A 440,479-nucleotide genomic window follows, 5' to 3' on the forward strand; every position below is an offset into this window, starting at 1 on the left:
CTTAATTTTATATACCCTGGGAAGAAAGCATCTCCCTCCAAAAGGAAGCATATTTTCCACATCAGCATCTTAAGACAAAATCCTGTTGGCTCCATGATAATGAAAACTGCCTCTAATCCAGAGCATTACATCACAGATACCATAAACACTCTTTCTGGGGGGTTGGGAGCAGAGAGAGGGATTCATTAATATTTGTTACAAGAAAAAAGATATGATTCTAAGGATGAGTACATAAAAAACCCTAAGATAAAGTAGACCTCATACTATGACCAAAAAGGAAAACAAAACAAAACAAAATAAACAAACAAAAATAACATGGTATCAGTACAGAGTTTATCCATTCTTATGACACAGTTGAGGATAACAAAAGAGGGAGGAAAAAAACGCATCTGTTTTGGTGACAGTCTAAAGATATTATTTATGATACTCTTCAAATGCCATAATACCAGTAACAGCAACTCCTGATGTTGAAAATAAATTCTCCTCCTAATGCTTTCTGACTTGTCTTCTCTGCAATTTTGCTATTAGCAGATCCCATGCGGTTTGGGGAAAGCAAAGGGAGGTCACACCAAGAGCTTCTGTGGGATCCATCATATTCTTTGAGGATTCTTGTTTATTTCAGTTGATATGCCAAATGAATGCTTTTGCAAAGCCACACAATTAAAATGTACTTCCTGAAGGTTTTGTGCTATTGAAATGGATCATTCGTATCTTGGAGAACTAATATGACAATTAGGGAAGTGGAGGGTATTGAAACCACTGAAAATGTGAAGCGAGCAACTAATTTTTTTTTTTTTTTTTGCAGTAATGAGTGTTACATCTACTGGGCACCCTTTATTATTTACAGTAATAATGGTACTCCTGAAGTAATGTCCAGTAGTGGTCTGAAATGATTCATTTTGTAGTTGGCATAAGTAATTTGAAATGATTACTACAGAATAGTGTTGTAAGATATTCCCTTTCTTTCTTTTTTAATAAGGTAAACCAATAATTATTGTACAATTCTCTGTAAATTTTTGAGCCTGGGGCTAAAAGTAACATCCTCTTTTCAGTGGAAGTTTCATATTAATCTCTCTAGATGGAAAGGTGATAACATCCAGCCTAGGTTTCAATCTTGTGGATATAATTATAATATTTCTTCTTCCAAAGTCTTCTTGTAATGATGAGAGTCAGGAAACCAATGGAATATATTTGTGAAAAGAGTATAAGTTCCAGAGTTCAAATCCCATTTCTGAGAACATACTACTTGAATGACTTAAGTCCTTGGTCCTCAATTTCCTCATCCAAACAAAAGGGTTTGTTCTAGATGACTTCTGAAGTCCTCTCTAGCTGAAGATTAATATTCTTTATGAAAAGTTTAGGGAGTCTTTGATGGGGAATGTGAACTAGGCCATGTTTGGAGGTATTGTAAGGATTTCGAAAAGCATCTGCATTTTTCATTTTCCAGCATCTTAGACTGCTACAACATACAACTTAAGGCATTAAAACAGAAAACATAATTGAGCAAATATTTTGTGTAGATGCCTATTTTGATAAACCATTGTCTTTATGTATATATTCTTGCTGACCTTTCAACATTATTTCTTGACTTAATTGTATAATAGAAAAAGTATTGACTCTAAAATCAGAAGACATGGGTTCATATCCCATCTATGGTGCTTACCACCTATCTAACTTTGGGCAAATCATTTAATCTACCTGGGTCTCAGCTTCCCCTCCATAAAACAAGACGATGGAATTAGGTGAGTTCACCTCTAGCTCTAGATAAAGATATTTCTTTACAGATGGCCCATTATTTACCAAAACACTATCATTTTCACTTTCTGTTACATTTGTCTGAGTATAAGAACCTTACACTTCACATAATTTTTTTTGCCAATAATGAATATTGAACTTTCTGATGCTCGCTGTTTGAGTTCTTGGGACAATGTATATAACTGAATCCTTTTTTCAAAAGATATTTCTCTGATCACTAAGAATAATTGATATTTATATAAAGATTGAAAGTTTGCAAAACATTTGACATACATTTTCTCATTTGAGCTTTACAGTAATTCTGTGAGAGGGTATTAAAGATATTTTTGTCCCCATTTTACAGATAAGGAAACTAAGGCTCAGACAGGGTAAATGACATGCCCATTCTCATACAGCTAGTAAGCGTCAGAGGCAAATTCTGAATTCTAGTCCTTCTGATTCCAAGGCTAGTGATTATATTATACAGCCCTTCTTAATATTCCTAAGAACTTTGTGACAAAAGTGTCACTTTATTTGATTGATTAAACAAGTTCATCCATGTTTCAGTTACATAATTATTCTATATGCTTTGAGCTGAACAATTTATTGTGACTCAGGAGTGCATTACCCATTTTAACCAATAATTTGTTTTTAATGTAAGTTTGAATAGCACAGTCTGTTTTCATATTTGTAATTTTTTTAAAGGCTTAGATCACATTAATGACTTTCGGGTTGTGTTACTATCAAAGAAATCTGTACACATGTGAAAATATCACATACAAATGGGATGGAAGAACACATCCAAAAAGACTGATCAGGTGCCATTCAAACATTTGGAGACTTCAGCACTTTGGCCAAGTGATACTTTGCCTTCAGCCGAACTATGGAGAAAATCCATTTCCTCCTGTTTTCACAGTTGTCTGTTAGGTTGAAATGCTCCAGAGTGAAGACTTTATGCATACAGACCCTTTATTATGCCCTTCACCACTTGGAATCTAAAGAGGGCAAATGATACTGGAACTTCTACCTATTGAAGAATACAGTTATATACATAATGCATATATATGTGTATATGTTTGTACATATATGTGTGTATATATATTTTAGGGTAATATTTCACTTTGATTTAAGTTCTACTACTTTATACCTGATGCAGAAAGGTAGAAATCCTTTCAAATGTCATTGATTTTAGGTTACAGTTAACCTTAATGTGGTGAAATATGAAAAGAGAAAAACAGAAACAAAGCCAGACACATATGTTGCTATCAGGAGACAAAGATAGAAAAGACAAAAGAGAGGAAAGAGGAAGAGGGAGGGGAGATTGGGGGAGGAGAGAGGGGAGAAAGAGACAGACAGAGAGAGAGAAGAAAGAGTGGAATGTAGAAAGAAAGAAGAGTGAAACTGTGTGTATCTATTTGTATCTGTGTCTGTGTATGTGTAGTTTGACTCACTCTCTTGGCACAAGTATTTGAAGATACACATTCACATCTATCGCATGCACCTCCACAGATGAAAAGAATTCAGGACACCACCCCACTAGTCATAATTTATCCATTTAACTGAATATTGCAGCAATCGATTTATTAAAATGATATCCTTTTAGTGTTCTTGCTGGCTGATTATCAGGCCATCAATCAGCAGCCAAGGACCTCCTTTCTCCCACCCCACAGCGATAATGCCATGGACTCCCTCCTTGAGCTCTGGGCTGCTTTCCATATTTGGGCAGGTGAGGGAGGTTTTGCAGTGGGGGGTGTGAGCGGACCATTGATTTAGAATTTCACAGCTGCCCTATTGCACAACTTCTACGACAAAAATCAGGATTGAGCACTGCAGACGTGACTTGGCAGAAGCCTGGGATAAAATCTCTGGGATGCCAAGGGATAGTGATGGATATCTCCAGCTCCAGTCTATGAAGAAACCATTGCAAATGTGTTTTTACCTCAAATACATCTAAGTCCTCACTTGGATGTCATTACATGCTGAGATTTCTTTGTGAACTAAGACTAAAATGTACAGACTCCAGTGTGTATGAAAGCATGGAAGAATATTCTACCTCTCTTCATGTATTGTGTCCATAGCAACAGTGGGCTCTTATGTTAAGGAATTTTCAATTAGTATTAAGTACTTGGGTATACATGAATAAGAGGCATTATTTTTCCATATGCAGAGTATGCACAATTCAATTATTTCAGTGTTTCTCCCCCCTTTCACCTCACCTGCACTGACTGTACATAGGATTCCTAGATTCTTATTTTCTTTTTTTAATAGATAGCATTAAATTACAAAATATTAATATAATTTAGTCCTCATGGGCAAAATTGAATACTAATGAATATTCAAATGATAGCCTTTAATAAAATTATACCTGCGCACATATTATTTTGAGACAGTGTGGTAGAGTGGAAAGTATATTGAACTGGGAGTTCAGTATTGGGTTCTTGTCCTGGGTCTGCCATTAAGTAGAATTATAAAGTATAATGTGAGATGGTCACTTTCCCTTTCTGGGATGGTTTCCTCATGCATAACATAATTGAGTTGCACTATGTGATCTCTAGGATTCTTTTTTTACTCTAGAATTTTGTGCCCTCTACCCAGAATACCCTTCTTCCTATATGAACCTCTCCAAATTCACAGTAAGGCTTAAATGAATGATGCCTGTTCTTTGAAGTCTACCTTGAATTCCCCAAGTGAGAAAGGAGCTCTCGAAACTCATGTAGAACTTGGTTGGTAGTGCTTTTAGCCACTTAGAAAAATAACAACCAACATTTATATATCTCTTTAAAGGTTATAGAGCATCTAATATACATTATTTTATCTGAACTTCACAATGACTAACTATAAGAGTTAAGTACCAAAGGTACATTCTGAATTTTAAAGATGAATGAATGATTGCAAATTATTTGGGTGATTACTATGTGCTAAGCATTGGTGATACAAATAGAAAAGTAAGATGCCCCCTGATCCTAAGGAGCTCACATTCTAATGAGAAAGTAACACATAGAGGAGATTTCAATTGAAAGTCTAATGGAAATGTTTCATGGTCTTCTTGATGCAGTGATGAAAGATAGCAATGCTTCTTTAATATCCCATCCATCAATAACAGTATATCTATTTCTGATGTTGAGCCACTTGACAGTAACAAGGACTGTGGTGGAGTGAACTTTCTTTTCTGGGTCTTTAGTAACTGTGGCTGTAGCATCCTCAGAAGCAGTTAATAAATGAAGAAATTTCCCACAGTTTACATCCCAGGATGATGACTGTGAGAGCTGGGCTGAAAGCAGGACAAGTGATCACAGGAATGCTACCAGTCCCCAAGTACTTTGGTTTACTAGGCCAGTTAGTAGCAATTGGTAAGCTGTTAGTGGTGCTGATGGTAAGCAAGATGGAGTCCTTCTCCACATGAATTACTCCATTTAATAATAGCTATGCAGCTCAAGCTAAAATCAGGGCCAGCATTCTGAGGAGCTTTGCTATTCTCAAAGTTACTTGTCTTATATCCATTAGGATCTGAGTAGAGGAGATAGTTGAAGTGGTAATAGTGGTTTGACTTGTCTGACATATGCCATCGCTCAAGGTGCATTGTAGCATTAACTAGTCTGGCTTCTTGCTGGGACAGGACATCAGACATCTTGCCTGATGAAGACACTGGGCTCAGAGAAAATGAAATGATTTGCCTGTCATCATACAGATAACATCAGAGGCAGGATCTAATCTGAATCCAGATCATCCTGACTTCAAAACTAGTACTTTATCTACCTTGTCACCCTGCGTCAGGGCAGTTGGGGAAACTGAATAATTTGGAAGGCATAACTTGGATGAGAATTTGGTAGAAGAGACTGAATGACCATAGGTCTTAGAGATCAAAGCATTCTAAGAGAAGAACTAGTCCAACTCTACCATTTTACAAATAAGGAAACAGAAGTACAGAGAAATGAAAGGATTTGCTGAAGGTCACATAGGCAGTAAAGAGCAGAGCTTAAATTTGAACCTAGTTTTTCTTATTTCAAGTCTGTGCTATTTCTACTGGACCTCAAATATGCCTCCTAGATAGATAGAATGATTCCACTTCATTCTTCCATGTTGCTACTGAATTCTCTAATACCACCACCTCTTAAGTATATAATGCTGTAAAATCTTCAACACATTTAAAGTTTTCAAAGCAGTTTTTCTCACAGCCTTATGAGATGGCTAGTGCAAGCTAATATTTTACAGATACTGAATATTCTTTTACAGATAGCTCCATTTACAGATACAAAAATTGAGATTCAGAGAGAGAAGTAAAGTAACTTTGGTAACATCACAGACCTTTTAAATGACTGAGCTGGAACTTCAACCCAAGGCTTTTACCTCGAAACCTAGTACTATTTTTACTATATAAAACTACTGCCAGACTATCTGGGAGGGAATGTACCTTCAGGGAATGACATGTGTTTTGTGTCAAGACAGAAAGATATATATATATATATATATATATATACGTATAGTCATGTAGGTCTGTATATGTGTATTTGTTCTTTCCAATGAAAGTATATACGTTATTGACCAGTAGGCAATTGGTTTAATGAAATGGTTTAATGAAAGAAAGCTTTGGAAATTATTTTTTGATCATGCTTTTGAAGAGATTAGTGAATATTTATTGGGGAAGGAGGTTTTTAAAAAGGCATTATGAGTTCTGGAGTGGTATGATCAAAGGCATTGATAAAGAAATAACAGAAACTTGGGACTGGAACAATTTGTCATTTTTAATTTGAGTGTTTCTATCAGTTTGCTCTGTGGTCTTGGATAATCACTTTAAGGTCTTAAGGTCTTAAGGTCTCAGGGTTTTCATCTTTGGTATACATAGATGTAGGCACGTTATTCTTCTCAGAGTCACTAGAAGAGAATAAAGCATCATCTAAAAAGAAAAATGCAAATTTCCTGGACTCCACTGAAATTAACTTTGTGTAAATGATGAAATATAGAAGTCCGCAATCTGTTGTATAGGTCTGATTGATGACTAAGGTCTGTGTCTCCATTGTGCCAAAATAGCTGGAAGTTTTGGCATTGTATGAACCAATGGTCTGGATGATGGATTAAATTTTTCACTTTTCATCTGGTTGTTTTGGAATCACAGCTGGATATTGGGCAGGTTTTTAATGAACAAATAACTATATCACTGTAATTAGATACTTTAAGACCAAATATGAATTTGCCCTCTAAAAATATTCCCTTCAAGAAAGGGTAGAAAAATTTAGTATTGGTAGGGTGACATATACAAATGTGTCTTTTGCCTATGTTGTACCCAGCCCACAAAATGAAAGATTTTAATTATCAACTTTAAAATTTTGAATCTTTAAAAATTAATCTCTTCCTCATCTTAATGAGAATATATATATATACACATAATGTGTATATATACATACACACACATAATAGATACATACACACATACATACATACCCCAAACTGAATGGAACTCTCTGAAGAACTAAGAGCTAAAAGTTCATTTTTATTTTGGTGTAAGCAGAAATGATTCACCAACATCCAACTCTGAAACAAGAAATTCATGAGAACAGAACCCTTGAAACAGAATGAGAATAGTGGATTTTCTGTGTCAGCTATGTAACAATAATAATTTGTACCTTGGTAAGTAATAATTTCAACTGAAAGAACCATGGTGCGGGGAAGAGGGGAAAATGAACAAAGAAACAAGGTTTCAGATCTTTGGAATGAAAGCAAGGTGCTGCTGTCCTGAGATGATTTTTTTCTTTGTTCCCAGATCCCCCTAACATTTTTATCTGCTGCCCAGTGAAGCTATTGCTCAATGCTGCATGGATCCTGCTGGGTTTCACTTGTTCCCTACATATCCAAAATCTATTTCTGCCTCTGTTCTCTCACTACTCAGGAGGGTGCTATGGAGGATGTTATCAACTGACTATGGTTCATATTTAGTTCCTTAATACAATATCCAGTTGTAAATCCAGCTACCTATCTTCAATTAAGCTATAGAGAGTACTTAACTTCTAAGCTGTAAAAATAAGACAATCCACACTTATCCTTTAAAAAAAAAAGATTATCTTTGTTAGCAACAGATTTCTGACATGACATCCCAAAACAAGAGCAGCGAACTGAAAGGTCAGATCAGACCATTATGTTACAGATGTCATCGTCTCTGAATTCAGAAAGTTGATAGAATGGATGTGAATGCGAGATTTTGCTTAAATAACTAGGTATACACATATAGCTGATTGCTCAGAAAATAGCAAATCTCACTATTCTGAATAATTGAATTTTATACTCTTATTCTTTTAAACTGAGTTTTGATCATATTAGCTGAAGATAAGATGTTAAGCCCTAACATCCTATATCTTTGGGTTGGTGGACCATGAATATAATCTCCAAATCATCTTCTTTGATGTCTAAGATATCTCAAGGATATAGGAAATCTTAGCATTGCTTAAAGGACAATTTTCACCTCTACCAAAGAAGGGGTATTTGAAAAGACATATGACAAAATGTATTTCCCTCTGGTTGGCTAAAAGGGAGGTTTAGTCATCAATGCAAGGCTCCGTGATTTCTTCTGTGTAAATATCTCCTGTAATAACATTGACCATAGCCCCTCTCTTCCTTAGTAGATAATCTTCATGAATTGCCCTAGCTTTAAAATAATAATAAATCTTCACCCTGTGGCTAACCCTTGGTGATGAACATCCAAATTTTAGTTTGGCTAGTACCAAATCTACAACTTACTTACTGTCTGTGTGATCTTGGTGAAGTCAATCTATTTGTTTATCTATAAATAGGAAGTGCTTAGATTCAATGACCTCTAAAATATCAGGCAATTCTAATTTCTATGAATCATTTAATTATTCAACCACTCACTCAATCAACAAGCACATATTAGTTACCTATTATTTGAGAGTCCTTATGCTAGACTGGGGATTGAAAGACCAAAGTAAAAGACTACTCATGCTTTCAAGGAGCTTGTAGTCTATCAGGGATAGACTTCTGTGTGTTTTTTTTTTGTACGTGCAGAATAGATGTAAAGTAGAAACAATCTAAATTTTGTCTTCAGTCATTTTTCAGTCATATCTGACTCTTCTTGATGCTATTTGAGGTTTTCTTGGCAAAGATACTAGAGTAGTCTGCCACTTCCTTCTCCAGCTCATTTTACAGAGGAAGAAAGTGAGCTAAACAGGATTAAGTGACTTGCCAAGGGTCACACAGTTAGGAAGTGCCTGGGGCCAGATTTAAACTCAGGAAGATGAATCTTCCTGACTCCAGATCAGCACTCTATCCAATGTATCACCTAGCTGCCCACATTCTACCTCTAGGAGTTCAAAGGCTGGATTGATCAGGCTAAGGAAGTCAAGAAAGCCCTCATAGAAGAGGTAGGACTTGAAGAGAAAGAATAGGGGAAAAAAAGGATTTCTTGAGCTTGTTTATAAAAAGGATAGCAAGTTACAAAGAAGCTGTAGAGATTACTGAACCTAAATTCCTCATTTTACATTTAAGGAACCTGATCCTAGGGACTTGCCCAAAGCCACACAGATTGAAAGGAGTAGAACCAGGTCATCTTGACTTTAAATATAGAGATTTTGTTCCTGCATTGGAACAATACCAGATATTGTGCCAACAGGGATAAATTCATACAGCCCAGTCTCTTTCGGCATCATAAGAGAAAAAAATTGCAATTCTGGGCATTATTTAAACTGCCACTGTAAGTGTGAAGATTTATGTGACTTGTTTGTTGTCTTCCTCCATTACCAACCAGTGTCATAATCACATGGTTGGATTTCCCCAAAGAACAATTAGGCATTTGCCTCAGAGGTAACCTCTACTCTTTGCAGTATAGGGAGGGGAGCCTGCTGTCTCTGGAGACTGTCTACTGACCTGGCATGGGAATTTCCTAGCACAGCTGTGAACCTAGTTTCTATTTAGCCAGAGACTAATTAGTGCCCTTCTAATACCATGTTTGTTTGCAGAGCAAGGAAAAGGCATTGTCTTCTTACACTATGACTTTCTTAGACAGTTTTGGATAAAATTAATCACCATAGCAATGCCATAATAGAATCGGAAATGTTACATATTATACCTGAGGTTGCAATGGTACCCTAATAAAGTAGTACCGAACTTACATCTGGTGACCTGGCTTCTGATACTTCAGACTTGAATCCAAGTAGTAAAACTGGAATGATGAGGGAAGAAAAGAAAAATTTCACTGGTAGTGAAGGAAAAAAACCTTTGAGCAACAAATATTACCATGGAGAGTCAAAGACCTCAAGGATTCTGAGGGTTTAATTGGAATTATTTGATTCATTGATAAGAAAAAAAAGCATACTATGATTGATTAGCAATATCTATAAAAGACCAGTTGTTCCACACAAAAGATGAGAAGTATAGATGAAGTAGGAGGGAACAAGAGTAGGGACAGAAGGAAAAATAAATGAGAAGCAAAGAGAAAATGAAGGATGAAGAGTAGGAACACTGCATCTCCAAAGTAGTAAATGATATTAGAAAGAATAGCAAAGGAGGTTATTCTGAGATTATGAACCTAAGGATTTGTATATAGATGTCAGGGTAGGGAGAGAGGGAGCCTTTAACTTGGATGGGGGAAATTTATCTTTATTTCAGTACAATCAATTTCATTTGTAATACTATATATTTTGTTTTGTGCATTAAAAATGTTATTCAGAAAAGGGATCCATGGACTTTACCAGACTACCAAAGATCCATGACACCTAAAAACATGGCAAACTCCTGCAATAGGTAGTGAGGATATATAGGCAGAAACACATATCTGGACAGTGGGAAAGAACCAGCAAGGTACATCAACTTACCTATACCTGAAGCCACTATTTTATGGTAATAATAGCTAATTTTTATGTGACACTTTAAGGCTTGCCAAAGCTCTTTATCTACTTGATCTCATTCGAGTCTCACAACAACCCTATGAAGAAGGTACTATAGCTTTTATTATTTTAGAAAGGAAGAAACTGAGGCTCCTACCTGTCTTTAACCTTTTTGTCTCCGTCTGTCTTCTATTCCATACTTAGCCACATGTTTGGAGTTTTTTTTGTTTGTTTGTTTGTTTTGCTTTGCTTTGTTTGACACTAGGTCTCTCTATCTCACTTAGGCTGGCCATGCAGTAGCCACTCACAGGCCAGATCCAATGCTGATCAGCAAGGACGCTTTAACCTGCTCCATTTTTCCAACTTTGGTTGATTCATTCCTCCTTAGGTAGCCTAGGATCCTGGGACTCACCACACTGGTACCAGACTTAATGTGAGCTGTTGCAGCTCAGAATTTGCACAGTTAAGTGATCCACCAGCCTTAGCCTCTCCAGCAACAAGAACTATTAGCATGTGCCAGAATGCCTGGATAATACCTTGAATATGGAAAAATAGAGCAATCGTAGTATAAATATATAGTGTATATACATATGTATATATATGCATGTGTACATGTGTTTGTGCATTGAGAAGGAAAAACAGTTTGTGCAGATGGGAACTGGTACATTTATGAAAAGGAATGAAAGACAGAGAGCTGATGCTGGGGACATTTTCAAGAAAGTCACTTCAAGGGCCATCCCTGGGATCAATACCCATTTAGCCTCATGTCCTACACTATTTTCATCTTCCTGTGCATCTACAGTATAATGCAATAACTAATGTTCATTGTACTGACCTGAATCAACAAGAAAATATTAGATTATGTTGAGACCTTGAGCCCTGGCTAAGATGACACAGAAATACATGATATAATTTTGAAACATTTCCATCAAAAACAGTTACAAAATTGTAAAAGTCCTTGCCACACCAGACTCTGGCCTCCATTCCTTGGCACATTGAGCCCTGAACCTATAATGTATTCCTTTTTCTTCTCGAGCTTTCAAAATCCCTGATTTCTTTTGAAATTTAGCACTAGTGCTCCCTTCTATATAAAAGCTTCCCTACTTGCTCCATCACTGTTTTCTCTACCTCAGTTTACCTTGTATTATACTTATTTCTATAAACATTGTATCTTGACAGCAGAATATAAGTGTCTTTAGAGTAAGGATTGATTCCCTTTCACTGTGCCCCAAACTGTGATTTCATCCATATAGCAGGAGCAGAACACTCTCGGAGAGTCTTGCTCTCTATACATTATTTCAGGCTGCCTCTTGCTGTACCTATTATTCAGTTAACATGTTTGTCACATTTAGTTGAATCCAGATTCTTCAACGGTTAGTAATGAAGTTGTCTGGAGATCGTATTATCCTATAGCATTGAAATAATAATTGACAATTACGTAGTACTTCAATTTTCACAAAGCACTTTAAATACATCACCTCAGCTCTTCCTTGTAACAACTGTACCAGTAGTATTATCCCCATTTTACAGAGGAAGAAAATAAAGTCCAGGGAAGTTACATTTTAGTAGTCACACAAATGCAAAATGAAAGAAGTAAATAATAAAGCCATGTCTTTTCTGACTCTAAGTTCAGCACTCTTTTCAACATTCCACACTGCTTCTAAAGTAGATTGCAATGAAACAGACTGAATGACTGTCTAGAATTCTTCTCATCTTCCTGCTCAGGAGTACGAAGGCAGAGATTTGTTGACCTAAAAAAGAATAGAAAGCTGTGGTCTTCCTAGGTCATGTGTTTAAGAAATAGCATATAATCTCTCAATACTCATCGAAAACAGATGATTGTTGCCCACTTCCGGTAATTCATGAGGGCAGAAATTGTGGCTCCAAAAGAACCTAAAATGCATCGATTATGAAGGCTTCAACAAGAATGTGAAGACCACTGAGGCACAGGCTGTACTTGCCTCATTGAAGTCCACTTAAGACAGCATACGGGAGAGAAAAAGAAAACTGAGTTGTCATGAACAATTTAGATTTGACCACAGCTTAAAATATAGAGAGGACAGAATCCTGGAGAGAAATGGAATATACCTAGTAAAGGCTGGTAAGAATGTATTTGTCTAGTGTTTTGCAAATATAATAAAAAATAGTTTAAAAGTGAAATGTATGGAGGAGGGAGAAAAAATACTTGTATACAACCCGCTGGCTACATACAATATAAACTAGCTACAGTAAAAGAAGAGTAGCAGTTGAGTCACTTAAATTCATAGGAAACAAACCCCAAGAAAAGGAACATGATAAAATCTCAGTCTCCAAATGCCTGGTAGTGGAGTAAAGGATTTAAAGTTTTTGTGGGAAGGGAAGACCAAAAAATTGTCTGAAGTATTTTAAAGGGCTATCATGGGGAAGTTATTTTATTCAGTTTGGTATGAGAGGGAAGTACCAGAAACAATAGATAGAAGTTACAATAAATCAAATTGTGGCTTGAAAATTTTCTAACAATTAGAGGTGTTCACAAGTTGAATAGACTTTCTCAGGATATGCTAGGTATCCCTTCATTGGAGTCTTCCTGGGCAGATGCTGAATGACTACTTGTCAGTTATCTTAGAACAGAGATTCCTTTCTGATGCCTAAATGGTCTCTGAGGTCCTGTGTGTTAGAAAATTCTATGGTTTTGTAATTCTGTGAATGAATAGATATGTACTAAAGAAATGTAGCGTTAGAAAAGGAGCCAAAACCTGGCTTTTTCAGGAATGCAATCAGCATAAGCGTTCTTAGGATGGGCAATTATATTAATTGTCTCTCTAAAGCAGCTGTGGGGTTCCATGATGGGTCCGATGCACAGTGCCATATGCCTCCTACTACTTGATGAGGAAATTCACATTCTGTAGTGATAGCTATTGTAACCCAATGCACTTGAAATATCAAAAACAAACACCTCAAGACAGTAATTTTGAATGTAGGGAAGGTAACTAGGAAAATCTGCTTGGGATGGTTCATTAAATATAGGATAGTGAGTAAATGTTCAAGTCCTTATCATGGCTACTATCATAAAAGCCATTTCTGGGAATTTACTGTCTTCATTCTTCACATGGTTTAGAGGTGTTTTATGAGAAAGCAAAATCAAAAGCTTGGGTTTAATGTCTAATCATGAGTTAAATAATTTTCCCTTAAATTCAGATTAAATCAAAGGATAGGAAACAAAAAAGTTCATATCTGAATTTCCCATGATTGCCACAAGCCATCATAAGACCTTACTTCAGGACCTTTGATGTTATTTAGTACAACCCACTATTTTATTTGTGAGAAAACCAAAGCCTAGGCAATCAATAAGCATTTTTTTAAGTGAAGGCTCTATGTCAAGCACTATGCCAAGCACTCAGAATACCAAAACAAAAACCAAACAAAAATCTTTGCCCTGTAGGAGGGTAATCTAATGGAGAATGACAGCACACAAAAAGAAAGATGAAAGGAAGAAGAATAAGAAGCTGTCTGTGGAAGCCTGATGGCAAAGTCCAAAGGAATATACCCCGTGAGAAATGAAGAGATGGCTAACCTGGGAGCTCTCCTCAAAGGAAGAATCTGAGAGTAGTTCTCTAATCAGAAGGAAGGGCTCTAGAGACAAAGGTTCCTGATGAGGTATCCAGAAGCATGTAACCAGGTGGGAAATGAAAGAGAACTTTACCCAAGGAAGTAACAGGCAGAGCCAGGATTTAAAACTAGATTTTGTTTTGTTCCAAATCCATATTCTGTCCATTGTACCAAACTGCCTCAGCGCAGTTATGTTTCATAATGCATTGATGAGAAAGAACGCTAGTTCCAAAGTCAAAGGACTTAGGTTTAAATCTCACCTCTTGTTCTTACTACCTGGGTGATCTCGAGAATAGCGATTTTTACCTCCCAGGGCCTTTAGTTCCTCTTCTGTAAAATGAGGAAGTTGGACTAGCTGGCTTCAGAGATTACTTCCAGCTTGGGAGAGATGACCCTCTGATCCTAACACCTGTGTTCTGTGACTCTAGACAGGCTTCATCACTCCTCAGTGCCCCAAGCAACAATCTAGGACTGTTAGTCACAGAAGAGTTGGGAAATGTTGTTGACAGAGTATTTCTTCACACCACTATAAAGAAGTTCTATGACCTTTAAGAAAAATATTATCATTACTATTATTTATTATTGTTATTATTGTGTTCACAGCTAACTTGATAATGCATAGTTTGTACCCCAGAGACTTTGTCTCTCAGTGACAGACAAACAAGCTATAACAGAGAGTGGGTGAAAAGGTGACTGATTCTCAAAGGTAGAGTTTTGTTGGCAGTAGTAATTAACATACATACATGTTAATTATCCATGCATATATATATGTATAATTGCAGATAAAGAATCTCACAAAGGAAGTGTTTTAATAGAATAAGTTACTTTTAAGATGGGAGTGCTAAGATCATATATAATTATGCATTTTTCATCTTTCTGACCTCTAAAAGGAGGGAATTGGACCTAATTATTTCCAAGGATTCTTGTAGCTCTGACATCCTATAAGGCATCTTCTTTCTCTTCCTCCTATTATAATTACTTTCTATGTAATTATTTTATTATTAGTAAAAGTAGCTCGCATTTTGTAGCATTTTTAAGGTAACAAAGCATTGTCTTCACAGTTATCTGATGGAAAAGTTAGTGCTAATGTTAGGTGACACAGTATATAGAATGTTGGACTTGGAGTCAGAAAGACATGAATTTATATCCTGCCTTAAGCAACTGGGCAAGTCACTTAACTTCTCTGTGCCTCAGTTTCCTTATTTGTAAAATGAGGATGATAATAGTACCTACCTCACAATATTATGGCAAGGATCAAATGAAATAAAACATGAACCATTTTGGTAACTTTAAAGCCTAAAGTAGCTAGTGTTATCCTCATTTGACAGATAAAGATAAATAAGAAAAATCGAACTGCTTAAGTTCTCCCAATTAAGTGTCTGAGCTGTAACTAAAACTCAGGCCTTCTGACTCCAAGCCCAATCCTTTTTTCCACTTCTTTCTACTATGTCCTCTTTATCATGCATTGTTGCCCTCTCTAGTTATACTACCCAGCTTAGTACTTTTTGATCCAGTGGGGTGGACACTTGCTGTTTCTTGTGTGCATGTCATATTCTCCACTGGATCATAAGTTTTTTTCATTCATTCATTCCAAGAGCATTTATTTGATGGACCCTTCTGGCTTCAGAGTGATTATCAGTAGTAACTGTTGCTCTTTTCCTCCCACCTTGATTTACTTATTTTTTTCTTTTGCTCATTAAAGGATCCATTCCCTGATTACTTCTTAAAGAGGCCTATTCACTGAATGTGTGTCACCTCACTCTAAGTGAACACCTGAATAGGCCTTAGCGGAAAAAAAACCAAGGTCTCCCATTGCTTCCTGGGCCATCTCCAGTCATCCAGATGAATATCTGATCACTGGATTCAGATGACTCAGGAGGAGAAAGTGAGGCTGGTGACCTTGCACAGCCCTCCCCCACTCAAAACAAAGTCAAATGCAAGTCATGTCATCATTTCCTTGATGTCATGGTCTTCTTTGAAAATGAAGGAGGAATACAATTTGATGTCTCCTATGTGCCATCAAATAGATGCTGGGGATATAAAGAGAAATCAAAATAGTTCTACCTTCATGGAGTTTACATTCTATCTAGGGGGATTGAGGATAAAGTGTCGCCATGAACAGAAATAAATACAAAGCAAATACAGACTAAATTCTGGGATCAGAGTGGCACTAGCATTCAGGAAAATCTGAATATATGCCTCGGGCAGGAGGTGGAACTGGAGGGAGCTGTAAACATAGCTAGGGATGCTGAGAAATGGAGATGAGAAGGAAGTGCATTGCAGGCATGTGGGATACCTCATTCAAAGGGATAAAGGAAGGGTATCATATGTTACATAAGACCAATTGCAAGTAGGTCAGTTTGGCTAGAACTTGTAGCAAACAAAGATGACGGATGCTGAGGAAGCCTTGGAAGGTTGACTGGAACCAGACTGTGAAGAGCATTTTTATGGCAAACAAAGTTCTTGTTTTATTCTAGAGGCAATCAGGAGCCACTGGAACATCTTAAGTAAGGAAATCTCTCATTCAGACGTGTACTTTAGAAATAACAATTTGGCACCTATGTAAAGGATAGATGGATTAGAGAGGAAGAGACTCAAGGCAAGGAGGCAAATTAAGAGGTAAATCCAGTAGTCCAAGTAAGTAGTGATGAGAGACTGAACTAGTGTGGTGGCTGTGTGACTGGACATCAGAAGACATATGAGGCATACTTGAGGATTTGATGAAGAGCAAAGCAATAAGACTTAGCAACTGACTGGATGTGGAGGATGAGGAAGAGGGAAGAGTTGAAGAGGATTCCGAGGCAATTGGAAGGATGGAGGTACCCTCAACAGAATCTTTTTTCACTTATAAGGCAATAAGTTGTTTGGTGTGTGTTTTTAATAGAGCCTTCAGTGACATAACACTCATTGTATGATTAAGCCATAACTCTTAGCTTACTATCATCCCTAGCATAATATTTTCATTTTTAATCACATGAAACTGCTACACTATATCATCTATAGATGTTAAACTGATCTATTTTTATGTGTCCTTCGTTTACAAAAACTACATCAGAAGTACATAAGGTTCAGCAAGTTAAGATGTATCCTCTCTGGAGCCAATCATTTGGAAGTGGACTGGACAAAGACAGTCAGATATGAAGGTGGGAGAGACCTGGCTTAAAAGGTCAACTCAGGTACTAGCTGAGTGATCACAGGCAATTTGCCTCATCTTCCTGAGGCTTGTTTTCCATTTTGTATGATGGAAACAAAAATGCAATGAAGAAAATGAATTCCAGCTAAGATGTGAAAGAGTAAGAAAGTACCACCACTCCTCTTTATTCATGAAAACTTGGGTTCTCAACATAACCCAAGATCACAGTAGTTGTGTTCTTGTTGATTTTGAGCTATCCCTTCACATCGTTGGTTTGTACTGAGCTTGTAGTTAACTAAAACCCTCAGGTCATTTTCAGACAAAATGAACTCTTCACCCCTCCCCAAATGGAATGTCACATCTAGGATATTCCTTCCAGTTCTGGGCAGCACGCTTTAGGTAGAACATTGATAAGTTTTAGATTTTCTAGGGGAGAGCAACACAAGAGAGAAGTACATGTTCTAAGTGAATCAGTTGGAGGAACTAGGAGAAATTTAACCTGGAAACTGATGGGAGAAGAGGGTGGACAACATAATATCTATTTTGAACTATTCAAAAGACTGACATGGGGAAAAAGCATTCGACTTAATAAGAAGGGGTGGAAAAAGCAAGGAGGCATTGATGTCAGTAAAATTGTCCTAACAGTTGCAACTGTCCAAAAGCAAAATGATCTGCTTCTGGAAAGAACAGATTTACTCACAGTGGGAATCTTCAAGTGGAGGCTGGACAATACATTTGTCAAGTAGATACCTAATAAATAGTAGCTGATTGACTAGTCAATTTACAGCATTTTCCTGATATACTACTTAGTGACTCCATCAGAAAAACAAATACAGTTAGTCTGGCATGACCTGCTATTAACGAAGGCAAGGCAGTCCTTTGTAATCATCACCTCTTTTTGTAGCTATTCACTAACCATCTTGAATGAGCTAGTCTGTAATTTTCTCAGGAACCAAAGTCAAATTTACTAGCCTATAGTTTGCAGACTCATTTCTTTCCGTTTAAAAAAAAATCTGGACATTTGCCTTTCTCCCACTCTGTACTACATCTCCCATTCTCCACAGTGCTTCATTCACTGACAGTGATTCAAGAAGCACATCTCCTAGTAGATTTTTTTTCATTATCCAAGGGATATAATTCATCTGGACCAGGTGACTTGAATTCAGCAAAGGAAGCTGGGTGCTCTCTAACTATCTACTTAATTATTTTAGGTATCAACTCCCTCTTAAGCACTATTATTTTATCATCTCCAGTGCAAAAGTTATTTTCCTTTGCAAACAAAATAGGTGTAGACAAATTGAATAGCTCTTGATGTTGTCCTTGCCCTATCTATCCTTCATTCACTAACCTTAATTCAAGGCTGATCCTAACCCTATTCACTCACTGTACCTGCCCACACCTTGTTCCTATGTTAGGACCCTACAGAGTTAACAGTCATTTTTGGTATCCTTAGCTTTCCTCATCAACCCTAGCTCATTCTGTGCTTTAGTACTCTGACACTATTTTTAAAGAACTATTGGTTTTCTTTTATTTGTTATTGTTCAGTTGTTTCAATTACATCTGACTATTTGTGACTCTATTTGGAGATTTCTTGGCAAAGATACTGAAATGGTTTTTCTTCTTCAGCTCATTTTAAAGATGAGAAAACTGGGCAAACAGGGTTAAGTCACTTACCCAGGCTCACACTAGTAGATTCACTCAGCGTTACACCTAGCAAATGTCTGAGGCTCAGACTTGAATTAGGTCTTCCTGACTCCAGACCAAGCACTCTATCTGCTGTGCCATCTAGATGGCCTTTCTCTTATATTCATCCTCTTTACCTACCTTGGCATCCATCTTCTGTATTTATTATTCTTAACATAATTTGGTTGCTGGGTGGATTGGTTGAGTTAATTAAAATTAATGTATTGAATAAATAATGAAATTAATTAATCAAAACAGCTTTTTATTAAATGGCTACTGTGTGACAAGCACTATGCTAAATACTAGGGCTACAAATAAATTTTTTTTGAAAATATAGTGCCTGACCACAAGTTTTTTATATTCTAAGAGAGGAAGATAATACATAAGGTAGAATGGTGGCCCAGGAAGGGTATTTTGTTTTGGAAATTTGTAATGATGAAAATTAAATATATAAGGAAGTAGACTGAAATATCCATTTCAGTATCAATGCCATATTAATTTGATTATATTTTCAGAGCTGGAAAATGAGGAGGGCATGACATATAGAGATGCTTGAGGAGTTATGTGAATCATGACTGGATTCAGCCTAGATATAGTGGGCCACAGAGACAGTCACCAATCAGGACAGAGTGGGCCCTGAGTGGTAGTTCTAAAATTTAAAATGTTGATTGGTGAATTCCCCTATTCATCACCATGGTTTTCTTTAAACAGCTATTATTTTATCCTCATCACAATCATTTCCTTGTGTCCTCAGAATTTCATTCTTGAAAGTTTTCCATCACTCCTTGACAGACTCCTGGGTAAAGTTTTTGCCATAGGACCATTACTATCCTTCCTCTGAATCTTTTAAAATATGTGTTCCTAAACTGTAGGGTTACATGTTAGACTTTACTCAGCTTTCCTCTCCTCTCTCAAAAATTCTAGATTGGAGTGGTCACATCCCCTCAAGGAAGGCATAATTTCTACTCCACTTTCTCCCTGTCAATAAGAATCAGATCCAGAATTGAATTCCCACTTGTTTCCTCTACCTTATACAGGAAAAAATTAATAGCAAGGCAAATTAAGAAATTATTAGTTTTTTTCTCTTTGGGGCATATGTTTGGATAAGTAAAATATCCTAATACTCTTGTATCATGCCTTGGTGACCAGAGCTTGTTGCCTATTTCTCATGCTCCTCATATATTTCCCCTTTTTGTCCCAGTGGCCCATTGTATCCTCTGATGACAAAAACAACTCCTGTTTCTTCCTGAATTTCATCTAAGAACTTCTAATTCCTAGATTTCCTCACACAACTATCCCTACTTAATATAGCACTATAAAGCACCCATCCTAATCTGTTTCTTTTGAACAAGGTATGCCCCTCCAGAGCCATATTCTAGCCATGACTTTCATCTTATTATGTATCAGTGTTACCTCTGAGTTTTAATTTATCTCCTTGGATTTTGTCTCCTATAAAATTCTGGGGCTCTCAATTGCTGTTCTTTCTTCTTTGTAGGGTCTATTTAATCTACCCTGGTTGTTATGCACAATTCATTTTTTCCTTTCCCCATCCTTTTTATGTTAAAGATATTTTGATTAGATTTGTGCAACACCAAGCAAATAAATTCCTACCAGACATTGGTGCACTATTTCTCACTAGAAGTTGGTCATTCCTGTATTTTAAACAGTAGCCATCTTTCTGTTGAGCTATTAACTTCTCCAATTAGCTTGTGTCATCTCTACTCTTCATCTTCAATGACCAGCAATGAGAGAAATTCAGCTTCTTAAAGAGGCTCAACTTCAATATCTTTGGAAGTTCTGATTGTTGTCTTTTTAGTCCTCTTGGCTTTAAAAAGTGTTCTGTCTTTACTGAAAGACCTGGTACTATTAATGTATCTGTAACTGTGAATTTTTTTTCTTACCCATGAAGTGAAAGGTTTTTCATTGTTGTTTACTTGTTTGTTTTTTAAAGAAAGAAAATATTTTTCCTTAAAGTTTGTTCTGGGAAATTTTGAGAAAGCTTTTAAAATCGGTATTTGAGAAAAAAATAGAATGCTATTGATATATCATTTTATGTGATATTGAGAGGACTTCCTTCTCTCAGTTAAGACTATTTCTTTTTATTGGGTACCTATTACCAAACTCATTTCTCTACCCCTACCTACCCCAAGAGTATGGGTTACATCAAAAGCACACAGTTTGTGCCAAAGGGGAATCCCTTGAAATAATAAGGGATGTTGAGCCAGGAGGAGAGGACATAATACTATTTTCAAGAATCAAAAGGGTTCTTTGGGAAAGAGAGATAAAACCTGTTCTTCTTTGCCACAGAAGGCAAAATTTCTAACAGTAAGTAAAAAATTACAGAGAGGTCAAATTCAGTTCAAAGTAAGGAAGAACTTCTTAGTGTTTCTAGTTTTTCAAATGGGGAAAGGTAGCTGAGTTCTCCTTCATTGAAGGAATTCAGGAAGAGGTTATGTCATAAAGGATATTTCTTTTCAGATGCTGTTGGAGATTCCTTCCAACTCTGAAATTTAAAAACAAAGGTTTGACATTCAGATTTTATTCTTAATATCCACAATTGATTCTTTCAAATTATCTTATCAGGTATAATGCATTTATACCCTAGGCCATGCTTTTCACAATCCTATTCTCACTGAAGAGTTAAATTCCCAGAATTTGGCTAGCTACATCTTACCCTCAGTTTTCTAGGGGCAAGCCTAAGGGATCAAGATTAATTCTGTAATGCCATTGACCAAAGCCCTTGCTTCTGTGTTTCCTTCAAGGTTATCAGTTGGGAATTGTTTGGTCTACCAGCCTTTCACTACCTTTGCTACCCTTTTAGAAAGGAGGTACTTAGTAAAGTGGTACAACAGTTGTTTCAGATCATCCCCCCAAAAACTATGGCACATTCTCCCACAAATACAGAGTCTAAACTGGAAAGTGAGCCCAAGATTAGAGAGAGAGTACATGTGACAAGGGCTAACATAGCTCCTAGTTGCTAGAAATCCTTTTCTCTTATTAGTGGGGTACTCAATAAGTTCTCGTTAAGGATCATGAATCTGCTTCTATCTATGTCCTTGGCTTCTGATGCAGACACTGCCATCATGCTATCCAGAGATGTCATTTAGGATATCAAAAAGTAGGACAGGAGAGGAAGTGGGGAACTACTGTTATCCCCAGAGGTATGATGTTAGAACTGCAATGGGAAGGTCCAGCATCACATGGACCCTGAAAATATAGCAGTCATTCTCAGGTCTAAGGATATGGAAGGAATGGTAAAAGGGTAAAGGAGATAAAATTGGTCAAAGCACTCCCTCTCCCTTCCCATAAACAATTCCTTCTCAAAGGTTCAGCTAAAACTCCACACACTCCAATTTCCATACTCTTCCTATTCAGGCTAATTTGTTGTTTTATATCAGAACGAGGAAATTCCCTGACTAACTCAAAAAGTCCTCTTGTCTGGTACCATTTTCCTTCATTGAATGACTTTCAGAGACTTTTCAACCTAATCTCAAGGCCTATGATTGATTCACCTACTTAAGTTATCAAGGCAAAATTAGGTGGACTGGTTTCAGACCCTCATGCCTATGTAAACATTTATTCAGCATCAATGTGAAACGTAGTAGTGTGACACCCCAGGTATTAAAAAAGATGAAACTTTACGTAGCCCTTGTGCTGCAGGAGCTTAAGATCATAACTTTCAGAGAAGGGAGGAGGTAATACTTATAAACAGAGAGGTAAACCCAAGATAATTTGAGGAGAATAAGAGCACTAGCAACTTGAAGAAACAAGAAAGGCTTCCTATAGGAGAAACCTGGGCTGAATCTCGAAGGAAGATAAGAGTATCAAAGAGGCTGAAATGAGGAGGGAAGGCAATTCAGGTATGGGGAAAGCCTATGTAAAGGCATAGAGAACAAAGATTGCTTTTAGTCTGATGAGGACTTTAGGCACATATGTCTTTGTGTTGATTTTCATGTGTCTTGATGACTTGTCCCACAGAATCCAGTGGAAATATAACTTTTAGAACCTCAAGAGGAACCATTTTCTGTTGGCTAATCCATATATACAGTGAGATGGGATCACCACTCATTTTAAGCAGGACTTTCTTTATCCATAATGAATCCCTCTAAATCATTCTCCATCAACTGAGTTTTCCTTATTTAAACCCTCAATGAAAATCTCTGGTGTTCCCCCCCCCCCTTTTTTAAACCAGTATGCAGTGTAGTTCATAAGCACAGGTTTGTAGTCATCTGGTTTCCCCTATGAACCTTCTCCAAGCTTGGCATCCTGTTAACGGGTCTCCCATCTGTAGCTATATCCCCTGTGTAATAGAAGGGAAAAAAATAGAAGTGTTTAATATGGCTTTATTGTTTGCTTAGTTTTATGTGTCACAGCTTTCTGGAGAGAAGGCAGACTGAATTTTAATTTTTTTTCTGCCTTTCTCCCTGGCATGCTGCCTTCCCTCCCTCCTCCTGATGTTCACCCTGAAACAAAGAAATTTCTTAACATCCTTGCCTGAGATGCTTGTTTATTGCCTAGACAAACACAGCCTATCAGGGTTTGACCTCACATGTCATCTCATTCACTGACCTAACACATAAGGCCTTTTAGGCCCAGCATAAAGATCACAGCATCACAGATTTTAAGTAAGACATAAGCTTAGAAGTCACTGAGTATAACACCTTCATTTTGCAAATAAGAAAACTGAAGCCAAGAGAGATTAGGTGACTTGACAGGGTCACACAACTGAGAAGTGTCGAAGACAGGATTTAGGCCTAGGTCTTCCTGATTCCAAGTCCAGCCTCTCAAGATTGTCACGCCTCAAATGACAGAAAACTCACTCCCTGTCTGAGATAGTCCGATGCATTTCTGGCCAACTGATCTTTTAGGAAGCTTTTTTTTAAACACTAAATTAAATTCTCTCTACAATTTCTGCCCATTGCTCCTATCCCTGACCTCGGTGATGACAAAAATAAAGTTATATCTGATCTATCTTATAAATGACAACCCTTCAAAATTTGAAGTCAGAAATCACATGTTCTTAAGTCTTTTTTCCCCAGAGTGAGAGTCTGATCATAGGATTTGGAACTGGAAGGGACCTTACAGGTCATCTAATCCAACAACTTCATTTTTACAAATGAGAAAACTGAGTCTGAGAGGGGTTAAGTGATTTTCTCAAAGTTACATACCAAGTAAGGAATGAAGCCAAGTTGTGAACTCAAATCCCCTGCTTCCAAATCCAATACTCTTTTATCAAAACCTTTATTATTTTCAGGACATATGCTTTTTCTTTCTGATATCTTGAGAACTTTATATGTGCTACATCTCTTATTGTTCCATATTCCAGTGTTGTTAGTCATACATCTTAAATTCATTTGTATTTCATATTTCCCATTTTTTACTAACTTATTTTGTTTATAACTCTTACTAAAGAAATGCAGCATTGAGAAAATACCATGTTAATCATTCAATTATCTTTAAATTATTCCCAAGATCTCATACATTTAAGATATTCAAAATTGAGATCAATATCAAAATATTATATTTTCAATATATTAACATCAAATGGTTTATAAACTTCTTACATATTTAAAAATCTGGATTTGATTAAGTAAAATAAGTGGAAAAAATAATCATTTTTCCTATGAACCTAGGACTGTGATTCCCAAAAGGAAGCTGAAATGTCCTTTAGTATTTTAGATGTATTTAGGGAATCTTGCAGTCCTGAGCCCTCAAAGGGATATTTCCCTTGACCTGCTGACCTGCATTGGGCAGTAATAACTTCAAGAGGCTAATACCTGGAGATGTCAAGCTCTTGAGCCCCTGAAGAGTTGCCCTCCTATGGCCTCTACTCTCCCTCTGAAGTTAGCAGTCATTTTTCTAACAAAGTAATAAAACAAAAAAGAAGAAAACAGATACTTCAATATCACAACTCTATTTTTTTAAAATCCTCTTGTTTTTGTTTGCTTTTTACTTTCTTTGGTTACTTTATATTGTAGGTCAACAAAGCTCTCAATCCGTGCCCACTCCTCTGCTTGGTACTATGGAAGATAGTAAAGAAAATGCAGGTGTGAGCCTTTCCCTCAAAGTACTTCCAGCCTAATTGGGACAGCACAAATTAAATTCAATGAAACACCTCAAGAACAATCCAATATGTAATCAAGCCTTCTGTTGTTTGGTACAGATTTCATTTTCATATAGAGAGAGTAGATAAAACTTAAGGGCTAAAGAAGTTATGAAAATCTTTTTAAATTTGATTTTAAATTAATTTGATTTGAATATTTTATGACATCAAAATGAATAAAGACAACCCAGGGAAAAATAGAGCTGTAAATGGTACAGATCAATAAAGCTCAACATATATATGGGTGTATGTGTACATATATTATATATATTACATATATATTACAAATATATAATAGACACCTATTTAATACTAAGAAGTAAGGAATCACATAAATAAGCCCTTAATGCAATAATAAAGGAATCATAGAGGCAGAAATTACACTTCCTTTGTCTCTAATTACAGACCAGTGTAGTGGATGAGGAGGAGGAGGAGGGAAAAAAAGAAAAGGATTATGACTACCATTGTATTATACACTAAGGTGTATTAAAAAGGAGTATGATATGCACGAACTGCCTTCTTTTTTTCAGAAGTGGTGTAAGTGCTGTTCAATTCCTGGCTTCTCTTACTGCTCCTAGTTTCATGTTACAGACTTTTAGCTTGATAAAATGTGCCCATCACTTTAAATGAACTACAGGGTGCTAGTACACAGATTTGATGCTAATTAAAATAATACATAAAAGCATAATTAAATGTTCTAACTTAATTTTCATTCTGTATTGTTATGCCATTAAACAGATGGATGTTAAAAAAATCTTTTCACTGGCTTTTTTTCTCTATCATACGATATATTTATATGTGTGTATATGTACATATACACATATATATGTATTAATCATCTGTGTCAAATCTGTCAGTACTATAATCTTGTTCCAATTAAACACAATCGGAAAAACAGAGAACTTCCCTATATCATGCCACCTTTTTTCTACACCAGTTTCTTTTCTTAATTCAAATCTGAACTTTATTCCCAAAGCAAAAGGATCAAATAATCAGGCAACATTCTCAGAATTGATATTATTTGATTATCAAAAAAATAATAAGTGATTGAGAAATATTATTAAGTCAATGTGGCATTTATTTCAAATATCCAGGAGAAAATTTGCGTGAAGGAGTAACAAAAGCAAAGCAAGAGGTTCATCTCATTTTCAGATTACAGGAAAAATGTTCAAATTGATCTATGATCTATGATCTCATCAATTTGGAAGTTTCCTGATGATTCAGATTGCAACCTACAAATGCCAGCACATCCTATGTCTGTGTCTTCCCGTGAGATCCTTTTAGGAGTCTACTAAAAGTGCTGATAGTCTCTGATTTCTCCTGCTTCACGAAGATATCACTGAAGGACCCTGACTATCTGTCTCTCATCCCTTATGTGAACCAACCCATGTTCTCTTCATGTCATATATTTCTCTGATGACATCATTTATTCCTGTTCTTCAGAGTTTGTTGTTATTGTTCAGTGGTTCAGTCATGTCTGACTCTTTATGACCCCCATGGCCTATAGAGCACGAGACCTTTTTATCTACTATTTCCCAGAGTTATGATTTTTGCTTCCATCACATTATCTATCCATCTCATCCTCTGCTGTTCCTTTTTTCCTTTTGCTTTCAATCTTTCCCAACATCAGGGTCTTTTCCAGTAAGCCCTGTCTTCCCATTTTTGTGGCCAAAGTATTTAAGCTTCAGCTTCAATAATCGACCTTCCAATGAGTAACCTGAATTAATTTTTTAAGTATTGACTGATTTAATTTCCTTACTGTCCAAGGGACCCTCAAATGTGTTCTCCAGCACCAAAATTTGAAAGCATCGCTTCGGCAGTGCTCAGCTTTCCTTATAATCCAACTCTTACAGCCATACATCGCTACTAGAAAAACCATAGCTTTGACTATACTGACCTTTGTCAGAAGATAATTTCTGTTTTTTAGTATGTTGTCCAGATTTTCCATAGCTTTCCTTCCAAGGAGCAAGCAATTTTTGCTTTTTTCTTGATTTCATGACTGCAGTTGCCATCTGCAGTGATCTTTGAGCCCAAGAATACAAAATCTGACTCTGCTTCCATGTCTTCTCTCTTTATTTGTCAGGAAGGGAAGGGAACTGTTGCCAAAATCTTTTTTTTTATATTAAACTTCAAACCGGCCTTGACATTCTCCTCTTCTACGCTCATCAAGAGGTATATTAATTCTTTTTCACTTTCTACTATGAGATAGCAGTATATAGATATTACCATCTTCATTTATTTGAAGAGCTAGAGTGTGGTGGGGGAGTTAGATATTATTCAATCTAGCTCCAGAAAGCATTCCAACTTAACTTTGACATAAGAATGTCAGAGATGGGAGATGATGAAAGCAGAAGGGGTAAAGAGATTTTCTTTATTTGTATCTTAAATGCTCAGGCTGGTTATTTTTCAGAAAAAAAAATTAATTCATTCTCCAAAAAAATCCCTAAATATTTTGCTAGATGAAAAGGGGAAAATATGAGAGTTCAACATGAATTTATGTGCACATAACATTATTGAGAGTGATCTAGTTTTATTACTCTAAACCTTTACTTTAAATAACTATTAGGTTTTGAATCCCCACGAAGTATTTTAAATAATAATATTATTAAAAATTTGAGGATCATTGTCCTTTTTCTATAAGACTAAAAAATGACTATAGATTTATGACTATTTTAAGATGCTTGACAGTTTTGATTGGTGGCTGTAACAGTAAGCACCCCAGCATATACAGGGAGACCTGCTATCACAGGTTCTTAGATCTGAATTCATAAAACAGCTTTTGAGGGGTTAACAATTACTTTAATCAAACACATATCATTCCTTTAATCAGGGACATATATCATTCACCTAGTTCAGGGGAGTCAGCACTCTGAACTTCAGAGAAAATACAGATACAGAGAAATCAAAGATCAACAGACATGTCTTCCTCCGTCTGACCATAATCAATATGTATATCACAAATCAACAGACAGGTCCAACTGTCTGACCATAGGTACCAGAGAGGGAAACACCGACATCTGGGTTTTCAGAGCCCAGGGGGGCTGTTTAGTGGTTTCCCAGAGTCTCTCTTCTGGCACACAAACCTTCTTCTAAAAACTAAGCCCCAAAATAAAAACCTCACCCTCTGAGTATTTACACACTTTTCAGAGCCAGAGGGCATGACCCTCTGACCCACTGCCTCAATAGAAAAAACAAAAGGTACTTGGGACCCTCTTACAAAACAACTTCCCTAAATCAAGCTTCGCTCAATGGGCAGGCCCATCAATGTGTGGGGAAGATCTTCTTTAAACCCATTATTCAATCAGAGGCACTTTTAGTAAAGCAAAAACAACAAAAGATTCCACTTTGCTTGGCCTTACAGTGGCCTTGCTTGGACAAGAAATCAGGTGGCCAGCATAGGCAGCTATAGTGTTATTGCTTTCATGGTGCCACATTTTATGGAAATGAAGCAACCCTGTGGGTTGTCTTCTAGAAGATTACTTTTTAAAAGATGGGTCGGTAAATTAAGGTAGCCTTTATGGTCATAAGAATTCTCAGTAATGTCAAACATTGACCTGACCATGATCCTAGACTTCACTGCCATCACCGCCACTAACTGGCTGGGAGACTCAGGGTAAGACTTAGCAATGACTTGAGTAGTCCTAAGGTGGTGAAGCATTTGGGGGCAGGGAGGCAGTGTCATATGAGGTTTCATTGAAGAATATGGAAGATAGAAGATAAAAGAGACATGATCATTGTCTTCAACTCATTAAAAGATTGTCACTTTGCACATGATAGGCATGTAATAGATTTTGCTAATTTATTGCCAGATAGAAAAGAGATATGACAAAATTAAGTAGAAGTTATAGGAAGACAGAATGAGGCTCAGTGTAAAGAATGTGCACTCACAGGACGTGAGATCGAATCCTGGTTGCCAACTTTCTATCTTTGTGACCTTGCACAAGTCATTTTGCTTCCCTGGGTCTCGGTTTCCACATCTGTAAAATGAGTGATTGAACTATATGGCTTCTTAGGTTCCTTCCAGCTCTAGGTCTATGATCCCTGTAACTTTGTGAAAATTAGAGCTATCCAATAAAGGAGGCTGCTTTGGGAGTTATTGAAGTCCCTGTCATTGGAGGGATGACTATCAGGGATGTTATAGCAGGCATTCGTTATCCCAGTAGGCGTTGGACTAGATGACTTCTAAGGTCTTCTTCTAATACCCTGACTCTGATTAAATGATTTAACTTTCCTTGTTCTCAGATATTTCATCTGTGAAATGGGATCAGTCAATAAACAAGCATCTATATGATGCTTTCTTTATATTAGGTACTTGAGACATAGTAACCAAAAAAAACCAATCACATCCTGGGAGCACTAACAATTAGATGTGGCAGATGATCAGATGTGGCAATTAAGAGACCACTGGCAACTATGCAGAGAGCAATTTCGATTGAGTGACGAGGTTAGAAGCCATAATGTATAAGGTTACATGAGGAGAGAAAGTAGAAGCAAAACGATTAGACAGATTTTTTTTCTTGGAAATTTGAGAAAAGGAGAAGAGATAGAAGATAATAATAGCTAAAGGAGGATGATAGAGTCTAGGAAAGGTTTTTTTCTTTTTTAAAATTTTAATGGATGGAGCAGACTTGTACATTTTATAGAAGCAATAAAGGAATTAGTATGTAAAGAGAGGTTGAAGATTAGCCAAGAGAGGGCTAGTTATAGGGCAGTTTGCTGGAGGAGATGGCTAGTAATGGAATTAAAGAATAGCCTAGACACTTTGGCCTTTTGGGGGCTTTCTTAGCAAAGATCCTGGAATGGTTTACCATTTCCTTTTCCAGGTTATTTTACAGATGAGGAATTGCAAACCACTCCAGTATCTCTGCTAAGAAAATCCCCAAAAGGGGTCATAAACAGTTGGACTTCACTGAAAATGACTAAACAACAATGACAAAATCTAGGAAACCCTTACTGGAGTGTTCATGGCTTTTTTTTCTTAGAAATGGGATTTAAAAATGGGACAGATAGCAAGAACTCAGGAACCAATGCTCTATTTATTGCTTCGGCCCTTAATGAAATCAATCACCGATCATTTATTAAGTGCCTACTATGTGCCAGGCCCTCTGCTAAACTCTTAAGGATACAAAGTAAGAACTAAAGACAGTCCCTGCTCTCAAAAACCTCATAATCTGGTGGAGAAGAGAAAGCTAATTTGTGAAGCAAATTCCATATAGGCAGGAGAAAAATTTCCATTCTTTCCCCTTCCTCCCACTCAAGCAACAACCTGCAGGTTTGCAGCCATTCATTTTCCTGACCTGGGGGCTGGGAAAGAAAGTCAGACAAAAGGTGTTGAGTATTTTTAACACTGCCAGTCACAGTGAAGTTTGCACTGCCATGTGGCTCATTTGGGTCTGATCAATGTAAATCAAATGTCCCCATGTAAGGAGTGTTCTATAGCACAATCTCTTTCATCCATACTCCTGCAGAACTGAGGGCTGCAGGGTTCAGTATTTGATTACGTACTGCTTGTACTGTATTGTTCTCTAATTGCTTGCTTTGTCAGTGTTTTTGTTGGGGACAAAAATACAAGCTGCTTGAAGGCAAGAACTGTGCTGCATACTGGTTGGGTATCACCTAGCTCATGGGAGAGGCAGCCTGGCATAGCAGATAAGCAGTCCTCCTTAAAGCCTAGGCTGGAGGTCAAGTCCCATTTCTAACATCAGCTGGCTGTGTGTCACTTAACATCTCAACCACAAGTGTCTAAGATGGTGAGTCTTTAAAAGAGTAGTTTCATGTGTCAGGAGTTGCCTATACTCCTGAAGTCATAGCTCTGGTCCCCCTGGCAGCCTCTTGTATTTCTTCCCTCAAGAAGTTCCTCCATCTCTTCTTTGCATTCTTCTTGCCACTTACCTAGTCCAAGATTTTAGGATATCATGTGATACTGCTCTTCCAGGATTAGTCCAAGGCAAAGAAGGGACCTAGGTGAAATCATCTTGTTAAAAAGAAAGAGGAATCTCCACACAGTTGGGAGCCAGAAACCCTATGGCACAAATCAGATTTCCTTGACTGGGATATGGACTACTCCTCTGGAGTCCAAGGGGGAAAGCAGTATGAGTAAGCTAGGATAGAGGTCCAGAAGAATGAGAGCATGGATGCGGGCCAGGTTCAGACTGAGAAGGGTTGTTACTGGGATATACAATGAGCCAAGAATTCTTCAATTTGCTACTTTCAGCCTTCAGGCATATCCATGATTTTATACACAGACCTCGTTTATTCCTCCCTTCCACTCTCATCACTCTGCGTAGCAATAGTCCTACCTAAAGTTTTTCCTCCTCTAATCTATCTTTCATAGTGATAAGATTAATCTTCCTAAAATACAGCTTTCATCATGCCCTCCCCACACCCCCACACAAAAACCTTCTATAGCTCCCTAATGCCCTTGTAATCAAGTATAGATTTGTTTGACAATTTAATAAATGTGGTCCCACCCTATGTATTCAAACTTTTCTCCCACTGTGGCCCTTTGTTAACTGTCATTTTTAGCTAGGCTAATCTCCCAATTCCCCTGCTATGCATGTTCATGATGTTGCTTCCCGCTTAGCATATCCTCGCTTCTCTACCTGGCTGAATACTTCATTCTTAGCCACACATCAAGTCCTAGCTCTAGCCCTATTCTTGTACAGATCTGTGCCTGAATACTACAGCTCGCATTGGCATCTCCCTTCTATGGATTCTCTAACACTCATCTTGGCAAACTCAGTGTGATAATGCAGCAGTGAGAATGACTTTCTCCCCAGGCTTTGGGGAGCAGAGGAAGGACATATCAAGGACATGCTTCAGCATGTTTGTACTACAGTGGCAGTACTTTCAAGGTCAGTCTTCTTGTAGCGTGGTAGTGAATTTGTATCATTTGGGCTTGGCATAAAGGTAAGTGACTATTATGCTGAATTAATGTTAATCTGTAGAAAGATAATATACAAATGAGGAACTCAGCATGTTTTTTAAAAAGTAATAGCAACCATGAGAGGTTTTGATTGGCATAAGTGTTTTAACAAAGGCTATGTGATGTGGCAGAAAGAATATTGAACTTGAAATCAGATAGGTATAAGCTCTTAAACTGAGAACTAGAAAGGTACATTAGAGGTCATCTAATTGAACGCTGACTGGAATAATTTAAATCTGACTCATGATTTCAGCAGTAGTTATGTGACTGAAGCCAGATCTCTTAACCTTTCTGGGCCTCAATTCCCTCGTCTATAAAATGAGTGGGTTCAACCAAATGATCTATCTCTAAGCGCCTTTCCAACTTTTAAAAACTTTGATCCTGTAAGTTAATAAATATCTTTGAAACTTAAGTTCCTTAGCTATGAAAAAGGGTTAATACTGCCCTGAGAGATACATAATGGAGAATGGAGAATATGACTCAACCTTGGTTTCAGGGAGGCCTGAGATCAAGTCCTGTGTCTTATACTGGCTGTGTGATCACAACTAAGTCAGACATTGCCAACCTCTATCAGTGAAAGGAGCTTCCACAACAGGAGTTCTCTGCACAGATGAAAATCATGAGACAACAAAATAAGAGAATAAATTCACAGTTGGGAGGAAAGCATTTTTTAATTTATAATGACATAAGCTTTTTGTTATCATCATCATCTGGGTCTTTATTAGTGCATACAGTGAATCCTATGAAGTAATTGCAAGCATTTAAGTCCCAACTAAAAATCTCACCTACAGGAAGCCTTTCACAACCCCTTTTAATTTGTATGCCTTCCTTCTTTCCTTTACTTACCCTTGTTTGTACATATTTGCTTGCTATTTTGTCTCCTCCGTTAGATTGTGAGAGATTGTCTTTTGCCTCTCTTTGCATCCTCTGCACTTAGCACAATGCATGGCATGGAATGGAAGCCTAATAAATGATTTTTAACTGATTATTCAAAATGTGCACTATTGGAAGTTATGCAAAATATGGTAATTGGATCCAAACCAGTGGAAATATGCAAGATGAGTTTAAATAATGTGATCACTTCACAGTATTCATTATTCATACTAATCAAGATCAAACTAATAAAATGGTACAGATGTCATTATTAGCTCATGAAGTCTCAATTAGTTAACATTAGTCAATAAGAACTTATTAAGCAGATAGTAGGAATTGTTCTTGGAGCAGGGGTGGCAAAGACAGAGGCAAAACTAACTCAGGGAGCTCAGATTCTAGAATTTCTAGAAAAAAAAGAATTCCTATAATAGAAATGGGAATTCTAGAATAGAAATTTCTGGGGTTGACAACATTTTTTGTCCAGCTACAAAATGTAAGCATGTCAAAAAAAAAAAAAAAGCAGAAATATGATTTGCTTAAATAGAGAACTCAATGGGGAAATGTTACCTGAAAAGTTAAATTCAGATAAAGAAACACTGAGAAAAAAACTTAAGAAGTGTAAGGAAATTGTCAATGAGGATTATGCCATTGATTTTCAGAAATGAACGTAAATTTTTGGTTTTATCTTTTGAGGAAAACTAGATGAAATTTCACAGGTAGGTGTATGTATGTGTTTGTGTGTGCATATGTGTGTGTGTGTGCATTTGTATGTGGATAAAAGAGTAACCAGTGAAGATGATTTTCCAGTATGATCCCAAAATAATGATTAGAGTCTGCTATGTAAATTTCCGTCAGGTCCAAGACCCAAGCAATTACACATATGCAAATCACAAAGACAAAAAGATGTGTATTTGTTTGATAGTAGGGGAATTGTTTATGAAAAATTCGTCCTATGAAATTGAGTAGCCAATCAGGTGGGTAATGGAGAAACTCTGTAATCTTTGAAAGAGTCTGTAGGACACAGACTGAATAAACTGAAGCCCTGGGGTTGACTTCTTTGGGATAATGCTGTATCTGGTTCACATTATGATTTCCTGAAGAGTGCTAGGCTCAAAAATGTATTTCCTGGTATGATAATCTATTGAATTCACCAAATATAGCTCAGATAGCCTTTGGCTCTTACAAACCAAAGCAAACCCACCTTCAAAATAAAGATTGGCTCTCACTGAAGGTGCTCAGAAGACTGTGCTTCATCTTCTTAAGGCATTTAATTCCAAGAGAGAAAATTCAGAAATATATAAATAAACGACAGCACTGTTGAAATAATTCAGTACAACCAAGAAGGATTTCAGCACCAGACACTGTACAAGGCCCTGGAGCACTAAAGCAAAATAAGGCCCTGATCTCAAGGAGCTTACGGTATTGAGGAGAAACAAAAATGGACATTTAATTATGAAATCTCTATGAAATAATTTTGGAAAGACTCCATGTGTCTTTTGATATGATATGAAGGAGAGTGACATAAAAGTAGTATTAGAGGACCTTGCACCGGCACAGTGAGTAGGACGAGTTGAATTACCTTGAAAGAAACACTATTCGTTTGCTAATGCCTTTTTTAAAATCAATCTCATTACTCTTTTTTTTAATATATTTTCTGCCAAATAATAGCTTGTATTTATTTGCATGGGGTTTTAACAGTTTACAACCTGCCTTTATACATATGCATTTCATTCACCATTTGCCCCAGGGGGTAGGTCAAGTCTCACCCCAACTCCCTCTAGAAGAGAAGCACAGTTCTGCCTTAATAGTCTGCATTTGCCAAGGAGTCGAGAAAGGTGGCCGATCCATCAGGTTTCCAGTCCAGCCTTGTGCCTTGCAGAGGGAGAGTATCATCACCCTTTCTCTCTCTCTGCCTGCTAATACCTAACCTTGTTTTTCCTCCACATAGTGACCTTCAATCCTTCAACCCCTCAGTTCTCTCCCAGGCCTGCTGATTTCACTGTTGTAACAGCTCTTGAATATAGGCCCTTCTCTCCCCTGATATTCCCATCACCTTGAAAACAGGCCCTCATCTCCTCACACCTAGACTATTGCAATAGCTTGCTGGTTGATCTCTCTGTCACAAGTCTCTACCAACTCCAAACCATCCTCTATTCTGCGGCCAAAGTGATTTTCCTAAAAAGCGGGTCTGCCCGTATTATCCTGCCTGCTCAACAGACTTCTGTAGCTCTTACCACCTCCGGGACCAAACACAAAATCCTTTGTTTGTCATTCAAAACTCTCTCTTTTAGTCTGTGTCTGCCTTACACCACATTCCCTCCTTACACCACGTTCCTCCATTGTTACTCTTTCAGGAGCAATGACTTTCAGACTCAAGGCATTTTTCCTGGCCTGGGATGGTCTCTCTCCTCATCTCTACTTCCTGGCTCCCTTGGCTTCCTTCAAGTTCCAACTAAAATTTCACCTTCTATAGGAAGCTTTTCTTATCCTTATCGCTCTTAATTCTATTTATTCCTCATTTGTACATAGTTATTTGTATGTTATCTGCCCCATTACATTGTGAGCTCCTAAAGGGCAACTACATTCTTTTTCCTTTCTTTGTATCCCCAGTACTTGGCACAGTTCTTGGCACATAGTAGGCACCTAATAAAATGCTTATTGACTGATTAACAGTAGGGAAAACTGAGACTCAGAAACATTGAATGCCTTTTCCAGGGCTACACACCTAGTGATAGGCAGAGATGAGATTGAAACCTGTGTGATAAAATTATAAAATACAGAACTGGGAAGGACCATTTTATGAAGAAGGAAAATGAGAGTCAAAGTAGGAAAATGACTTGCTCAGGGTCACTTAGCTTGAATCTGAACTCAGACTTCATCCTGCATCCCTACTAATTATGAATTGCCCCATTTTGTGCCTGGTCTCCAGTTATAGGCCAGTTCTCTTGTTGGCAGCTGCCATGTCGTATACTTGAGCATGGAGTTGAGATACTCAATTAGGATTTGTTGAATCGAATCATAAACATTAATGTGCTTCTTAGTTGATTGATTTCAACTCAGATAATTAGGAATTTGTGATAGAAGAGATTAAAGTACTGGCTGGGAGTTAAACTTTTTTACTGTCTATGAAACTTGAACATATAATCAAGATAAGAGGGAATGATGAGAGGATAAATGTACAAGACAAATATCTCCATTTTCCATTTACACACAAGTAGTCAATATAGAGAAACAATGTTAAACAGTGGATAGTATACTGGATTTGGATACAGAAAGATCTGGGTTCAAATCCCACTTCTAAAACTTAGTGACTATGAATAGGACATAATTTCTAAGTCTTAGTTTCCTCATCTATAAAATTTAGTTAATGATATCTGTAAATCCTGCTGCAAAGAGAGACAGTTGGTGGCACAACGAAGAGACTGTTGAGCCTAGGATCTGGAAGATCTGGGTTCAAATGCCACTATAGACATTAAACCACTTTTTGCCTCAATTTCCTCTACTGTACAATAATAATGTCCATCTCATAGGGTTATTTGTGAAGATCATAATATTTGTAAAAAAATAAAATAAAATAAAAGCCATCATGTAGCAGAGTGCCTGGCACATATTCCCTTCCCCTTCCAAAAGGTAAATACAAGACCCAATTGTGATAATGTATGTAAAATACTTTGTAAAATCTTTATTTCTATGTAATGTCAGCTATACTATAATAGATATTAGGGTTGATTTATTCAAGAAACTCTACATGAAAATAGTTACTAACCAGTAGCCCAATGTTATTACAATAATAGAAAGTAGTAAGGCTTATCACAGTGTGGAGGATAGTTTGCAGTGTGGAGAGACTTGAGGAAGGGAGATGATTTAAGAAGTACTTCAAAAATAAAGTTGAGAGGGGAGGACAACTTGAACTAAGCTGGAGGGAAGACAAAGAAGGGGACTGATGCAAGAGGTGTTGTGGAGACAGAAATAGCAAGATCTGTAACCTGATTGGAGGGTGAGAAGTCAACGCTACCACCAACATTACAAACCTGGGAGGTCAGAAGAGCAGTGGTGCCCTTAACAGCAATAAGGAAGTTTGGAAGGGGAGTGAAATTGAGAAAGGTAGGGGAGAGAAAGATAGAGAGCTATGTTTTGGACATTGTGAATATGAGTTATATCCCAGACACCTAATTTGAAATGCGTGGTGTTGTAGTTGCTGTTGGAAAGATTTTTTTCTAACTGTACCTTTCTAGAAAACAACTCTACATATAAAAACAAGCTATTGGAGCATTTATAAATTAGGCGACATATGCAAAATACATTATCTGAAGACTTGGCGTATAGATGGATAAGTTCTCTGATTTGGACCTCATCTGACACTATTTCAATAGGCATATAACTTATTTTCATAATAGTGTGCATTATATTTATCTGCCTTGGTGGCTAGGACCATAGCTACATTTGTTGGTTTGCTATGAACTGCTTCCCAAAAATGTTGTTAAGGTTGCTGTCTTTGAATGAGGAAAGACACAGCTTGTCTGATGGGAAGATACATCAAAGAAATTTAAAAAGTAAGGCAGTACACTCATTTATTCATCAGTTCGTATAGCTAAAAAAAAAAAAAAAGAGCATTGTGGAAAATGAGAGAGCTGGCTTCACATCCAGGAAGACCTAGTTCAAGTCCCATTTCTGAAATATACTGAGCAATGCTCAATGCTCAAGGAAATTCTAAGACTGACTTATAATGAGTTAGTTTCTTCAGAAATCATAGGTCCAGTGCTTATCATTCAACAAACATTTAAGTGTCTAAGGTTTACAAGCACACAAAGTTTATATACGACACAGATTCCAATCCCTATTGAATTTGTAGTGAAGGATGGTGACTGTAGGATGGTAGACTTAAAGGTGAAAGGGCCCTTAGAAGCCACCCAGTCCAACTCCTTCATTTTATCAATTAGGAAACTGAAACCTAGAGAAATTAATAGAGACTTGCCCAGGGTCACACAGCTAGTAAGTGTCTAAGTCTGGATTAGAATTCAGGTCTTCCTGACTCGTTCCATTACTCTATGCACCAACCAGCTGCCTGAAAAGAAAACTGTTTTCTTAGCAAATAGAGAAGAGCAGCTATCTTCCATTTTGTTGAAGATGATAAATATAAGAAGTCGACGGACATATTTTTTGTCCCAAAGTATTTGATTCAGTGGCACAGTGGATAGGATGCCAGGCCAGACCTTCCTGAGAGGTCAGGAAGACTCCACTTCCTGAATTCAAATGAAGTCTCAACACTTTTTAGCTGTGTGACCCTGGGCAAGTCACTTAACACTGTTTGCTTCAGGGTCTCTTCCTTAAATGAGCTAGAGAAGGAAATGGCAAATCAGTACAGTTTCCTTACCAAGGAAACCCTAGATAGGGTCACAAAGAGTCAGACAAGAATAAAAAATGACCACTCAAATTTGACTCAATATCGCTTTTATAGTTTTTCCTTGATATCTGTATATTTCACCATAGATAATTTCTATTAATGTTTTGAAGTTTGTTAAAGTAATAGCATGAATTTTTATCAGAAAATCACTTTTTATTTTATAGAGATCAATTTTGAGAAAATTTTGGAGGAGATATCATTACATGGTTGTTGTTTTCCCCAGTTAGAGCCCATTGGTCATTGTGTTATGGAAGTTCCTGACAACAGGCAGTTCAATTTAGGAGAATTAACTTGAAAGGAATGTTTTTCAGAAACACATCAATACCACGAAGTGTGTGATGTTCCGGGGGGATGCTCCTTTTAGAATTTTAATCACTGAGAAAACATTCAGGTCAGGTCATTCATCCATCTATAAATCAATTACTTAAGTCTCCTTAATTTATTAGACAAGCACAATGTGAATTGGTCAAAGGAAATTGGGACATAAAAAAGAAGGCTTACTGAGGGGTTTTAGGCTAGAAAGATGTCTCATTTTGCAGTAGCAAGAGTGCAGATTTAGATTCAGAGAACCTGGGCTTAAATCTTGAAACTCTGACCCTTACCTATCCCTTTTGACTTTTGGTGAAGACATTTAATCTCTCAAGGCCTCATTTTCCTCATTAATAAGATGAGGGGGCTGAATCAGATTACCTCCAGGTTTCCCTTCCAGCTCTAAATCCATATTGCTATCATCCTAAAAGAATTTAGATTTGTTCTGTCTGATACCAGAAGGTACCACATCATGGCAATGTGTGGAAGCATGATGACAGAAGAAAAAAGATGATCTGGTATAATAGAAAAAGGCACTAGAAGTCAGAGGATCTGGGTTCTAATCCCAGTTCTGCCACTTTTTTACTAGTACTATTCTCTACCAGGATGGGAACCTGCAGCCTCAAGGGCATATATGGCCCTCTAGGTCCTCAAGTGTGGCCCTTTGACTGAATCCATACTCTTGAGATTTGTTCTGCGAAGTTTGGATTCAGTCAGAGTGCCACACATGAGGACCCAGAGAGCCACATGTGACTTTGAGGCTGCAGGTTCTTCCCCCACCCCCTTCCCTACGCAAATCATTTCATTTTGTGGGCCTCAGCTTCCTCTTATGCAAAATCAGAGAATAGTACTACATGATTTTTTTGATTCCTTGCTAGTTCTAAAGCATTTTAACTATTTTTTGAACTAGACCTGTGATTTCATTGGAATAATATGCTTCTTCTTGTCCCTAAGATTAACCCTCTATCCACAAATTCATATTGCTTTTCATTATAATAAACATTAAATAAATATTTGCACAGGGACAAGTTAGGTTCAATACAAAGAAGAAATTCTTAAACACTAGAATTTTACAAAAGTAAAATGGGTTGCCTTAGGAAAGAAGTTATTTGTTCCCCAACACTGGAGGTCTTTAAGCAGATAATGGATGGGCAATTGTCATAAATGTGGCAGAAGAAAATTCTGCTCAGATACAATTTGAAGCTGGACACCCTCGGAGGTTTCTTCTAACTCTGTCATTCAGTGTTGTTAGGTCCAGACAGCAAAGAGGCAAATGGAGAACAATAAGATGTTTTCTATATTGTCATCTTTTCTTCCTAGAATTTGTACATTTGCTGTAAATTATTGTTTGAAAAAAATCTCAGCAGCTGTGACCAAATAATTATGTATGTTTACAAAAGTAAACATGCTGTGTCCATACTCCCTTCAGACACATTCCACTTTAGGACAAGGTGATGAAGGCAGCATTGTTGAGCATGTCTGGGTCAGCTCACCATTCCTTGTATGGCCACCCATGCTGAGTCTGATGGAGAATGGCTTGGGTTCCTCAGGATGACAATGGTTCAAAAGTTAAGCATGCTTCACTCATTGAAAATGTTTAAAGCATCTAAAAACTATTATTCCAAGTCCTGGAAAATGTGCCAATCCAGTATTTATTTACTAAGTAGTTTTATATATATATATATATATATATATATATACATATATATATAAAGTCTTGATTTAATATTTAATTGTAATTAATATATAAAAAATGTGTTATATATAAATATAATACATATAACTATAATAAATACTTAATATTTATATAAGTATATAAATATTAAGTATTTATTCTCGCTTTTTTTCCTATAGAATTATAGGATTTATATACAGAAGAGGACCATAAGTAGTCATACAAACTGTAACTAGGGTAGATCTGCCTGAGTTTGTCCATCTCTGGAGAAACATTTCTTCCTCTTTTTTAAACAACTCCTGTTCCTCAACACAGTGTTTCAGAGACCCACTGTCTCCATACCTTGACCCTTGAGGCTCTGTATGACCCTGTGCCCACAAGGCTGAGTACATGGAAGTTGACCCAGTAGAGAGCAAATACATGAGCATGCTGGTAATTGAGGTCCTGGGAGGGGAAAGAGAGATCACTCCATCTTCCATCACTACTATACCAACAGTTGAAATTTTCATGCCTGGCCCACCAACTCTGACCTTTAGAACCCCTTTTATATCCCTACTACTTAGTGCCACATTCTTCTCTCTATCCAGATTAGCCCCTGCCCTCCCTAGTCCCCATCTTCCTGTCCCCTCTGTAATTTGCTTTTATTGCTAACAAACTGCACTAACTCCTGAATCTTTTCCTCTCAAATTCATTTCATCTTTTGGAGCTCCCAGCAAACTAGTTCCTTCTAAAGACACTACATGTCCTGGCACCCTCTCTGAGGCTAGATTTAATTTCTCTCATATCTCCAATAAATAGGGCCTAGCAGGAGTTAATACCATCCTTACTTCCCACTGCCATCTTCCATCTACCAATATCACTCAACAACAACCTCCCATCCAGCTTCCTTGTTGTTGTCATCTAAGAATATCCAGGTCACTCTCTCCTCCCTAATTAGCTTATTACTTGACTCACAATTTTTTTCCTCCCCCCAGACCTATCACTTCAAAAACACTTACACAACCCAGGTTCTCAACTTCTTCAATGCACATTATCCTAAATCTAATCTAACTCACATTCCCAGGAATAAGTCACATCTTAAACTTCTGCTCCCAACCAAACGAATTTGCCCCAGATGCCAGAATGCCTTGTTACCACTCTGAAGGTCATCTAGCACTTCTTTAATTTACAGAGGAAGATAATGGAAATGAGAGCAAGGCAGTGACTTCCTCAAGGTCACACACATTGGAGCCAGAATCCTAACTAGTTAAAATTGTATTAGAGTCAGTCTTGTCCTGACCCTAAATTTCTATCTCCAGATCCAGTGGTCTCTCTAGCAAAACTATCCTCATTGTATCTTTGAGCCAGTTATATATAATTTAGTTATAGGGGTTCCATTGGTCAATAGATGGAGTGTGCCTAGGACAGAGTACAAAATTAATTGGACAAAACAAGCTAGGCCCAGTTTAGAAATAAAACTAAGTCAATTCCTCAAATATTCAGCCTCAAAGACTACAGATTCTTAATAGACCATCTTGCCTCAGAACTGTAAATTAATCTTCCAAAAGTTCAAGTTATGGAGTCAGGAAGATCTGAGTTCAAATCCAACCTCAGACACTTAACCAGCTGTGTGACCCTGAGCAAGTCTCTTGACTTCTTTTTTTGCCTCAGTTTCCACAACTGTAAAATGGGAATAATAGTAGCACTTACCTCCCAAGGTTGTTGTGAGGATCAAATGACTTAATTGTAAAGTACTTAGTGTTAGTGTCTAGCATATAGTAAACACTATGTAAATGTTACCTATCATGAGGATGATAATGATGTCATTCCCCTGTGCAAGAAACTCCATTGGTTCACTAATATCTCATCTCTAAGATAAAATACAAACTTCTCTACTTTGTTTTTAAAGCCCTAACATTCAACAAAAACATAGCACATACAGTATACCTCTTCCATTGAAAGTCATTGAAAAGATGACTTTGAATTATCAGCCACACATTTTACAGTCTTCATTACAAAGAATGAATTAAAGATGTGGTATTTTCTATTCAGTTTCTAATTTATTTCTGTAAACAATTTAAAACAAATTATTAGAGAATAGTAATAATAGTAGCTACTTACCTAATGATTTATGGTTTATAAAGTACTTTATGTACATTTTCTCATTAGATTCTCACAAATAATGGTAATGCGAGTATGATTACTCTTCTTTTATACATGAAGACCTGACTGTCAGAGAATCTAAGTGGATTTCCCAGGAGCTAAGAGTCAATGCAAGGTCATCCGGCTCAAAGTCTGATGCTATCTTCCTACTCTGCCTTAGATGCTTAACAAAAAATAAATAAATAAAAAAGAGAGAAAGAAATTGCCAATGACAGTTTTTGCAATTATTTTCAATATATATTTAAGTATATAATGCCAGAATTAACTCATTCTGATGGCATATCGCTATTTGAATTTGTCACAAAATTTTGTCAAATTAATTTGTAATGTGATCTCCTCAAGACTGACTTTTCCTTTTCAATTTCTGTACTATATTTTACAGTACTATAGGCAGTAGGAGGACAACATTATTACCTACCTTATTTCTTCCAGGGACATTTTGCTAAACTACAAATTGGATGTAAAACAAAGCTAGAATGTAAGGAACATAAGTCTTGATTACAAACCTGAAATTTAGCATTAGTATGATTAGCTGGTTTTGTGTGACTAGATTTTTTTTCTACCTCTATCTGATGTTAATATCAGTCAGTGCTTCATGGTTATAGTTATCTGACACAGCTACACATATGTGTGAAAAAAAAAGAGCTAGACATAGTGTTTTTTTATTGGATATTTAGAACTGGATGTTCTTAACTAGAAGTTCTTAACATTTTTTTGTGTGTGTTGTGGACCCAATTGGCAGTCAGGTGACACCTATAGACACTTTCACATAATAACTCAACTGGTCAATCAACTAGCATTATTAAGCACCTTTTATATGCCAAGCACCGTGCTAAACACTGGGAATATCCATAGCCATATACACATTATCTCCACGAGATTGACTGTATGCTTCTCAGAAATAGAAACTATTTTACTTTAGTTACAGGTACTCTGTTTATCAACAGGAAGAGAGTGCATAGAACAGAATGCAAAATATATTGCAGAAAGCAAGCTAGATCTACTTTTGCAATAAAATTAGGTCATTCCTCAAATATTGAATCTCACTAACAGCAAACTGTGACCCAGAGTGCACAGTGTCTGGTGCATGAGTGCTTAACACATACTTGTTGGTTACTTAATTGCTTGAGTGCATATGTCATGAGTCACCATGGTCAAAAAATTTTTTAAGTAGTGAACAACATAAAGATGAACCTTCTCCATTATGAATTAGGCTGGTTCTGAACAGCAGACATGGTCTATCATGCATACCATACCTGGAGCCTTTACATCTTAGTAGATCCTTCTCCTGCTAGTAGATCCTTCTCATGCTGTGATGGGAGAGCTTTCAAGAACAAAGGCCCACCTCTAGACCGTGATGACACCTTTGCAAATGGATTTTAACTTACGTCTGTAGCAGGAACACGTAGTCTGATGAGATCACAGATCCATCAAAGCATCAAAATAACTGCTTCTTAACACAAACTTATTTGATGCATTAAAAATTTAAGTTAGCCTAAATACATGATTTATATATCCTCCCTAAGGAACAACAAGGCAGCTAGATGACTCTGTGGATAGAGCACTGGGCCAGGGGTCAGGAATACCGAAGTTCAAATCCAGTCTCAGACATTTACTCACTGTGTGACTCTGGATAAATCACTTAATCTCTGTCTACCTTAATCCATTGGACAGTAGGGACCATGGGGTAACAAAGAGTCAGACACAACTCAGCAACAAAAAGGAACAGTACCCCCTACAGAATTTACTTCTACATCCCATCTTCTTATACCTTTGATAAAACACCTTTCATATGTGGGGTATATCTATAATATGTTTAAATTGAGTATAGCATGTGATGTTTCTTGCTAAAGCCAAGGCCTTTACATGCACCCTTGATCCCATCCCCTCCTGTCTTCTCTAGTAGATTGCCTCTACTTCTATCCCTACTTTTTCTTATCTTCAATCTCTCTTTATCTATTAGCTCTTTTCCTGCTTCCTAAAAATATACCTATGTATCCCCTATTCTTAAAAACTTTCACCATCAACCCTACTTTTCATCATATACCCCTCCTTCTGTTTGTCTGAAGGGAATCATGGTCTTTTGGAAAGAATCATGGATCTGAAATCAGATATTTCCTCACTCAGCTGCTCTGGCTCCATATCCACTGCTCATTGTGACTCCACCATACTTCATTCTACTTTTTCTTAAAAGGAAAACCACTTCAAAATGGTAACCACCTTGTTTATATAGATACAAAAAGAAAGAAACTTTTCTGATTCTCTTTTAACACACACACACACACACACACACACACACACACACACACACACACACACACAACTCAACTCCTTGAGAGAAATTTTTTTGGCTGACAACCATTCCATAAAATGAGTTATGTTCCACCTCCTTATAAAGTCACTAGAATTAAAAAAAAAAAAGTTGTGCCACATTTCTTTTAATGTCATCTTGGAATTAGACACTTATGAATAGACTGATCAAGTCCATTCAGAAGGAAGAAGGAAAAAGCAAGATGTTTGCCCTGCAGGCCTAACTAAGCAGTGAAGTCAGCAATCATTCCAAAAAGCTATTTGATCTTTCTTGCTTCTTCACCCTCACTGAGTTTTTCAGAACTTGGTAGTCCTGAGCAAAGTTGCACAGGAATTTATTTTTCTTTGATGCCTTCTAGGAAAATAAGCATAAAAGCCAGGATCTGACTTTTCAGGGCTATGGCTCAGCTTGTTAATATTCTAACTAGAAGAAAAAATGCTCTGTTATTTATATTTTGACTTCCACTCCTTGTAACACACAGCCCTTTTTTCTCATTGAAGGGATTCAGGAACATGAAGGGCCATTGATTCATCAAAGATTCCTTTAAGAGTGCATTCCTTCTTTTAGACAAGAGTAGGCTTTATTAAGTGCTTCTCCAAAAAAAAAAAAAGATTTCTCAATACAAGTGTGGTCAATTCATTGAGTATTACTTGACAAGTTGTAGATCCAGGTTTATTTTCTCTCTTGGTTTGCTATATTTATTCAGAAAGCATGTGACATCTGAACATCAGGAATTTGTCAATTATTTTTGGGGAGTGACTAGTTGTCTCCAGGGTCAGGAAACAGAGAAGTCATAAATCTATTTCATACTATTGCAAAATAAAATAATTTTGTGTAGCCTACTGTTGAGAGACCCTAGCCTCTCTTGTGGGGAAGATTAAGAGAAGAATGTGTATATGTATATACATGCACATATGTAAAAAGCAGTTTGGAACAATTCAGAGAATTACCTAGTTATAGATGAGAAAGTAGAAAAAAGGAAGCATATAGTATACCACAGTTGTATATAAATCATCGCTGTAGTGACATTATTACAAAAAGGCTAGTAGATTGACCAAAGGCAATGGAGAGAGATATTGGGGACAACGCAGGGGACAAGTGAACTTCAGTATATCACCTTTGATGATTTATGTATAGTAATATATGGAAAAATACATCATCAAGAACACATATAACTGTAAAAGTTGATGACTGGCTCTCTAACAAGAGCAAGAGAACAGATACTGAACCTTGTGCTGTTATCCACAAAATATGAAAAGAACCAGAGGGCAGTCTCCAGAACCCTGGATATCTTCTTTGTAGGAGAATTATAGAATAGCTTATATAAAATCAATGCAACAAACATCAAAAAACATTTATGAGCAAGTTAAGAGGCAGTGTTATATAGTGGCTTGAGTATGAGCCTTGACATTGGGAAGACATGGTCCTACTTCTCACACACATCTGAGTCCTTGAACAAATCACTTTAGTGCTTAGTTCTACACACAATATCCAAGATCTTAAGCTGAAGATACAACTAGATCTCAGTGGAGGGAATGTCTACACCAAAAAAATCCTAATTTCTCTTCTCCTTACCCACCCAAAAACAAAGTCCATTTCTTCAAGGAGTTCACATTCTATTAGAGTTGAGAGAGAGAGAGAGAGAGAGAGAGAGAGAGAGAGAGAGAGAGAGAGAGACAGACAGACAGACAGACAGACAGACAGACAGATAGATAGATAGATAGATAGATAGATAGATAGATGATAGATAGATAGATATTCAGACAGACAGAGAGATATTCAATATATTTAGGAAAAACTAAAAGTATGTCAAGGGCACCTAATTGGTAGGGTATATAGAGCTCCAGGCCTGGAGTCAGAAAGACTTACTTTCCTGAATTCAAATCTAGCCTCAGATACTTGCTAGCTATGTGACCCTGGCCAAGTCATTTTACCCTGATGACCTCATTTGCCTCATCTATAAAATGAGATGCAGAAGGATATTGCAAACTGCTCCAGTATCTTTGCAAGAAAACCCCAAATGAGATCACAAAGATCAAGACACACCTGAAAAAAAGACTGAACAATAGTATGTAACATACTGCAACCAATATGAGATATGAAGAGTTTGGAGAAAAGAGTATTAGTACTATCAATTCTGCTACCCGCATTTCAACTAAAAATCTCTATTTACAAGCATTTCTGTTTCACCAATAAATTCAAGAATATTTATAACACTGAAACCAAAGCCTTACTTAATCCTAAAATACGTTGAAAATCATCAGACCAGGCTTCTGTGCTATTCAAAATAATTGTTTGTATTAAGTGTATTTTGTTTTAGTCTAATTATTAGACAGTTAGTGATAACATGAACAGTATATTGACAGTATATTATAATTTTCTACAAACCAAAATATTTGGTGAACCCAAATTCCAATTCTTTGATTACAAACAAAAATTACTGTTATTTTTTGTCATCTTTTTATTTTCTTTCAAATATGCTCTCCACTGTTTTCTCAATGGTATCCTTGCAACATTCCTGAGGGCAAACTAATTGAGACATCATCCTCATTTGTAAAACGAGGGGATAGACATGGAGAAAGGTCAAGTAACAATAGCATATAATAATAGTAGTAATAACAATAGTTAGTATTTGTATTGCATTTATTACGTGTCAGGCATTGTGCTAAGCAACCTATGCTGGAAAACCCCACTGTCCCAGGAGTTAGATCTGTGTTCTAGTCCTTGTACTACTACTTCCTAGTTGTTTGACCTTGGTCAAGTCCCTTAACTTCTCTGTGCCTGTGTCCTTCTCTGTAAAATGACCCTCCATTCTAGCCTAACATCCCTCAGACTATTTGAAGTCTTCCAACTCTATAGTTCTATGAATCTTTAACTTGCTCTTAATATGTCAAATAGTACCAGGAGGTAGCATTTCCTAGAGAAAGGGTGGGTAAATCTAGAAAGCAGAATGTTATGGTCTACTTAATTGTTTTTGAGTATAATTACTCATAAGACAGTACAGTGGGAAGTGAAATATATCAGCAATCAGAAAAAGGTGTTTATCTCTAAAACTAGAACAAACTAGTAAGACATTTTATCTCTCTGTTCCCAAAGAATGAGGTAGACAACCATCTGTCTTAACTAGTGTGGACTTAATGCTGCCTGGAGGCAAAAAACTAGGAAAAAACCTCTTGAGGATCCTATGGGACATCTCTTGTCATCTCTTATCATGTACACTTGTGAAAACTTTTTTCTGCTCCCATTCTGAAATGTTGAAGACAGAAGAACAGAATTGGGTTTAGATGAACAAGGTTATGCAAAACCTTGGGATGTATGACTTTTTTTTTTTAAAGAAAATTCTGTTTAAATTTTTCAGAGAACTTTACAAGAACCTTGAAGAACTTCACAGGGTCCATTTAAGGTAGAATTCTAGTGCCATAAATGTGGATGCTGACTATTATGCTAAGCATGCCTACGGGTCATTTTCTGTTCTCTCAGTAAAGTGAAGGAATCATCACAAGATACATAGGCTTAATGTGAAGAATTGCTATAAGCCTGGTCCATGAGAATCACTGATGAATGTATCAATAGTCAAATTGTGAAGTTGCAGTTATCAGTTTGTTTACGCGAGTTTGTACCAAGACTTCAATTCCTAATAGTCCATAGGATCATAGATTTGGAGCTCATAGGGGATCCTAGAGATAATCCAGTGACAAGAGATTCTTAACCTGAGATCTGTGAACTTGGTTTTTAGATATATTTTGATAACTATTTCAATAGTTTCCTTTGTAATTTTATGCATTTTACTTCATGTATTTAAAATAATATTCTGAAATATTCATAGCTTTCATCAGATTCCCTACAAGACTCCTCCTTTTTCTTCTTTTTCTCTGTCTCCCTCTTATACACACACACACACACACACACACACACACACACACACGCGCGCGCGCACACACACACACACATACGCGCGCACACGTTAAAGATCCCCCATCTGGTCCAAACTACTCTTTACTGATAAAGAAAATGAGGAACAGAGAGAGAGAACAGTAATTGGCCAAGGTCAGACATATAACAGGTTGCAGAGGCAGAATCTGATCCCAGGTTCTCTGACCCCAAATCTAGTATATTTCACTGCACTATATATATAAGGAGCAACATCTATTTATAAGCACTTAGAAGTGGGTAGCTACTGCTGAGTTGATGATATTGATGATTTTTAAGGTTTTAACTGTAGAAATTCTGGGGAAGGAGAGGTCCTTTTTGGCTTCAAGGCAGCTAAGTGGCACAGTAGATGGAGTGCTGGACCTAGAGTCAGGAAGACGAGCTCAAATCCTGCCTTAGACACTTATATCGTTAGAAAAGTTACTTAGCCTCTGTCTGCCTCAATTTCCTCCTCTCCAAAGTGGAGAAAATAATAGCACTTCCCTCCCAGGGCTATTGTTGAGGACCAAATGAGGTAATATTTGTGAAGCACTTAGCACAGTGCCTAGCATTTAGGAGGCACTTACTAAATGCTTATTACATTCCTTCCTTGAAGGCCCATGGAAAGCTTCATAGAGAAAGGCTTTCAGCAGTTCTCAAATGGTTTTTTAAATTCTTTAGGTTGATATAATGCTGCATAATAAATCCAACGCAATTCAACAAGTGTTTATTAAAGTAATTCCTATAGACAAGGCACTGTGGTAACTGTTGTAGATACAAAGTCAAAAATGAGAAAGAGCCCCTGCCCTTAAGAAACTTACCTTCTACTAGGAAAGACAAAATATTTTCAGATAAGTAAATGCTAAGTTATTTGAGAAAGAGAACTGACAACTAGGGAAATCTAGAAAGGCTTTGAAAAACTGGAGCTGAATATATTCCAGGCAAGATAATACAGAGGGCAAGGATGTAGAATGTGAATGTAGAATGTAGAATGTGCTATCTAAGGGATAGCACATAGACATTTTAGCTGAAATATAGAGAGCAGGACGAAGAACAAAATGAAATGTTTGAAAAGGGAGGTTCTAGCCAGATTGTGAAGGACTTTAAAAGCAAAACTGAAGAACCTATTTCTCCTAGAATCAAAAGGGAGCTATTGAAGATTCTTGAGCTAGGAAGTAGCATGGTCAGACTTATGCTTTATGAAGACTTTTAGTATCAGTGTGGGGAACAATAAATTAAGTAAGGAGAGATTAGAAGCAAGGAGACCAATTAAGAAACCATAGCAGTAGTCCAGATAAGAGGTTATGGGGATCTGACCTAGGATGGTTGTTATGGGAGAAGAGAGAAGAGGATAGGTAGGAGAGATGCTGTAAAAGTAGAATTGATAAGATTTGTCAATTAATTGAATATAGGAGGAGAGAGGATCCTGTCCAGAATAGATGCAGTAAGAGAGTTTAACTCTCATTGAAACAGAAACAAAAAGCAATAGAAATAATATATTCAACAGCCATCCTTCAAATGAATATCCTCCTACTTGATTCCCATGATCTCCAGAATAGTGTGGGAAGACAGCTTCCTCTCTCCCGATTCACTTCCCCACTCCCACCTATCCCTCTCCCCTCTAAAGCAAAACAAAGTCACTGCAACCTATGATAATGTAATGGAAGCTACTGATAGCAGACACTGTTACACCTTTTTTTTTGTATCCCCAGTGCCTTGCACAGTGTATGGCTGGTACATAGTAGGCATTAATAACTGCTTGATTGAATCCTGGTTATGACAGCCACAACCTATGTCACCTCAGAAAAGTTCCTTCCCATCTAAGCTTCAGTTTCCTCATCTGTCAAATGAGGGAGCTGGACAAGATAACCATAAAAATGATACTTCTATAGTTCTTTAAAGTTGTAAAAGCATTTATCATAGGTTATATCACTGGATGCTCACAATAACCCTGTGGAGTGGGTACTATTACTATTTTACAGATGAGTAAACTGAGACTGGGTAGCTAGGTGGCACAGTGGATAGAGTACTGGGTCTGAAGTCAGAAAGAACCATGTTCAAATTTAGCCTCAGACACTTACTAGTTGTATGACCCTGGTCAAGTCACTTGACCCTGTTTACCTCCATTTCCTCATCTGTAAAATGAGCTAGAGAAGAAAATGGCAAGCCACTCTAGTTTCTTTGCCAAGAAAACTCCAAATGGGGTCATGTAGAGTCAGAAATGACTAAAACGTCTCAATGACAACTGTGTCTAGGAGAGGTTAAGTGGGTCACCCAGAGACACACAGTTAGGAAATATTTGACATAGGATTTTAGCCTGAGAAGCTTAAAAAATGGTATCTCTGATGAAAGATATGAAATAGGTAGGAATTTGTTCTCAGGACCTTGTACAAAGCCTTTCCTAAGCTCAGAAGTATGACTGGATCTGCATGTGAAGCTAGTTTGGTCATGAGTTCTTCTGTTTTGCAAGCGAGCTGCCTGTTCCATTTATCTGCCCACCTAGGGAATTCCTTTCTAATTGAGCGTGTGCAGAATATGGGATTCATTCTAAGCATTCTGAGCAGTAGGAATCTCTTTTCATGTGGGTCAGATTCACATCTGAAAAGTTATATATTTATTTGAATATTTTGAACTATTTGAAACACAGTGGAGAAGTTTACTGTATTAGTACTGTATCCTTTTATAAATTGAAAAGAATAAGGTAATTAAGTACTCCTCCTATATGAATTTTCTTAAAGTGAGGTACCTAGAACACCCCCACATAAAAGCTTTACAGGTTCCTGACCATTTCCTCTTCTGTGTAATTATCAATAATTTCTGTGTACGAGTAACTGTGTGGAAGATTCCTTAAAAAGCCTGTCAGATTGAAAATACATCCTTGTGACAAAAATGCAGGATTGAAGTTATAGAGGTCTGCACTCTGACTAGAGTATTTATTTATCTTGCAATTTCCCTATCTGCTTGTAGGAGGGATTATTACTGTTATGAAAGTATATCCTCACACACTGTTAGGGGAAAAAAAAGAAAACCCATGAAATGATGCTGAGTAATTCTGTCACCCTAAAGATGTCAGGAGAGATGGTGATATTTTAAAAGCCTTTTCAAGAGAGCAGTATGGAACATTTAGTATGAGAAATACAAAGGGTTCTCTGGTTTGTGGGTGTGAAAATGTATGTTATACATTAGAAGAAGCAAAGGAGAGAGTGCCCACTAAAATGTACCTTATATTTTCTTAACAAATTTCTGGTTTTAGATGCATATTGGTTTAATGGGAAAATTAATATCATATGTGCTTCTGCTGCCTAGGGAATACAACCTACATTAGTGAGGGGTGAACTTGATAATTTCTCCATCTCTAAATCCCATGATCTATGAGTAACAAAAAAAAAAAAAAAAGCTTTTCCCTTACTGCTTTTTCCTTCTTGATGATGAACCATATAATGAATCTTCATAGAGCAACAAAAATCCTTAAAGTGATAAAGGTGGATTTCTTAAAAAGTGAGACAATGAATATAAATTATTCAGTAATACTGTACATATTTTTTTCTTCAGAAGTCTTGGCAAGATACCAAATTGAGAATCTTTATACCTTAACTTTCAGTGCTATTAACATATCATAAAATAACTTAGATCAGCTTTGCCTCGTGCTGTCTTATTTTTGAGATTTATTTAAGCAGGGTGGGTTGATGGCATGATGGATAGAGTAAACTTGGAGTCACAATCTGAATGAGATTCATGACTCAAATGCTTGCTACCTATGTGATCCTGAACTCTCTCAACCAATCTTGATTACAAACTTTACACATGGTAGTAGACAATTTAACTAATTATTATGTACAAATATATTATTACCCAGTGGTCAACATTCTGGTGAAGTTGCAAAGTTAGGGAAAGCTGGCCTTCCAATAATATATGTAAACTTTACCAGTCCCCATACATGAATGAATGGACATTCATGAAACTCTCACTATGTGTGAAGTATTATTCTAAGCATTTAAAATACACATAAAAAAACAAAGGAAATAAAAGACCTTGTCCATTAGGAATTCATATTCTAATAGAGGGAGGCAACACAAGGGTGTTTCAGCTATAAGTCAAATGGAAAGACCCTAATTGTCCTTAGGATGGAACAGCAAAGTTGTTGTTAATATATTTTTTAGTGTTATTTTGATAAAAATCCAACTATTGAAAGCAGGATTCAGATTTAGTTCATTGTGATTGCCAAGTCCATTGCTCTATCTACTCTGACAATTAACTACCCCAGATCTTAATGATTAAAAAAAAATCAGGCAAAACTCTTTTGAGTGATTGTATAGCATGTTAATAGTGTTTGGAAGTTAAGAGAAGAAACCAAGCTTCTCAAATAAAACTGAGTCACCTGAGAATGCAAAGATTTGGATAGGCGAAATCTTTGTCTTCTGAATCTTCAGTAGCTGTGGCTGCTTGAGGTGGTGGGTTCTGTAACAGATGACACCTCCTCAGCTGGTGCTCCACTAGCATAGCGACTGAGAACCCCTCATCATATCCACATCCAAATAAGACATCAGAGGAGACTTTAGTAGATGTTCTATGTCATATAGAATAATATGTCATGCAAAAACTATAAAATCAAAAGCATCACATAAATATAAGAACAATTGGTTAAGTTTCATATCAAAAGTTTGAAAAATCAAAAATGAATTACATACTATTTATATCAATTATTTTGATTATTTCTTACCTAGATTTGAACTGTCAAAATATATATGTACATACATTTCCCCCATTATACATGATTCATTATTAAATACTTTGCCATTTCTGTACACTTTTCATGCTCAACCTAAAAATAAAGGTATCTTTCCTTATAAGGGATCAGATAGATTAATTCATGAGTTTTATGTATTTCTCTTCATAATAAATGTTAGATGTTATTGATTTTAAAGGAATTTTCAAGAAATCTCCCTTTACCCAAACGAAATGGTGATATTCATCAGGAAAGAGTAGCCACACTGATGAAAACACAGATACATCAAAATAAAGAGTTAATAAAAACATTAAACATGATTCCTGTTATTTTTTCCAATTCACTTCCATTGTTTTTTGTTTCTTTATTTGTTTTTGTTTTGTTTTTTTCTGATTAACCTGCTCATTACTCCCTTCCAGTTCTTAGGTTAATTAAAAGTTAAAAAAAAAGCCCTGATGCCATGTATTCTTATGTACATTCAAAATTCCTTAATTGTTTCATGGGTAACATCCAGCACACATATAATCTTATTATCTTCCTTCTTTCCTTTTCTAGAGTGACCACCTCTGGTGAAAAGAGAAAGATGTAGTTTTCTCGTTCAGTCAAGTTTTAATCCCCAAAAAATCATCATCAGAATTCTGTCAGAGAAGGTTCCAGTTGTTGATGAAGACATATGGAAGTCCAAAAAGCCACATAAAGGTAATTATCTTATACTATATTTGAATTAATGACATAGATTTATAAAGTTGTATGTGTTTCTTCAATAGAATCTTATTCCCTACGGCAACATTTAATATAAATGAAAGTATTGTTATTCTTGGGGCAACTAGGTGACTCAGTAGATTGACTGCCAAGCTAATGTCCGGAAGACTCATCTTCATGAGTTCAAATATGGCCTAAGACACTTACTAGCTCTGTTACCCTGGGCAATTCACTTAACCCTGTTTGCCTCAGTTTCCTCATCTGTAAAATGAGCTGGAGAAGGAAATGACAAATCACTCCAGTGTCTTTGTCAAGAAAAACCCCAAATAGGTCATCAAGAGTTGGACATGACTGAAATGACTGAACAACAATGAAAATTATTATTTTTGCCTACTTAATGGCAAAGAATAACTATCCTCAATTATTTTGAGCAGTACTTGTTAAGAGTATAAAATGGCTATGTGTCCCTGGACAGATCACTTAACCCCTTAGGGCCCTAGGCAACTTTCTAAGACAGGCTGCAGAACAGTTGCCAGTGTGTATTGGCAAAAGGAGTTTTCTCATCTGCAGCTCCCCAACACCAATGAAATCATAGATTCAGACAAAATGATAGGCTATAGATTGGCATCTCAGTTTTTATATACTATTTCTTTGCATATAAGTTCAAATATGATGATTATATTAAATATAACATTAATCCCTATCCTCTGTAACACAATATATTCAACTGGTATGTTCATAATAATAATGAATTGAAAAATTAATTTGCATTAATCAAATTATTTATTTCATAAATAAATGGAGTTGGAAATAATTGCAGACATCATCTTACCCCTTCTAAAAATTCCTTCCACGATGATCCTACTAGGACTAGTTTGTGTTTGAACACTTCCAATGATGGAAAACATATTACTTCCTCAGATAGTCCATTCTGTTGTTGAGCATCTCTATTAGTTGGAACTTCCTTATGTAAAATTGAATTCTTACCAACTGTAGCCATGCAAAATAAACAATCTATCAACAGCCATCCAAATATTTAAGACTGTTCTAATTTACCTCCCCACCAAGTTTTTTTCTCTTTGAGAATTATACAGAAAAAGAATATCATCCAAAAAGCCATTTTCTTCTATTGTCACTGTCTTTCCCCTTTATATGTATATCTTTTATATAGAAAAATTAACAGGACCATGACTTCAGGGCTTCCACAGATAGCTTAAATTGCCTTGAGACATGTGAGACACCTTGTGATGTTAAAGAGCAAGCACTGGTTGACCATAATTTAAGTGAACAACAAACCACAATCAAAGTTAAGGGTGTTCAGAGCCATGTTCACCTCAACACTATAGGTTATAATATGATTGCTTAATCAAATATAGACACGTTGTTCTTAATTTACTGATGTTTCAATAGCAGATTTTCTTTATCCAGTTTGAGCTTGGTGTCATCTCCTTAAGTAATAATTTTCAATTTGAATAAATTTTTTTCATAACTCACTATTTCTAAATCCTTTGCTACTGAGAAACAAGGAATTTACATAGGAAAATGAGCAGTAAAATCTTGTAAAGATGTACCCAAAGGATGAGTTTTTGAGTCCTATTTGCTTGACCTAGGAAATAATAATAACTCATTATTTCATAGCACCAAACTTGAAAATCTAGAGGACCTAGGACTTAAGTCTCAGATCTGAATTTAGCAGCTGTGTGACAGTGGGGCAAATCATTTAATCTCCCAAGCCTTGATAAATCTGATCTTGAACCTTTGTTATCAGGCTGATAATTTGAATGATTTGGTGTCCAGGTCATAGTCTGAAGAGACTTTCTCTAGGCAGTGATCGCAAATAAGACCAGTTGTAAACATGAGAAACCTTTTGCCTGAAGGTATCTCTGGTATCTTGCTCACTTTCTTCTAAAGGTTATTTTAAAAATATTTTAATGAGTCATTTTACTGCCATGTAGTTCCTTAACTAAGACTAAGAGAGAGAGAGAGAGAGATCGCCTTGTGATTGTCACAGGACATTCTATTCCCTTTATTCTTATAGAGATGGACAGTGGAGGCATCCTTGAACTACTGGGGAATAAGCTCCTTTTGCCATATAACCAGGAAAATTTCAGTCAGCTTTTGTATGAGCAGTGGTCTCCCTATCTTGTAAATCTCAGCTGGAATAGAATCAGCACCAAGTGCTTTGCCACATGAAAGGACCCTAATGGCCCTCAAAACCTCTCCTTCAGTTGGAAGTTCAGCTAAGGAAGGATTGACTTCAACCTGAGGTAAATGGTCAGTGGCCTCAGCATTGATTGATGATAGTCTGCTGAGAATACTATGGAAGTGTTCAGCCCATCTTTCTAGGATCATGTCCTTATCACTAATCAATGTGGCTCCATCAGCACTGAGTAGTTGTGATGCACCATAGGTTTTTGGTCCATAAATAGCCTTCAGGGAATAATAAAAGCACTTTGGATTGTTACTATCAGTATAAAACTGAATTTCATCTGCCTTCTTACTGAGCCAGGAATCCTGCCTCTCTCTAAGCTTTGCTTGTACTTGGCTTTTGATGGAATTAAATGCTGCCTTCTTAGAGGTGGATGAACTATCCTGCTGGTAAATCCTGAGGAGTTCTCATTTTTCATTTAGCAGCTTCTGAATTTCTCCATCGTTTTCATCAAACCAGTCTTGGTGTTTGCGAGTGTTCTGACCCAGATGAGCAAATGCAGTGCTGTACACCAAATCTCTGAGAGCTGTCCACTCCTTTTCTGCTCCACTGTTGCCAATTGTATATTGGTTCAACTTTCCTTCCAAGTCAGCAGGGAACTGTTCATGCTCAGAGAAGAGCTCTAATTTGTTGACATTAATTCTTCTGGTAGTCATTTTGCCTTGGGAGGTGGCACTTTTGATGAATGCGAATATTTAGCTTGGAAAGGATAAGGCTACGATCAGTTCAGCACTCTGCACTACACATTGCCTTTGTCACTCTCACATCTTGTCTGTCTCTTCTCCTTACAATCATGTAATCTATTAGATGCCAGTGTTTGCTGGGAGGGTGCATCCATGAAGTTTTATTGTGCTTAGGTAAATGGAAGACAGTGTTGGTGATCAGAAGGTCATGCGATGCACAAGTCTTCAGCAGTAAATGACTGTTGCTGTTGCTGTTTCCAACTCCATTCCTCCCTAGTACACCCTACAAAGTCTGGTAGTCTGAGCCTACTCTAGCATTAAAGTCACCCAGAATTATAAGCTTGTCCTCTTTTGGCACATTGACGATAACGGTCTCTAGGTCTTCAAAAAGTTTTTCTTTGGCTTCTTCAGGGTTTGTCATGGTAGGAGCATAGGCACTGATGATGGTGGCATGGCCTTTTCCTGTGAGTGGCACTCACATTGTCATGAGCCTGTCATTCACTCCTTTTATCAGGCATACCAGCTTGCTAATTAGATTAGTTTTGATTGCAAAACCCCTCCAACTGAGTACTTCCATTCACTGTGCCCACTCCAGAAAAAGGTGTATCCAGCTCCAACTTCAGTAAGCTGGCCTTCATTTGCCAACCTCGTTTCTGGATGCAATACCTGTTGAGTTCTCAGGAGATGCTTGCTTTTCAGAATTCTGACACTAACTAGAGACGTGAACTCAACCTCCTCCCCTCTGTGTTCTTCAGTTTTCTCATCTGTAAAATGAGAAGATTAGACAATATCTTGCCACCCTTGATCTACAGATCTATCTGTGCTAATTACTTCTGTCATTTGGCCAATTCAGTTTAAAAAACATCGAATGATTGTCCACCTTTGTCCATTATGAAAAAAGCAACTCTTTAATGACAAAAGCTTCATCTTTGCAGGGCATACTCCTGAAACTCCTCCATTGCAGGGACATATTAGATAGAGTGTGTGTGTGTGTGCGTGTGTGCACGCGCGTGCTCACGTATATAATATATACACACCTATATATATTTTTAATATCAAAATAATCCATTTTCTTAGTGATGTTGTTGGTTGGTTGGTTGCTGTCCTTTGTTCTTAAAGAGTACCCAAATGACATCACTCTGTTAGTGTCAAATTACACTGATTACACTGGGGCTGATCAGACCTAATAGAGTTCAGAATGCTCTACCACTGGCTGGGCACAAATAGTCCGTGTGAGCATTTGGAGTGGATTCTCTGAATTCACACATCTCACGTTTCTTTTGAGCTGCTTCAGTTTTGCTTTGCTCATAGAATACAGCACCCTCTTTGATGAAGAGACACCATGCTGAGTAGTCCTGTGCTAGTGTTTCCCATGTAATGTAATCAATTGGAATTGATTGGAAATAATGGTGTTGTACATGCCTGCTGCATATCCTACATGCCATTACTTCTCAAGGCTGGGTATTTCAGCTTTCCTTCAACCACAAGTTTGATCCAGGGTCAGACCTGGGAAAAATGATCAAAAAATCAAGGCTAGGCTTCAGCACCTTCATCTTTATCAACCCGTTTTGGTGTCACACTCCCTACCCAAACCTCTTTAGTTCCTAGGACTTAGGGCTTAAAAGATTCATGCTCTAATCATTCTTCTCTTTCTTGACCCCATCAGAATTTCTCTATCCAGCATTCCATTTTCTCAGGGCTTTGCACTCTTCTAGGCAAAAAAAGTGTGGTGGTTGTTAATTAGCAATCTTAACCCATGCTAGCTAGGACTACAAAAATTCTCCTTTGAATCCTTCTGTTGACATGGACTGTGTTCTCAAATGCCATACCAGTACAGTACAAATCCTGGAAGGTTTTTTCCATAGCAATAAAGGCTTCAACATTGGAACCGTTGATAGGGTGTCTTTTTGCTGAGAACTAACTTAGTAAAGAATGAAGAGGCGCCCTACCAGAAAAATAATAATTATTATTACTATTTTAAAATGATGATGACAATAGTGATGATGACAGTAAGCATTTATGTGGTGCCTACTATATAACATGTGTGTGTATGTGTGTATAGGTGTGTGTGTGTGTGTGTGTATATACCTATATATAAATATATTTTACAGACACATACATGCTCCATACATACACACTTGAAGTCTCCGTTAAAATATAAGCTGCTATACAAGCAGGGATTGCTTTATTATTAACACATTCCTAGCATATAACAAAGTGCCTAGCACATAGTAGGCACTTACTATATCCTGGCTAAGTCAATTTACTTTTCTAGACCCTATTTTCCTCATCTGTAAAAGGATATTGGACTGGATACTGCAGACCAGGCTAAGCCGTCATTAGAAAGAACCCATTTACAATGATCATTTGTTTGGTTCCCCCTTTGGCAGAAGGCCAATAGGAAGCTCTTAAAGTCAGTCTTTTCTTAGCACTGGCCATTCCTTAATCCTCTTTACCTCCATCTCATGGAGTCCCTCACTTCTTTTAAAACTTAGCTGAAGTACAACCTTCTACCCTTTAGACAGCCTTTGCTGATCCCCTCAATTCAGCATTAGACTACCATTTTCATACATTGTTTTATAAGACCTTTCTCAGTATCTTTCATTTTTTTTCCATATTTATTTATTTATTTATTTTATTTGTTTTCAGTTTTCAGCAGTCACTTCCATAAGTTTTAAATTTTCTCCCCCTCCATCCATCCTCTTCCCCAAGATAGCATGCAGTCTAGTATGGGTTCTACACTTACATTCTTATTAAATGCATTTTCACATTACTCATGTTGCATAGAAGAATTAAAACAAATGGGAGAAAAACCGAAACACAACACAAGACAAAGTAGTCTGCTTCATTCTGAATTTGGGGTCTTTCATTTTTAAAATATTGGGGTTATAAATATATGAAAGGTTCATTCATATGGCAACAAAACTAGAGATAAGGAAATATAGACCCCTGCTATTCTTTTAGGTTGAATAACTATTTAAGCTACTTATAATGGCAAAAACATGTAGCCTTGAACTGCTGGTACCCTCTTTCTCTATGATCTAGTATTTATTCTGTCCATACATGCATGTGTATATATACATATTTAAGTCAATACACACATACACATATATGTGTATTGTGAAAGATAGAATAAATACAAATCATAAAGAAGGAAGGTGATAGTAACAGAGGAATAGACTCGTGTGTGTGTGTGTGTGTGTGTGTGTGTGTACATAAATCTCCCCTGATAGGATATAAGCTCCTTAAGAGAAAATAATTTTTCATTTTTTTCTGTTTTATTCTCTGCACCTAATATAGTGTCTGCCACTTAATAACTATTGATTAATTGATTTCTGCTGGTTAGATGGAATAGATCCTTCCCTGATTTTACTGTTGGCCAGCAGAGAGGCTCCTTCCTTCAGCAGGGCTAACAGATCCATTCTTCCTTGATTCCACTGGTCTTATTTGTTCATTTAAAATTTTTGCTGGCCATCTCCCACATGCCCCTCATTCATTTTAGTGTCTATCATAAAACTACCAGATACAACTGTCAGATCCTATAAGGTTGTAGGCAATCTCTTCCCCCTCCCTCCATGCCCCAAAGATAAGACCTAGGAAGAGTTTGCAAGATGTAAACAAAGCTGCATGTGAAACTTTTCTTTCAGCTTTTGCCACAGCTCACATCTACCTTACTGGCAGATCACTATATAGAAGAGCCATTTGGTCTCTGGTTATTCTGAAAACAGCTTCTCTCAGATCACAGTTCAAAGCACAGCCAGGGCTCTGCTGTTCTGAACTTGGCCTGACATTGACTAAGGAGGAAACTCACTTTTCCCCTTAATTCATCCCCACCGGGACACTCTTGTTGAACTCTCCCATCACCCTCAGCCCAGAAACACTAGTTCTCTGCCAGCATCGCTCTCAGGCTGGTCTCTAACCACTGACTAGACCAAACCCCAGGAGTGAACCTCTAGCCAGATGCTTTTAAATAAGCCTGGAGAATTGCAAGCAGTTGCTTCCTCTATTCTCTCTCCTGCCCCCCACCCCCAGCACACACACACACACACACACACACACACACACACATATGCACACAGCCTCCTGGCACACAACAATTTCTCCTTCCTCTCTCAATCCCATAGTAATCCTGGTTCCTAACAAAGCCCCTACCTGTCACATACCCCCTGCACCTAGGACAGTATTTTGCTAATAATGTTTTTTTTTTATTCTTTTGGTTAAATTAAAAGGATATATCAGAATTATAAGTTGCACACCATATCCTTAGGGCTATAGTTGAGGAGGCTAGAGCTACACACAGGGAACAGTTAAATAACAACTGGAGGCAGTGAGTGATAAAGCAGAAAAACAAATGGTCCATTTAAAATATATTGCAGTTCAGAGAAGAGGTAGTGGGGAGGAATGTGGCAGAGATCAACAGAAAAAGACATTATAAAAAGGGCAGGTGAACATGATTTGGATAGGCAAAGGAAGGAGGACATCTCAGACATGACAAACAGAATATTTGAAGACATGAAGCAAGACAGCAGTACTAAGGGCTAACTTTTTATTTTTTATTTTTTACATTATTTTTTTTTATTTTGAGTTCCAAATTCTCTCCTCCCTCCAGTCCCTCCTCCCACTCACTGAAAACACAAGTAATATGATACCCATTATACATGTCAGTCTATGTCTTGTCTGTGTTCATCCTTCATTGCTGAAGAAGATCATGACATCAGAGAAATGATGACATGACTTGCACTTGACTTTGTTCTGAGTGAGGGAGGGCTGTGCAAGATCACAAACCTCACTTTCTCTTCCTGAGCCATCTGGATCCAGTGACCAGATATTCATCAGGATGACTGGAGAAAGCCCAGGATACAATGGGAGACCTTGGCCTATTCAGGTATTCACTCACCCATTCAGGGAATATACCTCTTTAAGAAGTAATCAGGGAATGGCCTTTTAATCAGCAAAAGAAAAAAAAAACAACAAGTAAATCAAGCTGGGAGGGAAAAAGCAGCAGTTACTACTGATAATCACTCTGAAGTCAGCAGGGTCCAGAAAACAGCCATGAAGTGGAATTTGGGCAGGGACCTATTGTTGTGCAGTGTACGGGCTTCATAGTGCACTGGATTTAAGGTTTAAGGAAGGAAAGAAGGAAGGAAGGAAGGAAGGAAGGAAGGAAGGAAGGAAGGAAGGAAGGAAGGAAGGAAGGAAGGAAGGAAGGAAGGAAGGAAAAATATGACCCGTAAACCCCAAGTTCACTGGGGTCCTGTGGCCATTTGAATTTACCTTCCTTTGGAGAGGAAAAGGAAGGGGGGAAACAGAAGGAATCTGGGTCCCCATTCAAGCAGCTTGGTCTGCTCACAGGTCTGTATTCATTCTTCATTTTTTGAAGAAGATCATGACATCAGAGAAATGATGACACGACTTGCACTTGACTTTGTTTTGAGTGAGGGAGGGCTGTGCAAGGTCACCAACCTCACTTTCCTCTCCTTAGCCACCAGTTAAAAATATATATTTCACATTAGAATGGCTAACATTTATTTAGTGTTTTAAGATTTGCAAAGCAAATGAGTTAGCAAAACTCTGTAAGGAAGGTACCATTTTTTAGGCAAAGAAATTAAGTCTGTATTACCATTTTACAGACAAGGAAACTGAGTCTGAGAAAGGAAGAAAATATTGCCCAGGGTCACACAACTAGTGAGTATGTGTGTCAAGAATTTAGCTCAGTTCTTTCTGAGCTTCCTAGGCAACTAGGTGGCTCAGTGGATAGAGCCTGGAGTCAGGAAGACTTAAGTTCAGATCTGGCCTCAAACACTTATCAGCTGTGTGACTCTGGCAGGTTTCTTAGTCCTGTTTGCCTCAGTTTCCTCATCTATAAAATGAGCTGGAAAAGGAAATGGTAAACCACTCCAGTAACTTGGCCAAAACAAACAAAAAAAAAAAAACAACAAATGAGGTCATGGAGAGTTGGACACAAGTGAAATCACTGAACATCCATGACAACTTCTTAGCTCCAAGTACAATGCTCTATCCATTAGTCAGGGCTATTGTACTCAAATAGAAAGGAAGTCCATTAAATTGCACTTCATGATACTCTCCTGTGAATATTAAGTTAGAAAACCACATGTTAACATTATCTATGTTTTATTATATTTTCTTTTTTTTTTTAACATTTCCCAATTATATTTTATCTGCTTCTGACCCCTCTCAGGACTGTTGTGGAACATATGCTTGCTATCCACAAGCTAAGTGTTTTGGCATCTCTTCACTGCACCTTACTGAACAATGCTACCTCAATGAACAGGCCTTATCTCAATACAGTAAACTCAGTCTAGATACTGAAGAGACTGCTAAGAGTTGAGAAGTTATAGGAAATAAGCAAAAATTGAGTTCAAAGGATACATACAACTTTGAGTAGCAGGCAGAGAAGTTCCCACTCTATGTAGGGAACACTTTAGAGATTTTTTAACAGGGAAGTAACATAAGGTTATCAGACTTCTGTCCCCTTCAGTATGCTTTCTGGTCAGTACAGCTTCATTTGTGGACCAGAATAGGAGTGAACAGAATGAATGCTCACTGAGTGACTGATTGATTCCCCAGACTCTTTCAGGAGTTAGCTGCTGTTTTCATCAATGTGGGTTTTCTCTTCTCTATCTCACAAAGAAGTTTCTTTACCCGTTTAGTTAATAATTTCATTCCCTTATAACCTTACTGACAGAGGATAGCATTAATAGTTCACTGTCTGTCAGAGCCTTGAGGATAGAAGGCTGGCCTTACTATCTGTGAAGTCTCTTGTGACACTGGGCCTCTTTTCTCAACTGTAAAACGATGGCCTCTGAGGTTTCTTCCAACTCCACACTAATGCTCCTTACACCTGTATTCTGTGACTCTAGATGAATCATTTAACTCCTCAGTGTCTAAGTTGTAGAACAGTTGGTGAACATTATTACTAAACAATTTCCTCACAGAAAGTTCCCTCTAACAATGAAATCACAGGTCCTGAATGAAACAAAACAAAAACTTACTTCTACATCTAGCCTGTAGCTATAACACCTGTAGTAACATGATTTAATCCATAGCTATATTCACTTAAGGAACAGACATGTAAACAGAACTAGAATAAGAAATATATTTTTTTAAAAATACTTTAGTAAGAATGTTTACATGCAGAGCTCAGTAATCAATCAATGAACATTTAAGTGTCTCCTATGTGAAAGGCACTGTGCTAAGAAATACAAAAACAAATAAAAACAAAGACAGCCCCTACCCTCAAGGAGCTCACAATCTTATGCGAGAAGACAACATATAAAAGGAAAATGAGAAGTGTTGCGGGGGAAGGTACATGGCAGGAGGGTTGATGGTGAGATCCAAAGAAGTCTGTAAGCAGTATGACTGGTGGGAAATGGGGAACCAGTACATCCTTCCAATACTAAAGCTCACATAACTCTTCCCAAACCCTGAAAAATCTGAATACATTGTAACAGTAAGCACCCCAACATACACCTGCTATCACAGGTTCTTTGATCTGCATATATAGAAGGAAAGGCAACTTTTGAGGGGTCAACAATCACTCTACTCAAGCACATGTATCATTCACTCAGTTCAGGGGAAAAAGTCAGCACCTTGAACTTCAGAGAAAATTTTTGTTGTTGTTGTGTGTTTTGTCCTTCATTCTGGAAGAGGACCGTGACATCAAGATGATGACATGACTTGCAGTTGACTTTGATTTGAATGAGGGAGGGCTGTGCAAGGTCACTAACCTTACTTTCCCCTCCTGAGCCATCTGGGTCCAGTGGCCTGATATTCATCAGGATAGCTGGAGATGACTCAGGAGGATCATAGAGTATGTGAGGGAGGAAGACTGGAAAGGGAGGAAAGGGCCAGGTTTTAAAGAGTTTTGAATGAGAAATCAAGATCAACAGACATTCTTCCAAAGGTCTGACATAAGCAATACATACATCATAGATTAACAGATCCAACTGTCTGACCATAGTTACCAGAAAGGGAAGCACCAACATCTGGGTTTTCAAAGCTGAGGGTTCCTTAATGGCTTCCCAGAGGGTCCTGTGGCCAAAAAACAAACCACTTCCAGTCAGAAAGCCCCAAAGTTAAATCTCACCCTCAGAGCACTAATATATATTTTTAGAGCCAGGGGGCATCATAGCTCTTGAGAACCAGTACCTCATTGACAAAAGGTGTGGGACTTCCTACAAATCTTCCCATGCCTGTTGATAGGTGGAAATCTTTAATCATATTAAAATAATTAACGATACAAATACATATACTGTTGCTAGTTTCACAAACTCGTATTTCTGTTCTTTACTCCTAATAAAAGGGAAGATTCCATCAAAGGCACTATACTAAAACAAAAAAGCAAAAGATCCTACTTTACTTGCAATCACATACATGATGAACTTTTTATTTAGACCGTCTTAAATTCACCTAACCCCATTTCATCACCCCATTCTGTTTGGCTTAGCAATAATAAAAACAAAGTTTTTTCCTCACAACTCATTGAGTTAGGTGACATAATGAATTAATTAGTTAAAAAACATTCACTTATTAAAATGTAGTTACATATACTTTCCATACATACAAAGTATTATTTATCCTCACTTTACAGATAAGGAAACTGAGGCCAACTAAATGATTAACCCAAGATCACATGACTAAAAAGTATCAGAACTGGAGTTCAAATTCAGATCTTTCTAATTCTAAATGAGTGCTTCAGCTTTACCACTATGAGCACTGTCAACTTTCTTAACTTTCAACTTCCTGGATTGACTCTTCTCCTGCTACTCTTATACTACCAGTTCCATAGTAGCATGAGCTATTCTGTGTTCATAAAGTCTTAACTCCCCTCCCACAATGCTTCATCCCAACTTTCTCTCCCCCTCCCCCCTCCCATCCTTGAGCTTGTATCAACCACCGTCTTCCCTCTAGACTTAGAACAATATTTAGGTTTAGGGGAAATCTTTGCCTGGTGCATCAAAATTAGACTCTGGGATTGCTGAGCTGTGAATACCCAGGGAGGCTGTGGTAGCTGGAACTGTAGGAAATCCAATTTCCTGCAAAGAGAGCCCAAGGAGAAAAATCACACTCTTCACTCAATCTTAGTGAAGACTTTTGTAGGAAAATTATATTGACTTGGGAAGGAGAAGGGAATTTTCCTCTAGATGGTGAATATTTGAGAGAAAAAGTATAGGGTACCATGGGTCTGAAAGGTAGCATATGTTGAAATAAATTTATCATGAGCTAATGGAGTAGTAGTTAAGGCTTTTTTATACTATATTTCTCTGAAAACAGTTCACTTAAAGACAAGTGAGAAGCATTTGACCTTTGATCAACCTGAATGTCAGTTAAGGGTTGGTTAAAGGTTAAAATTCTTCTCCATCTCAGATTATGAAGGCTATAGATTAACAACCTTTCCAAAGCAAGAGACTCAAATTATTTACCCTTACTCTTCAAAGCTGGGGTATGGGGCTAACTGCAAGTAACTGTGCTGCTTTTCTCCCACTTGAAATGGAGGAGCAGTGAGGAAATGAGCATTTGATTGAGGAAATGGAAAGGAAAGGCTTTAGTAGAGGTAAGGAGGTATAATTTAAAAGCATGAAACCTCTAGGAGGCAAATGCCCTGAACTGGAAAAAGACTTAGGCAGCCTGAGTATATCAGAAGAATGCTGGGAAATGGGAGACAAGGGTTCAGAGAGACCCAGCAAGGGAAGTAGGATGGTAATGATTCTGCCATGGTCATTGGGTTGAGGTCAGGGAACCATAATGCTAAGATTTGGAGTGCTCAGGATCCCAAAATACAAGCACGCCAGGTCCTGCCAAATGAATTTGATTCAAGCCTTCTTTCAGCCAAAGTAAAGCAAAGTTGATTAAAGATTTTTCATATTGGGTTGACTCTTAATAAGCCTAACCATTTGTGATACTTGTATTGACAATCAGGCCAGATAGAATTTCAGCTAGACAGAATCAGAGCTGAATTCAATCTGATAGAAGTGAAATGGAATTTATATACAGTTTATGTGGAATGCTTAAGGAAGTCAAGGTTCAAAGGGGTCAAATAGCTCACAAGCAGCAAAGCCAACACATGAATGAAGGTCTTCTGACTAGCAATAGCTGCAGTAATAATTGGAGTAGACTGCTAGGCTAGAGCTCTCTTCTCTAATGCCATATAACTACAAGGTAGGCAACATGCTCATTGTAGAATTACTTTCATATTACTTTCTTTTTGGAAATATAGTTTGTACTTAAAAACTTCTGGGAGACATCATTGTCAGGTGATTCCTGAAGAGGGCAGCTTGAATTTAATCTAGAATGAGCACCTGAATGAATTCATGCCTTCTCTGAAGGATGCAGATATAAGAAAGGTTCCTTATATTCTGTAGGAACATTGAAAATCACTGTAACAGCAAGGACCCTGGCATACACAGGAGGGCCTGCTGTACAGGTTCTTAGATCTGCTTTTCTAAAAGGAAAGCAACTTTTGAGGTATCAACAATCTATTTTACTCAAGCACATATATATCATTCACTTAGTTCAGGGGAAAAAGTCAGCACCTTGAACTTCACAGAAAATGCAAACAGGGAAACAAAGATCAACAGACAGGGCTTCCAACTGTCTCACCAGAAGCAATACATACATCACAGATCAACAGACAGATCCAATTGTCTGACCATTACAAACATACATACATAGTTACCAGAGAGAGAAGCAACAACATCTGGGTTTTCAAAGTGGGAGGGAGTGCTCGTTAGTGGCTGCCCAGATTCTCCTCTGGCCAAAAACTTCCAATGAGTAAACCCTAAAATAAAAGCTTACCTCAGAGTATTTATACACTTTTCAGAGCCAGAGGGTATCACAACCCTAGAGAACCAGTGACTCATTAGAAATTAACAAAAGGTGTGAGCTGCCCCTAATCAAGCTTCCTTTAATGGGCAGATCCATTAATGGATGGGCAAGATCTTTAACTCTCATAATTACCATTACAATCATGGAAAGCAGTAATGTCAAACTCAATTAGAATTAGATCTTATGGGCTATATATTCACTTAGAAAACCACAAAGTAACATCATCTCTGTTGTATCGTATTTTTATTTATTTCATTAAAGTGTCCAATTACATTTTTATCTGATTTAGCCCACTCAAAAGTTTTGATGCTGCATGTGGCCCCAGACTTTAATACTTCTGCCCTAGAGTACTGGAATTCCTTCTCTCAGGATGGTTTGAAATAGATGAAAACTTAACAGAGAGGTCACAGAATCAACCTTGTTCTTCTAAGGGTCTAGCAGTCAGCTAAAACACATACATTCCAGATTTCACTTGTCTTAACAGATGTAGCAGGGGATGGAAGAATCTAGTCTATTATTGTCTTGAGATATGCATGAAGAGCCTGTCATTTGATGGTTTTTAGATAGATTTAGCCCCTGAGTATGACTTAACAACCATTAAGTACATATTCATTGAGCACCTAGTATGTGAAGTCACTATTATTTCCTATGGAGATTCAAAAAGTCCTCTTACAAGACTTATACTATAATGCCACACATTTGGTAGTTTACAATAGACAGCACCACATAGTGTAGGTTGGGAGGAAATAATGTAAATTCCTTGGAGAATACATTGGTAAAATGTGACCAGATAAAGAATTGTACTATTTTCTTTGTCTTTCTTCTAAAATAAGATAAATATTTTCTTTGGTTACTTGCTCACTAATATTTCTTCCCTAATAATAGTTCACTCTGGTCCTGTGTCTTGTTCCTGCTCTTTTACAAGAATGCTGAGCTAGATCTTATTTAAAGAGATTTGTTGTTGACAAAAACAGGTGTTGGGTGTTTTTTTCTCAAACTACTGGGAATATGTCAGTAAAATCTTCTCTAAAGGTCTAGGTTGGGATGAGCATGGGGTTTGATCTCTTTATCCTCTAATAAGATCATCCCTCTTTTTTGATATCATATGTAATAGCAAACTGAATTGGATTTTTTTCTAACTCTCACTTCAAAAGAAAATTCATTAACAAAGTGAGGAACACTCAGTTGATAGTTAGCAAACACGTCTTAAACATTTACTAGGCACTGTGTTAAGGAAAATTAAAAAAAAAAAACTGTCTTGCCCTCAAACAACTCACCTTCAAATGAAGCAACATGTAATTAACTAAGTAAATGACATATTCAGAAAAGATAGAAGGTAATCTCACAGGGAAGGCTTGAAGAGGAGATCTTGAATTGGAACAGCCTGTTCATGATACTAGCTTTTTATGATAGAAAGCTCTGTTTTTGCCCCTCCTATAGGGCAGAACTGTCACATGTTGGGGGATAAGCTCTGGGAACCTGCTCTGGATCTTCTCTGTGAATACCAAAAGTCAGCTCTTCTGTCCAAAAATCATGTGGAAGTATTCTGCATTCACATTAAAAATAAGTGAGGGTAGAGTTAGCCCACAAAGAGCATTAAGAAAGCAATGCAGTGGAGAGATAGGGAAGTGGGAAATGGACAGAAACCTTGGGGACAAATAAAATGAGATTATAGGGTCACTATCATCAGTATATGAGTTTAATTGGCCTTGACCTTTAGCTTCCTTCCTCCCTCATTTCCATGAATCCTTTCACCTTCCTTGAACCATAAATCCATAAGAGCTGTTTAAAAATTTTTAAATGATTTTACCCTCAGTTCTTTCTTCCAATCCTGTTTATAATTCCCCCAACATCCCTAATTATGGAATAGTTTAAATGCTGATAATAGGGTTTTTTTTTTAGAGTTTGTACATTGTAACCTGAGTTAAACTCATCACATAATCCAAAATAAACACTTTCATCCTGGTGAGGCATTAAATACTCGTTTTAACCAGGAAAGATTTGAACAAGGACCTTAAAGCACTGCGTGCAGTGTGGGAAAGGGATAAATTCAAAAGACTACTATGACCCGTTTATAAAAGATAAGTGCTTAAAAGAATAAAATAATCAAGTTTTTGTCTCTTTGGTGTTTTAATTTCTAGAGCTCTGTTTTAAAAGCTGTTTTCAGGCATTCTCTGTACAGAACTTATATATACAGTGTGGCTGTCCTAAAATATCCTCAAGTGTAGCCAGTTAATTTCTGTTTCCAGGGGAACTGACCTAATTTGCATTGACTTTTAGTGAAGGGTCTAAAGCCTATACACACACACTCAGACAGGCAAATATCTGAAGTTACAGAGCATTATTTGAGCATCACATTTAAGTCTACAAGCAAAATACTCCGGTCTCTATTGAGCTGGAGAAATAGTATCTAGGTCTCTCATACATCCTACAAATGTCAACCAAATAGGTATTAAAATATATCTCTTTGATATGGCTTCTCAGTCCAGTGATGCAGATCACAGCCCGTTCCTGTTTGCCTGCCCCATGTGACTTTTGTCCTCCCAACAATTAGCTACCAAGATCTACTCATTATGCTTTGGGCAGGAGTGGGGGAGGGGGGGGAGAAGGAGAATCCTTCCTTATTTCCCTTGAGTTCACAGTGACACCAATGGCTTCCCATCATTCATTCTTGCACAGAGATTAGCATATCGTTTTCACTCATTTCTTTGGTGACCTGCTTTATACTGCTTCTCCTTCCTAATACTTGCTTTATAATGTATGTCAGTCTACTCACACCCAATACATATTTCTCCATAGCCCTTTGGGTGATTTTCAACTTCAATTCTTCAGACACCCTAGTGTTTCGTGACTCAGAGAAATATAAGCAAATAGACTTCTGCAGGGGAGGAGAGAGAGAGAAAAGGAGAGAGAAAAGGAGAGGGAGAGGGAGAGGGAGAGGGAGAGGGAGAGGGAGAGGGAGAGGGAGAGGGAGAGAGAGAGAGAGAGATTGATTTGTGGATTCATACCTTAGAAAATAATTCAATATTCTTACATTAATACAAGTTGTAAACAGCCTCAAGAAAATCGTCAGGCCCAAGACAAAATGGCATGTGCAACATTTTCAAAATTCTCCTTTTATTGGACCTACCCTTGATCATCTAAAGAAAAATACTCCACTCATCAACACAGGTGAATTTCCACAAGAATATACTCAGAAGTTATTCTTACAATATTTGTTACATTCAGAACAGGTAAAGTGATGTTCTTTTTTAGATTTAAAAATAATTATTGCCTTCAGCCTCAGATTCTGTAAACTTGTAGGCATGTTCTGATTTAATGTAGTTAATGATTTCTCTACCCCAGCTTAATAGGCAGCTCCTTAAATACTTGAATCCAGTGCAAACTGCCCCTAGTCAATGCAACAATATAGTACACAAGTATTTAGTGTCTATTGTATGCTAATATTGTGCCAGGCACTGGGAATATATAAAGACCCTGGGAAGCTTACAGCATAGAGGGATGGATGTACCACATATATAAACTGCAATTTTAAAACATTGTTGCTTAGTCCTTTTCAGTCATCTATGATTCTTCATGACCCCATTTGGGGTTTTCGTGGCAAGGATACTGGGGTGGTTTGCAATTTCCTTCTCCAGCTCATTTTACAAATAAGGAAACTGAGGTAAACAGGGTTAAGTGACTTGCCCAGGGCAACACAGCTAGTAAATGTCTGAAGCCAGATTTGAACTCAGGAAGACGAGTCTTTCTGACTCCAGGTCTAGTACTCTATCCACTGTACTACCTAGCTGCCCAGAATTTTAAAATAAATAAACTTTGAAAAATACAAATAGAAAGAAAAGGACATTTGAATTGAAAAATTAAGAATTAAAATTATTAAATGTAAACTGCAGTGATCTGGATTTGACATCCAGACAACAGACTTCTTTATAAAGTATGAAAAATGATAGAGTTACTGGTATGTTCATGTTACAGTGAATTTTTTAAGTTCTGCACGGCCAAGAAAACAACCCTCATAGATCTAAAAGGAATCTTAGAAGTCATCTGGTCCAACCCACTCATTTTATAAATGAAGAAACTTAGGCCCAGTGAAATTATTTGACTTGTTTACAGAAGTGTAAGTGACAGAATCAGGATTCAAACTCAAGTCCTTTAACTCCAAATCCAGAGTTCTTTTCACTGTATCCCTCTACCTCTCATGCATGTATCTATGAGCTTAGCGACATAGCAGGAGATTCATTACTCCATTTTCTAACAATTCTATTTTAAAAATTGCTAAATGAAGATAGAAAGGAAATGAATTTATATTTCTACAAAGGAGCTGATTTTTAGAAATCATTGAAAACATTATCATCATACCTATAGCTAACATTAATTGAGGTTTTTTATGTTTTTATTAATATCATAGTTCTAATTTATAGGGCACATTATAACTAAAAAACAACTTTTCTAGCAACAACCAAAAAAAGTAGATAGTCTTAAAAATAGTTCTTTTCCCTTTAAAGATGAGGAAGCTGAAAGCTCAAGTTATTGTTATAAGTATTAAGTGATTTATGGCTATTAAACAAAGCTGTAATTCTCAGTTTTATAGACAGGATAAACAACATGCAATTTGTCTTGAAATTAGTCAGAGAATGTTGGTGAATGGAAAGCCTAACACACTAAGTCCCTCTCAGATTGCTGCAAGGGAGGTACCAAGATAAGATGAGTCAAGAAAGAATTTCATCTGGGCTACAACCATTAAGGGTAGAAAATCAGTAGTTTCTAATTTTAGTTAATTACTCTTGCTACCTAGCTGCTATTTAGTTGCGTCTATGCTACTGAAGGACTGAAAATACTGTCACTGCTCCCCCTAAATTCCAGTACCTTGGACAAAGCCCCATTGCCCTGCCTTAGTTATGGCTCTGCTAGGAATGATTGAAGTTGGAACTTCACTGCAGATCTGATTCGAGACCTGAAAAATCTTTCCACTCCAGCCCTCCCTCACTCAGAACAAAGTCAAGTACAAGTCATGTCATTATTTCTCTGACGGCAAGGTCTTCTTTGGCAATGGACGAACACATACCTCCCCATCAGAATGTTAAGCCAGAGACACAAAGTATCCCAGATTTTGAGAGTTAAAAAAGAATCTCAGTAGCCTTCTAGTCCAGCCTATACCTGAAAGGAATCCTCACTATACAAGACACTGACAAGGGTTTGTTCAGCCTCTACTGGACACCTCCAAAGAAAGAAGACCTACCATGTCTCAAGACAACCGATTCTACTTTTAAACATTTCTAATTGTTAATAAGTTTGTTTTGTTATTGTTGTTGTTTCTTGAAATGCAGCCTGAATTATCCTTTTTGCAATTTCTACCCATTATTCTTCATTCTGCCCTCTGGGATAATATCTTTTAAGCACTGACAGTGGCTATGTCTGCCAGGTCTGTCATGACCCATGGATATCATTGTTTTGAGTCAGGTAACTTGAATTCATCCAGGGCAGCTAGGTGACCTCTTACCGTCTACTTACATATCATGGGCGCTGACTCCCTGACAGTCACTTTTGTTCTGTCACTCCCAGTGTGAAAGCTATTCTGTTTTGCAGACAAAATGGAAGCAAAAATAAGGCTTGAGCAGCTTTACCTTTTTTATGTTGCTGGTTGTCATTGCCCCCATTCACCTGAAGCAAAAGAATTTCCCTTCTTTGATCATCCATTTTCTCTCAAAATAGCAAAACCCCTTTGTGTTGTCCTCAGCTTCCCCCAACAGTCTCAGCTCATTCTGAGCTTTAGCAGTTCTGACACTATTTTTAGAGTTCTGTGCAACACTCATATATTCATTCTTTGTTACCTGGATTTGCTTCCATATGCTGCACAATTCTTTTTAAAATCTAAGTTGGTTAGTAAGTTCTTTCTGCATCCTCTTCAGACACATTCCATTTTTTCCTTCTCATTGGAATTGTTTCTCTTTGTGTCTTCAGAGTTTCATTCTTGAACATCCATCATACCTCCTAGACTGACTTGCATTTAAAACATTTTATTCCATGGGACCCTACAGCTATCTTTCATCTCACCATTTTAAAGTCTGTTTTCCAAAATCCAGGGTATGTGTCAGACTATGTCCAGATTTTCTTTTGTGTAACACAAACTCTAGAAAAGAGTGGTCACTTCTGCCTATGGTGCCACCTCAGCAGCCTCTCTGTCAGTAAAAATCAAGTTCAGGATAGAATTTGCCCTTGATGGCCTTTCTGTCTTTTGAAGGAAAAAAATCACTAACACAAATCAAGAAGTTATTGACTGCTCACCATTTTTTTTGACAGTGAAAGAGCTTCAGCAGATGTCTGGCTAATTGAAGTCCCCTCTCAATTCTATACCATGCCTCAGTGCCATACTTGTGATTTGTTCCCTAAGTTCCTCATCTATTTCCACTTGCTGTCAAGGAGGTCTGTAGCATACTATAATGACAAAATCACTTCTGTTTCTCCCTTCTGTGACCTTTACCTAAATAATCTGTCATGCTCCTCCCTCCTCTCACCATACCACCACCACGCAGGTAGTCAGATTTTCAGCCATGAATATGGGAGAAATCATAAGCAATGTTATCCTGCCTACCTAGAATCATGAATCCTTGATTTCACCCCACCAAGCCTCAGTGATACCCATGATGTGAAACTTACTTACTTATATTAAGACTTCTATTTCTTCTTGTTTCATAAATTTGGGGAATCTGTGTATAGACATACGAAGCAGTTTTGCTACTTACTGATTTCTTGGATTTTATCCCCTGTCATTTTCTGGATCTTCTTCCTTCTTAGTCACTACATTCTATACTATTTAACTTGGGGGATATACATGGGCAGTCTTCTCCCTCCTAGCTCCTTTGATGAGATTTTCCAAAATAACCTGGGACATGCATGCTTACTAGCCTTAGTTAAATGTTTGCCATCTCTGGACAGGAATCTTTCATGCCTATATTTTAAGCTGTGTTTCAGAAATCCAAATCTTATTTTCAGACTTAATCTTTTTAACCAGCTATTTACTTCCTAAATTATTTTTTCCCTTCTTTCTACTTCGTCTTCTTCTGTCTTTGCCTTCATCAGGCAACAATGAAGAAAACACAACCTGTGCCCTTGTAGTCTTCAATTTTTTTTTACCCAGACTTCATAACTATTGGCAATATTTTCAGGTTCCTTCTGGAAGCATAATTTATGCCTGTGGGAATTGTAAGAACTTGGTAGTTGTGTTGAGCAAGTCTCTGTTATACCCAGGATATATAACCCAAGAAGATAACAGATCTCTTTCCTGCTACTGTCAGACTGGCAAATAGTTTTCATTCATCGTACCCCTTGCCTAGAATTCTCTATCTCAGCATCTGTCTTCCTCTGACCTCCCTAACTTCCTTCAAGCTTCAGTTAAAATTATATACAAAAAGCTTTTCCCAATCCTGCTAAATGCCTTCCCTCTGTAAATTATTTCCAACTTATCCTATGTATATCTTTTTTTTGTACATAGTTATTTGTACACTAGACAGTGAACTTGACAGCATAGACCATTTTGCGTTTTTCTTTATATCCTCATCACATAGCAGAGTCTGGCATACAATAAGTGCTTCTTGTTGACTAACTAGTTCTATTGTATGTAATTCTCTGGAAGAAAAGGAGTTGCTGTTTCTTCAGAGCATATAGCTCCTTCCTCATCAGGAAGAGTCGTACATCTGTTTTTAAACTCTAATTGCATAGCTGCCCTTTTCCTTTCCTTTCTCCAGTGCTTTGTGCCTTTCCATTTGCCATTAGCCTGACAAGAGTCATCTGTCACTTCCTGCACTCCAAAGTTCTCCCCTACCCTTGTGAACCCTTGCTGCTGTTTCGCTAAGGAACATGTCATTGCTCCTTAGAACCTAGAGTGTGGGGAAAATCCCTTCACCTTCTCCTTCAACAGGAAGGTCAGACTATGTTTGGATCACAAGTCACTCAGCTGTGGTGGAAACATAAATGTCAGACACTTTATGGAAGCTACTGCCTATTTTCCCCTACTCTCCATGATTGGGGAGAATTTTTCAGTCTTGTTTCTTTTTACTTCTTATGGGTGCTGCAATCTTGACAATAAGCATCTGGTTAAAGCTTTTGCAGTCAATTATCACCCCTATTTAAATTCCTTTCCTTTGTCTCAGCAAGTCTGCAGCTACAGTCATACCCACCTCCCCTTTAGCCTTGTACCAAATCCTCCTTTCATTTATTTGCCCTACCTACTGATCCCTTCTATCAATTTGTGTAACACTAATTTTTCCACTTACCTTTTTTTTAAACTTATGTTACCTTGTCTTGCCCTATACCTTCTCTTTCTCCTTCTAAAGTCTAACATATCACAGTCTACTCCTATATCTTTGTTTTTCCTCCTTAATCCAGACACATCTGTGTACATAGATATGCATGAACTTATTAAGATGTATGTATGGATTAAGGTGAGATATATATGTGTGTATGTGTATATATGTGTGTGCATGTGTGTGTATATATGTGTATACATACATGTATATTGTATACCTATATGCATGTACAAACAGGTATATCATATGTCCCTTCACTGTCCTTGATCTTGTTTTTCTTTCAATCTAGAAGATTCTGGACAGGTATTTTTCCCATGGAGATTGTGCTTCAAATTCTCCCGATTTCCGCCTAATTTTTCCTCCCCTCTTTCAACTTCTGACCCACTTCACTAGTCCAAACCCCTCCAAATCATTCACATAATTTCCTTCTCAATCGCTTTCATTTCAAACCCTTCTCTTTTCTGGTGTTTCTCCTCCCACAGAAGATAGAAGTAGAACTGACTGGCTATGATTCCAACACCTTTTTCTTTGAATTGGAAAGCAATCCAAGTGAACTGCTGAAGAGAGAGAAAACCGATGAAAACCTTACTGAGATGAAAAGTTCCTGTCCTTAGATGAAACATTTTCATTGAGATTTCTAAGGGGAAATTTCAATAGTTTGAAGGTTAACTTTGCTAAGAGGCTAATTTTTAAAGCAGTATCATAGCACAGAGGATTGCTGATAAACCATGCCTACTTTCTAAGCTCTGGTTGCTTTCCTCAAACAATAAAAGTATGAGCTATTCCAGAGGCCTCCTTAGCCACGCTAGACTGAAGGGCCATTCATTTATTCTGATGATATGCTCGTCGCCCACACAGGTGGCTGCCTAGGAGCTATTGTGGATAATATTTCTTTGAATCAGTGCATATGCTCTCCTCTCAAAGCATATACACAGATGTGCTACCCGCTGCAACAGTTTAAGATAGACCTTCTTCTACAAGGTCCTCCCTCCCTAACTGGCCTTCTGCACTACTAACTGCTGCATCAGCACTCTCAGGTGGGGTGAGAAGAATAAATCCCAGTGAAGCGATGCCAGGACTGTAGCACTCCCACCAGAAATTTTAATATCTGCATCTGTGATTGATGAGGCCAATCTCCCCATCATTTCATGGGGGATTTACATGCATGAGTCTCATTAGCATTAATGGGAGTTTCTTGCATAAATCTTAACACAAGGAAGTTAAGAAAGACAGAACCTGATGTCTGTGTCTTTTTTCTGGCTAAAGGCTTTATTCTTTTAGTCTTAGGAACTGCTTACCCTGATCGGTACATTTAAGCTACCAGTTCTCTTTTGTTTATATAGAAATTGCCCTTAAACTGGGTTCTGAAATTATATGTCCATACCCTCCTCCTCCACTGGCTCTATCATCCTTATAAATGTACAGAACCTGTTACCGAAATTCATCCTGCAACTTCCCATTTATTGGTTATTTCTGCTATGAGTTTCATTTTATTCAATGATAACATGGTTATATCTAGCATTCTAAAATAGGTTGGGGGAGAAAGCTGGGAAGTCAAGTCAAGAAGTAAACCAGCATTTATAAATCAGCTACTATGTATCCAACATTATGCAGAGCTCTGGGGATCCAAAGAAAGTCAAGAACAGTCTCTGCAAGTATAATGGGGAATACAGTATGAGAACAAGATATAAACAGGATCAATTGGAAATAATCTCAGAGGGAAGGAAATAATGTTGAGGAAGCCTGGGAAAGACATCTTACAGAACGTGGAATTTTAGCTGAGACTTGAAAAAGTCAGGAGGTGAAGAGGAGAAAGGATGAGGGAGATGTTCCAGGAATGGGGTACAGTCAGTGAAAATACACAGAACTGAAAAATGCAGTGACTTATGTAATGAACAACAAAAATCAGTGGGTAGTCTAGTGCATGGAGGACAGTAAGTGTAAGAGACTGTAAAGACAGGAAGGAGAATAACATCAGGTGCTTTTTAGGAAATGAATGGTTTATTGTGGGGTTTCTGTGGGGGAGAGGGGAATAGCAATATGTGTCATTATTTTTTTAAAAATATTGGTTATGTGACCCAGGACAAGTCACCTTACTTCACTAAAGTCCAGGTAGCTCTTGAAGACTACAAATTGAAAGAAAGATGCCAAATTGCATTAATATAGTCTCCTCACCGGTAGTTCCCTATACCAATGAAAATCACATATCCAGACTCTATCTCTATGTACAGGCATGTGTCTGGACCTGGTTTCTGGGAGTGGGGGGAGAGGCAGATACAATGTCTTGTTCCCCCAAATGTTGCTAAGTAAAAAAAAAAAAAAACTAAGATCCATTCATAATTTTTAGTGATATGTGTTTATAGAAGGAACAGAGACTATTTCCCAGCCATATTAGCTATAGCACCACAGAGTCAATCTCACACATATACATCAGGTGTTAGTTTCTCACCAGTCCTGGCCAGAAGCCTCCTGGAATGAATTTCTTACAGAGTGTCAGATAACACTCCATCCTGTTCCCCTTTCTATTATGCCACCCCTGAAGGTTTCTTCTCTCCGTTGTTGGGGGTTAAGAGGTGAAGGGAGTGAGATAAAATACCCGGACTGCCTTTACAGCTTGATGTGTCGTATACAGTCTGACAGAGGTTTGCAGGGATAACGTCAAATGCATCTATCCGCCTCTTGAGAGTGATTAATATAGTGGAACTGTGGTATAAAGACCTTTTAATTGCAACTCTGAAATGCTGGGATAATTTATAGGCAGATGTTGGCAGAAGGCACAGCTTCACATTATATAGGTCCAGATGTATACAGATGGTATAGTTAATATATTAACATGCAAAAAAAATGCCATCTAGTTAAAGGGTGCCTTTGTGGATTGCTTGTATAAGGCAAGCAAATTGATCCATTGACTTAAGCCACTTGCAGATTACTTTTGAAACTCCATCTAAGAGCCATGGGACCTTGTAGCTTATTGTATTAACACAGGGAAGAAACCCACCGTCTTGGAAGTGTTGCTTCACTGGTCAGTCTGGAAAACAGACTTTAAGGTGCAAGTTCTAAGTCACAATCAACCAACCTAACAAAGGGTAGATCACTCATCAATAAAAATTGCCCCATAGTCAAATGTTTTGCCTCTTTCGTTAATCTTTAAGCACCATAATGTTAATTTAATAAATTCTTCCTTTGAGGGACATAAAAATAAGTGAATCACTGGGAATAACAAACTAATTTGTTATTAATTAAATTTCCTGTTGAGCAGCTAAGTGGCACAGTGGATAAGTGACTGGGCCTGCACTCTGTAAGACTCATTTTCCTGAGTTCAAATCTGGCCTCAGACACTTACTACTTGTGTCACCCTGGGCAAATCACTTAACCTCATTTGCTTCAGTTTCCTCATCTATAAAAAATGAGAAGGAAATGGCAAAACACTCCAGTATCTTTGCCAAGAAAATCTCGAATAAGGTCACGAAGAGTCAGACACAACTTAAACAACTGAATGACAACAAATTTAATGTCATTGACTGGGATTCATAATTGCCACAATATAATGAAAAGAGCAGGGGACTTGTCAGGAGACCTGGGTTCAAATTCCAGTTCTGATCCTGTGGGGGCAAGTTCTGTAGCTTCAGTTAGCTAATGTTTAGGATCAGGAGAATCATGTATTTGCTACCCATCTTATGGAGTATTGTAAGAAAGTTTTTTGTGAACCTCAGAGTGCTATATAAATGTGAATGGATGTATAAAACACACACAAAAGTGCAGCATCTGTAAAATTAATTTATATTACAATGCAATTTTCTCAAATGCAGAAGTAATTTATTTCTTCAGTACCATCCAAATATAATTTGTATCATTAAGGGAGATTTTTAAAAATTCTTCAAAGGTATAAATGTTTAAAGGAGATGTATAAGTATGCATAGGATGTTGGAAGAAGAAAGAATATTTGTGGGGCACTCTAAGGTAAAATACTAGATGAAAACAATTCATTATGAAACCAAGCAGTATAAATTGATTTCATCTTGAAAATATGTATTCATTTGGAAAAAACCTTTCCATTGTATATAACTGTACTATATGAAAATAAAACAAGTCAGAGGGTTTCACTTCAAAAGAACAGTAACTGTCCATTGTAGTGGCGTGACAAATGTCTAGTGTCCCTCCAGAACTTTCTAGACTCTTCCTCAACAGTGAAATCAGCATATGCTGTAGTTGGTTGAAAACCACCATCTCTTAGGGACCAGACCAAAACCAAGGTGTTAGTCATGATGTAGTCATGTAGCCAGGATGAATACCTTTGGAAGTCTGTCAGCAATTTTGGCTGGCTGGCTGTGCACTGGCTTGTGGGAATCAGCTGTGGTGCATAGGTGGGGGGAGGACGGAAAAGGAGGTTTGCTGGTTAGAATCTGACATTAGAATAGAACAAAGTAGAAACCAAAGGGTAAGAGTTGTTTTTATTTTGAATTTGAGGCCTTCACCTTCAAGGTCAGTTGGCCTGTGTTATTCCTGTTGATACATCACAGGTTAAGTGTTGGTAATAAAATAATAAAAATAATAAATATAATATTTATATAGTACTTACTATGTGTCAGGTACTATGCTAAGATCAGATCCTTATAACTACCCTGGGAAGTAGGCATTATTATTATCCCCCTTTGACAAATGAGGAAACTGAGTCAAACCAAGTGACTTGTCCAGGTCACTCAGTTAGTGTGTGAGGCTGGATTTGCACTTAGGTGTTCCTGACTCCAAGCCCATCACTCTGGCCACTGTGCCACTTAGCTATCTGTAGGGTTCCATGAAATGACCCTGATGGACTGTTATCCAATTCTTCTCCAGTTTGCAGTAAAACTATGTCAACACTCCCATTATTTGCACAGAATTTCAAGTTAATTGGAAAGCTAAGATGCAGGAAAATTAAAATACATGAATGCTCCAGCAAATCTATGATATCATCAGTTTAGGCATTTCCTCCAATAGTGTGGTTTATATCTCATCAGTATAAGCTATAATTATAAGTATGACAATTTACGGTAAAACCTTTGTAGCTAAAGTTACAGATAATCATATGCCACACACATAGCAACTACAGGCTGTAAAAGAAGGGGTATTGGATTGGGAATCAGAAGACCTGGGTTTAAATCTTTGTTCTACCATCTGCTACCTGGGTACCCTTAAACAAGTCCCTTAATCCCTCTAGACCTCTGTTTCCTCATCTATAAAATGGGAGAATTGAAATAAATGACCTCTAAGACCCTTTCAGCCCCTGAATCTATACAATCCTATTATGCACTGGCTTTCCAGAGAAGGTAGAACAGCAAACATTCTATTAGTCTTCACTATCACTTATACTATTTACCATTTTCTTTTTTTAATTCACTTCTATCCTGTTTCCTTCCTTCTAACACCATCAGTTACTATGGAGACACCATCAGCATTAGCGATGCTCACAAAATCAGTTTATGACTGACAAATTTATCACTTAAAATTGATCTAATAATGGTTGATATGAAAGGGAATAACCACATCTAGTATAGAATAATTTTAGTTTAGCCTTTAAAATAATTATGAAAAAATCACCAGCCCACAGGTGTCTATTTTCATGTACTCCCTACAGGAATTGCCCAGCTTTTAGACTGAACTTACCATTCTTTACTAATTAACAAACATGAATTTTAACTCTCCTTAGAAGAGAAGTGGCTTCTTACTCAACCATTTACATTTTTTTCTTGTTCTCTTTAATATCCATTCTATTCAGGGCTTTAGGTATGTGGTCAACAGGTCATTGATAAATGAATTTTCCTGTCTAGTCAGTGAAATAATGGGAGTATATGCCTGCTCTGTTTCCAAAAGAGAAAGCAGCTTTCTGGTCATAAAGCTGAGGTCATAAGTTAGAATTAACAAAATTCTGGAAGATCATCTTGGATATCATCTGCTCTCATGTTGTAAAGGAGAGTATTGAGATCCTAGGACGGTAAACATCTTTACTGTGCTTACAGCTTGTTTCAGAGCTGTGACTAAAAAGTCAATTAACTATTTTAGTTACAAATCCAGTGTTCTTTCAGCTTCCCCACAGAGTTCTAAAGGGGAAAAGTATTGTGTACAGTCACCTGGTTCAGCTCATACATACTTTTGGAACCAAGAGGTAGAGGTGCTGTCTTCAGGGCACACAAGGGTTTAGTCCTGGAGTCAGCCATGCCATGTAATTCCTGGTTCTTTCTCTCATCTCCTTTGCATTTTTCTTTTAATATTAGTTCAATATTTCAACTTCACGTCCCTTAAGTGACATACATCAAAACCCCTTGATAACATGGTACACAATTTTTAAGGATTTTTATGACTAAAAAATTCTCTCCAAATTCAACTAAGCTTGTCCTCAAACAAAAAATGTAGCATGCATCCTCTGGACCATCCTTGAAGACTTGAGAGTTTGGTAGAGTTGCATAGACTTTGAGAATCCTTGGTTACCACTACACCACTAAGAAAAGTCTTAGTATTTTGTGTAACCAAGGAAAAATATTGTAGTGGCAGATTTTTTTTAAAATTAACAACCACTGTTTATATAGAATAATTTTTTAGATACATATGGAAATGCCTATATTCATTACGCCTTTATTTCAAACACAGATGTCTACTTAGGAGCTAAGGAGATTGCAAAATAAGTTGATAACATGTATCCTGGACTTAAATAACTAACTGCTAATAGTAAAGCAAACCACTGATGTAACAGGGAAAGAATTGAAAAACACCACCTAAGATTCAATATGATGATACGCTCAGAAGGAATCAGACCAGTAGGACAGCTTTGAAAGTTAAATATTAAATATATTATACATTTAAAAAAGAAAAAAAGCAAGCTCTATATAACAGAGCTTCATGAACAATCTTCTGCTCTACAATGTGTATTGGAAGCTTAATTGGTGATTGAATTCATAATTATAAAAAAAAGGATGATGCTTTCATATCAAGGGAAAACTTCCCAGCAATTGGAGCTGTTCAAAAGTGGAATGGATTGCCTCAAAAGCTGGTTGGTTTCCCCTCCTTGGAGGACTTCAAACAGAAGTTGAATGGGTGTTTGTCATATGTAGAGGCTACTCCTTTCGGAGGATGGGTCTGACTAAATGGTTAATGGTGTCCCTTCCAAGTCTCAAATTATCTGCTTCTGTGATAATGATACAAATTCTTTCATAATTGCTGAGAGGAAAGCTAAAGAAGGAAATCTATATCCCTGTTACAATGTCTATTTAAATCTCTGGAATTCTCTTTCATTGTTGTTCCACTTGTCCATGTCTCTTCTCTTGCCCTTGCACTTCCCTTCTTTCTGCTGCAGTCAAGCACATATTATGACGGCTTTGTTCATCCCACACCTGTAATTAATTCTTTCCAGCCATGTGTCTGGTGCAGCCTTCTATGTCTATTCCCTACATTCCTTTAGAAGTCTTATTTAATCCAACATGCCAGATTTCTACTAAACAATCTTCAACTAGCAAAAATGAATGAAAGTGACCCATAAACTTTCTATAATCTTATCTTGGTGTCATACTGACCCTATTTCTCACTTAAATATATCTTTACCCTATTTGGGATCTTATGTCTTTTGAATTTGAAGGGATTAAGTGAATATAAAATTCTGCAATTGTAGCTTGTGTATCTGGGGAACTACTCAGAATTCTGAATAGATATGTCCCCTGATTCAAGTTATGCTACACGTCAAAATCAAAAACCAAGAAGAGCTGAAGACAATCTAACCTTTGTTCCAATCATCCATACCAATGATTACCATCTTTCTAGTTATAAACACAATTATATGGATAGATGGATAAGTACATGGTGTATATATATATATATATATATATATATATGTGTATATATATATATATAATGTTATATTATATATTACATATGTGTGTATGTATATTATATATGTATGTAAGCATGTATGTGATTATATGTATATACATATATGTATATTTATAATGTACATACTTCAGTATTTCAAAGATCTGTGATTTCATTATTGCAATTCTAAAACCCAGGAGACTGTCTTCAATAGTTGTGAGCAAAAAAATTATTACCGCATACCAAACCTAATGATAAGTGTCTCCATATAGCTAAGCTAGTTCCTAGACGACAGACATACAGTCCATTACAGAGCCTGGAGAATTAGTCAGTCAGCTAGAATTTATTGAATAAACATGTGTGTACACATACGTATATATATATATATATATATATATATATATATATACATATAGTACACATTTTTTCAGATGTGCCTATGTATACAAATCTATTGCATATACAATTCCCATGCATATTTCAATACTTCGAAGATCTGTGATTTCATCAGTGCAGTTCTAAAACCCAGGAGATTGTCTTAGACATATATATATACACATGTGCATATACATATGTGTATAATAGAATATGTGTGTATGTGTGTATATACAGTTGCATATATGTATGCATGTGTAAGTGTGTCTGTGCACATGCATGTGTATCTATGTGTGTATATGCATACAGTCACATATATATCCATATGTGTATATATACACATACACATATACCATGTACATATTCATAATAGAGATATAGGCATTTTTCAGTCTTTTTCCCACTAGACCGCTAACCTGTTATACTGTGGAGATAACCCTGGTTTCTCAAAGAGTACGCACAATGATTCTCAGCTTAAACTTCTATCAAACTGGAAAGACTTCAAGTTCAGTCCCTATAACATACTATGTATGTTTATATGCACAATAATATATTATTACATATTATCATATATTAGTATATGTTAATATAGTATTGATATAATATTCTATATCATATAATAACACAATATGTAGAATATTATTGTATTGTGTATATTATATTAATAACTATAATATATAATATACATACAATAGATTAATATATTATATATATAATAATAGACTCTATAGATAGATTCCTTGCATGGGGTAAGTAGCTTCAAAGAAATAAAAAAGAATAAAATGTGCTTAACCTTAAATTACTGAATATAAGTGCTATTCCCTTGGGAGCCTGGAGTATCAGTCAGTTATTAAGTGCTTACTATGTATCAACCATGAAGGAAAGTGCCGGGGGTACAAATATAAGCAAAAAGAAAGATAGTCCCTGCCTTCAAGAAGTTTGCATTCTAATAAAGAAAGACAGAATACTAGGCTTGAGGGCATAGTAAAGAAAGCTTGGAAAAGAACGAGACATGGCAGCTTGGGGTGCTTTGCTTAAATGGAGATTCTAGGAAGAGCCTTCTCATCAGAAAGTACATGGGGGCTGAAGGTTATTTCCAATGTGTAGATTCCACTGATGAAGTGTTGCTTCAGAATGAAGAGCTGGGTCATGGTAGAAGTCTGGAGAGCAGCCTGGGGAAGAATGAGAGAAGATATCCAAAAATAAGCCAAAACTAACTGGATCCTGCAATTCATGGGGATCCAAACCTCTGAGTTCACTTTCAGAACACATAAGGAACTGTTCAAGCCATCAGGTTTTTTTAATGTGTTACTTTTCTCAGTAGACCACATCTGAATATAATATCCAGTGCATAGTAGGACTGTGCATATGTAATATAGTGAATATAAATAATATGATGTGTAGTATTATAGATGCAGTACTGAAAGGAAACCATCTGGTCCAACCCTCTCATTTTACAGAGGAAGAAACTGAAGTATGTAAAGATTAAGTGACTTGCTCTAGGTCACCCAAGTAGAGTCAGAATTCAAACCCAGATCCTACGAATCAAAATCAAATGCACTTTTCACTGCACCACACTGCCTCCTTTGTATGGAATGGGCTGCTTTGGGAGGTGGGCGATCTTTACTGGAGATCTTTAAACAGAGACTGGAAACATTTATTGTTTGGTTTGTGCTATTGGGAATTCTTCACTGAATTTAGGTTGGGTGAGATAGCCTCTGTACTTCCCTCAGTTTTAGAAATTGTACTATTCGGAGACTGTTATCATTATTTTAACATATTTCTAACAATCCATTGATTTCATTAGTGTTGGTTAGCTCCTTCCAGTGTAGGTGGCAAATCCTCCATGCCTCACTAGATCATCTTTTGAGTTCTTAAGCTAAAAAATTAAGCAGGCAATCAACCTGGTAGTTAGTCTCTTCAGACTTAAGATTGATCTTCTGATGGTGAACACATTATCAGCCCTGTAACTGAAACCTCTCCACCTAGGTTAATACCTACCAGAATTTATATTCTGTTAGAGTACAGTCTTTTAGAACTGGTCACTGCATCTCCGTGGGTCTCCTCTAATTTCAGGCTACCATATAACTTCTGCAGGCTCCACAGCAACAATTGGGAAATATGAACTTCTTATTCCTTAAAAGTTATCTGGGTATTAATGGATTGTTTTTCTTTATTTTTCTGTAAGAGATGATCTCTACGAGTATCTAACTAGATTAATAAGTAGGATTTCCACAGAGAGAGTGGAGTTGGCCAGGGATAGAAATGGGATGGAGAAGACACAGAGCAATGAAAAATGCTTTTTTTTACCCAAATGTAACCTTCAGGAATTGCTGGATAAGTGAAATCTCTATACCAAGAAATAGAGCAACATGACAGTTTTTGAATTTCTGAGGGTTTTTCAGACATATAATTATAAATAACCAATATTTTAGTCAACATTATGAGATCCCAGTAACGTGATAGGAAGAATATAATAGAACTGGGGTTAAGGATTCCTGACTTCTAGTCCTTCCCCTCAAATAGGGGTTCTTTACCTGAGGGGTCATGAAGTATATACTCACATACACATACACATACACATATATGTACACATATATAATTAACTATCAACATAATTGGTTTCTTTTGTAATCCTATGTATTTTATTTTGTGAATTTAAAAATGTGTGTCTGAGAAGGGGCTTCACTAGACTACCAAAGGGGGTCCATGACACATACAAGTTAAGAACCCCTGTCTTAGAGACTATGATATGTATCACCTGTGTGACCATGAGACAGGAACTTAAACTTTCTGACCTGAGCAGAGATTAGATCAGATGATTAATCCCTAAATTTAAAATCAACAAATACTTTTTAACCACCTGCTACAAGAAATTCATTTTGCTAGCCCCTGAAAACCTAAATAATAACAACAATAGAAAACAGCTAACAAAATACTAAAACTTCTCACAAAATCCTCAGAATTCTATGGGAGAATAAACTTGAACTACATGAATAAACTTTGATTTGAATTATAAATATATGCCTATTGTTTCTCTGAGCTGGCAATGAAATAGTATAGAATATTGTATTATATGGAAAGAGTACTGGTGCTGGAGTCAGAGACGCTGGGTTCAAATTCAGCTACTAACATTTATTACCTATGTCATGTTGGGCAAGTTGCATAGCTTCCATAGACCTCAGTTATCTCACCTGTAAAATCGAAAGTTTTGATTATCTGGTCTCTGACAATGCCTCCATTCTAGATCTATGATCTTAACCTAGCTGATTAGGTCTTTGTATCAAATGTGATTTCACTTCCTTCTGACCATATTCACACTATCAACTGAGCTATGAGGTTTTTGACACATATCTTCCTTTTTTCTAAGGAAAGGAAAAGCAAACCATTTCCAGGTAGCTAGTTAGATAGAACTATACAGAAATTCCAACTTGCATTTAGCATCAAGTAACAGGAATCAGGATTTTAGATTTAGAGCTAAAAAAGATCTTAGAAGTCATGTAATTCAACCCCCTCATTTTATAGTTGAGAAAATAAATGAAAAGTGGTTAAATGACTTAGCTAAGCTTACAATAATATCAGAGAGGGGATTTGAACTGAGATCCTTCTAATATAAATCCAGTGCTCTCCACTGAGAGCAACCACACTGCTGTCAATCAACTCTACATAGAAATCATTTCCTAAAGAAGCAATATGCAAACCAATTTTTGCGTATCAAATCATGTTTTCCAGATAATTTTATAAGTTCAGATATCTTTTCTAAAAGTAAAATTGTTAGTTCTTTTTATCTTAAACTACACACACACACACACACACACACACACACTCACATACTCACATACATACTATAGCATAATTTTTGAATAATTCATTTACCATAATACCAGGCATTTTAAAAAAATTCTGAGCTGTCTCAAATAACTGTTTTATAAAAATATTTTATTTTCTCCAATTACATATTAAAACAATTTTCAACACTATTTAACTTTTTGAGTTCCAAATTCTATCCTTCTCTCCTCTCCCCTCCCTGAGACAGTAAACGATCCGACATAGGTTATGCATATGCAATCATGTAAAACATTTCCATGTAAGTCATTAAATAATTTTTATAGTACTTTATACCTTATATGTAGTCATCTTATTTGACCCTCACAATAACCCTATGAGATAGGTACTACAGATGTTACTAGTGCAAATAAAGTCAGACGAATCTGGGGAGATTAAGGAGCTTGAACCTGATCATATAACTAGTAAGTAGCAAAGGTGGGACTTGAACCTTGGTCTTTGTAGCTCCTCATTTAGCACTATGTCATGCTGCTTCACTATCACTACTACTCTAAATTCTACATATAATATTAATGTTTTGTGTCTTCTGTGAGATGTACTTTCTCTTTTCTTTACTGGGTTTTTTCTAGTCTTCTTCAGGCAAGGTGTTATAGATATAATTGGAATATTTGGATGGGCACGTACACTGACATTAAAGGCATCCTAGGGAGTACAGCTTATCCTACCCTAGCTTTAATTGACCTTCCTTGAGGTCTTTTTATATCAACAGTTCTCAAACTTTTTGGCCTTAGGAACTCTTTAAACTTTGAAGAATCATTGAGGACATGAGCAGAGGGAGTGGAGAGAAATATTGAAAGCAGCCTTGTGATTCTACAAGTGCTCCAAAGATTAAAGCCTAGCAAAGAGCCATATACACCAAAAGGGAACTTCATAAGGTCTTCACAAGGAGAGAAAAGTATTTTCATCCATCCAAGAGTTGCAGATTACCCTTTTGCCACAAGTACTTTCTAAATTTGAGCCCACTTTCCCCTGAAATACTGTATGAACTTGTGAGAAAGTGTGTCCCAGAACCTCAATTTATGTGATTTCATTGTATTAAAATTTTTAACATCTTGGTGTTTTGAAAATAGTTTTGACTTCAGAGTCCTCTTGAAAGGTTCCCAGGGGTCCTCAGGGGTCCCAGGACCACACTTTGAAAACCACTGATTTACAGATTCAATAGGAGAATAAACAAGAGGATGAGAGTAAGGCAAGACAAAAGGAAGATATTATAAAAATAAAATTTTAAGAGCAACTTTTGAGATGAAAACACACGAAAGAATGTTTACCTTATTGGCATAAAACATAAAAGAGGATAACTAAGATACTGTGATGGCTGGCAGGGATTGCTTCAGAAGGCCCCACTGAGTCAACTAGTGTATAAGATAAGATAGATAGATATATATATATATATATATGTGTGTGTGTGTGTGTGTGTGTGTGTGTGTGTGTGTGTGCATGTGTGCGTGTGTATGTATATGTATATATATACATATACATATATATAAAATAAATATCCCACACCCCAACATTAATTAATGTACCAGCAAGATGCTCTGCATCTTAATACCTTTATCAGGTGAGACCAGCACTTTAAGTTATAGAATCAGTTAATCAAAGATATAAACTAGGTTCAAAGAATGAGGTATCTCTATTTACGAGATGAAATCAGATGTTGAAATATATTGGGATTGGTTGAAAAAATTAGATACACGTCTAGATCAATGTATATCAGAGAAGTAGAATCAAGCAAGAGCATTCCAGGCACTGCTTCTAGAGTTAATCTTTGGGAGAGCTTTGAAGTGACACACCCTTGAAACTGTAACCACAGGGTAACTCTGGAGTTGAGTGGAGGGAAGGATGAGCCCAGAGGGAATGTTGCATTTCCCCCTTCTTCTGTGTTCAGTTCTATTTCCCTTCCCCAAACCCCAACTCTGTCTCCTACCACTGATCATGTCATCAAACAGGACTAGTAACAAACAATTCAGCTAGCTGGAAACTGAGAATAAACCAGCAGCCTTGCAATTTAACAAATGCTTCAAAGACCAGAACTCAGGAATAAGCTATGTACACCAAAGGGGAAACTTCATGAAGTCTTCATAAAGAGAGAAAAGCATTTCCATCCAAGCAAGAGTTGTGAATTGCCATTTTGTCATACATGCTTTCCAAGTTTGAGCACACTTTCCCGACATGGTGTGTACTCATGGGAAAGTGTATCCCACACTTTGAGAGGAATATTTTATATCAACTCTTCTTAGTATAGCACCTTAGTAAATGCCCCTAATTAAAAGCCAATGAGTTGTGACTTGCTCATTTATATCAAGTAGATATCCAATTGGGAGCCAGTGTTCATCTGTTAAATGAAAGAATTTCACAAGACACCTCTGAGGTTCCTATTTATGAACTCTAAATCTTTGTTCCTAAGTGACCATTTTTATTTTGGAATTTGTGATAGAAAAAGCATGAAAACCCTGACATGATATTTCCAGCTTTGAGTCCAATGATCATAGTATTTGAAAGTCCAATAGCTTCTCTGAGTTACCTCTAGAATCTTGAGAGCTACTATTGTAGCTACCCTTTAGAGATCAAAACTGATAGTTTAAGTGGGAATTGGGAGAATGAACCTAGAGGGATTGATGCATTTAGAAAATTTAATAATAATTAAATTACCAGTATTGAGTTAAAACATTTGAAGAATATACCTTCTTTTGTCAAGAACTGTTGGGAAAGCTGAAAGAGGTTTGTCAGAAAAGAGGTTTAACCCAACACATTATACCATACATCACAATATGGTTAAAATGGATGTGAAATCTGAATATTAAAGATCTAACCATGAAAAATAGAAAAAAATCAAATCACATCCTTTTCACAGCTATAGCAAAGAGAATAATTCTTAAGCAAAACTTAGCAAAAGGGCAAAATAGATAATTTCAATTAAATAAAATTAACAAAATTTTGCATTATAAAATCAATGCAACTAAGATAAATAGGGAATCAGTTGATTGAGAAAAATCTTTCCATGAAATGTCCACAATAAAGGTTTGATATCCAAAGTATATATGAAACTAACAAAAATACTTGAGAACAAAAGCCAAAGGACAAATGGAAAGGGTATGAACTAGCAGTTTTTCAAAACCATATTAAAACCTTGTTAAAAAAAATTGAAATTGTTCTAAGTAATTAATAAGAGAAATCAAAATCAAAATAACTGGTATTTTACCCCAGAACCAATAAATAGGACAAAACATGGGAATAGTCAATATTGGAGAAATTATGGAAAGACAAGCACAATATTTATGAAGCTGTGAAGTGGCCCAGCCATTCTGGAAAGTAATTTGGAATTATGCTTAGAAAGTAACTAAAATGTAAATACACTCTGACCCAGAAAGAAAGGTTCCATATTCACAAAAATATTTAAAATAACAATTTGTTTTGTAGTAGCCAAGTAATTGAAAGTAGATATTCATCAAAGGAGGAATATTTAAGCCAATGAGGTATATGGAATATTACTGTGCCAAAAGAATCAACAAATGTGAGGAATACATAGAGGCACAAGAAGATATATGTACTGATGCAAAGTGAAAGTAAGAACAACCAGGAAAAATTGGCACATTGTTTATAACAACAGTAAAAGAAACAAAAACACTAATATTATAATGAACCAGGTTGGCCCAAAAAAGAGACATGAGAATTTTCTTCCTACTCATCTTTGAAGAGGTTGAACACATTCGTATACTGAAGGATTTGGTTGATAAGCAATTTTTTTCTCTTTTATTCTTTGTCATAAGGGATAACTGTATTTAAAGGTCATGACGGAGAGAAAGGTGATGTCAAAACAAAATATAATAAAATCTTGAAAAAAGTTATAGATAGGTGATGTGTGGTAGTAGAGCTATATTATTGGCATGTCAACTTGTTAAGGGACTTCAGTTTCCTCAACTGTAAAATTTAATCTCTAATGTACCTTTCATTTCTAAATCTATGATCTTATGACCAATGATATTGATTGGGAAGCACATCATAGTGAAAAGAGTCAAAGAACGAGGATGTGAATCTTGATTCTATTGCTTTCTATAAGTTACTTTAAGCAGCTCACCTCTCTGAAGGTGCTGAATTTTTGCATCTATAAAATGGAGAAATTAGACTGGATAATCTCTAAGATTGTTTTCAGCCTTTGCTTTCTGGATCCTATGAATATTGAGAACATAGCCCAAAGTTTTCCTTGGTGATTTTCTTCTGATTGACTTGGTGTTCCCTTCTTAGCCTGTTGGTGATATCTTTTAGTTTCTCCAGTTCTTCCACCTAAGATGTCCTCCAAGATGCCACAGCTTGGAATTTGCTTCAAACCTAGCTGCCAGAGTAGTTATTGAGGCATGAAGCCTACTTTCTTTTTAAGCCAACATACTTCTGATGCACCCTTCTTCAGAGGGAGTGTTTCTGCAGGCACCTAAATGGGAGTGTACACACATGTACGCACACATATGCGCATACATACACACACATCTGTATTTTTTTTTTAAGTTCTACCACCTGATTAATACAAGATATCAAAATCCAGGTATTCACATTGCTCTTCTGCTTCATTTTAATAATTCATATGAATATAGAATTGATGTTACATTTGCACAAACTATTGGCTACATAGATAAAAGTAATTCCATAGGAATGAAAAACTCCTAGAATGACAGGTCACTACTTCTGAATTATGCTCCATGTCTTACAGAAATTCATTGTATATGAATTGCCAAATTATTAAATATATTAGATGTTCTTCTTGATTTCTATAATCCACCCTTAGTTTTCCACCAAAGCTGTCCTATTTAAGAGAAATCTCCCCTCTTTCCCCTCTATCCACTCTCCTCTCTTCTCTTCCTCCTCCCTGCTTCCCATATCCCTGTCTCCCCTCTCTGTTCCTTTCTCCTTTCTCTTTTTCTATTTCTATCTCCCTCAGGAACACACATGCCAGGAGATATCATTGAATGGTTTAAAGAGCACTAAATTTGAAGACAAATAATATGGGTCTGAACCTCAGCTCTGATTCTTTAGTATCTGGTGGTGCAGTGGATAGAGCACCAGTGCAGGAGTCAAGAGGACCTGAGTTCAAATCTCACCTCAGATACTTGACACTCACTAGCTGTGTGACCTTGGGCAAGTCACTTAACCCCAATTGCCTTATCCTGGGTCATCTCCAGTCATCCTGATGAATATCCCAGGTCACTGGATTCAGATGGGTCTGGAGGAGGAGTGAGGCTGATGACCTGCACAGCCCTCCTTCACTCAAAACAATGTCAAGTGCAAGTCATGTCATCATTTCTGTGATGGCATGGTCTTCTTCGGAAATGAAGGATGAACACACTCACACATCTGTGTGACCTCAGGCAAGTCACTTTCCTACTTTGAGCCTGTCTGTTCATACATTAAATGAAAAGATTACACAAAAGGACCTCAGTATTCCCTAAAAACCGTAAATTTCTATTCCTAAGTTATTATTGCCATTTCAGAATTTGTGATAGCAAGGAACAAAAACTGTGACATGCTGCTTCCAGATTCAAACCTTGTGATCAAGCCTATAATATATAAGGATCTACTATATGTGTTCCTTTCAACTCTAACTCCTAAAGAATCTGGCATACATTTTACAGTTCTGGTTGTTTTTTCCTAAAGCAGGATAGATTAATCAAGATATCAAATTTAATTGCTATTTTGTCTGTATTTTTTTTCAAAACTGACACGTTTTTAATTTGTTTTTCACAAACACAATCTAATTTCATTCAAGATAGTGTCTATGAAACAAGAAATCTCCATACAAGAATTACTGCTGCAAACATTAAAAGTTATTGTAAGAGGAGGCCATCTCTCTTCTTGAAGCATTCTAAGAGTTGCTACTTGTGGTTCTGGGTCTGGGGGAGACCATGCAGACCCTTAAGAGGGGCCTGCTTTGGGCCATGTGTTTTCTCATCTCAGCATGCAGGCTTCTTTGGAATGAGTCACAAATGTTTGGATGCAGGACCCCCACCCCAACTTCCTCATGTGGAACAAGAAGGCAACCTTGAACATGTTTCTTGGTGGAGGGTTGTGCAGGGTGGCTGGGAAGGGAGGCTATGCTTCATCATGAGTCTCTGAGAAATGTGGATGTTTTAGTATAGATTTTACTACTAACCCATACATCAGCCTATGTTTAAAGACCATTATTATATAATCTTAATAACATAATTATGCTGGGTGTAATAATTCACAAAAGCTAAGATCACACATTCTGCAAAGGTATACATATTTTTACACCATAAATATGCTGCATCTTTGATGGACTTAATCTCTATCCCCACCCTCTTTTTTGTTTCATGGAAGTTTAAATTTTTCACAATAAATTCATCAGTTTAAATAAATAATGTACATTGTCCCATCCAAATTTTAGAAAGTTGTTACTATTCTTGTTTCAAATCCCTGGAAGTAAACAGATCCCCAGTAAGAATAGGTTTATTCAGAAGTCTATTATTTCAGGGCTCAGTGTGTTCCCAAATACGGCTGTCTCCCTCTACAGAGCTTCATTTGTAGAAAAGGGTTTTCAGTCTTACATCTGCATTATATTCTTCCAGTCACACTTACTTTAAAAAAACCAAGCTTCCATTTTCCCTTGAACCACTGTCCATATATAACAAAATTAGGGCAGCCCAGAGTAATGGAACGAGCATTATACTTGGGTCAAGAAACAATTTGCATTCTAGCTCTTACCCTAGCTAGCCAGGAGACTAATAGGAAGTCATTCAAGCTTTTAGTGTCTTAGTCTACCCATATGTGTGCATTGACCAGGTCCCTGAGCAAGTTATTCCCGGTTTGAGGCACTTTGTGGATCATCGTCAATTCCAAGCAAAAACTTTCAGGCTCCTATTATTGACTTTACTTGGCCAACCAGAGGACAACATCAAAGGAAAAATGTAGTCAAATAGCCCATCAAAATAAGTGAAAAGAAAGATTGCTTTGATTCATGTAGGGGTAGATTATCCCGCAGGTTCCATGCCACAAGTAGTGTAGGGGACACATAGAGAAATATGTGCCATAGAAAATGGAGGAGCACACATGTAGAGATCATGTATTGCTAGGGAATGAACATGGAGGGAAACAAAACTAGGAAATGGGTGTGTGTTCATACAAGACCAGGGAAGTTCTTACCTCTGATACTGCAGAACTGCCAATGTTCCCTGGATGAGATATCATTTTAGAATCTCCATGTTTTCTCCCCTGCTGCTCTGTCCTATATACTACTCTGATTTCTGATGTATTTCCTTTTTCTAACAGGCATCTCTGAGCTCTTCTTTGTTTGGTGTTTCCACTGCTATTGCTTACAACTAACGTGTAATAGATCACAACTATTTTGTATTTTGTTCTTTGTAGGAATAAGAGTCTACAAACTCTTTGCTTTATACTGTAGTGCTGTCTTAACTCTTTTGTGATGTAGACCCTAGTCAGAAGCACCAAGTCAACTAGGCAGAAAACCTAATAGGCATTTTCAAATCTTTCCTTTTATTTTACTGCCACTCAAGTTCCCTCAGCCTAATATATTATCTCAGTTATAGTTTGAAAATCTCTTTTAATACCTGTCATATTCCTAAGTCAGGAAAATGGATCCTCTTCAAATTATCCTAGGAACTTCATTTAGCAAAACTGAAATTTGAACTGACATAGAGAGATGCTTTCTAATATCCGTTTGATTACCTTGAATATCAGCTTAGAAGCAAGACTAGAAAAGATCAAGGGGGAGCTGGTAGAATTGGCTACCTACTATGCAACAGCCACAGAAGTCAATGTGCTCACACTCTTCCCACATTAAAGAATTATCAATCCCAGCAAATCACATCCACTTTAAAATAATAGTTTATAAGTATACGTCATGGCTAGCCAGATATTGTCATATACTATGGACATGGATAGCCACTTTGAATACCTAGTACATATTCAGATGGTATCATCTACATTAGAATTATATGCAAAAAGTATGAGCATATTCAGAAACAGAATACATATCATGTATAAATAAATACCCAGTTTTTAACTCAGGGCCTGATACATAGTTTGTTGTTCTTGATAGGTCATTTCTGGCCATGTATGATTCTTCATGACCCCATTTGGTGGTTTCTTGGCAAAAATACTAGAATAGTTTGCCATTTCCTTCTCCAGCTCATTTTACAGATGAAGAAACTGAAGCAAACAGGATTAAATGACTTGCCTAAGGTCACATGGCTAGTAAGTGTCTGAGGTCAGATTTGAACCCATGAAGATGAATCTTCCTGCCTCTAGATGTAGTACTCTATCCACTGAGACATCTAGCTGCCCCCTGGTACATAAGAGGTATGTAATAATGGTTGTTGACTAACTAGCTCATAAAACAAAAGTGTAAAATGTAAGCCAAAAAATACATCAGTTTCATGTAACAGATAAAGCAAAGCGTCAGATATTAGGGTCGTATTCAATAACCAATACAAAGGTCATATACACTACATGAGAGGTAGCATGTTATAGGGAGGAGAAGGCTGGCCTTAGAGTTAGAAAAACCTGAGTTCAGGTTCTTCCTCTGATAGCCTTGTGAATTTAAGCAAGTCACACTATCTTTAAAAGGTAATTTTGCAGAATCAGCAATTTGTGTTGCTGATTTGCATCAGTTAAATAGACTTCCATGAAGCGAATTTTTAACACTGATAAAACTATAGTTTTATAGAAAAATGCATAAATTAGATTACCCTTATTCTCTTCCAGCTCTGAGTCCTAGGTTGCAAAGGACCCTATGTTTTCTGAAATGTTTGGGAGAAAGGCAGGCCCCATAACATTTACTCCTAAACCTTCAGGACCTAGAACAACATAAAATGCTTCATTATCTTGAAGGAATTCGATGATGATGATGATGTGATGATGAGTAACAATTATGATAATAAATGATATTGAAGGACTCAAAGTTCACAGAGCATTCTCTCTACAATAATCCTGACCAGTACAATTAATATTATCCCCATTTAACATGTAAGGAATACTTGGAGTAAAGAAGCAAAGATTCCATAGCAATAGAACATGTCAGAAAGTATACTGAAACCAACCCCATATTTCATTTGCAGCACATTGTGTTGCCTGCTGAAATTACATGGTTGGGCTACATGTATGACTTTCTCCCCCTTTGTTGCTAAAGTATATATGTCAGCCTGGTAATTCCACAGGTGATCTGGTGACAGCTCTGTACTGTTAAGGTCTCTGGACCCAGTTGTCAGTCTACAATTCTAATCCTGAGCTTTTGGGTGGTCCAGGCTGATTCTCAGTGTCCTCAGACCAGACATAATATTGTAAGGGACCAGGTAGGACTGGAAGAGCTGGAAAACTTTAATCGGCATGACTGTACTCCTTATATGTTAAATGGGAATAATATTTACTCCACTAGTCATAACTGGTATGAGAAAAAGCTTTGTGAACTTTAAGTAGCATTTATTATCATAATTATTCCCATTATCATCATTATAATAAAAACATTCCGTCAAGACAATGAAGCATCTTCTATGGTGAACAGGACCTAAGGCTTTAAGAGGAAGGAAATGAATATGATGGGGCTTGCCCCTTTCCCAAACTTTCCAGAAAACATAAGTAGAGACTTACAATGGTTTTCCTTCAAAACCTCCAGGCCTTTGCAATCTAAGCTTGAGAACTAGAACAGACCAAAGAGGGGCCATCTAGTCCCACCCTCACATTTTATAGATTAGGAAACTGAAGAAAGGAAGGAAACTGAGAGAGGGAGTGATTTGCTCAAAGTTATAGCACTGAGGATAGAACAGACATTAGAATTTAAATTTTGACTGAATTTCCAGGGCTTTTCCCCTAGACTACGCAGTTTATCACTTAAAGTCAAAGTAAATGTTCTTCTAATAGACACATCTCAGAAAATAGTGGCGCACCTGGCAAAGATTCCACTTCTTCCCTTTTCTTTACCACTAAGTACTGAGGTACCTGACCCTATTGTCATTAATGTCTTTAGGATCTTCAGGACAACACTGGCCAGATACTATAAAGTCCTCCCTGTGGGTACTCCATCTCCCCCTCTATAACTTAGCATAAATCAATCAATCAAGAAGTCATTTATTAAGTATCTGCTGTGAGCTAGGCACACTAGGCATTAGAATACAAAAATAAAACAGCTCTTCCCTTTAAGGAGCTTCCACCCCAGCAAGGTGTGACAGCCTTTACATATAGATTACATTTATAGGGTACTTTAAAGTTTGCAAATTACTTTACTGTCACAACAACCGAGTGAGATAGATGGTATGACTGTCCCCACTTTTTATATTTGAGGAAACTGAGGCTTAGAGAGTTTAAGTGACTTAACCAGGGTCACACAGTAAGTGGCCAGGCAGGATCTCAACTCAGCTCTTCCTGACTTCAAGTCCAGTGTTAATAACATCTAAGCCACCTGACTACCCCAGACACATATAGGTAGATACAATGCAAAATGATATAGAAAATATATATGGTGAACTTTCAGAGTTGCTGTGGACAAGAAAAAAAGAGAAAATAAGTCATTACCCCATGCTCAACTTGGTGGTGACCTTTCCAACTTAGCTAGACTCGTCTTCAGGCAGTCAACATATGGGCTGTCCCTGGGCTTGTTATTGACCTGAAGCCTTTTTGGTTTGATAGAGACTGCCAATGTTTCACTTTGCTGGCATAGCTGTGGTGAACCCTGGATCACTCCACACTGGGTATGTCATATATACTTAATAAGTCCTCATTGAATTCACTTAAGAAGGTTAACTGCACTGCCTTTCAGCAAACATTTTCAGTTCAGCAAACACACATTAATCATTGTCTGAGTGTGAGGCACTGACTTCACCACTTTCTCTTTGAGGTGCAATGATAACCATCTTCTCCAGAAGCCTTTCTCCACCCCCTCCTCTTGGCCTAGGGGATGTGAGAAGAATGGGCATGTGGGGGCCTGGCCCTGATCTGGTAGTATTAAGAGAGAGTCATTATTGGTCCTGCCAGTCTCAGGTTATAAGACCATAGTGGCAATAGGTGGCACAAAAGAGGAATGAGTAATAGTATGTGGGCTTAGAAGTAACAGTGGGCACAAATGGCAACTCAATGTTAAAGTCCAATGGGAAAAACAAAGAACTTGGAGAAGAGAAAAATCTCTCTGAATATGTTTGAATCCCATCTTTCACTGAACCTTTCTTCTAAACCAGCATGTAATGGATGGGTTTGCTTTGTCTCACATACCATGCTCTGAACATTGAGTTTGACTATGATTGCAATAGGTTACACTAATTCATTTTTATTTTATCAGGTGTAATTGGTTAGGGTTTTACAGTCTTTTGAATATAATATGTAAATGTGAAGAAATGACTATGCTAATCGACCTGATCAGAGCACAGATTCTGGGGCAATTATAGGTGCCACCCGCAGCAGTGTCCCTGGCATTCAGTGTTACTCCTTCATATTCAGAATGCTTAGGGCAGTCCTCTGTATAAGTCATATTCTAGCAGCATTACTCAGAAAATTAATTCCCAGGTAGCAAAAAAGAATGAGAAAATTCTTAGTTCTGGTTCAATCAGTACAGTACAATAGAATTCACCACTGGATTAGAAATAGAAGCCTGGGTTTGAAACCTGCCTCTGACATTTACTACCTGTGTAGCACTGAATAAATCACCTGTCTTCCCTGTGCCTCAGTTTTCTCATCTATAAAATGAGAGGGTTGGACTGGATGGCCTTTGAAGTCCCTTCCAATTCCAGTTCTATGATTGTATGCCCTGAATTCAAATCTGTGACACTTTGGGCAAATCACTTTAGCTTCTTTGTTTTCTCAGCTGTAAAATGTTACGATCTGACCTTTGAAGTACCTTACAGCTCCAGATCTAAGGTAGCATGATCTTATTGATTTCCCCCTTCCAGGTTATTGATCTTTCTCTCATAGTAACCTTCTCAGAAGTCCCTTCCATCTAGTCTTCCATATTAATCTTACTTAAGTTGTCTCCTTTCATTAATTTCTAGAAGCACACCTTACAACTAAGGTACATAGGAGAAAGTACATTACATTACAGTGCAATGGAAAAGGTGCTGAATTTGGTGTCAGGAGACCTGGTCCCAAGTCCCATGTCTGTCACTGATCGTTACTGTCTTTGTGATCCTGGGTGGGTCACTTGACTCGTCTGTGCCTTCCTTTCTTCATCTGTAAAATGAGGATAATAATACACCATCTATCTCACAGAAACTTTGTGAGGAAAGCACTTTGTAAGCTTTAAGACGTTACAGAATTGTAAGCTATTGTTTAAAATAATTGATCAAGAGTGACAGATGAGGGACACAGTAACTCCATTTAAATAAACTCCCTAATTTTAGATTTGACACATACTCAGCGCTCTTTCTCTCTCTCACTCTGTCTCTTGTCTCTCTCTATCTCTCTGTCGCTCTGTCTGTATCTCTCTCTGTGTCTCTGTCTCTGTCTCTCTCTCTCCCTCTTTTCCTGCTCCAATTTCACCAAAAGGAAAATGTCAGCATGTTAGATTACATTCTTTATAATGTATGTCTCTCAGCTTTTGAAGACCTTACCTAAGATCTAGCTCTGACTATTACATATAAAAACATCCTTAGGATTTGTAGCTTAGTAAATATTGGGGAATGACATTTTATATTGGGGTTATGTCTAAGTCAGTTTTTATATCCTTTCTGTAAAGGAATGCTACTAATTAGCATTATGTTAATAAGTAAATCAAAGTTCATGGAAATGCAAATCATCTTTAAACCACAAATGTCCCCGCTGAAGTAGCTTAGATATACAGGTGAATAGAGGGAGAAATTAAAGGAAAAAATCTGGCCTTGCATTTTTAGGACAAATAGGAAAAAATAAGGCTTCTACTTATCTTAAAAGAAGGATCCCATTTCAGGAAAGAGTCTGTTATTTTAAGGGTTCTCTTAGGCAAAAGTAAGTTGCCAAGTAAAGATAGAAAAATCCTTCCTTGAAGCTTGTAAAGAACACTTCTGTTACACTAATCTATCTGAGATAATTTGGACTTGTCCTACCAATTGGACAGAGGTTTAGATGTCGTCTTGAGGTTTCTCTCTTTCTATTCTCTAATTTTGTGTCTTCAGAAGAAGGCAACATCTTGTTAAGCAAAGCTGCTATCTCTACTTTGGTCTGCTCTGAGTCAACATGGTGCGATGGAAGAAACAATAAATGCAGAAGCAGAGCATCTGAATTCTAGTCCTTCTTCTGCCACACGTTATCTGAATGACCTTGGACACATAACTTCTTTCATCTGTAAAATTAGGGCATTAGATTAAATTCCTTCAAAGGTCTTTTCCTCCACTAATTCTTTCAACCTATGTATGATCCTACGAGAAACATGCTTGAATGGATCTCTTAATATCCCCCTAGGTACAGATCCCTGCTTTGACAGTGAAGATCTAGAACAGGGAGTGAGTTGAATCACTTCTCATGACTACCTTCTTCTCATGAACCCCCCCATGCCCACCACCCTCTTTATGGTGGAGCTTCTCAGTTAGTGGAAAAACAAAAGTTGAGCTTGATTAAAAATTACCTCTGCAAACAAGTGATAATGATCATTTTGTAGAACAAACTTATTTAGAATTTAATATATAAAGTTGAAAGAGCCACATTGGTGATACCCACATATTAGTGGAGTTTGACATGTTTCATGCTGAAGGCTTGTTTTTTTCAGTTTGGGGCCTGCAGGAATTACTATGAAATATACTCATCAGTGTTTTGGTCACACCTAATTGGAGGATTCATCTTCAACAATATTGGGTCAATTTGCCCACATCAGCTTGCAGGATTAAAAATACCTCTGTTTGGGTGATTAAATGAGGATGAATGATTAACCTTTTTGAGGCTCAAAGTAGTATATCTCTCCAATACCTGGGGAATTCTGTTAAGTTGACAGGAATGCCAGGAACAAAAGGAAAAATTGAAAGTATCTTTCAATATGTGTACCACCATCTTTTAACTGGTTGGATTTAACTTCATTTTTTTTTTATTGAAATACCTGTTTAGAATTAAACTACCAACCCTCTCCACAACCTCTGGGAAACTATGCAATAAAAAGACCTATTGTTCTATAAAATAAAACATAAATTTATTTTAGGATGGTTATAATAATGAAAATGGAAACCATAGTAAGACATAAGTAGGAAGATGGAACACAGTGGCCATTTTTGTTTTCAAAGACCAATGATAAACACACTTTTTTCTTTCCAGCAGAGAAGTGGTAAACTGCAGGAACAGAATGCTATACACACAGCCAGACTGGATGATTATGTCTATTGGTTTTGATGAATTATTTTCCTTTGTTATAAGGGAGAGTTATTTAGGAGGAAAATGATATTGGTATTTTTTTAAAAGTATCAGTGCAACATGTTTTGTCCAGACCTGTGAATTACATTGGTGTGGATAGTTCCTGATTGTGGAAACTCCTTCCCCTAATGCAGATTAGCAACTTGTCTACAACATACAGTCTTATAGTCCTCCTTGGTGTGCTGAAAGTTTAAGTAATTTGCCTATGTTTGTACAACTTGTGTATGGCATAGGTAGGTCATGAATTCAGGTCTTCCTGTGCCTTTTTTAGGAATTCCAAAATCTAAAATCCAGTACTAATTAAGATATTGACTCTGTTTTTTAAAAAACTATATTTTTACTTATGAACACTTCCTTGTAATGTTTCACTGGTTATCTATACTAGGGCAGCTAGGTGGCGCAATGGATAGAGCACCAGTGCAGGAGTCAGGAGGATCTGAGTTCAAATCTCACCTCAGATACTTGACACTCACTAGCTGTGTGACCTTGGGCAAGTCACTTAACCCCAATTGCTTCATCCTGGGTCATCTTCAGTCATCCTGATGAATATCTGGTCACTGGATTCAGATGGCTCTGGAGGAGAAGTGAGGCTGATGACCTGCACAGCTTTCCCTCACTCAAAACAAAGTCAAATGCAAGTCATGTCATTATTTCTCTGACGGCATGGTTTTCTTTGGCAAGGAAGGATGAACACACACATACTATTAGACTCATATTCATGTTAGAAATATACTGTGACTTCGAGAGCAAATAAAAGACTCTTACAATTATTCTATACTATTCAGTAATGTTTTTCTTTAATTATGATAGCAATCACCACAGTCTAAAGAATGGGAGCAGGATAGCTCTTTGAGTGGCTATGAAGAGTGAGTAATGTCCTCCTAGATTACTAAAGAGAAGGAAAATCCCACCCTATCCCCAAATGAAAATCTCTTCCGTTTTGGAAAGGAATCCTATATATAAAATGTAAATGCATGCATATGGAATAGCCATAGCAACAGTGAGACCAATTTATCATTAGCAGTCTAAGGTCTATTTGCTCATCAACCTGTTTAACTAACCTTCTAGGGCATCCCCTTTATAGCTAATGGAGGAAACCAAGGTAGTTAAATAAGGTTAAGTGACGTGCCTGAGGTCACACAGATGGGAGCCTTAGAACTAGTAATCATGAGTTCTTAGTCCATTTTCTGCCCCTAAGACACAATGCTTCTCAAAAATATGTGACTATTAATGTAATTGTGATAACCATCAAAACCTTACAAGGAAACATTAACAAGTATAAATACAAACGCTTTTAATATACCCTGTATCTTTAATGATCTGGGGTTTCAGGTTTTTTTTAATGGCAAAATAAACTCATGCCAGATTGAAATAGCATCTGCCCTCATGACACAAGGGTGAAAGAGAAATGCATCATTTGTGGCAAACTGCAAAACAACATCTTGACTTAAGTGACGGTGGTAATTATAAACACAGAACAAACTTTAAATCAATATTTTTCATGTTATTGGCATATTTTAATTACAATGTCTTTCTTTAATATTTTAAAGACCGATTATATCATAGGATCATAGATTTAGAACTGTGAGGCATCTTATTGTACACTCATTTTAGTCATGTCTGACTTTTCTTGATCCCATTTGTGATTTTCTTGGCATATCCTGGAGTGGTTTACCATTTCTTCTCCCACTCATTTTACAGACAAGGAACTGAGGCAAATAAGGTTAAGTGACTTACCTAGGACTACATAGCTAGTAAGTATCTGAGGCCAGTTTTGAATTGATGAAAATGGAGTTTTCCTGACTCCAGGCCAAGACCTCTATCCATTTTGCTACCTAACTGCCCCATAAGGTACCTTAGAATTCATTAATTTCAACCTCCTCATTTTTCAGATGAAGAGACTGAGGCACCAAGAAGTTGAATGATTTGCCTAGGGTCACACAGATAGTAAGTGTCATATGCTCACATATATGCTTGTGTACCTATGTTGGCACATAAAATGACCATTATTTTTATGCTCTCAAAATTCCAGGGTTTATTCTATTTGAAGAGAAAAAAAAACCTGAAAGAGGGATTTAGGTTAGGTAAAAGGGAATTGCCTTACAGTGAAAGTTATTGAATACTAAATTGAGTTGTCAGGGCAAGAGGGTAGCATCACCGACTCTGGTTTTGTTTGCAAACTCAATAGCTCTTCAACTGTCAGGAGATAATTTTCCTTAGAGGCAAAAGGATTGACTAGGTGACTATATTAAGTCCACTGTAACCTTATAATTCTCTGACAGTTCACTCTGTTCTCAGGCTTCCTATTGGCTGGGGTGCTGAAGCACAGACATAATGCTTTGAATAACTCTACAATTCTCTATCTGCAAAGACATGCCTTTCCCTCACCAGATATGTCTTTCTTCTGTACCAATCACCAATCCCAGGTCGAATAGAAATTTGAATACGGCAGCAGGAAGAGAACGGGAGTGGGGCGAAGAGTCTTTAAATTTTAAAATTGGGGCGGACTTGTAAACTTAGCCCAGTCTTATACTGAAAAGATCAAAGTCCAAGTAGGGAACAAGTGACTGCTGGAAGGCCTCAAGCCAGGGGCTACAATAAATCACTTGCCTTCAATGACTGACTGAATCAATCAGCAAACCTTTGTATAGCACTTGATAAAGTTTATGCCAACCATGGTGACTACAAAGAAAAGTGAAAACAACCCCATCTGTCCTAATGGAAGACAATATAGACATGTACACATGCACACACATACATGTATATATGTATGCACACACATATACATAAAACAGAAACCAAGAGAAATATTTAAATATGCCACAAACTAACAGGTGGGAAAAAGGGAAAGGGAATACATATGTATTTAGCACCTACTATGTTCCAGGCATTGTGGTAAGTGCTTTTTATAAATATTAGTGTATTTAAGTACAGGTTTATAGGTGAAGTCTGTTGACAGCTAGGTGGTGCAGTGGATAAAGTGACATGCCTGGAGTCAGGAAGACTCCTCTTTCTGACTTCAAATTTGGTCTCAGGCACTTACTAGCTGTGTGACCCCGAGCAAGTCACTTAATCCTGTTTGCCTCAGTTCCTCATCTATAAAATGATCTGTAAAAGGAAATGGCAAACCACTCCAATGTTTTTGACAAGAAAACCCCCAAAGAGGTCACAAAGAGACAGACACAATTGAAATGACTGAACAACAACAAACGTAAGTGAGGCACAGTGTCTAGGGAAAAAATATAATAGGGTTTTGTAGGGTAGAAGGGAGAAAAGTTTTCAGCTGTTGTTATTTGCAAATGTGTAGTATAGTATTCATTAGTATATATGTGTGTATACGTATATAAAGCATATAAACATACAAGCATATATGTGCATGTATATACATATGTGTATGTATGTGTACGTATACATGTGTGTATGCGTATGTCTATACGCATACACATACACAAAGTATACAAGATTCATTAATAGTATGGCCCTCTTCTGGAATGTCAGAATATCAATAGCGTCCTATAGACCAGCACTTCTTAAACAACTGTAGGTCAAGACTCCATATGTGGTTGTGAAAAATTTGGTGACAGTAAAAATTTTCTGAATGCCGAGCAACCAAAAATTAATTAAAAATCAAACGCTTGATGAATTGAAAGTGTTTCTGGCAGTACTTGCCCATGTTCCATCAGGTAACTTCACTCCATCCTTGGTTCTGAACACAAAGCATGTGCACTGTGCAGTGAGCGTGCCCTCAGGTCACACAGCACCAATGACTGCTGCTGAAAAGTGAAAAAGAGTCAGAGCGGAAAAAGTTTAAGAAGCCCTGCTTTAGACAGTAGGAAGCTAATAAGCCAAAAGGAAAGCATGAACTAAGGAAAAGGGACTCATGCTGGACCCCACATGCCAAAGCCTTAGAGCATGATTTCTCCCCTCACTCTAGTTCTGACCCTAAAGCTGTCCAGTCCCATGCCTCATCACTGAAAAACTGCTGGCCTTGGGAATGCCTGCATTCAAATCCTCTTCTCTGTGACAATGGACAAATGAAGTCATGTCTCCTTTCTCCACCTCAGCTTCTTCATCTGTAAAAAAGATTTTAAGATTGTGAGGAAAGTACTGTATAAGCCTTAAAGCACCATAGAAAGATATGGCATTGTTGTTACATTTCCTTTTAAAAATGCAGATGATAGCAAGGTTAGAATGGAAACATCTGTGAATTAGATTGTGTTTTTCAAGGTCTAGAATTTAATCTGAAGTGTTTGTTTTCCTATGAAATAAATGTCTTGCTTCATATTTCATCCAGAACCTAGCTCCGGAGATTCCAGGAATCAGCTTTACCCCATCCGGGGATGTAGCCTTTCCTAACACAGCCAGTGGCAAGACAATAGAGAATAATATTTCTCCCTCTCTGATGGTGATCAGCTAAGAGGGCAGCCAAAGGGTTATAGGGCACATAAATATGTCCCAGACAATCAAACTGTATTTGTATCCTAGCAGATGATAAATCGCATTCTCTACAAGCAGCTTAATTACTCTCTGAGAGTGAAAGTGAGGACAATGGTTTTTCCTGTGTCCCTTATTTACTGGCAGTCCCTTCCTAGGAAGGCTGCAGATACATTCCTTTCTTGAGTCATTGTATTCATTCTGAAGTAACCAGAGGCCAAATTGACTTTGGAAGGGGAATGTTGAGTGTGTGAGTGTGTGTGTGTGTGTACGTTAGAGGAAGAGTGTTTAAAGAAACAACATATTTCATTTCATTCTAAGAGATCTGCACTTGAAGGGGTTGGGGGAGGTGACTAGTGCCTTTGGAATGGGAGAAAGATGAGGGGATGTAGGGCATGAGGGAAAAAGGAGAGCAGACTAAAGAATATTGGTTATTGGTAAAATAAGAATGGAGGGAACAGGACTCAAATGGAACCCATTCAATACTTTCCAGCAGTGAAAATTTTCTGGTTACCCCTTGTCTATGCAGAAAGCATACTGTGTACTTATACTTCTAAATTCCTCAGAGAGAAAGAAACTGTTGGTAGTTAAAGTGTAAGGAATTAAAATCCAGGCCCATCTAAGTATGGACATACATATACATACCATGCTGTGCCACAAAATAATACTGTTTTTCACTAACTATGATAGTTTTCAATCAGACATTTTAGCTGTATTGACTTTACAACACACAAATCAATCAGCAGACATTAATTAAGCACTTGATATGTCCGGGGCACTATGGTAAGTGTGGGAGATAAAGGTATTTATTGCAAAAACAGTAATTTACATTTCCGTAGCATCTTCAGATTTACAAAAGGTTTGCTTTACAGTTGCCTTATAAGGTAGGGAATATGTTGTTGCTCAGTCCTTTTTCATTTGTGTTGGTCACCCTATTTGAGGTTTTCTTGGCAGACTGAAGGGGTTTGCTATTTCCTGCTCCAGCTCATTTTATAGATGAGGAAACTGAGGCAAACAGGGTTAAATGACATACCCAGAAGAACATAGCTAGTGTCTGAGGCCAAATTTGAAGGTGAATCTGCCTGACTCCAGGTCCAGCACTCTATCCACTATGCCACCTAGCTAACCTCAGGAGGGTAGGTATTACCATAATTCTCTTTTCACAAATGAGGAAATTAGATTGTAAAGATTTAATTCACGGAATTAAATATAAACGTGTAGAATTTAGAGACAGAAGCGGTCTTTGTGATCACCTAGTCTAATGACCTGCAATTTACAAATAAGGAAACTGAAGTTCAGAAAGATGATGCAACTTACCTACCCACAGTCTCCCAGGATATTAGTAGCAATTCTGGGGTGCTTGGTGCCTGTGCTTGGACTCCAATGCTAAAGTCATGTTTTTCTCAAAAATCACATTTCTGCTTAGCCTTAAAACACTATCCCAGGCAGTTTCTCCCTATCCCAAGGATATAGCCTACCCAGCAACAACTGTTTTCTCCCTTCCTGATACAGCAGCCAGCTGCACCTATAGAATTTATTAGTCAGAACCAGCTGTGTACTGGCTGAACTGGCTCTGCCCTGGGTCATAATGACATTTACTACTCACTGACCAATCATATGTATCCTAGACTTAGACATATGTATACTCCCTTACATTTATCTTGTCTAACAAGACATTGATGAGAGCAGGCTCGTATTCCTTAGTTAGCCCTGACCGCTAGTTGACTTATTGACCTTTCAGGCCTAAAACCACACCTCCATGTTGCCCTGACCTTGGGCTATTTCCCAATTAACTCTGGGCAAAATACTTGTGCAGCAGATACCAAAAGTACATATTCCTTTAAGAACTAACCACTCCTTAACCACTCCCTAAACCTGCCCTGAATCACCTAATTAGCATATTTGGCACGTTTTACTATAGTATATCCTATATAAACTTTACCTGTACCCTTCTAAGGTTGCATGTTTCCTTAGAACTCTCGCCTGCTGAAAAGTGTAATAATGCTTGAGTCCATGAATTCATTCCAGGCAACCCACCCCTGGTACTCCAGTCTTTGCAGGGGGTCTCACCCTTCCTCCAGCCCTCATCAGCAAGAACAGAAATCTAACCCAGGTCCTCTGATTTTCAATCCAGAATCTTTCCACTCCATGACTCATCCAGAAGAACAAGATTGTCTCAGTATTTTAAATCAGGTTTTTTGACTTCATGTTCAATGTTATCTTCATTATACCACATTGCCCACAAGGATGAGAGATATAAGAGAAATATCAATTTTTTCCCCTTTAAATAACATCCAGTCTGGAGAGCCCAAGCATTAGAAATATTGATACACAAAAAACTATTTGTAATAGTCAGTGATGTGTTTTTGTTTCTCTTCCATTCTCATCTGTCTATTCCTCTTCTTCCACAAAGAGAAAGGTAGCTAGCCTTCAATACTTCCATATAGCTTGGGAAAACAGAGAAAAGGGAGAAAGAGTAAAAAATTAGATTTATATTGATCACCCACTCCATGAAAGAGACCATGTATCCTACTAAAGGAGATACAGAGCAGTAAGAGAATCAGTTCTCTTTGAAGCATTTATACTCTGAGGAAATATATGTATATGTCTAAATATATTATAGCAGCAAGGAGGTGCAGTGGCGAGTGCAGGACTTTGAGGAAAACCTGGCCTCATATACTTACCAGCTGGACCCTGGAAAAGTAACTTAACCTTTATCTCCCTCAGTTTCCTCATACATAAAATGGGGATAATAATAACAACGAACTCCTAGGACTGTTGTGAGGGACAAATAGGGTAATATACATCAAACATTTTGGAGAGCTGTATAGATGCTAATTATTAGTATTATTGTTCCTGTTATTCTACATGTTGGTATATATCAGTACACAGACCCACACTTGTACTGATGTTGTAAATTTTTAGTGTCAAATCAGTGTCATGGACAACGAACGCTATAGGAATTCAGAGAAAGGCAAGATAATGTTTGCTGCTGAGGTGATTAGAAAAGGCTTCATAAAAGAGGTGACATTTGATCTAGATCTTAGTGAATAGGAGGGGACAGATTAGCAAGATGGAGTGGAGAGAGCATTCCAGTTGAGTGAAAGTTAGAAGCAAAGGCTTAGGGGATGAGTTAGCACAGCAGAAGTTTGGAGAGTAACACAAAGATATTTGTTGTTGTTCAGCTGAGTCCAACTCCTCATGACCCCATTTGGGATTTTCTTGGCAAAGATACTGGAGTGGTTTGCCATTTCCTTCTTCATTTCATTTTACAGATGAGAAAACTGAGGCAGACAAGGTTAAATGACTTACCCAAGGTCATTAAGGTCAATAAGTGTCTGAGGCTAGATTTGAACTGAGGAAGATGAGTCTTCCTGATTCTAGGCCTGGCACTTTATCCACTGCACCATTCTTCACAATATGGGTCTTGGAGGAAAAGCTTTATTTCTATTTCTAGAATTGGGTAGGTGATGTAGTGGGTGGGGCAGAGGACCTGAAGGTAGGAAGACCTGAGTTTGAATACTGCTTCAGACAATGCCTTATTGACTGACTGACTGATTAAGCCTAATCATATGCCTTAAACCCTCTGTGCCTCAGTTTCCCCATCTGTAATATAAAAATATCACCTCCCTCACTGCGTTGCTGTGAGGATCAAATAAAAAAAGTAACATACGCAGAATGCTATAGAAACTAAAGTACCATATAAGTGCTAGTTTTTATTATACACAGTATTCCATCTCCTGTTTCTGTGCTTTTTAGAAGTTTCTCCTCTGTGCCAGGAATCCCCTCCCCCTCCCCCTCTTAAGACCTCTTCAAAGTTCTAACTTCCCTCAAAGCTCATCTCAAGCACTACCTCCTTCAGGAGGCATTTCCTGATCCCTGAGCTCCTAGTATTTAATCCTCCCCAAAAATGGTATGTAATTTTTATACATTTTACATATGCTTCTCTGTGTATGTGTATAGTTCCTTGAGGTCAGGGACTATTTCATCTCAATTTTTATTCCCCCAGCACCTAGCAGACTCTCTGGCACATAGTGACAATAAATGCTGATTGAGTGATACTGGGGAATAGTGGCAGAGTAATAAATTCCTAAGCAGAAGCTCAATGAACACTTCTTGACTATGTTGTGGAAAAGATTCATATTTTGGTATGGGTGCTAGAATGGGCGACCCTTAAGATCTTTCAGGGTCTTTCTGGCTCTGACTCTACAAAGCTGTAAAGGGATTTGGGGGCCAAATTGTGGAAAACTTTTTATTCCACATAAAAGAGTATGGATTTTATCCCATAAGCATTGTGGATCCATTGAAAGTGTTTAAGTGTTTTGAAGAGGAGAGACGTGATCAATTATAATACAGTTTTGAAATATTTTACTACTAATAGCTATCTCATACTTTAAGTTAGACTAGAACCAAATTCTAGTCCCAAATAAGATGTTATATAATTTTTTGACTTGTCCAAATTTATGTGATTTGCCCAAAGTCATCCAACATCCAGGGCCTCAACTAAGCAAGGTTGCCTAATTGACTCTGTCTCTAAAATGCCTCCTGTCAAGCAGACATTAGTAGCAAATATTAATTGAAATGAATCAATGCCCTTGAATTCAACTCTGGTTTGTCTGTGGGAGGTTAATGATAATTAAAAAGGAGAATCCAAAAGATATTTGAATTTATTTTTGGAATTCGGTAAAAAATAGACTCAGGCAGTCTCAGACTTGAACTGATGCTCACACCCTTTTTCTGACTTCAGTCAGTAATGATATTGAATATTGTCCAAGATTTTTACAGAATTTACATTAGTCAGTGATTAAGTGAAAGTAGCCATGGGATAAGAGTCAAGAGATCTAAGTTCCAGGACTGACTTGACCAACTAGCTCACTGTATAACCTTGGGCTAATCAACTCACCCTGCTACTCCTCATCTGGGTCAAAGGAGCCATTCTCTAAGGTTTTATCCAATCCTGACATATTTGGATTGGCCATTCCCATACAGGTACATAGAGCTTTTTATTTTATAGAAGGCAAACCTTACTCCAATCTAGAGGAAGGAAATCATCAACCAAACAAGTTATCTAAAGATAAAAGACAGAAGAGCTATGACTAAACAGTAGTTCATATGGAAATACCTGGAGGTTTTATGAAGTTCAAGATCGATATGAGTTGGTAGTGTGATATTATAACCAAATAATTGACCTTAGACTGAGTTGAGAGGTATGGAGTCCAGAGAGAGGCAGATAATATCATTCTGCAGCACACAGCCCTGCTCATACCACATCTATAGTTCTGGTGTACAGTTCCGCAAACCACATTTTGGGAAGAACAAGCAACAAGTGTGTTAAGGGAACTGGAGGATGTACCATATGACCTCAGTTGAAGAAACTAGTCATCTTCAGGTAGATACGCCACATGGGAAAGGAGTAAGACTAATTGTTCTTGATCCTGAAAAAACAGAAATAGAACAGTAGGTAGAAGATGAAGTTGAAGTAGATCTTAGTGCAGTATGAGGGAAAACTTTTCAAAAGCTACAGGTACCCAAAAGTGGAACTTGTGGCTCTGGAGAAAGAGAGTTCTCCATCCTAAGAGGTAATCACACAGTGAAGAGGGGAACACTTGTCAAGAGTTATAGCAGAGGATATTTTATGCAGGTACATGAACAGCACAAGAGGACTGCTGAGGTTTGTTCTACCTAGGCAGTTAAGGAGTACAGTGGGTGGGGTCCAGGAAGACCTGAGTTCATGACACTTACTAGCTGTGTGACCCTTAGCAAGTCACTTCTGTTTTCCTCAGTTGCCTCATTTATAAAATGTGGATAATAATAGCACCTACGTTCCAGGGTTGTCATGAGGATCAATATAGATAATTATAAAGCATTTAACATAGTGCCTGGCATATAGTAAGTGCTTTAAAATGGTAGATATTATTGTTGTCACTATTATATCAGAAATGTTGTAATTTTGTGAGGGAATAAAGCTGGTGAGAATTCCAGAATCATATTTTCTAGGCTACATTGGTCATTTTTGCTATGCTTTATAGACTGCCACGGAAGACTTCCTCTAACTTTAGGGGAATATTAAGAAGTCAGGATCAGTAGATAGCTACACAGCAGTGAAACATTAAATAAAGTATAGAGAACTTATGCGAGAAAGAGTACATGTGAAAACAGAATCCATGGAGATGGTAATACATATTCTCAAGAAAGAAAATGCAAAGTCTACTTATCAAAAGGTAAAGGAAGTCACCTCTTCTTACTGCACCATATTTCTATGACTAACTCTCTCAAGTAATTCCTTTGCTATTCTTTAGAAAGATGATCATTATTAACCATATACACCATATATACACAATAATTCTGTGGCTGAAATCTAAACTCTGAACTCAGATTAATGTTGATATCAATAGCACTGGGCAAAACTGATGCCTATAAGAATGAAACCAAAATTTCTAATAGTGTTATAAACAAAGAAGCACCAACAGTCTAGGTAGTGACCAAAAATCATTTTAATCCCCACAATTAATTATTAGCCATATCTATTTAGACAAAACAACATATGTTGCTGTGTTGGTGGAGGTCTCTGAATAGTATGCTAAATTTTCCTTCAAATTTCAGAACTCTTTATGAAGTTGGGAAGTAGAAGTTAAAAGAACACTGGATTTTTATTCAAGGATTTTGTGTTATAATCATGGTCTCTACCCATAGATGTTATTTTGGGCAAGTCTCCTCTCATTCCTGGGCTTTGGTTTCTTCTAGTGTAAATGGGGAGGTGAGAGGAGATGATCTCTAAAGTCCTTTCTGCCTCTGCCATTTAATGGTTCTATGAATAAAATAACAACCTAAATAACTCTGGAATACTGATGACAACAACTCCCCGTGAACCCTCTCTTATGGCAACGTATAGTGGTGTAAATGGAATATACTCTGTCTTGGAGGAAAAGGAAGCACAGCTGTTGCTGGGCCTTTGGACATAATTATTAGCAAGATTTTAATATCACACATCGTTTAAATTGTAATTTAAGCAGGTAGGTGCTTTTTAATTCACCATCTGTGTAGTGAAATCAATAGTAGGAAAATGAGGCTGTGCTTTAATTAGACATAACCTGGTTGATTTGCTGTCAGATTGCGATGTCCATGATTGACGAGAGGGTGAATCCAACCACTTTCAAATTACATAATGACTGGTCCTCAGTGGTTTCATAAGCATATTTTCGTAAACATAATATGAATAAGTATAAGTACCCAGCCATGTGCACACAACTCTATCTTTGTTCATTTATTTTTCTTATCAATGGGGCAATCACTATCCAATATATCATTCTAAATGATTTCATCTTTGTCTAGAATTCTCTTTGTGTAGTTTTGCTTTCTGTGATAGCTCCCTCCTGATTAGCCGCTCTAAAATACAGTTCCATGGTGTGAGATATCAGGATATTTTTCCTTCCACTGAGATGCCCACTCATTTCCATGGAAACCTAAATCCTCAGAGAAAAAGCTCGTAGAAGCCATAACTGTTTTGGGAAAGTCAAAAGACTCCTGTGACCACTGCAGTAACTAGGTTTCAGCCTCTTCCTCCATTACTACAGCCTTGTTGTAGGGGAGAAGGCACTAATATTAGACTTCATTTAAACCAAAATGAATACAAGCTCTCCATTTATCTTTTATTGTTTCATTAACAGTTAAATATAACTGGTACATATGCTAATGTAAAGAATGTAAAATTATACTCAACATTCTCTAACTTAGCAATTTATATTTGCTTGGTGTTCCTTTTAAAAGTTAGGAAACAGTACCTCCTTCCTGTAGTCATGACTTTCACACACTTCACCTGTTAAAAATTCTTACCTCTCAGCATCTTTCTTAGACTGACACAAAAATACACTTTCTTTGCAGTGATTCTTATTGAAACAATCCCATTATCTTTTAAAAAGGGATCAGAGATTTGTCACATTCTGTTTTGTCTTATGATTACTTATAATTTTTCCCCCACTTGACAAGCATTTTTTAAATGTTTGCCATATGTCAGGCACCATACTAGGCTCTGGGGATGCAAAGACAAAAAGAAATTAAACAGCTGCTGCCCTCAAAGGCCTTACATTCTATTGAAGCAGACATGCTGCATCAGAAAGCACCCCAATATACACAAGTGGGGGCTGCTATCACAGGTTCTTTGATCTGCTTTTCTAAAAGGAAAGGCAACTTTCGAGGGGTTAACCATCTCCTTTAATCAAGCACATGTATCATTCACTTAAAAAGTCAGCACACTGAACTTCAGAGAAAATACAGAGAAATCTAAATCAACAGACAGCACTTCCAGACTTCCTCACAGTAAGCAATACATACATCACAAATCAGAAGACAGAAGCAACTGCCTGACCATACATACATAGTTACCAGAGAGAGAAGCACCAACATATGGGTTTTCAAAGCTGGGGGGCTGCTTAGTGGCATCCCAGTCTCATCTGGCACACAAACCTTCTTCCAAAACTAAGCCCCAAAGTAAAACCCTCAGAATATTTATACATTTTTTAGAGTCAGAGGGCAACACAGCCCTTGAGAACCAATGCCTCTTTAACAAAAGGTTAACATAGACCTTCCTACAAATCTTCCATTTTAATGGGCGGGAAAGATCTTCTTTAATCACATTATTCAATCAGAGGCACTTGATTGTGCTAACACAAAAAAATGCATTATCAAAACATATGCTCACATATAGATATATGCAAGATATTCACAAAGTAAATACTAGATAGTTTCTTGGGTATTTTCCTTTACTCAAGTTATCCTTATATGCCTCATGATAGCAAAGAAGTTATTTTGGTTCTCAGAGACCATGCCAGCTGAACACAAGCTCCAGTACATTCTACCAAGTTAAAACAGCTTCCAGTGTAAGCCTACTGATGAACTCAGTTAAGAACTCAGCTAAGAACTAGCTTTGCTAAGTTCAGAGAGGCTCATCACCTGCTTGGTTTCAGTAGCATGAATCTCATGGGAATTCGTAAAACTAACTGGTAGGATATGGAGAGGCTGTAATCTACATAGATGGAGGGAGGACTCACACCCATGAAATCACAGATCTTCAAAGTACTGAAGGGGGGGATTTTGTATCTAATCTAATCTGTATGCATGTATCATCTCTCCTCTTTGATTGTACATGAGAAGATAGGCCTTTTTTTTTGTTTCATTTTGATAAACCCTACTGCACCTAGCACTGTGCCTTTTCCACAATAGAAACTCAGTAAAGGTTTATTGAAGGACTGGAGCAATGGATGGAATAAATGAATGCTTGTTCCTCTGTTCCACATCTATTTCTATAACTTTACATAACATCCTTTTTCCTTTGAAGATTACATTTCCCTTGGGAGTTTCTTCAAATGCAAAGGGTATATTCTAATGTTGATTCAGTGCCCATGGGGCTAGGAGGATTAATTAATAAATGCATTGCTATATAGAACTTGGAGATCCTCAGATAGAAGGTGGAAAAGAAGTGCAGCAGATGATTATTAAAGCATTAAATCCATGCTCTGCCACGAGATATAAGGCAGCTGAACTCTCACCAACCGTTCAAGAGAAAAACGTAATTTCTACACATCTAGCCCCTGGGAAAAATGAAAAGAGAGCTGTTATAATGCACTGAGTTGGCTTTCAAATGTTTATTTTTCTTTTAAAAGTTCAGTGAGGCTATGCACTGTTGAGTTGGGCCTTCTTCACAGTTTGGTATTATTTATAAGATGAGTTTGGTGCAGAGATATAGCAGGGGACAGAAAAAAGCTTTTTTCACTCTCTTAGTGATATAGGTTGAATCCCCACCAGATGAAATAAAGGGATATGCTTAACCCATATTTCTTGAACTAAAATGCATATTATGCAGTATATATGGGAATAGCTTTAGCTGTCCCTTGAAAAGCACTAACCTCTAGGGTGGCATGGAGCAGCTTTTTAACTGAGCTCATGGCAACTAGGCCTTGCCTGCTTCAGCCAGCACAGAGCACTTTGCAAAGAAAAAAAAAAAATGGAAAGAGCATGTCAGGTGGGCAGAATTTAATTACCCTCTTTGGCAACCAGCCAGGCCAGCAGGGTTAGCATCTCCTTTCCTGGAAGAGTTACCCAGTGATTCTGAGTACTTGCAATCAAGCTAAAACCGGGTAGAATGAGTGGGAGGAAAACCTCCTCCTCTATGTCATCATCGCTTAAGGAAGCCAACTGCTGAATGTTGATGTGCCTATGATTTTGACTTGTCCTGAGGACCTTGAGCAGGTCACCTCCAGGAGTCGATCAGAGTAAACCATAGGCAAAATTCTGGAGCAGATATAAAATGTTCCTTGAAAATAATGATCCTTTTTGGTGTCCCCCTGAAATATCAAGTGCTTCCTAATAATAGCTAGCTTTTATATAATAGCTTGCATTTATGTAGCATTTAAAGTTGCAAATGCTTCACTTTTTTTTTTTTACATGATTCTAACATCGGCTCAGGAAGGTATGTGCTATTATATTCCCCATTTTACAGATGAGAAACCTAAGGCCAAGAGTGGTTAAGGGACTCCCCCAGGGTTCTACAACTAGTAAGCATCTGAGCCAAAACTGATCTCATTCTAGACACAGTCTTATCCACTGCACCTCCTAAATGCCTAACTATTGCCCCCTGCTTATTTTGTCTCATGACTGTTTAGCCCTCTCCAGCCCCCATCTCCTTCAGTCAGTCAGCACCTGCCTTAGATAAAACACTTTGTTGGGTGCTTAGAAAGGTACCAACAAAATCATTCAATTTCCTGCGCCCTTAAGTGCCTACTTTGTGCACAGCATGCTACTAGGCATGGGGCATACAGAAGCCAAAGCAGAATAGTTTATTGTTGAGAGACTGAGTTTGACCAGCAGAGAACTCAGCGGGTTGTGAGCCCTAGAGTAAAGACTGAGTCAGGGCAGTTACTAATAAAGGCAGATACACCAGTGAAAAAGTAAAAACAGTTTGAATCATTGATGGTGGGTCTGTGTGGGTATGTCAAAAAAGAAAAATTCTCTGTGGATTTCCAGAGGCACTTAGGTGTGCAACACTTAGCCAGGGTGGCCCTGATCATGGACTCTTGAAGTTAATTTGGTGGTGGCTGCTTGAAGAGTAGCCTATTGACTGAACAATGCAGGAACCTTGTCTGGAGCACTACCTATTGTAAGGTCCTGATGCAACTGACAATCCCCAAGGAGACATTACAGGAGACAGGTTGTGAGTAGTATACCCTGAATGATTATTTTTTATGCCCCATCTCCCATCTTTCTTTCCCTGTAGTCTCTGAGAAGAAGAAGAAAAAACTTAAGGGAAAGTCAGTGGCTTTAGGGTTTGGAGAGGGCTTGAGATTGGTGTGAACACCACAACTAAGGAAAGCAACAAAACACTCCTAATACCAGGAATAATGATTCAGGCATTGTGGCCTAATTGTAGATGGCTAGGAAACCACTGCAGTAGGCAGATCGCACTAAATAGAGCAATCGGGAAGGAGACAAGTTGCAGTGAGCAGATGTCTTCCACTGGTTACAAGTGGAACTTACAACTGTATGAATGTTTCCACACAAATCCACCTTGACTGATGGAGGAAGGATTTAAAACCCATGCCCTAAATGACAGTTAGGAATCTCTTTTTATAGACTATAGTGCATTATAGATCAAATATATGAATAGACATGTTAATAACTGTATTTCCTTTATAAAAATAAACTGTATTTCCTTTCATTTCAACTCAACAAACATTTAATAAGAACCTGTTGTATGCAAAGTACTGCTAGACAGTTTAAAAAAGATATTGAGATAAGACATAGTCCCTACTGCAAGAAGAGATCTTGATGAATATCTGGTCACTGGATCCAGATGGCTCAGGAGGAGAAAGTGAGGTTGGCGATCACAGCACAGCCTTCTCTCATGTCATGGTCTTTGAAAACGAAGGATGAACACAACCTATTAGTAGACCAAGCTGCCTGAGTGGGGACCTGGCTAGCTAGGTAACCCAGCTCAGACTCTTCCTTCTGTCTCTCCCCCCACTTCCTTTGGAATTTACTGGAAAGATATACTTCCTTCCTTTCTTGTTTCCTTCCTTCCTTCCTTCCTTCCTTCCTTCCTTCCTTCCTTCCTTCCTTCCTTCCTTCCTTCCTTCCTTCCTTCCTTCTTTCCCAAAACCTTAAACCCAGTGCACTCTGAAGCCCATAGACTGGGAAACAATAGGTCCCTGCCCAAACTCCACTTGATGGCTGGCTTAGAGTGATTACCAGTAGTAACAGTTTCTGCTTCCCTCCCAGCTTCATTTAGTTATATTTTTCTTTTGTTCATTAAGAGGGCCATTCCCTGACTACTTCTTAAAGAGGCCTATTCACTCAATGGGCATTACCTCCCTCTAAATGAGTACCTGAAAAGGCCAGTCTAAAAAAGGCCAAGGTCTCCCATTGCATCCTGGGCCTTCTGCAGTCATTCAGATGAATATCTGGTCACTGGATCCAGATGGGTCAGGAGGAAAAAGTGAGATTGGTGACTGTGCACAGCCCTCCCTCACTTAAAACAAAGTCAAGTGTAAGTCATGTCATCATTTCTCTGATGTCATGGTCTTCTTCGAAAATGAAGGACAAACACAACACAATAACTGCAAGAAGACTATTATGATTGTTTTATTTTATAAATGTATTCACTGCCTTGGAAAGAGAAATTTATTAGCCTTTAGTGAGTACCTAAAAGTCATTGCTACTCTTATTGTTAAATGTATAATCTTTTTTCCCTTCTTTCCTATTCTCGTTTATTAACAATGATAATTCTAGCCAATATTATACAATGCTTTAAAGTTTCTGAAGTACTTTGCATACATGTTTCTGTTCTTATCACATTCATGCATGTGACTGATCCACTCAGGCAGCTGTGGCAGTAAATACCCATGTAGGGAGAGAAATTGATCAACACACACACCTTTCCTGGGATTGATGGCAAAGACATTTCAGATAGCAGAGGATTTGAGGTTTGACTTTTTGCAAGGTCTATTTTTTTTTTCTTAATTTGTTTTTTGTTATGTTTTCTCCCCACTGTCTAAATGTATATCTCTTTCCCATCCACTCCCTTTACCTAGCCTCAGCCTTTCTCACTCCTTGCCTTCCCAAGGAGTCTGAGAAACATAAGGTTAGGAATAACAAAAAATAGCAAAATGTGCTAAATCTGTTTTTCAAAACATGTGCCATGTCTTCTCATCATCTACATATGTTCAATCAAGCAACATCAACAAGCATTTATTAAGTGCTTACTACCTGGCAGGCACTGTACCAAGCAGCTAGGCTACAAAGAGAATAAATTAAATATATAATGTTGACAAATACAAGTTATAAAAGTAATCACTGGCCATATTGACCCATGTTTTTCACTCAACATTGTTCCAATAGATAAAAAGAGGCAACTTGGTTCTATGACAACAGCATTGGACAAGAACACAGAACTTTCAGCTTTTAGCCTAGAATCTACAATTAATGATGTCTATGATATTAGGCTACTTACTCCCTCTGTGCCTCAGTTTCCTTATAAGTATCTATATTTCTATGGATCAATGAAGAAGACTTTGTGTTACAATCTTAAGTAACTTCATCATGTTTTTACATTATGCACATGTTCCTAATTGATGTGATAACTTTAATACCTAAAAATATCTGTAATTTCATCAGCTCAGGTCCTTCTTCCCTCTACCAACTGAGATCACGCACTACCCTTCCAGGACTGAGTAGATTTTTTCATGAATTGCTGTGAAAATGAATGTGTGAATGAAAACATTCACTAGCTCATCTCCAAACTCCTCATAAGCATCTCCTCACTTAGCTAGTCTGGTCCTCACACTGCAGGCTCATCTAGCCTAACGCCTAGCCTGTAATTAAAGTCAATACAGTCAGAAGGACTTCTTAGACCTTCACTCCACTAACAACCTTATGGAATTCCATACCATGATAAAGTAACCAAGGGCGGCTTCAGCAAAAAGCACTTTGAAAATCATGCTGTAAATATAAATTATTTTTATTGTCCTGCTTATCCAAATTGTCCAGGAAGTGTAATAGCTAAGGTTGTTAAGTATGACCAATTTTGATTCTGTCGTTAAAATAGAAAGAATAAACATTTGTAGCTTATGACAGCTGGTAAAGTTTTCAAAGAGCTTTAATACATTTTTATAATACCTTAAGGGTTTGCAAAGTATTTAATATATATGTATATATGTGTGTGTATGTATGTATGTGTATATGTGTGCGTATGTATGTGTATATATATGTATATATGTGTGTGTATATATGTGTGTGTCATCTCATTTGATGTGTGTGTGTGTGCAATGACTATGTGTGTGAAGCAATGACTATTATTCCTCATTTTACAAATGAGGAAACTGAGGCTGGGAGTGGCGATCAGTAAGCATTTATTAAGTGCTTTCTATGTGCCAGACACTATTAAGTGCTGGGGATACAAAGAAAGGCAAAAGAAGTCCCTGAACTATCGAAGACCTTATAGGCTAAGAGAAAAACTCTGAATCTAACAGTGACTTGCCAAAGATTACATAGCTAGCAAATGTCTGAAACACAATTTTGATTCAGGTTTTCATGATTTCAGCTCAGGGACTCTGTTCACTATGCCACCTACCTTTAGATCTACTATCTCATTTGAGTCTCATCACAAATTTGCCAAGTTCTTTGTGCAGCCATTATTATGCCCATTTTGCAGTGTAGTTAGTGACTTGCCCAAAGTCACACAGGTAGGAAGTAGCAAAGTCAGAATTCAAACCCTGGTCCTCTGAGTGCAAGATCATACCCTGCACTTTTCATTTATCCTTCCAATGGAGTGGGAATAGCTATAAGGAAATGTAAGCTGCCTGGTATAAGGTCATGTATGAGTGTTAGAGGATTCAGTTTTTTTACCTTTGAACAATTAACCATTATATTAGACTATTTTTTGTTTAATTGGATAGTTTGGAAAAGGCATGAAAATATTAGTGGATATTGCCCAAAATGGAACCTCACTGTACATATAGTAGATCCTGTCTTTTGAAGTAACTCCATATTTCATTTTTAAAAACATATTTCAATATGTGTATATAGTCAAGTCCAGAAGTTTTCAAGAATGATTAAAACTGAAATAAATTAGGGCTGAGACCACATATTTCCCAGGAAACTCAAAGAGAATTTTTATAGCTGAGTTTTAATTTCAGAACCTACAAAAAAGGGCTTGGGGGGAGAAATCCTGGCAGAATTTTAACTATGGTAGTAGCATTAGTTGGTGCTTTATACAGCACATTTGTAAATGCCTCGACTAGGCCACAGGGCCTTTGATGTAGCAGCAGCAGCAACAGAGTAAGTAGCAGCACTGAATGCAATCTTTCCCATGCCCTTGGAAGATATTTTGGCTTCATGAAGTAATATTCCCTTCTAAAATCATATGCAGCTATTCTCTGTGTATGTAGTGTTTATGTGCAAGTCTCAGGCAGAAAATCTGCAATGAATATTTTATGGAATACTTTTAGAATTCTTTCATTTGTTCTCTTGGAGGGCATTGTCTACTGTACTTTCATTGTTAACAAAATATACCCACCTCCCATTCCTCCACTGAATGATACCACAGCTGCAGTAAATAGGAATCCTGGGCCCTGTTTAATTTATGGTAATGAGGTTAGTTGTGCTGTGATTCATATTTTGCTTGTTCTCTTATTAATTTATCATTTAATTGCTCCAAATTTCAAAACACTATAAGCTATTTATAACATACGCCTTTCAAAAAGACCTCCATAACATTGAGTTGCATGTGAGAAGCAGATACATCCTATGAAGGCATGAGATTCATTGAAAGTATCTCTTCCAATGGGTGAAATCCCTCCACTCTGAGATAGTAATAAAGCTGAAATCATCATGTCCTATTGTCTTCTTGTTGATAGAGTAAGAAGCCTGTTTTAAATGGATTTCTTACTCTACAGTTTGCTTTTTTGCATTGCTTCCCAGATTTCCCTATTTTTCTATATCCCCAGAACAAATTATTTTTGGCCACAACTAAGATTATCCCATTGTTGGTCTTAACTTTGCTCGATTCTCTCTTTAGAATTCCTTTGCTTTTATTTAGCAACTTATTTCTAAAGGATATGGAATTATCTGTACTTGTCAGACTAGTATTTATTTGTTTATTTTTAAAACTTTTGCTAGAATCACAGAATATAAGAGATGGAAGAGTGCTTATAGGCTACCTAATTCAAACCAGACCTGAACAAGAATCCTCTCTATAGTATTCTGGGTAGCCATCGTCCCCTGAGGCAGCCCATTCCAATTTAAGGAAAATTTGCATACATTAAGCTCACATTTTTCTCTTTTCAATTTTCACCCATAGCTGTTCCATCTGGGGTTAAATAGAACAAGCTTTCCCTCTTCCATGTGTAAATACTTCAGTGCTCGAAGATAGCTATCACAAGCATAATTTTCAAAGTGTTGTCTTACATATCTCTTATGTCAGAGAATTCCCCAGACCAAAAGGAATGGGACCCCTTAGGAGAAGCTCACCCATCAGCAGAAGTCTAACGATTGTGGATCAAAGATAGGCCAAACCAAAAACAAAGAAATGTATTAGGATGGCAAAGAAGACTGATCTTGCTCATACTAGCTTCAGTTTTTTAGGATCCAGATTAATGTTTTTATTACTTTACAGGTCTGCTTAGAATACAAAGGTAACCAAGAACATTCTGTTGTAATTTAGGAAAAAGTAACACTTTTCCCAGGAGACGAAGGGGTTGAGAAAAGAAAATCATTTAAGGGACATAAAGGGGGACTTCTGGGAGGGGGGGGGAATATTTGCCATACAGCTAACAGTTATCAGAATAAGACATTTCCTATTCAAAGATAAGGAGAGGTGACTAAATAGTTTTACAATTTTGAAAGAAGTTCTTTTAGACAAAACTGCAGGGTTGAGTTTGCAAGATTTTAAGTGTCTCTTATGCAAAGTCAACAAATAGTTGTTAAAATAGTGGATGAGATCATGTACTTTGCTATGTCATTGCGTTGTCTATTATATTTCATTTCTGCGTTAGTAGTGGTCAAGGAATTTCCACTATTCTGCCACCAGGTGGCTAGGGGATTCCTATGTTATTGGTCCATCAAGAGGGTAGCTAGGTAGTTCAGTGGATAGAGTGCCACTTCTAGCGTCAGGAAAACTCATCTTCCTAAGTTCAAATCTGGCCTCAGACACTTACTAGCTGTGTGACCTTGGGCAGGCTACTTAACCCTGTTTGTCTCAATTTCCTCATCTGCAAAATGAGCTGAAAAAGGAAATGAAAAACCACTCTAATATCTCTACCATGAAAACCACAAATGGGGTCACAAAGAGTCAGATGTGACTGAAAAACGACTGGACAACAACAATAAAAAACAGCCCTTCAAGATGTCATGAAACAATTGGGGTTCCTATTTTTCACACACACACACATACACACACACACACTATATATATACACATACATACATATATATGTATGTGTGTATATATGTATGTGTATATATATGTATGTATAATATATATCTCAAGACCTGCCCTATGAAGTCCACAGCACAGGTAATATTAACCTCATTTTACAGGTAACAAAATTGAGACATAGAGAATCTTGCTCCAGTTCCTCCAGGTGGAGTCCACATAGTGCAACTGAAAGAATAATGGTTTTGAACCTAGAACCCTGGGTCTACTTCTTGTACCTTTGTGACTTTCCACTTACTTCCTCCACTGTCAAGTAGGGGTGCTGGCCTAGACAATATCTAAATTTTGTGATCTCAAATTATTTGAACCCAGGCCTTCTAACTCAGAGTTTATTCCCCCTTTCTTATTATTCCATCCTGAATTTCATGATGTCTCCATAAAATATGTGAAAGATATGAGTCACACACACACACACACACACACACACACACACACTTTTTATAAATGGGAAACTGGAATTCTCTCAGTGAATTGGGACTCTAAAATCCATGTCTTACAATTCCAGCACAGTTGAGTTTCTAGTGAGTTTGGTCAATACCAACAGGCAATGAAAGACCTAGAGAGAAGCATCTATCAGTCACCAGGCTCAGTTTGAAGTGACCTCAGAGGCCATCTACTCAACCTCTCCATTTTACAGATGAGGACAATGAGGCTTTGGGATGTAGCATCATAGGCAGGATCTAAAGCCAAGTCGTCTGACTTCAAAGCCAGGGCTCTTTCCACTGTACCAAACTGCCCCCTGTAAGTCAGAAATACAAAGTACAAAATCCCTCACAAAAAAATAAAAAAATAAAAAAGCTCCCTTAAAGAGGAAAAAAAATTTAAGAGATGATAAAAGTTTAAGGAATCAAATTCCTCCAGCTTTCAAACGTATAGACTCACAAGAGATGGTGAAAAGAATGAGTCTTGGCACTAGAAAGCCCATACTGAGTTCTCTCTCTGCCACTTACTGGAAAGATGAAGTTCAGTATTTCACTTAATCACCTTATGCCTTAGCTTTACTAACTGAAGCAATTAGAAAAATAGTTGTTGGCTATGAGGTCATAACCTTGGTGGGAGTCTCAAGTGATATAACATGTGAAAAAACACTTTGTAAATATGAATGTGCCAAATAAATATGAGCTATTAGTAAGCCAAGCTAAAGTCTACACAGCTGTATCCTAGAACCAGTAGTGAGAATGAACCCACTGGAGATTTAGGGGGTCAGATTCTTCAGTATGAGGTTTTGTAACATAATGGATTCCCCTAAAGTTTCAGGTAATTTTTTTTTGCTCAAAGTTGTGCTGCTTGCAGTTATCCCAGAAATATTTGTATGAAAACATAGTAGCAGCAAAAAAAGGAATTTACAGCAAAATCCTTAATAACTTGTCTGAAAGCCTTCAACATATCAGCAGAGGGATAAAGGGAGCATTGGCCTACTCAACCAAAGCTAGGAACTCATGAGTTCTTGAAATTTCCCTGAAACATTTTGTGCCCTATTTAATCCAACAGTATAGAACCTGGAACTAAAAATCTTGAGTTGAAATTACAACTCTGAGGTTTACCAGCCATGTATTGGGCTTTGGACAAGGTATTATGATACAATAAGCATCAAGAAAATGGACTTGGAGTCAGAGGACCTGTGTCCAAAGGCCTGCCTTAAGTTTGATCTTAGATAAGTCATGTGACTTTTCTAGGCCTTAGTTTTTTGATCCGTAGCAAGGAGATAATAATGCTTATACTACCTATTTAAGTCCTAAAGAATTTAGCTAAAGTGTCACACTAACAACTTATTATTTAAGCATTTAAACATTATTTAATATGTTACTTACACAATGCCACATTTAATCTGTAATCTGGTCATATAACTAATTAACCTTTACACCTAGTCCTTTAATGTTTCAGGACTGCTTCCCTCATCATAGCAGCCCTTTGTGATAAGGTGACGCAAGTATTGTTATTCTCATTTTATAGATGGAGAAACTGAGATTCACATAAATAGTAAATATAAAAAACCAAAATTCTGAGCTCTAGGTTCAGTGTTCTTTCCACAGGACCACACTGATTTCCAGACATCTCAGTGGTTTCCCTTCCCATGAATTGTGGAGCCAAAATCACAGCATCATTTTAGGTAATTTGTCATAAAATAAACGAAGGTCACTTTTTACAGACCACCAACACTGATGCACACCTTCCCCTACTCTACCATCTATTTCAGGTGTCCTATCACCTAGTCTGCTCTCACAAAAGTCTGTGTCCTCCCTCATAGTATCTCCCATCATAACTGAAATTTCCCAGGGCATTGTGGAAGCAATGATATGGCCAGCGGTATATTTTTAGTTTGGAGTTAGAGTTGTGGATAGAACTGTGATTTCATTAGTGGTAAGAATTGCCAGCGAGAAAACTCCCTCTACCAATGGAAGATCATTGTCTGTTCTGTAATTTCTGTAATGGCCTGGGCCCTTGAGAGGTTTAGTAACCTGCTCTGGATCACATATCTAATACGGGTTCAAAGGCAGGGCATGAGCCTCGTTCTTCCTAAATGTGAAGGCTGCTGTCTCCATCTGTTCTGACACAGTGCCTCTCCAGGTTGGTTTGTGAAGGAAGAATGATGTCAGGGAAAGAAAAAATATGCTCCTTGAGGGCAGGGACCACGTCCTAGATAACCTTTACAGCCCCTCCCTGTCCAAATCCATGTTTGTTGTTAATACTGGTAGTATGATCATAGGCAAGGTAATTCATCTCTCTGAGAGCGTCTTTCCATTTTCAAAATGAGGATAATAATAACTGCTCTTTATAGTGCCTCTAAAATGTGAGCTATTCTAATCATTATCTCTACCCCATATCCCATGACTTTGAGGGTAAAACAAAAAATCAATTAATAATATAGTCTATAACAAGGTATTAATGTGACCTTTGCAGTGACCTTCTTGAGTCCCACCTAACTTGGTTAAAGCATTTGTGACTGAAGGTGCTAATAAACAGGGAAGGATCTGGGCGGGGGGAAGCCTGGCATGCTTTTTCAGCAGCCTTCAAATTACTTTGAGTATGCAACTTCATGCATAACCATTTATGTATGGAAGATCTCCTCTACCGTCAGAGCCTTGTCTGATTCTAAAGCTACTACAGGAAGGAAGGAAGGAAATGAGCATTTATTGCAAGTCTACCATGAGCCAGCTGTGCTGTGGGAAGCTAGGTGATAAAATGGATAGAGTGTTGGGCCTGAAGTCAGAAAGACTCATCTTCCTAAATCTAAATCTGACCCCAGACACTTACTGCTGTGTGGTCCTGGGCAAGTCACTTAACCCTGTTTGCCTCAGTTTGCTTATCTATACAATGAGCTGGAGAAGGAAATGGCAAACCACTCCAGTGTCTTTGCCAAGAAAACCCTAAATGAGGCCATGGAGAATTGGTCACAACTGAAAATGACTCAACAACAATAAACAGCAGCTGTGTGTCAGGCACTATGCTAAGCACTTTACAAAAAACATTTTTTGATCTTCCTAACAATCTTTGGAAGTAGATGCTATTACTTCCATTTTCCCATTGAGGAAACTAAGGCAAATGGAGGTTGAATAACATGCCCAGGGTTCCAGAACTAGTAAGTGTTTGAGACCAGATTTAAATTCAGCTCTTCCTGACTACAGGCTCAGAACTCTGTACGCTTAACTATCTCTCTCTAGCATACAAGCACTGTAAGCACCAGTCTAGGCTGTTCCTAGGAAGGAAGACTAAAAGCTAACCTAGGAGGTTAACACTGGTTCCCCTGACCCAATTTTGTAGAGAGTTCATTTCCAGGACCCCTGGAATTTCTTATCAGCTTGTGGGTTAAACATCCCAGATAGAGGCAGGAATCTCAGAACTCTTTTGAGCAGATTAAAATCATTCATGGCCAGTAGAACTAACCATCATTTGATAGGTCCTCTTAATCACTTGATGCAAATAGACAGCACTAATCTCCCTAGGGAAAGGAGTTGCTGAATTTATCCCAGTGTAGACCATCCTGCAAAACCACAGTAGCAGGGTCTTTACTTGGGAAATCCAAAGATTTACTGTGTAGTTCCTAATCACAGGGCAATAGGACTTACATTTGGAAAGGACATTGGAGATTATCTATTCCAGTTGTCATCAACCAAAGGACAAAGAAAGGAACATGTTAGTGATTAAAAGCTGTTGCAAAGAATCAGTAAATCCATAAACACACTAAGCATTTTACTTCCTATTTTTATTTAGCTTCAATAAAATATATAGAAATTCAGTATAACAAATGAATAAAAATAGTTTTTTGTAAGCTTAATAAACATCATATATACATATACAATTTTTCATATCATTAATGTTAATTAAAATACAAATTAATTTTAAAGTACTATGGAATTCAGAAGAGTTTTTGTTATTATATATTTTTAAATCAGTGTAGTACTCTGTGAAATGTTTTGACATTAGCAGAGTATCATAATTGAAAAATTTTGGAATCACTGATGTAATTCAACCTCCTCATTGTACACTTAAGGAAAGTGAGTCCCAGAAATAGTATGTCGTATACAAAAGTTCTATAGCTAATAAGCAGAAAATTTGAACTGATATCCTCTGATTCCAAAACCACTGTCTTTTTACTTTACTGTGTTGCCTACAAAGCTTAGGAGATCTTAGAAACGTAAGTAAGAATATTTCTACGCCTAATGGCAGTTGGTGGGCTATAGAGCCTGCTAGTTAACAGATTTAGAGACAATGATATTAATATTCTATTCCTATTTATACTCAAGTAAACTAAAGAGATGCTATATGTTGTTTTCCATGTTTTACAGATGGATAAACTGAGGCACAGGGAGATTAAGTGACTCCCCCACGGTCATACAGCCGGAGAGGACTAGGATTAGACCTCAGAGCTCCTGATCCCCAGACCTGTGTCTTTCCCATTGAGCCACCACGCTGCCTCCCTACCTAAGAGAAAATACTTTCTGTAAGGTAAATGGTGGTCTCTTCTTTATGTTTGGACATATGGAGTGCCTGAAAACATACACACACACACACACACACACACACACACACACATATATATATATATACATAGTAAAGTAATATGACCTATAAGTGCATACTCAGTTCTAAGTAACAGAAGTAGGAGTTTTTACCTTTTTTTCCTATTTGTTTCCAAATAAGGTCTGGTTTGGGTGATTTTTAAAATATTTGTAACTTATCATTTGAGCCAGTGAACATTCAATTTTTCTGAAACAGACTTGAAGGCCAAATAAAACTTACCTCACTAAATCCATAATCCTCTGATTCCAAGAAAAGCTCTACCTTCTTATTTAACTTCTAACCTATGAGTTAGAAGGGGAGCTTTGTCACCTCAGGGAAAAAAAGGTACAGTCACTGGAGGCAGCATATGGTGTAATAACAAAAGGTCCAGAGGATGCAGGTTTAAATCCTTGTTATGCTACTTAACTTGGAACTTTGGACTATTCACTTAACATTTCTGAACATCAGAGATTTTGACTATCTAAACAATTATGGTCATGATACATGTGTTACAGAAACAAAGAAGACATAATAAACAGGGAAACATTTAAATATGAAAAATAAGCAGGTATATTTGTGTGCATGGGTGGCCAGAGTTATACACAGGTGTGCATATGAAGCAACACATAAAGAAAGTTAGGAATCACCTAATCCAATCTCCTCACTTTACAAGGATGAAACTGAGGCAGAGAGGGAAGTAATTTGTCCATGGTTTCATAGATAGTAAGTGACAGAGCCAGGGGAGGAACCCAGCTCCCTGATCCCCATCCTTTGCTGTATGAACTATGCTATGCTGAGAATCAATCTCCTCTACACAAATTCAACCATCTTCAAGAAAGAGATAGGTGGGGGGCTGGAGGGGCAGGGGGAACATTAATGGTATGGTATAGAGTGGTACTAAAGCAGCCAGACAAAATTCTAAATAGAACATCTGCTTGCTGCTCTGTCCTTTCCCTTCGCCAGCATATAGGGAAACAGTTCCTGATCTGGTCAATCATGAAACCTTTCAACATTGTGATCCTGTCGCCTGCCTCCTCCTTCTGTGACCTACTCTCAACCTCAATTCTCCCCCATTCCTCAGCTCAGAAAGCACCTCTGTCATCAGACCTTTCATGCTCCCATATTTATTAGCTTCTCCCCACCACCATCAATTCCTCTGTATTTATTTTGTATATGTGCACATACTATCTCTCTCTATAGAATATAAACTCCCTAAGGGAAGGAATTGTTTCATATATATCTTAGTATAAAAGCACAGTGCTAGGCACCTGGGATTTAATAAATTCTTGTTTCTTAATTGATCAAAATGAAAAAAGAATCTGATATCAATTATTTACCCTTTGCAGATAACTGACTTATTATACCTTGGTCTTGAACTCATTCACACTGTTATACTATCCCTACTATCATTCACATTTTAATTTTCCTATGTAAGAGAATAGTGGGGAAATATAGAGAGCTAGAGGAGTCCATGAAATCATCCTAGGTATATTCAGAAGCTGGAGGTATTGAAAACACAGTCTTCCTGCTCCCTTATAGGAGATATGTTGGAATGGGCCAGTTTTTTCTCCTGCAGGCCTAAAAGAGCTGCAGAAAATAGTAAATGGCTTTGAAGGAGTTGTATAGCTAAGGATCGATAAATAGTAGAGTTCAGCAAACACTGTCATTAGCAACCAGCAGTCAAATCCAGGGGAAAGCAGAAATACATATCCACAGGACTATTTCTTCCCATGGGAAGAAGAACCCATGACCTTCTGTCACTTTCTTCAAGTTCCTGCTGCCAACCTGGCCCTCACATCCAGCTGTCAGCAGTCCCCTTCCCTGTCACCATGGTCCTCTTCCCAGCCTAATGACATTTCCCAACTGATAAATCAAAGCATAGAATCACAGAACTTTCAGGGCAGGAAAGGATATTAAGGATCATCTAATTCCTCATTTCTAGTCCAAATTTCCTTATGAGGCCCAGGGAGGAAGAAAGATTCCTCCAAGGGAGTAGCAAGTTGTTGTCAAAAGACCACTGAATTTGCAAATAGATGATCTGGTTTTGAATAATATTCCTGCTACTTACAGTCAATAATCCATTGGGCAAGTCACTTCCTTCTCCCGGGCTTCATGTCCTTTTCTGTTAAGTGAGAGAGTTGAATGAAATGGTCTCTACAGTCCCTTTCAGTTCTAAAATCTAAGTTTACATGGCTAGCAAATAGAGAAGGCAGGACTGGAATTCAGGTCTTCTGACTCTTTTTAAGCCCTGCCCTCCCCTTCTTTTGTCCTTCAATGGGAGTTGTTTCCTGGTACATTTGACTTGGTTATTTTTAGTTAATGTCGAATTATCTTTTTGTACCACAACTTAGTTTTACCTGATATACAGGAATGCATTCCTCAGTTTCTTATATTATTTCTTCCTCTGAGAACAACCTTGTCCCTCTAGGCCTTAATTTCCTCCTCTGTAAAAATAGAGACGTAGGCTCCTGGAGTTAATAGGAAGCCACTGGAATTAATAAACTAGCAGGGATGTGACATGATGAGAATCATGTTTTAAGAAAATCACTTTAGTGGCTAAGTGGAAAATGAATTGGAGTGAGGAGAGACTTGAAGTAGGCAGGTCCAGCAGAAGGCTAATGCAGAAATCAAGGCATAAGGTAATGAGGATCTGCACTAGAGTGGTAGCAGTCAGAAGAGAGAAGGGGGCGTGTTTGAGAGATGTTGCCAAGGTGAAGCCAACAGACCTTGGCAGCAGCTCAGATATGGGGAGTGAGAGAAAGTGAGTCTAGGATGACTCACTCTTAGATTGCAAGGCTGAAGGACTGGGAGAATGGTGTCCACCTCTATGGTAATAGGGAAACAGGAGGAGGGAAGGATTAGGGAAAAAAATACTGAGTTTTTTTGGACATACTGAGTTTAAAATGTCTGCTGGACATCCAGTCTGAGTTGTCTGAAAGGCAGGTGAAGATGTGAGAATGCAAATGTGAGAAGGGTAGATTTGAGAATCATCCTCATAGAGATGGTAATTAAATCTATGGGAGCTGATAAGATCACCAAATGAAGTAGAGACCCCTACCGTTAGAGAGCATGATCTGGAAGAAGATGCAGTAAAGTAGACAGAGAAGGAGGGGTCACATAGGTAGAAGGAAAACCAGAAGAGAGTATTTATCCTTGAATGGAGAGTTCCAGTCCTGTGTCCTTAAAGGTCAGATGCAGCAGGAGATGTCAAAGCAAGGATTGATCTGCATTATACTAGAGGTTCTCTACCTCCCAGTTAGGAGTTTTGAATGGCAGAAGGAGGCAGCAGATGTCTTGTACTCGTACAGATGGAAATGGTTGCTTTGGGGAAGATGGAAGATGTGCCTGACCTGACCCCCAAAAGCCCTTCCTCAGGAAACACACTGTGCTGCTAAATAGGCTCCGGGTCCTAGGGTACCTAGGGTCTGAGGTCTTTTCACCTGAAGAGGCTGGCTATGAGGGAGCATCATCAAGTGGAAGACTCCCTACCATATGGTACAAGGGATCTCAGAAGCAGTTTATAGATAAGCAATCTGTGGCCCAGAGAGACTAAGAGACTTTTCTAGAATCACACAAGTTTTAAGTATCAGAGATGGGAGTGGAACCCAGATCTTCTTCCAAAGATTCCAGTCAGGCCATCTTCCATTGTACCCCACTGCTAGTTAAAAAATCGGTATTCATCTTCATTTGAGAGGTTTTGTGACATAGTTTTTAAAAAAAAAAAAAAAGACCCTATCCTAAGGGACAGGAGAGAATGGGTTTCAAATCCTAACTCAAATCCTAACACAACTAAGCTTCTAACTTCAGTTTTCTCATCTATAAAATGGGAATCATATTGTTTATAGTATAACCATAAGTATTTCATAGGATTGTTGTGTTTGAAATGAAATAATGAATACAACATACACTGAACACTTTAAAGTACTGTATGAATTCAATTTTTTTCATCTTCTACTGTATCTAATGTTTTTTAGCTTTAGATTTCATAGTAATCTAGATTCAGTAGGACCTTTCTGCTAATGAATTGTTATTTTTTGAATACGTTAGATCAGTTGCCTTCATAAATAACTCTGTGAGTAACAAGTAGTATGTTTTATTATGCTTATTTTACAGATATAAAAATCAGAAGATAGCAGTATATACAGCACCAATATAACAACCGTACCAAATGAATCAGTATGGTTTGGTGATTCCACATGCAGCCACTAATTAAGCTAACTTTGACACAAACAAAATCCCAGGAAAACCAGTCTCAGAGGCTCTTTTAGTTATTTTGAGACTTTTGATAAGGTTGGTACATAGATTTTAACCAAGAACTAAAGCTTTTCAAGTGTTAATTGAGCCACTTCAGTGCCAGAAAGTTAGAGAGAGGAGGACTGAAACACAATTGAAAGAAAAACTTCCTATCACTTTTGTTGTTGTTCAATATTTTCCATCATGACTGATTCTCAGTGACTCCATTTTGGGATTTTCTTGGCAAAGAGCAAAGATACAGAAGTGGTTTGCTATTTCCTTCTCCAGCTCATTTTACAGATGAGGAACTGGGGCAGAGTTAAGTGACTTGCCTAGGGTCACATTGCTAGTAAGTGTTTGAGACTGGATTTGAACTCAGGTCCTCCTGCATCCAGGGCAGCTCCTCTATCTGCTGAACCACCTGGCTCACCCTCCTAGCAATTAGACTTATGCAAAAGTGCAATGGGTTTTCTTATTGGAATGTAGTGGATTCTTATCATAAGGGGTCTGAATGATCACTCTTTGGGGATGTAGATCAAGAAAAGGTTTAATCAGATGATCCGTGAGGCCCCTTCCAACTCTAAGATTGTACCATTCTTTGAGTACATGTAAGCAACAAAGTGGGTTCTAATCAAGCCGCAAACAGTACCCAGCTATGTGCCCCTGTGCAAGTCCCTTAACTTCTGTCCACCCCAATTTCTTCAGCTGTAAAATGGGAATAATAATAGCACCTACTTCCAATTGTTCTAAAGATCAAATGAGATAGTATAGATCAAACCTCACAGTGTCATCTGATTCTTTCATGGTGCTGCTTTCTTCAGAGTGATGTGTTTCTACCCTCAGTTGAGGTATTACATTGCCTTTGCTAGGAATTGTGCTTCTGATTTCCCCTGCGTATCTTTGCTGGTCTCTATTTCTTGCTACTTTCTGAAACCATTTGCTGGTTCTCAGCTATACTGGTCCTTCCAGTCTATCTGCTTCTAACTGGTGACAAGGGCTAATATGCTTAGTCCCATTCATAGCTTAAGGCTATGTAGCCTAAAGTCAGAACAGCTATACTCAGTTAGACAGCCAACAGTAGGGAGGAGAGGCCCCAGGCTATGATAAATCTTTTCTTTTGACTCACTGCACTGATACTTTCACTCAAGGTCCCTGGCCCCAGCTAGAAGATTAGGGATTAGAAAATTCCTTTTTAACTCCTGTCAAATCACTGATTGTTGGTCTGCATCCCTAAAATCCATTTTGAACAGTACATACACACACACACACACACACACACACACACACACACACACACACACAAACTTAAGAACTTGGTAGATCTGGAATGATGAAGGTCCATTCAATTGCCTTAATGCTCCTGGTTGAACAAGCTCTTGATAAACAAAGCTGGGGAAAGAATAAAAGGGCTAGGAGAAGCAGAAATAGTTAAAAGCTTCCACTTTGCTCTACATTCTGGCCTTTTTTATAAATACCTGCCAACAACAAAATCACAATCTTTGTTTAGCTTTTTGGCCAACACAAAAGTACGTATCTATCTATAGAAATAAATAACTTTCAGCCATGAAAGAAGGGAGTAAGACTCAGGACTTTTACTAGTCATGCCTATACTTTTTCCACTGATGAAACCCTCCAAAGGACCACTGCTAATCCCTATTGCTGGAAGACATGGTATGCTCTCAGGAAAATGAAAGTTGAAATTATTACAATTGAAAGCTGTTACCCAGAGCAGGACAAGGTACTATACCAGACTGACTACATAAGAAGGACATTTCTATAGTGTCTTAACATTATTACTGTATATTCTTTCTCTTGGTGATCTCATCAGCATCCCCTATGGATTTAACTATTATCTCTCAGCAGATGACTGCCAAATCCACATATCCATCTTGACCTCTTTTTTGAATTCTAGTCTTATATTTCCAATTCCTTGCTAGGCATCTCTAAGTATACACACCACAGGCATCTCATATTCAAAATGACCAAAAGAGAGCTCATTTTCTTTACCACTTAAATTGTCAGACTTCCTAATTTCTCTATTTGTATCAGGGATACTATCATTCTTATTCCCACCTGCATGTAGAATCTAGGAGTCATCCTTGACCTTATATCACTCACACCTCATATCCAACCAGTCTCTGAGTCTAGTCAATTTCATTTTATCAACGTCTCATATAATTCCCCTTCTTCCTATTATAGTACAAATGCCCCAACTCAAGCCTCCATCACCTTTTGGCCAACTATTGCAAAAGCCCCCTAATCAGTTATCCTGCATCTATCTTCAGTCTCTCTTCAATCCATTTTCCACACAGCTGTCAAATTATTTTTTCCCCTAAAGCACAAATCTGATTGCCACTATCCTGACCAAGAAGTTTCAGCATTGCCTTTAGGATAAAACACAAGCATCTTTATTTGACATTGAAATTTATTCACAATCTCTCTGGCCCCAGCCTCTTTTTTTTTTAAGAAACTATGCATTCTTTCGTATAACCTATGCTCTAGTACAACTATCATGCTTACTGTTCTCTGTAACACAAAATTCTAACCCTTACTTCCATATCTTTGCAAAAGCTGTCTTCCATGCTAGGAAAGCACTCCTTTCTTGGAATACCTGGATCCCTTTAAGCTAAAGTACTATGTCCTTTAAGAAACCTTCTCTGACTCCCCTCATTGTTTGTAGTATATGATTAATTTTTATCTGTAAAATTATTCAGATGTCCCCACCACCACCCTGGTCTTCCCTGACACAAGAACATATTCCTCAGTAGGAATATATAAGGTCCTTGGGGGAAGAGAATATGTCACTTGTGGGTGTACTTAGATCCCCAGGATCTAACACAATGCCTGGTTCATAATAAGTAAGTGCTAACTAATGCTTATTTGTTGAATGAATGAATGAAACATTTTTTCTTATTTTATCAGAAGTAATCAGATCATAGTTCTATACCAAGAAGGGACCTCGAAGGCATCTAGTCCAGCCTCTTAAAACTGAGACAGGGGAGGTTGAATGATTTGCCCAAGATCTTCCAGGAAGTGTGAGATAGGGAGTTTTGTAGCTGTATAGTGATTGTTGCCTACCCTTGTCTATGAGAATGACATGAGCTGGTCTAATTTTTCTTCAGCTGTTTGAGTGTTTTCCTCCTAAGGTGATAATTTATAACACTTCAACTCCTCTCTCCCTCATATAGGAAAAAAAATACTTTAATTAATACTGCCTAGAAGAGCAAATTAGATTCCTTTTTGCCTTACCAGAATCCTTTGTTTCCTAGTTTTCTTCCTAAATCTCTTCCTTCTTCTTCAAGGACTCTTCTTCCTAGTCATGTTTAGAGTATCGTGTTGAGTTCTAGGCAATATGTTTTGGGTGGGATGCTGACAAACTGGAACACGACCAAATAGAGGGGTAGGGAGCCTCAAGTCTTTCTTTATGAGCTTTGATTGAAGAAACTAAGGATAATCCACCTAGGACAGGGAAGAGTTGGAACCATAGGAGCTAGAGTTGGTCAAGACCTCACTTCTTGGAGACATGCAACTTTTTATTTTATTTTATATTTAATTCATGAAATAAAACAAGCATTTCTGTAACACAGTAGAATTTCAAAAAGATGATTGCACTTGAAACTGCAAATCCATTATGTACAACTTGCTATTTCTTTTTAAATATATAATAAAGTTATCATGTAAATTTCCTTTTTTTCCTTTTTTTCTTCCCTCTTCTCCCTTTGCCCTAGAGATAGCTACCATCAGACAAAAATATGTGTGTATATACACACATTATATATATATTTACATGTTAAATCATTCTGTGCATACTTCTGTTTATGAGTTTTTCTTTCTGTGGCTGCAGATAGTATCCTCCTTCATATGTCCTTTGTAGCTAATTTGAGTACTTATAATAGTCAAAATGACTTGGTCACTCAAAGTTGTTCTTTAAATGATATCACTGTTACTTTATACAATGTTCTCTTGGTTATCTTATTTTGTTCTTCATTATTTCATGCAAGTCTGTCCATGTTTTTTTTTTTTTCTAAAATCAATGAGTTCGTCATTTCTTATAGCACAGTAGTATTCTTTCATGAAAAGTATTATCACATGGGCAGGAGTTCTTAACCTGAGGACCTCAAACACTTTTTTGAAAATATTTTGATAACTTCATTTCAACATAATTGGCTTCCTTTGTAATCCTATGTATTTTGCTTTATGTATTTAAAACATTCTGAAACAGGGCCCATCAGTTTCACTAGACTGCCAAAGGGATCAATGATAACAAACGAAGTTAAGAAGCCTGTAGTAGAGGAAAGAGCACTTGATTTGGAGTTAGGTTTAAATCCCAGCTCTTGTGTGTGACTTGAGATAAATCATTTCATCTCTCTGGGCTTTGATTCTATCGTATATAAAATAAAGGGGCTAGACTATATAACCTGTAAGGTTCCTCCTAGCTCTAAATCTATGTGGCTGTATTCTCTTCAACTGTACCTATAATTTGGCCCCAGGAAAGGCGATAGGGATAGTGAGAGAACTGTGATCCAAGGTATTAAAGAGAGAGAGATTTTAGCTCAGCGTAAAGAAGAGTTTCTTGATCATTATAGCTTCCCAACAGTGAATTGAGCTCCCTCATGAGATAGTATTTTTTTAATTCTCTGATCACTAGAATAAGAAAAATATTTAGTTGAAGATAAATTTTCTTAGTAATTTTCAAAATCAAGATACTTAAAAGATAAATTGAGCTTGCTACATTTTATTTCAGTAATACTAATTAATAATAGCTAACATTTGTATAGTACTTTAAGATTTGCAAAGTGTTCTAAATATGTTAACTCATTTGATTCTCACCACAACTTTATGAGGCAAGTGCTGTTATTATCCCCATTTTATAGATGAGGCAACTGAGGCAGAAAGAAGTTAGGGGACTTACCCAGGGTCACATGGCTAGTAACTGTTTGAGGCAGAATTTGAACTTTGTTCTTCCTAACTAAAAGTCTTATTCTTTATCCACTGTGCTACCTATCTGCCCCCAGGTAGAGTGTTTTATTTTGTTTTCATTTACTTCACTTAAAAATCAGAAATTCTATCAACTCATTCAAAAAATATTTACAGTACCCCTACTTGATGCAGGATGGTTAATGTATTAAGACTCTACAAGTAGCTTTAGGACTTTTTAGACTTCTTCATGAAAGATTAATTATGAGGAGCTAAGAGTAATTCCCTTTACAATTTATAATTTGCTTGAATGCTAAATTATTTTTCCTTTCTTCCTACTACTTTGTTATGTATAGGTTAACACATATAATATTTCAGAGAGGGCAGAATTGGCTGGTATCATTAAGGAAAACCTGATATGAGAAACAGGATATGACCCAAACCTTGAATGCACAAACAGTAAAAGGGAAAGAACTGTAAAAGGAAAGTAACATGATTAAAGGAATAGAAGCCACAGCATAATAAAGAAGTCAGGCTTAGAGCAAATGGTGCATGCTGGGAAGGAGTGAGAAATAGGATTGGCTAGATTGGAAATGGATTTGTCAGGGTATATGAAAGCTAGGCACAGGGCTTTAGAATTGATGATAAATGACGATGAGGAACATTTAAAGCTCAGAGGGATTATAGGATTTAGAGATAGACCAGAACTTCAAGATCATACAGTTCATTGCTTTCATTTTATAGATAAGAAATTCAGATCCAAAGAGGGCACTTACCCAAGGTCACAAAAATAATAAGGAATCAAACAAGTTCTCCAACTCCTGTTCCAACACTCTTTAAACTATATGACTCTAGTGCTTGGGAATAAGGTGTTGAAAGAGATTGATCGTTGGAATGAAGAATTCAATCTTCGAAAGAATAGAGCTAGGATGACCAAGTAGAAGGCTACAGGAATACTAAAGGCATGAGGGTATAATGCTTCAGGTTAGAGTTGTGGCATGGGAAAGGGAAGATCCAATTTTCCTCAACAGGAAGAATTATAGGATTTTTGAGTTATGGGGTACGGTAAGAGCTAACATTTATATAGGACTTTAAAGTGTGAAAAGCCCTTACATATATTATCTCATGTAATTCTCAAAATGACCTTGGAAGTAAGTACTTACAAATATTGTTGTTTCCATTTTACAGATAAGAAAATTGAGGCTTAGAAGGGAAGTGACTTGTTCATAGCCATATAGTAAGGGGAGGTCAATTTGAACCCAAGTGTCTCCTGAGTTCTAGTCCTTTGTTTTTGTCTCTGTTTTTTCACAATACACAGTGAACAGTCAAAGGAAACCATTGATTTTCTTGTGTAGGAGCCTAGCAAAATGACGCCACAAATAAGAAAATTAGGGAAGCTGAAAAGGGAAGCCACTTCAGTGGGAAAGATGTTTATCTATAACCACACTAAAATCTAAATGTAAATATCCTAAGGGGATCCTAATGAGAAATGTGAGATTGAAAGCTGGGTAGAGTAGGTCAAGAGATCTAGAGTGAAAATCAGAATCGTATCATTAGAGAGTTTTCCATTCTAAATCAAAGCCCATGCCTATGGACAAGGAGCTAAGTCCTGAACTAAATAGGAGGAAAAGTTGTAGCAGTATTTCATTTGGGAAAGCACACATCACTATTTTCAACATACTCAAGTTATTGACTGCCCCACCAAGATTCTCCCTATGATGCTATGTGGCTGCAAAACATGGAAAATCATATACAGAAGAATCAAAATCCCTCAAGTTCAAAGACATGCTAGAATATTGACCATAGGTGTAAATAGACCAGGATATAAACAATAATTACTTGTTCATGGGAGGTGTACAAAAAAGATATTATCAATGATAAGTATATCCAGAAAAGGAAGGGGGTCTCTCATGAAGGAGTGAGGAATAACAAATGGACAGCTTGAGTAGTGCAATGTTATCCATAGATTAGTTACATCTTTACTCATTACCTAGATCTTCTATAAAGGATTAGCAAAAGATACGAACAAGGATTATACAGGATGAGAGAGACTGAATGGTCTGCCATCTATAGTATGGAAAGATTACCTATCTTGATAAGACCCCATTCAAAAATAAGTATTACTGTACAGGAAAATGGCCCCATAGATAGACTGGCTTCCTGATATGGTTACAATGAATTTTATCATATTAAAAATCCCATAGACATGCTTTCTCAAGAACCTGATTAAAAGTCACTTTTTATAAAGAAAAAAAAGGTTATATGTAATTTGCATTAAAAGTAGGAGAAGAGAAGTATATTGGTTACGTAATCTTTTGTTGTACCATCCCATAAGAATTAACTTTCAATTTTCCTTTCCTTTTTCCTTTCCTTCCTGACCGTTAAACCTAACTCACTCTTTGAAAACAATTCACAGAAAAATAGAATTTTGTTTTGGGGTTCTGGGTCAGTGCCACTTTCTTATTTCCCTCAGCTAGGTTCAAAGCATTGACTTTCAAAAGGAGAACCACTGAAGAGTCACTAAGGAATATAGGTGGAGCAGGGGAGAGATTAGTGTTACAGTGGAGAAAGATATCAGTTACTTTCAAATTCCTATAGAATTTGACTATGTGGTTTCTATTAAATGTTTGAATTTGAGCTTATTTCCATTATAACAAAGCAATTGGTTGCGTAGATTGAAAGGTTAATGAAGACAGGGTCTATATCATGCTTCTTTGTATTCTCCATAGAAAACACACAGTGATTTTCACATAGTAGGTGCTCAAAAAATGATCTTTGAAGGAAGATGAACTTCTTTTAGTTTAAAGAGAAATGGTAAAAAAAAGACTAAAGTCCAACACACTAGTATTTAGTACCAGGATGGCATAATATCAAAGCGATTAGGGGAGATAAGATTTTTTGTAGTATCAGGCATGAACATGTAGGTATGAGCCACAACACTGTAAACAACTTTCCTTTCTCTCTCTTCTCACTTTATGCCAAATTGTTTTCCTAACCTTCACACATTCTAACAGATTAAGGGAATGGACGGTTTCTAGAAGGAGCAGCCACATGGCTATAACTCACTTTTAAGGTACTAAGAGTGACCTTGAAGTAGGAAATGTATTACTGTAGCTGCTAAGCCCCCATCAGTGTACTTCCCAAATAAATCATCAAAAATAATACCATTAGATCTTAATCATGAAATATTTACTAAATACAGTACAAAACATGAATTATCTTAATAGTCTTCCTGTAAACCTAGTTCACATTCTCCCACAAATGTACACAATGTAGATAAAGAGGAGTGCCCAACTTACAAAAAACATATCTTAGAAGCACATGAACAGAGAAATTCATGTGCTCAGGGCAACTCATAACTCTGAACTGCAGGCCTTGATGTCTCTGATTCCCTTAGGGAATCGTCTGCACCAAAATCTCTTGCTGGACAACGTTGTTTCTCCACTATTTACTCCACTCAAGTCTCTGCTTGCCTTGACTCTAAGAAAGTATGACTCTCTTTTAGCAAAAGCAGTTTTCATAAACCTAGGATCTTTAGAACTATACAGATCAGCTCTCTTGGTGAAACTCTGACGAGTTTCACTGTCTCAAACTTAGGGGTGAGTAAAGAGAAAGAAAGACAAACCTTGCCTTTCCCCAACAAGTTTTGTTAAGTTGAAAAGTATTCTTGTTCCTCCATTCAACTCCCAATGGCAAAACTTTTCCTCCAAACTATTCAACTCCCAACGTAAGATGAAAAACCTGTATTCCCCTCACCAGCTAATCAGTGGGCAAAGCAAGCTATAACCTTTTCTTTGAGCTCTTAGGTTTGGCTGCTTAGCCATCCACCCAACAGATCTTCTCTTGTTAGGACCAAAATCTCTGCAGTCCAAAAGGAAGCTTGTTGACAGGCAGAACGTTAATAGTGGAGACTATATTGTACTTGGTGTGAGGAGAACTGGGTTCAAAAACTAATTTATTAGCTGTGTGACCCTCTGTGATCACTTAACCACTCTGAATTTCAGTTTGCTCGCTAACCAATGGGAATGATAATAGTACTTACACAACCTAATTCACCAGGTTGTTATGAGGAAAGAACTCTGTTAAACTTAGCATGGTATACTAATATCTGCTGTTATTATCATATTTGACATCATGTTTTCAGATTTCCCAGATACACAAAATGTAAGCAAATAGATGCTATCACCAGTACTTTTCCAAAGTCATTGATCCAAAGTACTGTTACAGCCAAAAACACCAATACCATATTGGGTTTCTTCGGAAAGAGTATTAGGGAAAAAAAGCAGAAATAACGTTCTAGTTTTAAATACGTTTATGGTATGTCTACATCTGCAGTACTGTGTGCACTGTGTGCAGTTCTGGCCTCTGTATCTCAGAAAGAATATACTAAGACTAGAAATGGGCCAGACAAGGACATATGTAATGATTTATTGTTTTGTTGATGGTCTAGTTTTAAGAAAGTGGTGGAGAAAGTGCTAATAATGCAGATTAAACTTTAAAGTGTGTCATTGTAGTCCCAATGCAATATTCACAACACCTATGGTGGCTATGAATATGCCAGCGCAGTTATGAATCCCAAAATACAACAGACTCTCCACGTGGAAGACAGAACCAAAATATTTATTCAACCACCAGAAAGCTGAATCCCAACACCAGAAAGTCAAATCCATAGTAACAAAGAAATCTATACACAATAACAAAGGAGAGGACAACACCATCCCCAAGTCTTCTCTCTGTTGGCTTTCCACAAATCAGTTCCCTTAAACAAAATCACAGACTCTCCCACTCGTGCTAGTAGCTGCCTGCTCTCTCTTTCCCAGCCCTAACTGGTCTGACCAACTTCCTCTCAGCTCTGCTCGAGTTCCACCTCTTTCTATTCCACCCTTCCTGTTCAACACCTTCCTGTTCCACTCATTCAGCAAGCTCCTCCTACCACAAGCTTCATGTGACTCAGGCTTCCATGTGACTTAAGTGGGTCACATAGGTCTATTGGTGGATGGAAAAGACCTTCCCATTCCATTAAAAATACCTTAACAATACAGTTGTACACATATTTTTTTTTTTCTGGAGAGCCAATTATTAAACATTTGTCAGCACACCCCTGATTGAGAACCATGTTTACAGCTTCAAATGATTACAAAAACTTAAGACGTGAAAAGGACCTCAGAGACCTCTAGACCAATTCATACCCAAGACATAAATGCTGTCATCTACATCCACCCTCTATTTGAAGACCTCTGGTGATTCACTATACCTGAGGCTGGCTATTTCATTTGTGCCAACCCTATTGGGAGGTTTTTAGATCTTCACTTCAATGTTTCTTTGCTCTTTGAGCCTTCGTTGAATTTTGGGTTTGTCATGGGAAAGAGAAGGGAATGGACTGAGAGGGAACAGCTTCTGTAGAGGAGACTAACTTTACCATGACGTCCATTAGATCTTTAACATCATTCTATGAAAAACTATATCATAAAAATTGGGGAAGGTGTTGAGGGCAGTCAATCTTCTAGCATGAGCAATAAAATGAACTGCAATTTTCACACAAATAAATAAATAGCAAGATTTAATGAGCTAGTACTCATAACTAAAATACAGCCATGGAAACGGATGTGGCCACAGATGAAGCCCCTTGGAAAGCTAATATTTTTATAACGAAATGTACAAAAAATGGAGGAGATGAAAAACTACATAATGGTAGGCTGAACCAATAAGTAATGCCAAGGACCCAAAAGACTTTGACAAGCTAAGGGTTACAAAAATTCCTTAAGGCAATGAAAAGAATTTTTAAGGACATTGAAGAGCAAGGAAACAAAAAGAAAGAAATGCCTGATGGTGTGATATTCCTTGATAACAAAAGGAAAACATGACTTCAGCTTCTCTTTAAGATCCATTTTTCTCTGTCACAGAAAATGATTTTCAAAATGGAAAAGGTAAAATATCAGTTACAAAAGAAGTACATATCAGTGAGAATGGGCAAAGAAGTTTTAAGAAAGCATCAAACTACTTTACATAAGTTGTCCATGCCATGCCCAGGTAAATTACATCTTAGAGATACTGAAGTATCTTATAAATATGATATCTGAGAAAAGTACCAGAAGATTAGAGATGGGAAGATGTCCTGGTTTTCAAAAAAGAAAAGTACATTCTGGAATTTAAAAAAAACTAATGGACTTGACTTCAATTATTGACAAAATTTCAGAATGGATATTAAACAAATCCTATTTGAATAATTGGAAAGTCAAGCCATGTTTACTAAGAAATATCATAGGTTCATGAAAAACAAATCAGGACAAACTAATGTCATTTCCATCGTGATATGACTCTTGAACTATCAGACTTTGTAGCTGTTGTGTCAGATTTTAGCAGCAGATATGCAAAGTCTCTCTTGATATCTATGGAAATGAGAACATAATAGTTACTGAATTATAATACAACTAGTAGGATTCAAAATTGGCTATACAGTCACATTTTTAAAAATGGATGTTATACTGAAAGAAAATCTCTGAAAGTATGCTTTAGGACTGTTTCTGGCCCTATGTTGTTTTACATGTTTATTAATGATTTTGATAAAGACATAGGAGGCATGCTTATAAAACTTTTAGATGATATAAATCAAACAAATTGGGATGAAAAAGCAGAATGCAGAAGGATCTTACAAGCTAAATGTAACAAAATATAATAAAGATAAAAGAAAAATCCTTCATCTTTGTTCAAGCAATTATTTATACATGTTCAGGATGAAGAACTGATTTGACTTGTCAACAAGGACCTCCTTATGAGTTAACATTGTGATGCAGCTTAAGAAAAAAAAGTTAATGTAACTGTGTGTAGAATCAATGGAACTAAATTGTCCAGAATGAGAGAGGTGTTAATCTTAATGTTTATCCTCCCCACTCCCCCATCTCGTCAATCCCCTCATCAGATCACAACTGGAGTATTTATTTTCAATTCTGAGAATTATATTTTAAAAGTGACATTCATTGGCAGCTCTTTTCATACTAGCCTAAATCTGGGAACTAATGTGGTACCCACCTTTTGGAAAATTATCAGACCAATCATGATGATGAGGGCTGGAAAGGATAGGGGTAAGAGATTCCCTGCAAAGACCAGAGTATCAGGGACAGGTTGCTTGGAATGAATTTATGGACTCAAGCATTCTGAAGGTCCAGATAAAGATTTACTATGCTTTTCAGCAGACAAGAGTTTTTAGGGAACCTGCAACCTTAGAGGGGTACAGGTAAAGTTTATATAGGATATTCTATAGTAAAATATGTGCCAAATATGATTCAGGGCAGGATTAGGGAGTGGTTAAGGAATGGTTAATTCTTAAAGGAACATGTACTTTTAGTATCTACTGCACAGGTATTTTACCCAGAGTTCATCAAGAAATAGCTCAAGGTTGGGGCTACATGAAGGTGTGGTTTTAGACCTGAAACATCACTAAGTCCACTAAGGGTCAGGACTCATACCAGGCTGTTCTCATCAATGCCTTGTTAGACAAGATAAATAAAAGGGAGAATACATATGTCTGAGTCTAGGATACATATGATTGATCAGTGAGTAGTAAATGTCATTATGACCCAGTACACAGCCAGTTCAGCTAATATACAGCTAATATTCAGACTAATAAATTCTGTAGGTGCAACTGGCTACTATAGCAAGAAAGCAGATAATGGTTGTTGCTGTGGCAGGCTGTGTCCTTGGGCTGGGGAGAAACTGCCTGGGATAGTGTTTTGAGGTTAGGGAGAAATGTGATTTTTGAGAGAAACATGATTTTAGAATTGAGGCCCAAGCACAGGCACCCAAGCACCCTATCAATGATAGATTGGTTATGGAGTTAGGAGAAAGGGGGCTGCTGTATTTCTTCGTGATACTCTTGTATCTTGGATCCCTTTCATCTTTCAAGATGAAATCACAAATCTCTTGAACAAATTATGAAAAAAGAACTTTGCTTTTTTATCATGACTTTGAGTTCCCCATTCTTTTTCATAAAATTTATAGTTTTCAGATCTATAACTGAGTATTTAAAGTAGTAATGAAATTAGGCAACAGAAAATATGACCCTCCCTGCCAAATGAGAAAGAGACAAGATACATCAATAAGTAACTATGTAATGCACATTTTTCTTCTGATGAAAAATTCAACTCCACTATTGCCCTGTTGGTTGTGAATTGGTTCATCTAGTCTGGAAAGCAATTTGGAACTATGCCTCTCAAGTTAAGAAACTGTGTATACTCTTTGACCCATTACTATATCCCAAAAGTGATCAAAGAAAATGTAAAAGGACCTAAAGGTACAAAAGTATTTATACCAACTTTTTTTGTATTCACTAAAAACTGGAAACTAAGGGGTTGTGCTATCAGGGAGTGGCTAAACAAATTATAGTATGTTGATGTAATGGAATAGTTTTATGCCATTAAAAAATGGTGAAATGTACAGTTTCAGAGGAAATCGGGAAGACTTTTTTGAATTTATGCAGAGCAAAGTGAGAACTAAATAAATTTCTACAATGATTACACTATTATAAAGAAAAACCACTTTGAAAGATTTTAGAATTCTAATCAATGTAGTGATAAACCATGAGTCCAGAGAACTACTGAAGATGAAAAATGCCACCACCTCTTGCTAGGGACCTGTTGAATGTAAAATGTGTAGGAGACATGCATTCTCTTTAAAATATAATTTTCCCAGATCTACGTTCTTTTAGTATAGAATTTTTGGACATGGTCAATCTGAGAATTTTTTTTTTTGGACTATGAATATTTATTTGGAGGGTGTTTTTTTACATGTTTAATTTAAAGGGGCAGTGGGAGAAAGAGAGGGAAAGGAAAAGAAAGGGAAGGAAAGATAGATTTTTAAGTGACATTGACAGACTGAAATATAAAGAGAGGAAAGCAATAAGAATGATTTGAGAACTCAGAATGATAATACATGGAAAAGGAACTCCTCCCCTTTCACTAGAGGCCTCTAAAAAAAAAAAGGCTGTATTAACCAATTAGTGTGTTGTAGAAGACTTTCTTATCTGCTTCTGTGTTGCACTAGATGGCATCTGGGGTCCCTTTCGACTCTAGGACTGTGTGATTTTCTGATTTCTTAATACTAAATGAATTTCCAATGTAATTTTTGCCATTCTCCTCATGCTAACCTTTCCACAGAGGTCACTAATTATATGATGTTACCTTGATTTTTATTCTTTCCTGTAAGTACTTCAGAATGATATTCTGAGTACCTAAAAATAACATAATGAGCACCATGCTATTTGGAAAGAGAAATTTTCATTATTCTATTATCTCACATTTTCATAATTATTTAAGGTTTACAAAGCAATTATTGAGCTGCCTGTGATGTGATTTTTTTATTTTTTTTTTTGCTAAAGGACCATCCTTTGGACTCCCTATAGCCATCTTTGAGGTTTTTTGAAACTTTGAGTTAGTTTTTAAATCCCTTCAAATGCTTCATTAGCTTTTAAAGCTTTAAATGTGGCTATAAGGAATCCCTCCTTGGGTGAAGGGAACCCAAGATGTTAGTTACAAGCAAATACCCTGAGGCCATTTTTGAAGTTCCCAAACCTTCCATCTCTGTATTTAAAATCCCTTTCCCTGTTTAAAATCAAATGGTTGCATACTGAGTGGCACTGTTCACATTTAACCTTCCACTGATTTTGAGATTTCCTGTGGCCTACCCATGGTGTATGAGCTTTTTGGTTGCAGAAATAAATATGACTCTCGTGGATGGTGAATTAATATTTTCTCAAAGTTTTTTTATTTGATTATATAAACAGTAAAAATAAACTTCAGTTGAGTTATTTAAAAGTCACAAATAATGGGAGAGAGCAGATGGATTGGTTCATTAAAATTTGTGAGTACCTGAAGGGAGGGACCATTTTTTATTTTAATATTTTCATGGCTTTGCATCCTTGTAATTTGAGAATAAATGTTCTAATTCTTAAAAATTAAATTTAAAAGTCAGATACTTATATCATCATGATCAGTGTTCTTACTACTTTCAGAGAACCTGAGCAAGGGGAAGAATTAAGAGTAGTTTTGCGTGTATCAAGAGGAAAGACAAAAATTTGAAATGTAGTGATACAATTTCTGACTTGGAATAGTCAACTGACCTTGTGGACAAAACAAAAGACATTTAGCAGCATGTTTTAGCAAAAAAACCAAATAGCAGTAAAATGGACTCAGAAGATCTGGATTTTAGTCCTATCCTTTCCATTAATTAGGTGTTTAAACAAATGATTTTATTAGCTTGGACCTCAGCTTCCTCAACTGAAGAATTAGGAGGCTTGTCTATTTGATCCCTAAGCCTTCTTCCAGCTGGAAGATTCAATGACATTATCAGCTACATTCCTATCATTTTTAAGCAACATTCTTTGCTTTTGTCTCTGATTCACCTTTTCTGATCCTATCCTATTCCCATTAAGTTATTCAGATACAAACATTAAGATTCCTATACCATTTTTGGAACTATCTTAAGTAATGTATTAATATATACCATCCTCCTTAAACAGAGGCTCCAGGAAGAGCCTTCTACCTCTAATCAGAGACATGCCCCTAGAAACAAAAAGACTACCCAGGTACAATTCAGGGCTAAAGTGATTTTCCAGGATGAAGTTATCTGGGGCATGATGGAGAAATGGAGAGGAAAGCAGCATGGTAGGAAATGAGGAGATAACTGGCCTGGGTTGTTAAATGAAGATTCTAGGAGAAACCCACCACCCTCCAATCAGGGAGAAGAGACCAAGGCAAAAGGTACTTTCAAGATGTGAGTTTCAGGAGTGAAATTATCTTCCAAGATGAAGAGGTTTCTGGGGCATATTTGGAGAAGTCTAGGGAAGTATAGCTGTGTGAGAAAATTCCTAAAAATTAGAACTTTACAAAGTAGAATTAGGATGCTCAAAGTAGATTCCCTCCTCTTGGAATTCTTTAAGCAGAGACTGGTTGAGTAGTTACTATAGTATTTATTCCTTTGGAATATGGAATGAACTAGGTATCTGGTGATGTTCTTTCCAGATCTAAATTCTGTGATTTTATAATTTTTCTATAGGGAAAAATCACAAATATGCAAATAACTATAAATAAGGGGAGAGAGGTTGTTTGTTGTACTGTATAGAGAGGACCACTCTTGGAATCAGGATTACCTGGGTTCAGCTATTTATTCTGAGATATAATAGCTTTGAATCCATAGGCAAAATATGTAAACATCTCAGGATCCCCAAACAAATGCTCCAAGACTATAGGTTAGAGAACAGTTACCAATCTGCATTGGTGGAGTGAATTTCTATATCAATAAAAGCACAGGTACAGACCAATACAAGGTAAAGTTGTTGTATTTGTCCTTTGTTTTCAAACAGGACCATGACATCAGGGAAATGATAACATGACTTGCAGTTGACTTTGATTTGAGTGAGGGAGAGATGTGCAAGGTCATCAGCCTCACTTTCTTCTCCTGAGTCATCTGTATCCAGTGACCAGATATTCATTAGGTTGACTGGAGATGGCCCAGGATGCAATGGGAGACCCATGCCCTTTTAGGCTAAGGCCTTTTCAGGTACTCACTTAAAGTGAGGTAATGCCCATTCAGGGAATAGGCCTCACCTGTTTCAGAAGTGAGTTAAAGATTGGCCCCTTTAATTAAAAAGAAAATAAAACAAGACAAAATAAAAAAATAAGATTGGGAGGGTAAGACCCGCTGGGTTGCTGTTCCAAAGAGAAGTAGTTACCCTTGACATTCATTCTAAATTCACTCAAAGCCAGGAGGGCCCAAAATATGGTTATTGAGTGGAGTTTGGTGAGAGACCCATTGTGGTTGAATGTATGAGCTTCAGAGTGAACTGAGGGAACGGAAGGAAGGAAGGAAGGAAGGAAGGAAGGAAGGAAGGAAGGAAGGAAGGAAGGAAGGAAGGAAGGAAGGAAGGAAGGAAGGAGGGAAGGAAGGAAGGAAGGAAAGAAGGAAGGAAGGAAGGAAGGAGGGAGGGAGGGAGGGAAGGGAGGAATCCAAAGGGAGGTAAATTTCCAGTTAACTTGGGGTTTACAAGGTAAAGTAAGATAAACGCAAAGGAGAAATCCAGATAATCTATGAAATATTTGAAGATGAGAAGATCACTTTCACTTGAGAGTGGAGGAGGGAACATGGAAGTGTTTGAGTGTCTTCAAGGACACTCAAAGGAAAGGAAAGACTTCAGCACCAGGAAGTTGGGGGAGGGAAGAAGAGGCCCTCTTCCTGTGCCTAAGAAGTGACATGTGCAAAAGCATGGAATTAGGAGACAGTAGGAAAAGAACAGGATAGACAGGCAGTTTGGAATCAGATTAAGGAAAGCCTTAAGTGGTAATAAGCTCCACCATGACCATGCTCCATGGCTATGCTCAATAGTCAAGGGCATGATTTTAGTCTTTAGATGCAGATAAAATATCTCTGATAGCACATAAATGTCTTTGTAACTAGATAATACATTGATAAAAGATTTGACTACAGAATGTTTCTCCCCTTTAAAAAATGTACCCATCTTAGAATGAAATCATAATCCTCTGACATGGAAATAAATAAATGGAAATAGTAGAAATAAATCTACCTACTCCAATGTGTGGTTTGTCCCATGCTCCATCTCCCACCACTGCTTCTCCAAAGCCTGAGGGAGAAGAGGAACCCCAGCTACTATTCTTCCAGAACAGGGTTGTTTTGCCACTTCTGGTTGCTATGAGACTAGGTGCTCTGATGGGAACTTTGAAACTGCAGCCTCAGCCATCCATAAAATGAGAGGGTTGGACTAGCTCATCTCTAAGGTCCCTTCTACCTCTAAATTCTATGATCCCTAGACCCAAGAGAATACATGATTGATATCAGCAAAATCCTAAGCCACTGATAAATATTGTGTGTATGTAGATACAGCCTTAGCTGTAGCACTTCAGTATTATTTAATCAGCAAATCTATATTGAACACCTATTGTGTGCAGTGTACTGTGGAAGATGGGGAGTAAGAAACTAGACTAATTATAGCTAACCTTTCTGTGCTACTTTATGCATATATTCTATTATTTGGGTCTAACAACAGCCCTATGAGGTTGGGGCTATTATCATCCCCATTTTACAGAGAAGGAAACTGAAGATCAGAGACATTATAAGTGACTTGCTCAGGGTCACAATGCTAGTAAATGTCTGAGGCCAAGGTTTTCCAGATTCCAAGTCCAGCATTCTATCAATTATGCCATTCTGCCTCCTAGAAGAGGTAAAAGACACAATCAGTAGCTTATATTATGTCTAGAAAAATAATATTTGTATGTATGAGGTAAAAGCAAAAAAAAACCTGAAATGTCATGTAGATAAATGTTATATTCAATTTTCATATTTCTTTTTAAATTTATTTATATATTTTAACATTCAAATTCTCCAAATTCTCTCCCTTCTTCTAGTCCCTGTCCCACCTATTTTGAAGGCAAACAATATTTCAATTAAGCATGTGAAATTATGTAAAACATATTTCTATACTGGCCATTTTTTTTAAACTAGAAAAATAAAGTGAAAAAATTATATTTCAATTTGCACTCCGAGTTCAACAGTTCTTTCTCTGAAGATGGATAGCATTTTTCATCATGAGTCCTTTGGAATCTTTGGGTAACTAAGTTTTTCACAGTTGATCATTGTTACAATATTGATGCTACTGTGTACAAGGATTTTCTAGTTCTGCTCACTTCACTGTGCATCAATTCATATAGATCTTTTCAAGTTTTTCTGAAATCATCCTACTTGTCATTTCTTATAGCACACTAGTACTCCATCACAATCATATACCACAACTTGTTCCGCCATTCCCCAGTGGATGGACATACCCACAATTTCTAATTCTTTGCTATCACAAAAAGAGCTGCAATAAATATTAGTCTTCATATTTCTTGAATCAGTGTGGCGCAAGTGACAAGAGTACTGTTCATGGAGTCAGAGGAACTGAATTCAAATCTTTTCTGCTTCTGTCACTTCCTGTTTTACCTAGAGCAAGTTACTTTGTACACCCATAGGGGTTTCAGTTTCCTCATCTATAAAATGTAGAAGTTGGATTTAAATGATCTCTATTGTCTCTCACAATTCTAAATCCTATGAATGAGTAATGTGTGTAGATTTGCCATACAGACAGTGAGTCAGTCAGTCAACAATTATTTATTGAGTGCCTACTATAGTATATGTCAGACGTTATGTTAAATGCTGTGATATAAAGAAAAGCAAAATAGTCTGTTTTGCAAGGAGTTCTAATGGGTGAGATGCAATGCAAACATCTATGTACAAACAAAATATATAAAGGATAATTTGGAGATGATCAGTGGAGAAAAGGAATTAGCATTAAAAGGGACTGGGAATAGTTTCTTGCAGAAGGTGGGATTTTAATTCAGACTTAAAGGAAGTCAATTAAGTCAAGAAACAGAGATAAAGAAGGAAAGAATTCCAGATATGGAGGAGATCCAAAGAAAATTCAGATTCAGGAAATGGAGTCTTATGTTAGGAAGAGCAAAAAACCAGTGTCCGTGGTTTCTTAAGCATTGCAGAATATGTGAAGACTAGCAGTGGATTCTTGACTATTGCAGAATATATGAGGATTATTATTATTATTAAGCTTAAGAAGGCTGGAATGGTAGAAGGAGCATAGATCATTAAGGGCTATGAAAACCAAACAACAAATTTTACATTCAATCCTGGAGGTGTTAAGAAGACACTGATCGTTACTGAATAGGAACATAACAGAGTCAGGCATGTACTTTACAAGGATCAATTTGACAAATGAATGGAGGTTGAATTAAGAGTCAGGAAATTTGAGATACAGGGATCAACCAAAATTCTGTTGAAATAGTTCAAGCATGAGGTGATGAAGATCTGCATCAGGATAGTGGCAGCATCAGAGGAGAGATAAGGACGTATATGAGAGATGTTATACGGGTAAAATCAACAGGACTTGACAAAAGATTAGATATGGGTTAGGGAGTGAGGAAATCTAGAATGACACCCAGATTGTAAACCTGAATAAATGGAAGGGTAAATGAAAATCCAGCAAAGGAGACTGAGAAGGAGTGATCAGGTAGTTAGGGGGAAAATGAGAATAATGTTGTGTCATGGAAATCAGGAAAGAAAAGAGTATCGAGGGGAAGAGGGTGATCACTAGGTTTAAAGGCTACAGAGAGGTCAAGAAGGATAAGGATAGAGAAAAGGCGACTGGATTTGGCAAAACTTTAGAGAGCCATTTCAGTTGATTACAGAAGTCAAAAGGCACACGATAAAGAGCTGAGAAGTGGAAAAAAAAGTAAATGGAAGCATCAATTATTGATTGCCTTTCCAAGGAGTTTAACCACAAAAAGGTAGAAGTCAAAGAGAGGCAGAATTAGGCTAATATTAAAAAAAAAAAAAAAACCTCTCTAAAAATGAGACCTTTCCAAAGTGGAACAGATTGTCTCAGGAGGTAGTGAGTTCTCCTCTACTAGAAGCATTCCAAAAAAGATTAATATCATAGTCACCACCCTAGTTCAGGCCTACATCACCTATTTCCTAGTCTACTGTAAGTTAGCATTTTGCATCTTTGACTTTATCTCTTCTCCTCTCCAATCTGTCTTTTAAACAAATAGATATTACTTAATCCCAAGTCTTAACATGGTGCTCCCTAGCTTAAGAAGCTGTAGTGGTTTCCTCTTTCATCTAGGATAAAATACAAATGGCTCTCTTTGGTTTTTAAAATCCTTCACAATCCAGCTTCATTTTACCCTTCCTTGGTTTATTTCACATTTCTCTTTGTCCACTTTACATTCTAGTCAAACTAATCTACTTCCTGTTCCCCATTTATGACACTCCATTTTGCATCTTCGTATCTTTCTATGGGCCATAACCCATGCCTGGAATTCATTCATCACTGACCTCTGCTTCATAGAATCTCTAGTGTCCTTCATAGCTCAGCTCAACTTCCAGATTCTCTAGGAAGACTTTCTGGATCACCTCAGGGACCAGAGCCTTTCTCTCAGAAATAACTTTGTATCTGTTTTGCTTACATTTTCTCTTTAATTTTCTGTGTATGCATTGTCCCTTTCCTGTAGAATATAAACTCCTCTGGGGTAGGGATTATTTCATTTTTGTCTTTGAATCCTGAACTCCTGGTTCTTAATCAGTATGTGATGAAGAAATGAACTGATACATTTTTGTTCAGTTACAGATAAGACTCCATAACCTTTCCAACTCTGAGATTCTTACTTTCAGGGAAATGACAGGTAGGCTGAAATAATCAGGAAAAGCATAGAAGAAAATAAAGGTTCTGGGCCCTGATGGACTGATAGCTTTCAGCTAAGTAGAGAGGAAGACATGGGAACTTTCATGTAGGGAAAGGTTTTTGTTGGTTGTTTGTTTTTAAAATCATTGGTCCCGCCCACTGACCCCCATCTCTACTTGGACAAAATAAACCAGCAAAAATACAATAAAACCTTATCATAAATATGAATAATCCAACAACAAATTCCCTGATTTTCCATGCCTAAAAATAAATGCATTTGCATTTTAAGCTCATCATCTGTCTGGCAGAAGGTAAGTAGGTTTCATTTTCAGTCTTCTGGAAATAGGTCTTGTCATTCCATTGATCTAAGTCCTAAAGTCTTCTAAAGTTTTTTTTCAACTTTTTTTGTCATGAAAATTATACTCTTTCTCACTTAATTCGGCAACAGCTTATAGACATCTTCTTGGTTTCCTCTGAAACTATTTCACTATTTCTTATAGCATAATAATATTCCATTACATTAACATACCACATCTGTTTAACCATTAATTCCCCAAAAGGAGGACAGTCCTTTAATTTCCAGTTTTAGCAGCTACCAAAAAAAGTGTGTGTGTGTGTGTGTGTGTGTGTGTGTGTGTTGGTACATCTAGGTCCCTTTTCTCTTTCTTTGATCTCTTTTGCATATAGGCCTCTTTTGCACATAGTAGGAGGATAACTAGGTCAAAGAATACACACAATTTAGTAAGTTTGAGGGCATAGTTCCAAATTGCTTTCCAGAGTGGGTGAACCAATGCACAGCTCAAACAACAGTGTACTAATATAGGAGAACTTTTCATACGAGGAAAAGTATACATTCATAACCACTTGCCCATATATCTCCTAGTCCTTTCTCATTTTGCAGGAAGGGTCATCTTGTCTGATGCATAATTTTATTACTACTTTAAATGATAAGCTTAAATGATAAGCTATATATTTGAACAGTATATACACAAAAAGATATATGCATAAATAAAATATTATAAATATATATTCATAAAAATTACTTTTTATCATTACTATATTGCTTTGAGTTTCCTAGTCATCTGGATGAATATATACATATATGTATACATATATCTACATATAGATATGTATATTCCTATACATATATAGTGTTATATTTATCTAAATGACATGTATTTATACATTTGTTATATATAGTATTATAAATATATTACATAATATATAATATTACTATATTAAAATATATTAATCTAAATGACTAGGGAACTTAAAGTCATGATAAAAAAAATAACAGGCAAAGCTTTTGTTCATACTTTGTCTAAGTGATTTGTGATTTCATCTTGTTGAAGATGACAAGGATCCAAGGTGGCAAAGCAGCAGAAGTAAAATGAGGTCCTTTTCCCTATCCAACTGTTCCAAAAAGAGTTATAAAATGTACCAGAGTGAATCCTAATGAGAAATTCAAGAAAAAAATCACAATGACTCATTTTTTCCATCTCTAGTCAGCATAGACATTAGAGGCCTGTGGACAACAGAGATAGGTTCTGGTCAGGCTTACACCACAGGAAACATTCAAGCACAGAGAGAGACTATGCACGAGGGTAAACAGAGGTTCCAAATCCAGTGTGGATGGGCCTAAATTTCTTTAAAATGAATAAACTGGTGCCCACTGACAACTATGTCACTCACTATTCAGTTCTAATTCACACCAGGACAGACTGGGGAGACCTTTGCCTAGAGGTCCAAGACAAGGAGTGGACATGGGCATTAACTAATGTACTCAGAAAAGAGAAAGTGCAGATGTAAGCAGCAGCTCTGTGACTCAGAACTTCTCAAAGTGGAGCAAGATCTCAATTCCAACTCTCATACCAATCTGTAGGCTACAGAGGAGAAACCAGAGCAGGAATCCCAAACCAAGAAGCAGCAAAAACTGCTGCCACTCTGAACCAGCAGAGATTTTGTTTGTTAACTAGTGGCTGAATCTAATAGCAGTCTACTGAAACTCTAAAGGGGGGATATGAATAGGTACTTTGCTCAGACTCAAACACAAGAACTTAGAGATCAGACTAGGGATGGAGGCAGAGGAGCAACAGTCAAACTTACCCTAGACCAGAACACTTTGGAAGTCCTGAAAGCTTCCAGGTCCCTAACCTGAGCTATCTCTGAGAGAGTAGAATAACATAACTTATAAAATTCCAAGAAAGCAAGAATAAGATCAGTCCAGACTTCTCTCCAGAAGTATGTGGAACCAGACCCTATATTGTCTGAAGTCAAAGAATGTTAAAAAAAAAAAAAAAAGGAATCTTACCATAATAAGTTTTTGTGATAATAGAGAAGCATAATACACAAACCTAGAAGAGAATGATCCACAAAGACGTTGTGGATCCACAAGCTAATAATAATCCACAATAATCCTCAAGCTAAGCCTCAAAAAAAAGCATAGCTAGGGTACATGTTCAACTAGAATTCCTGAAAAATTAAATTAGGAATTTGAGGGAAAGCATTAAGAAAACTGTTATAAATGAAATGAGAATACTAATGGGAAAAATGGAAAAGAGCAATGGAAAAAAAAAGAATAATAAAGACAATTAATAACCTGTCACAAAAGTACAAAACCTTGCTCAACCAAAAAATAAATAAATCCCTCAAAATTAGGACAAATAGAAATCAACGAGTCCTTGAGACAACAAAACAAATGTAAAAACAAAATCAAAATGTACAAGAAAATAAAGAGTATCTCACAGCAAAAACAACTAACCTGGAGAACCAGATTGAGAGAAGATAAGTTCAAAATCATTAGACCTAAAAGCCAAAAAAAAAGAGCATAACCTATCATATTTTAAGAAATCATTAAATGAAACTTCTTAGAAACAAAAGGCAAAGTAGAAAGAATACACCTTTTACTTCCAAAAAGAACCCCCCCAAACTAAAACTCCAGGCGTATTATAATCCAAATCCAGAGTTTCCAGGTAGAAAAAATAAAACTACAAGAATCAAGAAAGAAATCTTTCAAGTACCAAGGAGCCAGTCAATATCATACAAGATTTGGAAGCAATTGCTTGAAAGAGCAGAGAACTTATAATGTGATATTTCAGAAGGTAAAAGATAGAGATTTAATGCCAAGTGTAATTTAGCTAGTAAAACTGAATGTAAACCTACAGGAGAAAAAAAATAGATCCTTAATGAAATAGAGGGCTTCCAACCATTTTTTATTGGAAGATGAGAATGGTATAAAAATTTTGAAGTGTAAACACAGTAGTCAAAAGAAATATAAAACAGTAAGCACATGCAAACAAAAATGATAAATAAAGAAAACTTGTTTGCATTCTAATATAAGGAAATGATACATATGTCCCTCTGAAACTCATCATCAGGGGCCATAGAAAAAGTCTAATTAGAGAAAGGTGGCCTGACAGTGGTTCCATCATGTCTTGATGATATTAAAGGAAGAATGGAGAGATAGACAAAGAGGAATACTTTGGGGAAGAAAAGTTAGGAAAAATTATCTCATATAATTAGGTACACAAGTAGAAGTCTGTATAAGGAAGGAAAAAGGGACGGGGGAGTGGGTGACATTTGAACTTCATTGTCATCTGAAGTGGCCAAAGGAGAAAAGAATGCACATAGTGTTGGCTACAGAAATGAATTTTTACTAAACTAGGAAACAGAAGGAAAAAGGGAAAAAGGAGAAGGGCAGATTAAGGGAGGTGTTAGTCTCAGGCAAAAAAAACCCAATAATTCTAAGGCTATAAAAATACTTATAGCAGCTCTTTTGTGATGACAAAGAAAAATAATCTGAAGAGATTATCATCAACTGGGGAATGACTGAACAAGTCATGGCAAATGGAATACTACTATATTTTATGAAATGATGAAGAGACTTGATGAAAAGATGAAAGACTTGAATGAAATAGTAAAGAGTAACGTGAAAAGAGTCAGGAGAATAATTTATACAATGATATCAATATCATAAAGACGGACAACTTTGAAAAAATAGAAGTTCTGATGAGTGTAATGATCAATAATAACGAGGGAGGATTTATACAGATAGATGTGATGGAGTCAGATAATTAGACTTTTTTTTGGATACGACCAATGTAGAAATGACTTTTCTTGACTTTGTATGTTTGTAACAGGGAATTTGTTTTTTTTCTTTCTCAAAGAGGATTTGGGGTAGTAGGAAAGAAAGAAGGAAGATTTTTGCTGATTGGAAAAAAATAATTTTAAAAACATGACCATATTGAGAGAAATGTAGCATGTACTTGACTGAAGTCGAAAAAGCATTTCTCTTCTGTTTATCAAAATCGTACCCCTCTAAGCAGAACAATCTAAACTTTTCCAGTAAGGTTGTTGCTATTCTTTTACTCAAAAATCTTTCAGTATGCTTCAAACTACCAACCACCTCATCAGAAAGTTTTATATTGCCTATAAACTTATTTAACTCACTGATAGAAATATGGAGTAATATTGAATTAAGGACATGTCACTATTGAGCAGTGCCGAAATATTAAACCACTGATAGCTCTTCTTTTATTGATCCTCCAAACCTGTACTTTTATTACCTAAATATATCTCAGTTGATCATTTATGTTCCTATAGAATCATAGAAAGTCAGATTCAGAAAAGTCCTATATCTGAACAGGAATTACTTCTATAATATCTCTAACAAGTGATCATCCTGAGACACTGCATGAAGACTCCAATAAGGAGAAAATTAGTGCTCTACATTAAGATGGTTCTAATTATTAGAAAATTTTCCTTATGCTAAACCCAGATTACCCTTTCTGCAATTTCTACTCATTGTTTGTTTCCCTATTCTCTGGGACCAAGCAAAATCAAATCCCTCTATCCCACAACAACAAATCAAATACCTAAAATCAGCTAACATTCCTTACCCCACCCACAATCCTGTCTTCTAAGCTCAAGACTAAGCATCCCCAATTGGGAGAAAAAAAGAGTGGAAATCATGATAACATAACAGCTGTTGCTTCCCTCCTATCTATAGACCTGTCACTGTCCTAAAAGTGACATAAATTAAATTAGCTTTGTATGACATGATTTTCAAAAAAGACCTGAGACAAACAAAACTAGATATTTTAAATTCAGCAACTTCTGATTTTGCCCAATGTTTATTTAATAGTTAATTTGATATCCCTAGTATTCATGCAAAGATTTTTTTTTATCAACTTTGAGCTTGTCCTTCCATATTTTAAATGTTGGACCCTTACCAATCTTTAAGCAACTCATTTATCTTCTGTGAGCTCTTAAAAGCAATAGCTAATGCCTCCATAATAACTTTAACCTTGTATGCCATTAAAGGCTGCATCTAGGTGATTTATTCAGATAATCCTTGATGAGTTCTTTTGTTTCTCTTCGCACTTGTCTTCCAGCCATCCTAGCACAAATCAATCAATGACCTGCTGAGCAAGTGTTCTGTGCCTAGCACCGTATCAAGTAGCATTTGGGATAGAAGAAGACAATGGTCTTTGCCCTCAAGGAACTTACCATATATTTGAGAAAACAATGTCTAACAAAAGTGAAATAATCAAAGAGCAGCCTCAATTTCTTCAGCTTCATTTCTCACCTAGCTGTAATCCTTTGAACTTCTCTATCATGTCCCTAGGAACCTTATCATCCTATAAGATTGAATGAGCCTTGGTCCTCACACCTCATCAGTCCCCTCTGCCCCTCTGATTGGAGGGCAGAGCAAAGAACTTGTCTCAAAACTTCCATTTAAGGAGAGTGAACTCACCAGCTATCTCTTCATTTCCCACCCGTGTGCATTCCTTTGGATTTCTCCACCATGCCCCTTCTATCTCCATTCCCTTCAGCTTCCTTTTGTGTGTTGTTTTCCCTCCATTAGATTATAAACTCCTTGAGGGCAAGGAGTGTCTTTTTCGTATTTCCTTTCTCAGAGTTTAGCACAGTGCTTAGAACATAGAAGGGACTTTATAAATAAATGTTCACTGACTGACTGTAAAATGAGAGGATAGGACCAGTAAAAACTCTCAAGTCTCTTCCAGTTGACTATGACACTGATTCTATGATTCTGAATATCAGTGTGTTTTTGAGCATATACATACATATACATGTATATATGTATGTATACATAATCTGCATAAAATTATATAAACGCAGCATCTTAGGTTTTTAAAATTTTATGTAGTCAATTGTCAAGCGAATACCTACCTGCCAACTATTTTATACTTAACCCTATTAAAAAGTCAGAATACACATAATATCTTTCTAAGCATTCTAAACTGCTCAGAAGGCTATCCAGAGAATTAAGTTCAATTCAGAAGCCCTAAAACCAATTTCAGTTCTTTCAAAGTTATTTAGATCCTCCAAAAACATTTCAAAATTGTTTTGCCTTCCAAGGGTTCCCATTATTTCAGAACACATTCTTCAACCTATCCTTTAAAACGGCATTCATAGTCCAGTTCTAGGTATATTTATAGAATTATTTCCAATTATTCACCTTCATGCATGCTATGTTGCCCCCAAACTGGCCTCCTTACTTTTCGTAAACTTGGCACTCCATCTTCTTCCCCTGTGCCTTTGCACAGACTGTCCTTGAGCACCTGGAAGGCTTAAGCTGTTTTTGTCTTTCTTTGTATCCCAGTGCTTAACTGTTAGTGCCTAACACACCATAAACCCTCCCACCTCCACCTCTTAAAATCCTTAGATTATAAATCCCTATATTGTGAATAGTGTGTCACTAAGTAAAATTTAAGCTTCTAAAGGGAACAAAAGGAGTTTGTTTTATTTTGCTTTGCTTTGTAGTCTTTAGCACCTAGCTTAGTTTCTTTCCTGGAGAAGGTTCTTGATAAGTACTTGTTGAATTAAAATGAACTGTGACCCAGTGTTTGCTTTTTGCTAGCGTGAGTCTCCTAAGCTTACTTCAGTCCAAACCATCACTTTATATAAGATCACAGGCTTTCAAGTAAAACTTAGAAGTTATCTAGTCCAAGACAAAGAAACTTAAGTGACTTGCAAGTAACTTGAATCCTATCCAGAAATGGGATCTAATCCCAGAACCTTTACACTTTTTAGGGAAGACATGGGAACATATATAGGTCTGGGAGGTATGGAATACCACTATATACTACTACTACAGTAGTTTCAAAAGAAATAAACGCTGCTCACCTGGACCCATATGCCATGCATTCAGGAAGACTGAGGTTTCTCATGAAAGATGCCAAGTTATTATTGAACCTTTATTCTAATTCAGCATTATTTTCATTTCCGGCTTCTGTGGTTTTTGCAGGTTTTAACATCACTTTTAAATCATTAAGCCCTAAAATGACCATAGAACCCTAATCAGAACCTGCATAATGCTGAGGTTAGTAGAATGGCCTTCCTTTTTTTATATTACTTTAACAACAATTACTTTATTTTACTTTAACAACAATTACTTAAACAATAATTCATTTTTATAGTATCTTCTAGCAACCATACTACTTTTCCACTGAGAAATTTAATCTGTGCATCTCAAAGTAGAAACTCTATAGATGAAGAAACAGAGTCATCCAGAGTACCCTACCCTCAGCCCCACAAAGCATAAGAATGTTAGCAAAGATATGCCTAATTGTAAGCTTATGTTGGGTCAACAAACATTTATTAAGCACCGACTATTCAAGGAACTGTCCTCAGTACTGAGTCTACAAATATTAACTTAGCCCTCAGGGAGCTTGGCATTTAGTAGAAGAGCAATGACATGTGCAAGATATATGAAGAGAGCAAAAGTTACATCTAGGTAGAGTTCTCAAGGAAGGTTTCAGGAGGGAGAGAAGGCTTTCAACTGAGATTTGAAGAGCTGGAGAAGGTAGTTCCTTTTCTGGGCCTAGAGAAAAAAGTATTTGGACACATAGAGATCAGGACAGAATGCTGGACATGGATTCATCAAGATCTGGAGAAAGGACATTGGGGTCCAGTGAGGACCAGTGAGAAATTCTGTCTTCAGATTTCCATAGCCTCTTACTTGTGCCTTTTTTTAAGCCCTTATTTCATTCTGTTTTGTATTATGGTTATTTGAATATTTTGTATTATCTTCTTTACTAGAATAGAGAAGGGGGCCTATTTTTATTCAACTTTGTATTCTGCATAGCACCAAGTACAAAGCTATTTAGTAGGTACCTATGGATATTTTTACTGAATAAATGAAAGAATGGCTTTAAAAGTACAAACCAGTTTATATCTTTCACTTTCTTGCTTGGATCACAGGTTTTAGAGTTGGAAGGGACTTTAGAGATTATTTAAATCTCACACCTTCACTTTATAAACAGGAAACTTGAAATTTGCAAAAGTCAAATCATTTGTTCTAGGACTTAGGTCATAGAGAATATGTAGCAAAGCCCAGTTAAATATTAGTGCTCCCTTCACTAAACCATTTTACCTTCCTCCAACTGTTCAAGACCCTTGGAATTTATTGTGAATGTTATCTTTTGGTTTTTAGTTAATTTAGAAGGATTTTGTGGAAAGTTAATATTAAATTAATTTATTTCCATATGTGTCTACCTAACCTACTCCACTGATTGACTTTCCTATGTTTTAGCCAGTTTTGAAAATTCCTGCTTTTGTAGTGTCTAAGTATACTTAGATCTGATATTCCTAGCCTAGGTCTTCTTTCTCATTTTTTTTTCACTATTTTCCCTAAAGGTAAAAACCCGCTCTTCCTCCAGATCACTGTTGTTATTTTTTTCTAGCCCTCTAAGGTAATCTTTTGGTAGTTTGACGTGGTACTGACTAATTTACATATTATTGACATTTTGATTATATTGACATTATACAACCATGAAGAATTAATATCACACCATCTATTTAAATATGTATTTATTTCTCTGAGTGTTTTGTAGTTGTATTCATATAGTTCCCATAAGTGTCAAAATAGGTAGACTTCTCAGTATTTTGTATATGCTATAACTGTTTTGAATGGAATATATTTTTCTAGCTTTTCCTTCTGGGTTTGTTAGTAAAATATAGAAAGACTATGGTGTGTGTACCTATGTTAACATTGAGAGAAATGATTGTTTATCTCTCATATTAACAGCAATTATTAAAATTGAGGAGACCTCAGTTTTTTTTCCCTGTCCTACTTCCTTGTCCAGTTGCTCAAGGACAGGGTTTATGGAAGGTAGGATTAACCTTCTCTTCATTCTATGGATATTGCTACTTCACACAACACTAGATCAGATTTCTAATCTAAGGGAAAACTCCCTTCCTGCTCTGGGTAGGGAATAAATTCTTTGAATAGATTGCCCAAGACTGAGGGTAACTTAAAAACAGATGACATAATCAAAGTTCGTTTGAATAGGTTCAGCCCCTCATTGTAATGTTTATTCTCTTATTAATTGTTAACCAGAGTTGATTGCCACCCTTGAGAACACCCCTCTTTCAATGGGCATATAAACCATAAGACAGTAGCCATGATTGTCTTTGGACTAAGAGAGAGACAACCAAACAACCAACTTTTTTATTAGTAAACATGCTGGCATTATTAATAAAGTGATTAAGGTATCCAGAAATTATGTCTCTTCAACCTTTTAAATGTCACAACATGAAAGTCTTTCCTTCAGGGATTGGTATGTGGAAACAAAAGGTTTAATAAGACTGGATGTTTTCCATGCCAAGATTATTATATACTGAAGTTGATGTCTAAAAACCCATGTTACAAAATGCAGCTCTTCAACTATCCGAGTGAGGTGGCATGGTGGCTGTTGGAGACAAGGTGAAAGCGCTGGTAAAATAAAGTCAAAAGATTATACCTGTGAATATTTTATGTGTATACCTATTTGTTTTATTCAGGTTATCCCATCCCCATGACTTTCCCCAAGTAACTGGAAGCTGACTACATAGCAGATACTGTACAGTGATACTGATTGGTTAAAAATAGTTCCCACAACTCAGTTCAGAATTGAGAAAGGCTTATTAGCACTTTAAAAATGATTTCTAAAAGAAGATGATGTCATCTGCTATAGAAAAAAAATCTAAGTCTGCCTATTTCCTACTTACATTTTCATAATGGATACCATTGATACATGCATAGAAAAAAATCACAAAAATATAGAAATGAGGGAGTGGGCAGCTGTTTGTATGACTGATTATTTTTTCCAAAATCATTTTCTATGGTCTTCTCTCCTGGAAGAAGGGGAAGATATGCCCCTCTTTGAGATATCTTTAGATTACGTAGGCCATAACACAAATTTCTTCTGTATATAGAATGTAAGTCACTTGAAAGCAGGAACTATTTCATTTTTCTATTGGTACCCCAAGAGCTAAGCATAGTGATGATCCCATAGCAGGCACTGAGTAAAGGTTTATTCATCAAAATGATTGATAAAATTCATCAGATCAAATTAGGAAGTCTGTTATTCTATATTATTGTCTGTTTTTCCATAGTATGGTACAGAACAACATGTGTCAGTTCCTGACATCTTTATTCTGTTTAGAAATCTGAACATGGACACATGGATAGGGCAGAGAAATCACAGCTCAGAAAACTGAAGTCACATTCATGTCATATATAGAGATGAGCCATCTTTTCAGTGGCTTTTCACTTATTGGTCTCTCCAGTATAAATAAGGTTCCCCAGTAAAGGTTGCTAGGTAGATCTGCTGTTAGCAAATTATTAATATATTATAAAATTATTTATTACACACATATGTTACTATATGCCAATGATGAAATGTCCAAATCTGTTCAAACAGATCTGATTTATGAATTTGAATGAAAACTAAGAAGCATAGTTCAGTTAGATAGGATATGAGATTTTTGTTTTCTCTCTTCTCTCTCCCTCCTCTCTGTTCCTTGCTTTCTCCTGCACTCTACCTCTCACTCTTTCCCTCTTCTCTCTTCCTCTTTCCCTCTCCCTCTCTTCCCCTTTCTCCCTCTCTCCCTGTCCTTCCATCATCTCTTCCTCTCCCTCTCCCTGTATCTCTCTCTCCCTCTCAACTCATTTTTTCTCTCACTCACTCCCCCCTGCTTGATTTTGTTTTTGTTTCTGTTTGGTCATTCCACAATCTTCTGTTTTAGGGAAATATGTCTCTAGGCTTTTTTTTTTCATCTCATTTTGATCTTCATAGATAGTGATCATGTTATTTAAGAATTCTCTCCTATGGTCTTAGCTACCAATGTGTAATAGGAGGCATATATGTAACTGCCCTCTGTGCAGGCCCTCATTTTTAAGCATTCCTATGAAAGGAAAGAGGCTAACAGGGGTGGAGACCCTGCAGCCTTGAGGCCATATATGGCTCTCTAGGTCCTCAAGTGCAGCCCTTTGACTGAATTGAAATTTCACAGAATAAATCCTTTTATTAAGGGGTTTGTTTTGTGAAGTTTGGATTCAAAGGGCCATACTTGAGGACCACACATTCCCCACTATTGGAGGATGAGGGAGAGGGAATTCCTGTTCAGGTACATAATGAACTAATGAGCATCTTACTTTTCTTCCAACTCTCAGATTAAGTTGTCTGAGTGATGGACACATCTGAAAGTACATCTCAAAGTAACCTCAGCTGTCTTGTAAGAAAAACTATTTAAAAAGGAGTAATACAATGTATTTGCATTTTTTTAAATATTCTGAAAAAAAGATGCAAGTCTGTTGATTAAATATTGCCAATGATGAAGCTTTGGGGGTGGGGGAAGGCAGGCAGTATTTGCCATTAAAAAATATATCTAAGTTTCCAGAAACTCACTCCTCCACTCCCATCCCCCTCCCAAGAACTTCATTTTGCAGAATAAAATGGAATTAAAATATTGTCAATAAATGGTGAGGGAGCCGGTACCACTCAGTGCATTGATAGTCTGTGCATGCAGGATAAGAACATTGACTGCCTGCTAATCTATTCCCAGATGGAGGTGGATGCCGACGAGAAACGCCATCGCACACGCTCCAAAGGGGTTCGAGGTACGTCCACTGCTTCACTAAATCACTGGAGGCTCCTGCTCAGGGTGACCTTCATCCTCCAGAATTTCTTTGCAAGATTCATTCTGACCCCTGCTTTTACACAACCTTTTTGGTAATTTTCTCTAGAAGAGGGATACTTGTAATAGATGATAAATTTTTATATATTTTCCATCTCTCTGCAGTTCCCGTGGAACCAGCCATACAGGAGCTGTTCAGGTTAGTGCTTTGAGTGTAAAATGTATCCCCATTAGCAATTTAGAAAATTCATGCCTTTTAATGGGTATAATGCACTTTCAAGTTCATTGGTGCTTTGCTCATGCCCTGCTGCACTGATGAAATTAATTCCCCTGAGACTCGCTAATAAAAAGCATCCCCCCTCTTTTTTTTTCCCCTTCAGTTATTTGATTTCTCTCTTTCTGTCTCTGTTGCCCTCCATCTCTGCAAAACCTACTGCCTGCTTTTAGTATAATCTCTCGGCAGCACACAACACCTCTCTAATTAATTCTCTTTCTTTTTTCAGCTGCCCCACTCCTGGCTGTGATGGTAGCGGTCACGTTAGTGGCAAATATGCAAGACACAGAAGGTAATACTGGTGTTCTTTCCACAATATAACTGGAAGGGTTTGGTGACCTTGTTAAGTGACCGGAACCAAATGATGAAAATGACTGGTTGAGTGTTCTTGGAAAATAATACATTTCGTACTCGGGGGTTTTTGTTTTGTTGGTTTTTTCCCCTTTTTCTTTCCCTTTGAAATTCCCTCTTTGTCTCACACAGTTACAGCATTTCTTAGAATATGAGCCAACCTGACCATCGCTGCATGGCATAAAGTCATAATAAGAGAAATCAGCACAAATTTTGATTAGCCAGAAGCTACATGCACACACATATGCAGACAGATACCCTCACCCATTTTGATATACATTTTTCTTGCCAGTGTGTAAATGATGATCATGTGGATGACATACTGAAATGACCCACCATCCCCCATCACTTCACTGTGAACTCTGCTTTCTTGCTTCTATTTTCTTTCATTTTCATCATGGTAGGTCTGTAAATCATGTATGGCAAATTAAAATGTGACCTTGGTGACATTTTAGTGCTACTATGACTTCTGTCATTTAACATAGTTAATATCAGGAAACAAAGCATAGGCTTTGGAGCGGAGGCAGTCATGTGAAAAGGTTAGCCTCAAAGGTCAAAGTCGGGGACAGATCAGTGATAATGAGACTTGGAGATCCAAATGATTATATTATGCTCATAAGAAGTGTTGCTCTAGCTCCTCAATGGGAATGAACTGCAGAGACCTCCAAGAAAAGAATGTGTTTAGATTATTATTGGGAATAAGACAGCAGAACCAAATTATATATTATCTAACTATAGCTGAAATTCATATAGCAATCTAATCTTTCTGTATTTCTTTATTTGGGATGGGGGGCAGCTAGGTGGTACAGTAGATAGAGCACCAGTGCAGGAGTCAGGAGGACCTGAGTTCAAATCTCACCTCAGACACTTGAAACTCACTAGCTGTATGACCTTGGGCAAGTCACTTAACCCCAATTGCCTCATCCTGGGTCATCTTCAGTCATCCTGATGAATATCTGGTCACTGGATTCAGATGGCTTTGGAGAAGTGAGGCTGGTGACCTGCACAGCCCTCCCTCACTCAAAACAAAGTCAAGTGCAAGTCATGTCATCATTTCTCTGATGACATGCTTTTCTTTGGCAACGAAGGACGAACACACTTGGGATGGGGTGGGGGGCAAGTATTTGAAATGGTTCAGTGTGGTAGCCTCCAGAGAAAACCATAACTGTTAGCCCTCAGTACTCAAACATTGGTTATAATGGCTGAGAACATTTCACACATAAGAATATGGTTGAACACTGGTGTTTCTATGAAAATTGGTATAGAAAATTAAATATCAGGCAACATGACCGCTGTTATTGTCACCAGGAAGTCATGACATTTATCGCGGATTTTTATGCATTTTTTTGAGAATGTCTATCTTTAGCCACTTAAGTAACAGAAAAAGAGAACTGGTACAGCAAAGTAGACAGGAGGCTGATATTTAAGTCAGGAAGATCTGAATTCAAATCTTCCCTTTTTCACATAGTAGCTATGTGACTGTAAGTTACCGAGCCTCTCAGTGCCTCTAAACAACTCTCAAAGACTGTAAGTAATAAAAAAAATTCTGATTGATCCCAGTAAAGGAACTTTACTCATTGAGACAAAATAATAGAACCAAACCAAAACCAAGAAGAAAAATGTAAGTACAAAGTCATTATGGAGTAGGTTAGTAATACAGCTTAGGTTCCTTTTAGAAAATTAGAGTTGACTGTCACCCTAGAACCTAAAAAAGCAACTTTATTTCAGTATCAAATAAGTATTTCTTTTTCAGAAATATACAATAGAAAGCAAATGATTATTTCAGTTGTCTTTCAGGAAAATTAAGGGAGAGAATTGTTAATTACTCAAAAAATTAGTTACTATATTGTGAGGAAGCAAGAAAATTTTAAGTTAGAAAGAGAATGCATCTGGTTTGTCTCACAATGGCTGATGTTTAACAAGAACAAAAGAAAAGATAGCTCACTTTTGTTTGCAGGAATAATGTAACTAAAATCTAGAGTTTTTAAATTATTTAAATAATTTTATGAGACCACATCACACTTTTTACCTAAATGGAAAATACATCATTGTTTATTTCCTTTTGAATACAAAGCAGGTGTCTAGTTAATGAGTGGTACATGTCTTTCTATTATACTTTCTTGACCTATCCCAGTTGAGTAAAATTGGTAGTTGAATAATAAGGCGTTATGTACAAAAGGAATTACATCATATGACTTGTGAAAACATTTTATTAATTAGATATAATTTGAATGATTTCACAACAAAAATTTGTTCAAAATAAAGTTTTCAATTTGCTATTTACACATTCTTTGCCAAACTGCATACTCTTTATGTGAGTGTACAAATGTGTGTATACACCTGTGCATATGAAATCTTATAGACATCTTATTGCAAATGAACAGAACATGTAATAGAAGCAAGGATTAGGAAGGTTAGGTGTACTTAAAAGATGGTAATTCTGCATCTTGCTTTTGAGACATGATTCTGGTTTATCACTATGTGAACAGCCTGAATCTTAGACCTGCTAATTAGATGAAATCTTGAGGAGAACTCAGAAATGCATGTAAATTTAGAAATGTATGCAAAGAAATCCCATTTTTTAGTTGCTAAAGTTTCTCTCTATTTTTGCTATCTTAATTATCTATGCACCAGTCAGATTACATCCCATCAACAGACTTCTGATTAATTTGAATAGGAATTGCTGACAGATAACATTATAGTATATTGGAAAGAGCACACTTTGAGCAGTTCAGTTACCAATCATGCCTTCAAAGGAATGACAGTAAAGCATGCCTTCCACCTCTCAAAAGTGAGGTGGTAGACTATGGGTATGGAATGAGACATCCATTTTACTGTATGGCTGATGTCTTGATTTGTTTTACTAATTTGCACCTATCTATTATAAAGAGAAATTACTCCTAGTGAAAGAGAGGGATTGAGGTGGATCATTGCAAAGCGATGTATTATTTTTTACTGGATAAAACATTGAAAACAAAAAAAAAATAAAGCTAACACATAGTTTCACTTCTGGATCTTGAAATTCTCATAAAAACAATGCAAAATAAATCTTGCCCTGCTTTTTTATTTTAAATTTAAAAAGAAATGTACCTAGCACCTAAGTTCCAATCCCTTTTCTGCCTTTGTATGACTTTGGACAAATTAGGCTACCAACATGAACTTCAGTTTCCTCATCTACAAGATGAAAGAGTTGTACTAGATAATATTTAAGATGTTTTACAAATAAAAAAAAATCTATTATTCTGCTTGTTTTTCTTTTTTGCAGAAGGAGAATTTATATTTATGCTTCTAGTGGATTTTTAAAAGATTTTTTATTTTTCATCTTATAAGGATGCATATTGTTTATTTGTGGGGAGAGAGAGGCAACTAGGTCGCACAGTAGTTTGAGTGCTGGACCTGAAATCAGGAACCCTCATCTTCATGAATTCAAAGCCTACCTCAGATATGTGCTAGCTGTGTGACCCTGAACAAGTCACTTAATCTTGTTTGCCTTAGTACCTCGTCTATAAAATGAGCTGAAGGAAATAGTATATCACTCTAGTATCTCTGCCAAGAAAACCCTAAATGGGGTCACAAAGAGTTGGACACAACTGAAAAGTAACTGAACAACATATATATGCATGCATACATATAGATACATACTCACACACATACACATATATGCGTGTATGTGTTTATATATCCAGAAGGTGAAAAAAATTGTATTTGCTTAATAGTATATGTTTGAGCAAAGAGAGAGGCAGTATGTTGTAGTGTAGAAGGCAGACTCTGCGTTTTCATATTGACTCAGCAATTATAATCCATGTGATCTTGAGCAAGGCATTTCTTCTCTATGGGCCATTGTTTTGTTTTGTTTTGTTCACCTTAAAATGAGGTGATCAGACTAAATGATCCTCTACAAGTTCCCTTCTAGTTTTAAAATTCTCAATATTCTAAATATGTATCCTCCCTCCCATTTTTGTTGCTCTTTTAAAAACATAATATTTTGTCTACCCTTCTTTTTAAAAAAGATTTGGCTTTGAGTACATTTTTTAAAATTAATGAATTTCAACGAAGATAATAATGTTGCTTAATTCATACAGTAATTCAATTTACTGCAATAATTGAAATACCTATGTTTCATTGTAGTGACTACTTCCTCTTCCCATGTACTCCACAATCCCTTTACACCTTAGCAGATAGTGTTCATGGACTGCTGTTGCCAAAAATAAATAAATGAAAATGAATACATAACCTGATAGCCAGTCTTCTAATTAGCCCCTTGTTAAAGGATATCCATTTCATCACCTGTCCCATACTTAAAGCTTTTTTAGATTGGCAGGATCTACCAAAACCTGGGTCCTTCTAGTATATCCCCCAAGGAGCCAAAGTCATTTCCACAATGTACTGTGGCACTGGAGGAAGATTTTAGCTGAGTAGCTCAATTCACTTTGAAACAAAAATTAAGTCCTTTAGTTGTTTTTTTGGGAAGAAACAGCAAGTTCAGAAGTTAGATGTCAATTTTACTTTTTGTGAGTTCTTAATCCCAAATCTATAATTATATTTTGAAAAATCCAAAGGATTTTTCTAAGGAAATTTCTAAGGAAATTAAAACACATCCAATCAGATGCATGGTACAAAATAATCATTGGATCTATTTTGAGTTATAGAATCATAGAAATAAAAAAGAACTTCAGAAGTCATCTAGTCCAACTTTAGTCTAATTACCAAATCCCTTTTACAGCATAATAATGATGACTTATGTGTCTTAACATCATAGATTTAAAGCCTGAGATTATATAAAATTCACCTAATCCAGTTTTCTTGGTTTATATATGAAGAAACTGAGGCACAGAGCAGGGAAGTAACTTGCCCAAATTTGAAAGAAACTTTGTGGCAAAGTCAGAATATCAACCTAGGTCCTTCAACTGTAAATCTAATGCTGAGAGTATTTTATAAGCATTACCTTATTTAATTTTTACAAGACAAATTTCTATATTAAATAGTACCACTACAACTATTACCATTTTACAGATGAGAAAACTGATTCCTAGGAAGATCAAATAACTTGCCCAAGATCACATATCTAATAAACAGCTGAACCAGATTTTAAACCCAGTTTTCTGATTCCAAATCCAGTCATTGCTTTTCCCACTATGCTATATTGCCTCAACAAGTATATCCCTAATAAGTAATCTTCCAGAATCTTCTTGAATACCTCAAATGGCAGTGGACACATGGGAGAGAACTCATTCCATTTTTTGATAGCTCTGACGATTTGATGATCTGAAAATTTTTTCCTTGCATGGAGCTAAAACCTGCTTCCCTGTGGCTCCAAGTCCTAGAATGGAATAAAACTAATCCTTTTTCAACATGACAGTCCTTCAAATACTTAAAGACTGCTCTCTTGTCTCACTTGAGTCTTCTGTTCTCTAAGTCAAATCTATTCCCCTGCTCAGAAAACCTTCAGTGGATCCCTGTTACCTCTAGGATAAAGTAAGAGCCAATTATCATGGCATTTAAGGCTTTCCACAATCTGACTACCACCTGCACAGCTAGGAAGTGCCTGAGGCCAGATTTGAACTCAAGTCCACTTGACTCCAAGGCCAGTGCTCTCTCCACTGCACCACAGAGCTGCCCCAGCTTCCATCGGTGCACAACTCAGGTGTCACTTCTTCTATGAACATATCCCTCTGCATCTACCCCTTATTTCTAGTACTTTGTCCATCCTCAGTTTTACTTCTACAATACTTATGTGGAAAATATTGTATCCCTGAGTAGAATGTCAACTCCTTTAGGACAGAAACTGTTTCATTTTTGTCTCTGCCCCCAATGTTAAACCACAATAGCTGACACATAGTATGTAGTTAGTCCATATTTGTTGAATTCTCTGTGGCATGGGTTTGAATCCATTGACTGTACCTAGTTACATCCTCATTTGTAGGGCATTTAGAGGGCTGGACACAATGTTTCAGATGTGATCTGATAGCGGAAGGGGGCGGAGCACAGCTAGTGGGATTATCATCTCATGTTCTGGACACTGCCGCTCAGCGTAGCCTCGTTCCTTGCTTTTGTGGATGTCATTCCACTCTATTGGCTTAGGGCAAGCTTCCAAAAAGCACTAATTTTGGAGTCAGAGTATGGTTACAGATCCCTCCATGCTTTAATTAACATTTGGACAAGTTAGCTCCCTTCTCCTTAACTCATCCCTAAAATGAGGCTATTGAATTAGGTATGAGAGACTATGAAAACAAAGAAAGGCAAAGGCATGGCCCCCATCTCCACGGTGTTTACATCCCAAATGGGGATATAACATGGCAATTAATAATAATGATAATAATAATATCCCTTTGAGGTATGTAAATTTTAGGTAGAATGTGGTCTTATTAGGAAAGCGGGAGGGACAGGACTAAAAAAGGCCTCCTACCGAAGATGGAATTGGAGCTGAGACTTGAAGGGGACCAGAAAGTGAGGTTGATGAGGGAGAAAATTCCAGGAAATATGAAAAGGCACAGTCTGGAGTACTAGTGCCATACGCAGAGAACCCCAGAAATGGCAGTGTCTGGACTGTAAAATGGAATAAAATATAAGAAGTTTGGAAAAATGAGAAAGGATCTAGTTGTGAAGGGCTTTAAATGTCAAAAATAGGAGTTTGTATTTGGTCTTGGAGATAATAGGGAGCTGCTGTAGATTATTGAGGAGAAAGAATGATATGGTCAGATTTGCACTTTAGGAAAATGGTTTTGGTGGCTGAATGAAGAATGGTTTGAGTAGGGAGAGATTTGAGCAGGCAGAGCAACCATGAAACTATTGCAACAGTTAGAGAGTGAGGTGATGAGCATGGCACCTGAGTTAACAGAGAAAAGGGAACATGTTATAAAGATAAAATGACAAGTTTTGGCAACAGATTGAATAAGTGGGATAAGTACAAGTGAGGAGTTGAGAATGACAAGGAGAATCTCCTAATCTTCCTGGGTAACCGCAAGGATAGTAGTGCGCTCAACAGTAGTTCAGGGGAAGGTTTGAGAGAAGAAAATTACTTCTATTCTGGGATATCTCTGATAATTCAGTTCTAGAGGTCCAAGAAGCAGTTTGTAGTTATGAGACAGGAACGTGGAAGAGAGATTACAGCTAAATAAATCTGAGAATCATTTCCCTAGAAGTTATCATTTAACCTCTGGGAGTTGATGATATCACCAAAGAGGGAGAGGATAAGAAGACCCAAGAAAGAGTCTTAGGGGACACCAAAGATGAATGGTCATAATTAGATGAAGTTCCAGCCACAGAAACCGAAGAAGTGGTCTGAGAAGTAGAAAAACCAAGAAACAGCAATGTTAGAGAAACCTAGAGAAAAGGGTAAACCAGTGTCAGGTTTTTATCACTTGAGTTATCATTAAATCATGTTTTCTCTCACTTTGTCCTTGTGCAAGTTGTTCTTTTTTCTTTTATCCCAATATAGGGCTTTCATTTATCCCCATAAACTATCATCATTAACACACCTTTCTAACCAAAGATATACTGCTATATTAAAAATACAAAGTTGAAAGGTTATTATTGTTTTTTTGGTGGGAAGGAGGACAGACATGTTTTGTCTGATAATAGTAGTTTTTGTCTCTGTAACATTAACTGGGGGTTAATTATTATCCAAAATATAGTATAAACCACATATGTTTGATAAAATAATATCTATATTATATATGTGCATCTAAATTATATACATGCATGTATATATATATGTATACACATATTTACATATATATGTGTATGTAGCCATTTTAAAGCTTGAAAGGCCTAAACCTAAAGTTAAATACCTAAAAGTATAATATGGAAGAAAAGTAAATAAATTCATGCATTAGAATAATGATCTAAAAAACACATATGTGGTGGGGTTTTTTACAACTCTAAAAAGTAGGTGATTTGGCAATTGTCCCCATCTTTTAGATAAAGAACCTCAGGTTCTGAAATGTGAAAAACATTGCCCAGCTCCCATGAGTAGTGTTTCACTTTTTCTGATTTCTTATCTAACGTCCGTTTCATTTTTCTATGACACCTCTCTCTCTAGGAATCTATTTGTCCCTTTTTTTTTGCTAAGGTTAATTTTTTCTGTATTTTAAGTAAGATCTACTGCCTTAGTTAACATTTTACCCTTGAGTCAATGGTGGTGTTCGAATTTCCTCACATTTCATAGCAAGGACCCGTATTCATTCAACATTTTTTTTAATTGAATCAATCGAGCCATAGTGTCTTACCAATAAATAGTAAACTCCCCAAAACATGTAATCAGAATTCCAGTTGATGAATTTGGTATTTGTCTTTTTCTCCTAGAGACGTTAGTAGATATTAACCTTTAGGAATGGAGCATCCAGCCATGTCCCCTACTCAATATTCTACAAGTATTTGATATGCTGATAGGAAATGCCCTTAAGGAAGAGGGAAAGGTTGTGATCAGAACATGGAAACCTACCTCCTCCATCCTTGTTTCCTAGGGGCATTTCTCACAGAGAGGGAGACTAGGCTAGAAAGTAATGAGCTTAACAAGATAAGGTGTCCTCAACAAACATCCATTCCTTGTCACTTGCCTGCTGAGTTTTACTGTCAACTCATCTCCTTGTTGAGGTGTCATAGAGGTGTCATAAAGTCAAAGCTCATTAGTCATAGAATCTGGAGTCAGAAGTGGTGTTAAAGGGCATACAACTTAAGAGATGAGAAAACTAAGGCTCATAGAGAGGAAGTGACTATCCCACAGTGACCAAAGTAGTTACTCAAAATCCAGTGCTTTCTCCACATTTCCATACCCTTAATTTTGCAGATGAGGAAACTGAAGCTAAAATATCTGTAGATTAGGACTCACCACAAAAAAACAAGGGGCTCATCAGGCCTAATGTGTATTGATACTGACACTAATTAATTCTAACGTGTATAAAAGAAACAACATGATGTAAGGAAAGAGCATTGTACTTGTCATCTGAAGACCTAGGTTTGATTCCTGCCTTTGACACTCACGAGCAGAATAACTTTTAGCAAGTCAGTCCTTTGACCCTTAGTTTGGTCATCAATAAAATGAGGATTTAACTTACATTACATACCTTGCAGCAAACTGTTCTGCAATTAAACTGCTAAAGGCCAGTGAATTTGCATAATTATAAGAACTGAAGCAAATGTGTAAAAAGATATGTTGCTACAGGTTTAATCTGCTTTTGACTAAATGAGTAGGAATGGAAAATAGCCAAATAGGCCACCTAATGGCACTTACTTTAAGTATTTGGACATTGTTCATTCAATACCATGAAAATATGGAATTTGTATGTACTACAGGGGGCATGAGCTTCCTCATACATTTCATATAAAATACTTTACATATGACTCACCTACTCAATAGTTGTTGCTCAGTCATGTCTGATTCTTCATGACCCTATTTGGGCTTTCTTGGCAAAGATAATACAGCGGTTTGCCATTTCCTTCTCTAGCTCATTTTACAGGTAAGGAAACTGAGACAAACAGGGTTAAGTAACTTGCCCAGAGTCACACAGCTAGTAGTATCTGAGGCTGGATTTGAACTCATGTCTTCCTGACTCCAGGGCCAGCACTCTATCTACTGTGCCACTTAGGGACCAGTCAGTCCCTAACAACAAATACACTAGTATTCAGGATTGTGATGGAAAAATCTTTACTATAGAAGAATATCTCCAAAATACCTAGCTAAGATAAAAGATCTTGACTTATTTCTACAGATTCCATCCACAATTTATTTTCCTTATTTATTGACAACTTGATTTAGAAAGGCCAAAATGAAAATTAGTGTTAGAAGACACTAAACTGTTTATGTGTGATTTTAGCCTCTCGTTATTCCAGCTTTTCTGCTCATAGCTGTGTGACGTTGAGCAGGTCAGTTCTCCTCCTCAGGTCTCAGTTTCTTCATCTGTGAAACGAAGCCTTTAAGAACGGATGATCTCTAAGGTGCTGTCTAGTTCAAAATCTGTCATCTGATGATCTTAGCTAAACTTTAGTGGAAATGATCTCATTATTATTTCTATATTTTGAAATATTTGTAATAAAAAATAAGAAGTGAAAGTAGCTATCATTCATTGATATCTTTGCATAAAGAATAAAATCAAATTAAAACATAGCAGAATCTAATATTTCCTATTCACATGCAATTATCATTCACATTCCACTCAGAAAGTTAGAAATTAATTGGATTTCCCCTTTTCTAAATAGTAGTTTTTGCATTTAGCCCTCAAACTCACACATACACACAAAAAGATAATAGAAATGTCTATCGGGAAAAAAATTTTTTTTCACATGCTAGTCTTTTTTTTTTCCTGTCAAATTAGGAGATATCTGGTAAAGATATTGGACATTAGGTAATTCATATTTCCATAGGGTTTTTAAATGAATCTTCTGTATTTATATTACTCTCGAAATGTTTATATTACTATAGATTTCAGTTGTGCTCATCTTGCACTGAGGGTTGATTTATTAGTGTATCGACCATGGAATTTTTAAAATCTATTTTTTTTTTTTTTGCTATCTTCAAAGTATCCTTTAGCTTAGGTATATTGACCAAAGGAAACAACCATGGAGTTGGATGATTTGTTTGGATATCCCAGTTATGAGATTTGAGTCCTTCCCCATTTAGAAAAGGATGAACCCTCAAAAATTCAAATGAAACTTTAAACTAAAAATCTTCAAACATGAGGAAGAATAGATTTTCTCTCTTATTGCAAAAATTACTGAATCTTCTCTGGCTTGTGCCATATTTCTTATTCAAAAAAAATTCTTTTTTTCATTTCCTATACCTTTTCACCCACCAGTATGATTGCCATGGCTGCAGCCTCGGGTGAATAATTGCCTGTCTTCACAAGAGCATGTTCTGGAGCTGAAGCCGAGTGCCTGCTTCCTGATGTATGCCTCATTTGGATTCTGCCAACAGCCTAGGGGCTGTATTATTCATGCCTTGACAGATAGCACTCACTAAAAGCATTGGAACAGAGCCAGGTACTGGCAGAGAGATATAGGGGAGCATTGCAACTTGCAACTGAGAGGAGCATCTATAATACAAAAAAGAAAGAGGAAGAATAGGAGAGAGAGAGAGAGAGAGATTCTCATACCTCCCTTTTACCAGTTTCACTTTGATGGAAAATTCATTTGCATCAAAATAAAATACCCTAAAAATAATTACATTTTTTCTTAACCACGCTTGAAAGTTTAACACAATTTTCCACATTTAATTGCAAAGCTGATTTTAATTAGTAAGCCCCTGCATGTGAAAAATGAAGATTCACTTGGGTGAGTGTAACACATTGCAATGTCTGCCGAATGCTCTAATTAATGTATGGCTGCTGTACAACAGGGTGCACTGTGGGATATTTATGAAAAATTCCATGCACGCAGCCACACAGCCACTCTATCTGTATTTTAGTTCATGAATCCACAAGAATAAATAACTTTCCCCCCCTCTTTATTCTTTATGAGACATCATTGTGCATGCCATCACTCCATCCATAAACTTTATGGCATGCCTGTCCTTTTTACTATTTGTCACTGATATTATAAATCAGAAGTTAGGGCATACATATTTTAACATTAATTTGATAGCAGAGCAAGGTTGCACACTGTGCAGAAATTTGAGAGCCACCAAGGCATTTGTGTGAAGTAGAGAACCCAATCAAGTGGATTCCTTAGTTATTAGCATTTCCCCTTTGGCATGTTCATGCTAATTGTATGAATACTTGGATCCAATCTATAGGCACCATTTTCTTTTGGGACTGAATTGAGCTAACCTTTACTATTATATTAAAATTATGATATAGTTAGCCACTGGACATTTTCCTAAGGAAAAACTTTGTTTACATCATATTTCATGTGTGTAAATCAGCATGGTATAGTGGATAGAAGACCAAAGATGAAATCAAGGGTTTAAGTCCTGTCTCTGATGCTTATGTGACCCTGAGGAAGCTATTTAATTTCTCAGCGCTCCCAGTAGACTATGTAAGCTGCAAATTGTTGGCAGTTTGCTTATCTGCATCAGTGTAAGGAATTCTTATACCAAAAATTCCCCGTATTGATCAAATCAAAGATCTAAACCCTATACACAATATAGGTAAGAATATGTTAAGCATATATATATATATATTTCATGTATACATACACACACATACTTCATCAGTCCCAGAATAATATATTTTAGATGCATATATTGAGGCAGGGGAAAGAGCATAAGATTTGGAATAACAACATGGGTTCAAAACTCCTTTGATACTTTTCTAACCTTTGAGAATGTGCCTCAATTCTTTCATCAATAACATAAGATTAGACTGGAAGATTTCTGAAGTCTGTTTCAGCTCTAATTTCTTTAGATATATACATAATGTGGGCACACACACATATATATGTATGTATATATTTGCATATAAATAACTTTCAACATAGATGTAGATATATATATAAATAGATATATCTTATAGTACCTGGTATACTTGGTATTTAATAAATGATTCTTGATTTCGCTTGATTCCTAGAGTGGCCTCTAGGTCCTATCACAATGAGTGATTGCTAATCCTTATAACTGGAGAAAGAAATGGCAAACCACTCCAGTTTCTTTGCCAAGAAAACTCCAAATGGAACATGAAGAATCAGACATGATTGAAAATGACTGAACAACAGCAATCCTTATAAATGTGTATATTATGTGTATGTGTGTGCATGTGTGTGTATATACACATATATATGCATACATATATGAGATTAGATGTGCACTGTAATAATACTACAGTCTAAAATTATATAATAACACATGAAATTTATTTGAGAGAATATTATGGATATTTTGATAAAATTTATTTTTGAGAACTTTTTTTATATTTTGATAAAGCACCACTGTTTAATCTAAATATTTCCCCAAATTAATTTTATACTGCAGAAAAAAGGGGAAGAGCATAGGGAATTTTCAAATGGAATATAGCAAACCATAAATAAATGTACCGACAGAGAATCCATACTATATTAGAGGTCTGTATTGGATGCTGTCTAGATTTAGCTATATGCTCTTTGTCTGATTTCTTGATTAATGATTAAAAAGGTACAAACACAGTTCTAAAACATACACTAGAAATTGATGTGTGACTCTCTTGAATAGCAACTATCATCCATGGCTTACTCCACAAAAGAAACCACAGGTCATTTCTTACTACCACCATCTGGGATGGGAATATCCATGATACAATCAATAGCAACAGCTTTGTAGATCTCATTTTGCCAGGAGTGAGGAGCATGATATGTACGTGAAAAATTCAAAGACAGAATGTCAGAGGTGGTTGACCCATCTATACAATGTGAGAAAGAGACACAGAGAGAGAGAGAGAGATTGAGAGAGAGAGAGACGAAGACAGAGACATAGACATCTAGCACAAATTGGCCTTATATTTTCTTTGAGAGGGAAGATGCTAAATGTATTTCATGTTTAAATGTTGAGAAGTTCTTTGGGGATGTGTCTATATTAGATGTGACCATATTCTGTTGATGAAATGAGAAAACAAAGGCCCTGAGACATACATATTGAAAGAATTAGCAGCTACTCACAGTGATAGACACTAGAGGCCACTCCTATCAAGACAACAGGAATTTATTAAGCACCTACTATATGCCAGTCATTGTGCTAAGCACTGGAGTACAAAGGAGGCAAATAACAATCCTTACTCTCAAAGCACTCATAGTCTAATGGAGGAGTCAGCAGGAAAACAGCTATGTAGAAATAAGATTTATACAAGATATATTGACTTTAAAATTGCAGAGGAAAGGCACTGAGATGACAGAGGTAAGAGAAAGGTCTCTTACAGAATGTAGGATTTGAACGAAGATTTGAAGGAAGCCAGGTAGGCCACCAGAGGAGATGAGTAGAGAGAGCATTCCAGAAATGAAGGATCACTAGGGAAAATGCTGAGAGTTGGGAAATGAAATGTCTCATGTGAGGAGCAGTACTCCTGCTTGGTGCTTAGACCATTCTCCTAGTAACAAATGTCTTTTTGAGGCATTGGATAATATATTTTATTAAATACAGGTCAGGGATTTTTTTTTTTAAGACAAAGGATAAATCAATAGGAGAGATGTTACTATTTTGCAGAAAGTTGGTGATAGGTAAATTAGACCCCACTTAGTCTCTACTATATACTTTTTGTCATAAAATTTAGATCTAGAAGACACTTTAGAGAATTTCTAACCCAAATTGCTCACTTTACATATGAGGAAATCCAGGTAAAGAGAGGGCAAATGTTTTGGCCAAGCTTACATGGGATAGGTTGTGTAGCTAGCAGTGCCAAGTTTTAAACCAAGGTGCTCTGACTCCAAATCCAAGTATGTCTGTTTGCACAATACTGCCTTGCCCTGAAACAAATTTTCTCCAGACCTATTAAAGTGCAGCCTCTAGGCCAATTTTTTCAGCCCCAAATATATAATGTTATTTAACATTAAACTGTAAAATATGACCTACAACTCCAAATCCCAATATGTACATATTACCAAAAAAAGTTGTAGGTGCAGAGGCATGATATGCTAACTTCTAAAATTACTGCAACTTATTTATCCACCATTTGAGGGATTGATTTTGTTATTTTATTGGTGTGGCAGACTTCTGGTGTGAAAATTCCCACCACCAGTGCAGATTGGCATCCTGTGAATTATAGTCTTAGAGTGTTGTTCAGGGTACCAAGAGGCAACATATATATAACATAGTGCTACAGGCAGGATTTATCCATTATGCCACACAACCTCTCATGTATAGTATGTATATATATATGTATAGTAAAGCATCTGTTTAGGCTGGAGGAGAAACAAACAAACAAACCAATCAGCACACTAGTATTGTCTCCCTTTTGCGAACCTTAATAAGCACAAGAGAAACTCCCTTTCATAATTCTATGAGTGTACATTACAGACGGGTGGGTCTCGAGCCAGGGAGCAAGTATTCCTGTTGACTCCTGCTTTTACTGGGGTCCTCTAATTTCTTCTCATATGTGATTAGCTGAGAGGATTGAATGGGTAGAAAAGGTTGGAGAAAAGACAATAGACCAAGAATATTTGTTTTTCTTGAGAAAACTGAATCCAAGCTGGTTGTTCTTCACACCATAGATTTATGAATCTACTAATCAAGAAAAGTAGTGCCATCACCTTCCTTGGAGATATACAAGAATAATGTAGACTCCTGTCTGATTAGGGGGGAGGTAGGAACCGCCCTGTCTGGTGCTGGCAGCCTGTTCTGTATGGCCTCCACAAGGCCTTTCCAATCTTCTGAATCTATAATTCATCTAGGGCTTATAAAAGAAAACACAACATGTGCCATTTTCTCCTTTGCCCTTGATAGCCCAGGCCATGTGCTTTTCCTTTTAATTGCACACAGTTGTCAGGCCACCTTACCTCCTGCTATCTTTTCCTTCAGCTCAGGCTTGGTCTGACAGGAGGCAAGAGTCACTAGCTGCCAGGAAACAGCCAAATCATCCATGTCTCTCTAACAGCCAGGATAGAAAAATATCCCTAGACTTGGAACAGAGCCTACCTCTTCTTCCCAGATTTTTTTTTATCCCAAACTCAAATTTAATCTGTGTAAAGAACTCCTGGTGTGGAAACTCCCTCCACCAATGGTAGTATAATTTAGAATCTTTAAAAGATGCCAGGAGCACAGAGAGTGTAAATGATTTAGCCTCACACAGTACCAGAGGAAAGACTTCATGACTCTAAGGATCAAAAATCATGAATCTTGAACTGTAAGGAAAATTGAAAGCCATCTAGTCCAACCCCCTCATTTTACAGTTCAGAAAATAGAAACTCGGAGAGGAAAAATGGTTTATCCAATGTCACACACAAAATAGATAGCAAAGCAAGGCTGCTCCTCTACTATGACACTGCTACCTCTCTTCCAAGAACATATGAGGTCACAGTTGGGTAGGGGAAGGTTGGAGGGGAGGGGACAAGAGGAAGACAGAAGCAGTTTCCTCAGTCTTCATCTATCAAATGAAGAGGCTAAACCTTTTAACTTTTAACATCTTTTCCAGTTCTAAATTTATGGACTTCAGATCCATTCTGCTGAGCCATGCCATGCAAATATTCAGCGATTATAAATGCCCTCCTTTTGAGGATACCTGACACCTTATCATATAAGAGCTGTGCTTGGCCAACCTGTCATCAGATAAGATAATTATAATGTGCTATATAATCATAAGTTGTTGTTACGATGATAAGGATGATAATGTGACTTTATACAATACATAATGTGCAAAATACAGGTATGAGCACATATCAGTATGTCTGGCTCCTTCTCCATCTTCCAAGACAAACTGCTCTACCTTCTCTCCATTGAGAAAGAGAATTAAGCTCAATTCATATAATCCCATAGTCTTAAAAAGATCCATTCATTGTCATTTAGTAGCCAGTGTGAAGAGCTTATATTATGTCATGCTATATTTGACGTCTCAAAGGATATGCTTCATATGTGAGTAAATGCATTTTCCTAAGACACTGCGGAGGAAAGGGGTGGGGCGGGGGAGTGAATACCTTAGGAGAGATTCTTTTCATAAATAATGTATATGTGATTCAGGGATGCTCTCGACTCCCTTCATTAGCTCCACCAACCAATGAGATTGCTTATTATGCTTCTGAATGAACTGTGTGTATGCTCCCCAGAGGGTTTAGGGGCAGAGAGAGTGGGCAGAGAGAAAAGGAAAGGCAAGGAATGAAATAGTAACAGTTGCTTTTCTTCAGCCTAAGAGCTGAAGGCTTCTGTGTAACATAGCCTCTTGACATTTTGAGTGCTCAGAGGAGCCTGTGAAAGTTGAGAGGTAGTAGGGCTTCCTGAGGAAAGTACACTGGATTGCAATTTCTAAAGGTGAGTTCATATTCTGTCTATTTCTCAGTTGCAGTATAATGCTGGTTTTAGCCTCATTTTTCTGTCACCTGAGAGTTGTACATAATAACATGGCAGATCCTTGGCATTATTAAGGAGGGGTTCTAAGAGTCCCCAAGAAAGTGAGACCCTCACTTTTTTTTTTTTTTTTACCAATAACATAAAAGAAAAAGTACATTAACATGAGGATTGAATGCCTTCTCCCAGTTATTGAGAAAGCTAAAATTTGATAGGGAAACAGCTCAAGGAATTAGAAAAGTTCCACTGCACTCCTCTAGATAAGGAATAGCGACTGAATTAGGGAAAGCCAAGGTTTCCAATCTTCTCAATTACTCCTATTATTTGAAATCAGTCACGTGCAGCATTCTTTGCACATATGATTCACGGTGACCACTACAGGTTCCAAGAGAGACCTAGGAAAATGACAAAGTGGAAAAATGTTGTCTTTGGCCCACTTTCCTACTTCCTTCTTTCTCTAGTTTCCTCAGTTCCCAAGGAACAAATTCTGCCTTCTAGTTATCGACCTTCCATAGCATCCAACTTTTTCCCTCCTACTCCAAAATTATGCTACTGCTCTCCCTGTCCTGATCAAAACTCATTTTCCCAGACAATTAGTGATCTGAGTGATTAATGAAGGCAATTTACACTAAAGGTGAATGACTAATCAAGTTAACCTTCTCAGGATGTGTCTCCATTTGAATTTGCATTGCTTCTGATCGCAAAGAAATATCCAATTGTCACAATCCATGAGAACAATATTTTTAAGCAGGTTCTGCTCACACAAAGAAAGGAAATGATATTGAGTCCACTCACCATGTATGCTAGTCCTTCCTTAATTCTATGACCTAAAGCCCACAATTTCAGTAAACTAAGGGTCATTGGTTTGAGGATAGTGCATTCTTTGGCACAGTGCATGTCATGAATATTTAAAACTATATTATGAATAATTTACCTTAAACTAGAAAGAAAAGAGAAGGGATGTAGAATAAAAGATCATTGGTTTCCACAGAAAACATTAGGTGAAACATTTCAGGGGATCACTGGTGCCATGAGAACAATGTTACAAATCACCAAGGACTCAAAATGTTAGGGCAGAACTCCTTATAAGGTTTCAGCAACCTTATTTTGAAATGCACTATTATGCAGAGTTTGTCTATGTAATTAATCAACACCAATTATTAGGCACCTACTAGGTGCCATGAACCACACTGAGCCCTAGAAATATAAAGACAAAATTGAAACAATCTCTACCTTGAAGGAGCTTAGTCTTTAATAGAAAAGATATCACGTATATACATGGTGATACATGTATAAATCAAATACAATGTCATTTTGAAGGGGAAAACACTTATAGCTGAGACACTAGAAAAGGCTTTATGCAAAAGGTGATACTATAGCTGAGTCTCAGAAGAAACCAGGAAGTCCTTCCATTTTGTTCTAAGATCATTGGGCTCATCATTTCTTATACATAACACAGTAATATTCCAACACAATCATATATCACAACTTTTTCAGCCATTCCCCAATTGATGGGCATTCTGCAATTTCCAGTTCTTTGCCACCACAAAGAGAGCTACTATAAACATTTTAGAACATATAGGTTCTTTTCCTTTTTCCCTAATCATCTTTGGGATTCCACAAGACAGAAGTATGGCACAAGAGACTTTCAAGTATGAAGGACAGTCACAACAGAGGAACAGAGATGGGAGATGGTTTTCATGCAAGGAACAGCAAATAGGTGATATGGCTAGACTCTTGGGTGTGTGGAAAGTAATGTGTAAGAAGAATCAACAGGTAGGGAATAGGCTAGGAAGGGCTTTAAATGACAAAGAGATAGGTTTGTATTTGATCCTGAAGGGAACAGAAATCACTAGAGTTCTAGAACATACATTTGTGTGTATGTGTATGTGTGTGTGTGTGTTGTATGTATGTGAATGTGCACACGGGCACTATGGAGCGAAAGGATAACATCATCAGACTTGTACTTTAAGAAAATAACTTTGGCAGCTGGGATTGCATTGAGACAAGGCATGAGAAAGGAGAGCTTAGGAGGTTACTTCAATAATCCAGATGAGAGATGATGAAAGCCTGAACTAGGGTGATAGCTGTGTGATTCAAGAAAAAGAATGTATATAAGTGGTATTGTGGGAATAAAAATGACAAGATTTTGCATCTGATTGCTAGGTGGCACAATGTATAGAACCTTTCAGACACTTGCTGTGTAACCCTGGGCAAGTCAAATAACCCCCATTTACTTGAGTTTCCTCATCTGTAAAATGGGCATGATAATAACACCTACCTCTCAGGGTTGTGGTGAGGGTCAAATGAGACAATTGTAAAGTGCTTAGCACAGTGCCTGGCACATATTAAGTGCTATATAAGTGTTAGCTATTGTTATTATTATTATTAATTTATGTATATAAAATCATTAATGAGATGAGTTAAAGGGTTAAATAATTGTAACTTAAAAGTGTTTCCATGACTGACTTTCCCAGGGTGAATTGTTGACAATCAAGTTTTTTTGACTGAAATCCTGATCTATGCATATATGTCCAGACCTATGATTTTACTTCATCAACCTATGAAATTCCAAGAGTATAAACATCTTCCATCAATATTGAACTTAAGTCTTACTGACTCCAACATCAGCACTCTGTGCACTATAGCATGCTGACTTATGATCTTAGGTATAACCTGAATGAAAATGTTCCATGTTGGAATAGAAATAATGCAAACTGGGAAACTGTTACTTGGGACTAATGGGTCAGAAATATAGTTTAGAATTTGTTTCAGGGTGATATTTTGTTTTCAGAAATGAAAAGAAAAAGAAATTCAGCTAAGAATTTGTTAGGAGATAGCATAGTGCAATAAATATCTACTGAATTTAGAGTCAGAAGACCTAAGTTCAAATCCTAGCTGTCATTTTTTTCTAGGTACCCTTAAGCAAATGACTTAAACTCTCTGATTCTCACTTTCCACTTCTAGGAGAATGATTTTGAAGCTCCTTCTAGACCTAAATCTATAATGACATAAATATAAAATAACTTTATTTTAAGTCTATAATGCCAATCCCAGAAAGTTCTTGTAAGAGGGAGAGGTAGTCTGCAACAAGTCAATTCCTGCTAATGATCAACTTTCTTAGCTCTTGACTTTTCTAAGTGTGGCCAGTAAAGTCATAGTATATAGAATGATAGAGAAGAAGAAGATTCCTTTCCTTTCCATCCTGGTAAAAGCACACCTGGTATATGATGTTCAGTTCTGAGCACCCTGTAGGATCACAGAATCTTCATGTCATAAAGGGGACCAGGGGTGATCCAGTTTATATTTGAAGAATCCTCTCTATAATGTGCCTAGTGAGAGGTCATCCAGCTTCTAACTGAAGACCTTCTATTTGACAGCTAGGTGGTATAGTGGAAAGACTGCTGAACTTAAACTCTGAATGACCTAAGTTCTGATCTTGCCTCAGATACATAGACAAATCACTAAAGCTTACCTGTAAAATGGGAATAATAATAGACCTATCTTACAAGGTTGTTGTGAAGACCTGAGATAACATTTATAAAGTACTTTGAAAAGGTATTAGATATTAAAGTATTACATAATTAGTTAGAATTATTATCATTATTATAAACTGCCTATAAGAGGAAATTTGCTGTATTCTCCCCCCCAAAAAAAACCTTTCCACTCTTAGATAGCTCTAATTTTTGAGAAGAATTTTTCTTATATGAAAATTAAATTTTCTTCTTTGTAATTTCCAGCCATTGTTCCTAGTTCTGGTCACTGAGACTAAAAAGAACAAGTCTAATCTATATTACCCATGATAGTCCTTCAAATCCTTGAAGACAGCTCTTCTGTTACTGTTTTCTCTGCTAGGTCTCTTCTTGAGGCTAAATATCTCCAGTTCCTTCAGGATATGGTCATATGGCATAATCCCCAGGCCTTTCACCATCCTGATCACCTCTACCTTCTAGATTACTGATATCCTTTCCAAATTATGACACCATTCAGACATAACACTTTATTCCAGACATGTTTTGATCAAGACACAGTATGACAGTGTGGGAAAAGCAATGGCTTTGGAGTCAGAGGATCTGGGTTCAAATCCCCCAATTCTAATTCTGCCACTTACCTTCCTATGCTACCTTTATATGCCTTTAAGTAACTGATAAAAATGTCAAACACAGAACCAAAACGATATCCCTGGGGGCATTTATTATATGAAAGATATTCTGCCATATATGGACCCCCTAATGACAACTACTCAAAATCCAGCTCACTCTACTATTATCTAGCCCATGTCTCTCCATATTGTCCGTGAGGTTCACATGGGAAGTCTTGTCCTTAGAAAGGACATGAATAAACCTAGAAGATAATGGTTAATGTTGGGAGGATTCCATTTCATATAAGGCATTTCATTTATAAGAACTGGAAATGTTTAGACTGGAGAAGACTTAAGTAAGAGATGGTGATTATCTATAAATATTTTAAGACCTATGATACATAGACTGGATTAGAATTTTTCTGTTTAGAGAGCTCGGCTCAGAGGCTGAAGTAGCAACATTTTAGACAATGTGGTGAAAAACTTTCTAACCCTTCCAGCTATCTAAAAGTGTAGCAGGAATGAGTTCTGTTTTCTAGAGGTCTTCAGTCAAAGATCAAATATCTTCTCAGCAATGTTATAGAGGGGATCCTACTTAGGTAAAGGTTGGACTAGATACCCTCTGAGGTCCCTTCCAACACTGAGATTCTGCCTCACTTCCCTCTAACTCCTACATCAAGCCAATAATTGTCAGGGATGTCAAAATGCCCAGCCATGTTCTCTGCCACCTGAGCCCTAGGAAGGAAAGCATTTTCCCCAAGAATGGATAATGGTTATTGGGAGAGGGAATAAAAACAATCTTGGAAGATATACAGAGTGCTTTTTCCCCAGGGTCTTGTTAGCTACTTTCTGACTAAGAAAAAAAGACCCATAGACATAACTACTATAAAAAAAAAAAAACAAAGATCCCAGCCTTTACATAGTCAATTAACAGTTGATTTCTCCACACCCACCCCATCCACCCCCAGTCAATCCTTTCAACCATTACCATGCCCAGAGTGGTAGGAAACCAACTGTCGAGTAAATATGGTATAAGATTTCAGCAGGCACTTCATGTGACATGTAAGTCAGTGACTAGACCAGATTTTTAGCAATGCTAAGTATTTCAGTGATCTGGGAAGTAGTGATCTTCTTCAGCTAGCTTTTTTTTAGGTGCCTTCATCAGTGTCTTTCTAACAATGGGGACAGAAAGTGTTCACATATTCTAACTCCTTCCTTTGCTTCCTCTTACACTTGGATCCTTTACTATAATAGCTCTCTTCCATGATTCTCAGTTATCTCTGTCCTTTTCTTTCTTGGGTTATATTATTTAATCTTCAAGTATAGAACTAGAAATAAATAACTGAACTGTGATGTGAATTCATCAATTTTGACTTCCAATCTAGTATTATTTCCATATTACTTTAATGTCATGTCTCAATTTGTATCTGTGTATCCCATGAGGCCGAGACCAAGAGGTTAATATTCTTCAACCCCAGGGCAGAAATGGACCTGATTCCTTTTTACCAGCCTCCTGTCTCTAAGGCATGCTCTAGACAAACTGTGACATGTTTTATGTATCTCCAAGTCAATTGTCAAGGATTCATTAAATACATACTGTGTGCCAGGCACTGTGCTAGGTGACTGTGATGTAAATAGAAAACTGAGACCATTCTTGTCTTCAAGGAAGGGAGAATTTGGAGGGGTGCAGGGATAGCTATAAAACATATGAGGGAATGATAGCCAAGAAAGGAAGCTGTGGTCTAAACAGTCATGGGGATTCTGAGTAGAGCCAAAGGGCTGGAGATCATCACTCCCTTAACATTAACAATGGCAATGTAGGTGTGATTATTGTTCCATAAGGAAGAGGAGAAAAACTGGGGGGAAGAAAAGGAGGAGAAAGAGGTGGAAGAGGAAGAGGAGGAGGAAGAAGAGGAAGGCATAGTGTATATATGGAGCAGCAGGGCATATGTCAAGAAGCCCTCACTGGCTGGACCTTAGTTCCCAGCTCAGTGGCTAGATGGGATAAAGCATGGCTTGGGGCCAGCCATATGATAATAGTGAGAATTAATCCTTTCACCCTCAAATCCCAGAAATTCTACCCCTGGAAAAGTCCCTAAACTAAATGTAGTTCCATGAAACAGTTTGCTATCATGAGATAAACGTGAGACAATCAATTGAAGGACATGGGTTATAGACTCTTCTCCCTTATTTACTAGGTTGTGATCTTGAATAAATTATTTCCCCTATGTGATCTATATTTTCCTCATCTCTCAAAAGGGGATAATAAAACCTACTCTACTTGCTCATATGTTGATTGTGAGGATCAGTGAGAAGGGAATTGGGGAAGTGGAAATAGAGAGAGAGGGGAGAGAGAGACAGAGACACACACGGAAAGGATTTACTATGTGACTACCATGTTGTCAGGAACTATATTAGACATTGTTACAAAGACAAAAATGAAATAGTCCTTGCCCTCAAGGGGTTTTGTTTTCTTAAATAAAATAACAGATAGGTAGATAGAGAGAGATATACATATATGTGTATTATATACACATATATATTTTATATATAACTTATTGTTAGAAGCCTATAAAATAGATCACCATCACATAAATTTAGGCAAACTATGTCAAATTACATACTGTGGAAACTTAACCACCTATTGTTTAAATTCCCATTACATATGATGGGTGTTAGTCTCTCCCTCATATTCCCCTACCCTCTTACTTCACCAGCACTACAAATTCATTTCTTCTTTCCCTCTCTCCTGTGTCACTACAATTAACTAATAGATCATCATCTCCATTTTGTAATTCATACCACAAATTAATATTAAAAGGCTTGGCTTTGACCATGTTAACCTCCCCCTCCCCAACACCAGCTCAAAAAAACATACAGGGACTGCTTACATGAGCAGTCCCACTATTGATCTGACCTGTTCTGCTTCTACAACTGACCAGCTTGCCCCTTCTTAGGTAATCTCCTGGTTTCCTGTTCCTGGGGTTTCACATCTCAGTGCTGAACTTAATTCAGACACCTTATGTGTGAAAACATCCAGCTGTTCCACTGCTTTATAGTTATATAACTTGGGTTCAAGTCCTAATTCTCTATGAACTTGGAAAAATGACATGATCTTTCTGAGGCTCAGGTTTCCATCTGTAAAATGGGGATGAATACATTCACTCCTTCAAGTAATCAAGTAATGAGCAATCATTCAGTCAATCAACCAGTATTTAATAAGGACTGTGTAACAGGTACTGTGCTAAGTGCTAGAATAAGAAAAAGCAAAAACTGCCCCTGCCCTCACAGAACTTACATACTAAAGGAAGAGATAAATTATACATAAACAGATACATACAAGATAATACAGAATAGCTGTAATGTACTTTATAAACCTAAAAACACTATAAAATCAGAATTGTCATGATGATGATGAGATGATGATGGTGATGTTGATGACATCATAATTAAGCACCTGCCACATTTAGGACATTGTGGGAGGCCTGCGGGGAGGTAAAAATGTGTAAGACATTCTTACCCTTGTCTCTACTTTGTTTATAATTACAGAGACCTTAGAAATGAATAGAAGAATAGCAAGGTAAGGTAGCATATGCCAAGGACCAAAAAAAAAATGATTTTGCCAGTGCTTCTTTCCAGCATTCAGAGGCAGGAACCATCCCTGAGGGTTGAGGAAATCTGAGAAAGTTTCATACAGAGTGTAGGGCTTCAGCTAGACCTCAAAAGAGGAATAGGTTTTTTTTCTGAGCAGAGAGAGTACCCCACCTGTCAAGGGTAGTGTAGCAGGGATTCCATCATATGGACTAAGGGGTATTTGGATTAGCAGACATTGGAGGTGCCCTCCATCACAACTGTAATCTCCAGTGATTTCATTGGCATTGTTTTCAGAAAAAATGTACTGGCAGAATTTCAGCCATGATAGAGAAATCCATTTGACATCACAAGTGCATTTTCATAATCTACTTGCAATGGATCTATTCATAATATTTCATATAGTATTGTCATACTATTTCTGAAGTGGAAAGTATTGTACTTGTGTACTTTTCCCCAAATATATTGTAGCATTTCATTCTGTCAATTTAGCAATCACCTCTTGGGTTAATTTCAGAAACTATTTTACAGAGTAGGACCTGTTGGCAAGTTGGAAATATTACATCTCTATCTGACCAGACACAAAAAACCATCATACTATAAACCAGAATTTCTTCTGGTACTTATTTTGTGATAGCTGCCTTCTCTGAATTCCTGCAGCTCAGGCTGTCTGTATCACTCATTTTTACTAATGATTGCCCACCAATCAATGATGTTTTACTGCATGCCCATTGGAGATAGAGCACTCTAATGGGCATTGTGAGGAACTACAAATCAGTTAGAAGAGATGGTCATAGAATCATAGAATTTCAGCACCATCTATCCAATCCCAGTTGGGATTAAGAATCTCCTCTCTAGTTTCCCATAGAGTAGTCCTCCAACTTTGCCTGAAGACCCACAGCCAAGGGAAATTGTTGCCTTCCAAGATAGCCCATTTTCCACTTTTGGATAGCTCTTACTGTTAGGAAAATTTCTTAGTCTCCATTGTAAAGGCACTTAGAGTCTAATGGACAAGATGGGAATAACAGGAACAGAGAGATATGGGGCCAATTAACTGCAGTTCTTCAGTAACGTATGCTTAAATGTCAATTATTCAAGGCTGGAAGACAGAATCAGAGTGATGAGAGCCAAATGGGCTTTGTCCAAAAGCCTTCTTGGAATAGAAGGCAGATTGTAGAAGTAGAAGAGATGTTTCTTTTCAGATTGAAGATGTCAAGCAGGAGAATACAGATGAAGTACTCCAATTCTTTGGTTATAAATCAGAATTTGGTGGAAGTAGGATGGGATAGTGAAAAACACTACTAGATATGGATCCAGGCAACCTTGGTTTGATGCTTTCTCTGATGTTAGGGACGCCACTTGCCTTCTCTGGAACTCAGTTTTAATGCGTTATATGCCCTACCATTGATAAATTCAATTTCTCCCTTCTAATGCATATTGCCTAAACGGTCAAGTCCTGGGCACACAGTAAGTCCTCAGATAAGACTTATTAGATGAAGGTTAACTCCTGCAAAAAAAACAAATTGAAGGAAACAAAGTATCAAATTTAAGAAATTTTCTCTATCTAAATAGACCGTCCACTTAGCTCAGACCGGTTTCAGTGTCTGCAATTAAATTCTAGACTACCTTTTTCTTTCTGAAATAATTCTGATTGAATCTCCAGTTAACTTAACAGAGGATAATTTCAGCTCAATGTGTCAATGTCATGTATGCGTATAAACATAGGACTCCAAGTAGACTTAAATGTTTGTATATTTAAATTGGATTATTTGTTTGTATACTTAAATTAGATTTGTCTAATGCTGAGGCGATCACTTTCTCTCAATGAGGAGGGTCCAGTTTTCATCTTACTGCATCTTTGAGATAACTGTAAGGGATGTCCCCTTGAGCGGAGCTAGACAAAGGCTATCACTTATGGTCCTGTCCTCCTCATTAGCTGGAATCCTAAGAGATTGCCTCCAAAAAAAGAACATAGGGTAGCCTTGAGCTAGTAGGTCAATTTAATAAATACTTAATCAAGTGTGGTAGTATGTACAAGGCCCCATGCTTTTAGAAAGTCTTAGAACTCCCTGTTGAGGACCCCCAAGCCTGTTTAAGTTACTTCTGTTTTCTAAGAACATGGTACCTTTTGAGGCACAGGGAAATTTTTAAGAATACTAAGTTAAAATTGTTGATATGTGTTTGTTTGTGTGTTAGTGACCTATTAATAAAAGCATCTGACACATAGTACTTAATAAGTGCTTGTCATTGATTAATTGATATTTGGTTAGAGATTATTATACATGTTTCATCAGTGGAAAACAATGTGACATTTTTTTCAAGTATCGTACTTGGAATGAAAAGACCTTTTTAGAGGCCCCACTCCACCATTTGCTAGTTACGTTGCCCTGGCCAAGTCCCTGAGTTTCATTTTTCTCACCTGTAAAATTGGGATAATAATCCCTGTCTCACCCTACCTCATAATATTTTTGGAACATTCAAATAATATAACGTGTAAAAGCACATGAGAAAACATGAAGTGCTACATCAGTGTGTACTGTTATTTTATTCTGTAAGTTTAAATGATACATGCCCTCAGGGATGTATAAGAGCTTCAGCAATCTCCCAATTAAAATTTAATAAATATTGATTAACCATCTATTATATGCAAAGTACTGTGCTTCCTTTCAGCAACAAGCAGTGAAAATAGACCCTGATACCACCCTCATGAGCTTATAGTCTAATAGAATGACATAATATCTCCAAAAATAAGTATAACACGAGGTTGGATGTGAAAAAGAAAGATGATATGGAGGGACCTAGAGAAAAAGTCATAACAAACTTTGAAACTGAATCAACATCAGAGATAATTTAATAGGAAAAAAAGGTGACAGTGAGCTGAGTTTTGAAAGGAAAGGTGAATTTCAATGAAAACTGATATGGAAAAGTGCATTCTAGGTGTGGGGGTATGATAATTGTGTCAGTGAAGACAGGGCATTGTAAATCAACAAAATGTTTTGGGGATTGAGGAACTGCAAATATTTTAACTCAAGAATTTAACATATACAAGTTTTAATTTCTATAAACTGAGGCAGATTGTATACTGTGAGTCCAAGGGCAGCTAGGGAAGACCTTCATGACTACACAAGGAGTGTCAGATAGTGTGAACAAATTGCAGATCTCCCTTTTCAGATCTTGATCTTGCCAGGACAGAACTGGCCAAGATATTAGTCTGAGGAGGCAAAGCAGAGAGCAGTGATTCAACTTCAACCTCTATCTATCTCTCCTTCATTTGATTTCTGGAATTATTCCTGGACTAAAGATAGCTCTACCCCTGGCACTTGAGCCTGGAAATCTCACTCTCTGCCCCCCTCAAAGGATCTCTGTCTGCCTATATAAATTTAAATGTCAAAAGCAAAGAAGATTAGAGGGGAAGGGAAGAAAGAGAAAGGGAGAAAAAAAGAGAAAGGAAGAGAGAAAGGAGAAGGGAGGAGGTGAGAGGGATAAAAAAGAGGGAAAGAGACAGAAGAGAGGTAGAGGAAGGATAAAAAAAGAGAAAAATGGAGAGGAAGGGAGAGAGAGAAAGAGAGAGAGAGAAAGAGAGAGAGAGAGAGAGAGAGAGAGAGAGAGAATATGAATATCTTGCAAGACTGTGGCATGCTGAATATTCTGAACCTTCCTGACAGCATCTTTACTGTGAAGATTTGTGAACCTATCTCCATTGGCAATAAGCTGGGAATTTTATTTTTCACTAGGTTGCACCATGAAGAGGAGAATTACATGTTCTTCAATGGTGTGGTTTATGCCACATTAGATCTCACATCTCTTGTCATCTGAGTTTTATAAAAATACCATGTACTTGCTATGTATCTGTAGACTCAGAAGTAGCATTAGATGACAAAACAGCACTGTGGAAGTAACATTACACGGTGTTAAGTGTGATAAAATCCAGGTCAGCCTCTCAAGTCTAGTAGATTATGCAGCAGGAAAGGATACAGTTCCCTCCAACCCTACCATGTGGTTTCTTGTTGAAGTAGAGGGGAGAGGGCAGTGCATGCAGTCATAATAACATTGGATCATTTGAGAAGTAAATAAATGGAATGAAATGACTGCACCCAGAACCCTGGGGAGGAGCCACAGATGGGGTTGGGTTACGAGGTTATATAAGATTATAAGGTAACTTCACCAGAAAAATGAAAGACACAACTTAACTAAGTGTTGCTACAAAAATTAAACTCAGGAAAGTGTAATAGAGAAACCATTTATGAAGATCTGCCTTATCTATAAAGAAAATTTTCTAAGGCTTATTATTTGTGGCCTGGTATTCACTGATATGTGGAGCATATTTGAAAAGCTAAAACCGAATATATGTTTATCATTTGCCATTAATGTCACTTATAGCAAAGGTATATTGGAGGTACCTCACAATTTCCATATAAAGACATGTTTTTTTCTAGTCTGTTCAGAATGTTCACATTTCCTGCAGCTAGAAATGTTCATTCACCTTTTCCCCTACCAAAGCAGAAATATATAAACATCTCAATCCTCTAACAATGAGAATTTGAATGTTTCCCACTTAAATGACTCCTAACCAACTATATAAGACAAAGCAAGTGTCCTGTGGCTTATGGGAGGTGAAAGTCTGGATCATAAGCTCAGGAATGGCTATACTTTTGCTCATTCTCCTGTTGATGGGCTCCCTTATCATCTCCCCATATATCTTGTATGCACTCTAGAATCAATAGAGTAGTCTGTAATCAATTAGGAAATTAACAAGCATTTATTAAATGCCTTCAACATACCTAGAACTGTCGGGGCACCCAGGATACAAATACAAAACTGAGATAACCCCTGCTTTCAAGATACTCATATTCTACTGGAGAGACAACATATTAACAGCGTATTATATTTCTTCCTACCACTCACTCATCTCTTTATCATTAAAGGAAACAATAAGAGTTGACTTGGAAGTACACTAAGAATAGTAAGAATAGTGGTTCTCATAATAATTGTACTATCCAACCTCAAACAAAAAGTATGAAAATGAGATAACTAATATATAGACTGCTTTGAAATTTGCAAAGTACTTTACAGACATTATTTTGTTTGACCCTCAGAACATCCTTGATGTTCTAGATATTATTTTCTCAGTTTTGCAGATGAGGGAACTGAAGTTCAGAATGTTAAGTGACTTCCACTTCTTCTGTTATGCCTATGAAACTTAATTGTAATTATTTTAGAAGGCAGAACTCTAGTCTGGTGAATTTTTAAAAGAGAATAAAGTAGCATTTAGGATAGGAAAGGCAGATAATGGCATAATAGTAGTCCTGTGTTAAGAATGCACCAAGAAGACTGTACACCTCTGTCTTGGTATCATCATTTCTGTGATGGCATGGTCTTCTTCAGCAATGAAGGACAAACACAATTTAAGCTCAACCAAAAAATGAGAAAATTCAGCCCTTTGTGTTGATGTTAAATGAGATCTTTTAAATTTCTGCTGGAGGGTGTAGATTGCACTAATATTCAGATAGATGTGTTGTTAAATGATTGACAACCTAAAGTCATGCTTAAGGTACTTAAATGCATTTTATGTCCAGGAAAATTCTCGTGGGTCCTTTTTAAGAAAGGGAAAAAATTATAGTGGATATATTCCAGGAATTAGAATTAGAAGGGGCCTTAGAGGGCTTCTCATCCAATGCCCTCATTTGAGAGGTGAGAGCAATGTGTTGCGCTAGAAACAACAATAGACAGTGAGATGGAATATTTCCTCCCCTCTGTCACCCTGGACAGGAAATGGGGGAGAAAAAGGATCCAATGAAGCTGGTAAAGAAGCGCCTGTCATCCCATAGCCTAGAGGAAATAGACCATTTTAAAGTAGTTTCACAAGGAAAAGGAATGGATGTCAGAATATTACAATTTGGCGACTGAACTGTCTTAGTGTAACTTATTTAATTTGCTTTTGAACCAAACTAGCTTTATCTTGTCTTTATAAAGACATTTGCTTGCTTTCTTGAACCCCACTTCTACACATACACACACACACACACACACACACACACATACACACACACTCACACTCACATGCACACGCACAGCTATAGGAGATAGGGACTGAACTCACGGTTTCATTAATATGAGAAACTTCCAGATGGGAAGATTCTACTAATACAGAGCAGCACTTTCTCTGTAACTTAGAGTCTTAGAGAGTTGCTAGGGCACTGAAATGATTAAGTGACTTGCCCAGGATCACACAGGCAATACACGGTGGAAGTGACACCTTAAGTCCAAGTCTTCCTAAAGAGGAGTCCAGCTTTCTAGCCACTATACCAAATGACAGTAAAGAACCAACTTCTTGTGAGTATAACTTCTCCAGTGAATTATTATACTTTTGATCTAGCTCTCTTTCTCCAGACACCATAATGGAAAGAACATTGAATTAGGAATCAAGAGACAAGTATTTTAGGATACTTGTTAGCTCCTTATATGATTGTAAACAAATCACTTCAACCCTCTGGTTCTTGGGTTTGTTTGTTTTAAATCTGTAAAATTAAAGTAACTGGACCAACATTCATCCCTTTCAAGTCAAACATCATGTTCTTTAAAATGCCTCTAATTAGTACAAAGACTCTACTAGTGTGTAATTTCCTATGTTATAAACTGACCACCTTTGGAAGCAGCTTAATTCAAGTCAACAAACATTTATTAAGTATTCACTATATGTAAAATAGTGTACAAGGCATTGGGGAAATAAGACAAAGACAAAAAAGTCTCTTCCTTCAAGTAGTTGGTATTTATCCATCTAAATGGGTATGTCACACTCATAGACAAGTCTAATACAAAGTAGATGCCATGATGAGCACAAAAGGGAAATCCAGACTAAATGTCATAGGAATATTTGAAGGGAGAGGAAGTTTTATTAGCTGAGGAGAAGGGCAAGGTTACAGGAAGGACATGGCACCTGAGAGCACTTGGAGAAAAATAAGGATTCTGAAAGGTAGGAGAGTTGAGGAAAGAGTGCCTTCCAAGCATGGAAGACCACTGGTATGAAACCAGGGAGGGAGAAGGAATTGCAGTGTGACGCAATATTCAGGGAACAAGCTGGTCCAGCTATTTGAGACATACTACAGAAACAAAAAAATCCCTTAAATAGTACACTAGTAGTCTAAGTGTATCAGTATAGATTCCATATATGAACAGATGATTCATTTAAACCTAAAAAAAAAAACCTGATTCTATTATTTTCAGTATTTAAGAGATATAAGTGGAAAATCATAAGCACCATTTTGCTTATGGGGAAGGGGACAGATTCATTCATTTATTCCACAAATATTTATTAAATGCCCCTCTGCTCTTACATTTTGTGTTCCTGAGGCAACTGACTGACTTCTAAAGGTTTCAGTTTCTTCATATAGCAGGTAAAGGAATTGAGTGAGCTGATTTCTGGGCTGCCTTCTAATTGTAGAATCTATGATCCTGAATTCCACCACCACTCCCTCAACAATTTACAGTCAGTCAGTCTGGACCAGTTTAAAAGTGTTAAGAACCAATCAACTAGAATTTAGTAAGTGCTTACTATGTGTCAGGCACTGTGCTAAGCACCGGCATTACAAATAGAAGCAGAAAGTCTTCAAGGAGCTGACATACTAATGGGGAAGAGTACAAATAAAAGGGAGCTAAAAAGGAGTTGAGGGGGAAGGTATCACTTCCAAGGGCATGATAGAAACAGTGCTTTGGAGATGAGTCAAGAGGGCAGCCTTAAGGGTAGGAAGTTATAAAGATATCTATCAGGTTCTCCATCAAAAGGTCTTGCAATTTAGTAGAAGCGATAAGTCATTAATGCAAATAACTACACAAAATAGAATGTGATCAATACTTAAGAAAAAAAATGACTGGCTTTGTCTCAAATATTAAAGTAAATCAGTGGAACCAAGCCTTCTGAATTCTATTCCAATTAAGGAAGTCAATTATTTTTACTTAAAAATTTTTACTCAAAAATGTCAAAAGTTTGTGATTTTGTTAATATGGGTTCCTGTGTCCAGTAGCAAATATTAAAAACTCTCTACAACAGGGCCTCCTAATGTGAAGGCTGGAAACTAAATATATGTATGTATGTGTATGTATATAATACATGCATATCCATATATACATACATACACATTTACATGTATGTTTATTGTATATAATACATGTGCATATCATTTATATATCATTGATAATGTCAGTTTGTGGTTTTCTAAGTCAACATGTGGCCTGCAGAGGTCTGTTTCTATTTGAGTTTGATACTGTTGCTCTATATCACACCCAAATTAGTCGAGTCATTCTCTGTAAACAACATTCTACCTCCTACCTTTGCACGGACATTCCCCATGCCTGGAATACCCTGTTTTCTCACCTCTATCTCTCAGGTTCTCTAACTCCTTTAAGACTCAACTCAACACAACTGAATATCACAGTTATAAATACTATCCCACCCCTAATTACTTTGTAATGATTTACCAATGTGAATGTTGTTCCCCTTACACTCCCCCAGTTTAGTACAATGTAAGTTCCTTGAGGTTAGAAAATGGCTTTTTGCCTTTCACGGAGCTCTGGACATTTAATAAATGTTTGCTGAATTGAAAAACACCAGTTCATGTCCACACCATGATGAAATAGTGATGGAGGTTTTTATTTAAACACGGAATATGAGCTCAAAAAGCCCTGTGCCCTTAAGAATCTCATAATCTAGTTTTGGAAATAAAACTCAGGTCCTCTCATGTCACTGCCCATTCCACTATACTGCAATGCCTGGATTGCCTATGTCTTCAAAATTAGATGTAATTTAGAAGACAGCTTTGTAGTCATGGGAAATTGGCACTCTCTCAGATATCTGGTGCTCTCTCAGTTATCTGGTACTCTCCATTTGCTCAGGCTAGAACAACTATTATAATTTCTTGGCTTTTCTTAATAATTTTGCCTTTCCAAAGGCAGGAAAAAATTCTACTCTGGAACTAATAAATCTCATCTGAAAGGAAGAACTGATTACTGAGTGTATGGAAACCTTGGAGAGGTCAGCCCATTTCAGAACTTGTGAGAGAGGAAAGGGAAAGCTGTCAAAGTCTGACATGGACTTGCAATTTCAGGAGAACAGATTTCCAAAAGTTCAGAGGGATGACAAGGCAGGTTTCACAGTGTAAAACTCTACAAGGAAAATGAACCCAAGAGGGATAGAAAACATTAACAAATGATATTCAGAAGATGTAAAGTTTCTTATTCTTACGAGAATTCTAATGAGAAAGTAGAACTGTTTAAAGAGACCAATGTAAAATACATGGTGGATTTTTTCATCAATTTAGTATTTTTTTTCATTTTTACTTATATATTTTGCCTTTTTACTTATATCTTTACTATACTTTCTATACTTTTGTCTTTTGTCATTTTGATTACAGTCTCCACGTAGCCAACGGTTGTAATGAATAATGAAAAAGAAAAGAAAAACAGTTCAGTAAAATTAACTAATACATCCACCAAATTTGACAGTATATACAATAGTTTACATTTATAATCTCTCAGTTCTGGGGGAAAAAAGGAAGGAAAGTTTATTTCCTCAGGAACAAGCTTGGTCATTATAATTATACAACATTCAATTTCATTGTCTTCTGGTTTGTTTTTGTTGTTTGTACTTTTTGTTTTGAGGGGTTGGATTTTGTTTTGTTTTTTGCTATTTACACAGTTATAATCATTACGTACAGTTGTCTCTTGACATTCACAAGGGTTAGGGGCATAAGGCCTCAAATAACTTTAGACTCTACTTCAAGTCTTTATTTTTAATAACTCTGATGATATTTATTTAACACAAAAAAAACAAAACAACACACTGCACCCGTATGACTGTATAGACATTCCTCAACATTCTGGGATTTCACATTCACAGTTTTGGTTATTTAGGACTTGGCCTTCAATAACTAAATGGGAATTTTGGGAGATTTTTGGTGTACAGCAGAAAATCACAGACAACACGTACACAACACACACACACACACACACACACGTGTGTTAAGAAAACTAAAAAAATAGTGTTATAAATGTACAAAATACTGTATATTATTCATCTATTTTATCACTTACTACCATAAGTATGTACAGTTATTATAAATAGTTAAATTTTGTTAAACATTTGTGTGCTAAGAATTATGGGGCCTTCTCTTTAGAAATACCTCCTCTCTACCAGCCAGACTCAGTCACCTGATTGTCACCTAGTGAGATCAGTTGTGTCACCTGATTATCACCTAGTGAGATCAGTTGTGTTTTGGCCCTTTCATAGGTAAGAGAAATCCATGAAACTCTTACTGAAGCTACACTAGCGATTATTAAGACTCTATACTTTTTAAGACACTACTCTCTCTTGCATAGAAATTTTAAATTTTTTGGTATACCTCTCAAAATCAGTGTATTTTTCTACTTGTTTTATATGTTTAATATGATCAAAACTATTTTGAAAAAACACGAAGGTTTGGGATGGAACCAATTTGGAATTCACAGTTTTTCATATACTTGTGGGGGTTCTGTGCCCCTAACCCACAAGAATGTCAAGGGATGACATTATATTCTTTTCATGACTGGTTATTTTGTTCTTTATAATTTATGTTTTCCCATGCTTCTCTAAATTCTTCATACTCACTATTTTTTAAGGAACAGTAATATACCACTACGTTCATTTGCCACAATTTGGTTAGCCATGAACCAAATGATGGGCATCTATCTTATTTCCATTTCTTTGCTAAAAAATGCTACTGTAACTATATTAGTGTATATGGGACCTTTCTTCCTCTAGCCTCCTTGGGGTATATTCTTAGTAGTAGGATCTCTGGGTGAAAGGGAATGAACTTTAGTCATTGTCAGTGACATTCCAAACTACTTTTCAAAATGGTTAGACCTCAATTTAGATTTTTTTTAAAGACATGTACAGAGGATAGAAGCAAGAGCAGGTAATGGAGGATCAATCAACAAGGATGAATACAAAAAAATATGGCAAGATCCTGCAAGGGTAGTGTCAGGAGAGCTAACATTCAGAATGGCAAGTAATGGTAAAGAAAGCCAGAGAGTTTTGCTTTGTTTTGTTTTCTTTCTTTTTCTTTTTTTTAGGTTTTTGAATGGAATGATATATGTGCTCATGGAGATAAGCAAAGCTAAATTAACTCTAATTTCATTTCTATTTTCTCTTCCAAGGTGAATAATCTTTCGATGGAAATGAACATAACAAAAATGGTTAGTAGGGAATTGAAATGCAAGATAAGTAGGGAGATAGTAAGAAAGCACCTAAATGCCTTTGATGTAAAAAGCAGCAATGGAACAATTAGCAAATCTGCAGATGATGTAAAACTAGGGTAGTTTTAAATCTGTAGCCAAAAAAGTTATTGACTAGAAAGGCTAGAAAGTTGAACCAAGTCTAGTCATTCAAACTTTTAAAGAAGTAAATGTAGAATCTTAATTTGGGTTCAAAAATCAGTTTAAGTGCAAGATTAGGGTAGTAGGGCATGTCTTTATAGAATCATAGATTTAGAACTGAAAGAGATTTTAGAGATGGTCCATATGGCAGTAAACTCTGCTATGCCATGGTGCCTCATAAATCTAAAATTCTATTTTTTTGTGGTTTTGGGTTATTTTTCAATCATGTCCAATTCTTCATGGCCCTATTTGGGGTTTTCTTGACAAAGATACATATCATAGTGGTTTGCCATTTCCTTCTCCAGCTCATATTTTACAGATGAGGAAACTGAGGCAAACAGGGTTAAGTAACATAGCTAGTAAGTGTGTGAGGTCACATTTGAACTCGGGAAGATGAATCTTCCTGATTCCAGGCCTGACATTCTATCCACTGCACCCCTTAGCTGCCCCTGAATAAGAATACCTGAATTCAAATTATTTACTTATTGGCTATGTGACTTTAAGTAAGTTACATCTCATCTCCAGGCCTCAGTTTCCTCCTCTTTGATATAAAGAAATTGGTCTGTATTAACTCACAATCTAGAGGTTGTAGAATTTTGTTGTGGGACTTATAAATCCATATGTAAATCTGTAAATAAAAATTTGCCTTCTATAGGAGGAATGATATCTCTTTATGTGTATGTATTTTCAAATGTATCCAGATGATGTGGTGATTAACAATATATATAAATCTGTACAAAATCTTTACTGAAAGAATGATATCTAGCACTTTAAGGAACAACCTTGTGTGTTAGATGCTCTTACTATCCCCATTTTATAGAAAACAAAACTAAGGCAAGAGGCTTTCCTAGCATCATGTTTGTGATAAGGGTTTGAATTCAGGTCTTCCTGACTTTAAATGTAATATTCTCTTCACTGTATAATCTCCTAATTTTTTGTTACATATTTTTTTCAATCAAAGAATTTTAATCAACAAACATTTATGAAGTACCTACTCTATCAACTATAGTAGGTGCTGAGATTAAGACAATGAAGCATTACATACCATCAAAGAGTTTATATTCTATTGGGGGAAAAAAATATGTGCATAAATAAGTAAATTAAAAAAAAAAAACAGGGAGAAGGAGTAGATCTGTGGTTTGTTGGTATAGGGAACTCCCAAGAGAGGAAAGTAATTCTCTCTACCAATGCAAGTTGGCACCTCTGTGACTAATAAAGCTGAGATGCTTAGGACCCTGAAAGGTTAAGTGGAATTTCTAGTGTTACACAGATAGTATGTATCCAAGGCAAGACTTGATCCAAGTCTTCTGAGTTGTGAGGCCAGCTCTCTATCCACTACACCACAAAGTAATTTTGCAGAGGAAAGCTGGAAATATCAGGAAAAGCTTCATTGAGAAGGGAGAACTTGAAATAATAAATACTAATACTAATAAAGCAGCCTCTTTCACATGAGCATTCCAGAAATTGCCTGATGTTATAAAAGGATCTTTAAATTAAAATATATATGTATATATTTTATTCCATATATACATATATGGAAACTACTGGATTAGATAATCTCTAAAATTCCTTGCATCTCTAAATACTATGATTCCAGTCCTGTAACAATATTTGTATTATTTTTTAAATTATATATATAACACCATGGAGCTTTTACGAAGAGGAATAATTAATTCAAAAGACAATCACAAATATACAAACACTCCTTCCAACAAGTAGAAGGTGTAGTCCTAATTCCTCTTCCCTCTTACAGTACGTCAGTCTCAGGGAATGGAAAGGGATTGGCTTCATATTTCAGTTCGGTTCTCTTAACAGTCTCATTCTGAGTCTACCCTCTCTCCACCCTAACCCATCCCAGGGGCTCAAGTCCCCAGCACCCTGCCTTCTCAGGGTTTTCCTACGGCTGGGCTGACTGCTGAAATCACAGCTTGGATGCCTAGTCCTCTGGGAATGACTTCTGGGACCTGAAACAGAGGACACGTAACACAAAACAGGAACAAATACCCTAAGGCCCATTTCTTGGAGCTGAGATAAAATAGAAAGACCAGGCGAAAGTCAAGTTCCTTCCTCTCTTTCCTCAGTTCATGGCATCCAGGCTGGGCACTGGGTGCTGGGAACAGTAGCGAGGAGCATAGCAGAAGGATGGGAGAAAAGAGGACAAACACTTTTAAAGACACAGACAGCCAGTCGTGGAGGCTACACCTCCATCCACATGGTAGGGACACAGTGGGCTACATGTCAGGCAAATTGTGCGTGTTCAAAGCCAAGTTACATGTGTACATATTACTTAATGTTATTTACTGTATGAATGTTACTTAACTAACATGATAATATGTTTTATTTCAGTTAGGATCATATTAATTGACTTTCTTTTCAAATGTCCTTTCCCTAAATATATCAATATATTCCATTTGTCTGCTATGATCCATCTCTTGGTGTCTGGCTGGTCTCCCCTCTATCTCTACATTGCTGATAGGACAGAAATAGGATTGATCTCACAGTTGTAAGGCTGAGTAATAGGATTTAAGAGGGCAATGGAAAGTAGAAATAGTAGAAATGTTGTGGTCTTTCTAAGTCATGACTACACAAAAACAAAGCTATGAGTCTTTACCAGACCTCTTATTTGAAACTCAACTGGATGCACCATTATCTATAATGTTTAACATTGAGGATTATCCTCAAGCTGTTGCTATGCGTTTCCTTAGCTTTCTGTGGAACTGGAATTGTCACAGGTTTGTGATTTGTGTCAAAGATTTTTTTTTTTTTTTACAATTTAGAAAGATTTCTAAGGATTGGAAACCAGCTGCCTGACAGAATCAGGATGCTATGGCAGCCGTGGTGCAGGCCTGGTGCTGGCAGTCAGCAGCTGCTGAAATCACTGCAAGGTTGGAGAAGGAATGAGATTAACACCCCACTGAAGTCAGTGCTCTTGCTGTGACATGCAGTAACCTCTCTGCAGGTTTGCTGCCCCCCTTTGGGGGTGGGGAGAACAGGAAACATGTTTCACAGTATTCAGATTTATATGAATCCATGCTCCCACGTCACATATGAGGACTTTGAAACATTTCAAGCTACCAAGTCTCATAGAACAGGAAACATGCTCAGATTTTAGTAGGCTCTCTAGACTACATGTCAGCTTAAATACTGCAGGTAGAATCTGGTGAAGTCCTTTTTTTGGCTTGAATTTTGTTGCTACATTAAAAATAGATACCAGAGGCTGGCACTAAATAATTATAGATTAAATACAGAAGTAGCATAAGGGAATTCTGCCACCATTGGGTGCCAGTTTTATTTACATTTTACATCAATAGATTTAGCAAGAAATATGGGCATCAGGGCACGGGAACTGTATGAGATTCTGGAATGGGAATGCCAGTTTACTCCCAACTGTTGATAAATTGGATTCAGGGCAGGAGTCTGGAAAGTGCATTGTGATTTGTCAAGTGATTTTGGGGGTAACGTGGGACAGCAAGGAAAATAAAAGGTAACGAAGTAGAATTGGAAAGAGTGCAAAAGTATTTTGAAAGCTTTACTCATCAGGAAAAACCAGCAGCAAGAAGTAAATGAGTTCATAGTCATCAATCAAATAATGTTGGCACAGAAAGGGACTTAACAGATTATTTGGCCCATCTCTTTCATTTTTCAGATGGGGAAGCAGGGGCCCAGAAGATAGAAATAACTTGCCCAAGGTCACACAGAAAAATCAGTGACAAAGCAAGGTTCTAAACTAATTCTACCAATTTTTAATGCAATGAGCTTTCCTATTCACCAGTGGTCCTCAATTTTTTGACAATGAGAATTGTTTTTTTAAATGTCAAAATTTTTGGGACCTTACCATGAAAGTGACTGTGTCATTAGTATCTATTAGCTGATAAAATACATAACAGCAAAAAGCTACTATGAATTCAGTAGTAATTCTAAATAAGCATAAATTTCATTAATAATTGCAACTAAATATATTTGAAAAATAAGAATACATGATATATTTAATCCACAAAATGCATTACTATGTAAGCTTGCTTACTTACATTAGACATGCTTCATTTTGTGGGTGCTAAAGTGTATTGACGATAATTTGGAATGTACATAATGAATTTATAGATAGTACTATATGAACTACAAGCTTAGTCCATGGTCACATACACCATGTTTACACTAAGTCGAGAGAGAGAGAGAGAGAGAGAGAGAGAGAGAGAGAGAGAGAGAGAGAGAGAGAGGGTGAGTGGGGAGGGGGTATTGTCTTGCAGTGAATTTGTAACCAGGAAGATTTGGGTTCAAGTTTTCCCTCTTACATACATGGCTATGTAATCTGGGTAAATCACTTTGCTTCTCAGTTCTCTAGGCTATTCATTTAAGTTGCAAAGGTACTGGCCTACATTCGGAGAGGAAGTTTCCTCACCTGGGAGTCCCCCACATTGATTAAGCACAGGTCCAGCCCCTAACCCTATCTCTCTCTTCAGTTCATCCCCAAAGAAACTATGATATCAAAACCAGAAATATTGCTTTAAGGAGGCACTATTGCTAGATCAAATGAGTACTGACTGGCCTAGGATTTGGTAGACTTCAGCTCCACCATTGCACTGTCTAGCGGTATGACTGTGAGTACATCATCTCTCTTGAACTCAGTTTTCTCTGTTGTAAAATAAGAGTAAGACAAAGGATTGAACCTCCAATGTCTTTTCTACTTCTACATGTTTATATCTCCATGAGATCGATTTTTCTCCTCAAATTGAAAATAGCCCTAAGGTATATACTTGTACAAATAAATATATTTTAATATCCTAATTAAAGAAACCAAAAGTAGTGTAAGTTATATAGCTATTGAACTCATAAAATCATGGAGATGAAAGGGCCCTTTACAATCATCTAATTCAACTCCTTCATTTTATAGATGACAAATTGAGGCCCAGAAAGGTATAGTCACTTGTGCAAAGTTAAATTGCTACTGAATGACTGAGTCTAGGTTTCTTTGTTAGGTTATGAAGTTCATGAAAGTAAATGATCCCACAATGAAGGAATTGCAAGGGAAGAGGGGGGGTTATTAAATCCAATAAAAGTATTCCTATAATACTTTGTAATTCTAAATTAGTTTTGAGTAAAAGAGGCAGAAACCCAAAGGGCTTTTGCTTCTCTCATTGTCCTGGAGGTGAAAGTAGAAGAGGAAGCATCATAGGATTGTAGCTACAGAGCCAAATGATAATCTGGAGTTCAGCCATTTGATTTTACAAATAAGGAAACTAAGACCCAGGTCTGAGCAGGAGCTATGGGAAGATGCTATTTTTTTATGTCTATTTTTTCATTTTTTTCAATTTACTTATTTATTTTTAGTTTTCAACACTCATTTCCACAAGATTTTGAGTTTCAGATGTTTTCCCCATCTCTCCCCTTCCCCCACCCCAAAACACCATACATTCTGATTACCCCTTCTCCCAATCTACCCTTCCTTCTATCACACCCCTCCCTTCCTTTATCCCCATCTTCTCTCTTTTCTTGTAGGGCAAGATAGATTTCTATACCCCATTACCTGTATTTCTTATTTTCCAGTTACATGCAAAATACTTCTCAACATTCATTCCTAAAACCTTGAGTTCCAACTTCCCTCCCTTCCTCCCTCCCCACCCATCCCCACTGAAAAGGCAAGCAATTCAAAACAGGCTATATGTATGTAGTTTTGCTAAAGACTTCCATAATAGTCATTGTGAAAGACTAACTATATTTCCCTCCATCCTATCCTGCCCCCCCATTTATTCTATTCTCTCTTTTTGACCGTATCCCACCCCAAAAAGTGTTTACTTCTAATTATCTCCTTCCTCTTATTTGCCCTCCTATCATCCCCCCTCACACTCCACTTATCCCCTTCTCCCTTACTTTCCTGTAGCGTAAAATAGATTTTCATACCAAATTGAGTGTGTCTGTTATTCCCTCCTTAAGCCAAATGTGATGAGAGTAAACTTTACTTTTTCCCTCTCACCTCCCCCTTTTCCCCTCCATTGAAAAAGCTTTTTTCTTGCTTTTTTTATGAGAGATAATTTGCCCCATTCCATTTCTCCCTTTCTCCCCCCAATATATTCCTCTCTCAACCCTTAATTTTATTTTTTTAGATATTATCCTTTCCTATTCAACTCATTCTGTGCCCTGTCTACATATGTGTGTGTGTATAATCCCTCCAACTACCAAAATACTGAGAAAAGTTTCAAGAGTTACAAATTTTATCTTTACATGTAGGAATGTAAACAGTTCACCTTTAGCAAGTCCCTTATGATTTCTCTTTCCTGTTTACCTTTTCATGCTTCTCTTGATTCTTGTGTTTGAAAGTCAAATTTTCTATTCAGGTCTGGTCTTTTCTTCAAGAATGCTTGAAAGTCCTCTATTTCATTGAATGATCATTTTTTCCTTCGAAGTATTTGCTGGGTAGCTGATTCTGGGTTTTAATCAGTATAATTCCCTCTTTGACTTCTGGAATATCATATTCCAAGTCCTTCAACCACTTAATGTAGAAGCTACCAGATCCTGTGTTATCCTGATTGTATTTCCACAATACTCACATTGTTTCTTTTTGACTGCTTGCAATATTTTCTCCTTGACCTGGGAACTCTGGAATTTGGCTACAATAGTCCTAGGAGTTTTTCTTTTTGGATCTTTTTCAGGAGGTGTTTGGTGAATTCTTTCAATATTTATTTTACCCTCTGGTTCCAGAATATCAGAGCACTTTTCCTTGATAATTTCAAGAAAGATAATGTCTAGGCTCTTTTTTTTTTTGATCATAGCTTTCAGGTAGTCCCATAATTTTTAAATTGTCTCTCCTGGATCTATTTTCTAGGTTAATTGTTTTTCCACTGAGATATTTCACAGTCTTCCATTTTTTCATTCTTTTGGTTTTGTTTTATAATTTCTTGGTTTTTCATAAAGTCATTAGCTTTCATCTGCTCCATTCTAATTTTTAAAGAACTATTTTCTTCAGTGAGCTTTTGAACCTCCTTTTCCATTTGGCTAATTCTGCTTTTTAAAGCATTCTTCTCATTGGCTTTTGGGGCCTCTTTTGCCATTTGGGTTAGTCTATTTTTAAAGGTGTTAATTTCTTCAGCATTTTTTTGGGTGTCCTTTAACAAGCTAGTGAGTTGTTTTTCATGATTTCTTACATCGTTCTCATTTCTGTTCCCAAGTTTTCCTCCACCTCTCTTACTTGATTTTCAAAATCCTTTTGGAGCTCTTCCATGGCCTGAGACCACAGCATATTTATTTTGGAGGTTTTAGATGCAGAAGCCTTGACTTTTAGGTCTTCCTCTGATGGTATGCATTGTTCTTCCTTATCTGAAAGGATAGAAGAAAATACCTGCTCACCAAGAAAGTAACCTTCTATTGTCTTAATTTTTTCCCCCTTTTTGGACATTTTCCCAGCCAGTTACTTGACTTCTGAGTTCTTTGTCAAGAGGAGGGTATACCTTGGAGACCTATAAGTTCTTAGTTCCTCCAAGGTGGCATGATCACGGGAGAGGAGTTTACTCCTCTCCTGACCTGCACTCTGATCTGGGAGCAACTACAAGCACTCTTTTCTGCCCAGGATCTGCCAGTAGAATTCCCTCTCTGCAACTGCCTCTAGCTCTACCATGCCAGCCAGCACTCCTCCTCACCCCAGGGCTGCCAATCAGCGCTGAGATCCAGGTCAGCAGCTCAATTCCCCCAGGGTCTTTAGACCAGGGCTCCAACAATGGAAGCTGCTGCTACCTGGAGCCAGGGCTATCCTGGTGAAAGCACTTTCTCACTGACCTTTGAAGCTGCCTTTGGTGTTTGTGGGCTGAGGAATCTGGAAACTGCAGCTACTGCCAGTGGCACCTTGAAGCTGGCTCCTGTCTTGTCCCTGCTGCATGGCCAATGCCAGGCTGCACTCCACTCCATATGCAATGTGATAGACCTTTCCTGTTGGCCTTCCCAGGGTGCCTTGGGCTGGAAATCTCTCACTCTGTCGCTTTGTGTGACAGAGTGCTGCTCTAGAATTTGTTTAGAGTCATTTTTTTACAGGGCTGTAGGTGGAGAGCTTCTAGAGGTGCATCCTTCTACTCTGCCATCTTGGCTCGCTCCCCTCCCCCCCACAATGGGAAGATACTAAAGGAAAATTGCCTGAGGCACTCACCCTTGGAGCAACAATGTTCTTTCTTGGCCCTCAGGTCTATAAGTGGGGCATACTTCAGTCATCTGTCCTTGAAAGAATCCATAAAAAGAGTCAGATTTCAAACCATTTTCTTTGGAATTTAGGAAGACAGGGTAGCCATAATTTGGTGGACAGTGTTAGACTTGGAACCAGGAAGACTTGAGTTCAAATCCTGCCTCTGACACTAATTGTGTGACCCTGTGCAGGTGGCTTAATCACTCTGCATCTCAGTTTCCACATCTATAAAATTAGGAATTTGAACTAGATGGTCTCTAACATCCCTTCCTCCATAATCCTATGATCTTATGGAAAAGGCAACTTGACCTTCAAAATTAGAGACACTGGAAGAACACATAAATGACTGGGTGGTTACATAGAGGACTAGGAGGAGAGTGGAGAAAAACATAAAATTGTCAGGGTTAGAGTAAGAAACAGAAACCAGGGATTTTCATTTCTAGAACTGTCTATGCTAGAAATGGTAAGTTATGGTATTTCCCCATTGCCATTTGAAAAAAGAAACTGAATTACATCCCCAAATGGGTTTAGATTATTGGACTGTTTACTTCCAAGTACCCCAGATTAATATTGTAAATATATACTAGTTCATAAGCTCAGTTTGAATCTCCTAGTGAAGAGAAATATTGATACTGCTTATAAACACCACATTGATGTGTTTGTGTTTGTATGTGTGTGTGTGTGTTAGGGAGATGTGCAAGTAAAAGGAAGAATGGGACAGAAAAGGTATAAGATATCCTTACTGTTATTATAAGTTAATATTGAACACACACAAAATCAGTGTCAAAATAAGTTCACTTTAGAATATAATCTCCTGGAATGTCTCTGTTGGAAACAAGAACTAAATGTTTGGATCAGAGAGCTTTCCATTTGGGAGATTTTCTACTATCAGGTGGCCAAAAGCTGCTGAGTTGACTTGGGTTTTACTAGCTCCTCTCCTCCCCTCTCCTCCCCTCCCCTCCCCTCCCCTCCCCTCCCCTCTCCTCTCCTTTCCTGTCTCAAAACCTTAAACCTACTGTACTCTGAAACTGGGATTCCAATGAGCCCCTGCCTAAGGGCTCCTCTGGAGCCCCCTAGCTTTAGAGTGACTATCAATAGTAACTGTTGCTGGTTCCTACCCAGTCTGATGTCTTTCTTGACCTCATTAAAGGGTCCATGCCCTGGCTACTTCCTAAACAGGCCTATTCAATGAATGGGCGTTGCTTTACCTTAAGTGAGTACCTGCAAAGACCTTGGCCTAAAGGGCACAAGGTCTCCCAGTGCATCCTTGGTAATCTCCAGTCATCCTGAGGATTATCAGGTCTCTGGATTCAGATGGCTCTGAAGGAGAAGTGAGGCTGGTGACCTGCACAGCCCTCCCTCACTCAAAATAAAGTCAAATGCAAGTCATGTCATCATTTCTGTGATGGCATGGTCTTCTTCACCAACAAAGGATGAACACACACACACACTCACACACACACACACGAAAACAAACTATCAGGTATCTGTTCTATATACGCTCATGAGACAATCTAGTGAAAAGAATACTGGACTAGCCAAAATCTCAAAGTTCAAATCAGGCCTCTGCCACCTACTAGACCAGCACTGTGATCAAGTCACTTATCCTATCTGGGGTTCACTTTTCCCCACCTAAAAAAACAGCAATAAATGCTATATAATGCATAGGATTTTTGTGAGCATCAGATGGCAACATATGCAAAAATACATTGTAAACTCCAAGTCTCTACAGAAATGTAAGGTGGCATTATCATCATTATAAATCAGATATTTAATTTGCTTTTTTTAATATTACTAATACATTTCCATTATAGGAGGTTGGGGCAGCGATTATTATCATTCATTAATTCATCCATCCATTCATTCATTCATTCATTCATTCATTCTTGAATGGCATACCTAGGTTAGAAAATGCAAAAACCCTATCTACAGAGCTCACAGGATTTCTCTGTGTTTTGTGTTATAAATCACATCTAGGTAGATTTTTGATTGTTGCTTTCATAATGACTAAGGGCTACAATGAGTAGAATTTCTGTTGTAATTCTTGATAGTGAGTAAATTGGGGAGCTAGTATAGGACCATTGAAAGAGTGTTGGATTTGAAGTTAGAAATTTGGGATCAAATGCCTGGGCCTACTAACATATTTTCTATGTCATCTTGCCCTAGCTACTTAACTTATCTGGGACTCAGTTTCCTTATCTATCACTTGAGAGGACTGAACTATGATCATAGTAAATCCCTAAGATAGTTCATGTTGCAGCAGCATCTTAGTTTCCACATTCACTTCTCTGGGCTTTTCTGGATGCCCAGAAAGGCAAGAAATACAATTGCTGATCAGATCAATATTTCTACCATCGGCTAAAGTACCTTGTAGTACTACTATCTCCCTAATGTCAATGCTTTACAGAAAATGAAAAGAAACTTCTCTCAAAAAGGTTTGATCATTCCAAGCCTATGGTGCTCTGTTAACCTGGATTATTTACAAGATTGATATAGTACTATTAATGACAGCAGTAAAGTGAACAGGCATGGGAAAGGATTAGTACATGTTAAGGTTAATAGTGTTACATATGGGTATGTAGTTATAATTGGAACCACAACCATTTGTTCAATGAGTTTATTATGTCTAGTACCTAACTAGTACATTTTTTCAGGTTGTATTTAGGAGGTGAGGAAATAGTCCAGAGCTATTATTTCTTTGTTGTGGGGGTCTCCTAGTATGGAGATTTCCTCCATGAACATAGATCAAGAACTAAGAGGTTAATTTTTTTCTTCTGATAACATAGTGTGCATCAGAGGTAGGACCTGAATTCAAGTCTTCCTGACCCTAAGGACTGCCTTCTTTCCACTATTCTGGGTTGCAAATCACTTTGAACTTAGTACACATTTAATAAATATTAGTTAAATTGAACTGAATTGAGTTTCAGAGGATGTAATAGTATCTATGGTTCATCTAAATCCTCATAATACCAAGTCCTTTCATAATATAATATATAATGTAGGATAAAGCAACATAAGATAGGGTAGGATAATTATAATAAAATATAAAAAAGAATAGAATAATTTCTCAAATTATTTTCTATAGAAATGCTTTAAACATATTAAATCATGACCAACATTCTCATTTCACTGACTTTCCACTAAAATGTGTGCATCATTAATCTTCATAGAATCCTCATGAGTTTATATTATTATGCCCATTTACTGCTTGGAAATCTAAGGCATTATAATTTGGGGACCTATAAGACAGCCAATCAAGGCATAATGCAGAACGAAATTTTAATAGTCATAGGTGAATAAAATCAATATTTCAAAGCATTAAAACTGAAATAGCCATTGCCAGGTTATAGGTTCCTGTGCTATCAGCTCCCTGATGGCACAGAAACCAGTCTGCTGGACACTGGAAAAGATATATATCCAAGTCAGCAATTAATAAGCTTGATTAAATGATATAAGATTTCTATTACTCTGACCATCAAGGGTGGTTTAATAACACACGTCTTTTACTTTCCTAAACAGTGTTTATGGCTGTCCTTTGGCTAAAAAAAGAAAAACACAAGATAAGCAACCCCAAGAACCTGCTCCCAAAAGAAAGCCATTTGTGGTTAAAACCGACAACTCCTCAGTAGATGAATGTTATGAAACAGATGGAACAGAAGAAATGGATGAGAAAGAGGAAGAGGAGGAGGAGGAATACTCTGATGACAATGAGGAGCAAGGGGAAGAGGATGAAGATGATGAAGAGATAGATCGAGAGGAAGAGGAGGAGATTGAAGAAGAGGAAGAAGATGATGAAGAAGGAGAAGATGTGGAGGATGAAGATGAGGAAGAAGAGGAGGAGGAGGAAGAAGAAGAGGAAGAAGAAGAGCATGGTAATCATTAACATATTAATAAAGAACTAGACAGTATTCTGGGTTAAGTTTTCATGATGAACTCTCTGGGTTGATCTTCATGGGACAAGTATTGAGTAATGGAAGTCATGCAGAAAATTCTCTTTCTTCCTTACTATAGGATTCACTCTTTGTGAAATCCCTTTAATCTTTATTTTAAAGACTGACTTAGATATCCTTTAAGACTTTAGACTTCTTTCAGGCAAATAACTGTCCAAGTAGAATGTCAAAAGCTACTGTAGTTTACAGATATGTGTGTTTGCATATATAACATATTGCACATATATGTATATGTGTATAGATACATACATACATATATAATGTGTGTATGTGTATATATATATATATATATATATACATAAAGTGTATTTTAGATTATCATTTCCATAAAGTACTGGAGTTTGGTTTAGCTAGAACATTTACAAGGCAATTTACTTTGTCTTGAATGACCTGACAAATTTGCAAGAGAAATTATTACTTAATATGACCTTGTTATAAAAACGATTTTAATTCATCTATTTGTTTAGGAGTATTTTGGATCTCCATGTAACTGGAAGTATGTTGATGGGTAAAATTTGGGTTTGGGATATTGGTTGCAGAAGCTTCACCATAATGATCTAATCATCAGTCTAGGATGGAAATAGATATTAATGAAATGACAAAGGAATTGATCTAGAAATATTTTGCATCTGTATTTTCAGAATATGATACTGATTTGGTAGGTCCACTTTTCTGTCTAGTGTAAACAAATAATGGCATTTAGGACATTGGAGTTGGAATGTTTTAGGAACAAGATGTGAGTGGTTTGATTTTTCATTCTTTCTCTTAGTGAAAACTAAAAAGGAGTTAGGAACTATATGTGTTGGTCCTTTATTCCTGAAGAGGACCATGACATCAGGGAAATGATGGCATGACTTGCAGTTGACTTTGATTTGAGTGAGGATGGGCTAGGGGTTAGGAACTATTGTACAGAAGGTTTCAGTTTCCTTGTCTGTAAAATGAGCAGGTTGGACTTGATGCTCTCCAAGGTCTCTTCTAATATAAAGAGGAAGGAAGGAAGGAAGGCAGGCTTGAGATTTTTCAGTGATTGTCCTTTCTCATTCCCTTGGAATTTGTCTAGCAGAAATGCCAAAACTCAATGAGAAAGTAGGTTTTTAAAAAATCCACCTCACCCCCATCCCTGGCCTGAAAGCTATTCAAGGGTTTGAATGTTGGAGAGCCAGTTCCCTAACACAAAGCTCTGCTGTTTCCCAGAGCCTGTGGGGAAAGCTTTTCTTAGTTCAGGTAGGTGTGTGGTGGTTGTTTCTAATTCCATAAGGCAAGCATTAAACATTCTAACCATTCCATTTTCAGAAATGATGATAGTTTTACTCCTATGGAGCCTGGTTGGATCACATAAGAAAACTGCTTGAAATGGTTACAGTGGTTTGGGGTCATAATGAAAAATACATATATACACTAAGCAAAATAAATTATTTTCAAAAAATCTTTGGAACTGAGATAAATTCTCCTAGCCAACTAATTCATAGATTTTTATGAAACTGATTTTATAGAATCTAGCAGAGAAGGAGCACAATATATAGTCATATTATAAAACAAGATATGGTCCTAAGCAATATGCGTTGGGTGGGGGTGGTATATTTTTTTTGTAATATGTTAATTATGTTTGGAAAAGGTCCCACAAGAAGGCAAGATTTTTTAACCGAGGTATTAATATTTTCTTTAAAATTATAAAATTACTTTGTTTGGATGGTTTTTGGTCAAGAGGGCCCCATGCCAATAAAAGTGCAAACATCATTTTCATGCTAAAAAATTCCATGATGAAGTCCCATATAATAAAATATTTGGGAAGTTGAAGAGTGTTGCTATTTAGCTTATTATTTCTATATACAAGGTTAGACTTGCTCTTTTGTAGATGGTTGTCATAGCTGATTCAATTCCATAAATTGGCCCTGTCTTCTGATAAAAACTAATATGAAGCATCTCATCTCAAGTTCTAGTCTCTGTGTCTGGAAAGCAGTAGAAATTTTTGTTTTAAAATATGGGAAGCTTATATGGGAGCCAGAGGTTAGTATTAATCACATAAAAGATTTTTTAAAATTGGGACACACCATTGATCAAACATCTAAGACACATCTCCATTTCTCATGTTTATTTTCCCAAATACAACATTTTCTATTTCAGACTGCTTTTTGTGAGCTTTGGCCCACCTAACTTGAATATTCTGAGGACATCTTCTGAATTGCCCAGAAGATTTCCAACCTTATTTTTAGAATTTGACTGCTAGAGGTCCACATAGACTTCTCTGGTTCTGGTTTAACTATTTTGGACATATTTGTTGTGTTAAAAATTCAGTCAAGTAGAACACAAGCTCTGGCAAGTTCGGCTAGCCATTCATGGACTGTGTGTCTTTCATAGAAGAACCAACTTCACATGGAAAAGAATCTGGGGATGAGTAGCTTGAAACTACTCATTCCCAGATTAGCTTCAGGGTACTGGATTTTATAGACATAGCAGTTCACAGAGGCTATCTACCAAAGCATAGAAGGGTTGTGATGTGCCCTGGTGGAGGGGGTATCCATCCACACTGATGGAATTACAGGTCCTTGAGCATGAGCTATTGAACCAGGAATCTCATAGACTTTAGCCTGTGCATAAGAGAACTAAAAGTAAATATATGTGGGGGAGGAAAATCCAATTAGATGAACATAATACATAGAACATAATAGATTACCATAAACAAACAAACAAGAACACTATCCTATTCTTTATTGTATTTCTAATGCTGGGGGTTGGAAAGAAGGCACATTAGAATTTTGCTTAAAAAAAATGTTTTTAGGTAAGATGCAAATACTTATTCAGACTCAATGATTTGGAAGAGATGCTACAAAAACAAATAAACAATTCTGCCAAATGTAAATTTTTTTTAAATCCCCTTCAATGTCCCTCTTCCATATAATAATCATGATATTATTCATTATTATATAACCACCTAGTGTTTATGTGGCACTTTAAGGTTTACAAATTACATATGCTTTCTCATTTGATCCTTAAAACAGTCCTGTGGAAAAGTGCTATTATTTCCCCCATTTTACAGATGAAGAAACTGAGTCTGAGGAAAGTTAAGTGACTTCTCCAGTATCACACAGCCAGTAATTATCTAGGGTCAAGATTTTATTTCAGATCTTACTGACTCCCTAGTCCAGACCTCCATCTACTGAGCCACCTAACAGTATGGTACAGTGAAAAGATTTGAAATCAAAAGACCTGGGTTTGAGTTCCAACTCTAAAACTGACTACTTAATGTAACCTTAGACAAATTAATCGACCTCTGTTTTCTCATCTATAAAGTGAGGGGGTTCGAATAGGTCCCTCCTAGCTCTAAATCTGAATTTTCACATGACTGAACTGCTTTGGAGGAATTATCTCTAACCCCCAAAGGATGGCTCAACAACATAGAAAAGGTTCTAAGACCATTCAGGATCATTACAGACAAATCTTTTCCAAGTCCTTAGCAAACCAGGTAGAAAAGTCAGGTCAGGTTGCCACTTTTAAGATAACCTATCAAATGATTCCCAAACCTCAAGAGACCCCAATCAGTTTAAGACAAAAACTAAAGGTCAATTTTTGGAATGCTCTTTTGTACTCTAGTTATTGCACATCCTCTGGAAGAAGGCAACAAAAACTTGTATGATTTGCAAAACAAACTATGTTTCTCTTTCTGAGAAGAAATCACTTCAGATAACTGATTTCCGAAGGCTATTTTGCAAAGTTTTTCTGTTACAGTGAAAAATCTCCAATGGAGAAACTTCAAAAACAAATGTTTCTGGGCACCATTTAGCCACTATCACAGGAAAACACTCAAGATACTTTATACTCCAGGTATTTAGTAATCACATAGGGTGAGGAGAAGTCAGCCTGAATCTTGTTCAAAGGCTGAATGCTTGATCATTTCACATGACCAGACTCTTAGACATTCATGCTAGTTTACTGAAACAGGACTTTCAAAAGACATCTCTGTCAGTCATTTATTTCTGTTCCCAAATATGCCAAATATTTTACATTTCACACCACTGCTATAACTGGTAATCCTCTCACTAACTTCCTGCTACTCATGGCAACATGGATAACATGAAAACCAAACTTTGCATGTTTTGCTGTTGAAATAGCAGGCCATTGCTCATAAATAGAGAGTGATATTTTAGTCACACACTTGAACAGATCCAACAGCAATCTGCATTTCTGAACTGTATTTTCTGAAAGCATTCCCTGCTCACATATAAAGAATACAAGAGAGAGCTGGACCATGATGTCAGGAAACCTTGAAAATCCCAACGACTCTCATTTTTCTCATTTTGCATTAACAGTGACCTTTATCTTGCCAAGCCTTTCATCAGATTCCTTCTAAAGTTGATCACATCAATATCCTCTAAACAGATGACTCAAATATCAGTCTTAAGATGAAGAACACAAGTGTACTCAGAGAACCAGGAGACACTGTCTATAGAGAAGGAAAGAAAACTGACTACCACCCATACAAATTAAAAGGGGCAAAGGTTGGGGTAGGTTTGAGTGAGGAAATCAGGACAGTGAATTAAATATTTTTCATATTTTTAAAACTATGAACTTAGAGACAATACAATACCTCATCTTTTGGGGCTGTATTAGAAAACACGAAGCACAGCAGTTAATTCCATCTACAACAATTCCACCCATCCGCTTGATCCAGAAATTACATGAGAGTCAAAGGATTTCAGAAAACCAAGAATCCCTAAGCCACCATAATGAGCCATAAGAGGGAAACAGAGGTAATAGTAAATACTTTCCATATATTATGAATTAGTTTTAAGCTGCTATAATCTGCATTTATTCCCATTTTCTGCTTGTCTTAGTATATGAGGAAAAGGTGGTAGTTGTGATTGTTGTTTAATCAATCTGCCCCTAGTCGGGGCCCACATTTATGAAAATTCTCTCATGCTAAAATTAAAATGGCCACTATTTAGTGGTCAAAGATTTTTTTCTAATCATTAACTCCAATTTATACACATCGTGTTTCTTTCTGCCATCTAAATGACACTGTGTCTCTCAATTCTCCTGTGATCTGAAAAACAGAATAAATTGTTACAAAGAATCTAGTGAGTTATAATTCATTTTTATACTTCAGCGCATTAAAAAAGACCAAGGCTTTAAAGTGATCATTAATCTCTGGTCCCTTAATGATAAATTATTAAATTATTACATAGTACAACTTCAAAGGAAAAATCCTTCTTTCTGCAGTTCCCAATAGATATAGTAGAAGTGCTAGAAGGGAGTGAGCACAGAAAGCTACCAGCTGGACTGCAGGAAACTGTCCTCACCCTGCCATGGTTAACACCTGGCTACTTCATGAGTCCTCCTTGGGAAAATGTCATTTTTTAAAAGCTATTTCTTTACTATGGGTTATTTTTTCTTGACTGAACCCTTGAACTATATTACTGAAAATTACTTTGGAGGACAGTTAACCATGTAATTGGATACAATGCAAGACTCTTTCCTTTCTTTTAGGTCTTTTGACAATGCAAATTGAAATGATCCTCGCATATTCACATCTGAGGAAGAAGTGGGTGATTTGAGAGAAAACTAGAATATTTATATGAAGATTTTTCAAATATCTAATATGACTTGTCAGTATTCTAATGCTTTCAGTACACAATAAAAAGCAAGAAGTGTTCTCTAAGTTTGTTTAGCAACATTGGAGTTAGACTTTTGAGGAAAAAAAAATCCTCATTTCTGTCACAAATAGATTAAAACAGGAGCCTCTCACTACCAGCAACCCCATCCCACATTAAGGAAGTTTACACAGAATTTCTTGTACTTTTTTTCATTAACCAAACTTCAGTAGAAAGTATCTGACCTATCACTTTGCACTAAAGTACACTAAAGTAACACTAAAGTACAACTAATAAATAATTTTAAGTTAATGGAATTTCAATCTGCTTTTTCAAAAAGGAATTCAGTAGTGGAAAAAATTCTGGCTTCAGTGAGACCTGGGTTTAAATCCTGATTCTGCTACCTGTTTCCTTTAGATAAGTCACATAAATTATCCGAGCCTTAGTTTCCTCATTTCTCAGAAAATGATGGAGTTTTATTAGGTGATTTCTAAGTTTCCTACTTCTGAATGTCCTATTATAATACTTTAATAAAGCTGTTTTCTAATCAAACAAAATGAAATTTCTGATAACAAAAGCATTCTAAAATTCATAATGAATGAGTTGCCATCTACACTCATTAGCCAAAAGAATTCTAACATCGCATGGAAGTGTCTAAGAAGTGATAAACTTTAGAGAATCAACTTAAGTAACAGATTTCACTCAATCAATAAGCATTTATTAAGTGCCTACAATATTTCAGCTTTGTATTAGGGATACAATGTTCAAAAATACAAAAGCATACCAGTCTCTCCTTTGAAGGACCCTCCCTTCTAGGGCATCTTTATATTTGAGGCCTAATCAAGACACAGGAAACGTTTAGGTTTAAAAAAAATCTAGCAAAATATTTTCCTGGTCTTAGACAGGCATGATAAGGGGAAGTTGGAGAAAGAACAGAAACTTTTGTTTTTCTTTTAAAGAACTTTATTTAGTCTTCAAAGAAGTGTGAATGATTATTAGCTTTAGCTCAAGCCATCTATTCAGAGATGCCCATAGGGGCCTGACTGTTCTTCCTATTTCCTTCTCTGCTGCTCAGCCTTCCTTCTATGTTCTTGTTTTGGTGTCGTCTTTTGGTTCCTGCTTTGTGCCACCAATTCTTTGCAGATCATCTTAACTCTTGTTTGGGGCTGAGGGTTCTGAACGCCCGCTGTTACTGCTGCTCAGCTCTTCTCATTCCTTCTCAGTCCATATCTCACAGATTCTATGTGTCCCGTTGAGAAATCCAAGCTATGACTCAAGTCCACCTAACAACAGCTTCAATGATCATGACAGTCCCAAATCTATCTCAAGGTTGGAATGGAATGATTGTCTCTTTAAACTACAAATCCCGGGGAACCAGTTGGTTTCCAGACTCCTAATATAACAAACCATATAAAATAAATAAAAGGTATTTAGAAGGTAGGGCACTACCCTCCTAGCATAGGAGGGTCTCCTCTAAATACTGCCCTAGGATAACTAGAGGAATCTTTAAAAAGGTGGCGCTTGAGTTGAGACCTAAGGAAAGGGTTCCAAGAGGCAGGCAAGAAGGAAAGCATTGGGTCATAGTCATCAAGCAAAGATGAGCAAATTCTGATACTTTCAGGAAAAAAAAACTCAATATGTTGAGTGTATAGCAATTCAGTACAAGTAAAACTGTGACTACAACTGGAGAAAAAGGTAGAACTATTTATTCTATCATCTGAAGAGTTAACATCTCACTTACCCTATGCGACATCTGGTTTTGACCAGTAAGTTAAGTGTGTGTTGATGTATGTGTCATTTCCACTTAAGAATGAATGACTGAGGAAAAAAAAACTAGCTAATTATTCATTTGTGACAAGGCAGAATTTTTCTAATGAGTTTATTTTGAGATATCATCCCTATATTCCGTGACTTTACATATCCTTCAACACAAAATTCAAAGCTACGTTGAAAATTAAGAACTGTATATTCTTTGAAGAATCACACTTAAAAAAAGCTTTTTAAAAATACAGACAGTATTGAATAGTAGGTAGCTAACCATACTTGGAGTAAAAAAAGGCCTGGTTTCTGGTTCTGACTCTAGGATTATAGTCCTGACTCTAGAGTTAGCCTATTTAAAGTTAAGTTACTTAACTTCACAGTTCCCGATGATGTTCTCTGAGACTAAAAGTTGCAAAAAAAATTTTTTTAATTTAGATTTGCATTGGTAGAAGGGGTCCTCTCATTGGGAGTTCCTTATATCAATTGGTAAACATTGATTTAAGTGTCTACTATGTGCCAGACACTGTACTAAGAATTGGAGATTCAAAAAGACACCCCATGTCCTTAAGAAGCTTACAATCTTATGGGCATTTACAATGTAATATCAATGAAGTCATAAATCATAATCATCCATTTTAAAAAGACAGAATGAATGTGTATTTGTTTAGTCTGTGTTTCTAAGGTCTACACTATAGGACTAATCATTGATTGTGTTCTCATCATTTGCTTGTTACCTGTTTTAGAATACAAATTCTAGGCTGATACTGTAGTTTATATTTGAGACCAGGAATTGTAAGACCAAAGTTCTTCAAGTGATACTGCCACTGACTCCAGTGGGCAAGATAGTTAAAGTCTCTGAGCCTCAATTTCATCATTTATAAATTGGTATTATACCTGCCTTGCAAGGGTCTAATGAAATCATATCAATGAAAGCATTTTGAAAGCTATAAATCTCCATGAACATTATAATTATTATTTAATAGCAATGTTATCAAATAATAATATTATATATAGCGTCACATCCAGGGTCCAGTGTTAAATGATATGTGTTACAGCAAGGTACTTCTGTTACTTCCAAAATCTCCTCAGAAGGAGGTCCAAGCTTGAACTGACTCATACTTGACTGAGCTCTGTGTGAACACTAGTGAGTCCGGTTGTGGTTAAGGTAGTAGTTTATCTTGATGCCACAGTCACTAATATATGAAGGCCTCTTAAAACATAGTGATAGTTTGATTCAGGTAAGATTTATTAAACCTCTAATATCTGTTCAACAGTAGACTAGGTGCCATCATGGGTGGAAAACATATAAGATATGAACCACCTTGTCTTCAAAAACTTTATCATCTTATTGGTGGGGATAAGACATGTATAAGTAAAAAATGCCATCTTCCAAAAACAGAATAAAAAGGCAATAGGAACTGACAGAAGCAATAAGAATTCTTATTAGAACTAAAGTTTTCTGACATCGAAAGTTATCAAAAGTTTGAGTGACCTTAGAAAAATTATTTTCCCTTTAGGCCCCAGTTAGATATTGTTTTTTTTTTTTTTTATCCATGAAACAAAAGGTTTGCCCAGAGTGGTGGATCTTCTTTTAGTGAAGAGGTTTGGTTTGGTTTGGTTCGTAAATAGAAATAGAAGAGATTTTCTTTTGTCTGGAATGATTTAAATATGCTTCTTATTGAAAGTAAAGCAAATAACCTGATACCTCAAATTCCCTACAAACAAGTAAAAAACTGTTTTAGTGGATTGGAGGTCACAGGAGGAAAGGGAAAACATTTTCGCTAAAACTTGAAATGTTCAGATGGTAGAGAAGCAATGAACCTAAATGTTCTTCAGTCTTACCTCAATGGTCAACTTGCCAATATCTATACTACACAGAGCAATTCTGTCACACTAAGGCCGTGATACTTTCAACAAATGCTCAAGGCATCCATCTGCCATGGACATGGCCTATTGACCTACTTGTGACATTCTACTGTCACTCCCCGCCCTGTGCCCTGCGTTATCCTTTACTCCTTTGAGCAATCTTTCTAAAAGAAATAGAACCTTAGATAGCCACAATTCAGATACTGTACACAATAAAAATCTGATCTTGAAGCCTTTCACTGAAGCTCACCTTACACAGCAGTATGCATGCATGCATATGTGTGTGTGTCATACATGTATGTGAGGGGGAGGAGAAGGGCTGTACCAAGACCCAGGTCATCATTCTGTGCAGCCTTTGAGCCATCATTTGCCTTATAAAACATTCATTCAATCATTTTCTCACAACTACTGAATCACTTTCATATCGAAGTCATTCCCATAAACACCATGGCTGAATTTTGATATGCACTCTTTCTCCACAAACGTAGCCCAGTTCCCCAAAAGTAGTTCTTTGTCAAGTTTATGATCACTATCTTAGGCTGGACCCTAAATTCCCACTGGACTAAATGCCAGCCCTGAGGCTACATTCCAACTCATATAGATCTGAGTTATTATAAACTCCTGGTTCTTGCCCAGATTCTGACAGTCTATGTGGTGATGATGGTAATTAAAACTCTATATCTGAGATGTGGTGGCCATGCTATGAGGATTTGTACCCTGGGCAGAAATATTCAGTGAAAGTCTAGAATCTATTGACAAGTATTTGTTGTATCCACTCTATCCATCACTGTATACATCTATATGTCCACTATGGGTAAGATACAAAGGTGGAAAATATTTTCTTTTCCCTGGAGCTCATAGTTTCATTAGAAAGATAATATCTACATTAAGAAAATAGCTATGGGAAAACTCAAATAATAATACATTATCAAATCTTGGATTGTGTGATAAGAGCATGAACACAAAATAGGACTTTAGAGAAGGGAAAGATGATTGTAGTCTTGGAATATTTCAGGAAAGCTTCATGAAGGAGCGGGATTTGCTTGGTCTTTGAAGATGTGAGGCTCCTGGCTTCCAATCTTGGTTCTGTCTCCAATGCTTCTATACCACTTGCAAAATAATCTTTCTTTAGCATAAGTCTGTCTGTGTCACTTGCCTGCTCAAGAGCCTTCAGTGCCTCCCTATTGCTCAGGCTATATTACAGACTCCTTGACTTAGCATTTAAAGACCTTCACAATCTGGCTGCAGCCCAATTTACCAGATAATTTCACATCATCTTTCTTCACATGCTCCACACTCCAGTCAAACTCATCTACCTTCTATTCCCTAAACTCAGCATTTTATGTCCTACATTTGCACAGTGACATGCTCCTTCCCAATCATACTTAGAAGGCACTCCCTCCTCACTTGGGATCTCTGACTTCCTTTGGGGTTCAGCTTATATGCTACCTCCTACAAAAAATCTTTCTTGATCCCCATAGTTTTACATACTCTCTCCCTCAAATAATAATAATAGTATGTTTGTGTATTGGATCTCCTTTTTAAATTTAAGGTCTTTGAGGATAAGCGCTACTTTTCATTTCATCTGTGTCTCCCCATCATCTAGCACAGTGCACAAAGTAGGTATTTAATAAATGCAGCCAGACTGAATTACTTGCTGAGAAAAAGGAAGACCTTGTGGCAATCAGGTGGAACATAAACATAGGGTTTGTAGTGGGATTTGAATAGGCAAACTTAGTGATTTCTGTTAATGGCAGATAGAATTAAACATCAGATGAAGGAGTTTGGACACTGACCCAATAGGCATCTTTCCTAAGTTATTTAGTAGAGGAGTGACATGATAAAAATAATATGTGGCATAGGGATGGATGTGCATAATATTTATCTCTTCTGTACTTCTTCTCAGGCTCAGTTTTTACAAAGGTAATAGCACATCCCTAAGACAATTTTCTTTTTAAAAAAATATAATATTAATGCAAGAAATTTCAAACCTAATATTATATAAAGAAATGTAGTAATTGTAGGTGTTAAATACAGAATGACATGAAGTTTCAGTTTGAGGTTCCATAGCTCTTACCGATTTCTGAAAAGAAAATTTAGTCTATCATTCAGGGAAACTGTGTCCATCTTTCTGACAACCTCATTATTTTCTGCTTTAAGACAAGCAATTGAAAACATCATTTAGAGGGAAGTCGGGTCAAGTCAATAACCAAGTGTTTACTATGTGTGGGGCACTGTGCAAAACAGTGGAAATGCAGAAAAACAGACTCTGCTCTCAAGGAGTTTATATTCAAATGATTGCTGTTGCTTGTCCTGAGTTCTTGAAGTAGGACCATGACATCAGCTAGGTGGAGGAAGTTATCAAAGGAGTGGAGATAGGTCCCAGAGTGAATCTGGAGTTCTGGAGTCTTCTCTACACCAGCCCAAACACCTGATTCTCAATTTGCCTCCAAGGGATCTCTTTCAGTAAGCTCCTCTTCACAAAGTCCACAAATATTTGGAATATAATTAGTGATTCTTATATATCTAAAACAAAATTAGTTTGAATTTGGGATAATTCTGATACCGCACATCTTGGGCTTACTAAATAAAAAGCATAATCCAGGACTTTTATATTTATAAAAACTTATCATGTAGATCTGTTGTAAATGGCAATTTTTCAGCCAATTTGCCTCACTTTGCTTACTAATACCAATTTACCTCAGAGCTAATAAAATGTATAGTAATCTTAAAAATAGAACGAAATACCTATGGAATGTGTTGAAATCTGATTTTTCACTGTTAGACAAGATTCCCCACCTCTCCATCACACAAAGTTTATTTTAAATAGTAATATTTTTACATATAACAATCAGATTAATCTAAATACAGAAGATCCAGCCAATTAACCAAGAAGCATTCTGGCACACTACTATGTGCCAGAAACTACACTAGGTTCCTGAGATTGTTTTGTTTAGTTATTTTCCAGTAATGTCTGACTCTTTGTAACCCTATTTGGGGTTTTCTTGGCAAAGATACTGGAGTGGTTTCCTACTGCCTTTTTCAATTCGTTTTATAGATAAGGAACTGAGGTCACAACTAGTAAGTGTCAGAGGCTGAATTTGAACTCAGAAAGATGAGTCTTCCTCAATCCAGGTCAGGTACTCTATCCACTTCGCCACCTAGCTGCTCCAGTTCTTGGAATATAGAAACAAAAGTGAAGCAGACCCTGATAATATGGGTTCTGTATAAGCAATTTTGATTTGCAATTTTTTCATATGAATTCTAGGTGTGTGTTGTAGCCTACACATATGACCTAGAGTCAGAAAATATGGAGTTCTACTCCTGACTGTGCCTGTGACTTTGGATAAGCTATTTAAACTTCTCTAAAAAGACTTAAAATAGGAAGCTGCAGTTATACAAGAGAAGCATACCTCCTCCCTACCTCCAAAGCTAGAAAGAAGACTCAAGAGACCCAAGATGGGGCCTGGAGCTTTCTAATCCTAGGTCTTTGTTCTAGAGAATACATTCCCTGCTATGTGATTTATACATAACCTTCTCAGTCAGTTGTCACAACAGTAAAACCACACCCCTAAGCCAGTAGCCTTTAGGGCAACAGAAATTACTGTGTAATTGTTATTAACCTTTTATCAAACTGTATTCTGGTTATAATTCAATTACAAGCACATAGAGCACAGTGAATATAGGATAACTGTACCCAGCTTTGTTCTTACTGGGCTCTTCTTGAGCTTATACAGTCTTCCTACCTTTGACTATCCCCCTAACCCTGTCAGTTATCTATGTAGATTCTTTTTTAGCCTGACCTCAAACAATTTTTTAATCATATTCCATTTTTTTTAAATTTTTATTCTGGATGTAAAAATGAGAGACAGAGACACACACAGAGAGAGCATTTCCATATACACACTCAAGAAAGGATTCTGTATGAAATCCTAAATCTCCATTTCATGCCACTTGCTTTTTTTATTAAGAATAAAATTAATTCTAAATATTACTTTCAAAACTATTCTGCTTGTCTGTGCTTGCTTTAGAACTTCTGTTCTCTTCTGCCCATTTATAAAACTGTTTCAATGGTCCACTTGTTTTGGGCGTCACTCTTGCTAGGTTCCCTCCCTCCATGATGTACCACCCCTTCACACACACACACACACACACACACACACACACACACACACACACACACACACACACACACACACATCCCATTATTTGGGAGAGAAAAAAAACAAACAAAAAAACTTAGAACAAAGGTCATGTCCAAAAGCTTATGTCTCTTCACCTTGTGTCTATAATGTCTCTATTAGAAAATGGGCATGATGCTCCTTCATTCGATCTCTGGAAACATGTTCGGTCATTGCTCTGACAAGCATTCTTTAAGTCTTTCAAGGTTATTGGTTTTTTCTTTATAATGTTATTTTTGTACAAGCTGATCTCTTTTTTTGTTTAGCTCATTCTGCATAGCTTCCTACCATCCAGGATATTCTCCAATTGTCTCTGTTGTCATTTTTTTTTTACGGCACCAAAATATTCCATTACATCCATATGCCACAATTAATTTATCTATTTCCCAATTGTAGAAGCAAGCTAAGGCATCTCCCCCTAGTTTTAATCTTCTATATCCTCTTTTTCTTCCTTTAATCCGCCCCCCCCCAACCATAATAGGAAATGTTTTGCTCTTTGTTATTCCCTCCCTGATATTATCCTCCCTCTGAAATCTCTTCATCCTCCCAGTCCCGCCCTGTTTATTTTCATGCAGAATTTTATGTATTTCTGCACCAAACTCTATTTGTGTTTATGTGTTTGTGCATGTGGGTTCAATCCTCCTTTATCCATTTTACATAAGAGTGAGGTACAACAGCTGCCCATTTCCCCCTATTCTTTCCAAGTTGGTGTATTTTTCTCAAACACCCCAATTATGGGAAACATTAAGTTCTCCCCTTTCTTCCTACTTTCTAAACTAATGTACTCATTCTTTTTCTCTTCCTAATTTTCCCCCTTTTAAAGTCTCACAATATAATCAATCCATTCCTAACACCTGTATTTTTTCTTAATTTCTTCCTTTTTCACAATATTCAGATTCTGAAGTGACATTTATTTCATCTCCCATTATTAAAATGAGATCATCATATAGATCTTTCAAATTATTCAAATAAATTTACCTTTCTAGATTTCTCTGAACTATAAGTTTGCATCTCAAAGTCGCTACTCAACTCTGGTCTTTTCATCAGAAATATTTTTAAGTTCTCTATTCCATTAAAGCTCCATTCCTCTCTTGACCCCCAGAGGAATATACTCAACTTTATAGAGTAAATTATATTTCTTTGGAAGTCTATATCTTCTGGAATACAGTATCATATTCCAAGATCTCCTTTGATTTTTAGTAGAATCTGCCAAGTCTTCTGTGATGTTGACTAGTTCCTAGGTACTTAAACTATCTTGTAGTTGCACTATTTTTTTCCTTGACATGGAAGGCCTAGATTTTTGCTATGACCTGAGCTCCCCTTGTATGCATGGGAACTAAGAAAATATTTCTTTTGGGGAGCCCCTGTCTACATAGATAATTGTATTTAAAATATATCACAAAATTCATGGACCCACATATGGCATACAGTCAAGAGTGTGCTGAAGCCAGTTCATACTAGCTCCCAATTATTAATTTATAAATGTGAGCATTTCTGTGTCTGAAACTGGAAAACACTACAAACCAGAGCTTCATTTATTGGGCATAATGATTGTGTAGACTTAAAGTGATGAAGAAAATGTTAATGTAGATTAAATTAAATGTGTCCTGTATACATGTTTTTGTTTTTATGGAGTGTCAATTTTTAAACATTTATCAACACACCCCTGGATACTGTTTTATCTATGAAGACTTAGAATAATGGGTAGAGAAGACATACTTATACATTGTTTAGTGCACATGAGAAATTCTTTGCAGTCTCTAGATGGGGTGGGTGGGTAAAGCTTCATGATGCTCTAAGGGTGCAGATCAGCATCAGCAGAGTGGTAGGTGGTGTGTTGTCCATTGCTTGGCTTCAGTTCTATTTCAATGGATGTACCAGTTTCTCAGCTAGCTGCTGTTATGACCCAAAAGTTGGTATTAGCAGATGGGTGGTTTTCCAAGGCAGAGTACAGAGATCTAGAGGTCTGTGAGAGTAGGTATGTGGGACTTATAGAGGCTGCACATCTCCCTCATCTAGTTCCCATACACACTCCAATCTGAGTCAAAAGTAGGCTGGTGCAGCTACCAAACCCCTCACCCAACTATGAAAGTAGCTTGCCCAGGGCCCAGCAAAAGTTGTGGAAGCCACTGAGAACTCTATGCAGCTGCCATGGCCATCTCCCAAGATAAAAGCTAAAGAGCCCAGGACAGCCAGTATATCTAAGGTCCTCTTCTGTTAGCCTTGAAATGTGCCTAAGTGTATCAATCTAAGGTCGAAGGCACAGTCAAGTCTAAAATCAGGGATTGTTGTAATGTCTTTATCTTAGGTTGGGCAAGTCTCTAAGTGACTTCAGGTCAAAGTCATTGAGACTCTAAGAAATTACGGTTCCTTAGGGGCAGTACCAACTTGACATTCCTGGGACATTTTCTTTGGGGGTTCTTTTCAGCAGGTGATAGATTTTTCTTCTCCTATCTCCATTTTGTCCACTTGTTCTAATAGATCTGGGCAGTTTTCATTTATGGTTTCTTGAAATAGAGTGTCTAGGTTTTTTCCATCCCCATAGGAGAGACTGACCTTCTTGATTTTATTTTTTATTTTTTAATTGCATTTTTTTCAGTCAGTAAAACTCTGCCATCTCTCCCTCCTTACCCTGCCCTCAACTGAAACCTTTATCTGAGAAATTGTCTATAAAGTTCCCCCCCCCCTCGATTTTCTGCTTTCTTTATGATTTTGGCTACATTTCTTTTATTTATACAAAATCTTTTTAATTTAATGTAATCAAAATTATCCATTTTACACCTAACTTTGTTCTGTTTCTTGTTTATTCATAAATTATTCACATGTCCATAAGTCTGATAAGTAATATGTTCCATGTTCTTCTAATTTTCTTGCAATATCTATCTTTATATTCGGGTCATGTATCCATTTTGACCTTATCTTAGTAAATGGTGTAAGATATTGGTCTATGTCCAATTTCTATCATACTGCTTTCTAGTTTTCCCAACAATTTTTATTAAAAAATGAATTCTTATCCCAAAATTTTTTCTTTACACTTGACATATACAAAGTTATTGTATTTATTTGCAGCTGTACATTGTATGTCTACTCTGTTCCATTGATCTACCATTCTATTTCTTAGCCAGTACCAGAGAGTACTGATAATTACTGCCTTATAATATAGTTTAAGATCTGGTACTGCTAAACCTCCTATCTTTACATTTTTTTCATGAGTTTCTTTGAAATTCTTGACCATTCTTCCAAATGAATTTTGTCATTATTTTTCCTAATTCAGCAAAATAATTTTTGGCAATTAATTGGGATGGCATTGAATACGTAAATTAGTTTAGCTAAAAATTATCTTTTTTTTATTACATTGGCCCTTCCTACCCATGAACAATTAACATCTCTCCAATTATTTAAATCTCATTTTATTTGTAGAAATATTTTTTTTATAATTTTGTTTATATAGTTCCTAGATTAGTTTTGTCAGATGTACTCCCAGGTATTTCATACTATCTGGAGTTATTTTAAATGAATTTTGTTTGAACTTTAAAGTTTTTACACAACTCACATCTCCAACTGTCTCCTACATATTTCCACCCAGATAGCACCTTAAATTCAATATATCTAAAACTGAACTCATTATCTTCCTCCTTCACGCTAATCCAGCTCCATCTTTCTGCTAATGGCACCACCAGTCACTCAGGTTAGAAACCTCTAAATCATCTTTAATTCTTCTCTCTTCTTCACCCTCCTATATCCGATTTGCCAAATCCTAGTGATTCTATATTGCCAATACCTTTCACATCTGTCCCTTCATTCCTGTTCCCCCCTCTACACACACATACACACAGCCCATCCTCGTTTAGTTCTTCATTCCCTCTCACTTGGACTATTGCTACATCTTTCTTACTGCTTTCACTTTTTCTCCCCCCTTCCCTTCAATACATCCTTTGCAGAGTTGTTATTACAATCATTCTAATGGAGTTATCATTCAGTCCACTGATAAAGAGCTCTAATACTTTTAGGAAAAAGTATAAATTCCTTATCCCACTGGGCCTAGAGTCAGGAAGCCTCATCCTCCTGAGTTCAAATCTGGCCTCAGATATTTACTAGTTGTATGACCCTGGGCAAGTCATGTAACCCTATTTACCTGTTTCCCCATCTGTAAAATGACCTGGAGAAAGAAATGGCAAACAATTCCAGTATCTCTGTCAAAATAGAAACAAATGCGGTCACAAAAAGTCAAGCATGACTGAAAAATGTCTGAACAACACTTAAAGGTCTTCCACCATCTATTTCTAATTTACCTTTTTATCCTTCTTTTACTGTACCCCTCTTCAGGTACTTGTGGCCTATATGGATTATTAGCTATTCCCTACTCTTGACTCTCTATTCTGGAAGGCCAAGAAGGTACTTGTTTTATCTCTCTACCGATTGAAATCATCTTTCTTCATGGCCAATCCAGAATCTACCTCCTCCATGAAGCCCTCCCTAACTATCCCCCAGCTAAAAATCATCTCTTCCTTCTCAAGTTCTTCCTCAACTTTCTTATAACTTTTTGTCTCTTTGCTTTTTGCTTTTCTCACATTCTACCCTATAGTATTTATTCTGTATATGTCAAAGTACTGTGGAAGGAACAATATTTGGAGTTGGGTAGCTTGAATCCAATTCTGGCACTGTTACTGACTACTTGTATAATTTGAGGCAAGTCATTTTACCTCCCTAGGCCTCAGTTTCCTCATCCATAAAATGAAACATTGTCCTTAAGATTCCTTATACCTCTAAATCTATGTTCTTATAAACCCACATGTGTATTCTACCCCATATTAAATTTTAAAGTATGATGGCAGGAACTACATCAGTTTTTTTCTTTCTCTACATCACTAATGGTTAGAGGAGTGTCTTCTTTACTAGACATTAGAGCTAAATTGTGTTGTATTGCATGAAACTGCAAAGGAATTCATTAATAATGACAGAATTTCTGGACTCCTTCAAGTTATACCTGAAGGAATACTTGAAAATACTCTGATTATATGTAAGGATAGCCTTAATGAAGTTAATTCTCATCATGCCTCAGTTTCCCAAGGCCATCTTTTAATAGACGCTATATAGTTTGATCAATGTTGGCAAATCTGTTTCAGAATATTAACCATCAGACAAAGTCTGAGTGCTATTATTATTTTAGACAATCAATATACTTGAAAGGAAACTTATACTAAGGGGGAATCCAGGAAATGTCAGACCTTTAACCCTCACTTCAGTTATAAAGAAGTTATTAAACTCAGTGACTAGAGCCAATATTACTAACCATTTCAGAAATGCATAATTTAGTAAAGAACCATCATGATGTATTTATAAAGGGAAAATTATGCCTTGTGAATATGGACCTTGCCTTTGTTCTGAGAACAGCAAAGACTCCGTCAGTAGGTAGTAGAGAGAGCCCACAGATAATTTATCTGGATTTTAGGGAAGCATTGTTACTGTTCCACGTAAATGATTGATTTACACAGTCAGAAGGCCTAAGAGAGAAACAAATGCAAAGGAACAGAGCAAAGGACTACAAACTGAAGGGACTGGTGCCATTGGTTGATAAGCAGGTCAAACAGTTCAGCCCTCCCTCACTCAAAACAAAGTCAAGTGCAAGTCATGTCATTATTTCTCTGATGGCATGGTCTTCTTTGGCAACGAAGGACGAACACACACAAGGTCAAACAGTTAGACATACAGACATTTAAGGCAATGAGAATGAAGCCTAAAACTAATCACAAGGACACATTTCACAACGAAGCCTGGGAAATTATTTGGGATGATTGCCTCTAACACAGACAAATCAACTTCATGATGTTTGTCAGCAGTAAGCAAAAGGAAAACAATAACTGAGGTGGCTGTGTGTGGTATCAATCAGCAGAGTGTATTCAGGAATTATGAAAGGGTGAAGACAGTATATTAGGCAATATCATGGGCATTCTGAAGGCCATATAATGGGACTCTGTTATACTGTAGTGTTATTCACTACACAACAGGGTATCATTGTGATAAATCTAGGGATAGTGAACATCGAGAAGGAGTAGGGGGAGGGGAGAAAGTAGTGAGAAGTAAGGAGGAATTGATTTAATTTGCATTTCTCTAATTATTAGTGATTTGGGTGGGAGTGAAAGGGAAAGAAAATAAATATCTGTTAAATTCTTTTTTAACTTAAAAGAAGAACAAAAGGGAGAAGGATAGAGAAAAAGAAGTGTGTATGAATTTTTGAAGGGTTGTCATGTGGAAAAAAGTGTTTTGATCTATCTCCTTAGCCTTAGAAGGACCAGTGAGTGAAAATTACCACAAAGTTGATTTCAGTTTAACATAAAGAGAATAATATTAACAAAGTTGTGGAAAACTGAATGGAATGAATTATGAAAAGGTGAGCTTTCCAATACCAGAAGTCTTTTAGCAGAGGCTTGGTGACTGCTTGTTGGAGATATTGTAGACAAAATTTGTTGCTTAGAATAGATAACTTCTAAACTCTCTTCCAATCCTGAGATCCTATAATTTTTCTTGTTTTCTCTATATCTATCTCCAGACTAGACTATGAGCTACTCAAGGACAAGAAGAGAAATTGCGTGGTAGATTGGGTCAGCAATGGGGTCAGGAAGCTCTTTGTTCAAACCTTGTAACAGTGAGGGGGGAAAATACATTGAATTTAGTCAAGGGTCTTGGATTCAATTCCTAGCTCTGCTAATTATTTTTTTTGCATGACTTTTGGCAAGTCACTGAATCTGTTGAGCCTGAGTTTTTTTATCTATTAAGTGCGGGGATTAGATTCAATGATCTCTAAGTTCTAAGTATGGGATCATATGACCCATAGTAGCTATGTGTTCTTGTTGAGTTGTTTCAGTTGTGTCTGATTCTTTGTGACCCCATTTGGGATTTTCTTGAAGAATGGTTTGCTATTTCCTTCTCCAGTTCATTTTACATATGACGAAACTGAGGTAAACGGGGTTAAGTGTGCCAGACAGTACACTAGGTTCTTGGGATTTTTGTTTAGTCATTTTCCAGTCTCGTCTGACTCTTCATGATCCTATTTGGGATTTTCTTGGCAAAGATACTAGAGTGGATTGCTATTTCCTTTTCCAATTCATTTTATGGATGAGGAACTGAGGCAAATAGGGTTAAGTGACTTGCTCATCTAGTAAGTTTCTGAGGCCAGATTTGAACTCAGGAAAATGAGTCTTTATGACTGCATGCCCAGCACTTTATCCACTGTGCCATGTAGCTGTCCACACTAGCTATGTATGTATCCATTCTCTTAGACTAAAGTTTCAGATGAGTTACTGAGCTCATTGGTAAGAGGATTTACCAAACTGGGAGTTCCTGATGAATCACAGGGCCAAACCAAAAGCAACAAGAAAAAGGAAAAGAGCCTTTTGTTCACCCCAGAACCTAGCACACTGCCTTGTTTTCTATAGGCAGTGAAGAAATGTTTGTTGGTAGTGGCGATATTAAAACTACACAATCGCTAACACTAAATAATTCAGGAATATAGAAGGATGAGTGAAGTTAAATACCATCTACTCATGTCCAGTATAATGTGGGGGTGGGATGTCTCCAGTTACACTACATCCACATAGACTTACCGAAAGAACTGTGTACAAATATCAGGGAAAAGAGAATCCACTTCCTCAGCCACTCTGGAGACTTTATGAATCACCACTGGACTGCCACCTCCTGGGCTGCCCAGAGAGAGCACCGCCAACTGATGGCAGCTAAAATTGCCATCACACACTCCACACTAATTCTTATTCTGTGGGACCTAGGGTTTTAGCACAGATTCTGGTGTAAAATGCCAAGGACATGATACCAAGGCACATTGTGAGGGGAATGTGAGCTTTGATGTGAGCTCACATTAAAGAATGCAGGTACTGAAACTACAGCATGAATTTATTATTAGGTTAATTTACTTATTTCAGGGATATTTACATTTTGTATCCTTACTTCTAATTATGAACTATCAAGGCCTGTGTCACATTTTTAAGGAATTTCTGGAATTAGTGAAAAAGTAATAGAAAGGTTTTTGGTTTGGTTGGGAGGGGGATTATTTGTGTGTTTGTGTTTGTGTATGTGCATGTTTTGTTTTGGCACAGGGACTCTTCTCAGTGCCTTTGAAATAGGAACAACTCACTTCAGTTCCATACTTGACCACAAGATCCAGAGCCCTGTAAATAGTAGTTAGGCCACTGCTGTTTCCAAAACTCCAGGCCTCTGCCTCCTTTTTTTTTTTTTTCCAATTTGGATGATATATAAAGTAAGGCAAATCAAAGCTTGCCTTTCTTGCTTTGAACCAGAAATTTCTTCACTCTTCAGGTCAGAATCTTTATATGAGCTCAGATTCTCTGTGTGAAATGCTTGGGAGAACCACTTTAACTTTTCCAGAATGTTTTCAAGCATCAGGGAGAATATAATTTGATGTTAATGGAAAGACCATTGATCTGGTAGTCAGGAAACCTGTGTTCTAACTAGCTGTGTGCCAGTAGGCAGGTCAGTTAAACTTTATGGGTCTGACTTCGGGTTTCTTTCTAAATTCTTTGAATCTATGATAATTATAATGGAAAGATTAAGGGCAATGGAGATGAGAGGGATATGTCCATATTCTTAACCGAACATCTACATTTTATGAAATAACATGGACCAATTTAACTACTTTCAGGATAAATATCGAAAGCATCCTAAATGTTTCATGCTTCCTCTGTTTTCTCAATAGATCCATGATTCACCCAACATGCTAAAGGCCTTCACTTGACTCTTTTCACATTTCATGGGTAATAGCACAGCCATCCATCACTCTTGATACATGACAAGCCTACTTTCTTTTCTGGTCATACATGTCCTTGAGGATGCCTTTCATGCAAGTCATTGTTGGTAATAGGCTACAGCTCATTTATACACATTGTGTACCTTTCCATTGCCCTTTGGGTCACTTGCAGTCTTGACTCTTGTAAGATCCTGCAAGGTGTTCCATAAGTTATACCCACAAATTCTCTCTAGGAGAATACTGGTGTTAAAAAAAAAAAAAGGCTTCTGTGGGAGTGAGCAGCTCACAAGCATTGATAATACAACACAGTTTCCCAGCCAGTTTTTCCTCATCCTGTTGTTTTAGGTCCAATGATCTATCTGAAGCACCTCTACGAGATACTTACAGTGAGAAGCTGACCCAGTGGGCCACCCATCTAGCTTTATGTCATAATCTGGGTCACAGACATTTTTCATTCGTTTGTTTTTTCTAACATGGATGCCTAAGCCAGTCCTTTTCATATGGCTGCGGATTTCATTTTAGAGGTTTTATAACATCCTAGGGCTCCAAATGAATTCAATGCCATCTGTGAACTGAGAGTTCCATTATCAATAAGGACATTTTTTATTCGTTTGTACTGTGGGCAGGGTATCCTCCAACCTTAGGTCAACTTATGTGTCCCTGTTTTATGCCATGCTCTGACGTTAGTATTCAGCTAATTACTGAACAAAGTTATGCTGGTGGTCCTAGATGTCATGGAATCTTGCATAATTTTAGTATATATGTAGGGGAAGGTTTTATTTTTTAAAGAAAGTCCCTAATGCTGTAGTTGGTTCCACTGAGTCACTTGCTTTTTTTTTTAAATCAATGAACAAAACACACACACACACATACAGACACAAACACACACACACATACAGACACACACATACAGACACAAACACACACACATACAGACAGACACGAACACACACCCATACATACAGACACAAACACACACACATACAGACAGACACAAACATACACACATACATACAGACATGAACATACCCCCATACATACAGACACAAACATACACACATACATACAGACACAAACACACACATACATACAGACACATACTCACACACACACACACATACAGTGGGATGCTATAGCTTCTAAATTTCTGGAAATGCCTGCTATGCCTAGCAATCCGAAGAAGTCTTCCTATTCCACTTTGATGCTTTCATCAAAGATGCCCTCATAGACATCTTCTAGAGATGAGAAAATATGGTAGGTGGGTTAGTAATTGCCGAACTATTCCAGATCACTTTAAAAAAATAAACTGCCATCTTTGAACATTTTCATTTTTAATCTCCTCTTTGAGAAATCTTTAAAATTGATCCTTAAGTTTTAGACTTTAAAATTGTATCTCCCCTAGCACTGATTTCTAGCACTGAGGTCAGGCCCACCTCATCTTCACAGCTGCTTATTCTGAGCGGCTATTTTGCTCACGTAGTACCTTGGATAGTAAGTTAAAAGCATCTAAATATGGTAGTTACAATATTGTTGCTGATGAGACTAGACCACAATAGAAATGCTGACACAGCAGATCAGTTCCATTTGATATCTGTTTGGTACTCTATTTTCATTTTCATCTATCCATGTTCTTAGAATAATCTAGGTTAGCTGGGTCTTACGCCAAACTTTCTGTAGGTTTATTTTCCCTGTAACTGGTTTTCACCGTTTTGTGTAATGATCCTGCTCATAACTTTCCACTTGCCCTCTTCCTTTGTAATGTTTTGCAAGTGAACTTATGCTCTAAACTGGTATTAAACATGGCTTTCTGGTCTCCCTGCCTGGCAAGAGATCAAGTGTTTTCTGAGGCAATTACTGTATTCTTTCAGACTCTTCCTTGAAATAATTTATAATAATAAAGATGATAGCTGGTATTGAGCTTTGAGGTTTCAAAATTCTTTTACATACATTGTCTCATTTACATCTCACAACCAGTCTATGAGACTGGTAGAGAAAGAATTATTATCTACAATTTGCAGATAAGGAAAACAATGCCCAGAGATGTTAAATGACTTGTATATGATTATAGGGCTAGCATGTTGTAAAAGAAGAATTTGAACCCAGGTTTCTTCTTAAATGCAAGTCCAGCACTCATGTCACTATATCATGCTGCTTGGCATTATAGCACAAATCGCAATTTTTTTACATCAATTAAACCTCCCTGAGAAATCAGGATAATCACCATCAATGTCTACTTTGTCCATTTCCCATTTTTCAAGTTGACAACTTATTTAAACAGGTCAGATTGGAGCTGCTCTAATCACGTGCAGTGTCTACTCATCTTTATCCTTTCTTCTAATTTGGTATTGATTTTTACTTTTGCTTTAGCCAGTGTAAGAGCTGGTTGTACATAGATAGCTGATTCTGAAATGACTGTTATATTGTTAACTAGTCATTTCCTGTTTGTTATTATACGGTCAATTTGCTTATGATAAATCTGCTTTTCTTCCTTCCTTCCTTTCTTCCTTCTTTTCATTACTGCTTTCTTTCCTTCCTTCTTTCTTTCTTTCTTTCCAATGTTGTTCAGTGCTCATCACATCCAGTGTCTTTCAACTATCTTCTTGAAAAGATATATTCATGATCCTATGTACAGGTAAGAAACTTCTGAACTGTCTACAAACCTTTGATCTCTTATTTCTTGATCCAGAATCCTATTTTCCAAAACAGTTTTCACAGCCCTTCCCTTCACACACCTTTTTAATTACATTGCCAAGCATGAAGTAGGCATTTCTTAATTACGTGCAGATTGATTGATACATTGACTTAGCTTGGAAGATATTGTCACATGAAACATCACATCTCAAATGAGATCATATGTATAATATGCTTTACAAATTTCAAGGTGATATATATATATACACATTTATGCATATCAGTAACCATCATCATCAACACAATAATCATAACCAATACTGTCTTCACCATCACCAGCATCACAACTCTCCTCATCATCATTTTTTTCTCCTCCGTTGTCTGTAACAGTGAAAACTATAATTATTTTAGTGGTTTTCTCCTTGCTTGCACTTATCATAAGCACAGTAACATGAAAGGATCAAATATCCCCATGAAATGATGACTCTTGATGCCTAATTATACCACTACAATAGCAGCTTTATTTGTTCCTCCTTGGAAGCAACTTTTTTCCTTCTTATCTCACGTATAGAAAAAATATCAATATTCTTACAATTTCATTCAGTTCTTCCACTAGCGTATCAAATAATAGTCTCTGACTTTGCAAAGGTCACACATTGTCTATCAATACTTAAACTGCTGTTTGCAGATTAAGAATTGTGAGATTTTTAGCATCTTCTATACTCTTTACTATCACTATGGCACAGTCACTGAGGAAGATAAAGGAGGTCATATGGGAAAGAGGGTCATTTTTTCAATCTATTACATGAATTCCCACAACCCCTTAGAAGGCAACCATCTAGTGATGAGTCTTCCTTACTTAGGCTACTCATAGGAGGAATAATACCAGGACCAAACTTAGTCTTTCCAACTAGCTAAGGACCCATTAGAGTTTCTGCTCTTATTATAGTCTTTGAGAATGCAGAATTATCATGACACTATGGCAAGGCATTAAAAGAGGACTTTATTTGATAATTAAGTCCCTACCAATTAAAAAAAGCTTTCCTAAAAATCCTTCCACACAGCTGAACTATTTCCACCTACCCCCTTATCTTCAGTGCCAAACTTTCCGGAACAATAGTCTATACTTCCTACAAACTCAATATAAAACAGCAGTACAACATAGTAGCCAAAATAAAAGACCTAATGCAATTTTAGATTGCTTCCTGAGAAGCATAGTATCCAAAGCAAGGAAGGTGATAGTCCCAATATATTCTGCATTAGTCAGACCACATCTAAAGCAATGTGTTCAAGTCAGAGTAATGATTAAACAGATAGCCTGGAGAGTATTTCTGGATTATAATGTGATAAGGACAAAGGAAAAATATTCTGGGGAGGGGGAAGTGGTTTTCAAGCTGGGTGGATCTAAGAGCTCTAACTAGGAACTCTGGCACTGGTGCAAATATATAGATGAGAAGTCTAGGATCACTCTTGTATGTGGTTGAAGATCACTTGGGGTAGATGTCATAGTGGTTGAGCAAACTGAGAGAGTGAAGGCTAGGATATTTAAAGTAGGCCAGTGTTCTTTGTAAGAGATCAAGTGGCTACTGAATATCAGATGGAGTGTCCGGAGGTAGCACTGGGGAACACTCCCACTTCTGTGTGTTGGAGATGGGATAAAAGAGTCCCTAGCTATAAGGAGGGAGCTAAGAGATGTGATTGCAGGAGAGCTACATTTCAGTGATCAGTATAAGGTGGAATAAATTTGAGAGGAAGAGAACTAGGGCTATGGGATCATAGATTTTGAGCTGGAAGGGACCTTGAAAGTCATCTGTTCTAATTCCCTTCATCCTACAGATAAAGAACCTAAAGCCCATAGAAGCAAAAATTTCTTGCCTAAAGTCACTGAGGTAGGAAATAACTGGGCCCAGAAACAAATCACAGCTTTGCTGCCCCACATCAGGGTAATATTCTCAGAGGTCACACTGGAAAGGTTGGTAGGAGATCTAGAATGAGTTTACTATTGGCTCACAAGGATTATGGTGTCTGACATGAGAGCATGCAAACCATAGCTCTCAACACATTCTGTCCTAACCCTTTCTAGTTTTGTGAAGAGAGAAAATAGAGTCTAATGAGAAATTAGGGTTTATAGATTTACTTTAAGAAAATGCACAAACTATTAAAAACTTAGCTTCATTTACTCAAAAAATAATACTAGAATATTTACTTCATATTATCATCATCACTGTATTAACTAATATTTGCACAGAGCACCTTAAGGTTTGAAAAACTTCTTTCTTCAATCACTATGTTGGTCCATTCATACAGAAACTCTAATTTCAGTTAGGGTTAAACTAGATGACTTCTGAGGCACCTTCTAATTCTCAGATCCTGTGGTCCCTAATGAATCTTCAGGCTGAGGAGTGATGGTGATGGATGGTGAACAACTGATCTCCAGTAAATGGAGACTGTCAATAAAGTAGAGAGAGAGAGGAGAGATGCTCAAAATAACATGATTTCAGAGTTGGAAGGAGGCAGTTCAGCAGTCACCTAACACAACTTATCCCTGAAAATGAGGTCTCATTATAACAAAAAGGCAATATCTAGCCTTAGCTCAAAAAAAAATAGTCCAGTTAAAGGAAATCCATTGCTTTCTGAGGTTGCCTGTTCCACTTTTGTGCAGTTCTGATTGTGAGGAAGTTCTCTCGAAAGCCTTAAAGCCTAAATTTGCCACTTTGTAATATCTACTTGTTGTTCCTATTTCTTCCCTCTTGGGCTACAGAACATTTATAACCCCTATTTCTAAAAACAATCCTTTATATATACATGTATTTGTATATGAATATGTATATATATACATATGTAAATCTTTACTTCTCTAAGCTTAACTTTCCCAGTTCCTTTCAAAATTCTTCATGTGAAATAGAATCAAGGCACTGTCATTTTGCTAAATACTCATTATCTTATCAATGTCCTTCCTTATCTGTGCCGCTCAGAATTGGTCACAATGCTCCAGGTGTGGTCTAGTAGGGCAAGATGTTGTTGAGTTGTTTTTCAGTTATGTCTGACTCCTTGTGACCCCATTTGGGGTTTTCTTGGCAACGATACTGGAGTGGTTTGCTATTTCCTTCTCCAGCTTCTTTTACAGATACTGAGGCAAACTTGGTTAAGTGACTTGCCCAGGGTCACATGGCTAGTAAGTGAGGCACTCTATCTACCGCACCACCTGGTTGCCTTTTCAAAAGGAGTTTAGAAGATACTTTATCAAATCCTTTGATATTACCTAGGTATTATCTAAGCAGCTAGTTGGTGAAAGACTCAGTGCCTCATCTGCAAAATGAGCTGGAGAAGGAAAGGCAAACCACTCTAGTATCTTTGTTCAGAAAATCACAATGGGGTCACAAAAAGTCAGACATGACTGAAACTATTGAACAAGGTAACATATACCAAGTATTACCTAATTTTCCAAGTCTGTCAAAATAGTCCAGTATGCCCTACTCTTGACTAACACTATGCTGGTTCTTTATAATCACAATTTGCTTTTCTAAATGTTCACTTGTCTAGAATCTAGAATCTAGAATTTCCCCCAGAATTAAAAACAAGCTCACTAGCCTATATTGTGTAGCTGCTGTTCTTTTCCCTTTCACAGAAAGTATCATATTTTTTTCTTTTCCATTCCCATGGTAACTCTCCCTTTCTCAACGGTCATTCAGATAGTATTGATGGTCACTCAAATATCATATTCACCAATTCAGAATCTACAAATATAGTTAATCTGGGCCAGGTGTCTTGAATTCATCAAGCATTCCTTTACTATTTCCCTCTATATCATGGATATCAACTCTCTTAACTATTTTGTTCTGTGATTTCTAACGTGGGGGGGTCAATGTTCTTGGCAGAGAAAACAGAAACAAAGTTAGATCTGAGCAGCTTTGCCTTCCCTCTGGTCCACTATTACCGCAACTTCCACCATAAATAATACCACCCATTCTGTGATCTTTCAGTCTGGCTAAGAAATAAACAAAAAACCCCATAATGTTGTGGTCTCTAGCTTTCTGTCACCAGCTTCCAGTCACTCTGAGCTTTAGCACTCCTGGCGCTACTTTTCAGGACATTGCTTCACTATTATATTCATCCTCTCTTGTCTGCCCTTGCTTCTATCTTCTATGAATATGTATGTGTGGGTTTTTTTTAGAATATAATTTGATTGGTGAATTCTCTGTGCAAATACATCAGTCTCATCAGACATGTCCCATTTTTTTCCTTCTGCATCAGAATGATTTCCCTTTGTGGTATGCCTTAAAAACTTCTTTCTTGAGGGTTTCCCATCTCTCATAGGCTTTATTCCTCTGTACCATTTTAGTCTATGGGATCCTAGCTATTCTTTCTCTGAACAATTTGAAATCTGCTCTCCCAGAGCAAGAATGCATGCTGGACCATAGCCAGCTGCCCTCTCCTTTTCTATCACAACCTTCTGAAAGGCATTTCTTTACCTTCACATATGAGATCCTTGTTATTTCCAACTCACAACTAGTTCCTTCTTGCTTGAGTGAATCTGATCCAGAATAGAAGCTTTCCTTGTTGGTTTCTCTACATGTTGAAGGATGAAATTATCATTTATATAAGTCAATAATATATTATCTGTTGTCATTTGGAAGAGAGAGAGCCTTAACAGATATCTGGATAGAGTCCCCCATAGCTACTATATTGTGCCTCTGTTCCAGGTTTTCAGTGTTTCCCGAACTCCTTGACTCTTCTTTCTGTCCTTCCATTAATCTTTTATTCAAGTAGTCTCTATACTTCTTTCTCCCTTTAATTCTTATATTTTCTCACATCATATCTTCTATTTCACTCCACCTTTTGGACCTACCCTGTTTCCTGTGTTTAAAGTATAACCATCTAAAGCAGTATTTTAGTCATGGGTCACTAGAGTGGTTTACCTTTCCTTCTCCAGCTCATTTTGCAGATGAGGCACTGAGTCTTTCACCAACTAGCTGCCTAGATAATACCTAGGTAACATCAAAGGACTTGATAAAGTATCTTCTAATCTCCTTTTGAAAAGGCAACTAGGTGGTGCAGTAGATAGAGTGCCTCACTTACTAGCCATGTGACCCTGGGCAAGTCACTTAACCAGGTTTGCCTCAGTGTCTGTAAAAGAAGCTCGAGAAGGAAATAGCAATTAGCCAGTGAGTACCCTGTTCCAAGGATAAGTACTTGGCAGATACTTGGCTCAGAAGGCACTTGATAAATTTTTATTTCCTCCCTTCCCCCTACTACTGAGCTCATAGTTAACTATGTGTTAGAATCTCTACTTCCTCTTGCTGTCTGTCTTAACTTTGGATAAAGAGACATAAAGGTTTTTAGGGAAGCATGCGTGTGTGTCTGTGTCTGTGTCTGTGTGTGTGCCTGGTTTTAAAACTGCAGAATTCTACACACTTCTGTAGATAAAACAGAAAGAAACAGTAGAAGAGAAATAGCAAAAGGGTAAGAGATAATGAATTATGGAACAAAAAATTAGAACTGAGAAGGGCTGAGCCTGAGAACACAGATTTAACAGAAGCAAAAAGCAGACCAAGAGCTGTGAACTCAGAGGCCATCTCATCCAACTGTCTCATACCGGGGAGGTAAAGTGACTGACCCATAATCACACAGGTATCACATGCCAAAGGCAAGACTGGAACTCATACCCTCCAACTAAAGGGCCAGCGCTCTTCCTATTGTACCATTCTGCCTTTATGGGTATAAAGAAAAATGGGTACACTGAGAAAATGTGCTATACTAAGAAGGGAAATCGGGGTAGTTCATTTTGGGTGGCCTCTATTTTCTTTTTAATTTTATTGATGACTTTTGCTTTTTCATCACATTCATTCCTAAATATATACCTCTACCCAATAAGCCTTCCCTTGGACCAAAAAGCAGTTAAAACCAATCATCAGCCATGACTGAGAGCACAGGCAGTACTACTCACATATATTCTTCCACCTTTCCAGTGAAAGGAGGAATGTGCATTTTTATTCATCTTCTCTGGAGTCAAGGTTGGTTGGTAATCACTTCAAATGTAAAGTTTCACTTTATTAATTTGGGTTTCTTTTGTCCATTTACATTGTTGTAATGTTCTTTATATTGTTTCCCAGGTGTTGCTTTCCTTTGTTTTACATCAATTCATATATGTATTCCATGTTTCTCTGCATTCCTTATAGTTGTCATTTCTTATGACACAATAGTATTCCATTATGTTCATGACCCATAATTTATCTGGCTTTTCCCCAGCTATGGGGTAACCACTTTGTTTCCAGGTCTTTGCTGCCACAAAAGTGCTGATATGAATATTTGGGCATATATGGTACCTTTATTTCTGTCTTTGATCTCTTTCTATTAAGTGCCTAGCAGTGGGCTGTCTGGGTTGAGGAGTATAAACATTTTAGTTATCTTTTTCCAGTAATTCTATTTTTTTTAACATTGGTTGAACCAATTCATTCACTGTTTTATTAAGTACTGTGTTACTACCAATATATTCTGATGTTTGCTTGAAGAACCAACACATCAAAAAGTAGGAGTAGAATAAAATTTTGATTATAAGCAATTAGAGTTTGCATTTACCTCAAGGAAATGTTTAATCCCACTCAGACCCTATGTGTTCAGAAATGGAATCTGAGTTATTATTAGCCTCAGAAAACATAAAGAGGAAGGCAAATTACCCAAAAGAAAATAAAACTGTTGGGTTTATTCCAGAGTAAACACAAGGATTTCTGAGCTATGAAGACCATTCCTGATGCACAGTGGGTAATCAGGAGGTAATTGGTTGTTGATTGACTGACTGACTGTTCCCCTCCATTAGTCCAGATAATTAAGAGCTGACTTTGTACCAAATGTATTTCTGAAATAGTTAAATACAGGTAGGTTCAGAAAATCTATTAGCCTGAAAAGATTTAGAGCCAAGCATGTCATTTCCACCAGTCGTTCACATATTAACTGCTGTCAGTCATGATCCCTCAAATGGCAGGAATCAAGCTTTTGTGAGTTGAAGAGGAGCCAAGCTAGCGGAATGACTTACATTTGCAGTTTTATGGATTTTTTTCTTTTTCTATAACCAACCTAATTCACAGTCAGCCTAATTTTTTTCAGGCACTAGTCCTTTGGTGCCACACTGAAAAATATGGCCAGTGGCCACTACTTATATGACAAATGCCCATTATTCTCTCATTGCCATCTTTTCTTATCTACGTTATTTTGAGGCTTAATTGAAAAGCACTGGCTAATATCTACTTTTTTATTTCCTTTGGGAGAACTGAAGTAGAACATCTCACAGACCTCTGCTTATGCTGCTCTACAGGGGAGAGAATCCATACCTGGATCCTCACCGCAACAATGGGTAAATGAAGGAAGAAGAACACTTGGAGTTTATTTTGGTGGTAGAAAACATAATGTGGCAGAATCAAGGTGATTCCAAAGTTTGGAGTCTAAGAGATTTAAAGATTCAACCATGGAGAATAAGGTTAGGAAGAAGGTTAAAACATTAATTTAATGCGTAAGTGGATTCTTGAGTGCATCCTTTTCAGGACTGCTTCGATCAGAGCAAATAACAAACCATCCACACTCTTTCATCCTGGGGAATTCTTGTTCATTTCACTCCAGAAATCTTCCACAGTGGATCTACTCAACATGCTAAAGTTCTTCTTTTAATTATTTTACAAGAGGCTAATATGAGTCTTTTACTTGCAGGTCTATCTATACTCCCTTTCCCTTGCTATGTAATTAATTTACCTTGTTGGATTCTAAATTTCTGGAATGACAGCCCTAAGATAGTACCTGCAGTATATCCCAAATGAAGAAAACTGAATACCCAAAGTATGGATTTTTTTCAGTCTTAGCAAACATAAACATAAAAAAAAAAATTTAGTGTTTGTTGTTGTTGTCTTTGGTTGAAAAGGAGTGGGCTAGTCTCATCACATTACTAATCTAAGCATTTTTCTTCTCTTACACATTTCAGAAGAGGAGGATCAGGAAAACTGTTGCAATATTAGAGTTTAGTAAAGGAGAAATTGATAACCCTGTTCTGATTACATATAGAACACTATGGTCAGTTCTAAGAACTATATTTTAGGAAGGACAACACCAACTGCAGAATGTCCAGTGAAGGGAACAAAGGATAGTAAGGCCCTTTGAGTTCCTATCATATAAGCTCTGATACAGGAAGTAGGGATTCTTAGACTGGAAAAAATAAACTTGGGGGGTTGAAGAAGGATATGACAGCTGTCTTTAAGTATTCCACTATGATGTGGAATAGGACTCAGACTTGTTCTACTTAGTTCCCAAGGGCAAAGTTGGGTGCAATGGAACATCCACTGAGGTCTCATCCGCTTAGAGATCTGTGAAGGAAACATGAAGGCAAAAAATTCAAAATTATTTTACTTTATCCATTAACTCAACTACCCAATGCGTCAAGTCTGTGTATGTGTTTTGGGTAATCAGATCTTTCTTCCTGTAGAGTCGTTATAGGCACTGTAATTTGGGGCTTAAAAATCTCCACCAACTTTATATCACAGAAGAATTCAAAAACAGACAAGAGATGGTGCATGGACGTGGCACAAGCTGCTTAACTTTAGGGGTATCCCAAAACCACAGCCCATGCATCCAAAACTAAAGTGCATGAATTGAGAGGAGAATATAACTTTTAGAATTTCAAAATTTTTTAAATTGCAATCTACATCTGCTCCTACATCTCTAAATTCTAGATAAATGTCACAAGCTTATTTCCGGGATGAGTTCTTTCACTACCTTTCAAAATAACAACACTGGTCATCCTTATTTCCCCTCACTGCCCTTGGAGGATATTTTTACCCCCTAACAGAGAGGTGAGGACTGATGAGGATGATCTAGAAAAATGCTATTTCTACTTTTGCCCTGTGAATTCTAAGTAATTGAGCTTAATTTACTCTTATTTAGAAGGATGTGTGAATTGAGGTGCATGAGACAAAGGACTTGGAGACTCAGTGCACTGGGTAATCAGGATCCCTTAAGATTTTCTGATGTGGCTTTGTTTCTTTCTTTCTTTCTTTTCCTGGTGAAAAAATCTTATTCCCAAACAGAGGTGATTCATTTGTGTGTTAGGAGACTGCTCATTCCATCATTTCTGAGGATGAAAAGCAAAGAGAGCATTAAAGGGAACGCAAGAGGAAGTAGCCCTCGGATGACTGTGTTAATACCAACAATCCTCATTTCACAAACATGCCAATAAACAAAACTTGTTCTGTTTTAAGAGAAAAAAATACAGAGTTCACACCTGATTTTGGCACATAATTTAACTAAATCAAACTTTAAAACACTTAAGATTTAAATATTACAGAATCCATTTTTTCTTTCCCCATATTGAAATTATTTTCAGAGGGGAGAGGGAAGATCAATGTATAGTCATTATGTGTTATGAATTTGCTTAAAGTCCAGACTTGTGGTTTAATCAGCATAGGTATTATTAAAACTTCCTCCACCAGCAATCTATAAGTGACTTACAGTCTTAGAAAGCTGACTGGGATACTGAGAGGTTAAGTGACTTACCTGCATTCACATAAATAGCACAGTCAGAGGTAAGACTTGAAATAAGATTATCCTGGCCCTTTGGATTTCAAATAATTAAGGTATACTATTTTGACCCCTAAACATAGTTGACACTAAATAAATATTTTGTTGAATTGAACTGTGTAATATTTAGTGATTTCAAGGATGTTGCTTCATGATAAAAATTTTTTGGTATTTGCATTCTGGGAACTGATTTTTTTTAAAAAATCAGTTTCTCAGAGAGTTTTGAGGAAGTGAGTGAATTCATGGTACACAGACACCCCCATGCAATAATTTTATCTTCTCACAAAGATTTTCTTGAGATTAAGATCATGAAAAGGACATAGCTGCATGTCAGACCATGAATATCATCCTATTATGTTGGTAGAATTTGGATCTACTCTGGAACTATACTGTTCTACATAGGTATTTGTTCCCTGAGTATCCATTTCCTTGCTTGTCTCCTTCCTACCTGACTGTAATGATTGTGGGATACATATGAATCCTGGTTTACGTCCTAAAAATTTCTTTCAAAGCTTCTTTTGCTTCACGGTGTCATAAAAAATAATGTCTCAGTAGTATCAAATTTGTGATGACTGAATAGGTCTGGTAGCCTTTGAATTCAGCCTAAGAATTCACTATAGTATTAAACAGGACTGGCAGAGTACATCTCTGGGTAGTTCCTTAAGAGCTTGTCTTTCCCTCAGTGAGATGTAGAATGCATTGCCAAGGAAACAAACCACTGGAAAACTATTATACTTTATACCCATTTTAGAGCTGGCAATGAACAAAGCCCATAGGCTCTTAGAAAGTTTAGTAATATGATTAATTATTATAAGTCTGATTAAGTTGCAAATAAAGAAAAAAGAAGTTATTTTTGAAATTGAAGAAAAAGTAGAATTTTTTGTCTAAAAATATTTACAATATTTCCTGGTTTATTATAAGATTAATGAAGGAAATTAATGGTGCATAACAAATATTAAAAATGGCCTTGTGTTCATTAGAGTAATCTATTTTCTTAATGTCAGCAATTTAAACCTAAGCGCAAATATGGCTTAAAGGTCCTAGAATTATGATAAAGTGTTTGACTTGTAGCTTCTTTTCTGACCATGCTAATATAACTACAATTCAACTTCTAGCTTTTTTCCTTTTCCTTTCCTTTTTTTCTTTTTTAATTTTCTTGCAGAAGATCATCAAATGAATTGTCACAATACTCGAATAATGCAAGACACAGAAAAAGATGATAACAATAATGACGAGTATGATAATTACGATGAACTGGTGGCCAAGTCATTGTTGAATCTGGGCAAAATTGCCGAGGATGCAGCCTACCGAGCCAGGACAGAGTCAGAAATGAACAGCAATACGTCCAATAGTCTGGAAGATGATAGTGACAAAAATGAAAATATGGGTCGAAAAACTGAGCTGAGCTTAGACTTAGACAGTGACGTTGTTAGGGAAACCGTGGACTCCCTTAAATTACTAGCACAAGGACATGGTGTAGTGCTTTCAGAGAACATTAATGACAGAAATTATGCAGACAATATATCACAGCAAGATAACAGAAACATGAACTTTGTAATGCTAGGGAAGCCTATGAACAATGGACTTATGGAAAAAATGGTAGAGGAGAGTGATGAGGAGGTGTGTCTCAGCAGTTTGGAGTGCTTGAGAAACCAATGTTTTGATCTGGCTAGGAAACTCAGTGAGACAAACCCACAGGACAGAAATCAACAGCAAAATATGAACATCCGTCAACATGTCAGGCAAGAAGATGACTTCCCAGGAAGAACACCGGATAGGAATTACTCTGACATGATGAACTTAATGAGGCTTGAAGAACAGTTAAGTCCCAGATCTAGAACTTTTGCTAGTTGCGCAAAGGAGGATGGGTGTCATGAAAGAGATGATGACACCACCTCTGTTAATTCAGACAGGTCTGAAGAAGTATTTGATATGACCAAGGGTAACTTAACCCTTCTTGAGAAAGCTATTGCTTTGGAAACTGAAAGAGCAAAAGCCATGAGGGAAAAAATGGCAATGGAAGCTGGCAGAAGGGACAATATGAGGTCATTTGAAGAGCAGCCTCCAAGACAACTTCCTGGGGAGGAGAGAAAGCCTAAAACCAGTGACAGCCATGTCAAAAAGCCATACTATGGTAAAGGTAAAATTTTATCTAACATATGTTGTCTCATGATGATGTGAGCAAAAATAAAATGTTTTCTTTATAGTTTAACGTGGACATACATTACAGTAAGTTATAGATTTATTATGTATTCCTTTGATGTAGCTCTTAAATAGCTTGTTGTGCTTGTGACTTAAAAGCAAATAAAGAATTTTATGAGAAATGTACACAACAGTTCAATGTCATATAAGAGTAAATGATGATATTTTTCCAGTGAAAAAATAGTAATTTTTTGTAATATAGTGTTCAACCAAAGAGTATAAACTCAGTAGTAAAATTATGATAAAAAGGCACTGTTATAAAAAGAATCACACACTACATTTGACGACAAGACTTTATGTAACAGTTAGTCAATCAGCTATGAAGTGCGTATTTTACAGATTGGATTGGGTAGGTGGCATCGTGATTTATAAAATTATCATCAATGACAGTTATTGATGAAGCCTCTCCCATCTAAAACGTTAAGTTCCCTGATAGAAATTGAACAGTATCAGAATGACCGATAACATAAGATAAGGGCAGTGACGGCACATTAATTATCTTAAGATAGTAAGGTAATGGAAGCCATTTGCTATGCAAGGCACAGTGTGGCCTGGGCTGAGATCAATAGCAATTTCTTTCCTATATTCATTCCACTTCACTGATTCTGTTCCGTTGTGGAAACTGGTAAGGTACTTTTCTTAAGTATAATCCAACCCCACACACTAAAAATATGTGTAATGGGTTACTTTTTTAAAGTGTTTTCATTTATTTAAATGAGGATGTATGTATATGTGTACAGGGATAAATAGTTAATGTATATATATATACATATACATTTATGTATATATATATGTATATGTGTGTGTATGTGCTTTTAACCCTTTGCAATTATATAGGTATTCTACAGGTATGGTTTCAACTTGAATGATTTGCTTCATGTTTACTATGAAAAATGTTGGGGGTTTTTCTACCTTCAGGCAATTTTAATTACTAATAGACTAGTTTTGTTTCAGAAAAGCTAATATAAGAATCTGGATTATAAAGGCGGTTGTTGCATTATTTTGAATTCCAAAGTAAAAATTATTCTATTTCTTCCTTCCAAAGGGACATAGGTGTATATTCTCCTCTCAATGTATGCACATGATTCTGGTAATGCATGTCACCAAATGGTGACAAGTTGGGCATTCACAAGGCTGAGGCCCAAGTCAGCCTTTCAACCTTTAGAAAACATTCTTCTAAATACCTTACAAGTTGACTATAGGGATTTTGAGATATTAGCTGCATAGATTTTGACAGTTGTTTCAAGAAGGCTTCTTCAACAAGCATTTATTATTCTTGGAAACCATTCTACTATTCCAGTATATAGGTGGTCATGAGTTGTGCTGGATACTATGGGCCTCAGCATATTTTTTAAACAAAATAAAAAATTCTTCCTTGTGGAAGAATGGAGATTCAGATTTTACTGGGGGAGGGTTAAAGAATGGGTATTAAACCATATATGTTTCAAATATAAGAAAACTATAATTTTATGACTATAAATTACCCTGACATTATGTATAAGAAGCATTTAATTAAGAAGTACAGAACCTTTTTCACTCACACAGGAAATAAACATGGTTTGCAACTTATAGTATCTTACTTGCATATAATTACTCAATTAGACAGGTGCATCAGTAGGCATGTTTTAGTTAATGAACATTATAGCAAGAGTATAAGATCTGATGAGTGTTATAGTAAGTGCTCTGACATCAGAGGGCAGAACTAGGAGCCATGGGGATAAGTTGCAAAGACAGATTTAGGCTCCTTTTAAAGGCAATATTTCATAGCAATTAGAGCTCTCTAAAAAGGAATGGATCTTCTTAGGAAGTATGGGGAAGTTGGATGACCTCTCTTGGGGCATTATAGAGGACATTCCTGCAGAGAAGACTCCCTTTCAGTTCTGAGATACTGTGGTTCAATCCAACAAATGATCTGGTGTACTGTTTTTACAAATCCTATGTTGCTCCAACTTCTTTGGTTTTCTGCTATTGTTGCTATTGATGGCCCTTTAAACAGCAGCAGCAGCACTTACTGAGTTGTACTTGGAGATGAAGAATAGAAATACCTTATCTCCTTGGACTAAGCAGGAGAGGGACAGGAAATGTGATTTCTTTCCTCCTCAGACTTACTATACTGAGAAAAACACCCAGACTAACATGGACTTTTAAAACGATAGAGGAAGCCATGACTCCTCACCTTCCCACAGTCTCTTCAAATCCTTTCTCTCTGATAGATTTTTAAAGTAAGTCTTTATCTAATCCTTTTCACTGTCTCTCAAGTTTCTTTTTAAGATGCCCACAAGTATATGTTGTATTCTTCAAAGAAAAGAAACCAAGCCAAGCAGGGTGACTAGAATTAATTTTTCTATTAATTGGGGGTAGTCTAAAGGGATGTATGTTTTGTGGTTCTTATTTGTTTCTTTTTCTCCTTTATAAAGATATGATAACTATTATTTTGTCGTCACCATCTGACAGATTCCCACAACGATTCAAACAGTAGATTTTTTTAGTCTTTATTTCTAACAACATGTTTGCTCTTTATTAAAGGCAAAACCTAGATCATCATGGTATATGATTAATGTTATACTTGTATTACCTATACTCTTTAGACTTATTCAATGCAAATTTCCAAAACTGTTAGGAGTTATCAAAATTACAGTAACAAAGTTTTGATAGCAAGATGGAAGGGAGGGATACAAAACTGGTATGAGAAGAACAGCTAACCAAATGCAGCACACAGGCTTTTTTATGTAAGATACAGAGTTTGTTCAGAACAGACTTGGGGGGGAAAGATAAATGAAACGAGAGGCAGATAGGGTTAATATATTAAAATAGTTAAAGCAAGGGGTGAAGATAGAGTTTTCCAAATCCAGACAGCATTCATGCATCGAGAGGAGACTATGCCCCTTTCGTCTTCCAATAAATGAAATGGTTTATGGCCATGTGATTTTATTTCATGTATGAGCATACTTCCAGAACACTACAGAACTCTTTGGAAGAATACAATTTGGTGGCCATTAGCAAATTTCCTAAACAAGCCCAATTCATCCATTGATTTAGGGCCATTATAATCTCTCCCAATAATGTGTCCTTTAAAAGTCTCATGTCCTGCCTATGCCATAGAACTTAATAAAATCAGTAATATCTTCTGAATCTGTTACTGTGCCCTCAATACTTGTGTCTTTGCATCAATTCTGTGTTTAGTTATTCCATAGTACTTTCTTTTAATGCAAAAAGATTTTATTTATTAAGAGATGGGAAAGGGGGAGAGAAGTTCAATAGAGATTCTTCAGTGGTATGCATAAGAGAGATAAAAATGAAACATTTGATTTTGAAACGCAAAACACAAAAATTCCTAGTTTGTCATTGGGTTACCAACCATAAATGATGAGAGCAAAGTACATGACAATTGGGCCAAAGTTTTACCAAACAAATGTCATTTACAAAAATTCCAGCACCCACACAGTAAATAAATTAAAAGATAGGCATATTTATTATAGAATAACTGAAAATCTACTTTTCTAGAATATAAAAAAGGATCAATAGCTCCTATGTTCTTTGGCAAATGAGATTTAGCATGAATAAATTAGGAGGAAAGAAGGAAAAAATTAGCCAACATATATTAAACCCCATTGGGAGGAGATGGTAGAAGTAAAATAATGTGAATCCTATACCACTATATACAAAAATAACCCAGCCTCAAGGAGCATAAAGGAATTTTAATTGGATCTTCCCATAAACCAAGATTTTAACATCCAAACTACAGGGAAATTTGGTTTATTTGGCTACCTTGGCAATTGGTTTTCAGCAACTAGCAAGAGATCTATAAAATGGACTTTGAGAAAACTTTACTCTTAGGTGTGAACTGCACCTTGGAAGCATTTACAAAGAAGGATTTGATGTTGGGAAAATTTTCAATAGCAATTCCATTTCTTTTGTGGAACTTAATACTAAGTTCTTGACCAAATGTCTAAGCTAGTATTACAGAGAAGCCAATGAGACTATAAAGAACCATTAACCATCCCCCCCTTAAAACTGTAGCTGCATCTACATCCACAGTATGATGAAATCATTTCCCCAGTTTCACAGTAAAGACCCAGAAGTCAGAACAAGTGATTACTGCAGTGACTTCTGAAAATACTTTTGATTGCTCAAAGTATTTATCAGATGGAATTTCCACCTTTTTGTCACATGCTTACAGTGCCTTCTGAAAGTACAATTCATTTTCAGTGAGAGACTGAAATTGGTATGCTAAGGAGCTGAGTCTCTTAACCTCAAGAGAATAAACTTCAACAATAGTAAATTTGCATCTTTCAGTACATTTGGCAGTAGCACTCAATGCAGGGGAGATCCTGCTAAAGTGTTTTGAATGACCTTACACTCTTTAGTCTATACTTGAAAAGAAATTGGTCTTTGGCAATTCTAGAGGGGTGGGGGCGGGGGGAGGTGTTCTCTAAGAAGGTCATGCTCCATCACTATTTCTGCAATGTTTCTTTAAGTAACACTGTTTAACACATAAAACACAAAGGAAATAATGTGCCAAGCAAAATGTAGATTTGGAATATTCTGCATTTCTTTGTAGAGTAGAACTCCATTGTGATGTCACTCATTACTATACCAGTTTCTGATATACAAGGAGTCAAATGTATCACTCAAAACAGCCAGTTACACAGAGTCAAGGCCTGAAAATCGGATCCATGGTCTTTGAACCTGGACACTGGTAGTGTTTCAATATTATGTCACATTGTCAGTTAACCACATTTCTCTTAAATCAGTAAAATGCGTTCATTTGACACTTTTTGTCACTTTTAGATCCCTCAAGAACAGAAAAGAAAGAGAGCAAGTGTCCAACCCCAGGCTGTGATGGAACTGGCCACGTAACGGGGCTTTATCCTCATCATCGCAGTTTATCCGGATGTCCTCACAAAGATAGGGTTCCTCCAGAGAGTAAGTCCATGTTTCACGGATACCAAGTGTGAATACAATCTCTTACAAATCTGTCTTTTGCCATCCCTCTTTTTATCTTTTCTTCATTCCCATCTCACTTCACAGTGCAACCTCGTTTATCTGGTTCCTTATCTATCTAGACCACCAACTCATTCAGCCTCTATCTACTGTGCAAGTGGGAGTTGCTGATTCCTTCTAATGGGACTTGGCATTCTCCAACAAGGTGTTATCTGTCTGCTGAGAGACATCCCATGCATGAGCTCTTAAGTCTTGTCTCTTTGCTATGAGGTCCTCTCCAACACCATATGCATATAGGAGAAGGGCCCTGAGATATTTCTTTGGGTTACTTGGATTTTTGTATGTGGCCCTAGTCAGTGCTTATATATGAGGTTGTACTGTATTTTCATGTGTAATGTCTGTTCCATGTAATACTTATTCCATCATTTCTACCACAGTATAAACTTAAGTCAAAAATTAATGAAAATGCATTTATTGGGTGTTTACTCTATGCCAGGCATTGTGTTAAACAGTGGGGATAAAAATACAAAAATGAAAACTGTCCCTATCCTTGAAGAGCTTCTATTCTAATAAGGGAAAACAGTGGATAATAAGGGAGTGGGTGGCCAGAAATATATGTTTTGGTCTTTGTTTCTGATTTAGGAAACAAATCATTGTGAATTAAGTTTGAACCATGTGGAATAAATCTCAAGAAAAGCATCATATCTTTTAATATTTAATGGTGGTAATGTCCAACTTCTCCCCTTTTTATCACGGAAAATACCTGCCCATTTTGAATACAATTAAAACGGATTGCTTAAGAAGAGTTAACTTGCTTTGGCAGCTTCAGAATTGGCTCCAGGAAATAGAGGACTTGACTTTGAGCTTAAGCTGAAAGTATGTTTGAGACACTGTCATTCCCCTGGCATAACAATTTTTGCCACTGTTTGTAGCAGGGGAGAAGAGTGGAAGAATCAAGAACTAGGTTCCAAGTGTGGTGTGTTGAATATCTGACTCTTCTTTTAGAGTGGTCTTCAGCGTACTTCCATTAAAATAGAGAAGGCACAAGTAGCACTGGAGAACTAGGGATTGGAGGGAAATTTATAAACTCCAATGTGCTCCCTTGTCAATTTCAACTCCTAGAGACACAGGTTGAACTCTAGTACCGTGCTGAAACTTTTGACTCATGTTTCGTGTAACCATTTTAGAAGAAATTGTGCATGACAGTAGAATCTTTGTCTTTCCTATGTGATTACCAAAAATGTTAGTGAACAAATAGTTCTTGATGTATCCAACTTGTGAAATGTGCTTTAAGAATATCTCTGCATAGAGAAGATACTGGGACTAACCATTCTATATGATAGCTGTGTGACCTTGGGCAAGTCACCTTGGATCTAGAACCCTGAATCACCCTTCTGTAAAATGAGGGGATTGGATTAGATGGTTTCCAAGGTCTCTTCCAGCTCTAATATTCTTTGAACAGCCCTAAACATGTGTTAGAGGAGTAGATAAAATTATTTTAAGGGGCTAAAACAGGAGACAATGAACTGGGATGAAAAGCAGAATTTGGGTCAAACAATCACCTATCTGGTCCTGGCTCTGTTTCTACCTAAATAAGAGAGCAAGTCACATGGGGGTAACTATACTATTTAGATGGTTTCCAAGGTTCCTTCCAACTCCAGAATTCTACGATTCTAGAGAAAAATTAATCTCTCTATATATTGTTACTTGAGGGCATGCATTTTTCTTGTTTCCCTTTTAAAATAAAAGAGAAAAACCAGCCTCAAAGACAAAAAAATCTGCCTTCAAGTAGCACCTTTTAACACATGCTGTGTGACTGTGACCAAGTCATTTAACTTCTCAGTATTCTATGCAGCTCTCTAAAACTAAGTTGCAGGGAAGATCAGACCTGCATTGATATGAATGAATGAATGGATGGATGGATGGATGGATGAATATTTATTAATATATTCCAAACACTGTGCTAAGCACTAAGGGAGGGATTGAAAAAAATTAGGCAGTCACACCTTTCTGAGTTCTTACATTCTGATTGGAGGAAATAACACATAAAAGAAAGTTAGAGAAAGGAGTTTCCTCATGGGGACTTCTCTAATTAAATCACAGGTCCAGTTCCTATTTCCTAAAGTAAAAAAAAAAAAAGTTGATGACTGAACCTCAAAAAAAGTCACCACACTCTAGAGTTTCATGAGAAAATACCAAATACGATAAACTTTGTACTCTGCCATGGCATAATAGCTTAATATTATGTGGATTTAGTTCACTTTACCACAGGTTAAGTGATACCACCTGAAACCTAGTAGAAGTAGCAAAAGGTAGACCTGATATCATTAGTCTAAAAACATATCTTAATCCTGTCCTGTCCAACTCAAGTCAGCTTTTATGAATATGTTCTAATGCTATTTAATTACCTTGGGTCACTAATTTTAAAAAAATATAACTGTTGTTAAGCACTTGCTAATATGTGGTTCTTCATAATATAAAACTAAAGTAGCAGTGGAAGCCTTTTCTGGAAGTGGTTTGGCCCCCTTTCCATTTCTATGCAGGCTTGCTTCATCATTTCACCAAAATGAGACATGTTTCCCTGTCTTTTAGAATGCCCTGCAAGTCACTTCTAGGCACACAATGTGAAAGAATTGGATATGGATAATTTAAGGTGGGAAATGGTTGTAATTATAGGACAATTTAGGTCAACATCCATATCATGGTCCTGGTCAGATTGCAAATGTAGATATCACAAGCACAGTTTTACTCAAAAGAAGGGCTTTAGAATATTATTCTGTATTTTTAAGTGTCCTGGTTTTTTAAGCCAGCTACCAAAGGACATGGAGTCAGAAAGCTTGGGCTCAAATTCCTCCTCTCTGTTGCCATGGGCTAGTCATTAAAATCCATGAGCCTCAGTTTCCTCATCTGTAAAATGGAGATTAATGATACCAGTAGTACCTACCTCACAGGGTTGTTGTGAGGCTCAAATGAAATAATGTGTGTAAATTGCTTTGCAAACTTTAAAGCGCTATATGAACATTATTTTTTTTAATCATCCAATGAGGCCAATGCACAAAGGAATAAGATTCTTGTATTTTTTGCCCTCATCAGATTGCACTCCAACCTGTGCTTTAACAGATGAGTTCTGTTGGTAATAAAAAGTAGGCAAAACAGTGTGGATAGAAACATATAAATCTATCTTTACCAAGCAAACCACTTAAACAGAATGCCCCACAGATAGTAAATAGGAACATCATTTTCCTGTTCAAAAAAACAACATATTATCATCATTAAAGCTCTTGCTTGTTAATTTTACAAGATGAAATGATTTTTCACATAACTTGTCCAGCTCTTCAAAATAATATTTAAGGAACAATACAAGATTTAATTCTGAAAAAGTCATTATTATAAATTGATTTGATTTATACAAGGTCTGCTCCCCCTGTCCCTTCCCCTGTTTCCCAACCTTTTATAATATTCTGGGATTGAAAATCTTAAGGATGTTCATGAAATATTACCAATCTACATGTTGTTCTGTGGCTAATCAATATTCAGTACTAAGGTATGGAAAATATATTGGGAGTTCCTTGCTTCACTGTGACACTACAGACAAATTAATTATTGCATTCTCTATCCTCCATAACTCTCTTTGTGCTCCTCTGCTCTGCATGCCAATTAGAATGAGATCAGAAATTCTCTCTTTTTTCCCTTCTTGTGTTTTTCTGACCATGCCCATCACCAGTATTTGAAGGAATGTCTATTGTAAACTAACCCAGCCTCTTGTTATAATGATTACATATTCTTGTATCCTAAGTGTTTCTGTGTTTTAATACTCGGCTGTTTTCTCTACCTCTTCTTGTCAAGTTCTTGCCATGCATGAAAATGTTCTCAAGTGTCCTACACCAGGCTGCACAGGGCGCGGGCACGTAAATAGCAACAGGAATTCTCACCGAAGGTAAGCAAAGCATTCTGGGATTTGATGTTAGAGGGATAAAAGCTTCCCAATGGCAGCATTCCTGGTGAACCCTTCCAAGGGTGTGCGCTTCCTAAGGCACTTCCCTAACTTACAGAAGGTGACAGATGGTCCTTGGTGTGCTGTTTATAAAGAATTACGAGTATGTTCACATATTGCATGGGGAAGACAAATGCATATGTTCTCTCTTTTTGCAGGTTGGGTTGAGTTGTCTGTATCCCTTCCTAAGGTTCCATCTGATAGCTCAGATCCAGTTATCTTCCAAGTATAATTCAGATTCTTTCCTACTGGATTAATTCCTTTGCATTTGTCCACCTTGGAAGACATTTGACTTTTTAGCTCACTCCCTCTGCACTGAGAGATTTTTCTGAACTTTCCCTCTCCCCCACTCAGCTTTGGCTGCTTACTGCCTGGAATTCGTTAATGGAAACCTGAGTTTTGAGGAATGCACTGTTCATTCAGGATGATTTATCAAAGAACAAAATGAAACTGATGCCAGAACCTATACCTGAGGGGCTGTTATATGAATATTTACCTCTGCATTCAGAATAGTGCCCATCCTTTATATCCCCATCCTTTCTACTATAGTAGATATCCCCATCTATATATCCCCATCCTTTCTACTACTACATCCTTTCTACTTTCAGCTCCTCTTAGAGCATAAGCTCCTTGAGGGCAGGGGTCATGTTTTATCTAAACTATGTATCACCTGCAGAAGAGAATACAAGTCCCCACAAACAGTAGGTGCTTAATAAATGTTACTTGTATTGAATTGTTCTATTATCTCAAACAGCTTGGCATGATGGGGTCAGTGGTTCCCAGGAAGGTATTGTCCTTGGCACTACTGCCAAAACCAAAGTGTTCAGCCTCTGATATAAAGCTAGTAAGAGAAGTGAGAAAGTAGCTTCTGGCCACCATATGAAATACCTAGACTTCCAGTTTCCAACAAAAAATTAACATATAATAAAATACACAAAATCATACCAAACCTAATGTAATCTTCTTTGGATGATTCAGAAAGTATTTCATTATCCTCAAAGCCTCAGGATCATTATTCTATACAGAATTTATCACTCTCCTATAAATGTATAGAAATACTGATTCATGGAGATGTTCAGTTAATGAATGGAATCTTTTGCTGGAACCCTATTTCAAAACAAAACAAAACTTAAAACAAGTTCAACATTTTTCTTCTACACAAATTCTTGTCCTAGTCATTTTTTCTATGTATTCTTAAACCATTCCTAACAACCACTCCATGTAAAGTGCCTTTATATCAGAGGCTGAGGAGACCCTAGAAGAATTTCCTACTATTGGATGTTTCCAGATTCCCTGATATCACACAGGATTATGGGCTTTTCACAAATGAAGAATTCTGCTAAAAGTTTTACTTTTTTGCTTTCATTTTTGCCTGTCCACCTGTATTTCTTTGGTTATGTGATATGATTATATAACCCAGAACCCACACTAACAGAGATTTGCCAGGATAAATATTTCTGAAGCAGAAATCTTGAGAGGCAGATGGAATGTAGTGGAAAGAACATAGCATTTGTGTGCAAAGGACTAAATTCAAATCCAAGTCCTTCATTTGCTACCTGTGTGACGTTGTGCAAGATCCTGACCATAAATGAGAGGGTTTAAATTTGACCAGTCTAAGTCCTTTCCAGCTCCTCCTCCCCATGTTCCCATGTCAATGTGCAGTGTAGCTCTTGTATTTAAAGTTCCGATAGTGAGGCTGACAATACCTTTTCCTTCCTATTTGCATAGCATGATAACATCCCTAAAAAGTTATAGTATATAATTCAGGCACCTAAATATCACACAGAATCAGCCCAAATGGACAGGACACATTTTAAGCCCCACAGTGTTAGTCATGCAAACAAGGTGCCTCTAAATATCTAGGCTTGGTGGCAGCTGAATGTTAGTCTCAGAGCCTCCCACCACTTTTATTTCCATTCATGGGAAGACCACTGAAGAGATCTGGCCAGAAAGGCATACAACAGACTATGACAACAAGCAAAAGAATGGTTTCTAGTACCAGCTGACAGATTTTTACAGTTTCAACTAAGAGCTCCATCTGCTGGTACCAGCTCATTTGTTTCCACACTTGGGAAACTTGGAAATTTGTCCCTGAAGAGCCCCTGTTATGGTCTTATTCCCAAAATTGTTGAGTATCACAGAATAGAATTGGAATTTAAAATTCCAATTTGACTACATCTCATGTTATCTCGATTAGGAAAAAAATTTTGAACAGCTCCAATTCAGACGCATTCAGGTTATCTTTGCTCTCCAATAATATTTACTCATTAAATGTTCACACATGTGAGCAGAAGCAGTCTCATAGATTAGAAACAAAATTAACAGTCTTAACCATTTCACTAACAAATGAGCAAGCAAGAAAAATATAGCCTCCCTCCTTAAGTCAGGATCTGGGGAGAAGAACCATCTGTGACCACCTGGACACTTCTTTCACCTGTTCAGTCAGGCCCCGTGGGGCTGACCGAGGAGAAGGTGGAAGGTAGTAACTGGATTGTGTGTTGTGAAACCGAAACAAAACAATTCAATCCCCTTTCTCTAATTGCAGCCTCTCTGGATGCCCTATTGCTGCAGCGGAAAAACTGGCGAAAGCTCAAGAAAAGCACCAGAGCTGCGATGTGTCAAAATCCAACCAGGCGTCAGATCGAGTTTTAAGGTATTAAATTTCTTCAGTGATAGATGTGGAGCTTAAAACCAGGATTCCCTTAAAATCATTAAAAACCAGTTGCTCTTAAGCACTTAGCTCTCTTAGGTACTTAGGGATCATTTATCAATAAGAAAGGGTTAGTGAGGCAGCTTGGGATAATAGAAAAATCTTTGGTGCTAGAGTCAAAAGAATCAGATTCAAATTCAGGCTCTTTGACGGGATGGGTAACCATGGGCTAGTCCTGTAACAACTCTGAGCCTCAGTTTCTTAAAGTACAGGTCTAACTGACCATGTCACTCCTATGCTCAAAAAATTCCTATTGCCTATTGCCTGTAGGATAAAATACAGAGATTTCTGTTTCATATTTAAAGCCTCTCACAATCTGCCTCCAGTTTACCTTTTCTGGGATTATTAAACATTTCTCCCCTTCATACACTCTCCATTCTGGCCAAACCCACCTACCTGCTGTTCCTCAAATATGACAATCTCCCATTCCCATACCTTTGCACAAGCTGTCCCTTATGTCTAGAGCACACTTCATTTTCACTTCTCCCTCTTAGGAACCCTCACTTACTTCAAACGGAACTTGAGTTCTGCCTCCTTGCATGAGAATTTCCCCTATCCCTTCAGGGGCTGGTGGCACCCCACTGCCCCCCAAAATTATTATACATTTTAATTACTTATGTGTGTAGACATTGTATGCCCTGGAGAATTCATCTCTTTGAGAGAAAGGTCTGTTTAATTTTTGTCTGTCACTAATGCCTACCAAAATACCTATCATTAGACACTAAATGCTTTTTGATTCATTAATTGATCTGGAAAATGGTGATAATAATGCTTCCACTACTAAACAAAGAGAACTGTTGTGAGAAAAGTGATCTCTCAATTACAAATAGATATATAAACAGATATATAAAGTTACATTATTAAAGTTCATGTAATAGAACCGTAAAGGATGACCCTCCTCATGTAAAGGATTGCAGTTTCAGCTCTGTCACTAACAAATTGTGTGATTTTAATCAAGTCCCTTCATTTCTCCAGGCCATGGTTTTCTCATGGGGTCAAATTAGATGATCCTTAAGCATCCCTTCTAGACCATAGTCTATAAATTGCCTAAGATTCTATAAATGTTGGAGGAATGGTTTAAAACATCATTCCCAAATTTTTAAGTATTTTTTATAAAGTTGTTTCTATTCAACCTATGGAAGGTAATGCTTTTGAAACAAAAGTTGATGATGCTAATGCTATTTACCCAGGATGTTTTCATACAAAATGTTTTCCTACTTGCTGGCCATCTCTTTTGACCCCTCAGATTTCCCTGTGAGGTAAACAGAAGATAGGTTTTATTATTACATTTTGACAGCTGAGGTTGCTGTAGCACAGAAATGTAAAGGGCTTCCCTAAGGTCATAAAACAGGTGGCATTGATGAGGTCTCCAGATTTATAACCCACTAGATCCTACATTTACAGAACCCAGGCAAGTGAGACAATTTTCAGTGGGAGTTTGAGCATTTGTCCCCAAGTCTTAAATAAAGCTGCAAAGTGCAACTTAGGTGACATTTGTCTAGTTTCCTGGCATGCTCTCTCCCCTAACCACAGGCACCCAGTAAATTACCCAATAGCTGAGATTTTCATTTTTGTCTTCATATCCTTAGCACATAACACAGTGTCTGGCACATAGTAGGCACTTAATAAATGCATGAGCTGATTTATTAATGTTGTTATATTTCCCTCTGGCTGTCTAAAGACTTCTGCACTATGTACCAATATTAACCTTTTCCTCCATCACAGATTATCTCAGTGCAGGGATTTCGGAGTTAGGTGTGTTAAGAACGAAAGGCATCATTAAAAAAGAAATTCATATTGATGTGTGACCCAACAGACCAACCCTGCCTAGGAAATTTTCCATTTCAAAAAAGATTCTTGATGATGAAAAAAAATCAAAGTTGGTAGAATATGCTTAAGAGAAATTTTTGAGCAGGATTACAGAATCTCATAGTTGGAAGGGAACACAGCAGTCACCTAGATAGCATAGTGGATAGTGTCCTGGGCCTAGAGTAAGAAAAACCTGAAGAGTTCAAATCCAGTCTCAGACACTTACTAGATGTGTGACATTTGGCAAATCATTTAGCCTCAGTTTCCTCACCTACAAAATGGGAATGATAGCACCCACTTTCCAAAGATGTGGTGAAGATCAAATGAGTTAGTATTTGTCAAACACTTGACACAGTAGTATCTTGCACATAGAAGGCACTATAAAAATGTTAGCTACTATTTCTATTATTGTCTACTACAAATTATACCTGTACAAGTCCTGAATCCTCTAAAACATACCTATGCTTGAAGATCTCTGGTGAAAGGGTACCCACTACCTCCTGAGTTAGCCCCTTCAACATTCATGTAGCACTATCTACTGGGTCCCAAAGTAGCACAATTCTCATCCCTTCTCAACATGGCAGCCATGCCTTAAAGTCCTTGAAAGTAGCTCTATCTCTCCTAAATCTCTTCTGCAGCCTTGGCATCTCCAGTTCCTTCAGCACATATTCAAATGGCACAAACTCAAGGTCCTTTATCCTTCTGAGTTACCCTTCTTATAGAGGAGAGTATCCAGTTCATCATTTTCATGCCAAGAACAAAATAAAATACCATAGATGTGGTCCTACCAGCATATAATAGGAGTATCAGCTCCTTAATGTTGGATACTGTGGAATCCAAGGTCAAATTACCTGTCTCAGCTGCCTTATGACACTGCTGACTCATACTAAGCTGAAGGTCTACTGGGACACCCAAATCTTTTTTTTTTTTAATTATGAAGTGCTGTCTGGCCATGATTGCCCTATCTTATACTTGTGAGATTGATTTTTTTAAAACTAAGGTTAAACTTAACAGTAAAGGGAGATTTCACATTTGTCATTACTAAATTTTAACTTCCTAGATGATCTGGTCTATTCTAGTCTGCCAAGATCATAGTATAGTGGTCATAGCAGTATACTAGCTATCCCTCCTTCTTAGAGGCCAGAAACCATCACCACACGATCCCCATAGTCTCCCCTTCCCCCTGCCCTCTACACACACACCCTCACAACATGACCAAAAGCAGTCAGTAAGTTAACATCTATTGTTAACAGTACATACCTAAACATATTCAACCAAACATTTCAGTATTTCTTCTGTCTTACTGAGCCTCAGTTTTCTTATTTGTAAAATAACAGGGTTGGAGTAGATATCTCTAAGGATTCTCCAAGTTCCAAGTCAATAATTTTATGCTTCTAGTATCTGAAAGAGTCCCCTTTGGTAATGTTAAATTGTCAATAATTACATCTTAATTGTTTAATAAATTACTTCTTATTGAATAAAATCCTCTACTGTTAATATAGTTCATATATCTATAACTGCTTTCCTTACAACTCTTTGAGGTAAATAATTCAGGTAATAATAATAACAATAATAGCTAACATATAGCACTTTAAGGTTTGCAAAGCTCTTTATAAATATTTTCATATTGTATCCTCACCATACCTCTGTGAGGTAGATGTTATTATCCTCATTCTTACAGATGAGGAAACTAGGCAAAGAGAGTTTAAATGACTTACCGAGGTTCACATGGCTAATAAGTATTTGAAGCCAGATTTCAAATCAGATTTCCCTGACTCCAAAAGCAGCACCCATTTATATTACAGATGAGGAAACTGAGGTGAAGCAACTGGCCCACAGTCACATACCTTTCACCAGAGGTTGGACCCAAACTCTGGTATTCTGGCTTCAAAACCAGGACTTTCTCCACTGTGCCACGGTCTCTTTTGATGCAGGAGCTAAATGTAACATCCTAATATCTTGAAAACCAGTTTTTTTGTATGTATGGAATAACTGGTGAAAAGTCCTTGCCCAAAAGGAAGCTGAATCAAATACCAATAAAAAGCTTGTAGCCTCTGATCTCATAAATGCGATGGCATTTCTGATGACTGATAAGTGTACACATTCTTCATCCTGACTGGGGGGAAAAGGCCTTTTTTTCATGGTCACACACACACACACACACACACACACACACACACAGAATACTTTCTCTTTTTAGAGGCAGGAAATTCCAGGAAAGCCAGGCAGAGATGGTTCCATGTCCAAGAACAGCAGCTGGCTCTCCAGCAGGCTGTTCTTGTGACTGGGTTAGCAGTTTGGCTTTGGCCTCTGGTACCATCATGTGGTCCCCTGTCCCAGTAGGCAGTATAAGTCAAACTGAACTTCACCTATCCCAAGGATTTTCTCCCTCTCCTATTCCACACAAAAAAACAAAACTATCTGAGGTAAAATTCTATGGACTATAATAAGAAAACCTATATGTGTTTTATCCTAAGAAATCATAAAAATTAAGTGGAGAGTGTCAAATATGCATATTCAAGTCCCTGAAACTGTTCAACTATAGTTTGGAATATGTTTTTTGTTGTTGCTCATTTTGCACTTTCAGCTAAGAGTCGTTTATATGATGACAAATTTAGAGTTGGAAGGGTCCTTAGAAATCATCTAGTTGAACCTCCCTCGTTTTACAGATGAGGAAACGGAGGTCCAGAGAAGTTAAATGATTTTGTCCAAGGTCATACAAGTGGTAAGTGCAGAGTGGGGATTTGAACTCAGGTCCTGTGACTCTAAGTGAAGTGCTCCTTTTATCATACTGCCTCTATATCATTATCCTGCCTCAGCCTCTGAATCTAGCCTAGAACCACTCCTCCATCCCCTTCACAGTTTTTCCACCCTTCTTCTTGCTGCAAATGAAGTCTAATAAGGAGTAGCATGGGATGTGTAGACTCATCATTCTCTCTACCTCCAATCCATCCCCCCTCCGCTGACCTTCCTACAGTATTCCTTTGGTTAAGTCACATGTTCAGAAACCTTAAATAGTGAGTTCCCAGTGCCTGTAGAATAAAGTCCACAGTCTTTTGATTTAGTCTGATGTTCCAAGATATTCAACCATCTTTTCCCAACCTATATTTTCAATCTTATATCACATTATGCTAATATAGCGACGTATGCAACTACCAAAGTTGGACTATTTCTCTTCCTAGATAGACCCATTCTTTTCCATTTATATGCATTTGCAAACACCATTCTCCCCTTTCTATAACTGAATCTCTCTTCAGTTATACACCTGTCAAAATCCTACCCATCCTTTAGGCCAAGTTCAGGTACCACCTCTTCAATAAAGTATGCCTATCTACCCAGCTAAAAGGAAGCCAACTACCATTCCTCGCAAGTACCATGACATTTTATTCATAGCTCATTTAGCAAGAGAGTAAGCTGAAACAGTTTTTCTATAGACATACAAAATTTTTCTCTGCTTTCATTATAAAGACATTAGTGCCTAGCCATTTTCTAATTTCACTCATACTTTCTATGCCATGCTTGCTTTCTCTTCCCCTCTCTAGCCTCAGTTTCCTCAAGTGTAAAATGAGGGTTATAATGGTACCTAACTACCCCATGAGTTTTTGTGGGGATCAAATAAGATAACATATGGAAAATACTTCACAAACTTAAAGCACTATGTGTAAATGCCAGCAATCATTATTGTCACTGAACGAATGAATGTAAAAAGATTAAAGCCCTCTGTGGCCATATGTCCAAAAGAGAAAACTAATGAGCAAATTCATTGACTGGGGTGTTGGTCAACTCTATTTACTTGAATAAAATGTTCTGTCTTTATAATAGACATTAGTGTCTCTTAGTGTCCTCAAATAACTTAAAATAAGTGCTTCAGTGTTTCAAGGACATGTGAGTTGTTTTATAGACACAGTATATAATTGAATTCTAGATTATGTGCCTACTACGCGCAAGACACTATGTTAGATACTGGGATTATAAAGACAAAAAAAGATGAAATCACCCCTGGCTTCAAGAAACTTAAATTCTATCTCTGCATCTTAGTAGAAAGTCTTTGTGAGTGGTTAAAGCAAAAAAAAGAAATCCATCACCTAATGACCAGGTCTCTGGTGACTAGTCTCTTCATATTTAGCTAGGCCAATTCATAAACAACAGACATACCCAGTCTATTACCCATCCGGTCCCAAAGACCTTTCCAGACCTTTCCTGAGCTTGTGCTAGCTAGGCACATCCTTTAAGAAGCTATGGTCACCTCCAGGCCATGATAAGCCTTGGGAGAAGAGACTTAATGGGCATTTACTTTCATAGGTCTTCTAATATTTCACATTTGCATTTTGGGCCTTAATAAGATTTTTATATACTGATATCTATCATCAATAAGAAGGGACTTAAATTGTCAGATAGTTAGCCTTCACAAGAGAATTAGAAATCAAACCTTAATACATGAATTTGTTCATGATTTCTTTCAAGCTAAAACATTTACCATTATGTCATTTTCAACTTTAACATTTTTTCCAGACCTGTAATTTCATCATTCCAACTAAATAAGGAATTCTTGACTCTTTTTGTGTGTTATGGACCCCTTTCCAAGTCCGGTGATAACTACAGATTTCTTCTCAGAAGAATAATTTTAAATGCATAAAATCAAATACATAAGATTATAAAGAAAACCAGTACGTTGAAATAGCCTCACACACACACACACACACACACACACACACACACACACACACACACACACACACACACACACACACACACACATTTTTGGTTTAAGTTCATGGACTCCAAGAACCCTTTATCTAAAACTTGCCGTAGCGTAAGACTTAAAATTGTCTTTTCTAGACTTATGATTTCATCAATGAGAGAATCTCTTAGCATGGAAACTCCTTCCACTAATCAGTCAATCAAGTATTTATTAAGCACCTACTATATGCCAAGCACTTAAGATATGAAAATAATTAAACAGTCCTTGCCCTAAAGGAACTGATATTCTGTCTAAGGAAATTTGCATCCATACATATGCAGAAGGAGTGTGTTCCAGGCACAAAGGAGAACCAGTGCAGAGACACAAAGATAGTGAGTGAAGTGGTAAGGGGCAATAAAAAGGCATTTTTACAGACATTCATAGACATTATTTGTCTATAATTTATTGTCTTTGAAAGTTGTGTAGGACACTTAGAAGTTAAGTGATTTGCCTTTGGTCACAAAGTCAGCCAGTATATTTCAGAGGTAAAAGTGACCTTCTGTCTACTATGCCAGGCTGACTTAATAGTAATACATACTTTTAAAACAAGAAAAACATTTAAAAAATATTTTTCCTCCCTGAAAACTGGATTTTTTTCCCTAAAAAAATAGTGTAAAAAAAGTATAAAAAAATGAAAATACCTATAAATAATTTATACCTTGAGAAAAAGTGAAGAAAAATGTCTTAATTGGCTCCAGAATCCTGTGATAAAAAGTTTGGGGGGGTGGAGGGAGTTGTGAATATAAATGGATGGCACCTGAGTACTTTCAAAGACCAGGCAAATTAAGGGAAATATTGAAACAAATATATTAATATTTCTGACTGCATATTGCCATATCTACACACACACACATATATATCCACTCTTTTCCATCTAGATGATTTTTACTAAGTCTATAATTCATAAGAATATTTATTTCATTTTCTCTTATCTTCTAAGGGAAAAATATTTATTGGTCTACTTGAGATTCAGAGAACTAGATCTATTTCTGATTCCTGCCAAAGCAAATTGACTGACAGAGAAATCTCCTCACCAAGTTTGCTTTTCATATCTTTTCTTCACTCTTACCCAACTTCTTCAAAGGACAGAAAATAAAGAAACAGTGGATGAACTGTAAATACATGTAATAGGAGCTATTTTTGAACTCAGGGCAGGTAGGTGGTGCAGCTTGGAGTTAAGAAGACACCATTTCCTGAGTTCAAATGTGGTCTCAGACATTTACTAGCTGTGAGATTCTGGCAAGTCACAACCCTGCTGGCTTCAGTTTTTCAGATAGGAAATCTATTTGCCACTGAGTAATGTTTAGTCATGACTTGGGAAAACATGCAGTGTTTTTGTCATAAAGCAGAACTGTAAATACAGAGATAGGTGGTGGTCTTTAAAATCGAGTTTGTTAAGATAACCTGCTTTTCATCCAAATTGTGACCAAAACACATGCACAATAACATGAACTTTCCATATCTTTTATATTTCAGGCCAATGTGCTTCGTAAAGCAACTAGAGATCCCTCAATATGGCTACAGAAACAATGTCCCCACAACCACACCTCGCTCCAACTTGGCCAAGGAACTAGAGAAATATTCCAAGACGTCGTTTGAATATAACACTTACGACAATCATACTTATGGCAAGAGAGCCATAGCCCCCAAGGTGCAAACCAGGGATATATCCCCCAAAGGATATGATGGTAGGAGGTGCACACTCTTATACATGAGAGACAAGTTTGCCATTAATAATGTTGTTATTGTATTTATCAGTTGCCTTCAAATAAGGCTCATGTTTGTGGTCATTCAACGCTTGCCAAAGGATTGCCACCACGTTGGCACATGGCACCATGTACTTGAACCCTTCAGAAGTTCACACAGGTATGGGTGAATTGGCCCCACTGGATGCTTAGGAAGAGCAGGGAGGGTTTTCTTCTCTCTACACTTCAGAATGCCATACCTTGGAGCTTGCACAGAGTTAAGGAAAGAATCAGGATGATTATTTCGCCTGGTTTTGGTAAGAGACCTTTGAGTTCAATCTATCAAACCTTTACTTCAAGTAACATATTTAGTTTAGTGTAATGGGGGTCTGGCTCCTGTGTCAATACCAGCAGCTTGTTCAGATGGCTTCTTTTTACATGGTGTACACTGGGAAGAATAGCTTCTGGAAAAATCCTGATAATGTATAAGGGAAATACCTTTGAGACACTGTGAAGCACGCATGAACATTCTGAAACTGGTTCTGGTTGGCCAATTATGTAGTTAGTAGCACTTTTTCCTATTGGCTGCACAGCCAAAACCATCAGTATCTTCAGAAAGGTAGACAGGTGAATAAGAGCCCTGGACTTGGAGTTAGGAAGATATGGGTTCAAATCCCACCTCAGACATTTCCTATCTCTGTGACCTTAGGGCAGGTCAGATAACCTCTCAGTTTGTTTCCTCCCATGTATAGTGGGGATAATAATAGCACCTACCACACAAAGTTGTTGTGAGAATCAAATGAGATGAAATAGGGATAGTGCTTTGAAAGCCCTAAAGCACTTTGTAAATGATAACATTATTGTTATTGCTAATGATTACAATAACTCTGACATCGTTTGCCAAGCCAAACCAGCTATAGAATGCCCATGCACCCTCCACAGTGCCTTCAAGACACTTCCCTTACATGACATAACAATTCTCCTTGATCTCCCCAGCATCTTCCACATAAAAAGACACCCTCTGAACAAACTGATGGGGTCTGGGCATGCGCCAGACTCCCATGATACTAGCAACATCCCAAGATATGTAGAATCAACAGAAACCATAGTAACGAGACAGATAATATGGGGACAGTGATAAGGCACACTTTGGAGCCACAGCAGTCACACCTACTGTGTTCTCAGCTTCTTTGAAAACCCAACTGTTCCATCCAGTGTCTTTCCAAAAACTCAAGAATCATATGCTTGCTTTCTGGAAAGGAGGGGAAAAGCAGGATATAATGTATCTGCTATCTCAGGATAGAACTGTCTCACGATAGAACTGTTTCATTTGTTTCTTTCCTGTTTCCTCCTTCTCAGAGAAATTGAATATGATGGTAGGTGAAAATAAAAAAGAAATTATAATATGATAACACAATACAATTAAGCAGCAAACAAAATCCACAGGCTTCATGAGAAAATAGGTATTTCTCCAATCCGTATTTTGAATCCATTGATAAAAACTTCCAAAATTTTTTATATTAGGCCAACTTATTATCAATTTGGTAAATAGTTGTCTTAAAGGGGTAGATTAATTAAAGGCCTATTTTTTTCTAAACACATTCTCCCATAGATTACTACATGAACCATTTGTTTGATAACAACCATTTGTTGATAAGTTTTGATAAAGTATGATTTGAGGTATAAAAGTCTTTGCTTACTCAAAAATCTTCTCCATGTTCTAGAACAGAGGGGAGGAGAGAGAAACTATTTTAAAGTCTGTCCACTATTTGAAAAATATTTAATTAAAGGTCCCATATACTGAAGTTTTAAGCAGAATAAATTCTTAGGGAATGAGTTCTAAGAAATTGAATTTAAACAAAAATACATCTGAAATCCATTTTAATTGTTGTTAATGACTCCAAAATGAATTAGACCATTTTCTTACTTTTCTTTGCCCATCATTCTGAACATCAATTCTCAGTTCATAAAACTATAGTTTTTATAGACAATGACGGTTTTAGGAGATTAGCTTGAATGTGTATTAGCTCCAAGAAATACCTAAGAGCTGGTTCTCTGAATAAATTACTGATTATGAGATGTATTGCTAGGATTTGTCCTTTTCCCCAAAAGTAGAGGATCTACATAAGACTGCACATAGCTGAGAAGTCTGGTTAATTGAGTTTCACTGATTTTTAACTTTGAGTAACCTTTCTATTTTACCTTAGGTGATCTTTTTTTCCATTTTAAGACAAATTTCTTGCAACCATGGCTAGATTGTACCTTTATAATTAGACAAGGGAAATCTGGGTCAATTTATAGTCAATGAAAAAAATGAAGATAAAAGTAACTTTTTCACAACATATGTTACTATGCTCAAATCATTACTATCCCACTCAATTCAGAGTCTCATGACATGGCAGAGTATCTACTGTCAGAAAGACATGCAGAACATGGACCTCAGTCAGTCAACAAGTCTTTATTGGTCATTTTAAAAGTTAGTTCCACTGTCCTTGACAAGTACTTGGGGGTGTATATATTAAAAAATAAATACGTTTTCCATCATTTATCAGGAATAACATAAATTGAACCTACATTTCCATCATTTATCAGGAATAACATAAATTGAACCTACATTTTGAAAGGGGTAAGAAAAGCACTGGAAGAGAGTCTTTATTAAGGATTAAATTGCGTGACCCAGGATAGTTGGTTGGATTTAAGATTAACTACTACTGGATATTGTTTTTAAAATTTAATCAGTTTCTAGGGAGCTACCTCATTCTCCTAAAATGGCCTTCCCTGAATTCTTAATTTAATGAGACAATAAATGGACATCTTGCACATCATAGGAATTTAATAAGTATTTGTTGAATTAAAGTGAATAAATGCTATCATAGGGTTTAGAACTGGAAGGAGCCTTAGTGATCACCTATTTCAATCTTCTCATTTTTTCAAATGAGAAACTCAAAGCCTAGAGGTGGAATGGGATGCTCAGGTTCACAAAGATAGTGAATGGTGGAGCTAGGATTTGAATTTGGGCCTTCTATCTTCAAATTCAGTGATTTTTCCACTATATTGAATGTAATGGATTTTGTGTCTTTTTAAAAAGAATGGCAAAATAAGGTATTTAAAAGGAGTAATAGGAATTAAGCAACTAAAGACAGTGGTGATGAGAATAAATATTCTCATAAAAAATAACATCATGCCCTTTACAATGCTAGTTTCAGGTGTGGCATGAAGACCTATGCTATAGGTACAGGCCAACAAGATTACATCAGGTTTGTAATATAAATGGATATATTTGGAAAGGACATGATTTAATCCTTGGTGTATCCAAATCTACATAACTGGAAGAAATGTTAAAGGTTCTACCATACCCAAAGTTGTATGATGTATCACTCTATCCCCCATCCTTAATCATCAGTTTCTCTTTATCCCCTGGCTCCTTCCTTATTATTTACACACATGCCTAGATCTTTCTCATCCTTAAAAGTCTTAACTTGATTGCAACATCTCAAGCTACTGTTCCATTTCTCCTCCCTTTCATAGCCAAACCAGAGTGGGGGGAAAGGAGGGAGGCAAAAGGACTTACCTATGTATTTCCTTGACTCTATTTTTTCACCTTGTCTTCACTTCTCAGCCTTGCAGCAATCTGTGATCTAACCTCATCATTAAGCCAAAAGTTCTCTCTACTAGGTTATTAACAAACTACTAATTGTCAGATCTGATAGGTTTTTTTTTTCTTTTTCCTTCTTTACCTTCTGCTCCATTTGATACTTATGACTAAACCTCCTTCTAGAAACTTTTCTTTACCTGTGTTTTCATGACATTACTCACTCCTGATTTTCCTATTACCTGTAAAAAACTTCTCCTTTTCAGTGTCCAATGAAGGATCAACCTTGCCTATCACTTACATATAGCAGTAACTGTCTTCTCTGTGTATACACTCTCAATAATCTCCTTAAGTTTACCTCTAGGTAGAAACCACCAACATCTATATATTCAGCCCCAGTTTCTCTCCTGAATTCTAGATTCGTATGACCAATTTCCCATTAGATATCTCCTACTAAAAAATGACATATCCAAAAGAGAATATACTATTTCTTCCTTCCCCCAAAAAACAAACTATCCCTCTTTTTCCTAACTTCTCTATTTCTGTTAAGGGCACACCACTAATCATTCTAGTTATACAGGCTGCTTAAGTCTTGTAACCTTCACTTCTATTCACCTTTCTCTCTGGCTGTCTATGACTTCTATTTCACCCATTCAGCTTCAGTTCTTTCATGTCTACAGAATCACAAAATCACAAAGTTAGAAAGAACCTCGGAGGTCATTTGGTTCAATTCTAGTTATACAAGAATTTCCTCCAAAAAATCAACAAGTGATTATCCAGCTTCCACTTAAAGGCCACTGGTGAGGGGATCCCTCTACCTGACCATTTAGTTAATTCCTACTTGTAATATAACTATCATGGTTAAAGTTTTCCTTATGTACAAACTTAAATCTGCCTCTCTGCAACTTCTCTCCACTGATCTTAGTTCTCCTGTCTAGGGCTAAACCCTTTTGATAGTACCTTCTGGAAATTTCCAGGAAACAAATTCGCACTCATTGTCCCTGAGTGTATAGACTCAATTTTCTTCCTTTTTTTTTTTTTTTTTTCACTTTTGGGTGGAAAGGAGGCAGGGTATTGCTTGTTTGCTTGTCTTCAGACATACAATACTTTCTCAATTCTCCATGGGCTTTCAAAGATTGCTGGCAATGGCTCAGTAATCTCATCCACTAATTCTTTCAATATCCCAGAATAGAGTTTGTCTGAAACTAGCAACTCATAAGAATAAGACGCATCTTTACCAAATTATATCATTATCCCTCTATCTACCTGTATCTCCTAGATATGAGTCTCCTTGCTAAACCTACTCACTTTTCCTACTACACTCTGGATATTGACAATAATAATGATAGCTATCATATGTATAGTATGTTAAGATTTCTAAAGGATCATACATTATCTCATTGATAGTCTATGTAAATAAACATAATTCTGTCTCATCTCCTATGAGACTTCATTTTTCATTCTCTAATATTACTAATAGCTCCCTTTTCAGAGATCCTATCCCTTTTTCCTTAAAACAAATTATAAGATCATAGATATAAAGCCAGAAAGGATCTTAGAGATCTTCAAGCCCATGGCTCTAATTTACAAATAAGGAAACTGAAACCCAGAAAGGTCTCATAGGTAGCAAATTATAAAACCAAGATTCTAACTCAGGACCTTTGACTGATTCTAAATCCAAGGTTGTTTTGTTCTGATATCCCCTTGTTGCCATTCATTGTTCTGCCAAAGTCCAAAAACAGAAGGGTTGCTTACTATCTTCCTTTCCCTTCTCATTCATTTCTTAAACTCCTTCAATCTAGCTTCTTCCCCAACACCATAAAAAAATTACTCTCTTGAAAGTACCTAACAACCTCTGCCTTATCAAACCAAAATGGCCTTTTCTCAGTCATAAGATCGTATAACCACAAGATTATAGATCTAGAGCTAGAAGTCACCTTATCTAATTCCCTAATTTTACAGAACAGAAAACTGAGACCCAAAGAGGTTAAGATGGCATAAAGTCATGCAAGTTGTGAGTATCAGATCTAGGATTCAAACTCAGCTCTCATCACTGCAAGTTTGGCATTACAAATTCAGATGTTTTCTACTGTACCAAGATGCCTTGATCTCTACCTATTCCTTAAAAGACTAAGCTTTCTTGACTTCCATGGCAATCTACTTCCTAGAGTCTGTTCTTACTTCTTTACTTTTCCTTCTCTATACCCTTTGCTTCTTCTCTGTCTTCTTCTTATCCTTTGACTCTCTGTAATGCCAAGACCATGTCCTCAATTTTCTGGCCATTTCCACACTTAAACACTCAATAAGTTCATCTACCCTCACCTTAGCTCTATTTTCATATTTTATATCCCTCTCGGCTATCACACTAGCCTCTTAAACTCAACTTTTCCAAAACCATATTCATCAACATCTATTCCTACACTGATTTCCTATATTTTCCACTTATGTGAACATTATATAATTGTGAACATTTATGTGAATTATGTAAACATTTATAATTTGCTACCTATGAGACCTTTCTGGGTTTCAGTTTCCTTATTATTTTCATTTTCCTGACCTTCCCAGCTCAAAACCTGAAGGCAAAACATCTAGGCCAATCATTTAACCTCTCTGGACCTCAGTTGCCCCATCTGTAAGAGAAAGGGTTTGACTCATTGACTTTTAAGTTAACTGTGGATCTAGATTCTTGAACTCTGCTGTGAAAGAGCAATGGACTTAGATTCACAAAATTCAAAGTGAGATCCTCCCTGTGCCACTTATTTACCTCCTTGACCTAAGACAAGTCACTTAACCACACAAGGTTTCAGTTTCCTCATCTATAAAATCTATAAAATAAAAGAATTAAACTGGATGATTTCTGAAATTCTTTGAAGCTAGGATCCTGTTGTCTTTGACCTCTTCCTTTTCTTCATCTTCCACATCTATGAGTCTGCATAACTTTGAAATTCACCTCTTTTTCTGTTCCCAACATCATCACCTTAGTTACAATACTTCTTTGCTCACTCCTAGATTCTTATAATTCCCTTATAGCTGGTCTTTCTGCTTCCAGTTTCCCTATGATCCATGCTGCACCTACTGCTCTGATGAATCTTCCTATAACACTGCTTTCCTAAGGTCAGATTCCTTGTTATACTTCCTAATCCATCTATATACATCCACATGTACCACTTGAGCCTTCCTACCTTACTGATTTTACCCATTCTTTTTCCCTTACCTAGCATTTTCTCTCCCCGTTACTGCCTACTATTTTATCTGTCTTTCAAATTCTAGCCCAAATGGCACCTCCCCTGAGGAGTTTCTCTGAAAGTTCTAAACCATGTTCACTTGTTCCTCCTCTTAACTTATTATGCAATAATTATGCAATAATTATCTGCAACTGGTTTCCTAATAATTATTATCTCATTATTATTATCTCATTCCTTTGTCTATAATGTAAAATTTATTAATTTATTGTACTTTGTCTCAGTTAATTGCTTCATATGTTTATGTCTAGTCTCCCATACTAGATAGACTGTAAGCTCCTTGAGGGTAGGGTCTCAGTCTTCTACTGTATCGCATAATGCATAGTGCAATACTGAACACATCAGAGGTACTCTAGAAACATTTTGTGATTAGTTCACTTTAGTAGGTCATATAAATGGATGCATCTATATTCCATAGGTAATTTGTGGGGAAAATTCCTTTCAAAAAAGTCTTGTCTTCCATGGAGAATTTCACTTCACAATTGTAGTTTGCTTGGAAAGTTTGCTTCAATAACAGAATCCTATTTCAAATGATCAGATTCAGTAGAGCCACTTAACATGTGTGAAGACCTGAGATAACCTACATGGATCATTTGATCATAGTTTGTAGCTAAAAGGGATCCTAGAGATCATCTGGTCTAATCTTCTCTGAGAAAACTGAGTGTTTCGCACATACTAGTTGTGTGACTCTGAGCAAGGCACATATCTCTCAGGCAGAACTTGAACCCAGGTCTTCTTATGTCTAAGATAAGCATCTTAATAATTATACCCATGGATCATGGGGCCTCCTCCCAAAGCTGTGTACTCACATGGATTAAGAGTCATCTTAGGGTAGTCTGAAGAGTTAAGTTTTTCTCTCACTTTAGCCTGTTGAATCCACCTTGGAAGAAAACTCTGGGGAAACACTAAAACAAAACTTAGGTATGTTTATATCTAAGGTTTCCCCAAAATGTGGGTATTGGGTCCTTTCCATGTTCAAAAGAAACAGAAATCAGGCAGCTAGGCAGCAGAGCAGAGAGAGTATTGTGCTTGGAGTCAGAAAGACCCCTGTTCAAATGCAGCTTCAGACACCAGCTTGCCTGATGCTGGGTTAAGTCTTTATCTGTAAAGTGTGTACAGTAATAGCAGCTGCCTCCCAGAACTGTTTTGAGGATAAAATGAAAAAATATTTGTAAATTGCTTTGCTAACCTTACAGAGCTTTATTATTATTATTATTATTATTTGTTATTATTGTTATTTCCTCTGCCATGGAAAATTTATCAGATATAAAAGAACTCAGAAGCACACATGAAGAAATACAGAAACAAAACATCTCAAATAACCTATTATACTCATTATACACTCCAGGAAGGTAAAGACAACTTCATGGGATTATTGAACAGCTATTTTCATTCACATTCACCTCAGAACTACGTTGGAGAAATTCTGGGTCTAAAGCAAATTAGAGTAGCCTGCCTAACAGAATTTTAATACATTCTAGTTCTTTATTCTCTTTTTCTTATTTTCATACAGATTTGTACTTGTAAGAACATAGTAATGCATTTTTTTCAGGAACTTAGTATATAGTACGCATCAGAAGGAAGGATATCTTTAGCATCCTAGGACCATGGACTTAGAACTAGGAGAAAAATTAAAAGAGATTGGAGTCATTAACATAAGCCAACAAGGCTCTTGCAGATGTTAGAAACTAGTGAAAATACTTCAGGTTCAACAATTATTAACTTTTGTACACAGCTAGCCATGAGGAACAACGTGGCTAGCTGTGTCATAGCTAGCACAGTCCCTGGTATCAGGATGCACTGGACTCAAGCCCTGCCATTCTTGCATTCCAGCAGTGTGACCTTAAGCTAGACACTTAAACCCCCAGCACTTCTGATCTTTACTTGTTGGAGGGAGTTTCCATATCATTAAAAACACGCCTAGACCCAAATTAAAAACACACAACTAGCATACCTAACTGCTCAGACATTTTCCTCCATTAGGTTGTTGTTCCTTCTTGGCCATTAGTTGAGGAATAAGTATATTTGAGAGCAGAGTGTTCTCCAAATAATTTCTTTTCTGGTACAATGCATTGTTATGGCTATTAAAAGCAATAGGAAACTGTTAAAGGCTTGGTAAGAATAAGTCAAGCCAAGCGGGGTGGCACAAGCCTATAAGCCCAGATACTGGCAGATCTTATGAGTTTCTGACTTCTGAGCTGCAGTGGACCATGCTAATCTGATGTCTACACTGTTTGACATTAATATGGTAAACCCCAATGGGAAGGAGAGGGAACAAAGTGCCTAAAAAGGGGCAAACTGGCCCAGGTCAGAAAAGGGGCAGGTCAAATTTCCTGCCAATTGCCTGCCATCTAGTATTGGGATCAGCCCACAAATACCTCCTGTACTTCTAGGTGAGAAGAGGAGACAAGGGAAGGAAAGAGGGAAGGAAGGAGAGAAGGATGGGAAGGAAGGAAGAAAGGAAGGAAGGAAGGAAGGAAGGAAGGAAGGAAGGAAGGAAGGAAGGAAGGAAGGAAGGAAGGAAGGGAAGGAGGGAGGGAGGGAGAGAGGGAGGAAGGGCAGGTCAAAAAGAACCTTGGAGGTGAGGTCCACGTTCTTCATTGAATACATGAATTAACAGTACAAAGAGTAGAAATGGATTGGATTTTCCCTAACTGTTAGAACTGAATTGTGTACATAGTAGGAACGAATGGATGGATGTGCATTGTTGGCATTAAGCAGCGTCAATGATTCTATTTGCTGAAAGTAGATGGCAGCATGTTTTTAGTCACTACTGAAATCTCTTGAACTGCTCTTAATTAGTCTTCTCAAAACTTCAAAGCCTAAGAATAGGGGCTGGGGGAATTATGTCGCACTAGCAGAAACCAACAGAAACAACTATCTCACATAATCCTGACCTACTCATCAGTCCCACCCTGTTTTAACAATGAACAATATGCCAGATTTGGGATTGGTCAGGAAAGGGGTGATCATGTAAATAAATATAGTAAATGCTAAATGACTTGTATTATTGCCAATGTTACTTTAAATGGCTTAAAAATAGAAGATTAATAAAAGGGCCTTAATTTGCTAATATATTTAAAAACATAGACATGCCCCCTTATTTTAAAGAATGGGTAAATGAAAAGTCATTTATTATGCCCTTACTATGTGCCAAGCACTATGCATAAAACCAAAAATGATCATTTCAATTTAGTTTGTATGGTACATAGCTTAGTATGGTACATATTTTGCCAGCATAACTATTGTCACATTTGATTGATTTGGGGTTTTGAAATTCTTTCTGCTTCAGTAAGCTATTGGCAATCTAATTACCTATTCACAACAGGCAGGAGAACCTGAGTCCTATCGCCTAACTCCAGGTAATAAGCAGTGCCACTGAAAATGATAGTGTTCTAAGGAAAATTTCAGACCTAGACTTATTTTTGCTTGCTATATTTTTTTAATGATTTATTTTAAATTGCTGATACTTTTTTTTTCAAAATAGTAATCCAAATAAGGTGATAAAAGCACCTTACAAGTATTCAAGATTACTCAAACATTCTCAGCCAAGGACAGCTGGGAGGTAATGGAAACACCACAGGGTGAGATGTCAGAAGCCGTTTTCTCCTTCTGGCTCTGCCATATTATTCTTACGACCTTGAACAAATCACTCGACCTCTCAGAGTTTCAGTTTCTTCATCTTTATGATAGAAAGAATAACTTCTGCTCTGCCTACCTCAGAGTTTTAAGCCTCTGATGAGACAATGGATGGAAAAGTGCTCTAAAATCTGTTGCCATATATAAATACAAACTATTATAAAGGAAGGGCTTACTTTCCTTCAGAGATAACACATTTTTTGTGCTTATAAAATATATAGCAACACCTAAATCATGTGATTTGACTGTTTAGAAGATCTCTTAACACAAATGTGTCCCTCAAATAAAACTGAAGTATGTATAGATTTCCTTTTGTCTAAAATAATATTTATTAACTCCTGTTTGCAGAACAACAGTATATTAGATGTTGGAGGACGAAACAAAAATAAGAAATAGCTCTTGCTCATGTGGAACTTATGGTCTATCTAGTAGAGGGATGATATCATATTAGATGACTATACTGCACAATGTTATATGCTGCATGCATTAGAGAGTTACGTAACTAGAGAGTTTTCTGTATCCTTTGCACTCATTTTGAAGCAAAATGAATGCAGTCCTTTTTATTGTCTCTCTTTTAAAAAAGGCAGATAATTATTTACTTGACTTAGGTTTTTTCTTTCAGGTCAGTGGCCCCAATAGAAAACAAGTTCCCCTACCCTCTCTTAAGTAAATTAATATTCTACAATTCATTTCCCATGATTAAACTGCTTACCAGTTTTTAACTAATGTGCAAAAGTCATCTTTAGCCCCAACCTGTAGCAAATGAATCGAGTCTGTGTTCACAAGGCGTAACTCTATTTTAAAAAATAAACCATGATGACTCATCTGTTACGTAGAGCACAAATGCCATTTCTGTGCTAGTGACAGTGGTGGCTCATTGCTTCTGTATTCTTCCAGATTGTACCTATAGTGGCACCAGTCTGGGATGGGAGGAGGGAGTTAATTTCCAGTCTCTCAATAGTCTTAGTTGTCCTTTATTTCCCAACTGAGATGGGGTTTCATGAGGAGGCATTCAGCATGCTGGGCCCCTGATTATTGTGTTTCTATGGCCTTATCTTCAGAATATCTGAACCAGATATTCTGAATATGAGGCCATACCTGTTTCAGCACTTGAATAGCTCTGAGGGGAAAAAGCAGAAAAAGGTACTGGACTTGGTATCAAAAAGATGTGAGTTCAGATCCCAAGTATAACATTTACCAATTGGGTGGTTCCAGGCAAGTGGCTTAACCTCTCAGAGCTTCAGCATCTAAAAAATGGAAATCAATAATACCTGAAGTAACTGCCTCATAGGGAGGAGTTTATTGCTCTAATTTAGTCATAATGACTAAATATTAATTCAATATAATGACATTATATGCATGGATACATGGGTATATGTAGATATACGCATACAACTTCAAGATACATATAAACATGTGTCTATGTATGTGTGTATGTTAGCGTGAAATAGAAATATAAGGACATGGAAGTCCAGACTCAAAGTCATACATGCAGCACAAACAAAACCAAAATTAGACCCAGACTCACAGAATCTCTGAACTGAAAGGGACCTCAGATGCCTTTCCTCTAATTTCAAATCCCTCTAACCCCTCACTTAAGTATACTAGTGGTCTCTTTCCACCTAAACCTAGGCCAGTGCTTTTTGTCTCGTCATTTTCTTTCCAAAATTCTTTGCTTTTGAATTATTCAGCATGTATAATGAATAGAATGACAACCTGGAAATTAGACTGGGAAATCTTGGTTGAAGTCCCACCTTTAACTTAGAGTGGCTGTATGACATGGGCAAGTCACTTAACTTCCTAGTTAACCTCTCCCTGTCAACTCTCTAAGGCTCGGAGTTTCTATACAGAGAGTACAAAACCAAACCAATAAATAAATATATTAAATAACTTAGACTGCACTAAGACTTTGGGAACATACATACATACATGCCTGTGAAGAGGCAGCATAGCGTAGCACATAGACAGTCAGTCTCAGAGGCAACAAGACCTCAGTTGCATTCTACCTCCAATCATACTGCCTCTGTGACTCTGGGAAATCATGTAACTTCTCAGTCCCCCAAGTAACTCACATTAAGACAATAAGTTGCTTTAGAAAGTACTGATCTGCATTGGTAGAGCAAGTTCTTCAACTGGAGTTCCCTATGATATAAATCTTATGTCTGGCACCTGGCACATAGTAGGCACTTAATAAATGTTTATTGATTTATTGATAAATAACATATAGAAGGGCATATCTGGTTGTCATTGTTATTTAGTCTTTTCAGTCATGTCCGACTCTTCATGACTCCATTTGGGGTTTTCCTGGCAAAGATTCTGGAATGTTTTGTCACTTCCTTCTGCATCTCATTTTACAGATGAGGAAACTGAGGCAAACAGAATTAAGTGACTTGCCAATGGTCACATGGCTAGTAATTGTCTGAGGCCACATTTGAACTCAGGAAGATGAGTTTTCTTGACTCAGATCCAGCACTCTATTCACTGCATGACTCTCATAAGGAAATTCTATACTATGTTCTTAAAAATTAAATCTCTTCAGTATAGAATCAAACCTTGTCACAATAATACTTTGACATTACAGCCTTAATCCTAATAATTCAAGGGCATTTTTCTCCCTGACTCAACAAACATTTTTTATTCCAGTTCTCACTTTACACTGAGAAATACCGAAGGGCAGGACTACTGGATTGCTTTCCTTAGAGAGGCAGTCCTTCTTGTTACATATACATAGTTCATTCTAGTTTCTTCTCTCTCTCTCTCTCTCCCCCCCCCCCTCCTTCTCCCTGTCCCTGTCCCTGTCCCTCTCTCTCTCTCTCTCCTGTCTTCTTTTCACTTACAAATGCAGCCTTACCCACAGTAGAGGCATTAGTGATGGCCTAAAGGACATGGAGGGACAGTGTGCAGGTGGCCAGGTTCCAGTCCAAGACTCTGACAGCAAGGAGCAGGCCTGGCTGTGGGCAAAATTGGAAAGGACACAAATCCTTAGTCAATCCCATCCCTTGTCAGTCCCCTCTGCCTTCCCCAGGTGTTTAGTGTTTTTATGCTCTCTCCATGACTCCTGTCACATAAGAAAATTCATTCACACTAGGATGTTAGAGATTGAATATGGTATCCCTCCCAGGAGTATTTACACTTTAATAGATGATGACAAGGTCAGATAACACTGAACACAAATGAATATAATTCTAATAACAGAAATTCAAGAATAAGAGGGGGGAAGATTTTTGAATAGGAGTACATCATGTATCTCCAAAATCATACCATGTAGTAAACATGTATTCCACTTGAAATTGAAGCTGGGAGCTCCCTTGAGTTTCTGAATCTATAATATTTACCCAGCCTTTAGTGGAAATAGCAATCTTCTGTCTATTCATTTTATTAAAATTATTGACAATAATGAGAGGTAGAGTGGTATAATAGAGAGCTAGCGTAAGAGTCAGGAAGATTGGGGTGAAAGTCCTGCCTCTACCATGTACTGACACTGTGACACCTGAACAAGTCACTTAATTTCAGCTACCTCAGATATCTCTCCAAGACCATATGTTGCAAAGCAAGTGCGGACCTGCCTTAGTACAGTGAATTTGCTCACTGGAAAATACTTAGATCAATGAAATCACAAGTCTGGGCCATATGTGTATGTATGTGTGTGTGTGTGTGTGTGCCTATGTGGGGGAGCATGTCTATACATATATATGTATATGGACATATATCTACATGCTGCCCTATACATATTAATATAATATATATTAATACTGAGATCTCACACTTAAATGATACCTTAAAGTTTATAAAGCATTTTCATCCTAATAACTCAGTAAGAAGGTAATACAAGTATTATCTTCATTTACAATGAATGAAATAGAGCCATAGGGAAATGAATTGTCTAGGACCACACAGCAAGCAAGTTTTGAATCTGGGACTTGACCTCAAGCCATAGAATCATGAACTTCAGAGCTGGAAGGGAACTTAGAATTTGTGAAATCCTAAACCTAGAGCTAGAAAGGACCTCAGAGGCCATCTAATCCTTATTTACTAGAAGACGTTGAGTGCTGTGTTCAAAATCTCACATGTCATAGGATCATTGATTTAAAGCTGGAAGGGCTCTCCATTATATAGATAAGGGAACTGAGGCTGAGAGTGACTTCAATCACACTGCTGAAGTGTCTCATGTAGAATATGGACGCAGGTCTTCCTTTGTCCGACTCCAGTGCTATATTCGCTACATCACAGTGCTTGAAGACTGACTTATGTGAAAAATACGGTAGTACAAGGAGATTCAGTGACATAAAACATTGATTGCGACTTCTCTCCATTTTCTCATCTACATAATAATGGAGTTTTAAAGTTTTGTTAATAGTACTTATGAAGTGCTTGTGTGACTGCTACTGATAATGAGTTTTCAAAGAAAAAAATAAGCAAACAAAAGCCTTCCCATGAAGGTAAGTATTGTGCAGAACAGTGAGGAGACAATTAAAATCCTAAGATTGTGAAAGATGTAGTAGATAGTTTGTCTTTGAATGCTATTTAGTAGTCATGTTTAGAAATCTACCTTGAGCCTGCTAGTGTCCAGATGTGACTGCAGTTTCCTCCTCCCTCCGCCTTTCCTATTTTTTGACCTTTCTTGCTGGTTATGAGCATTTACGTTTACTCTCTCCTTTCAAGGAGACAGACTCACCAGTCACTTTGCCTGGTTAGCATTCTGAGCCAGAAATCCATCCCCTCACCTTCACAAAGGGCACAGTCTCTTGGCCTGAGGAACAGCAGTCCCCAGGTCTCTTGTGAATCTGGGTCACCGACATGTCATCACAGTGAGCTTCTGGTACCGTTCTGCAGCCCCCATGCCTTCGAATGTAGGCCAGCCAATTGCTTCACAGATGAGTGATCTGGGAAGGTCCTAGTCACCAAATGAGCTTATGAGCAATCCTTAACGGGAAGAGAAAGTCCCATGTCCCTTGTGCCTCTAACCAGACTGTCGGGCACAGTTGCTTGTTTCCTTCACGTTATTGCAGTTTGTGGCCAAGCTATGAATAGATATTATTTTTCATCGTTTCATGCTTCCTATCTCCTGAACATTCCTCCTACATTATGGACAGAGCACTAGATTTTGACTCAGAGGGTGTGGGTTTGAATTCCATCTCTGCCACTGAATTTTGAGTGGCAGCTTGGGCAAGTAATTTCCCCTCTCTGTGCCTTAGTTTCCTTATCTGTAAAATGGGAGGAGGGGATTAATATCTAGTTTATTTCCAAGTCCCATGATTCTAAACCTTTACTTTCACCCTTTCTCCTCCAGTTGCGTAGTTATATTTACTTGGGCGACCTGCCCTATTTTCCCGATACAATACTTAGCAAGTTGCCATCTTTGGTTCCAATCAAGGGTTAAGTGACGTCCAGTTTCGCTGCGGTACACAGAGCTATGGATCTGGAATCTTAGTGTCAGTTTGAATGCTACCTGTACAACCTTGGGCGGGTCACTAGGTCTCTCTCAGTCTCAGTTTCTCCTTTCTAAAAATGAAAGTGTTGGACTAGATGGTCTCTAATGTCGCTCTAAAATCTCTGGCCTCCCAAACATATGCTAGAATGGGGGAAATGTGCATTTTTTTTTCTTTACGCATCAGTCCATTTTATATCATTAAGAATGTCACACCCCACCCCACCCCTTTCCAAGAAAATGCTGTTGGTTTATTTCACCCTTTATAGGGTGAGGGGGTGGAAAGAGGGTGGGGGATGGGAGGGAGGCGAAGGGATTGGAGTTTGGGGTTTTTTTTCCTCCATTTTCGGAGGGTGCTTCTCCTCGCAGGTCACCCTCGGGCTTTTTTCTCTCTGTCTCCCCAGCCAAAAGGTATTGCAAGAACTCCAGCCCCACCAGCAGCACCACGAGCAGCTATGCTCCGAGCAGCAGCAGCAACATGAGCTGTGGAGGCGGCAGCAGCGCCAGCAGCACCTGCAGCAAGAGCAGCTTTGATTACACGCACGACATGGAGGCAGCGCACATGGCCGCCACGGCCATCCTGAACCTGTCCACGCGCTGCCGGGAGATGCCCCAGAACCTCTCCACCAAACCTCAGGACCTCTGCGCCCGGGTAACGACGGCCCGCCCCGCCGGTCCCCCCGCAGCCGCGGCGCGCTGCCCCGACGCGCGCGGGCGGAGCGGGCACGGGCTTTGCAGCCCACTCCTCGTGCTCGGGCTCTGCCGCCCAATGAAAAGCGAAAACCTTTCGGAACGCAGTGAAATAAATAAAAGATGATGGTGCCGATTCCCCAGCGGTAGCCCGAGAAACCTGGGTCAAGGCTTAGCCCTTTAAAAGCGGGAGGGGCAGGAGGAGAGGAAGGAGAAGGAATGTGCGGTTTTCATTTTGCTTCTCTGGGGGGCTGAAAGCGGTATATACAAAGTATCTGCTTCCATAAGCATTAGCCGCGCTGTTATTTTTACAAAATATCTTTGGAAAATAGTCATTAGAAAATAGACATAGAAAATAGACATTTTGTAGCTGTGCACGGGGAACTTCCCAAATGATCCCCAAGATTGCAGGATGGAAGTCCTTTTTGTTGCTTCTGTAGAGGTCTGGTTTCATGCAGCATCTTTAAAAGGCTGCAAAGCCTAGATGAAGTTAAAAAAAAAAAAAACGACTGCCAGTGGGTGTGACTTCTAATGTACAAATAGTAGCTCTTCAAAGCGCCACTTCCCTCCCCCTCCCCAAAAAAAGGCCAGTGAATTTTTCTCTTAGGGCATTAACCAGTGCCCAGGAAACAAAGGGGAAAAAATTGAAGGAGGTGGGGCGCACACTGACCTTTCCTCGTTAATTCGATCATCTTCGGCATTCAGTATTCAAAACCATTACAGATGCTAAAATGCTATGCGAGTCTGGTATTGAGGTGGTGATATGGAGTTTTGGATGGGGGTGGTGGGGGTGGTGGTGGTAAGGAGATCGAGAGGTGCTTGGAAATTGATTGATTTCTGCTGCTGACAGTGGAGGAAGGGAAATGAGTATTTGAAATGCACCAGACCCAGCTAAGAGCTACCTCGGAAGGCCACTGGGTGGCTTAGGATAGAGATGCAGTTCAGAGGAAACAGCATTGTGTGCTTAGAGAGCAAGGGGCTGAACTGGCAGACATGTTTAACTCTTCTCCAGAAAAACAGGTTTTTTTTTTCCCCCTCCTGTTGTTTAAAGCTTCTTGGTAATGCATAATGAGCTCACAGCCCTAACAGTAGTTTTTTGTTTTTTTTTAAATAATTTTAATTTGTATGCATGCCGAAAGGTCAGTAACTTTACTTTTTCAAATAATTTCTTTTATATTCATGGCTTTTTATCCTATAGATTGGGGAGTCTCTGATGGCATGCAAATAGTGTTTGTTGTGGTCGATGCTGATGAAATGGTGGACAGGTTAAGGACTAGGAAGGAAGAGATTCTGAGGGGGAAAAAATCCAGTGAACCCCATTCCAGGTCTCTCATCCCCACTAAATTTATTAAAATGGCAGGTTTGAGAGGATAAATACATTACAGGGCCTTAAATTAGCATCAAAGCTGAAATCAGGAATGGGCTTTGACAAAAGGTGTTCAAGTAGAATAATACGGTATAATTTATTGAGGTAATAACCCAGAGGAAGGGATTTTCATCCCAAATGCCTTCCTGTATATTATTACATCCAGAGGAGAGATAGCTGCTAGACATTTGAGTAGGCAGTAGCTTTCCCACCAGCTCTGAAATAAAAATTTTGTTCAAGAGAATGTCATTCTTAGAAGAAAACAAAGGGAGGGGGGTTGTGGGTTTTCTTATTTCTCTTGCACTTTTTTGCTCTCCTTTCTTTTTCCCCTTATCTAAACCCCTCCCCTCATGCAGAAAGACAAGAACTAAATCCCTGATTTAATTCAAAGCATGTTAAAAAAAAACAAACAAACAAAAAACAAAACCTACCACCCTGTATTTCACAGCTCATCAGCTGCTGTACAGAATGCCAGTACTAGTTTTTGTTGTTGTTGGAGTTTTGTTTTTTATTATTTCTGTTTGTTTTTTGTTTTTCCTAAGCAAACAAGTCAGCATGCTTAGGGGAAGTTAGGATAGGTGGGACCTTAATTCATATTAGTTTCATGCATTGTAAAAGCAGTTCTCTTTTCTTTGAACTAGCAAACTTGTATTAATGAGGAAATTGTTCCAGCTCTTCCTCTCCTCCATTCTTGGACTATTAGTTTTAAGACAGCAAAAACACCCTGCTTTTTAGAAAGGAAAAAAACCTGATGTTAGCTACTAAACTGATCACTTAATCAAGTATTAAATCTGAAATCAGTTTAAAGCAGATATTCATTTTGGAAATCTTGCTTGCCCCTCCCCACTCGAGTAAGTCAGGAAGCAGAAAAAAATATTAAAAATATGGGGCTAATTTTACACCTGTGTTTGGCAGTACAGAATTGCCAAGCTCTATCTCTCCCGTATCAGTGTGGTGTTGTATAACCCACTTCTGCAAGGATGGGGCAGGAGACTTAATGCCTGACCTCTAAATTAACTGAGGATATTATATCATTTAATTCATTATTCATTGTAAGAAATGCTTAGAGGCAACAGGTTAAGTCATTGAATTGTTTATCTTTTAAGTTGATTAACAATGTTTCTTTTCTTCTGACAGAATCCTGATATGGAAGTTGATGAAAATGGAACTTTGGATCTCAGCATGAACAAGCAGAGACAACGAGATGGGTGCTGTACCATTTTGACACCTCTAGAGCCAATGTCACCACAGCGACAGGCAGTGATGAACAGTCGGTGTTTCCAGCTGAATGAGGGTGACTGCTGGGATTTGCCAGTAGACTACACCAAAATGAAACCCAGAAGGATAGATGAAGATGATCCCAAAGAGATTAATGTATGTCTTTTTCATCTAGAGCAGCTCATTGCAACCTGATTATTTCAGATCACATGGTTTAAAATCTATCTGAAAGCAAGACAAATGCCATGTGTTTGGGTGAAGAGAAAATGAATCGTTTCCTTAAAAGAGACTATTAGCTGGTTAGTTCTTGGAAATCTGTTAGTACAGCTGTGGCTGTATCTAAAACTCATCAGTCAATATTTTGAACTATGAATTGTATTTTCTAGCTAGTGTGGTTTAGCAGATATTTTTCTCCCATCAAAAATTGTAATTATTTTATAAACACATTCTGCATAATCAAAATGATCAGAATTACATTTTTACGTAATGCAAGGTTTTCTTTTCAGGTAGAGGATTAAAATTAATCTCTTGCATACTTAAATGGCTATTAAGCATTTCTTATTTTTATCAGCACTACAAAGGTAAGTGAGGCAGCTTGGTACAGTGGAAAAACAGTGGGTTTGGAGTCAGAGGAGCTGGGTGCATCTCTCCACTTTGCTAAGTACTTACTACCTCTGTGACCCTGGGCAAGTCATTCTTTTAGTTGATGTGCCCTGGCTTGTAAACTGAGGAGGTTAAAAAATGTGATCTCCAAAGTTCCATCTGGATCTAAATCTAATGGCTTTGCCTAGTCTCAAAAAAGAAAAAAAAAATCTTAAGATAGTCAAAACAGCATGCTGAAGCCTTTAATAAATCCACAATTCTTTTAAGATGTTGTTAGAAGTTAACACAGGAAGTTATAATTCAGGGCCATGACTTTTTCAAAGCACAATTATAATCTCCACATTCAGGTTGTTAAGAACCTCTGGTTGTATGAAGAAACCTTGTGCGTTATTGGAGTGGTTGTTTCTCCTGTACTCTTGGAAATGAAGGTTTCTTTTCAAAAACAAAGGGAATATACCAGTACCAGAGTAAGGATGCCTTTCCCAGAGGAATAGAAGAAAGGAAATTTGAATTCTTGTGAGGATTCCCTGGGAAGCTGTCTTTGTGGTTATTTAATCTGCAAGGCTGCCTTCCTTATTCTTCAACTGGCTCCAAATATCAAGCTATTGTTAAAGAGAACTGAATCTGAATGGCAAGCTATATTTAGTAGCATTTACAGTGTGATATCATTACTTCCAAGTGTGAAATGGCAGTTTTATTTCCAATCTTTTTTATTAAAAATAAGAGACACTTAAAAATGACAGAACTCTTTGCCCACTCTGCATCATCACAGAAAGACGTACACCCTGCATGTGTTTGTGGAACACGTTTGCTCAAATAAGGCAGGGATGGATTTTAAATGCATCTTGCATTGCCATCTATAGGAATTTCTTGGCTACTACAGTCACACATTTATTTCATTTGTGAAAGTAGGTACTTTTTCTCAGGAGCTAAATATCCTAGACTTTCAAAAGTGGGAAGGACCTTGAATATTTTCTGGTGAAATCCTTTCATTTTACAGGTGATGAAACTGAGGAAAATAGATTTAGATCTGGAAGAGGACTTAGAGGTCATGTAATCCCTCATGAGAGATGAATTTGAGACCCAAAGAATTTAAATCACTTTTGTTCAAGTTGACAGAGACAGAAAGTGCACAGTATTACATCCCTACCTCCATCGTTTTGTAGAGGTTCTCTCCTATTCCAGTAGCTAGAATATTCTCCCTCCTTTCACCTTTTGAGAATCGTCTCTCCCTCCAAGGTACAGCTGAGATGCTTTCTCATACAGCTTTCCTAATCCCCCTAGTTGTTAGTGGCCCCCTCTTCCCAACTTTACCTTTTAATGTAGTATTTATATGTCTGTGTATGTATATCCTCCCCCTTGCTTCCAGTAGAATGTAGTCCCTTCAGGAAAAAGACTGTTCATCTGTGTCTTTGTTTTCACAGTACCTTGCACATAGCAGGCACATATCAAATACCAGTTGAATTTGCTAGAGCTGTTTAACAGCTAGATTTCAAGTCCAGGCCCTCCATTTCCAAGTTCAGTGCCCTTTTCAATCAACTGCACTGCATTATTGGGATAGTGACTTGTCTTAGGTCTTACAGCTGGGTGGAGTCAAGAATAGATCCCAGGACTTTAAATTCTCAGCCCAATAATTTTTGGTTTTTGGTTTTCATTATACTATAATACTTTTCATGTATAAAAGTAATTTTGAAATTCAAGACAATCCACAAATGAATTTTTCTTGGTCCTGAATCTTTCAGCCATAAGTACATAAAGTCATTTGGTACTCATTTTTTTTTCAACTTTATGTGTCCCCTCCTTTGTTGAAATCCAACTATGAAGTAATTATTGGTTTTAAGTGTTAAGTTTTATCTTGACAGAGTAGTAGTGACATAAAGCATTAGTGCTGGTATTAAGGATTAATCCAAAAACCACATGCCCAGGACTGTTACATACTATGGGGCAGTAAGGTGTGTGTGTGTCTGTGTGTGTGTGTGTCTGTGTGTGTGTGTCTGTGTGTGTGTGTGGAGTGCCGAGTCTGGAGTCAGGAAGACTCATATTCATGAGTACAAATCAGGACTCAGACACTTAATAGTACTGTAACCCTGGGCAAGTCATTTAACCCTGTTTAACACACTCCCTCATCTGTTAAATGAGCTGGAGAAGAAAATGGCAAACCACTCCAGTATCTTTGCCAAGAAAATCGCAAATGGGGTCAGAGAGTCAGAAGTGACTGAAAAAAGAACAAACTACTTTGTGTGTGTGTATATACACACACATATACATGGAAGTCTATATCTATATATACGTTCATATACATACGTGTGTGTACATATATATTACATAAAACACACATCATTGAACCAAAAGGACAGTGTATTTTATCTCATCAGTTTCTAAAACTTATCTGACATTCCATAGTTCATGTTGAAAGACATCTGGAGTTGATAATATATGATACATATTTATATATATACACACATGTGCATACATAAATGCATATTTATATCACCTTAAGTTTTATAAAATGCTTTCCTCACAACCCTAGGAGGTAGGTACTAAAGTATTATTATGCCCATTTTATATACAGTGCCTATGCCATGTAGAATAGATACGTTGCATTGCATTGTATTGCAGTACTCAGGGTTACACAGCTAGTAAACCAGAAGTGGAGTCAGGTCTCCTGACATCAGATCCAAGACTTCATCCACTGAAATATAGGATATATGTGCTTATTCAAAGAAAGTATGAGAGAGTCACTTCTCCCAAGTAAGTAGCTTGTGGTGTTTAGGGAGTTAGATCCATTGATAGAACACTTTATCACAGTTTAAAAAAAAACGGAACTCTCATTGAACAAAGTCCAATTTGCATTTTCAGATGTGAATTTAAGGAAGCAAGAAAAATGTTTTTATTAGCATTACAAAAGTAATTAAATTAGTAAGTAAAAAATGAACATTGCAAAAGTTGGGACAAAGTAGACAGCACACTGTCCAAACTACCTCTAAATACAGTTAGAAGATTGGGCCTGTTGATGAATCAAATAATTAGAAAATAAGATATATTTATTAATGGCAATTTGCAATCTGTGGCCTATTTGAGCCTTTACCCCAAAAGCCTCATAGATGCCTGTTTGTCTGCAGCCAGAAGATCTGGACCCTTTCCAGGAGGCACTAGAGGAAAGGAGGTATCCTGGCGAAGTGACCATTCCCAGCCCCAAGCCCAAGTATCCCCAATGCAAAGAAAGCAAAAAGGATTTAATAACGTAAGCATAATGTGAGGTGAAATTATTTTTCTCTTCCTAACCTTTTCCCCTCTGGATTATTTTAAAGAATTGAATATGTACATGCCTTGCCGTATGAGCATGCGACATTCGCAGCATATAAATGTTTCCAATTGCGAGTTCAGTAAAGTGAGAGGCTAACGTGTATCTTGCTTGTTCTTAACTACGCTGTAGTGTATGGAAATGCCATTTTGTTTCATTTAATCCTGTTCATTTTGCAGCTTTTCTATAGGGCGCTTAAATCCCCATGCAGACATTGCAGCTAAACTGGAAACAATGAAACTTTTTTAAAGTTTTTTTTTCTTTTCTTTAATTTATTTTTTTTAAAAAAAACATACTTACTATTTTGGCTGTTTTTGTTTTTGTTTGGTGGCAGATGTCCAACACCAGGGTGTGATGGGAGTGGTCATGTGACTGGTAATTACGCCTCACATAGAAGGTGTGACTTCATTTTTTTCATGGTGGATTCTGTCTTTTCAATTTATTGTTTTCAGCTTACCTCAACAATGCTGTCAAAGTAAAAATGTTGAACTATGTGTTAACCCTCTAAGTGCTATATGTTGACCTTCAAAAGCATGCTAACCTGTGTGTTGTATAATGTCTTTTAGTACTAAATGCATCTTGAAAACTTCCAAAGTATTTTAAAACATTGAACCAATGGCATATTTTATCTTATTAATTTCAAAAAATTATCATCTGACATATTCCATAAAGTTCACATTGAAAGATATCCAGAATTGACAATACAAAAATTCAATATACAGCACTTGCCCCATCGCTTTTCTGCATTAAACTTTTTAATTTTTTAATTTTTTATGTTGTGTTTGTTTGGGAAGTTTGAGCTGATTAGAGGGTTGACTTACTTGGATATCCTGACCTGTCTTACAGTCTCTCTGGCTGCCCTTTGGCTGACAAAAGCATTCGAAGTATGCTGGCTACCAGTTCACAAGAGCTCAAGTAAGATATAATGAAAATAATTCTCTCTTTTGTGTTGGTGTAATTGTGATTGTCCTGTGTTGTTGTTGATGTTTTAATCTAGTCACTCAGTAGATCATTGAAAGTGAGGATGGAAATGAGAAATGTGAATCTGAAAAGTATGTGTGCATGATTAGTGCTTGTGTGGCACACATGAGGATCTCCATCATTTAACCATTTAGCGTTACCCATTCTGCTCTTTTCTCATTTTCCTCTCATTCTTCTTTAATTATATCACATCCTTCCTATCTTGTCATTTCTCCAGCCTAAGTATTTTCTCTTCAGAAATACATGTGGCTATATATGAATACCTATGTGTATACATATTTGCTCGCAAGTTATTTAAATGTATATTACACATATGTACATATATACACACATACCTGAACACATGTAGAAATTTTGAAAAAAAAACTATTCAACTAAATATTATGGAAAGTTTTACAGGAAAGAAAATATGTCAATTTCATATGTGCCAAAGTTGATCTTTTTAAAATTTCAGCCATTAAAATATACCATAAGATTTGATCATTTTAAGGATGGTCATTGAAGGACAAGTAAATGGCCACAAAATGTTATTAACTATGAACAACACATTTGTTTATGTGTTCTGTTCTAGTTTGGAAAAATACAGTACCCCAGTTCCTTAATCATGCTGTGGTTATAATGATGCTTTTAGTTTTAGCTGTGTGCATGATTTCCAACAGAGGCCAGAGCTCCCTTTCTCTTACTCTGATTGCCCTTCCACTACACCCTTGCCAATTAAAATGTTAAAAAGCAAGAATGAACAAAATCCCTGTTCCAAATCAAATCAATGGTTTTTCCTACCAACAACTTAATGGCAAAATTTAGAAGGCTGACTACATTAATATGATAGGAATTCATCTGTGTTCTGATCTGGGGCAGTTTATAGAAGGGAAAGGATTCCTTCCCTCCGTTCCCCAAGGAAAAAGTGTGTTTAAAATTTTGGTAATCTAGTCAGAATAGCCATTCAGCTCTCTAACCAAAAGGGGGGAAAAAAGGCCAGGAGGGCAAGACCAATCACCATTTGAGAACATCAGCCTGATGAGAACCATGTTTCCTCAGAATTCATTATTCTTGATTAACTTTCTTACTCTCTGCGTAAGGTATTATCAGCATCATTAGGGCTTGTTTGCTTGGTGTTCATTTTGCTTGGATTGGCATTTATTAACCAGCACAAAGAAAATGTTTCTTGCCTATACTGGGTTCCTTCTCCATTCCCCCAACCCTTTTACAATAGACCAAGGTTAGCACAAAGGGTAGGACCTTGTTTCACACACATGTCATCTTTTACAGGATCCCTGTTCAAGGCGCTAGTGCCATAGAGCACCTGCTCATGTTCAGTGACTTCCTGAATTAGCACTTTCGTCAGGAGACTCTTGGCGTTATCTTCATGGAATTTAACACCTGGAGGGTGTCCTCTCACTTAACCGCTTTAAAGTCTGTAGCATCATCCAAAGCAGTGCCTAATGGACGGAAGTAGCTTTTAGAATCTCGAAACGGACAGCTTTAGCAACATTTTGTTTGAATACACTTTGTTAAGGCAGTTTCCTGTTTTGGGTTGTTTTTTTTTTTAATGGTATAAAGCCATACTTCTCTATGTGGTCAAGTATGTGACTACATGATTGGCAAAATTTGGAACTTGGCCAATTCATCAGAACATACTGACTGTCTTTTGAATTTCTTGATGAGAAATACTTTGCAAAACATTTGTCCTATCTCCAGCTCCATACAGGCCAGCTGTAAACAAGAAATTTCCTGTTATGCCACTGGGATCTAGTATTGCTTTTTGCTGGTTAGTGTCACCAAAGCCACACAAGCCAGGAAATTTTCCTTCATATATTTGCTTTCCGTTGTCTGCCATTTGTTGGCATAGTTGTGACATTTTGATTGCCTAAAATGTTAAGCAAGTTCACAAGTCCTATTTCAGCAGATTTAATTGCTTCCTTCTTGCCTTTTTTTTCATCTTGAAGGGTAGGTATAATGGCCCACCTCACCTTCACCATCTTCATGGGAAGCAGTCTTGCTCCCAATACATCCCAATAAATTGTAGGAGAGTCCCATTCCCTCCATCTTGCGTCTTTTTAGAAATCATCATTACCATTTCTTCCAGAGGGTGAATGTCCTTATCTGAACTGAAATTAACCTAAAAGGGTCATTCTTTCCCTAGGACTTCTATCAAAACAAATGAATACCTTTGTCATTGGGCTTCTTTAGTGAATTTAAATAAATCACACCAATGAATATCCCCCCCAAATGATCCGTTTGTGTTAATGACTTTTCAGAGCCAGAAGCCAAAAATAATCCTGTTTTTTTTTTTAAATAAAAGAAATAAGAGACTAAACAAATGATATTCATTATCTGACAATGTATCCAACTTAACAAAAGAAGCCATAGATATTAAGAGTAATTTTAAGGCATGTTTCAATATGTGGCAGCTGCCCCTTCATCCCTTTTTTTCATTCAAGTCAGAAAGTTCTGTTGTTTGACTTTCCCTGGGGCATACATAGGAGGCTGGAAATAGTCACCACAATGATCCTGACTTTTGCTGATCTCTCCATGATGAACCATGTCTGTGTGACCATCTGGTGGCATTACAGTTTAAGGATTTCTCGAAAGTTTTTTGGGAGTTCCTACAACAGGAGCTCTGCTGAACAAGAGTTGAACGTACACTCTATCCTCTGCAGGACAGTGTTTGATCCTACACTTCTAAGTTTTCATCTCTAAAGACAGATGAGAAATCAGGTCCCATTTACTTGCAAAAACTCTCTCTCCAGCATGTATCTCATCACAAATGGAATCCATGTGGAATCTTCCTTTTGACATTTCCAAGTCTGAATGTTGGTGGTGGGTTGGGAACAGGACATTCTTTGATAATGGACAAGATGATGGGATTTGCCAGCTAGCTCTTAAGCTTAGCTCTTCCTTCTGCCCAGTTTTTATCCTGAGTAATACCAAAGGACGTTTGTTTTGTGTCTTTTTGTGTACAATATGTAAACTGAAAAAGTAACACATTAAAATATGATATGCAAATTCATTTCTTCAAACTATGGAACTAGTGCTTTCTGCTGTCAATCATCCAAGTCCAAAAAGAACATCTTAAAAGAGTTGGGAAGCAACATATACCAAAGTTATGAAGGTTAAAAATGGCAAATGAGGGTGACTCCAGTTTAGTGAGTTTCCATGACTTGCAGATCCTTTCAAGTTGACACTTTGAGGTAGAATTAGTAGCTGCATTGCATTAGACTTGACATTGACCTACCTCACAGGGATGTTGTGAGGATTCATGCCTGTAACATTCTTTGAAACCCCAGATTAAAATAATAAAACCTTTTAAGTTAAAGTGCTGTTGTTTGTGAGAACCCTACCTAAAATCATCCTGAAGCTGAGCAACTTTCTATGAAATTTCATTTACTCAAATCCACCTGAAAGTTACAACTTGAAAGAACTTGCAAATCAAGTCCATCTAGTCCATTTCTCTACATTCAAATTAATTAGACCATGGTCATCTAAGCACCCCCTACACAACCCTAAGTATTGAGCTATTTGACAATTAATCTACAATTCATTGAACAGTGTTTCTTGTTTATCAAGGTATGGAGCATATTTCTCCATTTATTAGTTCTTTTAACAAATATTTATTGAATGTTAGTTATATGTGAGGTACTGAAGTTAATACGTAAATGAACAAAGCAAGACCCCTGCCCCCATGGAGTTTAATCTATCAGACAGAAAAGACATAACACAAAGAGCTAAAATACAAAGTATAATGTTATTCTAAGATGGGGATCAGTTTTCCCCAAACAATGACTTATGTCTTATAGCCCCATCACATCCCCATAACTGGGGAGCTCCTTACATTGCTGTCATCCCTCTGATCCTCCCCCATACACACACACCTTAAGAAAATGTGCAAGGGGAGGCACAGATCTCTATATTAGGTAAGAAGTAAAATTATGCAGCTATAAAAGTATATGGCTATCTTGACTATTTATGGTGAGGTGAGCCCAGTTCTGAGTTGATCCAAACAATAAGATAATTAGTATGACTTTACTTTTTAAATTTTAGATTTGTTAGCTCTAGATAGCTAACCTGTGGTTTCATTGGTATAGATAGAATTACTTCCCAGTTAAGAAAACTCATCCCATCAATGCAATTCAACACTACCTGCTGTATAACTTACAGTCTTAAGAGAGTTGCCAGGGGTACAGGTATAGTCCTATTATTTCACATCTTGTTTCAATTAATGGGTCCAGTGATAGGTATGTTTCTTTTTTTCCAGAGAAAAAATATGCACCTTATTTAATCCTTCCCTAAAAAAAACAATCTGGGCATTCATTTAATCAACAACCAACGGAGTAAAAAAATGGAGATTGAGGTGCTATTTACTTCCTTGGATTTTGAGAATGAAATGAGTCTTTGGGCACCTGCCTTCCCCTAGTTGCTTTTAGAAGTATATGGGGACTTCTGTTTTGTCTTCCAAAAATCTTTCACTTTTAGTTCAATTTATTTTGAAACAAACTTCAAACAGAAATACTAAAAATTAGAATTTACATCAAAATATTTCTTTTAACTGCATATTACTAAACTGTAGGCCCCATCAGGGTATATTTCTTAGGGTATAAAACTAAAATGTACACAGCTAGTGAGTTTATTGACCCAAGATCTAGAAAAGCTCTAAATCATACTCCAGATAATAAGAAGTTTCTGTTGTTTGGTGCAAAACTCAGCCAATTTTCATGCACTTCAGGGGTTTAGAAACACTCTCTTCAGTATAACCTGTCACCATTTCACAATTAACTATATATTCGTTTGGTAAAAGCTTCATGAATTATAGTTGCTTATGTCTCTCCTTATTTCTTCAGATAACTGTATTTACTCATCTGGGGAAGTGCTCAGGCCCTTTGTGTAAATTTCACCTCTTCAGGGAAAGAAACTACTTTGAGGGGATCCTACTAACCCTAGTCTTTGGGGATATGAACTTTTTAAACACCGCACTGAATTTCCTTTGCTACAATGGCGAAACAATCATTCATTTCTTAAGCTAAAACTTCACAGCTTACTAATGCCTTAATTCTGTGATTCTGTGTGTGCATTTATGAGCCAGGGGAAGGAGAGCAGGCAGCATAAGGTGACACTGTTGAATGGACTTAGGGAACCTTTGGGATGTTAGTGTAGATCCCTGTGACTTTGTTTAGTATGAGTCCCATTAAACTCAGATTCCGCATTTTGTTCTAAACACCTGTGGCTGCGTCAGGTGGGTAGGGATCCACTCTGCTGAAGGATTTTGTTGAGCCTCTTGTTTTGGGGATTAGGAGCCAAGAGATCCTGAAAAAGTGTCTTCTTTGTTTTTGAGTTAGGTAATAAGGGTGATTGAAGCCTTTCATTATTCCCTTTTCAGATGGAATCCTTTCGCATTTCTTGCAAACCTCTAAATGTTTCAGGTGTTCTCTCTTCTCAACATTTCCTAATGTACTTATCTCTATGTCTTTCTTCTCCCTTTACGTTTTATTATGCTTATATTTACATCCCACCTTTTATTATACTTTTTCTTGTATATTTCTTACCCTCTGTCCTATTCTTTTGTTAGACATAAGACCCTTGAAGTCAATAACATGTCATTTTTCATCTTTGTCTTCTCCAGTCTTGGCCTGCTTCCTGGCACATAGTAATGTTTCTTGACTTATAAAATGCTATGTAAATGGAAGCTATACGTATTTCCTCTGGTGCAATTCTCTGCCCCACTCTTGCTACTTAAAAAACACAAGAGTGTTGGATTGCCAAGCAGCTTTACAATAAGGGGATGTGGAGTCACTCAGCTGCAGCTGAATGCCCTGGGAGTAACTCAAAAAGTCATGCATGTAGCACAAATATTTGCAAGTGGAAAACTGCTCACACTAATTACTCATGATCAGTGATGGCTTTTGTTTTGTTCTGGTAGTAATCCAGTTGTGACATTTGGGATTGATCACCTAAAGTGGATTTTAAAAACATGTGCCATACACCTTTCAAGAAGGAATCTAAATTGTCTAATTTAGTGTAATTTTTTTGTCATTACAAATATGGTTGTCTCCTGCTTTGAACAAATGTGATATATGTGTATGTGTAGCTATGTGTGTGTATGTGTATGTGTGTATCATATTAACAATGCGCTCAGAAAACAATTAATTGAATTTTCCTATTAAATGAGATTTAGCCCCCTTCCCCCCAAAAGCCCTCTTTTTAAAAAGTTCAATTCAGCAAACATCTATTGAGCATCTACACTGAGCAAATCATTATCTTGGGAGGTAAAATAGATTTAGAGCTGGAAAGGACTAATCAGGCCACCTAGTTCAAACTCCTTGTTTTACATATGAGGAAACTGAAACCCAGGGACTTAAGTGACTTGCCTAAGGTCACATAGGTAATAAGTGTCAAAGGTGGGATTTGAACTCAGGCCCTTTTACACACTAGGAGTCAGTGGGAGTGCTAATTAAAGTAAGACATTGTCCCTGCCCTCAGAGTGCTTCCTGTCCAAGCCTCAATGCAGATTCCTATAATACAAGAGAGACCGAGAAGTCCTTTAGGAAAAGTGAGGTGAGAGCTCCCAGGGAAAGATTTTGTCTTCTTGTGGGGTCATCATTTGTAGAGTCTTTCTCAAATGTGTTAATTCACTCCCTTGCAAACGAGTCTAATGATGCAAATTCAGCCTTTGATTAAGGATTCTGCAGGGCCTCTGGGTCCTCATTATGACCAGTAATTACCATTTTCCAGGATTGTAGAAAAATGAAAGCATTTCTTCTTCTGTAAAATGAGGGGGTTGGACTTCATTTGCCCTCTAGGCCCCTTGCCAATGCCAACAGTTTATGAGGCTATGAGATGGATATTTTTTTGTCTGCTGACCCTAGAAATATGCTAGAAGTTGATCTTTTTTGTCATTTCACTAGATCTCCATTTTAAGTTGTGTGTGTGTGTGTGTGTGTGTGTGTGTGTGTGTGTGTGGTGTTTCCTGTTTCCTCTTTCTCCTAATTTGGAAGATAGTCCCAAATATTAGTTAGTTGAGTACTGCAGTTATTTGGATTCTGATTAATAGATTTTTAGTATATCTGAAAAACTTAGATTCACTTTTTCTCTCCCCCACCAAAAAAAAAAAACAGATTAAGAAGTAATAATTTTCTTGAAATATAGTTTGTATAGCTTTCCTTATAAAATCTGATCTAAGTTGCAAAATATAAAGCCCACGATTTTTCAGGAGTACACATTTATCCTGCAAAGTAACATGCGCAGCACTGATGCTTAAGGAAGCCAGTTATGCTTCAGAGTTGTAGTTACTGCAAATAATATTATTTTACTCTAAATTCCCTGGGGAGTAATTCAAAAAGTCATGCATGTAGCAAATTGCACAAAATAAGATGTTACTTAGCCAAATGCCCAAATCACTAAGTACAGAATTAGTATCTTTGCTTTTATTTTGTTAACAGAATTACCACGCTTGCCATTTTCAGAATGACAAGGAAGTCTCAGAAACCTTAGTGTGGCTGTTTAAAAATCCCACCCTGGCATATTGGTATAGGTTTATTTTACAAATAGCATCAAATATGACTAAACATGTAATTGGCATATTTTGATTTTTATCTTTTCATTTGGCCTTAAAAAATTGGTCATTTCCTGCTTGTTGCTTTACTTTCATCTGCTTTCCTACAACCACATATTCATTACCCATCTAGTTGTTACGTTTTAAAGGAAATCAGTAATCCTTTCAAGAAATTGACTGGAGTGACTTAGATTCCCCAGGTTGGTATACCAGCAAAGGGAAGACATTCTCAAAGTAAAGTACACTGAGTAAGGATGTGGTATAAATCTACTGAATATTTGCACGAGTAGATTTTTGAAATTAGAGAATTAATATGAATCTTCAGATTCTATGAGTCAAGTAAACTTTTTTTCTTGCATCTAACTTCATATGCCCACTATTTGTTCAGAGGAAAAATTTGCACAGCAAAATGATAATCCCCATTTTGAAAATCTAGGCCTAATAATGATATTGAAAAATAAAGCACTAGAACAAAGATTTTTATTGAAATTTACAATCATTTATTTTCATGAAAACCAAATGAAATATGATTATCTAGAAAAGGCAGGCCAATTTGTCATCAGTAAACATGTGACAAATAGGATTTTGTCTCATTTAAAGATTACTGTATCAGCACCTTCTCTATATGTTATGGTCAAAGAACTTTGCCATTGTAATCTCCTAATCCAAAAAAAATGACTATTTATTAAATTAAAGAGACATTAAGCTAGCTATAACATTTTCTACCTTTAAAATGTCATATTTCACTATTTCCCCAACTGAATTAATTTGTTCTCCACATTAATAATTCTAGTACTAAATCACTTAAAAAGTAGTTTAAAAACAATTGCAATCACATGCTTGAAGACATGGAATAAAAAGTATGAATTTTGAAAATTGCTACCATGTGTTGCTGGGCATACTGTATTATTTCAGAAGTAGTAGCCTTATTTTGGTTGTATAAAGCAACATAACACAAGATCCTATAGGTAAAGGATCAGGCACATATTTTTAACTCAGAAGTCTAACCATGACTTATCTTCCCTATATATGATGTCGACCTGAAAATTTGGTTAAGAAAAAGGCAAACAGGCTAAGTGCATACGGTTTATTCCCTTTAAGCTAGCAATTACATGATCATAGAACCAGAAAAACTTCTGACTGCCTGATAGAAGAATGACCAGGCTTAAATACACTTTATTATGAGAAAGGAACTTTCTTAGTTGAAAAAGTTGTAAATTTGGTGAGACAAGACAATTAACAAAGTAGTGTCAGTTGGTATTTATGATTCCAGGATGTCTGGCTTTCCTCTATATAGCATGTGTCTCTGTGATACAAGATAGGTAAAAATCCCACCACTCTGGTTGCAGGCTTTGTGTCAAAAACTGGTCTTTGAAATTGCTGACACAGGTAAGGGAATTTTTAGAGCAAAGCAGTCTGATTGATTAGTTCAGGCTTGGACCCTTATTAAAGTCCAAAATTTATATTAGATGATTATCAATGAACGTTAATACAGAGATAGTTTGTTGAGATGTGGCAAAAACAAAACAAAAACAATTTACTGTCAATATATCAGGTGTAAAAATTAAATTAAATTAAATATTTGGCAGATTTTCTTCTTTGTCCCCCGGTTGAAGTTATTTAAAATCACTGCCCTTTGCTTTTCATTATCATAAGAAGGGAGGAAGGAAAGAAAGAAAGAATAAGACATAGTGAGAAAAAGAGAGAAAATGAGAGAGGGAGCAAGAAGGGAAAAGAAGGAAGGGAGGGAAAGGGAAATGAGTGGAGTATATTACTAGGTTTTGATAGATATGTATGTATATGTTTGTGTGTCTATGAATATATACATGTGTGTATACATACACACAACAGGAGAGGTTATCTTTTATCTACAATTCAAAGCCCTGCAGTTTTGCTAAACTTAGGATGCCAAGCAGCCAGGCATCCATTCATTTCCTTTCATAAAGCGTTTTAATTTTTTTAAAGTATGAGATCTCTTCATATATCAAATCTAATTAAATCTATCCTGTCCTTAATTATTGGGAATTCTAGGCCCCATTTTCATCTTGCTCTCTGCTCCTCTGGGGTAGTTCTGAGGAATGACCTCCCATTGACTTCAGTGGAACTCTGTGCTTGTCTCAGCTCCCTGCGGCCAGAAGTTAGATGAAAAACAGGCCCTGGGTGATTGAAATGTCTGACCAGTAAGGATTAGGTTACATCAGCCTTTAATTGTAAATTTGAGGTTTTAATCTAGTAAACATTTAACTAATTTATAGTCCCCTGGAGCACAATGAACAAAATAGAAAATAAAGTAGATGTTCCCTTTGGGAAATTATTGACAAGGATTTTGGAGGGGGGTAGTATTTTTATTTTGTTTTGTTTTGTTTTCCTATGGCAATTTCAAGAGTGAGGATTGTCCATATCATTATCTGCCTCGCAGTGCATCAATTTTCTACAGATTGGTTCAGGCAGACAGAAGGAAAGTGAAGTGGAAAAGCAATGCAGTATCTTCCTACACAGGACATCATCCTCTATATCAAAATAAGAATACTTGAAAGATACCAGAACTAGTGAAGGAGGGTAAAGGCAAATCAGATTTCCACCTGACCTATTTATGTGTTTGTTGGTTGATTGATTGCTGGTTTATTCCTGACTACATCTTCAAGTCTCTGAGTAGCCTTTTGTAGAAAGAGAAATAGCACATCATTTACATCATTGTTAAATTGTCTTCAGATAAAAAAAAATATATGTTCATGATGTGACATTTTTCCCCAGTCTATATTAAAAAAAAATCTAGCTCCTTAATTAATTAGTTCTGCCTGTAATTCACTCAAGCTACAAGATCATACCTATATTATTTAACCCCTGATTGCCCCGAGGCAGCTATCTGTGATTATAAATTTGAGTTGTTGATCTGCATTAGCGGGAAGGAAAGAAACAAGCATTTATTAAACACCTAATATGTATCAGGCACAGTGCTCAGTACTTTACAACTCTGTGAGGTAGGTGCCATTGTTATCTTTATTTTACAGTTAGGGAAACTGAGGTTGAGAGAGGTTAAGTGACACAGCTAATATCTGAGGATAGAGTTGAATTCACAATTCCCTGACTCCAGACCCAGTACTCTAGCCACTGCACTACCTTATTGCCTCTAGAAGAGATAGTTGCTACACTATGAGTTTCCTCATCCTGACGGAATTACAGTTCTGGATAATAATAATAATGTTAATAAAGTTACATAATTCTCTTTGAATTTAAGAAGTAGGTATTTGTTGTACATCCATCAAATAAAGAAAAGATGCACTTGTCTTTATAAAATGAGTAATGATATTTATTGGAAAAAGCTGTATATACATTATCAATATCTGTATACATTTAAAATATTCATAGAAATTCCATAAACTTTAAAATTAGTAAATTTTAGTAAATTACTTAAAATAGTAAAATTTTAAAATGAAAATGAACAAATTCTAAAATGTTTTAGCCATCTTTAAAATCTGTGCCATCATAACACTTCAGCCAAATGTTACTAGGTATTTACAGCCCTTAAAATGTCTTGTTTTTTTTTTAAAGCATTCTTCCTTTAATACTGTTTGTAAGGAGTACAGTTTGTGAATAGAATTAGTTTCACAGTGCTCCTGACGGCTGGGAGTTGACTGCTTACATGTGAAAAGTAAAATATATAAAATATACAGTAAAAGTAAAATGTATTAAATATAAAAGAAACCCTCTGGGTTTTTTCCAGGAAGGATTTTTAGTAAGAGTATGGCAAGTAAGGATGAGGAGGGAACATAATAAAGAGAGAACAAATTGTTAAATCTATTAAATCAACCATTTGCAGGAACACATGGTTTAAGTAAAAATGACTAGTTTAAAAAAAAGACTTAGATTCCAATCCTGGCTCTGCTACCTGTGTGACTTTTAATGATAAATGCCTTAATTTCCTCATGTGTAAAATAAGGGAGTTAGACTAGATGATCTTAAAGATCCTTTCCTGCTCTAAATTATATGATCCTAGATTCTTATACTAAGGCAAAGATGGTGAAACTTAAACGAGTTGCATCTTTAGAGTGACAGGCTTTATCAGTATTTAGAAGGGAAAGGAACCTGAAAAAGTCCAGTTCAACTCTGTTAGTTTACAAATGAAGAACAGGAGCTACAAAGAGTTTATAACTTAACCAAGGTTGCCCAAGTAGTAACTAACAAGCTAGTATTTCCACCTTTCTTTTCTGGCTCCAAATTCAGTTTCCACTATACACACTGCTTCCAATCCATAGATTAGGTTAATTAACATCCCTAAGAATTGAGGCATTTTTTTTTTTTGCCACCACTTTGCTGGTAGAGTTATTCAGGATGAAATTCAGAAGAACATTGTTTATGAGGCACTTTCTTTAGGCACAGCCCTGTGCAAGGCACTGGGATTATAAAGGTGAAAAACAATATAATCCCTGCAGTCAAGGAGCTCACAATCTAGTGTCAGGAGATATGGAACCATATACACAAATAACTGCTTTGAGGTAGAATTTCATAAGTTTAAAAGAGACATCAATGGAGAGTGTCATGAGGAATTTGAAGGGGGACAAGCTTTCATCTGGAATAATCAGGGAGTACTTCAAGGAAAAGGTAGACCTTGAAGCAAGGGAGTTCCTTCAACTAAGGGCTGGAAGGAAGTACTAGGGGTCCATTTTAAGCATAAGGATTTGGTCTGAGTAAAAGTGCAGAGAAAAAGAGGGGAAAACCAGAAGGAGGATTGTGAGTAGCACATTTCAGCTGGAACATAAAGTACATCAAGAGAAGTAGTGTTGGCTAACGATGAAATGGTAGTTTGAACCCAGTGTATAGAGAGCTTTGAATAACATTATAACAATGTTATACTTGATTCAATAAACAGTAAGAAGCCACTGAAGATTTGTGAGTAAAGGAGTGACATGTTCTAAGCTATGAATTGGGCTGATTAATCAAGTAACAGCATGAAGGTGGCTTGGAGAGATGATGGCCCATTGAAAGGTTTTCAAAATCGTTCATGTAAGAGGTAACAAAGGCCTGAATTTGAATAGTTGGTGGCAAAAGTCAAAAATAGGTATGAACCTTCAAAATAATATTGAGGTAGACTTCATGGGACTTGGCAACTGATTAGATAAAGAGGGTAAGAAAGACTAGGTAAGGGTCAGAAACACAGATGAGGATTCAAGCATAGGTGAATGTGGAGAATTCTAGTGCTATCAACAGGAATAAGGAAGCTAATGAAATATTAGGGATTCAAGTTTGGGTAAACTGAGAGATGAATATAATTCTGGGCATATTGGATTTGAGATGCCAGATGAGACATTAGATATTTCCCTCCAAGCTAATGGGTGGGTGGTTAGACATCCAGGGAAAAGATCTAGAGTGAAATTGTGAATGGCGATTTTGGAACCATCTTCTTAAAGATCATAAATGAACCCATGGGACTAGATTAGATTACCACAAGGGAAGAGTATAGAAAAGAGAGCCATGGACGTCTACTTAATGGGTAGAAAGAGTATAAGGTGCTGATCAAGGAGACAAAACATGGTTAGAGACATGTCACAGAAAATAATTACATTACGGAGTGGATACATTATCACGTGGTTAAGAAGTTAAGTAGGATGATTTTTTTAAAAAGAACATTGGATTTATTGATAACACTAGTAGAGACCTTGGAGAAATTTGTTTCTGTAGAATGGAAGGAAGTGAAAGGAGTTGAAACAATACATAGTGAAAAAAAGTAAAGGCAGGAAGTTGAGACTACTCTTTCTAGAAGCTGAACAGTGAAGAAAGAGGATGCTACTCTTAGGGGTTGTAGTCAAGGGAATGTTGGAGCTGATCTTGTCATTTGACAGATTTAAAGTCCAAAGAAATTAAGTGAATTGCTCAAGGTCTCACAGCCAATATGTGTCAGTGACAAGACATGGATCTGGATCTTTCTGACAGGCCAGCTCCCTATCCATTATTCTGTGATACCTTTCTTAGATAGTGTTATACCCTACTTTTCAAGGATAAAAAAAGACCTAATTTGACTTCTTTCTGTAACTCATTTGCTTTCCTTTGATGTTACAACTCTTTAGATTAATATATAATGTGACTAGAGGAATTTTTAGTTATTTTATTAATAATAACTTACATTTCCATAGAGCTTTAAGTTTTCAAAAGCACTTTTCTCCCAAGGACACCATGAAGAAGGTAGCATAAATGTTATCTCCATTGTAAAGATGAAGAAACTAAAACCCAGAGGGTAGGCAGGAAGGATTTATTCAAGGTCACATAGCTGATGAGTATCAGAGCTTCACTTGCAACCCAGGCATTCTATCAAGTCCAGAACCCTTTCTGCTGTATCATCCTGCCCTTCACATCTTTTTGAAACATACAAAGACCAAAGACTGACTTTTAATCCTTCACTTCATCCTTGACCTTTACATTAGACCCATTTTAACGAAATATTTTATAGTTCTTCCTTGGGGGAAGGGAGGAATTTGTGTTGACTCTACCAAAGTTTCACCATTCCCTTCACTTCTCTTTCAGATACTGGAGTAGGAGCTAATGGAATCTGAAATCTATAACAGTCTTTCACCATATTATCTATTATGAAAGTAATGCCTTCCCCTTCTGTGAGGTTTTATCCTTTTAATAGCAATTTGGTTTCCATTGTTAATCTCAACAGCTTCATGTGATGAGTTAGCTTTATTTCCTCCTAGCACTTAATTCCTCCTACAATCCTGTAAGGTAGGTACAGAGTCAGTATGATATCAGAAAGGAATACTAACCTTTTGGTCAGGAAAGGTGAATATGAGTTTTAGCTCTGATGACTATGTAGTCATACGTTGGTCCTATGTAGAATGGAAATAACTGCTTACCCCAGGATTATGAAGGAAGAGCATTATTTCAATCTAATAGACATTTAGACATTGATTAAAAGCCTCCTATGAACAAGGCATTATTGGGGATACCAAAAAAACCCAGAATTAGTTATTGCCCTCAAGCATGTGACAGTCTGTATAAATGTCAATTGGTATTACTTAGAATTTCAAGAAGCAGATCTGAGCTTTCATTAGTGTCCAAAGTTCTCTCCAGTGATTCCCTTTATAGCTCACCCATGCCTGTCCATTCTTTGTAGCTGTTGTGATTGTAAGATTCTACACTCTCATTTTAGACATTGAGTAGCTGAGGAGGACAGAAGTTAGTTAAGTGACTTGCCCATGGTCCCACACCTAAAAGTATCTGAGATAGGATTGTCAGGTCTTCCTGACTCGGTTCTTAGTGCTACAACCATTGAACCACCTAGTTTATGCTTGTTGCTTGCCTAAGTTTGCCAGAGGGGATATACTCATTGTTCCCAGGCTCTGCCTTGCTTTGTCCTGACATTCTGAGGATACAACCCATGAGTTTTTATTAGGTCTGATGTTTTTGATCCCCATTAAATTGCAACAAGCATTTATTACAGCCTGGAATGCCCAGATATCTCAAAGCAAAATCAAGAACAGGAAATGGACCTCTTTACTCCTGAATCAGTGCTTTTTCTTCTCTACCATCACTGGATACAACTTTTCTCCCAGAGCCCATGAAACTGCTTTTGGGTCTTCCAAGGCATTATTATACCGACTTCCAGTAATTTGAATGTACTGATAGCAAATGAATGAGGATTCTACCGAAATACGGGTTTTAATATCCATTTTGGGTTGAGGAACTCTGGTGTAAACCAACAGGGAGTTTCATTGCTTAAAGGCTTGCTATGAGTTAGTTTCCTTTTCTCTTCTGATTCTTTACCCCTTTCCCTATCCACTGAGGAACTGTCAAAATACTTAATGTGTCCACTTCAGCACTGAATGACTCTAGCAGAGGACAGGATACAGGAAGAACGAGAGGGCAGACCATCTGGGGAAGTCCTTAATCAACAAAGCAGGTAATTAGTTTGGAGGATTGAGCATCCATGGGAATCTCAGGAAACACATGATTTTTAAAGGCAGTACTCATGGAGTACAAGACCTGAGAGGCCTTTCCTCAGCACTTAATATAGGTCCTGGTGAATAGTAAATAATAATAATTATTATTAAATGCCACTTGACTGACTGACTACTAAACAGAAAAGGCCTCAAAGCACAAGGCTCAGAGACAGATTGTCACACTATTACTGTCATATAGGTGAGAACTCTGAATAGTTGCATGCTTTGTCCAACAGCTAATTAATAAAAGAACAAGGACCAGATCCCAGATCTCCTGACTCCTGGCCCCGGTGCTCTTTCCATTGGAAAATGTACTGCATGATATTTAAGAATAAATGCTCAAAATAGAAAGCATCTGAATTACAATCATAAAATGATATACTTAATGATTTGCCTTTGAGATAGAAACTATCAGTAAAAATGTACGGTGGCTTACAGGAAGGAAAAGTATAACAATTTCGTGACTTAAAACTTTACTCAGCAAGAGAAAATACATATTTTGGATTTGAATACCTGTAACTTGTCAGTTCATTTGATGTGGTCCCAATAGCCAGTTATTATTGGGATAAGTTTTGGTGCAACTTTCAGGTAATGAACCACTTCACACTGTCCATAGACATCAGATACTGTCCATTGCCAGACCTATATTCGAAGGCTTTTAAGTTTTGTTCTGACAGGCAGGTAATATGGTGGATAGGATGTCAGACGCTTTGGGACTCTGGTCAAAGCACCTTTTCTCAGTTTCAGCTTCCTTATCTGTAAAATGATAACAATAACATCTGTATCATAGGGTTGTTACGAGGATCAAAATAACATATATAAAGAGTTTTGCAGACTTTAATGCAGTATATAAATACTCTCTATTATTATTATCATCATCAGTATTATCATTGTAAGATCTCTCAGAACTTGTATTCTAGTGGCGTAGCTTTGAAGAGCCCCAGCTCACCTTCACACCGGGAGGAGATATTGAAGTAGAACTATAAGGAACCTTGGAAGACTTTGAAAGTACCTTGAAAAGAATGCTGAACTTGGTGTCAGGAGACCTGATTAAAATTGCATCTAGCTACTTACAACCTCTTTGACTTGAGGCAAGTCATTTAACTTTTCTGGGCCTCAGTTTACTCATTTGGAAAGAATAAGGGTCTTGGACTGGAAGACCTCTAAGTCCTCTCCAGGATAAATCTCTGATCTCATGATCTCATGATCAATTCATTCCTGGGGTTCTTAATATGAGGACTATGAATTTTTTTCTTAAACGTTTCTTAAATGCAGATATAGTTGGTTCCCTTTATAATGGGATTTAAAGGGTTCCCTTTATAAATGGTATTTAAAAACATTATTCTAAGAAGGAGTGTATAGACTTGACCAAACTATCAAAGAGGTCCATTGCATACGAAAAGTTAAGAACTGCTGCTCTAATTCATTCCTTTCATTTGGGAAGCTCAGGTTTACAAAGGGGAAAGTGATTTGCTCAAGGACAGATCACTAATGAGTGTATCAGATCAAGGACTTGAACCCAGGTCATCATACAGTATTGTGTAATTCTCCTGACTTCTGTCTGCAATTTTCATTTCCTGTTTTAAAGTGGTGCTTAGTCTAAGGGACCAAACAAGGCAGGGGATCAGAATGTTGCCCACTCCCTGGCCTCTTTATTCTTTCTCAACTTTAGCAGATCTTCTAAAGTTATACCTTGCCTCTCCCAAAGATTCATTTGACAGCTGTTGAAGGAATTAACAGAAAGGCTTTTTTAGCTGTGTGCTAAAAATCCTCCTCCACTAGGGCATCCAAAGGAAGCTGGAGAATACTACAGCTACACTGCTATAGCAACATACTCCCTTGTTTTATGCCTCTCTCTCCCAGTCCCTGAGCAGCCCTCCTTCTCCTCCCCAATCCCCTTGCAGCCTTAGTGCCACAGGGTAAATACATTCTCCTTTCCTGCAGAAATCTTTATAGAGACTATCCCTCCGGAGAGTTATGGCACCTGCTCTCTCTTCTGTAAGGCAAGGAACTGGGCTCAAAGAGACTCGCTCTAAGCACATGCTAATAAAATGAGAACAGGAAAAAAATGATTAAATGAAATAAATTAATAGCTCCAGGCTCTCATCCACCAAAACACTTCTCAATTAGGAAGGTTTTAATTTTTTTTCATATTCTCCTTTTTTTTTTTTACAAGAAATCTATTCCTGTTCTTCCCCTGTGTATATAACATTACATTTTAGAACAGATATATAGTATGTATACATAATATAAGATATATACATATATTATAAATGTACATACATACACCTAGATATGCATGCATATATTTGTATTATATATACAAATATGTACAAGTCTATGTACATAGTGTGCATGCATGTATATGTGTATGTATGAATTTTCTCTATTGCCATTACATTCCTCAATTAAGCAGATGTGTTTTTGGTATCATTCAGTAGAAATCTATATCTGGTCAGAGATATGAGATTTCCCTATTATTACTTAAAGATTGTTTCCTTTAAAATAGTAGTGGTATCCAACTTCCTCTTAAAAGTGAGTTAAGAAAGATATAAATTGCTAATGTTTCCATTTTCCCAGGACACAGGATATTGTAAATAGAGAGATGTAGATATATAGCAATCCCTATAAACTGTTCTTTTATTTAACACATTTTTTCAGTGTACTTTCTAAAGGAAAATAATTAATACAATGATGATAAAGTTTTTATATTAACCTGAATATTTGTATATGACAGAATGAGCCTATCAATAGTCAATTCATACATATTTATTGAGTAAAATGTGCTAAACAGTGGGAGGATATTAAAAAGTAGATAGTCCAGCTTCTGCCTTTCTAGAAATCCTTCCTATAGTCCAGTTGGGAGGATAAAACATTTGCACATGCATTAAAAAATGCAACACTATGAATGATCAGTGACAGATGAATAATCTGGCCTACTGGCATTCAGAGGGAGGAAAGATCATTTACTCTTGGGGTGATTAAATAAGGTAGAATTTGATCTGGGCCTTGAGGAATGGGTTGATTTTTGATAAATGAAAAGAAAGAGAAAAGGCACTCAAAGCAAGGAAGAGCAAGCACAAAAAATGAAAGAGTCCTCAGAGACACATAGAAATATTGTAAATAATCATGGCATGGCTTCTCCAAAAGATACCACAAAATCAAATGAGCTATTATTTTAAATTCCTCATTGATCATTTTACAAAAGGTCTTGAAAGGAGCCCGGCCTAGGACTCCAGAATATATCATCTGTTGTAGTTGAATTTCATTAACTTATTCTCTCCCTTTCTTCTTTTCCTCCTTGATAACTTGGACTGAGCCCCTTTTATTCAAGGACTTATTATCTTCTCCCTGCTGTGAATCAGATCCCAGGAGCCTATATCGTGTCTGATTGCTATTAGTAGCTATAACTGGAGCCAACCTTGGGCAAAATGATGAAGGAGATGATTTGTCTTTTAGTATCCTCCCTTGACATATCTCCCATTCCCTCCTTACTCTTTTCACACTCAAATTTTAAGGGAAAAGTCTTAATAGGTATCACTTGATAGCTGATTGCTCCATTATTTTTATTTATCCCTATTGTCCTCCAAATTATTGCCCTAAAATCTAGTATAGTCCAGCAGCCCCCATCCTAGTGTTCTACACTAAATGATTGTTAATAGTGAATTGCTAATAGTGAACCTCTATATATAGAGAATTCTTCAGGACCTGTTCTATGATCTCATTAATGTGGGTATTCCTTCCATAAGGCCAGTCTTTAACCCACAAACATACTTTCTCATTTCTCATATATAGTACATTTTGTATTAATATTTGTGAGTAGTGGTGATCCACAAACAATAGTAGCTTATATAGCATTTTAGCAGGGTCATCACTGAGAACCCTCTCTTTGAGAAAACCACTCTTTGTAACCTGGTCCAGCTCCATATTGCAGTCATCTACTAGGGTCCAGGTCATAGGATGTTCTCTTATTTCTCCAAGAGTTCAGTACCTGACTCGCTGTCTTGCTTTTTTCCTTCTTCATCCCCCTCTATTTGTGTACCTTTGACCTTACGCTTGAGGACTTCAATATGTATGTTCATGTTGCCTTGCCCACACCTTTCATCAAGCTTCTAAATTCCCATAAGTTCTATTTCCACTTCACACCCACAAAGAGATGAGCATGCCCTTGATATACCACCTCTAAGATCCAAAATCATTTCTACTCATCCTGTTATCTGCAAATTCTCTTTATCTTCTACTTTCTTTCCTACCACACAATGATGCCCAGGCCTTCACATCCTTATAAAATGTTCACTTGACCCTATGTCTTTAAGCTATTATCTTCTTTTCGTGACCAGACAACCAAAAGTGATCATCTACAACAGAAGAGTCAAAGTCAAGGCTCTCCACATGAGGTTGAAAAACTCCTGTGTGCATCTAGAATAGCAATGAAATGTGGTTGGGAAATGTTCAATTTCTTAAAATATAAAACAGGGGCAACTGGGTAGTGTAGCGTTTAGAGCGTCAACTCTGGAGTCAGGAGGACCTGCGTTCAAAATTGGGTTCAGAAACTTACTAGCTGTTTGAGCCTAGATAAGTTAATTTAACCTTGATTGCCTCAAAAAATACAAAAGAACATCAATAACATTGACAAGTGGTTTTCAAAGTCAATATGCAGCCAGCAGGAATCTGTTTTTATTACAGTCTGACAACACTGCTCTACACTCACTGCTTCCGTCTTCTCACTTCTCATGACTTCTCTTCCCTTGCTTTCTGGCTTCCAATCCAAATACTACATTGAAACAGCTCTCCCTAAGTTAGGAACTGGCTCTTAAATCTTAGAGGCAGCTAGATGGCACAGTGGATAGAGAACTGGGCTTAGAATCAGGTAAGCCCCATCTTCATGAGTTCAAATCTGACCTCAGGTACTCACTAGTTGTATGATCTTAGGCAAGTCACTTAACTGCTTGCCTCAGATCCTCGTCTATAAAATGATCTGGAGAAGGAAATGGCAAACCGCTCCAGAATCTACCAAGAACACCCCAAATTGGGTCACAAAGGGTCTGAAACTACTGAACAACAAAACCTAAATGTTAAATCCAGTGGTATTTTTTCAGTCCTCATTCTACTTGACCTCTTTGCAACTTTTGACTGTGTCAGCCACCTTCTCCTCCAAACTCTTTTCTCCCTTGGTTCCTGTGATGCTGTTCTCTCTTGGTTTACCATCAGTATGACCATTTCTTCTCAGACTTCTTTTCTGAATTATCATTGTCCTCTTATCCACTATGTGTGGGCATCCTTCAGTATTCTGTCTTGAGTCCTCTCCCCTTTTACTTCTTCATTCTTTCCTTTGGTAATCTCATTAGATCTCCTGAGTCCAATATTCATCTCTGTACTCATGACTACCAAATCTATAGATCTTACTGTAATAGCTTTCCTGTCCCACATTTCCAACTGTCCGCAATATATCTCCATCTGAATGTCCTGTCAGCTTCTCAAAAGTTAATCAGTCTAAAAAGGTCTTCATTATATTCTCCCAAATACCCATTCCTTCTCAAAACTTACTTATTTCTGTTAAAGTAAAACTATCCTTTTCACTCATATTTACAACCTTATGGTTATCATTGACTCACACCCCATATCTAATCAATTGCAAAGTCTTTGCAATTCTAGCCTCACATCCATCCACTTTTCTTCATTCACTACCTCTGTCCATTCAAGTCATCATCATCTCTCATGTGTAATAGTTTCCTAATTGATCCCACTGCTTTCCCTCTCTTTTCTCTTCAGATCATCCCCTTTATAGCTGCCACACTAATATTATTAAAACACAGAATTAATCATGTCACCCTCAGGATAAATCTTCATTTGTTCCCTATTGCCTCTAGAACATAAAATTCAAAATCATCAATCTAGCATTTAAGTCCCCAGGCATCTTTAAAAAAAGTTTTAACATGTTTTGTTTTTATGTTATAAACATTTCCAAATCAAGATCCATTGAGAGATTTATTGTAATAAAATAAATCAGTTATTTAGAGGCAACTAGGTGGTGTTCTGCATAGAGTCCCAGGTCTGGAGTCAGGAAGACTCTTCTTCCTGAGTTCATGCACACACCAAAAAACAGGTGCTATAAGTATTTTTATTTCTATTTCTATTTCTTTTATCTTTTTTATTTCTTTGGCATAGGTCTAGCAGAGGTATAGCTGGATTAAAGGCATATACATTTAGTCATTTTTAGGTATAATTTTAAGTTGCTTTTTTAGAATAGTTGTCCCCATTCACAGGTCTACCAACAGCTTCTTGCACCTGTTTTCACATAGCCCCTTCAACACTTCTCATTTACTTTTTACTGTCATCTTTGCTAATCTGATGTCAGAATTGCTTTAAATTGCATTTCCCTAGCTAATAGTGGGGGCAGCTAGGTGGTATGGTTGATAGAGTGCTGAAGCTAGAGTAAGGAAGATTCCCGTTCATCTTCCTGAGTTCAAATGCAACCTCAAACACTAGCTGTGAGACCCTGAGCAACTCACTTAACACTGTTTGCTTCAATTTCCTCACCAGTAAAATGAGCTAGAGAAGGAAATGGAAAATCACTCCTGTATCTTTAATAAGAAAACCCCAAATGGGGTCATAAAAAGATGGACATACCTGAAAAATGACTGAACAATAACAAAATTAATAGTGACTTGAAATATTTTTCATATGACTATAAATAGCCTGGGTTTCTTCCCCTGAGAACTGCCCATTTGCATCCTTAGAACATTTATGAATAAGGAAATGGCTCTTAGTCTTATAAATTTGAAACCATTCCTTATATTTCTTGGAAATGAAACCTTTATCAATGAAACATTTTACAAAGATTTTTTTTCTTCACAGTTGTTTCCCATTAAATTTTACATTTCCATTTTTATTTTATATCTCCTATAAATACTTGTTATACCAAACTGTCCTGCAAGCTTCCCCCTGTTAATTACATTCTATCTCCTGTCTCTATACCTGTGCACAGATGTATTTCCTCTTCCCTCTCCCCCACCCCTCATTGTTCCATCTGTATTGAAATGAACTCCTCTCTCAACTACCCCTCTCAAAGAACTCAGGTGTCACCTCCCCCAAAAGGCCTTTCTGTCTTCCTATCATGCACACAACACTGCCCCAACATTTAGCATTCTATTTCTCACATAATTACTTTATGTCACTTTTTATGTACTTTGTTGTACTAGTAAAATATACCTGTGTTCTCTTGTCCCTCCCCCAAGAAATGGTAAACTCCTTGAGGATGATCCCTGTTTCATTCTTACCTGACACAATACCTTGAACATAGTAGATACTTAATAGACATTTTTGAGTTAAACTGAATTGAATTCAAAGTTTATAAATCACTTTCCTAGCAATCCTGTGAGGTTAGTAGTTTGAAAATTCTTATCATCAGTTTATAGAAGAGGAGAGTGAGCCTCAAAAAACTTAAATACACTTGGCCAGGGGCACACACAGCTAGGAAGTTTTGGAGCTCAAATCCAAGTCCTCTAAATCCAAAAGCAATGCTCTTTCCACTATACCAGCTACTTCTTATGATAAATCACCAGTTATGTATTAAGCACTTACTTTATGCCAAGCACTATGCTAAACACTGGGGGAAAGAAAAGCAAAAAATTGACCCTGCTCTCAAGGAGTTCAAAGTCTAATGGGACAGATAATATGAAAGCAACTATGTAAATGATACCTACAAGATTGTTGTTTAGTCGATTAGTTGTGTCTGAGTGGCCCCATTTGGGGCTTTCATGGCAAAAATACTGGAGTGGTTTGCCAACAATTCCTGCTCTAGCTCATTTTACAGATGGAGAACTGAGGCCAAACAGGGTTAAGCTACTTGCACAGGGTCACATAGTAAGTAAGTAAGTGTCTGGGGTCATATTTGAACTCAGGTCCTCCTGACTCCAGGAGCAGTGTCCTATCTACCTTACCATATGCAAGCTAGATCAGGGTAAATTGTAGGTAATCAGAAGAGGGAAGGCAGTTAGCATTAAGTGAGAGTGGGAAAAGCTTCCTACAAAAGGTGAGATTTGAGCTGAGACTCAAAGCCAAGGAAGAGAGGAGATGGAAAAAAGGAGGAAGAGAACAGCAGGGACAGAGAACAGAAAGTAAATAATGCACAGTCAGGAGACAGAGTGTTTTGTGAGAATAGAAAAGAGGCCAATATCACTGAAACACAGAGTGGAAGGGACTGTAAGTTAAAAGAAGACTGCATGGGTAGTTGATCTTAGAGGTAATAGGGAGGCACTGGAATTTATTGAATGGATAGGGATGGAGTGATCTGCTCAGACCCACGCTAGGAAGATTTATTTGTTGGCTGGAGGATGAACTGAAGTGGGGAAATACATGGGGCAGAAAGATCAGCCAGCAGACTATTGTAAAAGTATAGGCATGAGGTGATGAGGGCCTGTACAGAGTTGATGGCGGTGTCAGAGGAAAGAAGGAGATATATATGAGTGAAGTTGCAAAGGTAGAATCAATAACACTTGTTGATAGATTGGACATAGGGTTTAGGAGAGACTATGCAGTAAAGGATGACACCTAGGGTATGAGCCCTCTACAGTAAAAAGGGAAACTGGTAGAGGGGAAAGCTTTCAAAGGGCAAGATAATGAGTTCTATTTCAGATATATAGAGTTTAAGATGTCTATGGGACATTCCATTTGAAATGTACAATAGGTAGTATCTTAGATAGTTTTACTGGTATATGTCTGGAGAAGACGATCACCATTGATCATACAAGCAAAATTTCCTTGATTCTAATCAATGGATGGTGCTTTCCTCCTGTTTTTCCCTGATTCAATCTGTTTCCTGAAGTTTGTTTTTTATTCTAAACATTTGAAATTCCTCACATTTCATACTCTTCTAACAGATCCTCAGTGATGACTCAGCATTCCATTACATATTCTTTGTTTATATTTTGGATTGTTGTTGAAATCATTAGAAAGTGATCTCATTCGTTTTCCCAAAGCAGTCATTTTAGGGTAAGCCCAGATGCAAAACAGCCAGTTCTCTGGTGAACTCTATACTTCAGTGCCTCAAAATATATTCTCTAAGCCCAGGTGTGAACAGAGAACAAGTAGACACTCATATCTGAAGAAGAAAAAACTTAGGTGACGTGTTCACTATCTATAAATATTTAAAGACTGGCCATGTGGAAGAATCATTAGACTTGTTCTGCTTGGCCCCAGAGGGCACAACTAACAGTAATGAGTGGAAATTGTAGAGAGACAGATTTTTAGCTCCATGTAAAGAAAAACTTCCTAATAATGAAAGTTGTTCAAAAGTCTAATGGATTGCCTTAATGGATAAAGAATAAGCCCTTGCTGGAAGTTTTCTCGTCTGCTTCCTGACTTCTTTTATTCATCCCTTTCTTCCTTTTCCACTCATATATATCTGGTTGATTACCCTCCATTTTAGTCTCTTTCCCAAACAGGATACTTTTTTCATTCATTGCAGAAAAGAAATCTATCTATATGGTTCCTCAAGTGTGTGATCCACTTTTGTTTTGGTTGCCTGACTCCTTAGCTAAAGTGAACTAACCATTCTTGCTATTTGCCAAATTTATTAGTTAGCAGAATTATTCATTTTTACTTCTGATAATTAACCAAAGGCATCTGAATTTTGGACCTCCATATCCAAAACTTTTAAAATCTCTGATTTTGGATCCCTAGGATTTCTCATTTGAGGGGGTGGATATCTACCAAAAATATTAACAAATATTAATATTAATTAATGTTAAAATAATAATATTAATAATGATATTAAAATATTAATTAATCAATTAACTCATTAACATGTTAGTGTTAGTCATAAAGGATGGAAATGGCAAAGAAACCTTTATATTTAAATTTCATTTGTGCTTCATTTGAAAATGTGCTTCAAAAACAAATATTCTTAAGTATTTGGGAAGGGAGGAGAGCAAGAGGTTAAAGAAGCATAAAACTAATTTGTGATTTTTTTAAAGTGGTGAGTCATCTTATGCAGGTGGGATTTATCTAAATATTTTATTGTTGTTCACTTCATATCCCTGTAATTCTTTTAGGTTACATTGTAGATGGAAATAATGAAACCCAGCAAACAATTTTGATAAAATCTTCAAGGATATTTCTTGAACTGTGGAATACTAAAACAATTTATCGGTCTTCATTTTGTTTTTGTCCTCTTTCCAATATTGTGAGACCAAAAAATGTCATTTAAAAGAAGCCTTAGCTTCTTACATCGAAATTTGTCATCAATACACAACAATCCAGTGAGTAAACTATTTTGTTAAGTGTACCCTTGACTAAGACAGAGATTGAGAATGCCATAAAAAGGAGAATTAGGAATTAATGAGAAAGAGAAGAAATGGAAAGGAAATCAGAATAGTGTGATAGAGTGAAAACTGGACCGAAAATTGGGAAACCTGACCTCCTAGGGACTATGTGACCTCGGACAAATAACTTATCTGAGCATCAGTTTCCTTATGTGTTAAATGAGGGGTTTAAAATGTATGACCATTATGGGCCATTCCAGCTTTAAAATTCACTGAAATGAATGGAAAAAAGATCACTGTTTCAAGCAAGTTTAGAAGGTAGGCAAAAGGCATTGATAGTTTTTAAGGGAGGCAAAGACACAAAGAATTTGGGAGTATGTTCATATGTGCATATGAGGTCTAGAAGGGGTAAGGCAGGAGGGAAAGAAAGGGTGGAGCCAGGTAAAGATATTGGAAGAGGGAGTTACCTCATAGGAGATGAGAATTCAATGAAAATTAAAAATTTTGAGACTGGTATAAAAAGATGGCATTGAAAAGTGTCAAGATTGCAGAATAGGAAAGGATGAAAGCAAAGGAGCAAAGAATGTAGAGAATTATAGAGGAGATCATGATCAGCAGGGATGTAATCTAGGAAAGGGGCAAAAAAAAAAAAAAAAACCTGTCACGGATTCTCTAGATACTAATTAAAAATGCTTTTCCCAATTTACTAGATAGAACAAGGGTTCTTAACCATTTCTGTGGCATGAACCTCTTTGGCAACAATCTAGTTAGTCAGTCACCAAGTGTTTATTAAGCCTATGGCCCTTCTTAGAAAAATGTTTTTTTTTTAATACGTAAAGGATTAGCAAGGAATCAATTGTACTGAAAAAGTTATCAAAAAAAATGTTTTTTTTGAGTTTGTGGATCCGAAGTTAAGAACTTCTGAAGAGGTTTTGAGAATGGGTCCAACTAACCTCTGAAAACATAGAAGGCAATTAAAAAAATAACCCCAAAACTATGCTAACTCTATTTGATTTTAATATGGTTTGATTCTACATTTCTTCTGTTTCTAGAAAAATGTTCCAAATTCTTTTTGAGATGAATAAACTACAGAATAAGAGGCAGTATGGCATAGCACCTCAGATGCCAGTCTTGAAGTCAAGAAGATCTATGTTCAAGACCTGCCTTTAACACAAACTGGTTGTGTAACCCTGGGCAAGTCACTTAACCTCTTAGAGCCCCCAGCATCTCTCTCAGTCTGTAAGTTACATATTCTGCACTGGTAGAGGGAACCAAAAGTTCCATACAACAATGCAATCACAGGTCCAGACCAGAAAAGATAAAAAGAAAAAAGCTACAGGAAATAGAGCTATTTTGATCTAAAATCCTCACTGGCTTCATTTCACTTAAAAACGATTATGATAGCTGACTCTCTTTCAAAGTAGCCTTTTGTTGACTGATTTTTAAACCCTGAGCTTCCAGTTGTAGGCTAGGAAGAAAGTTGTGAGCCATGTGGAAATGCCTTGAAATATCCAAGTTTTTCCTATGATACTACTGTAGCAATACCCTTACATGAGCTTTCTTAAATAATGTCCCAGGTCTAATGGATGCTTGTGTATATGTCATCAAAACCTTAAATACTAAGCCCCAATTTGTGTATTTATTTTGCCAACCCAAAGACACATTAGCTTAAAGGAAAAGACATTTGACTGAATGCTGTAGCAAGATAAATGACAAGGAAAAAAATTCCCCATATGCACAGAGTACACTCTCCCAAATGTTACCAAACCAGCACTGGGGAAAAGAATATAAGAAAGGAACATGTGATTAAACAACATTGGTAGTAGTAAGTAGAAGGGGGGGGGGGTGCAAGAAGAACACAGACAGATAGGGATAAATAGGGAATATATATGTCTGGGGAACACATGTGAAAGAAGATACAAAGAGAAAACACAAATGGCTAGAGGAACTCCCACACCCAGTTACTGTTACTGTTACTGTTACCGCCCTGTTACTGTTTTCTCTAGTGATGCCTCTGGATAAGCCTCTCCCTCCACTGAACTAGAATTCTTTGCTGTTCTGTTTTCTACTATCCTGCTCTCGATGGCCATCTCTGCTTTCTGCCAGATGTGTCAGTTGAGTTGCTCTCTTTTAGGCCTGTCTCCTGCTGCTGCTGTCTGCCTACATCTCTGCTGCCACTGTAGTTGCTCTCTGCGATCATACCCTGATTTAGGGGAACTCTGTCATCTCTGCCCCAAGAGTGAGAGGAATCGGCCAGATCTTTAAGTGCTTCATAGCACTTAGTATAATGCCTGGCACATAGTAGGTCCTTAATAAATGTTTGTTGACTTCGTGCCAGGACCTAGCTTTAGTTCTTTTATGATTGTAAACTAAGCTAACCAGAAAAGCTGGAAGGTATTTCTAAGTCTCGTATTTTGAATTTCGTCTTCTTTCTGGGTTTAGGAGCTCCAGTCCTAGCCCCTATGTTAAATGGCGTTAGAAAAATCCTAATTCCCATCATAACGGCGTTTGTTAGTCTGGGTCCCTATAAGTCATTCCAGGGGATTCCATCTAGAAAAACTACAAAAGAGCTACATGGAGCTAGGGTGACAGGGTTCTTTAAAATCCTTTTTGCCATGCAAATCAACTGGATACAAGGGCAAGTATATGCAGTAGAGCTGGCAATCTCCACTCTAGTTTCCTCATTTTGTATTTCTACCTTTGTTATTATGTGTTCCTTACAGTAAACACAATCTTTGTCTGCTTCCTGTACTACGAGTATAGAATAGGACCTATATCACAATTACATAAACTATTTTTAAGTTCTTTGGGAGCAGAGACTGTGTCCTGTCCAAATTTTTTATCTTTTGCAGTTCCTAACATAGGTATAATGAAGCCTGTTTCACAGGCTCTGAATCATGAATGTTTATTGACTTGAAATGAAGTGACAGAAAAATGATGTTGCATATATCCTTGTCTTCCATTTACTTTGCTTTGAAGGGACAGAAACAGGGAATATTTTGTTTTGTTTTGCTTTTCTTGCTGTTGTTTTGTTTTTTTTTTCTCAGAATGCATTAATATTTAGTGGAGGAAAAGGCCTAATTGACTTTATACCCATTGGCAATTTTCCCCAATAAGCCAAACAGATCTGGGTACTCACAGAATCCATAGTTAGGGCACTTGAGGGATTGGGGAGAGAGAAAAGGAAGGGGAAAAGGGAGAGGGAGGGACCGAGAGGATTTATTGAGAATTTATTAGGTACCAGATGTGGAGCCAGGAAAGAAGTAAGTATGACTGGGCAAGGCATTTCTTCAAATGGAGGTTTCAGGAACTGACCAATCATACCTCCTGGTTCAACCCCTATGGTGAGAAAGACATCAACTTCAACTGTATCCATAAAAATCGTTTTTGTTGTTTTAATTTCACCTAAGGTAAATGATATCAAATGCCTGAGAGTTTAAGTAACCCAATCAAACAGGACTGGGGTTTCATTTTTGTTTTCAGCTTTGCTGTTTAAATGTCTAACCCATTCAAACCTGGGAAAATTTCCTTTGCTTGTGTAATCCTTCAAGTTTCACCTCCTTAAAATAAGATGGCCAAATTACGTGACTCCCTAAGGTCCCTTCCATCTCCAGTCTTCTGGTTCTAAGGTCCCTTCCTTCCCTAATAATAATGGCACTTCCAACTTCTGTAACCATTTCAGGATTACAAAGTGTTTTTATAACAGCAGCCTTGTAAAAAGAGGGAATGCAAATATTTTTATCCCCATTTTATAGATGCAGAAACTGAATCTTAAGAGAGTTGCCCAAGGTCACACCACAAGGAGGTGTCAAAACTGGGATTTAAGTTCAGAACATCTGAATGCAAGACCAGAATTCTTTCCACTATACCTTGCTGCCTCTCATGCTCTGTGTTCTAAGGATCTTTCCAGCTCTAACATGCTATGGTTATTTGAAATCTGAACCACGCCAAGCAGTTGCCTATGTCCTATGAAGGTATAACCGACAATCAGGAAAAGTACTATTGGATGCCAAGTAGCCCCTTTAGGACTGAGGAAAGTGGTTAGAAATGGGAATGTTTGTTGCCTTGAGTCCACTGCACTAGTCATCTTTCGTTTTTGTTCTTTTGTTTGTTTGTTTTTTTTGCATGGGTCCTTCGAGTCCAATCCCAATACTGAGTCCAGCTGCCCCAGCCTCTTGTTTAGCTGCCTCCACTGCTGCTGGAACGTGCATGTGCTCTGGCAGCAGTTTCCCATGGAACATCCCCTTAAATGAATGGGACGTCAGGATGTGCTAGGTACGTTCGGCCACACTGGACAAAAGCGTATTTGCTGGATGGGTCTGGTGCGTCATTCAGCGCTGCGGCGGCTAACAGTGTTGGCATTAAGGGGTCAGAACCAAACTGTACACGCAGATCCACTAATCCCTTCCCTGCTGTGGGAAGTTACAGCCTCTGTCATTTGAGGGTGGGGGTGGGGAGCTGATTCATTTTAAATGCTGTATGATTATGGTGTCAAGGACCCCTTGGTTTGACAGTGATCCGGCTATATTATTGACATTTTTTAGTAGGAGACAGCTCGGTGGCACAGTGGAGAGAGCACTGGGTTTGGAGTCAGGAAGACGTGAGTTCAAATCTAGCCTGAGACATTCCTATGCTGTGTGACACTGGGCCAGTCACTTAACCACTCTGTGCCTCAGTTTCCTCATCTGTAAAATGAGAATAATGACAGCACCTGCCTCTCAGGGTTGTTGTGAGAATCAAATGAGATGATATTTGTAAAGACCTTTACAAACTTTACAATACTATATAAATGCTAGCTATTCTTGTCACAAATTATTTATAGAGATATTGATGTTAGATCAGAAAATTTCATGCAGCATGAAAAATAAAGCTGCTATAGCAAATACCTTTCAAGTTTCAAAAATATGTCAACCTATAGAAAACATAATTATAATCCTAAAGTTTGCATCAATTCTGCTTAGGTATATTTTGAACCCTGTCTGATACCTTAGGGTCATTGTTGTTCAGTCATTTCAATAGTCTGGTTCTTCATGACCCCATTTGAGGTTTTCTTGACAAAGATGCTGGAGTGGTTTGCCATTGCCTTCTCCCGCTTATTTTACAAATGAGGAAATTGAGCCAAAAAGGTCTATGTGATTTGCCCAGGGTCACACAGCTAGTGTTTGAGGCCAGACTTGAACTCAAGTTTTCTTGATTCCAGGTCCAGTGCTGTATCCATTGTGCAATGCTTCAGTGTTTAATTCCTCAACTACGAGGCATTATTTTTGGTCAAAGCTAACCTCAATTTAATTTGATTGAATTCAACCAGTGTTTATCAAGTACCTGGGCCAGAATAGGCAGGGGGGATTAATATATAGAGTAAAGTAACAGATGACAGAAAAATCTGAGTTTGAAAACACCTGGGTTCAAGTCCTGTCTGAGACATAAAAAGATGGTTAAGACCCCTGAGTAAATCACAGCTTCTCAGGGCCAAAGGCAACCCCTTAAGAGTAAAAGTCGGAGAATAGTTACTGATCCACGTTGGTAGAAGCAGAAACACCAAATAAATCACCAATTCATGATGGAAAAAAGAAAAAACAGACAAGCAAAAAAAAAACCTCCATGCTAGGCACTCTTCTAGACAAGGGAAATGCAAAGATAAAAGCCTAACAGCCCCTGTTCATATGAAGTTTACAAGGATCCAGCTGAGATAATTCTTGGGTGGTGTAAGTTTTCTGTAGTCAGTGAGATCGGTGATAAAGAAGCTTCAAGATGAGCTTCACTTTTCCATGAAATCAGTTACATTTATTAAGCACTGATTTTATGTCAGCTGCAGTGGGGCCAAATGCTGGGGAAACAAAGATAGAAAAAAGGAGAAGGCCCTGCCCTCAAGGACCTTATATCCTGTCAGGGGAAACAATGGGGACACATAGGAATTCATACAAAATATTAAGCATATTCAAAATTGAATACAATGTCATTTGGACTGAAAGGCACTAGTGTCTCAAAGGATTCAGAAAGGCCTTAATGTCAGTGTGACCCCAAGTTCATGAAAATAAAGCCTCTGTTTTCTGTAATTCCATCATGCCCCCACCTCCAAAAAACTCCATTAATTGACATTTATATGTCTCTCCCAGCTTGTGATAATTAATCCAGATACTGAGGACTTAGAGACAGTGCCAAGTACCGAAATACTATCTGAATCTCAATAATAACAATTATAATAAATCTTATTATTGTAAGAGTACTGTTTGGTGGTTTTGAATTTCTCAACTTATGATATACATGGTAAGGATGACACTTCTTTGTTAACAGAATACTTTGCATGCAATGTTTGCTGATTGCAATTAAATTGAGTCTTTGAGCAGTAGAAAGGGCACTAAACTGGGAATCAGAGGACTAGCATTAAATCCCAACTCTGCTACTACTTACAACTAATGTATTGTGTGACTTTGGACAAGTTAAACTCTTCAAGCCTCAGTTTCCTCATCTGTCAATTAAGTGTCTTTGCTTGATGATCTCTCAAGGTCTATTATTATTATACCCAATCCTATTATTCTAGTGAAAGTGAAACAGAATGTTTGATTAACTAGAATAAACCCAGACCACATCAAATTAGAGGGAGATTAACACAAGTAAACTGTTGGAAGACTGTTTTTTTTTTTGACCTGTAGTTAAAAATAAATTATTTCTTGGCCTAGAATTGTTTTTAAATAGTTTATTATACACCAAAACACAGTCCTTCAATGTTAAAACTACTTCTTTTTCCTTCTTTACAATGGAGAAATAAGAAGTAAGAGAAGAGAGTCCCTAGGATACCTTCTAGCTCCAACATTCTGTTTTCATGACTTCACTGAGGAAGAAAAGATGAAAAAAGCAGGATTGCCTTTACCTATAAGTGAATCACCCACATGATAATATTTCAAGGAATATTTCAAGAGAGATGGCCCCATCTCCCAAATAATATCTCCTCCTAATTAATTGATAACTAAAATTCCACTGTGGAAACTTCCTTCTTTGTCAAGTAAGATTTTGAGTTCTTTTTAAATTAAACTTGAAAAGAGGGCATAAGCAGCTTTAGGTTTGTCCAGGAAATTTAGTTCAGCATGAATGAGTTAAGAAGTTCCTCTCCTGAAATAAGGTTTTGAAAGGCAGGAGAAAGACTGGACACCCAAGTTAGAGGCAGAGAAAATAGAGAAAAGGACACAGAAAAGTAAAAGCTGAAAAATGTTTCACCAATTTTCCTATGTTTCACAGTGTTACTCTTTAACTAAAGACAGGGTGAGAATAATGAAAGACCAGAAGAATATATGCTGTTTATTTACATTTGCAGGTCTGAATTTTAAGTCCCCAAAGGGAAAAAATTAGATTGTTTCTTATAGTTAAAAAAATAAAAATAATTACAATGGCTTTCAGTTTGTTTGGATTTTAACTTCTGTTCTTAAGAAGTTAATTAAACAGTCAACCTGATGTAGTGGGGAAAAATTCATACTTCATTTTAGGATATATCCATTTGGCTTAGAGTAAAATGAGGAATTGGGCCAATTCTCTAGATCAATAGTCTCCAGAATTTTCTGATCAGTCTCCCTCTTTTATTTTAAAAAATTTGGGCTTGATCTCACACTATGTATGTATTTACTTATTCATAAATTATAAATATTTACTTGAAAATTATTTATTTATTTATAAATTATGTACTAAGAGAAAGCATGGTATATGGATTGAAAATTGGTCTCTGAGTCCCATGCTTTCTCTTAGTACATATCAATTGGATTATAATGACTTTAATAAATCAATGCAAGCCCTGAGTTTGTCTGTTGAAGTGAAGGTGAGATGGAATGCATCTTTCCATCCTCCAGTTGACTGATAACCTACCCTTTTGGACCAGAACTGGCCACAGTCCTCAATTTGAAGGATATTATTCAATATGATAAAATCAAAGGAAAGTTTTCAGTTTAAAATATCAACATATAACTCTGCTACTTATCAACTGAGTGACCTTGGCAAATCACTTAACCTCTTTGGGACTCAGTTTCCTCATTCATAGCATTAGGATTTGGCCTAACTCGAAGTCTTTGCAAACCCTGTTGGGGCAGCCAGATTGTATCTTTTTACCATTTTTCTTTGTTAAGGTAGAAGAGAACCACATTTGCCTTTTTCCTCTGTTTTTAAAATTTCAAAATATATTTACATACCTTTTTATTTACACTTTGCATTTTATTTTGTGCTGGGTTTAACAAATGACAAAGTAACTGAGCCTCATTACTCAAATGACCTTCAATTATTACAGTATTTTATTTTTATTGTTTTTTTATGCAAAGTTCCAAATACTCAACTGAATTTTTCTATCCTATTTTTCTGAGTATCTGAACTAATGAGCATCTGAGCCACAACTAGGGTAGAGCCAACAGTGCTTTGCCATGGGGCAATAATTTTTGAAGGTGCGATGAACACTGTCTTCCCTGCTTCCTCTAACCTTGGTGGTGGCCACAGCATATTTCCTCTGCCTCAGCAGCCATACAACAGGTGAACCTCTCCCCATTCCCTCCCATTTATTCAGATGCAAACATATCTGGTTAAGGGTGTGTTTGACATATATCCTTGAACAGTCTTATCAGATTCTATCTGATTCTCATTTGATTCAATTGATTCAAATACATAATTATAATAATAGCTCATGATTCTGTAATAATTTAAAGTTTGGAAAATGCATTCTCTATAGTGAGCCTAGGAAGGAGCAAATGCTGTTATTATTTTCTCTATTTCACATATGAAGGAACTGGGGCCCAGGGTGCCCCAAAGACAAAATTTGCTAATTTCACCATTTTTTTGTAAATTTGAACCAAAAGTGAAGGTGAAACTTACGATAAACCAAGAAGAACAGATGTTGCTTATATCAAATTGTGAGACTAATTTTTGAATTTCAAAATACGGAAAGATTTTTTCATTGTGAATTTTATTTAAATTGGACTGATGATCTCCAAGGTTCCTTCTAGCTCTAAATCAAATAATACTTACATGGAGCAGGTGAGTTAAAATGTCTGTTTTTTAAAAGGTGTTACTGATAACTTTTTAAACATTGCTGCCATGTCCTAATACCACTCCCACAAAAGAATACTTCATTGTAAAAAGTATGGTTAAGCAAAATAAGTACTTTGACCATGTCTCACTCTATATTCTTCATTCTACACCTGTCCTAGAGTCTCCCACCTCTCTGCCAAGAGGAGAGAAGTATCTGTCATCAGTAATCTGTAGCTTAAGGTGATCATCTCACTGACTGGAGTTTTGATGGCTTTTACTATTATGTCCCTTTCCATCGTTGTGGTCACTTTGTATAGCTTGTTCTTAGTTCTGCTTGCTTTGTTTCATATCAGTTCATCCAAATTTTTTCAACTTTTCTCTGAATGATTCCTATTTGGATTTTTTTTCTTATGGACTATTTGGTCCCATACCATAATTTGTTAGTCATTCCCCAATCAGTAGTAACGTATTTTGTTTCCATTGATTTGGCTACCAAAAAGAGTACAGCTATGAATATTTTGTCATGGATGGGACCTTTATCTATAGCATTCATCTCCTTGAATTACATGTTCAGTGGTGGAATCATGGCGTCAGTGAGCTTGAATAATTTAGTGACTTTTCTCGCATAGTTCCAAATTCGTTTTCAGAGAAATTAGACTAATTCATGACTCTGCCAGCAGTGCATTAATGTACCAATCTTCCCACAACCCTTTCAATGCTGATGATTTCCATTTTTGTCATCCTTGCTAATTTGATAGGTATGAGGAAAACATCTCAAAGTTATTTATTTTTTAATTTGCATTTCTCTTATTTGTCATGTGGAAATTTTTGTATGGTTGCCCATAGTATACCAGATTTAGATGTGGAAAGGCCCTCAGAATCTGTCTAGTCTTATTTTTAGGATGAGCATCTCAGGTTCAGAGAAGTTAAGCTATTTACCTGAGGTCACAGAGGTAGACAGTAAATAACAGTGCTCAGATTTGAATTTGAATTTGAGCACTCTGATTTCATATTGAATGCTGATAACTTTTATTTCTTCCTCTGAAAACTATTTGTACCCATACTTGACAACTTAGCTGTTTCAGAATGGTCTATGAGAGAGAGAGCTACATGCGTATACACATATATACACATTACATATGTATATATATATATATGTGTGTGTGTATACACACATCTATACATATATGTGCCAATTCTCCACATATCTAGGATATTCACTTTTATTAGAGATATTTGATATAAAGATTAAAATGTTTCTTGATTCCTGAATCTATTGTAAAGTCTCATGTGAATAGTGGTGTAACAGAAAATTCACTAGATGCAGAATCAAAATGCCTGGTTCTGCTTTTTTCCACTCAGGAAAATCATATCTGCTTTCTTTGGTGTTCTATAATTTCTATAGAGCAGAATGTGGCTTGAATCTTGGACCCCTTGCAAAGGAATTAGTCATGCAAATTACCCATTATGAAAGAGTTTCATCTATAAGGCCATGACACTGTATGGCTCATGTTGCAGTTTTTAAGATATACTTTTGACATGCACACACAAGTAACTGATGGCTATTTCCAAGGTTATAACAATAAGCTGACATGTCAATAGCCCTTTGAAATTAAGAATTAACTTTATCTACATTATAAAATTTTGACCCATATTAGGGCATTCTGACCCCTATGATATATATAATAGAAAATATCATGTCTTTAAGTATAATTAATTCCCAAAGCACTGAAGATGCCTTTATTGATCTCTATAATATTACTCTTTTAGAAAGAAAAATGAAAAATGTTTTATAAGTCTATATTGAGTTATAGGCTAGTTTACAGTAACCCAGAGAAGGTATTAAGAATCTTCTTTGTTAAAAAAAATTAAAAGAAGAATCTTCTTTGAAATATTAGGTAGCATCTTCCTCTCTTCTTTGTAGAGGCAGAGAACTGTGAATATAGAACATCAAAAGTAGTTGTTTGCTTTTTTTTCTTTCTTTTTAATCTTTGTTATAAAGGATTGGCCTCTGAAAGGAGAGTAACATTCATATATAAGCACACATGTATACGAACATAAAACATAAGCTAGGAGATAGGGTAGAAATTGTTCTGTGTCTTCCTGTGAACAGTAGTGGAAATGAGATTGCCAGATTAAATAAATTTATGAATTTGTAGCTAGGCAAGCCTGCTATGGTATATACTGGAAAGGAACTGGAGTTGCCTCAAAAGACCTGGGCTAATGTCCCATCTTTACCAGTGACACAGGATAGGTTTACCTGTCCACACCTCAGTTTTCTTGCCTATAAAATGAGGATGTTGAATGAGATGATCTTGAAGGTCCTTCCTAACTATGCTATCATATATGCTAAGATGACTAAAGGACAACTCAGGGATGGACTTGGGAACTGAGCCAAATTAGAGTCTAATCCAAATATCTGATTCATATTTTTGTTGCCCCTTGAAAATGTATGTATGAAAATATGAAACCATCCCTTTTTATATTTTATATATCATATTATATATATGATGTAATATAATATATATCATATTTTGTATATTCATGCACATTATTTTTAGATGACACAGTGTTTATTATGGCCTATATATGGAAATCAACTCATTATAATTAGGTGTGCTAGATGCGCCCCTATCCAAATTTGGGAAGATATTTAAATCTGCAGAAAATCAAAGTCAACAAACTTTGAAAATTATTCCTATGTAAATATCAAGGTACTTTTGACAATAGATGACCAGAATAAACCAAGTAATCCACGCATTGGAAAGGACTGATGATATATACATGGTTTGACACCCATGCTTTGAGAACTTTGAGGTATAGACTAGTTTACAGTAACCCACAGAAGGTATTAAGAATCTTCTTGGTTTAAAAAAAATTTTTTTTAAGAATTTTATTTGAAATAGGAGGTAGCACCTTCCTCTCTTCTTTTGAGAAGCAGGAAACTATGAATATAGAACACCAAAAATGATGTTAGGCTTTTGGTATATTAGTTAATTTTAGTTGTTTGCTTTTCTTTCTTTCTTTTTAATCTTTGTTATAAAAGATTGGCCTCTGAAAGGAGGAGAGTAACATATATGTATATAAACACACTTGTATATAAACATAAAACGTAAGCTAGGAGATAGAGATTCAACCTATGATTTCATTGATAATACATAATTTCTTGGTGAAGAACCTCCCTCTACCAGTGTAGGGTATCACCTTTGCTGTCATTTACCACCTTAGAGAGTTGACAAGAGCACTGAGGGATTGTGACTTCCCTGGGGTCATACAGCCAGCATGTGTCAGAATTGGTATTTGAACATAGGTCTTCCTAGCTTTAAGGTCTGATCTCTATCCACGATACCATGATGCCTCAAAAAATAAAAGAAATTGTTTAGAGTGTATTTTTAAAATAATCTACTTTCATAAAGTAAAAACTAAAATTTCTAATTGCCCTAAATTAGTGATGTCTAACTCAAATAGAAAATTTTGTTATTAGTTAGTCGTGTCCAACTCTTTGTGACCTCATTTGGAGTTTTCTTGGCAAAGATTAGTATTTGCTGTTTCCTTCTCCATTTCATTTTATAGGAACTGAAGCAAACAAGGTTAAGTGACTTGCCCACAGTCACACAGCTTGTGCAGATTTGAACTCAGGAAGATGTCTTCCTGCCTGTAGGCCCAATGTTCTATCCACAGAGCCACCCAGCTGAAATGGGGGACATTAAACCACACATTCTTCTTGACTGTATAAAGTCTTAGAAAAAAAATGACATTTTCTGTATTCTATTGTATTTTTATTCATTTTGTTAAGTATCTCTCAATTACACTTTAATCTGGTTCAGACTACACTCAGGAATCTTGTGGGCAGCAAATGACCTGAAGGCAGTCTGTTTGACTCTTCTGCCCTAAATGGAAGCTGGAATGTTTCCTCCATCCCCATCCTACCCCAAATGTATTCTAATATATACACAATTTAAAGTATTTGTGTTTGTGCATTTGCCTACAATTGCACAAAGTGAATAAGCTCCTGCTCATAAGGTCACAGATTTAGGGATGGAAGGGGTTTGAGAAGCCATCTGGTCAAAGCCCTTATTTTGCGAATGAAGAAACTGAGTCTAAGGGAACTTAAGTGACTTGCTTGCCCAGAGTAACATCACTAGTACTGTAATAGTAATAAAGGAACAATTCAGACGTAGGTCCCCCAACTCCACATCCAACATCCTATCCACTATACTGAGTCAGGACAGATATTTCCAGCCACAATATTGCTTTCATTTTCCTCCACTTTAGAATTTAATTGCTTATAAGAGCCACCAAGAAAGGTGTTAGAGAAGTTACCTGAAATCTGTGGCCATAGGCCACCTCCCCACAATAATGGCTGGAGGCAGGACCAGAAACAGAGTGTTGTTTGTCATCCTTATCTTTTTAGCAAATTTGCAATAACTCTACAAATTGCAAGCTTGCCTAATTCAGCCATCCTTCCTCAACATTTTTTTTAATCCCAGAGGACCACTAGGTGGGGGGAAGGAGAAAAGGAGAGATGTGTAATGTTTTATTGTCCTATTCATTTGTTTTGAATAGCATGCAACTTGGGAATGATCCACAAGATTACAGAAGGCAAGATGGAGCAGTGAAAAGTGCAATGAATTTATAGTGGAAGAACCTGCATTGTGTCAGTGACTGTGACACTACCTGCAGGGTCTTGGGCAAGTCATTTAATTTCTTTGGGTCTCAGTTTGCTGATGAGGTGAGAGTAGATAATCTCTATAGTCCTATCCAGCTCTAAAACTGGGCTCCTTCTATTCTATGACAGGGTTCTTAATCTATCATGCCAAGGACGCCTTTGGCAATTTGGTAAAGTCTATGGATTCTTCAAAGTAATTTTCTTTAAGAATTCATCATTGAAGGGCATGCTAAATTTCAGTTACAGAAGAATGAACATAAAGATGATTTTTCATGTCTAAGTTCACAGGCAGTTTATAATCTATCAACCCTTTGGGCAGTCCATGTACTGCAAGGGAAGAACCCCTGTTCTGGGATGACAACCAAAGAGCAAAGAGGATGACTAAATTGAAAGTAGTCCTTAGGAAAAAAAAAAAAAAACAAAACTCACTTTGCTGTGCTGGTCCAACTGCCTGAGTGCTGAGAATCTGCACAGGTTTTCATGGGAGACAAAGAGGGGGCAGTTTCTATGGGAACACAGTTAGTCTCATCTGCTATTTCCTAAGCAAGCTGCTCAGCACAGGCTCCTAGAGCATCCTCTCCACAGGGGGCCAAGAGCATTCACATGGAGGCTTCATTTTTCACAGGGGATGGGCCTGCTTGCCCTTGCAAAGTTAGATGCAAGTTGAATTTTTGTAAATAGGTATTAAATGCACTAGGGGAACTCACTTTAAGTACAAAAGAGCACTAATGCAAGTATTGTACTGGGGCAAGGAAGCCTTTGGGAATCCAAATAATTGCCCCCTCAACAGCTAGGTACAGTTTAGAAAGGCTGTGCCTTTGAAGCCTGGAAGCCCAGAGAGGAACTTAAACCCTTTGGGCCTTAATTTCCTTACTCATAAAATAAGGCTGTAATAAATGATTCCTGAGGTCCCTCCAGTTCTAAATCTGTGTTCTTTTTTATGTGATTAGAGTTTGGGCTTGTGTTTGTTTGTTTTAATACAGACTTTCCTGAAACACAAAATTGAGGAAGGGAATACCTTGAATGCCAAAAGTCCAGAAGCATGCAAACAATCTGATTTTCAATAGGTGTGCTGGACTCTAAGGATACAAAGCAAAAAATGAAACTATACCTGCCTTCAAGGACCTTGGTGTCCATTGTTGCCCATGTGGTATCCAACTCTTCATGACCCTGTGGGCCATGGCACGGCAGTACTATGCATGGACTTTTCTTGGCAACAATAATGAAGAGCTTTTCCATTTCCTTCTCTAGTGAATTAAGGCAAATAGAGGTGAAATGACTTGTCCAGGGTCACACAGCTAGTTAATGTCTGAGGTCAAATTTGAACTCAGGTTCTTCTGATTCCAGGCCCAGCACCCCTATCCCCTGAACCACTTACCTGCTTCAAGGACCTTACATTCAAGAAACTAGATTATTGTATAAAATAATTAAGGAATATTTCTAGAATTTAGTTCATATGCTCCAGAAAAACTATAAGACTCACAAATTTAGAGCTTGAAGGAGTTGTAGAGGTCATCTGGGCTAACCTCCTCCTTTCACAGATGAGAAATCATAGGAATTATAGATTAGAAAAACAAACAGAAAGATATGGGAGATCACACAGTTGCTAAAGGGAAAATGAATGAATCACTCATCAAGCATTTTTTAAATACCTGTCATAGCTCTGTGCTAAGCATTGGAGATTAGAAAAAAAAAATCAAAACACTCCCTTCACCCAAGAAGCTTCCATTCTAAGTGGGGAGCCAAAGTGTGTGTGCCTAGTTATATACAAAATCCATATGCAGCGGATAAAAAGTAACCTTAGTGAGGAGCCTAAGAATTGCCTCCCAGAGAAGGTAGTATTACTTGTGCTAAGTAATGAAGGAAACAAGGGATTCTAAAAGAGAGAAATGAGGCAAGAGAACATTTCAGGCAAAGGGCACAGTGCAAAGGGATTGATAGGAAATGGAGCATAGTGTATGAGAATCAGCACATAGGCTAGTATGACTGAACTATGGTGAATATGGAAAGATTTAACATGCAAGTGGGGCAGATAGCTGGGACAGTGGATAGAGTCCTAGGCCTAATGTCAGGAAAACTTATCTTCCTGAGTTCAAATCTGGCCTCAGGGACTTACTAACTGTGTGACCTTGGGCAGGTCATTTAATCCTGTTTGCCTCAGTTTCTTCATCTGTAAAATGAACTGGAGAAGGAAATGGCAAACAACTCCAGTATCTTTACCAAGAAAACTCTATATGGGGTAAACTGGAAGTAGTCTTAAAAGATAGGAGAGAATTAGACTATGAAGGACTTTGAATACTAAATGAAAAAATGTATATTTGATCCTATATATAAGGGAGCCATTGAAGTTTATTAAGTAGCAGAAGAACATGTCAGACCTATGCTTTAGAAAATCATGTTACTGGCTTTGAGGAGAATAGATTGGAGGAGGGAAAGATCTGAGGCAAGCAGGCAAGAAGTGATGAGGACCAGGGTCCTAACTTAGTACCCCTGGCTACTATTTCCACTGCACCACACTGTTAGAAGATGCTAAAGATAGATTACTGATCCTTAGAAATCAGTGTTCCCTGAGTGAGGCTAGGAGCAAATGTACAGAACAGCAGAGATCTTTCAGTGTCCCTGGTACTCCACTGGAACCATTGAGTGTTGATGCAAATGCAGATTTTCACATGCCTTTTTGGGTTTGTTTTTCAGTCTGCTAACTGTAGCATCAACAGCATGAGGGAGGTCTAGTTCACACTGGGTAAGTTTCAATCATGATTAGAAAAACAAATCCAAAACGCCTTTATTCTAAAGAAAGTCAGCAGGGATAATGGGATCCTCAGGAACATCATAAACCTACAGATTGCTACATATAGAATTCTGGGGAGATGAGCCAAGTTGAGTTTGTGTGTTTATAAGTAGATAGAAGGGGGGGAAAGCTTCAGCTGCTTGGTTTTTCTGGGTTTGTTTTTTTTTACAAGGAAAAGATGTTTTGATAAATAACATTCAAGCTTATGAAAAGTACTTTAAAATCTTAATCTTACTCAAGGGACTTCATTTTAATTTGTAATTGTTATAAGTTATACAGTGTATGCATATGTATATATGTGCATGTATATGTATATATGTGCATATATGCATCTATATCTATATCTACATATAGTTGTAGGTATTTATTTCAGTCATGTCCAACTCTTCACGACCCTGTTTGGGGTTTTCTTGACAGAGAACTGAAGTGGGTTTGCCATTTCCTTCTCCAGCTCATTTTACAGAAGAGGAAACTGAGACAAACAGGGTGAAGTGACTTGCCCAGGGTCACACTACTAGTAAGTGCCTGAGACTGGATTTGAACTCAGGAAGATGAGTCTTCCTGACTCCAGGCCCAGTGCTTTATCCATTATGCCACCTAGCTACCCATATATAGGTATAAATTATATAGATTACATTATATGTTATTACAAAACTATATTTGACATATAGTTTCTGTATACACATATGTGTATGCATATATTTGAGTATGTACATATATATGTATGTATGTATGTATTGTGTGTATGCACACTCATACACAAGAAACATAATTCCACTAAAGCAAGGACCAACTTTGAAATCAGGATAACCTGTTCAAGTTCAAGTTCTGTCTCTGAGACATCCTGGCACCGTGTGACTATGAGCAATCGCTCACTGCTTCCGTGTTCTGATCTGCATTGGTATTTCCTCACCAGAAGATCCCTTAAACAGTGACATAGGAGGCCTGCTAAGAGGTGCTGGCCACTAGTTCAAGTGCTAAGGATAAAAAGACAAAAGGTTCAGAGTCTATGACCTTAAAGGGTTTACAGTCTAGCTGGCAATAAAGACAGCATGTATAACAAACTAAGTGGAGATAACATACATAACTAATTATGAAAATAAAAACAAGTCATTCAGTTATATTACATGGAACAAGCATGTACTGAACGCTTATTGATACCTTACTAGGGTAGGCACTGCTAATCCTGAGATGAACCACATCCTTGGTCACAAAGGACTTAACATCCTCTACTGCTTATGTCAGTCAATGAGCATTGTTAAGCCCTTCTGGGATATAAAGCAATAGATTTCTTTGTGGGAGAAGGCACTCTGGACTGGGGGATCAGGAAAGGCTTCATTTAGAGAAGGTAATGTTTGAACAAAGCACTGGATGAAGCTAGGCATTCTAACAGGCAGAGGTGAATGGGGTGCGTGTGCCTGCATTCCAAGAAAGGGGGAAGGGATTCCTTGCATTGACCAATACCTCCAGGCCTTCCTAGGCAACTGCAAGACTATAGTATTCTGAGTGAGCATAGTTCACCAAACCATTGAGAGTACAGGGTCCAACCAATAAGTAGATACTTAGTCCAAACTTTTCATATAGAATACTCCTGGTGAGGAAACTCTCTCCATCCATCATCTGCTCTGACAATACTATATGTTCTATATTATAACTCCATTACAATGCAATAATGTATTGATATATTGTATAAGCAAGATATGATATTGTATGTCTTATAATATGGTATAATATTATATATTACAAATGATAATCCCTGCATTGCATTATATTACAAACCCCTGTAAAGAGCAGTGGGCAAATCCAGTGAATATTTCTGAAGATCTTTTTACTCAGATTAAAATGAATAGATTTTCAATAAGTATTTTAATTTGGGAGAATTAAAGGGAATATTTTAGAAAATTAGTGTCAAATATAAATGACTAGTTGCTAAGAAACAGTTCCCCCCTTTTAGTAAATTCTCAGAACAAAACTTTTATAAGGTCACAGTTTCTTATGAGGAACGATGACTTGTATTAGTTTCAGCTTCTCCTCTGCTGACTGCCATGTGTTTGTAGGTAATTACCCACTTGGGAGAGCAACCCACATCTGTGGAGGCTGTGCTTATACCCTTAAACAAATATAGGTAGTGAGAGGGGGAATGACCAGTTGAATTCTACCAAATAAATTATTTTGAAAATAGGCTGCTAAGCCTTTCTGTTTGCAAAATCTGTGTGTTTGTGTGTACGTGTTATGTGTACCAATCCTTAGGTGAGTGTTCGAACTCTAGTCTTTTATGCCCATTTTAAAATATCCTCTCGCCAATGTGCATATTACCATTTTTTGAAAATCCCTGTTTGCTTCTTCCTGTTCCCTGTTTTTATTTTTGATCACTCTTAACCTTTTCTCCACTTGATATAAAAATGTATTAATATGAAACCCATTTCTCATTTGCCTATTACTGGCTTCCAGAAAGACTGCCTGGGGAAATCATTTCCACTCAGCTGTTCATTACCCTCACTCAGGGGACTGGCCCTTAACTAAGCTCAAGTCTTCAAGATGATATGACAAGTATCCTGTGAGATCTAAGAGTACATTCCCTTGCTTGAGACTGAACATGACTTAGAGGGTTTAAAATTACAACAGGCTTTCACACATCCCTGTGTCAAAACATGGCATTTGTGTAACTTAAATTGGTCTGCGTTTCATTTTACTTTCTATTTCTTTCGCTGAAAGTTACCCTCTCATCTTGAGAAATTAGGTTCCTAGCTATCAACGCCTCAAGCTGTTACTTCTCCTGGCTTGTTCAGTATTTGCGATCGTGTGCCTTTCTCTTCAGAAAGTCAATACAGACCTCTCATGATCTGCATAAAAATAATTAAAGAATTTTAAACCAGCCAAGTAAAACTACATGTATAGGTATACATATATATACACACATACATATACATGTATGTGTGCTTCCTTTTGTAATAAAAGTGCACATGCTCCGCAGGTGACGTGGCTAGGGAATGTGCTAAGCTACAATTTCACCACTAGGTGGTGGTATTATTGTTTAGTGTCATCGCCATTTAGGGTCAGAAGTGAAACTAGAGAAAAATACCATGTTTTGCCCAATACCTGGTCTCTAGATGTTTCATGGTGTGTGGTGAGACTGTTGTATTGATAATTGACTGTCAGTGAGACAGTCTGTAAATCATTAGATTACTCATGGCAGCGATAAAAAAACAAACAAACCAAAAACCCAAGAACACTTGGTCTCAGACTTTTGGTTGCTCACTCAAAAGGTGTCATCATTTGTATGGGAGAGTATGCTCTAAATATTTTTTTTAGATGACAAACGTTATGATAAAGTAGCTTGGTTAAATGTTTTAGCCAAAGGTGAAATTACAAACCATTTGGGTGGACACAACAGGTCAATCAGAAAAACAAAACCAGCTAAATTCAATTAAATTATATTCAACAAGCATTTACTAAGGCCTCACTATGTGCGGGGTACTACAGTAAGCCTGGCAATACATAGACAAAAAACAACAACAACAACAAAAACCAAAACCCAGTCCTACACACAAAGAACTTAACATTCGACTGCTTAAGCTAGTTAATCACTCAGTAAACAAGCATTTATTAAAACATGGGCTAAGTTCTAGGGTTCAAAGAAAGGCAAAAACAGAAAGAGTCTTTGCTTCCAAAGAACATACATTCTAATGGTGGAGATAACATGTAACTAATTAGATATAACAATATACAGAATATTTGGAAGGTAATCCAAAAGGTAGTTCTTCAAATCCCACCATGTAGAGGGTGGGATTTGAACTGAGTCTTAAAGTAAGGCAAGGTAACTGAGAGAGGGCAGAGAATTGTAGGCTTTAGTGAGAAGCTGTGCAAAAGGCACAGCCTGGGAATTGGAATGCCATGTTCAAGGAACTAGAAGTCAAATTGGTCTATGTCAACAGAGATGGACTAAGAGAAGATAAATTTTTGTTGCTTCAGTCTCTGTTGGAACCTAAGTCACAGAACGCCTTAGGGCCTCTTGTGTTGGTTTTCATGGTAACCAAATGTTAGATTAAGTAAAACTAGATTCCTTTATAATACTGGAGATTAGGGATAAGAGTAACACCTGCTTTACAAGCTATTATGTGAGGCTTTTAATGTAAATGGCCACATTGTTGCTAAATCAGAGTCAAGGTCTGACCTGTGGCATGTCCAATTTTGCATAGAGACAAGCCCTATTAGAACAACATCCTATTAAATTAAAAAGACTATGGCATGATTAGTATCTGTGGATTTCTTCAGTTGGAATCCCCCAGTATGGAAACTCCCTCCACACATCTGGATGGAGATCTGTAACTCCTTTGTAATAGACTGACTTATAGTCTTAGTGAGTTGACACTAAGATATTATAGAACTAGTACCAATCAGAGGCCGAACTTGAACCAGGTCCTGACTCCAAGTCTTGCCCTTTCTTCCCTATGCCCCACTGCTAATGAAAGTGTCTATGAGAGAATTTGACTACATTTGGGGCTTTCATTTGTCGTTGTTCAAAATCAAGTAGCTTGATGACCTAAGAGAAGTGAAGTTGTTCTGTGCTCAGGGAGCGCAGAGAGCTACAGAATGCTCTCTCCTGTAATTCCTGTTTGGAACTGTGATGGCATCCTGGGAGGAGGAATTTAACCCAAGGTTTGTACTTGGACATTATACTTCATTTTTATTGAGTTAGCCTTCAGACTTTAGTTCAATCAGGTATTGTCTCTACAGAGATAGGTGAGACATTAGTAGAGACAGGTCCTTGAGCAAGGAAGGTGCTTTTTTTAGAACGTAATTGTTTGAACATTTTTATTTTTTTCCAAGTAAATGATGCCATTTACACTTTTAATTATAGGTGTCCTACCCCCGGCTGTGATGGCTCTGGACATATTACTGGCAATTATGCTTCTCATCGAAGGTATGTAAAATGATGCTCATTCTTTTCTTGAAATATATTGTGTATTAATGAGTGGGATATCAGCAGAACATAATGCATGCCTAGGAAGCCTACTAATCAGGCTCTTTATACTCGGATATACTCAGTCTGATATCAGTGAGAGAATTTTACTGTAGAAGATGTAGGCTGGCTTGGGAAATATGCCCACTGTCACATAGCTAGCAGCCCCTGGCATGGCAGTTCCTTGAGATGGAGTTTTCTCAAGCAGTCCCAAACGTCACCTAAAATAAGCTTTGCCTTGAACTTAGCAAGGCTGAGGGAGAAGGAAAGAAGTCTTCCCTCAGCTTGAAATAGTCTAAGAAAAGCCAAAAAACCAGTCTGCACTCTAGGACTCATATGCTATCACCCCTACTAATCATTGCCATTGAGAGGCAGACGCATTCTTTTAGACATTGATATTTTTACCACAGAACTGAATGGTTTGTGTGAGCAGGGATCAACAGAAGTTATAATTACATTATAATTTAGCAATAAAAACTTTATGCATGGTACTGCAAATATATACATATGCATACATATACACATTCCTTACATATGTGTATATGTATGTACACATACATATAAATACATATATTGTTTGAAACATGCTCTGCCTGGTAAAACTATTTGATCATGAAGTATATGAAATTTTATACTGGCAGTAATTTTTTTTTAAAAAACCCTTTGACACACTGTCAACAATAGTGAATCAATTTCAACTGTTGCTAGAAAATGTGCACCTAGTTCTTGCCCTGGATTAATATGGCCTGTGCAATTATAATGATCATAGAGGTAAGTGAGAGTCAGTCAGTAAACATTTATGAGTAGCCACGTATGGGCCAGGCACTGTGCTAAGCACTGGGGATACAGAAAGAGTCAAAAGAAAATCCTTGCCCTCAAAACGCTCACCGTCTAATAGAGGAGACAACAGGAAAGTATGTATAAATAAGCTATGTGAAGGAAAAATAAAAAAACAATTAAAAAGAACAAATGCATCAGAACTAAGAGAATTGGAAAAGCCTTCCTGTGGAAGATGATATTTTAATGGGAACTTGGCAGAAGCTAGGGAATTCAAGAGGGAAAGAAGAGGAGGGAAAGCACTTTGGACATAGGAGAAGCCAGAGAAAATGCTTAGAGTGGAGAGATCAGGTGTTTTGTTCAAGGAACAATAAGGAAGCCAGTGTCCCTGGTAGGAAAGAAGACTGGAAAGTGTGTGTGTGTGTGTGTGTGTGTGTGTGTGTGTGTGTGTGTGTGTGTGTGTGTGTGTGTGTGTGTGTGTGTGTGTGTAATGTATAAGTTACGAAGGACTTTGAATACCAAATAGGATTTTTTATATTTCATCCTGGAGGGGAAAGGAAACATTCAGGTTTATTGAGTGAAAGGTGACATGGATTGACCTGTTCTTTAGAAAAATCACTTTGGTTACTGAAGGGAGAATGGATTGCATCAGTGAGGGACTTGAGGCAGATTGAAATAAGGTGGGGGCGGGGAACCTGAGGCCTAGAGGCCACATGTGGCCTCTTAGGTCCCACATGACCTTTTCACTGAGTCCAAGTTTCATAGAACAAATCCTTTTTTAAGGGGATTTGTTCTGTGAAGTTTGGATTCAGTCAAAGGGCTGCATTTGAGGATTTAGAGAGCCACATGTGGCCTTGGGACCGCAGGTTCCCCATTCCTGAGATGAGGGAATTCCTTTAAGACCTAGTCTTTGCCCAAGGAAATAACACTTTTATTAATATAAGGCTATATGTAATAGACCCTGATGTTTATATGAGAAACATAAATTCTGATGCCAAACAGTTGTTTCTTGTTCATACGCATGGATATAAATGGATTTGGTTGCATGTGATAGCTAGCAGCTCCTTGTGGGATTCCAGGTATATATTCAAAATGGTCAAATTCTTCATAAACCTGTGGTTCTTTCTCTCTTGAGAACTCTGGATTGAAAAGCAAGCACAGTAAGAATAGATATGCAATTCCAATTTGAAAATAAAATAGAGGAAGAAAAATTAAAGGGATCCAAGAGTAAATTGCCTTTTCTTAAGTCATAGCCTACCTACTAATTATGGGTGTCCCCCACCGAGGACCTCTTCTGGTTCCACTTCACTTTTCCCTGTAGAGAAGAGCCAGCTAGGTGGCACAGTAAACAGAGCACCATGACAATAAGCAGGAAGACCCAAATTCAGAGCCTGCCTCGGATGCTTACAGCTGAGTGACTGACTCTGCAAAGGTTACTTAATCTCTGTATGCCTCAAAATAGAGAAAGGAAATAAGGATCTATTAAGTGACTACAATGTATCAAGCACTATGTGAAATGTTATATAAATATTATCTCCTTTGCTCCTTGCCACAACCCTGGGAAGTAAGTGCTATTATCTCCATTTTACACTTATGGAAACTAAGGTGTTTCCTGGTGATCTCATTGGCTCTCATGAGGTCAATTTTCATCTCTCTGCAGATGATTCCCTGATCTATTCATCTAATCCCAGTCTCCCTTATGAGCTACAATTAAGCATCACCTACTGCCTTTGAGACATCATGAACTCTTTGTCTTTCTGGGTATCTCAAACTATACATAGCCCAGTGAGAGTTCAGTAAAGGCTTTTGGCAAAGACTAAAGGGACGCTGAAATGTGTCTGCAGACACAAAATAGACATTCCCCACTCTAGGAAAGGTCTCAGATTCGAATACTCAGTTGTATATGAAGAAACTAACAAGACCATGAACCTGATTGTCCTGGCACATACAGATCTCTTCCCTTTGACCCTAGTTACTCATTTATGTGTGAGTTTCAAAGGAGCTGGGAAGCAGAAATGACTAAATTTCACTAATCACCCGAAGGCAAGGTGGAGTGGTGACTTCTGAACCAGAAAGAAGAGGCAATACCTCTCCCATCTCCCATCTCTTACCTGGCCATAACAAATAACCTCTGAACCCCAGCTCTAGCCTCTCCTTTTTCACAACTCTTCTGATTCTGAAATGTCAGCTTTTGCTGAAACCTTATGGGGTACTCCTTATAAATACAAAACCGATCTCCTTATCCACCCACTCCACTCCTAAGTCCACTCCTTTTCCCAACTTCCCAGGTACTACCATCCTCCCAGTCACTCACCGCACATATATAATCTGTTGCCAAATATTATCATTTCTGTCATCACAACATTTCTTCCTTCTTGTCACTCACACCAACACCACTCTTGCACAGGCCCTCATCACATCTCCCCTGGACTGTTGCAATAGCCTTCTTATTGGTCTCTCTGTCTTTAATCCCTCCTCTTCAAGCCATCCCCCATTCAGCTGCCAAAGTGGACTTCTTAGAGTATAAATCTGAAAACATCCCCACCACAAATTATTCCTGTGGTTCTTTGCTATCTCCAGGATCAATACCTCTATTTGGTATTTAAAACTCTTCACTATCTGGCTCTTTTCAGTCTTTCTAGTCTTCTTCATCCTCTCCTGGACACACACTGGACAGTTCACTGGTCTACTTGCTATTCCTCACACATGACACTCCCTCTCTTGTCCCCCTGTATCAACTGTCATGCCTGGAATGCTCTTTCTCTTCCCTTTACCTAAGTTTTCCTGGTTTCCTTCAAGACTCAACTTAAATCTTACTTTTTTGGGAGGTTTTATCTTCATCTGCTAGCATCTTAACCTCTTGAAATTTCTTTTTATCCATTGCATATATATATATATGTGTGTGTATGTGTGTGTGTGTATGTGTGTATATATATATATATACATATATATATATCTTGAATGAATATAGTTATTTTCATGTTGTCCCTAGTTAGAACATACACCTTGAGGACAGGAACTGTTTTTGTCTTTTCTTTGTATCCCAGGTCTTACCACAATACCCAGTAGATATTAAGTGTATAATAAGTATTATTATTATTAATATACACATATATTTATATATTTAATGTTTATATATTTTTAATATATATTAATACTTGCCATGAAGTTTTTTTTAATATTTCCAGTACTCATAGAATATTCTCATATTAATATTATAACATTTACATAGTTTATAAGGTTTGCAAAGCACTTTACAAATATTATCTCATATTATTTTCATGACCACCCTGGGAAGTAGGTGATATTATTATTATTTTCATTTGACAGATGAAGAAACTGAAGCAGTCAGAAATTAAGTGAGTTGCCCAGGGTCATACAGCTAGTAAATGTCTGAGGATGGATTTGAACTTAGGTATTCCTATCTCCAGGTCCAGTACTCTATCCAGTATACCACCTATCTGTCTCTAGTACTCTTGGTATGCTTATTGAGTAACTTTGTTGTCCAGGCAATACGAACAGCTTGAAGACAAGGTGAGAATAGCACTGGCTCTTTGTTTGGGCTTGCTTGGACTGCCCTCGTGAACTAGAATTAAGTGGCTAGAGTAGTATGGAAACCACTTAACTTTGGTTACATCAAATTTGGTCACATTCGATTGTGCGATTCTCAAGAACAAGGATTGTTTTTTGCCTTTCTTTGTATCCCCTGCAATTAACACAGAGCCTGGCACATAGTTGGCATTTAATAAATGCACGTTGACTGGCACAATTTTGATTGAAGGTTCAGTTAAAAACTGAGATTTTTTTTTCTTTTTTACCACAGAGACACCCATTATCAGAAATTGTACCATGTCAGTTGATTTTAAAGTTTAAGTTAAAAAAATGCACTTAGGACAGTATGGTCCAGAAAAGCATTGTTGGCATTTATAATGGTTAATCATACCAACTGCTACATTAGACCAGGTCAGTCTGAACACTAAGTTAGCAGTATTTGTCTGGATTATGTTTTCCATGGGGTTAATGTATAGAAAGAAAAAATATACACACATAGACATATATGTGTGTGATATATGTAATTTTGTGTGTTGTATATGACTATATGTGTATATATGCACACATTGCCATTGGAGAGCATTTGTTGGGAAGCTTCTATTGTATACATATTTGTATATTTTATGAATGCATTTCTTAATATGTGTAAGTATTTAATGTGTAAGCTCCAGTTTTTATTCTATAGTCAAATAGGCTGCAGTTCCAGGGTACCTTAGAACCCCAAGAGATTAGTGGGCTTTTCTTCTCTACTGCCATTTGCTTAAGCTACCCAGCTGTGTTCCCTCCATTGTGAGGAGCCTGTTACTAGAATCCCAGTCTTATTTAACCACTTAACATCAATTAGACTTTACAAAGATACAGCGAAAAGAAATAAAAAAAAAAACCATCCCCTTCAACAACTGAGGATATAACTTCCCCTAGAATATCTCAGTGGTGTTGGGGTATGAGGGGAACGGGGGAGAAGATTAGACCCATAACAATTCAATTCCTACATACCACTGGCCCAACCAAGTTCATGTCTGGATGTGGCTTGCCCACCAGATGAATCCTTTTGCTGGACTGGGATTCTAAAGGTAATTTCCAAAAATCGCTTCTTGCTGCTTCTTGGATTCCTGTGGCTCCCTCTCTTAACCTTTGAAACTCTCAAGGTCAGAGACACTCCTTCCTTCAACCAAAATGGAAATGAACAAATGAAAAGGCTAAGGACCAAGGCTTGTTTCTCAGAGCCACTGACCCCACAGAGGAAAAAACTCCAAAGACCTTTTTCTGTACGTCATAGTCTCTAACCAGATGCTGTGAGTGGAGTCACCAAATGCAGTGAAGAGAGTGAATGAGGCCAAGAAAAGGTAGCCGAAGCTGAGATGCCTTTTTAAATTCTCCATAGACAATCAAAGAGCTTCATCTCAACCATGTGATTAGCAGACGAGAACAAGTTACTGAATGTTAAGTATGCTCCATGGTCTCTCCAAGACACTTCTCTTACACATCATAATGACCCTCCAGGAAGCAGGCCTCCCAGCTTCTCCATGTGGGGAAGTCCCAACATTCAAGCAAGCTGATGGAGTCTGTGTTTGCAGTTGACTCCCATTAAGTGTATGTTTGTTTTTATTGATGTGTGCCTATTTAATTTCTATTGTTATGTTAAATTAATTGATATATTTTGTTTTGATACCATACTCTAATAACATCCAAACTCCCTTCTAAAAATGACATTTCCTATTAATAGTTTACCATTAGCAGATAGGAAGATCATGACCATTATTAACTCTGAGAGCACGGTACCAACACTAGCCACTGCATTTAATCAGTTTTACACCGATGATACATTATAAATTATGACATTATATACATTATAAATGTATGATAAGAGCAACATGATCGCCTGCCATCATGTTAAGGCAACTGCTTCAGAAGAAATTTAGACATTTAGTTAGAAGTAAGAAGTGAATAGTATTCTAAGCTACTTAATCTTCATTGTGATTTAATTTGGAGACTAAATATTATCTTGAAATAACAAACTGTATCTTATAAAATCAACTTTTTGAAAGGTACAAACTTTATTCACAGCCTTAAAAGACTGATTTTTCCATTGTATTAATTTATTGGTTTACTTGGAATCATATTTTCACCCATCCACTTAGAATGTTAGGTGTTAGTGTAAATTTGTTAAATTTTATTTAAGTAATTTAAGCTTAGCAGGAGTTCAATACTAAGGAAAACATGCTACTAGCATGAGTCTAAGAAGCTTAAAAATGAATTTGGATTGATTTTGGTTAGGCTGCTATGGTTAGGAACTTTTGCATATCAAAAGATAGGTGACAGCTTTAAAAACTCATAGTAAGGATTACTCTTGAAAAGAGTAAACCCAAATATAGACAAAAGCAAATGGTATTTAGTATGTATAGAATCTGTCTCAGGTGTCTGAGGGCCAGGGTCCTATCCTATGGAGAGAGAACTGAGTTTGCAGTCTGGGAGACCCCCATTCCACGCCTGCTTCTGACACATACTGCCTGAACAATTTGGGCAAGTGATTTCACTTAGTGATTCCACAACTCTATAATAGTATAAGCTATCAAATATTTTGCATTGGTAGAGGGAATTTTCTCACTAGAAGTTCCCTAAAATAATAAAAGTTATAGAGACAAGTAAGTGCCTACCCGTACTGGTAGAAGGAATTTCTTTAATGAGGACGATAATGAAATCACAGGTCTAGCTTCTGTCCCTACTTAGCATTTTGCCAATTCCTTTTTGGCAGGCAGAGTTACTTTGATGTGCTAACTAACACCTTTTGATGGCTAATAATTCAGTATTTCTGTGGACCCCTGATTTCCTCAGTGGACGTTTCTTTCAAAACCCATTCTGCAGTGATTCTTGCTATAAATTAATTGGATGGAACTAAGTCTTTACCCTAGAGGACCAAAATTTTGAGGGAACTGGCAGCATAAAAACAGCTGAACTGAGCTTCTAGTTAATGAGAATGATTAGTTAAAATAAAAAACTACTAGGTGACATTCTTCCTCTCCATTAGGTTACACCCCAAGTGAACCATCCTTGGCTCAGCTCCATCTTGCTCTCCATCTCCTTCACCCCATTTCAACAATTAAATTTACCTTAAAAAGTTGATTTGATGATGTATTTCAGTGCTGCTTCCACAGAGCATGTTTTGTGTCCCTTTTGTGTCCCTAAGTGCCAAATTACTAATTATACTTGTGATCATGTCCTCCCAAAAATCCCCTGAGAAAGAATCTCCCTCACTTGCTTGGTGCCTTCCCCTGGCTCTCTAATTGTTCTGGGTACTAACTAGTCCATACCCAACGTAGCTCATCGGTTATGCCTTGCCCTCTCCACATGACCAGTCTTCCTCCCTTTCTGATTCTATAATTATTCCATGATATCTTTTACTTCTTGAGTGGAAAGAATTGAGAGAATAGGATGTAGTTTATTTCTATCCACTCTCCATTTCTCCATGCCTTTTGGATCACCTGAAATTTGGATTCCTCAAAGATTGAGGCATTTTATGACTCACAGCCATATGGAATCAGCTGAATTTCCATTTCTCAATTTCCCTACTTTTGTGGATTCTGAACTCCAGCCTTACATCCTTAACATCATCCTAGATCCCTCACTCTTCCTCATTCTACCTAGCCAATCAATGGCTAAATAGTCTTGTTCTACCTTTACAACATCTTTCCCATTCATCCCCTTATCCTTATTCACACAGGCATCATCCTCATTCTTGCATGGATTATTATAGTAATCTCTTAATTGATATCCTTACCCCAAGTTTCTTGCCTGAACAATCGATCACATTTACCAGTGAAATCAAGCTCAGATAAAAATAGGGGACACTAAACTGTACACAAAGATCCTAATGGAACATATATCATCTTAGTTTTGATCATAGCTAATGTTTATACATTACTATTGCCATACACCAGACAGTGTGTTACTTTACAATTATTATCTCATTTTATCCTTACAAGAACCCTGGGAGGTAGATGTTATTATTATCCATCTTTTACAGATGAGGAAACTATGCCAAGCAGAGACTGAGTAACTTTCCTGAGACTGGATTTGAACTCAGTCCTGTCTCTAAATCTAGCATTGTACACACTGAGTCACTTAGCTGCCTTCATGCTGCCTCTGCATCATGGTGTTGTTTTCCTTACCAGTTTTATTCTCCTGCTGTCAGGAGTAAGATATGAAGTTAAAGGATCTATTGAATACAAACACCAAACTGGTAAAAGGAAAATCTTTACTAGGGAAGTGATGATTAATATTGAAGTTTTAAAGTTATGCCATTAATTGAAGTGAGTGGTATTAGAGCACAGAGGCTTTCGGATAGCTTCCTGATCTGTCTTGACAGTTATGCTATGGTCTTAGAGCAAAACACAGGCCCTTCCACAGGCCCTTCCACAGGCCTTAAAGATGTCATCTAAACCATTGACCAGATCAAACTTACTTTCTAAAATCCATACAAGCCTCTCCAGTGAAACAACTTGCATGACTCAAATACAAATTCCTTATTACTGTTTAAGAAGTATAGCATTAGGAATGCTGGGTTTGGAGGCAAATAATGTGAATTGGATCCCCATTTCTGCTACATATTGTATGTGACCATGGAAAAGTTTGCAAGCTTCAGTTTCCTCCAATGTAAAATGAGATGGGACTACATTACCTTCAAGAGCCCTCTAAACGTATTAACTAAGCCCTCTTCTTTTTCTGTTCTTTGTAAAGGAGAGAACGTTTCCTAAACAAGAATAGTAATAATACCTATAATTTCATCATTATTGGTAACCATCCAGTGAGGATGTTTCCTTTACCATTGCAGGTTGGCACCTGCTCTGCTCTTCATAGCTTTAAAGCGTTGCTTAAAACCCTGAAATTACATGACTTACCTAAGGTCACACAGCCAGTGGAATCAGTCTGTACTTGAGCCCACATCTTCCTTGCTCTGAGGCCAGCCCACTATCTGCTGTGCTCAGCTACTATAAGAAAGACTATGCATCTTTCATTGTCTATTGTTTTCTGTCAGTCTTCCTTTTCCCAGCCTAAATAATCCTAGTTTCTTTCGTTTTTTCTTAGAGGGTATATCCGTCCCTCCTATTATGAGCTGTCGATAAATTTACCACATTATTCCATCGTTGTTGAACATATTACAGTAAGTGTACTTTCTCCAGGTATGAGCTGAGGAGAGACTTACCATTTTATCTCAGTCTCCTTAACATCTATCACAATGCTAAATATTTTTTGCATTAAGATACCTCCCCATTTGTGTTTACCACTTGCCTTTTTTAAACAGGAGCATTTACAACAAGTAATATCTGTTCCCATAAAGAAGTTGTTACTCTGATAAACAAGTGTTACTTCAATTTTCAAATCAAGTTTGTATTCTCTCCCAGATTATTGTCCTAATTCACTCCCACTAGGCTACCCTTATAACATTGGAGAGTATTTGGTTGCATTCAGCCCAACAACCACTTCTGTATGCAAGACACTGTGCCAAGTTCTGGAACTATAAACAGAAAACCAGAGTGGTCCTTGTCCTCAAGAAACTTATACAGCTATCCTCTCCACATCACAAACTTTACTCATTGTAATTTAGGTATATCTCAGGATAGCATAAGAAATTAAATGGGAATTTAGGAGAAGTTTTGTTGAAGCTGCAGATGACATGTGAAGGCCAGCAGATGACACATAAAAGGTTAAGAAACTCAAAAATGCACAAAATATATGCATAGTATTATATAATATGAACATATTTTATCTTTTAATACCATAATAATTTAGACTTCTCAGATCTGAAAAAAGAGCCAAAAATTTTCACATAGATTTTCTAGGTCATGGGGGTGCCACACCTCTAACCCCCATCGTGTGGAAGGGATAACTGTGTTTTACTAGTAGGGACATGGCATATACTCATGTCAATAAATAGAAATTATGTGAAAAGTAACAGAAAATAATTTTGAGAGCAAGAGAGTTCTAATAAGGGGAAATGTGTAAAAAAAAAAAAGCATCGTGTAGTATGAGTTGTCACCTAAAGTGAGTTTTTTATGGAGACTTGGATAGATAAGAAGTACATTCTCAGTATGGGAGACAGCTCTTACAAAGGCTGAGGTCAGAGATGGAATGTCATGTACGACAAAGTTTTAGTGGAAAAGAAAATGTCAGAAGAGAAGCAGGATGCAATAAGACTGGAAAAGCCTAGGTGAACTAGATTATGGAGGGCATTAAATGCCAGGCTAAAGAGTTTTCATTTTCTGTTAGGGCTTTGATTTTGAGAGGGAAGGGTTATAATATGGTCAGTTGTGTTTTAGGAATATTAGTTTGGCAGATGTGTGGAGGATGATTAGAGGGTAGGGGTTGATGACTGAAGCACTATCCCTCTTCCCTAAAAAGCTTATTCCCTAGAGGATGTGGGGCCATCTCCAGTCACCTGATCATGCCTTACCACTGGACCCAGATGGCTCAGGAGGAGAGACTGAAGCTGGTGACTTTGCACAGCCCTAACTCACTTAAATCTAATTCACTTGCAAGCCATGATATTACCTTCCTGATGTCATGGTCCTCTTCGAGAATGAAGGACAAACAATCAACAGTCTGTGAGTAGTAGTAGCTGCCCCACTGGGGACCCAACTAGCCAGTTCCATTTGGACAGTGCCTCCTTTCCTCCATCTTTCCTTTCCTTCCCTCCCTCTCTCTATCCATCCCTCGTGTGCACATAGGGAATCATAGTCTTACTTGTGGGTGCTCTTCCCAAAGGAATATAAATTTTGACCACTGAAACCTCACACAATATCTTAGAATTTACTGGCTGGATTTCCTTTTTAAGGACTATGCCTTAAACCAGGATCATGCTGATTCTCATTGACTGGCCATCAACAGGTCCCAGCTCAAACCTCATTGGTCATTATTAGGTGTCTGATGGCTCAGAATGAGTGTAAATAGCACTTTTTCCTGTTTTGACCAGAAACCCTGATGGTCTTCCCCTCCCAGATTGATTTTTTTAAACTAATTTAAAGAGGCCATTCTTTGCCTCATTTCTTACCTAGCCTTCATCGCTAAATGGGCATTGCTTCAGACAAACTCAGACCTAGGAAAAACCTTAGCTTAAAAAGTCCAAAGTTTCCCACTGCATCAGGGTCATCTCTAGTCATCTTGCTCTAGATCTTGCCACTAGACCTAGTTGGCTCTGGAGGAGAGAGTGAGGCTAGTGACTTTGCACAGCCCTGTATCACTTAAATCCAATTAACTTCCAAGTCATGACATTATCTTCCTGATATCATTGGTCTTCTTCAAGAATGGAGGACAAACAATTCCTTAGAGGATAGTTTATGATTCCATTTACATGAAAAGTCATCTTTTAGAGCTTCTCTCAAGGAACTGAGGTTTTAGCTCCTAAATTGATTATGGTAGGTGAAACTGAACCATATAGTTCAACTAAACTTTTAATGTAGACTGTAAGCTCTTTGAGGATAAGAGATGGCTTTGATTTTGGTTTTGTATCCCCACCACCTACTGATGGCAAAAAGTAGGTGCTTACTAAATATTTATTAAATTAATAAACAAATGAATAAACTCACTACGTGCCAACACTTCACACATATATATTATATGTTATATACTAGGTCATAGGATTTGCAGTTAGAAGAGACTTTAGAAATAACCTTGTTGTGGTGATTCACTTGTTTTCAGTTGTGTCTGATTCCTCATGATGCTTTTAGGGTTTTCTTGGCAAAGATATTGGAGTGGTTTGCCATTTCCTTCTCCGGTTCATTTTCCAGATGAGAAAACTAAGGCAAATAGTTAAGTGACTTGTTCAGGGTCACACAGCTGTTAAGTGTCTGAGGTCAGATTTGAACTCAAGAAGATGAATCTTCCTGCCTTTAGGCCTAGCACTCTATTGTGCCACCAAGCTGTTATATACATATTATATGGAGAGATAACCTTAGGATCATAGTATCACAGACCTAGAGCAAAAAGGGACTTCAGAGGTCATATAGTCCAACCCCCTCTCCTTTTAAACATGACAAAATTTAGACCTAGAAAAGGAAACCTTTTTGTTCAATATCATACAGTAGCAGAAACAGGATTCTGAAATCAGGTTCTCTAATTTAAAATTCATTGTGCCATACTGATTTTATATAGATATAGTATGTGTATATATATGCATGTTTGTATTATGTATATAAATGTGTACATGTGTACATGTATACCTATAAACATAATAGTGTGTATATATGTGTTTATATATGATATAGCAGCTATACATATATTCATATATGTATCATGATGTAGCAATTTATACAGTAATAATAGCAAGCATTTATGTGGTATTTACTATATACCATGCAATGAGTTAAGCACTTTACAGATATTATCTCATTGATCCTCACCACAATTCTAGGAGGCAGGTTCTATTATTATCCTCATTGTATAGTAAAAGAAACTGAGGTAGGCAGAGGTTAAATGATTGACCCAGGATCATATAGCTAGAAAGTGTTTGAGGCAGCATTTGAGCTCAAATCTTCCTGCTCCAAGCTGGGTACTCTAGCCACTAAACCACCTTGCTGCTGTATGCATATTGCACACGCACACGCACACATATATTTGTTGTGTATATATATATATGTATTCCATGTCTGTATGTGTATATGCGATGCTGCTGTATCACAGCAGCCTCTTATATTGAAGAGATTTAAAAATCTAAGTCTCTAGGATCAGAGCTATGGCCTCCAGCAAGATGTCTCCTCTTGTCCTGCTCTCTACGAGCTTTGGGACATAAGGGACTGTGGATAGTACAGCTGCTTTGATGCAGAGAGCTCACCAGGTGCTTAAGAAGGAAATGAAGAGACCAAGCTAAGGAAAGTTTATGAGGAACTGCCAACAGGTCTTCCCTTGAGTCAATCTGAACCCTGGCCAGGACTTGGCAGTCCTCCTAATTGGCAGGAGCTGCAGAATACTCACAGCACCCTCACTGAACAGCATGTGTAACTCAACAACAGGTTCATCTTGCCCAATTCTCTCTTTCAAGGGTGCCCAGTGATTTACTAAGACTCTCTTCTTGCCGCTGGCTATACAACCATAATTAGCTTATTACTAACTCCAGTCTGAACTCTGTATAGGATTTGGGAGGGATCTCAAAGATTGAATCTTATAGATAAAGTAAATGGGATCCCATGGATAGTAAGAAGCAGAAATGAAGCTCAAATTCAGGACCTCTGATACCAAAGTCAATGCTCTTCAGACACTAGCATGCTTCTAATTTCTATTGCGCTTTTCCTTTCCTCATGAGTAGAGGTCTCTGGTTCCACTTTATCCCCTAGACGAATTCTTATTTTTTGTGCTTTGAAATTGTTTTTTCATCTTTGTTTTTTCGAGGTTTTATTGTTGTTGTTTTTAAGAAACACTCCTCCCTCCTAGAACTTTCTTCTGGTCAGAATCAAAGTCTCACAGTTGAAAGAGACTTGCGCCGTAATCTTGTTCAACTCATACTCAGAAATGAACCTCCAGCATAGCACACTTAAGTGGCCATTCAACTTTTGTTGGCTTACCTTTGCTGAGGGGGAATGCACTGTCTCCCAAGGTAGGCTCTTTCTGTTTTTTAGCTACCTCTAGTTGTTAGGAAGTTTTTCCAGACATCAAACTTAAATTTGCCCCTTTGCAACCCCCTTCTGCCCACCTTGCTTGTAAATCTATCGCTTGTGGTTGAACAGAACAAGTCTTAACTCCTTTTCTATGTAGCCACCTTAAAAATACTTGAAAAAAGCTATCATATTCCTTTGAAGCTTCTTTTCTCCAACCTAAGAACCCCAACCCCCTCAACTAAAGCTTACAAGGCACAGACATGAGGTCTTTCACCATTCTGGTTGCCCTCATCTGAATGCTCTGTATCTATATCTTTATCCATATCCGTCTATGTCTATATCTGTATCTGTATAGATCTAATGAAAATTAGTCTAGATATAGTTTAGTTATATCATACTATTTAGGAATTCATTTTTGCCAACTCTTCTTGAAAAATGTGAGCTTCAAATTTTTTTAAACTGGTATCTTTCAACTTTACTCATTTTAAAATGACCCAAATATATCTTGAGGCTCTGTGGAATTGGAAATGTGATCATTGCTCACAAGGTAGAAGAACTAGGATAGAAATAGATAGAAATAGAAATAAGATGCTGTTTCCCTATGAGATTGTTGGATGACAATCAAGATCCCAAGACATCAGATCATTCCCCAAAACACATACACACACATACACACACACACATACGCACACACACAAGAAAATCTTAAATTATAGTCAAGGACAGTTGTGTCAACATCAGTACCTGATCCTTTGACCACAACTCAGACTTACAAAGGAAAACTTTCATTATTCTTTTCCTTCCATGACAAGAGCTGCCATTGGAGAGTGCTAGATGGTGCTTTCCACCATCCTTTAGCGCCTATAGGATATCTTCAGGATAACTAAGTGACCAAAATATTCAAATTCCAGATACCAAAGAACTGGCAAGGAAAAATCAAGGAAAGAAGTACTCTATGGTTACAGTGCAATATGACATTTCTTATGTGTCTAGTGTTTGTACAGGACACTGAGTCAGTAAATTAAAACCCTTCACTTCAGTAATTAGAATCAAGGCCTGCCCATTTCAGTTCCTTCAATTGGTAGTAAATGCCTTTCCAAATAAGTGATCATGTTGTCACCCAAGTGTCATGACTAGGAAGGAAGGTGAGATGGGGAAGTAAACCTACCACAAGATTTATGTGTCCAAAAGCGAAGTACTAAACATTATTCTTTATAGCCATTAGAGATGAGAATAGAATACAGATGGTCTCCAAAACTGCATTTAGAATGGGGCAATGGTATTTGATCACTTAGTCAAGTCAAGTCAACAAAAATTTATTATATTCTTATAGTACTGGGCATTATTCTAAAGGACGAGAATTCAAAGAAAGGCAAAACACACACACACATGTACATACACACACACAATTCCTGCTCTCAAGGAGTTCACATTCCAAAGGGAAAATTAACATGAAAATAACTGTATATATATATATATATATATATATATATATATACACACACACACACACACACACACATATATATGTATACATATACATATATATTTAAGATATGTACAGGATAAACTAGAAGCATTTCAGAGGGAAGGCACTAGTATTAAGGGAGGATTGCTTCCCAGCTTTCTCTCTTTTTTTTAAAGGCAATGTTGCCTTTCTGACTTTCATTAGATGTGTTTTCTGTCATCCTTTGAGGGTTCCAGGATGGTGACTGGTAGAACAAAGGGTTATGAGCTATCTCCACTTCTAGAGCTATGTTTCGGGAACTTTGAATGCAGTGATTGTTGAGAATGAGAAAATGGAAGTGGAATGTTCCTTGGTTTGTCAAGACTAGCTAATAAGGAAGACATGAAGGATCTTCTGTATCATACCAGGTGCTACAGAGTCACTGTTATTATTGAGCAACAAAAGGGAGATTTTTCTCACATGGTTTTGTAGATGAAAACAAAAACAAGGGACAAGAAAAACACTTGTAGGATACATAATACTACACAATTATCTGGCAAGTTCCAGAAGAATGACTTTGGGTTATTCTCTCAAGTGAGAATTCAAAAGGACTCTTAGTTACTTATTCCCTCCCCTTCCTTCCCAATCACTTTTGAAATCCTATATGTGAAATGCTAATTCAGATTTCATGGGGAATGCAGGGGGATAAACTTTTAATAAAAATATCCTAATGGGGAATAAAAGCCTTATCTATGAAGATAGCCATGCATGTGTTCATATGCATATATAAATTATATCAAAGGCTATATGAATTCGTTTACATTTCCCAGAATGAGGAAGGATAACACTTGCAATTAACAAAATTCTAAAGTATAAACCATATCTTTATACACATAATAAAAAAGAGATTTTGAACTACTTAGACCAGACATTATGGAAAGAATTGCAAAAGTTAAGCATGTTATTGTCTCTGCCACATACAGGCATTGGTGGAGATGTATACTTAAAAAATAGTATCTTGGGGCAGCTAGGTGGCACAGTAGATAGAGCACTGGCCCTGGAGTCAGGAGGACCTAAGCTGAAATCTGGCCTTAGACACTTACCAGCTGTGTGACCCTAGGTAACTCACTTAACCCTGATTGCCTCCAAAAAATTTTTTTAGTTAGTCTCTGCCCTACTCCCCTGAAGTTTATAACATAAAGAGGAGATGGCACATCAAACTGATTATTGTAATGCACTCATTTTCCCATCCTAGGACCAGCTGTTCCTTATGTCTGGGATGTGTTCCCATCCCACCACCCCCTCACAAAATTGCTCTTTTCCTTCAAAACACAGCTCAAGCACCACCTCCTATATTAAACTTTCCTCAGTCTCCCTACCTGCTAGGGAATCCCCAACTGCCTTGTATTTATTTGCATTTAATCTTTTTGGTTTACTCTTCATATCCTTATATGTATTTGCTGTCTTTTGCATTAGAATGAGAGCTCCATAAAGATAGGGATTGTTTCATGGAATCACAGAAATAAAGAAATCTCAGAGTTGAAAAGACTCTCAGAGACAAGTTCAACCCATACAAGAAAAAGACACCCAAGTCCCCATCATCCTTAAAAGCTCCTTGTTAGGACCCACAATGCTCTCAAGTTATCCTATTTATTTCCTTGCTTTCATAAACCAAATTCCTAGAAAAAGCTGTCTGTACTCATTGTCATACCATCCTTATCTCCCACTCTCAACCTTTTGTGATCAGGTTTCTGACCTCATCACTCAACTGAAACTAGCTCCTCCAAGTTACCCAAGATAACGTTTTCTCATTTCTCATCCTTTTTGACATCTCGTTGTTGTTATGTCCAACTTTTCGTGACCTCATTTGGGTGTTTTAGGCAAAGATAGTATAGTATCTTGCCATTTCCTCCTCCAGCTCATTTTAGATGAGGAACTGAGGCAAACAGGATTAAGTGACTTGACCAGAATCATACAGTTAGTAAATGTTTGAGGCTAGATTTGAACATAGGAAGATGAGTCTTCCTGGCTCCAGCCCAGTACTCTATCCACTTCACCATCTCATTGCCCTCTTTGACATCTTAGTAACTCTTGCAACTCAAGTTGACTACCTTCTCCTTCTAGATGTTCTCTTACTAGGTTTTCATGTCATCATTTTTTCCTGGTTCTCCTTCTACTTTAATGACCATTTCTTCTCAGTCTTTTTTGCTAGTTTTTCATCCATTTCATTCCCCCAACTATTGGTCTACATGAAAGGTATGTCCTCATTCCTATTCTATTTTATCTATACGTTCTATCACTTGGTGATCTCATCATCTCTATGTCAATGACCACCAACTGGTCCCTATATATCCCTAGTGCTCCTGATTTCCAGTACCACATCAACAATTCCCTGTGGAAAATTTCAAACTAAGTATTCCATACATGTCTCATACTCCACATGTCCAAAGAAGAACTCATTATCACCTCCACTAAACCCACCCCTTTTCTGAACTTCCCTATATCTGTTAAGAAGTTGTAGGCCTCCAGGCTTATAACTATCAACTCCTCACTCTTACCCCACGTATTCAGTCACTTCTCAAATCTTGTCATTTCTTCCCCCACAATATCTCTCATACTTAATTCAGTACTACTTGTGCAGCCACTACCTTTGTTCAGAACCTCTTGGCTGCTCATCCAGACTATTGTAGTGGCCTCCTAATTGATTTCCCTAACTCAAGTTGTTTCCCCCATCTAAGCCATTCTCCATGTAGCTACCAAAGTGATATACATAAAGCACAAATCTGACCATGCTAAACTGCTACTTAATAAATTCTGGTGATTCCCTGCTGCTTCAAGCATAAAAGACAAACTCCTCTGTTTGACATTTAGAGCCCTTCCACAACCTGGCTCATTCCCATTCTTACTATACGTTGCTCTCTTTTCTGGCCCACTGTAGTTCAGGCAAAAATCACCTTCTTGTTTTTCCTCACACATGCTATTCATCCACCTTTATTCTGGCTATTTGTCCGAGCCTGGAACAGCCTCCCTGTCTTTATCCCTGCCTGTTAGAATCCCTAATTTTCATAACCATTATTCAGCTCAAGTAACACTTTCTACATAGAGCCTTTCCTGATTCACCAGTTGCTAATATCCTCCCTCCCACAAAACTCCATTATATTTTATATATAAGTATATATATATATATATATATGTGTGTGTGTGTGTGTGTGTGTGTGTGTGTGCGTGTGCTTGTGTGTATGTATATATATATGTTGTCCTTTATTCTCGAAGAGGACCAAAATGACATCACCATGATAAAGTGAAATTTCAGTGTGTACGACTGTGGCTGATCAGACCAACATGGAGTCGGAATGTTCTAACACAGATTGGGCACAAATAGTGAAAATTTGGGGTGGTTATTCCAAATTTGTGCATCCTATGTTTCCTTTGTGCTGTTTCAATGCTGCTTTGCTCATAGAGTACGGCACCTTTTCTGATGTGGGCACGCCATTCTGAGCAGTCCTGCGCCAGTGTCTCCCATGTCTCACAATCAAATCCAAAGTTCTTGAGAGAGACCTTGAGAGTGTCCTTATATCGCTTCTTCTGACCACCGTGTGATCACCTGCCCCATGCAAATTCATCATAAAATAGTCTTTTTGGCACACGTACATTTTGTATTTGAACAACATGGCCAGCCCATCAGAGTTGCACTCTCTGAAGCATAGTTTAAATGCTTGGCAGTTTAGTTCAATCAAGGTTCTCAATATCTGGTACCTTACCCTGCCAGGTGATCTTCAGAATCTTCTAAGACAGTTCAAATGGAAGCAATTCAATTTCCTGGCATGGCGCTGGTAGACTGTCCATACAACGTGGACATACAACATATGAGGCATACAACAATGAGGTCAGCACAATGGCTCTGTAGACCTTCAGTTTGGTCCCAGACTTTTCTTTGGAGCCTCCCAAATACTGAGCTAGCTCTGGCAATGTGTGTATCAACCTCATTGTCAATGTGTACATCCCTGGAAAGTACACAGCATTCAGAACTTCTCCATTTGTTGTAACTGATGGTTCCACATATGGATGGTGTGGTGGTGGCTGATGGAGCACCTGTGTTTTCTTGGTGTTATTAGGCCAAAATTAGTACAGGTAGCAGATAATTGGCCAATACTTTGTTGCATCTCAGCTTCAGAGGCTGCATTGAGTACACAATCATCTGCAAACAGAAAACCATATTTGGTCTTGGCTTGTAGCCCTTTCGAATTGAAGAATTTACCAACAGTACAGTAGTTGACCTTGATGCCATGTTCATCTTCATTGAAAACATTTGACAATATGGCTAAAAGCATCATACTAAAAAGCATAGGAACAAGCACACAGCCCTGTTTCACTCCATTGGTGACTGGAAAGACACAAGAGCATTGTTCACTATCTAGAACCCAGGCAAATATGCCATCATGAAATTGATGTATAATGCTGATCAACTTCTCTGGGCAACCAAATATTGACATAATTTTCCATAAGTTCTCACGACTAACAGCATCAAAGGCCTTGGTCAGATATATAAATGTTGTGTACAGATCTCTGTTATGTTCCTGGAATTTCTTCCTGGAGTTGTTGGGTAGCAAACACCATATCGATTGTTCCTCAGTCCTTTATGAAGTGATGCTGGCTCTCAGGTAGATGACCATCTTCTAGGTGAAGGATCAGCCTATTAAGGAGGACTCTAGCAAGAGTCTTTCCAACAATGACTGAGAGAGTTACTCCTGTGATTGTTGCAGGACAATCCATTCCCTTTACCTTTATAGAGATGGACAGTGGAGGCATCCTTGAACTCCTGAGGGATAACCTCCTCTTGCCATATAACCTGGAATATTTCAGTCAGCTTTTATATGAGCAGTGTTCCTCTTACCTTGTAAATCTCAGCTGGAATAGAATCAGCCCCAGGTGCTTTGCCACATGAAAGCCACATGGGGCAGCTAGGTAGAGCAGTGAATAGAGCATAGGTCAGGAGTCAGGAAGACTCTGAGTGTGAGGAAAGGGGCTAGAAAAGGCACCCTAAAAATTATCTGCTTACCCAGCTCTGGCCTGATTACTGTGGCAGGAGGGAAATCCCACTCTGCAGTTGAAACACACACAAAAAAATGTATAAAATATACAAAAACATCTGCAAAGATGATTCCACTCACCATCAGCCCATGGAACATGCATGAACTTATAGACAACACAAAATCCAGTAGAAGTGAAAGATGAACTGCTCTTATTGCAAGAGAACTCAACAGGCATCACATCCAAATAGCAGCCCTGAGTGAAACAAGGCTGCAAATGAAGTCCAGATTACTGAAGTCAGAGCTGGATACACATTTTTTCTGGAGTGGCCACAGTGAAGGGGAGCACCACAGTGTAGGTTTTGCAATCAAAACTAATCTAGTCAGCAAGCTGGTATGCCTGCCAAAAGGAGCAAATGACAGGCTTATGACAATGTGATTGCCAATCACAGGAAAGTGCCATGCCACCATCATCAGTGCCTATGCTCCCACCATGATGAACCCTGATGAAGTCAAAGAAAAATTTTATAAAGACCTAGAGACCCTTATCATCAATGTGCCAAAAGAGGACAAGCTTATTATTCTGGGTGACTTTAATGCAAGAGTAGTCTCAGACTACCAGACGTGGCAGGGAGTCCTAGGGAGGAATGGAATTGGAAACAGCAACAGCAATGGTCATTTACTGCTGAAGACTTGTGCATCACATGACCTTCTTATCACCAACACTGTCTTTCGTTTACCTAAACACAATAAAACTTCATGGACGCACCCTTGAGGCAAACACTGACATCTAATAGGCTACGTGATTGTACAGAGAAGAGACAGACAGGATGTGAGAGTGACAAAGGTAATGTGTGGTGCAGAGTGCTGGAGTGATCATAGACTTATCCTTTCCAAGCTAAATATTTGCATTCACCAAAAGTGCCACCCCCAAGGCAAAATGACCACCAGAAGAATTAATGTCAACAAATTAGAGCTCTCCTCTGAGTGTGAACAGTTTGTTGCTAACTTGGAGGAAAAGTTGAGCCAACACACAGTTTACAACAGTGGAGCAGAAAAGGAATGGACAGCTTTCCGAGATTTGATATACAGCACTGCATTTGCTCATCTGGGTCAGACAAACACCAAGGCGGTTGATGAAAATAACAGGAAAATACAGAAGCTGCTAAATGAAAAATGAAAATTCCACCAGATATACCAGCAGGATAGTTCATCCATCTCTAAGAAGGCAGCATTTAATTCCATCAAAAGTAAAGTACAAGCAAAGCTTAGTGAGAGGCAGGATTCCTGACTCAGTAACAAGGGAGATGAAATTCAGTTTTATGCTGATAGTAACAACCCAAAACACTTTTATGATTCCCTGAAAGCTATTTATGGACTAAAAACCTATGGTGCATCATAACTATTCAGTGCTGATGGAACCACATTGATTGATGATAAAGACATGATCCTAGACAGATGGGCTGAACACTTCATAGTGTTCTCCACAGACCATCATCAGTCAATGCTGAGACCATTGACCGTTTACCTCAGGTTGAAGTCAATCCCTCCTTAGCTGAACTTCCAGCTGAAGAAGAGGTTTTGAGGGCCATAGGCTCCTTTCATATATATTAGTTTTCTCCATTATCGTGTAAGTTCCTTGGGGTCAGGAAACATTTCATTTTTGTCTTGGAGTCCCCAACATCTCAAACAGTGGTTGACACCTTATAGGAATGTAATAAATATTGATTGCTTGTGTAATTGAGGAGAAAGGTACCACCGGCACAATCAAACACACCAATATTGAAGATAAGGCTGACACACAGAACCAGTGTATAAAAGATGTGTAGTGAACATACCAAACTGTCCTTCAGCTACTAATCCACTCCTCCTTAGATGGTTTATACTTAGCCTCTTTGATTCCTTGGCTCATTATTGGTTTCTGCTGTTGTTTTCAGTCTTATGTCTTGATCTGGTCTAGCTTAATCACAAACTTCCCATCTCTGCTCTTTCCATTATCATGATACTTCCGCTCCTGATCCTTTGTTTAGTTGACATTTGCCCCCCTACCTCCCATTCCAACTACATCACTGACTCTTCTTTTAATGGATTCAGACACATTGTCTCTACTTTCATATGGTGCATGCCTTACTAGAGTTTCCTCAACACCCCAACATTTACCTCCTAATCAAGTTGGATTCAAACAGAACAGATACCACATATCTTCACTGGATGAAGGGAGAATTTGAAGGATAGTGGAGTATTCAAGCAAGGCAGTTGGTGCATAATGATGTGGAGTGGGGCATATGTATGCAAATATATACATAAGCAAACAGAATGAGCTTGAATATCAAAGTACAATTTCCAATAATGTTGCATGGTGTTTTAATCCTGACAAGTAATGCTTACATGGCAAATCTATACGGCATAATAAAAAGCAGGCATATCACCTTGCCAACAAAGCTTCATATAGTCAGAGCTATGGCCTTTCTGTTTGCATTGTGTGGCTGTGAGATTTGGACTATAAGGAAAGCCGAGCCCTGCAGAATCAATGCTTTTGAGTTGTAGTATCCCTTGCACAGCAAGAGGATCAAATCAGTCAATACTTAAAGAAGTTAATTCAGACTTTCATTGGAAGCTCAGATACCGAAGCTGAAACTTTAATACATTGGCCACATAGTGTGAAGACAAGACTCGATGGAAAAGACCCCGATGTTGGGAAAGATCGCAGACAAAAGGAAAAGGGAACAGTAGAGGATTAGATGAAGAGGATATTTCCATAGTGTCATAGATAAATAAAAGCAGCTATAGGCCCAAAGAAAAACATGCTCCAGAAATACAGAATCTCAGTTGAAAGAAATCTCAAAAATCATAATCCAATTCATTCCTTAATGAAAATTTCCTCTCTTATATCCTCAAAAGTTGACCATTCACTCTCCACTGGTAGAATTCCAAATCTTCCAAGTTTTTCACATCTTTGTGTATCCACACCTCCCTCAACCTGTAATTGTGAAGTTAATTGTTACATCCCCAGTGTAAGACTTTCATTATCCCCTACTAATTTTCACCACCTTATTCTAGCCTGTTAGGATCTTTTCTTCTGAATCAGTTTGTCACCCAACATGTTAGTTCTCCCTTTCAGCTTTTTGTCTCCCACAAATTTGATAAGCATACCATCAGTGCTTTCATTTAAGTCATTGATAAAAAATAGCACAGGCTATGAAAGGATTGATAAGACACTCCATTGGGGCCTAACCTTCAGGTACTTATCAATTCATTACTTACTACCCTTTTGGGGTAATAAGCAGTTCTATTTCCACCCAACTGAATTTTCATCTATCCTATATCTCTCCATCTTGTCAACAAGGATATCCTGAGATATTTTGTCAGATGCCTTACTGAAATCCAGGCATATGATAGCTATAGGAGTCTGATTTTCTTTCTGGAAACCTGTCAAAAAGGAAATGAGGTTAACCTAACATCCTATGTTTCTATGAATCTGAGTTTAAACAAACAAAAACCTTTCAAAATACAGAGAATAAAAAAGATTGTGCATATATAAATCTGTGAAATGATTACAGTTTGATTTTAAATATATATTAATAGGATTGTCCCCAAATTGCCCTGTTTGTATCTCCTTCTGAACTCATTTTTCCCCTTTGTCTTCTTAAATGTTTTACCGATTATCTTTTCTATTTTTGCATCGTTTTCATTATATACTAATAGACTTTATAGCACATTAGTATATCAAGCAAAATCAGCGCATTACCCATGACATGTATTCTTTTAAAAAATTTATTATAAACTTGACAACCATCAACCAACATGAACATTAAACGTACAAACAGAAAAATATTGTCAATTAAACTGTGCACTTCTTTTACAGAGCTTATTCTTTATGTTCACGTTGTTTAATATGGCAGTAACAAGTTTTCCTAGTTGTGTTTCCCCTTCTGAGTTTCCTTCCTCTCCCTTTGCATATTTTTAAATGTTTCATTGATGTACTTCCCTTTCTTTTCTATCACTTCGTCAACAAGTACCGGAGATACAAAGAAAGTTAAAAACAAAAGTTCCTATTCTAGAGCAGCTCACAGTCTAATGGGGAAAACAACACACAAACAATACAAACAAGATGTATTGGAAATTGGAATTATCAATTAAAGGATGGCGCTAGCATGAAATGGGTCAGGAAAAGCTTCTTGTAGAAGGGATTTTAGCTGAGACTTGCACGAAGCTGTGGAAGTCAGGACACAGAGAGGATACAGAATACAGAGATATTTGAGAAACTGAGGCAAGAGGGACAACATGTGAAAGTGCTCGGTTGGGAGATGGAATGTCTAGTCTGAGGTGAAACAAATCCACGTATTCTTGATGAGCCTATGTTGGTTCTATGTGACCAATGTTTTCTTCTGACAGATTAATTTAATAACAAGTTATAGACTTTTGCCAGGAATCAAAGTCATGATCACTGGTCTAAAGGTAGAGAAATCTTCCCTCTTCTTTTTTTGAAAATTAATACATTTGCCCATATCTAATCTTTAGATGCCTCCTCCATTTTCTACAGTTTTCCAAGTCACTGATAGAAGCCTAGCCAGCACATCTGCCAATTTTTTCAGGACCCTGAGATATAGTACCTCAGGATGTTGTGATTGGAACTAATTGATAGCATCACCACCTTCTCACTCACTCAAATCATTGTAACCATTTTTGTTGAATATTTTCTCATCCAAAAATAATTCTAGTTGGTAGGAGAAAAAAAAGAGGAAAATAAATGTTAAGTAGTTCTGCCTTCTCTTTATAAGATATTTATCATTCTTCCATTCAGTTCTAAGTATCATTTCTTTGATGTTCCTCTTGCCCCTGTTAAGTAAAACAATAATTTTAACAAAACAAATTAACTTTCAGTCATGTCCAACTCTTCATCACTCCATTTGGGGTTTTCCTGGCAAAGATACTGAAGTTGTTTGCCATTTTCTTCTCCAGCTCCTTTTACAGATGAGAAAACTTAGGCAAACAGGGTTAAGTGACTTGCCCAAAGTCACAGAGATAATAAGTGTCTGAGGCCAAATTTGAACTCAGATCTTTCTAACTCCAGGTCAGGCACTGTATCCACTGTACCGCCTAACTGCCCCACAAAATGAATTAGCCTGAATTAATCAAGTCTTGAACAAGCAACACTTGATTCTGCAGTTGCAGGAGAGAGAGAATGGGGCCAGCGTTTCGACTGGACTTCTCTCCCTAAAGACCAAGGTTCAAAGAAATGTTTTTAATACAATTTAAAGAGCATAAAGACTATCGATTAATGCAATTAATGGCTTAAAGGAGAAAAGACAGATAGAAAACATCATAAAAGTAAAGGGACTATCAAAGAAGAAGCAGCTGCCTTAATTTACCTGACTGAATACACAAAACCTCACAGATTAAGTTAAAATAAAGAGTATTTGAAATTTAAAATAACACTCTAAATTTCTGAATCCCACTGCTGCCTTCTCCGGATAAAACTTACAACTTAATTAAGAATGTATAAAGATTCTGTCCCAATGATCACTGCTGCACTGGGGGCTAGGGGAAGGGAAATAGAGAGTAAAGTGGCAGGTCAGTTGGCAGTATCCCTAAAAGACCATTTATATTCATCTTCAGGTATCTATTCTTGCCTCCTTCCTTTTGTTATTCAGTAGTTTCAGTTGTATCTGATTCTTCAAGACCCTATTTGGGTTTTTCTTGGCATTTGCCATTTTCCTTCTCCAGCTCATTTTAGAAGAGAAACTAAGGTAAACTAAGGACAAGTGACTTGTCCAGTGTCACACAATTAGTAAGTGTCTAAGGTCAGATCTGAACTCAGGAAGATGAATCTTCCTGACTCCAGACCCAACACTCTATCCATTGTGCACCTAGCTGCCCTGTGCACTTCTTTCATACAAGTTGTTAATTTAAAAAATCTAATTTATTGATGAGTTCTCTTTAAACCTCTGTTTCTTTAGACAACTTCCCCCTTTTTGTCATGAGTTTCATTTCTGTTTATGTGTAAGCAATATAAAAAGCATTGCTGAGAGTGTAATTTTTTTATTCATAATCCAATTCATAATTGTCTTGAGTCAAGTCCTTCTAAAACAGAGCTTAATTATATAGAAGTTCAACCTTATGAAACATAAGTGTTTAGTAGTATTTGGGAATCCTTGAATTATTAGAAAATGAAAATATCTTCAAAGATGGTCTAGTATGATCTTTTATTGTTCAGATGGGGAAAATTAAGATTAAGAATAGAAAAATGAATAGTAAAAGTTTGAACTACAGCTTAATTGCAAAGCCCCCTTCTCCTGGTTTAGCCCCAAATACCTAGTAACCGCATCATCCTGTGGTTATAGCCAAAAACTCACACCCTCTTCATTCCTTCCTCTTCTTTCCCTCATTATCAGAAATGGAATCTTCCAGAGCACTTGAACTTCTGAAAGGAGATGAAGGGACACATTCAGACAGATTTACCTTCTCAACCTTTTCTTGACAGCTAGCTGTTGCCACTGTCACCACTCTGGAGCAGGAAAGGAAGGTGGTTAACAGTGCCCTTTATACCTCTCTTGACCCACTGACTAGAGTGGAGCTTCAGTGGTAATTCAAAGACTGCCTAACGCATGATGGGAAGGTGTGAGGAAAGGTACACATATGACTTCCTACCCTCCCTCTATTACTTCATACCAATAGTTACACAAGTCCAAAGAGGGGGTTATATAGACACTCTAGATACTGACAATCTTACAAATAATTTCATTATAAAAAACCTGATAAGTATGTGGTATTTTCCCTCCAAATTGTCCCTAAATACTTCTGTTTTTATGCAATTTCTGTGGAAACGAAATTCAATCATACCTTAAAATAATAAACTAGGATTAGTGATCCAGATAATAAAGAGAAAAATAATAGTCAGCATATATATGGTGCTTGAAGTTCTGCATAGTGCTTTACAAAATAATATCTCATTTTTTCCTCACAATAACCCTGGGAGGGTGCTGTTATTTTCCCCATTTCATATATGTGGAAACTAAAGCAGACAGAGATGAAGTGCCCTAATCAAAATTGTATAGCTATTAAGTGTCTGGGGCAGGATTTGAACTCAGGTTTCTTGACTCCAACACTCTATTCATGGTAGTGTCATCTAGCTGTCAAAAAACTGGAGAATGGGAATCAATATTGATTGTAAGCCTCCTTTTGCTTCCTAGTAATGGAAGAGATGTGATTAAGAACAAACTGCAATCCCACTGTGGTACTATTCATTCATGTAGTCTGCTTAATGCCATATCAACTTAGTCATTAAGGAGTTGGATAGGAGTAAACAAAAAAAAAAAAAAAAGAAAGGGCTAAAAAGTTTTGTCCTCCTCCTGGAGAACATGTGGGTCCTGTGCCTGAGAGACATGAATATTCTACCTTATGTTCCACAGTGTCAGCAGAGGGTAAAGCCACCTCTACACATATTTCAATATAATGCAAACTCCTTAAGAGCAGAGTTTGTTTCACTCTTTTACCTCTATATCCTTGGCACAGTAGTGGGTACATAGTAGGAAATTAAGAAATATTCGTTAGTTGATTGATTTTCTATAGTAAAGGTGAAAATATCATCTTTGCCACAGGAGCAACCATTAAAGTTTATATACAAAATCACTTGGTACAAAACAGATTTATTTCAGAATTTAAAAACCCACACAATTTAATATGAGTTTTAAACCCTATTTATTTTGAAGCATAAAAGAAACAAATTCATCATTGATAAACAAGTCCTGGGAGAGGGGCAGCACTGGTAAATGTTTAACAACTAACTCAAAAAAAAAAGATGCACCAGTCACACCTTTAAGTTTAATCTGCATCATTAATATTTCACTTTCTTGTGTCAAGACAATCCACAAGACAATAAATCAAGGCCTGCTCAAATTTGTAGTGTTTGTCAGTAGTATAAATGCTCACATAAAAATTAATTATCAATGAGCCAGTGTGATCTGACTCCAGAATATTTATGGGGGTCCTTCTACATGTGAGATCTCAGGGTTTATCCCTGCAATGCTTCCATTAAATTTCTACTCTGCCTTTCCTGTTCACCTCTTCATCCATACACCCAAGCCAAGAATATCTATTAATGTGTTTCCTTCAGTATTATATCTTCATCTCAGTATGCTTAAAATCAATAAGCATTTATTAAGTGCCTACCATAGGCAAAAGCCATCCATGCCCTCAAGGAATTTCACTGTTTAATGGGGGGATGACGTGTAAATAAAAGTCCTACAAATAAAATATAGGCAAGAGAACTTGGCGGTAATCTCCGGTAATTGAAAAAAGTTTCTTGAAGTAGGTGGAATTTTAGCTGAGACTTGGAAGAAACCAGGAAACAGAGACAAGGAGGGATAGAAGTCTAGACATGAGAGACAGCCAATGAAAATGCATGGAGTCAGGAGATTGAGTGTCTTGCCCTAGAGATAATGAGGAGGCCATTTTCAATAGACCATAGAGTAACCTGGAGGATAAGAAAGTGAAAGAAGGCTGGAGTGGTAGGAAGAAGCCAGACCATGAAGGCCTTTAAAGGCCGAGCAAAGGATTTTAGATTTGGTCCTAAAAGTAACAGAGAGCCAGTAAAGTGTATTGAATGAGTGGTGGGAGAAGGATGTTATAGTCAGACTTGTACTTCAGGAAATTCAGTTTGTTAGATGAGAAGAAGATGGACCAGAGTGAGAATAAAGATAGGGAGACCAACCAGCAGGCTATTGCAATAGCACAGGCATGAGGTGATGAGAGATTTCACCAGGATGGTGGAGGTGTTAGAGGAGAGAAGTGAGAGGAAAGGAGGGAGAGACATGAACTGAGGAGTGGAATGATTAGGGGTGACAGTGAGGATGAAGTAAGGGGTTAGGAATTGTGAGGAAGAGAGAAAGATGGAATGATAGAAAGTGATGATCTTTTCACCCCAGGTACTAGCTCATCTCACCTGTCTCATGTTTTTCACAAGATTTACATTTGGAAAGGTCCTTTAAGGTCATCTGGTCATAGGGTTGCTAACCTTTTTTTAGGTCATAGACTCCTTTGACAATCTGGTGAAGTCTATGACTTGGAATAGTTTTTAAAAGCACAAAATATACAAGATTACAAAGAAAACTAATTACATTCAAATTCAGTTATCAAAATGCCTTTTGAAAAAACCCAAGCTGATGGAGCCCAGGTTTAAAGCCCCTAATTTATTCTAGCCCCCCTCAGTTTTACAAGAAAGGAAATTGAGGACCAGAGAGTTCATACTGTAGTAAATAGCAGAACTCATAGGAATAAAAGTTTCCATATACTCTGAAATTGAGCCTGCACTGAAACTTCCCTTTTTTATATTGTGGGATTTCTTTGTTTGGTTATTAGTCCTTTTTATGGCCAGCAGTCTCAGTCTTTGAGTATGCATACTCAACTCAACCCAGAATTTGGGAGATAGTTCATAGGTTCAAAGGAAGACCCAGGCTAAAATGATCTCCTTTTCTTATGTTCTTGTGAAGGTGACAGACTAACGCCATATGTCTTTAGGGGATACAGAGCACTTAAACAAGGGAATATCATTTTCTAGTTTCCCTGACAAAACCCAAGAACTTTGAAGAGTCCAATCCAAGCAACAATGCTGAAGATAGCGTAGTGGACAAAGAGTAGGGGATTGCTTTCTCAGACTTTCCTTCTTGTTTAGCCTTTCAGGTTGTCCAAGAGCAAAGAAAAGTGGAATCAGGATAGCACAAAGCAAAGAAGACAAAGAGGATCAAGAACCCATTAGGTAAGTGGAATGCTAAGACCTGGTAAATCCATTGGAAAAACACAGATTTCACAATTGTTAAGATCAGGCAACCCAAAGAGTGTCACTGAAGCAGGGAGTGGCTGTGGCCAACAGCAAAGTAAAGCAACAGCTACACCATCCTTTTAAATATTTAGCAAATACGTGAGAGAAAGTTTGTTTCAAACTCAAGAGCTAGGTTAGAGAAGCCTTAGAAGCATCAGTGAAGAAACAGATATTACAGCTAATGTCCAACAGAAAGTTAATGTTCATCAGAAAGCCCTGAAGGTTTGTTTAATGTTTAGCATATCCCAGGACACAGGACTGGTGAGAGGATCAGACATTCAGTGCTGGAAGGGCTTTTAGATAACATCTAGTCCAACTCCCTCATTTTATAGATGAGAAACCTGGGTACAGGGAAGTGAAAGAACTTGCCCAAGAAGGTCCCAAGTTGGCAGAGCTGGGATTTGAACCCAGCATTACGGACTGCAGATCCATTGCTCTCACAGCTCTGATGGAGAGGCAGGCAATGTGACCTTGAAGAGAGAAGTCTGGACCTGGAGTTAAGAAGCCCTGAATTTGAGTCCTATCTCATATATTTCCTAGTTATATAGCCTTGTTGTCAAAGTGACTTGGCCTCTCTGAACCTCAGTGCCCCTTCTGTAATGTGGGGACGATGATGATAGCACCTACCTCCTAGGGTTATTATGAACACCAAATGAAATCAAACTGGTAAAGCACTTTGCAGATCTTAAAGTGACATTTAAATCAAACCATTATTGTGGTTGTTATTGTTGTTACATCGTGCTATGTTATTATTAAAACATGTCCCTCAATTGTAAAATTATAATAACTCACATTTATACAGTGCTTACTATGTACCTGCACCATACTAGGAACTATGTAGTTATTTTGTTTGACCCTCACAAAATCCTGAGTGGTAGGTGCTATTATTATCCCCACTTACAAATGAGGAAACTGAAGCAAACAGAGGTTAGGTGACTTGCCCAGGGTCACATGACTAGTAAGTATCTGAGGCCAGATTTGAACTTAGTTCTTCTTGACCCTAGGCCCAGCTCTCTATCCACTTCGCCACCTAAATAGTGTCACTAGCTGATTTACCTAGCTCTCAAATGTATTGTAAAGATCATATGAGAAGTTATGTGAACATGCCTTGTGAATCAAAATACACCATCCAAATGCCAGCTTTTATGACTTTTTGCTACATGCAATTTAATTTTTATTAATAGATTGCGTGGCTTGCTACCTCACTTAAGGTGTAAAGTTTAATTTACTGAGGCAGTCAGGAAAGATATGATCATGAGATTAGGAGAAGGTTCAATGACATCTTGGGTGAATGTTTTCTAGAGTCTAGATTTACACTGAGAATTGGACATCAGACAAGCCTCAGGCTATTGTGGTGCATCAGCCCATGGTTGGACATCAGCTGTGATAGAGATGCTGCAGGGTGTCTTATTTAACTAGAAGAATATATTCTGTCTAACAATACACAAGTGTTCTGTAGGGAACATGAAGTGGCCAATCGAGCATTCAAAGTCCTGCCCTCTGGATATCCTAAATGTTCATACCAACAGCACAGTTCTTCTCATTTAAAACTTAATCTTATTCAGTCTTCAGGCTAAAAATAATAAAACTAAACAAGATCCCCTGTGAATTTTACATTGTACTCTTCTAAAGACCAGTAATCCATCCCAGAGTAGAGCTTTTAAAAAAACCCATCTTTCCAAAAGGAAATCAGCCTAATTTTCAAGCCTATATCTAAGCTGGAGCCCATCTCCTACTTGTTAAGTATGAGGGTTTTCATAAGCCAAGAGCTCTCCAGCTATGAGCTGATATAGTTCATGATTCCACTAGGTGGCATCTTTGTTGATTTCACTTTATTATTTTTTTCTTTCTTTCTTTTTTTTTTTTTTTGAGTCCGTAGAGCATGATTGTTCTTTTTTTTTTCATGTCAGGTTGTTTTGACTTTGTTGTAGAGGCTACCAGGTATATGATGGCAAGACAGTAAAGTTTATCTCATCTATCTGCTATCCAGATGTCCAGTTCCTGGTTGTGATGGTCAGGGTCATATAACTGGAAAGTATGCATCCCACCGCAGTGCGTCAGGGTGCCCTCTAGCAGCCAAAAGGCAAAAGGATGGGTACTTAAATGGCTCCCAGTTCTCTTGGAAGTCAGTGAAGACGGAAGGTATGTCATGTCCCACTCCAGGATGTGATGGCTCAGGACACGTCAGTGGTAGTTTCCTTACACACCGCAGGTGAGTAATTCCCCGTTGGTTGTTGTCTATGATGAGACTCCATTGCATTAGTTGGGAATGGTCGTATGTCCAGTCTCCTGGTCCTGGTGTGAACTGGAGCTTTTCTTAAGCTAATTCAATATCTTCACTGGAAAATAAAAAGCCTGAGACACAGTAAGGGAAACTGAAGTTTTAGGGGCTAGAGGAGAGATGGCAATAAGACTTTAGAAAACAAACACATTGTGAGTATAAGCTCGTGTTATTAGATACAACAAAATACAAGTTCTTCAAAGTATTATGTTTGGTGCAAATAGTTCTCTCCATTAAAACACATAAAATAAGCCTCTGTAAGAAGTGCTACAATCATTACAAGAGGATTGCCCTTAGTGTAAAGCGATGAGGTCCAACACTTGATTTTGTAACTCCTCACTATGTCTTCAAGCAGTGTGAGGGAAATCAGGAAATTTTCAAAAGGTTTTCTCATCCTAAATAATTTGGATTTGCTTTTTTCTGTAGGGTGGTTTGAAATAGAGGAAGATATTCAGAAGATCCTAGGACTTAGAAGTAGAAAGATCCTTAAAAGTCATGTAATTCAACCCTCTTATTTTCACAAATGAGAAAATGAGGATCCACAGAGAGGAAGTGTCAGTATTAGAGATATGATTGAAGGCCAGTTCTTTGATTCCCAATCCAGTGCTCTTTCCAGAACCAGAAAATCTCAAAAATGCAAGGAAACTGAAACATCATTTAGTCCTGTCATTCAGCATGCACTACTAAATCACTGTTGATAGCACATCATAATGACAAAAAAGTTTAGAATTCTTATTGTCGTAATAGAGGAATAAACAGAAGCAGTTGACCTAACCTAGATTAGCACAGATTTGTGGAATGTCTCTAATGACCTGTTCTCCCAACTTAACCAAACTACATAGCAGGTGCCTACAAGTTTAGAGGAAGTAAAAGGAACACTTGCAAAAGTTGCTCATCCCCCTCTTCACTGAAAGAATGTCTGCACACATGCTCGATGCACTTATACCAGCAAGAACAAAACAAGGATGAAGACGGTGAACAAGACAGTAGAAACAACGACAGTGGAGATTTGTCATTAGGCTTGGGAGGGGATGGAGGAGGTCATATTTAATACAACAGAGGCTGCATGGTTTAGCGGATAGGGCACTGAACTTGGAGTCAGGAGGGCCTTGATTCAAATCCAGCCTCAGACACTTACTGGGTGACCTTATGCAAATTACTTAACTTCTCTCTGCTCCATTTTCATCTATAAAAATGTGGGGTCTGGGCCCCTAAACCCTTCCAGTTCTACAGCCATGAAACTATGTAATGTATGTTCCCTTTGAATTCAGAAAATTCTCTTTACAGGAAGATTAGGGTCTGGGAACATCTAAATACTTAAGAGAAATATGGTCTTTCCCAGAACCCTCTCCTACAAAGAAAGACAGGTAATGTCTTCACTAACATAGTATGATGAATTTATCTACTAGATTTGTCATTGAAGGGAGGACCTAGGTTCCAATCCCTGCTCTGTTTATTACTACTTGTGGAACCTTGACCAAGTCACTTCACTTTTCTGAAACTCAGCTTCCTTCTTTGTAAAATGAAGAGGTTAAACCTGTTGTTATCTAAAGTGCCTTCTGGTTCAGTGTCCTATGATCCTATGAGGGAGTTAGTAAGTTTTCACTTCAAGGGTCACAGCTCCTCATTCTTGAAATGTCATCCAGGCGCTCAGGTAAATTTGTTTATGAGTAGTAAATGCACCATACTATATTGAGACTTGCTTCCATCTGCCAATTTTTGAATGAATTGTCATAACTAGGGGCAAAGGGAATTTTTTACACATCAGGGACCATTTTGTCTTGGATAGTATTGCTCAAAGATAGCCATTGCTCATACCTTCTTGAAATAGGCCAATGGGTCTAATTTCCATACTATGGCAGCTTCATAAACAGGTTGAAATGTTTGGAATGAAATAGGAGGAATTCTGATAAGTGTTGTTGCCCCAAATTCCAGGCTTCTACTTCATCCTTTGTTAACTGAGATGGCTAAACAAGATGATCTCTACCCAAAGTCATGTCTAGCTCTGGCAGTCTCTATTTCTACTTGGCTTGTCAGCAATCTAGGGGCTACTGTGGCACTCACAGGCAGGAGACAGTTGTTACCTTCTTCTCCAGAAGATGATATGACCCAAACCACCCAGTTAGTAAACTACCATTTATTAAATGCCTATTATGTGCTAAGTACTGGCAATATAAAGAAAGAGAAAAAAACACAAAAACAAACAAAAAAAAAAACAGTCCCTGCTCTCATAGGAGCTCCTAGTCTAATGGGGGAGATAATGTGCAAAGAATAATTCAAGGAAAACACAAAGGGAAGGCATTAAAATTAAGGAAGTCTAACAAAGACTTCCTTGTGGAAAATCGGACTTTAAATGAGACTCGGAGGAAGCTATGAGACAGGGCTGAAGAAAGAGAGAATTCCAGACATGGGGGCAGCCAATAAAATTGCTCAGATCAGGAGATGATGTGTTATTCCATGAGGAACAGCAGGAAAACTACTGCATTCACTGGATCTCAGAGTACATGTGTAAGGTGTAAGAAGATTGGAAAGGTGGAAAAGATCAGGTTACAAAAGGCTTTGAAAGCCAAGAGAAGATTTTATATTTGATCCTGAGGTGATAGGGAACAACTTGAATTTATTGAATGGAAGTTGGGGGGGAGCAATATGATGATACCTACACTTTAGAATGATCATATTGACAGCTCAATGAAGGATGAGTAAGAGTAAGGAGAGGTTTGAGGAAGGGAATGGACACCCAACAGGCTATTGAAATAGTGTAGCTGTGAGGAGATGAGGTCCTGTCCAAATAGAAAAGGGGCTATAATGGAGGACTGGGGAGTTCTGGGGGTTGAGTCCCAGCCTCCATACCCCACTCCATTCTCAGGCCTTTCCAGAGAGACAGAATAATATGATGGAAAAGAAGGGAGAGGGAAACCTAGCCTGGAAGGATTCTGATAAACAGCCACTTACTGTTTTAACCTCAAAGAAAAAAAGAAAAGGAATTATATCGTACATTCACTGTGTCTGAAAGTCTTCCTGAGTTCACTCAGCCTCTCAGACTCTGAAGAAGAAGAGTCCTAGGAGAATATTACATAAACACAAAGAAATGCTAAAAGATGCAAAATTATCATAGTGATCACTGATAAAACTAAGAACAAAATTCAGAAGGCTGATACTTAAACCCTATCAGAACATAAAAGAATTTGTTAGGCTACCAAATGGGCATTCCACATTTTACCTCAGTTATATATATATATAACCAAACAACTCCCAATCTATATCTTCTGGTAAAAATAGATCGAGGTGGGTCAATAGTTTTGTTGGTGGTGTCTTCTCCAAGAGTGTTGAATTCATTTATTGGAACTATTCTCTTTGCTTCCAATTAGAAATGATCAAAAGGACCCAGAATCTTGAATTCCTAACCTTGCCACCAAGCCTGGATATGTCCATCTAAGGATAGAAATTTGTTCACTTAAGACCAAGAAAACAAAAGACACAAAGGAGGCAGTCTAAAGCCTAGGTTCAGCTCACCTAAGTAGGACATGTGCTACTTAGAGGCCAGGGTAGGGGGACAGGATCAGCTGTCCCCCTCCTCACATGGTTCACATATGGTCCATAGCAGGAAGTGAAGAGAACACTGAGGATGGTGCTACTGCCTTTTAAGTAGCTACTGAGTCATCGGCTCTTCCTATTTAGCAGCCAGTAAATAGAATGGCCCATCACCAAGCCATTCAGCATTTACTCCGCCAAGACTGGAAGCAACCAAGAACATTAGCTTTGTACATGATCAGAGATGTCTCTGTTACATTTTTCTGTCTGCCTCACCAGATTGCGGGGTACAAAGAGATAATATGCATAAAATATTTTTAAACCTTAAAGCTCTATAAGTTATTATTCTTATAACCCTTAAGCACTGTTGGATATCAAATCCAAGTTTTATTGGAGGAGTAGCATGTTAAAAATAAAGGAATGGTAGATTTGGAATCAGGATCTAAGTTCAAATCCTTTCATTTCTATGTACTCCCTATACAATACCGAGCAAATCTCTTGACCTCTCTGAGCCTCAGTTGCCTTATCTGTAAAATGAAGGAATTGTACAAAGTGACTTCTACATTCCTTTTCAGCTATAAATCTATGATCCTATGAGTAGGGCAACATTTTGACTACTTTAAAGCATCTCTCTGTCATCCCCAGTGCTGTTAGATTCTAATAATCTGATTACTTGTGGTCAATCTCTTAGGTTTGTTTGGTAACATGCAGCAACATGTAGCACAACAATCTGAAATTTCTTACAATATACAGCTCCCCTCCCTCTTTCTGCAAGTGCAAATGACTTGACTGAGCTGTCAAAGTCAGGCCAGCAAGGGATGGTTTTGATTGCTGGTGGCTGCATTCATTGTTGACTGATTGTTTAAAACCTCATCAAGCCAATGACAGGAGAATCAAGAAGGTGATGAATTAGCTCTCCCCCATTCCCTTCACTAAATTAACACTGAAAGGTCATAGATAGCAATGTGAGCTACAGAGTCCACACTGTAATCCTGGAAATGCTTGAGCAGTATCAGGGACTATTCACTTTGCAAGTCACTATAGTAGGGAGGGGAGAGAAAAGGAAGGAAGGAAGGAAGGAAGGAAAGAAGGAAGGAAGGAAGGAAGGAAGGAAGGAAGGAAGGAAGGAAGGAAGGAAGGAAGGAAGGAAGGAAGGAAGGAAGGAAAGAGGGAGGGAGGGAGAGAGGAAGGAAATAACATTTATTTAGCATCTGCTATGTTCCAGGTACTGTGCTAAGTGCTTTAAAATATTATCTCTTGAATATGAGCCAAATGCATCCTGATGAATTCCATCAGGAAACACTAAATGCATACCATACCACAAAATACTACTGTATTATTATAATCTCCTCCAAAATACAGGAGAAACAATAACTATAACCACTAACATTTATAACGAACTGTAAGAACTTGACAGATACACCATTTCATCTTCACAACAACTCAGGCACATATTATTAACATCATTTTACTGATGAGGAAACTGAGGAAGGCCAAAATTAAGTGACTAGGCCAGGATCACACAGTGAGAGTCCAAGTCAAGATTTGAACTCAAGTTCTATTGACTCCACTCCACTAACACTCTATCCACTGCATTACTTTATTATTGTTGTTGAATTGTGCCCAGCTCTTCATGACCCCATTTGGGGTTCCCTTGACAAAGACACTAGAGTGGTTTCCCATTTCCTTCTCCAGCTCATTTTACAGATGAGAGACTGGAAAAAACAGGGTTAAGTGACTTGCCTAGGGTCACCCATCTATTAAGTGTCTGAGGCTAGATTTGAACTCATAAAGATGAGTCTTCTTGACTCCAAGCCTAGTTCTCTACCCACTCTGCCACCTAGCTGCCCCACTGTATTACTCAGCTGCCTCTTACCACTAGGGTAAGCAATTTAGGAGAAAGCTTAAAATGAAAGTGCCCTTAGGAGAGGTAAAACAGTGGAATTCCAGTGATAACTTCCAGTGTTATCTTAGAGGAATCACTTTTGGGGCTTCAGATTTTTCATCTAAAAAAAGATAAATGAGAGAGCATGTATTGGTAGTGGGCCTTGACAACACTTTCTGTAGTGTGTTCAGTAGCTCAGAAGGTGCAGGTACAGATAAGTCAGGTGGTCAAACGATCAATTCATGGTTGGGGATTAGGAGAGTGAGTAGGAACCCTGGAAGGACAAAGGAGCAAGGAATTTAAAGATGGAGAGCAATGCACCATGGAAATTCTTAACTGTTAGGCATCAAGTGAAGCCAAAAGATGGAGACAGGCTGAGAGAATCACAGGAGATCACTTACACAAATCAGGCCCTTCCTTCAAGCAGTTTGATGGGGTAAGAGAGAGACAGTAGAAGGCGCTACTGAGGGGAAAAAAGTAGGAGGGATTTTTTCATCTTGTATAAAATATGCAGAACAAAGATTTTAATTATTTCCTTTGCCCCCTGCAATCTAGTTCTATAGATCAGTAATTGGCTGTAGTCAACTGTACTTTGAGAAATCATTCAGACTAACTTTGGGATGTTACAGAATAGGTCTTCCTGCATTAGAAAGATTCAAGCTTTGCACAAATGTTTAAATAAACAATCACTACCTCCCCAGGAATATTATCCTCAGCAGAATTGTAAATGGATGACATCTTTCCTATGTCAAGAGCAAGGTGGATGGGGAAGAAAGAAAAGTCTAAAATACTCTCTCTACATAATAGCAGGTTCTCCAGGGAAAGCAACTTTACTCATATGAAAAGGAAGCTTTAGAACCCTGTAGGAGTCAACACATTCATGTCTCTTGGTTTGATGTTATGGGTTCATGGAGGTTGTTTCTTCCCTTCCATCATTGGAAGGTCCATCTTAGATGGCTGGAAGGCTGGTGGGCCTTCTGCAATTCTAGTAGCCTGAACCCGAATGAGCTCCATTGGTGATGGCTTCTGAGTACCTCTGTAGGACTGAACACTGAAACCAGTATCAGATTTCTGAAGAGTTATTGGTCAAAAAGGTTCCATTTTTCAGATGAGGGTTTGTCTCTATCTCCGTTTCCATGGTGCTGACATCTAGGCCAGGTAAGGAAGTAGAAGATCCATGAGTAAACCAGCCTGGATTGAAGCAATCACTCTATCTTCTTTTGTCATTTCTCCATTTTGTAACTTCAATTTATGGACTGCCTCTGCTACACGATGGTTCTTGGTTTCTTCTGTGGTGAGGCCTTTATGTGGAGTGTATTCCACATCTGTCAACCCTGCCTGCTCAAAGCGCTGAATGCTTTCTTGTGTCTGCTTTGTAATTAGAGAATTCATGATGACATGTGTATCCTTGGCCTTCACTGTTGCGGCCTTGTTCATTTGGTCACTGGAAGCTGAGGGGATTACGGAGAAACTATTTTCTCCTGCCTCAACCTTGGAAAGCTGTTGATACTTCCAATCTGGAATGACCAGCTTTTTCCACAGAACCTTACTGCACATGTCAGATGAAGGAGGAGTCATCGGTGTGGGATCCTCTAGGACATCATCATAACTGAATGCCCAACAATACATTCCAGTTGGCAAAGACATCTTGCCTAGAAGCCCATCTGTACTGTGCTTAATAGCAGCTGGGTTTTCATGAGGAGGGGGGTGGAATGAAGGAAAGGAGGGGGGAAAAGAGACTGTTGGCAGTCCAAGGCTCTGCCACAGATAGGAAGCTGAGACTAACAAGGTTCTAAGCCCCCATCACTCCCTAAGCACCTGAAACGTGGAGTGAAATGAGGCCATGACACAAGCCAAGACCCAAATGTTCCTCAGCGAAAAGAAGTAAAGCGAAGCTAGGAATTTTTCTTAAGGGACAAAAAGGGGACAAAAATAAATTTGGAAATAATTGCTGAACAATCTTGTCTTATCTCTGCACAAGAATTTTGATTTCTCTTCATGTCAAAAGACTGTGTTTACTTATAGAGTATATAGTATTTGGATTGGCTTTGAGAGTGAAAGGGATGCCCCCATTTTGGGGGCTGTGGACTGAATATTCCAGGACACCTTCATACAGTGATTTTTTGTCCCACCAAGGAGATGTCCCAGTACCATCTATAAAACAGGGAACCAAAAGGGGCTGAAACTTTGTTATTTCAGATCCACAATGTATCAACACATGAAAAAGGCTTAGTCCCATACCTTGCTAAGTATAACAGTGAGAATTGTGTGCTTTTTATTATGTCTCTAAATCCTGGCATTAAATGTATAGCATTCTGGAATACACACAAGACACATATATGCATATACACATATGTATATGTAATCTGTATATACATATATGTGCAAATATAGACATATATGTTAGTATGTATGTGTTATACCTGCATAAATTCAGATAACATTTATTAAGGGTGCAGGGCACTGATAGACATTGGGGACACAAAAATGACCCAAACCATCTCTAGTTTCAAGAATCAAGGTGGCAGATTGGATAGAATGTACACTTAGGTCTCAGGAAAATATGAGTTCAAATCTTGCTTCAGGCATCTACTTGCTGAGTGACACTATACAAGTCACTCAGCATCAGTTTTCTCATCTCTTTGAGAATAATGACAGTATCTAACTCCTAGGATTGTTGTAAGGTTCCAATGAGATAAAATATATGAAGTACTTTGCAAATCATGAAGTGCTATATAAATGCTACCCATTAATAGAGAGGAATTTGCCGTCATAGGACCTGAGTTGAAATCCTGACTCTTCCTATGTGACCTTTAGCAAGTCACCTGAGTTCTTTGGGTCTCAGAGACCTCATCTGGAAGAAGGCATTGGACAAGAGAACTTCTAAGTTTCCTTCCAGCTCTAAATCTGTAATCCTATTATATTGCAATGTAATATGTACGTAAATAGGTGTTATATGAGACTACAACTCAATGGTCTGTCTGTGTATCATATGACAGCCAAAAATAACTCTGTGTGTGTGTCTGTGTGTGGGTGGGGGGGAGGTGGGAGAAAATAGATTAGTTAGAATTTGTGTGGTGTTGAACAATCAAAGGGTGCTGAATGCCAATCCAAGGATTTTAAACTACTCCAGAAGCAAACTGTTGAAGGTTTTAAGTAATAGAATGACATTAGGAGGTCTGTGTGTTAAGATTAATCTGGCATCTGTGTGTCGAATGAATTGAAGGGAATAGAAAAGAGTCAAAAGCTAGTTAGAAACCTTTTTTCAATAATCTACTCCACAGGAAATGAGGGCCTGGATGAACTAGGTGGTGTCAGTAAAAAGGACAAAATAAAAAAGGTGGCAGATAGAAGAAAATATGAAAGTGGAGTGAGCAACAAGGGTTGTTAATTTTATCAAGTAAATACATTTCTGTTTAGTTCAACAAATTTGATCCATGTAGTAAACACAAAGCATTGTGCAAGACACTGAGTATACAAAAGAAAAGAAAAATAGTACCTCAAGAAGTACCTAATTGTACAACCTATAGACTATATTATTTTATTTGGTGATCTCATCAGCTCCCATGGATTCAATAATCATCTCTTTCAAATGATTCTCCAGCCCTAATCTCTCTTTTTGTACTCTAGTCCCACATTTCCAAATTCCTGTTGGATATCTTGAATTGGATTTCCCACAGACATCTTAAACTCAACATGTCCAAAACTCAATTAATTATCTTTTCCTCCAAACCCTTCCTCTTTTTAACTCCCCTGTTAATGTTGAGGGCACCACTAACTTCTCAATCATCCAGTTTCATAACCTAGGTATCATCCTTGATCCCTGTCTGACTCTCCCTCCGCCCTTCTCATATCCAATGTGTTCTCAAGTCTTTTCTATCCTACTTTTGCAATATCTTGTATACATCCCCTTTATCCTGTCAATCTGCCACCACCCTGTGCAGACCCCCATCAACTCATACCGTGAACTACTAGAGACTACTACTACCTCTTAACTAGATCTCACTGCCTTAGGTCTCTCCCCACTCCAACCCATCCTCCACTGAGATATCAAATTGAACTCCCTAAATTTTAGGTCTGACTGTGTCATTCTTGCCCGCATTCAGTAAATTCCAGTGGCTCCATATCATGTCCAAGATCAAATATAATAGCTGTTAGGTTTTAAAAAGTCTTTTATAACCTAGTTCCTCCCTATCTTTACAGTCTTATACCTTACTCCCCCCATTATGATACTACCCTCATACAAAACATTCAATGCCCTGACTCCACGTGTTTTCACTTTGTGTCCTTCATGCATGGAATGTTCCCCATCCTCATCCCTGCCTCTTGGCTAACTTGGCTTCTTTCTCAGCCCAAAATCCTGCTGTCTGCAAAAAACCTTTTCTGACCTCTCTTCCTAATTCTAGTGCCTTCTTCTATTGATTGTCTCCAATTTATCTTGTAAATTGCTTGTTTGTACATAGCTGTTTATATCTTGTTCCCCGCTTTTCCCCCTAGACTGTGAGTGCCTAGAGAGCAGGGAATGGTTGTCATTTGTGTTTTATGCCTCTTTTGTATCCCAAGTATTTAGCACATGGCCTGGTATACAGCAGGCTCTTAACAAATGCTTATTGATTTGACTTATTGACTACAGGAAAATTTGAGGAGGAAGAGTCTTAATACCTCGGGTGATCAGGGACCACAGGAGAACTGGCATTTGAACTTATTAGAGGAAGAGCCACATAATTCAGTTGCAAAAACATTGTCTGGTCTCCATACCTGTCTCTGATGCTTACTGTGTAACCTTAGGCAAGTCACTTAACTTCCACAGTGCTCAGTTTCTTTTTTCTATAAAATGAAGGCATGAGTCTTGAATGAAATAAAAAGAGAAGTAAAGAGGGATTATATTCTAGACTTGGGGGGAAAACTTGTGCAAAGGCAAGGAAGTGAACACAGAGAGAGTGTGAAATACGTGATTCCTTATTGAGAATGTGCAAGAATACAGACACGTGAATTTAGAGAGGCATCATTTTCTGTTCTGTTTGCTGAGGCATTTGCAGAGACTCTGGAAAATGTTTTTATCGTGGACATTGAAGAGAATTTGGAAGCCATCTTTAGACCTGCCTTTGCCTAAACAAGCATTCCCAGCAAATGACCATCCAGCCTTCCTGTCTCCCAAGGCAGCTCAAGAGAGTTGTGTGGAAGTATTTGCAGAAGGATTATATTTGATCTGCTTAGTCCCAGAGGAGAACTGGGAACAGTGATGCTGCAGAGTAGCAGATTTTAGCAGGAGCTAAGGAAAAACTGTAGAGCATCCAAAAGGAGAAAGGCCTCAGCAGGAGAAGGCTGTCCCTTCCTAGAGCCTGCTAGAAAAGCCTGGATGGCCCCTGCTGCTCAGGTACTCCACAGAAAATATTCATAGTATTCACATTTAGAAAAGGGTTAATTTACAACAGGAGTGGGGAACCTGCAGCCTTGAGACCACATGTGGCCCTCTAGGTCCTCAAGTGTGGCCCTTTGAGTGAACCCAAATTTCACAGAACAAATCTCCTTAATAAAAGAATTTGTTCTGTAAAACTTGGACTCAGTCACAAGGCTGCCCTTGAGGACCTGGAGGGTCAGACGTAGCCTTGAGGCCCGCAGGTTCCCCACCCCTGGTTTACACAGTCCTTGCTAATACTGAGATACTTGTAATTCAATAAAACAAACCAGCTTCTAGGATCTGAGAAGACTGGGCTGGAATAGAAAAAGTATTCCCATTATACCCCCTTTCTTCTCTAACCGTAGCTGCCTGGTTAGATAATTAGTGAGAACTGTTCAAAGTTCCAAAAGCATAAACAGTCCTATAGGGCAAGAAACAACACGTTTCCTATGCCTCGAAGCTTGTTTGTTCAATAAGCTTCCTCTTTAAATTCTTTCTAGGTGGTGGAACATTTGTGTGAGATCCCCTCCTTTGTCTCGTATTATTCTCACATACCCCTCTGGGTTTTGTAATTAACGAAACAGTAGTCCACCACCAGTTTCTAACTTAATCTTCCTACCTTACAAGATCACTTGGCTGGATGACAATGTTTCTCTCGAACACTCAACTCTTAGGCATGCGGATAAATACAATAAGACTGCAAGACTGGGTTTGGAACCAGACTGAGGAAAGCTTTAAGATATTGGTCTAAGGAGTTTAAATTTGAGTATAGAGTTAATAGGGAGCAACAGCCAGAGAATGCCGTGTTCAGATCTGTGCCTTAGGAAGGTAACTAAATCTGTTCTGCCTATACAATGGAGACAGAGGGAAGAGGGGAAAGTAGCCCATTAAAACTAACTAAAGACTAAAAAAATATAAATTTTATTTTCAGAAATTTCTATCCATTGCTCTTATTTCTGCCCTTTGGTGCCAAGAACAAATCTACTCCCTCTTGGCTACTCAGGCATCTTTTCACCAGGCTAAACATTTGCATTCCCCTTATAGCATGATCTCAAGACCTCTCACCATTTGGTTGACCTTGTTTATTTATTTATTTTTTTGAGATAGAAATAGAAGTATCAACTTTGCAGTCAGGAAAAATGTGGGTTTGAATCCCTTCTATGACACATTCTACATATTTGACCCTCAGCAAGTCTCCTCTCCCCCATGTAAGTAGAGCCTAGAGTTTGAAATATTTGCCTGATCAGTGGGCAAATCACTTTTTTTATCTGTGAGGAGAAAAAAAACTTTTCAAGGTTGAAAAGAGAAGGATTTAAAGCTAAAATGTGATTTAATAGTCTCACTATCTTCTTGGTAACATCAGAGAGTGCACAGCTTTAGGCTTTCTGCTGGTTATTAAGAAACAGAATCTTCCTCATATTCTCCTCCTTTGTGAGATTTCTGTGGCTATGGAAGAGGTTCAGCCTCAGCAAATGTCAATCCAGTAAGTGATAGGCAGAGACAGAAATACAATTTCCTAAATTCTCTAGAACCCATATTTCCCTTAACTTGTTTCAGATTAAAAATGAGTTTTGACTATGTCAATTATCCTCACAGACACTTTCTCCAGAAAACTGACATCATTGGCCCCATTTTTTTCATGAGCTAACATGCTCAGGGCAATTTACCCAAGGTTACAGAGCAAGCTAGTGATTGAACCTTGTGTGACAGAATTGTCTAATAACCTGCTGACAGTCATCGATTAATGATGCAGAGATGGAGGAAAACTTCAGATTAGTATACTCAGAGCATAGTCTACACTGAACATATATCAAAAAGTTGGTGAGCCCTGTGTATCAGTTTTAAAATACATTATGTAGATTTTGGTTACATTAGCAGGATGAGTGCAATGGAATTTCAAAGAGGAATAGGGGAAAATGATGATGTCAATAACAGAAGGGAAAGACCTACACCAGGTAAGGAGGGAGCTAGCTAGCTAACACTGGAGCTACAGTGGATACCTCAAGTTTGATTTTGTAGATGTTTGCTAGTTACTTAATGGCTCCTCTTAAATAAATATCAGTTAAAAAAAGTTAAGCAGGAATTCTCTTATCACACTTACATACTAAGCAAGGAGCTTCTGTTTTCTATTACAGGATTTCTGTACTGGGCTTACATGTCCAACATCTTTTCATTTAACCCACCTGTGAGAAATTTGTTCTTTGAAACTGACTAATGATACATTGGTACAGAGCACAGAATTTGGGGTTTAAAGGTGAAGGGACCTCCTAGGCTGTCTAATTCAATAACTCATTTTACAGATGAGAAAAATGAGGCACAGAGGCAATTAAGTGATTTGCCCAACATTATTCATATAGTAAGTGTCAGAAACAGAAGAAATCAGATTTGATCCCAGTTCCTCTGGCTCCAAGACAATATTCTTTCTTACTTTACCATGCTGCTTCCTCTAATGTTCCATTAATATGTTTATGATGTTAAGAGAAATAGAGAAGAACCCTCAGCATGTTGGATAATCACACCAGCTGGGCAGTAACAGGTGACTTGCAATCTGCATCACTAGAGGAAATATCAGACACTGATAGGAGTTTGTCAGTGGAAATATCATTAGGGAAAAGGTATCATCATCCATTTTGCTGATGCACATGAAGGACCATGAAACATTTCCATCTGACTGGCATCTAAACCCTCCTCTATGTTTTGTATACCCCCATGTGAACTCCTTGGGGACAGAGATCATCTTACTTTTCTACTTGCATCCTTGGTATATAGCTTCATACTTTGCACATAGTAAGCACTTAATAAATGCTATTTCATTCATTCACTCATTCAACATGTGTAGCAGTGGAATCCCAACTGGAGATTGTATGTGTCTTTGAAAGTATACATTCAAAACTTAAGGAGAAATATTTAGGAATATATCTTTCGCAAGTCCCAGGATATGACGAATCATTAAAAGCATTTGTTTTGATCCAGTAAGTCCCCTCTCACCCCCAAATCTCGTCTTGGAATCTTAAAATTCATTTGAAAATCAGATAAGTAGAATTAAAGGTAGAATATTATGTAGAAGGAATAATACTACATATTTCCTCCATGATTTTATTGGTGTGAATACATCCCTCCATGCCTTGAGACGTTAACTATTCTGATGCTTCATCATATCCTATAATGACCTTGAATTTGTGAAGATGATGCTAGAGGGATGTGCTCCCATAGCTTTTCAGGAGCCCAAGGTCATTTCAGGGCCATGACAAAGTATCAAATTAGCCTTTTATTAGAGATACAATAGCAAAAATAGTAAGAATAATTCATATTTATGTAACACTTTAAGGTTATAAAGCAGCTTACATCCTCACATCAAGCTGGGAGCAGGCATAATTATATTACAGAGTTCAGGAAACTAAATAACTTACCCAAGGTCATAGAGCTAGGAGGTAGCAAAATGGAAACTAAAACCCAGATGTAATTCCAAGTTCAGTGTAATTTCCATGATACCACACTGAATTACATTTATCTTCAATTTGTAAAAACAAAAACAAAACCACATTACTTTCAAAGAATTCACATACATATGATCTCGTTTAAGCCTCACAATCACCCTATGGAGGGGGAGGAAGCAGTTATTATTCTGCCCAGTTATAAAGAGGCTAAGTGACTTGCCCAAAGTCACACCACTAATTAGTGGTAGAAGAAAACTGGAAAACCCAGTCCCATTAAAGCCTGCCCCCTCACTACCACCATCATAGTTCAGTTTCCACACGATTTTGTTCTGCATAATCCACAAATAAGTGGTGTGTTTATAACTGGCATGGCAAACAGCTGCCTTCTACTTGGAAAAAAAAGAATTTTCCATATATCTCCACTCTCAGTTCATGAAGTTTAGACTTCTCCTTCAAGCAGACCAGATTTCTTCATAGGAAAATATCAGTCATCTTTGTGCCTCATCTTCCCCCTTTCACAAAAATATTAGTCAAAGCATAGAGTTTAGAATTGGAAAAGAACTTAGATATCCTCTAGTACAGGGGATCCTCTAGTAATATAGTTCTTAAGTCTTTTACAGTCATGGACCCATTTGGTATTACCCTCTGGGGAAATCTATGGACCTCTTCTCAGATTAGTTTTTTTAAATACATAAAACAAAATACCTAGAATTACAAAGGAAACCAATTATACAGAAATACAGTTTTTAAAATAATTTTTAAAAGTTTATTACCTTCAGATTAAGAACTCATGATCTAGTCCAACTCACTTTTATAGAGGGAAAAGTTGACATATAAAGAGGGGACCCCTGAAACTTTTGCTTTGGCACTTCATATCCAATACCCTTGTCACTAAACTATTCAGCTAAGGAGGTAAAGGAAAGAAGCAGAAAAACTAGAAACATTTGGAGGTCAAAAGGGGACCCAGCCAATTGATTCAGAGCTTGTTAAATGGACACATGGAAAGCATAGTCATTAACTCATTATCAAAGAAGGGAAGTCCTCCAGGAATTTTTACTTAACATTGTGCTGTCAATCATTTTTGTTAATATCTTGAATAAAAGCATATATGACTTGCATATCAAATTTGCAGATCCTACAAGATGGTAGAAGTGAATACACTGAAGGACAGCTGTCAGTTTCAGAAATTATCTGAACAGGCTAGAACATTATACTGAATGAGCTAAGATGGAATTTATCAGCAATGTAATACTTGGATTAAAGAAGTCCACTTCATAAGTACAAAATACGAGACAGACCTTAAAGAGCAACTTTTCTGAAAAAGATCTGAGGGCCTTGGTGTACTGCAAGCTTGATATTAGCTAACACTGAGATGACAACAAAGAAAAGAGAATGCAAACGTCATCTGCTTGGAGAGGCATTGTGACTAGGCACTAGGAACTCCTGATATATGGTACTTAGTTTGAGGCATTGTATTTTAGGAAACACATTGATAAACTGTAAGGTATCCATAGGAAGGAGGCCAGTGTAGTAAAAAGTCTTAAGTTCATGCCATCTGAGGGTGAGCTGAAGGAACTGAGGATGCTTAGTGAATCAAGGAAATTTTATGAAGGACATGATAAATGTCTTTACATATATAGAAGTCTGTTACATGGAACAGGGAATAGAGGTGTTCTGTGTGGTCCCAGGAGCAGAACTAGGAATAATGGATAGATGTTACAGAGGTAATGAAAACCTTCCTGAAAATTGGAGCTGTCAAGCAAATGCAGAATGATTGCTTGTCTGACATGGTGCAGGGGAATTCCTGTTTAGATAGGAGTTGGACTAGATAGGCTCTGTGTCCCTTCCATCTCTGAGATGCTGTGACTTTCTGGCCTGGAGAAGTAGAAATATGAAGTCAACTAGCATTTATTAGGTGCCTGCTATGTGTCTAGGATCCAAAGAAAGGCAAAAAATAATCCCTGCTCTCAAGGAGCTCACAATCTAACGGGTGAGACAACGTTCAAACAACTACATACAAATGTAACCCTCATTCCAAAGCCAACTGGTAGGGAAGAGATTCTTTCCTCATTTGTGCTGATGAATGCCCTGCCTTGTGTGAGGGGGGTATCTTCGTTACTTTCCAGGAGTCTTGAAGCATAAGTCACTAGCTGCTTCGGGCTATCAGCTTTGAGAGGAGAGATAGAAGAGGCCTTCTTCACTTCAGTTTGCTAAAGGAAAAGACTCTGGAAAGACATAAGAGGAGATGGCAGTCTCCATCAGGTCCCTGTCCCCAATTAGAGACTGCAAAGAGTTTTCACTGGGGTGAAACCTATTACTCTCTCTTGTTTGAGCTGAGTTATCTCACTCCTGATGGGAGAGCTCCTTCACTTTGTATTGTCTGGCATTTATTCTCCTATGCATACTTCCTGTTAGGTTTTGCTATTTGTATAAATGGGTTTCTTTGCTGTTCATTATGTGTATTCATTTTGGAGCTGGTATTTGGTGGGAAATGGCTTGAGCACTGGATATTAATTTGGGGTTTCCCTTCCCCCAAATAAAAACAAAGCAATTAGAAGTTAAATTGAACCCAGCCATACCTCCTAGACTAGGGCTGGACAGTCTGTGCCTTCGAGGCCACACATGGCCCTCTAGGTCCTCAAGTGAGGCCCTTTGACTAACTCCAAATCCATAGAAGGAATTTGTTCTGTGAAGTTTGGAGTCAGTCAAAGGGCCACACCTGAGGACCTAGAAGGCCATGTGTGGCCTTGAGGCCACAGGTTCTCCACCTCGTCCCAAACTAACAATATTTAAGTGAGCAGATAGATATACTTCTACCGGTAATTCCCTCTGTCTGAAGAGATCAGAGTGGCTTCTGGCCCCAATTTCCTGCTTTCCTTCCTGGCAGGAGTCAAATTACTCCTTGGAGAAAGGCAGGGAAGAAGAGGCTAGAAATGTCTGTTCTGCCTCCCTTTGAGCCATACAATGACAAGCTTCATAATATGTGGTCTTCCCTACTAATAAGGCCCCTCACTCCTCTATAAACAAGATATATCCAGGAGAAATTAGGGGGAGGCTCAGAAGGAAAGCACTAAGATGAAAGAGGATAGGGAAAAGAGAAGACGATAGGGGATAGGGAAGGAGAGAGTTTAGCTAAGAGGTGAAAGAAGCCAGGAGGTGAAAGTAAGGAGAAAGAAATTACCAGGCATGGGAAACCAACATTGAAAATACCCTGAGTATGGAGATAGAATATCATGTTAGAAGGGGGGCAGTGTCACTGGATTGTGGAAGATGTGGGGGATGGGAAATGGAGCAAGGTGTGAGAAGATTGGAAAGGGTGTGGCATTTAAAAGCCAAACAGAAGTTTTTTGTTGTTGTTATTTCATTCTGTTAGCAATAGGGAGCCACTTGGGGTTGACTAAATAAGAAGGTAAATGGTTAGATTTGTTCTTTAGGATGATCAATTTGACAGCTGAGTGGAGGAGAAAGATTAGAACAGAAAACACTTGAGGCAGGAAAACCAACCAGCAGAGTATTGCAGTGGTCCAGGTGTGAGGAGATGGGGACCTGGACCAGAATGATGGCAGAGCCAGAGAAGAAAAAATGTTAGTGTCCATATAATGATTTAGGAAGGTGACTCTAGGCTATAATGGTCATTATTTATACAACTTGACAATCTACAAAGTGCTTTCATACTATTATAAGAGCCCTGATATCGTACATATTTTGTGAGTGGGAGAAATGAGGTTTAGAATGGTGAAAGCCATTTAGTAGCATAAGTCACCCACCTAGTAAGACATTCTGACCCCCAAACCAAAGACTCTTCCATTTTTGTCCCATGTTGACTCTCATACACTTAAGAAAGATGCATTATCAAATAAACCTGGAGAAACTGGAGGGGTTTTGATGGATTACTGAGGACCAGAACCCATAGATATAGGAAGAAGTTGAAGAAGTAAGGAAAAAGATGTAAGAACAAAAAAATCATTCTGTATAAGATTTTCTCACATATGTACCCTATAAATATCATAGAACCATGGGATTTAGGACTAGAAGGGACCTTGGATATCATCTAATCCAGTTCCCTCTTTTACCAAGGACTCTGAGGTCCAGATATAGTAAGTAAACTTTTCAAGGTCAAAAAGGCAATTGTTTTTCGAAACTAATACTATTTTAAAAGAAGCTTAATTATAAATCTGATCCAATATTTTAATATAGTTGCTAAGTTTATTCTTACGAAAACTGTATCTGACTTGCTTTTTTTTCAAGCTCATAATTCATTTATTTAAAAATCATTAATCCTTCAAAAGATCTAATCAAATAAGACAGCATTGACTACCTACTATGTGTCAGGCCACTGTGCTGGATGCTGGGGATACAAAAGGGATGGCACTGGTGGCTGAGATGATCAGACAAGGCCTCATGGATGCATTTGAGATGAGTCTTGAAGGAAGCAAGGAATTCTAAGAGGTAGAGATGAGCAGGGAGAACATTCCAGGCAGGAGGGATAGACTTGAAAAGGCACAGAGATGGTGGATAGAGGATTACATGTGATTTACAGCAAGTAGACCTCTGTGACTGGACTATAAAATACATAGAAATAAGCAATGTGTATAGGAGCCAAGTCATGAAGCACTTTAAATGACCAACAGCAAAGTTTCTATTTGATGCTAGAGGTAACTGGATGCCAGTGAAGTTTCTTGAACAGGAGGGTTATATGGTCAGATTTGTATTTTAGAGAAATCACTTTGACAACCATGTGGAAAATGGATTGGGATGAGGAGAGACTTGAGGCAGAGAAACTAATTAGAAGGTTATTGCAATAATCCAGGGGAGAGGTAGGTGATGAAAGCTTGCACTAGAGGGGTGGCTGTAAGGATGGAGAGAAAAGAACATATGTCACAGATGTTTTTGAGGAAAAGACAAGATCTAGCACCTAGCACAAGGATGAACAAGTAGTCATTTTCTAAAATTATTGTCTAAATTAAAAACAACAACTTTTTAACTTGTTCTCCCTCATGTCTTGGAGAATCCATGTTCCCTGGAGAAGAAAAAAGGAAAGAGAAAAGGGCCTCCTTCAGCTAATTTACAGATCTGTAATCAATTGGAAGTGGGAAGGAAGGGGAGATTAGGAATTACTGCCTAACTAATCTATGTATCATTAGCCAACAGTGTCTTTTGTCCTGTTTGGGAAGCATAAATCCCATAATTAATGAAGTGATGTGCTATTCCTTATATCAAATGGCACTACAGATACATGCTCTGTGGGTCAGACTCTAGGAGTTCCTTTTCTAATCCTAAGGATGATTTTGCATTGAACTAATAACCATATCGTTTCATCCTGTCATCATGCATGATTTATGGGAGGCATATAGGACAAAGAGCACTAGTTCAGAGAACAGGTTGGAATCCCAGCTCTGAAGCTTGCTTGCTGTGTGATAAACGTACCATTATAATAATGGCATTATAATAATGGTTTACTTATATAGGCTCTTCTAGCCTTACAAATGTGCAATTTCAGATATTTGTAAGCCAAGTTGTTTAGACCAGGACCATATATTTTTATAGAAACAATGATATATGTGTTAATAAGTTTAAAGTCTAGACTACAAATATCAGTTAATCTTATCTGTCTACACTGTAAAGTTTTGAGAGGCCATAGTGGCTAGCTAGCTAGTCTCCGAGTCCAGTTCAGTTCTAATCAGAGACATGCTGGTAAATGTTTAATAGCTGGCTCTCCAAAAATGCATGATTACTTTCTTAAGACTAGACAATCAACAGAACAATAACTCACACCCTAATTTGTAGCGTTTTCCAGTTTCCAAGGTGCAAATGCTAACGTGAAAGTTTTATAATTGGCTCTTACAAGCAGGTATGAGTTGACTCCAGCCCACTGGGAGCTCCAATGCATATACTAACCATGAAGAAAGCTCTTATTCTCTTAAAGTCCCAGGCAACTCTCTGTGGCTCTAAGTTATATGTGTGTTACAGGTATGCATGGTACAGGTAAGCAAACAGACAGAAAAAAAGAGAGAAGAGAGAGAAAACAGGTTCACGTCACAGATCTTCACATTAAAAAAATGGTTGCATCATGAGCCTTCACAGGATTGTTGTGAGGAAAAGTATTTCTGTTACCGAATACCGTGGCTGGCACAGAGTAGATAGTCAATAAATGCTTGTTGTATTGATCTGAATAGCTGTGATTTTATCTAAATAGTTATTCTGTCTATTGATACACACTGCAATCGTTACACTTTAGTACTGTAGATAATTCCTATTTTAATACTGTAGATAATTTCAGGATTTCCTGTAACATGGTAAGGATTCTTTTTAGACACTCCCATGCTTAGCAGTCTAAACTACCACTACTCTTTTGTCTCAAAAGTACTGCTGATGGAAAATAGCCTAAGTTATCTTGTCTATGACAAGGCTCCTCTTTAAAGTGCTGGCAAAGTTCAACTGGCCACCAGATGGCAGTATTACCTCATCTTTGATTTACCGCTGTCTTGTCCACTTGAAATATTTTTGCCAAAAAATAAGGATAACCAAAAAGAAGAATATGTAATATTCTGACCTACATGTGCCTACCCTCCCAACTACATAAGATTTTTATTAGAATAATCTGCATTCAAATTAAGAGATTGAGTTTTTTCAAGCGATATTCCATAGTAGACCACATCTTTACCATAACAGAACTGATTGAAATAAGTGTGTGTATAGATATGTGTATGTACATATATAGGTCAACACATATATAGGTACACTTATGTGTAAATATACATATATTCCTATTAAACATATAAAATGCAGATTTCTTGCTACTGAGCTTTTAAAAGAGATTTGTTTCTGCAGCAGAAAAAGCACTTTGATAGATTCTCCACTATGTCTGTAATGTTGTTAGTGTTCAGTCATATCCAACTCTCCATGACTCCACAGCCTCAGTCCAGGAAGTTTTCTTGGCAAAGATAAGGGAGTGAGTTGCCATTTCCTTCTCTAGTGTGTCCCCATTTGATAACTGAGGAACTGAGGCAAAGTGACTTGCCCAAGGTCACACAACTAGTCTGAAGCCAGATTTGGACTCACATCTTTCTTGCACTGCAAGTCTTATTTTAAGATGACCTACAGTTCAAAATGCACTGCAGAGGTCTAGGAATGCTAAGAACAACAAAATGGGTTGTTGGGTTTTGTTTTGTTTTTAACTATATGAGGGAAAAGCTAAATATCAAAGAAGGGATAAGACTGCTGCCCTGGATGAATGGATAATAATAAGAGAGGGTGTGTGTGTGTGTGTGTGTGTGTGTGTGTGTGCGTGTGTGTGAGTTCATCCTTCGTTGCCGAAGAAGACCATGCCATCAGAGAAATGATGACATGACTTGCACTTGACTTTGTTTTGAGTGAGGGAGGGCTGTGCATCTCACCAGCCTCACTTCTTCTCCAGAGCCATCTGAATCCAGTGACCAGATATTCATCAGGATGACTGGAGATGACCCAGGATGAGGCCACTGGGGTTAAGTGACTTGCCCAAGGTTACACAGCTAGTGAGTTTGTCAAGTGTCTGAGGTGAGATTTGAACTCAGGTCCTCCTGACTCCTGCTCTATCCACTGCACTGCCTAACTGGACAGTAAGAGAGGATAGAGAGAAGGGAGAATTCCTCAACCTTTTCTTTGTCCTCTCTGCCAAAAAAAAAAAAGATATTTGAACTGGAAAGGACACAAGTGGCTAACAGGGAGTTAATGCCCAAGAAAAGCAGGAGGATAGTAACAGCATACTCAGGTGTCCTCCATGTAATGGGTCATGAGATCCCAGTGAACTCTCCACCAGGGTTATAAGAGCCATAACCACAGGAAGGTGGTAAAGATGTGAGAAGAGCAGCAGGATGGAAGAAGAGAGCATAAATGTCTTGGTTTGGATTTTTGTCTTTTTTAAAGGAAGAGTAGGATTTGCAGACTTTAGGCCAATGAACATGACTGGATACTAGTGATATTCAGAAACTGAATGGTTAGAAAAGGAAGCGATCATCACAAAAAGCCAACATGACTCTATGAAGAATAAGAGATACATCTATGAAGAATATAGATACATCTATACAAACACACACACACATATGTATAATTTTCTGTTAGACTGGCATATCAAGTGAATGCTATAAATTTACCAAAATTTCAGCACAGTGTTCTTAAATAGTCCTTTAAGCTTTAGCAGCTGGGCAGCTTAAGTGGCAACACTGGATAGAGTTCAGGACAAAGAGTCAGGAAGTCCTGAATTCAAATTCTGCCTCAGACAATATTAGCTGTGTGACCCTGGGTGAGTCATTTAACCTCTGTCTGCCTCAGTTTCCTCAAATTAAGAATAGGAATAATAATAGCACCTACCTTGGAGGATTAAATGAGACAATATCTGTAAAGCATTTAACATAGTACTGATAAAAGTGCTATATAAATGCTAGCTATTATTATTTTTGTTACAATTTCCTACTGTTATTACTGTCTTTTTGTACAAAATAGAGTGATATAAGTCATACAATGGTATACTTAAATGATTTCGATTCAGAATTGATTGAATGGTCAAAGTTGCTGTTATAACAGTCCTTTGCCAACCTGGAAAGAGTTTTCTGCTTCAGAACTCCAGGATTTGTCCTTAACGGTGTACTTTTAAACATTTTTATATGTGACCTGAATGAAGGTATAAATGGCACATATCAAATGTGTAAAAGCCTCAGTGTAGAAGGAATAGCTAATATACTCAATGAAAATCAAAAGTTTTTGACAGACTAGACTGTTGGGCCAGGTCTAATATGATGAAAATTAATAGAGATAAATACAAAAATCAAGTTCAGAACATTAAAAGTATAAGATACAACTAGACAGTTATTCATCTGAGAAAGGACCCAGGAGGTGTAGTAGATTTTGCTGTCAGTTTGATTCAGAGGTACATGACATTCAGAAGAAACAAGGTGGTCTTAGCCTGCATTAAGAGAATGAGACAAGTACTGTAATGAATGTAAAATAAATGTAAAAAGTTCTCCTATAGTGTGCTGTGATCAGGCTATATCTGTTCTAAGTTCTGACCTGAGACCCATAATTTAGGGAGGATGTAGAAAAGCAGGAGAGTGGCTAGATGAGGGTGACCAGGATGGTGAGATATAGTATGCTATAGAAGGAATGTAGGGTGTGTAGCCTAGAGAAGAGAACATTTAGGGAGGATTTGTTAGGTGTTTTCAGATGTTTGCCCTTGAAAAGAGCTTAGACTTGTTCTGTTTAGCTTCAGTGAGCAGAACCAGAAACAGGACAGGGTCGGGGGCCACAGGTTCCCCACCTCTGAACCATAAAAGCTTCAGAGAGGCCAAATTAGCTTCAGTAAAGGAAAAACATCCTAACGATTAGATTCATCCAAAAATGAAATGGGATACCTTGAGAAGTAGGAGGCTCCCCCTCACCAAAGACTTTCAAGGGATAGCTAGGTGACCACTTGTGTTGGTCATGCCATAGAGGGGGTTTATCAAGTACCTACTTTGCGCCATGCACTGTGCTAAGTGATGGAATCCTAATAGACCTGCCTCCAGCCCCAACATTCTAACTTCCTTATGGGCCCCACTGAACAGCAGGCATATCCTGATTTAACCACACAATCTGACTTTAACCACACAGGCCCCCAGACTCTCAACACAAACACTGCCCCTGGCTAGCCACTGCCCTTAGCTAGCCACTGTCTCCAGATCCAATTCACATATTTGAACACGTGTATTCAAAAGTCATAATATCCATTTAACCCAAGACAGGACCATAATACCAAGCCATCTATCTTGCCCAGACAGAACCACAATAAAGCTAGCCAATCAGAAAGCAGTACAACCAGGATGTTTGACCACAGAACCATAGAAGGAATCCCTCCCCTATTACCTAATCCCTTGACAAACTCCTCCTGTCTTTTTAATATTCATCATTTCTGTTATGTAATTGCATCTTTACCCTATAAAAATCCATCTTGCTTTCTCTGAAGCTCCTGGTTCCTCTTGGAATCTAATCCACTTCTGAGGGGCATCAGTCCTCATTATATGCCTGTATTTGGATTAGAGGTGGTTGGAGATGGTGCTGCCGCAACAACACGCTATGAAACTGCAACAGTTTTTGACACCTCTGGGTGGGCAGAGTCCTAGCTCCCACCCCACCAGACTAAACCGCAACACTAAGTACCTTACAAATATTATCCCTTTTGATCCACATAACAGCCCTGTGATCCCCATTTTTGTGCTATTGTGATCCCCATTTTTATAGTTGCAGAAACTGAGAACGACTGAGGTTAAGTGACTTGCTCAAGGTTACGCAGTATTGTCTGAGGTTAAATTTGAAATCACCTCCCCTGAGTCCAGGCCCCATGCTCCAGACCACACAAATCAGTCTATGGGTCCTGTAAGGTCTCTTCCAACTTTGTTGTTCTTTGGGTGTGTGACTTGACTTAATACGAAGCAGGGAGCAAAGGAGCAATTGGACTGGATCTTTGCATAGTGAAGATTCTTCTGACGTTGATTTAAGAGGTGGGTTAGATAGGAGAGAAACTGTGTGAAAGGCTGTGGGAGGGAAATAATAGCAAATACTATGTAGGGCTCTGAGGCTTGCAAAGTGCTGCACAAAATTATCTCGTGTGAGCCTTATGAGATCCAGGGAGGCAGTCGTTACACGTGTCATTATCTCTCTGTTACAAATAAGGAAACTGAGCCACAAGTGCCAGAGGCAAAACTGAAATCCAGGGCTTCCCAACTCTCGCCACCACACACTGCCCTCAAGAAGCTTATAATCTATTAGGAAGGGGAAGAATGCTACACATAACTGTAATATAGAATATAAATATGTAGGAAAGGCACAATGAACTGTTATGAGAGATCCACTTCCATTTCAGAGGCTAAGGGAAGACTTCATGGAAAAGGAAGCTTTGAAATAGGGCCTTGAGTAATGGAGAATTCAACAGACAGAGACAGGAGAGAGGACTAAGAGACTGTGTGAGCTGACAGACAGAGTTAAGACAAAGGTGGGATAAGATCAGAGAATAGTAAGTAATCCAGGTTATCAGAATTTTGAAATAGATGAAAGATTGTGACATAACAGAAGTGGCTAAATGAACTCAAATCTGGCTTCAAACACTAGCAGTGTGACCCTGGCCAAATCACTTAATCCTGTTTGCCTCAGTTTCCTCATCTGTAAAATGAGTTGGAGGAGGAAATGGTAAAACCACTACAGTATCTTTTTCAAGAAAACCCCAAATGGGGTCACAAAGGTTTGGACACAACTGAAAAATGACTAAACAACAACGAACTAACTGAAAAAATGATCACTTGCTAATTTCTTGGACAGCAAGGTGGTACAGAGGGTAGAGTACTAGGCGTGGAGTCAGGAGACCTGAGGTCAAATTTGACCTCAGACATGTATTAGCTGTGAGAGGATCAAGTGAGATAATAATTGTTAATTGATTAATGCAGAGAATGGTACATAGTAAGTACTATGTAAATGTTAATATTATCCCGGAAATTTATTATTATTTTAATGCCGGGAATTTATGTTACAACAAAATTATGCAGAATCTTCAATGAAAATTAAGAAGTTTGGACTTTATGAGGTAGGCAGTGGAGCTCTGTGGACTTTTTGGCAGAGGAGTGACATCGTAGCTGTGCATTAGAAGGATTCATCTTGATAAACTATTAAAAATCTTGTATAGCAGTGCAGGTGTGAAATAATAGGGAGTGGTCCTGTACAGCATGGGAAAGATGCCAGAGATATCTTTTGAGTTGGACTCACTCGCTAAATTTCATTTCAACAGCAAACTTCCTGAAAATGTTCTTGACTTCATTGTTTCAGTGAATAATAAAATGTGCCTAGGATTGTGATGAAGTCTGTCCATACGCATATGAATACAAAACTGGGCTTTCTACAACAGTGAGAGTTATATTCCCATTGACTGCTCTTGTCTTTTCGCCTTTCCATTCTATACCATTGGGACGATAGTTGAGGCCCCCTCTAAGTTTTAACTATTAAATTTTCCTTTTCTCTTGATTTACCAGTCTTGTCACCTGCCTGGGTCAATCCTGCCTCCAACAAGTACTACCTGTGTGACCTTGGGCAAGTTGCAACCTCTCTGAGCCTCAGTATCCTCCTCTGAAAAATGAGGAGATTGAACTTGATAAAACTCTGAGATCTGTTCCAACTCAAGATCTATAATCCTATGATTCAAATCAATTTAATTGAATAAACATTTGGTAATCACCTACTACATACCAGACACTGTACTAAACCCTGGGGATTCAAATTTAAAATAAAAAAAAATTTTAAATACAATCCCTGCCCTCAAGGAGCTCATAATCTAATAGATGACAATTCGCAAAAGGAAGCTGAAAAAAGCTGCAAAGACTGAGAGGAAATGAGAGGGGAAATACCAGGGGACACCAGGGTCAGGGACATGATGGTCCATGGAGTCAAAACCAAACACAGTAGAGTAGCTGATGGAAAAAAAAATTGGAGTTACCTGGAAAATTCAGAACCCTCTAAAAGGGAGGCTTGGGAATTTATTGCTCCTTCCTCTAGCCCTCCAGCCAGAAGGGAGAGGCAGCTAAGGAAAATGGCCTGAGTATCAAAAGCTATGATCTTTATTTTCTCAAATGAGATAATAAATGTAAAGTGCTTAGCCTAGTGCCTGGCACATAGTAAATACTATATAAATATTATTATTTCATAAGAGAAAATTACGACAATTTTGCAGAATTTATTCTTGGCAAAACTCCACTGGATCTTACCTACAAGAATTTTCACAAGTCTAGTTAAAAGTTGATTTTGTCATGACTTATGGCTTCCCTTCCTTCTCTCTCTCCTCTCTTTGCCACTGAAATGGAAGTAAAGCAAAAGCTAGATCATTTAATTCCAAGCCATTCCTCTTATCTTTTTTCATTTCTAATAATCTAATTCATCCCTTCTATTAAAATTTACTTCCAGTGCCTTATCCTGCATGGCTTGGTGGAGATCTTTTTCTCTCAAAAGGTGTGCTAATAGAACATAAGTGCCAGCAGATGGAACTAAGCTACAAAGCTGAATGGGATAACTTCCCCAAGGTCTGGAACCTGGATTGTGAAAATCTAGGGTGTGAAGGTCCAGGTCTGGTGTGCAGGGTGCTGGTCCAGGTGGGGAGAGGCAGAATAGTAACCAGGAGCTGGCAGATAGCAAAATGGCCTCAATGGGCACTTGAGTGATTGGATGGACTTGTGAAGTTGAAGCATGATTGTTGGTTGATTGATTAATTAGTTGATAGGGAATAGTAGACCTAAAAAAGTAGTGTACAAAGAGTAACAAGTAAATTAGTTTGACTAAAATGTTGAGTGAGTTATAATGAACAATCAGTCCTGAAAGACAGGTTGGAGCCAGATTGTGAGAGAGTTTATTAAAGGCTACTAGGATTACAATTTTAATATATATATTTAATATATATAATATAATAATATATAAAATATAATATATAAATATATATATATATATATTTTACTGCACTCCTTTTGCCCCTCTTCTTTTCTGAATAGGTAAAATAAGGTTCCAAGCTAAACAGTTTTCCAGAAATGTCAGTCAATGATTAGGAAAGGGAGCCTCCATACCCTTGCAATTTCAGTTAAACACTCAGGCACACTGGAAGCATTCAAGAGACTTCTTAAATTATAAGGTGAATATACTGACATTCCCAAATGTTTTCCCACTTCTGTCAGCATTCAAATTGATATATTATTTTATCAGATTGCAGCTAAATGTAGGAGTGGGGAAACACAATGGAAAAAGTCATTTCTTCTCTTTTTCTTCCTCAACCTCCAGAATTTTATGTCAGGATTAATTTAAATATTAGAGCTTATTAAATTAACTTTTAAAAAAATAGAACATTAAACAACTCTCTCTGCTAATAAAGATGGGCATGTGCTCTAAAACTTATGAAGTTTACAGGGGCAATCAATTTTATAACTTAGTTACATATATACATAAATTATATTTAAGTTATGTTTTAATTTTTAAAATAAAGGCAACATGGCATGGTGAATAGAGAGCTGGCCTTGGATTTGGTAAGATCTAGGATGAAGTTCCATCTCTGATATAGATAAGCTGTGTGATCCTTGGCAAGTCTCTTAACCTCTCAGTGCCCCCAGGACTCTTTAAATAATCTTTAAAGATGTATTGACCAATTTTCAAACAAAATTATTTGAATTAAATGTAAGTATGCATGATGCTCCATTTGGTGCAGATAAGATGGGGGCATACCTCTGCAACAGAGTTCAAGATTAAAACATAATATGTCACGAGAACTACTACTCAATATTAACTATAACACAGAACCAAAGAATAACAAAATTTAGCCATAGAATAACAGTTAGAAGGAATCCCAGTGACCACCTAGTCCAACCCATACACCTAGACTCTCAAGAAGCCAATGGAGACTTTATAGTTCTTTTGTCCTTTTTTTTGATAAAACTGCAATACCTCATATCTAGTTACTTAGTGTATACATACACACAACAAACACACATATATTTGTGTGTGGCAGTTGTGGTATCCAAAATTAATTCCATTTTGTTTGGTTCTTTCCATTTTGTGATTGCCTTCATTTTGTGAGCTAGACTTTGCTTTGATTATGAGGAAATTAACATGTTGATATAATTCTGGGAAATTGGAGTAGTAGGTGCTGACTACAAGATGTTCTATACATCTTGTAGTATGTTTTTGTAGTTACCATAGAATGTATCAAGATATTCTTGAAATAACCACAAGATTTATAAAACCATAGCCAATCAGAAAGAGAGAATTCCCATGTGACTCAAGACTGCTTAAGTTGATTAGTCCCCTCATTACTGAATATAAGAAAACTTTATTAACTGCCAAGTAGTGTCCTTGTATCTACTGAGGGGCCTTGGACTTGTTTTGTTGTACAAACACTAGCCTTGCTAATAAATCGATGTGCTCAGATTATACTTTCTCAGTCTTTATCAATTTCATTCACTGCAAATGAGAATACTTCTTCATTTGGAGTCAGAAGACCTGGGTTCCATTTCCAATTCTACCATATAATACTTATGTGACTTTAAGCAAGTCCCTTAATCCTTCAAGGCCTCAGTTGCATCATCTGTAAAATAAAGAGGATTAAACCTAGGTGACTTCAAAAGTCCCTTCCACTTCTAAATTTATGATCTTGTGATCTAAAAAGAATGTATGGCAAAGTAGGCATGGCATTGTGGTTTAAAGGCAGTAGTAAAAAAAAAAAGACAGGATTCAAGTACCACCTCTACATACATTGACTTTGTGACCTTGGGTAAATCACTTACCCTGTTACCTCAGGTAACTGTCTAAGACTATAAATAGCTAAGACTTTTTAGTTCCTTAGTCATTTCTTTGGATGAAACTTATTATAGATAGGCTTAGATATAGACATATATGTATATATATACACACATGTGTATATATATACACATATGTGTACATATATACATATACTAGCAGTATTTATGTAAATATACATACATACACATGTGAATATATTTATATATTATATACACATGTGTATATATTTATGGATTATATACACATGTGCATATACACATACATAATCAGTATATATAAAATTTTGTGCATTCCAAATGAGAAGACTTCTAGCTTTGAAATTAGAGGGCCTGAGTTCCAGTCACAGTTCTACCATGCAGTAGATTTATGACCTTGAGCACGACATTGAATACCTTATGATCTCAATTTGCTCATCTATAAAATAAGGGCTTAGATCTGGGTGACCTCTAACAACATATTCACCTCTAAATGTATGACCCTGTAATCTAAGAGTCAGCACAGTGCAGTACAGAAAGTCAACCAAGGAGTAAGGAACAGCTGAGTTCAAGTACCACATTTAGGACACTAGCTGTGTGACCCTGGGTAGGTTGCCTAGGCTCTTAGTGTGCCACACTGATCTCTAAGACTAAAAACTATGAAGGTGCTGATCTCTATTAATAAAGAAAGTTCCTCACCAGAAGGTCTCTATACTCATGAACTCACAAGTCTGATCCAAAACAAAACAAAACAAAAAAAAACCTCAGAATCTCAACTGTGACGTGGACTAAGCATTGTCAGAAACCTAGGTCCCAATACAGTTTGACTTCACCTCTTGGACCTCAGTTTCCTCATCTGTAAAATAATACGTTGGACTAGAAGTTGTTAAGGTCCCTTTCAGTTCTAAGTCCTTTGATCAGGAACTTTAATGGGATGTAAGTATTTATAACATAGTACAGCCATAGATAGGACCTCTGCCATTTAAGATTCTGTATACTATGCTGTGTATCGTTACAGCAAGACTGAAGAACTTCTGAACAGCAAAAAAGAACTGGATGTATTTGATATCCAGATGAGCAGAGCTAGAAAGAGTTTTTTTCTAGCCTGAAGAAGTTTTCATAGCTTACTTTTTTGAAAACAATGCAAAGAATTTATTCTTCACTTAAAAAAAATCAGGCATCATAAAATGGAGATTAGACTTCATATAGAATCCATTTTTTAGATTCCAAACTGTTCGGTGTTTTGTTGTAGAATTTATCAGGAAATCAGCATCAGCACCATCAATCTGTTTGGGAACTATCTTTAGTTGTTTTTAATTTTTTCTTTTTTCCTCTCCAGGTCTAGTTTTCCAACTTTTACTAAATCTGTTGTTCTCTAAACTCTCCACAACCCCTTTGAATTGTGAGGCCCCACACTGAAATGGTTTATTTGCCAGGCCTAGAGGCCTGTGTGGGCTACCCGAGTCTTCTTACCTCACCTCTGAGGTCTTCGGTTGGCCAAAACCGGATGAGAGAAAGGACGTTCCAGAGTCGAACAAGGGTTGAGCTTTATTTCAGGGTCTCGGTTACAAGTGCAGGGAGATCTTCCTTAGGAGGAAGAGGGGGAGATTTCCTAAGGAGGCTAAGATCTTAGGGACAGGAAGTAGAAGTACAAGCGGGGAGAGAGGGGGAGGGGAGAGAGGAAAGAAGAAAAGCGGAGCCTACTGTCCTCTTGGCTCCTCACGTGCTAAGAGCTTTCAGGCTTCCTCAATCCTACTTAACCTTCAGCCGCATAGTTTGCATCTGAATACCGTGCTGTTAGGTAACTAGGTGTGCCCAGATCCGGGACAATCTCGAGGGCGGGGAGATCTCTCTCCCATCACGTTTCTCACGGGAAGAGGCGGAATTACTCGAGATAGCTCGGTTCACCTCGATCCCCTGCCGTTTCCTGGGGGGGGGGTCTCGTGAGAGCTCTAAGATTTAGAAGCTCCCACCTTTACCCTCCCGAGACTGTCCACACGGAATTGAGCTTCTAATCCCAACATTTATTAACTGAAGCCTGATCAATGCATTGTATGCTGGGAAAACTAACCTCATTTTATTTTGTTCGTATATCCCAGCAAAGACAATAGTTGGGAAACACGTCAGGCCCCTCTTGTCCCCCCTGCCTCAGGAGGAATAAGGGTTTGTCTGCTGGTTTCTGATCTATCTGGCTATGTCACATTATAATGTAGACCCACCAGAGGCCACAGCCCCTGCCACAGTGACCTACCTCCATACTGCCTTCAAGGTTCCTTCTTGCAAACTCTCTTCATGGTTTTCTGAGTCCTGGATATCATCTTCCTTAACACGTGGTTTCTTCCTCTGGTCCCTGACTTTATGCCATAGAGTAGTCAAGAAAATCACCTCTTTGGACTAGCCCTGTCCATGCTCCCTAGGGACAGCCAGGAGGAACAAATGCATGGACTGAGAAGAATTGTAGAGAAAGACATGCTGGCTTTTTTTTTTAATTCTGAGAAGCAATTAATAAGGTTAAAAAACAACAACCACTTCAGATCCCCAGAACTGAAGATCATAGTAGAAGATGTATTGGCTCTGGAGTCACCAATCTAGCTTCAAATTGTGCCTCTGGTACTTAGTACCTGTATGACCTTGAGCAAGTTGTTTTACCTCTGAGCCAAGGTTTTCTCATCTGTAAAATGGAGGAGGGCTGGATTAACTGGCCTCTGAGCTACCTGCTAAGTCTAGATCTATGATCTTATATAACAGAATTAGTATTCGTATCCATTAGTTGAGAAAATACATAATGACAAAAAAACTGCTCTGGGTGCAGTTGTGCTTTTAAATGAATTCATATCTTATTCATGTCAATTTCCACAAAATTGTTTTCCTGAGCAGCATGTGTGTAAAAAGATCTCTATGAAGATCACAGCAGAGAAAGAGTTAGAGGCAAGAAGTAAGAATCTTCAAATTGTGTCAACATGTACCTTGTATTGCATTTACATACACACAGTATTTGAATTATTAGGAGGCCCTCCAAATTGTCAACATATACGCAAGAGGAAGGAGTGGTACACTCCCTGGGTACACCTGGCTAGAATGCAGAAGAAAAGATTAAAAGATCAAAGGAAAGAACTTCGAAGAAATGCTTCAGGAAATTGAAAGAAAGAGGGAGAACTTTTTTTATTTGGGAGGATCAGGGTCACAAACAGATAGAATCCTGTTTTGATCAGTTAATTGATGCATCTGAAGAGCTATGTTCTATCTGAGCTTGCTTAGAATGGAAAAGTGATGGCTGATAAAGGAATGGAAAAAAGAATCTAACACAGACAGAACTAGAAAAGCATGGAAATATGAGAGCATTTAATGTCAGAACAGATAATTCATCTAGATTCTAATAAGATTATATTGTATATCCAGAGTTGGAAGGGATGGCTGTGTAGTCCAATGCCTTCATTTTACAGATGAGAAAAATGAGGCCCAGGAAGTTGCCCAGGGTTACCCTGCTAATAACAGAATTGGAATTTGTATCCCAGTGGTCATCTGAGTCCATGCTTTTTCCACTGTACCGTTAAATGCAGGCCAGCCTAATTGCAAAGGCTTAGAGATCATCTAAGTCGCTCATTATAACCAGTAAGCTGTAAACAGATGTGAATTAGGAATTGGGGATGGAGGATTTCACAGACACTGTGAAATGACCTAATGAATAACTCTTGTTGACATATAACACTGCGCCTTGATGGATATCCTAGTACTTGTTATTAATAGGCTATTTATGTTCTTGTTGTCTACAGTCTATCAGGATGCCCACGAGCCACATCAGCCATGAAGAAAGCAAAGTTGTCAGGAGAACAAATGCTAACGATAAAGCAGCGGGCCAGTAATGGTAAATGCTCAGTAGTTACATTTTTAATTGCATCTGTCAGGGGGGTGGAGTGGGGGAAGCAAAATCTGGATAGTTATAGGGCATGGGTTTGGGTTGGGGGGTAGAGAATAAGCATTTCTATAGCACCTACTGCATGCCAGACACTGTTCTAAGCACTTTATAAATACAATCTCTTTTGATCTTCACAATAACTTGGGAGGTAGGTGCCATTATTATCCCCGTTTTATAGCAGAGGAAACTGAGGCAAGCAGAGGTTAAGTAACTGCCCTGGGGGCACACAGTTAAGTGTTGGAGGTCACATTTAAAATTGGCACTTTAGTCTTGATTTTCCTTTTTTGCTTTGAAAGAATATAATATCATTACGAATCCTTTTCAACACCAAAAAAAAGCCTGAGAGAACTTTGTCCATCCATAAATCTGATACTGTTGAAGGGAGAAAACAATAAATATCAGTAGTGAGAACACAGTGTGATATGGTGCAATGGAAAATGTGTTGAATTTGGAACTCGAGGATCTGGACTGAAATGTCAGCTCTTCCACTTACTGAGTGATGCTGGACAAATCTTTTCATTTCTCTGCGTCTCAGTCTCTTCCTCTAAAATGATGGGCTCAGACTAAATTATTTCATAGATACTTTTCAACTCTAAATCTATAACGCTAGATTATGGTACATGTGTAGAATTACATAAATTACATAGGGGTACATCAATTAATATGGTTCCATCTGGGCAAGATTCTCATGTTAGAGGTGAGGAGAAAAATACCACTTTTCTATGTAGCGGTAATGGAAGGATTCATGAGGGAGGTGTCATTTGAACTGAGTCGTTAAAGGATGAGAAGGTTCTTAATAAATGGAAGTGAGGGAGAGAGCACATTCTAAGCAATACTTTCCTGAGCGAGGTTTTTAAGGGCTCCCCCTAATTTCCAGACACCTCCTCTACAATGTCCTTGCTAATGCCTAGCCATTCACACTAAAGCCCACACCTGGAAGAACTTTGAACCTGGGGCCCCATTCTCTTGATTGGTGACTTCTTCTCTAGATGACAGCTAGTTGGCACAGTGGATAGAACTTTGAAGTCAAGAGGTCCTAAGTTCCAATTATGGCTCAGAAACTTACTAGCTTTGTGACCCTAGACAATTCACTTACCCTCTATTTGCCTCAGTTTACTCACTTATAACATTAATCTGTAAATTTTTACCAAGTGCCTATTATGTACCAGGCATTATACATACAAAATGAGACACAAGAAAGTCCCTCCCTTCAAAGAGTTTACAATCTAAAGAAGGAGACAACATGCAAACAAATATGTACAAACAAGCTATATACAAGATAAATAGGAAGTAATTAACAGAGAAAAGGCACCATACTTAAGTGGGGTTGGGAGAAACTCTGAGTTGAAGATGGAATTTTAGCTGGGATTTAAAGGAATTTAGGAGTTTAGGAGAGAGAAGTTTCAAGTGGAGGTGGGGCGGGGGGAGACAATCAAAGAAAGTACTCCAGAGTAAAGAACAGCCAAGAGGCTGGTGTTACTGGATCAAAGAGTAAGGTGTAAGAAGATTGGAAAGGTACAAGGGGGCTAGGGATGGGAATGACAATAACACCTACCTTTCAAGTGGCCTGAGACTAAAATGAGATAATGTTTGTAGTGTCTTTTAAACTTTAAGTACTGTTTATATAAATGTAAGCTATTGTATTTCACAAAAGCCCCAGCCATGCTTTAATTCAATTTTTTCTCTTCTATCACCTCTTACACAGACTCTTTGCCAGTCATTGTCTTCATTGAACCCCTTTCTTCCTTCCCTCCTTGCCTCCATTTCTGGAACTATGGTTCTTGTTTCACATCATCTTTGTTATCTGTTCCTGAATGAAATATATAAATTTACTCCCCTGTGGTCAAACTCACCATCCTTGTAACTTTCTGGACCAAAGTTCCTCTCCCTGCCTACAACTCTCCTGTACAAGTTGTTTCTACCATTAGACTATAAGCTTCTTGAGGGTAGGGATCATCTTTGCTTTTGTATTAGCATCCCAATGTTTAACATAGTGCTCAATGTACATGGAATCTCTTTTCTGTCCATCATTTTTATATCCCACCAGAGAGGGAATTGTAGGATCATGGTACTATTACCTGTAGACTCACATACTCATTTGTAACTGAGATATCTATGTCCATCATGTTGTCCTCAGATTCTTACAAAGAAAATCAAAACTCCCATCAAGTAGAGAGTTGGAAAGAGCAAAATTATCTGAAATCCTGTTTTTTCTTCTGCTTGCCTCTTCTCTTTGGTGAACCCTGATTCTTAACTCATCCACAGACTTGTAGCTGCTGCACCACCTTTTCCCCTTGTCATTGGAAGCTCTCTGTACAGCTAAGACAGTGATTACCACTCTCTAGTCTCACATAGGTCCTGAGGCAATGCAAGGATTCCAACTCTGGTGATCAGGGAGAACTTCACTAAGTATTCGATGGAGAAGAGTTGTGAAGAAGTCAGCTTCTGCTGACCAGTGAAACAGAGGTCAAAAATCAGCCTGTCTTAGAGCTCTGATTAAATTCTAGGGGCTCCTGAAGTCTCTTTACATGTATTTTTGTATATAACTTTGTTCGTTATTCTCTGTGTACATGGTACACACATACATGCCCGCATGCGCACGCACACACACACCCCAGGTGCAATCTATGCTCCTTGAAGACAGGAAGTATTTTATTTTATGCCAGCAACCATCAAAAGTACCTTGCACTTAGCAATACATTTGTTGCATTGAATTGAATGGGCATCATATTTTGAATGACTGAAAAATTGACTTTTATATATAGGAGAGCAACCTACAGAGTAAGAAACTTGAAACTGTATCACGGGAATGACTAAAGGAATTGGAATGTGCAAGTTTGTCACATAGAAATTAAATTAAATAAGTGACACTACAGAGAGTAGAATTGGGACCATAGGTGGAAGTTTCCGTCATCATCTGCTGGTGCAGATTTAAGTTCCACACAAGGGAAAACTTTCTAACAATTCAAATTGTCCAAACCATAATAAGGGTCCTTTTTGTAGTAGTGAGCATTCCTTCATTTGATAAAGAGACTAGATGGCTTCTTTGGAAGAATATTGTAGAAGAGATTCGTGGAGGGAATACAGTTAAGTGGGCCTGAGGGGAGGGGGGGTAACATAGCAACCAGGAATTCTGTGACCCACAGAAAAGGTGACCTTGGTGATGTTCATCAACCACTCCCAGATATAGGCCACACACACACACACACACACACACACACACACACACACGTATACATACACTCTTTGGTCTAGTTACCAAACCCTAACTCTTGCAGGGAGCCACAGGGCTGCTCCAGGTGCCCTTGGCAAACATTTAGATGGGGGAGGAGGGGGAGGAGGGCATGAGGAGAGAGAAAAGTCAAAGAAATTCCAAAATTTTAAGACTTGATTATTGGGAGAAAGGTTCACATAGACAGAAATTATAAGCTAAAAAAGGGGACATTCTGAGAGAATAAGAGGGTGAGCAGAGCATCTGAGTGAGTCAGCCAAGGTGTTGCCCTAGAGGACCAAAATTTTGGGCATGCAAAATTTAACACATGCTCTTTTTCAGCAACATAGAAAAGTCTAATTAATAACTAAAAGCTTAGCCCCTAATTAGCAAGAATAAAATAGGAAGCTAAGAGATCTTGTTAACAATAGCCATCTGTGAGCCATTATCCCTGTTATTTTCATATTGATGAGTTTCATGCTACTTGTTGTGTGCATATGTTGTGCTATTTGCTCAAGGCACCTGAATAGCTTGCTATGTCTTGTATGGTGATTTCATTTTTGATTTGTTGAATTTCAGATGCCAGAGGGACCTCCATTAGACATTTAGATTGCTCACATCTCTTTAATACTTCAAGTTTTAAAAAATGTTTTCCTTACAACAAACCTACAATTTAGGTAGTATAATTATTGTTATTCATATTTTACAGATGAAAAAACTCAGTTATAAAGAATGAATGACGTAATCAGGGTCACAGAACTATAAAGTCTTGGAGCTCATGTATTCTGACTCCACGACCAGTGTTCTTTCTACTACACACATGTCTCCTTTGTTATGACCAAATACAAAATGAAGGATTTTAGGAATTTAAGGGGCATAGAGATCATGTAGCTGGAGAATCACAGAATTTCCAGCCTTTATTTGAAGATCTCCAGTAAATGGAAACTTGCTATCTCCAATGGTGCTTCAGTCTATTTTGGATAGCCATAATTATTAAGCTACACATCCTTCTGTTGTTGTCTGGTCATTTTCAATTGTGCCTGACTCTTCATGACCCCTTTGGGGCTTTTTGTGGCAAGATACTAAAGTGTTTTGCCATTTCCTTCTCCAGCTGATTTTACAGATAAGGAAACTGAGGTAAACAGAGTTAAGCAATATGCCCTAGTTCACACAACTAGTAGGAGCCTTAGGCTAGATTTGAACTCAGGACTTCCTGACTCCAGACCCAGTGTTCTATTCACTGCATCACCTAGCTTCCCCAGTACTTCCTTACATCAACCCTAAATTGTATTTTCTGCTTATTCACCCATTGCCCCTATGAAGCAGAACAAGACTGATCCCTCTTCTATATTAGAGTCCTTCAGATATTTGACAACAGCCATCAAGGGACTCCCATGTTTTCTCTTCCTCAGGCTAAATACCCCAAAGTCTTTCAAATGATCCTCATATGGCATAATCTCAAGATCTTTCCCTATCCTGGCTGCCCTCTTTTGCATCGTCCCCAGTTTATCAATGTTTTTCCTAAAATGTGGCACCAAGAGCTTAGCACAGTACACTAAATGTGGACTGAGTAGATCACAGTACAGCTAGACTCTCATTTCCCTCATACTGGACGTTATGCCTCTCTTGGATCCCCATTACACTTTTGAATCATGATTAATTTTTTTAATATAACAAAACCCCAGATCTTTTCCAGACAGCTGTTGAACTATACCTCCCCTATCTGGTATTTTTGAAGTTGATTACAATTAGAACCCAAATGTATGACTTTATATTTATACTTGTTAAACATCATCTTATTTGATTCAGATCAATTTTCTAACACATCAAAGAATTTTTTGGATCATTATTCTATTATCCACATTTTAGGTGCCCCTCCTTGCTTTGTATCACCTTCAAATTTGATAAACATGCCAACTCTTCCTTTATCAAAGTCATTGATAAGAGGAGGAAAGGGAATAAGCATTTGTATAGCACCTACTATGTGCCAAACACTGTGCTAAATACTTTTTACAAATATCTCATCTGATTCCCACAACAACCCTGTGAGGTAGGTGCTATTATTATCCCCATTTTATGGTAGAGAAGATTGAGACAGACACAGGTTAAATGACTTACCCTGGGTCACATAGCTAGTATCTGAGGCTGATTTGTGTTTAGGTCTTCTTGACTCCAGGCTCACTCATTCACTGTACCACTTAGCTGCTTTCTGACAAATATATTAAATGGCACAGGCCAAGAACCTGCCACTGGAACACTACACTAGAAACTTCCTTCCTCATTGATATCAAAATATTAATTACTATTTGAGGGGTTTATCTCTTCAACTAGTTTTAACTCCATCTAAGTGTAAACTATCCAGGGAACATCTCTCCATATTTCTAAAAGAATAACATGAGAAACTTGTCAAATGCTTAGTTAAAATGAAGGTAAACTTTATCTATAGTATTCTCTTGATCTTCAAGTCTAGGAATCTGGTTGAAAAGGCAAATGAGATAAAAAGCAAATGAGATTAGTCCAGCATCACCAGTTCTTGATGAAGCCATGCTGGCTCTTTGGTGATTACTGCTTCCTTTTCCAACTACCCACTACCCATTCACTTCACAATACATATGAGAATGTTGCCAGGAATCAAAGCCAAGCTCCCTAGCTTAGTGTTTACAGATTTCATTCTCTTCTCTAAAAAATTGAGGATATATATTCTCCTCCAATCCTCCAATATTTCTCCCATTCTCCAAGATCTTTCAGCAATAATTGATAGTGACTGAGTAGCCCTATATTTTATTTCACAGGATTGCTGGATCATTGATCTAGAGTTATAAAAGACCCTCAAGTCTGTAGTGAGAAACAGAGGTCCAGAGAGAGTATGTGACTTGCCTAAGGTCCCTTAGGTAATAAGTGGAAGAGGTGGACTGAAGTCAATCAGTCAAAAGTTAATAAGCACTTATTAAGCACTTACTATGTGCCAAGCACTGTTCTAACCACTGAGGATGTAATTGACTTGGGCCTGGTGAAGTTTGAGTAGCAACTGGATTCTCTCTTATGACCTCCCCAACTTGGGTATTCATTCCTCAGTCATTTTTGTTCTGTCCTTTACAATCCAAGTATCATTCCCCTTGGTAGAGAAAGTGGAAAGTAAGATTTGAGCAGATCTGTTTTTTCTGTCAACTGGTACTATCTCTTCCTTGGTCCTTTTCTTTTTCTAAGAATGATAAATTCTTAAAATTATCTTTTTTGTTGTTCTTAGCTTTCTTTGAGCCTCCCCTCAGACTTTGACATGCTGGAACTATTACAGGAACATTCAAGGCCTTTGTATCCATCCTCTGTCACTTGCCTTTGCTCCAATATTATTTAAATGTCCTTAAGAAACAGCTAAGCCACGTAGCCTATTTGGATCATATTTATCCTTTCCCCTTCATTGTAATTGTTTCTCTTCCAGTCTTAGAATTTACTTTCTGACAAATTCTCCTATGAAACTTAAAGTCATCATTTACCTAAAAAAAGGGGAAGCTTAAAAGTAAAATCCACTTTCCCCAAATCTAGAGGCATGTGAGATGATGATGGTAGTCAGTATCTATATACCCAGCTTTCCTTTCTCTTTCTATCACAACAGTTCTAAAATAGATCTTCTCACTGGGCTTCTTATCATTTCCATCTGGGCATCTACCTCTTTGTTAGTAAGAGTCTAACTAAAATTTTCCCTCATTGGTTCCTCCACTTCTTAATATATAAGATTATGATTGATTAAGGTGAGTCCATAAAGTATTATCTGTTCATTTGGGGTCAGGGGAGGGGGACAAGCAGACAGAGGGAGAGAGGAGAAAAAAGAAAAGAGAGGGGAGGGAAAAAGCAAGAAGCAGAGAGGGAGAAGGAGCAACACAGTCAGAGAGAAAGAAAGACTATGAGTGGAGACAGACAATTGACTTCTCTACCAGTGTTATTTAGTGACTTCATGCAATTCTTATGATCAATTTCCTAAACTCTTCATTTATTTCTTATTCTGTCAGATAAACCATAGTTTATATTTTTGTTTCTATTGATCTTCACCTAAGTTCACTGTACCATGCTTCCCCTCTTCTGATTTCTGGATTATTAGACATAACGTGTGATACCATTAGCAAATTAGCAAGGCATAGGATAATTTACCTGTCAGATCTACGGATAGGGGAAGAATTTAGGATCAGGAAAAATATAGAGCTCATTGTAAAACATAAAATGGATAATTTTGATTGTATAAAATTTAAAAGTGTTTACACAAACAAAACCAATGGAACCAAAGTTAGAAGGAAAGCAGAAAACTGGGGGGAAATTTTACACCAATATCTCTGATAAAGACCTCATTTCTCAGAGAACTGACTTAAATTTATAAGAATACAAGTCATTCCCCAATTGATAAATGGTCAAAGGATATGAATAGGCAGCTTTCAGAAGAAATCAAAGCTATATAAAGTGACATAAAAATGCTCTAAATCATTATTGATTAGAGAAATGCAAATTAAAACAACTTTGAGGTACCACCTTACACCTGTCAGATTGGATAAAATGACAGAAAAGGAAAATGATAAATGTTTGTGGGAAAACTGGGACACTAATGCATTATTGGTGAAGTTGTGAATTGATCCAATCATTCTGAAGAGCAATTTGAAACCGGGCCCAAAGGGCTATACTCTTTTTCCCCAGAAATAGCATTAGTAGGTCTACATCCCAAGATTTTATAAAGGGGAAAGAACTAATTTGCCCCAAAATATTTATAGCATTTCTTTTTGTGGTGGCAAAGAATTAGAAACTGAGGGGATGTCCATCATCTGGAAAATGGCTGGACAAGTTGTGATACATGATTGTAATGGAATGTTGTTGTACTATAAGAAATGACAATCAGGATGATTTCAGAAAAACCTGGAAAGAATTACGAGAACTGATGTAAAGTGAAATGGGCAAAACCAGGAGAACATTGTGCCCTGCAAGAGAGGTATTATAAGATGAACAACTGTGAATGACATAGTTATTTGCAACAATACAAAGATCCAAGACAATCCCAAAGTACTCATGATGAAAAATGTTATCCACCTCCAGAGAAAAACCTGATGTATGAATGCAGACTGAAGCATACTATTTTTCACTTTCCTTTTGTTTTTGTTCAAGTTTTCTTGTACAAAATGACAAATATGGAAATAGTTTACATGATTGCACATGATTATTTTTCTTAATATACCTTGATATTTCTCCTTTTGACCATCCTATTCCATTCAAATAAGTTATACTCTTCAAGAATATATTACACGTGTGAGTCATCCCAAATCTCAGACCCCTCATTTCACAGTTGATAGAACTAAGACTCAGAAAAATGAAATGAGTTATCAGAGCTCACACAGCTGGTAGCATTGGTAGAACTGAGCCTAAATCTCCTCTGGTTTGCTCAGATGAATATTTTTCCTTACTCATTTTTATTCCTTAATATTTGTTGTTCTGGATAGTTAATCCTATTGGATGCAATACCCACATTAACATAATGATTAAAAAAAAATGAAACTTGTTGGGAGTTATTTGGTGAAAGTTTGAAGGTCAAACTATCTAAGTACCTTCACAGGTCTTTAAAGCTTTGCTCACACTTGTGAAATATAGTTTCATCTCATGTAATTTCATAAATTGTCCTAACAACTTGAAACCATTCACATAAAATGTGATTCTGAACCAAATATACAACTGTGGACATAACTTTTAATATTTCAGCATATTTCAGGATATGTATGACTCTGATCTCATTGAAATGAACACATCTTCTGGCCATCCCTTCTCATCCTATGTGATTAATGTCCATGTCTTTCTATAAATGTTCCATAAGTTATCTACCAAATGAACTGGAGTCCTGGCTCTTTTATACCAATATAATTAAAATTAATTCATTTTAATCTATGGAAACATGTCATATGAGGAACTTGGGATGTTTAGCCCAGAGAACAGGAGACTTACAAGGCCCATGATGGCTGTTCTCATATATTTGAAGTTATCATATGAAGGAGAAGTTAGACTTCTTGACTTAGGCCCAGAGGGCAAAATTACAATCAATGAGTAGAAGTTGCAAAGAGATAAATTTAGGTTTAATATAAGAAACAAAACCTTCCTAAGAATTAGAAATGTCCCAAAGTGAAAAAGGATGCCTTTAGGGGCTGATGAGTTTCCCATTCCTTAGGAGTCTTTGGGTAAAGAATCTGTAATCACTTGTTGGATATTATCAAGTAAGCAGATATTAAGAAAGTTGAAGGAGGCCATGTAGAAGACTTTCAAGAAGGTGCAGAATGAAATTAAAGAATAGTAACTTGAGGAGGTGGCAGGGTCAAGGAAAGGGGTGTGTGTGTGTGTGTGTGTGTGTGTGTGTGTGTGTCTGTTTAAGATGTGGGAAACCTATTTTGGGGAGAAAACTAGATAGTACAGTAGAGTGCTAGACCTGGAGTTAGGAAGACTTGAGTTTGAATCTTGCCTCAGACCCTTACCATGTGATCACTATGTGATCCTGGGCTTAACTTCTCTAAACCCCAGATTCTGTGAATAGGAATTGGTAAGAGCATACAGATCACAGGGTTTTTATGAACATCCCATGAGATCATATATTAAAGTGTTGTATAGATACCCTCATCATCAATCGTCTCTGAGTAGAAGGGAAAGCACCAATGGAGAAGGAAAGAGCAATGATGCAAGAAAAAGAAAGGGTTGTTTGTTTGGTAAAATAAGACCCCAGAGAAGGCAGGAGTGGATAGAATTAGGGACAGAGGTAGAGTTAGGTACCTTCTTATTATGAATGGATAGCAAGAGAATAAGCCTCCAGGTGAACTCAAATGATAGACTAAGCTTTGTAAATACAATAGATTGGAAAAATTTCAGTCAGAGGAACACTGATTCACACACACACACACACACACACACACACACACACACACACACACACACACACACACACACACACCCCTACTACATTTCCCATAGTAACACTATGTTTCCCAGTGCCGTATACTTACATGTATAAATTCATATGGTTCACCCACTCATAGTCAACTTCTCCTAACACAATCAGATCTAAGTAATTGTGCAAGTTTGAACCCAGATCTTCACATCTCCCCCTGACCTTTAGATCTATGACCTCTAGATCCTGTGATCTAAGGCTATTTAACATAATGTTGAAATTCCAGTGAATGCCATTTTGAGTAATCTTGTGTTATTTTGATAACTTTACCTTATTTATTTGGGGGTCTTATAACTTCATTTGTGTAGAGTAGTCACACTTCACCATGGAAAGTCACATTTTTTTACATTAAAAATGTGTTATCATAAAAAGCCATATTCAAAACTTAAATCCCTCATGACACACACCTTCCCTCATCATATGGCCCTTGAGGCAACTGATTCAGCTGCTTTACCTACTCCTAGTCCTAATTGTGAAACCACTGGCACTGAGTTAAGAGTAAAAACCCTTCAGATGTTGGTGTGCTAAAGTGAAAAGTAGTCTGCTATGACTGTCCAGTCAGATTTTGAGTTTAAAAAGCAAACATAGTAATTCAAACAAATGAAGGAACAAAAAAACAAAAAAAATCTCCTAAGATTCCCAAAACACTCTGGTTTTGTTGGCTCCTTCTTTCATTCCTCTGCCCTAGATCATAGGGTCATAGATTTCAATGTAGAAGAGACCTTATATGTCATCTTTGTTTTACAGGAGAGGAAACTGAGGGCCTGGAGTTTCCTCACTCTTTAGAAGTAGCAAGAATCTTACTGTTAAAGCAAAATTACCATGTTAATATTTTTGTTCTCCAAAATACATGAGTATGTTGCATTAGTTAGTGTTGATATTCATAGTATAGTATTATTGATTAAGAGCTATAAATGACCATAGAGAACATCAAATCCAGTAACTCCAGTTTATCAATTGTGATAATCAAAGTAGAATACCAGGCAATAGGTGAATTCTGCTGTTGTGGAAGAACAAGAGCCTTAAGTCTTTGATTCACTTTTCTTAGTAAAGATTTTATCTTTGAGTGCATTGTGTTTCATGATCCTCCCCAAATGAATTCATTTTTGTACTTGAAAAAATTTTTATGAGAAAACATAAAAATAGTAAAGCAAAAGATCAAGAATCTACAAGGGCTTTCTGTCAGAATTTTATGTAGAACTTAAGGAATTACATTTTCAATCAAAGAGGAAAAAGAAATTAATGTTTTTAATTCCTGTAATCTAGATAACAGGATTTTGCAATGTTTGTTCTTCTTTGTTTTTGTTTTTCAATCACAACAGGTATAGAAAATGATGAAGAAATCAAACAGTTAGATGAAGAAATCAAGGAGCTAAATGAATCCAATTCCCAGATGGAAGCTGACATGATTAAGCTCAGAACTCAGGTAACAGTTTTTCGAAGCCCTAAATTTCAATCACATCTCTCCATTCTCACTCTCAAGACATATAAGGATCACTGAGTTGTGGAAAGATCAATATTTATTGCTTTTTAAAAAAATTCTCATCTTTTAAAACTTACTTTAACACACGTCTGCACAACCTGTATCCTGCGGCCTCTTATAACAAGCCAAAGGATTTCCTCTACGTAGAGAGGATGTTTTCCTGTACATCTTTCAAGGACTACCTGAAATCCTTTGACCTGCCCCAAGTGGGAAAGGCGGGCTGTAGGTTGAGCAGGCCTGCTTTAACATTTTTTTATTGAGAGTGAGCTTGTTTTGAAATTTTTTTGTAATGAAGTTTGATACAACCCAATGGTCATCACTTTTTTTCCCAAAGAAAATTCACTTGTGAAGTCATTTCCAAAAGATCCCCAGTTTTTTCCTTTCCTCCTTCTTTAGGGCATTGTTACATACTAAACCCTGATTAGAATATCCAGCATTATCATCTTAGGGTGACAAGCTTGTTGTGACCTACTTGCTCATCAAAGTTTGACCAGTATGGAATTGCCTTAGTTACAATCACACTCTCAAGGCCAATTCTGATTGCCCAGAATTCCTCATAGAAAGATGCACTATGATGTGGCATTAAAAGGGGCCCTGACAGAGTCCTGAGATCTAATGGATAGTCTAAGATAAAATGTAATTATTGGAAAAGAAGCCCACTTCATTTTGGTAAATCAGATAAGGCACAGCAAAATGTATACTACCAGTTATCCTTCAGATCCCAGCTTTGGACCCACCAGTCTCACCTAAACTTGACATCCATTCCAATAATAGATGGCACTATAGGATCTTCTTGGATGATGGTTCACCTGGATGGAAATGGAACCAGAGAACTGTTAATATACTCCAAAGAGTAGGCCAAAAGACTCTTATCCTTCTGTACACATTGGGCACAGCTCTTCCCTGGGAAATGACTGACATTTCCCAGGGACTTCCCAGAGTGAACAATAAGTGAAGAAAAATCTGTTGCACAAGACTGAGGTTTTGGTGCAGATTCAGGGCAATAAATTGAGGCCAGTCACTGCATCTACCTGTCCAGCAGCTACTCTTGAAATAACTGTGCTACAACCCTTCTTAAGTACTGGTCTGTGTGCTCTGAACTCCCTCCCCAGATAGAAGGAAGCTCTGAAATGAGTTGGGCATCTTCTTAACAATTCCTTGCACTTTGGGTGTTATTTCTGAGGCCCTTCTTTGGCCAATAATCAGACTTATTGAGGTAATTATATCTGTAACTCCATGAAAAAAGCAGACTAAGCTCCATGGGCTGTAGCAATCCAGCAAATTCCCCAACCATTTAAAAGTATTTATAACCAAATGATATCTGGTTGGATAAAATAAATCTCCCAACCCCTCTTTGTAGTACCTTTGTAATTTTCCACAACACCCTATTAGAAAACCAGTGTACATTTTGATGTAGTTTTGAAGGGCTCAGGGACCCCTCAAAGACCATGGTACAGGGCAGAGTCATCTGGATAAAATTCAAGGATTCAAGAAATCTTTAAGTCAAGTTGGCAAAAGTTCATTGTAATGATCTTCACCAGGCAAGAATTCTTTAGGTATCTGTGCAAGTAGTTTACCCAAAGTTCACCAAGAAAACTTCATGGGGGTCAGGGAGGGACCCAGAGAGGTACAGTTTTTAGCTCTGCTATGTCACTATGTTAACTAAGAGTCAGGGCCATCTAAGGGCCATCTGGTCTATTACCAGTCATGTCCTGTTTGACAAGATAGATGTAGGGAATGTTCATATGTCTTGAGTCTAGGATGCATATAATGAGATAGGGAGCAGAATGGAATAGTCTGGTAGGTGATATCTTTATGAGCCAGTACAAAGCCAGTATTAACAAATAATTCTTACAAGGTCACCTTGTTACTGTATGAGGGAGGGAGACTTCATTGGGGCCCACACATGAGTAATTGCTAGGGACAGTGTCCTTGGGCTGAGAAGAAACTTACCAGAGATAGTGTTTCTTGAGGCTAGGGAGAAATATGGTCTTGGAATTAGGGTCTGAGCACAAGCACTCCAGCATCCCATCAGTTTCACTCATTTTATACTATTTCATGGAATCACATAATATCGAAATTAGAAAGGACCTCAGAGGTGACCTAGTCTGACCAACACTTGGTCAAGAATTCAACCAGGTACCATATAACCTTGACTTGCAGACTCCCCAATGAGATGAAACCCACTCCCTCCTAGGGCCACTCATTCCACATACAGATATCTATAATTGTTAGGCTTGCTGGTGTTTCCATCTTTGCAACTTTCACTCATGGCTCCTAGTTTTGTCCTCTAAAGCCAAATCAAACAAATTCAATCCCTCTTGCACGTAACAATCCTTCAGATGCTTGAGGACAGCTGCTGTCTTCTCCCCCCAAACCCTTAAGTATTCTATTAGTAGTTTGACCTCAGCAAAAATGAATATTGTGCCCAACATATCTTTGAATACAATTTCTTTGCAAGGTATTTGTAATTTCATGAGATTGTGTAGATTGCTAAAACAGTATAAGATCTAATCAAACATGATAAATCCTCTTTGCATGTCCTGTTATTAGAACTTAGAAATCAATTCTGTCCTCAATGTTTGTCCTCTACCAGCTCATTTTGTACTTTTTTGGCATCTGAGGGAAATAGTTGCTTGGGATGAGCACCTATTTTCATCTGATATCAAAAATGAATTTTAAGGGTTAATGTTTATTCATAATTACTGACTTGTCTTGTGAATGATCTAATCCAAGGCTCTTCAAATGACCCTGGAATAGGATTTTTCTCTCATATAGCCTTCATTGGGCTCTGGGAAGAAAACCAACGCTTTGAAAGAGGGGCTATAACACAAAGCTGGGATTCATTGTGAATCCCGTACACAACCCAGCTCTGTCACAAACAACCCTTTGCAAAAGGCCAGGGAAGAATACACAAGAACTTTTACTGCCACTATTACAAAGCTGGGATTCATTGTGAATCCCGTACACAACCCAGCTCTGTCACAAACAACCCTTTGCAAAAGGCCAGGGAAGAATACACAAGGACTTTTACTGCCACTATTACAAAGAAAGGCAGTTTTTCAAATTAATTCATCATCTCAGGCATAGTGGTTCAAGATCAGGCTGCATCAAACACATAGATAAGAGATATCCAGGCTGCCTCTATTTCAGCTGATGTTCTCATGAGGGCACAGATTGTCTTCATCTCAGTGCTTAGCAGAGTTCCTGGCACATAATAGATATGTGCTTAATAAATGCTAATTGACTAACTGTGGTCAAACATCTTGGACCTGTGTGCAAACTTCATCAATGAGGAAATATCCAGGGCTGTTGTTGTCTCCCCTCCCTCCAAGAATCACATTCTTTTTTCCTACATATTTGTTTTGTCAGGTGCCCAGTCAGTGATTAAAACATACCAAATGATGCCTTCCATTTTTCATCTTACCTTCCAGGTTTATAGAATCATACTGTTTATTCTGGTTCCTACCCTTATTTCTCTGTTGACTCTCTGACATGGGGCTATTGGTCAGTGAATCACTAGACACTAGTGCTAGAAGGGACCTTAGCAGTATAGTCAAGGGTTTCAGCCCAAGCCTAGCTCTGCTACTTTCCCTTTTGAAGGGATTTCAGATTCCTTATCTTGATAATATTACTAAATGACCTCAAAGGTCCCTCTCCAATTTAAAGTCTATGATACCTTAAGATGCTTTTCTCAAGAGTTTTATTAATGATAGCTCAAAACCAACTGTTATAAAACTGCAGATTGGTTATGTTCACTAACCATTTCTAAAAATTTGTGTTTATGTGGTAGAGATGAGAGGTTGAGTTTTTAGTATTATGGTTTGAAGGAAGTCAAAGATCAAGGATTAGATTCCAGCTAGGAATATTACAGAAACCACGGTAGATTCTGAGTTTTCAAACATTTATTTTGGATATCATCATGTGCTTCATGGGTCATTTTGCCATAGAAGAATGGGATATTTCTAAACCATGAAAAACATAATTCCTGTCATTTACACACTCTTTCATCACAGCCAGTTGCCTGGAGTATTTTTGTTCTAGCTACACATTTCTGTTGCACTAGGGGTATCAACAGACGGAATCCCGAGAACTCTTGTGGCATTATGAGACTTGTAGCTAATAGTAACAACAGTTAGTCTTTATATATCACTTTAAGGTTTATAAATCACTTTACATATGTTAGCCCATTTGATCCTAATACCTTGTGAATAAGTGCTATTTTTAGCCCAATTTTACAGATGAGGAAACTGGGACAAGCAGAAGTTAAATGACTTTCCCAGGGTCACCCAGATAGTGAGTGACTGAAACAGAATTTTAACTCAAATCTTCCTGACTCCAAGTTCTGTGGTCTATCCACTTCACTGCACTGTAGCCTCAAGAAATCAGTATACAACCACAGCAAACAGCAATAGGAAGGGACATCTGAGGAAAATTATAATTGGGGTTGTTTGTTATACCACTGAAATAATTATTATGTATCTTTTTTCTTTAATTTATGCTATTTACAGTTAATTAATTTTGTCCTGTAACTGCCTAAGTCATGATTCTTTATCTGAACTTAATTCTGAAAAGTAATTGTCCTATACTGAGTTAAATTTACAAATACGGTTCTCCTGTTCATCTTCATTCTGTTTTTGTGTCAAAGAAATCTGTTACACTTAGTGGACACCAGGGAGTCTGGTCTAGTATTTTTTTTCCACCAAGTTATCCTTCAAGGATGTCTGGTTTATGATAAAAAAAAAAGTCTGGTTTGCTATCTCTGTCCTTGCAAATGCAGCTGGACCCAAACAATGAACATTTCTTAGTCACAGGAAGAAAGGAGGGGGTTCTTGCTAACCCTTTTTCCTAATTTCCATCCAATTGTATTTTCTTCCATCTATGATGCTAGCCTTCCTATTTTCTGTTCTCCCAAAACTCAAAAAGAGAGCTGCCCTCCTCATTCATGGTCTTAGCTTTGCTAGGGAAGCTGAGGTCCTATTTATTGGTAAATTTGCACTTTACTAATAGATTGGTCATGCTCAGAACTTTGTGCCTCAGTCTACCTTCATTTTAACAATTATACCACTAAGAAAGATGTGGGGGATTTCTGTAAGAATGGAACCCTCAAATAGATTTCTTCAAAATAGAATTAAGGTAAAAAATAAAACTAGTCCTGAAAAGTTTCATTTTCTGGATTTTTTTCTTAATGGAGAAGCATTGTAGTTGAAGCAGGAAAAAAAAATGCCAAGCTTTCAACTGAATGTTCATTAACTCTTGGTGAGGTCCTCTCAATAGCCTGTTCTTCATGACTATTCTACCTTAATGTTGGAAAGACAGTATGATCAAGCAGATCAAATGCTGGACTGAGCATCAGGAAGACTGGGTTCTAATGTTGTTCAGATTTTGCTTACTAGCTATGTGACTCTGAGTAAGTCATTTAACTTCTCTAGGAGCATCAGTTTCCTCATCTGTCAAACAGAGATAATAATAGGTACCTATCTCAAAAAGGTGGTTGTGAGAATTAAATGAGTTAAAATATGTTAAGTGCTACAAATCTCAGCTGTTTATCTTGTGCTGCCTTGAGATAACCAATCCATAAGTACTTGTCAACCTGAGTAGGTGCTGAAGTTATGTCCTAGGTATCTGTGGGTACACAAAAGAAGTGAAAAATATAGTCCATACCCAAAGGGAGTTTACAGCCCTGTTGGAAAAGCAAGGAACAAGAAATAATTCTTCCTCAGAATAATAACAGAATGGGTAGTAGATTAAGGGCCAGGCTTGCAGTCAAGAAGACCTGGTTTCAAGACCTTACTTTTATAAGTGCTTAGCATAGAACTTGGCACACTGTAGATACTGTATAAATGTTTATCACTTCCCTTCCCCCTGTGTGACCATGGCCAAGTTACTTAACTTCTCAGGGATCCTAAACAGTTCTCTGAGGCTGTAAGATACATGCAAAGTGCTGTTCTGCATTGGTGGTGGAAGTTTCCACATTTGCATTTTTCTACATTAATGAATTTGGAGCAAACCCAATAAGATCAATAACAACGTGTATATCTAGTTCTTTAAGGTTTTAGAAGCTTCTCTCAAAACAACTCAGAGAATACTATAAGCATAATCGTTGCCCCTGTTTTCGAGATAAGAAAGCTGAGGTTCAGGAAGTTAGATGAATTGCTGAAGCCCACTCAACTTGTAAAGGGTGAATCTGGAATATGAGTACAGATCTCTGATCCCAGGCCTACTGTTCTTTCTGATGAAGCATAGGACAGTATGTGATCAAAAGTGTATGTTTGGGACTACATGATTAAAAGATCAAGACAATAAGAAATTCAGTCAAGGCTGACTTCGGGAAGGAAAAGGGACCCAACTAGTTTCTGGAAGGAGTGATGGCATTTGAACATATGGAAATAATATTGTAATCATAAATAATTCACATGTTTGGGTGTCTGAATTAGACTTTCATCATCTAATTGGTATTGATGGTACCAATTTATGCAAACAAAATTGACTTTTTTTTAATAGGTCTCCATTCTACAAATTAATTGAACGGTTTTCAAACTTAATGGCCAGAAGAACAGAGTGGGGTCAGCTGCTTGGGAAAAGTTTGAGTTTGGTAGATTGGAAGATATCTTTATACTTTATGAAGTCCCTGAAACAAATATTCAAGAGAAAGATGGAAGTGGTCTTTAGCAGATAGCTGGTGATATGCAGGACCAAATCACAAATGGATAGTATACCGTTACTGATGGTGTTACTTCAAAATGAAGCTGACTGAAATATGCAACAGATTGAATTTAGGAAACAGATTTTGAATAAGGATAGAGAGCAATTTGTGGTTTCTAACCAAACTAGTGGCTTTGAATAGGATTCTCTTTATAAGTGCCAGAGGAGGTTAAGGTGAGAGGAGGTGCAAAAATGGAATGGGATGAAAGAAAAACCTAAGAGATAAGAAAATGGAAGCTCCAGGATAGTGGTAAAGGAAGCCAGAAAGAAAAGATTTTTTAAAAAGGACAAAGAAAAGAGGAAAGAGGAACACATGGAGGGCTTAAGATGGCCAATGGGAAATAAGAGCAGGAAAGGGTTCATATAGGGCAAGGACAAATGGAAAGTAGCAAACATTCACTATAATGACCAAAAGTTGGCATATCATACATTCTGGAGACTAAGGAACATAAACTATAGATCATAAGACCTAGAAGGGGTCATAGGAATCATACAGACTAACAAATATAGAAACTGGGGCTCAGAAATGGTAAGTGATTTTCACAGTATTATACAGGAAATTAGTGAAAGGTTCACCTTTCAAAACAAGATCTTCTGACTCAAAATCTAGCAGCCTTTCCTCTCTGTTACTCATTATTTCCAATATATTATTATTTTACCTGCTGTTCTCCTAGCAATAGAAAGAGCAATGGATTTGGAGTCAAAGGTTTTGGCTTCACATCCTGAATCTTATATTTATTATCTTAAAAAAAATGAAGAGGTTGTACTAGATGATGTCAAAGGTCCCTTCCAGAATTAAGCCTGTTTTTCTCTAAGATCCTATTAAAGTAACATTAATGTCCAGGGGATAGTATGCCTTAGGGTACTGAGATGATAGTGTTTGGTAGGGAACCAACGTCAGTATCTGGGCATTCAGAGACAATTGAATAGCATTTGTAGAGAGTTGGACCAACCCGTAGCCAAAATGGAATGTTAATTTCATGAGGACTAAAGTATCTGAGGATAGACTGAGGTCATTTAGGAGCTAGGCACAGAGAGCTGGTGTTAGAGTTATCATAATATAAATGTCTTTATTCACTCTGTATTAAACTTCTGTAAGATAGTTGGGCATGAAAAGAATGTTAAGTCATGAAAGGTTCTTTCTAGAAACATTTGTTAATTTAAGTAAGTAGAAAAAAATACCCCTAACATCTCTCTAGCATTTTTCTAAGAACACAGGAAAACCAACAGAATTCAATTGGCAATTTTAGTATTCCACTTTAAATTTAAATTCAAGACCCAGAGATATAAATGTAATAGCAGCTAGCCAGTTAAACATGTAGATAGTTTGCTAACTGATTTTGTTAAACCCATGCCTGGGATATACCACACTAAAACAGAACAAAAAATAAAGTCTACCAAAATAAAAGGTGAATGTCAAAATCATTGTTCATCTACCGTAATACAAATTTGATAAATTTCCCCAACTTACTTTATGAAATGACTGCTCCATAAAAGACAAACCAAATCAGGTGACAGAACTGTTTTCTAACCACTACAAACAAACCCTTAAAATGATACAAGTCTCTGCTCCCAGCTTTGTGATTTAAAGCAATAAAGTTCCTTTTTTTCTTTTCTCCCCCCCATCCAGTACTACTGTTTTCACCCGCTTCAAAGAGCGCGTGCGTCCTCTCAGCTTGCCTTATATTACATGTTACACAAATTTGTGCATTTTAGATTACCACAATGGAGAGCAACTTGAAGACGATAGAAGAGGAGAACAAAGTAATTGAACAGCAAAATGAGTCTCTTCTTCATGAACTGGCTAATTTAAGCCAGTCTTTAATTCATAGTCTAGCTAATATCCAGCTGCCACATATGGTAAGTGATTGAGAGCAAAGTTAAGGAATTTGGCGGTCGTCCTCAGTTCACACCATACAGTAGATGTCTCTTTTTTTTTTTTTTATGTTTATGGTTCCTCAACCCGTTGGATGATGGTGATTACAACCCTGAAACCATAACAATAAATGTAATCACACAAAAAAAATACATGGTGGGCCTGTTCCAATGTATCCTGTAAAATTAAGTATGCTCTAAGTAGGCATTTTAAATATTATAAAATGGTGGCGATAAGCTATTATAGTATTTTATGCTTATATGAATATACTGTTAAGAATATAAAAGTTGTATATGAACTGCTATTTAATATCTCGTAGGATCCAATCAATGAACAAAATTTTGATGCTTACGTGACTACTTTGACGGACATGTATACAAATCAAGATCGTTATCAGAGTCCAGAAAATAAAGCCCTACTGGAAAATATAAAGCAGGCTGTGAGAGGAATTCAGGTCTGAACAGCTGCTGTAGTGATGAAAATCTTGCTTAAAAAAAAAAAAAAGGATGCCTCTTGTTTTTTGCTGCTGTAACTTACCAGAAAGTGTTATATATTTATTTCTGTTGGAAACAGTGTTATGCTTACAAGACTTCATAATGATTTTATGTCTTGCTTTAAAAATAGTAACTGCAGACTAGTTTTTTGAATACATTCACATTTTGTACGTTTTCATATAAGCTGACATAGTGTGATATGCCATGTAATGTTTATAGCTGCTAACGTATGCACATTTTTGGGGTATATATATTTCTGAAGAGGTAAGCTGATCAAAATAAATAGAGTGTAAATTCTTTTTAATGCTTTAGTGATTAAATGTTTTAGTATTTTGAACTGAAATGGACGAAAACAGCTTTGAATGACAATGTTGCGGCCCTGCAGCCACTTTTTAAACACTATCGTTTTTTCCTCATGTTGGAGAATTTTATGGGATTTAAGAAATAAATTTTGTGTGTGTATTGTTTCATAGCAAGAATTGGTTGCAAAATGCTTTATTTTTTGAACAATGCTTGAAAATATTATGTGGTCTTTGTTTTCAGAGGATGGTGTGTGGTGGGGGCAATAAAATGAGGTTTTTTTGGATTCCAAGGAAATGGCATGGATTTAGATGTAAGACACAAGAAATGGGTGGTTTATTGTAAGACAACATCAAGCCATGGAAACTTGACAGAAGATTCAAAGCAGCTTAAACAGCACTTTTAAATTAACTTCTAAGCATTACATGGTATGAATATGGAAACTTCCATTAAGACAGGAACTTTTCAGAGGGGGACAACCTGAAGATTTCTTTTATTTGCAAAAAACAAAAACAAAAAGCAAACTTCTGGAGCCACACTCTTAACTCCCCTGCAGCAGCTTTCAGTACCCCTCTGAACTGTGGGTAATTTGCTATGTTGTTCATCTTTCAAAATTTGAGCTACAGGACAATAATTTTCAAATTGATCTCTTCTTTCCCTTTTTGTTTTGCCTCTTTCCTTTGTGAATGAACATAAATTCTTAGTGACAACTCTAATTACTGGACTGAATTCGGGTAAGAATGCAGTTCAGTAAGAATTTTGGGCTGGTTATTTTATTCCCTTTTTCCCCCTTTGGCTTTGAATAAGCACTTGCTATCCCATTCATAAGACTTTTTGAAATGATACTTTATGTTCTACCTTTTGTTGGTGAACAATCGTTCCTACAGCATTCGCACATGCTTTGTTTGTTCTATTATGGTTCTAACCTAAGAAGGAATGCAATCAGATTTTTAATGTAATTAAATATACTTGGGCACTTTTTTTTTTTGCTTTCCACTGGATTGTTGTAAGACTTATTTGTACCTTCCAGATTTTATTCTTTCCTTCCCAATGACTGCACTATATGTATGCATAAGACCACTTTTTCTTATATTTGGCAGGCTATTTTTTTTTTTCATTTTTCCTTTTAGAGGAGTAATTTTAATGATATATGTTTTCAGATGTTGAACTAATTTATGTTTGCTAGCATATCTTTTCCTTCCATGTCTTGATGTTATGCAGAAAGTACAAAAGTACTTTAAAAATTTTGTTATTGAAAAAAAAGATGGGTTTTGTAAAAAAAAAAATATTTTTAGCAGAACAGGACTTACAGGGTCATTGTCCCCACAATGTGCCAGTTGACTATTTGCACTTACCTTGTCCTATATATCCATACGGAGGTGTGCAATTTCTCGTGTCATTAGCCTTGTGACACTGGATCTGAACAAATTGTAGTGGAGGCCATGGCGGCCCATCCAGTAATATTGCTAAGGGAGGCTACAGGGATCTCACAACAAATATTCTGATACAATACTCAACCTCGGTATATATATATATGTATAAATATATGTATATCCCAGCGGCACTTTATACTGTTCACTGTACAAAAGCTTACAGTTTTCCACGAGGACTTTAATAACTAGCTGGGAAAAGATTATGTAATTACTTTGGGGCCCTGCAGTGTCTTCTCTGTACAGCGCCCTCTTTCTGTTGTGCTTCTTAGTTGTAGCTGCCATGCTCAGAATTGCCTTTTTGAGAGCTGAAGCAAGGTGCTTGTCGTTCACCTTATGCCCTATGTATTGTACTTTGGCCCTAGCCTCTCTTTTAGGGCTTTCATTGTTCATAATGGCATATGCATTTCTCCACTGCATTGTGTCTGCCGCTTCTTTGCCAATATAGTAATGCTTTCAGTAGAGTAATAGATAGTATCAGTTTTGGATTCTTATTGTTATCACCTATGTACAATGGAAAGGGATTTTAAGCACAAATCTGCTGCTCATCTGATGTTGGTACATAATATCAAATCAAAAGTTATCTGTGACTATTATATAGGGATCACAAAAAAGTGTCACATATTAGAATGCTGACCTTTCATATGAAATTATTGTGAGTCATCAGAGTTTATTTATTATAACTTATTGTTCATATTCATTTCTAAGTTAATTTAAGTAATCATTTATTAAGACAGAATTTTGTATAAACTATTTATTGTGCTCTCTGTGGAACTGAAGTTTGATTTATTTTTGTACTACACGGCATGGATTTGTTGACATTTTAATTTTGCTATAAATGTGTGGAATCACAAGTTGCTGTGATACTTCATTTTTAAATTGTGAACTTTGTACAAATTTTGTCATGCTGGATGTTAACACATCTTACTCTAAATAAAAAAATGAAACAAAAACAAAAACGTGTTGCCACCTCTATGCCATGGTGGCTCTGTCTATGGTCACTGACAACATCTTCCCTTTTCTGTCAGCCTGGAAATTATGGGGAATGAAATGCATACTCAGCTGTAGGATCCTGGGATTCTCTCTCTCCTTCCCCCCCTCCCCCATCCTTCTCTGATATTTCATCTTGGAGGAAGGAGAAGTTGAAGAGAAGGGTGAACCCTGCAGTATGGACTAGGCAGGTGCTATCAAGCTGGAAAGACTTCAACTACAGGCTGGTGATGGTTTGAATATGTCTGTTGTGTGTGAAGCCCATCCTAGCAGTCAGGAGCTCTTTCTCAAGATAACTTCAGAATGATGACTTTTTCAGTCCCAACTAGGAAACCAAGTCCTAAGAGTGTTAAGAACTAGAGATAATTTTTTTTTTTTTGTAGGAAGGGGAGGGGAATACAACACCCACAGGGAAGAAATCACATATCCTTCTATTCAATTTCACAAAAATTCCTACTATATGTAAATCAGTGACCCTAGGGACTTAATGACCCAAACAAACTAGTCTCTTCCATTAGGACTTTACACAGGATCTTTGAAATATCATCTCTGTCCTAATAATAGTTTGTGTTCACATTGCTATTTTTTTTTTTACTATCATAGTACACTTTATTAGTTTATTTGATCATCATTTCACCCCAGATGTACATTGAAGTTCCAAGAAGGATCATACAGGTGTTTAAGTACATTTCATGGTTACCTCAAAATCTTAAGCAAGTGATGAAATAGAAATTCTCGTGAACCAATAAAATAGAAGAAACCCCAGGTATAAAAGGGGAAACCTGGAATGAGACAGAGTCCAATCACAATTTGCAAAGATCATAACTGCATTTATTGCCTAGGAAGGAACAGCTTGCAAAGGAAGAGACAATTTCTCAAGGGCTCAAAGGAGAGTGGGAAAAGGGTGAGGTACTTATACATTATTTATGACTAGGGACAGAGAAGAAGGGCTTCACACCACTAGTATCTCAAAGCCAAGAAAATCAGTGCAAAATGAACACACTTAAACACAAAATGAACACAATAGATCAGGACTTCAAGGAAGTGGAGGTCCAGGGAGAAGACATCTGTAAACACAAATCAGAAAGCAGAATGTTTGCTGATCTTTAGGTAAGTTAGGAACCAATGTCTGCAGCTCTCTTTAAGATGGTCAAGATGGGTTTCCATGGTTGCAGGCACCTCCCAGTTCAGTTAATGTTTACCCCCAAAGGGTCACCGGTATGTAAAGCAGACTTAGCTTCAGAAGTCCTTCTGTTTGGCTAGTTGTGGGGAACCATAATCTGGTTCCCCACTGAGAAAGGGAAACTCTAGTATATTTAGTTGACTAGTAGAGGCTTTACAGAGCTCATGTCTACACAAGGCAGCACAGATTTTCCTAATAGGAACCATAGCACTAGTATCCCAAAGTAAAGAGAATTAATGCATAATTAACAAGTTTAAAACAATGTTTCTAAAGTAATACAAATCACGTTACTCTTCTGCCACTATAATCAGTAATAATCTAAGTATTACCGCATTATTCCAAACATTTCAGAATGAGCCCCTATATTTTTCATTCATTTCAAATCAACATTTAATAAGCCTATACTGTTTGCAAGGCACTTGTTAGGCTACTAGGGATTAGACCGATAGAGATTTTCTCCTGCCATCTCACCCCTACCCCTGCCAAAAAAAAAGGCAAAAGCAATAGTCTATACTTGGTTTTCATTCTATTGGGAGAATAGATGATGTACATATAGATAAGTGTATTCAATGTCTATACAAAGTTAAACAGTTATTTCAAAAGTAAAAAAAAAAAACAAAAAACCCTATGAACATAAATTGTGAAGTAAAGCCATGACAATGAAGTCTTCCCCCGGACAATGTAGGTAATGGTTACCAGGGAAATTCTTGCAAAATCAAAACCATTAGTTAAATTTACTTTTGTGACTGCATTGTTTTTTACGATGAGTTAAACGGATCATCGCCACAGTTAAGAGCCAAAAAATATATGGCCACCAGCCATTTTATATAATAAGCTTGGCTACCATGTTCACAGCTTGTTTATTTTGGGCTACACTTTTTGGAATAGCGAACATGCCTCAACTCACTTCCTCCGAGTTTCTCTAAAGCATGTTAATATTTTAAGGACAAAGTTCCTGCACAGACATACCAAGTTATGCTTTGCTGATAGTAGGCCTTCAAAATGCAGTGTCACTGAAGTGGTCTCCAGTGAGTATAATCCCCTAAAAAAGTTTGGGCTCATCCCCCTAGCTCTGTGTGCTCCTTTCTTCAGAATTCTTGCATCACAAAACGGATTTTAAATAGGGTATGTAGGGTGTCTCCGCTGGATTCTCAGGGAATGTGATAGGGAAGGGGGGAAAATACTGGGGAAGTCCCTGATACCAATCCATGGAAATGTGGGTGCTGGTGTATTAAGTAATAGATTCGTGTGGGTCACTTAGGGATGCCGTGAGGAGATGCCCCCAAGACAATGAAAGGGTTGAGTACTTTGTTAGCTGAGATGAAATTGTCAGGTGCTGGCAAAAAGGTGAAGATGATGGAAAAAGACCTAAGTTCTAGAATGAGATATGTGGGCTACTGTCCAATCAAAGTAGTGAAAAGGGGGAAAACGCCCTTCTACCTTAGGACGTCGTCCTTTTGCTGGGTCCAGAGGGCACCTAATGTAAAAACGTAAGGTCCGATCATCTAAGGATTGGTACCCCAGGACTGGTAGGAAATGTAGGAGCAGACCCTGGATCGGAGATGATGCACACATCTGCCAACATAACAATTTAGACCCGTTTTTAGAGAGTCAGATTTAAGCTGAGGCGTGGGGAAATGATCCATTTAGATAGATGTTATCTCCCTGGTCAGATCTATGAATTCTTTGAGGGCAAGGATTATTTCGGTTTTACCACTGTACCCCCACCCATTAGCACAGTATCTGGAATAGAACAGGTGCTTGTTAAATGCTTCTTGCGTGACCAAAGAGGAAGGAAGGTAAATTGTATTGTCACGGAAGAGGTATAAAATTGTAAAGCTGTAAGCAATCTGAAAGGTGTTAGAGTTAATAGGTGTTAGTAATTTGACACCAAGGGAAGCGGAATTAATAGTCACCTAGTAGTTTAAGGTTTGCAAAACACTTCGCATGCATTGAACTTGATCCTTGAAAAGTTGTGTAAGAAGTGTTACAGGCATTGTTATCCCCATTTGTAAGGGGGAAACTGAGGCTAAGAGAGGTTAAGCCATTTGCCCAGGGTTACCCAGAGTTTCCTGACTTCAGATCCAGTGTTTTATCTGCTATACCACACTGCCTCTCCTATTACTAGCTGATAATATTTAGTGAGGGTTCGAATATAGCTACCAATTATTGATTGAAACATAGATTTAGAGCTAGATAGTATCTTAAAGACTAACAAGTTCACCCCCCTCATCTTACAGAAGAGAAAACTGAGGGTCAATGATTTAAAAGGACTTGCCCTAGTTCATTGTAAGAAATGCTCTAGGTTCCCCAGCCAGCTAAATTAAGAAGGGAAGCTCAAAAAGCCCTGGAAGGGAAACTGAGTCACCCAGTCAGTGTAGGATCAGCAGAGACCTGGGGCAGGGTCACCAGCACAGGTGGGGCAGAGGTCAGGGTAAGTAGTAATGGGGCTGAAGTCTTTTGCTAGCTTTAAACTCTCAGGGCACCTCTAAGTTCTAGTGGATTTGCAATCATCTTTCCTTTGCTGTAAGGAAGTAGCTGCTCATTTGCCTTTCCAATATGACCTAGCTAGGTACTTCTGACCAATTCATGGGCCCCAAGAGCGGGAGTGAGGGAGGGGAACACAGTGAATTCTCATCTCTTTCCCTACCTTACCTTCCTATCCCTGCCATTAGCACACAATTTGTTGGAAGTTTCCAATGAGATTTTGTTTTTAGAAGTAGCATCAAAGGCAAACAGATGAGGGGGGAAATTTCATTCCATCACCTCCCCCACATTTTGTTTTCCTCTGCTATTAAAGCTGCTTTCACTTTAGCCAATGGATAACCCAGTGTAATAAGAAAGAATGTCGGCCCGAGGATATGAGCTCTTCTACAGGGAACTTTCCAAGGTTGTTAGGGTGCATGAGTCATAGGAAAGATGAATATGATCAAAAATTGAGTCACATAGTAATTACTGAGAGAGAGGAGTTATAAGGTGTCATCCCTTCTCATTTCTCATGGTGTTAGAGGAGAGGTACTGTGTCTTAATGGATTGGCAGCTGGGCGTATAATCAGGAGAACCTGGGTTTAAGTCATGCCTCTGACAGCTGTGGGTGATATGACTTTGGACAAATTCAAACCTGTAAAGTAGCAAAGGAGGTGTGAATATGAAGAGGCTCAGAGGCACCCCAAAATGTTGGGGTGCAAGTGGTACAGTTTGAAGGGGATTGAGGCACCCCTCAAGGCCTGGAGTACTGAATAGGGTCATCTGGAATGAATTCAGGACTCAAGCAATCTTTAAGTCAAAGTTGGCAAAAATTTATTGTTATGCTTTTCAGCAGGCAAAAGTTCTTAAAGAACCTGCCACCTTAAAGGGGTGTGTGGGATGGCAAGACCCTTACTGAAATGGACTGCTCCGAGGTGTCTCAAGGTACAAACAGAAAGTCCTTTATTCCGTTCTCAAGAGAAGCAGACGTCACCTCCACTAGGCAGAAATATGGTTATGTAGCCAAAACCACAAACCCACTCACCTTACCCTTTTGGTCAAAAGCTTGAGCAAGCAACTTATTTTCAGAAATTTGCCCCAGGCACAAGGAATAAGGAAATGGAATTAAGCAAAACAAGGGGAGAGGGATGGTAAGGTGGTTTCACAATTTCAAGTTCTCCTGTGTCACTTGATTCCCAGGAAATTGAAACTTAGGCCTAGGGTCAGATCTACTTTAGATTTAGGTCCCTGAGAAGTCTTCACTAACTTATCACATTCGGGGGGTACAGTTAAAGTTTACATAGGATAATCTATAATCAAACATGTGCCAAAATATGCTAACTAGGTGATTCAGAGTGGGGTTGAGGAATGGTCATGTGTGGGTCAGAGACCACAGACTCAAATAAAAATCAGAGACTTCTCAAGGTAGAAGCAAAGCAGCAAGACTTTATTACGTGAGAAAGGGCATCTCTTCTCTGATAAGTAACCAGGAAAGTAAGGCCATTACAGAAGGCAAAAATAGAGATTATATAGCCCTAACTCAGATCCCACCTCCCTGCTGGCCTTTTACTCCCATTGGCTAGGAGGCAGGCTCACAATCTAAACAAGACAGTCTACCCTGTGAATAGGGGACAAGGAAGCAGTAGAATAACCAATAGGCGTTATGTTGATGTGGCAACCCAAGGGGGCAAAGGGGGCTGTGTTATGCTGACATGGCAACCCAAGGGGCAGAGTTTAAGTTTCATATTCCCAAAAGTCACATGTTTTCTGGGAAACAGAAACTTAGGCCTAACCATCTACTAAAAGCCTTTTGTTAAGCATTGAGAAGTCTTTACTAACTTCATTCCATTCAGTCAGTTCTTAAAAGAACATGTACTTTTTGTATCTGCATAGACATTTTACTTGGAGTTCATCAAGAAAAACCTAAATGGTGGGGGGTGGGGGAGGAGCCACAGGGAGGTGTGTTTTTTAGGCCTGCAATGTCAGGAAGTCAACTTGCAGTCAGGGCTGATTGAGGAATGCCCTACTACCCATCAATGTTTTGTTTGATAAGATAGATGTAGGGAATATACGTCTAAAGCCAAAAGTGTAAGTAATGAGTCCAAGATGTATATGATAAGGTAGGGAGTTGGTATAGATAATTCAGTGGAATTCTTACAGGTACAACTTGTTATTGTACCAGGGAGGGAGATAAGTATTTGGCTGGGGCCCAGTTGTTAAGGTTTAAGCTCTGGGACACCAAAAACTGTTCGGGTTTCATGATATGTTGTGGTGGAACCATCTTAAAGAATTCAGCCGGACCACCTCCATTCCAGCTACAGGCATTCATTGAGATTGACACCTCTCATGAAGTCGGCTAAATTCCAAGAGGAACCAGAAACCTCAGAGAAAGCAAGGTAGATTTTTATAGGTAAAGATGCAATTACATAACAGAAATTTACATAAAATATAGGAATGATTGATATTTAAAAAGCAGGAGGAGTTTGTTAAGGGACTGAGAATATAATTACCCACAATGCATACAGAAAAACCCATTTAGGAGGGATATGTATATATGATAATGAATTATAATAAGCCTCTCTATGTCATAAGTTCACTCTAGATCAGTTCTTTACTATTGTGTAGGTGCCTACTTAGGGAAAATCCATTCCATTGTTTTGGGGTCCACATCTTGCTTGGGCATCCTGGTGCTGCTGCTTTCTGATTGGCTGAGTATTGTGGTCCTTTTAAGACTAGATGGATGTGGCTGTGGTTGAGTGCATGGACAAACCTGCTATATCTGTGGGAAATATGAGTTTCAGGGAGGAGACACCTGTTATTCTAGTGAGCAGTAAGGCATATTTGAAGAAATTAGGACATGGGGGTGGTTAAGTAGGTACAGGGTGATGGGGTTCAGACTCTGGGAACTTCCCTGAATTCTCCTTGAATCTTCCCACTTAACCTGGCTTTTCATACTCAAATTGAGCTCTCCTAGTATCTCTCCACAGAACCTGGCCTTTCCTACTCAAATCTGTGGCCATAGTCTGTTACCTCTTGACTGTCCCACCTGCTTCCCACCTAGGCATTCCCTAGTCTGATGTCTCTGGATTGTCTCCAGCTCTTTCCAGCCTTTGATCCTCCTGGGATTCCCTCTTTGAACTTCTCAGGACCCTCCCTAGACCCCTTCTCCCATCATTCTAGACTACCAGACTCCCTTTTCCCCTCCGCCCCCCCCCCCCCCATCCCTCCTATAGTCTTTTCTGTATTTAAGTTCTGATGAGGTTCAGACTCTGGGAACTTCCTTGAGCTCCCTGGAATCTCCTCACTTAACCTGGCTTTTCATATCTGTTGACCATTGTCTGTTACCTCTTGACTGCCCCACCTGCTTCCCACCCAAACCCCTCCATTGTCTGCTATCTCCTGATAGCCTCCAGCTGTTTCCAGCCTTTGACCCTCCTAGGATTCCCTCCTTGGACTTCTCCTCAAGACCCTTCCTAAACCCCTCCTCCCATCACCCTGGACTACCAGACCACCCCCCCCCATCCCTCCTATACTCTTTTCTGTATTTAAGTCCCACCTTGGCTCCATGAAGGCGCTCAGATTCAATCCAGCTCAGACTATGTCTAGCTGGGATTCTATCTGGCCTGCTTGTGAATACAAGCGTCACAAATGCGTAGGCTCCTTAAGAGGCAACCCAAGATGGCGAATCTTTAATAAACTTTGTTTTCTTTGGCTTTAAGAAGGCTTGAGTTGAATTCATTCAAGCATGACCCAGACTGTCGGTATTTTGGGGTCCCCATCACCCCAGAACTTCGTCACAGTGGACCTGTAATAAAGTTAGACTACTGGGGCTGGGGGCGGCTGTATTAGGTCCCCATCACGTAAATGAGTAATTGCTAGGCACAGTTTTCTTGACTTGGGGAGAAGCTGGCAGGAAAAGTGTTTTGAGGCTAGGGGAAAATGTGTTTTTGAAATTGGGGTCCAAACACAGGCACCCAAGCACCCCATACCAAGGTTGTCTCGAAGGAATTCACTCAAGCAGTTTCCAGATCAAGTAGAGGCATTATCGGGGGTGACACACAACACAACAAGCAGACCCCCTGCCCCTTAAGGGAAACCCCAGCTTAAGGGGGGTGGCAGCCTGGAGGGAGTTAAGGAGGATGTCACCTCACTTAAGGAGGACACCCCCTAGCCAGGAAAGGATAGGAGTTCTTGTAGAATAAAATCTACAGTGGGTGGCTAAATGAGGTAATCAGGGAGAGTAGTTTCAGATTTTAGGGCTTTATCCATTCTACTGTTCACCCCAGGATGGAAGGGTCAGTGTTAGTTTCATTGCCTCCTAAAGTGG

General features: G+C 37.5%; 1 protein-coding gene and 1 pseudogene across 1 annotated transcript; one reads left to right on the top strand and one right to left on the bottom strand.

The window, feature by feature from the left end:
• The first annotated feature begins 129,170 nt into the window (after positions 1-129,170).
• Positions 129,171-430,259, top strand: MYT1L (myelin transcription factor 1 like). The gene is made up of 21 exons (XM_072634320.1): positions 129,171-129,330; positions 166,625-166,679; positions 166,862-166,895; positions 167,200-167,262; positions 214,974-215,326; positions 250,931-251,902; positions 256,762-256,896; positions 260,761-260,851; positions 263,454-263,561; positions 271,645-271,856; positions 288,159-288,406; positions 290,948-291,184; positions 294,754-294,875; positions 295,782-295,850; positions 342,986-343,048; positions 373,154-373,237; positions 375,291-375,512; positions 408,914-409,005; positions 420,548-420,651; positions 429,130-429,273; positions 429,609-430,259. Exons 2-21 carry the CDS (start codon positions 166,625-166,627, stop codon positions 429,747-429,749), a joined length of 3,549 nt encoding a protein of 1,182 aa, XP_072490421.1. The 5' UTR covers positions 129,171-129,330; the 3' UTR covers positions 429,750-430,259.
• On the bottom strand, positions 381,850-382,644 carry LOC140527636 (putative monooxygenase p33MONOX pseudogene; annotated as a pseudogene).
• Positions 430,260-440,479: the final 10,220 nt, after the last annotated feature.

The sequence above is a fragment of the Notamacropus eugenii genome, chromosome 1, assembly GCF_028372415.1.
Source record: "Notamacropus eugenii isolate mMacEug1 chromosome 1, mMacEug1.pri_v2, whole genome shotgun sequence".
Classification (NCBI taxonomy): Eukaryota; Metazoa; Chordata; class Mammalia; order Diprotodontia; family Macropodidae; genus Notamacropus; species Notamacropus eugenii.

Excerpts from the sequence above, each read along its gene's own strand:
- MYT1L (XM_072634320.1), top strand. The coding sequence starts at position 166,625 with ATGGAGGTGGATGCCGACGAGAAACGCCATCGCACACGCTCCAAAGGG. Across the intron at positions 260,852-263,453 it reads AACAGGAATTCTCACCGAAG|CCTCTCTGGATGCCCTATTG; the intron begins GTAAGCAAAGCA and ends CTCTAATTGCAG. Across the intron at positions 291,185-294,753 it reads ATGATCCCAAAGAGATTAAT|CCAGAAGATCTGGACCCTTT; the intron begins GTATGTCTTTTT and ends GTTTGTCTGCAG.